Source organism: Lagenorhynchus albirostris, chromosome 20, assembly GCF_949774975.1.
Source record: "Lagenorhynchus albirostris chromosome 20, mLagAlb1.1, whole genome shotgun sequence".
Classification (NCBI taxonomy): domain Eukaryota; kingdom Metazoa; phylum Chordata; class Mammalia; order Artiodactyla; family Delphinidae; genus Lagenorhynchus; species Lagenorhynchus albirostris.
The window spans coordinates 54,824,499-55,401,214 of record NC_083114.1 but is presented as its reverse complement, the minus strand read 5'-3'; the positions used below and the strand labels follow the sequence as shown (position 1 = coordinate 55,401,214).

Genomic DNA, 576,716 nt, shown 5'->3' with positions numbered 1-576,716 from the left:
CAATAGCACCTGACGCTTTTTAGAGTATTTGCTTTGGAAGACACTTTTGAACATCTATCCTCTGACCTAAGCGCCATGTCAACTCTGGGAGCTACAGGAGGCAGAATGCTTCCACTGCAATAAAGAGCTGAGGCCCAGGACAGTTAAGCCACTCCCCCAATGCCACCCAGCGATGCCAAAGCCTTCATCAGCCCAGGGCCTCTGTCCCAAGGATAGTGTTTTTGGGGGCTGTTGCCAATGGCTATCACCCGTGGTCTGAGCCTCCTAAGAGAGATACCAGTGCACATCCTCCAGGTCAGGATACAGAAAAACAAAAGCAAAAACAAAAGCTGGAGACTCAGGCCTGCTGGAGGAGGGCCTCAAACTACCCACGCTCTTGATTCCAAAATAGTGTTTGGGCATCTAAGGCCTGGTAACTGGAACTAGACTTCTCATTTTTGTCCTCTGGAGGAGGCCAGCTGTCCTGGAAGGTGCAGCCTCACCACAGCCCACTACCCCTCCCACCCACTACGCTCCTGCTTTCCTGAGCTTGTGGGTAGAGCCGCCTTCTGGCCAGACTAAGCCCCATTCTCTCTATGCTTCAGACACTGGGCATTCATCCTACCACGCGGCTTCTACCGCTACGCCAGCCGCTCACATCGGGGGGGCAGGAGCATCTCTCAGAGCAAGACTGCTGCGTGCTCTGCCACCTTATTCCCCCCATCACAGGTAAGTCTCCCAGACACCTAAGACCCAGGCAGCCCAACACAGGACTCTGCCCATTAGGAGGTGAGCTTCTTGAGGACATTCTGGGTACCGGTTCATCTCTAAAAGCCCTGTTGTGTCCACCATAGTGACCTCTCCCCTTGATCCCCCCCATATATCATTCCATAGGCATTTGTTGAACTTCCCTGGAGAGCCAAGGCTTGTGTCAGGCACCTGGATACAGCTTGTACCTTTGCGGAGTTCACGGCCTAGGGGACCAAACAGATAAAGAAACAATTACTATTCAAACTGATTCATATGATGAGGGGGAGCACAGGGACAACTGTAAACCCAGGGAAAAAATTCGTTTAAATGTGTATAACTCAGGGAAGGCTCCCTGGAGGAGGTGATGCTGGAATAGAATCATAAAACCTGGATCAGATTCTGTCTCCAGTCAGGGCTCTGCTGGGTCATTTGGGACCAGCCCAACCAGGCAAAAACTCTTAACCACATTCCCACCAGTAGGTGCAATCTCCCGGGAATATTGCCAGGGTCTCCAGGGACCCCTGCCCCCAAGTCAGTAGCTGGTCTGTCCTATCTCCCAGGTTGGCGGCAAAGTTTCTCTAGTACCTGGAAGCTGCGGCAGCAGGGAATGTTCTGATGAGAACCTTCCTCATGAAGGCGGGGGGTGGCTGGAAGGATGAACCCCAGAAGTGGGCTACTCAGAACCAGTGGCCTTTGGGGGTGGTGGGGGAGATGAGGACCCAGAGATAAGCCACCACACTTGGGCTCTCCAGGCCCCTGGAGAGTGAGATGCCGATTTGGCTGGGCAAGCTTCCCAGGTGACGCGACACGGCACGAACCTCAGTGGCAGCCGCGCTCTTCCAGACGCCAGGCTTCTCTCCACAATCACGTTAAGCTCAGCTGTGTCTGTGCACAGGGACGAGGGTCACCTCCCAGCTGGCCGCCAGGAACGTGTGACCAGCGGCTCCAAGCTGAATTTCTACCCCATCCTGGGATTACCTGCAGGCCGGGAGTGTGTTGGCCCGACCTGGCTCCCTCCAGGGGAGGGGCAGACGCAGGCTGGTCTCTGGGCTCCAGCAGGGTCCCGTGGGATGAGGTCTGACAGCAGAGGGTCTGGGAGAACCACAGCGGGCAGGGGGTGAAAACCACAGAATTACTTGAGGGGAGGAGGAAGGACATTACAGAGCAATTTCCTCCTTGCTTGTTATATGTGCCAGGTGCTGTACTAGCGGAATGGAGGCTCAGAGAGGCTGAGTAACCTGCTTGCGGTCGAACAGCCCAAGTGACTGCACTGAGGTCGGAGCCTGGCTTCTCTGATTCCCCACGACCCTGCTCTCCTCCCCCGTGATCTGGCCTGAACAAAAGCCCCTCTTCCACCCCATCCGACTGCTGTTGGATAGAAAAGCTTTTCAAGCTGTCCGGAGGTCAGGGGAGAGGGGCAGGACAGAAGTAGCGCCCGCTCAGTGGGCTCCCCTAGCACGTCCATCCTGTGTTCACCGGGCGCCCCTCTCCACCGTCAGCTCGGACCCCCCTTCCCATGACCCAGAGGGGACCTCCCAGGGGACCTGTGTGCATCCACCTGGAGCCTCTAGCCCCCGGCTCCACCGCCCGCCTCCTGCCAGCTCCGTGGAGCCAGGCGACAACCTCTCCACCACCCTCGGACCTCGGGAGGCTGGTGCCTGGCTCGGGAGGCTCCTGGAAGCCCTGGTCACGGATCGCTGCACCCCGCCATCGGATTAGAGGGGCTCTGAGCGAGCGCCGCCTTCATGGCCGGGCCTGCCGGCCTGCTCTGGAGCCAAGCCAGCCGCCCTTCCCTGCTCGGCCCAACCGCTGGGGTGCCAGGCGGCCCCAAGGAGCTGTGGACGCAGAACAGGAGTTCAGCTGGCCTCAGCTTCTCCTTCCGGCTGCCACAAAGGGCAGGGCCCCTCGGGGACCGGAGGGGGGCCTTTCCTGAGGGGAGGAAGGCTCAGCGTGGCCAGAGTCCCTGGATGGGCACCCCGGCCTGCTCTGCGGACAGCGTCCCACCCGCGTCTTGTTTAGAGTGAATCACTTGGAAGAGACCTGAAACCGTATCCTGCAGGAAATGAAAGAGCCAGGAAGAAACCAGGTCAAGCTTCATGGATTCAGGCCACCAGGAAGGAAGGCAATGAGCGCGAGGTTTATGGAGTATCTTCTCCACGCCGGGCACACTCAGCACATGTGAAACCTCGCCAAGGTCGGGCTTGACTCCTTTCACAGGTGGGCCAAGACGATACGTGAATGGCTGGTGGTTACCTAAGCGGCAGGTGGCACAGCTAGGATGCAAGTCCAGCTGTGCCCAGCTCTGAAGTCGAACTCTGTTCTTCATACCCAAGACTGTCAATAAACTGATCTGATGGTGGCCTCCAGACATCCTCGCCTAAGCCCCAACCCAGGAGCACGGAAGCACACGGCATGGAAATTCTCAGAGGCTCCCTCCCTCGAAGAGGCAGTACAGTGTAGGGTCAAGAGCATGTAGCCCGAGTTCAAAGCCCGGCTCTGCACGTACAAGCTGTGTGACTTCAGGCAAATGTCTTAACTTCTCTGTGGCTTAATGTCTTCATATGCAACATAGAACTGTGGATGGTCCACCCTCAGAGCTTCACAGCGAGGATGGAAGGAGGGATTCTGGGTAAAATGTTTAGGCTGGTGCTTGAATGTTGTAACCGTTCAATAAACTGTAGCTAGTATTGTTATTACTGTTACTATCCATGTCAACTCAAATGTCAAAGACCCAGCTCCTGTCACCAGACCTTCCTTCACCAAATCCCCTTGTCTAAACCCCAACCAAGGAGCAGGCCTTTCGGCAGGTTGCTACTCAGGGCGGTCCCGCAGAGAGAGCTGCGTCGAGCAGGAGGCGAGGGCTGGGTGATTGAAAATAAACACTCATCAGCAGACCACACACTTCACCTCTTGCCCCTCCCACCGGGAACAGCAGGAGGAGAGCATGAAGATTCCTCATCCCAGTTGCGTCAAGGCAAACATGTTTTTCTTCTTCAAGGGAGACGAGGCCACATGAAACCGAAGGCAGGCATCCCCAGACTACCACCCTGGATGTCACCTGGTCCCTTAGGCAGCCCCACCTGATACAAACGTGGGGAGGAGCCGGGAGCTGGGAAATTTGCGGATCGTCAGCGGTTAGGAGGCCAGGGGTGGGCACAGGAGCCCACAGAGGGGTTCCGCGCAAAGATGCGCGAACACTCCTCAACTCAAGGGCCCTGGCCTCTGTGGGAACCACAACCCTACTCAACCTTCCCCCCAGGACACAAGACACAGAGCCACAGGGCTTGGGGGACTCTAAAAGGAACACAGCGTCAGACACAGATGCTCACGTAAGGTCCCTGGAGACCGGATGCTCCTTCACCCGCCACCAGGACCACGCCCAGACCCTCTCAGGGTGGTGAAAGTCCATTTTCTTTTGAAAGACAAAAGCATCTCCCCCTTCCTCCTTCCTCATGGGCCTCTGCCATAATGTGTTTCTGCAGGTTACCCGTTCTAGTATTTAACCCACTGTCGCGCCAAGGAAGCCTCCGTCTGGGTACCCCAAGGGCCCCGGGTTGCAGCCACACGAAAATAGGATCGCACCTTTTAAAAGATATTTCCACCTCGCAGCCTGAAATCAGACTTCACCTTTCTCCCATCCTCCACAACCACCATGCTGGCCCTACACACACAAACACACACACACACACACACACACACACACACACACACAACCACCATGCTGGCCCTACACAAACACACACACACACACACACACATACACACACACACAACCACCATGCTGGCCCTACACACACACACACACACACACACACACACACACACACACACACACACACACACACACACACACACACACACACACACACACACACGTTTCGCTACCAGACTTCCCTAAGCCAGTTTAATTGAAACGGCATGATTTAGGCTAATAGACAGCAGATGGGTTCGGCTGCAAAACGCAGAGAAGCATTTGCTGAACACGATTTACAGCAACGAGGCAAAACTTTCTCCTTTTTATATCTTTCTTCGAGCTCCACAGCCAAAACAGCTCAGCAGAAATGAGAGGAGAAAAAAAAGTAATTAAGTGTTTAATTTTTTAACAATTTTTAACTCCCTTTTTAATTGCTTTACATAAACCTGTCCTAGAAGTTTACAGCCTTCAAATCTCTGTCTAAGTCTGGTCCTTGTTTCTGGTTTTAATTACAGGGAGGCTTGTCTGGCGCATTAAATTAGAAGAAGAAAAAAAAAAAAGAAACACACACATGCACAATTGCAGAAATATTTTTCTGTTGGACTCCCAGCTGAACATCTAATATTTCAGCGTGCGGACGGGAAAGCTCGGCCCGGGAGGGCTTTGGTGGAAGGAAAGTAGACTAAGGGCTTCTGCAGCATTATTGCATCACCTCCTGAACTGTCTCTTACTGTTACTAGGATTGAGAGACCAGTCATAGGACAGCGTCTGATAGCCCACAGTGACCCTGGACCCCTCAGTTTTGCTCGGAAGGCTTCCCAGAAAAGCTGGGCGTGTGCAGATGTCTTGGGCTTTGGGCAGACCTGAGGTTCTTACTTCCAAGCCAGGCCATCAGATCTTCTGCTCACTTCTCAGCAGTCCATCTGAAGCAGGACAGGAACCAGTGAGGAACACAGCGTGCGCAAAACGAAGGAGATGGGCCCCCGCAGTGCAGGGTGGATGGGAGCGGATTCCGGCTGCGGGATGACCAGGAAGCTGCCCCTTTGCAGAGACAGCTGAAGCCGGGTCTGGACCTGCAATGACCAGCGGAACTTCCTGTGGTTTCCACTATGGCAGCCACTAGCCTCCATGTGGTGGTTTAAATGTAAAGGAAGGAACGTTTAATAAAATCTAAAATTCCATTCCTCAGTTGCACTAGCCGCGTTTCAACTGCTCCGTAGCCTCCTGTGGATAACGGCTCGTTAATATATGGTACAGCGTACGTATGGGGCGTTTCCATCCTCCAGAAGAAGGTTCTGTTGCACAGGGGTGCTCTGGACTCTTGCTATTGAAAGTGTCGGCGGTGTGGGCGTCCCCGGGGAGGTGGCTGGAAACGCAAGATCTTGGGCATCACCAAGGCTTGGAAACTGCCTCCTAACAAGGCCCCAGGTGATGTGAACACACATTCAGGGTCACATCCCTGACGCAGTGTGGCTGACTGGGCCTGGAATGGAGGAATGGTCCGTGGATTCCCTTCAAGGTGTGATCAGAGCGTGCAGATGCGGGGTAAGGGGAGGCGCGCCACATAACGTCCTCAGGACACAACCCCGCAGGGCTGAGGCTCCCCGGCTTGTGTCTATTAGCTCCGAGGCCCCAGACCCCCGTGGCAGGCCCTGCCCAAGCCTGCCCTGGGTCCCTCCAGGGCTCACGCTGGGAGGGCAGCTCTGGGGATGGGGCCAGGCCAGCGCGGGCTCCCCACACATGGTCATTACCTCCCGAAAACCCGGGAGTTATTACAATTAAAACACGTTGCAGGGGGGAGAGGGGGCGGGGGGAGGTCCCGTTAGGAAGGAACGCTGGGATTAAAAGAAATTAGGGCAGTTGCCATGGCGACGCAGCCAGGCCGGGCCTACCCTGTGATTATTTCAGTGGGAACGAGATGCGGGCAGATGGGGCTGGGACGGGGGGTGCTGGGGAACCGTACCCAGCTGCACGGCTCAGATCTATGCTTTTCCCTTCAGACTGGGACATAGCAGCCCAGGAAATTCTCCAGAGGCTGATTCCTGATGGTGTTCCCGTTCTCTGGAATGACGGCTTATTCCGTGGACCACGGTGCCCCAGGAAGTCTACACCCCAGGCCTCAGTCTGGTTTCTTTTGAAACCAGGAAACTCCCAAGAGGTCCCCTGCTCTCATGACCTCGTGGGTGGAATGACCTGGCCTGGTATCCTATCAGCTCAACTCCTGCGATTAGGAGACCGGCGGAAACCCAGCCACCCATTTCTCTCACCTGAAATGGGAAGCACAAGTGTGTGTTGGGAGAGGTCGGAGAAACAAGGGGTGAGGGTGTCTTGGAAGGGGGCCCATGCTAATGTGGGAGATGGAGATCCGTGCCGGGGCCACCTCCAGGTACCAGCAGAGGATTGGGGTCCTTGCAGAAGGGGAAGCCTAGTTTGGTACAGCTCCAGGGCCTGCAGAAGAGAAGACAGTAATTAGCTCTCCGTCTCGCTGCTGGTCCCCTGGGGAGGCCCAGCAGCCCTGAGCAGGACGGAGCAGCTGTTTGGACACCTCTGGGGGAGCAGAGAGGATGGGCTGGGTTGCGGTGATGGGGTGGGAGGGAGAGGGATCCAGTCTGCTTCTACAGGCCGCGCAGCCAGCAAATCCTCATCTGCTCCGGTCTCATTTCCTCTGATGCCACCTCAGTGGACTCAGGCCACAGGGAAAGGGCTAAAAGCACTAGCCCAGGTGGAGGGGTTTCATGCGCAGGGAGGTTGGCTTCCATCCTGAAGGTTAACCTGACCCCAGGCAAGTCCTTGGTCCTCCTCAGGCACCCAGGCTGGAGACCTTTGAGCTGCCAAAGCCGTGGGCAGGAGACCCCATCTCGGAACACTCGCCTCTCCCGGCCCCTCCCTCCCTTTTGAAGGCTGATTAGTTCCAACCCCAGAAACCACTGTCCCTCATCCTGACCTTCCGCAGAGCTCTCCCTGTGTATTTGCACCATCCAAGGTGCTCCTACATGAAATGCATGGCGTCGATGGTGGACCCAAGTGCAAGACTCGCCTCAGTCCCAGACTCAGGGAGTGAACCTGGGCGGCTCCGTCAACATCTCCAGCTCACTTTCGTTCCCTGCAAAAACACCATCTCATTCACAGCATCGTCGTGAGGATTTGAGACGGTGGACTTCACAGGGCTCTGCCGCAACCAGCCTTCCCAATTTGCCCCAGTCCCTGGGGCTCTGGGGATGCGGAACTTTCGGTTTTAAAATCAGGACAGTCCCCGGCAAACTGAGACATGTTGGTCACCCTTCCAGGCACAGGGTGTACGTCTTGGAGGTCCAGCTACTATTGTACGTAGGGCCTTTGCTCCCTTGTAAAATTCTTTATACGTTGTAGGTATGTACACAAAAGTATGCATATATATATATATATATATATATATACACACACACACACACACACATACATACATGTGTACATACATGCATGTGCATTTTCCAAAGAGATAAACTGGGAGGTAATTATTCACATGTCAAAAAGAATATTTACCTGGTAAAATGATAAAATGTAGCATTCTTCTCTCTGCAAGGTTGGGACCACGAATGGGACTCTGTAGATGGAAAATTCAGAGAAACTAAGCTGATGGATTAGAAAGCGACGAGCAGTCCATTTCCTTACTGAGATCCTTTCATTTCTGGGTGAACCCTGCAGCATTTCTAGAAGATTCTTTTGCACCCAGCATTGCTGTCCTCTTTCTGGGGGGGAAGCCGAGCACACAGCCGCCACTGCCAGCCATTTGTCTGGAGAACTGCTGTCAGGAGTGGCGGTTTTCAAAAGGCTTCCGGGTGTGCTAGCCCGGATGGGAGTTCTGAGCTGGCGTTAGCTTTTCATCACACGCGCACCCTGTTTATTTTTCTGCCCTCACCTCAGTTCAGAGAGTTCATAGACCGCCAGGTTTTAGCAACTCTGAAAGAAACTCCAGGTGGAGAGTTCACACACTAATCGAAAGCACCAATATCATGTCATCTTGCCCAAGGCTTTTTTTTTTTTTACCACTTAGCTCTCGGAACAATGCGTAAGAGGGGATAGGAGAGAAAGGGCGGGAATGACAAAGGGGTCCCCATCCCCTCCCGGCCCACGTCCATCTTGAAAACCCAGAGGCACAGCTGACTGGTGCAGGCAGCTTGGCCCTGTAAGGGGTTTTAAGAAGGGATGGAGTGCCGCAGGGCAGGCCAAGTTGCAGTCCTATAGCTGCTGGGCCATCATCCCTGGCTCCACCACAACGAACCCTCAGCCTGGAGCTCCAGCAGCAAAGGTCAGCTGGGCAGAGCGTGTGGCACCGAGGACCCCGTGTCTCTCCACCTCCCCTCCCCTCCCCCTGATGCGCTCAGGTGCAGCCGGAGCCCTGTGGCTACAATCTGCTTCCTGAGCTTCGCTCACTCCCAGTTCAAACCGGGAAGAGAAAGGGCCCAGCTGGAAACACATCCTTTCTCCTTCAAGGTGAGGTGACAGCGGGGCCAGCACAGCCAGCGGGGAGGATATTAGAAGGTGCTGAAAAGGGAGAACTCTCTTTTCTGCTCGTTGGAGGGATCAAAGTCCTTATTTAATGAAAAGAAGGCAGATCACCTCTGTGCTCCCCGGAGCCTCAGCCTCCCCGAGGCCAAAGCAGCCCCAGGATTCCAGCCCCAGAGCTCCCGGCCTAAGGCTTGTATCCAAGGGAGCAGCAAACGGTCCACCTGCCCGGTAACACCAGGCAGTTGTGCCGGGGACTTCGCAGTGATGTCTGGTCTTATTAGCTCTGACTGTCATTTGGTGAGAGGTGCCCCTCGCATCTCCGAGACTAAGGCTCAGTCTTGTTTGGAAGAGAAAACTGAGCTAAAGGATTCCTGAGCCCCTCCCCATACACCCATCTCCATCCTACCTACTTCTTCCATTGAGTTTATCAAGCTGCTTTGAACTCTCTCTCTCTCGTCTTTGACCTCTTACAGCAGAAGACGGGCCTTTTTTGTGTGCCTTTGTATCCCATGCACGCAGTAAGCACTGCATAATGTTTGTCTACCTAAACAGATTCTTTACAGCTCTCCTACTACGTCTGTCCAGGGGGGACAAAATTTCTATGGTACCCAGGCCAATGCCCCAGGAATCCAGGCAGGGTATCCTGGCCTCTCCTTGCCCCTCACCTCTCCTTTTCCACCAATTTTCCTGAAGGAGGCCCTCCTCACACCAATTAACAACAAAAAAATGCAAACAAACCTCAGAGGAAGAAAAGTAGTAAAGAGAAAAAACAAAGAAACAACAACCGGTAGAAAAGAAAGAACGCAATGTGCAAGAGTCCACATAGACTAGGAGCTAGCATAGCCCAACTCCCCCCCACCCCACCCCAGGAACCAAACAGGAAATCTAGAATCATTACCAAATGCACTTCCGCTCCATGCGCCTGCCCCCCCCCGCCCCCCCCCCCCCCCCCCGCCCCCAAGGATGCTCAGGCCCGGCTAACCGGCTGGAAGCGCAGGAGGGTGGGGCTTTGATGGATTGATTGGCATTTCCTCCCTCTCTCTTCCCTCCTGACCTCTTGACAGGGTTTCTTGGTGGATGGCTGGTGGGAAGGGACAGAAGCCTCTTGCTGCCTCCAAGGAGCCACAGGGCTCCAGGCTTTTCCACGCAAGCCTCCCACCGTGCTGCCACAGAAGGTGGCAGGCAGCTGGTCTCCCTTGCCCCACTCTGCAGGGAGCCCTGTGACAGCCCTGGCTTCGGGAGCAAGACCTTTTGCTCTTAAAACAGATCAAAACTTTTGGCGTGAAAATAAAATCTGTTCCAAGGAAGCAAGTTGTAACCCTTTTGGAGTAGAACGCAGGCCACGAGATCGAAGTAAAACATCAGCAGAAACCAGAGCTACAGGGACCGTGAGTTCAAGTTCATTCTCCATGGGTTATTCCTTCTGCTCGGAGCACAGCCGAGGATTGCTCCCCGGCTCTGTGCTAGCTGTCTCACCAATCCATCGAGGGTCACCCAACTCTTTTCTGTCAGGGGCCAGAGATAAATATTTTCGGCTTTGCAGGCCCCAGCGTCTCTGCTGCAAATGCTCAACTCTGCCATTATAGCACGGAAGCAGATGCAGACAAGACATAGATGAAGAGGCGGGGCTGTGTTCCAATAAAACTTTATTTATAAAAACAGGCAGCTGGCCAGACTTGACCTGCCCACGGGCTATAGTTTTCTCATTTCTTGGCAAAGATCGCGCGGACAACAGAGTAATATGATAGTTAAAGAGCATGGCCTTTGAAGTCAGGCGGACCTAGTTCATACCTCCGCCCAAGTCTTATTTATTAGCTGTGTTACCTTGGGCCAGTCACTGAACTCAATCAAGCTCAATTTCCCCATCTTTAAGATAGGATACTAACGCCTGCCTCATGGGGTACTGTGATGGTGAAACGCCTGACACTCAATGCTGGCTGTCAGTCATTCTCATCATGAGGAGGTGGGTGGCTTTGAGTCTTTCCTGGCTGGAAAAGCCTCTGCACACGTGGGTGACGAGGGTCCGCAGCGTCTTTCTGTGCAAAAGTTCATTTCCTGAAATTTAATATTCCATCAATTCCCTTCCTGACATGAAATCAGCGCTTGCACATTAGAATCATCTGAGGGGTTTTCAATCTCATTGCCCATGCTGCAGCCCAGGCCAATTAACCAGAATCTCTGGGGGTGAGACCCCCCGCCCCGCACTCCCAGCCATCCAGTTTATTTTAAAGCTACCCAGACGATTCCAATGTGAAACCCAAGCTGAGACCCACTGGACTTCTCGGATGCAGAGAACACGGAAGAGTTCTCTCTTCCTTCTTGCCCAGGGTATGGTCCAGGCACGGGCAGCCTCAGCATCACCTGGGAGCTTGTGAGAAATGTAGACTCAGGCCCCACTCCAGACCTGCTGGATCAGACCCTGCATTTGACAGAATCTCCAGGGGTTTCCTGTGCGTATCCAAGTTTGAGGAAAACCAACCTATTCCACATGGGCCCCAACAGACTTGACTCATTATCAGAATCCCTTGCAAAGCTCAGAACATTCCTAGACCTCATCACCAACTCACTGAATCTGAATTACCATGGGTGGCCCAGGGCTTGGTACTTTCCTCCAATATTTTATTTGAAAACGTCCAAACACATAGAAATGTTATACCTGCATACCCACCTAGACTCTGTGACGTCAAGATGCCACTATGTTTCATCACACATCTATGCATTTATCCATCCATCGACCCATCTTACTTTTTAAACATATGTCAAGGTAAAACGCAGACAGCAGGCCCCTTCAGCCCTGAATATTTCAGCATGTACGTGACATCGCTAATTTTTAACAAGGTTTCCTTGATGAAGCTATTCATCTAGCGACAGTCTTTTTCTCTGTCCAGAAAGAACAGTGCTTAAGACTTGGTAAAAAGCATTCCTCTCCCTCCTAATTTTAAAAAAGGGATACTTCAGCCCCTCTCGGCGCTATCACTTTCAGTATTACGAGATGATTTCTGATGTTTGACCTACTTCCACATTGCTCCATGAATCCCATCTCCTTTTCCCCTTGGTAGGACATTAGAAGACAGTCACTCACTATTATCTCTACCGGATCTCTTGTATTTAACTCTGTTAGTCACTGCATGCTCCAGAACCTCCCCTGGTGCTTTCCCTCCGAAAAGCATCTCCTGGCAAAACACTGGATCTTTTCAGCAGTGCATCTGTGGAAACTAATAGCCTTCCTCTGCACTTTCCAATTCTGTAGCTGAGAAGCTGTGGAAGAGGCTTAAGGACAACACGCTATATTGCTGCTACTTTCAGGTTTTGGAAAACCATGGACCGGAGAGCAGTGATCTCAACTATACCTCTGGTTTCCCCTCCATCTTGGGTTTACTTGGACTGTTACCTGCCGAATACAAAACTCCAAACTCTGTCATTCAGGGCTGATGTGAACCCCAAAACTTATCAGAGATATGTTTCTGCTAGTTTAACCCGGAAAGGAGGCTGGCCCCAGGACACAAGGCAGGACCATTCATTCTAGTCAACAACTCAAGCGGTTTTAGGAAAGAGGCTCTGCTATTCCAATAGTGCACTAGCCCTTAAGAATCTTTCAGAATCTTAGAGGTGGGGCTGCAGTTAGAACCAGCCTGCACCCTTCCGATCCTCCCCAGGCACTCAGACAGACAGTCATCAAAGCCCTCAGGATAAATTAATCAGAGTGATTGCCCAGTCATTGCCCAGCGATTTCCAAATACTCTTTTCAACAATCTACCAAAAGGCTGTCCCAGAGTCTGAACACCACCCAACCACACCAAGTCACTCTGTCTTACATAACATGATAAAAGGGCCAAGAATGAGGCAATAGTCACTCAGCATTTTCACCTACAAACCTAAAAAGGCCTGAGTTCTCTGACCCCCACCCGGGCCTGCTTCATGTCCAGACCACCCACTCTCTGTTTCCAACTGTTCCTCCACCCTTGAAACCTGACACCCTCCTCTGTAGGAACCACCCATGTTTAAACAAATAAATATTCCACAGTAACCAGTTCCCTGGTGGGATTCAAATAAATGTCCCAGGAAGGAGTAAAGGGGGGAGGGGAGGGTACCTGGGCCTTCTGGGCAGCTTGGCGGCCTCAGAGCGGCCTTGGGCGGTGGTTTCGCTGCAACCATTGGGTGCGTGGGTGCCTATGTCCAAGACTAGCAATGAGACCCACCCCCCAAATTGGGGAGGGACTTCATGGGCTGAGGGGCTCTGTACGTGCTTCCTGGGGAGGTGGTGGCTGCTGGAACTCCGGGAGGAGCAGCAGGGATGGTGGGCAGCGGGTGATCAAAGAGGAAGACCCCCCCAAAGCTGTGCAGAGATCCCCTCTGAGCTCCGGGGTAACTCAGCCATAAACCCTGAATTCCCACTGCCATTTGGGAGGGTGGAGGGTGGGTGGCCGAGAGGAGAAGGAATCGGCTCTCGATGACTCAGAAACGCTTAAATATAACCCAGAGACTCGCCTGCAGTGAGGAGGGCATGGGTGGAGAGAAGCGGGAGACCCACAAGTCAAAAATCTCCTTGCCTCTGACTCAATGGAGAAAACCACCGGGCGTCCTCGGTTTCACGGAACGCGGATGGCTGCGAGTAAAGGCTCAGCTCTGTCACGGGTCGGTTGGTCCACAGAGTCACTAATGAAAAGGATTTTCAAGCGTATCTGAGAAATCAGAGGGAAGACGACAATTGCCCCATTGCCACTTTAAGAGAAACTCCAGGAGTGGCAGCCTTCCCCCAACCCGCAGTGGAGGGAGGAGAGGCTGGCCCTCCCTCCTCAGAAGCTGGCCCAGTGGGTTTATGGATGGAGGAAAATGTGGACGAGACCGTGCTAGAAAGCTGGCCGCACACCACTAGTGCGTAAGGGAGAGAGGGGGGACGAGGGTGACCACGTTTCAAAAATAAACACAAACCCCAAAATAAACACTGTTAATGGAAGTGACTAATCAAGGGTGTGCTGAACTTGGTGGTTCTTGATAAGATACAGGGGGAAATGCACTTGGAAAAAATAACAGATTTTTTTTCTCCCTTTGATAAATAAAGCAATGGGGAGAGGGCAGGGGGGTGATGAGGGTTCATGCTTGTTTCAACCTGGCAGCAGAGGTTGAAAAAAAGCAGTTTCTCAATCCTGACGCTGTAGACATTTGGAGCTAGATAATCCTTTGCAGTGGGGGCCTGTCCTGTGCATTGTAGGACGTTTAGCAGCATCCTAGCTCTCTACCACTAGATGCTTATAGTACTCTCCCCTCAACCGAAAATATCTCCAGACTCTGCAAATGGCCCCTGGGGTGCTGGGGAGGGGGACAAAACCACCCTTGGTTGAGAACCAGCGGTTTCAAATCAGGAGCACAGCTGAGTTTGAAAGTCACCTACGGGCTCCTGGAAGGCCTCAGAAGGACCAGGCAGCTGGCCAGCAGGAAAGGGATGTAGCGTCTCATGCATTTGAACATTCGCTGGTCATTAATGCTGTGCGCTAGCAGGAAGCCACCCCCTGGCCTCCAGATCCACACGCCCAGAATCCTGTGGGTCAGGGAGGCCCTAAGATTTAGCCTGTTAGCAAGTGGGTACACAACCCTACTGCTTCCAAAGTTCTCGAAAAACTGTTGCCATTGGTCTCAAAGTTGCCTTGGCCGGGAAGGTGAGTGACTCTGGCCCATTTCACAGAAGAATTCTGCAGAGAAAGGACATCAGGGATGCCAACTGGAGTCCAATGGGCAGAGCCAGCTGTGTCGCTCAGGTCCAAAGGGAGCTGCAGCGGGGCCCGTGGGAGTCACTTCTCAGACACCAAGTTTCTCCTGCAAGACAAAGACTGATGCGAGGGCCAGGGGTGGGAGAGGGTTTTTAAAGACACAGAAATCCTTTGGCCACCCACAACTTTCTCTCTGCCCACCAAGTCTCCTGTATTTAGCACAGCTGTCCCTTTGCTAGGGGAGGGGGAGGGTTATCCAAGTCCTGTAAGCAAAGCGTCAAACACCTCCTGTGCCATCTTTGCTGGCGAGCGCCTCCACAGGAACCACCTTTGGTCCAGGCTGCCCCTGTTTCCAGAAGAGAATCGCATCCGAGGTCATTGTGCACCCACGCAGCCTGGCCTGCTGTGTCACGAGTCCACGGGCGGCACACGTCACCAAAGCGGGTATTTGCTGCAAAAGGGCTCTCTGTTGGACTCGGGAATTTTTAAATGTCGGTTGCCTATGTCACTTTGCAAGACGGAAGACAGTTCCAGGTGCTGCTACCTTGCCTCCGTAAGCTCTGCCCAGAGATGGGCTGCTGGGCTGGAGGGGAAAAGTGATGGACGGGGACGAGATGAAGAGAGGTGAGAAGGTTACTGGCGGGTACATCCTGCTGTGAGTCTTCGCCTCTGCCTCTCCCTCCCTCCAGCCCCAATTCTGGAAGCTACCTCCCCGCCTGGCTGGGCGCTCTCCTCCTCAGTAATCTGCTTTCCACCAAAAAAAAAAGTGTTCTAAATAGAGCGGAACCGAGAATGGGATGCAGCCCGGATGAAGTCTTCCCCACCCTGGAGAGCCCAGCGTCCCCGGTGGAGGGCTGGTCCACCCCCAGTGCCTCTTACTCAAAGCATTCTTGACCCTGGAGCGCCCAACCCTGACGGCAGGCGTGAAGCTACCATGAATGGATTTTGCGTCTACAGCACTTTGCCTGGACTGGATCCTTCCTCCCTCCTAGGCTTTCCGGATACCTCCTCCGGCCTCCTCTCCCTGCAGGTACCACCCTCTAGGCATCCAGGGAGCTCTATTCCAGGTGGGGACCAGAGGCCCGACGCATCAATGCTCACCATCAACTTGCCGAGGGAGGTTGGGTGGCTTAATTGATCCACCTGAACCTCAGCATTCCCCAAACCGAGGTCCACGAACAGGGACCGCAGTCTCTCATCGCATCGGATTGTTGAATACTGATTTTTATTAAGTTAGAAACTCCCATTGCTCTCAAAGGGGCCTGGGCGCCAGGCTGGGGGTGGACCTTCAGACATACCTCCTCCTGTGCTCTGGAGAAGTTCTACCCAAGGCCCATCCCCACCAGGCACAGAGCCAGCAGCACGTTTTGGGATCGAGGCTCAGCACGTGCTTCTGTGCACGTCACTCATTACCACACACGAACAGGATTATTCCCACGCCAACCAGGTTTTATTAATGAGGGTCTCACACCCCCTGGAATAAGAACCCTTCAGCCCTCAGAAGGCAGGGCCGTGAGAAAGCCCACGTCCTCCAAGGAGGAAAGTGTCTCCAACATCCTCCAAGGGGCGAAGGGTCTCGCTTCGCCCTTCATCACCTCACCAACTCGTGACCCAGGTAAAGCCCAGGACAAGTGACCCTGTGACAGCTCTGGGATGTCTCTGGGAGAAGGTTTGGGAGTGGCCGTTGGGAAGGCCATTTGCAGGCTGGGGCTCACGGGGAAGCTGTGGGGGGTGGCAGAGCGCACCCTCCCCCCCCCCGCCCCTTCCTGGTGCCGCCCTGAGTCCAGCCTTAAGGACTCCAAAGCCAGAGCCAGCCCGTGTCTTGTCCGTGAGTCAGCGCCGCTCCGCTTCTCAGGGCCTCTCCGAATTCAGCACCGTCAAGAACACCAATTCATCCAACCGGGCAAAGGCAAGGAATTTAGAAAGTGAAGTGAACTTACGCAGAATGTGTTACCCACACTGACCACTGTCCGCTTAGCGTGTGCCTTCCTTTCCTCTGTCCCAGCACAGAAGGAAAACAGGGCAGGGGGGAATGAGGGGGGGGGGATTAAAATATGCAAATAGGGGCCCTTCATAACAGTGCATTTCTAAACAAGTAAACAAGAATCATCATTGTTCCAAGTTGCTTGGTTCTTTTTTTTTTTTTTTTTTCCCGCCAGTTACATCTATTTCTGAGCTAGGAAAGAATAAGTTAATCCTCTCTATCTCCTTTCTTACAAGTCTGGTTCAGAGCCCTGGAAAAAAAATTAAAATGCTGAAACAAGGTATTTTTTCCCCTCTGGATGAACTGCTTTACAATAAGCTACCTGCTGGGGTCAGGAAACCTGAGATCAATGGCTTTCTGCTCCCACGAAAACCCACAAGGGGGATTCATGCTGAAGAGCTTTCTCAGAGAGACGGTCACCCACACATAAACCTTTGTATCTGTTCCAGCTTTTCTTTGAAACCATTTCTCTCCTCTGCTTCACCTCCTTCCCTCCTTCCTTCTCCCCGGAGAACAGCTGCCATCCAGGGCAAGATGCCCGCCATGTCCTTGCCTTGTCTGGAAGTGAAGGGGTGATGGAAGAGACGAGAGAAGGCAGGCTTGGGGGGTTGCTCCCAGTGCCCCGAGAGGGAGCAGAGTTTCTTTACTATTAGGTGTGTGGTGCTCAGAAGGGGGAGAAACGGTCAAAGTCAAAATAAATAGCCAACGGAAATAGGCAGCCCCTCCTGGGAATGGTAATTGCTCAGAATGAGCGTTTATCCAAACACATGAGGAAAATGGTTCCTGTTGAAGGACCGGGCTAGGAACACTCCTTACTGGAAAGGAAATTTGTTTACCACATCTTATTTGTTCCTTAGTTTTTAATGCTGTTCTGGCCCTATGTCCTGTAAACAGACCGGCTTTTCCATTCTCCGGCGGTGCCAGGAGAGCTGAAGACAGAACAGACAAGCGGCTGCCAGAGTCCTGAGCGACTGAGGTCTCACAGCTTCAAGAACCCACACCCGGCCGGGGGGCTGAGAGAGGAGCTTGTTGGCCTGCAGTGGAGCAGAAGGGTGTGATTTGAAATCTAGGTGTGGAAATGGCGAGAAGGCTGCCTGGCTTGTGAGATCAGCTCCCTTCTCTGCCCGGGTAGAGGAGGCAACAGGAAGGGCTTCAAGAACCCAATGTGTACGTCTGACTGAGTATTCTGTAGGGCTTTCTCAGTCAGTCGAGGCAACTGAAAAGTTCCGGAGAGAACCTGGACTTGGGGAGAAAAAACCTGACTGGTATTAGAGTCAGATGCAGCTGATGAGGTGCTGAGGGTCCCCAAGAAGGAGAATCACTGTTCCGAGGGCTAGTATCCAGGCACCATCATATACACTCTGGGCTGGCAACCCAGCTCTAGCCCCAAAACCAAACCAAACAACCAAAAGGGCTCCCCACAGCTGGGGAGATTCAGCGATGCCTTGTTCACACTGGGGAAACGTAGGTGTAGCGGCGGAGTTCACATGTGAAGTCTCCTACTACCCAGGCGCAGAAATCACGTGAGCCCAGAGTCACGGCAGATGAGTCCATACCGTTCCACGTTCAGAGCGTAGAGCTAAGAGCCCACATTTATCAAGTGCCGTGTCCCTGGCACCGTTCTAAGTGCCACACCTGCAGTAACTCATCTAAAACTTGCAACCACCTTACGAAGCAGTTTAAAGATGAGGTTAAGTTACTCCCTGGAGGTGTCACTGCTAGAGGTCTGGTGATGCCCTAAGACAGGAACCTGAGTCTCTGAATATCTGCATGAAAAAGAGCAGCCTGTTTCCACCACAGCCAACTCACATCCCCTTGGAAAATGAATGAGAAAGAGGCATTAGGTAAAACAACAGAGATTTGGGGCTACTTTGTTACACAGCAGCCTACAGTGACTAATACAGCTTGCACAGAGAAACTGTAACACTGCCCTTAGGGCAGGGGCCTTACGGGGTGTGCTCTAGGGCAAGTCACTGAACCTCCCTCACCTTACTTTCCTCACCCATAACAAAGAGGTCTTAATACCATCTCACAAAGTTGCTGTGATTCCAATCAGAAGCTTTGGCAGGAGCTTTTAAACCGTAAAGTACTGTAAGACGTTGGGCTGTAGTCTTTCCTGAACTGCCTGATTTTTCTTGGCCAAGTGTCTTGGCCAAGACATCTCTTGAATGTTTGAAATTGGTCTTGGCGACCAGAGCCCACAGATGACACCCACTTTGTCCAAATTCTAATTTTACTCATTTGGACAAAGAAGACGGGGTGGTCTTTGAGTTCTTCTCTTCCCCCAAAAGGTGAAACTTCTGCCTACCTTTCTGCTTTCCCCCCCACAGAAGGGTTGGTTAATCAGATAGCAAATGGGAACAGACTCTTCTCTCCCTGGGTCCGCTTGCTCTCAAATGGTGCCTCTTCCACCTTGGCTTCTGTCCCCCAGTCGTAAGCCCTGGAACCCAGTAGGTCCCTCCCCATGAGCAGGGGACCTGCTCATCATATCCAACTTCTCTGTTTGCGACTTGCTGGAAACGTTCATGACAGGGTGAAGAGCAGGCGGCATTATCCACCCAGGTTCCCCAGTCATACTCACCGTGAGTTTATTTGGCAAACGCAATTGATGATTTTATGTGTGCCATTCTTGTCTGACCAGACTGTAAGATCCGGAAGGCAAAAGACCTCTCATATGTGTTGTGTTTTTCTTCTGTATTTCTCCCTATTAGACAGTGTGACATTCCTTAGAAATTCTGACCTAAACTTTTGATTTTAAATTTCTCTTTCCTACCTTAAAAATCACCCTAACTCTCAGAGAACTGGCAAAAACCAGTCATATTCTATTTCAAGAAGAGATTCTGCAGGGAAAGCAACCAATCAAGGAACAAACACATTTTCTCTGCTGTTCAGAAAACACTTTATTAATAGGCAGACAAAAAACAGGCAACCTTAGTGGTATACACAGTAACAGCTCACTAATAGAGAAAGTCAACTCAACATCTTCCTTGTATACCTACCAGGTAAAAGCCACTATGATACAACTTAAGAGCTCTGAACTTCAGGCGTCCAATGACCTTGGCATGAATCCCAGCTCTCATATATAAGACCTGAGCAAAGCCATGGATTCTGTACACCTCTAATTTCTGAGGATGAAATGTCAATCACAGTGCCTGCCACGTGATGCTGAACATTATTGGGCATTTTAGGGATAAATTTCAAAGTGTACGGAGTGACCCTGTTCCTGCTTTTATGACAGAGAGACAGACAGACAGAGGAATGTTGGGAGAAACAAGTTTAAAACAAGTTCGGTATAAGCAGAGTAAATGACATACAGAAGGTGTTCCGGTGAGGAAGGAGGGAACAGCGTTTTGGGGTACCTAGCCAGTGCCAGATGCCTTAAGAGAATATGTGACAGAGGGAGAGGTCACAACTGGTTGAGAGGGAAGAAGAAACCCAAGAAGGCGTCCTGGAGCAGGGAGCGTTTGAAATGAGCCTTGAAGGATTAACAGCACTTCAGTAGCCTGGTGGCCCGACACAGATCTTTTAAAGCATAGACTCCCCAGGAAGGATTGCCAGAGGATTAACACTCATGCTCAGTTCAATCAAAAATCACCACTGGAGTGTGAAAGGGACTTTCTCAATTAAGCAATTCCAGAACGTTCCCATCTCTTGACTGCATGAGCAGTGGTGGGGAACTGCCCGTCATAGCCGGGTGGGCTGGTAAGACGCCTTCTCCACGGACGGTGACCAGGGTGGCCTGGAAAAGGGCATCGGGGTCTGACGTGGAGCAACGTACCTCGGTGTGCTGTACCCCACAGTGGGTGGGTATTAGCGAACACCGCCCAGGAGACCCGAGTACCCTGGAACTGCAGCGCTTTAGAACAGACTGAAGACGTTTACGGCAAAGGGTAAAGAACGCGCCATCTAGTTCGGTTTCACTGCAGCTCATACGTGGAAACTGGATAGACTGGGTGGCTGTCTAGCCCCTGGAGGTCTGGCTATCTCACTCCACGTGGTCCCGACCAGGGTTCTTGGCCTTCCCCAATCGACAGAAATTGATCAGAGGCCAGACAAGAAGTTCAGGCAAGGCTTTATTGGGGCCCCTGCTGCAGCAGTGGGGAGCAAAACCAAGTAGCAGGTCCCCTTGATTGTTCCCTGAGGGGGAGGGTGAACTTGGTCCCTTTATGGGGTGAGGGTAGGGGCGTGTCCAGGGGTGGCCGGAGTGGCGGCTTAGGGGGCCCGCCCGCCCCTTTGGGGGTGCTGTGCGCAGGGCCATGCGCAGTGCCCTGCTTCTGCTCCTGACACCCTGTTTTTCGCTCTTCAGAAACAGGCAGTTGGGTTTTTGGCCTCTTTGTGTCTTGTTGTCCAGAACTTGCCCCGACTGCGCAGGCATGCAGTTATTTTTAGTCCCTTATCGTTTCTTTGTACCTTGCTGCTCAGGAGTCGTCTGTCCAGGTGCCAGCCCTGCAGCAGAGGGTCCCAGGTCCCAGCCTGTCTCACATGGGGAGCGACAAGCCTGATCAGTTTATCTTTCAGCACATCAGGCTGAGATCATCTGTCACCGCGAAACCACTTAGAAACGGGAGATCTGTACCTTTTTTCCAACGGCTGTGATGATGCTCATTTTAAGTTTAATGAGGGGCAAGACCTAACTTTTTGAAGAGCTCACGGCTAACTTTTTTTTTTTTTTTTGCGGTACGCGGACCTCTCACCGTTGTGGCCTCTCCCGTTGCGGAGCACAGGCTCCGGACGCGCAGGCTCAGCGGCCATGGCTCACGGGCCCAGCCGCTCCGCGGCATGTGGGATCCTCCCGGACCGGGGCACGAGCCCGCGTCCCCTGCATCAGCAGGCGGACTCTCAACCACTGCGCCACCAGGGAAGCCCACGGCTAACTTTTGAAGAGCTCAAGGATGGAGGAGACGCCCAAGGACCACCTGGTGGGCTTGCAGCCCTGAGCCACCGCACCGTGGTCATGGGTAACCCCCAGGGCAGCCGGAGTCCTGAACACAGGCAGCTTCACATCCAGGACAACAAGCCTTCCACATCGTGCTCTCCCCGCCTCTCCAAAACCCAGGCCTGAGCTACCCTTACCTAGAAGGTGGGAGTGGGGGGCAGGCAAAGGAGGAAGGAAAGGAGAAAGAGACGGAAAACAATTAAAAAAAAAAAACCCTTCGACAGAACCTGGTAACCTGGAGTACATGGTGATCAGCGCTGGACAGCATACAAAAGCCAAAAGGGAGGTCCCAGGACAGGTCAGCTTAAGACTTAATATTTGCCTTTCACTAAGCAAACTAATAAATCCCCTACAGTTTTAGCCACGCAGAGCTCCCACTTTTTATTTATTGGTCAAAACGGCAGGTGGGTTTTTTTCCCCCTCCCAGTCACCCCCAGGTAAACAGCAGCCCCCCTTCCCCTCCCCTGTCATCAGTCTGTGTGTCTGTTTGCCTTCTCCCTCGACGAACTCTTGTTCCGTAGAGCTGACAACAAGGGCAAGCAGCCAGGAAGTAGTCTTTGGTCATGGACTTCCCAGGACAGCCCCGTTTTGGGCCTGTGCAGCCAAAGGCAAAGGCTCAGAGAGCTACTTGTCAGACGTCAGCTGCGTCAGGCGAGGCTTAGAACTTGACACATGGGAGGGACCTTGGAGGATCGTCAAGGCCACCCACTCCACCCTCCCCTCTCCCATTTTATTGATGAGAAAACTGAGAGCCGGAGAAAAGGCTTGAGTGATTTATACATGATCTTGGAGCAAGCTGAAGTTAAGGCAGGACTAGAGCCAGAGAGGAAAAAAAAAAAAAAAGCAAATCTTACCTACTGTATAGCACAGGGAACTCTGCCCAATATTCTGTAATAACCTAAATGGGAAAAGAATTTGAAAAAGAACAGATACATGTATATGTATAAGTGAATCACGTTGAAGAATAGATACATGTATATGTACAACCGAATTAACCAAGACAACATCGTTAATCAACTATGCTCCAATATAAAATAAAGTTTTTTAAAAAAATAGCAAATCTCTTAAGTCATGAATTCTATCCAATATGGCGGCATTGTGGACGGCAGAGTGTAGAAGAGGCTTTGGGGAATGTGTGGCCTGACTTCCTCATTGTACAGGGAAGGACTTAAGAAGGGGGACTTTCTGAGACAAAAACTTAGGTCTCCTTGTCTTCTGACTCTGTGCTTTTTATCAGCATAAGACACCTGGACCCAGAAATAAGATGCACCGTGCATGGCTCAACATCCGATGAGGAAACTGGCATTCATGGACACTTGGGAACCCATGAACCGCTCTTTAAAATTCTGCTTCGCCACCAGGTTGAGTATCATCCAACCTTCTCTCCCAGTTCTCTCCCAGTCTGCCAAAAAGGGTGACCTCCCCCAGGCCTGGACCATCCCTCATCTGATGTGGGAAACAGGATTCCTGCATTAGTCAGAGGTAGATCTAGATAAGAGTGATGCTTTAGACCACTTCCAGCTCTGGGAATCTGGGATTTGACGTGGATGAGAAGATAAGGAGAGAGAGAAAAAGAGGAAATTGTTGCTTTTGGCATAGCAGTGGGACTTCTTCTGGAACCAATGACCGTGTGTGGGAGATAAATGAAGGAAACATCTGAAATGAGTCCATCTTTTAAAAAAGAAAAATGACACCCCAGGAGCTGGCTAGCATTCCTTCAATGGCAGTGAAGGCAAGGAGAGTCAGAACAGGGGCAAAACCCAGGTGCACAAGGTCGGGTCGTAACCTCTCCACGTGTGTAACGAGAGAGTCCCTTCTAGGTGTCTGTGTGCCCATCTCCACCCCGACCGGCGATGACCTTCTGGGGTCACGCCACGCAAGATGAGCGTGATTAGCTGAAGGCCCGTGTTCCAGGGCTCCAGCAGAAGACGTGAGACTTGATGCCCTCGGCAAGAAGCAACAACTTCAGGATGGCATATGCCAGCTGAGAGCCTGGCTTTAGCGAACCTGAGAAGAACCTGGGATTTGCCTTCAGATGGTTCTCATGTGTCACGAACACCCCACGCTGGGCTGGCATAACCTTCTCCTCCTTCCCTCTACCACCACCACGTTCCGCCGCCTTATCCCAGATAGAGCCAGTGTCTGGAAAGGTAAGGGTGAGCTGGGGGGGTCCCATTCAACACTATCTGAGTTGAACTCAAAGGTTATCTAGGAGACTTCAGACAGAAAGTACACACTTAGGCCCGATTTACATGCCCCTGATATTTTAAGGGACCCTAGAGTTCAAAGGGATTGCAGGAAGTCCTGTAGCCAACTCCTTCCCTCTCCAGACAACACCATCCCAAAGGTACTTAGCTCTCTTAGTCTCTGTCTAGCTAAGATGCAGAATTTTCTTATTGGCTTAGTATTCTACACAGTGTGTGCTTGTATGACACGCGTGCACGCACACGCACACACCATAGTCTTGTTTCCATCGTTTCCAGTGGCTGTATTAGTTGTTGTTTCACCATGAACTGTTTTGTTCTCAATGGAAAAGATTCACTTCACCTTTATAAGTAGGATTGTACGGGAAAGGAATCCCTGGCACCTTGAATGCCTGCCATGCCCACCTGTCCACAGCACGCTTCTGAAGGATGTGGTCTCAGCTGGTTCTTTACAGCCAGGTTTTGATTCAGTATCGTCCAGTCCTGCCACCTTGGAAACAGCTGATGTGGTCACGATCGGTTGGTGTGCCTGGTCCATCTAGAGGCTGCCCAGTGGCCAGTGAAGTGGCCAGACGCAAGGGTTCTGCATGGCATCTGGCCAAACCAGTCAAGAGCATCAGCCAGTTACAGCAGATGAAGGAGAAGCAGAGGCAAAGGTCATCGAGTCTCCAGTAGGGTGACCAGTTGTTCCAGTTTGCTTAGGACTGCCCAGGTTTAGCACCAAAAGACCTGCATCCCAGGAAATCCCTCAGTCCCGGGCAAACTGGGACAGATAGTGACTGTCAGCTCATCACCGTGGAGTCTCCTAGAATCAGGACAGATAGTCACCGTCAGCTCATCACCATGGAGTCTCCTAGAATCAGGAGCAGAGGTGCGGATGCTAACAGAAGATCAAGGTGAGCATGGTGGTTCAGTTTTGCTATCCCAGAAAACCATCTACTGAGACTGGGTATCTTGAATGACGTGGGCTTCTTGGGAAGGCCTGGGTGGGCCGCTGCCGAGCAGACTGTTTCCTTTCTATCAACACGTTGTTTCCATGGCAACCTGAAACACGCCAGCATTTACAGAGGTGATATAAATGGGTCTCTTTTCCTTAAAACCCGAAGGAAGCTGACGTGACGGGCGTGTATGCAGGTCAAGGAAGGAAGGTGAAAGCCCACAGACAAGCTTCCCATTTCAATAGCACGAAACATCCCTCAGAGGTTCCTCTCATTTGTCTGGTGGTGAATCTGAGACGCCAAGATGGACCCCACTGCTTCCTGGACAAGACACTGACATCACTAAATGGTCATACATGCACAGCATCTACAACCCAGGGAACATGTATACGGCTGGCTTGAATTCTTTTCACAAAGGCAAGTCATCCATTTGCTTCGGAAAGAGAAAGGACACACATCTTGGGCTCTGCATTTTGGACAAGGTTGAACCACGATCCATCTCCAGGAAACGTTTTCAGCCACGTATACGGTGCCTACAGAGTGAAAGGAACAAACAGGACTTGTGTGTCGTGGGGCCCCATCTCCGGTCGGGTGTAGGTGTCACCAGCACACACGGCAGGGAGACGGTCCTCAAGCAACACCATCAACTCTGGTCGCTGGATACTCTGTAATGAAGCATCATGCTCTGACACGGACCCCAACTGCCCAGCGGGAAGGAAGAGCGTCTTCACAGTGGACCGTGCATCTATGTAAACAGAAGGCGTATTCGTTTTCTGCTCCTCCAGACGCACACCTGCACGCGATCCAAACCAAGAAAGTTGCACGTGGGGGACGCTGGCCTCCGGGATCCAGCTCCCTGCCGAAGCCCCCTCCCACATCGTAGCGCGTTAGAGCCTGAAGGATTTCTGCACAGACGCGCAACACTCTGGAGCCTGTGGGGGCCAGATCCCACGTGGATGAGAAGGGATACTATTCCAAGGCTGCTTGTACAGCAACGTGCAAACACCGGCCTCTTTAGAAGAAGCAGGAACGAAAAGTAAGATCCCACTGACCTCCGCGTAGGTAACTATTCACTCTGTATCTGGGCGGGAGATGATGGAGCGAACGAGAAGAACTGCTGAGTCCAAAGGCACAGCAGATGTGGTGGGTGCAGGGGGCAAGAAAGGATGAGGCAGAAAGCCCTCTGCTTCCCGAGGACTGGTACAGGGGAGTCTTAGGACCAGGCACCAGCAGAAGAAACGTTTCCCACCAGAAGGAAGAAGAAGGCCCAGGATCCTGGCATCTTCTTTTTTTTAAAATTTTTTTTATTTTTTGCGGTACGCGGGCCTCTCACCGTTGCAGCCTCTCCTGCCGCGGAGCACAGGCCCCGGACGCACAGGCTCAGCGGCCACGGCTCACAGGCCCAGCCGCTCCGTGGCACGCGGGATCCTCCCGGACCGGGGCACGAACCCGCGTCCCCTGCATCGGCAGGCGGACTCTCAACCACTGCGCCACCAGGGAAGCCCCTTGGCATCTTCTTTAATTGTAGGTGGCCTCCAGGTCACGCAGGTCAACACAGACACTCTCTTTAATTGTAGGTGGCCTCCAGGTCACGCAGGTCAACACAGACGCTATTCCTTAGGGCAAGGGTCTTTGCTTTCTCCTCAAATGTCTTCTCCAATCCAGAAGTTTCTTTATTCTCCAAAATAAGAATTCTCAATCAAATCCAGAGCTCTTGCCTCTTAGGAGATGGTCCTACCTTAGCCAGGTCCTGCGGTGGTCCTAGCGGCAAACTTTGGCTCCACTAAGGTTCCTGGTGGGAAGTGTGGGTGAAGAGCAACAGCTCTTTACCTGTCCTGCCTTCCAGGCCTGTGGACCAAGAAACAGCATAACAGTGAGATTCCGGCTTCTGTCCTTTCAACAGATGTCTTTCAACAATGAGCATCACCTTACTGCCTTTAGTCCAGAATGTTCTAGCTACTGAACAGAACATACACTGCTTCTAAAAGCATTATTTTCATTAAGGAAGAAGAAAGGCCAATTTATACCATTCAAGGAACTCCCTGTATGCTGAATCATGGCTGGGAACCCTCTACACAAATCTCACCACTACACGCATAAATGATTTAAAAACAACAACAACAACAAAAAAACCCCACTGAATACAGCCTGCTCAGAGGAAGCGGAAAATTCTACTTTTCAGCATGTCCCTGTTATGTCCATGAGATATGGGGCCGGGGGCATGGAGGTGTCAGACTACCCAGTTTACACATGGGGAAACTGAGGCACAGAGGGTGCCAATGTTCTCAACATAGGATGACAAGCATCCGGTCCCTCATCCTAATGTGCACTTCAGCTGGAACGTCTCTCTGCTTTCACAAGACCCTTAACAACTAATTAGGAGATTATCCGGAGTGGATGGGGCCCCTCCAAGGAAATGGGAAGATACGACTTGACACAGTTCTCTTTCTGTAATGCTGATTGCAAGCAAATGAAGACGCACTAGGACTCGCCATGCTTTCCTGGCTTCCTACCACGCCCTCTAACCCGTTTCTGAGTGACAAATGTGTTTATTAGCATTAAACGCCCTCAGGGGACTTCCCCATCTGAAAACTGCTGAGACCTATTCATGAACCCAGATAATCCGGGCTCCACGTCTCTGGTTCCAACAATCACCATCAACCTACGAGGAATAACTTGCACATCCATGCGTTCACAAGCACCACATTGGATGAGATGCTCTGAACGCAGACATAAACCAGACGGGCAAACCCCACCCCTGTAGGTCATAGTAGGGAGGCAACACTGTGAAGCACGAGGCTAGAGGGCAGCAATATCTGAGGGGGATGCACTAAGGTTTCTGGGGACAGTCGGGCCAACTCTGCGTCCCTAGAGACCGGCGAGGGTCAGGGCTCAGCCTGGCTCAGGGCAGCTCTCCTTCCTGTGGGCTCTGGCTGAATCCCCGGCGGGGATGTGGGCGGCTACCGTGAAACCAGAGAGAAGGGTGCCGATTGTTAGAGATGGGAGGACACCGCGTAAGGGCCTGGAGGAGGTCGAGCAGGAGGAGGACGGTCGAGGACGCTCTGCAGGAGGACTGTGAAGGGAGAGAGCGCCTGCATGTGCGGGAGTCAGCACCCCGGAAAAGCCAGCCAACGAGCCTAAGCAGAGGCACCTGGTGCTCCAGGCGGCCCTCCGATCGGTGGCCAAGAGGGAAACCAGACACCTCGCCCAGGTGCTGTCCAGGCCCTCTGGACACTCTCTTTCCTTCGGACCCCCCAACGCCCCCAATAACCTCCAAGTTCTGCCAAACGTTCTAGTTTTCTCTCCCCTCCTGGCCAGCAGCCCTCTGAGCTACCCCAGAGGGAGCCAGGGAGAAGCCCTTTCCCCAGGGAGGCTCACGCAGCTGGCAAGTTAACTGGAGCCCCGTGAAGCACACAGGGACTTCCTTCTGGTCGCCCGGCAACCGCATGCACTTGGCAGTGGGACATCAAACACAGAGGGGAATGTCGGGAGGCATGGGCAAAATAAAATAAAAAGTAAAACACGCGACCCCGCCCCAAACCCCTCCCGGACTCATCCCAGCCCGGCAGACCCAGCCAAGGGGGCTGGGGGGAGGGGTGGAAACGAGGGCGTCAACCCAGGGGAGGAAGATGAGGTTAGGACCAGCCTAAGCAGAGCCTGACACTCCCCCCTCCTCTCATCAAACTCTTCTAGGTGTAGCATTTGTACTTGGCCAAAGACATGCCTCTGTTAGCTTAGAGAAAGGCAGTGGGGACCTTGGATTAGCAGGCACCTAGAGATTTGAAAGATTACTTAGAAACCCAGCCCGGAGGCGTTAGGACCTGGGACCGCCAGGGCGGCTGTTCTTGCCTCTCCCTCCAGCATCATTCCCCAGGTTAAGTCACTCTGCCACCTCTAGGGCCGGATCCCTTTCCCCCAGACTTCTCCCACTCGAATGTTTTCATGCCCGTTGCTAAGGCCACTAGGAGCTGGTTAGACAAGCCTCCAGAGCACCACCTGGCCCTTCAGACCCCGCCTCTGGCCTCTCTGAAAACTCTCGGGCCGGAAGTAAAAATGGACATACATACACTACCAAACGTGAGGTAGATAGCTGGTGGGAAGTAGCTGCGTAGCACAGGGAGATCGGCTCGGTGCTTTGTGACCGCCTAGAGGGGTGGGATAGGGAGGGTGGGAGGGAGGGAGATGCAGGAGGGAAGAGATATGGGAACATTGTGTATATGTATAACTGAGTCACTTTGTTATAAAGCAGAAACTGTATACACACCACTGTAAAGCAATTATACTCCAATAAAGATGTTAAAGAAAAATGCATGTAGAGTTGACACGTGGAACAACCCATGGGAGAAAAACTGGGGACCAGGAAGGGGAGAACAGCAGCAAGACGGCCCCTGTGATGGGCTGAATAGTAGCCCCAAAGATACTCAATCCTAACGAATCCAGCACCCCGTGAATGCTAACCTTCTACAGCAAAAGTTAAGGACCTTGAGATGCAGGGATTATCCCGGATTATCGGGGGAGCTGGGGCAAATGTAATCACAGGTCTCCTTATGACAGGGAGGCGGAGGGAGATGTGACACAGGAGAAGGTGCAGGAGATGTGCTAACAAAAGCAAGAGACTGGAGCGAGCGATTCAAGGAAGAAAGCATGAGGCAAGGGAAGCAGGTGGCCCCCCAGAAGCTAGAAGGAAACAAACTCTTCCCTAGAGCTTCCAGAAGGGAACAGCCCTGCAGACACCTCGGCTTCAGCCCTGGGAAACTGACTAACGTACGAGACTGTAAGAGAACAAATGAGTCTTGTTTAAAGCCGCTAAGTCTGTGATAATTTTGCGGTGGCACAGAGGAAACTAATCTTGTCAATCAGGGCATATCTTGTCTGTTTCCCCACAGACCTAGAGAAGAGGGTATCACAGTGTAAATACTGATGACACTGGGGAATTTGGCTTGGAGAGGTGGAACAGCCACTCTACAGGCTGAGAAGGAAAAAGTCAAGTCTCTGAAAGTAACTGAGGCAAGAAGCAGCCCAAGCTTTGACGTGGGCTCTCAGATGAGACCACTGGTGACCGTCACTGGGGCCAACAGCTTCATCTCTGAAAGCCTCAGTTTTGTCATCTGCAAAAACAGAGATGATATTATCATCCGCCCTGCAGAGCTTTGAGGATTAAATGAGATACTGCATGAAAAGCACATGGTACGTGGCAGATGCCAAATAAATGATACCTCTAAGGAAGGATTAGACGTGCAGATACGGGCAGACGCTGTTAAGTGCCCATCCCAGTACCTATTCTCCCTTTGCTACTAAGCAACATAACGCTGATTTTTGGCTGGCACGTTGTGGCCCAGAGTAAAGAGACTACGTTCCTCAGCCTCCCTTGGCCGCTAGCTAGGGCCATGGGACTAAGATCTGGTCAAAGAAATGGAAGTGGAAAGTGTTGTGGAACTTCTGGGGAGGCTGTTCAAAAGGTGCTTGAAGGAGCCCCATTTTTCCCTATCTGCCTTTACTCCCTTCTGCTTCCAATGAGGACATAATGGCTGGTACCCCAGCAACCATCTTGGACTTTGAGGGGCTCCAATGAAAATGGGAGTCATGCACTAAGATAAGCTAACCAGAAGGTGGAAGCCTAGATCCCTGATAACTCCAGAACTGCCATGCTAGCTGTGGATGGCCTTTTTTGGGTTTCTGTTACGTGAGAGAGAACGCTCTTCTGCCTCAGTTATTGAGTCACTGTTATTTTAGAGTTTTCTACTAACCATAATGGATCCAATATACCACAGATCTAGGGAAACAGGATTCAGAGTCATTCTGGAGTAATGGTCCTCAACGTGCAACCCTTGACAACAGCTTCAGAAGCACCTGGGAACTTAGAAACGCAAATTCCCAGGACCCACCCTAGACTTACTGACTCAAAACCTCTGGGGGTGGAACCCAGCATTCTGTGTCTTCACAAGCCCGCTGGGTCATTCTGGTGCACGCTCAAGTGTGAAGCCACCATTCTAGAGCAAGGTTTCTCAAATTCTGGCACTAGTGACTTTTGGGCAGGATCATTCTTGGTCGGGGCGGGGGCGGGGATGCTGCCCTATGCATTGTAAGATGGTCGGCAGCACCCCTGACCTCTACCCACTAGAAGCCGGGAGAAGCCCCTCTCAGGGTTCAAAATGTCTCAGACACCGGCCTACATCTGGGGTCGGGGGCAGAGCGGGCAACAACATCGCCCCCCGTCACCGCCTCTGAGTAGCGGTTCATTCTGGACTTTGGCTGCACATGAGAATCACTTGGGAAGTTCTTCAAAATTCCCGGCCAAAATTCTCACCCCAGCCTGGCGAGGTCGGAACCCACTAGGACAGGACGAGGCAGCTGAAGCTGTCCGGGTGATGCCGACATGAGGCCAGTGCTGAGAACTGTTGCACATGGCAAAGGGCCAGTGGGCCCAGAGGAGAGCCTGCTCCAAGCTGGAGAAGGTGGCCACACACCTGAATCCTGACGATGGCCAGGACACAAGATACTCCTAGGCAGAAACTGTAATGAGGGCGACCCAGGTAGACTTGGGAACGAACATCCCAGCTGCCAGATGGGGCGACTGAATGGCGTGGAATTCCCGGGGGCTGTGTCACCTCATTTCCCATCAGAACCGGGTGGACACCTTTCAGTGTCTCCCAGGAGTAACAACACAAAGCCTCAGTTTCCTCCCTCAATGAACCCAGCACACAGTGAGCCAGCTCCCACCAGGCACTATAAACATGAGCTCACGCAACAAGAACAACTGTCTCAATAAAGACGGCGATACAGCCATGGGGCCTGCTTAGAAACGAAGAGCCCGCGTTCTCCATCCGACTGGTAAGCTCCCCAGGCACTGAAACCAGAATCCTCCCACAGGGATACGCTCTGAGCGAGGAGAAACTCCACATGTATTGAATGTAGCCCTGAAGATAAGCTTGGCTGGGGGTCGCTAAGTAGGTCGGAGTGGAAAGGGAGGAGAGAATTAAATGAGAAACCAGCCACCAAGCAAGAGGGAGAGCTGAACAGGTTGACAGGTTGACGCTCTGACTCCGTGAAGAGAAGGAGGCAGTCATGTGTGAATTCCCTCTCCTGCCGGGACTTTTTCCTTCATTATTTCAGCCCCAGCCTGCCCGGCCGAAATGCTCAGTCAAGCGTTTCCTTGTTTCCTTTGGCCCAAACCGTGAAGTCCAGGATGTCACTGGGGGAGGCATGGGGAGGGGCTGGAGGAAAGGAGAAAGAGGAAGAGAAAAAAGAGGAGGGGCTTCCCTGGTGGCGCAGTGGTTGGGAGTCCGCCTGCCGATGCAGGGGACGCGGGTTCGTGACCCGGTCCGGGAGGATCCCACATGCCGTGGAGCGGCTGGGCCCGTGAGCCATGGCCGCTGGACCTGCGCGATCGGAGCCTGTGCTCCGCAACGGGAGAGGCCACAGCAGTGAGAGGCCCGCGTACCGCAAAAAAAAAAAAAAAGAGGAGGATGGGAAGGAGGTGATAAGGAAAGAGAGAGAGGAGGGGCAAGAGGATGCTCACAGCACCAGGATGAACTAGCCTCTCTGGTCCCTGCCTACGTCAGCCCCACTGGGCCGCCTGGATGGAAAGATGAGCAACAGGTGTGAGTCTGGAACTCCTACAGGAGGCGCTAACTCCCCGTGGGTCTCTAAGAGGAGAAGGCTCAGTGGGATGGAGCCGCCCAGTGTGTGCCCTTCCCTTCCTGGGGATTCTGCCAGTCCACTGAATGCACCTGATTGGAATAAGGTAGAAGAAATCCGGCTTCCCTGTACCAGTGCTATCACACAGGCAAGGAGCCCAGGTGCCTCTTCGGTTCCCAGAGACTTCTAACAGGTTCCTGTGCAAAGAATACATAGGACTTTACGGCTCCCACTGACCATTTCCAAGTCTCCCATCCTCCCTTCCTACATACCGCCCTTCCTCACAGAGTCAGAATGCATCTCACTCTTGGGCTTCCCTGGTGGCGCAGTGGTTGAGAATCCGCCTGCCAATGCAGGGGACACGGGTTTAAGCCCTGGTCTGGGAAGATCCCACATGCCACGGAGCAACTAAGCCCATGCTACGCAACTACCAAGCCTGCGCTCTAGAGCCCGCGAGCCACAACTACTGAGCCCACGTGTCACAATTACTGAAGCCCATGCTCCACAGCAAGAGAAGCCACCACAACAAGAAGCCCGCACACCGCAACAAAGAGTAGCCCCCGCTCGCCGCAACTAGAGAAAGCCCGTGCGCAGCAACGAAGACCCAACGCAGCCAAAAATAAATTTATAAAAAAAACCAAAAACAGAATGCATCTCACTCTTTTTTGGGGGGGGCGGGGTATGCGGGCCTCTCGCTGTTGTGGCCTCTCCCGTTGCGGAGCACAGGCTCCGGACGCGCAAGTTCAGCGGCCATGGCTCACGGGCCCAGCCGCTCCGCGGCATGTGGGATGTGGGATCTTCCCGGACCGGGGCACGAACCCGCGTCCCCTGCATTGGCAGGCGGACTCTCAACCACTGCGCCACTAGGGAAGCCCGCATCTCACTCTTAACTACAACTCCTGGGTTCCCTCCAGCCTGTAAACCTTGTGTGCAAATGTCCTGACTCTTGCAAATGCGTTGAAAAATAAACTTTAAAAAGCTTCCAGATGTTCTGTTGTAGCGGTGGTGTTTCTCTGCTCCTGTCTCCAGAGGCCCATGCGCGATGCCCAGCAGCCTGACTGCCCAGATGAAATCTGAGGCGGCCAAGAGGCACCGCCTGGGGGCAGGTGGAGAGGATGCCCCTCCCCCCCAGGACTGCACTCAACCACTGTCTCCATCACTCTATCCCCGCAAACACGTGACCTTACACACCCCATTTATTCCTCCACCATCCGCCATGCCTGCCCTGTTTCTTTCGCTCTCATAGGTGAGATCTACAACCCTGAGGTTTGATCCACATAGTGCAAAACCCTTCAAGATCAACAAAGGAGCAAGTCTGCGATTCCCAAGTGATAAGCTTTGTTCTTCCTGAGCATCTACCTCATTTCTCCCTTAAAATTCTTTTTTTTTTTTTTTGGCTGCACCATGCAGCATGTGGGATCTTAGTTCCCTGACCAGGGATCGAACCTGCGCCCCCTGCACTGGAAGGGTGGAGTCTTAACCGCTGGACCTCCAGGGAAGTCCCCTCCCTTAAAATCCTTATACCAACTGCCTTTGTAGCGTACAGTCAAGGACAAAACAACATGGAGTGGCTCTTCCACGTAAGATGTTAACCCCTCACCTGCAGGTACACCTTAGGAGCTGGACCAGCCAGAACAAGGGAGTGGAGTTTGTGACTTGTCAAGGCCCCTGTGGGGCTGGTGGCCTCTGATCTCTAGAAAAGGAAATTGCCAACGGGCAGCCTTGTGCACACACAGCCACGCACACACCCTTCCCAACACGCACACACCTGAGGGCCCGGGATTCTTTGCACAAGGTGACGCGGGCTCCCTTTGATGCTCGCCGGATATGTTCCCATTGGGCGAAAACCAGACCTCAATAAAACCCGGCATTATCAAGAGGCCGGTGGTGGGTGATTGCACCGGCCTGTTATCTCTATGGCCCTGGGTGGGGCTGCTCTGTGGTTCTCCACTGAAAAGCATTAACTTCTAGGTGGATCAAAGACGCTTCCGAACCAGCCGGCCCAGACCCCTTGTTTATCCGCAGGGGACTGTTCCCAAAGATGGACTTTAAGATAATAGGGACCCCAGTCCCAGCCTCCCTCTGTCCTCTCCTTATCATGCAATATGTCCCTCTGGGGCCGCCCAACGGCCAATCACAAGGCCCTACTCCTGTCTCTCTTCAGATGGCCCATTTAACAACAGCAAATGAGGGCCCGGGCCCGGGAGTGTCCCAGCCCTGCTGCAACCATGGGTATCTGGGGACGGGGAGACACCTACTTGGGGACCATGCAGGAGCTCCTCTCCCCTCTGTGAGTCACGCCAGGGAGGGGGTCCCAGAGAGCAGGGCATTTACTACACTCTTCCCTCAAGAGGGAGAAACTGACAGCCCTCACACCTGGTCCTTGACGTCCCTTGTTGGACTCCACTGCCTACCCCAATGTTCAAGGCCTGCAACCCACCCGCAGTGAGGACACAGAAGGACCTCTGAGCTGCCTGGATCTGGACACCAAGACGGACTGCGCATCGGCCTGGAGAGAAAGAGCACGTGCACTGAAGGCAGGCAGGTGCTGGCAGGTGCTTGAATGCCTCCTGAACGTTCCGGAGGCCCACACAGGTGGTCTGGCAGCTGGAGGGGTGAGGCCAGGTTTTTCTCCTTTGCATTCAGAGTACCTGGCTTACTGTGTGGACCTGAAGAGGCACATGAACGAACGAATGAATGAATGAACGAACGAACAAACAAGTGAATCACTAGCAACTCAGTGGCATGGACACTCAATTCTACCAATGGGAGAAGCTTCAGGGAGCACATCTCACTGCAGACACCTCAGCTCAATGACACAGAATCAGATCAAGGCTCAAATCCTGGGTCCCGGGCAAGGGACTTCCATTCTCTTTAATCCATCTGTAAGCAGGAATAATGGTCATACCTCCTCCATCGCAGGGTTGTTAGGAGGATAGAGGCTCAGTGAGTAGTGTTTGTCACTATTACCGTATTTCCCTGTAGCACTGTCTCTATTAAAGAATCCAGGTAGTACGTTTCCAAGGAAGGAGGAAGTAAGTGCCTTGGTTATATTCCCGGTGTAGCCCAGACCTAAGGGGCGTACAAAACTCCAGCTCCATCTTCCATCACTCCTTTTTTTCCTCCTTATTTGACCCATAATGTTGTTTTTAGCATTGAGATTAACCCTTACCTCTTTCCATGCTCCCTCGACGGCCCCTAAAAAGTCTGGGAACTCCAGGTGCAGGGAGCTGGGGAGGCAGCCATGAGTCATGAGCAGGTGACAAAGGCCGTGCACAAGGCCACTGACCGAACAGGATCGCGCCCTTGTCTCCAGCCTAGCTGAGGCCACTGGAAACTCCACCTCTGCCATCATGTAATGGCGAGATACACAGACCCCCTCTGCCTTCAACTCGTACGTCTTTCCCTGGCTTCTCTCCTGCTTTTAACGTGTGTCCTGTCGTCCTTAAACCCCTGGTTTGTCTGTCTCTGTCTCACTCTCATTAGAGACGCCACAGCCTGAAAAGCCAACCCAACAGGGAAGGATGCCTACGGGGCTCTGTCTTGTCTGCCCCGGCCCCGGCCCCGGCCCGGACAGCGTGTGGTGCACGTGTCAAGGTGACAGGGAAGCTGGGTCTCAGCGCCCTGCAGTCACGGCGGGGCCAGGCTGTTCCCCAACGCTGCAGCTGGGCTCTCAGAGGCGCTGGGAGGTCAGGCAGCAAGTTCACAGGACAGGCCACCCACACGGCACATCAGGGCCGCGGGGCTGTCCCCGGGGCCAGCGCGGCTCTGGCCCTCGGCCCTGACTCAGAACACTCCACCATATGGCCTCCCTTGGGGAGGATGAGAGGAAGAAAAGACTGAAACCAGGGGCAAGAAAGAGCCCCACCTCCCTTGACGTGCCAGGGACCCTTCCTGGACCCGGGGGCGTGGGGTGTGGCTAGCATTGTCCCCACCAGGTCCAGTGAAGGACAGAGGCAAGTCTGATGGCAACATGCCCGCAATGAGACTGGGTGTCCCTCTCTGCAACCCCCAGATGTGTTTCCAGGGTTTGATGTGAACTCGAAAAACCCTGAACCTTAGGCTACTACTTCACACTTTTCTAATGAAAGACCCAAACTGGATTTTCATGTTTGCAGAGAGAGCTTTGACCCAAAGTGTAGGCAGCTGAGCAAAACAGGAAGAGAATCTTTCTCTTGTTCTCTCCCTCCCTTCTTTTCTCTCTCTCTCTCTCTCTCCCCTCTGAAAGTACAGAGGGATGGGGGGGGCGGCGGGCAAACGAGATCTTGGCAGCCTAGCCTCTAAGGTCCCCTGGAGCCTGCCTGTGTTCTGTTGAAAGCTTTTCTCTTTTCTTTGGTCCCACAGACACCAGCCCCCATCCCGGTTGGTTGGGCAGGGGCGGAGGTGGAGGGGAGCTGGGCGAGGCTCTGGGAAAAGAGAAAGAGGCAAAGAACAGATCCCCCGGCACGGCTGCCAGGAAAAGAGCTCGAATGCCGCGTCTGGGCAGAAGGCAACCTTCCCAGGTTTCTCGGCGTGCTGGGACTTGCTGGAAACCAGAGCCCTGGCTGGCAGGACGAGGGTGGACAGTGGAACCAGCCGAAGGAGGGGGGCCCCTGGGGGGAAGAGGGGGAGGTCTCAGTGAATCATATAAATTAGAGACAGAAGGGATGTCAAGCCACCTTCACTTCCTTCCTCTCCTAATGGGAATTATCTCATTAGCCCTGAGCTTCCTAGAGGCTAACTTTAAATGATTCCTCTAACGGGGATTTCAGTCTACAGCCCGCCCCCCTGCCCCCGCTTCCCCATCAGATCTGACTCTAAGGAGAGCTAAGAAGGGCTCTTAAAGGGACCGTAGCAAAAAGACACCAGATAGGGAGGGTGGGAGGGAGACGCAAGACGGAGGAGATAGGAGGATATATGTATATGTATAGTTGAATCACTTTGTTATAAAGCAGAAACTAACACACCATTGTAAAGCAATTATACTCCAATAAAGATGTTAAAAAAAAAAAAAGACACTGGTTCAATCTATTTAACTCTGCAGACTTTCTCCAAACATTTCACGCAAGGTTAGTTTTGCCCTTTCACCCTTTATTTCCACTTACAGGAATTTATTGTAAGAAAATAGTCATGGACATGGTAACAGGCTCAATAATGACACGCCTTAACGCACCCCTCCCCCAAGAGAGACATATTCTTATCTCTGGAACCTATAAATGTTACCTCATGTGGCAAAAGGGACCTGGCAAATGAGATTAAGGATCTTAAACGGGGGAGATGATTCTGGATTATCCAGATGAGCCCTAAATGCAATCACAGGTGTCCTTATAAGAGGGAAGCAGAGGAGGATTTGACTCCAGAGAGGAGGACACGATAGGACCACAAAGGTAAAGATGGGAGTGATGCGGCTACAAGTCAAGGTATGCCGACAGCCTCCGGAACCCGGGAGAGGCCCCCGGGACAGTTCTCCCCCCGGGGGGCCCCCGGAAGGAACCAGCCCTGCCAACAACTTGATTTTAGCCCCAGAAGACTCATTTTAGACTTCTGGCCTCCAGAACTGTAAGACAATAAATGTGTGTTTTTTTTGAATTTTATTTTTTTTATACAGCAGGTTCTTATTAGTCATCAATTTTATACACATCAGTCAGTGTATACATGTCAAACCCAATCGCCCAATTCATCATAAATGTGTGTTTTTTTAAAACCACCAAGTTGGTGGTAATTTGTTACAACAGCCACAGGAAACTAGTACAGATATGAGTACAGCTCTTGCTACCAGCATCGTCATCAGGGCCTTATTTCACAGCAAAGGAAAAAAACAAAAAAAGCATTGAAAATGTTCAAAAATTACCATGTCATAATGCTATGATGAAAATAATACCCATAAAAATACAGAAGTACTATTTCATAATAACGGAGTAATAGATAACTGAATATGGATCCTAAATATTTTCCTTGACTTTTGTAAATGTTTCTAACGGTAAGCATCTTATAATTACTTCTGTCATTGTAAAAGTCACATATTTATTTGCAGGGTGGTATAAGGGTTAAGTTTGGCTTGATCCCTTTCCATGAATAAAGAAGGAGGAACTGGGGACAGTTTAGCAGAGAGAGGTCAGAGTCAGAGAATCCAGGGTGGGTACCCTTCTGGGCCCTGAAGACCGTCAAGTTTCCTGGCAAATGGGTTCTCCTCTATATACACCACAGCCTGGAGTCAAGGTCCTCCACCCAGGGGCCCCCCTGGCCTGCACACCCTCCTCCCTAATAGATGAGCCACCCTGACGTGTAGCCCATTCCCCTCGGCCCCTCACCTCCAGTCTGCTTCCTCCAGGCCCCCAAGAAGCATGTTTATCTCTGCTTCCGTACTCTGACGCTGCTCTTCGCAGTTGGACGACGTATTAGTTTCCCAAGGCTGCTGTAACGGATCACCACAAACAGGTGGCTTAAAACAACAGACACCTATCTTCTCACAGTTCTGGAGGTCAGAAGTCCAAAGTCAAGGTGTCGGCATGGTTGGTGCCTTTCTGGAGGCCTTGAGGGAGAGCCCTCTCTCCCAGCTTCTGGGGGCTCCCAGCAAGTCTTGGCTTGTGGACGCATCACTCCACTCTGCCTCCGAGTTTATGTTGCCTTCTTCTCTATGTCTGTCTCCCCTTCTCTTCTCTCCTAAGGACTTGCCATTGGATCCTTAACTAACTACATCTGTAAAGACCCTATTTCCAAATAAAGCCCCACTGTGAGGTTCTAGGTGGACATGAATTCTGGGGGATACTATTTAACCCCCTACAGGTGGTCTGCGACTCCTTTCTCTCTCCACTTCTTCAAGTCTCAGTAACCTCAGTCTCCTTTGATTCTTCCAGGTCCCAGAATTCAATCTGTCTTGGAAGTATGCAGAAGCAGAGGGGGCCTCCCTCAATGAATGAACTTCCCAACAACCGGAGTTGCCAATGCTGAGAGTGGGTGGCCTTAGGAGAGATGGAATTCTCTGTTGTTGAAGCATCCACGCAGGAAACACCTCTCTGGAAAGACGTACAGGAGGTCCTGGGTGTGAATGGGGGATGGGATTAGGTAGTCAAAAGAGTTGGGTTTTATGAGAACAAGGATTGTACCCAATCCATTCAGCACAGTGCTGGGCACAGAAAAGGCACTAAATAGATGGTTATTGCCCCATCAGGAAAGATCCCTTCAATCTCAACAGTCCTCTTCTCAGTGAATGCGTGGAACACTACGAAGCAACATAAACTAATAATTAGATGATCTGTGTATTCAACAACTATTGGTCAACACCTCCTTGGTACACAGCATACGATCGGACACTCCTATGCGCCTCTCTCGTCTTTGATGGCTACAAGGTGACAAATCAGGACAGATCACACAGCAGGAGGCACCACAATCACCACCCCAGTGATTACGTGGACTCGGCGCCACCAGAGTTTCTACACGGGCAGTCGGAACGTCTCTCGGGAAGACCTAAGAGGCAAGACCCTAGGATCTCTTTTTGCTCCTGCCCCGTCCACCGAGAAAGGGAGAGAAGGTAGAATGGCGTGCGCCCTGCAGCGGCCAAGGGCAGGCTGTCTGTTCAGGCTGGAGCCCAGACAAAGCACACGCACCAGGCGGTGACTTACCAGCTGTGTGAGGCCCAAGCAGCTCTTAAGCCACAGGTGGGTGAAGCCACCTTCCCAGGAGAGCACAAGCCTCGGGCCCTGCTTTCCTGCTAATCACCATAAGCTCCCCGGCGTCTCAACCCCAACCTGGGCGGCCTTTGCCGCTCCCGGAGCCCTGGTCACGTGCTCAGTGATCTCAGCTGGCCTCACACAGACCCTGTCAAGTAAGCAGGACAGGCGTTGTTATGATTCCCACTTCACAGATGGGGAAACTCTGCTGCAGTAACTCGATGGCTTCCTCAGGGTCACCCAGGGAGCACGTGCCCCAGTGGCTAGCCCAGGGCTCCTTCCATAGCCCAGGGGGCAAATGGTGACCCCACCCTCTCTGTACTGGGCCCCAGGACTTTAGGGCTTTACATGTGGCAACAAATATTGGGGACGGCCCCTCCCTCTGGGCAATGGGCTTCCTGTTTGGACCCTGGGAGCCTGACTCACCAAAATTCCCGCCTCTTCCCATTCAATCTGTCCTCCTGTTTGACGCCTGGAAGTGGAAGGGCATGGACTTGGGGGAGGGAGGGAGGAGGGCATGGCTTGTGCCCAGGCTGGGCCGCCCCAAGAGCAGTGAAGGATGCTCTGGGGGATCTGGGAGGAGAAGCTGCCCACTGTGTACGTTTTTTATTTTTAAAGATTTTTTTTCGATGTGGACCATTTTTAAAGTCGTTATTGAGTCTGTTACAATATTACTTCTGTTTTACGCTTTGGCTATTTTTTTTTTTTTTTGACTGTGAGGCACATGGGGTCTTAGTTCCCTGACCAGGGATCGAACCTGCACCCCTTGCATTGGAAGGTGAAGTCTTAACCACTGGACTGCCAGGGAAGTCCCCCCACTGTGTCCTTTTCCAGGCAGGGAAAAGAAAGAGGAGAGGGCGGAGCTGCTATGAATGCCGTCCGTGCTCAACCCACAAGCTACGGCTTTCCCAGCCTGCCCTGTAGCTGTGCTCAGAGCCAGGCCCTCTGTTTCCCTGAGCTGTCCCAAGCAGCCGCAGGATGCGGTGGGCTGCCCGCAGGGCAGAAGGGAGCAAGGACGCTACCGTCTTCTGGGGTCACAGGTCAGCAGGGCCTGAGCTGATGATCCCGGGTCCGGGGCCTCCACGGGAGGCGGCAGAGTTCCTCTTCGGCGGGGCCCCTGGACAATGGCGCCCACACCACCTGAAGCCATGCACTGCAGGTCTGACGGAGCCCCAGAAAGCAGAACTCTGGGGGCAGCACCCGCAGGGCAGGGAGTGCATCCGCAGTCCACCCCTGGAATGCCCGTGTTCGGGCTGATCTGTCGGCCGTGTTTTCCCCTCACCAAACCTCGTCCTTTGTGGAATTTGCACCCCGAGGGGCACCTTGCGAGATGCTCTACAACTAAGAGGTCCGTGGCCTCTTCTGCACTCGGGGTCAGGCTGGAAGGAGCCCTAAGAAGGTGAGTGGACAGTGTGGGAGCTGGGAGCAGTCAGGCCGCCTCCAGCAAATCCAGGCCAGCGTCTGGTTCCCACGACACTCTTACCGGCAGCGTTAATAACTAACCGTGTCCCAGACAGGTGCTGGCGGCCTGGCCTTAGGAGTTCTCGTTCAGGGTTGAAAGTGAGTCACTTCTCGTTTATCGTTTGCTAAGCAGAGTGAGTCACCGGAGCCTCACACAAGCTCTCACACCTTGGCCGAGGGACGTTCATGCCCGTACCTTCGACCACCTGTTTTCCAGGTCAGCTGAGTCCCGTGGAGCTGACCCTCATTGGTTTAGGCCAAACGGCATCCCTGGGACCCAGCCTCCACCCTTCCTGCTCTTCAGCCCACTCCCTCAACTGGGACGGTGAGTCCTGACCCACCAGGAGTCTGGAGAGAGAGCCTGACAGGTGTCCACCCAGGCCTGAGGCTGGGTGAGGCCTGTGTCACCTTTGACCTTTAATGGCGCTCTCCTACCTTCCCAACCCTCTGTTTGGGAACAGACTAGAAGTGGAAAATTCCAGAACTGATGAACCAAAGGACACAACTGTGAGGCAATAAGTCAGCTTCCATCTTGGGAATAACAGGGGTTGAAGGTAGGTAAACTGAGTCCCATTGCTATTAACATGCTTCCCTCCTTCTTGCGTCAGGTGAGAGGCAGGACTAGCCACCAAGGCCAAGATGCTGGCATCAGGCTCCTATGGTGGGTCTGGAGGAAATCTCTCAGGAGGAAATCACCCAGATAGACATCTGATAAATCTCATCTGGGAAAACAAACTCATACACCTCTTTGGGTAATCCTTCCTTCCCCACTCATGTATGGTCTTTCCTACAGAATAATAGTTGTTTGTAATTAAAACGACAAAGTTAGAGAGAGAAAAGGAAAATATGAAAATAAAGCACAAGAGATAAAAAAAACAAAAACAAAAAACCCTCACTGAGATAGTTTGGGGATTTACTTTTTTTTCATCCTCAAAAAGTCCCTCTCGCTACCTGGTTTCTAAAACAGACAGTAAACAGAGATGACATCAAATTGGATAGCAACTGGGCATCTCCCGGCCAGGAGCTGCCGGCAGGTGTGAGACTGACAGACTGAGAAAAGATGACACTATTTCTATCCTTAGAAGATGAAAACCAAGGAGGAGAAATGACAGCAGAGGCTGAGCCCTGGGTGTGGCGAGAAACCTGACACCCTGCCAGCCGCTGGCCTTTTGGGTGAACTCGCTTGTCTAGATGGGCCGCCAACGTGGAGCTCCTCGTTGGTGAGCTTTGTTTATCCCCCCACCTCTCAGGTATCACGGCGTGACTCATCCCCGGGGGCTCGGGGAGGTCAGGCTGTGGCTGTCTTCGCTCCACGGAGCACCCCGTACTTTCCAAACTGCATTTTGAAATCCACTGGCTGTGGCAGTGGCTTTGGCCTGACCCCTGCAGGGTGTGAGGTGCTTTCCCTGCTACACACGTCCCGCACATAGCATCTGCGTTGATAGCACTGAGGGGACAGATGCCAGGAGAGAGACTCCACCCCCGGCTGCTGGCTTGAGGGACCGAGTGAATCATGAGGCCGGACCAGTGACCACGATGTCCCAGGGTGAAGTGGGAGGCCTGGGGACGGAGCCCGCTGCAGGGACCAGAGCCACGGTGACTCACATTTGGACCCCGAGGGAAAGTTCCGTCGGCGCGTCCTCTGGATGGCTCTCGTCCCCTGGGTGAGGTCATCCCCACGGCCGCTCAGAACTGCGACGTGCTTCGTCTTCCCAGAGCCCCAGCTTTTCCCTCTCAATTATGGTTACGGCAGGAATCACCATTTTAGCTGCCACACCTCTCCCCTACCCACCACACACACACACACACACACACACACACACACACACACACACACACACACACACACACACACACACACACACACACACACACACACACACACACACACACACACACACACACACACACACACGGATGGACGGAGGAAAGCGCCCGTCCTCCCGCCCGGGGCGTCAGATTTTTCATCTCTAAAAATAGTTCCTCTCCCTCATGATCTCACACAGGAGCCTCTGGGGCTCAAGGGCAGTGAACATGATGGTTGATTGAAAGGAAGTCTGCTAAATCAATGCAAGTCGGTCATATTTTAATGTTGCTGTTTACGACTACTGCTCCATGGGCCCAGCCATGGGGCCACCATCTCGTTCCATCTCCCTGGGCCATTTGGTTGGGAAGTGAAAGAGTGCGAGGCGATGGGTAGGAAAGTGTCCCCAGGAGAGCCGGTACCAGGAGCTTGGTGCAGCCATTTGGAAGCACACTCAAGCGTGGGGGAAATGTGCAGCAAAGACTCCACTCTGCCCTCCGTCTTTTCCTTTCTCCAAGCGTTTCCAATAGAGCACGGACACGTTTCTAAGGCGTCACCAGGTACACGGGGGTCCGGGTCACAGTCCTTAGCTACCTCCTCCGCCATATGTGAGTCACAGAGAAGTCCCCCAAAGATGGGCGCTAGGCATTCCATTATGGGCTGAGTTTCCTTTATTTTTTCTTTTTTTGTTGTTGTTTTTTTTTAAAAATTTTTATTTTATATTGGAGTATAGCTGATTCACAATGTTGTGTTAGTTTCAGGTGTGTTACGGGCCGAGTTTTCAGTGCACCTGCCATCATAGGGCACTTGCTGACAGCCAAGACCAGGTCTTCCTGGCAGCATTTTAAGAAAGACCCTGTTTCCGAGGTGAGCTCTGGACCACCCCTAGCGTGCCCACCTTGGTGGTCCCTGTGACCACAGGACAGGAAAGATGAAGGAAGAGCCATGACATTCCTACCATTATGCCGTGCATCCCTGCGCTGTCAAGGCCCACGTTCTTGGGGGGAGGGGGAAAGGGGATGACCTTGAGCAGTACTGGTCACTCTGAGGGGTGAGAACCCCACCGCCAGGGGTCCTCTGAGAGCAGCCTGCACCCCTCACCGCCCCGACACAACAAGCATGGGGAAACAGGGGTAGCTGGTCTCTCTCCTCCTGTAATTTTTTCCCTATTTCCTTTATTTTTTCCTCTGTCACTACTATTCTTTGCTGCCGAGTCTGCAGCCTGCCCGTGTGGCCCCGGGTGGCTCCACTGGCAGGGATGAGGGGAGATGGGATCCTTGCGCTAAGCCCCAACCCCAGTGCAAGAGCCTCTGCTGAGTAAGGCAGGCACAGCTGTTGAGACTCAGCCCCTGGGAAGCGGCAGTGGGAGTTTCAGCTCATCCCCAGCTTAAACATCATTCTATTGTCACCTGTATGTGAGCGAAGAGGAGAGAAAAGGCACCTTCAATGTCCCTTTTGTTTGCACCCTCATCCCTCAGCTGCCCCGGCCTCTCGGCTTCCATACAAGCCCCTAGGAAGTGGGCTGCCAGCACGACTTCGCTCCAAATCCTGCCATGGCTCCCAGGGCCCTCGGAGGGAAAGCCTGACGGTCCCAAGGCTCTCCCTGGTCTCTGCCTCATCCCCAGGCACTGAGCTCCCCGACTTAGTTCCAACCCCACCTGCGCTTCTGTCCTCAAAGACACCAGGTACGCTCCCTCCTCGGCCTTGATGGAGCTGTTGCTGGCAGAGACCTCACCTCCTTGAAGGCCGTGCTCAGAAGTCACCTTCTCGTCCGACCTATTCAAGGCTGCAACCTGCCCTCTACTCCCCACCCAGCGCATCTGAACAGCTCCTGCTTCTATTTTCTTTTCCACAAGGCTATTATGCACTAGATAAGTTAATTATTTACTATTCTGCTATCATGTACTAGATAAGTTAATTATTTACCATTCTGCGTATTATCTACCTGCCCCCAACCCCCCCCCAGTCCCCCCACCCCGCACTGGAAAGCAAGCTCCACGAGAACAGGATCACATTCTCTGCCTAGAACAGTCCTGCCCCAGAGCAGGCGCCCAGCACGACCTGTTAGATGAATGAATGAAAGAACGAATGAATGAACGAATGAGGGCATCACTGCCATCCCGATGGGAATAGGGACTGTGCCTCTTATGAGGATCACGTTCTGTGCCTAGAACAGTCCTGCCCCAGAGCAGGCACCCAGTGTGACCTGTTAGATGAACGAATGAAAGAACGAATGAATGAACGAATGAGGGCATCACTGCCATCCCGATGGGAATAGGGACTGTGCCTCTTATGGAATGAACTGGCATTCAGGTGGGGGGTGTCGTCCAGGGAGGGAGGGGAGAGGGCGGGCTAAGGCAGAGAGGCTGTTCTCAGAAAGGCAGTGCCCACAATTTGCCTGGAAATCCCCCTGGAGTCACTCATTAACCCCCTGCCCCCGCCCCATGGCTCACACACACACAGCCAAAGCCACACAGCAGCTAAAGCCTCATTTAAGCAACTGACTCTCCTTTCCAGGCCCATCCTCCCAGCAGGTAACCCACACCATCATTGTCCGAGCACCCAGTCTGTGCAGGTCCTAGAATGAGCAGCGAAAAAGGGGTGGGATAAACAAAACACCCCAGTGACAGAAAACAAGCCCCACCCCGCCTCCACCCACTCTCAAGGCACCAGCTGGGGAGGCACACGAGACGGCAGGTGAAGTCCTGAAAGTAAGGTGATGTGCCGGGTGTAGGGGCCGACGGTGCGGCAGGGCCCTGCGGGTGTGGGGTTTGGAGGAGGTGAAGCACACAGATGGCGACACAGGGAGAGGGTGTGGGGAGAGCACAGAGGCGGGGTGCAGGAATAATCCAGTCTTGGGGGGTAGGATCCAAAGCAGGTGGACTCAGCTGAAAGGCTTCAAATTCGAGTGGTGGGCGATAAGATTAGGTGCCCCGTGAGATCTGTTTGCTGAGATGATCAATAGAAATCCATGGAAGGTTTTTCGTTTGTTTGTTTGTTTTCAGTCAGAAAGTGACATGATGAATCCTGGGTTTAAGAAAGAGGCTTAGGGAAAACAAATAGAATTACTTTGGAAAAGAAAGACTGGAGCCCCTAGGGTGTATCCCAGCTTGTGCTACCAAAGTCAAGAGCAGCAGCGGGCGGCTGGGAAGAGACAAGGTTCAGACTGGAAAATCGGGGTTGCAGCAACATGGATGGACCTAGAGATTGTCATGCTGAGTGAAGTGAGGCACACGCAGAAAGACAAATATCGTATGATATCGTTTATGGGCGGAATCTAAAAAAAGGGTACAAATGAACTGATTTACGAAACAGAAGTGGAGTCACAGATGTAGAAAACAAACCTACGGTTACCAGGGGAGGGATAAATTGGGAGACTGGGATTGACATATACACACTACTATATCTAAAATAGATAACTAATAATGACCTACTAATTACAGCCCGGGGAACGCTACTCAGTACTCTGTAATGGCCTGTATGGGAAAAGAATCTAAAAACAGAGTGGATATATGCGCATGTATAACTCATTCACTTTACTGTACACCTGAAACTAACACAACATTGCAGAGCAACTATACTGTAATAAAATTTTTTTTAAAAAACTGAAAAATCGCTGTAGAGCAATTGTTGGGACTTGGTATTCTAGTGGATGGAGGGATTAGTATCACTCAGTGGCTGCCTTCCTTCTGACTGATCCAGGTAGATAATGATAAATGAGCAAGAGAACTAATAGACAGGGCACCTATTGCGATCTACGCTTTTTGCGTTATCTCATTTAACTCACGACCTCCCCTGAGGATAAGGCATTAGCATCACCAGCTTACAGACGAGGAAACCGAGGCTTAGCGATTTACCCAAGATCATGTCCAGAGCTAGTAAGAAAAACAACAACAACAACACTGACATTGACTGTATGCTTCACATGTCCCAGGCACCGAGGCTTCGTGATTTACCCAAGATCATGTCCAGAGCTAGTAAGAAAAACAACAACAACAACACTGACATTGACTGTATGCTTCACATGTCCCAGGCACGGTGCCAGGCACCTAACTCGGTGTATTCTCTCATTTCACATCACACCGTGGCGGGGATAATCCTTATTATCCCCATTTTACAGATGTGGAAACTGAGGTTTGGAGAAGTGAAGGTCACCAGCCTGTGGTCACAAAGTGAGAAAGCAGCGGAAGTAAGATTTGAACCCAGGACTTCTGGGTCCATGCTGTTTACCTTGATGCTAGACCAACAGTGGCGAATTTGCACCATAATCTCCCAGTTCCAAAGCCCTGCTTTGCATAGCACAGCACGCCCTTTATTAGACCATCTGCTGCCTCCAGTCAAACATGCCCACGTTCCGAGCTTCCAGCTACCTTGGCAGGACGGACGTGTACGTGTGCCTGGGACTTACAGCCAGAACTGCGACTTCTGTGGATGATGGGGTCTAGAGAGCTATAGGTAACCCAGCCCTCGCACCCAGGGAGTGGCCCCTTGCCCCACGTCCTGCTTTATTAGGGCCAGACTGCAGTCAGCAGCATTCCAGAAGCCCTGCGATCCCCTTGAATCCTGCAGCCAGTCTCTGCTCCTGAAGGGCAGCAGGAGAAATCATACGCCCCCTTGTCTCCTAGACCTGCAGCCTTGGAGTCACCTACCTGATGGTTCTCCCTGCAAAATGCAAGACATCTGTGTCCCGCCTCGGACCCACGCGTCTAAAGAGCAGGCGGCAGGAACACTGATGCGCGGTGCACCGGCGGCTGGGACGATTCGCTGTCACTCGGAACGGAAAGAGGTCACAGTGCCGATGCCAGCTCTGGCTTTGAATCCTGGCTCCCTCGCTAGTTAACTGTGCAGTCCCGGTGAATGACTGGGCCTCGGTCTCCTCCTCTGTAGGTTGGGTATAACATGACTGACTGGCTTGGGCTGTGAGAGGTAAGAATGAGTTCATCTAAGTAAAAGCTGTGAGAGTACAGCCTGGCCTGAATTTTTCATGATGACTGTTAGAATTTACCAGCCTGTGTCTCTGGACCCTCTCTGATGGCCAGTGCAAGGTTCCGGCCTGCCAGTTGCACTCCAGGCTGGCATGCAGGTGCGTAGGGATATCGGGGCAGCCAGGTATGACGTGGAAGGAGCAGAACCCCCAAAGCAAGAAGAGCAGCAGGGCTGTGCCCTGATTACTATGTGCAGCTCACCTTTTATCTTGTCCTTCTTTCTCGGTTCAAAGCACCTACTCAGGTCAGTCACGAACCTCTGATTTCACCTGGAAAAAGAAAGGGAGATTTACAACAGGAAACTAGATAACGAAACTCATCTTCAAGCTTAAAACGAAAGCCAGACAGCCTCCCAGGGACACAGGAGTTTATAGCTGTTTATTCTTCAATATAGAATAAAACTACCATTAATTCAGAATAAACGGAGAAACCCATTTCCTACCCATCGTGTACATGGCAAACTGAAGAATACTTTCAAAGAAATATAGGTTATCACCATAATAAACCAGATCTAGAATAAACTAAGACATGAATGGGTATGACACTGGATAGTCATTGTTTTAAAGTTTTAACAAAATTTAAATTCACAATGGACCTTTACTACAAAATTAATCTATTGCCACAGTCCTGAGTTGGGGAGACTTTTGCTCAAAGATTTCTATGACAGCATTTCTGAATTTTTATATACTCTGAACTTATGATATGTTTGAATTCACTGAATGAGATAACACATGAGGAACACCTAGCTCTGTGCACTCAATAAATATTAGCTATGCTTTTATTCATTTTACTCCTTTGCGGGTTTCTAGAGAACAAGGCTATCCCACACCACCCGTAGAATTCCTGAGCAAACACGCACAGCTATCAGCACGGTCACTGTTGCTGCCAAAGAATAGATATTTAATCTTTAAATCCGACCTCTGTTCAACCTAATTCAGACACCAGGAAGAGTAGTATTTCAAAAGGTGTTTAAAGATAATAGCCTCATTCTAAGCCTCGCCATCATAAGGCTCAAAGAAATCGCTCTAGACCCTTAGGTTGGCAAGTGAAAACAGAGAGAAGAAAGCAAAAGGAGGAAAACAACACCATCAGGTTTGAAACAGAAAACCCGTAACCTTCACTCACAAGAGAAAGGATTGTTTGGGTGGCGTTCTGTCCCTTCGCTGGATGCACACACATCATCGCGGGGCTTGGATCACTCCCTAGGTTTCTAGAGTTTCCGAGGATGGGGCTGGGCTGCAGCCGCTGGATCAGGATCCCGGTGCGCTCCAGGACCCCCTCCCCCAATCCTGGGGGCATGTTCGCTGGGCTGGCTTCCTCAACCACAGCCAACCTCAAATGCAGTATAGGCCTCTTGACCATGGAGCAAAGAACTTGACAGTTTTAGCTCCGATGAAGCGTGCAACTCTTGGGACCTAACCAGACAACTCGCAAATGCTAGAAAACTCATTGAAAAGGAGCGAGCAATACAGCAGGGTGCTCTCCAACTCCAACCCCAGCACCCAGAATGGATTCCCATTCCTGTTACTATTTTATGCAAAGCCACCCACCTGCCCAACCCATGTTCAGCTTATTAGGTGGAAAGCATCCGATAAACTCATTCGAGCTCAAGCCTAGGTGACTGGAAATGATTCCAATCAGCCTTCCAGGGGAGACGAGAAACTTAACGCAAGTGAATCTAAACTCACCCTGCCCCCATGACGTCTCAATCCAGCCAATTTAGCAGCAGACATTGGAGGGGACATAGTGGGACACTCGAGGGGGTTTTCTTTAAATCTTATGGTGGGGGAATGAGATGGGGAGGGGAGGGAGGGTCCCCAGACCTGGATACTCACTGAAATCGCCATTCCCACTGCCCAAGGGGGAGCCTGGGTCCCGCCCTCAGTGGTTCTGATTGGTCTTGATTAAGGTCCAGGCACTGGGGTTTTTTTAAAAAAAGTTTTTTTTAAGTTCCCAGGGAAAGTCTAATATGCAGCAAAGTTTGAGGACCATCTGACCACCTGGAGATTCAGTAGGTCTGACATGGCGGGCGGAGATTCTGCATTTCTGACAAGCTCCTGGGTGAACCCAACGCTGGTGGTCCACAGAAGCGAGAGCTTAGAAAGGATCCCCTCAAACACCTCCTTATCCGCCTCCCCAGAAACCTCATGCAAGCTGACCCCTCCCTGCTCTTCCGCTAGGGCTTTCTCCTCTTCGCCAGCTGGTTTCTGGACCTGCCCAGCTGACTCCTGCACTGTAGGAGGGTGAGAGAGACATTACTTGTGTCCCAAGAGAGAGCGGCCCCTCTCCCTCTCCTATAATCCAGTTCTAGGCAATCCAACCTCTAGCCTGAAATACATTCCTAAGAACCACCGCTTTGAACAGAGTGGTTTGTGTTTGCTCTGGTCTTTAAAACAAGCAGGGGTCTCTTTTCCCTTTGCTTTTCTCCTCAGCATGGCCATCCAGGGCAGACAAGATGCAGGGCCTCTCGGGAGGCTGGATAGAGCAGCACAGATGCTTCCTCCCTCTGCCCACAGCACACTGGCTTCCACATCTGCGGAGGCTGCACACATACCTCCCCGCTGCCTTTGCATCTTCAGGGCAACAGCAGGACGGGGAGCAGACGGGCCTCCCTTGGAAACAGGCCAACAGCAGCGTGCCACGCCCGACACCAAACCTCCAAGGAAGGCCAGAGGCTGCCACAGGCTACCCACAGCCTGCCCCCCACGGTCCCTGCCTTCCCCCTGCACCCCCCGACCCTGACAGGTTCCTTCCTGACATCTCGCGGATGCTGCGAGCCAAACATCACCTAGTGGTTCTCGGTCCAACCACCTCCAACCAAGATGGAAGGGGCAGGTCCTCCTGGATAACGGACTGAGGAACAAAAGGCCCGGCTGGTGAGGCCCCAAGAAAACATGAGCCTGAAACATGTCCCGTCCCGCAGCAGACTGCTGCCGGAGAAGACCAGGGTGGGGAAAGAAGAATAAACGGGCTGGAACACAGGATTTCAACACGTCGTAAGCGAGAGCCCCACCTCTGGCCAAAAAGGGATGCAGTTTGGGGGAACTCTTGAACCTTCTGAGTGGGTCCAAAATCACAGGCGAGGGACTTCTACAAAACAGGCCAAGTAGCTGTCAGGACACCAAGCTGCCAGGTCCCCTTTCTAGGAACCTACCTAAGGCCGACACACCCACTGGGCACACCTGCCCAGGACTCAACGATAATTTAGGGGCCCGCGAAAATGTTCCAATTTCTTTTAAAATTAAAAGGAATAATTTGACAATAAGGTTAATGCCTATGTAACAATGAATCCAGCCTGGATTATGTTCAGCCTTTTATGGAGGTGTGAAATACCATTATTGATCGATTGATTGATTTTTACCAGGAAAGGGGCTCCCGAAGATAAAAGTGCCTAAGGTCACAAGATTCTTAATTCAGCCCTGAGTCTGCCTACTTCCCTCCAATCTCCCGACCTCGCAGTCTTTGCTGAGACCCTTTGTTGAGTGTTCCCACTGACCACGCCCCCCTGCAGCGTAAACACTGAGCATCGTCCCACCCAGGCCTATAAAAGATAATTATACCGGGCTTCCCTGGTGGCGCAGTGGTTCGGAGTCCGCCTGCCGATGCAGGGGACGCGGGTTCGTGCCCCGGTCCGGGAGGATCCCACATGCCGCGGAGCGGCTGGGCCCGTGAGCCATGGCCTCTGAGCCTGCGCGTCCGGAGCCTGTGCTCCGCAATGGGAGAGGCCACGGCAGTGAGAGGCCCGCGTACCGCAAAAAAAAAAAAAAAAAAAAAAAAGATAATTATACCATCTAATCTGGCAAATTCACACAATGAATTCGAGGGTGCGATCAATAAGAAAAATGAACCTGGATCTTTACCGGGATTTGTCTCCAGGTCAGGATTAAGTTTTATTTATTTATTTTAATTACCAGCTCCTGATCTCTTTTAAATAAAAATTCTTTGACTCGTGTTAACCATTAAAAAATACATAATACTTAGCTCAGTTTTTCTTGGTTTATGAAATATCTATGTTAATATGAAAATAAGCAATTTAGAATTGTGATTAAAGTGAGCACTTGCCTACTGCTATTGTATATATTTTTTCTTATCTAGTACATACTTTATACTGTTGTACACCCCCTCTTGGAAACATATTTTCCAGGGACACAGTATTGAAGTGCTCTGTAGGCTGCAGTTTAACAATAAACATTTATTAAGAGCCAAAAAATTTTTTTTTCTTGCTGTAGAAGGGCACAAAGGCCTTTCTCTGCCTGCTGCCCCTAGTAAGCCTCTTAGCCACCACCATTATGTTATTTCTCTTTGAGGATATAAAATAGAACTACCCTGGTCTCCATTTCACAGGCTGCTTATTGGTGCTAAATTAAACCATGTGTTCAACTGCATAGCACATTTCTTGGCCCGTAGTAAGTAATAAATAAATGCTAGCTATTATTATTATTGTAAAAACATTACAGAATTGCATAGGTTATAAAAACAAACCGGGAAGAAAAAGCAAAGGTTAACAGCTGTCATCTAGGGGTAAGTAAGTTGATGGGTGATCTGTGTTCTCATTTTTGCACGTCTAAAATGAACAGGCATTGTTTGGTAAAGAAAACCAAAATGCCAGGCTTCCCTGGTGGCGCAGTGGTTGGGAGTCCACCTGCCGATGCAGGGGACACGGGTTCGTGCCCCGGTCCGGGAAGATCCCACATGCTGCGGAGCGGCTGGGCCCGTGAGCCATGGCCGCTGAGCCTGCGCATCCGGAGCCTGCGCTCCGCAACGGGAGAGGCCACAACAGTGAGAGTCCTGAGTACCGCAAAAAAAAAAAAAAAAAAAAAAAGCCATGGTATTCAATAGATAATAAAAATGCAAGGGATATTCATTGTCTTGAACTAGAAATAAAACTATAGATGCAATTTTTAAAAACAGTCAAAACAGAAGTTGCAGGATGGCCTGTGAAATCAGAAACAGCTTGGAAATCGGGGATCAGTGGCTGCCAGCTTGACTCAAAGTTGGGGTTTGAGGTGCAACCTGGCAAGGGCTCCCTTGGGACCTCCTGCACGATCAGGGTAAGACCAGAAGTCGGACACACCCAGACGGCAAGGGCCGCCGCGGGGTAATCTCAGGGGCAGCCTGAGATTTCACTGATAGGAGAGCAGCGCTTTCCACTGAAGGATATGGTCAGTACTGGCCTGAACTGTGTACTTGACCAAGAATCCTCGCCCTGCTGACAGGCTGCAGCCGCAGGGCTGAGCAGACCTGCTTTGTGGCATTTTCCAAATACCTGCGTTGTTACGGACAGAGGGCTCTCTGATGGCATTCACGTTTTAGTTCAGGACCTACCACTTCTCGGAGCCTGTTACCCAACTCCAGGCTGTAAACAGAGGCCAGGCTCCATGACACAGCTTGCAGGGGCCATGGGGGAGATAAGGGGCCTGCCGCCCCCCCCAGGAGCGTGGACAAGAGCGAGGGTATGTGAGCCTGGGGACTGGGATCCTCGTGGACCCCGTTCGGGCGCCCAAGTCTCACAAGATCGCCTTCCCCGTCTCTTCCCTGGGTCCTCTTCTGCCTCCTGGTGCAGCACAGAGGGGAGCCCTGAGGCTCAGTCCTCAGCCGGCTGAATTTCCACCCTTTCCCCTCAGCCTTGATGACAGACTTCCCAAAACCCTGGCCCTAACCTTGATCCTGCGCCCCAGCCGCCTGCAGGGCAGGGTGGTCACCGACTGCCAAAGCGTCTCAAATTTGCCACGTCCAAGTGGTACCTATTCTACTGCCTCAACCAGGCTCCCCTTGGAAGCTCCCCACTTCGGTGAATTTAGCTTCACTCTCTCCATCACGCAGATGGGCAGCCCTCCCCCTAACACCGAGCATCACTCTACCTCCAGCTGGTTCTTCCGCTAATGTTGGTCATGGTCTGTCTTCTGTTATATCCCCATGGCCATGATAACAGCTTGGGCCCTCGATAACCTCAGGTCCGTAATGTTCCCCTAATAAGAATGTCCTTTTTTGTTTACTGTGTCCCAGTAAACATTTTACTTAATTCCTCGTCTGGTATCACGGCTCACCTTGTCTACTATCCTTCCACACACTGGCTCTATTTCTGGGCTGGGAAGCTCCAAGCTCTTCTGTGCCTCGGGACCTTTGCCCTTGCTGTTTCCTTAGTGGAACCACTTCCCTTAACTTCCAAAGTCTCTGCTGCTCCGACGGCACATTCTCCGAGAGGCCCTCCGTGACGGCTCTATTACTTGGGCCACCCAAGCAGTGCAACTCGCCTGTGTCCTTCACAGCACTTAACCTCATCTGAAATGACCGTATTTGTTTATTTCATTTTAGCTTGTGTCTCTGCCTACTAGATCCCCGAGGGCAGAGAGCGTGTCTGTTTTGTTCTCCATTGTGTGATCAGCACACACTGTATGGTACAGCCCGCTTTTGGGTGAAGGAATGAATGAATATTAGTGTCCCTACGTAAAAGATAAGGTAATTGACGTACAGGAAGATTTAACACTTGCCCAAGGTCAGGTGGCTATGAGTAGCTGGGTCAATATTTGCACCAAGCTCCTCTGGCTCCAGGGGTGAGGCTGAGTGCAGCCTTGTTACTCTGCCTTCCACTGTTGCAATAACCCCCAACACAGGCTCCTCAGCTTCAGACTTGCCTGTTCCAGTCCACTCTGTAAAGCTCTCCGGCTTATCATCCTAAAGGACCAGTTAACTCAGCCAGACTCTGCCCAGCAGTTGCCGGTGGCTGCCACCGGCCTGAAACCAGAGGCCGTGCGCACGCAGATCCATCCTCTTCTCTCTCCAGCCTGGCCGTAGGACTGCTTTGCAGGCTCTCAGCCAATATCTGCCCCCCACAATCTGCAACACCTCCCTTGCCCTGCCTCTCCCCAACACCTTCCCTTAAGCCCCGCCCAAACCCCACCTGACTTGCCAGTTGTCAGTGACGGCTCACACTTGAGCCACAGGACTACTGCCAATACCCCTACGTTCGTGCTGAACACAGGATCCTGGAGGGGACAGGTTATCTATCTTCTCTCCCCAGGGAGACCTTAAATTCCTTGGGGTGGGCAATATGCCTCACCTGTTTGGATTCCTAAGCGCCTAGAACAGCGTACAAATCATTCATCGTAGCAGCCACGTGCTCTGGCCCATGGTACTCCATAAATGTAGGCGGCTGATCTCAGCAACAGCAAAGCTCTCCCAGGATTGCTAAGCCGGACGAGCTTTGGGTAGCTCTCCGAGCTCCCGTCTTTCCCAATCCACCTCATTCTGAAGCTGCTAACATTGGTCCCACTTTGAGCTCTCTCCTGGGTCTTCCCTGAGCAGAGTTTTTGACATGAGCCTAAAACAGAGCCCAATCTACCATGCTTTAAAAGAAAAAAAAGTGTTACAAGCTTTCTCTTTTAAAATCTCATCTTTGCCTCGACGGACACCCTCTGAATACGGCGTGTACCCACCAGCGACACGGAGGTGCGGTATCACTGGACAGAGATTAAGATGCTGCTGTGGTCCAGTGCCACCCCCAGCCTGCCGAGGGCTGACCCGCGAAGGTGCGCGAGGCCCGGGTCACCCACCCTCCAGCCCAGCCTGGGCCCCCGTGTGTCAGTTTCACCATGTTAGAACGGAAAATAAAATGCTCAACTCAAAAACACTTTTCCAATATATTTTAAGGAAAAATGAGGTCACAGAAAGTCAGGGAAGTAAATTTAAACGGTGTGACCCCAAGCAACATTTTTTTCAAAGAATTCCCTTGAGATGACCGCTCACCAGATTGGGGCGGAACACATCTGGGGAGACCTCAGCCCCAGAGACCACCTGGGCGGCAGCAGTAACACTTATGCTAACAGGAAAAGCCCCGATGATGCTCCGTAAGGCCATACTCTGACTACAAACTGGCCTAAATGGGCCCCGAGGTCCCTTAGGTTTGCAAAAGCGGCCGACAGCCCCCTTGCCAGCCAGGTCAACATTCCGCCTCTGCCAGAGATACCAAATGTTCCCTCAACCCACCCCAAGTCCAGCTCACTGAGCTATGAATAGTTATTAACATTAACTCAGGGTGTTAATTAAAAAATGTTCAGCCAGGCAAATGCTCATACTTTTAAAAAGCCATCTGGGCAATCGTCTTTCCATGCCGCAAACTTTCCAAACAGGTTGACATTTCACGATGTTTGTTTTAATCAAAACACGGGGAAAGAGCCGGTTCCCGGTTTCACTTTTCAGGTGCCTTGATTTATGGATGGGCAAATCCCCACTTAATAGCTGTACCTCGAGGCCGGGGGACAAAGAAGCTCCCACCTGCCAGGGTTGGTGTCCGGGCTGGCCAGGAGGGAAGTGGTCACAGGACCTGACACAGCCCTTCTTCTGTCTTACCCCCTCTCCCAATGCCCAGCCATCAGCTTCCTCTGTTGCTATTCCAGCGAACTTAGGAGTTAGAGGGAAACGAGGACTAAACCCTTAATGGTTCTCCAAGTCCTTTCTTAAAGCGGCAGCACTCAGAATCAGGCGGGATCATATGAGTGTGAATCCCACCTCTGCCACGTAGTACAAGCCTTGGGCTTTTCTGTGCCTCGGTTTCCTCATCTGTCAACAACTGGTATAAAAATAGCACCTCCCAGGGCTTCCCTGGTGGCGCAGTGGTCGGGAGTCCACCTGCCGATGCGGGGGACACGGGTTCGTGCCCCGGTCCGGGAAGATCCCACATGCTGCAGAGCGGCTGGGCCCGTGGGCCATGGCCGCTGAGCCTGCGCGTCCGGAGCCTGTGCTCCGCAACGGGAGAGGCCACAGCAGTGAGAGGCCCGCGTACCGCAAAAAAAAAAAATAGCACCTCCCTATAAAGCTGTTTGGCAGGTTAAATAAATTAGCATTTTGGTCAAGCACTTATGACAGTGTCCGGAGCGTAATGAATGTTATATATGATAGTTTAAATGCCTCCCCTCCTCCCTAACGAACTCATATGCAGGACCCCGGTAGTTAAGTACAAACAAAGTTGGATCTGCCCTGGCTGGTGGGAGCATGGATGCCGGGGCCACCCAGTGCCCTGCTTCTCGGGGAGCCACTTAAGTCCCTCCAAGGCCCAGGTGGGCCCCAGGAACACAGTGTGACAGCTCATTCTGGGTACTGAAGGCTCTCGCCCCTCCGTTTGATGCACAGAAGCCTGTCCCCATCAGGGAATGAGCTCTCCCGGGAAGCCTGGGTCGAGCACTGCAGTGCGCCTCCCACCAGGTCCCTGCCGTGTCCAGGGCAGGCAGATGACAGATGGGCAGCCAGCGTGAGGTGTGAGGTTTGGGAGGGATGCACACTCCCCCGCCCCCGCTCCAGCCCTTCCTCAGGACCACACGTGACCAGCCGGCCTGATGGATGCCGGACGCCGATAGCAGGTGCCACACACGCCTGCAGGGAAGGAGGGGTTTTTTCTTAAGGAAAACCCACCATGAAGCCTCCCAGCAGTCCTATAACAGCAAAACACAACACACAGGCGGGCACAGACCTTGTCTAAAATCACTGCACACCACAAGGGAATTCCGATGTTGACAAAGCACCTACTATGTGCTCGTGCTTTTAGAGCAGGTGCCAGAAATGCCAAGCAGGAAGGGCAGGTCCCAGACTCCCCAGAGTAGAAAACCTAGTGGGAAAAGATGACATTGAAAAGAACTGATGCTCGTATTTTGTGATACGTATTATATAACATATTACATGGGGGTATATTACATATTCTATGTGTACCTTATAGATTACATCATATGTGTTATATGTATGTACATACATGATATGCCCAGTATGTGCAGTGAGTAATTGGGGGAGAACACGGCTCCCACCGCCCTGGGGGCGGGTGGGAGCATCTGGGCAGGTGGGGAGGGAATGGCTGCAGGATCATTTGCCAGACGCTTCACCTGGCTTAGTGGAAAGGAAGACGCTGGGCCTCTCCAGGCGTGAATTACCACTCTGACAATTTTTAGCTGTACCATCTTGGGCATCGGCGTTTTTACCACTTTTCTGAGCATCAGTAAAAAGTGCATAGTCCACAGTCACCTGCAGGCAGGCAGACAGAAAGTGATCAATAACTCGCCAAGGAGAGAAAGTGAGAACGCTTGGCAAAGGCAGTGTCCGAATGAGGCCGTCGGGAGGTGCGTGGCTCAGCTCAAAGCCAGGAAAGCAAGCGAGAGGCCCTCGTGGGAGTCCCGGGGCAGCCCAGCCCCGACCCTGCATTTATGCTGCTTTATCATCTCCACTGGCAAAATCGGGACCCTCGTTCCTCCTCTTCCTGTCTCCCTGGGATGTCTAGGGACACAGGAGAACCAGGCTGGGGGCTGCGGGGAGACAGGGTGGAGAGGTGCCATTTCAGAGGAAAGGCAAGCCGTGAGCAGGAGGGATGATTATTTTACTTGTGGAAGGCATGTGTGGGCAACGGCTGCAGGTTTCTTTGGGTTTATCAGAAAATCCTAACAGAAGAGAGGTTATTTAACCGAGACCGGGAAAGGAATGTGCAGATATTTTAAAATATTAAATGGAATTCCTACAGCCTCATAACATGACGCCTCCTTTTCCAGGCTCGGCTGATTTTAAAGCCTCGAGCTGTGACTCGGGGCCGGACAGATCAGAGGGTTGATTAACTTGGCTTTCCTGATCCCACGGCGACAGGCCCCTCTCGGGACCGGGCAGCGCAGGGACCCAGCCTGGCTCCACGTGCGGTCTGACACCACCAGCTCCTGGGCTGTGTGTGGAGCGTGATTTTAGACAGTTACTTAAACGAGGGTCAGAGGTAAGACGATGGTGAGTCTCAGTCATCACATTCCAGGCTTCCAAGGAGACCAGGGACCTGCTGGGACTCTCGGGCCGCACACCCACTAGTCTACGGATAGACGTGATGGACCCAGGAGGAAAGCTGGAGGAGACGGAGGGGAAAATGGAAGAAGTCCAGCCCCTCTGCCAAAAGACTCAGACGCCCCCAAACACAGGGCAGCAATTCGCACACGAGGGCGTATGGGTAAAGGAGCACAGAATAAACACACGCCTGGCCACCCCGGGGCTTGGAGTCTGATGCGGAAACTGGACGCAGCCCAACTGCACAGTGCACGCGACGCACACACACATACAGGTTGTCAAGCCATGCCTTACGCCAGGACACGAGCAGGCGAAGTTTTATCAACTCACGGAGCTGGAGGGTCAAGTCCAGAATCACGGAAGCGATCGTGTGGGCACGACATTTCGTTAAGAAGCGGGTGGCATTCCTATTCACGTAGGCATAGGCGTCAATACAAACTTCAGCACCACTGGTTTCTCGGAACACTTGGTATACATTCAGCTGTTCCGAGACCACATGCTCTTGTAAATTTCCAGCTTGTCTGTATTCTAAGAGCCTGTGGCCCTGTATTAACTGTCCCTGCTAGGGTGGCTGCCCCTTGAAGGCATGGTCCACGCTGACTCATCTTTTCACGCTGTCGGATTCATGTAAAAACCCCTTCAGAGTTTCTCCTTAACACATCCCACTTCCCCAAACCTCCTCCATTCAGGATGGAGATGAAGATTATTCTACTGCCTTATATGTAGGAAGATCTGGGGGTGAACAATTCTGCCACCATCAGATTGCAGGCCATTTCCAACGAGTAATGGGCAAAAGTTCCCACGACAAGGTCAAGGGATTGTCGAGAAAACCAGAGGCTGTAATGTCTGCCACTGAGAGGCTTAGGCGCCTCGTAAGTTAGAGAAGATAATGTCTTCCAATGTTTCGCTGGTGTGAGTGATAGCTATTGAGTAGTTCTGAAAACAGACAGCATTCGCAATCCCGTAGACAAAGCAGCAGAGAACAAGGGGATCCACAGGAGACCAGGAGACAAGAAACCTTTATCGAGAGCAGGGTTCTCAGCAGCAGCCCTAGAGACATGTGGGGCTGGACCGTTCTTTGCAGTGGAGGCGGTCCCGGGCATCGCAGAATACAGGATGTCTAGCAGCATCCCTGATCTCGACCCACTAGATGCCAGTAGCATCCCCCAGTTTTGATAGTCAGAAATGTCTCCAGACCACTGTCAAAGAGTGGGTGCAAAATTGTCCCTGGTTGAGAATCACCCGCCTACAGTCAGCTCAGCCACTAATCAGCAATGGAATCTGAAGACTGTCAGGGGCCTTCATTTCTCAGAGGCCTTAAGTTTCTCATCTAAGAGATGGGGCAATTGGACTAGATCAGTGTCTCCCAAAATAGGGGCGATATATAACCTAGTGGCACCTGGGATAAACTGGCCACACTCCAACACGACATGAAATGACACTGAGTCACACAGAAATGCTTTTCCTTTTTCTCGTCCCTTTTCATCCTTATTTCTCCTTTTTTAAAAAAATTTATTTATTTTTGGCTGCGTTGGCTCTTTGTTGCTGCACATGGGCTTTCTCTAGTTGCAGCGAGCGGGGGCTACTCTTCGTTGTGATGCGCAGGCTTCTCATTGTGGTGTCTTCTCTCGTTGCAGAGCACGGGCCCTAGGCGCGTGGGCTTCAGTAGCTGTGGCATGTGGGCTCAGTAGTTGTGGTGCACGGGTTTAGTTGCTCCACGGCATGCGGGATCTTCCCGGACCAGGGATCAAACCCGTGTCCCCTGCATTGGCAGGCGGATTCTTAACCACTGCGCCACCAGGAAAGTCCCATCTCTTTCCATCCTGATGAAAGCGGGAAGAACACCTCCACTTGATGCTTCCAGTCTTGAACACCTCTACAATTCTAGCTACACAAAAAGAGAAAGAATACTTCTCGGGCTCAGAGCCTTGGGAAAGCCACAAAATCTAAATCTTTCACGATTTCATCGTATCTTCTATTTACACCCAGTGACCCTGGACTCCATTTGTGATAGTGATACAGGGTTTCCTTTTAAAGTGTGTTTAAGTAAATTATGAAACTGGGTATAAAATATTAAGAAAATAATAGTACGTGTACCAGTGTACACGTACCAGTGTGGCAAAAATCATAAGTCTTAGGAAGCGCAGGAAGGGTTAACTCTGCCCTTCCCCCGCGAAGTTCTAACTACCCATCGGACATTTTCTTGGATGCCTCAGATTAACCTCAAGACTTGAGGTGACATTAATAATTTGGAAGTTTTTGAATCCAAGTTCCCTCTATAGTTCTGTTGTAAGGCTTGGTCATTTGTTATCTGTTATGGGTTAAACTGTATTCCCCTACCAACCCCCCCAATTCATATGTTGAAGTCCTAACCTTCAATCCTGCAGAATATGATCTTATTTGGAAATAAGGTTGTTGCAGATGTAATTAGTTCAGACGAGGTCATACTGAAATAAGGTTGGGCCCCTAATCCAATAGTATTGGTGTCATTATAAAAAGGGGAAATTTTTGCTGTACACCTGAAATTAACTCAACATGGTAAATCAACTATACTCCAATATAAAATAAAAATTAATTTAAAATAAATAAACAGGGGAAGTTTGAACACAGACACACACACCGGGAGACTGTCCCACGAAAGTGAAGGCAGAGATGAGGCTGGTGCTCCTACCCACTAATGAATGCCAAATATTGCCAGCAAACCATCAGAAGCTAAGAGAACGGTCTGGAACAAACTCCTTCTCACAGGCCTCAGAGGGAACCAACCCTGCCAACACCTTAATCTTGGACTTCTAGCCTCCAGAGCTAGGAGCCAATACGTTTCTGTTGTGTAATCCACTCAGTCTGTGGTACTTTTTGTTATATCAGCTCTAGCAAACTCATACATCATCTTAAATTAAGTTTGCTAGTTTGGCAACTGTATTTTGAATTCCTGAGTCTCCTTACAGGGCAGGAAATGCAGACATACTTGCAGAAGAGTTTGTGTTCATTTAGAGATGGGCACAGATGACAAAGGAATACCGAAAAAACAAAAACAAAAACAAAAAACCAAACAAAACCCTCTACACCATCTGTGTTTATATACATTTTTCTATGTTTGCCATAATTACATCTTTGCAAATTGCATAAATCAGATATTTGCTCATCGCTTTCTCGTCTCTGGTTACCTACCCTCAGCCAGTCTCCAACTATGAAATATGGGCGCCCGGCTTTGTAGTAAAAGGAGGCCCAGGGTGGAGGCAAAGCCAGACCTAGAACTCAGGCCTCCTAGCACAGGCGTTATCAACTAGACCCCAGAGCCTGTAGGATTCACACTCTCCTCCACGGAGAAAACGTCTTGGGCCTCTTGTGCAGTCATTCACACCAACCGGGCCTTTCAACCAGAAGGTTCTGGCTATCCAAAGATGCTTGGAGAAAACGCCGAAGTTCCCAACATGTGGGCGTCTGAGAATTCATGACCAAACGCAAACTCTCAGTTTAAAGGGATGCTGCGGTGAGTGAAAAAACCCATCAGCCCTTTAAGCCCTCCTGCAGAAAGTGCCGACCTGACGTGGTCACAAGATAAGCAGCTTTGCAGGTGACCAGGGCCACCTTCCACATAGCCAAGAGCGGAAGGAACTAGAGATTTACCTTATACGAACGCCACATCAGAACCCAGGACTTTTAGAAACCTGCCAAGTAGCCAGGACGTTGCAACTCCATCTCTTCAGTTAAGAAACATGCCCCTGCAATGAGGCATCTCTGCAGTAACGGCAAAGAAACTCATGATCCTGCCGGCACTGTTTTCCCATCTAAAATAAATATACCATAATTCTGCACCTCTGATCGCAACTGCAAGGATGAGAGATCAATAATCAGGCTTGAATGTTAAAAGGAATTCCTTTTTTTCCCCTTCTCTAGAGGCAGCCGAGTATAAACCAGAGCCAAGAGAAATGCAGGAGGCCAGAAAGGACAAGTGCCCAACTGCGGCCATGTCTGACCCGCCATATGCGCCATTCCCCAGCTCCCATCCTGGAGGTGTTAATTCAAATACTGCTTGGGCATCTATGGGGTGTCAGATGCCATGGTGGCAGCTGGGGCTTCGTCAGTAATAAGCTGACAGCCTCTGCCTGTCCTGCTGGCTGGTATTCCAGGCAGGTTCACAGATCATGAACACGAATAAAGACAAACATTGGATTATCAATGATAAAGCTTCTGTGGAGAGAAAGAGAAGAATGCTATGGGGGTGGGAAGCGAGTTACAGTGACAGCAGAGGCCCCTTGAAGGAAATGACATTAAGCTGGTACCTGAAGGGTAAGACTTAAGTTAGCCCCGTGAGTTACTGCAGGGAGCTGTCACCTGCTGCCTCTACCCCAGGCATAACTGGGGTGGACCCCAGCTCCAAGGCCACACTGCAGAGAGTGGCAATTCTGAAATGGTGAAAACAAAAAACAACTAGACTTGAGAGAACACACACCCATGAGTATAACAAGCCAGGGAAACACCCGCTTTCACAGAACTGCAGACGTGACCTCGAGGCGAGGGGAGAAACTCAGGGAGCCCTCGAGAGCAGTGTTTCCTTGCAGCACCTGCCACTGAGCTGAGAAGTTCGGAAGGACGCGAGCAGAACCGTGAGACTGTACTTTTCTGGCCCTCTGGTTCTGGGAAGGCATTGATGAGGGCCTCAAGCATGACCACTCAACTTATCACCATGAGTGAAACTTGATTAAAATAAAAATAAAACAGAATAGAGGCTTCCTGATTCCCAGCCTCTGGTTGGGATAAGCTTCCCGAGGCAGGTCTGGAAAGCCCCTAGGCTGCAAGGTCACTGGGGCTCAAAGTTCTCCTCTTCTCGGCACCACCCATCAATGGAAAAGTACTGGCATCTCCATGGCTGGGTTTCTCCCAGGGGTCCCTGCTGGGGACATGTCTGTGACCCCTATCCACCCCCCCATGGGGAAATCCCAGCCCACTGGATCGAGCCCTAACCGCCCTCTCTGGCCCAATTGGTTTCACGCCCTCGAACAGCCCTGCCCGAATGACCAAGCAGTCACGCGGGGCCAGGAGCCAGGAAATATGACTTGAAAAGCAGTAAGCGCTTCAGCTCTGACAGCTGGCAGCTTGGCTGGGACGCTGCCCGGAGCGGACAAGGAACATGGTGACCTGGGGGAGTGAGACGGGGAGGAAGCCCCGTTACCCTGTATAATAACAACAGAGGGTCAAGTCTCCCGGGACACGCAGTGACCCTGAAGGGGGCGCTTCCCGAAGGACAGGGGAAGCGCTGGCACGGGAAGGCGGCGGTGGACACTAGGACCCTCGGGCTTCTCTTCGTAAGATGACACACCTGGCTGGCCAGGGCACACCTGGACTCCGGGGCAGGCCAAGCTCTCCAACAGTTGCTCAGTGTTCCCTGACCTGGCAGCCAAGCCCCTCGCAGACGGGGGGCGGTTTCTGCTCCTTGGTGGGCCACGCCCTCCCCGGGCACACATTCTCTCCGGCCAAGTGTTTCGTCCAAGCCCCGGGCCCTGACCACAAAAAGTGCCCTTTTCTTCGGCGGGCTCACCTCAGACGTGAGGTACCACAGAGCCAAACCGCCTGCTAAAAGGACATCCCCAGCACATTTTTTTTCTCGTCAGAGGGGCCGTGGCTGGCGGCCACAAACAGCACACCCTTCCCCCCATCCTGGGGCCCTCCAAAACTGCTCCCTTGGTCCCTGCTTTATTTATGGCAGAAGAGCAGCTACCTAAAGGAGCTGCTGGCTGAGGTAGGGTGCTCCCGGTTGACCCAAAGCAAGTGGGGCAAATCTCTGGTGAGAGCCAAGCTGTCGAACAGGGTTGCACGTCAGTGCTGCTGTACCCGCTCCAACATTTCAGTAAAAATGCAAAATATAATGGCAACGCCCTTCCCCAGGGGTTTGGGGTGGCGGGGGACCGGGGAGGGGTGGGGCGAGGGTGGACGACAGCCTGCGTGGAAATACTCCAGTGTGCCCTGGGAAACGTTCCACCAGAGCGGTGGGAGAGGAGGACACTCTTCACAAGCGCTTAGACGATTTCTTGTTTTAAAAAAAAAAAAAAAAAAATTTTTTTTTTTTTGGGTGGTACAAAACCTGGTTGTGAAAGGAAAAGAAAATGCCAGCCCTGTTTGACAGACATCAGATTTATGACCGTTTTTTAAAGCCTCAAGTACGTCACAAGAACTGGCCCACCCACTGTCCTGCCCCAATTGTAAACACGGCCGGGGCCCCAGTCCCGCTCTCCCCCTATCGGACCTGTGGTCCTCCACCTCTGAACAGCCCTTGTTCCCGTCCACTGGTCTCTGCTGGGTTAAAAAGATGCCTGGCTGTATATATACGGAGAGTACACCATGGAGCTAAACCTCCAAGACAAACAGGGCCGGCTCACGCCTCCACCGTCTGCAGGCAGGCCGCAGATGTTAATAAACAAGGTTGGGGTTTATGGTCTGCCCATTGATTTCTCCATCCATTTGACACCCGACAAGTCAGGAGACCGTTTTGTTTTTTTTTGTTTGTTTTCTCTTCCCGCCGCTTGCCCTAACGTACAAACTCAGTAAACTGTTGTCAGGCTTGGCGATAAATTTATGAATTTTGGCCTCCAGATGTGGCTGGAAATAAAAGTAAACACGGGGAATGAGCAACTGCCTTTCAGGTTTATGCCCGGTGAGGCTGAGTCTGCAAAAACCAGGGCCGAGAGAGACGTTTGTCTGCCCTTTTCAATGAGACACCGGGAGATAGTTTTCTTAAAGGTAGGGATGCTATTCAGAGCAGAACAGAGATGCCAAGGTCCTCTGGAAAATTTTAGGGTGAGGATTAGAAGGTAGAGATTTGGACCCCTGTCCAGAATCATTCATAATCGAATCCCTCACTGGCCTGGTGGGTCACAGCCGTGGCCGCCAACAACTTGGGCCAGGACACGAGGCTGCTGGAAGAAAGTCTTCAGATGAGAAAGAACCGAAAACATGCCTTTCATGAGATCTTCTTTTCTGGTATCATTTATCCAGAAAGAAGAGACACGGAGGCATTCAGAAAAAACCCAAAGGGTCAAGTGTAAACTGACAGGTGTGTCTATTCCAATCACAAACCAATAGGTTCTACTTGATTTTGTAGGTCAAAGGCTTGAAGGCGTTTCAAATCAGAAATCCAGCTAACTAGCCACCGTGAGACACAGGACAGAAAACACCATATGCATCTGAAAAAGGCCGTGTGTTATAACTTGGCATCTGCTTCTTCTTTAGAAGAAAAAGAGAGAGAGAGAGAGAGAGACAGAGAGAGACAGAGAGAGAGAGAGAGAGAGAGACAGAGAGAGAGAGAGAAACAGAGAGAGAGAGAGACAGGGCCCGAGGCATAGCATTTGAGTCAGTGGAAGACTGTGTGTCTTTTCGGAGTGCGTTTGCTTCAGCAAAGTCATAAAACAAAAAAATTCATAAGGCAAAGGTTTCCTTGGTAACAATTCCGTGGAAATATCTGTGAAGTCGTGACCAACTGCACATACTGAAGATGCTCCCCCGTGGAAATGGCTTGGCAAGGGGGGAACTGACAGGCTAGAGTGTGTATTAACAGGGAGGGAGCGGTCGTTACAACCCCTCTTTGTTCCAGAGAAGAGGCTAGTCACTCATCTCCAAAAATCGAGTAACAGAACTACGTTTGCATTAAGACTGGAGCCAGGAAGCCCCTGGGAATTGAAGCTTTGGGGAGAGGTCATTAGCAATACACTTGGGACTTACATTAGAAGAAAATCGTTTGGGTTTTACAGCAAGGGATTGTATACCTTGTTTTGTTTTTTAAATGGAACTCTAAGATGAACCTTAAAGAATTCTTTCTCTGGATAAGAAATCACAGGATCATCAAATTATATATCCTCAGGAAGATTCATGAAAGGTCCACTATCAATTCTCCACCTCTGTACATTGATGAAATCACGGGCCACAGCCATGGAGCTGGCTGGCTCAGTTTATAGACCTGAAGTGTCCTTTATTTAGCCTGATGTATGCTTTAACCTTTCTAAAAAATTAGGTGATAGGATGTAACAATGGGAGATTTTTAGGTTTTGCATAAAAATCTGGATTTCAGGATGGTCTTGAAAAATGAGAAGATCTGGCAACCTCACACCTATGTTCCTACAAAGGAACAAGTAGTCAGAGCTGAGAAGCAGTTGCCTCTTTAAGGCAGGGCGTGTGCTCTCCAGTGTACTGCAATCCACACCCTGCCAAAGCACGTGCCTTATTCATTTGTGTTACCTTCCTGGACCCTGTAGGCATTTGAGGTTATAATTCCTGGTAAGAAAAAGAATCATCTCCACTCTGAGGTTTCTATTTGATCTTTCCCATGTGAATGTCAACAATGGACGTTGATCCCCTACGCCCTTCCACGTACATACAAGTAACACGGCTTGGTAAAAAGACACTCAAAAATAAGAGACAACTTAACACCAGTAACTGTCACTCTTAGGTTTTCCAGTGCAAGCCAGTAGCACTTTCAGTGCTGTGACGCTCCACAGTTCCTAACCATGAAACGACTTGAGCAGATGTATTAGATCTTTATAGATGTTACTTAACAGCAGCATGAGAGGAGGACCCAAGAAAGCAACCAACAGACACGAGTCATCTCTCTCTCCTAACACATTTTAGTAACTATCACATATGGATCACAATAGTAATATGTTCTTAAGGGACTTACAATGCAGTAAGCGTGCATTTGTGTAAGGACACGGGAGCCAGTTTGAAGGAGCTCCCACTGGCAAATCTGGAACATTCTGAGCACCAAAATAATTAACAAAAGTAGTGAACTATAAACCACTGAATAATTCAGGAATTCAGGAATTCATGAGTCCAGTGAATGGACAGGTATATAAATAAATAGGGGGGAGGGGGTCTCTTGCTAACAGTAGAATGCCAAGAACCAAACGATAAATTTTGAGTGAGCACTGGGGTTGGAAACTCATTTGCAACCATCATGGTACAGACTGGATCAGGCAAGAATCATCCCTGGATGCTAATTCTAGGAGGAACTTTCGATGAGTATCTTTGCATGACTTTAAAGGTTCTCCCCAGCAGACTGTTCATTCGTTGCAAGGGAGAAAGAACACAGTAATTATACATTGGAGAAGTCAGACAACACTTTACGTGGGCCACCAAAATTAGCATCACCAGTCGCGAACAGATGGACATTGGGTACCGCCAGATGTGACACGATACCCCCATCCAGTGTTCCGGCCAAGAATACATAACCTCAATCTAACCACGAGGAAACTTCAAACACAAAATGAGGACTTTTCCATTAAAAAATGGAGGAGGAGGGAACTGTATCCTTTAAAAATGTCCATGTCATAAAAAACAAAGAAAAGCTGTGGAAACATGCCAGATTAAAGGAGGCTAAGAAACACGACAACTCAATGCAATAGCTAACTCGAGACTAGCTCCTGTACTGGAGGGAAACAGTGTCACAAAGGTCATTATCTGAACAACAGACAAACCTGGAACATGGATGGAGGTTAGACAAAAGTATCAATGGGAATTTATGACAGTGATCATTGAACTGCTGTTACGTAAGAGCACATCCCTTTTCTTAGGAAATACAGCTGATGAATTTAGAGGTAAAGGCCCATGATGTACATAACTTACCTTCAAGTGGTTTAGAAAAAAAAACTACACCTATACATATATATACATACACACACACACACACAGAGCACACATCAAGCAAATGGGGTAAAATGTTAAAAACACATGAATCGGAGTCAAGGATGTATGAGTGTTTCTTGTGCCATTTTTAGAATGTTTGAATTATTTCCCAATTGAAAGTTTAAAAAGTGTGAGCATGTGCACGTGTGTATAAAAGCAAGACACAGCACACAAGCGGATTTTTAGCACAAATGTGTGGGACAAGCCCCTTGGAGTGTGGCAGGAGTGCGCACCAGGCATGGTTTAACGTAGGTCTCGCACACAGGTAGCTCTTAGAGTTAAAAAGGTGGGATTTTCCAGACAAAGGGAGTAAGAACCAAGCTTAAGCAACTGGAACCTAAATGCCTGCTGGGGGGAAAGCTGCCCAGAACACACTGCGTACGCCAAAGGGGAATGGATGCTACCGCTGGAGAGACTGGGAGCCTGGGGTGGACCTGGATGGCAGGTTAAGGAGCTTATTTTCAGGATAAAATCCAGGGTAAGAGCGAGAAGGCTTTCAGCAGGAGGTGGCATACGCAGAAAGGTGCATAACCTACTAGTGTGTAGGACAGGCTGGAGGGATGGAAACTTGAGCCAGGAAAACCAGTTAGGAACCACTGCCAAAGTCTAGGTTGGTGGTCACCAAATGGCCACAAAATTAACGTCAGGGTCTCACAAGACATAGGCACACTGAGCATTGTTAGAGGACTGAATACGTCTTATGTAAACATTGTAATTTTCAAATATTTGGTAGACAAATTACTAAATTATTACCCAGACAATAGGAGCCTGTGAAAAACCGTAACATTAAAACGTGTCTTCACATTCAAAAGGGTGGGAAGCTTGGAGGGTGAGGTGTCAACCTCCCGTCCAGGGGATGCCCTGGAGAACGGGGAAAAAAGAGGGCGGGTAGACCCTAAGTGCTGCACAAGATGGGGGGAACAATACTTCTAGTTCAATTATAACACATCCTGTTAAAGACCGCAGAGTAGAACGCACACCCAGGAAGTACCAAAGAATAAGACATAACCCCTGGTTTTGAAAAGTCAACATTCCAGGTAAATATTAAATCATAGAGACCAGCTGAATCACTGCCAAAAGGTAAAGAGATAATGAAACTTAGCGTTGATGTGCAGACAAGTGATTTTATCCTAATGAGAATGAGGACACCCAGAGCAGAGCACATCCGGGACCAAGAGGCCATTGGACTTCAAAGGTAATGAACTTGAGGAGGTGGACCTAAGAACAGGACACACAGAGCTGACATGTGAAGAAAGATCAAGGCTATGGATGCAAGTTTGGGAGTCGTTTCTCCCGAGGGGTGTGGCCAAAACCATGGCAGTGGGTTGGAATTTAGAGAGACCGAGGGCTGAAGCTCATCCACGAACAGAAGGTGGGATGAGAGGGAGTCTGTGGGTGGTCAGTGTGGAGTGGTCAGGAGCGCACGCAGGGAGGAAAAACTAAGAGAAGGCAACCAGAACTGAAGTGGTTTGGAGGGACCCACACAGAAGAGGTCTAAAAGCTGGAGTTGTATTTCCAAGAGGAAAGGTTGGATGAGCTGTTAAAATAAAATACAGGATTCATGGCAATCTCCCCCTGTCTGTGCAAGGAAAGAAACAATGAAGTAGCCATGTCTTGAGAAAAGTGCTAAGCTAAGAAAGGGCCTTATCTGTGGTCACAGAGAGGGTAAGAGAGAGAATTAGAGAAAAGAGAGGGAGTGATCATTCATGTCCATCTTCTCAATTGCAGGAAGGATTGTTTGGGCTCTCAGCTCCGGAGAGAATCGCAATCCAGGGTGAGAACAAAGCAGCCATGACTTGAGAGGAGCGGATGGGGATGGAGGGGCAGCCTCGATGTCAAGAATGAACCGAATGGATCAAGGTGAGGATGACGCATGAACACACCTGAGGGGTTGGGCTTCTGAGCTCTCTCACCTATACAGTAAGTCCCCTACATATGAACCTTCAAGTTGCGAACTCTCAAAGATGCGAACGTGCATCTGGTTCCAGCAAGGAATCGGAACCTGTGCTGTCAACGTCAGGCGTGGGTGAAATTGCACTTGCCCTCCGTCTTCTGTTGCTGGCGATCCTTCAGCTCTACCGTCTCCCACCTCCTCTCCCTCCTCCACTCAGTAACTCTTCCTGCCTGTTCACTCCATGCCAGCCCCTGTATGCCAGCTGTGGTACTGGACTACTGTACATTTCAAGGTACTGTACTGTAAGATTAAACATGTTTTCTTTCTTTCTTTTAAATTTATTTATTTATTTCTGGCTGTGTTGGGTCTTTCTTGCTGCGCACAGGCCTTCTCTAGTTGCGGTGAGCGGGGGCCACTCTTCATTGCAGTGCGCCCACTTCTCACTGCAGCTGCCTCTCTTGTTGCGGAGCACAGGCTCAAGACGTGTGGGCTTCAGTAGTTGCGGCACGCAGGCTCAGTAGTTGTGGCTCATGGGCCCAGCTGCTCCGCAGCATGTGGGATCCTCCCGGACCAGGGCTCGAACCCATGTCCCCCGCATTGGCAGGCGGACTCTCAACCACTACGCCACCAGGGAAGCCCTGTTTTCTTTATTTTTCCTGTTTGTTTTATGTATTATTTGTGTGAAAAGTATTATAAACCTATTACAGTACAGCACTATTTAGCCGATTATGTTAGTTGGGTACCTAGGCTAACTTTGTTGGACTTATGAATAAATTGGACTTACGAACGCACTCTCAGAACAGAACTCATTTGTATGTGGGGGACTTACTGTATTTGTGATTTGGGGAAGGAAGGGGTTAAGTGAGATAAGGGAAAATGAGCACAGATGTGTCCAGCAGGGAGAGGCAGGAAGAGCCTGCAGACAATGGAGAAAGACAAGGGAGAGACCAGGTAATGTGCCTTGAGAGGGTATTTTTAATCCCAGTGGGAGCTCCCTCCCTTGTCTCCATCCCATTCTACCCGAGTATCATTTACCTGGTTTGGTTAGAAACCATGGTAACAGGAAGCCCGAAGAAATGACTGAAACGAGAGGAGGACACAGTGCCACATGGGGCCACACTTCTGTTTTCTGGAGAACCGGATCCTTTAGCAACAAAGGGCGAGGTGACAAGCGGGCCTCTGCGGACGGTTCCAACAACCGGATCTGACCTTTAAGGGACGAGCAAGATGGCTGCGGCAGTGGATGGGGATCAACAGAGCCTGGGTTTCCAGTGTCGCAGGAGCTCCGGGGCCTCTGAGCTAGGAGCATCGTCTCTCTCCTGCCAGCTCACTGCCACCCCAGCCCTGCTCTCGTGGACCTTCTTCACATCCTACAAGTGGCAAAAGTGATCAGGTTCATCAACGGATGCAGGAGGACCTGGTCTAGACTCTGCTTCTGCTCTCAGGTCTCAGTGAGTGGCTCTTTGCCCTGCATCCTTTTCCCCATCCATACCGGGTGCTTCATAACCCCAAGATCAAAAAGAAAGGTGCCATGGACTGAATACTATATCCCGCCATATGCTGAAACTCTAATCCCCAATATGATGGTATCTGGAGATGGGGGCCTTTGGGGGGTAGTTAGTTCACGAGAGTACAGCCCTCAGGATGGGATTAGGGCCTTTATAAGAAGAGACAAGAATTAGTCATCAAAAATTAGTTCATAAATTCAGGGTAAAACACAGTCCTTCCTACCTTCCAGAAAGGAATTTACTTTCTCTTTCTCTCTCTCCTCTCTCCCTCTCTGAGCCCCCACCTCCCTGCCGCTGCTTCCTCCCTCCCTCTCTCCTCCCTCCCTCTCTCCTCCCTCCCTCTCTACTCCCTCCCTCTCTCCTCCCTCCCTCTCTCCTCCCTCCCTCTCTCTCTCTCTCCCTCTCTTTCTCTCTCTCCCCCCTCTCCCTCTCTCCTCCCTCCCTCCCTCTCTCTCTCCCTCTCTCTTTCTCTCTCTCCCCCCTCTCCCTCTCTCCCTCCCTCTCTCCTCCCTCCCTCTCTCCTCCCTCCCTCTCTCCTCCCTCCCCCTCTCCTCCCTCCCCCTCTCCTCCCTCCCCCTCTCCTCCCTCCCTCTCTCCGCCCTCCCTCTCTCCTCTCTCTCCCTCTCTCTTCTCTCTCTCCCCCTCTCCCTCTCTCCCTCCCTCTCTCCCCACCTCCCCCTCTCCTCCCTCCCTCTCTCTCTCTCTCCCTCTCTCTTTCTCTCTCTCCCCCTCTCCCTCTCTCCCTCCCACTCTCCTCCCTCCCTCTCTCCTCCCTCCCTCTCTCCCTCCCCCACCCTCTCCTCCCTCCCCCTCTCCTCCCCTCCTCCACTCCTCCCTCCCCTCTCCTCCCTCCCCCTCTCCTCCCTCCCCCTCTCCTCCCTCCCTCTCTCTCTCTCTCCCTCTCTCTTTCTCTCTCTCCCCCCTCTCCCTCTCCTCCCTCCCTCTCTCCTCCCTCCCTCTCTCCTCCCTCCCTCTCTCCTCCCTCCCTCTCTCCTCCCTCCCCCTCTCCTCCCTCCCCCTCTCCTCCCTCCCTCTCTCCTCCCTCCCTCTCTCCTCCCTCCCTCTCTCTCTCTCTCTCCCTCTCTCTTTCTCTCTCTCCCCCCTCTCCCTCTCTCCCTCCCTCTCTCCTCCCTCCCTCTCTCCTCCCTCCCTCTCTCCCCCCTCCCTCTCTCCCCCCTCCCTCTCTCCCCCCTCCCTCTCTCCCCCTCCCCCTCTCCCCCTCTCCCCCCTCCCCCTCTCCTCCCTCCCCCTCTCCCTCCCTCTCTCCTCCCTCCCTCTCTCCCTCCCTCTCTCCTCCCTCTCTCCTCCCTCCCTCTCTCCTCCCTCCCTCTCTCCTCCCTCCCTCTCTCCTCCCTCCCCCTCTCCTCCCTCCCCCTCTCCTCCCTCCCCCTCTCCCTCCCTCTCTCCTCCCTCCCTCTCTCCCTCCCTCTCTCCTCCCTCCCCCTCTCCTCCCTCCCCCTCTCCTCCCTCCCCCTCTCCCCCCTCCCCCTCTCCCCCCCTCTCTCCTCCCTCCCTCTCTCCCTCCCTCTCTCCTCCCTCCCTCTCTCCTCCCTCCCCCTCTCCTCCCTCCCCCTCTCCTCCCTCCCCCTCTCCCCCCTCCCCCTCTCCCCCCTCCCCCTCTCCTCCCTCCCTCTCTCCCCCTCCCTCTCTCCTCCCTCCCTCTCTCCCCCTCCCTCTCTCCTCCCTCCCTCTCTCCTCCCTCCCTCTCTCCTCCCTCCCTCTCTCCTCCCTCCCTCTCTCCCCCCTCCCTCTCTCCCCCCTCCCTCTCTCCTCCCTCCCTCTCTCCTCCCTCCCTCTCTCCTCCCTCCCTCTCTCCTCCCTCCCTCTCTCTCTCTCTCCCTCTCTCCTCCCTCCCTCTCTCCTCCCTCCCTCTCTCCTCCCTCCCTCTCTCCTCCCTCCCTCTCTCCCCCCTCTCCCTCTCTCCCTCCCTCTCTCCTCCCTCCCTCTCTCCTCCCTCCCTCTCTCTCTCTCTCCCTCTCTCCTCCCTCCCTCTCTCCTCCCTCCCTCTCTCCCTCCCTCTCTCCTCCCTCCCTCTCTCCCTCCCTCTCTCCCTCCCTCTCTCCTCCCTCCCTCTCTCCTCCCTCCCTCTCTCCTCCCTCCCTCTCTCCCTCCCTCTCTCCTCCCTCCCTCTCTCCCCCCTCCCTCTCTCCCCCCTCCCTCTCTCCTCCCTCTCCCTCTCTCCCTCCCTCTCTCCCCCCTCCCTCTCTCCTCCCTCCCTCTCTCCTCCCTCCCTCTCTCCTCCCTCCCTCTCTCCTCCCTCCCTCTCTGACTACAACACAAAGACATCCGGCAGTAAACCAAGACCCTGACCATGCTGGCACTCTGACCGTGGATATCGCAGCCTCCAGAACCCTGAGAAATACAGCTTTGGAATTTAAGCCCCCCAGTCTGTGATAGTTTTGTTACAGCAGCCAGAGTTGACCAAGACAAAAGCAAAGGCTTTAGATGAACGCAGCGCTGAGCTGGGGCTGTCCGCGCCTTCCCAGACAAGATTTAAAGCAACCCAGAATGTCCCCTGCCCTATGCCAGGCACACGTGAGGATCTCCGTGCCACGAGAAGTTTGTCCACTCCATACCTGGTGGCGCTACCACCATAAACAAAAGCAGGCTCTCGCTCCACCCCTCCAGCTCCGACCTGAAGTACATTTTCTGCCTTATTTATTCGAGTCTGTGGTGGAGCGTATTTAAGGGCCAGTATCATAGGATCCCCACGTGGCCCCCATGGACCATCTCCCCTGAAGGTAGGAGGCTCAGAGACCCATGGCGATCCATTGGCAGGTTTCAATGTCTCTTGAATCCTGAAGATTCTACTCTTTTATTTTCTGAACCCTTGGGAACTAGTATGAGGTGGCCGCTGTCACCCCGTCGCTTCTGTCCCCTAAGCCCGCCCTACTGGTTCTTTTCCCTGACGCCTCCCGTTGGCTCCCCTCCCGGCCAGGTCCAGAAGAGGCTGGGATAAGCGCAAAGGAAATGCCGCCGTGTCCACAGGCACCCAGAGGCTGCTCGCGCCATGGTGGTCCTTGTCGATGCGGTCACGGCTCGTAGCCAGACACCCTTGGTCCTTATGCTCGGGCCCTGCCAACCACAGACGTCTTCAAACAGAGCCTGTGAAAAGGAGCATTGCTCCAGCTCCACTCCTACCAACATCCTGGGAAACAGGGTCCACAAGGAAAATATTTTCTTAAGGTAACTCCCTGGTTTTGGGGGGTTTACCTGCCATAGGGGAATTATTTATTTATTTATTTATTTTTAAAGAAAAGCATTGAGCTGCCCCTGTGAGAGCTGCCCTCGGAGAGAAGGGAAAAGAAATGTCACCCTCTCTCTCTCTCCAGACCCGCCTGAATTTGAGGTTTGGCTCAAATACCAAGGCAGCGCCGGCCAAGAGAAAGGTGTGGTGCAGAGAGGGCCATGTCCAGGAGTCCGGCAGCTGTAAACTTGGATCCCAAGCCTAACCTCACCTCACTCCCGGCCTGGAATGCTATGACCCACTTCAGCTCTCTGGCCTCGGTGGTACCATCCAGTAAAACATGGGACTCCTGACCTCACTGGGGAACAGGGAGATTAACTCAAGTTTATCAAGCTCTTTGAAGATGAAAAAAGCCTGTGCCTAAAGGGGGCTGTTATTATTATAACTACCTGTGAAAAAAGAGAAAGAAGATTCCCGTCTAGGCCTGCTGATCAGCTCCAGCAGCCAGGGAGCCAGAAGTACTGGGAGTCCATCCTTGCAGGCGACAGCTCTCAGCGGCTTCTATCAATACGTACACCCACGGCACTGAGACCACGTTTCCCAAAGCTTGGGATGCAGCTGCTTCTATCAGTACTTACACCCACGGCACTCAGACTGTGTTTCCCAAAGCTTGGGATGGGGCACGTCAAGGGGGTAACCCAGTTTTATTTTAGGTGGTGGGCAGACAGCACAAAAGAGCACCAAATCCCAGCAGGAGGAGGCAACTCTCTTTACCTTCTTCTCTTTTAATCCTACGGATTACCTGCAAGGAGAAAAGCTCGGTTCGTGCTGCCTGGGATGTCTGTGACATCTCCCCACGTGCTAATTTCCCTTTATTATAAAGAGAAAGATAGCCTCAAGCCCAGAGGCTTGGCGGACAATAGTATCTACCTAGAATTTATAAACATGGCTTTGATTTCAATGTGCTCATTATTTGTATATTTACTTTGGATGTATGGGAAGTGATACTGGTTCACTAAATTTCATTTAAAACTAACGTTTCTTTACAACAGCATTTCTCAACCTCAGCCTTATTGGCATTTCGGGCTGGATAATTCCTTGTGCCGGGGGCTGTCCTGTGCACTGTAGGACGTTTAGCAGAGCCCCTGGTCTCATCTGCCCACTGGATGCCAGTGGCACACACACCCGTCCCTCCCCCCGCAAGTAGTGACAGCCAAGAATGTCCGCAGACATTGCTCCATGTCCCCAGGGGGACAACACCCCTCCTCTGTTGAGAGCCACTGCTTTTATTTTTTTAAGTTATAAGTGATTTTATAAGCGATTACTAAAGGGGAAAGGCAGTGGGGGGAGGGATAAATTAGGAGTTTGGGATTAACAGATACACACTACTATACATAAAATAGGTAACTAACAAGGACCTACTGTATAGCACAGAGAACTATACTCAATATTATATTATGTAATTACCTATAAGGGAAAAGAACCTGAAAACGTGTGTGTGTGTGTGTGTGTGTGTGTGTGTATAACTGAATTGCTGTGCTGTATACCCGAAACTTACATGATATTGTAAATCAACTATACTTCAATAAAAAGTCTTTAAAAAAAGAGAACCAGTGCTTTTAAATCAAGTCACTTAAAAAAATAATAATAGAATTAAATAGTAAAGGTTGGACTAAAATGACTCCAGTTTGGGAAAACCCGTAACAGAGAGGCAGGCCTTCTTGGGCATGTCTGCTTCAGCTCCAGAAACACAATTTAAGGCCCCAAAGGCAGGCACTGCTTCTGGATCCAAATACCATCTTTCCCAAAGGCTCCATTATGGCAGGGGCCTCGTTTGTGCTGATGGATGGACAAAAGTTCCAACCATTTCTGGAAGTCACAAACAAGAATGCTTAGAAACCATTTTCATTCCAGGCTCCTCCCAGGGGCCATGCTCCGCTTATCAGATCTCCAGAACTCAGCAGACACCTGCTTGCCATGGCTGGAATAACTGCCTAGAAGCCAGAAAGAGGATGAGATTGGGGCAGTCACTGGGAACCGTGGGCGGAGCCCATTCAGAAATGCTTTGAGGCCTCAGAAGGGCCTTACGACATCTCCCGGTTCTTTCTTCCAGTGGAGCAACTGAGGCTCAGAAGGAACGGCTCCCCGTGATGTGTCCAGGGCAGAGTCCGTCTGTAACAGAACAGGGCCTCTTCCAGCATTAAGTTTCTCCAGCACTGCACTGTGCATGGCAACACGCAGGGTAGAGAAAATGTCACCACCCTCACACCAAAAACATGAGGCAAAGGCTTATGAATGGGCTTCTTTCAATGTTCAAAAATCAACAGCAGCAACGCTATATAAATGAAATAATTAAAACCTGCATTGGCAACCACTCAACAGCAAGAAGAAGGCTTATTCCCTCACCCCCTCCAGCCCAGCACCCACCAAGCACAGGCTGTGACAGCCACTATCAAGGCCCCTCAGCACCGCCATGGCTGGCTTTCCATGAGATGTTTTCCTTCCACCTCTCTCTCTCTCCCTACCCCCCCCCCACCCCCCCCCCCCCCGCCATCCAGCATATTCATTCCTCACCTCCTTCTCCAGAGATCACAAGGAAGTTAAATGGACAAACTTCCTGGTTCATGCAAAGTTGAGACTGTCAATTAAATAGACGCTGGAAAAAATAGTCTAATTTCCAAGACCTGGTGTCAGCTCTGCCCGAAATACTTCTCTATCTCAGGGACCAGCACGAGGCATCGAAAACAAAGTCCGACTCACAAAAGGAACTACTCTGGACCATCAGCAGAAAGGATCTAAGAGAAACATGGACGGTACTTTCTCAAAGCACTGGAGCCCTGTCTCCTGGGAGAATCAAACCAAAGCAAGATCGTGGCAGATATTAACATGGCAACTTACAATGGTTGTACTATCAGTGGGCCATCCTATCGATCAATAAACCAATATGCACTGAGCCTGCCACATGAACGCCCAGAGCCAGCCCTCCAAGGACCATCCAGACCCATAAACCACGGTCTGAGCCCTCAGAACCCTGCATCCCAGCGTCCACTTAGACAGATGCCACAGGGTGGCATGTGTTCCACTGCCAAATGCACGGCACGGTTACTAACGCTGTGAAGTCAAGGGGAAAATTTCTGAGGGCCAAGGTTCTGGAAGAGCTGGGTCTGGAATGCTGAGAAGGACACAGGCCTGCAGAGGGACCCCAGGCTGGGTATTCCTGGCAGGAGGACAGGCATGGGCAAAGGCCATGTGGTGAGAACACATAATTCTGCACGCTTGTGCAATTTCTCTGCAGCCCAGACAGTGATGCCACTCAGCTCTATGCCATCCACTGGGTCAGGATGCACCCGACCGTCTATTAAGCATGACATGTACCCTCCAAAAACAAACAAACAAAATCAGTGCCTGAACTCGGTTCTGTTCAGCTTTAGAATGTAAACGATTTTTTAAAATAACAAATTTCTACTCTGCTCAGAAGCACTTAACAGGAGATGGCGTGTCTTTATTCAAAGAGCATCTGCTCTGTTCCCGTTAACTGCCACCACTCTGCCAGGCTCTGGGAATAGAAGGAATGGACCCCACTCTCAGGAAACGTTCAGTCTAGCTTGGGATGCTGAAGGAAGGTGAAAACTAAATAAAATTTTAAAAATTAAAAAAAAAATTTAAATCTGTACTATGGATAACTTAAACAATGCTGAGTTTAAGAACATCATCTTTTCCCATCTCCAACATTTATTCAGCCTTTAGGGTCTTCCAAGCGCTTGCACGGACATGGTCCCTTTTGAAGATGTACACAAACCCCTAAGAATGAACCAGGGGTATTACAGGCTCTGAACAAAGCGCGAATAAGCCACTTCTGTCCCTGAGAGAATCAACGGCCCTGGTGGCAGGATGTACGGCAGGTTCTGTAATCTGATTAAAATCTCCTGTCGGCAGTTTTACGCTCCCTTGCTCATCTTAATATGAAAAATAACTTCTTTCCTGGAGTCTCACACAGGTAAACCCAGTGACATGGGAAGGATGGATGACTGAAGAGTTGTCTTTTGTGCTCAAGAGTTAGGGACAACTTAGGTGTCCATCACCAGGAGAATGGACCCATAAAGAGTAGCGCATGCACTCTGCTCCTGCCTAGATCAGGAGCTCCCAAACCTTCTCTGTCGAGGACCAGACAGTATGTAGTCTCTGTGAGCCAGGAGATCTCGGTCACAAGTACTTAACGCGGCTTCAACGGCGGGGAAGCGGCCACAGACGACACATAAATGACTCGGGGGGGCCGAGTTCCAATCAAGTTCTATTTACAAAAACAGGTGGCAGCCAGTTTGGGCCCAAGAGCCATTGTCTGCTGACCACTGGCCTAGAACATTCTTCCCCCAGACACCTGCCTGGTCTCTGTTCAGATGTTACCTCCTGAGAAAACCTCTCCTGGCCATCCATCGTCACTCTATCCCTTGACCTCTCTCTTTTTCTCTGAGCATTGATCACTTCTGGATCTATTAGTGGATCTGTTTATAGCCTGCTATCTCTCTAGTGATGGAGAATGAAGACTTTTCCCTGTTGTGTTCACGACTAGCCCGTGGCACTTAGTAGGCGCCCAGTGGATACCTGTGGGGTGAATGACTGGCCACTGGCTCATCCATCTGTGCATGTCACCCAGCAATGCATGTGGCTCATACTTCAGGGCAGGAGGAGACTGAGAGGTCAGCCAGGTTATCAGACCACCGCCCCGCCCCAGGGAGGCTGCGTGCAAAACCGCCCTACTCAGATCTCTCTGTCTTTTTTTCTCCCCCCTTTCTTTCTAGAATCTCCAGAGAAACCCGACAGTGAAATGCTTCTTGGTACCAATCCCAGGTCATTGTTTTGAGTTGCTACTGAGAAGATCCCATGAGCCAACGACATTCTCTCTTAGAATCTGTTAACCCTGCAGAATATTCCGCAGAAGATGTTAAGAGAGAGAAGAGGGGAAAAGCGACTCCCAAGAGCCCACCCTACGTTCCCCCCCACCACCAAACCTAACCCTAACCCTAACCTCAACCGTAAACCTAACCCTAACTCTAAGTCCTACTCAGGAGGCTGAGCAAATACTTCTCCTTGTCTAGTTATTGTGGGTCCTTGAACTCCAAACCGGTTTCTCAGTGCTGACATAGTGAAACCTGCCTTCCTAAAGCCCGGGGCTTCTCAGGAAGCCAAAACCTCCACCACTGCACAGCCCACAAGACTTTGCAGAGTGGATTATAATCCCCAGCCCCCATCCTCCCTCGTGATTCAAAACTCAGCTAATCTCTACTGACAGACTGGGGCCCGACGGTTCTGTTTCTCCCCAGGGCCGGGGGAGACCAGACAGGACTGTCGGCTGCAGAAATAACATAATCCCACCAAACCCACGAAGGAACCAAGCTGAAGCTTTCCCCTCCAGTGCAATCTGATGGATCGCCAGTCCGGGGCTGTTCCCCTACGCCGGCCACGCCACTCATTTTTCTACTTCCAGCTCCTCGGGACATGGAAGGAGCTCCAGATAGCCTCCCGGTTCCTTATGGCTCAGTCTCAGTGGAAGTTTGTGGCCACACTTTCTGTCCAGCCGGTTCTGCCTTTTATTTTTGTTTCAGGGAGGATTATCGCCATGGTAATATCCAGGTGACAGGGACAGGAGGGGGAAGAAACCCACCTGTGTTCAACCTTTAATCCCTGAGAGCATGTCAGAAAGCAGCAGCCTTGGAAAATGAGAAATCTGGCCGCTGTTTGGTACCCATCCCAAGACAGAATAAACTAGAAAACAGCTGAGCTGCGGCCGACAGGCGGCTCTCCTGGAAGGAAACTTGGTCCCTCTGGCCTCCTCAGACACTCTGCAAATCACCCTCCATGAGGAGGCTGGCCTGCCAATGTCTTCGTTTTCACAAGGAGCGTGGCAGAGCAAAGTCCATGATGAGGAAAAAAGGAAAATGGTTCTCGAATGCGTTCCAGAGAACTCTCCACGATCCAAGGGTAACCACAGCACGTGTGTCTCCTGCCCCGGCAGTGCTGGTCATTTCTATGATTGCTGTGCCAACTGCGTGGCCACCTTCTCTGCCCCTCTACCCTCCAGTGGGTGGGACAAACAACACAGAACCCAGTTCCTGGGTATTAGCTCAGCATCCCGTCCACAAACATCCTCTCTCTGCTTCTGAGGAACTGCCAGGCCCCCAAAGCTACACCTGCTCACAAAGAGCAAGAGGAAATGAGGAATTCACTGGAAACCCACCAACTAGGTTGGGATGAACCACCATAGGTACCCCTGGGGGCTACCAGCGCATACACAGGAGACAGATGGACTCAGTGGAATACAAGTTTATAAATATGAACGTCTAAGTGTAGTTACTGTTTTTAGGAAGCATCGCTTGGTTTAAATAAGCATGTGTACTCGTGAGCGTGACGAACCAGCCATCCAGCGAACATCACAGAGCAGTGGGCTTCCACAGCCAAGTCATGTCCCCAGTTCATACGCCATGCCACTGACCCTCATGTGAACCCCATCGCAGCGCCCTGTTTTTTCATTTAGTTGGTAAGGAGGCATCCACTAGATTCCTCCTCTTCTCGGTTCCACTGTCCGTAAGAGATACTCGATTTTAAAGGTTTTCAGGTTCTTGCTACCCAGGAAGGTTGGGACAAGCTAAGGGCTTTTCAACAGGAGGGCATCACAGGTGAGCAAAAATAAAGATTTTATAAAAATATAAAACAAAGATTTAATTCAGCAATGACTGGTAACAGTGCAAAGAGAAAGGCTACCTGGTATCTGGTCATTTGCTAGTCAGGTTTGTAAAAGAAAAGGCAGTGGTAAGAGAGCCTGCTGTGAGGTCTGTTCTTTCCCTTATGAACCACCCGTGCAGAGGAAGCCCTGACGGGCTGAAGTTTGTCTAGAAGTTGCCAGAGCTGTACGGCTGAGGCTGGGAGAAATAAGCATCTGTCGAGGGCTCGCCTGGCCTTTCTGAAATCGATTAGAGGTGGCCAGCCCCCGCTAACCACACGATACAAGTGTGCGGGCAAACGAGGAGACCCCGTGGTTGAATCGGTAATGATTCTTGCAAATCATGGGTTTGGAGAAGGATTTTGTGGAGGGAGAGTCTCTGGGAAAAACGGTGGGATGGCTACAGACAGGCAGGCTTTCCATCAAAGCCACGTCTTCCCTGTGATGGTGGAGATGAGGGTCCTCACCTGCCTCCACGGACACAGAGTCAGTAGCTAACAGTGAGGTCCCAGAATGGACCAGACACGTCCCTTACAACGCGAGCGCGCGCGCACACACAAACACACACACACACACACACACACACACACACACACACACACACACGAAGGTTCAGAGCCTCATCTCCTTTGCCTGGGATTTTTCACGCTGGGGAGCTGGGTGTTACCCATGGGAACAAGTTCCTCCGAGGCCACATGTTGTTGAAACTCCTCTCCCAGGGCCGACGTCACGTCTCCCAGACACTGGCTCCCTTGGGAATGTGTGAACCGCTCCTCCAGAGCCAGGAGCGGAGGCTGGGGTGATTCATAACCTGTGCTCTCAGCCGGGTCACCTGTGGATTCGCGGTTGCCATCCATTACTCAGTCTCATCCCTGAGCCCAGGCCTGAGGCTGCTGCTTCCAGCCTGCCCTTCACTCCGAGCCGGCCCTCTCTCCTGCATCGGTCCCCAGCACACTCAGTGGGTCCCGTGAGCAGCAGGGAGTGGGGTGGGGATGGGGGTCCCAGCGGGCAGAGAGAAAAAGGCAAGAAAAAAATGCTCCCTTGGTTGAAAAATTCAAGGCTCAGCTCCACTGTCACCTCTTCTATTTTTTTGCGAATTCCTTCCATGTTTTTTCCTGATACACGTTCTAATAGTTATTATCATTATCGATGCTATCATACTGTTTTGTATCTTGTCACTTAACAGAACATCTTGAAGAACCTTCCATGTCAGCACACACTAATTTACCTCACTGTGCTTTTGTTTTACTAAAGTAGAATTGATCCACAGTATTGTTAGTTTCAGATGTACAGCAAAATGATTCACTCATACATATATTTTTTTCCGATTCTCTTCCGTTATAGGTTCTTACAAGATACTGCATATAGTTCCCTGTGCTATACAGTAAATCCTTGTCGTTTACCTGTTTCATATATAGTGGTGTGCATCTGTTAATCCCATTCTTCTAAGTTAGCCCTCCCCCCTCCCATTTCCCCTCTGGTATCCCTCAGTTTGTTTTCTATGTCTGCACTGTCATCTTTTTTAAATCACCAACAACACTTCACTCAGGTTACTCTTCTCACCATAGCCCCTAAGTTTTGTTTCTTCTGGGGTTTGTGATTCACACATTCGAGGGTCCTGGCTGTCGTAAATCCTTTCTATAACAAGGTGGAATGAGGCATAATATAAACAGACAAATACACACGACAGGTGAAATAAAACGAGCTCCCCAAGCAAGGCTCTGTTTTCACAAGTGGGGTCCACTTGGAAAAAGGAGGAGGGACGGGGGCATGGAGAGGTGCTGGGCCTGCCCCCTGCTCTCCTGGCCCTCCCACCCCTGTTGGTACTGACCCATTCAACAACCTGGCGGGTTCTCTCCTTAAGGGACTTAAGAACACACGGCCTCTGCAAACACTTGGGGCCTGGGGGCCTGAAACTCAGCGTCTGTTTCTGAAAAAATAGCATGAACATCACCTGCAGGATTTCCAAACCTCAGACCCCATTTCCTGTTCTCTCATTTTAAAATAGCAAAGCTTTATCTTCTTTTCTGACTCTGAGTGGACTTTATTCCAATCAGCATGAAGCCTATAACTTTTATTCTGGGTGCCCACACTCACCCTCCTTGTTTAATAATTAGTCATCTAGAACAGGGATTGGCAAACTCGCTGTAAAGGGCCAGATAGTAAATATTTTCAGCTTCGTGGGCCGTATGGTTTTTATCACAACTACTCAACTCTGCCTTGGCAGTGTGAGAGGAGCCATAGGCAATGTGCAAACAAACGGGCATGGCTAAGTTCCAACAGAGCTTTATGTAAGAACACTGAAATGTAAATCTCATATCATTTTCACGGGGCAGAAAATGTTACTTTTTAAAAGAAAACCTTTAGTGTGAAAATGATTCTTAGCTCATGACCTATACAAAAACAGGTGGCAGGTTGGTTTTGGCCAGAGGGCTATAGTTTGCCAACCACTGTCTGGTCTAAAATCAAATATTTAAAGGGAAACCCTCTGTGAGTTCTTTCTTTTGAAAAGAAATGGAAGGATAATAAGAGCTAACATTTATTGAGCACTTACTACATGGAAGAACTCAACGTAGAAATCTTTTTATTCTCATCATAATACTCATCGTAACACTCAAGGTAGGTAAATATTATCTCTGTTTTGTAGATGGGGGAAATCGAGGGTTATGAGAAAACAGTGGACACGTCAAGTTCACACAGCAAGGATTTGAACCCAAGCACTGGGACTGCAGACAGAGACACAAGGACACACGTGTTCAGCATCCTTGGACAACATCATAAGAAGGAGACGATGAGAAGCAGCCACCTGTCTCGCTCAGGTGTCATGTGACTGGTTCAGGAAAACCTTGCATCCCAGGCCCCACTGAGGAGGGACACCCATCTCCTTCCTGCACCAGTTCCTTCTCAAACATTCTCCCAAGTGAAACAGAGCTCGAAGAGACTCCAAGAATAGCTAGCTTTGGGGTGAGGGAAGAGGGTGGTACATTTTACAAACTGTGAAGTGCTGCCCTGCAGGGTGGCTCACAGAAAGTAGAGCAGTGACGGGGCAAGTTCACTTGGGGCAGAAACAGGAACCTCAGGTCATTAGTGTCAGCTCTGGTGGGTGAACTGGCTCACTGGCTCCCGAGGTTCCACCCCCCCCCCGGCTCCCCAGAAGTAGGGTTCTGCCCACTCACAGCCCCCCGCGAGAGGCCTCTGCCTTTCAGCCACTTGGGTTTCCCGAATCTTCCGTTTCTGCCTCTCTTCCCGCGGCTGGCCTCCTCCTTCTAGGCTGGATGCAAAAACGCTCTGGTGTTTCTGCCGCCACCCAGACAGAAGGGGGGCAGGGAAGAGGGCTGGGTGGCTGCTTTCCATTCCTTTTAGGCTCGCTGCCCAATTTCTCTTCCATCCCGGGCACCACGGCGCATCTGGGTAGAAGATCCTCCCTTGGCTGGTCTGGTCTCACCACACCCGGTGGAAAGCCATGGATCCTGGATATAAACCTACCAGCGCGAGAGAAAGCTTCTGCTGGAGCACCGCTCTGCCCAACAGACACACACGCAGCTTTCCTGATCCTCAGGGCTTCTGGAAAAGGAGGCCCGACCCACCGGCCTCGGCACTCTGAGGGGCCGAGCAGGCAGGAGGCAAAGCTTCTCATTATGTAAAACACTAGGCTTTTTCCTCTTTCTCTGCATCCTGCTAGCAATTTTGTATCCGGTTTGGGAATTCCAGGAACATCTGCCATTGTCTTCTGCCCACAATCACACTGGTGCGAGCGGAGCCCCAGGGCGTGATCGTGTTCCTACCTGCCAGTTGCCCTGTCATTAGCCGTGAACTGTGCAGGGAAACATACAAAACCGCGGCCGGCAACCACACCTGCAGAATTCCACCTCGCTGCCTCATCCCGCTCAGACCCAAGGCACAAAGACCAAGTCCCTTTCCTGCAGGGAGAATCGCAGGGCGCAGAGGGCCTGTTTGAACAGCCGACATCCTCTAACCAAACAGACGGCACCTTGTCAACCCTGCACTCGCCCGGCATCTCCTTTCGTGTTAGCTTTTGAGTGGCAAGGGCAGGGGAGGCCGGGAGGAAACAGGCAAGGTGCAGCTGAGTTCAAGAAGCAGCACCAAATGAACCTCATCTACGAAAAAGAAACAGACTCACAGACACAGAGAACAGACTTGTGGTGGCCAAGCGGGAGCGGGGGAGGGAGAGGGAAGGATGGGGAGTTTGGGGTTAGTAGATGCAAACTAGTACATATAGGATGCATAAACAAGGTCCTACTGTAGAGCACAGGGAACTATACTCAATATCCTGTGATAAACCAGAATGGAGAATGATATTAAAAAGAATGTATATATGTGCAAAAAAAAAAAGACCAGCTTGGGTTAGTTCTATTTCAAGCAATGCAGATGGCCTCTGTTCAGATCAGACAGTGACTCTTGGGATGGAAGCACCCAAAATGCAAGGAACAGTCATCTCTGGAGCCAGCGGCTTCTTCCTGCCTCTCTGGACTTCAATCTGTAAAACGGGGTGAAACCAGAGCCTACCATTGCTTAATGAACTAGATTTTGGTGCATTTGATGCGTTTACAAGGCTGCACAGGCCAAAGCCCACACTGAACCGACGGTTATGATCAGTTATCATGATAGGTCTGCATCCCCACTGTAAACCCTGTCTTTCCTCCCCCACCTGCACACTCCTGGCTCCCTTCTGTGTCCCCTATGTCTCATCTGCCTCTACCCAGCTTATCACTGCCATGTTCTCCAGGGTCCCATCCTCCCCCTCCCCTCCCCCTCATCTCCCAGACTCCCCGCTATGGGTCCACCCCAGGGCTACATCTTTCCTGGGTGTGGGTGCACATCCCTCGTCTCCCCAGTGTCCCGTGGCACAGGGAGGTTGACCATCCCTGGGCCCCGCTCCACCCTCCCCTCCATCCCATGTGCTTTCTTTGTTCATGTGTTTATTTCCCACCATCAGGCATTCGCTCAGCTCTAAAGGGAACTAGACGCCACGCATACATTTATCCCTAGGATCTGGTATTATCTGATGCAGAGAAGGAAGCCAATAAATGTTTAAATAAATAAAGCACTACCTCTGGCCTCTCTTCCTAATTTCAAATTCCCATCTCCAGCAGCCAAGAAGACATCTTCCCATGAACAACACCCAAGCAATTCCAGAAACTCATCGTAACCCCTCCTGCGTTACCCATCTCGGCTTACGCATGACACCCAGTTAGGACAAGAGAGACACCCAACAGGCTCAAATTAAATAATTAGGGAAATAGGATCCGCCTATTAGGTTAGACTTGGGCTTATACTTGTGACATCACCTTGGACGCATCCCGCTCTTAACCCCACAAGCATTCAGTCCCCACGCGGTCAATTTCGGCCCCCAACGTCGCCTGCTTCATCACTGCCTTCTCTCCACCACTGCTGAGGTCCCGTGCAGACCCTTGTTGCTGGGCCTCCCATCTACCTTCTACCCCTTGCCCACCTGCCTTCTCTCCCTCCCTAGCCTGCTGCCAGGTTGAGCCAAGCCCTAGCTCAGAAGCCTTCCAAGTTCTGCAAACTCCCAGGCCTGCCCTTTAAGATCCTCCCTCTTTCTGACCCCACCCACTATCTTCTCCCCTCTAGCTCTCCAGCCCTACCGGGTCCTAGGAAGCCCTGCCCAGATCCGCTTCTGGCCCCAGGGCTCAAAGCATGCTTCCGCCTGAAATGGCCATCTTTCCGCCCCCACTCCAGCTCTGCCATGAAAGCCTGAGACCCTTCGAGGCCTCCTGAAGGCTTTTATTCCTCTCTGACAACTCTCTGCATCTCCCCTAGACACTCCTGCCTGGCACGTTCTCCCACTGAAGTTGCCCAGATGCTAAGCCTGCACTCACACACTCTACCTGTGTTATGCTGTCTGCCATCCCCTTGAAGATAGGAACCAGATCGTACCCTTCTAGAAGGGCCTAGAAGAAACGCTTTGCACATGGCAGCCACTCATACATTAGGAGTGCATATGTAGTAAGAGGACACATAAAGGTACTTTTCCTTCTTTCATGCAATGACCGCTGGGATAAGCTCTGTACAGTGGGCATCAGGGTTCACATTTGCTCCCACCAGGTAGGACTCACACTTCCAGAGGCTTCTCCGTGGAGGCCTTAGGGAACAGTGGGAAACCCCGACATGCCCTTCCAGGCTCTCCAACTCCCTTCAGCTGCTGCATTCAACCATTCAGGATATTTGACCCTCATGTAAGATTTTTGTTTACACCAAGGGATAAGTGGCTACAACTTTTTAAACTATTCATGTACTTCTTAAACAAGAGAAGAGTGAGGCCCAGAGAGGGGAGGTGACTTGCCCAAAGTCACACAGCTACCGGGAGGCAGATCTACCTCCGAATCGGCCAATGGACCCGCACTTGCCAAATAAGTCTACTTTCCAGAGAGCGGTCCTGCAGCTCATTGCAGGGAAGCACATGCACACACCCCAAGGGCATCACCGGGTGGGTAACTCAAGGCTTCCGCTAAGGCAGAGAGGTCTCAAACTCAGTCGTCTTCAGGGACCAGGTGGAAACCAGAAGTGAGTGAAGCCGGCTGAGCGTAAAAATGAACGAAGAGGTGACGGGAACTGTGACAAACCCGAGGACGTGGCACTTTGCGGCTCCCGGAGTCTGTAGCCAAAGAAGAAGATTGGCTCTGTCCTCAGTGACCTTTACTTTCTCAAGGAGAGCCAGAGATCCAGAACTATATGAAAGACCCACAACTGAAGTCTGGCAACTAACGCAAACCATTTTAGCACAAGGTCTACGCACAAAATAAACACACCCATACCCAGATCTCTGGGGCCCTTTGCTGGTGAATCCCACCCCTGAGAAATGCCTTTCTGGTTGAAAGATCAGTTAACAAGACAAAGAGAAGCAAGGTCAGGGATCCAGAGGTTATAATGAACGCTGGGTCTGAAAGACGCCTTCCGGTACAAAATATAACTTCTAAAAGTGAGTCAATTTCAAACAGCCTACAGAAATCCCATCCTCGTATCCGCCATGCCCATGCAGCAGTTCGGGATATAGGGTGTTCCAGGGAGAACAGACAGTAGAAACAAACCAGCCATGTTTTTCTAATAAACCTCTTAAAATGCTCTACTTAAGTAACCGCGGCTCTGATTTTAGAGTAAGAATGACAACAATAAATTAAAGCAAAAGGAGCCCCAGCGGCTTCCAGCTGGAGGCTGCTTTCTGATGCAGCATCTGAAAATTCAGACGGACGTAAGTAGGAGAAATGACCCTAGTTATCAGGGCCAGCCCATCTCCCACTTCCCTCCGCATCCCGCACCTAAAACACAATGATTTACAGAGACTTGGGGAGGGACCTCTCGCTTCCCCTCTGCAGAATTTATTTCTCTTTAATGGGCTGCCATGCCTCCCCTTCTTTCTAATCTCTTCCTCTCCCTGCCGGCTTGCCCTCTCCTGCCTCTGCTCTCTCTGCTCTTCCAAGGGACAGTCAGTGGGGCAAGGTGGCAGCATGCTACTGGCTGAACAAAATGGTTACAGGGACAAGCTACAGGAGAGGAAGTGGCCTCCGGCTGCAGGGGCTGGCCTGGCAGATGTGGGTTTCCCTAGGCCCCCACCTGGCTTTTATTGGGGAAAGAAACTTATTAAAGTGAGCAATCCAGCCTATGGCAAAAAATCAGAATGTAGCTGACAGTGTTGGTCACAGCGCGGGGGATGGGAGATTCAATCCCTTTAAGGGGGACACAAATGATTTATGCTCCTTGCACACGGCTCCAGGAGTAATGGAGACCAGGATCTGTAATTATACAACCACTGCAATTACTCCAAATCCCTACCCTTTCTTGCTCTCACCCAGTTCTTGTCTTTTCCAATAAGCGACTGCTCTGAACGCTGGCAGCCAGAGGTTAGAAAGTGATGGAAGGTCTTAGAAGTTACATACGTGCTGGTGAAGGTTCCTACCTTGGACTGTAAGAAGGTCTCCTCTGGGGGAGAGCTGAAAAAAATCCCCAGTCCAAGTAATAAGCCACCTGTTTGTCATACGTCACAAAGCTCCTTCTTTAATATTAGTTCCTTAAGATCTCTGCAACTCTGCTAGGTCAGTGCGACTCTGCTTTGTGAATGAGGAACTGAGGCTCAGAGAGCTTAGATGACTTGCCCCAGGTCACAGAGCCAGCTAGTGACAGATCTTCTTAGCCCAAGTCTAGAATGACTCCTACTTAAGTACTCCTACCAAAGTTGTTTGGGAGCAGGCAAAAAAAAAAGAAAAAGAAAAAGAAAAAAATATATATATGTATGTATAACAGCGAAAAATGCAAAGATTAAAAGTTAAAAGAAAAGATCTAAAGGCCCATCTCAGGTGACACTAGGACAGAAACAGTCAAGCAGGCATCCTGCTAATTCACATTTTTCTTTTCAACAACAGGAGAGGATTTTCCTCCCCTCAGCATCCCAGAATTATGTGCTCTCTCTTCCCTTCAGGCCCCAAATGCCTTTTAATCTTCGCAATAGCTCTACCAGGAGGGCCGTGGGGCAGGAGATTGTCAGGGATGATGGACTCCAGATCACCTATAACTTTGTCGGAAACCTGCACAAGCTCCCTAGAGGCCAGGTAACCCAGACGGCTCCTCTGAGAGGAGTTTTCTCTGGGTGGAGCTAAAGCAAAGTCAAGGTTAGGCTGTGGTCTTCAGGCCCCAGACCCCCCGTATTCTGGGGACAGAGTCCTTGTGTTTCCACACCTGGATGTAGGCTATCTCCACCCTGGTAGACAGAAGGACACCTGGGGCTACTTGACGGAGTCGGTGGGAAGTGAAATGCGTATTTATGAAGGGTGTAGGTCCACATGAGCTGTGAGAATCTCCCAGTTCCACTGATGGTCTATATGAAGATAGACTCGAGACCAGGTGGCCAGGCACAAAGGCTCCATCCAATGTGAGTAAACTTCAAGGCCAATCCATACCACAGGCTTGGTAGACCAGTAGATCTTCTTGCTTTTCTCTTTTTTTTTTTTTTTTTTGCTTTGTTCTCTTTCCCTACAGGGACTTCCATGCCAAGGTTTCTGGCTGGCTCTGACCCTCCTAACAGCAATGGGGAAGGCTGAGTGTTCCCTTTTGCATAATCTATGCAAAGCAACCTCCTTAGGACATCAGGAAAGGCTGGTCCATTATTCTAGCTTCCGAGATGCAAGGAATGGGTCCCCAGCTGGACTTGACTGGGGTTTTGCTCATAGAGGGGAAGGCTTTGGAGAGAAAGAAAGGGGACCCTTACCAGGAAAGCACACCCTCTCTTAGAAAATTAGGAAGTTGTGACCTTTAGTCTGTGAGCCACTCAGCTCTCATTACCTCCTGGCTACCCTCCTCCCTCAGACACCACCTGGATCCAGGTCTTATTCTCAGCTGGCTGCCCACGAAGCCCCAGCAGTGTTAACTGATCAACAAGGTAGTAATTTAGTCATATATATGCCTAAGTGTAGCCAACCCCTCTCAGGGCCTTCTGCAGGTCAAAAGAAGATTCTTTTTAGGCGAAAAGTCTCTAAAATTCAAAGGAAAGGGTTTCTCACCCTTTGCACTCTTTATCTTTTTGGTTGTATAATTCTTTATTGAGGGGGGCTACCTTGTGCACTGTAGGATGTTTAATTAGCAGCATCTAAACTGGCCTCTCCCCACTAGATGCCAGTAGCACCCCCTCTCCCCACTAAGTCGTGGCATCAAAAATGTCTCCAAACATTGCCATTCATCCCCTGGGGAGGCCAGATCGCCCCTGATTGAGAACCACTGATCTGATGGTAGAGGAGGGGGTAGAGGGGAGAATGAGAGGACCCATTTCTGAGGCCCCATCCAACTGCATCACCTGGGCAGCTGCTAACCAGGCCCGCCCATAAAACTCTGACCATAGGGCACTTTGGAAACCTCAAGGTGATACCAGCAGAGGGAATGACATGGGCTTCTACATCAGAAGCAAAAGCCCAAGCAAAGTCCTATTTCCAGAGTCCTCCATCCTTGGCAGTGGTAAGAGAAAGAGAGACTGTGGACGTGACAGCTAAACGCAAACGTTTTCGAGAAACCAAGCGCCGCTTCTCAACTCCTTGCCTTTTAAAGGACATGACTCGTCTCTTAATTGTTTTGCTTTCGGCGCCTTCCTTGTCCACCATCATCATTGCTCTTCTCTCCCTTCATCTCTTCTAAGGAAAAGTCTTGTGATGTTTCTTATTGGTAGAGGAGGAAAGAGGGACCAACCAAAAAGTTGGTTTTTATTGACCTGGGCAGGTGTCTGTTGGGCCCCTGAAATTCCCCTGGAAGCTGGAGTCAAGCTAGGACCCTGATGAAGATGCCGAGAAAACAGCAGAGGAGAAGGGCGGGAGGCAGGCCCCTGATTAATTGAGAAAACGCAACCGTGCCACGTTTGAATAAGATTTGCCCAGTGGAATGCAGGGCCCTTTTTTGTGTGCTCATTCGTTTGAAACAAAAGCGAATAGAGTGGACGACAAAGGGGTCAGGGGGAGGAGACACCGGTAGCCAATGGATTCCTGCGAATAGACACTGTTGAGGAAATGGAAGTGCTACGGTGACAGGCAGTCAAGAGCATTTGCGGATGAAAACTGTCCACCTAAGTCCTTAAGCTCATGTTTTATTCCTGTCTCTGATGAAGAGTTTTTCCCCAAAATTTAATCACTTAAACTTCCTCTCTAGGCCAACACTGTCCAGAACAGAAGCCACTAGCCAATAATCACTGGAAATGTGACAAGTCCGAATTGAAATGTGCTGCTAAGTGTAAAATACACACCGGATTTCCTAGACTTTTTGTATGGAAAAAAGTAGCCTGTCTCACTAATAGATTTTTTTTTTTTTTTTTTTTTTTTTTGCGGTAGACGGGCCTCTCACTGTTTTGGCCTCTCCCATTGCGGAGTACAGGCTCCGGACGCGCAGGCTCAGTGGCCATGGCTCACGGGCCCAGCCACTCCGCGGCACGTGGGATCTTCCCAGACCGGGTCACGAACCCGTGTCCCCTGCATCGGCAGGCGGACTCTCAACCACTGCGCCACCTGGGAAGCCCCTAATAGATTTCTTTATATTGACTTCATGTTGAAATAAGGATTATATAAAATATATTATTAAAATTGATTTTGTCTGCTTCCTTTGTCTCTTTTTAAATGTGATTACTAGAAAATTTAAAATTTCATACGTGGCTTGAGTTTTATTTCTGTGGGACAGCGCTGCTCTAGGTTAATAGCTCTCAGCTGATGCTTTCTCCCTCTTCCTCTACCTCTTCCCCTTCCTTGCAGACCTACCTCAGATTATCTGGATCCTTTTAAAGAGTGTATCAATCTTCCCTCGTTGGCCAAAAACAAATGTCTCCTGCACATAAAGCACTAAGTTGGCATCTGTGTGGGATACCAAAAGGAATCCGAGTCTTGGATAGAGGACCCCGGCTCTGAAGGACCTGATACAGCCCACAGCCCTCATTTCAGAAGTGAGATTGAGACAGCTGGCCCCAGGGGGTCCACCAACACAGAGACTACAAATGGTCTCCCCTCCCAGGCCCGGCCGCCATGTTGGATTGATTCCATCTAAGCAGCTGGCGAAGCTTAGCTTCCCCTTCAACACAGAAGTGACTTTTCTGGTTCTGTTTATCTTCCTGGTGACACTAACCCTGCCACCTGCTGTCCCTCTATATACCACAGCTTTCTTTTTCCCTTCCCTGGTTAACACAAGGACTGTACATTTTCCACAGAAGAACCTGTTTCGGGTTCATCCAAGCCAGCTCCTTCCCTGGTCGAGGGCTTTGGTTGGTCAAGTCGGGGCAAGTCCAAAAAGAGAGCAATGGGAGATGGTTAAGAAAGGACATTCATCATCCCAACCTACAGCATGGCCTTGGAAGAACAATTTTCATCTAAAAAGTCCAAGTTAAGAACGTCAGTGACCAGTACCGTTAACTGGAACAGGGGTTCTCAGTTGGGAGCAATTTTGACCGTACCAGGTGGCAACTGGTAACATTTGAAGACATTTTTGGTTTTCAGAACTGGGGTTGGGAAACATTACTGGGTATAGGTCAAGGGATGCCACTAAACATCCTACAATGCACAGGTTGGTGCCCCACAAAAACGGCCCCAAAAGTCAACAGGGCTGAGGTTGAGAAGCTCTGACCTGGCATCTGGAGGCGACCAGCATCCTGCAACCACCACCACCACGCAGGAGCTTACTCTAATCTCTGGCATCAACAAACATCCATCCTCCCCCAACACCACCTTTCAACAAACGCTCCTGGGCATGGATCCAGGAAAACCTGAAGGATCAGGGCAAGAAGAACAACTGCGAGAAGGAAAACAGTACGAACATGATTAAATAAATTAGGCCGGCTAATTACCAAGTGTCTAACTTTGCACCTGGAGCAACAGCTGGTGTTACACCGAATTGAGCAAACATCATCCCCAATCCGGGCAGGCTCTGGGCACACTGACTTGCTTCTCCCTGCCTTCTTCTGGCAAAAGACTTGGCTGAGAAAAGACTAGGCAATAAAGTCTTAGAGCAGAGGGCCCGCCCTCTGGAGGTGGGTTCCACGCCACAGCTGCCCCAGATGCACCTGCACACCCCACCGAGGACATGCCCAGGAGGGACGATTGCTCAATGCAGCAAAAGCTCCTCTTGGGCTGAGATCCCAGCTTCCCAAGCTGCTGACTTTTGCAACTTAGCCAGTCTCCTGCCACCATGAGTATTGTTTGACTTTTGCTTGGGAAATATCCAAACAGAATGTGACTGCCCCTCTCTCAACCTGTTTGAACCGCTTCTCTATTCTGTTCCTCTGGGCCGAATTGTATTTCCTTGATTTCTCAATTCTGGAAGACCTGCTGTTTATCCTATGAGGCATCCCCATGAAGACCCACAGCCCTGTGATGGTCCTCCTGGGCAGCGTGGTCTAACTGGGAGCTGCTGAGCTGGGTAGACTCTCTGGGCTACCCAGTGGCTCCGCGTGACAGCCATGCGGCAACCACACACTGCCGCATCATACATCTCCCCGGTGCCCACGCTGCTTCCTCCCTGTCACCACTGAAGTGAATCACGACCATGGGGACGCAGGTAAAGAGCGGCAGAACTCCGCACAGGGGCCACATTTCATTGTGATTTAAAACCTGCTGTCGAAGTGATTTTCCCAGATTGCACACTTTACAGGGTTGAATAGCGGCCCCCAAAAGATACGTCCACATCCTAACCCTCAGAATCTGAGACTATGTCCTTATTTGGGAAAAGGGTCTTTGCAGGTGAAATTAAGGATCTCAAGACGAGGTCCTCCTGATTACCCAGGTAGGGACTAAATCCAATGACAGGTGTCCTTACGAGAGACAGAAGAGAAGACAGACGCACAGAGGAGATGGCCATGTGAAGATGGAGACAGAGATTGAGGCGTGCTGCCACAAGCCAAGGAGAGCTTACAACCACCAGAGGCTGGAAGAGCCAAAGAAGGATGCTTCCCTAGAGCCTTCAGAAGGAGCCCAGCCCTGGCGACACCTTGATTTTGGACTTCTGGTCTCCAGGACTACGGTAGCAATTTCTTCCGACAGCCCTAGGAAACTAAACTAAGACACACGTTCAACCCCACTCCTACCTAATCAACAATGTTGCCCGTGTATATGGCTTGCTTAGCATAAACTATGGAACTCTGGGCTTGGGTTGTGTGTTCATTAATTCACTTTTATTAGACATCTATCCTAATCTCACCTCCTGGAGAGTTTCCATAATAACTCCATCAAAAATGGTCTTTACTCAGCCCTCACATACCCCTCTGCAGCCTCTGGTCCTGCTTCCAGTTTTTTCATATCCCTTATTGCTCCCCAGCATTACGTATTTATTTGTATACTTGAAAATCACCTGTCTCCACCATTTGAATATATGCTCCTTAAGGGCAGGGGCTAGTTCTGCTTACTTACTGCTAAAAGTCCAGTAAGGAGAATGCCTAGCACATAGTAGGTTCTTAAAAATATCTGGTTGGGTGAATAGAGTCATAATCCTTATCTTCAAAAGCAGAGAATCTAGAACATTCTACCATCTTCTAATTCTAGAGCATTTTTACAAATAAAAAATGTAATCTTCCTACACCCTCCCTTCGGGTTACCGAGGTCTTTTATACATATCACAGTAGCTCCATGGGTTAGAAGTACATCAAGATTTGTCTTTGGAAAAAATGGGAATTTTCTCTGAAGGGAAATTCCTGTGCTCCTGGTGGCTAAAGTACATTGCCTAAAATGCCCCTAAATTTTTAGCAAATGACCCGTTTTTTTTTGCATCTCCCATTTCTAGCACTTTCTTTAAGAAATACAAGTTCAGATGCACGGTGAGTGATGATTTAGGGAAGAGACAGGGACTCAACACACAGAGGCCACTCTGATCAACAGACTGACGCTCCCCTGAGCAGCCAGGGGCTCGTAGTGGATGGTTGCCTGTAACGTTCCTGCACACCTGAGGACATTCCTGACACTGAAGTTACAAAGAGAAGATCCAGTTGGACCTCTTCTTTAGGAATTCTAGACCCAAGAGCTCTCCATGTAAAGGAATTATACCTTTGGTCAAGAGGTGGTTGCATTTCTAGCTCAGCCCAGATGACAGCAACAGGACCCAGATAACTGGCCGTAGAGAAAGCTCCGGTCTTTCTGGAAGGCATAAATTCACTCTTTCTAGCCTTTAGGTCTGCTAGTAACACCACAGAGCTTTTTTTAAGGCAGGATAATAAGTAAACAGAAGTCTTTAGGGGTTTGATGCAGAGGGGCATTAATAGGAGGAAAAGCTTGGAGTAAAGGAGAATTTGAAAGCTTTAAAGAACCTTTGTCCTTCCAGAGAAAAGCCAAAAATATTATTTGCACTTCGTCTGCATTCAGCTGGAATGCTTACAAAAACTGGGCAGGATAGTGACACCTTTTCCTAAGCTTTCCATCAAAAGTGGTCTTTCCACCATATTGTTTCCCCGGCCCAAGGACCATGCTGGGAAAGGAAGTCCACCCTTAAGAGACAGAGAAAAAGAACAAAGTGATCTTCATGTAACAGAATTTAAAAGTTCATTAAAATGGTTTCAAATTTATATTGCAATCAACTTTTTTTTTCAGTTTCTTTTTTTTAAATTTTATATCAGAGTATAGTTGATTTAAAATGTTGTGTTAGTTTTGGACGTCCCTGGTGGCGCAGTGGTTAAGAATCCGCCTGCCAGTGCAGGGCACATGGGTTCCATCCCTGGTCCAGGAAGATCCCACACGCCACGGAGCAACTAAGCCCGTGCACCACAACTACTGAGCCTGCGCTCTAGAGCCCACGAGCCACAACTACTGAGCCCGCATGCCACAACTACTGAAGCCTGTGCGCCTAGAGCCCATCCTCCGCAACAAGAGAAGCCACTGCAATGAGGAGCCCATGCACGGCAACAAAGAGTAGCCCCCGTTCGTCACAACTAGAGAAAGCCCGCGCACAGCAATGAAGACTCAACACAGCCAAAAATTAAATTAATTAATTTTAAAAAAAAGAAATCAAAAAGGGGAATAGAAAAAAAGTTTTTAAATGTTGTGTTAGTTTCAGGTGTACAGCAAAGTGATTTAGTTACACATATACATATATCTATTCTTTTTCAGATTCTTTCCCATATAGGTTATTACAAAGTACTGAGTTCCCTGTGCTATACAGTAGGTCCTTGTTGGTTATCTATTTTATATATAGTAGTGTGTATATGTTAATACCAGCCTCCTAATTTATGCCCCACCCCACCTTTCCCCTTTGGTAACTGTAAATTTGTTTTCTAAGTCTGTGAGTCCGCTTCTGTTTTGTAAATAAGTTCACTTGTATCATTTCTTTAGATTCCACATATAAGTCATATCATATGACATTTGTCTTTCCCTGTCTGACTTACTTCACTTAGTATGATAATCTCTAGATCCATCCATGTTGCTGCAAATGGCATTATTTTATTCTTTTTTATGGCTGAGTAATATTCCATTGTATTATACATACCACATCTTCTTTATCCATTCCTCTGTTGATGGACACACAGCCACCAACTTTTTAAAAACTACCACTCGTCGAGTTTTGGGGAAATATGAGAGAAGAATATTCACAATTATCTAAAAAGGCTATGAATATAGTTCTCCTTTTTTGTAGTATATATAAAGATGAAGCTGGATCTTCAGATACATCTCTATAGACTGAATGCAGAAGCAGATATGAGAATCCAGCCACATGCTATGAAGGCAGACAAAGTAGAGCTTAGCAAACATAGAAAAAAAAAAAAGGGGATTCCCTGGTGGCGCAGTGGTTGAGAGTCCGCCTGCCGATGCAGGGGACACGGGTTCGTGCCCCGGTCCGCGAAGATCCCACGTGCCGCGGAGCGGCTGGGCCCGTGAGCCATGGCCGCTGAGCCTGCGCGTCCGGAGCCTGTGCCCCGCAACGGGAGAGACCACGGCAGTGAGAGGCCCGCGTACCGCAAAACAAACAAACAACAAAAAAAGCCACTCTTCTCAATTTTTTTTTGTTTTGGAAAATACAACTATCTTTCATAAAACAATATTATAAGGTTAAAATGCAGTGGGTTTATTATTATTTCTAAATAAATAATTTCTAAGAATTTCTCGGTTTTCATTTCTGACGCAGTCAATACCATAATTGTGACCAACATAAAAAAGCTCTTTGGGGCTCTCAGTAATTTAAGACTATAAAAGAGTCCTGAGACTAAGAACCACCACTATAGAAGAATACTTGACAATTTTGCTAAATAGGGAAAAAAACAGATTGTAATAGATTATGGTAAATGTCCGTGATCTTATTTTCTTCTCTGGGTTTTTTCCCTAGTTCCAATTTTCTATGAATACACAGTGCATATTGTATTTAATGTTCTACAGATACAGCAATAGGTGAATCAGTAGATAAATGCTTTAAAAATTATTTCAGGCCTTCTCCCCTCTGGGCCTCTCTAGTGAAGTCCTAGATGGTGTCTGGTACATAATAGTAGGCTGTCAGCAGTTCTTCCAAACGGCCTGGAAGAGTTTTTCACACAAGGCCAATGACTAGTTGGCCTAGTATTATCATGTTTTAGGGAGGTCTGTCTACTTTAAAACAAAAACCAAAACAAATAAATAAAAAAAGACAGGTGTATCTCATACACCAAAGCAGCATTTAATGTATTTAATACTGTTTTCCACAATGCAAAGAACAATATTTAGAATGTATCTTCGACTTAGGTCCAGAATTAACAATTCCGAAAACAAAATCTATTTTCTTCTGGGAAGTGGGAGAGTTATCAAATACTCAAAACAACAGCAACAACAATATATGATACTTGCGATTCAAACTTTTTTTAAAAAAAGCTATGGGAGACAGAGGGAAAGTCATAAAACTAAACCCAGGCCGGCTGGGGCTGGGCGAGGGCTCAACTTTGAAAGAAGGTTGAGGATGAAGCTTGGATTTGTTTGCTCCCTGTGAACAGGGGAAATAAGCCTAAACAGCAATGTTCACATATCACTCGAAGATGCTGAGGAAAGAATAACTGAAAACAAAAACCAAACCTGCCTGGTCTTTGGTCACCTGGCTCTTCCTGGGTGGCCCTGAGCAACCAACTCTGAGATTTCTGATTCTGCAGTCACAAAAAGAAGGTCATGGGCGTTCCCAGAGGAGCAGGGAGAACCCGAGAGCTGAAGACCAAGGTGGCTGGTTCTACAAATTTCTGGAATGGGCGCCTTGGATTTCGGAAGCTCCAGAGATTCGGGCTGGTCCAGAGAAGGAGGTGCCCCAAACTCCGTTCTCTCCTGCACGGAGAGCCACCAGGAGACTAGGTTTGAAAACCATTCCTGTTGACATGCAAGCAGGCTGGGCATCCAGTGTTGTTTCCCCAAGGCCCAGCGTCGCAGCCCCTGAGGCTATTTCCTGATCAGCCCCAGGGCACACAGACCCCTTCTGAGGTTTTCCACGCCACTCTCCAGGCGGCTCTGGCAGGTCCACAGGGCTCCCTGGGGCTGCATAATTAGTGGGCTCCAGACCGCCAAGCCTAGTATGCTGTGGTTCCCACCCCGAACACAGCCTCCAGCCCCCTCCCTGCCCCTCCTCGCCCTCGCTGGGTCCCCACCAGGCAGCTCTGGGGCTGCCACCACCCGCCACCCTCAAGGACGCTCTCTAATCCGCTGGTACACGCAGAGCCAGTGGACAGAACGCTGCCGTCACCACCTCGGAGCCAAACTCAGTCTCACCCCATTTGGAGGCCAAGCTCTGGTGGGAGTAAGGAAAATGCAGAGCGCTAAAACGGATACTGATCTCTCCCCGAGATCCAGTCCTGCCATCTCACTCCATCCTTCTCCCCCCAACCACCCCCCGCCCCGCAAAATCACAAATTCCACTATCGGAAGGCAAGGTCTTAAGAGGTCATTGAGTCCATCCTCAAAATAAATGTGAAATGTCTCTCTCTAAAGGGCTGATTCCACGGCCACCCCCCTTCTAGATGTACACAGGCTGTGAATGCATGGTCACGGTCATGCATTTGACCGGTAACATTAAACGCACAACAAAACACGATCTGTAACTGTCTCCAGGCCAACCGGGTCCCTCCCCTGGGCCACATGGACACCCTACTCCCCACCCAAGCATTCGTGATGCTCTCTTCAAATCAGCCTGGAAAAGGCAAAAGAGAACACACCACTTGATGAGTTTTCCGTTTGCAAGAGTAGGGACCTGAGAAGCATACCCTCTCCTTGTGCTCTACAGTTTACTTTCAGCTTCAGCAAGCGAAAGGAGTTTTTTAAATATAATAAAAAAAAAAAAGTTATATGAGTTTAATTAAATGCACTTATTAAAAGGGTGAATTACTTGGAGAGGCTGTTTTTGCGCTAGAGGCACGTTTTCCAGCGTGCTGTAGAGCGTCTGCATCCGTCCGCTCTAGGCAATTTTTAATACACAAATAAATCCGCACCTGACGTGCTGACAGATTATTATGCAGTGTGGCAGCCAACAAAAGTAAACACAGGGGCACGTTTTAACCTCTTGCAGTCCCAGAGCTTTCCCTGCTGGGCCCAGCTCAGGTGGATTGGGCTGCTGGCAGAGCCTTTTCGTCCAGTGAGCATCTTCCTGTCCTGGGGCCTGTCCTGTCCCTACAAACAGGGGGCTCCTCTCCCATCAGGCTGCCCGGAGTGTGGCATGAGCCAGCGGACAGGAGGTGACCAAGAGAGGGGACAGAGAGGAAGACGGGCAACACGTGGTGCACCCTGTCTTCCTTCCATCCTGTTTATACTACGGCCATGAGCTCCACGGGCTCCTGCACAGCGGGCCGGTCAGCAAGCTGCCAGGACAATCCTTCCAGCCGGCAGAGCTGGCTCTGCAGATGGCGAGCCCGGCCAGGTGTTTCTCCCAGCTTTGCCCAAAGTGCAAGTGTCAGGACAGTTACTAGAGAGCTAAAGGGGCATCAGGCTGTAGTATATTATCTCCAAATACATTTTACCTCCAAACCCTCCAGGGTACGGCTCACTAACCCACTTATTGTTACCACAGCCACTGATGCTTCACCACTGTTATTTCCCTCGACAACCTTATTATCCTCCATGTACAGCAGAGGAAACTGATGCTTAGAAAGAGTAGGAGACTTTGCCCGAGAAATCCATAACATGAGCCCAAAAAGCACAAATACAAAGACACGATCACGTCAAGCTTTAACAACACCCTGCAGACGTATTTCAGATCATGACTGCTGGAGAAATAGTCTTATTTTTTCTCTGTGGATAATATCGAGAATACATTAATTTATTTTTAAAACAACAAGAAACTTTGGGCACCATGAAATGTCATCCGATAAACAAAAAACAATTCCTGCAGTGGGTGGAAGGCTGGACCAGGTGCCCTTCAAGTACCCTGCCAACACATCTCTTTGCAGAGCTGCCTGCTCTGACTCTGGGACCCACCCCCGGCCCTAGGATTTCGGGGAGAAGCTTTGGTACAAGCTTCCCATTTAGCAAGTGTCTTCATTTCCATCCTGCCCCTTCAAGGCACTTGGATTGAATGCCCTCTTCCACGCTGCTTGAGAACTCTGGGATTGTGGTAAAGGAGAAAAGACTTCTCTTTGTGGTCACGCTTTCCCTCTGGTCTAGGAAGGACCAGCAAGATGTGGATCGTCACACGGAAAGCTTCTGCCGCCGGAAGCTGAGAGATCCAGTCGGCTGTTACCAGGCAGATCATCTCGCTTGTGGACATCTGTCAATCTCCTGAGTTTGGGGAATGCCCCCGCGGGCCTGCCACCTGCTACTGAAGCTGAAAATGTCTAGTCCTTCTTTCTGCAGTTTCCCTTGCATGTAGGGAGAGACCAGTGGGCTGGGGTCCCCCAGTCAGTCCCACCCATGCCTGACTTTGAGCCTGGAGCAGTAATACAAAGCAACGTAAGTCCTGAGAAATCCTCTCTGGAGAGGATGCGGTAACAGCGGCAGCAGAAAGCATGGACTGCTTGGAAAGGCAGCGGCTCTAGTTCAGCCTCTTGGACGCAGCATCAGTGGTGTAGGCTGTGATGGAAGTGCCCAGTGATTAGAAGCGATGTCGTCATCAGACCAACTTGACAGCATTTGAGACATGTTCCTGGCCACAGAGCCTCCAAACCTGGTTCCCCCACCCTCATGCAGATGCTGAGCTAATGCAATCTGCTTTTAATAAATCTTTTTCCAGCTTAAATTAGCCAGGGGTGATTTCTGTTGCTTGCAAACAAGAACTCTGATGGATATAGGATTCTGTACAAAAATCCTGGCATGGGTACTTGGAAATTATAACACTGAACCTCTTAGGTTGGGTTCTTGTGTTTTTTGCCTTTATGAATTTTAACTTTGTATTGCAATAAAATATACAACAGAAAAATGCACATTTCATGAGAGTACAGCTCATTGAATTTCGCAAAGTAAACATATCCGTGTAGCTAGTACTTCAGATCAAGACACAAGATCATTACCATTACTCCTGGAAGCCCTTCTTGTCAGCACCATCAACCAAGGGCAACCACTATCCTGACTTCTAACACCTTAGATTAGCTTTGCCTGTTTTTGAACTTTATGTCTTCCTCTGGTCTGTGCATCAGCTCTGTATATCTTTCACTCAACATTATGCTCAGGAGATGCATCCAGGCTGTAGCTGTAGCTCACTCCGTTTTGACTGCTGTATAGTATTCCAGCGAATGAATCGACCACAGTCTTATTTATTCATTCTACTGTGCACAGGCATTTGGGTGCTTTCTAATTTGGGGGCTATTTCAAAAAGGGCTGCTATGCACTACTTACAATAGCCAAGACACGGAAACAACCTAAATGTCCATCGACAGATGAATGGATAAAGAAGATGTGGCACATATATACAATGGAATATTACTCAGCCATAAAAACGAATGAAATAATGCCATTTGAAGCAACATGGATGGACCTAGAGATGATCATACTAAGTGAAGTAAGTCAGACAGGGAAAGACAAATATCTGATATCACTTATATGTGGAACCTAAATATGATACAACCATAATGGAAAGGAAGAGATTTTAAAAAGAATGTATATATATGTATAACCGAATCACTTTGCTGTACAGCAGAAATTAACACAACATCGTAAATCAACTGAACTTCAATTAAAAAAATAAATAAAATATGATACAATGAACTTGTTTACAGAACAGAAATAGACTCACAGACATAGAAAACAAACTTATTGTTACCAAAGGGCAAAGACAGGGGGAGGGATAAATTAGGAATTTGGGATTAACAGGTACACACTACTTCACATAGAACAGATAAACAACAAGGACCTATGTATAGCACAAGAAACTACATTCGATATCTTGTAATAACCTATAATGGAAAAGAATCTGAAAAAGAATATAGATATATGTATATGTGTAACTGAATCACTTTGCTGTACACTTGAAGCTAACACGTTATAAATTACTCCAATAAAAAATTAGTTTTTTAAAAAGAAAAACACTGAACACAGTCAGCCACACCTATGGACCAGATCTGGCCCAAGACCCACGGGCTGCCTGTCTTCGACTCAGATGGACTCAGCGCTGTACACTCACCAAAAGAGGTCTTCTATGGCCTGAATGAAAAGAACTGACTGTGAGCTCCGGGGAACAGAGACAAGAACCAAGTTCCTTCTCTCTTACGTGGATGGACTCCCTCCTTACCGAGGACCCTTTCTGTCACCCTGATTAAGTCACCATTAAACTTAAAGCCCTAAACATTGTGAACGCCTTGGACAAGGTGCCTCACACCTGAAGGAGAACGGCTCTTCCTGCCCTTTGCTCTCCGTCTGGCAAGGCTGTGTCATGTAATTATTGGGGTCGCTGCCTCCGCCCCCAGCCCTCGTTTCACTTGGCAGGACCCAGAGGAATCGACCACACCTGGCGAGGTGGAGCACAGCCTGAAAAACAAGGTATCCACAGAGGAAGTCATCAGTGAGAAGGCAGTCCCACTTCAGCAAGTCAGACCTACCTGCCCATCAGCCCCATTTCCAGAGGTGAGGTTTCAACACTTTCCTGAACCGAGCCAGCTACTATCGCATGTAGGAAAACAGGCCAGTTGACCATTGTTTCTACTTCTCCTCCAACTATTAAGCACAACTACCATCTCCCTGCTTCTGCCCTCACTTCCTCTATCCAACTGCCGTCAGAAAACGCAACTTGCACACATGCAAACAGACGCACACACCCACACACTCAGCAGTTCCAAGAGTGAACAGGTGGGAACAATCTAGCAACAAACAAGGATAGAAATAAACTTGCACTTATTTTTTCCTGGCCTGGTGTCCCACTCTAGTTCCTAGTTAGGCCAGGCTCATAGTAGGCACTTAATAAACATCTGTCAAATGCCTTTTAGTTCCCAAGACAAATTTGCAAAGTCTCATATGTGCAATTAGCAAAGAAGCCAACGGCCGCTTCGGAATGACACGAGTGCTTTACCAAGGATGTGTAATCTTCGCCACACCCCGTAGGCAGGTTAGGACAGGTGTGTCCCCCCCAGACAAGAAAAGAGAAGCACAGAGGGCTGCCGAAGCCACCTGGGCAAAGGGCAGTCAGAGAGGAGAAAGGAAAAGCCTGTCCCAGACCGTCGGCCTACTTCCAGAGTGGTCACGTGTCATCTGGTGACCACGATGACGATTCAATAAATTAATAACCTAAGTGCTCAAGAAACATTAGCGACGTACCAGACACTTCACGTCATGCCCTAATGTAATTCTCACAACAACCCTCTAAGGTTTGATTGCAGAGTCGTAGGAGGATACATCACCTGCCCAGAGACAACCTCAAGATAGTCTCACAGGTTCTCAAGTGGGGGATTTGGGGAACCATGATGCGGGGACATCTTGGCTTTGTCACGATGCGTGGGTAGGCAGGTGTCATCCCTGCTGAATACCTATATCACGCAAGACTTTCCCTGCTTAAACACCAGCAACACCCCGGTTGAGAAACACCGGTTTGTTTGTTTTTAGCAAAGGCAGAGCCAGGAGCTGAACTGGGACAAGGCAGCCTCCAGAGCCCCTGAAATACCTACTTCTCCATCCTGCGATTTCAAAGATGGTATTAACGCCACGTGGACTGCTTCCTGGTAGGATGACTGATTGCCCTTTGGGCAGGCAACATCTTAGAACAACTTCAGCATGGAGAGAACAGATCTTGATCGAGAACAAAAAGGGCGTCTCTCCAACAACAAAAAAAGATATTTAAGAACTATCCCCTATAGGGGATACAGCTCTGAATTTAGTGCCATGAGGATGTGTTTTATTTTATTTTTTGAAAGATAGAGGCATTGCTTCAAAGGCTGCAATGTCACAGAAGAGAGAGAATTAACAGCCTAAAGGAGGCCATGAGCGGCTCCCACATGACCAGTAAAGATGACACCTGCTCAAGGATTTGAGGGCTACTCTTTGTGACTCGGGTGTTCAGAGAAGGTGTCACGAAGAAAGTAGGACTTCAAAGGGGGCTTCAAAAGACAGGATTGATTCCAATCAGTGGGAGAGAAGGACAGGAGGAAAGCCGGCGTGCAGAAGTGAGAACCAGCCTCGGAGTTGAGGGGCGCTGAGAAGACCACCCTAGATGAATCACAGATTCTGTTTCAGAGCAGAAAGGGGTCAGCCTAAAAAGGGCTGAGGAAGGATTCCATTGATATCCAAGGAACTCCGATCTATCTCGTAGGATCTAGAAATCCATCTAGGTTGTGCGTAGGGGCAATGAAATTGATCGTTTCAGAAGTAAACAGACTGGACAGGGATGGGTGTGGGTGACGGGCCAGTGAGGGGTTCTCTCAATAAATCAGGAAGAACCTCCATGAGGTAGTAGCAACTGAAACAGCCACAAAGTCCTGCCAATCCCTGCTCAATACCCCTTTCTGTGTTCAACCCCTTTCTGTGTTCAACTCATAGGAAACCTCATCGGAGACCTGACAGAAGGGGAAGGGCTGAACCTCACTTCATTGTTTAGAGTCTGGTAACCAGAAAAATGATGGCACTACTGCTTTTAAAAAATACCGAGGGGGGCTTCCCTGGTGGCGCAGTGGTTGAGAGTCCGCCTGCCGATGCAGGGGACACGGGTTCGTGCCCCAGTCCGGGAAGATCCCACGTGCCGCGGAGCAACTAAGCCCGTGTGCCTGAGCCTGCGCTCTAGAGCCCGCGAGACACAACTACTGAAGCCCGCGCACCTAGAGCCCGTGCGCTGCAACAAGAGAAGCCTCTGCAATGAGAAGCCCGTGCACTGCAACGAAGAGTAGCCCCCGCTCGCCGCCACTAGAGAAAGCCCACGCACAGCAACAAAGACCCAATGCAGCCAAAAATAAATAAATTTATTTAAAAAAAAAAGACTAAACTTTAAAAAAAAATACTGAGGAAGGGGAGTTTAGCCACAAAGCATTCAGCTAGAAGTATGGAGGGAATGGGAAACGGTAACGGAGGGGTCAGAGCTGTGATTCAGTCAGTCTTGTCTTTCTCAGATACAAGATGAGACCTCTCCGATGAGACCTCTCCCATCAGCCAGCGTTAGGCATCGGCAGCCTCAACTTCTTGTGCTAACATCAGGTCGGCGACTCTCACTGAAACTCGTCTCCTGATACCACAGCCTCACGCAGTCCAGCTTTGAATGCAGGCTGGCCCTGTGACTTGCTTTAACCCATAGAATGTAGCAGAAGCAATGCTGTGCTAGTTCCAGGCCTAAGTCTTAAGGAGATCTGGCAGCCGTGTAAGCAGTCATGCTGCCCTATAGGGGGGATCACGTAGAGAGACCATGTCAAGAAAAAGAAGCCCTGAAATGATCAGGATAATACAGAGAAAGGGCCGGTGTCCCAGTGACCCAGCGGAGCCCAGCCCGCAGCTGAATGAAACTTCCCAAGCAACTACCACCCAGACCAACAGAAGAATCACCCAGCCAAGCCCAGCCCAGATTCCAGAATCACGAACAATAAAAGAGTGGCTGTTTTAAGCCCCTAAGTTTTGAGGCGGTTTGTTACACAGCAGTAGATAAGTGATACACCGCCGCGAGGCCATCAGCCATGCCAGAGTGCCCTGCTGGTCCGTGCAAAGCTCTGCGCACAAGCACGTATGTGCCTCTCCTTCGCGATGAGAAGCGTGAATATAAACGCAGCGATGCAGAATCACTGCCTCCTACAGGTGATTCTCAACTTACTGGTACCCAAGCTCAGCACAGAGCTGGCCCGAACCCTAACCCCTAGCTAGATAAACATGTGCAAAATGGACGCAGAGCAACCAATCTCGTTTTAATAAACTCTGGAGACGCTTGTCCAAAGCTTACTTATTCCTGCAAACCTTCCCAGGAACTCACAACCTTCAACATCAGGAAACGATCTCATCAGTCTGACCCTAATCCCCGAGGCTCCTGAAGCCCATTTCCTCTTCTCCAGAATGAATGGATACCAGAGGGTCACCAAGTCAACGTTCGCCAGTTCGGCACCATCCTCAGCTTCACCCAGCTCTCCTTTCATCAAGAAGGAAGGCATCTGACTCCCGCAGATGGAGAGGCGCTGTTTCTGTTTAACAAGGACCTCCCAGGGATTTTGCCAAAATGTGGATTCTGATTCAGTAGGTCTGGGGTAGGGCCTGAGAGTTTGCATTTCCAGCAAGAAGTCCCAAATGATGCTGACGTGGTGGACCCAAGGACCACACTGCATGGCTCTCTCATGTTATAGATGTGGAGACTGAAGAGCAGAGAGAAGGTTCTGCCACTAATTTCAGGTCCCAGACCAGACTGCACACTCCTCATGGAAGGGCTGGGCTTAAACCAGGGTGGGACGTCAGGGCTGCCCTTACTCAGCTACAGAAAACCAGTTCTACTGCTGTAGCTCCCCAGCCACCTAAGAAAAGGCTTGCTGTGTTGGAATCACCCACGGAACTTACAAAAGGCAAGTTCCCAGGCTCTCCTGCTGGAGACTGACTCAGTGGACCTGGTGTGAGGCTCTGGAAACTGCCTTTTAAAGAGCTTCCTGTGTGATTCTGATGCACAGCTCGGTTTGGGATTATTCATCTAGACTCCCTGGGAGACACTAACCCCAAGAAAGTGAGACTCAAAATTATTAGCTAGCCGATATTTAGTGAGGGGTTCCTACGTTCCAGGCACTCTTCTGATTTAAGTCTGTATTAAATGATTTAAACTTCACCACAATTCTGTCTGGCAAGTACTGTCGCTCTTCCCGTTTTACAGAGGGCAAAACCAAGGGCACAGAGCAGCTCTATAACAGCAAAAAGTCACACCCCTAGTAAGTGGCTGAGCCACGATCAGAACCCAGGCATTTAGCTTGAGCCCACATCGTAACCACTGTGTTCTAGTCCTCTTGTCTACAGTAAAAGTAAGCCCCTTGGAAGATCCCAAGGGTAAGCTCTGACCCACCAGAGTAGTATTTTTCCAGGGGGAGAAATGGCAGATCTGAGTCAAACTGGGGAGACACCAGGTTAAAGCAAACTGAACAGATTTCTTCCTGCAAAACTTCTGAGACTTCCCCCAGCAGATATAAGCATATTAATTTCCAAGGCGGGGGTGAGGGTGGGATGTGCATTTTGCAACATTCTCCAAGAATCCTTTTGTGCAAGAGTGGAAAGACAGAGAAAAGGGCATCTCGAGGTGCGAGAAGGATGTCAGGAAACTCCCCTTGGGAACCACGGGCCCAGAGCTGTGCTTCTCAACCTTTCAGACACCCGCGAACCACCTGGGGACCCTGTGAAAATGCAGCTTCCCATTCAGTAGGCCTGGGTGGGGCCCGAGTCTGCATTTCCAGCTGCCGACGGATGCTGAGGCTGCAACCCGCTTGGCGTGGCCAAGGCCTGGAACGCAGCGCTGGCCGGCTCTGCCCTCTTCTACCTCCCCAGACAAGCCTTATTCCAGCTCACCATCCCCAAGAGAACATCCCTTACACACACTTCCAGGGGCTCCGGCCACCGCTTACCCCCCAAGCCTGGAACTAGTCCACACATTGCAAGTTTCATCACAGACCCTCGGGGAATCCAGACGCTTCTAGAAAAGCATCGATCCCAAGGTCTGCACCCCAGCCCTTCTCTCTGTCTTTTCCACCCTTCGCACCCCTGCCCTGGCCTCCGAAAGCTCTCGTTCTGAAGGCGAAGTCCACTCGGCGGGCAGCCTCACTCGCAGCAAGGGAAGCAGAGGAGGTGAAAGGAGGATAAGCAGAGAGCAAAAGGAGGCCCCGTGAGGTCTTGTGACCGGCTGGGCCTCCTGGTGCCGCCGAGATGGCAGTGCCAACGCGCAGAGCTGAAATCCTTGGCCGGTCTCCGAAGCAAACACCCAGTCCAAACAGGCCCTGGTGTGTCTCTGAACAGACTGTGTAAATAAGTGGGGGGAGGGAAAAAAAAAAACCCAACTGGCCACAGATCCCGCTTTCAAACACGTTGAAACAAAATAATCCCTCTCTCTCTTTGCTCGCTCCCTCCCGCTCGCTCTTTTTTTAAAATTTCCACTGGTGCCGAGGCCTCAGTGGAGCCTGGCTGGCGGCTTGTTAGAGCCTGCAGCCTACCTGTCCTGCATAGGAATGAAGCCTGGATGAGTTACATGATCTGCCCGCGCTGCAGGCCCGGGAACCCCAGCTCCTGCCTTCAGAGTCCAGGAAACAGAGAAAAAGCTGTTCTCAGAGCTCCGCGGAGAGGGGACCCCCCCCACCCCGTGCAACACCACGGGGTGGGGGGGACGGAGGGGAGCAGGGTAGGCAGGGGGGAAGCGTGCTGCATGGGGCACGGTCCAATCACCCTGCCTTTTAAGCAGGGTGGCCCGGTCCCCTAACCCTCAGAATCATACCCTGCATCCACAGAGCGTCCCCTAAACAGGACGCTGATGCCACGGAACAGAGCCGGAAATACGAAGCAGGTCAGAGGAACTCATCCCGGGGGACCCTCTCCGGGGTGTCTGAGCTCTGAGTGTGTGTACAGACAAGGGGGCAGCTTGCTTGTGGTCTGCTCCTGGGTTTGTATCGGGTTTTGACCTTTCCAAGGGCAGGGGGGCGGGGGGAGGGGACCGGGTCCATGAGTCACTGGCAGAAGAGAACCCACCTCCCCCTCTCTCTGCAAGTTCAAACAATTGAGCTGTCTTGCCCAGTTTCTTGCCAATGTCTCTTACTCAATCTTGGATCAAAAGGGCGGTGGAGAGGGAGGCCGGGAGGGGAATCCAGACGGTTCTCTGCCTCTCACATCAGGCCCAGATGTTAGAAGGGTGCTGTGGAGACAGGACCCAGAGGGGAAGGCAGGTGAAGAAACGGTGGAGGGTGATTTGAAGTGCGGAGCCCTGGGAAGCGACGCCAAAGTGAACTGGACGCGAAGGACCAACTGCAGGGAGACTTCCGACTCCTGTCGGCTCACCAGCTCTCTCCACGCTCATGCTTTAGAAATAGGGCCGTGCTTCCATCCTTCACAAAGGCTCATCCCTGTAGGCGTCTCACGTTGATTATTTACAATCGTTGTTACTAAGAAGAGGCCAAACTCAGCCGGGTGAGCCCCCATTGCCCGCGGCTGGGCAGGAAGAGAAGTCTGCGTCCCGAGTCCAAGAATATCATCAAATCCTTATGAAGCATCCATTGTTGTAATTTTAAAACACTGGTTTGAAGAGCCTGTCTGAGATTATCCAGGTCTGTGGGCAGAGCTAGGGCCACACCCATTGTGGGCTTTATGCTTCCTTTTCAAAATTTAAAAAAAAAAAAAAAAGCCCTTACACATGGATCTCCATTGAACATGGAGCACACACTCGGTCTGCAGTCATAGACTCGGGACAATACACTCGAGGGAGAGCCCAGAAAACTCGGACGAGATGATCCCTTTGCTGGGAGAGATCCACCTTACCCACTGGAGTTGAATGGCTTTTGAGTCCCAGATCGAACACACCTGTAAACGCAATGATTCTGCGAGCTCTCTCTCTCTTCCAGTGAGCTTTCGGTACCAGGCATCACGCTCGGGACTTTCTCGGCTGGGATTCTGATCCCCACAACCACCTTGTGAGGTGGACACCATGATGATCCCGTGGCACATGGAGGCTTTGGAGATAAGCCACAGCTGGGTCACTCATGCAGGTGACAAGTGACAGTGTGCACTTCCTTCCCTCAAATCTCTCCCAGCATCGACCACCTTCTGCCTGGAAGTCCAGCTGCTTTCATTCACCTTCTATCCCGAACAGACAGAGCACCCCAAGGCAGGCACCATGGCTTATTTACTTCCAAACGGCCCTCAGCCCCCAGCTTAGCAACCGTGGAAACAGCAGACCCCTAGACAACGCTTACTGAATCAATGGATAAAAAAACTTGCAAGAGGGAAAAGGCAACTCTATCCCCTTATTCAGATATTGATTATCTATTATGTGTCTCTCATTCTGCTGGACATGGGGACCCAGCTGACCTGAAGAGCCCTCCCTGGTCTCAGGGGCTAGGTCTGGTGATGTAGAAGGTCCTAGAGTCACAGGAATGAGCTGTGCTTGCCCAAATCCCCGAGGAGCCCTGCTGTGCTCCCTGCACTGGGAATCTGATGGAGACACAGAGCCTGCCACGGAGACGTTTATCATCTAAGGAGGGAAAACAGATCCGCAAGAGCGAGACTGGAAATTGGAATCAGAAAGTTCTGGTTTCCTAAGAGAAAGGAAGGTTCCTGAGGTCCTCAGGGGTCAAACCAGAGGGAAGCTGGCCCAGGAAGTCATCCTTACATCAGCATCCCTCCTCCTGCCCTCTCAACCTACAGTGTGTCTAAGCAGAGGCAACACGCATACCAAAAAGTGAGGACACGTGATACCACCACACACGCACCAGAATGGCTGAACCAGTCAAAGGGGACAGTGCCAAGTGTTAGAGGAACAGCCACTCACGCATTGTTGGTCAGAGCGTGAAAGGCTGCAGACACTTTGGGGAAAGGTCTGGTGGCTTCTTATAAAACTAAACAGATACCTACTCTGTGACCCAGCGAGTCCACTCCTAGTCATTTACCCAAGAGAAATGAAAACATGTGTCCACAAGAAGTTCTGTTCAAGAACGTTCAAGGTACCTTTATTCAAAAAAGCCCCAAACAGGGGCTTGCCTGGTGGCGCAGTGGTTGAGAGTCCGCCTGCCGATGCAGGGGACGCGGGTTCGTGCCCCGGTCCGGGAAGATCCCACATGCCGCGGAGCGGCTGGGCCCGTGAGCCATGGCCGCTGAGCCTGCGCGTCCGGAGCCTGTGCTCCGCAACGATGGGAGAGGCCACAACGCTGAGAGGCCCGCGTACCGCAAAAAAATAAATAAATAAATAAAATAAAGCCCCAAACTGGAAAGAGGGCAGGAACCCATCAATAGGGGGGTGGACAAACTGCGGGGCAGTCATGTGATAGAGCAGCACCCAGCAGTGAAGAGGCACAAAGCTCTGCTACATGCGATGACGCGGATGGATCTCAAGAACACTGTGCTGAGTAAAGGAGGAAGAGCTACAGCATGGAATACACACTGCATGACTCTGTTTATATGAGGTTCCCCTCAGAACCGGCAGAACGAATCTGGGGAGAAAAAGAATCAGCAGAGCCATTGCCACTGGGAGCGTGAGGGTGGGGACACACTGGCAGAGGCCACGCGGGACCTTGCTGGGGTGCTGGTAGCGTCTGTCTCTATGGGACACTTCTGATTTGTGCAGAACAGTGCATGTAAATTTCACCTTAAAACGAAACCAAAAACGCCGTGCGACCAAATATCGAATTCCAGCTAATGATATGCACGCTGTAGTATCTGGAGGGAAGCGTATGCATGCGTGTCACTTACTTTGAATGGATCAAAGAACATGGGACAGTAAGACACCTGGAAATTAGGCTGGACATGTGATAAAGCAGGCCTAGCCAAAGTCAATTATAGAATCGATGCGGTGGGTATATGGGTGCTCGACGTATGATTCTTTCAATTCGTACACATATTTGTAATTTTCCATGACAATGCAGGGCATCTCAAACAGCTTCATGTGAAAAGAACACTGATGCGGTGAGTTTTCAGAGCTGTTCACACAAACCCACGGAGTATAGATTTAGGAGGCTGGGGAGAGCCGAGAGGCAGGCCAGACCTGGGAGGCACTCAGGGCTGGGTTTAAAGCCACTTGACATAGAGATTCACTTCGGGGTGTGGGTCAAGACCAAAGTCAGTGCAGCCTGGGTCTGCAGTCAGTTACTCTGCACCAGATACAATTTCCTGTTCCTCGGATTAAGCACCTCTTGGACTTGAAATACCTCTCACTAAATAGCATTTCGCTGAGTTAAGTGGAAATGATTCAGAAACAAATGGGTTAAGTTTCTCCGCACACATACAGGATTGAAGCAGGAAGTAAAAAAGGGAAAAAGGAAGAAGGGACATCACGGGGCAGGGGAAGGGTCCCTGTTTCAAACTGGGCACAAAACCACCTTCTGAAAAATACTTGACTGACTCACTGATCTCCATCTCAGATACCAAGGGCTTTGGGGGCCCTCCTCTTTAATATTCAAACGACTTTGAAAAATATTTCTCCTCCTGGAAAGCAGAAGGGAGAGGAAATGCTTTGAAGCCCTCCTAGTTATTTAATTTTTTTTCCAAAGGTAAAGTGGTCTATTTTGAGCCAATATTAAATAAACATCTTCCTAAATGGTGTGTTCAAAGCCTTGGGGCCTCTGATGTCGGCTGGGGATGCTTTTTGTCTTGTGCTCTGGAGGGTGAGTGAGGATGGTGCCTCTCCTTTTGCCAAATGTTCCAGAATCACAGAACATTAGACCCAGGAAAACTAAGCAGCCCACATGCTATTACGGAGGAGAGGGAGGCTCGGACAGGCTCTAGTGACCTTTCTAGAGAGGTCAGCAGTGGCCCGGCTGCTTTCACAATGCAGGTGGCATGGTTTCCAGGGCAGAACATTCCATTCTCCGCAGGAAAGCACCAGGCTCCGGCTCTGAGTTGACCATCCTGGGGTCAACCTTCCTTCACACTCGAGTTTATGGAAACATCTTTTATCAGTCACCACAAGGGATGAGGACCACAGCCACGCCCCCAGGGACACACGGAGACTTCTCAGGTACTTAGAGGTAAGGTAGGGAAAGGACATTTGAAGTCAATGCACCTTTATGAGAGAATACGGGCTGAGAGGGAGAAAGAGAAAAAAAAAATCACACCTACGAAGGATTTTTTTCCAATTGGCCCCATTTAGACACAACATATACAAATGCAACCCACAAAGATTACTTGGGCACAGGGCACGGGACGGTGGGAATGAACTGGGAACAGCAAAATCATGGTTCTCCAATACTCAACGTTTTAGTAACGGCCCATAAATTCTTATTAAGTGAATTAACACATAAATATAATTCACGCTCTCTTCTATCATCTAAGTGGTAATGCTTTAGGGTAGAAGTTTTCAGAAAAGATGTATTCAGGGTAAGACACAACAAACATCAGATTCTCTTAGGGACAGAGACCACCTAGGCATCCACTGTGAGTAACACAGTATTACTTCAATTAGCTCTTAGAAATGGCCTTATGAGATCAGGGTCATAAAACCCATTTTACAGATTCTGAAAAAATGATCCACAAAGTAAGTAATTGGCCAAGACCACACAGCTGTATTCAAACACGAGACTCCCTGATTCCAGAGAGGCTTCATCATACGCCCTTCATCATAGACCATCTTGCCCACCTGGCTGTACCCAGAAGGAAGAACTAAAAATCCTGCAGGACTCTATGAAATCTAACGGAGCGAGAGACAGGCTATCGGATCAGAACAATGATAACAACAAAATTATATTTGTAGGCTACTTTCCTTTGCCAGACAGAATGAGCTTTATTGATTTTTTTTGACCTAAAATAACTCTCATTGGAAACTAGAAAATTAAGATCACCTATAATCACAGCACTCAGAGGTAATCTGTTAATCTTTTTTTTTTTTTTTTTTTTTGCTGTACGCAGGCCTCAAACTGTTGTGGCCTCTCCCATTGCGGAGCACAGGCTCGGGACGCGCAGGCTCAGCAGCCATGGCTCACAGGCCCAGCCCCCTGTTAATCTTTTAGTTAAAAATCCTCCCCCAAATTTTAAGTGTTCTCATATGCTTTTTTTAAACTTTTTATTTTGGAATAATTTTAGATAAACAAAAAAGTTGCAAAGGTCGTACAGACTTCCTGTGTGTCCTTCACCCATGAAGGATAAAATGTCATGAATATTTTACATAACCATGGCTATCTGTCAAAACTAAGAAAGGAACATCGGTACCTTACTGTTAAACACAGATTTTATTTGGATCACCCCAGTTTTTCTACCCATGTCCTTTTTTTTTTTTTTTTTTTTTTTTGCGGTACGCGGGCCTCTCACCGTTGTGGCCTCTCCTGTTGCAGAGCACAGGCTCCAGACGCGCAGGCTCAGCGGCCATGGCTCACGGGCCCAGCTGCTCCGTGGCATGTGGGATCTTCCCAGACCAGGGCTTGAACCCGTGTCCCCTGCATTGGCAGGCAGATTCTCAACTACTGCGCCGCCAGGGAAGCCTGCCCCAGGAGTCTCTGATAGATTCCTTGCTATCTGGTATGACTGGATGGCCCAAGCTAGCTCCTTTTCCTGCCCTGTGCCTGGGATCAGCCATGTCATCAAGGAGCCCTTGTTTCTTTTTTTTTTTTTTTTTTGCGGTACGCGGGCCTCTCACTGTCGTGGTCTCTCCCGTTGCGGAGCACAGGCTCCGGACGCGCAGCCTCAGTGGCCATAGCTCACGGGCCCAGCCGCTCCGCGGCATTTTCTACCCATGTCTTTTTTCTGTTCCGGGATCCAGTCTGGGGTACCACACTGTAGTACACGCGTAGAGTTTTTAAACAGATTGCTTTTTCTCAACCTTGCGTCATGAACATATTTCTGTATCAATGTAGAGAGATGTCCAACAGCATTTTCAACAGCTCCCTAGCTTCCCATTCTATCAGTGGGTGATACCCTCCTTTCAAAGGGCATTTCCGTCAGTGTAGGATAGGCAAACATCCATGCTGTGCACACCTGTCTGAGATAGCATCAGGATGAATTTCTAGAAGTACGCTGAGAGCAGGTCAAGAGTATGTCCTTCAAGACTTTTCATTCACTGGGTCACACTCTCCTCCTGAAAGCCTGAACCCACCTGCCTCCCCACCAATAGATTAGTAACTTTAACTTAGATTCATTTGGGACCATAAAAGACTGTCTTGGTAAACCAACTCTTCCACACTCTAGAGAGACAACCATGGGATGGGAAAGAGTTAATGGACTTTTAAGACAGTCATTCCCCCCCCCCAAAACCAGACTGATCATTTTCAAGAGGCACCCCGAAATTACACCTTCATTCTCTCCCATTCCAACCAGCCCCACTCTTTGGGCCTGATGGACGGCGAGATTTTCAGGCCTTTGGCATTTCAGTTGTGGAGTTACTTTCGGAGTACAGGGCAACCCCTCTCTGAGTTTAATTTCCTTCTCATCGCTCTGTACTGTCTCTTGAAACTCCCCAGAAGGGAAAGCTCTGAGCAGGCTTCTGCAGTAATGCATGTAGCAGGAAGGACAAAAGGATCTGATAGTCAGCAAAGTTATATGCCTTTTTTTTTTTCCCTTCTGGTGGTGAAAGGAACAGGGGGAAGGGTAGTGATTACAAAACTGCTTGCCTATCTAGAAACAGCTCAAAGAGAGCTTGAACCAGGGACCTGCCCAGCATGCTAACCGTGGCCATGGTCTCTCTTCCAAAAGAAGCCCATATTTTATCTGGAGACTCCATTCTTCAACGCAAAACACTTTGTCCCCATGCACAGCAAAATGTTATATATTTGAGATGACTGGAGGGAAAAAAAAAAAAAAAAGGTCACAGGGTAAGTTCAGAGAAATGGAGACCTACCCCATGCTGGGGAATTCTTAAGTGCCACCCTGGCTTGCAAAACGAAAAGAAAAGAAAAGCAAAAGAAAAAACAAGCTACTGGTCAGAGGGAACGCACTTCCATGCCAAACTCAGCTTGAATTAATACACAACACAACCTCTTAGAGGGGGAAACACTGCTTTAAACTAAGAGTCTCTTCTCTAAAGGCAACTGATTAAAAACAACAGGAAGTTAAGAATATTCTGGGAGGAGAAAGGGCTGCCCCGTGAGCCATTTCCTTCACCCCAATGTTTGCAATCTTGTCGCTCTGGTCAAGGCCACACCTTCAGGTCAGGAGGCATCAACTCTCTGAGGCTAAGGATGCCAGGTCCGTTTCCCCCAGAAGAACAATGCCCATACTCTTGGACTTATTATCTCCCTGGGGCCTCTGTGGGTCTGCTTGAGTGGCTGGGAGAACCCATTTCACTTTTGAATTCCACCCAGAAACCACAGGAGGTTCTGCCCAGGGAAGAGAAAAATCTAACTGGTTACAGGGATGTAAGGTCTGCAAAGGGGACATTCCTGTCCCTCTCTCCCAAATGGGACCCTGGCCGTTATGCAGAAGAAGCCTTCAGCTGAGGAACAGCATATAGGATCTGAGTATGAGGAAGAAATAAAATAGGCTTTCAAATAGAGGAGACGTTTTCTCCTGTTCGCTGATGAAGTACTGTCGTCATTCAAGAAGAAGGAGTTACTGCACAGAGAAACAAAGCCTTAGAAAGCAAAACACCGTTGTTCGCGTCTTCCAGGGTGAGGCAGCCCATTTCTGCTAGTGGGGTCCTTTCAGGCCAAACTGGAGATCTCTGACATTTAGGTGATTCAACCTATCAACCTTAAATTAAAACTCAGGCCATTACAAGATCAGACCTTAGGATTCGAATCACGGGAGGGTATCAGCGTGTGTTGGATCGTGAAGCGGAATTTGCAAAAAGTGACCGCGCTTCCGTGAAGCTTGACCAAAGCCCCGAGCTATAAGCAACGCTCCCTCCGTGTTGTGTTTGTTTTCTTTTAATTGTGAACACTTACGTGTGCTCAGGAGGCACAGGCTGCAACAGAAAGAGCAACTACGGACGGACCTTCGTACTGTAAATAAAACGGGCGGCTGGGATCAAATACAACCTGCCTCAAATTAAGCCCGACGTTTAGGAATAACCAGGGTGTTATGGCACTACGCAGGCTCCAGCATAAAAGACAAACCTCTTACAGGGGTGACAGAAGTGACACCTCTGAGGGCAGAGGGAGGAGGGAACCAGGGAAACAGAGAACTTCCTGTAAGTCCCTCTACTGGCTGGGTCACCGACGCCTTAGCCAGGACGCAGACGTGGGCAGCCCGGATCCAGAACGCCACCCCGGGCCGCGCCACAGCATAGACCAAACGACGTACTCCTTTGCTTAGGGGTTTTATTCCAGTCGAGGCAGGGTGGATGTTGCAGACCTCAGAGTGGGCTTGGAAGCATCTGCTGGAAAGAAGGGGGCTGAGGACCCCAGACATCCCCTTCCTCCCAGTGTCTCCAGGTCAGAGAACCCAGACGGCGTACTTCAAGGACAGCCGTGCCCCTCCTTTAAAGACCGTCAGTTCCTTGTTCCTTCATATCATCTGTAATCACTCCAAGTACGTATTTACTTGCATCGTAAGCAAACGTCTGTAAGAACTCCAGAGCGTTTTCAGTCCCTTTGAACTTGGTCTGGCAGGTTCCTCCAGTGTCCTTTCCTAGTTTGTCCCTATCCCCTCCAGCCTCCCAGAAGAGGGCTGGTTTAACCCCTGGGTCCCTCTTGCCGGTCCTCCTTACTGTGCCTACCAAGAGGTGAACAGCGAGAGGAGGGGAAGGGGAACCAGGGCATCCCTGGACCGGCCACCCAAGCCTTCAGGCTGTAGCAAACAGATGGCGTGGGCTGGTTGGGAGCTGGGCAGGACGTGGCTGAGCTCTCTGCCAATCTCCCGGGAGGGAGCTGAACTTGGCCACCCATGTGCAGAGGGCCTCATTTTGCATGCACACAACCAAGGCAGGAGGCTGGGGTCTACCAGATGGCGGAAAGGTGGACTGCAGGAGCCTTGGGATCCTCCGTCCATTTGCACATTTAACAATTAAGGAACCTGCTCTGTGCCAGGTTCTGGAGACATGGGGTGGAAGAAAACCAGCCACCCCCCCACCCCAGTCCAGTGGACGAGAGACCGGCATTAATCTAACAGATGCGGTAACGCGTCTACGGCCACAAATTGAAAAGAGCCCTTGGAGGGCTGGGAACCCAGGTGGACCAGCCTCACTGACAAATGAACTTGGCCTGCAAGGGTAGAGATGAAACCCAAAGAAGCAACTTGTTGATCTGCTCTTGACTTTGGGTGAGTTCATCCTTGGAAGCCTCGACTTCCTTATCTGTAAAATGGGCCCATCTCCATGTGGCTACTGGGAGGCTTAAATGTGAAACTGCGTTTTTAAGGACTTCGCTGAAAGACAGCTCTCAATGAATGTTAACCTGCTTTATGAGGAGGACCGCTTAACATAAAGGGATCAGGCCAAAGCCCACAGGGCCTGCCCTGAAGACTTCCTCCCTCAGCAAAGCCAAAGAGACCCACCCTCATCTCTTCCCCGGCAGACAGGCCTGGGCTTTCCCCGAATCTCGGAAGATTCTGATAGATTCTGACCCTTTGCATTCCCTGATCTAGCCCGATTCCAGGGAAAACCTCTAACCAGTCCCTTTATTTCAGTCCCGGGTCTCTTTAAGCAGCCGCTGCCAGCGCTGTGGGAGATTCGTGGTGACTCAGCCCTGGCCCCAGAGAAGCTGGAGGCTCTCTCTATCGCTCAGCCAGGATGTGGCTCTGAGCCCGCGAGCTGCTGGGAGGAGAGAAAGCTGTTCTCTCGGGCCTCCTAAAGCTCCCTCCCTTCTGTTTATCAGGCTTGCTGCATCCCCACCACCATCCCCGAGGTGCACACCGGGAGGCTGGCTGCAGCCTCCCAAGGGCTTGAAAGGCAAGACAATCGCCTGCCTGGACCCCAGGAGGGAGCTCAGCAACTGGCGGAGAAAGCAAAGACTGTTGCTGACTCCTCTTCCCTCTCCGGTTTGAAGCAGCCCATCTGAGTGTAGAGAGCTCTGCTCCGTCCCCTCCTCGTCCAGGACACAGGAGCAATGAGGGAACCTGCAAAGTGAGGGCAGGAAGCCTCGTTCCAAGCTGGTGGGCCCACAAAGTCCAGCTGCCCCACTTAGATGGTAACTGGCCTATTTCCACCCGTTTCCAAGCAACGGGACACAAAATCCATAGGAGCCTGAGCACTGAGCCAGCAAACTGGAAGAGGCACCGGGACCACTGTCGATCACACTCCCCGCATCCCAGCGAGTGGGGGGCTCAGGCTTAAGGGGGAAGAAGACGCAGTCTCTGCCCAGAGCTCAGGACCCCAAGAAACTCCTTTCAGGGCTGAAGAAGAAAAGGAAAGACTCGGCCTCCTGCAGACAAACGACAAGGTCACCCAGCGAGGGGGCAGCTCGCTCAAGGGTATTCTGCACATCCACCCTCCCCGTCCGTGGATCCCTGCTTGTCCGTGGTTTAGGGGTCTTCCAGGTGCCCACGCACAGCCGGGCCAGCCTCGGGGAGTTAGGACAAGGCTGCCCGAACCCTTCCTGCTGACATACAACTTACCTCCTCTAGTTCAGACTTCCTCTGCTTAGCAATTCCTTAAGACATTTGGGCAAAGACCTAGCAACTGTTACTCAATTCCCCTAAAAGAAAAGAAAAATCCCTTCACCTGTTTTTATCCGTCTCCCTAGGACCGCTTTCTAATTACATTATCTGAAACAATGTCACCTCAAGGGTTAAGTTCTTGGAGAGACGCCTTCCCAGGTACTCAAATCTGTAGGTAGATAGAGTTGCTGGGCTCCAAACTGAAACCTTGGGGATATTTTAGGAAGGGAGCCTGACATGAAAGATGAAAATCCACTCAACACAAAAAAAGGTGGGTTTTTCTGCATGTCAATTAGAACTTAATAAACCTGACTTTAGGAAAGTATCTACAGGTTCATCCTTCCTAAAGAAAAAATACACATATATATACACACACGTTATTAGAGAGAAAAAAGAAGGATATTGGCACGTTTTTGCTTGACTGAAGTGAGGTCTTAAACTAAAAACCTCCATCGTTCAGGAAACAAAAGCGGGCTGAGTCCCAAAGGCCAAGCAAAGCAATGGACACATCCTTCTGAGGAGCCTGTAGCCGAAAGGCCAGACCTGTGTCTGCCCAGCTCCCCTGAAAGGCCCACAGACCACCAGTCAAGACTGAGAACCAGGTTCTGTGCAGGGAGAGGCCCACCCCCTCCCCTTTTTCAAAAATTCATTTTATTGAAGTACAGTTCATTTACAATGTTGTGCCTATCTCTGCTGTACAGCAAAGTGACTCAGTTATACACATACATTCTTGTTTTTTATATTCTTTTCCATTATGGTCTATCACAGGATACTGAATATAGCTCCCTGCGCTCTACAGCAGGACCTTGTTTCCCTTTGCACTGCAAGACACACACGGGCTGAGGGGAAATGAGTCACAGACGTGGAACCCAGCAAGGAACTTTCACACCTCGCTCTCTACCCACAACAGCCCTCAATGCAACCCTGTGTCACGTGCCCACCAGCATCTCACAGACCGCTTCACATGCCCACGTAGTAGGTGCTCAAGAAACTTCGAAGAATTACACTAAACCTGCTGCAAAGGAAATGAAGCCACTGCCCCCCTAACACATGAGGCCTGGGCCCTCGGGATGCATACTAACTCTCTCATACTTTCCAGACCCCACCTGTGTCACACGAGATTAATGAGTGCTGTGTCACCAACATCCCTGGGGTCGGCCTACTGGAATGGAAACAGGAATGAGGAACAGCCTTAGAATGGCAGAAATTCCCAAAAAGGTGGCAAAAGAAAAAAAAAAAAGAGCAGAAATGGGGACATTTTGTTTTGTGGCTGACTTCTATAGAAGCAAGGTTTTCTCCCTGTCACAGACCAAACCATGATCTGAGTTTGGACCTTTTCAGAATCCTGAAAAACAGCCAGTGCACCTAATTAAACAATACACTAAAACCCTGTGCACTTTCCAGAAGTTGCCCGAAGTCTAGAATGGTGAAAGCTGACGGGGAGCTGAGGGAGGGAATAATGCACGGATTTTTTTATCCTAGATTTTATTAACAATAACCAATGACTGTCCGCATCCTAAACGTCAGACCCGACACAGGGACTTATGGTTATTAGCGCATCTAATCCTCATACAGTCCTCACAGCCCTAAAGGATGGGCACTGTCATCCCTATTTTACAGGTGGAAAAACCGAGGGCTCGCAGCTAGGTGAGGGCAGAGGGAAGACTCAAAGGCCCAGCTGACTCGAAGCCCACACGCCTAATGCTGTTACACGGACTCTCTGATCACAGGTGAGGGCTCTTCCATACGATGTGCGGAGCCCCGGTGTCTGGTGAGGAACTGGTCCTAGGATCCGTCAGATTTCCAAACCAGAGGATGGAAGGATAGTAGCACTTGGCCGGATCACGGGGGTGGAAAGATGCCCAGGAGGGCCCCACCCCCACGCAGCCTTCCCCAAGCCCCACAGCTCCAGACTCTGAAGCCCACGTGCCTCTGCCCAGCCTGGCAGACAGGGAGAGCCTGGAGGGTTCCATGAAAATCAAAACGACCTCCCCCAGGAGGCAGTGGAAAGTTTCAGGTAGTAGCAGACCGCTGATGGAGCAATCAGAGGCTCGAGCCTACCAGGACCAAGTTAAGACGACCCCAGACATCCCCAACAACTGCCCCGCTGTCCTTTGGAGGGGTCCCCCCACCCCCCGAGCAGAAGCCAAAAGTGCATCTCCGGAACCTCGAAGACATCACGCTAAGTGCAAGAAGCCAGACACAGAAGGCCGCGTAGCGTGTGACTCTGTTCACGTGCAATACCCAGAACCGGCAAATCCACAGAGACAGAAAGTAGATTCGTGGTTGCCAGGGCCTGCGAGGAGGGAGGGAGGCGGGGGACTGACTGCTCGTGGGTATGAGGCTTCCTTCTGGGGCGATTTTTTTAAAGTTCTGGAACTAGACAGTGGGGGAGGTTGCACAACATCGTGAATATACTTCGTGCCACCGATCGCAAGTGTCAGTTTGATGTTACAAGTATTCTACCATGATTTGGAGGCGAAAAAGTGAAACTCTAAAGAATGCTTGAACTTATTCAATCAAGCGTGAGACCCAACCATGGAGCCAGGTCTTAGCCTCTCTGAGGCTTAGAACTGGACGTTCCCCTAAGACCCTCCAATTTATAAAGTCAGTGTTTAAAGAGAGGGTGGAGTGAGCAGAGAGGACAGGAAGAGGCGTGCGAGGCAGCCAGGCTTCAGAGCCACAGGCTGCGGCAGGTCCAGACCCCGAGCCCCCCCACCCCCGCCTCCGCCCACCTGGCGGGCATCGCGGTGACTTTCTTGGGGCTGGGAGCCCAGTGCTCTCCGTCTGCACCACAGACTCAACAACGGTTTATCTGCGCTGGGCAAACAAGGCAGCAGTAAGTGGCGGAACTCTGACAATATTTAATGACGCAGGGGTGGAGGCAGCTTTGCAGGAGGCAGGAGGGCAGGCAGAAAACTCCAGGGGAAATTCCGTGGGGGGAGAGATAAAAGGGGCCCGTAAAGCAATTTTGACAGGTTAACAGACAGGTAATATTCCAACACTGTTTACTTAACCAGGCTAGCGCCGCATGTGGCCCCGATAGCCTCCGCAGCTGATGGTTTCACGGAAACAAAGATCTAGTCAGAGAAAACCAAATAACAACCAGTCAGATGCTGGCAGCCGGGCCTGCCTCTCCCCCAGCTCGGAAGCCACCCGGAGATGCTTCCTGGAGACCGATCTGGAGAGATAACTTCCAGCGAGACGGATGTGGTACAGGAGCTGCCACCTGGGAACAGCCCCTTGGAAAGGCCGGGACACACATGACAGGGCAAGATGCCCCCATGCCCCACCTCCCACATCAAGGCAAGCCAGTTCTGAGATTCCCAGTCCTAGAAAGACAGCCTTGCTGGTCCCACCCTCTGTCCCAGGGCTGCTGGATCAGGCTATTTAGACGGCAATGAAATTCATGCCGGCTCCAAAATCCCGACTTATCCATCTAGATTCAAACGCCTGTTCTGCCAGCTCCTACCTATAATACTCAGGATAAGTTCCTGAACCTGCCTCTACTTCCTCATCTATGGAATGGGACCACAGTTCTCCCAAGGCTGTTCTAGGATTAATTATGTGTTCATGTAGTTGGTATAAATAGCAAGGCTACTGAGTACATACTTAAACAACTAATAGGAATAAATAAATAACGTGAGGGTTGAATGGACCACACTGCCTAGTGATAGTAGGTCCCCAACACATTTTAGTTTCCTTTGACAACTGCCTCTACCACCCACCTGCCCAGACTGAGAATGTGATCTGCTGAATATAGCAGAACAACTTACAGACTGGAAGGTGCTTGATTTTTTTAAAAGGGACGAAGGTTGTTCTACCTCCATCCAAGCTCTCAAAGAATGGGGGGAAAGCTCCTTATGGGGAATAAAAGAGGTGTCACCCTGGCTTAGGTACCAGAGTAAGTCACCAAAACCACCCCCCACCCTCTGACACCTTGGCAGACACACTCAGCTACTTGATACAGTTCCATGTGCCTGTATTTCTCGGAGAACGTCAAAGTTCTCAAAGCCACTGAACCAGCACGTAAGGGGTGCCAAGATTCTGACTTCATTTCCTACAGGGTTCCCTGGCCTCTGTTACAGGACACTATTCTGAGGTTGGATTATATATTTTTAGGTTATTTGGAAAATCACTGTGGCTTTAAATAAGAAAATTTTGAGTGACATCTGTCAGTCCTGATTACCATGAGTCTGCTAAGCAGCGTTTTCTTTCTTTTTCATTTTTTAAAAGTGCAATGAAGTAGGTGTTACCCAGAAAGGCTTGTAAGAGTCTAGAGGGTTGTGTATTAAACACTCTCTTGCAATGGGTCCCAAGGTGTGTACCAGAGACCTAGCTACAGGCCTGAGGTGGTGTGCCCATGAGCTGAATAGGCAAACACTGCCAGAAACGTGGGGTTGGAATCAGAAGCTCCCGCAAAGAACCACAGGGGCATCTGGTCAACCTCCTTCGTTTCACCAGTGGGGAAGGAGAGGCTGAAGCGGGTAGAGGCAGGTCTCCTAAGGCTCCACCCAGCGCTCTCCAGCTTATCTGTGAGGGCCCTGCACTTCCTCTTGTCCCATAACTTGGACCAGCACGCCAGTGGGAGTTGCCTCCGGCTGTACCAGCCGAGGAATCATCTCACAAAAGGAGCCCCTCCCATGAATCTCTGTCCCACCTCTTTATCTTTAGGATGCAACCATCACCCCTACTCAAAAAAGCGCATCTTTTGTTTTTTGGTTTTGTTTTTTGGTGGTTTTTTTGGCTGCATCACCCAAGCATGTGAGATCTCAGTTCCCCAAACAGGGATCGAACCCACACCTAAAGCGCATCTTTTGTAACTGCCTCTTGGTTATTCATCATCTGAGTCTTACCTAGTACAGGACTGGTAGTTTAAGAAATACCTGTGGTTACTGCAGTTTCAGTCCTGAGGGGTAGGTGCCGTCTGCAAAATGAGCTTGGAATACCTGGGCTCAGACAGTCTCTTCCTCAGAGAGCAGGGACCCCCTGGACCAAATATTTGCCAAAAGTCATCTCCACAGCCCACCACCCCCTGCAGTCACCACCAAGCTCTGTATCAATAATTCGTTGATACTTCCCCTTGGTAGAGAAAACCATGGGGACATAGGTCGTTTGCCTCTAAGCCCTCAAGGTAGTATCTGTGCGTGCCAGGAACATGCTGGACACTCATCCTAAAGGGACAAAAAAACTGTTAAAAGAGTCAAACTTAACTTTTTTGGGCAGGGAGAGGGAGATAAGGATTGGAAACAAAGTCCGAGCTAAACTCTGGGCATTATAACCATCTGCCGATATGATTTCACAGAATCCTCCTTCTTCTCCCTACCCCGAAAAAGTTTGATCAGCATACGTTTAACGTCTGAAATTTTGTTCACCCCTCTCTCGTTAGGATGTTAATTTAGCACCTAACGCAGGAAACAGGCAATGAATATTTGATGAGTAGATGAACACCTTTGGAAGGTAAGCGTTTTAGAGGAAACAGTGAGATGGATAAATGCATGAACGGGAGCACACACTCTGTCACAAAGATCCTGGGATTGGAGAGGGGCTGGGAGTTCCATTCAAACTGACGGGAACACCAAGGGGGGAAAGGGGGGACTGGGATGAATTGGGCAATTGGGACTAACATATATACACTAATATATATATAAAATAGATAACTAGGGAGAACCCGCTGTATGGCACAGGGAGCTCTACTTCACTTCGTTGTACAGTAGAAACTAACACAACATTGTAAAACAATTGTACCCCAATAAAAAAAGTCTCTGGGCTTTGAAGCATCTTTCCCCATAGTGACCTCTGTGACATAGAGAGAGCAGGGCTGTTCTCCACGTGTCACCAAGGAGAACACTGAGCACCAGGCAGATGACAAACCTCCCCAGCGTCTCAACATGAATTCACAGGAAAGCTGGGATCAGCAGTCGCCTCACTCATCTTGCTGGGTGTTTTCGATTTCTTGAAACGTTGTTTTAGAGACTTAAACCTTTCAAAAAATATATCTTCCATGGCCCAGCCAAAGCCTTCCAACAACACTAACTGAAGGGACAAGGAAATGATCCCACATCCCACCAGCCTCGCCAGCAGCTGATGCCTAAACAATGTCCCCGCGTGTGGCCTTTACACCCAGGAGAACAATCCTCATCACATTTCTGGAAATTGACAAGAGGCGGCTGGCCAAAAGAGGGAAGGATCAGACCACACCTCAAAGCTCTCTGCGCAAGGCACATCAGAAGTCAGAAACACTTAACCCACACCTGGAAGTCCCCCAACAAGACTCCGGCTGCCTGGTCAGGAACATGGTAGGTTTTTCATACACGCGAAATTAGGAAGACTCTGGGTCCGTGATGCACCTGCGTCAGAAGCTCTACGCTCAGGGGCCAGGTGGGGTGCAGGCGGGGTGGGGGGAGTGATGAATTGGGAGTATGGGATGAACAGATGCACACTACCATACATAAAGCAGGTAAACGGCAAGGATTTACTGTAGAGCACAGGGGACTCTATGCAGTGTCTTGTAATAAACTATAATGGAAAAGCATCGGAAAAAAGAATATAGATATACACGTATATATGTGTATAACTGAATCACTTTGCTGTGTACCTGAAACTAACACAGTGTTGTAAATCAACTATACTTCATTAAAAAAAAAAAAAAGCCCTATGCTCCAAATGAGATCTATTATTCAGCCTTAAAAAGGAAGGAAATTCTTTTTTTTGCAGTACGTGGGCCTCTCACTGCCGTGGCCTCTCCCATTGCGGAGCACAGGCTCCGGACGCGCAGGCTCAGCGGCCATGGCTCACGGGCCCAGCCACCCGCTCCGCGGCACGTGGGATCCTCCCGGACCGGGGCACGAACCCGCGTCCCCTGCATCGGCAGGCGGACTCTCAACCACTGCGCCACCAGGGAAGCCCAAAAGGAAGGAACTTCTGACACAGGCTACGGTGTGAATGAATCTTGAGGACATTATGCTCGGGGAAATAAGCCAGTCCCAAAAGGACAAATACTGTCTGATTCCACTTATATGAGGCACCTAGAGTAACTGAATTCCTAGAGACAGAAAGCAGAATGGGGCTTGCATGGGGCTGAGGGGGCGGGAGGAATGGAGAGCTGTTGTTTAATGGGGACAGAGTTTCCCTTTTGCCAGATGAGAAAGTTTCGTGGATGGACAGAGAGCAGTGATAGTCACACAACAATGTGAATGTACTTAATACACCTGAAGTATACACCGGAAAACGTTTAAAACGGTCGATTTTGTGTTATGCACATTTTACCACAACTATATAAATACATAATGGGAAAAACAATTCTATGCTCAAAGGGTAATCTGAGTTTCACCCACCTTCTCCCCAGTCGGGCAGGAAGCAGGAAGGAAACTTCCTCAGCAGACACGGTTTCAAAGTCACGGTGCCAACTACTCTTTCACCAGTGGCCCCAACACAAGACAGGAGCCAATGTGAAGGGCACAAGGCCTCCCCCGACATTCTGAGACTGTGTCCTCAAGGGGAAGCGAAAACCAACTAATCAACCAATCACCAGGCAGCTCACTGGAAAGCAGCCTTCAGTTCTGGAAACAAATGGACTCAGGAAAATCAACATGGATCGCTACCCATGAACTGTGCAAAGCCCAGAAAACTGCCACTCTTTAAAGGAGGCAGAAGAGAATGAATTAAAAACCAAGAAGGAAGAAGCAACTGAGGATAGATAAAGAAGGACCCCCTCCCCCACCACAAGAACAAGAAGGACCCCCGTGCAACCAGGAGGAAGACTTCTAGAACGTGGCTAGCCAGGCAGAGCTGACAAAGGTTTTTCAAGCATCCTCTCTCCCGCTGGGCAGGCAGGAGCTCTCTCTAGAGGAATACATTATCTTCAGCCCCTTTCTAAGAAGTCCGCTCCAAGAAAAAGAAGACATGCTTAACCAGAGATACACGCTAGAAAGGGCAGCCGGCTCTTAAAACGTGGGCCGTAAATGTGCTCGAAGGCTGATTTTGCCCTGAAAGGAAAGAAAATTTATGGTTTGTCAGATAAGTAGAAAGGAAAACCCTCAGGATGGAAACCTGGCCAGATAAAAGTCTACAAATGAGTAAAAAGTTTTCTTAAAATACAGTGTCTAAATATTTCAGCCACAAAATCGTCCTAGGATCCACCAAGCTTCATTTGTAACTCCAACCAAACGTAGCCACATCTCCACAAGAAAATATTCCCTTCTTTCTTTGTTGGACGGGTTTGTCTGTGGACCATTTAGCTGGGAGAGTGTAACCCTTCCCTTCTGCCACATTAACGGTAAGATTAACCATACAGTGGTTAAGGGAGAGAGCGGTTATTGACTAGAAGGGACAAGATGGTACCTCCCAGATGGCTGGAAATATTCTATTTCTTGATTTGAATGGTGGTTACATGGAGGTACCCATATGGAAAAATCCACTGAGCTGTAGATTTAAGAGTTATTTTTTTGTTTGTTTTTAATTCATCTTTTATTGGAGTATAGTTGATTTACAATGTTGTGTTAGTTTCTGCTGTACAGCAAAGTGAATCAGTTATACATACACGTATATCCACTCTTTTTTAGATTCTATTCCCATATAGGTCATCACAGAGTACTGAAGAGAGTTCCCTGTACTATACAGGAGGTTCCCTTTTTTTTTTTTTAAACATCTTTGTTGGAGTATAATTGCTTTACAATGATGTGTTAGTTTCTGCTTTATAACAAAGTGAATCAGCTATACATATACACATATCCCCATATCCCCTTCCTCTTGCATCTCCCTCCCACCTTCCCTATCCCACCCCTCTAGGTGGTCACAAAGCACACGGAGCTGATCTCCCTGTGCTATGCGGCTGCTTCCCACTAGCTATCTATTTTACATTTGGTAGTGTATATAAGTCCATGCCACTCTCTCACTTCGTCCCAGCTTACCGTTCCCCCTCCCCGTGTCAGGTCCATTCTCTACGTCTGCGTCTTTATTCCTGTTCTGCCCCTGAGTTATTCAGAAACTTTTTTTTTTAGATTCCATATATATGTGTTAGCATACGTATTTTTCTCTTTCTGACTTACTTCACTCTGTATGACAGACTCTAGGTCCATCCACCAGGAGGTTCTTATTAGTTCTCTCTTTTATATTGGATTGGCCAAAAAGTTCGTTCGGGTTTTCCATAGCACCTGACAGACAAACCCGAACGAACTTTTGGGCCAACCTGGTATATAGTAGTGTGTGTATGTCCATCCCAATCTCCCTATTTATTTTATATATATTACTCCTTAGTAAAAAAAATAGACACACATGTATACATATAGATTTTCTAAAAAAATCACCGCAGGTTTATTTTATGCCCAACCAGAGCCAAGCTGTTTGTTTAAAAGGGTCCAAATCAACAGTTACTTCATTCCCCAAGCTCCCATCTCTCCTCCCGTGAACCCCACATTCCTGTTGTCTAAGCTGGTTCTACCAACAAGCCATCTGGAGGAAAAAGAGTAACTGAAACTCAGTTCAAGCAGCTTATGTCTTGTTTGGATGGTTTTTTGCAAGATGGTAGATTGAAAATGAGAAAAGCAACTAGAGAGCCTCACCGATCAAGCTCTCCCCGACGTGTGCTGACACCTGCCACTCAAGAACTTTAACACAAGCGTCCTCTTCCTGCACTAGAGGAAAACGTGGACGGAATATGCTGTTCCCGACACGGCAGGCTCTCAAACACCAAAAGCCGTGGCTATTCGCACCTTGATTCCCTTTCCTCCAGGTGAGTCACTCATTCGACATCCCATACTGATCGGATGACCCCACAAGAGGACAACCATTTCTTACACAGCCTGATTTTTCAGCACCTGTCCCAGGCTTTCCTGGCTCCGCTCCCCCAAATACGCTCCTATGTCTAGGACCCCCAAAAAACCAAGTACTCTTAGTACTCTGTGTGGCCCAGAATAGATTATTACTTTTCACTATCTGAACCTTGTGATCCTATTAACGCAGTCTAGTGTTCCAACCCTATGACTGACTTCCAGAGAACCAGCCCTCTCCCTCCCTTGCACACTTATGATTTTGCAGCAAATGTCGGACTCAACACTGCTGAGTTCTGTCTCGCTACTTTCAGCCCATCATTCCTACCCCTTGTGGTCGCTGGGAACGCGATCCTCTCTGGTGTGCCAAGTGTCCTCCTGGCTTGGGGCCATCTTTGTATAAGTCCACCACTCTTCACCCAAGCAAGATGCCAGTAGCCACCGCAGACTCCCACACGGCTCAAAACCAGCCCACGCAAACTGGGGGATGCAAACTGGGGGATGCAGAGACACTTACATTTTCTAGCATCTACTCTACAATTTCAATCTCGTCCAGAAGCAGATCACAAAGGAATGTCATAGTTCTTGAAATCAGGGAGCTCTGGCCTGCAGCATTTCTCTCATTGAGCAGCCCCAGAAAACTGTGGAAAGTGTGTGCCAGGTACCCGCTTTCTCTCCTCCACATCCATCAATGTTACCACCAACCTCCTGCTACACAGGAGACTGTTTTCTTGTCCTTGTCTACTTCCCTCCTCCTGTCATCGTTCAGTCCCCACTGGTCTTGCGAATTTATCCTCTGGGAAATGTAACGCTTTCCCCATGGTGTATGTAGTCACCATCCCCGTGGGGGGGGGGTCACACTGGTCCCTTGGGTCCTTACAAGCACGTGTTTGTGTTCGATACAGATTCCCAGGCCTGGTCCCGGACCCACTGAGTCAGGCTCTGAGGGTGAGGCTCAGAGTTGGTGCAGGGAATCAGCCCCCGCGCAGAGAGCAACACAGCCTGGGAGACATGGGCTGAGGCTGCCTCAGGTGCCCAGGCTCAGCAGAAAGAACGCCAGGTCTAACTGGTCTCCCTGGGACCATCCATCCCATGCCCAGCTCCCCAGGGTCTCCCCTCTTCCCTTTGTGATCACATCATTTCCCTGCTTCGTCACCCACAGCCTCCACCTTACCTGAGCACACAGATCCTCACTCTTCTGTCTGGCGCTTCATCAACCATCTTCTCCCCCCCACCTTCCTGACCTCACCTCATTCTCAACAGTCCCTGCCATCCCGTCCCCCGAACCTGCAAGGCACCCCACCTCCCCACGTCCCTCCACCCGTACCACACCTCGCAGTTAAGGACCGTGAGGCTGCGGGCACAGGGCTCCTGGGCTTGGGTTCCCACGAAGTCCTCTTCACCCTCTCCGCCGTTCTCTCAATGCCCGGGATGCCCCTCGCAGCCCCAATTCCGCTCATTCATTCGATGCTTTTTCAGCTCAGATACATCGATCTGGCCTCCTCTTTTGCCCCCTCCTTGCTGCCTCCTGCCCCCAGCAGAGGTTTCACACGCTCTCCTTGGCTGGCATTTTCCTAGACAACTAGGGGGGTAGCAGCCCTCTTGGGTCCACCCAACCTCTGGCATGATAACTCTTAGAGGCCTGGACCTTTCCATTCCTTACTATGCCTGCTCACAAGGGTCCCTCCCAGCCCACCCTCCCCAAAGGTCTTCAGGTGGCCTTAGAAACCTACAGGTGCCGTCCGCAGGGAGACCTGAGGGAGGATTAACAGTCTGTCCTTGAGGACCATGCTGCATTGCACGGCTTTGGAGCATCAAAATCAGTGTGTATCCTTCAAGTCAGCTCAAGGAAAATACACCCACTGGGAAAACAGAAGCCCCCAGAGCCCCAGCACCCGCTACCAGCCCCTTTCCAGAGCTGCTCCTCCCCTGGACTTGGTCGCCTAAGGAGATCTGCATGCCTCATTGACTGCACCAGACAGAAAGGGTGGCCTCATGGCTCCCCCTAAGGCATTCATTTGTGGTTTTTATTTATAGTCCTGCATATATCTGTGCACAAATAGATACGCCAGCCGGGAAGCATGGGCCCAGGTACACGTGCAAGTGCACACACACACACACACACACCAGAAAAAGCAACATTTATTTCTAAGTACGCACATCCCAGTTAAAGATAAGTCCATTCACTGCTTCTAGAAGCCAAGAACCTATTAAGCTTCACATTTTCAATGCCAGAAACAACCCTACAAATAAACATCTAGTCATCAGCTTTCAAAATCATACAAATGAGTGCAGATAGTAGGAATTCTAGCGAGTGTTCTTCCTTTGCTCTGAATTAATCTAAGAATTTGGAAAATGGATGGGGAACATCTGGCCTCCAGAACGGATCCGCAAAGCAGCCTGCCTCTGACAGCATGAAACCGTCTGTTCCCTCTGCGTACGAGGAACTGGCTGCCTGTACACAATACACTCAGAGACCCTTGAGCCACTTAGTAGGTCCTGAGACGTGTTCAGATAGTCTCACGGGGGTGGGGATGGAGGACAGAGAAGATATTCCTAACGATGCGACACCCATTGGTCGCTGCGAACCACAAGGCGGCAGAATGGACAGGCCAAGAGAGAACCCAGGCTAGACTATTCCTTGTACTTTAAAATAGAACCACCTCACTCGCTGAAATTCCGCAGAAAAATACCCAGTAGTTGACGTGAGGTTTCCAGTCACTCTCTCTCCGCGCATTTGTTTCTTTTTTTCTTTTTGATTATCATGCAGGACATCAGCTCCCTGGCTGTCCCTTCTCACTCACTCCCATGCCTATCTGGACAAAAGAATCAGAAGTCCTCTCCTATCCACCCACAAAGGCACTGGATGAAAAAAAAAAAAGTCCCCGCTGGAGCTATCTGGAGCCTGTGATACAAGAACAGAGCCTGCAATAATGTTGCAGGTTGCAGCCCATGAGTTACCCAAATGGTGGGAAAATTTTTGTTGAGCACACACAAGCCAACTGGAAGAAACGGAAAATGTTCTCTGGCTAGAAGAGCTTGTGCCTGGACCCACGACTTAATAGAGAGGAGAGGCCAGGATATAGCATCCTCAGTAACTTGTGCCTGGGTTTAGGATGAGAGGGGGTTGGAAACCCATATTACGTATGGTCTACAATGTGTCATTTCATGGTGGCATGGGTTCAATAAAGGTGACTTCCAAGAAATTTCCAGGCTGCAAAGAAATGTCCAGACCAAACCCCTAGACCTCCCAGAAGTATCGGTTCGTTTCTGTGTCTATAATCTCCCAGGAGGGTTTCGACGTTAAAACCTGAAAAGCATTTCACGGAAGAGAATGTCTTCTGCATCTTGGTTGTATGCCCTATCCTCAGCCTCTTCCTTGTATCCACCCACTCTGGCCTTTCTCCCATCCTCAGCACCCTCCCAATAAAGCCCCCCTACTACTCCAAGATATGCAGCCTAACGCCTTCCGAGGGGGTGTTAGCCTAAACGCAGAGTCGTAAGAACACAGAAGGCGTGAAAAAGCAATTTAAATTAAAAAACACACTCGCTTTGACATTCACAACACATTAGTTATCCATCATAATTACACGTCTCCGAAACTCAAATTCCAGCCATCAATTCAACCCACACTAAATTCCAATCACTCTTGAAAGGAAACATATCACCCCAGTTCAAAGCAACATAGTATATGAATATGTCAAAAATAATAGCCACGGTTTCACAAGGATAATATTGATAGTTATGTCAAGTTTTCCTTTGACAACTGTCATCCATCATAAAGTTTCTCATTCTTTCATGAAGAAATACACTAAGGATACAAGAGGAAGGAGGGAAAACTCTGACAAGGAGGAGGAGAGAAGTGACGTTAGTTATCTTATTATCAGTCCGATAATAAGAGCTAATGTTTTTTTGAGCATTACTTCCCGGATCGAGCTATGTGTTTTTACACGCACTGTCTCATGTTCTCTTCCTCAAAGCCCTTGCCCCTCAGTGTGCACCCAACTTGCTGTATTACCATTCCTTAAAGACACCCCATCAAGCCTCTGTGCTTCCGTACACGACGTTCCCTCTGCCTAAGATGCCCTTCCTGTCTCACCATCTCCCTGAAACATTCTTTGAACACCTCCTCTTATTCTTCAAGGGACACTGTCCCTAGGGAAGTCTTCCCTCTGGCCCCAGAGTCACCCATCACTCACTGTTCCCCTGGAAGTCCAGACTTCTCCCCAGCCGCTCATCACAGGTCACTGTCATCACTCATTCACAAGCCTGTCTACCCATCATCTGAGAACTGTCCTCAAGGTCACTGGTCTAAATGAACCTTTGTCTCCCCAGCATGTCACGCACAGAGCCAGGCCAATAGGACAAGCTTAACAAATATTTGCTGAATAAAAGCAACAAATGAATACATTTCTCCCATGAAGATCTACAGAGAAGAGCCTTTAGTTTTTAAAAGCAAAGCACATATCAAGACTTGTTCCAGGTACAGGTGTTTACCAGTGGAAGACACACACCTCCACCCCACGACAGTCCGTGGGGATGGTGTCCAGCCTGCAATTTACTTAAGCAAACTTCTCCACTGTCCATTTGTCCCAAGCAAACAACTGCTTTGCTTTTGGCTCTCTCTTGCTAAGAATTTTCAGAAAGTGAGTCTTAAAGGATTTCAGGAAAGGATGAGAGGGTCAGGCCTCACCGTATTCATCTAATAAGGTTTTAGGTCCTAAGGCCAAGCAGGGTCAGCTTGATTCTCCCCCCATCAACCCAAGGATAACAGCTTCTTCACCTGCATCTCACTGCCTGCAGGAAGCCAGCCCCGGACCCAAGTCACTGGGCTGCGAGGACATTCAAACCCAGGACAGCGAGTTCTCCCTGCTTGCCGTGTGCAGAGGTGAAGGCCCTCGGGTGTGTGCACACGGCTGTCACCGTGCAGTCGGCGGGTTGTGTCTTAGGTGCCTTTTCTGGAGACATTTCTTAGAGATTCTGCTGGTAAGGCAGAAACCCCAGAGGGGTCGGACCGCAGCACGTAGCTGTCCAGCTGGTTCTTGGATAACTGTCAGACAGAAGATCAAATCTCAGGAGCCAAGGGCACGTTCCTCTCTCCTCTTGGCCCAGAGGGCTATCCCCCCCCCCGCCCCCGCCGCCAGTCCATCACCCCAGGCAGCCTCAGGGAGCAGGGCAGCGGGCTGGTGGGTCAGCCGCTGGGGAAGCTTACCTGGAGCAGGCCCTCGGGAGGGTAGAGAGAAAGTCAGTCATTTGGTTCCTCTGAGGCCTGTGTGTGTGTGTGTGTGTGTGTGATCCAGACCCAGCCCAACCTCATTCAGGTGGGTGCTTCGGCAGACAGATGAGGGTCAGGTTCCCAGCTCTGCCCCCAGAGAGCTGTGTGACCTAAGGCAAGTTGCGTAACTTCTCTGAATATGTTTCTTCATTCATAAAACGTAAATAACACCTACCTCCCAGAACTGTGGAAGGTATGGGGATAACCGACGCAGAACACCACCATCTGAGCATAGAATGTGGTCAATAAACACAAGCTTTATGGTATTTACATTACATTTGTAGTACTTACATTGAGTGTTTAACTCTAAGCTCCCAGAGGGCAGACTTCCTTCATTTCCTACCAAGGGTGTTCTTAGGACAGGCCTGACGCAACGCAGCACTGTTGGGAATACCATGCTCTACCTGTTGGCAGGATGTACACATGGTGACACACACCCAGTAATGCACAAAGGTCTCTGGGACAGGCAGACGAGAGGCTCACACAGCATCAGCCTTGGCCTCCCCGCCTGGGACAGACAGGAAACGCCAACATCCACCCAGGACCTTTTTCATCATGCTTCCCAAACTCCATCACCACGGGGCTATCTCTAGGGCCAGCATCTCTGTCCCAGCAGTAAATCCACAGGCCGGCCACCAGCATCATAAAGTGGAAGCAGCAGTAACACTCGCTGAGTGCAGAGTCACCTGTGGGAGCCTCAGGGCAACGTGGGACCGCACAGCATGTTCTCAGGATAGCGGCACCTTGCCTGGGACCCTGGGTGGGGACTGGTTTCATCCTGTCACCCTGATCTGCCGGGGGACCACTTCTGGTTTTCACAGGCGGTGACTGACACCCAGCTCGGGCCACCCCGTGTGTGTGTGTGTGTGTGTGTGTGTGTGTGTGTGTGTGCGTGTGTGCGTGCATGTGTGTGTGTGTGCGTGCGTGTGTGTGTGTGTGCGTGCGCATGCGCGCGTGAATCTTCCAAAACTGTACTGTGCTCTCCCAGACTTTGTCACTCAGGATGGAAAGAAACGTCAGCAAATCCCAGGGAGAAAACTGATGGAGTCGGCTGGACCTAAAAAGGAGACAGCTCTGGCCCACACCGATCCATCCAAAACAAAAGCCCCTCCCTACAGATCCCAGCCCGGCAGAAAGCAAAGGCCATCACCCTGGCAACGCCGGGTCCCCTGGTTCGCCCCGAGTCCGGCCTCCTCTCGCCGGCCGTTGGCACCATCCTCACCCTCTCCAGTGGGGACAGGGTCTGAAGAGCCCGCAGGCCCCCTCGCTGATGGACTCTGCTTCCACTGAAGCTCATTCACACCCAAGTGTCACCCCGGGCACTGCCCTGTTAAGCCTCGCCCCCTGAGTGTCCAGTGAAAGGACTTTTTCTTCCTGAAGGAATCCGCAGAGGTGCAGCAACAAGGAGACGGGGGCCCTTAGGCGTGGGAGCCCCAGAAGTCGCCCCGACCTTTCACCCTGCCTGGGGGCCTTTCTCTGCCTCTCCTCCCAGCTCCCCTTGCAGGGGAGATGCTTTGTCTCGACGCATCGCCCAGTCTCATGCCCTGGGTCACGTCTTCTAGCGTCCGTGCTCTTTTCACCTCCAGGGGTGAGATTCTCCACACACATGCAAGTGCACGCACGTGACACACACACACACACACACACACACACACGCTTGGAGGCGTGTTCTCCATTCGTGGGAACAAGACATGATGATACCTTTATTTTTCACGTCTTATGACCACAGTTGAGCATGACCATTGCGGAACGCTCTGCTCCTTTGTTCAGAACTCCAGGGTTGTTTACTGTACGCCTTCTAACGCGGGGAACGGGTCCCCTGACTTTCGGAGGAAGACATCCGCAAAGCTCTTGCAAGGCCGGGATGAGCTGCCTCGGGCCCGATGCCTCCGCGTCCAAACCCACGGGGATGGCGGTGTAATGGGAAAGGGTGAGGGCGGAGTGGAGAGCACCAACCACTCAGCAAGATGGTTCCGAGGCCGCAGCTCCGGGTCCCGGGGGCTGCGCCAGTGCCTGACATCCGGGCGACTTCAGGCACGGGACCATGACCTCTCCGGGTCTCACCTCCCACCACGGGGATCACGACAGTGCCGGCGCTGGGCCCTGGCGCGGGTTAACTGGAGTCATCTCCACGGAGCCCCCAGCACCGCGGCTGGCTCACCGAAGCGTTCAGTAACCACCGGCTCTGAAGAAGTTACCATCCGTTATCTAAACTTCCCTCTCAGCCACCCTAGGGACGGACCGCGGGGCGTCTGCTCCATCCGTGGCCCATCGAACTGAAGCCGAGCGCGGGCGTGATCCGCCCGAGAGCACGGAGCACGAGGCCGGCGGGGCCGGGCTGTGGGCACTGCTGTGCGCGGCTGCGGAGGGCTCTCCCCGCCATCCGGCCCCAGGGCCACCGCCAGCCAGGGGACCTGACTGCCACCTTCCCTGGGCCATCAGGGCTCTGGTTCCTCTGTCCCTGTCCCCTGAGTCCTGAGAAACCACCTACCCCCAGAAGGCAGCCAGGCAGCAGGAACTTTTTGAAAAAGAAGGAAAAAAGAGAAGCATGCTTTCCTCCTCCGGGGTAGCTACCCCGCTGCCCGCAGAGGAGACGAGCTCTCCAGGCCTGCCCTCTGCCGCTCTGGGTGGGCACACGGCTTGCTGAGTCCCGCACGGCGGCCTCCCTCGGAGCTGCCGGAAGACATCAGCTCGGGCCACCCCGTAGCGCCCGCCCTGGGAGGGGAGCAGGCCTGGGGGAAGCAGCCTGAAGCCCCTACACAGGCCTGCTGCATTTGTCCCGCGGCCCTCCAGAGGGGCAGGGGCCTGATTCTGTGACCCCTGAGCCCTGCCTCTCCGGCCCCAGACCCCAGGCAGCCGGGGAAGGCTCCCACCGACGTGCAGAGAGATGCCAGGAGACACGAGGCAGGAGGCAGCTCGGAGCTCGGAGGCCTGGACGCTGCCCTGGGGGCTCCCCAGAGCTGCAGATCCGAGAGGGGGCTGCTCCCTTTGCGACCCGAAACCAACCGGGCCAAAGAACCCCATCTGCGCGATCCTGCCCTCCCTGGAAGCTACAGTTGCAGCATCCTTTTCCAAATGCCTGAATCATGGCTTCCATGAGAACTTTTCAGGCAGAAACCTAGCTGACAGCCGCCTGCATGTAAAACTTCAAAAGTGGACCCACTTCTGTGTGACTTTCAGAAGCCGGCTTGCCAAGGGAACACGTACACCGCATATTAAATAGAAAAGCCCAGCCATTCACTCCAGTGAATAAACTGATCCCGTGAGGGGCATGACGGGCGACAGGCCTGTGCAGCGAATGACAGTAAATCCTGGAACCAAATATTAAAACATACAAGAGTCCTTTTCTAGGTGAAAAATCGTGGCTGCTTTTTATCTCCTTCTTTGCGTTTTTCAGCATTTTATCAAAGCCCACTGCAGAACGTTTGGAGTCGGATAAAAAGCTCCTCTTTGAAACGCCTCCTTTTTCCTTCTTAATTTTCTTCTCTTACATTCCACTCCGGCCAGCTCGCTTGAACTGGGTGTTCAAACACCTTTCTCTCCCAAGCACAAGCCCTAAGAGGCATTTTCCTGGAGCAACGTTAGGGCCACGGGGAAGCTTAAACAGAAGAAACAGACCAGACCAGCCATTTCTCCCTTCAATTCCTCCCCCAAATCAGAGTAGAGATTAAATTAAACTGCATGGCTTCAGGGCTCGGGGTAACTGACCTGGTAAATAGCTATTGGTGAGACCGCAGAAACGTGGTACAAGCACATAAACAAATGAAAACAAGAAAGAAAGATGGTTTAAGAAGAATAAAACCAGTGGCAAGGGTCCTCTGCATGGCCAGGCCAAGGAGGGAAAAACTGTGCCAAAGATCCGAGCTTCTTCCCTCGGGGGTAGTCAGTGGGGAGGCCCTGGGCGCTGAGCAGCGCCTTTGTGCTCCCGGGAAAACTGGCCGGAGGGGAGGGCGGGGGTGCTGCGCCCCACAAGCCGGACAGAGCCAGGCGCCTGGGGTTACCGGGCAGTCTGGCCCCCGAGGCGGCGGCAAACGCACCGCCCGCGCCCGGTGGAGCCACAGCGCCATCATGCGGCCGCTTGGAGAACAGCCGCGCAGGACTCAGGGAAGAGGACCATGGCTCCCAGCCTCAACGGGCCCTGGGTAGGGTCTGGAGCCAGGCCTGGGCCCACCACGCTGTCACTCCGGGCCCCGAGGCAGAAGCCTGCAGACGGACACCAGCTGTCCAGGCACGCTACACAACCCAGGTCCGGCCTGGAACCGGCGGCCCCAGAGGATGCTCTGGGGCTGCTTCTGCAATCCCAGACCCGACCCACCCCTCTCCTCCAGCAGCTTACTCCAAGTGAAAAAGGTTTCGCTTCCCCAAAAGAGTGGGGTCAGAGGAAAGGGGAGGTCTGATGGGCAGCAGGACTGCCGGTCACACCACCCAGGGTGGCACGGAGGCACACACAGCAGTGCATCGGTAATTCAGCCTCAGGCCTGTGAGACGGGCCACTGGTACACGTGACCCCAGAGAGTCTGGGCTACAACCTAGAACACGTCTCTCCCGGAACACAGCCCGCGATCCCGTGTGCCTCCCAGGATAGAATCTGGTCCTCAGAAACAAACGCTGGGATTATGGGGGAACTAACTCAAGAACATGGGATCTCCATCTTAGTCCACTGGAGGAACCTGACACAGGAAAAAAAAGAAAATCCTTAGAACGCCAGCCGGGAATATACATATTACTAAGAATATTACATAACAGGAAACCATAGCAAAGGCATTGAGCAAATCACTTTATACACATCATCTTATTTAATCTTTGCAACCACCTTGAAAGACGGGCACTTTTATGATCTGTTTTACAGAAAAGGAAAGGGAAGCACCCAGAGGTTAACTAACTTGCCCAGGTCTGCAGCTGGCAAGCGGCAAAGCCAGGCCTGGATCTCGGAGCCTGGAGCCCGCTCCTTTGCTTACTGCCTCCTCAGTTCCGTCTTTCCACCCAGCTCCCCGTCCCGAGAACGAATCCAGGTTTTGTGGGACCTGAAGCTCTTACATTTTTCTGGAGGGAGGGGCAGTTTCTTTAAGAAAAATAATGAAGTTATAAATACACATCAGCGTTTAAATCCACAGCCCGGTGCAGGGCTCGGAGGGCCCCTGTAGGTGAGGGGCTGTCGCTTCATTATCTCCAGGGCAGTTCCACCTCTGCTCTCCTCCACCATCCCCTGCAGCTGGCTTTCCTGAATCACTGCATTCACCCCTCCCGGCCTCTGCTCAGGGGCCCTGCAGCTGACATCCACACCCAGCTCATACCTGAAACTGCTTTCACTCAAGGTCACCCAATGACACCCCAACTGCCAAGTACGATGAGTACTCTGCAGCCCTTCCCTCCTGGAGGAATTTGCAGCCCCGAGGACATTTCCCCTTCTGGAGACTCTTCTAGCATGTTGGACGCTACCCTCTCCCGGCTCTCCTCTTGCCATCTGGCCACTCTTTCTCTGTGTTCCTCATTGGTGGAATTTCTGTTGCCTGTTCCCAAAATGTCCTGGTGAGCATGGGCAGAGGAATGAGGGTGACCTCAGAGACAAGCCAAACCCAAGGCTGCACCCCTGACCCCTGGCTAAGAGCTGTGTGACCGTCAGCAAACTAGTCACCCTCTCTGAGCTCACTGTCTCTTCTGCATAATTAGGATTATACACCATAAATTATTTAGAAGGTTAAATGAGATAATATATGTAGTATGCTTAGTAGGATGCCAGACACACAGTAGGGCTCCATGATCACTGAAAGCCATGGTCAGCCCTGAGCACTAGATTACTATTTCCAGCACCTACAGGATTCTCTCACCCATGGGGCCCTCCCAGGAACTCAGCTTGTCTAAAGGTGTTCTTCCCACCGCCCACAGGCCCCCCCCCTCCCGTTTTTCTGCTGATTTCTGAATGGCACCACTGACTATTTGGCATGGAGACAAGACACCCAGGACCCATCCTGAATCCACCCTCCACACACCCAAAATCTCCCTGGATCCACACCGAGGGTCCCCCTCAAGCCACACCATCCTATCCCACTTGTGCCCACGTTCTCCTGATCTCGCCCTTGGACCTCTGACCAGCCTCCTAGATGAGGGGCTTCTCTGCTGCTCCTACCCATCCTCCTTGCCAGAAGGCTGAGCACCCTCAAACCATCTCCGATCACGCTATCTCTCTACTTAAAACCCTGCAATGTCTTTCCTTTTCCATCAGTATGAAGTTCAACCCGACCACAAAGCCCAGGATTCTCAGGCTCCTGTTGCCCATGTGTTTGCATCATCTCCCCCTGAACCCGTGAAGGATTCTCCTAAAGGATTCTCCCCTAAAGGATCCGCTCAGACATCCCAAACTGTCCACACTTCCTCTCCCCTCTGTGCCTGTGCCCGCACGAGCCCACCACCTGGAATGCCCACTCCTTTCTCTACCCACCACCTTCAGAGCCTAGTTCAAATGTCACCTCCTCTTGGAAGCCTGTCAGGATGCCCCCTCAAAGTTCAGGACCAATTCTCTGTGCATCCTGTGTATACCCAGATCACAACGCTATTCGAACCCTACAAAAGTAGTATTTACTTCTTGTTTCAGAGGCTATGTGGTTAAGTTCTCTGAGAGAACCAACATCTTAAAAGAAAAGAGAGTGCAGTGGTCAAGAGGGTGGCTTCTGGAATCAGACACCCTGGGGACAAATCTAGCTCTATTTATCCTGTTGCCAACAGCTGGGTGAAGTTACATCACTTCTCCGGCTTCCGTTTTCTCATCTATCTCATGGGATGAGGATGGGATGTCCCTTAGAGGGGGTCGGAGGGATGAAGTGGCTTAGGACAGTGCCTGACACAAGCCAACGCGGACCGAGAGAAGTAAAACGCCAGCCCCCTACAATCTTAAATCCTCTAGTAGCCACACTGAAGAGGTCGAAAAAGAGACAGCTGAAATCAATTTTAATCATGTTTATTTAATCCAATAAATCTCAAATCTCATCGTTTCAACATAAAATCAATATTTTTAAAAACTATGCATGAGCTCTTTTATGTTGCTTTCTCCCCACTAAGCCTCTGAAACCCAGTGTGCATTTTCCACTTAGAGCACATCTCAGGTCACACGAGCCACACCTGACCTGCTCCCAGGCCACGGGTGGCTCCTGGCTGCTGTCGTGGGCAGCATGTTCTGGGTGACAACCCCGCCCGCCCACGGAGAGGCCTCCTGGAAGCTTGTGCCTGGTTTCCTCCAGACTCCACCCCACACACCTTGTCCCTTTGCTGATTCTGCTCTTATCACCCACTGGAAGAGCCATGAGCACGACTCCATTGAACCCAGAGAGCTCCTTGGATGCAGGTTTTTCAGCACAGCACGTTCACTCTGGTCTGCAAAGCTGGATGGTCCCTCCTGCCTCTGTGCCCTCCCCATTCCTAATGCACAGCCCAATCTTAACCCACAACCATCAGAGGCAACAACGCATTTACATTTCTGAGCCAGCGTCAGACAGGGGAGTCCACTTTTATTCATCTCTGCCTCCCAAGGCCCAGCACATCACTCCGGAGGGAAATTAAATATTTCCTGAATGTTAATCACATGTACTCTCTATTCCAATTGCCTTTATAGCTGAGGGTACGACAAGCTAACATAAAGAGTTTTAAGCCTACAGCGTCAGAAGCAAGAGTTTTTATTCATTCCTTCCCAAGACACAGGTGCTATTCTTTCCATTTCACTGATGACTCAGAGAATTTGCCCAAGGTCACTCAGTGAGTACATCCTGCCCAAAACACATTTATGATGTGGCAAACACTAATTACTCTTATTTTCAAACCAATAAAAGGTGAGCATTCAACGTCCAGGCTGGCCGTGCAGTGCCGTCTGTTTGGTCAAGGCTGGCTTGTGAACAGCCATGACTTCTGTCTTGCTGCGCACCTCTCTCTCTCTCCCTTTCTCTCTCTTCTCCGGCTGCTGCAGTGTGGCCTGCCCTATCGAAGGGCCCTCAGTCCAACTGCCTGCAAGGAACCCAATCTGGCCAACCACCGCTGAGTGAGCCTGGGGATGGACCCTGCCCCACTCGAACCATCAGATGAGTGCAGCCCAGTCATCACCTTGACCGCAGCCTCCTGAGAAACCCCGAGGCCCAGGACACAGCTGAGCTGCGCCCACATTCCTGCTCCACAGAAACATGAGGTGATAATTGTTTTGAACTGCTGAGCTTAGGGAGAGCCTCATGTAGCATTTCCTTCTCTCTGGAGAATTGCTGGTGTGGAGCCAACAAGCCTTTATATCATTCACCTAAGTGCCTGGAGGGTCACGAGCTCTGCCATCCCATAAACCTTTGAGCCAGTTGGGGTGGAAACCCCTGGGAGAAGAGCATCTCCTTCAGACCCTGAAGACCCCACTTTACCCAGCTCTCCTCACACCTCCTCAGTTCCATCCCTTATCAGCACCTTCCCCTTTTATACACACACGCACACACACACACACACACACACACACACACTGGCCCCAAGTGTGCATCTGCCTCACAATTTATGATCCAATTACAAAAGCCATCAGCAACACGCATGTGTGTATTAAACAGAAGCCAGTGAAATCTTAGCGGCAGAAAAACACAGAAGGGGAGGCGGGGAGGGGTACGCCTCTGTGCAAGTGGTCCAGGAGGGGTCACAGGAGATACCTCCCCGAAACTTTAAAAAAATAAGAAAAAGTGCTTCCTGCGAAGCGTCAAACTAATTAAGTCAGGGGATAAAGAGAGAAGACAGTCCCCCAGATGAGTGGCATTGGGGTGCTTAGCGGGTCACACTGATGCGGCGAAAGCCGGCGACCCGGAGGCAGTGGCCTCTGTGCACACGACTCACACATGCGTGCACACCTTCCAATACGTGTGCACACCCACCCCTCATGCGTGCACTCACACGCCATGCACACACTCACGCACCTGCGCACACGTGGACTCGCGTGTGCACTCCCATGTATGCGTGTGCACATCCCGTCTACACACACAATCGCACGGATACACACCTGCTCTGAGACTCAGTGCACACACACACACACGTGCACACACACACCCCAGGTTCAAAGAGCTGACCCAGGCAGTGCTTGCTCAGCTCCAGTTGGTGAAGAAGAGGCTGTTTCTCCGACACTTGAGGGCACGTCTCTCTAATCACTAACCCCACGTTCACCCGGCAACGGCCTGGATGCTACAGTGTGGCCTCTTAGATGCCTTGAAACCAAAGACGCTGCTGCAGCAGAAACCCCAAGAATTCCAACACGGGAGAAGGAAGGTTCCTGCTGTCGGAAGATCTATCCACAGCCCTCCTGCCCCCCCCCCAGGGCCATTCTGTCCCCAGACACCCGGTCATCTCCAATCCTGATGGAGTCAGGGCCCATGACACCAATTCCCAGACCCTGGAGAAGGGCAGGCCCACTGCAGTGAGGCCTCTGACCCCTCAGCACTTCCTCTCAGCCCAGGCGCCATTGAATGCTGGGTGAGCTGGGGGCAGGGGGGCAAGAAGAGGCCAAGTGGAGGAGTGCAGGGTGGCTCTCTGTACCCAAGGTCCCCTCAAGGTGCCACCGTGGATGCCAGGGAAATCACTGAAGCTGCAACTGGGTAAGTCAGCGCTGCTGGAGATCCAGCCCCAGGTGGCCTGGCCACGGCCTTGGAGAAAGCCCTGAGCCGTTCAGCCTATCAGCCTCCTCCACAGGAAGCTGGGAATGACGCCTGCATCTTCGAGCATCCTCGGGGTAGGGTGACAGCGAGAACTGTGCCGGAAGGACAGGGGGTGGGGCGGAGGGGACTGGAGGCAGTGACTTTCCCAAAGGCGCGCTCAGCAAGAGCAGGGTCCCGAGGCCGTGCAGGGGTGGAGGCCGAGCCCTGCTGCTTCTCCCAGAAGAGGCAGCCAAAGTCCCCAGCCACTGCAAGGGGCAACGCCGGGGCCTGCTCCCAACAGGGCCTCCCCAGTCCCGACCCCTGGCCCCCGAGTCGAAACGCAAGTGAGTAATTAAACCTGCTCGTTTATCATGGGCTTTCAAAAAACCTAGAGCTAAAAGAAACGATCAAGCACTATCCCCTCAAAACCCCAGACTACACCTAGGGACTGTCTCTCCAAGCTTGAAAGGAATGATTCCACGATCAAGACAATTAAAAATGCGTTTTAATAGGCATCCGTGAGCCCACGCTGATACAAATTAATGACTGAATGGATAAACTCAAGGGGGAGAAGAAACAACAAGTTCCTTACAGAAGAATTCCAAACAATGTATGTAGATACCTAAACCCCTCCAGGAAATGAGCTTGTTTCCCCTCCCGCCGAGTGTGGGCTGAGCTTGGTGACTCTTCCAACGAAGAGAGGACGAAAAGCGGAAAGGAGAAATTTCCAGCGGAGAGACCTGGCAGCCACCACATTATCCAGGTGATCAAGGTCAACACCACGCTGCTATCACATGCCCCTGATACGATATCACGAGACTACTTCACCTCTGTGGTATTCTTCCCCAAACCCCAGTCCATTATGAGAAAACCCCAGACAAACCAAAATTGAAGGACATTCTTCACAACACACAACCAGTACTGTCCAAAATCGTCAAGACCAGACGACAGGAAACGCGATGTGGGATTCCGACTGGATCCCACACAGAAGGAAGTTATTAGTGAAACATCTAGTGACACCCACATAAAGTATGTGGTTCAGTACACATAAAGTATGTGGTTCAGTACACAGCATTGCAACCATGCTAATTTCTTAGTTTTGACAACTTTCCCGGGGTTATGGAAGATGATGGGGAAACTAGGTGAGGGCTATGCAGGAACTCTCTGTACTTAACTTTGCAACTGTTCGGTAAATCCAGAATTATTCCAAAATAAAGAGTTTATTTTGGAAAGTGTACTTGACACAGCAGGCGGATAACTACTTCAAACCATCATCTCCGCCCCCCCCCCCCCCGCCCCCGGAATGATACAATAGGATGACGTCAGAAAGGTGTGTACGGTTTCACTCCACGACCCATCGTGAAAGGCAGCAGAGCAGTTACGGTGTGCCCGGGCTTGATTATCTCTAACCCCCAAACTACCAGGAGGACCAGCCTCCCTTTACGTGGGAAACTGACCAGGGGGAAAGTTAAGTAACCTGACAAAATCACACAGCATTCTGACGTGCCTCTGACCCAGGGCTGGCCCCAAAGCGCGTGTTCTCTTCCACGAGCCCCACTGCCCCTTCCCAGACTGGACCCATGGAAGACCACCGCCTCGTCCTATCAGAGCCCTGGGTGCCCTTCCAGGAGGGGTCCTCTGTCAGATGCCTTTCCCAGTCCCAGCCGCCGGCGTGAGAGGTTCTTTTGAAAGCTGATACAGAGAGGAACCACTAGGTGGCGAAAGACCCCACCAATGTCAAGGAACAGTGTCCGCCAAGGACAAGAGACCACACCCAGCTCAGACAGTTCTCTGCCTAAGAGCACCAGCAGCAAAGCCTGTTGTAAGCCATTCGGGGCTTTCGTCTTGGCCAAGATTTGCGTAAGGGTAGAAAGGAGGGTTGTCCCTCAACCACTGTTATAATTTTGGAGGTCCAGCTGCAGAACTAACCAAAGACTTACTCCTTCCTTGGCAAAAACCGGTAGACAGCTCTGAGATCCTTACATAGGGGCACACCTCCAGACACACACACACACGCACACGCACACATATATACACACGCAGCGGGGGTGGACCTTTAGATTCACTCTTCAGAGTCAGGTTAGCAGGACTCGTCTTGACAAACGTGCTAACCATCACCAGCCTGGAACACAGGCACAGGCGCTGGCCCCCGTCTTTGAAACTTCAAGAGCTCCAGCTCCAGAACCCGACTGCTGGACTGGAACCCCAGCTCCGTTGCTTTACTATACATGTGACCTTGGGCACCTGGCTTAGCTGTGGGCCTCACCTTTCTGGTCTAACACCTGGTGATGGAAGCAGGACCGAGCCCACGAGATTCACTGTGACAATCAAACAGATTAACAGGTGAAAGTCACTTAAATCAGTGCTTAATAAATGTTTGCCACTTTTTGTTGTTGTTTCTCCCCCTTGAGGGGGTATATCTGCTCCACCCCTCAACCCTCCTGCCCTGAAGAGAACAGGATGCCTTCATAAGGGAAGAGACAGTTGCTATGGCAACCCTAGAAGGAGCCCGAATGGACACCTGCCCTGCTGTCTACTCAGTTGTGAGAACCGAAGGCTTGGTTCACGGGGTATCATCACGACTTCTAGTCCGTTTCAAAGACCCACCATAGCAGACCACACACCTCCCTCCGCAGGGAGGACACGGGGCAACCTGCATCTCCAGGGAGACTCCAGAAAGTTCCCCGGGCAAGGGTGCGATGTTTTATCCCTGCTTCACTGAGAGGTTTGGTTTTCAAGGTCAAGGCGAATGTGTAGGCGCAACTGCTTTTAACCCTGTTCTCGGCTCAGACCCTGCAGCTTGGAACGACTCTGGCATCTGACCTTGTGCCTCTTGTTACTCGTGTGTGGAACAGACCACTGCGTTCTGGGGCCGGCTGAGCTGGAGCAGAGCAGAGACAGGGCTCCCATTGGGGCAGGAGCCCCTCGATGCTCACAGGAAGGTGTCAGCCTCCTCCTGTCACCTGGGCAGGGGGCGTCTGCTTCACACACACAAACACACACACCCACAGAAGAGCTGCCGCCAGGGCGGGACCCGCAGAGCAGGGCTTCCAATGTTGTCCCGGGGAAGATTCAGCAAAAGCTGCACTGCCAGCAGCAGTTCATGGAGGGGAGCAGAAAGAGGCTCACTGAGCTGTTCCTTCTAGACCAGCGGGGTCTCCAGCCCTGGAGCATCAGCCCCACAGGAGCTTAGAGAAATGCAAATTCTTGGGCCCTGCCTGAGAACTACTGAATCAGACACTCCGGGGTGGGACCAGGGGTCTGTGTTCTAATGCCCTCCCCCCGCCCCGGTGGCTCAGATGCCCTCAGGCTGGAGAACCACCACCCTGGATATCGGAAAGGGCGCTTTCATTACACCCAAGTGTCAGTGCACTGCTCCGGCCTTGGTGTTTACACCACAGGCCTCTTTAGAGGGACGTGACAGGGCACAAACCTCGACGTTGCTTGAAGTTCAGAATTCCCTGTGAGAACAGGATGCTCTGGGGAGCCCAGAGTCCCCGGGCATCTCTACTGGTGATGACACCCAGACAAAGGGGTCTGATGAGAATTGACAGAACTGATCTAGAAAGCTCTCGACCACTCTAGACCGTATCTGTGCCATCCTCTGCGATCATACAGGGATTATAGGTTTTATTTGATCCTAAAATATTTTATCCTGGCTTTATTCAGGACTTCATCTTATTTTTTCTACCTTTATTTTTCCTACTTTTTTATATAAAAATAAAATTTAAAATAATCTTGCCTTAAATCCTTTTGGCGACAAAGCCAGGTCTAAATATATTTAATATTTTTCAAAGACACATGACTTTTTTTAAAGCAATGTCCAAGTGGGGTTGGGGAAAATTTGTAGAAGCACCTGCAATAATCGACCTGAACACTAGAGGGCACCACAGCCCACGAGTCTGGCTGGCCCAGCAGCGGCCCCCGGAAGGCTCCAGGGATGGAAACATCAAAATAAGAGAAAAGCCTACTTCAGACCCCATAACCGTCTGAACTGCAGGAGACTGCAAGATGCTGCCAGATGCAGGCCCTCTTCGGGGCTCACACCTCCGAACCCCCAGGGCAGTCAGTAATTAGGTGTCTAAGGGCACGGAGAGCTGCAAACCTGGGCCACCGGGTCTGCATTTGGATTAAGCTCCCCTGTGTGTCAGGCGCTGCGAGGATTACAAAAAAACAAACAGATGATGCCACTGAGCATGTGCACAGCACATCACTTTACAGAACATTTTCTCCTACACAGACACCCGCGTGCAGTGCCTCATCACACCGTCAGGGCGCCCTGGAACAGGGCTCCATCAGCCCACCCTGCAGATGCGGAAAGCAAGCCCGAAACGTGCCAAGGGACTTCTGCGGCCTGACGTCTGGGCTGGCTGGTGGCCGAGCTTGCGCAAGTCTAACTCAGACCGGGCGGTTAGCACTTAAGCACAGCACCTCCCAAAAGGCAAACAAGAGCCTGTTCTCAGGAGTGAGTCCTGCCCTCAGCGACCTGGAGGTGGGATAAACCTGGGGGGAATAATCACTGCTGACAAAGCTCAGGGCAGGTCCCCAGGATCCTCGGCCCATCACCAGCCAGGCAGGGGAAAAGCCACCGCTCGGAGGTCTGCAGCCCCTTTACCTGCCCTGTGCTGCCCCCACCCCAGCTCTTAACAAAACTTGCAGCTTGTGCTGTACATTACGACATCACATCTGCTGCTGCATCGCTCTATAGAAAGTAGGGTAGGGACTTCGCTGGTGGTGCAGCGGTTAAGAATCCACCTGCCAATGCAGGGGACACAGGCTCGAGCCCTGGTCCCCAAAGATCCCACATGCCGCAGAGCAACTAAGCCCATGCGCCACAACTACTGAGCCTGCGCTCTAGAGCCCCTGAGCCACAACTACTGAGCCCGTGAGCCACAACTACTGAAGCCCGTGTGCCTAGAGCCCGTGCTCCGCAACAGCCGAAGCCACCGCAATGAGAAGCCCGCACACCGCAGCAAAGAGTAACCCCCGCTCGCCGCAACTAGAGAAAGCCCACGCGCAGCAACAAAGACCCAATGCAGCCAAAAATAAATTAATTAAAATATACATAGATATTTTTAAAAATATATTTTTTTAAAAAGTAGGGTAGGAGTGTGGGTGTGTGTGTATGTTCCCCACCCCCCAGAGACACACGGGCCAGGAGAGACCTGCCTGTCCTCCCTCCCTTTCACCAGCCAGCAGTGTCCTGCCCCAGAGATACTCGGAAAATACAAGAAAGAGACAAGGAGCCTCGCCACAAATCCACAGAGACCAGAGGACACCCCAGGAGTGTCCTGCCCCACGGCCAACAGGGACCGTGGCTTCCCAGGCAGAGGGCGGCCGCCCTGCCACCCAGCCCGACTCCCCGGGCACAGCTGATGTCAGAGCCAACAGGCCAGGAGTAGCCACTGATTTTTTTGTAGCTACTTCACCTTAAGGTCAAAAATGTGGATTAAATACTCTGGCTCCATTGTTCTAGACATATTCCCTTTTTATCCTCCACTACTAAATATTTTATGTCAAAATAATCCCCCAGAACGGTTTTCTGGCAGAGAATGACAACGTCTAGCTTTCCGACATCCAAGAGAGGGATGAATCTGTTGAAACCCACATAAACCTCAAATGATGCATCTCCCCTTCGTGAATGCCACCTCACGGCAGCCCAGAGTGACCGTGACTTCCTGCCTGGTCTACATCGGTGGTCCTCGGAGCATGCCACCCTGAAATTCCTGGCTACATAACACAGCCTAAGCCAGTCCGTACAGACCGTCAACGCCCCTCTCAGCCCTGTGTCCCCCACGATGCATGAACCCAAATGCCGGGGGAAAGGGATCTGGAAGTAAGCTTTGCTTTGGGCGGAGAACTGTATTCTAATCCATCCACCTAATTCCTGAAGTAAGGCTCAGCAGGGCCCGTGCTTGGAGCAGACGTGAGAGAGCCCTTTTCCCGGCCACCATGCTCATCAGCGTTCACCCGGAGGATGGATGGAGTGGGTCTCAGTGCCGAGCTCCCGGGGGGAGCTGCAGCCCCTCTCTGGGACCTTCATCTCAGAGTGAGAGGCTCGACCGCGGTAAGCTGGGCCGGGAGACGCAGCGCCAGGGCCCACGGCACTTTCACAGGCCCGTGAAAGTGTTTTAATTTCTTTTTAAAATCAGAAGAAAAAGGAACACAGATTTTCAGGCCGGAGAAGATGTTTTAATATGTAATATTAATGTAGTCATAGCTATACCAACAGAGTTACAAATTTTTCCTTTTCTTTTTAAAGAAGAGGGGAATGACAAAGGCAAACGTGCCCGGGACTCATGAAAGTCTGAATGCAGCCCTGAGCAGCCTGGGGCGGGAGAGACGGGCGTCCCAAGCAGGACAGCTTAGGCACGCCTGCAAGGGCCTGGAAGAAACCCCGCCTCCTTGGCCCTGGGGGTGGAGCTTCTGCTTCCCCGGCATCAGGACCACTGACTCCATGCTGCTCCCCGTAGCTTCCTGCCGCCAGGAGACTTTACAAACCAGGTGCACTTGGCAAAGGTTCTCATCCAATCCCAGGGCCAGGGGGCGTACAAGGCAAGAGGGGACACTGGAGGGCTGGGTGAGCACAGAAGGCCAAGGAGATGAAGCTTGGAGCCTTCCCCATTTGCTCCCTTTCCATTTTTTTTTAGATATTTCAGGTAGGAGTTTATTAATCAATTTATTTATTTTTGGCTGCGTTGGGTCTTCGTTTCTGTGCGAGGGCTTTCTCCAGTGGCGGCGAGCGGGGGCCGCTCTTCATCGCGGTGCGCGGGCCTCACTATCGCGGCCTCTCTTGTTGCAGAGCACAGGCTCCAGACGCGCAGGCTCAGTAGTTGTGGCTCACGGGCCCAGTTGCTCCGCGCCATGTGGGATCCTCCCAGACCAGGGCTCGAACCCATGTCCCCTGCTTAGCAGGCAGACTCTCAACCACTGCGCCACCAGGGAAGCCCCCATCTTTAATATTCACCTAGCATAAAACTGTACCATTTTAACCATTTTCAAGTGTCCGACTCAGTGACACCTAGCGCTCTCCCAGCGTGGTGCGAGCATCACGCCTCCTTGGTTCCAGAACGTTTTCATCCCGCCAAAAGGAACCCCTCGCCTACCAAGTAGTCACTCCCCATCCCCCCGCCCTCCTCCCGGCCCCGGGCCATCATTAATCTGCCTCTAGACACTGGCCTGTTCTGGGTATTTCACACAAGTTGCATCACACAGTGTGTCCTCCTTCTGTTTCTAGCTTTCACCGAGAAGAATGTTTTCAAGGTTCATCCATCCGGCGTAGCATCTACCAGTACTTCATGCGTTCCACGGCTGAATAACATAACACTGTATGCTAACTCTCATCGTTTTTCTCCCCTTTATAGGCATGAGGGCGCTCAGAAGGGAAAGCAAACCTCTGTGATGGTTATCAAACTTCAGTGACAAGCGCTCAGCTCAGGAAGGGATACGGGTCTTAAAAACAGAGGCGTGGGCAACGGCATTTTTAAATCGCAGAATGTGCAGAATCAGATACACATGCAAACCATACAAACACCCACATGGATGTGTATGGCTTCTGTCCTAACGTCCTCCCCTTAGCCAGGGCCTCGGGAAGTCCAGCTCTGATTCAGCACTTGGATTAGGGGATTCTAGAAGCAGCAGGGCGAGCTGGCTCTCCCGGACTTGGCTGTAAACCTGTTTCACCCGACACTCTGGCAAACACGGGCTGTCGGGTTTCCCACCACCTTCATCCGTGGAGTGGGGAGGGAACTCACCACGTGTCCCGGGAGAAACAAAGTCAGAAAGGGAGGGTGGGAGGGAGTGAAGGGAGATGGGAGATGGCAGAGAGGGCAAGTCTGGGAACTCAGCCACTCGGGGTCTCCCTGCAGCACCCAGGAAGCAGCATCCTTCCAGAAATGAGGATGAAGAGAGCAGAGCATGAGGCCCACAGCGAGAGGCGCCGGCTGAGACCTCCGTGGCCACAGCCAACCGAGTCCACGGGCTTCCGCTGCTACCATGTCTCCAAACGCCTGGTTAAGAGAACCAGGAATCGGGGCCACATTTGGTCCTCTCCCCCAACCTCCCTGGAGCTTCAAGGAACTGGTTATGGTTGCCAGATCAGGGAGTCACGTCAGTTCGGATGTTTCTATTACTAAAAAAAAAGAAAAAGGTACACAAGTACAAAGACGTTTATGGCAGCCTTGTGCTGAAAAACGGAGACCCATTTTTTTCTTTTCTTGAAAGAAACATTTATTTATGCTCTTTATTGGTCAAAGTTTCAAACAAATCCAGAACAGGTGTTCACATTTTGAGCCTTTACTGAAAGACACCATGTCACGCGTGAAATAAATGCTGATCCCGTGGGGGGCTCCCCTGACGCCCTTAAATACTGGGCTGATCCGTCAGAAGACGACCTGTGCGGCAGAACGTGCGCAGAAATCTGCTTGCAAAAGGGCAGGATTTAAATCTCGTGGTTTTTCACAACATAAATGTGCTGTAACTTATAATAATTTCAAAACAAACTCCCCAAGAATCAACTCTCTCTTTACATAAAAAAATAATCCATTTATGCTCTTCTTGAAAGAGCCCTGCACTGGGGACTCGGTAAGAAAACAACGGTCCACTGACTCACTGGCCCTCAGGCCCTGAAGGACCATCACCAACGTTGAGACACTGGAAAGCCACCCTTGCCATAAAAGCGAAGAAGAGAAGGGAATCTGCACTCTGTGTATATCACACCAACGTGACATGGACATCCCTCACCATGTCCAAGGAGACGTCCGACATATTCCATCTTCAAGGCACTGTCAGGTGTCCGAATTTTCTGACACAGTTTTAATGTCACAGCTGCCATAAGAATGTATAGTAGCAGCCCCAGCGACAACCATTCGCAATCTGTTTATTTCCCTGACGTTCCGCATCTCCTTCCCTCCTCCTACAAGAGGTCTTTATTAGACAAGCTCTCTTGGAGTAAGAGCTGGCTGCCCCACCACACGCGCGCGCGCGCGCGCGTGTGTATACGTGAGTGCCCGTGCACACACAGACACACACACACACCCCCTGCAGTGCCACTTAGCCGTTCTCAAGGCGGGGCAACTGGTGGCTCTTGAGGCCAGGACGTCAGCACAGGGAGCAGAATTAGCTTTTCTCTTTCAAGGCGTGTTTGCTTAACACGCAGAGCCCCTGAGCGGGACAGGGTCGCGAAAGGAGGAAGACCTCTCAGCGCCTGGAAGGAATCCCAGTGCAAGCGGCTCCCTCCGGTCCAGCTTTTCTGTGCCCCCTGGTCCTCCCAGGAGGGGAGGGCAGGAAGAGAGGGGAGGGCAACGGGTAGAGCCATGGGTCAGTGAGGCCAAAACAACCTGGATGGAGGGTCCCCAAGGGACACAGAGCCAACCCGGAGACTCGAGTTTCTCTTTCAGGTGTCCTTCCAGAATTCTGCACTCCACACAGAGCCTGGACGTGCACTTCAGGGGACAGTCCTTAAGCTGCAGCTGGGTGCCAAGCAGGTCCAAGAACAAAACCAAAGGAGGGTCTTCAAACACTTCCGGGATGTGCAGTTTGCGAGGGGATGAAAAGGAGAAGCCAGAGGCCAGGAATACGCCTGTTATTGGAAACACCCAGTTCCGCCAAAAGGTAAAATGGAGAAAAAAAGTTTCAGGGCATCGTTTATACGATAAAAGTCAGCCATCCGCTACTACTCGATAGTTATATTAAGCAGATTGTCAGGTCAGTCTTGCAGAATATTGTACAGGCATTAAAACAAAATGCAAAGACGGGGAACTTAAGAACGTGAACAACAAAAGGTTAAGTGAAAAGTGAGAAATCACGTGCTCTGAGATTATGATTCTGCAAAGTCCACAGAAAATGCAAACCCTTGATGATGAGGCAGGGTTCTAGTGAGAGGGTTTTTTTTTTTAATATAAAGTTGTTCTGAATAACAAATATGGTTTAAACAGTGGTGTAAAACAGAAACTCCCCAGAGCACTTGGAGAGGGACGGCAGCGGAGAAGAGCACTGACCGCGTGTCCAGGAGTCCAGCGTGCTCAGCCCCGGGGTCAAGTGCGTCCAGAGTACGGAATCAGCATCTGCCATCACGTTTCCCCACCCCTGACAGCCAGGTCAGGAGCGGCCGCAGCCCTGCAGCCTCCTGATGGGAGCCCTGGGGGCTACCTGTCTCGGGGCAGAGCTTCCCACCTTCTCGGCCACACCGGGGTGCATCCCCTCCAGGAACAAGCGCTCCCCGCTGCCTCCAGCAAAGCCTCGTGAGTTCTTCTGCCCGCACCACAGTCCCCTCTTCGCTTCCCCACGTCCCAGCCCTCAGGGTTCCGTGTCCACCCCCTTCCTGACGATTCCAGGCAGTGCTGCGGTCTCCCTGACCTGGGAGCTGGTGTTCTTGTTCATTCTGCCTTTATTCACTCATGGCCCTTAGGTTGTTCACTTCATACCTTCTCCTCCAACTCCGTCTTCGAGATCTGAAGGTCTGGGGGGCTGCGTCTGCCTCACCTACTCCTCCCCTGCCCGTGTCAGGCAATCAAGCCCTGTTTGCTGACTGAGTGAATGGCTCCTTCCCCTCCCTGTCTCCTTGGATTGGGGTTGAGGTCATAGGGAGGAAGAGGCCCGAAAATGAAATTAAATGGCATGTTTGCTTTTGCACGCAACAGCCTTGAGAATCAGCCGGGGGTGGGGGGCAATCAGCAGTGTGGGGAGCCTTGGAGAGGGAAGGGATTTGCCAACATCCTCCCAGACCCCCTTTGCAGGGAGCAGGAACAATGAGATGGGAGGGTCAAGTCCTTCCTGGCTGGACCAAGTTCCAATCTTCCACTGACTTTAATTGCTAGGAAACAGCCCTCCACCGCCTGTCATCATGACTTAGGTCACAACAGCTGGAAGGAGGAAGCCAGGTCCATTACAGCTGGCTGGCAAGGTGGCACCCATGGATCGGGAACCGGGCAGGAAGTGCTGAAGACAAGACACTTCTGAGACCCCCCAGGTGCAGCCCACACTGCACCCCACCCCAGGCACCCGTGTTGCATGTTTCCAGTTAACCCATTCACTGCCATGTACTGAAGTCTGGACGCACACGCTAGACTCAAGGAAAAGTCGGTGGTGGCCGCTTGCTCAGAAACATACTAAGCAAAGGAAGCCACGTGCAAAAGACTACAGATGTCTCGTTCCACGGACACGAAACGTCCATAGAGGCCAGGTTCACTGAGCAGCTCAGGGCTGGCCACGCAGGTACGCCTCAAACAGGCATCAAGGAAACCTCCTGGGGTTGATGGAAACGTTCTAAATCTGCAGGATGGTGACGGTCGCACAATGCTGCACACTTACTAACAGTAACGGGGTCGTACATTTATAACGGGTGAATCTGACAGTACGTAAAGTATACCTCAATACGGCTGGTGTAAAAATAAGAAGCTGGTGGCCAGGAAGGCAGCTCAGAGGGAAAAGAATCAAGCATCCGTCTCAAACCTATGACTTGTCCTGAGTGAGCTTTACCGCAAATGTCCTTTGCCCTCTAACCCCGGGGGCCGCAGCCCCAGCTGACAGCTGGATAGACTCCAGCCTTCAAGGTCCAAAAGGCTGAGCCCCTCACCAGCTGTCTGATTCTGGGCATGCTTCCCAACTTCCCCGAGCCTCGGTTTTCTCATCTGTAAAATGATGACAGTAATATTCACCCACATGTGTCATGTCCCCAGAAGGTGCAGGTCACAGGCCCTCCAATGCCACTTTCAGTGCTTTCTCTTTTAATTTAACAGGTACTTAAAGAGGTCTACGCAGTGAGCCTGGTACTATGCTACATGCTTTAGGGGATACAAAAGTAACAGAAAAGGGCTATTTTCAAGTTTACCACCTTGTTGATATACTTATAAAGCAACTCGAGGTAGTTGAGGACAAAACCTCATAACCAGGATCTAAAAAGTCAGTGCTGAAGAGTCCTAAGGTCAAGGGGGCATGGCATGGAGGGAGGGGTGCTCAGAGGAGCTGGGGGCTGGGCCAGTGTGGACCAGAGGCAGGAGGGTCGGGGAAGAGCAGGGCTTTCCAGTCCCGAGGTCCGGTTTGAAATCCGGGCTCTGCCACTTCCCAGCTGTGATGCTGGGCAGACACTCAACATCTCATTCCCGTTGGGAATCCCTTCCAAGGTTTGTGGCAGGAGGAACGAGAAAGGCGCAGGACAAAGACCTACTGTATAGCACAGGGAACTGTGCTCAATACTCTGTAATGGCCTATATGGGAAAAGAATCTGAAAAAGAATCGATACATATATATGTAGAACTGAATCACTCTGCTGTACACCTGAAACTAACACAACATTATTAATCAACTGTACTCCAGTGTAAAATAAAAATTAAAGAAAAAAAGGCTGTCACAGGGCCCGGGCACACCGTAGGTGCTCAGTTAGGATCAGGAGAACACACTGAGTCACAACGGAGTGAAGACGGGACGTGGAACGGCCGTGAAGGGACTGGCCTGGCAGAATACCATCTCCGAGCTCCCCTCTTCCTCCCCCAGAGGCCCCCCAACTCCTCTCCTCCTCGGCTCTGGGTCCCTGACAGACGATGAAGGAGGCCCCGATCACAAACAGTTAATAGGGAAGACAAGAGCCATTTCCTTCGGGGAAGACACGGTCCCACTTAGCGTCTGTCTCAGCCCAAGTGGGCCATCTTCGTGAGCCCGACATGTCATCATAAATGAAAAATGAGGGAGGACCAGAGGCCAGAAAAAGAAGAGGAGAATCACACCAGCCCACGTGCAAGGCCCGGGAGTCGGGGCTGGTGGGCAGCCCAGAGTCAGCAGGGCCAGCTGGGGATGCGGGAGCGGGGCGACAGGAGAGGGCAAGGTGACCAGCCAGGGGAAGAACCAAATCCCCTCCTTCCAGCGCAGGGGGGCAGGGGTGAACCTGCTGCATCCTCTGGGCTCTCCCTCAAACGCAGAAGATAGAATTTTGATGATGCAAACAGCCCCCTCCCAAGGCAATGTGCCCACAAGGAGCGGGAAGGCCTTTTGACCTCGGGAGGGAGCACGGGCCTCAAGAGTCGACAGAGCTGGGCTGCCAAGTGGGGGACCCTGAGCCAAGTCCCGCGGCCTCTGTGACCTCAGGCAGGCTCCGCCACTGGGAAAGGAGGATAAATGACAGCCCTCACGGGGCCATCGGAATGCCTGGCACAGAGCAGCCCTCCAGGTCCCTGGCAACATCGCCTGGTGCTCGGAGCCCAAGGGCTTGGGTTTGGGGCCAGGCTGTACCACTTCATAGCTGTGTGATTTTTGATAAGTTACTTGCCCTCTCTGTGCCTCGGTGTCTCCATCGGTAAAACAGGGACAATAGTAACGCCTACTTCATAAGGTTATTTGAGGAATAAACGAGCGTGTGTGTGTGTCTGTGTGTGTCTGAGCACACCTACATGCATGTGTGTGCGCACGAGTGTGTCTGTCCTACAGTGATGGATGTCTGGAACACAGAATACAGCAATTGCTAGTATTAGCTAATACCATTAGTGCTTATTATTAACTCTCAATGGTAGCTGAGGTCATAACAACCTCAATACTGCAGCACTTCCTTCTCAGACCACGTCTCTCTCTCCTGTCAGAGGCAGCCTCGAGGGGGTTAAACAGGCCCCTGGGCTGTCCCAGAGCTGAGCGTCCACAGCCAGCACCAGGACTCCCCATCACGGCTCCCACGGGCAGGTGGCCGGCAGTCCAAGTTCACCCAGCGCAGGCTTCTTACAGGCAGTCAGGGCTGCGGTCTGGGGAACTGGAGACGCCCCCAGAGGGGCAGCCACGCCTGGCGGAGGCCTCCACATGCAACCATCACATGAACAAGGGCAAGTTCATTCTCCAAGGACCGCAGGGTCCTACCTTCTGCCGAAGAGAGAAGGGTGATGGGAAACTACTCAAGGCCTACCAGCCCCTTGGGTTTAAAAGCAGATAATCATTCGTTAGAAGTCTGAGTCACTGGGTTTGGGGATACAGGTCCACGGGGGCAGCAGGGGCATCTGTGGAAAGATGACATCGTGGGGAGGTGCTCGGGGGCGGGGCGGGGGGGTATTGGAGGGTCTCCCTGCTGCTTCCGGACACCTGAGGTCTCCATCTATACCGTGAGGCCAGGGGAGCGCCCTTCTCCCCACATCCCACAGAGCCTCACCCAGCTTCTGGGGGCTCCTCCAGCCACCCCGAGCGACAGGCGAGACTGCAGCCCACCAGAAGCCTCCACGTCAAGGCAGACCCCCTGTCCATCCTCTCCCCACAAAGCCCAGGTCTCTTCCCAGGAGCAGAGCTGATAAGGAAGAAGTTCCCCGAAATCTGCCCCAGAATACAAGGCATCGGGACCGGCCACCCGGCTTCTCAAGCCCCTTTCAGGGGCCCAGGCTCATGGGACAGAAGCCGCGATTCTCTCTACACCCGTGTCCTCCTTGCACGCCCTGTCCCTGCCCCCAGCCCTCGCTGGCCCCGACCTCCCGAAACAAAGGTGCTTTTTTCCCTGCTCCTCTCGGGGTCACCACATTTTCGTCAAACCTGTGCTTGTTTTCCTTCTGCTGGGGCCCATCTTGGCCGGCCTCCTCGGGCACCGCCATACCCTGGAGACAAACCCCGTATTGTTTCCATAGACCTAATAAATGACAACACTCCACACCTCCTGCCACTAACCCGGCTCGCCCGCCCGGCTCCCCCCCGGCCTGGCCCGGCCCGTCTGAAGTCTCCCTTGTGCTAAGTGCTGCCCTCCCCCAGCCAAAGAACAGGAGGCTTATGTCAAGCGGGGAGAGAAACCGGCTCGCGCTAGCGGTGCCTCCCCGTCTGCGTGCTATCGGGTGAAGATTTGGTCCAGAGAGACGCAGCATCAGTGAGCCACTTCCATGGACCGGGCCCTTCCTCCCTTCCGCTCAAGCCTGGAATGGAAGGGAACGGGGGAAGGTGGCCAACGGTGCCGCCGAAGGATGCTCAGGGAGTTTTCCAAAACATGTCTCTCCTCGGCAAGCAGGCTTTTCCTCGCCCTCTGACAAAGTCGATGATGAAAGGGGTAGGGGAGGCTTAACGAGCACAGCTTGACTTCTCTCCCTGCTGGCCCAGTGGAGGAGGTCCGTCAGGCACCGTGCGGAGGGGACCGTGGGCGCCCCAGGATGGGTGATCACCAGTGAGGAGGGCTCTGGGCTGTCTGGATGTGGGATGTGCCCGTGTGCGGGGTCAGGAGCCAAAACACGAGCCACGTGTCACGCCACCCAAACACAGATTCGCGCACGGATTGTTCTGGAGTCTGTAAACAGCCCCCTGAGCCTCCAGCTTCCGTTGAGGGAAAAAGAAACCAGAAAGAGACAGCAGCAGCCTAACCTCTGCAGCCAACTGCTCCGGGCCCCGACCTCACGCCCAGCAAAAGCCCGTTCACCAGCCACCAGTCGGGAGAGATCAACCACCCAGGAGACGGGCACCTTGACTTCTCACCCCGGCCCGGCTCTGCCTGCCCTGACGGCCCTCGGCAAGGCCGCACGGGCCAGTGGGCTCTGCGCCCTCGCTGCAGCCACTGCAAGAGCCCTCCTCTGGGCAGGGTGCAGGGCGGGGTGACATACTACCCAGGGCAGGAGCGACTGAGCCAGGGGGAGATGCCAGTGAAGACTCGGGAGACAGACGAGCCCACGGACACACCCAGACACACTCGGGAGGCCACGTGTAGGCACATCCTGAAACGCGATGGTTTCACGTGTAGGGCTGGACGGGACTGGAGAGCTCGCCCCCGCTGATCTGCCTACAGATGCAAGCACAGAGTGGTAGAGGACCCTGACCGAGACCGCCCATCCAGGAAGGAGCGAGCTGAGACTGGGACCTGGAGCCTCGAGCCAGGGTCCAGCGTGACTCCCGCCCTCTCCTCCGTGTCACCCCTCTGCAGATCAGTGAAACGCAAAGCTCAGGCGAGGAGCGGGTCCAATACGCCCACCTGGATGAAGTGAGGGTTCACAGCCTGGTGACGGGAAAGAAAGGACCGGGGCACACCTGTCAAGGCAGCCACCCTGCCAAGAGGGACAGGGGGATGGGGTGGGAACCCAACACACACCCACCTGCCACCTGGCCCCATCTGGTGGACGGTGCCATTGCGGGGTAAGTGTCCCCGGGATGGGCAGGGGCTTCAGGCCAGTAATTCGCATTTTCTGGGTCTGGTTCTGGAAGACTGGTCCAGGAACACACCAGACATGCAGAGACCCACCCTCCAGCGGCCCAAGGCGAGGCTGCCGCTGCTTCTCCAGCGAGCCTACCCTCCAGCCGCCATCCTCGTGCCCACCGTCTCCCACTCCCCGCCCCCCACCCAGGACAAGAACTCTGCCCCCCCTCTGCTCCGTCCTTCCACCCAGCTAACTGTCCTGTGTGCAGTCACTGTGCCCGAGGTCCAGAGAACCGTGGAACGGAGCACAGCTTGCGCCTCACAGGGGCTCCCTCTGGCTCCCCACTGAATTCCCCATCCACCCTCCCCAGCCTCTCCCCCAGCCTCTCCCCCACGTCGCTGCCTGGAACCTGCTCTGAGACCCGGCCCTCCCTGGGCAGGATGTCCATCTGCAGAGCCCAGGAGAGGTCAGGGTCTCTCCACCACTGCCCAGCATTTCGGGGGTGGCTCTCCCAGTTCACACTCTGCGCAGGCCCAAGAGGATAAGGCAGGCTCAGCTGAACCAGGGGAAGGCCCGGGAGCCTCCTGCCGCTGGGCACCTGATCGCCCTGGAGGCTATGACGTGGCAGCACGGACTCAAGCCCGGCTGGGAAGGCCCTTCTCGCCACCGCCAGACCCCCGCCCGGCTCCTCCAGGCCGCCCACCCCTGGATGAAGGAGGAAGCGTGCGCTGCAGGGTAGAACACAGGCAACCTGGGAATTTCAGGAGCCAGCCCTCCAGCCCCCGACTCACACACACCAGGTCGATCCCCAGGGCCCACCGCCCCGCCCCAAGCCAAATGAGAGGAGGGGGCGCAGATTCGGGGCCGGGAGCTGGGTCAGGGTTCCCCTCTCTAAGACGTGAGTGGGGAAGGCTTTCTCTCGGCCACACTCCAGCAAGGTTCCCCAATCCTCTTGTGTGCCAAAGCAGCCGGGTGCCTCCTTCCTGGCCCCAACGGAGCCCACGGGCTCCGGCCTCTCTGCCGCTTGCCTGGTGGAGGAGCAGGTGCCCGGGGTGCTGAGCCCTCCAAGGGCACGTGGTACCAGGGACGCAGGGCAGACGATGACACCCAACAAGGCGAGGGCAGGCAGAGGCTTTAGAATCAGACACAGCAGCGCTGGAAGCTGAAGCGTTCCACTGCTGGGCGACATTAGGGGAGATGCTTTCCTTCTCTGAGCCTAGCATTCCAGGTCTGGAAGATGCTGTAAGGACTGAGACATCGATCCACGTGCAGGGCATTTAGCATGTTCCACAAATGACAGTCCAACGTGAATAGCTGATCACGGAAACCTCTCGTTTACATAGCTGGGTGAAAAGCTCTGAACCATGTAGTTAAAAAGGGCTACACCACACAGTGACAGGTACGGCCACCTGGGGAAGCAAGGGGTGCCCACACACCCACACACCCCTAGATGGGATGCACACCGACAGAGCGCACGGGCGCACATGCACCCAGGTGGCCAAATTTATCCACGATGTTTGCTACCCAAAGTCCCTCAGGTCGAACATCTTCTAAACATACACACACACAGCTGGGGCCTGGCCCACTGAGTGGGTGAGGTGTTTCTGGGTTGTTTTTTTTTTTTTTTAATCCAAATAGATAACTGAAACTAGGAATTTCTCCCTGGCAAACCAAGACAAACTTGCCAAAGAGCATCCCAGCGATTTAGAGAGGAGAAGGAAGGTAATTCCAGCAGAGTTACAGCACTGCCCCACGCTGAGATTTCCCCCCAAAATAAAATGATAAGGGAAAAATCCCTAACTCTCCCGCAGCCCCCTCCGAGGTTCCTCAGACCCCACCTCCCACCCCATCTCCAGCACGAAGTCTGCTGGTCTCCATGCAGGGGTGAAAATAAAGGGAGTTTTGTCCTTCTCCCCTCCTCGGCGGGTCTGAGGGAGTTTATCTGACACTCCAGCAGGCTTTGTAAACTGAGTGTCCCAGGATAAACGCTCCCTTAAGAGTCGCTTGGCCTGGGACAGAGGGACCCTCTCCAGAGGAGAATGGGGAGCTTGTTCGGATGGTCTTTTAATATGGGGGGCGGGGTGTCACCGAGGACAGGCCTCCAACAGACTCTCACAGAAGGGTCTCTGTCCCGGGGCTACAATGGAGGGAATTCTTAAAGGCACAGATGCTGAAAGGGGGAAGGAATTTTTTTTTTTTCCCCTAAGAGGAAGGGAGGGTGGTCAGGGCGGGAAGGAGAGGGGGTGTGATGAGGCCTTCTCACTCCCCAGAACAATTCAGGTTATAACAAGGCATCTCAGCCTGAGAGCAACAGATAGGCAAGCAGATCAGAGGCCCCACGGAGGAGAATTAAAACAAACAAACAAAAAAAAAAAACAGAAAGAAAAAAGAAGTTAAAAAAAAAACCCACTTCATCTGATGTATGCGGCCAAGGGTATGGCCATGTTATCCCATGATTTAAGTATGTCAATCTTGTTCAAACTTCACTCTTGTAAACATCTGCTTTTGCTCAGAATAAAAGATGAAGATTTGATACAAAAAAAAAGAATTCTACTCGAATCTGTTTGCTCTACGGGTTCCCGGTCTGCTTCCCAAATCCAGGATGTGAACCCCCCAGCCAGCAGGGAAGAAGCACATTTTTTCCTACGTGAAGGGCCTCTATCCCATTATCAATCCTTGGAAGGCCGTCTGAGTCCAAACGTTCACTCTGGGAAAGGGGGAAGCAGAGCCCCCGAAGGCCCTTAAATAAATAAAATTCTCTCCATCCACAGGGAGAGGAGGGTCATTTATTCTTCTAGTTCTTGATTTTGGTACAAGGTCACCCTAACAGATTTCTGAAGACATCCCAAACTATCACAAATGACGTTTTATAAAGACTGCCCCGCGAGCCTGTTGTATGTTTTGATTTTGTTTAAGTTGAATTGAGCGTTTCTCCAAGAAGTCAAGCTGTGCTCCACAAAGAGCTGGGAGTGGTGGGACCACTGGGAAGGATCAGGCATTTCTTCTTCGCTACCTTGCTGTGGTCCCACCTGCCCAAGACAGCGAGGGAAACAAGGAGACATCCTTGTTCATCCTCCATGCTGAAATTAATCAAGGAGTCACCTAGTCCACTTCTAAAGTACGCAGGCAGGAAACCGAGGCCCCACGACGTGACACAGCTTACCCCAAACCACAAGGCAAATTAGGAGACTGAAATGGGCAGAAACCAGGTCTCCTGGCTGAGCAGCCGTCTTACGGCACGAGGGAGAGAAACGTGCTCAGGACCACACCAAGCGAAGACCAGTAGCAATTTCTGAAAGCAAGACACGTAGCTGTTTTCCCACTGGCATGTGCTGGGATAATCTAGCCAGAGGCCATGGAGCCAGGATCCGCAGACACACAGCGGCAAAATGGTGGAACAGTGCGGGCCTTGGACCTGCCAGGTCACCGAGTGTATATTGTCTTTATTGGAGTCGGCATCAGGCCGGTTGCTGTGAAATCGGAGAATGCACACCTCTGATTTCATTGAAGAAAAAAGATCCATGCATGTGAAACAACATATAGTATTAGGCAGGCGGTATATAATGTTATAGGTTATCAGTGCTGTAGAAGTTCAGGAAAGGGAAAGATTGGATGAAAAAGAAAACATTGCAAAAGTAGAGAGTAAGTGCCCGGTCGGTGCGTTGACTCAAGTCTAATCCGGGCAATCACTGGACAAGAATATGGGATTCTGTGGCCCTGCACTGGTGAATGTCACTGACCTTTGCACCGAGAGAGTCCAGGGAAGGAGAACAGGACACAGCCCATGAGGAAAGGAGCAGCGAACAGGTCACGGGGAAGAACTGGTTGAGATAAGCTCACTGCAGACCCCAGGAAGGAAAAGCTAACTGCAGTGCCTCCTCTCCCCAGGCCCCGCCCCATTCAAGCCAACAGAGGTTCCTGGGGCTGGTCATGTGCCACATTTGCCTTGCACATCCGAGGGGACATTCTTTACATAAGTCATCGCACGTAAGCCAATGGAGGCTGCAACCCAAATTCTGCACTTCCAAGAAGAAAGCCAAAAGTGAACTGGACCTCTTGGGTAGAAAATGGGAATTTTCCTCCCCAATTAAACCCAGCAACATCTGAGCAAAGCTGTAACTGCAGGCCAAGCAGACAGAGCCATGGAGTTGGTCCATTTCTTTAAAATCGACACAGGGTTTAAGCCAAGAAGCGGGGAGAGAATAAGTGGGAGGAGGAATCCAAGATTCAGTCCACCTGGTCCAATAAATGAGACATGCTCCAACTCCCATCTGCATCCTCCAACCTCAAGGACACACAGCCTCCATCCCCCACCCCACCCAACCACGTCCATTAAGAGGGTCTCTTAACTGTGCGAAGGACAGAGTACACGGCGGCTGATGGGAGTGCAGCTTAGATGGGGCAACAATTTCTCACCTGAGCCTTATCCCATTTGGAGGTGACGATGGTACAGCGTGGGCAGCTCTCTCCAATTGCCAAGTATAACATCAGAAGGGCAAGGCCAGCCACGGGTCTGCTCTGAAAGCGCAGCTGAGCTTTGAGCTCATGCAGTGAAGTGTACACACTGCTGTTCCAGTGAGTGAAAATTAGAACCTCAACACAACACTTCCACCGAATGCCTGGACAATGGGCCAGTCTGCTTTCCTGTCCCACTCAAATACATGCACCCACCCTTCCAAGCCCTCTTTATCACAAGAGTCATCCGCTATCTGCCCACGATTGCGGGAGCTGGAAAACACGACAGGAACCCCACTCGGTATGCCCTGGCCTCAGCATCCTCCGCGGGATTTCAATAACAAGGGACAGGACGCTGATGCATGGTTTGAACTTGTGCATCTCCTAAGTGAATGGAGTCAGGACCATACTATGGGGAAATGTGCTGGTTTGAAAAGCAAACAGACCTGCATCTGGATCCTGACTCCGCGCTTGCCAGTTGGGGTGTGCAGTGACTTACAGCTCTCCAGAGCAGACTTTACATCTGTAGAGAGGAACGTGAGGATGACAAAGCAGAAGAGTGAGGCCTGGGGGCAAGGCTAGAACTTGCAGAGCAGCTCCGGAGAATTCCTCATCAGGGAAAACTCTAGCAGATGCATCTTTCAGTTAATTTTGGTGTTAACGGTCTTCACGTTGAATTCGCTGTCCCATCTGCAGAGAAGAGTGAGGTCTACTCCCAGCTCCACTCCCAGAAAGACGCAGGGCCTCGCCTCCACCAGGAGAAGGAGGAAGAAACACTGCTTTAGACTTATCGGTGGGTTATTGGGGAGGAAGAAGTGAAGGATGGGTGAGAGCTCTAGAGCCGCCATCAAATCCACGGGATTTGTGACTTCTAGCACTTTTCAGAAAAAGCAGGGAGCCAAGCTTGCAGCTGGAGGAAGAGTCACATGCCAACCTGGAAGCAGATCAAGTTCTGGCTCTGCCGCTGACCGGCAAGGTGACTTTGGACAAGCAGCTTCAGCCCTGGAAGCCTCAGCTTCCTCATCTATTAAATGGGGCAACGCTAAATACAGCGGCCAGCAGCGTCCTGGGACATCATCGCCTCGCACACACCCTTTCCTCTCACTCCACCACCCTCCCTAAAAAGGCTGTTGATACTCCAGCCGCAGAGTGGAAATAACCTATCACCATGACAATGAGCTTTTCTCCGCACCATGGCAGATGAGGATGGCTGGAAGCACCTGCCAGGGCAGCAAGGTTTCCTTTAAGAGCTCGTACAACCCACGAGCATGAGTCACAGCTCCTCAAACAAAGGCTACCTGTGTACCGTGCGGACAAAGCAAGGAAAATAGGGTCCCCCGCCTTGAGCTCAACAGCCTGGAGAGCAAGGCTGTCTCTCTAACATGGAGCCCCCGAAAGTTGGGGCACAAGCTGGTCCAGGGATGTGCAAACGCAATGGGGCCATCTACGTCGATCCACTTGGGGGGCCACTCCAGAGCTAGCCCTCCATCTGACCCAACGGGGTAGCCCGCCTCCTCCCTGGGTTGCCAAACACAGGAGCCCGGCGAGAAGTCGGCACAAATCCACTGGCCCCAGCTCCCGTCATGGGGCTTCTCCTACCCAGTACGGGACACACGTGCCCCTGCAAGGTAGACTGGGAGCAACGCCCCTAGTCAAGAGATGCTCAGAATCAGGGAAGGTGTTTTTCTTCGCTTTGAAGAAAGCTCAGTGAGAGGTGCCACTCTAAGCAGCGGCTGCTATTCCCGGGAACAACCCTTTTGTGCAGGGAAATGAGAACCCAGTCGTGGGCGATGCACCCGGAGGCTGGGCTTCCCAACTCCCCGATGGAGCGACACTAAGTCCCTTGAAAAAACAGACTCTCGGAACTTCCCTGGGGGTCCAGTGGTTAAGACTCCGTGCTTCCAGTGCAGGGGCGCAGGTTCGCCCCCTGGTCGGGGAACTAAGATTCCCACGTGCCGCGCAGTGTGGCCAAAAAAAAAGGAAAAAGAAAAAATGGACCCTCATGTTCAGAAATTCAGAGGAAAGAACTGCTGAGGTTCATTCATGTATCGACGTTCACTGAGCATCCACCTGCCCTGCGCTCTCCCAGGCCCCACGTATCCACAGGTAAACAGAATCAATACCTGCCCCTACCGTAAGACGCTCTGCTGTATTATCCAGTAGCCCAATCCGTCCACGGCAAACATCTGGTGTTGTCTCTCTGCATCTTTCCCGCCCCAGTCTGCAGAATCCCCGTGGCCCTGGGGAGGGAGGCTGCCCCCACCCACAGACCCAGGTGTGAGGCACGTGAGCACAGGACACGATCGGGGCATTGCACCTCCTGGCCCCAGGGACGGGTCCAAGGGTGAGCGCGCTTCCAGGGCCGTCCCTCGGGGGTGCTGAGCCACAGGCATCCTCTTGCATCTGCTGGGTCTGCAGAGGCAGGGGGCCTGCCGACGCTTCTGCTCGTTCTGCTTCCACTAGGGAAGTAAAGCCAAGAAGGAAAAGAAGTGGAGACAAACGAAGAGCCAGCAAAATCCCCCCAAAGCACAACACCCAGACTTCATGGCTCGGTGGACACCCCCAGACTCGCTGTAGACTTCACGGCTAGGTGGACACCCCCAGACTCGCTGTAGACTTCACGGCTCGGTGGACGCCCCCAGACTCGCTGTAGACTTCACGGCTCGGTGGACGCCCCCAGACTCGCTGTAGACTTCACGGCTCGGTGGACGCCCCCAGACTCGCTGTAGACTTCACGGCTCGGTGGACGCCCCCAGACTCGCTGTAGACTTCACGGCTCGGTGGACGCCCCCAGACTCGCTGTAGACTTCACGGCTCGGTGGACGCCCCCAGACTCGCTGTAGACTTCACGGCTCGGTGGACGCCCCCAGACTCGCTGTAGACTTCACGGCTCGGTGGACGCCCCCAGACTCGCTGTAGACTTCACGGCTCGGTGGACGCCCCCAGACTCGCTGTAGACTTCACGGCTCGGTGGACGCCCCCAGACTCGCTGTAGACTTCACGGCTCGGTGGACGCCCCCAGACTCGCTGTAGACTTCACGGCTCGGTGGACGCCCCCAGACTCGCTGTAGACTTCACGGCTCGGTGGACGCCCCCAGACTCGCTGTAGACTTCACGGCTCGGTGGACGCCCCCAGACTCGCTGTAGACTTCACGGCTCGGTGGACGCCCCCAGACTCGCTGTAGACTTCACGGCTCGGTGGACGCCCCCAGACTCGCTGTAGACTTCACGGCTCGGTGGACGCCCCCAGACTCGCTGTAGACTTCACGGCTCGGTGGACGCCCCCAGACTCGCTGTAGACTTCACGGCTAGGTGGACGCCCCCAGACTCGCTGTAGACTTCACGGCTAGGTGGACGCCCCCAGACTCGCTGTAGACTTCACGGCTCGGTGGACGCCCCCAGACTCGCTGTAGACTTCACGGCTAGGTGGATGCCCCCAGACTCGCTGTAGACTTCACGGCTAGGTGGACACCCCCAAACTCGCTGCTTAAAGCCAGTTAGAGGTGCTTTCTCTGAAACTTGCAGCCAACAGTGACCCACCTAGAAATACCCTTCTTTTATGGATGAGGAATTGAACGCAGAGAGGCTCAGTGGCTTGTACAAGGTCACACGTGTGCTGGTGACTGGGGCGGGACGGGGCCCCAGTGCTGGGCATATGCACCACGACCTGGGTTGGAACCGTGACTCCATCCTTCAAAGCTTTGGGGTCTTAAGGATGTTCCTTAAATTCTCTACGCCCCAGATGTCAGAGGTGAGAGTGTCCACACCCAGGGCAGTGGGGACCAAGGAAAACGGGCTCTGGACCTCCCGCTCTGATCTGCCCGAGGCTGGCTTCTCTCTCTTCCCAGCATAACAGCGCTCCCGGTTGCCGGCACCGGCTGGTGGATCCCTTACGTGGAGATGTGGAAGGAACAGCGCTGCTTCCTAGTATAGGGGACAGGCGACATCCAACGGCCAATCTGACCAGTGAATGCGGCCATACAAGCATCTCCCCCACCTCAGTGTCTTACAGACAGCTGCCCAGGGTGACAAGGGCAGAGACAAACGTTTGGAAAAGAGGGAAGGAGCTGGGCAAGGGGGGGAAACGGGGGCCAGGGTGAAAGAGGAAAGCAATTCCAGGAAAGGTGGAAAAGCCCAGTGGCCGGGGTGGAATGAGAAGCCAGGGCCATCTCAGCTCCCTGGTTAACCACATTCCTGGTTCCCATTTCGGAAATTTAATTAAAAACCCAAACATCTATATTTCCCAACCGGTTGGCCAGTGGCCACGGATTCCCTTCGATTCAGAGAAACTCCCCCTGCGTGACCCTGGGGCCACGACACACGCCCGGTGTGAAGCCAGAGGAGGAAGGGTCGCGGGCAGGGGTCACGGGGTGGCAACTCCCCTATAGAGAAGAGAGCCTCCTCCTGGCTTGGGACGATCCTGTTCTGTCACCCCAGCCACAGGAATAGCAGTTCTGTTTCTCGTTGCTTCATTTTAAAAATTTAAAAAAAAACATGATAAAAAAATAAGTATGAAAAAGAACCACATTCATGGGGGCTCCAGGCCACACAAGGTCGCCTTCCGCCACCGCGCGGGGGAGGCGCAGAGGCCCAGAGAGGCAGAGCCGCCCTGCGGCAGGGAGCAGACCGCCCGGCCCCCGGGGTCCGTGAAACCACTCACTGCCGGTGCCTTCCCTCGCCCAATCTGGGGCCGGACACACGTGCTCGGGACGTCGGATGACAAATGGGGTCAGACAGAGCTTTCAGGGCGCACTCACGGCCTCGGGAAGAAAACCCGAGACCAGAGGTGCTCATCGCAACCCAGGCGCCGACCCAGGGCTCCGGAGAAATCTGACATCTCACCCCCAGGCTCACAAGGGCGTGTCTTAGGACACCCGACTACACAGCAAAGGGGTCTATGGAAAAGCAATTTATTTTTCCAAAAAACCCCACACTCAGCAAACTTCATATATGCAATTTGACCATGCGGGACACGAGAGAGGATTCTCCCTGAAGTTCTCTCAAATCATGAATCCCATCTCTGTCTTCCCAGCCCGCCCTACTCCCTCCCTCCCCCACCAACACTAAAAAAATTGTCACTTTTCACAGGTGTGGGAGGTGAGGGGCTAGGGGCTCACTGTCCTGGGTGGTTATCTAGCTGTGTCATTTCACTCACCTGTGCCTTAACAGCCTCTTCTGGAAAATGTGGATGACACTTATTTCAACAGGCTGAGAGAGGCACCAGATGGGGTAGGGAAAGAAGAGCACTTGAAAAACTCCAGTGCAAATAGTGGGGGCGTAAGGAACCCACTAGATCACCAAACGTTTTCGTTTAGAAAGAATGGATGCAGCAGACTCGAAGCTGAGGGCCCCCCACGTAAACTCTCTGCTCCTTACTTCCCTGGGCTCTTAGATCTTCGTGAAGATTCTTCCTCAAAGTGAGAAGGAGATCCCAATGGCTCCCTGAGTATACACTGGGGGGAAAAGATCTAACCGTCCTAGTCAATTTGCATTTAAAATTAGTTAAGTGCCAATTCACATCAACTGGGATGGTGACTATGACTAGAAAAGGAAGGAAGGAAGGAAAGGGGGGAGGGAGGAAAGAAGGAGGGAAGGAAGGAAGGAAGGAGGGAGGAAGGAAGGAAGGAGGAAGGAAGGAAGGAAGGAGGAAGGAAGGAAGGAGGAAGGAAGGAAGGAAGAAGGAAGGAAGGAAGGAGGAAGGAAGGAAGGAGGAAGGAAGGAAGGAAGGAGGAAGGAAGGAAGGAGGAAGGAAGGAAGAAAGGAAGGAGGAAGAAAGGAAGGAAGGAAGGAGGAAGGAAGGAAGGAAGGAGGGAAGGAAGGAAGGAAGAAAGGAAGGAAGGAAGGAGGAAAAAAGGAAGGAAGGAAGGAAGGAAGAAAGGAAGGAAGGAGGAAGAAAGGAAGGAAGGAGGAAGGAAGGAAGGAAGGAGGAAGGAAGGAAGGAAGGAAGGAGGAAGGAAGGAAGGAGGAAGGAAGGAAGGAAGAAGGAAGGAAGGAAGGAGGAAGGAAGGAAGGAAGGAGGAAGGAAGGAAGGAGGAAGGAAGGAAGGAAGGAAGGAAGGAGGAAGGAAGGAAGGAGGAAGGAAGGAAGGAAGGAAGGGAGGGAGGGAGGAAGGAAAGGGCTGTCAAGGATGCGGAGAAACTGCAACCCTTGTGCCTCGCTGGCGGGAATGTAAAATGCTGCAGCTGCTGTTGGAAAACAGTACGGCAGTTCCTCAAAAAGTTAAATGTAAAATGACCATATGACCCAGCAATTCTACCTCTGGGTATATACACAAAAGAACTGAAAGCAGGGACCCAAAAAGATATTTGTACCCCTACGTTCAGAGCAGCATTATTCATGGCCAAGAAGTAGAGGCCACCCAAGTGTCCATCAACAGATTAATGGATACACAAAATGTGACGTATACATTAAACGGAAAACTATTCAGCCTTAAAATGGAAGGAATTCTGACACACACTACAACATGGGTGAAGCCTGAGGACATGATGTGAAATAAAGCAGACACAGAAGGACACATATTGTATGATTCCACTTACAGGACATACCTACAGTTGTCAAAATGATGGAGACAGAAAATAGAATGGCAGCTACCAGGGGCTGGGGGCTGCGGGAGTCAGTGCTTCACGGCCCCAGAGTCTCAGTGTGGGGTGATGAAGACGTTTTGGAGATGGACGGTGGTGATGGTGGTACAACAGTGTGAGTGTACATAAGGCCACTGACACACGGACAAATGGTTAAGGTGGTAAACTGGTGTTATGTCCATCTTACCATAATTAAGAATGGTTAAAAATGTTTCCAAAGTTAGTTAAGTGAAGAAGGTACGAGGGCAGAAACGATCACTGTCACTTCGAGCTCCTGAGGATTTCACTCACATACTGAAGAATTTGTCCCCAAAGGTCAGCATCTCAGACACCTTCTTTTCCACGCCTGAGGCACACCACCGGCCCAAAGAGCGCTACCGCCCAGGTGCTGACGCGAAGCAATTGCACCAGTGTCTAAAGAACCAGCCAAGGACTTCCCTGGCGGTCCAGTGGTTAGGACTTCCCCTTCCAGTGCCAGGAGTGCGGGTTCGATCCCTGATCAGGGAGCTAAGATCCCACATGCCTCGTGGCCAAAAGACCAAAACAGAAAACAAAAGCATTATTGTTAACAAATTCAATAAAGACTTTGAAAATGGTCTGCGTCCAAAAAAAAAAAATCTTAAAAAGAAAAAAGAAAGAATGATCCAGCAGGCACCAATATTTGCAGAATTAACGAGCGAGGGAATCTGAAGCAACGGATTGGAAATGCGTCTATGATTAGGGAGAGGGAATATACTCCATTGGTGGCTCAGAAAGCACGGCCGAAATCCCCAACGGATTATCTGATGGAACTGCTGGGCAGGCAGAGATGGTCTCTCCCGCCCTGTCCTGCCGGGGCTCTCAGACCAGTGAAAGGAAAGGGGAGGAAACGGCTAGAGAGAAATGAGGTCAAGGGCCCACGTTTTAGGCAAAGGCGGCGGGTCTGAAAACCATTAAAATCTGACCCTATAAGAGGCATTTTCCAAACACCTGGGAGCCTCACGGACCCGAGGGGAGGGACTGATTTATTTCCAGAGACCCAGAACCACAGTCCCTCTGTCATCTGCCCGAATGCGGCTGCTTCTGTTTTCACCACCCCCAGACGGCAACTGGTTTCAAGACTTCTGTGTAGAAACCTGTACCAACACACCAAATACGGGAGGAGGTGATGATTCACATCACCAAAAGAATTCTTTGACAGAAACTTGCCACTTCAGCATTCCTGTAGCTTACAAATTTCCTCCAGGCCTTTCACATATCATGTGATCAACCGAGATTGGTTTTTGTATAGATATTCTTCCAGGAACAAACCTAGTCCGTAAAGCAAGGGAGCCGGAGTGGTTTCGAACAGACTGTCTTTTGCCAATGGCATAGCTCAAAGAGAGGAAATCCATCCAGGACCGTTCCTGTCCTCTTGTGAAATGAACTGAGCGCATCCATCCTGTGATGAAGGGGGTGCTGACTAGACGTGGAGGACCCCAACCAGTTCCACGATGACAGTGGACATTGCCTAGGACGATGCTGGCCAGAAAGAGAAGTAGCAGGGTCTGCCTGGGCACACAAATGTCCCAGGGAGCTGCCTCTTACAGCTGCCCAGGCTCCCAGGGAACTCACAAACCCCAGAGGACACGCTGCAGATCTTATACCTAAGCCCAGAACGGCAGTTCTTTATCGTTCACCCAAATACAACCACTTCTGACTTCACTGAGTACAAAGGGCACCAGATTTCAAGACTTCTATGTCACAACCTGTGCCAACAAAACAAGTAAGTAGATGTGGGGGCCAGACCAGGTGGAGGCAAGCTGGGAAGACTTCCTGGAGGAGGTGGAGGACAGAGAAGCTTTGCAGCTGGGTACGCTTGAGTGGGAAAAGGCTCATTTCTGGCTTTAGCTGGCCAAGAAGTCAATCAACTCCCTGTTTCTTACAGTGCCCACCTGTATTAAAATGGCCTGGCGTGCTTGTTAAAAATACCCATTTCTGAGTGCTACCCCCAACATGTACCAAAACAGAACCTCTAAAGGTGGGGGGAGGGTGGGGATGGCTGCTAAGAATACTCAGATTTTTACCAAATTCTCCAAGCACTTCGTTTTTATGCAAACCACAGGGTGCAGGCCAGGGGGCTGGGGGGAGCAGCTCCAAGTACGCTGGCTGAACCGGGTCCACGCTGATCTGGGAAGAGCTGGGCAGGGAGGACCCGTGAGGAGTCACTGAGGAGAGGGACAAGGCAGGTGCAGACAGAGGGCTGTTCCAGGACTGTTTAGTCACAACATCCCCCAAGCCCTCTCCCACCGACACTTCCTGTTATGATCCTAACTGGAGCTGGCTGGTGACAGAAAACGTCTGAGCCAGTGCACAAAGGGCAGGGGAGAGAGGGAAGGAGGGAGGGAGAGAGACAGAGAGAGGATGAATATCTTTCAGTTGACAAGCTATAACAGGAAGGCTGGGAGTATAAGAAAAATCAAGTCTAGGCGCCCAGACCCTAATAGTAATGAGAAACTCTATCTGGACAACAGAAGTCTGGTTGGTTGAGATTTAAGTAACCTCAGAACTTCCTCATCCCAAACAAACATCACCTACACTCTAACTGCGGGCAGCCACCCCCAGCTGGAGAAGACAGCCCGAGTTTGCGTGTGTATTGTCGGTGGAAGGTTTGGACTACTGTGGTCTCTGTTGCAGGCGGCAGGAGAAGGGCCTCTTTCATGAGTTTCCTCAACTTCACACAAGTGCTCTCTTATGCAAAGACGCTGGGCCAGCCTCCATCCACATGAGTGGCTTCCAAATACCCCTCCAGGCTGGCTCTCCTCAGCCCTGAAGAAGAGGGGGACCCCACCCCCCAGCCCAAGATTGCTGGACAAAACCCTCAATCCACACTGAGGCACGAGCGGAAACCCGTGTTCCCTTAGATCTGCCCAGATCACCAGTAAACGCTGCCTCTGCTGGGTTTGCACACTTAGCGCCCGACACACCTGCTGCTCAGGAGGCGTGAATCACAGGCACGGCACGCTGGACTCGCCGCACGCTGGACTCGCCGCCGCCGGGTTCGGGGCTTGACAGCTGGCTCTCACGCACCCGGATGTCATCCTCCACCTACACACACCCCCAAGGCACGTTGGGACAGATCAGGCTACAACCCAATTTCTACTAAACGACTCATTCCCAGGGGAGGTCCATGGAAGGAAGGAGAAGGGTACACGGAGATGCTTCTCCCACTCATGGTCAAGGGTCCTCTCCCCTCTACACCCTGGAGGGTCTCAGCTGCTGGCCATAAACAGTGAGGAGGGGGTGAGTTAACCTGGGAAAGGAGATGGGATGGACTTCTCAGTTCTGAACCATCTCCAGAATAAAGACCGTCTGCCCAGATGAATAAGCTTTAGCGCCCTCCTGTAGCACAGCGCCTATCGTTAAGGATCCTATCTTGTACACTTAAACATTTGCTAAGAGGGGAGAGCGTCCATTAAGTGTTCTTGTCGCCAAAAAATAGTAAAATAATAAATAAGAGGGCGGGAGGAAACTTTTGGAGGTGATGGTATGCTTACGACAAAGACTGTGGTGACTGTGGTATCAGATTCACAGCATACACTTATCACCAAACTCACGAGCTGCAGACATGAAACATGTATGACCTTCTGGATGTCAATCATGCCTCAGTTAAGTGGTCTTTAAAGAAGACAGCCTGCTGAATCCCTCTCAACTTTCACTTTTTCACAAGACAGCACTTTCTGCCATGCAGGCTCCTGAAATGGATCCCGGACCAGAAAAAGGACATTAGTGGGACAACTGGAAAAATTTGAATAAGGCCTGGAGATTAGTTCAAACTATTCTATCAATGTTAATCCCCCACTTTGATCATCTCACTGTGAATCTATAAGATGTTAACATACAGGGTAGCTGGGTGACAGGTATAAGGGAACTCCGTGTACTGTTTGCGCAACTTTCCTGTAAATCTAGATTTCTATCTAAATCAAAAGTTAATAATAATTTTTAAAAAGACAGCATTTTAAATCCAGCTTCCTAGTAAATCTCAGTCTCTGGCATTGCTAATATAATTTCGACCCTAGTCCTGGAGGCAAATTTCAAGTTACTCTCATAACCAATATGCTGATCAACTCTTTGCTGCAGGAGAAACAAAACGAAACAAAACCTGCATTCACTCAGCAAGCACTGTCTGGGCTCCTACTGTATTCTGGCTCCCAGCTGTGGGATTATCTGCTGGCTAAGTGGTGCAATCTCCCTCCAAGCCCACCTCGTAAATGTCTACCAAGAGGGCCACTCCTCTGATTTTAGACATGACTGACTTAGAGCAAAGAGAGTAACTTCTGGGACTTTTCCAAAGGAAATAATTCAGAATGTGCAAATCCTTATGTACAAAAGACACTCACCAATGCATGAATTCAAAGGGTAAAAATTTGGAAATACCTTGGTGTCCAACAATGGGAGAATTGTCACGCAAACTATGATTCAATGCCTGCAGTGAATACAGTCATTATGTGGGGAAATGTTCAAAAAAAAAAAAAAACAAAAAAAAACAAAGTGAGAGGGAATAAAGCGGGAAACAAAGTTGTACATATTTGCAGGATTTCAGCAGTGGGGACATATGTCAAATTGCATTACTGTGGGAACTGGGTGTTTCCTTTCCTGTTTTTTGCTCTTTTTTGTAGTTTTCTATAAAAGACAGAGAAAGGGCACGGATTACCTTTAAAATCAGACGGGGTGCAGAGGCGGGGCTTCCGGCCATCAGTGGGACAATTTCAACAGTTCCTCTCCCAGAGAAGGTGAGGAAGGGCCACAGGGTACATACTGCACCAACGTGGGCAGTTCCACGGACCTGGGTGTGGCCAGGGCACAGGCTCCTGGGGGAGGGGCGGTACCAACACACATCACCTTTTTTCTTCCTGTGGTGCCTGGCTCTCCCCCTCTTCCCAAGCAGGTGCTCACGGGAGGCACTGGCACCCTGCACACAGTCCAAGGGAGACCCGTGACTGCTTCCAGAAGTGTTCTATGCAGGAGGGACTTTTGGGCAGGAAATGGATCATCACAGACAAACTGCCAACGGAGCTGGAGGGAGGGGAGGGAACCCCGTATCTGGGAAAGCACCCCCAGGAAACCATCTTCGGGGGAAAGAGTTGAGGACAAGTGCCAAAGGGGGAGCAGGAAAAGGAGGCCCCTGGTTTATCTGCACATCAAGGCGGATTCGCTCATTCATTCAGCAGACATCTACTCTGCACCTACTCAGCGACAGGCACGGCGCCGCTGCAAACAGCGCCCACACAAAAGGACGAGGATGGGGGGGGGCTGTGGATTCAGAAGCAGCGTGCTTCCAGGTCAGGACTCAAGACTACGCCCCCTCCCCGCGCTGGCCGGGAAACCGCTTCCATTAACAATGTGCACTGACGGCGGGGGGCGGGAGTACGCCCCGGACCGAATGCCTGCTACCTCCCACCCGTTCAGAAAGACGCCTGATGGGTGGCGCAGTCCTTGCAGTATAGCCGCTCACCAGCAACCAGGACCGGGGACCAGAGACATTCACCACCCCCCCGGCGAGGGGGGCTCCAAGCGCTGCGCCCCGGTCGCATTCTGGGTCGCCAATGGGCAGACGACGGGAGCTCACCGAGGCGGCTCAGCTCTCGAGGTAAGGGGCCCTGGAGGGCGACAAGGTGAGAAGGTAAGTGCGATGGGGGGTCGGGCGGATACGCCCAGCACACGGACCTCTCCCCAACTTGGGGCTCTGTCCCCCGGGGCAGCCAGCGGCCAGGAGGCGTTGGAAAGGGAGATGACCGAGAGCGCCCAGGATGGGCGATGACCACCGCCACCGGGAGAATCGACTCCGCTTGGAGGCAGAGGGATGGCTAAAATGACCTCTGGAAAGATGTCAATTACAAGAACAAAAATTTCAACCCAGAACCCCATGACCTTCATAAAGCGACGCAGGGGGTGAAATCCCCCCCTCTTCCCCCGGATCGCGGGGCAACTTACCTACAGGTAAGGGACTCGACTGTTAGGTAGAATGTGCATCAATCCACGGATGGAGACGAGGTTATGGGTCATCCGAGCCCGGCCGAGACGCACCAAGTAATCCACGTTAGGGGGTCCGGAGGCCCCTACCCCATTCCCAACTTTCCATCCAAGGCCAAAGCGCCGGCAGCCCCGGCCTCTGCGCCCGGGACCCGCGGAAATCGCGCTTGGGTTCGCTGGCCCGGGTTCCCCAGCGGCGCCCCGGCGACCCCGGCGAGCGCACCCCGCCTCCTCGCGCTCGGAGAGCAGCGCCTCGCCTTTCTTCGCTGCTCATCGCCAGCGCGACCCCAGAGATCCCAGCCGGGAACCCCTCTGCCGAGCCCGAGAAAGCGCCAAGGGCAAATCCGCCGGGCCTGGGGTTTGCAGGTCCGCGGGGCCCGGGCGGCGGGGGCTGGGAGCCCGCCGGGCAAGAGAGACTCAGGAGAGAAGCACCGAGCGGCGGCTGCCAGTTACGGGGTGTGACGCCCCGCGCCCACACCGCCTCGTCCGCGCCACCTCCGCGCTCTGCTCGCCGCCGGACCATTCTGCCTTTAAATAGCAGCCGGGCCCGGGGCGGGGAGGGGCGGGGAGGGCGGGGAGCGGGACGAACTGTTTCCTGGGAGATGTAGTTCCGTCTTCCAGCCACAACAAACGCAGAGCAGCGTAGGAATGGTTGGGGTCCGCCCGCCAACAGCTGTCCTCCCCGGCGCCCTAACTCCGGAGACAAGGCTGGGATTCCAGCCTCACTGCCAGCTCCGTTAGGTCTAGGCTGCCCTCTGTGCATAAGGTGGGTCACGCCAAGCTAAATTCTGCCCAGGACGACCAACCTTAGTAGCCCTGGAGTCGGGCAAACCCAGCTAAGTTGCAACCCCTGCCTGCCAACAACTAGCTGTGTGCCCTTCACGTTGGAATGACCATGTATGCCTCGGATTCTTCATCCGACACAGAGACGGGATATTAGGGTCTGCTTCCACTGGATCGTAGAGGGAGGTGACCCTCCAGGGCGGCCTGATCTCCCCATCCCTAAGCGCTAAGCAAACGTGATTTCAAGGCTCCACTTGTGCAAACCACTTGCCACCCTGAGACCCTCCAGATTAAAATTCTGGAGCTCCCACGGCCCGGTCAGTCAGGCTTCAATTTCTGAAGCCGCGTCTCGTTCATTCACCACCTGCACACACTGGACGCAGGAAAGCAGGAGTCAAGCCAGAGGGGCTCAGTCAAGCCTGAGGAGGACACGGCATCGTGATAACTGCGTGGATGTGAAAGAGGCTGTAAGGACCACGGGCACCTAACCCTGCCTGGGGGCAACAGCCAAGGTGTCCAGAAGGCGGGTGTCTGACCTCATTCTGGAAGGAATGGTTAGGAAGTAGCCAAACACAAAGCAACCACAAACGAGGGCAAGAGAGCCATGCCTATGAGGAAACACTGAGGGTATAAAAGAAGGAAGGGGGACAGGCTGGGGGGGGGGCTTGTGTTAATTTCCCGGGGCTGCTGTACAAATGCGTGGCTTAGACTACAGAAATGTATCGTCTCACAGTCCTGCAGGGTATTTATTGATATGCGCATACACATGGGTTAGTACGCACACATGTATCTCCCTGCTCTCTCTGCTGAGAGGTCCTAGAAGCAACGATACCCCAGTAGCAATAAGCACTAGAGCCATGGTTTGTTTCTAATACCACTGTCCAATAAAACGAACCAGGGCTCCTTGGAGAAATGGCTGATTCTGGGACTGAGGCAGGAAATATACAAGATGAGCCAGGAGCATCTCACAGCCCCAGAAAGACTGCCTGAAAGCACATGCACTCACGCCACACAGTGATGGGGTACATCGAAAGCATACAGAAGCCAATTCAAAGAGCTCCTAATGGCCAAAGTCGGGGAATGATCTGAGCAACAAAGTAAGTACAATGGTGTAGGATTATAACCCAAAGTATAAAACAAATATTCATGATTCCACACGGATATACGTAGATCATTGAATAAATAAATATATGAGGGAACATAAAATTCATGTAGCTTATTCTGCCTTGAAGGAACTAGAGCACAACTTCTGGCTCCTTAAGGAAGGGCTGCTCTCCTTCCAAGAGTAAAGTGTGGAGGGTGGGTAGGGCACAGAGTGCTCCCTTATCATCTAATCATGAGAAAAATTCCAGTGCAGGGACATTCTACAAAATGCCTGACCAGTGCCCCCTCAAAGCTATCGAGGTCACCAAAGATAAGGAAAGTCTTATGTGAGAAACGTCCACAGCCCGGAGGAGACGAAGGAAATATGCGACTAAATGTAAAGTGGGGCCTGGACCAGAAAAGGAACGTAAGATCGGAACTAAGGAGAGCTGAATAAAGCAAGAGTCTAATCAATAATAATGTATCAATATTGATTCATTCACTGCTGCAAGTAAGATGCTAATAACAGGAGGAGCTAGGTGTGAGGTATATGGGAACTCTCTGTACTATCTTTGCAACTGTTCTGTAAATCTATTCTAAAATAGATTAAAATCATATATATATATACACACACACAACCCTTATAAATGTCCACCCACATGCAGGTGGTAAAGAATTGCAGTATCTACTCTCTCATGTATCAAGTTTCCACATTCTGGGAGCAGGTTCATAGTTCTCTGTTCTGTTATTGGTCCATTTTTTTCTAACTCCATGCCATCATCACATGCTTTAATTCTTATAAAATTCTTAGATCTTAATATTCAGTGGGACATTTCACCCACTTTCCTTCAAGAGTTGCTTGGCTATTCTTGCACTTCTGCATTTCCAAATTAAATTCAGAATTAGTGTGTTAAATTTCAAGTACATATAAATGAAAATTGTGGAGGAAGAATACCTCCAGAAGCCCCTCACTGCTCACAAAATTACATGTAAACTTGACAGCTTGGCATCAAAAGCCTTCTATGGTCTGACCTTATCCAACAACCCTCCCTGTACTCCAAGCTAACTGGAATATTTGCTGTTTCCAAGCCGACCTCAGCTTTCTCTAGTCCTCACTGCAGATCCAAGTGCCTCCTCTCCCCAGACTGCTTCTGCTTATGGAGCTCTGTACATATCTCCTACCTACCTTCCAAGGCCAGCTCACATGTCACCTCTTCCATGAAGTCCTCCCACATGTCCATGACCTGAGAGAACTCCATTCAACCAACGAGCACTCTGAGTCTTTTCTAGGCTAAGTTTCTTGAGGTGAGGCGTTCATTCCTCTTTGTCATGATCCTCCCATCCCCAACGTTGAGAATGTTGCACAGAGTAGGGGCTTCAGAGGTATTTGGAAATTCGATGTAGTGCTTGCAGTAGGGTTCCTGGCACCAGCGTACACTTGTTACCGGTAGCGCCAATTCCAATGTCATGGTTGCTGAGGTTCTCCGTTCTCTGGGAGCTTGCCGTGTGCCAGGCACTGTCCTGAACGTTTATGATGCATCACGTCATACAATCTCTCAATATGCCAACGGTAGGTGCTATTATTAATCTCATCTTAGAGAAAAGAAAAATCAAAGCTGGGAACAGTTAAGCGAGCTGCTTAATGTCGTGGAGCAAACAAAGAGCGGAGTCAGGGCTCAACCCAGAGGCATCTCTCAGAAACATCTCTCCCCTACTCCATGCTTCCAGATAGCGTGACTGTAGATTTCCGGGAAGCAAGGGCTGAATCTTCTTACACCTGTACCTGCTGCACCAGAGTCTATTCCAGGAGGAGTAGGTGCCCTGCTCAAGCTGGTGTCAGAACGTGGCTGGACAGGTAGAAAGCACCCAGCACAGTGTCCTCCCTATGACAGGTGCCCAATAAATGTTAGTGACCCCATGATTCCACCTGCTCTCGGGTCCTTCCTTCTGCCCCATCCCTGCCCCACGTATGCTCTTCCGTCACCCATTCTACTCCCCCTTATCAAAAGGAGATGCCTCCAACAGTCCTGCAATGGTGACAAAGTGATGGATCTAAACGGACCACAGTGCAGGAGAGAGCGGTCAGTGTGACCTGCAATGGTGACAAAGTGATGGATCTAAATGGACCACAGTGCAGGAGAGAGCGGTCAGTGTGATGGTGGGAATAAAGCACTGGCTTGGGACATGAGTGCTCAAAGCCGGACACCTTGTCTTCATCAATCAACACACATAACACATGGTATGAGGGCACAGGTCTGCGCGTCATGACTTTGGGAAAGTCTCTAAGTTTCCATTGTTTTGCTCATCAAAAAGGGGAAATCTCCCTAAGAGTAGGTACACTTTGAGGCAAGAAAGCGTCAGGTTCAGCGGGTGATCTGAGCCAGACTAAATCCTAGGCTCAAAGCCCAGCTCGGGTACTTTCTAGTAACAGGGTACTGATGGATCTGTCCTCAGTGTCATCATCTGTAGAATGGGGATAATTCATAGGGCTGTTTCAAGGCACAAATGAGTTAAGAGCTGGAAAACATTTGGGACGGTGCGTGGCACAGAGCAAGCGCTCAGTAAATACCAGCTCCTCCGTATGCTCCTGGGGCTTGTTCAGCTCCTTGCAGGAGCAGCTCAGAAGTGCCAGGGGCTTAACGCCTCCAAGGAAAACCCTCAAGCCACGAGGGAAGGGAGCTGTTGGATAAATAGCCCATCCTGTCCCTCCTTCGATTTGGCCATTTTGAATTTTACTCTACCCAGTTGCTCAAAGCGTTCCCAGTAAGATTCAGCCCTGAATGCCCAAGGCATAACCTCTCATTAACCCACCATTAACTGACTTCCCCTCTCCCGATTCACTCTCCGCACCCCCATCCTTCAAGGTGCTTCCAAAGATAAACTCCCAAATCGATGACTTACACCCAAGTACACATCTGCTTTGAGAAGAATCCAAAGACGCCACCCACAAACTGGTTTTCTTTTCTAGATTCTTTATTCGCGCCTATGATTGTCTAAGTCTCCCAGACACCAGGGTTGAAATCTTTGGATCCGTTTTGATTCTTTTGCTCCGTCCCTTAGCCGAGCCCTCCATGCTTGGACATGTCTGATTTCCACCATTATTCCTACCCTAGCTCGGGTCCTCATAACCTCCCACCTATTACTTACCCCATTCTTCCTGCCTGGAATGTTCCTCCACCTTTGTCAGGCTTGTCCTTACTGAGTGGCATCCCTATGCCATGCCCTGTGCCAGGCGTGCCCTTCAAGGCTCCTCTGGGCTGGCCTTCCCTACCGCCCCATTCCAGTGAGGGCTCTCTTCTCAGAACTTGCTTTACACCGTTACCCATGCCATTCATTTAATATAGGCAATGTGCTCTTTTTCATCACTGATTATTTGGGTTATTGGCTCCTCCAATACATTGTATTGTCTTAGGGTCAAGAAGCATATCATATTTTTAAAATACCCTCAATAGGGCCTACGTCCACATTTGGCTGACAGTCTTGCCTCGGTAACAAGGGAAAGGCAGGTAAAGGGTGTCCTGGCAAGTGGACAAACGTATTCATTCTCCACATTGTACTGAGTCAACCCCCAGAATCTCAGCCACAAAGCTCCACCCAGCGCGCGATCTGACAGCAAGCTGCCCAAGCTGGTGGAATGAATTGGCTGTGCGTGCACACCAACACCGTTCTGCCGGTCAGTATTTTTGACGGTTTACGGCATCACGAGGGGTTAAGGTGGGTGGTGCTACCACATATAAAAAGGATAGCGTCGGGACTTCCCTGGTGGTCCAGTGGTAAGGAATCCACCTTCCAACGCAGGGGACGCAGGTTCAATCCCTGGTCAGGGAACTAAGATCCCACATGCCGCGGGGCAGCTAAGACGGCTCGCCCCAACTACTGAGCCCATGCACCTCAACTAGAGAGCCCGCATGACGCAAACTACAGAGCCCACGTGCCCTGGAGCCTGTGCGCCACAACTAGAGAAGAGAAAACCCGCACACCACAACTAGAGAAGAAGCCTGCGTGCCGCAACTAAGACCCGACGCAGCCAAAAATAAATTAAATAAATAAATAATAAATTTTTTTTTAAAAAAAGAGAGAGAACAGGGCTCAAATGGTGACATCGCCACCATGGCTTGCCAGGTCTCACAAGACCTGGCCCCCCGCTGTAAAAAAAACAACAAAAAAACGGATAGTGTTGGCCTGAGAAGTGCTACGAAGAATGGAAGTTGGTAGTTTTCTGCCTCCGCATGGAACTGGGGACCACTCACTCATTTGATCATTCATTCATTCAACCATTTGTCACCAAGTAAGCACCAGACACTCTGCAAGGCACTGGGGGTATAACTGCAAAGTTGAGAGTCAAGGTCCTTGCCCTTGTGGGGGAGACAAACAATAAATAAGTGAATGACCAAATTAAATACTTGCGGAGTGTGATAGGAAATAAAGAAACCAACAAGGATAGAACAAAGAGGCTATAATAGAGGAAAAAGGGAGTCTGACTTGGAGAGGCTTTTCCGAGGAAAGGACAAGTTACAAAACTGATTAAAACTAGATCATTGCTGGCGCACACACCTGGGCAGCCACAGAAGGCTTCCTGGAGGAGCTGGACTCCACTTTGGCTTTAAAAGCAGAGAAGTTTGGTTAAAGGATGATGTAGAGGTGGCTGAGGCAAAGGCTAAGATGCAGGAAAAAGAGGCACGTGAGGGAGATGAGCAGGAAGAAGAGAGAGCTTGTCCTCTTCTGCATTATCAGAAGGACATTATCAGAACAGGTGTGACACAGTCTAACATCCAGGTGAGACGCAGCAGCCAGTTCTCCTCCACGTCTCCCATGACGGCAAGAAGCTGCTCGACCCAGAACACACATCTTCCCCTGCGTTGACCCAGAACACACATCTTCCCCTGGAAACGCAGCGGCTTCAGAAAGCCCCGGACACCCAGGCGCCCGGGCCCAAGGTGACGGAAGGAATGGGATCCGTCTAAGAACACGCCTTCTCCTTTCCACAGAACTAGCAAAATTAAATACGGCATCGCACAGAGGGGTCCCCGGGTGTGTGTGGCGGGGAATCAGAGTTTGACTGGCCCTGGGGTCCTCCTTGGGTTGGCAGGAAGCCCTACCCTGATTTTGCAAGAAGTTTTGTGATGCAAATCGTCTCAAAGCACTGGTCCAGGCCTTCACCTGAGATGCCCTCCATTCTCCCTTCGGTCATTTCTTCCACTCCAGGGAGGGGGTCAGATGGGTGGGAGATGTGACTGAGCGGTGCTGGAAAAATGCCTCGGCCCCGCCCACTGCTCCTACCCCCCCCCCCCGCCCCCAGGAAGGAGGAGACACACACCTGCCCTCCTCTGGGAACACTGAGGCTTTGTTTGCTGGAGGTTCTGAAATCACCTCCTCACTTGCCTCAACCAACTCTGAAAGTCCGGGCTGGATGGATTGAGGGGCAGAGCGGCAGAAAGGAGGGGTAGCTAATAACAGCCAACAAGCACACCCAAGCCTGTCCCCCAACCCCAGTGGCGGAGCCCACCATTACCCTACCCCCCTTACAGATGAGAAAATCGGTTTAGAGAGGACGGACGACCTTGACCAAGGTCTCATGGCGGGCTTTGAACTGGCTTTGAACTCCAGTTATTCTGATCCTACAACCTGTAGATTTTCCTTTGACATCCCCTACCTCTCTGCCGGGCAGACTTCAGAGCAACTGAAGCAAGGGTCTCTATTGCTCTAGTGAAGAAATTCCAGGTGGAAGGATGTAAGGGTGTTGAGAGGATCAGGTGACACAGTCCTCCTCTGGCAACTGACTGCTCTGGGAAAGGGGGTTGGTAAACACGACAGAAACTTGCTCGATCAGTCCAAAGAACACACAAAGATGGCCACAAAGGCTTCGGTCCTCCTCCCACTGAGAGGTGGAATCTAAGTCTCTCTCCTTGTTGCTGGAGACGAGTGACTTGTTTTAGTGCCCAAGAGCATGTGCTAGAAGTAACATTCCCAGATTTCTGAAGCTAAATTATAAGAAGCCATTCAGCTTCTTGGCATCCTTGAGCCACCGTGGAAAATGCTGAGTAACCTGAGAGCACCTTGGAGAGACCATCGGTGCTCTGGCCGACCACCCCAACTGAGACATCTCCAGCCAAGTGTCAGAGATGTGGGTGAGGCTACCTTGGACGCCCCCAAGACTAGCCATCCACCAGCTGAAAACCACTGAATGGCTGTCACTGATGCCACGTGAGACAGAAAAACTGCTCGGTTGAACTTTGCTCGAATTCTGACCCACAAATCTGTGAGACAGAGCACAATGTTTGTGGGGTTTCAGCCACTAAGTTTTGGGGTAGTTCTTTACACAGCAGTGTATCGTTGCTGTTTATGGAATATGCATAAACATATTCCACACTCGGATGACTTTTTTCGTTTGTGAACAAGGAAGCACACAGACTTAATTGCCAACGCAGCCATCTGCACCCATGCCAGCAGCTAGCCTTAGGGTGGAGGCACCTCTGGGGCTGGGAGAGCTAAAATGAAAGAACCAGGGTCCCCAGTGACATCACTGACCTACTGAATCCACTGGTTCTGGAGCCGTCCTACCACTAGAACTCTTTCTATGTGAAGAAGTACATGTCATCACTGTTTAAACGCGTAAGTTACGTCGGGGTTTGTGTCGCTCGTCTAGAAGGCATCCGTGACTAACCGGTCGCGCTGACCGCTCCGGGCTGAAGCTGGAATGCCTAGCACACCCTGGCACTGACTCTGCTGTGATCTTGGCGAAGTCACTCGACCTTTCTGGACCTGTTTACTCCATCTCAAATGTGGGGAGACTTTTTCCTATCCCTCCTTATCTTGCAAGGTGACCTTGAAAATCAATGAGCTGCAAATGGCCTACAGAAACCTGAGGCAGTGTTGGTATTTATGTATCGGTTTATCCCCTCTTGCATCTTAAAATCTAAGAGGCTTTGCGACATCCTTTTACAAACATTATATCATTCAAACTTCATGTCCACACTTCCAGGTGACAAGTACCACACTTCGAGGTGACGAGTACCATGATTCCCGCTTTGGGAGATGAGGAAACAAGGAGTGACCTGCCCAAGGTCACACAAGCTGTGGCTGGAACCCATGTCATCTCACTGATGGTCCATGATCACACTGCCTCAGTCACCACCCTATCAGGCACGGTCAGGAAGTAATGAGTTATTCCTACATTGGCACTGCCATCACCCCATTTATTTATTTGCTTAACTGACAGCTTCTATCTATTAAATTGTGAATATGTCAGATGGTGCTTGTTGAACTTAGTAAAGTCTCTTTAATCCTCATTACTTTGTTTCTAAAATAAGTTGCTGTTTAACAACGCCCAGAAAGGATATTCATTTGCCTAGGACTCCTCCCTTCCTCTGAGAACAGTTTCTCTTCCCACCACGTGAAGAGAACAGACCTGCAACAGGAGAGAAGAGAGCTACCCTGCAGACATAAACAGTACCACACGTGTTCTGAAGACAGACTGTATTCTTCCCAATCTGCCTTGGATATTTCATTCTCCCGTTTGGGTTTACGTTTTGCCCCCCAAATCTTTCCAACCAATTCCTCTTTGGGTCCATGCTAGTTCCAGCTGGGTGTCTATCACTTGCAGCTAAAGTTCAGCCCCAAAACCATGCGCTAAGAGGTCATGATAAAGACAGCCACAGCAACTCTCAAGATGGGAAAGCCACCACAGCGTGGTGTGCATGCACGCATTGAAAAATAGACTGAATGGAGGCTCCTCAGAACACTAAAAATAGAGCTGCCTTATGATTGGGCAATCCCACTCCTGGGCATATATCCAGACAAAACTCGAATTCAAAAACATACATGCACCCCTATGTTCACAGCAGCACTATTCACAATAGCCAAGACATGGAAAGAACCCAAATGTCCATCTACAGATGAATGGATAAAGGAGATGTGATATATTCGATATATAGAGAGATCTCTCTCTATATATATATAATAGAATACTACTCTGCCATAGAAAAGGATGAAATAATGCCATTTGCAGCAACATGGATGGATCTAGAGATTATCACACTAAGTGAAGGACATCAGACAGAGAAAAATACCATATGATATCACTTACATGTGGAATCTAAAATGTGACACAAATGAACTTATCTACGAAACAGAAACAGACTCACAGACATGGAGAACAGACTTGTGGTTGCCAAGAGGGAGGGGAGGTGGGGGAGAAATGGACTGGCAGTTTGGGATTAGCAGATGCAAGCTATTACATATAGGATGGATCAACAACAAGGTCCTACTGTGGAGCACAGGGAACTGTATTCAATATCCTGGGATAAACCATCATGGAAAAGAATATGAAAAAGAATGTGTATATATATATATATATATATATATCTGAATCACTTTGCTATACAGCAGAAATTAACACAACATTGTAAATCATACTATACTTGAATAAAATAAATTTTAAAAAAAGTAAAAGTAGACTGATGCGGGCTTCGCTGGTGGCGCAGTGGTTGAGAGTCCGCCTGCCGATGCAGGGGACACGGGTTCGTGCCCCGGTCCGGGAAGATCCCACATGCCGCGGAGCGGCTGGGCCCGTGAGCCATGGCCGCTGAGCCTGCGCGTCCGGAGCCTGTGCTCCGCAACGGGAGAGGCCACAACAGTGAGAGGCCCGCGTACCGCAAAACAAAACAAAACAAAACAAAAAAAAGTAGACTGATGCCTATAGACTACTGTCCAGCTAAAAGATTCCCTAAGTTTTCGAAGAAGTCTCAATAAACTTGAAAAAGACAACTGCCCCTGCCCAGAATTCCCTTGTGCTTAGGTAATGCTGGCTCCGCCATCCGTGACCCATCGTAGCAAAGAAGTCCACCTCTATCGGCACCGCAGGAAAGAAAGCAGAAGCTGATCAAAAGGCGTGGCTTCAACTTGGAACAGCAACTCCCCTTAGTGTTAAGAGGAAGGTCTGAAGTCACCTGGGTAAGTCGGTTGAAGACACAATATGACAGAGAAGAATCTAGAAATGTTCAAAAGCAAGAGATGAAGAACCAGTACATTAACATTCAGAAGAATGAAGGAAACCTTGACAATTTCTGAAATGTTAGCTCGTGAAGCTTCTCTCAATTGTGATGCTTCTGTGCCCATTTCTTAGAAGGCCCCGGTTCATCAGGAATATCATCTGTGAGGAGGAGAGAGGATACATTCTGCGTCTCTTTTGACCCTAATTTTTGTATTATTCAGGGTCCTAACAGCAACCAGATGGCCCGGCAAACTGGGGGACTGAAGAGAGCTTAAGAAAGGGACTACATACAAGGGGATGGGAAGGAAAGGTTCAGGGAAGCCAGCAAGGGAGAGGGCAGAGCCTCAGGACCGGCCACAGTGGTGAGGCTGGAGCCCTGCTAAGTCAGCGGGAACAAGGGAAGCCGTTGTTTCCAGAATCGAGAGAGGGCAGCTACATAGGGGGGACCACCTGCCAAGAACTGTGCCCACTTGCCTTTCACCCGCCAGTCTCTGGCCTGTTGCTCCACTGGCTGCCTCCAGAGGCCAAAAGAGCCTGTTGATTCCATGCTGATAGAGCAGCTCTTGGAGCACAGAGCAGGGTGGGGAAGGGTGGAATAGGACCGGGACGGGCAAAAGGAAGAGATCCAGCCCTTGCGGAGGCATCAGAGTGGAGAGCTAGGGAGAGGTGACAGCCCCCAAAGCTCCAGACCTCCATTTCCAACTGGCTCTGGGACATCCTCCCCTTGGTGGCCTGCTGGCCTCTCAAACTCAGCACATCCAAACCACACTGCTCATCTTGCTTCTCAGTGCTGGTCCTTCCCTGGACCTCCTGATTTGCTCTGTTTCCCTAGTTCTGTCCTGCTCGTCACCTAGGCTTAAAGCCTCAGGGCCACTTCCCCTCTGCTCTCTCCATCAGTTGCTAAGCCCTATATTATCCTATGCTTCACCGTCTCACCCATCCTGTCTCTTCTCCTTTTCTTCTATCTAGACTGCTGGCATCTTCTAACTGGTTTCGACATTGCTAACATCCTCCCCTTTAAATGTATCTTACACACCGTAGCTCGATGCATCTAAAACATACCACGGGTCTTGATTCATCATACCACGACTTAAGCAACCCAGCTCCTCCCCGTTTCCCAGATATGCCACATGCTGCCGGTCTCAATTTCTCTGTTAAAACTTTTCCTTTGCCTGGAGGAGGGACCACCCTCCATCTTTACTTCCTGGAGCCCAGCCTTCCTTCATGCTCCCCAAAGATTCTGACCTTTCCCTCCTCCACTCTCCTTAGATATTTTTGCTTGTACCTCTCTTAGGGCATCTAATCCCATTCTACCTTATATAACCATAATCTAAGGACATGGGTTCTTTCCTAGTTTCCCTACTACATTGTAACCTTGAGGCAGAAAATCATGCCCTGTTCGTTTCTGTAGTCGCCCCTAGGAAGTAGCCAACCAGCCAGCTCATTGTAGGTGTTTAATACCTGTGTACAGCATGAACGGATGTGACTATCGCTTCGGAGATTTTCCACAGTGCAGTCTCCTTCTTGGTCTGTCTCTCTTGTCTACATAATATCGCAAAGCAAGACCAGCCCTAATGAGCCTCCACGTTGCTGGCAGAGCACGTGACTACCCCCATAACAGACCTGCACTGCTTTATGAAAGCACTTTTCAAACAGCTTAATAGCACAGCCCAGCACACGAGGTTGGGAATAGATATCTAGAGATTTATCGGATCATTAAGGGAAGTAGAAGACAATAGGTACTGGGTTCATCTACACAGTAAGGGAGACCCAGGACACCTAAACCACCCCCATGCTAAAAACATCAGCCCTCGGGCTCCGTGGCATCCACAAGCCACCCAAAAGCACCCGGTGAGCCCGTCCCGGGGTTCACGTAGTCAGGGAGAAGAGGCTTCAAGTCTGAAGTCCACGAATAATGGGTACAGGTCGGGGAGGCTGGGGGGAGGCGAGAAGAGAGGGATTGTCAAAAGTGCAGTGATTTAATGTCTGTCTCTTTCTCCCTCTCCCTCCCTCTCTCTCCCCCTCCCATCACCCTGCCTCTTGCACAAGGAACTATTGAGAAGGGACAGAACAAACGCGCCCTTATGCAGCTCCCGGAGTCTCGGGGTTTGTCCGAGACAGCTGCCTGTAGCACGCTATGGTTACTCATTACCCGAGTTCCCAGGCAGGAAAAGCAGCAAACTTAATAGACCCGAACTAACCCTCAGCACAAACACTCTAGCCGGAAATAAATAAATAAGTCAGGTGTACCAGGACTGGGGGGGGGCGGGGAGGGGAGGCAGTGCAAGCTGACCGATGGGGGGAAACAAAATGAGAGTTGCTAAAAGGGGAGGGGAGGAGGACGGAGGAAGGAAAACTCCCTTTGGAGGAAGGACAGAGGGGTGTTTGTGCCGCTGGCTTGTCCATGCCTGCAGAGTGGACTCGAGTCTCAGCTGGCCACTCGCAGAGGTCGCGGAGAAAGAGGACTTTGAGAGGAAAGGCAAGAAGGTCCCATTTCTCCAGCTCCCTGGCCCACCCTCCCGGACGTGACTTGCTTCTGGAAATGATCACCTGCCACCACATTTGCTCGGGGAAGAGGTGCTGTGAGACATGGCATGAGTTTATCTCCCTCCTGACTCCCAAAGCAAATGGTCTGGCCCACAGTCGTCACAACACCCATCGAACAGATGGGAAGGGTGTGGATGGACGGAGAAGCCAGAGGGACTAAGAAGCAGGGCAAAGGGCTGGCATGAGGACCGTCGTAGCCCCCAGTTGTTTTTTTCTCTTTTTTTTTTTTTTGCGGTACGCGGGCCTCTCACTGTTGTGGCCTCTCCCGTTGCGGAGCACAGGCTCCGGACGCGCAGGCTCAGCGGCCATAGCTCACGGGCCCAGCCGCTCCGCGGCACGTGGGATCTTCCCGGACCGGGGCACGAACCCGTGTCCCCCGCATCGGCAGGCGGACTCTCAACCACTGCGCCACCCGGGAAGCCCCTCTTTTTTTTTTTTTTGCCCCCAGTTTTAAAATCTCGACACCATTGGTTCCTGACTGGCAGTGGTCTCTCTCCCCTCCCCCTGCGGACACGGTCTGGAGACATTTCTGGTTGTCACAGCTGTGGGAGGGGGGGCTGGAACTGCCATTTAGTGGAGAGAGGCCAGGATTCTGCTAAACACGCTCCAACGCACAGGACAGCCCCCAAGACACAGAACGCTCCAGCCCTGAGGTCGCGGTGCTGAGCCTGGGAAATCCTACTCTGGATCTAATTCTCAGAGCCCAGTCCGCACCTCTGAGTTTGCAGATGGCATCAGTCAGTCCATCAGCCCATGACAGTTCCATAAACCCACCCATTCTTCCAGGATGCATGAGGGAGGGAAATCCTAAACCCACACGTCAATGGTGCCGTAATCTCCTTTTGACTAACTCTGGAGACAAATCCACAGAGGGCGGGTATCAGTCACACTGGCATTCCTAAGTCACTGCCTGACCATTTAGCAGACTGGCCAAGTAACTTCTGTACCAAGGGGTGCGAGCACCCCTTACTTGGTCTTAGAGTCTCTACCACCCCTGGCACATTGGGGGTTTGGGAGGTTGCGTTTGGGTTTTGCTTTCTCCTTCCTCGACTTGTGGTTCACCAGTGGACCGGTCTTACATGACACTCTCACCCTCACTGGACCTCAATTTAATAAAGTCAAGGTGGGCAGACATGGTCCCCAGTCATCATCTCATGACCATTGCACAGTTTAATGAGCTCTTTCAAGAGTTAAAGGGGTCCCAGCAGACCTCCTGCAAAGAGGAACCTGACCTGATTATGGGAGCCAAGTATGCAGAAGTGCGGACCACTTCAAGGGACCACTTCAGTATGAGGTTTGTTTCCAGCGTGGCCCTGGCCGCCAAGTGTTGGTGGGTCTGCCACAACCCTCGGTGTATTTCAGGAAGACTCTCGGTCTTTCCCCAGCTGCCCCAGGAATTGCGGCTGTAGGGTCAATGATTCTGTTGCAGTTGAGCTACTTCCTCAAAGGGGGGGGGGGGGATGGGGGGATGGGAGGGGGTGATGTTCATGTGCATTTAAGGGGGGTGTGCTGTGTATGTGCATGTATGTGATGTCTGTGTGGTGTGTGTGCCTGTGTGTGTTGTTATGTGTATGTGCTGTGTGCATGGTGTGATGTGTGGGGTGTGTGTGTGTGTGTGTGTGTGTGTGTGTGTGTGTGTGTGTGTGTGTGTGTGTGTGTGTGTGGCCAGACCAGCGATTAATGCCAGAACAAGAGGGCCAAGGAAGATTCCAGAGATAAGACTGTCCTAGGGCACCTCTGATTGACGGGCACCTTTAGGAAGACAGAATACCTGGAGTCTAGAGACTCCAGGAAGACGCTGTCTGAGTTTAATTCCTGTCTCTGCTGCTGTGGAGCTACGTGACCTTGGGCAAGGAATTTAACTTTCTGGTTCCCTCATCCCTATAATGGGATAATAAAAGTACCTACCTTGAGGTTACAGGAATTAGTGAATTCATGTCAAGCACTTAGTGCTGGGCGCCTGGCAAGCGCTCAGCAGATGTTGGCCCTTCTCATTATTGCTGCTTTGGGAGGAAGTTCTTCCTGGAGTCTAAGCTAACACGGCCTGCTCCCTGCCCTGCTTCCCAGGAAAGCCATTTCCCCTGGGCTGATCACATCTCTGCCTACAACTCCTCTGCTGACTTCACTTGCCTCTCAGTGGAGACCTCAAATCTGCCCACTGCCTCTGTTCCCAGGCCACCCGGCCCAGACAGGAAGGGACAGCATGGGCTGGCCACCAACCTTCTGCCTCGGGGACCCCGAAGCCTCCCCTGGTGGCCCCAAGAAAGCCTGGCTGGGGTTTCCCCCACCGACGCCCACGGCAGGCGCCTGTCTTCCTCGGTCCCCCAGATGCCTGATGACAATATTATTGCCACAATAAAGCAATGACGGCCACTATCAACGCTCAATCAGCCTGGCCTGCCCTTCACAACCGGTTTGTCAAAGCTGCCCCTCCCTTCCCTGCTGTTAGCTCTCCGCCTGCTTATCTGCTCTGGAGACAGAAGTCTCTGGTTTAATTGTGGCAAATTAATTATTGAACTTCATAGCCAGCTCCTCCCCACGCACACGACAATCACTCCCATTGACTGCGGAGGCGAGGCGGACTCCACCGTCACCGCAGGCCAGCTGGGGAGAGAGTCAGTCCCACCCCCGGAGAAGGGCTCCGTCCTGCGAAGCCAAATTCCCCTCCTCTAGGAAGCCTTTCCCAACCCTTGTGTCCCCGATACCTGAGTGAAAGAGCGTCTTTATGACAACAGCGGCTGCGGTAAACGCGTTCCTTATGGATCAGTAAATGGCGCGGGAGCCGCAGAACTCACCGACTTACTTCCGCTGAGCCGTATAAGCCCCCGTGCCTGGCTCAGAGCAGATGTTTAACTGGGGTTGAACTGATGAAGGAACACAGATGAGTGTCCTCTCCAACTCAATCCAAGCTACTGTGTAATCGTCGATATATACAAAGTAACATCTGTAACTCATATTTAACCATCACTCATCGCACTTCCTCCTACGGAGTCTCGGAGGTTGGCACTGTTACCATCAGTCTTGAATCTGCAGACGAGGCACCGAGCGGCAAGGAGGTTACGTCACTTGCCCGAGACCTAACGAGCAGCAAACCAGGATTCAAACCCAGGCAGAGTCCACACACCTACGTACCACGTCACGCTGCTTCTTGTGCAGACATCACCCTTCCGTGTGGGTAACAGGAGGCCTGGACGCCACCACCCAGCGTGAGTTCTGGAACACGATCGGTTCCGCTGACATTCTTTGCACGGTCCTCTCTGCTCCCCAGAAGGACGAATACGCTGACCTCTGTTTATTATTCCCTTTATTTTCGGTTTGACTACACGTGTATTGATCTCTAGAAACACGTTGCTTAGTTTTGCTTTTGAACTTCATCAAGATGGCATTAGGTTCCATGCAGTCTGCAGCGTCCCCGACCCTGAAGTGATGAGCGTAGTTTCCTGTGTTTTCTTCTCCACCATTTTTGTTCCTCTCTACTTCCAACACTCCTGGGTATCATCTGTGCTATTTTAATCTGCATTTCAGGATATACTGTTTACACTCCCCTCTTTATCCAGTAACATGGAAGGCTCTTACAATTAGGATCATGAAATGGGACCCAGGCTGGACAAAGGGTCTCTGGGCACTTCTGGGCAGCCTGGCAGTGGCCTTGGGCACACAGATCAGCATCTCCTGGGTGTTTCGTGACCGGTGAGGCAACATCCCAGGACTGCAAGGTGGTTAAGAATGAGCTCTGGAGCAGGCCTCTCCTGGGTCTGGGTCCCCGTGTTGTCACTTACCGGCACAACTGTGCTACAGACGCACCACGGGAACACCCGGTGTCTCACGGCAGGAGGCAGCTGTTCCCACATTCGCAGGCCTGCAGGTCGACTGTGGTTCTGCCAGCCTGGGATGGACGCAACTGGGCGGCGTGGCTTGAAGTTGCCTGTTGGCTGAGCTTGGATCCCAGGCTATGAGTTCATATTAGTTTTCTATCCTTGTGCTTAACGAACCACCCCAAAGCTTAGCAGCTTAGAACAACAACGATTTCCTTCTTTCCCATGATTCCTCGGGTCGGCTGGGTAGATCTGCTGACCTCACCTGGGCTCACTCGCGTGGTCAGGGTCCTAGATGGCCTCACTCAGATGTCCCGCAGCTAGTGCTGGCTCTCCCCTGGGGAGCCCAGGTTCTCTTTCTCGTGGACTCTCAGTCTCTAATCTGGACCAACGTCTTCACAACATGGGGGGCTCAGGGTTCCCAAGAGGGAGGGTTCAACACGCAAGGTCTCCTAAGGGCTCGCCTCTGGATCCCACACACATCACTTTGGCCACATCCTATCGGTCAAAGCAGGTCACGAGGCAGCCAGCCCAGATGCGAGGGGCGGAGGGTCAGCAGACACAGGCTCCCCTCTTGATGTCACAAACGGCAGCTTCACGCTGTGAAGGGGAATGGACTCGGGGTGGCACGATTCATTGGCGGGGCAGGGCAGAGAGTGAGTTATTCACTCGATCTGCCCCAGGTGGGTTCAGATCCACTCCACCTGTGTTTTTGCCGGAGCCACGACTGAAGGACCAGCAGAGACCTGGGACATGCTGTTCTCGAGGTGGACCACAGGAGCCCAAAGCACCGAACCAGGAAGCCTCTGCCCCTGACCTGGTTGCTCACATTCCATTGGCCAAAGCAAGTGACATGGCCGAGGCCAAGATCCCTGGTGCGGGGAGAGTGGGGAGAGGAAGAGGGTGCGTGGAGACGGAGCAACCATCAAAGCTATACTAGGACCCCTGTAACCTCCAGTGTTTAGCGCTTGCCCCCAAAACACGGGTAACTCCTCCTTTGGAGGGTTAAGGCAGGGGTGGCCCACTCGTCCCTGTTCGCCTGGTACTCTCCTGGTTTTAGCTCTGAAAGTCTCACATCACGGAAACCCCCTCTGTCCTGGGCAAACTGGGATGGTGTGGGAACCCTGTTTTGAGGACTAAACCTCCCAAAACCCCCAACCAGCTTTTATTCTGAGGACTATCCCGCTCTACAGAAGCAAAAAGCAACTTCTCAGCGGCCACACAGTCGGTGGGAGAACCTGTGTGTCCCTTGGACCCTTTCTAAGCGGCTGCTGCCTACCCCCCTGCCCTGCCCGCCCCCCCCGAGCCCCTTCTCTCATGAGGTCCTCTCTCTGTGGTCCTAGTAACAGGCCCTCTGGAGGAGAACGGCCGCCTTGTAAAGAGAGAAACTGAGGCCCAGAGAGGTTAAAGGGGGCAGCTGCTGACAAGAAATGTGGAACACCTGGGCCGGGCTGGAGCAGAGGGGGCACCCTGGAAACGGGGGCTGACCCACAGAAACAGAGGGTCTAGCCTATAAACAGGGGGAGCTCCGAAAAGGCAGGCCGGCCGGCAGGGGGATGGCTGGGCGGCCTCCACGTGGCCTGATCATCGGCCGGTAGGGCTAGGAAGGGCTGAACCTTGGGCGAGCCTCTCACCCTCCCGTAGCTTCAGGCCATCAGGAGAGCCTGTGCTGGCTGCAAAGTACTTTGGTTAGTAACCTTGTAGGCAGCTCTAGAATCTTTGGCCTTATGGAGGTGCTTTGGTATTTTAATTTGCATATAAACTACTTGTGAATCTTGTGTTTTTTTTAAAAAAAAAAAAAGCAGAGTTTTTGATTCTGGAGTGGAGTCCAAGACACTGCATTTCTTGGAGGAAACCAACACTGCAAGTCCAGACCACACTTGGATTACCAAGGCTTTAAATTACTGTCTGACCCTTTCTATTCCGGGGAGTGAATGCATACCCCAGAAAGGACATCATTAATAGTTCAAGGTTCTGCAGTGATAACTTTCTCTTCATTATCTCCATTATAATTTGAAAGCCGAAAATTTGTTTTGATTTTTTATTTCTCTGTAATCATTCCTCACTTGATTATTTTTTAATAAATGCTTGCTCAGGTTTCACATGTACAAAATCTCCCTGAATCCTACTGAATGTAGGACTCAAATTCTCAGAACTAGCTTTTTTGGTTACAGTTAAATTAATTTCACAGCGGGAAAAAGAAAAGAAAAGAAAAGCAAAGAGCCCTGCGCTAATCTACCCAGAGCCGGACTCCAGTCCTGCCCTGGCTTCCCACTCGCTCGCCGTGGGGCCCAGGGCAACTTGTCCAAGCCCGCTGCATGGATCTCGATTTCTCTGTTTATGAACCGCCTTCCTGACTTCCCAGGCATCACTGGGCCCCTTAGAGCCAGGAGGTACCAGGACAGGTCAGCCAGACACCACCCTGCAGGTGAGTCCCCAGACAGAGTGGTATGTTCTATTTTTCTTGAGGAACTGATAAAGAGGAGACCTGCTGTGATGGAAGAGTTGCTGGATTTGGAATCAGAACACACAGTTCTGGTCATGTGTCCTCCATTTAAAAAGTCACCCTTCTTCCTGAAGCCACGGTTTTCTTGAGTGTGAATCACAATTCTTGGTCATGTCTTAGCTCAGCTGCTGTAACAAGATACCACAGAACAGGGGGCTTGAACAGCAGACATTTGCGTTCTCCCAGTTCTGGAGGCTGGAAGTCTGAGGTCAGGGCACCAGCATGGTTACATCCTGGCCTGAGCTCTCTTCCTGGCTTGCAGATGGCCACCGTCTTGCTGTGGGCTCACAGGGAGAAGGGAGATCTCTCTCTCTCTTCCTCTTATTATAAATTTATCAGATGTTATCAGATGAGGACACCACCCTTACGATCTCACCTAACCTGAACTCCCTCCCTGAAAGCCCCACCTCCAAGTACAGTCACGTTGGGGGCTAGGGCTTCAATGTGAATTTTAGGGGGGGCCCAATTCAACCCACGGCACCTTGCACTTTCACTGATCTTTGGGTCAAATTAAATGGACACGTGACCAAGCTTAGCCAACTCGAAGGTACACAGCCGGGAGAGGGTCCCGCTGCCAGGCTTCTGCTGGCATGTCAGTCAAGTGCTGAATGAACCAACTGGGACCAAATTGACGAGGATGGGGGACATGATACCACAGAGCACCCCCAGTTTTCCCCAGGTCCCTCGGGGAGTCCCAACTCTGAGGTCTGGGATTGCCACTCCTGAATCCCCGTCCTGGATTCATTCCTGTTCCGAGGGCATTTGGAGGACAAATACTTTCCGATCGGAGTATCTTCCAAATACTCAACATCTGGAAGGACCTGTGACAAAGGCCCCCTTTGTGTGGCAGGGAAATGGGCTGGCGTTAAAATACAGCACCAGATCCCAGAGAGCTGGGAACGGCAGGGGGGCAGAGAGGGTGAGGGAGTGAGCGAGGAGAATGGGCGTGAGAGCCAGGTCAGCAAGAGGTGGGCCCAGGAGAGTAAGACAATAAATAACGGCCAGGGCTTGACTAGTGCGTCCCATGCGCCAGGTGCTCTTCTAAGTACGTTCTTTTTTGAGCGCCTTATTTATATCAAAGAACACTGAAGAGGTGCTCACGGAGAGGGAAGAGGATGGATCTGAGAGCATGTGGGCAGGGATACTGAGAGAGAGGTTGAAGAAAACAGAGGGAGGGTGCAGAGACGGAGGAGTCCACACAACAAGGGAACATGTTTCACGTCCGGACAGGGCCAGGCAGAGGAACAAATGCTGCTGGAATGTTCAAGGGGGACAGCATCCCAACTCCATTTCTAGCCAGATGATTTCCTCGCTTCCTTGGAACCGTGTGCAGGTACACACAGGTACAGGTGTGCTTGCAGAAGCCTCGGTCCCTCTGTTCCAGCAGGTGGCCGCGCCTGCCTCTGTGTGAGTGTGTGTGTGTGCGTGCACGCGTGCACCTGCGGGGGTTATGGTAACCTGGAGTAACAGAGCGCGGGATGCCGTGGTGCTTCCTACCCGCCCTGCACCAACCCCACCTCCACCCCAGCGTGACTCCAGCCCAGAGGCTGTCCCCACGCCTGACAGGAGCCCCCTCTGTGGAAAGTTCCTCAGAGACTGAAGGTCTGGGATGCCAAAATTCCTATCAAAAAAGCCAGGCATGGAGAGCTATAAGGACACCGCTTTCCTAAAGTATCTGAAAATCAATTCAGCTTCTGCAGAATCTCAGAATCTTGGAGCTGGAATGAATCTCAGGAATCTGGTCACAAATGGGAAGGGGATGGATGACCCTGGTGACACTTGTTTAAAATGCAGATTCCCAGGCCCTGTCCTAGACCCATCCAATGAGCAGGGGTGGGGAGAGGGAATCTAGGAATTTGCACTTGGTAAACGCTACAGGTGATTTTTTTAAAAAAACCTTTATTGAAGTATAGTTGATTTACAGTGTCATGTTAATTTCTGCTGTTACAGCAAAGTAACTCAGTTATACAGGTATATACATTCTTTTCTGTATTCTTTTCCACTATGGTTTATCCCAGGACACTGAGTATAGTTCCCTGTGCTCTACAGTAGGACCTTGTTGTTAATCCATTCTATATATAATAGTTGGCATCTGCTAGTCCCAAACTCCCACTCCTTCCCCTGGCGACCACAAGGCTGTTCTCTACATCTGTGAATCTGTTTCTGTTTCGTAGATATGTTCACTTGTGTCGTATTTTAGATTCCACATGTAAGCGGTATCATATGATGTCTGTCTTTCTCTGTCTGGCTTACTTCACTTAGCATGATAATCTCTAGGTCCATCCATGTTGCTGCAAATGGTATGATTTCATTCTTTTTCATGGATGAGTAGTATTCCACTGTGTGTGTGTATATATCTTCTTTACCCATTCATCTGTTGATGGACATTTAGGTTGCTTCCATGTCTTGGCTGTTGTACATAGTGCTTCTACAAACACTGGGGTGCGTGTATCTTTTCAAATTAGGGTTGTGTCTGGGTACATGCCCAGGAGTGGGCTACAGGTGGTTTTTTACCGCACATTCAAACGTAAGAAGTCTTGGTGCAAATCATGACCCACCTTCCAGCAGTGCAGCACGGACTAATCTGCGACACACGCTGCTCATTCAGTTCTCGAACATCTCTACGGCTGCACAGTTGTCAGCATTCAGAAAGTCTTTCCCAACTTTCTTTTTTTTTTATATCTAACCTGTATATTCTTCTTGAGCACGAACAAAGCGCTGGGTGAGCTCATTACGTATTACCTAATTTAATATTCGTGACACGCCTCTGAGTTACATACAGGATGGAGGCAGTAAGAGAAGCAGAAGAGAACAAGAACAAGGGAGGTCACAGGAACAGGGGAAGAGAAGAGAAGACATTCCCTAGTCTCCTGGCTTTGGGGAAGCAATAAGCTGACTTCTTGGTGTGTCCTTGTCACTTTTACAACCAGGGTATGTCGAGCGGCATCAAAATTCAGAACTGTCACATTTGGAAAAAACAAATTCTACTTCTGTTTGGCCAGACTCCCCTGCAGCTAGGATTGGCCATATTAACGTATTTCTGACCAATGCGATGTTCCAGGAAGTCTGCTGAGTTGCAAACATTTGCAAAGTGTCAGCGGCTGCTTATATTACACTATTCTGAGGTACACTAAAGAGGCAAAGGAACTGGAAGCACTGGTTTCCTCCAAAGGCAGAGTGTCAGGTGGGGTGGGGACAGCAGATACCTTGAAGGTCTGCACCAGGGGCTGCTAGAGCACCCAGACCCCCAGCACATCCCCACACTGTGCACTCACTTTCACCCCCAGCCCAACAGGAGCCTGAGGATTTAGTTGCCAGAGAAACTGAACGAGAGTCCAGACACGGGCACTTCCAAGGGCAGGGGCAAAGCAGGGAGCAAAGACGGGGATATTGAAGGAATGTCCACCTGCCCCTTCACCAAGTCAGGTCTCCAAACGTTACTGCTCAACTTACATCCCCCTGACAAGAAACATCTGGGCTCCTCTCTGGTAAAATTAATCATCCCAAGAGAAAAGACCCAACAATAATGATATTTGAGGGCCCTCAATGAAAAGTCTAGTTTTTCCCCAAATGCCTTCCACGGGGCTGACTAGCTTTCACATCCCATCCAATCTCACTCCTACATACAGAGCTTTCAATGAGACAAGCATCACCAGACATTGGGGGAAAGTTCCAAGCAGGACAGACAGAGACCAAAACAACAAAATGAGGTAGGGGTTAGGGGGAGAAGAAAGAAACCCGGGGGAGATGGAGGCAATGCAGGGAGCAGAAAAAAACAGAAACATAACAAAAACCACTAACTCCTTTCGTTATTATCCTTGGAGAGATAGAAGAAAGTACTGCATCCCAGAAATAAGAACAAGAGACCCCAAGAAGAATTATTATGGCAGTTTGAGCCCTTGGAAATTACAAATGTCACAGCAGAAACTGAAGAGAAAAAATCACTAGTAGAATTGGAATACAGTGTTAAGAGAACCAAGAGACATAAAAAGACCGGGTAAATCCAGAGGAATAAGAATGAGGGTCAAGCCAGGGGTGCCAAGACCCAACAAAGAAAAATTCCAGGAGAGAAACAGAAAAAATTAAGGGGAGAAAACTGGAAAATAAATAATATAAGAAAATGGACATGAGTTTCCAGGTTGTAAGGGGGTATCAAGGGCCCAGGACAAAGAATGAAAACAGACCCACACCAATATCCTGTATCATAAAATTTCAGCTCATTAGGAATAAAAAGAAGACCTTCAAAGGAGGGAGGTAGGAGGGAAAGAAAGGAGGCAGAGACAGAGATCTCCCGTACAAAGGACCAGAAATCCAAATAGCATCAAACTATTCAACAGCAACACAGGAGAGAAGGTCATGGAGTCTCGGCAGAGGCGAGGGGGAGAATCCTTTTCTTGCCTCTTCCAGCTTCTAGAGACTACTTATATTCCTTGGCTCATGGCCCCTTCCATCTTCAAAGCCTGCAATGACCAGTCCGTCTTTCTTACATCATATCACTCTGCCCGCCCTCCCCTCCTCCCTCTCCAGCTTATGAAGACCCATGAGATTACACTGGACCCACAATCCAATGGAGAGAATCCAGAAGAATCTCCCCATCTCAAGGTCAGCTGATCAGCGACCTTAACTCCATCTGCAACCTGGACTCACCCTAGCCTGTAACAGAAGATATTCCCAGGTTCTGGGGCTTAGGATGTAGGCATCTCTGTCTACCAAAAGGGGCATATTGCAGCTTTGTACAAAATCTGGGTCATTTTATTCAGGGAAAAGGGGAGAGCGGATGTAAGGCAGGCACACGCTAAGGATTACGGAGCAGAAAAGGTAAGAGGAGGCAGGGCCCCCCCACGGCACCACGGAGCCATTGCTCCAGTCCCAGACTGGACCTCGATCACGTTTTAAATTACGAGAGAGAAACACACCCTCGTTTGGTGAAGCTTCCGTAGGGAGACTTTTGTTGAATGAAGCTCAATCGAAAGCTAAGGGAACTGTCACTTTCCAAGGTAAGAAGTCGACAGATAATGTCTGAAACCAAAACAGGGAGCGACGCGAGGACAAGCATGGTGTTGGGAAATGTTAGGAGGGGGAAATGGAAAGAGATTCCCAGCTGAGGAAGAGGAAGGCAGAGCACGGCTGCACTTCTTTAAAAATGTTATCACACTGTTTGACTGATTACGCTTCATTGACCTGGTCCTTAATAAAAATAAGATTTTAATTTTAAAAACGATGAACATGGTTTGGAGCACTATGGCAACAACCCAGAGGTGCAAGGAAAACACCTACCCAGGCGATGTTCCCTGGCTGGGGTGGGTCAGGCTGGAGGAGTCTCCTGGGAGACGGGAAATGGTCCCTGAGGGCAACAACGGGAAGCACAGCCTCTGCTCAACAGGTAAGGAGGTGCAGTGCCCCCCTCGTCCCCATGCAGCTAAAAAGCGCAAGAGGTCAGGACAGGATCCAAAGTTTCCCATCCCAACAACTTGCTGTTTTTAGGAGAAGCACCCAAAGAGCAAACTAAGAGAAGAAGAGTCAGGGGCCGGTCTCCAGGGAGAGGAGAGTGACCACGGCCATTCCTCTCTGCACATCTGCCCCTCTAAGCCTGGCCCCGGGGAACAAAGCCAAGACCTTAATCACCCAGTGTCGCTCTGGCATGCTGAGCCTGTGATACACCTGTCTCCACCATCAGGCAAATGAGTGGGTCTGCAGGCAGGGGCCTGCCCCACCAAACAATGCACCCCTTTGTCCCTGCCCAGAGCTCTCGGGATCCGCGAGGAGGCCAAATCCATCAGCGCCTGTCAGGGCCCTCGACGCACACAATGCGAGTTACGATCCACATTCTCCGGCAAAGCCCCAGGCTTCCAGCAGGCAGCGCGAGCTGACACGCAAAGTGTCAGTCAACCTCCGACAAGCCCGGGGTGGGGACCCGGGTAAGCTGGGGGCGGGGCGGGGGCAGGGCACCAGCTCTCAGTCCCAGAAGCCAAGCAGGGCCAGAGAAGGTGTCCCTGGAATTCTGATGCATCCTTTCTAAAAACCAGCCCCGAGCGAGCTGCATTAAGAAAAATCGTCTTCCCACGTGGGCAGAGGGATCTCCCAGCTACTCGGGCACAGAGGATGGGCACGTGTGCAGGGCACGTCCCCACCCCTGGCTCACGTGGCCAGAAGTTTAAGGTCCCAGAACGCTGCCCGGGAAGGAGGGAGGATGGAAGTTTGAATTCCCGAATGAGACTCCCTACAGATGTGACACCAGCCAGAAAGGTGTAACTCTCTCCTTTGTAGCCAGAGAGGTGGCGGGCTCTATAGCAGTTTGGGGGCTTTGTGTCCTAAGAGAACCCAGAAGTGGCCTCTGCGGATGCTGCCCAGGTTATACGTGTATTTTGCGACAAGCTTTGCGAAGCATCCCTGGCGGCCCTGTTTCGTCCGGCCAGCCCCTCCTTTCCCACTCTCCATCCACGTGACCGCCAGTCACTGTGGCCGGGAATACACAAGCGCTTTCCTTGGGCACACAACTGTTTCTTCACAGAATCCTAGGTTGGCCCCAGCACTCAACACAGAGAGAAGGGACGGGAGAGGAGCGTGTGTCCCTCTGCGGTGGGGTCGTTGACACCACCTGCCCAGGCCGTGTGTGCCACGCGAGTTCAGAGCTACAATTAGCAGCAACTCAGCCACACTGCCCGGACCCCACTCCCCGGGCTTTTACCCCACAGGCTTCTTTACGGGAAGGAAATGAGAAAGTGAATGAGTTTTGAGAAAAGCACAAATTCCTTTAGCAATACAGGATATCCGAGCTGAATCATATTGGGTCATATTTTATTGTTTTTGACCCAAGGCCACTGCTCAACTTAAAGAGAGGGAGTAAGACATATACAATATTTAAAGTAAATTATATAATGTTCCTCTGTGTGTGTCTAAGAAAAAACCTTTCCTTTTCAAGATACATACGGACCTGTTTATGCATAAAATGACACAATGTCTCAGCTTTTTTTGTTTGTTTGTTTAAAAATAATGAGGAAGGGCTTCCCTGGTGGCGCAGTGGTTGAGAATCCGCCTGCCAACGCAGGGGACAGGGGTTCGAGCCCTGGTCCGGGAAGATCCCACATGCCGCGGCGCAACTAAGCCCATGCGCCACAACTACTGAGACTGCGCTCTAGAGCCCGTGATCCACAACTACTGAGCCCGTGCTGCAATTACTGAAGCCCGTGTGCCTAGAGCCCGTGCTCTGCAACAAGAGAAGGCAGCGCAATGAGAAGCCCGCGACCACACCGAAGAGTAGCCCCCGCTCGCTGCAACTAGAGACCCAAAGCAGCCAAAAATAAAAAAATAAATAAAATAAAAATTATTAAAAAAAAAACAACCAACCAACACCCATACAAAAATAAATAAATAAAAATGAGGAAGACGGAGGTGAAGGGGGCCAAACTGGCCGAGGGGGAGACGGTTGTCAGAACTGGGTGGTGGATACATGGGGTTCAGGACACCCTTCTGTTTACTTGAGTGTAGGTTCAAAATTCTTCATAATAAAAAGTTGAACAAAAAACAGACTTCAAAGAGAAAAAAAAATGAGTAAAGAATAAATCTGCCAGTGTTAAGAACTTACATAGGCGTTGTAAGGCAACTGATCAGACCTGGCCTTGCTTTTACATTGTAGTGGCTAAAAGAGACGCGGTTTTGGTTTTTGTAACCAGACTATAAAGGGGAGGAAGTCCCTGCTCATGCTGGACAATGCACCACTCAGCATTTCTGGTAGGACTCCAGAGCAGCACCTAGTGACACTGACTCCCAAAATATGTCTGCTGTAGTACAGACTTATGTCACAGAGTAGAGATCGGGCGACTGAAGGCAGTTCCTAAACTCAGGACACACTGTGATCGAAGTTGTAGGGATGGTTTTAAAGAAGCCGTCACACATGAGAATAGACTGGTGGTGGCCAAGGGGGCGGGGGTGGGGAAGGATGGACGGACGGGGAGTTTAGGATTAGCAGGTGCAAACTCGTATATAGAGCATGGATAAACAACAAGGTCCTACTGCATAGCACAGGGAAGTATATTCAATATCCTGGGATAAACCATAATGGAAAAGAATATGAAAAAGAATGTATATATACGTATAACTGAATCACTGTGCTATACATCAGAAATTAAGAAAACATTGTAAATCAAGTATACGTCAATAAAATAAATTTAAGGAAGGAAGGAAGGAAGGAAGGGAGGGAGAAAAATAAAGGAGATGTCATAAAGACTTCCTGAGCAGAAGGGCAGATCGGCTAGCTAGCATGACGGGCAAAAATCACTCTTCGTCACCTAGTCCTCCCAGGTAAAGCATCACAACAGCCTGAAGGACACCGTCATTACTTCTGTAGGAGTTCTGAGAGAGCGGCGGTTCCATTTTTAACTGGTACATTGCTCACGCTAACGGTATCTGCCCAATCTTTTCCTCGGGCTGTTTCTGTTCTTAGCGGATTGAGGTGGCGATTAGAGGGTTAATATCAACAATCACCAGTTAACGCCTGAATCATAACACCTCGACATCCGAATGCATAGGCGCTAGCTTTCCTTCTCACTGGCAAAATCCTAACCTTCTCAATTTATTTAAGCATCTAACACCCTGAGCTGGCTTGACCCCTCTTCATACTTGCCAACAAAATCTAAATGAGGAATGGTACTGACCCATGCATGAGACACGGGCAACGCAGGAAGTCAGTGACCGAGCAACACAGCATCAGGTGCTGATGGGTCATAACTCCAGGGGCCCAACGGTTGGGACCAGCCTCCCTGACCAGTAAAAGGAGGGAGGAAGTGGATGCTGAGCTGACAGTGGGAGGCACCTGGGTGTGGCAGAGAAGGGCGTGTTTCCGGGGGAGCCCTGTTCCCTACTTGCTTACTGCACTTTTCCAAACCACAAAGCCCTGCTAGGAGCTCCCCTGCCAAGGCTGATCCCGTGCTATCTGCATTGTCACCTCTCGTGCAGATGCGCAGTCAGCGCTGTGAATGCTAAGGGCGCTCCGCTGGGGAATCTTGCCTTTTCCCAAAGCCAGGTTGTCTGGGCGTCCAGGCCTACAGCAGCAGACTTCTCCAGCAGTGGCGATGCTGCCAACTGCATCCCCGTTAACTTCCTTCTCTCCTTTCCCACCTGCCCTTTTCCGCCAGCCCTACCACAACCCTAACCTTAAGATGAGCTTAAACCATGCACCCCTTTGCGTCCTGGCCTTTCACAACAAATATTCAGGATGACAGAGCCCCTTGAGGAAAAGACCTAACCCGGCTCTCCCTTTAACCTTGACGGCTGTGTCATCCAGCCAGAGGGTGTCACTGTGTCTGGTGCCTGGGCCCCCGAGTGCTAGGGGCAGTGGCCCTCCGCCTGGTGGCACCGTGACGAGAAGGACGGGAAACTGGCAGCCGAGTTTTTCTGGCTTGGAAAAAGACGATGCCACTCTTCAGCACCTGCCAACCTGACAGGTTTGCCGAGAATTTTACATCTGCCAAGAATTCCACATTAAATAAATACACACCTACATCACCTCCTCCCCCCAAGCGGGCATAACCTACTGGGTAAGGAAACAGCTCTTAGGAAGGAGGACCACATGGGTTCATGAACCTTTCTGGTTTCCACAGCATAATCCATTCTCACCTCCGCCAGATGACCTGAAACATCTCCTTTGTGTCCAAGTTTGGGTTCCAAAGCAAGAAAGTTAAGGCTTGATTTTGACCTACAAGATTTTTGTTCTTTTTATCATACAAGTCCATGGTACACATTTTGAATGTAAGGTATATATATATAAAAACCCTTGGGAACGTCTAGGTCTATACGCTCTTATAGATCTGGTTAGTGGACTCTGTTTTGGGGGTACTGTTATCCTTTCCTTTGGCCTGCAAAGTGTAGCCAATAGCTGAGCCTTAGATAGCCATGGCCATGGAATTCATCCTGTTGGGAGCTGATTTGCACAAGCTCCTAAATCTAACTAAAGGCAGTGACCAAAATTAAGACATCTCTGCACTTAGTTTGTGCTAGCTTGCTATACAACAGCAGAGGACTCATACAACGACCCTCTCCTACCAAGCGACCAAAGTCTACGTGGAAGAAATCTGCAGATTCACGAACCGTTTATTTAAGAGCAGTCTTTTTTCCTTCAACCTGTATTGTAGGCTTGTAGTACACACACGCTTTTACGTTCCTTATAATTTCACACGTTAAGTTCAATCAGCATTTTCACTGAAAAAGCAGGAAGGGAGCAGGTTCCTGTTCAAGAAAACCTTTGATGAAGTATAAACCTAAGTACTAACCTTACATCAGTTCATTGTTCTTTTCCATGGGACACCTTCCAGGGTGTGGTAGTGACCAACGTAGGCTGCAGACCCCAGTGCATATTGAACTCTATCCCTAAAAGGCAATGGTCCGAGACACCTGTCACACCCTTACCGCACATCTGGAAAGCTGAAAAAAAAACGGCTAAGGGCCTCTCCTCTCTTTGCACGTTCCCCCACCCCACCGTCCCCGCCACCCTCCCAGCTTGTGCTGTATTTTCATTCTTCCCTGGCACCTCCTGGGCTTCTTGGAGGTCATGGCTCCCGCATCAGTGGAGGGAGATGCTAGCCTGGCCTTAATCCCCAGGGCTGGGTCCTCACCAGCTCCAAAGAGCCTAGATCCATACCCCTCCCTGCTGGTTGGAGACAGGCCAGTGAGAGACATTAATTTCATGGCTCGTAGTTTGCCAGAGAATGGGGGCTACATCAGAAAAGATCCCACACAATTTCCAGTCTGATCTTCTAACTAGGGGAAGGATCATGGGGTGCAGGGATGCTGGGATACAGGTTCCAAGGTTCACCCTGCACAAAGAATCGTATGTGCCTGTCTTTGGGCCACAAAATCCCGTTGCCCTCTTAGCTCATCCATCCACCCACGTCTTCCATGTCTTGGAACAGAAGGCAGTAGCAAGTGCTCTAAGGATACTGGGGGGCCCTGAGGCTGTGCAGCCCCAACAGAAGCTGCAGACCTCTCAGTGACAGCTCTTGGGGACAGACGGTGGCCATGTAAGGCCCCTTTGCTGGAGGGAGGGGAACCAGTCCACCCTCCAGGAGGAAGAACTAAACCCGCCTGGAGGAACCTCCTCCTGCTAGGAACACGCTGCAGGGCTGAGCTGTGTTAGAAAGATGGTCAAAACGTGAATCCACTACAGAGGACTAGTGTGTTTGCTGACGCCTCGAAATCCCCTAGGACTGCAGGCCTCCCCGCCCCCCAGGCAAGCGGAGTAAATTGAAAGCACGCACGGGGACCAGAGGTGCACCTACCTTAAAGCCAGCGAAGCCTGAACTGCAAGGACGCTGGCTCACAGGCGCCCCTCCAAAGCTTTGGGCCTAACTTTGTGTTTTGTACTCGAGTACTGTTTTTCCTCAAATTACACAAACTCCAAATTCACCCAAACCCGGGTCCATCATCGGAGGAGACAAGCTGGGAGTGACCAGCCGCAGTCGGCAGGAGCCCCGGGAAACCAGGGGTCCCTTTGGTGGAGTGGACTGGCCCCTCGGTAGCCCAGCGGCGTCACACGGGAAAATGGTTGCGACCCTCCGCGGGCGGACGACGGAAGGAGGCGGGTCCCAGGGCGCCGGGAACGCAGCGGGCAGCGTGCGCGCGAAGCCCCGCCCACCCGCGGGCCCGCCCCGCCCCGCCCCGTGGGCCCGCCCCCGCCCCAAGCTGGTGAACAGCGCCGCGCCCGGGCACCAGCGGGAGATCCTCTGCGCTGCGCCCCGGGAACGCGCGGCCGGGCTGGGAGCGCACCTGCGGGCAGGCCAGTCGGGCCCAGGACAGTAGGCAGGCGGAGATGACCCGAGAGCTGGGGAACCCGCGCCTCTGGAAGACCCTGCCGCAGGGCCGACCCTGAGAGCTGTAAACGCAGAAGATCGGTGTCTTTCGTATGTGTAATCATACCCCAATTTAAAAGGAAAAAAAAGGCGAACAGCCCCTGGGCTCCCACTTAGCCACCTTCCACGGATTCAACCAACTTTCATGGAAGGTGGAGGTGTGCAGGACGTTGCATCAAGAAAGCCCTAAGGAGGGGGGTCGGGAAGTCAATTTGGGCATCTTCCGCGCAAAGCAGAAACGACTCTGCCGCTGCCCAGCACCACCCTGGCGAGTAAGACTCCTGGACCTCCCCGGCCTCGCTGTTCAAGTGCGGTTATAATATAGAAGTCAAGGAGGACTCAAGGAGATGACGAGGGCGGGAAGCACCCTGCCTGGCGCAGTCTAACCAACGGCCTTCCGGTCCCACCGTCAGCACGGCAGGATGAGAATGTCCCCAGAGAAGATCCAGACGCCCATACCTTCCCCCCCTTCCCCACGTCCCATACCAGTCCCCTGGGATGAGTCAAGGTGTCCATCAAAGGCAAAGCCTTGAGGGAATGAGATGTTTCTGCCATCAGACAGTCAGGGATCTGAGAGACGAGAGGCAGTCCTGGTAAGTGGTGCTAGCAGCTTTAAAAAAAGACGGTTTCCAAGTGACTGAGAGAGGAAAAACTGCTGAGCCTAGTTTACCAATGGCTCTGCTGATATGGCGGCCCCATCTAGAAATGGACTGCTGTGGTGTTAGAGTTCCACTGAGGGTAGAATGTGAAGAGAAGACCTCCCAGTGGGGAGAATTCTAAGCACACATTTCTACGTCTGCTTTGCCTGGAAGGAAAGATGATCTGATGCAAGAAGCTACACCAGTTTATGAACTGCGACAAATGGTCTGGCCAAATGGTCAAGCACTGGAAAGAAGCAAGATTAGAGGTCTGGTGACAGAGACGTTTGGGGAGGCAGAGATGGCTGCGCCCCTCAGGAAGGGGCAAGCGTGGAAATAATTGTCCCTCGAGTGAAAGGTCACCCATAGTCTCCACTGCGGAGGAGACTCTCACTAATTAAGTGGCCGAGACTATCTACGAATGACAGTTTCTTTCCCCGGGGACATCGCTGCTTTCTCAACTGATTCAAGAATAAAAGTGGCCATGTTGCCAAAGATGGCACAATGCATGGATTCAACCACTTGGCTGTCCATCATCCGTCAGACCTGGCCAATGGGCACATAGGATCGGTGATTAACCCCGACCCCGGATACTGATGACACTCTAATGGTCCCACACACTGCTTGGCTGCAGACTGATTACTTTGGACCTCTTCCGTTATGGAAGAGGCAGGCTCATATGTCTGGATTTAGAATAGCCTTCCTGTCCGTCCTATCATCATGGCATCCTATAACATTAGTTCTGACCAAGGGATTCACTTTACAAACAGGGGAGGCAACAGACAGATATCCTTTGAATTTGATCCCACCATCCAGAAGCAATCACCTGTTTTGAACTGTGACACGAATTTTTAAAGATTTGGTTTTATGACGAGCTAGGAGACAATATCTGATGAGGCTGAGATACTGTTGGCTAAGATGGGTGTTTGTTCAGAATGAGTATTCAATGTGGTGTTATTTCTCCCGTAGCCAGACTAGGCAGGTCTGGAAGAAGGGAGAGTGGGGATGGTGCCACCTGCATTTTACCAAATGACACACTCTCTTCAACGTTGGGCTCCACCTGGTTAAGACTGTTTGAATCCAAGAAGGGCGTGTTCCACCACTGGGCGGCTAGCCACTGGGGGAAAGGGGAATTCTGAAGTTTCGGGACAGCTCCGTTATCTAAGCAGGAAGTTTTGTTTGTTTGTTTTTGTTTTTAAGACAAAATCGAAGAATCAAAGTATATGTAGATGTCGATCAGCAAAAGGGTGAGGCTGTCATAAACTTATTTTTTTCTTCTTTTGGCTCTCCACCATCTGAACTCGTTCCCCAAACTGGAAAATCCATTATTATGTGAGTCTTAATAAGAGGACAAGACCGGTTAGTTCCTGGGCACAGGATCTAAACTCTGCCAGCTAGATGGTCCTGCCCTGCTCAGAACGCTGAACGTGAAGCCAGGACACAGAGAATCAGGGTCACTTTAGAGCTCCTTCCCATGGTGGTGATGGTAGCAGTTTGAGTAATAGTCCAGTTTCGAGGGACCATGGCATTCCAAATCAAGCTATTTTTGAGATGCGATTGGGCCATAGTCCCAGACCTCTAGTTTTCTTGGATCCAGCCCATTTTCAAGCCCGATGCTCTATAGATCCTATGAGCTCCCTGATAACCTTCCATTAAATTCTTTGCCTGAGTAAGCTGGAGTTGGATGCTGTGGTCTGCAACCATAAATCTAGCTAGCCCTTCTCGTGTGAACGCCTTCCTTTGCTTCTCCTGGTGTTGGGTAGGGTAGATACTAGGACTAATTTTAGTTAGCTCTTATATGATCAACCCTGGAAAGAAGCAGCTTTTTGAAAAGGACTGGACGTAGCACAGGTCATCCACAACAATATCCCCTTTATTGGTATTAATCACAGTTATGAGGTCTTGTCCATCAGAAAGAAGTCTGCATTATGTAGAACGACATACAAAGACATAAAAATACCCATATGCCAACCACCAAACCAACGATTCTCCACCAATCAAACCTCTGAATGTGTCTTCAATTGTGATCATCAGTGCTCCGGAGGAACAAACATAGATCTAGCGTAGGGCTATAGGGCATTCCCAGAACAGACTATTCACCCTTGGCAGCACTGGGACATGTAAACGCAGGGCAGGCATTGATCACACGGCGTCTGAATACCTGCCTCCTGGGCTGCCTGCCTTGTCAGCAGAGCCCACTCAAGGTCCCGAAGGCTCCTATGACCAGTGAGAACGGCAGGCCTTAGCTACGCTGGAAGCAGACAAGTTATGTCACCCCTGATGGAGAAGCTGTGTGGATAAGGGAGTAGTCTCGTTCAAGTCATTCTTTAGGGTCATTTTAGAATGATGATTTGTCTCAAATTTACTTTAAAAGGGAAATGGTAAAAATACCTCTTCTTTTCCTACCCCTTTTCCTTTCTTATCCTGAGCTCTCCGGCCAAAGTCCAACACAGCTGCTTAAGAGCTCTGGGTCAGGTTATAAGTTACCGAATAGTCAACAGAGAAGGACCCAGTGCAGATTCGAAATGTCTTTCGCTCACTTAAATGAGCTTAAGTGGCTCCCTCCATAAGTAAAGGAAGGGGTTGAGTTCTAGCAGTTTGCTGGTGTCCCCAAGTCTCTTAGAAAAATGAAGCCTATAAGCTTATCAAAACACATGTCTAGGGGACTTGGAAACCATGGCAAACCGGTTTGCTCTTGGAATCCAGAGAGAGCAGAGGTCTCTGATCAAAGCTCCACCCTGTCCTCTTTTCAAAGGGCTCACTGTGTGTTCACAGTTGTCCTAATTCCCTTAATTTCAATAGTGTCAATCTTTGCCTTAAAAAAAGAGAAAGACTAGCTGCTTTTCTTCCCTTTTTCTGTGTCTCACCCCATGCAGCCTCCCCCTCGGGGGAGGCAGAAGAAGGTATGTTCCTCCTTGGGCCTTGGGAAGTAGGTTGCTTTGTCCACGATGCTCCTGTTCGAGTCTTGATGGACAGAGGATCAACGGTAGAAGATCGGGAAGGACAGACAAGAGCTGTCCTGGCCACTCTGCTCTGAGTCACTAGGCAAAGATGCTTGGGAGACTTCTCCCTTGGTAGCTTGCTTCTGTAGGTGACCTTGAGGAGTTGCCACTGAGTCCAGTGAGGGAGACCAAAGGTGCAAAAGCAGAGACTTCCCTGATCTGTAGGTCCTTGGTTTTCCCACCGAAGAAAGAGTCCATGTAGTGACCAAGCAAAAATCTGTAGTTCTGTGACTACCAGAAATTCCAAATAAAACCACCATCTCCCTTAAAAGAAAACTAAAAATTGTCATGATCAGAGTCAATCAGCGTAATGAGACAAAAAGGAGGGAAAGGAAAAACGTTTTGATGTGAAGAAAGAGGCTGTGGTCCTGAAGAAGCCAATCCCGGCCGTTTCCTCGTGCTGCCTTTCCTGGGGTCCGAGGCACTTCAGCAACTAGCCCAGACCAACATCCAACGACATCATCACCACAAAACCCAGGATGGAGGCCCAGGACGCCAGTTTCCCGTTACCACTAGGAGGGAAGGAAAGAAAGAAAAGGAAGACTTTGATGCACTGCGGGACAGCGTCCAGGCTGAAAGCATCCTCCACAATGTCCAATTCCAAGAGAAATACGCTACTACCATTAATAATAATAATATTGACTTGGGATTAACAGATACACTACTATTTATAAAATAAACAAGGACCTACTATATAGCACAGCGAACTATATTCGGTATCTTGTAATAACCTATAACGGAAAAGAATCTGAAAAAGAATATCTATCTATCTATGTATAACTGAATCACTTTCCTGTACCCGTGAAACTAACACAACATTGTAAATTAACTATACTTCAATAAATAATAAGTATCATTTATTGGGGCTTACTATATATATGCCAGGCAAACTGACTATCTCATGTAATACCAAAGGATAAACACATGAAATCAGTACTATTATTATCCTCATTTTACTGTGGGGAAACTGAGGCATAGAGAAGTAAGTAACTTACTCAAGGTCACCTATCATGGCTCTGCAATCCATGCTTGAATAATAAAAAGCAGCAACGATTTCCTGAAGATATTATGTAATCTGACCTTGAATACTAGCCTCAAAATCATTCTTCTATAAAAACCAAAATGAAACAGAGAGGAACCCTCCATCCCCAACACTTGGCCTGCAGCTAGACAATGAGAACCTGAATGAATAGCTGTGGTCAACATTTAAGAGCTCACTTCTCCCTCATTCCAGCCCCAGAAAAATCTATAGAGAGAGAATATAAGAAAATAATAGTCTGTTTCATTGGGGGTAGAGGGCAGGGCATGTATGCCACTGCCTAATATGACCTGGTCTGACTCTCCACCCAACTGCCCGTTATTCCTCTTTTAGTTTCAAAGAACACAGTTGGTGGTGGGGAGGGGGTGAGGATGATCTTGGGAAGGGGCTGGAAGGGGTGGGAGTAAAGAACAGAGTAGCAAGTAAAGACAGGGCAGATCTAGAGGTGGGGGCCAGCCGGGCTGGGACAGAGACAAGGACAGATGGGGGAGGGGAAGCTCTCCCACCTGATGTGGGCTTCGGGGATGATGTCATCCATGATCACATAGACCATGGCGCCGGCAGCAAAGGCCAGAGCATAGGGCAGGATGGGCTCCGCCAGCACCACGGCAAAGGCACCAAAGACCCCGGCCAGAGGCTCCACCATGCCGCTGAGCTGCCCGTACCTAAGGAGAGAACAGAGACACATCCCGCCGCGGGGAGGGTCAAGCAGACACAGGCATGCTCAGACTGCTGACTCAGCTCTAGAAAACCATGCATTGTCTTCCACATCACATCGGCATGGCAGTGCCAAAGCACTTCGCTGGGTTTTGTTTGTTTTTACACCACCTCTGTCTCCTTTCCCAACTCCCTATTACAGAGCTCCAGGAGACAGCCCTCCCAGGTTTATTTTAGAGTCTTAAGTTTTCCACATTGTCCTTTTAAAATAATGACATTACTGAGATATAATTCACATACCAAATGGCACACCCATTTAATGTGTGCAGTTCCGTGGTTTCTAGTATATTCACAAGGTTGTGCAACCGTTTCACCACCATCTAATTCCAGAACATTTTCATTATCCCGAGAAAGAAACCCCACAGCCACTAGCAGCCACTCCCCATTCCTCCCTCCCGCCAGCCCCTGGCAACCGCTAATCTGCTTTTTGTCTCCAGGGACTTGCCTACTGTGGACATTTCCTATAAACGGAGTCATACAATAGGGGATCCTTTTTACTGGCTTATTTCACTTAGCATCCTGTTTTCTAGGTGCGTCCACGTTGTAAAAACTATCAGTACTTCACTCCTTTGATGACTGCATAATATCCCACGGTGTGGACACACCACATGCTATATACCCACTCACCGGCTGATGGCTACATTGTCTTCTGAAGGATAGGACACTTGACTGGAGTGGTATGGACATTTCCCAAGGACAGCTGTGCCTGGTATCTTTGGGGGTTCCGGCCACAACGGCACCCCTTCTGAAGGAGCTGTACCCACCTACCTCTGCCGACAAGGTGGACCTACCTGGCCATGTATATAGTGAGGGCCTGGCCCCACTACCCTCCATCTTGGATTAAGGTGAGATTTCTCCTTTCAAAAACTCCCTTTATTTGAGCTAGTGAGAGTGGGTTTCTATAGGATGAAATCACATGAGCCCTGATTAAAACAGCAGCCCACATGAGCCCTGAGAATTCAGTGCCAGGAGGTAAGCCAGTACCTGAACCCCACGGCTGAGCCCTACCGCCAAGAGACTCCTGGACAGGCTGGACACCAATAGACAAGGCGCTGGGACATCTTTCCCACTGTTCCTTGCCGTGGGCACTTGGCAAGATATTAGTGGCTCTGAGCCTCAGTCCCCTCATCTGTAAAATGAGGGTGAGAGACAACTTCCCCTCCATTCCTCCACAGATGACAGGATAGGACTGTGAACTCCCACCTCCCCCCGCTTCCTCCTGGCCAGGAGCAGATGGTGGGCACGGGGGACACTGTTTGCACTGCAGCACCCTCCAAGGGGCCACTGCTTCCCGGCTCCATGCTCACATGCATGGGCCTGCAGACTCTGCAGCTCGTGAGTGTGTCCAGTTAAACAAACACTTTAATCTCAGGGTCTGGACACTGACCACAGATACCCCCCTCCCCTCCCCTCCTTGCCCCTGGAGTCTCTCCTGTATGAGACAGCAGTCACGGCTTCCGGGCTCACAGAACTCACATTTGAAAAAAATTTCTAGGGCCACGTTGCTCTGCCCTTCCCCCGAAACCTCTATTCCGTAGTCTCCAGCAATGGAGAAAGAGATGACACAGGATGGAACTAAAATGATTTAAGTATATGCAAGAACTTGTAAGTCACAAGGCCCTATAAAATGGAAGGCTTTTTCTTTTTTTTTTTTTTGCGGTACGCGGGCCTCTCAGCGTTGTGGCCTCTCCCATCGTTGCGGAGCACAGGCTCCGGACGCGCAGGCTCAGCGGCCATGGCTCACGGGCCCAGCCGCTCCGCGGCATGTGGGATCTTCCCGGACCGGGGCACGAACCCGCGTCCCCTGCATCGGCAGGCGGACTCTCAACCACTGCGCCACCAGGGAAGCCCTGGAAGGCGTTTTTTAACTGTTGTTATGAGCAGCGCTTGAGTGCTCTCGGCGTACATGCTAGGGCAGTGGCCCCTTCAATAAAGAGGTGCTCTGAGGCTCAGAGTCCTGAGCTGAGGGGCAGAGGAGCCTGCAGCAGCCTTGGCATCACCGCCTGATGAGCCGGCTGGCTGACACTCGGGGCCATGATCCCCTCCTCTGAGACCTGGGGCCTTACCTTACAGGTCACTGAAAACGTAAAATTAGGGAATGGATTTGAAAGCCCTTTGGGGGCTATGAAAACGCGAGGCGTGAGCACCACAGCTTCACCTGCCCAGACGCTGTTCACATAATCCTGGTCTTCGCTGTGACCAGGGCCACGGCGGGAGCTAATGTGATGACCCTTGAGGACAGGCTGTGGTGAGCGAGCCTCCTTAGGGCATATGGGACATGGAGAGTGGACACAAGGTCTGCCTTGCTTCTCCCCACCCGAGACAGAGAAAACCCCACCCAGAGTGGGCGTGTCTATCCCTGGAGGGGTTCTGAAAATAGGAAACACGGGCTGAAGGTCAAGAGGTGAGTTTCTGGAGGCTTCTCCCAGCTCTGGGGGTGCAGCATTCAACCAGGTTGTTGGTGTTTCCAGAAGCTTCAGATTCACTTCCAGGCCAGAAGAGGTTGCTCTTGCCCGCAGGAGGACTGCTCTGAACTCCACATCGGACCCGACCCTGGGCGTCTGGAGCACTCACCAGAAGGCTCTCCAGGTGGAGAATCCAGCCCCTCGCAGCGGGAGGCTGACAGCAAGGCCCTCCGGGAAATTCTGGATCCCAATTCCAATGGCTAAATTCCTGAAAGACCAAGAAGGCACGTGAGGGCGGATGTCCAGAACGGAGCGCCCACACGGACGGGGGCCCTGGCCTCTGCCCAATGCCCTCCTATGGTATCAGAGGCCCCAGTGGATCCCTGTGACAGGTGAGGGAAGGGGAAACGCAGGGCACGCGTGCAGGTGAACACGAGGAGGAAGGGGACACGGATCCTCCCCGCTTCACGCTGTCCTTCGTCCCTGGAGATGCTCCATGTTTATGGACCTTACAGCACAGCGGGGAGCACACAGCCTGGGTGTTAGGATAACCCAAGTTCTGCCACTTAGCTGCACGACTCTGCGCAAGTCATCCAACTTCTACACCTCAGATCTTTGTATGTAACGTGCAGGGGGTCACGTGGGGATACTAACTTCAACCATGAAGGACTGCTGTCACCCAGGGACCTGATTTCATGCCTATGAAGTCCCTAGCACATATGAGGTGTTCAGCACTTTTGGGGTTCCATTCCGTTACGGCATAGAGATGGAGAGATCACATTTTGTCCAGAAGCAACTTCAGAAATGGGACAAGGAAGTACGGATGCAGACTGTGATGGGGACGCAGATCTGGGTCCGGGCTGGGCTTGCCCACGGGCCGCCTGCATGCTGGTCTGGCACTGGCACTGGACTTCCTGGGGCCCCTGGGGAGCTCACGGTGACCCTCTGCCCTCCTGCCTCTGCAGGACACTTAGGGGCTGGGCTCCGTGAATTGGTCACTTGGTCGGAGCCAAGCCTCGAGAGCCTGCCTTGCACACAAACCAGGTATTGGAGTACAAGGGAAGAAGAAACAGAAAGAGAAGGGGACAAAAGCGATACATGACCCCCCAGGGAGGTCCCCAGGCGTGCACATAAATTAAGAACCCTCATTCCCCACGCAGCAAACTACCAGGACTGAACTGCACGTCCATTGGTAGGGGAAGGAAAGGGAAGATGGGAAGGAAACAGGGTCAGTCTGAAGGCAACAGGAAGGCAGTTTTAGGGTATCTCCCAAGACGAGATTCTACCTTGGCTGGACAGCTCCACGAGGACTCACCTGGTCACTAAGGATCTCAAGGGCATGACATGTGGCTGCCACTTGGCAAGCAACGCTGGAATGTGGCCTGAGGGAGTTGTGGATGGATTAGATAGAAAAGGGAAACTCCACTGTCACTTGGCTTTCCGGTCAATGTGCTCACGTCCGTCTACCTTGCTGCCAACAGGAATCCGCCCATCAGCTCTGGACAGCGGCCAGGGAGTGCTGTCGACCAGCAGCCGGCCCCACCCTGGCCTCCTTGCCCACTCACCTACCCCACGATCCTGGGACAGGGACACACTTCCATTAGGCCACGGGCTCCTGTTCTACCTCCAGCAGAGAATACCTACGATAATCCCCAGTGTTTAATATTTCATCTCCTTTTTGTTTGAGGGCCTGAAACTCAGCCTGTGTTTTCTTTTATTCCCCCGACTCACGCATGCATCCTTCATACGGGACTCATAGCTCCAGACATCTCGGGAGGAGGGAGCCTTCACCTGGGAGCTGCCAGGTCAAGGAGACTCTTAGGAAGATCCTGACCCTTCCAGAATCTTGGACTTACATTTATCTTGCACGGGCTTCCTTTAATCAACTCTCATCCTGTCCCTTCTGGACAACTTCATGATGCTTCCCCTGAACATCCCCCCACCAGCGCATCAAAGTGACGATGAGCATCTGAAAAATTATTATTAGTCTTTTGATAAAGGAACTGTTCTGGCGGCTTAGGGCTGACAGGGTCATTGAGCGTGGCCCCCCAAAGCCAGGCCAAACGCTTCATAAGATGAAGTGGGCAGACAGGAAGACACCCCACCTGGCACGTCCACAAAGGGCCCCTGGCGGTACCGCTCAGTGGGCGCTGACCTTCCCCCGCAAGGTTACTGGCATCCTTGCCTACGTTACCTAAGGCAGCTCTCTCCTTTTACTTCTTAGAGAGGAAGGGGTTCAGACATGCTCTGACCTCATCCCAGGAGCCAGAGGACAGCACACAGGGCCAGTAAGTAAATATTTTAGGCTTTGCGGGCCATCGGGTCTCTGTTGCAACTATTCAACTCTGTCACTGCAGTGGGAGAGCAGCCAATATGTAAAGAAAAGTGCATGGCTGAGTTCCAATAAAACTTTATTTATAAAAGCAGGTCGGGGGCTGGATTAGGCCCACGGGCTGCAGAGTTGGCAGACTCCTGCCCTAATGCCTGAAGGGTACAGAAAGATCCGACAAGACGGAACCACAACCCTGGGCCATGAGCCCCCCGTACTGCCCCGAGGTCCTCGCCGCCTGACACACAGTAAAGTTTGGGCTTTGCAGTTCGTCTTCTTGTGTTCGACTCCTGGGCCCACGATATGTTGGCGTGCTACCTTCCGTTCCCCCTGCCGTGAAATTCAAAGAACATCCCAGGGTTGCCAGGGTGATGCCCTGGGACGGACCCTCTAAAGCCCTTGGCACCCAGGAGCTGGCGTGTCCCGAGAACCTAATCAGAGTCTATTGTGAGGTGGAGGTGAGCGTTTTCACTAAGGTTCCAGTGTGAGCTGATGACAGGAGGGGTGACAGAGAATGGGACTGCAGGACAGTCAGGGTCAACAAGAGAACTGACTCAGCTTCAGGAAGCAGGGCTGGGCCAGGGTGGGGCTGAACCCTTTCCAGCTGGGAGGTCTTTCCAAGAACTCACAGGTCCCCTTTCCGAGACAGGCTGAGTACCTGCCGCCCCGAGTCAAGACTCATGCCCTTGCAAAGTCCTGCGCCAGACAGATCTGACTTTGGCCCACCTGTGCTTACATCCCCACCAGCACTCGTTCATTTGTTCTTGTTGACACTCCTGTGAGACATTTACACCCCTTGTAAGGTTGGACAGGCCAAGTGCACCTCCCTGGAGAGCCGCCGTGAACGTGAAGGGCTTTCTGATACCGGGCTCCTGCGCGCTGCTGGCCAGTCGGCTCACAGGGCACAGAAACTCCCAGGAGCCCCGGACTCATGATTGCCCTGGGCGGGCATCCTTCCCTGGTCACCTCCGGGGTCCATCCCCGCTGAGACCCAGGAAGTGCCCAGAGCTGGATCCTCCCCTTGGCACAGAAGGGACATGAGCTGCTGGGAGGGCTTACGAGGCCCTTTGATGAGCTTGGACTTGACTGTCCTGCTGCCTTTCTGAGTATGGACGTCCTCAGTGGATGACGAGCCTCGAGGGTCGCCCCTGGGTGACCCTTGAGATTTTGTCCAAGGCAGAAGTACCTCTGCCAGGTGAGGGCTGGGAGTGAACCTTGGCCCACACCTTCTCCACGGCAGCCCAGATCTGCCCCGATTTCACAGGAGACAACGAGAGTAGGAGAAATTAGACAGGGTTCAGAGAGAAATCTGGCTTGTGATTTTTAGGCAAAGGCTACCGTTCTGCTCCTTTGCTTTTTAAATAGGCAGGTGTGCAAGGCGGTGAGGCCTGCTGGCCACCTAGGCTTCCTCCCTTTCTGAGTCCCTAACCATCACTCCCCAGCCAGTCTAAAGGGCAGGGTAAAAGGGTCAAGCGTGTCCTTTCTTGCCTCAGAAGGCCCGAGAACAAACACCTCTGTTGTCGGGGAGGTGGGGGAGGATGAGAGCCGGCCTCGGTGGGTGGGGCTGGGGGCTGGTTTGGGGATCAGAGTCAAGAGTCTCGCCTCTTCTCACCTGCTGGGTCCCGGGTCTAGGAATCCAAACCCAGCTTTGGGTCACTTTGTCCAGCCTTACTCAAGTTACAGGACCCTGACAAGCATGCTCCCACCAGCCCTGGGCAGGAATACAGCCTCTTCTAGAGGCTTCTGCTGTCACTTTCATAGCCGAAGCTGACCCTGAGCTCCTATTCCGGGAGTGGGGGGCCTTTGAAATGTATTTCTGGTGATGGAGTGAACCTTAAGGGCGAATCCTTGCCAATGTTTCACTGCCCTACCTTCTTGGACCGACCCTCACAGCGGCGTCTTTCTCCTCCAAACCTTTTCACTATCTCTTCACTGCCCCCCAAATGGTTGAGTGGATACCACCAGCTCCTTGACCTTTTGCAAAGGTCCAAGGTTTCTTTCAACGAGGAAGGTCAAGGTGTCTGTCCAGGTCTTCCGTCCCTCGTCTGACAGCACTGTGCAGCTGACTCACTGTCCAAAGCCATCGCCTGTCCCCTGTGTCCACAGGCAGGCACACGACTCACCCCAGACCTAACCGGGGAGGGAGCTGCCGCCCCGTGTCGCCAGTGAGTCGGAGGTGGGGTCCCCCGTTCAAAGTCCTTGCCATGACTTGGGACTGATAGCAGCCATCCGCTGGGCGGGCTCTGGAACCTCCTTGCATCCCGCCTGGGAGCCGCCATCCTGATAAGCAACACAGAAACCCCATTCTTCTACGCCTGGTGAGCCACGTCCCCTGGGCCCTGCCCCCACGCTGGCATGGGGCTGCCAGCCCAGCCAGGTACCACACCCTCGGGATCCTGCCAGCCAGCCTTTCTCAGCAGGGCGTCGCCTCACTGGGCAACCGTGGAATCTCTCCTGAGTGCACCTGGGCTCCTCCAGCCCACAGCAAGGGCTGGACTGCAGCTTCTCTGCCCTTCCCACCTGCGTGTATGTCCCTTTTGCACACACACACCGGTGCATCACGTTCCCTTGGCCTCCGTGTGCTCTGCATCTGTGGGGGTGACCCCATGGAAGGGTGCAGTCCCCTCCACACCCTCTATTCTGCTCTTCCACTTGTATCAGCTCAGGAACTCGAATGAACTCCCCTGGGTATTCTGATGAGCTGTGGTGTCAGGCAGCGGGTCTGCAGGTTTTAGGAACGTGATGACCGCACTGAGGACCACTGGCCTAAGAAGTTATCAAAGGGGTTGAGGATGAGGGCGGTGGCCACACCCACCTCCAACTCAGGAGCCCCTGCCCTGCTACCTGACACCCACCAAAGGAGCATCCCAGGGCCGGCCCCTGCTGCGAGCCGAGGACACCAGTGGCCACTTGTGACTGAGTCAGGTGGCCTGCAGACTAGGTCGCGGCGCTGGAGGGGATCCTGGGAAACCGCAGGAGCATCAAAGTGGAGGGTGACTGGGGACACAGGACATACCAACAAAAGTGATCGGGGGTAACAGCCCGAGTGTCCAGGTGCGAAGCAGCAGCAGTGAGGCCGGGCTCAGGGTGGCAGGGCTGGTCCCTCAGAAGCCCGAGCTCAGAGCTGACTCAGGAGCGGGGGGGCCTAGACTGGCTGCCAGGGGTGGGCGCGCAGCCTCCACGGGCGCTGGGCGTGCAGGACGCTCCAGGCGCGCTCACTCCCCCCTGCAGCCCCACTGTGCTCCCCCCGTGGCCTCCACGCCTATGGACACCCTGCCCCTGCCGGCATCCCCAGGGCATGGGGCTTGCTGGGCTCCCCCGTCCATCATTTACACTTGGAAAGGGAAAGCCCGAATGAGAGGCTTCTTTTCCAGGATGGGCTAGGAAGATCCCAAACAGGATTCAGAAGCAACACGAACAAAGACGCAGACGTAGAGGATGGACTCGAGGACACGGGGAGGGGGAAGGGGAAGCTGGGACGAAGTGAGAGAGTGGCATGGACGTATATACCCTATATACACTACCAAATGTACAGTAGGTAGCTAGTGGGAAGCAGCCGCATAGCACAGGGAGATCAGCTCGGTGCTTTGTGACCACCTAGAGGGGTGGGATAGGGAGGGTGGGAGGGAGGGAGACGCAAGAGGGAGGGGATATGGGGACATATGTATACATACAGCTGATTCACTGTGTTATACAGCAGAAACTAACACACCATTGTAAAGCAATTATACTCCAATAAAACTGTTAAAAAAAAAAAAAAAAGCAACAGGAAAAGCCCAAACCCTGGCCCTTCGGAAGACGTGAGGCCCCTGCCTCCTGGGTTTTGTTCTTTTGGGCAGGGGAGCAAAGACACCGTGACCAGTCCAGACCTCAGCAAGTCAGTGGCAGGGAGAGGGAAGTGGGAACGAAGGGTTCTTTAAGAAAGAAACCACAGGCTGTCCCTGACAGGGTCCCTGCCCTTTGGTGACAAGTCAAGCTCCACGGTGACCTGCTCCCCGGGACTTAAGGGAGCAACAAGGGAGGGAATCCTGTGAGAAGGGCCGGGAAAGGCCAGGAAAGGCTCGTCTATGGGAGAACGGGCCGGGGCAGGGGGTGGGTGGGGAGAGCAAGTGGAGGGGAAAGAGGGGAAGGAGGAGGGAGGGTTAAGGGCAGGGGTCATGGGGCAGTGGGGGGGGGGGTGATGGCTCCTGGGGGCTGGGCTGCACGTGCAGGGGCTCTGGGTAGGTGAGCCCAGGGTCTGTCCAGAAGGGTTACCTCTGCAGAGGAGCTGGATTTGGCCTGGACTGTTCACACTTCTCTTTTCCTCTCCCTTAAGAACCTGAATTTTCTAGGAGGGGCAGACCCAGTCCAGCTGTTTTTAAAGTTCATTTCCTAGGAGTTTTTGGTTTTTTTTTTTTTAACATGCCAAGATGTAAGAGAGAATGGCAGGAAGGAAGAAGACAAAACCTCACTCTCCTCTGACCCGGGGGAGGGGTGAGCTCCCCCGGCCACAGCGTAAGCAAATGTGTGGAAGTCAGGACTCCCTGACTGCAGTCTGAGTTTTGTGATGGTAACTGGGGTGCCCAACTGCCCCGGTTTCCTGGGACACTGGACGTTCGGCGCTGAAACGGGGGATGTCCGGGGCCAACTGGGATGAGGTCGGTCATCCTTGGAAGCACCCAGAAGCCTGCTGGGTGGCAGAGGCAAACTTGGGTGAGAATTTTAATTTGCCGCAGAGGACGTGCACACAGTCTTGGAAGCTGAGCAGGTGATGTTTTGTTTTTGTCGTTTTTCACTATCCAACGCTTCTGATGGTCTAACGCCCGTTCCAACCGCTCCTGGACCCCTCAGATACATCTCCCTCCAGCCCTCACCAGCCCCAAGAGCGTCAGGTCGGTCCACAATGAGTGTGGCCCTCTGTCTCCAGCCCAGCCCCGAGCTGGCCGGGCATGGCGGGGGCAGGAGAGGTTGGCCTCCCTGCAGTGACAAGCAGCGGGCACTCTGCTCTCCGTCTGGGGTAGGGACACAAGGGGACTGGTCAGCCTCCTTGGGGCTAGAAGGCAGCTGGAAACCCCGGGGCTGGGGGGACCTGGAGGGGGCAGGGAAGGCACGGGGCTCACCCCCAGGTACTGCCTCTCTGCAGACAGAGTGGGATGGGCCCATGGGGGGGGGTGCCAAGGAGGCGCAGGCGGGGCGGTGGGTGCTCACGCCCCAGTCTGGATGCAAGGGCGCAAGCCAGAGCCCCAGGGTGCCCCTCCACTGCCTCTCGTATTCCTTGCTCTCCCAGCCCGTGGGGGCAGATGGCCAGGGCCTCTGAGGTGCAATGCTGGTCCTCCGGGCTGCCAGCTTGGGCGGGGTGGTGCTACCCACCCTCATCTTCAGATACTAGTCTTCCCAAGAGGTGGGCGACAGGAAGGAGGGCCGTCCCAGTGGGCAGGTGCTTCTGCTTTTTCTAAGAGGCCTGACCCCCTTTCCCTCCAGGGGCTGCCTTCCCAGCTCCCGCCCCACCTCAGAGTTAAAAGTCACCCAGGCTACGGGGCCTTCCGAGTTCCCTTGTTCAACACCTTCTTTGTTAGTAGAAAACAAAAGCACAGAGAAGTTCCAGGTCTTTGCAGGCAGTGTCACTTGCCTGCATCCCCAGGTGCGCCGCTGAGACCCGGTGCAGCCCGTCTGCTTTTACTTTGTAAATCGGGCATAAACTGCCCCATTGTCAGGGCTCTTCTGCGGATGGGGGATCGTCTCTGTGAAACGCCGCCGGGCAGAGCTCACAGCCCAGAGTGGACGCTCCTTAAATGGCAGCTTGCGTGAAAACTGCCCGAGGCTCCTGAATGAGCCGGACACTCAGACCCCTAGGTCCCCGCAGCCTGGTGGCCTTTCCGACCTCAGGCGAATTTCTCCTCCAGCTCATGCTTCCCACCCTTCCAGATTCTGTGACCTCCGGGTCAGAACCAAGGCTGGCAATAGCAGCTGGCGGCCAGGGGGGACCCTCTTCTCAGGAGTGACCCAGAATCCAGCACCGAGCCCCAGCCATGTGTGGGAGCTCACGCGGCACACGAAGATGTTGGGAAGGGCCCCCATCTTCAAGGGGTTACAACCTAATAGCGGGTGAAGAAACCCGCCTACAAATGACTACAGGACAGCACAGAGCTTGCCAAAGGCCATAGGAGAAGCACAGAGCCTACGGGGAGGAAGGTGATCCGGGAATCCTTCCTGGAGAAGGCGGCACTCAAGATGGACTTTGAAGGGTGGGGAGCCTTTCAATAGCTAGAGAGAGATGGGGAGATGCTTCTGCTACAGGAAGAAGCGACGATGGAAGCAGCAGTGTGAGATGCTAGGGCAGGGCAGTCCAGGGCTGCCCTTCTCTCCCCTTCCCCGATTTAAAGCCAACGCACAAAAACAAGAGCAGAAAATGCTTTGGAGTCAAAGCCCGTCTCTCCTTGGCATCATCTTCTAAGAATCTTTCCTGGGCACAGCTGAGTCTGCCGGCTTTTCGGGACACGTGCTAAATGCCCCAGCTCCACCCCAGGGGTCTCTGCAAGGCCAAGTATGAGGTTGCAACCCAGGAGTCCACACCCATCTTTGGAGACCGACCCCTGTGCTGAATGAGACTCTTGAAGGGGGTTCCCTTGAAATCCATGCCTTAGCCGTCTCCACTCAAGCCTTTCACTTAAGAATGTCTCCAGGGGACTTCCCTGGCGGCCCAGCAGTTAAGAACCCGCGCTTCCACTGTAGGGGGCATGGGCTCGATCCCTGGTCGGGGAACTAAGATGCCGCACAGCCAGAAAAAAAAAAAAAAAAAAAAAAAATGAATGTATGTCTCGGGCCTTGAGCTCGGGGAAAGCTTTCAGAGAGGGTTGGCAACAGCACAAAGCCTGTGCTGGGAGCAGCACAGATCCCACTGCAACAACCTGCGGCGGAAACCAGCTTCTCTTCTCTTTTGTTACCGCGCCCGTCAGAGGGAGACAAGGTCCTCCGGCTGGAATAAGAGTGATGATAATCATGGCTGCCGTTTACGGAGTGTGACTAAGTTTCAGGCGTGGTTGGAAGCACTTTACATGTAGCAACACGCCTCACCCCTCGCCACCACCTCCTAAGTGTTTCCTACCATCATTATCCCCATTTTACAGATGGGGAAAGTGATGCACAAGGTTCAGCGACTTGTCTCCAGGGCTACCCAGCTGGGAAGTGACAGAGGGTCCTCTTAACCGCTATTCTATAAGCCTCGGGTCCTCTGGGCCTCACACGGACCCGTCAAAGCATCGTGGACACAGACTGGCTCAAAGCCCCAGCAGAGAACCAGGTGCTGCCTCATGCCTGCTGGACCAGTGAGCTGAGGCTCTGGCCCACTCTGGTAGACAGGAGAGAAGGCCAGGTGGGGCAGTTAACAAGTGGCCTCCAGGGTTAATGGGGTCAGAACATCCCATCTACAGCAGGCTTCTTGACATTGCCACTGTTGACATTTTGGACCAGTTCATTCTTTGTTGTGAGGGCCTGTCTTGTGCATTGTAGGATGTCTAGCCTCTACTCACTAGATGCCAGTAGCATCCTGCTAGCGGGGACAACCAAAAACATCTCCAGACATTGCAAATTGTCCCCTGGTGAAGAACAACTGACCGAGAGTAAGCAAGAGTTTAGGTGAGATATTTGCTTCTGCAGCAAATATCTGAACACCAGAAACTGCTCAGACTGAACAAGAAAAACATCTGATCTTGTGCATCTTATTTGAGAATTTCTAGGCTCAGTGGAGTCGAGTCTTCTAGGGAGCTTAGCTCAAGCAAGACAGATTCCTGGGATTCAAGGTAAAAACAACAGCTGAGAACCACCAGGCCTCTGCTCCCTTGTTCCAAAGGCAGTAGCTTCAGAAACTCAATGTTGCACAATTCGGGGAGCACACTGTGTTCTCGGTGAGTGGCATCCCCTGGAGTTGTGCAGTGGGACATTCCTGCTGGAACCCCAAGCACAGCTTGTGCTCGGCGTAGGGGTTAGTTCTGGGGTTGGAGGTGAGGCGTCCTGGGGAGGTGGTAGAGAGAGTCCTGGTTTTCTCTGAAAATTGGCAAGTGAGCGTCGTTGCAACCCGCAGCCTGGCTCTCCAGGCTACGTCCTCTGGCCGGCTGAGTGTGAAAGGAGCTTGGCGTATTCCTGACAAGACCTGCTTCACCTCGGCTTTCAGATCCTCCCATGAGCCATGAGCGTGTGTGTTCTTGCGTGGCAGGCCCTTACATACTGTTTTGATTGTTATCATCCTGCCATGAAAGGCCTGATTGTTCAGGCTCTGCGGTGACATCACCGGCTTCCCACTCGACCAGCTTGCTGAGGTGTTTGACGAGCGTGTAGGTGGGAAGGGGCTGGGTGCTCCCCGCAGGGCTGCCCGGCCCTACCTGCTCAGTGGAGCTGGCTTAGCACGCAAGGGATCTTCCCCCACCCCTTCTTTCTGTTCTGGGAGGCTTACTGCCACGGGCTGGAAAGATGAGATGACCCATGGGTTCCCTTCAAGTCCGCCGCCCTCCCCAACGTGGGCGAGGAGCAGCCCCAGGAAGTCAAGCCACAAGGCAGGGTGGTGTCTGCGGGTGACTCAGGCCACCTCTGTGCACTTCTCCTTGTCAGAAAGCAGAGAAGCCTACGGACAGCTAGGGGATCTCTAGGTCCCCGAGGGATGCCCTGGGGACCTTGACCTGCTAAGTATCCCAGCAAGTAAGTCAAGCCTATGCACAGGTCAGGTGTGAGGCTGCCTTACGCGATGTGAAAAGCACCCAGGGGTACATACCCAAGAGCGATATGCTTATATATTCACTCAAAGCCATGCACTAGGAGGTTCACAGCAGAGCCCTATCCATAATGGCCCCAAACTGGACATGAAGTAAAGGCCCGTCCAAGACAGAATCAATCAATACATGGTGTTCCGTTCCCACGATGGAATACGGTGTACAGCAGTGAGAATAAACAGTCTCCGGCGCCATGCTACAGGACGAAGCATCCTGGAGAAAGAATTTTGACTGAAAGAAGCTAGACACAAAACAGCAAAATGCTCCGTGATTCTATTTACAGAAAGTCTCTAAACAGGCAAAACTAAGCTGTGCTTTCTCATCCGTGAATTGATATGAGGTGCCGGTGGCCGAGAGCAATGATTTTTTTGGTTAATTCTCCCTAATATACTTGGAATTTTATTTTATTATTATTATTTTTCAGCCATCTGCTCCAGGAGAGAACCAAGAAAAGTCCATTTGTGTACAAATCACTAATCCTGCTAGAAAATAAACCCAGCGTGGTAGACTTATCAGAAATAATTAAACTTTTTTTATAGTAAGGTCAAGAAATATCACTCTTGGGACTTCCGTGGTGTTGCAGTGGTTAAGAATCCACCCGCCAATGCAGGGGACACAGGTTGGAGCCCTGGTCCGGGAAGATCCTACATGCTGCGGAGCAACTAAGCCCGTGCACCACAACTACTGAGCCCACGTGCCACAACGACTGAAGCTCGCACGCCTAGAGGCCGTGCTCCGCAACAAGAGAAGCCCCCGCACTGCAACGGCCAAATGCGGCCAAACAAAAGTAATAAATAAATGAATAAATTTTAAAAAAATCTATTAAAAGAAAGAAATATCACTCTTATTTTAAAAACAGTGCATTTGAGCAAAATATAGGGACTCTAGAATAAAGGCAGGAATTCAAGTCCTGGGTGGGGGTCAGACTTTTGGGAAGAGCATAACCTCCTTTTAATAAAGGTGTCTTATTGAGGCTGAATGTACGTGCAGAGAAGAGCACACATTATAAGTGGCCGGCTGGATGTCTTTTCAGAAACTTGCTGAATTTCATGAAACCCACACCCAGATCAAGAAACGGGACAGTACCAACACCCAAGAGCCCCTGAGCCCTGGGCTTCCCGCTCCGCGCTGGCCTGGCCCCAAGAGGAGTCATGACCCTCACCTCTAACCCGCGAAGCTCAGTGCTGCCTGCTTTTGAACTTCACATCAAGAGTTTAGGCGGCCGTATAAGACCCCAGTCGACGGTTATCTGGGGCTTTGGACACAAGGGCTTTGCACTCTCACCTCCCGTGAACTCGGCATGTCGGTAGTCTCCTTAGGCCGTAGGCTTGGACCTCTGTACAGGCGCACCTCGTTTTCTGGTGCTTCGCAGATATTGCGCTTTTTTTTACAGATTAAAGGTTTGTGGTGACCCTGCACCGAGCAAGTCTATCGCGTCGTTTTCCCAACAGCATTTGCTCACTTTGCGTCTCATTTTGGCAATTCTCGCAAATGTTTCAAACTTTTTCATGGTTACTGCATTTGGCATGGTGATCTGTATGTAACATCTTGGATGCTACCACTGTAATTTTTTGTTTTATATTTTTTTAATTCAAGTATGTACATTGTTTTCTTAGATATCATGCTATCACGCAACTAACAGACTGGCAGCGGAGTGTAAACATCACTTTGACACGCACTGGGAACCCCCCAAAATACGTGTGACTCGCTTTGTGGCAGGGGTCTGGTGTCTCTGAGGTGTGCCTGTAGAGGGTATTTCCTCAGGATACCTACGTTCGTCCCTCTGTTTTCTTATTCACTGAACGCTGCGGTCAAGTCCAGTTCAACATTTTAGGGGAGGGCTTGGGACTAAAACATTTCTTTCTCCAGCACACGAAATACCATTGCAAACCACTAAAACATTTTCCAGCATTTTGGCACTGTCTTCTAAAGGGAGTTTTAAAGTGCCTTTATAAGCATTTATTATTACTTTCACTTAGGAGGTTTAAGTTCATTCTCCATTTTGTACACGTAGGAATCAAGGTCTGGAAAGGGTGAGTGATAAACCTGAGAACACAGCCTGGGTCACTGCAGTTGGGGAAACGGTGCTGGACTCCAAGCCCTTTCCCACACCTCCTCTCTCAGGGAGTAACAGTAAACGTGGCCAGTGAGCCAGGTGGGACCCCCCACCACCACCGTCTCCTCCCTGGTTTACAGGGACAGGCTCCTAACTGGGCTCCTTGCTTCTCCCCTTGCCCCTGGAGCCTATTCTCTGCTACGTCTGCTACGTCCGCTTATGATGCTTCTTTGCTCAGAACACTGCCCCGGCTGCACATTTAACTCGCAGGCAGAGCCCAGGTCCTTCCCATGGCCTTGGTGACCCACGTGCTCCCGCCCTCCGTTCCTCCCTGGCCTCTTCGGGTACACTCTTCCCCTGGTTCCTTCTACTCCAGCTTCTGGCCTCCATTCCCTTCCTCAAATGTGCTTGGCTACTCCCACCTCAGGGGACGCTTCTACTGGAACATTCCGTCTCAGATATTTGTGCCTCACCGCTTCACCTTTTTTAAGACTGAGCCGGGGGCTTCCCTGGTGGCGCAGTTGTTAAGAATCCGCCTGCCAACGCAGGGGACACAGGTTCAAGCCCTGGTCCGGGAAGATCCCACATGCCGCGAAGCAACTGAGCCAGTGTGCCACAACTACTGAGCCCGCGAGCCACAACTACTGAAGCCCGTGTGCCCGCGCTCCGCAACGAGAGAAGCCATTGCAACGAGAAGCCCGCGCACCTCAGTGAACAGTAGCCCCCGCTCGCCGCAACTAGAGAAGGCCTGCGCGCAGCAACGAAGACCCAACGCGGCCAAAAAAAAAAGAAAAACAAGACTGAGCCGTATGACTTTTCCAAGGCTGGGTCATAACAGACACTACAGCTTCTGTCTGTCTCTCTGGACCATTAGCTCTGGGGGAAGCCAGCTACCATGTTGTGAGGACCCTCAAGCAACCCATGGGACAAGGAGCTGAGGCCTCCTGCCAGTAGCCGTGCAGGGGCACCACCTTGGGGAAGCGGATCCTCCAGCCCCCGTCCAGCCTTCAGACGACTGCAGCCCTGGCTGGCCTCTTGACTGCAAGCTCAAGGGAGACCCTGAGCAGGGACCACTCAGCAGAGCCCCTCTCGAATTCCTAACCCGCACACAAAAAAAGTGAGATAATGTTTACTGGGTTGAGCCAATGATCTTTGAGCTACTTTGTTATACGGTAATAGACAACTAAGACAGCCACCTTCTCGGTGAAATCCACCCTCACCCCCTTCTCTAAAATGTAAACCACCCAGCACTGCCATGCCCCCTGAACTCTAGTCTATTTTTCTTTTTGTTCTTTTTCGGTCAGCAACTCTTACCTTCTAATCTACTGTATAACGCACTCATTTTTTATGTTGACTGTTCTTTTGTCGCCCTCCCATCTGACCTGGCATCAGAACAAGCTAGGAACCTTTGTCTGGTCCCCGATGTGTCCTGAGCACCTAGAAGAGTGCCAGACGTGCACAGCGATGAAACACACCTACGTACAGACACAGGCCCGTGAATTCTAGCAAAGGCTGAGGTCTTGTCAGCTCCCAGATGCAGGCAGTCAGTCAGCAGTGAGCATGTCACGACTCCCTGGACCTTGGTGTCTTCAGCTGTACAGGAAGGAGGTCACACTGGGCGACCCACAAGCCCTTTTCCAGACCCTAAGCTTTGTGGCTCCCACACGACAATGGCCTTGTGGGTTGTCCAGAGTCCAGGGGCTGCAGAGACAGGCCCCCGCCTTGGCCAGAGCTCATCTTCCTGTCTGTGCACATCTGGAAAGCCAAACACCCAAGACCATCGCATTGTGCACATCTGGACGGCATAAACTGATCATGCCAAGAGGAAACTCCGAAACGGCTGCTCAGCGAAAACTGCAGCACAGGCCACACGAGAGGGGCTGAAAGGCTTCTTTCTTTTGCAGCCGCAGAACAGTCTTCTGGGCACGATCTCAGAAGCTGAATGCTCCGCGGCTGAATGACATATGCTCTCAATAGCCTTCCATGGCAGTCGCTGTCACACTGCCTTCTCTGCCTGGCTCCCGGCCAACGCAAAACTCAAAGAACCGGGCCATTTCCCGCCCCCTACTCCCCTGTGCAGACCGAACTATACCTTCAGTTATCCTCGGGGCCTGTGCACCAAGTTCAAAGCTGAACACCACCTGCTCCTCCGCCGGCCCCTCCTCCTCCAGGGAAAGTAACTGAACCGCAAGCTTAATGCAAACTGAACAAGGAGCTTTGAGCTCTGGTGGGAAGTCACCAGCTGTTTGCATGTAGTTAGAACGTGCTTGACCCTCCATCCCTCCATCCTTCCGCGGCCGGGAAGAGATTACTCTCCGTTAACATGTAGTCAGTCTGACAACCAGCCTGGGCTCCCAGGACAAAGAGGGATGATACTCCTTTGCAAATGAAAGGAGTTTCAGGGGCTCGGAACTCCCTGCTACCTCTTCAGCAGCACAGGGAGGGGAAAAGCAGGCAGGGAAACGTGGGGTTCTATACACCTGCAACTTCACAGCTGGTGACGTCAATGGCCTGATGGCCAGGACAACCTGGGACACAGGAAGACTCAGGTTTGCAACAGGGAGCCTTTGGGTCAATGTCCTGCGAACAAGGGGGACGAATGCAGAAGACCTTGGGGTTGGGGTGTCTGGTCATCCTCCAGCATCCTTCTTTAGACTTCTCTTAAAAGTACAGGAACAGGGCTTCCCTGGTGGCGCAGTGGTTGAGAGTCCGCCTGCCGATGCAGGGGACACGGGTTCGTGCCCCGGTCCGGGAGGATCCCACGTGCCGCGGAGCGGCTGGGCCCGTGAGCCATGGCCGCTGAGCCTGCGCGTCCGGAGCCTGTGCTCCGCAGCGGGAGAGGCCGCAGCAGTGAGAGGCCTGCGTACCGCATTTCAAAAAAAAAAAAAAAGTACAGGAACACAGGAAGTTACAGCCCTGAAGCCCAGCCCTGAACCCTTGCCCTCAAACAACAGCACAACCTCAAGACTCAGAACATCGACGTCGGTGATACCACTTTCTACTCTGAACCCTACCAGCACTGTGCCCGCAGCCCCCTGCCCCTGCGTGCAGACTGGACCTGAGGAAAACCAGGTGAGATGCTGGAAAGAAATCTGAAGAAAGAGAAATCTTTTTCGTCCTTGTGCTGTGTATTTCTGGGGTGCTTTCTAGCTAGCTGGAGACTCAGAGCTTCGCCATTGGGAAACGTCTCTGTTTTCTTGGCTTCTCAGCATGGATAATCATCATCCGGAAGGTTCCACGCCTGCTGCTTTGCACGTGCTACTGATGACACCAAGAAGGTGGACGAAGCAGCCACCCCGAATCAGAGCCACTTCCTTTAGAAATGCCTGGTGGTGACTGCAGAGGGGCCTGGCTAACAGCAACCACAGCCAGGGCACCACTGTGACTTACTAAGTACTGTTCAGGCATCCTTTAGGTTTACCCTGGCAATGCCTCGATGAAGGAAGTGCTATCAACCCATTTTATAGGTGAAGAAACTGAGGCTTAGAGAGCTAAATATCTCTCCCAAGTTCACCAGCCCATAGTTGCACAGCTAAAATTCCAGTTCAGGTTTGCTGATTCCAGAGCTCAAAGGCTTCACCCACGTGTCCTATGCAACCCACCACACTCTGCACACAGGGCAGAGCGACAGTGGATCTTCCAGTTTATGGCGGAGGCGGTGGGGGGGTAGCCTGTGATTATGAGCAATATTTCGTATCATGAAGCCATCTATTACCAATATTCCACTGCAGGGTGGGACCTAGCACAAACACTGAAAAAGATCCCTGTTCGTTTAACATATGAATGCTGTTTAATGATCTTAAAAAGACATTCCCGGTATTTTCAAAGGAATGGCTGGCTTCTGACACATGTCTGGTGTCCTTTTCTCTCTGGACCAAGTCAGTAACTGCAAAGAATTCCTTGGCTATTATATGTAGATCTTAATGGTTTGGGGGGGGTAGTGCGCGGGGCGCGCGCCGCGCGCGCGCGCGTGTGTGTGTGTGTGTGTGTGTGTGTGTGTGTATGAGAGTGTGTTCATCCATCTATAGAAAGAACAACAGTTCCACACACACAAACGTAAAAAAGAGCCCCTCCCGCCCACCACGTACATGCAAAACGTGCCAGTCATCAACAGGCCACGATGCTCCCTTCTGTAGCTGCGGCAGACATGTTCAAGCACCCAAAGGCCTCCTGTGTCTTCCAGGCTCCCCTGTGACAAGACGCCCCAGGAACATCTTCAATGCCGACAGATTGGGCACGTGCCTACGAGGCCGAGGAAACGGGCAGAGAACCCAGGTCTCCAGCCATTGCTCTCTGAGTGCTATCAGTGAGTGACGACCCCAGCAGGGGCCCCGTGTCTCCTGGGATCCTAGAGTTGGGCCTCCCCAGGCCTCATCACTCCCGCCAACCTTAACAGTGTTCGCCACGCCCGCGACTCTTGCACAATTACTTGCTTTAAGTCTTTTCTTCAAATTTATTTTCAAGTAAAATTGTAAGACTGCTGCAAGTGGAAGAAACCATTATTTGCCCGGCACAGAGAGTAACTGTAAAGGCCCACATGTTGAAAGCAAATCAGAAATGGTGGGTCGAATGGAAGCAGCCTAAGTGCCCATCGACAGGTGACTGGATACAGAAGATGCGGCACATATATCCAATGGAATACTACTCAGCCATAAGAAGAAACGAAATGGAGTTATTTGTAGTGAGGTGGATGGACTTACCGAGTCTGTCATACAGAGTGAAGTAAGTCAGAAAGAGAAAAACAAATACTGTATGCTAACACATATATATGCAATCTTAAAAAAAAATGGTTATGAAGAACCTAGGGGCAGGACAGGAATAAAGACGCAGATGTAGAGAATGGACTTGAGGACACGGGGAGGGGGCAGGGGAAGCTGAGACGAAGTGAGAGAGTGGCATGGACATATATACACTACCAAACGTAAAACAGATAGCTAGTGGGAAGCAGTCACATAGCACAGGGAGATCAGTTCGGTGCTTTGTGACCACCTAGAGGGGTGGGATAGGGAGGATGGGAGGGAGACGCAAGAGGGAGGGGATATGGGGATATATGTATACATATAGCTGATTCACTTTGTTATACAGCAGACACTAACACACCATTGTAAAGCAATTATACTCCAATAAAGATATTAAAAAAGAAAAAAAGAAATGGTGGGTCGATGTGGATGTGATGGAAACCTAGACGCTGGTGGGTGGTCCAGGGAGGGACCCCAGCCCCTTGCCACCTTCTAAAGTAAAATCTCCGATAAGTGTCTTCAACAGAAATTCCAGATAACCGGGGGTGGGGTGGGGTAGGGAGAAGGTTCCCAGTGCACATGGTGTCTGTAGCCTGGATGATCACATTGTTCCAACAGGGTGCCTGGGAGGCAGATGAAATTAGTCAACACGCTGAGAATTCTGCAAATGGAGCCTGGCACACAGTAAGTGCTCAATAAATGCTCACTGCTTTTCATCATCTACAGTGTGCAGAGAAGAGGTAAAGAGCAGGCCTGAGACTGCTCTCCTCCTTAGAAAGGCCTGTTTGCAAGGCTGGCACTTGGCTGGCATCTCAGAACTTGAATGGTAAACTCTTCCCTCCGCTGATAGAAAACTCTCCCTAAATGATAGGAGCGTTCACTGCACCTAAGCTGTTTGTGCAAATAATATTGTTTATGCGGAGCACCTGCTCTCCTTCCAGGAGCCTGGTGGTAGGCAGAGGGCACTGCGTGACCAGTCCCCAATAAAATCTTTGGGCTCTGAGCCTCTAATGAGCTTCCCAGAAGGACAATAACTTGCATGTATGGTCACAATTCACGGAATTAAGCGCATCCTGGGTGACTCTATAGGGAAGGGACTTGGGGACGCTTGTGCCTGGCTTCCTCCAGACCTTGCCCTGTGTGCCTTTCCGCTTTGCTGATTCTGCTGTGTATCCTTTCACTCTAATACATCTTAGCTGTGAGCGCGACTATGTGTTGAGTGCTGTGAGTCCTTGTAGTGAATCGCCACATCTGGGGGTGGGCTTGGGGACCCCCAGCACGAGAAGCAGCAGCAGTGGCTGGACCTAAGGGAAGCTGCTCACAGAACCCGTCCCAGCCCAGGGTCGTGGGTGGAAGGCAGCCAGGGTTCCTGACTCCGTGGATTGGAAGTGGGGCCTCAGGAGGAGGGAGGGCCAGGGGGCTGGAAGAGGGTTGGTGCATAAACCCGAGGGCCAGAGGTCATAGTGGGACCACAGGAACCAGCAACAGAGGCCAAATGGAGACGGTGCCCAGTGCCAGGTGGGCCCTGTCCCATCATGGTGGACGCTGCAAGGAGGAAGGGCGGCATCCGACCAGATGCCTCTCCCCTCGGCCAAGTGATGGGGGACACTGGGCACTCGGATCTCCTCTAGGGAAAAGGAGGAAAGGGAGGGGGAATCTCCAACTGACCGTATTTATATCCTGAGCTGAGCAAGTTTAAAAGTAGAAGTGACAGGGCTGTCTTTAAAAGGCATGTGTTTACCAGTCAGGGCAAATGAGGGCTCAGCGCAGGGATCCCGGGGCGTGGGGTTGGTGGTCCTTACACCTGAGCGTGCATCAGAATCACCTGGAGGGTCTGTTAAAACAGACTGCTGGGCCCATGCCCAGAGCATACCGGAGACTGGGGTGGACTCCGAGAATTTACTTTTATAATGAGTTCCCAGGTGACACCCATGCTGCCAGGAGATGCACACTCTGAGAACCACTGATACAGAGACACACAGTTACATGCCCCACGTCCGAATTGTCTCTGAGAGAGGGGAACCTGAGGAACAGGTCTCTGCAGCTTAGGAGAAGGAAGAATTACCTGCCCCCAGACTGTATAAGCAACGCTAGGCAATGAGAGCTTCGGGAGTCTACCCCACGGGCAGCCGCTGGGCCCACGTGGCGCGGCTGGGCTCATCAGGTAAGGCTGTCTGGGCAGAGCTCTGGGGAAGGGGAACTGTGGCTGGTTCCAGAGCCTTCCAAAAAGCTGCACACGGCGACCGTGTCTCAGGGACCCTTCACCAGGCGCAGATGTGCACGGGATGTCCCAGCCAGCGTCAGAGTCCAGGCAGGACCCTCTTCACAGCGGGCAAGTCCTGGCCCTGCTGCGGGATCCTCCCACCACATGAGCACGAGTTCTCTGCTCCAGAAAAGGCGGCAGGCATCTGGGAAAGCGACTTTTCCCCGCTATTTCCGTAGACCAAGGAGGTGGCCTGGCCTCCCGGGGGACACTGGCCACGTCTGGACACATTTCTGGTTGTCACACCTGGAGACAGGTGACTGACACTGAATGTGGAGAAGCCGGCGATGCTGACACACGTCCTACGGCACCCACCCCTGTTGCAGAGGAGTATCTGCTTCAAAGTATCAGTGGCGTTGAGAGGTTGAGAAAGCCCACCCGAAACCCTGCACAGCACCCGGGGGCTCTCATACAGGAGGCACAGCATCAGTGGAGAGCGGGGATGTTGGGAAAATGAAGCTAGAAGGGCCCTGCTCGGTTCCCAGAGTCTAGCTGTGCTGAGAGGGCCTCCAGAACGCAGTGTAGCACAGGGCCAGGCACTGCAGCATGTGGGGGCGGAAGGAAGGGAGGAGGCCCACAGAAGGCCCTTCCTCTGCCACCAAGGCCACGGCCGTGGCCACGTCACCGCCTCCAGGCCCAGCGAGGCCCACCGCATTCTCAGTTTAGCCTGAGTCCCTAGCTTAATCCAGCTGCTTCTCCCCTGATGCATCTCAGAAAGAGTCAGTCACATTCGTCAACTAACAGCCCATGAACAGAAGAGGAGAGGTCAAATTTCAACGGCATTCAGGGAATAAAAACATTTACACCTTTTTGGCGCTCCCAGCACATTTTCCGATAAAGCTGTGTTACATATGACAGGTTGGGTGCCCACTGAGCTCACAAAAGCCCATGTAACTCCTGCGTGAGCGGTTTCTAAGGATTTAAATACGTTACGGGTTACATAAAGCTTGTGGGGGAGTTCAGGACCTGAATCACCACCTATAACCTGTTTGTTTGTTTGTTTTTCCTATCGGAAAATGCCTTCCCTCTGAACAGTGGGAAGGAAACAAGAGGGCACTAAGGAAATGAGTATGAAACGGAAAGGGGGAGACTGGAGGAATGGCCCCTGGGCCGTGAAACTCCCGAGGAGTGAATTCCTGTGCCACTGGTGTGACGAGAATGATGTGATTTGGCGGTGGATTGATCTGTGGGTAACTGCTGAGTTCCTATTCTCTCTCAGACGCAACGCTGGGGATGCAAGAAAGAACAGAGCTTGCCAACACGGAAGGGGCAGTAACTCCCAGGGGATCCTGTTCTGCAGGGAAGGGCAGGAGCTGTTGGAACAAGAAGCACGGCCACGCCAGACCTCGGGTTCTTGAAGATTCCTTAAGGGAAGCTGGCCAGGCACGAAGACGAAGACCATGCGAGGCAACGGCCGGCCTGCGCGAGTCCGGTGGCCGGAAGCTGCCAGAGATGTTGGTGGTGATTGGAGGAGGGAGCAAGGGGACGATAGCCTGATGCGAGGCCAGCTTGGAGGACACAGTAAGGATTTCTTTTCTTAATTGTAGTAAACTTCACGTAGCGTGAAATTTACCATCTCAACATTTTTAAGTGTACAGTTCAGTGGCATTTCGTACATTCACGATATGGTGCAACCATCACCGCTCTCTAGTTCCAGAACATTTCATTGCCCCAAAAGGAACCCAGTACCCACTGGCCACCATTTTCCATCCCCTTCTCCCCCCAGCCCCTGGCAACCACGAATCTGCTTTCTGTCTCTGTGGGTTTTCCAACTCTGGACTGCATATAAATGGAATCACACAAGATGTGGCCTTTTGTGGGTGGCTTCTTTCACTTGTCACAATGTTTTCAAAGTTCATCTGTATTAAATTCTGTGCCGCTGCTTCATTCCTGTTTATGGCTGAGTCAACATTTTATTGTGTGGATCGACCACATTTTGTTCACCCATTCATCCATGGCTGGACACGTGGATGGCTTCTAACCTTTGGGCCATTGTGAACAGTGCTGCTGTGAACATGGGTGTACACGTTTTTGTTGGAACACCTGTCTCAGTCATTTGGGGTAGAAAACAGGAGCGGAATTGCTGAGCCGGATGTTAGGGATTTGGTGCTTGTCTGAGGGGCAGCTGGAGACTCTGAAGTAACAGCCACATGATCAGAACGGTGCTTTTGAGCCTTCGCTATGCTGGCATGGGTAGAGGGTCGGTGGAGGCAGGAGTGGCCGGCGGGGGGATGGTAGTTCAGGTGAGAGAGGTCAGACGAGAGTGGCAGGGGCAGGAGAGAAGTGACAGGTCCCATCCTCTTCATTCTGCCATCCCCTCCTGCTCTTCCCATCATAGCTTTGGACATCTAGCCTCAGGTGAGAAAGAACCATTTTCCCCTGAAACTACCAGTGGGTCAATAGCGGAGCCTAGTGCAGGCAAGACAGGTGTGTCAAGCTGATTTTGAACTTCTTCCCAGCTGGACTCTGAGAAACTCACTGGCCCCCCAAAAGCTTTACATCATCTTTTTATCTTTTGGCCAAGCCGCGTGGCTTGCGGCATCTCAGTTCCCCAAACAGGGGTTGAACCCGGGTCACGGCAGTGTAAGTGCCAAAATCCTAACCACTAGCCCACCAGGGAACTCCCTACGTGGTCTTTTTTGAAGCTAAGAGTCCCCATTACTATGTCTGGAGGAATCTTCGTGTCCAGACCATTCCCTGTAACCTGGCCATGCAGCTCAACTCCCCACCTCCAGTTCCGAGGTGATTTCCACCCTAAGGGATGCTGTTTATTGAAATGGAGTCTCTGCTATCTCCGTATCAACCCTCTTATTTATATAACTGCTTGACTTACGAGTCAATCTCCAGCGCAGGATGAAAGTTCAAATCTGAATAAGTTAAGACCTATAGCATTACCTTGAGGCACCACTTCTTTAAAACAAAAACAAAATGTCAGCGACACACAACAAAATGAAAACGGTCCACTGGCACCTCGTCCCTCTGCAGGGGACCAGCCTCTAGGAGAGGACCTCTTGCCCAGAGGCTTTACAAGGAGCTATTTCCATTCCTGTTCTACAGTTGAGGGCGGTCCAGGAAGGTGCGGGCACTAGACCCCCGGACTGAAAATATGTCACGTGGCCAAGTATCTCCTGAAGAAGGCTTTGCTTCCTGCAAAATCTTCTGGATGCCTCCAACATGCTACTTCCCCACAAGCAACTGTGGTTAGCAGAAGACCTATTCAAGACCTTCCCATGTAGCTAGCTCTCAACAGGTCCCGGGTGGAAGGAAGGAGGGATGAGCAACTGAATGGAGAGAACAGACACTCCCATAGAACAGAGAAGAAAGATAGCCAATGCCATGATCGCTTTGGACTTGCTACTGCATTTCCTAGAGGCTGATTTGGATGACAAAGAGGACAGAATTGGGTCAGCAGGGGATTTCACACCCCACACCTGACCTATAACAGCTCCTGCTGAGAGGCAACGGGGCGACCTAGTAGAAAACTCCATGTAGGTAACCACAGAGCTGGGAAACCAAAGCCAGACATGGTAGTGGAGGATGGGTTCCCCAGAGAGCCCAGAGTCCCTGTGATGCCATGGCCTGCATTTCCCTGGAGATGACTGAGCCCAGGCTTCCTCTCGGAGGTCTGCCAGCTTGGGGCCCAGCTTGCAGGCTGGAGGCCGTGCCCAGGCTCGTGGGACAGGCAGACAATTTACGAGCGAGGTGACACATCATAAAAGTGAGCAGTAAATGCTAAGAAGCCGACAGCCAGGACAGATGGCCTTTCTCTCTGACCAGGGAGGCCAATGGAGCCACTACCCTGGGTTGGGGCAGGCCGGACAGCCAGCCCTGACAACAGTGACCAAGAATAACTCATGGGACTTTCCTCCAGACCCTACAAAGCTACTGTAAACCTGCAGCCTGGGGCCCCTGTGGCTTGAATTTGTCAGCACACGGGTTGTCCCAGGCCCCTGAGAGTTTTGGTGAAACATCAAGCTCATGGGTGACAGCTGTGTCACCCCATAGCCTCTGACTCCAGCTGATCCGATTCAGGATGGGCCAAGCAAGGGATAGAAACAGTGCTGAGCAGGAAAATGATCTTCTATGAAACTTCGCTGAACAGACATTCATCTAGTTGACAGAAATGCCCAGAGCGCATCCTAAGTGCCAATGCTCTCATGAAGACCGGGGGCAGACAGGTGGAGAATTTCAGAACAGGACCTAACTTAGAAAGGGTGGTTAGAGATGGACTCTTGGAAAAGGCGAAAGTGAAACTGGGATCTGAAGATTGAGGGTGAGCATCAGGGGAAAAGGACGTTCTGTGCGGAGGAGAGAGCTAGAATAAAGGTGCGCGAGATCTTCGTGTGCTCAAGACATGGGAAGAAGTCCTGTGTGGCTGGAGCCTACTGAGTGAGGGGGAGACTGAACTTGACCTTTATTCCAAATGCTATGAGCCCTAAGAGAATTCATGTCAGGAACATGGCACAGGTTAGTTTTCATGATGGGTTTGAACCAGGCCCCTCGTGCTTTCTGCGTGGCCTCTGTTGTCACACCCTTACAGACGCAAGATAGCCAGCTAGGATTAGGGGATGATTTGGGAACACGGGCAAGTTTCTGCTTTCGAAACAGCCAGATTTCCAGCCTCTGAATGAGATCTATCCGTGCTGGACCCCTTGACTCCCACCTGCAGGACCAATCTTGGTTGAACACGCGATACCCTTAGGAGTTCCCAGTTCAGTAAGGTGAGATTCAACATCCCCTCTTCGCTGTTCTGCAAACTGGGTATCTGTCTTTTTCCGACGCTTGAACAAGTCCCTGCAACTCAGCTCTGTCGCTGGCAGGCTTCCTGCCTGGTGCTGAGTTTTTTCCAGGATTGAAGCCTCCTCTCACTAGTGGCCTGCCCCTGCTCCAAGAGCCCAGGTCCCGCCTGGACCATCGTCCCGTGTCTAGAGCCCTGCTGTGTGGCGACAAAACTTCCCAAAGCCGACCGCGATGTGCCTGCGCTTTCAAATAGCGCTCGATCCTGAATCCCGCCACCGTCATGCCCCACCTGCCTCCAGGACCCCACGTTATGCGCTACTCTCGGCTGGCTCTTGTTGGTAGAGGCGGCTGCCCACCACCCCTCCCCACCGCCGCCTGGAGCCCTTCCCTGCAGACCCTGGATCTGCCTGGCTGGTGGAGCCTTCTCTCAGCATCTGGAGCCGGGTGCTTCCGTCCAGGGAGGAGAGATTGCGTCCCAGGGCCACGCCTCCGCCCATCTCTTCTCCAACTGCTGCTGTGAATGCCCAGCTGTGGCCCGAGATATAACCACCCAGGGTGCCCACCTGAGATGTCCCACAGGCAGGAATCAGGGATGCGTTCTAGTTTATGAGGGGAGATTGCGAGCAGACTGACAACCAGCAGATTTCCCTATAGTTGCAGCAGAGGAGGTTTAAATCCGAGTGTCATCAAATGAGGCACAGAACGGGGCCTCTGCAGGTCACTTGGTCCCTCTCTCTGCCACGTGCCATTAAAGGTGGAGAGTGTTGGGACTTCCCTGGCGGTCCAGCGGCTAAGACTCTGCGCTCCCAACGCAGGGGGCCCGGGTTCGATCCCTGGTCAGGGAACTAGATCCCGTGTGCCGCAACTAAGAGTTCACACGCCACGACTAAAGATCCCGCATGCCGCAACTAAGACCCGGCGCAGCCAAATAAATAAAATAGATAAATAAATAAAATATTAAAAAAAAAAGATGTAGAGTATTGGTGCTACCTGGCAAAACAGTCATCCCATGGCCTCGTGGCCAGGCAAGAATTCTTGCTAAGAGTAAACAGGCTCTCAAGAGGCTTCTAGGATAGCTACTTTCCAAATTCATCAGGCTGGGAAATGCTTTTCCTCCAGCGAAGTTTTGGACAGAAGCACAATACTGAAAACAGATGAGAACAGAGCCTGGCTCCCCACTCCCACCACAGAAACTCCAGAGACAGTTGGAAAACCGTCGTGGAAAATTCAGAGATCCTAAGCAGTGGAGCCGTAGAACCCTGGGAGGATGAGGCATAGAAAAGGGAAGGTCCCTAAATGCTAACAGTGATGCCATGACAAAATCCTAACAGCCTTTTGCTGTTAATAAAATAGTAAACATATTCAGATTTATACAAATATATAAAATATGTTTTAACGATAGCTACCTTTCACTGAGCAAGCGCGTGTCCAGGCTGAGCTAAATGCTCTATGTGTTCTGTGGTTGAACCTCCAGAATCTTTGTCAAGTAGGTGGAATTATCCTAATTTTATACAAGCAGAAACTGAGGAGACAGGAGGCTAAGTGACATCCCCAAGGCCTCCCCCACCCTTCTGAAGTGTCACCATTTAAACCCCAGATGTGTCCTACTTATAACCACTGGCATCGGAGGGCAACTCTCTGTGAAGGACTGCATGAGTCCAGTCCAACGGCCCAAGCTGATTGCAAACCAGGAAGAACCCAACCGCTCTCGAGGCCACTTGACCTGACTGTCAAATGCTCTGGGCGGATTTACTTGAACTGAAGGAAAGACAGATGTGCTTTGACGCCCCAGATCTCTCCCGGGCCCGCTGGGGCCTGCTTCCGCCCTCTTGAATGGGGAAGCTGTGCTCTGCAGGCACCCGGCAGAACGAGAACAGGCCCTCAGCTGCCTGAATGAAGGGGAGGGAAGGGCAAGTATCGCCATTGTTGGAGATGGAAGCCGGCGCCAGGCGACAAGAGGGCCCCGGGGCCAAGCATTACTGCAGCAAGGGGATGATGTTAATATTTTCTGGCCAAACGATGCCACTTTTCTAACTGCAGGCCGTGCAGCCATGACCTCACTGTGGACAAACAGCTCGACCCAGGCCAGGCCAATTGTTGGCTGCCAGGCCATCGCACGTGTGTCCAGGGCTGGGCTGCCCTCCCCCTGGGACAAACGTCCCCGCTGAGGGCTGTGATACAGGAGTGGGGAGATGCATTAGCTGCCCCCCGGGTGTCCCCTAGAGGCTCCCCGAGTTTAACAGGGCTTCAGCTGGCAACGGGAGGAGGTTGTTAGGACAGGAGCTGTTCACAAGTACATGTCCTGGAGGCCTCAAGTGGCCAAGCTACTTTCCACAGGGCAAGGGATGGTTTCAGGAAGACCACAGGTGACCGTAGGACCCCAGGGGGAGGGATTGGTGTCAACTGTCATGTGTACATCCCTAGAACCAAGCTGCTGGCTCTGATGTACAGGGGTCCAGGCAGAGGTGGGAAGGACAGGATTCCCCTTGGTGGGCAGGCTCTCTGGGTGCTCAGGAAATGATGCTGTGGCAACACCATCCCCGACCTTGCCCCACACGTGAAGATGTCAAGTCATCCACTCACCCTTTAGGCTCTGGGCACCCCTCTACCCCCAGACACCCAGTGTTCCGTCTGCCACCAAGGCTGCTCTCTGGTGCCCAGGGCCCCTCTTGGAGCAGGCATCTGGGGTGGGCAAGCCGGCGCCCCACATTCAGCCACCTGTGTTACGGAGTCCTCCTGGACTTTTTTTTTTTCTTTTAATTGAAGTATAGTTGATTTACAGTGTTGTGTTAGTTTCAGGTGTACAGCCAAGTGATTCAGTTATCCATATATATATCTTTCAGATTCTTTTCCCTTAGACGTTATTACAAAATATCGAGTCTAGTTCCCTGTGCTATCCAGTAGGTCCTTGTTGGTTATCTATTTAATATATAGGACTGTGTATATGTTAATCTCAAACTCCTAATTTATCCCTGCCCCTCCTGATCTCTGGAGTCAAAATCCTGCACGGGGACAACCTTGTAGGTGACCAGCCAGATCCTTGGTTTCATGCTAAAGCCTTACACGCGTGATTCCAAATGCAACTGAAAAGATAAAATCTCACCTCCTCTCACTTTCCCAAGACAGATATATGGGGGAGGATTTGCCTTTCCCAAGAAATTAGCCAGCTCTTACAAGTGATCGTTTGAAAACTTTCAGCTGGGCCCTCGTGCAGCCAGTGAGGAACACGGAAGGCCCGATGGAGCACCATTTAAGAAAAGGGGGAGGTTGTGCACTGAATGCCCGTATGACCCAGCAATTCCACTCCTGGGTAGATACCCCAAAGAATTGGAAATAGGCACTCAAAGAAACAGTTGTAGTACATTCATAGCAACACTATTCACGATCGCCAAAAGGTGGAAACGACCCAAATATCCATCAGCTGATGAGTGGATAAACAGAATGTGATACGCATATAATAGAATATTATTCAGCCATAAAGATGAATGAAGTACCGATAAAGGCTGCGATGCAGATGAACCTCCAAAACATCGTGCTCAGTGAGAGAAGACAGACACAGAAGGGCACACAGCGCGTGACTGCATTTAACATGCAATGTTCAGAACAGGCAAATCCCTAGAGACGGAAAGTAGACTGGTGGTTGCCTGGGGCTGGGGGCAGGGAGAATGGGGAGTGAGCGCTTAATGAGGACGGAGCTTCCTTTTGGGTGATGAAAGGTTTTGGAACTCGATAGAGGCAGTGGTTGTGCACCACTGTGAGTGTGCTGAACGCCACGGCATCTTGGAGAATTATTCACAAGTGGACACTATATGAATAAAGCGTGTGATCGCACTAGGCTCACACGTGAGTCACGTCCAGGTCTAGGTGCCTCTCATGCCTGAATGTTGTCTCTAAAACCCTCATGGACCTTTGCATACATGTGCATTTCCGGACCAGACATTTCTCTTCCGGCTTTGTCACTGTCAGAGTTTGGTCAAGTGGGCTAAGTAGGCGGGGTGACGTCTGGCGTTGAGGAATCAGGAGACAGGGGACAGGCCTCTCCCCCTGAACCCAGGAGCCTTGACCCGACCCAGGGAATAGCAATCCGTCCCCCTGCCGACCGCGACTGCATGGCTGTCTATTTGTGCTGAGCGTGTAAGACGGCTCAGATCCCAGGGCAGTCAGGTGGAGTGGGGTGAGGAGAGAGGGGAACATCTACACATACGCACCCCATGTCCACGAGACCCTGTGCTCCCCGGTGAGCTGGCGGCCGAGGGAGAGGGAGAAGCGGAGAGAAAGGCACTGAAAGGTCACGGCGGCATTCCTCGGCAGCATTCTGTCAGCTCTCTCCCTCTCCTCTGGGGCTCTGACCTCGCCAGGGTCCGCTTTCTCACGTGAGACCTGTCTGCCAATAAGCGACAGCATGACACCCAACTGGAGTGCACCCAGCACGGCGGGAGTGTTCAATTCTGCCAGCATCCCGCTGGTTTTATCAGATGTCAAGAACCTTCAGAGAAACCAAACGTCTGGATCAATTTTCAATTCGCGAGAGCCCTCAGACGAAAATGTAAGAAAAGGGCTTCCCTGGTGGCGCAGTGGTTGAGAGTCCGTCTGCCAATGCAGGGGACACGGGTTCGAGCCCTGGTCCAGGAAGATCCCACATGCCGCGGAGCAATGAAGCCCGTGCGCCATGACTACTGAGCCTGCGCTCTAGAGCCCGCGAGCCACAGCTACTGAAGCCCGTGCGCCTGGAGCCCATGCTCCGCAACAAGAGAAGCCACCGCAGTGAGAAGCCCGCGCACAGCAACGAAGAGTAGCCCCCGCTTGCTGCAACTAGAGAAAGCCCGCGCATAGCAATGAAGACCCAACGCGGCCAAAAATAAATAAATAAAACAAGTAAATTTATTTAAAAAAAAGAGAGACTGGAAACTATTGATTGCTTCTGATGAATTTATGAACAAAGGGGTGTCACTTCACTTCTAAAAAAAAAAAAGAAAATGGAAGAAAAGAAGGGAAGTACTAATGTCGGAATCCAAATCCCCCCTCACCCCCCCACCAATTTAGGCTAAGCCTCCCCGTCAGGGACATCCTCCAGCCACCCCCTCTTCGATTGTCCTCTGGGCCCCCAAAGGGTGTGTGAGCTCACAGGCTCTCAAAGGGCCCCTTCTCCGGAGCTGGCCGTCCAGCAAGCCCACGGCCTGGGGAAGCTCCTCCCTCGCTCCCTCCCGTCTTTAATCAAAACAGACGTGGAGACTGCAGAGCAGCCCGAAAAGAGCGCTCGATCCAGAACCTGCCTACATGCCGGGTGGGTCCTGGCCTGGAGAGAGCTTGTAAACGTTACTAAAATACTTGATTTAAAAATTAGATCAATAAACTATCCGCTCCTTGGGTGGTTCCGGAGTGGCAAGCGTCCTGCTTTCCAGAAGGGTGGCAGGTACCGCATTACCTTGGGAAAACCGCTTCATACCCAGCAACACTGGGTCCACCAGCCAACGGAGACCCCGAGCAAAGGGGACCTCAGTCTCCCCGGCCCCCGGCCCACCTCTGCCGACCGCGGCTGCCCAGCCATCTTCCCAGAGCACGGAACTGGTCACACCGTCCCTCCACACCATCTACATCGGGGTCGACAAACGACGGCCACCGGCCGCGGCTAACCTGTCCCGTTTCGGTAAATAGAGTTTTATTGGCGCCCGGCCAGAGCCCGCCCATTTGTACCACTGCTTACGGCCGCATGGGGGCCACACGGGCAGAGCCGAGCACAGCCGGTGCAAAGCCTCAACGTTCACTGCCTGGCTCTTTCGAGACGCAGATGGTCACCTTGCCCTGCCCTCCTTCCTGCCCTGACGCTCGAGGGGACGGTCTCAGTCTGCCTGCCGTGCTCAGGGAGTTTGGGGGGAAGAAGAGGGTGAGGAGAGAGAGGAGGTGGGGCCCCCCGCCTGCAGCCGCGACTGGCGGCCACTGCCTCGGGGAAACAGAGCCCCGCAGGAGCAGGAAGGCAGCTCCGGGACGTTCCCGGAGCCCTGGTATCCTTTGCGGCTTCCTAGTCTGGCTCCTGTTTCACAGGCGTCAAAGGAACTGTGTCCTGATGTCTCTCAGGGTTCACGGTCCCCGTTACCTCAGGGGCTGGCCACCCTGCTGTCTCTAGGAAGCCTCCATGGCGCCCCCCCTCTGCAGCCCCCAGCACTGGGGGGCCTCTGGTCTCGTAAGGAGGTGGCTCGGGAACGCCTCGAGGGGCAGAGGTTCTGTTGGGCTGCAGACCCTGAACCAGCTGGAGCTCGGCTCCCCCCAACTGGTGAGCCGCCCCGGACCCACTTGCTGTGGGGTCGCGGCTGGTACTCCGTGAGGGGAGGTGGGGTGTCCCCTACCCCCGAGCTGCTTGGTCCTTTCTGTCACCTCCAGTGGTTGAGATCAGGTGGCAGGAAGGAGGGTCTGTCCACTACAATCTGAAATAGCGTTTTCCCTTTAACCAGCCCTGGGCCACCTGAGAAGAGACATGGGGCTGGGGTCAGCCGGACGACCGTCACTGGCCGCCCGCACACAGACTCTGCCATCCTTGCTCTGTGGCCTGGAGGTGGGGGGCCCCCGGTGGGCAGCCACTCCGAATTCTCCTCCTGGGGCGGGCGGGTCCCTCTCTCTCAGCCACAGCCTGGCGTGTGGTGTGTGCAGGGCCGCCCTCCCCGTGGTTGAGCGCAGACCTTCCCTGGGTCCTTCCTTCGTTTCCTCCTCTCTTTAAGAGAAATCTGCCCCTTTTCTTGGTCTGGTACAGAATTCCTTGCTTCTCCTTGGCAATCTAGGGAATGGCCTACACAGAGGTCAGAGGTCAGGAATGGCAAGAAGGGCAGAAACGGGCCCCTTCGCACCCTCCTCCTGCAGGCTTCCCTGAGCTCCTGTCCACAGAGAACCCACCTCCACCACCAGTCCCGGCCATGCTTGGCCTCCCTGCCTCCTTGAGTTTTCTTCTCAGCGCGTGTGTCCGCCTCTGGACACACCATGGTGCGAGCTCACCATCAGCCCCGCCCACTCGAAGAAGGCAAACTCCATGGGAGCAGGATGCTGCCTGGGGTCCGCTGGCTGCATCCTGGGCCCAGTGGGCACCCGGCAAGCTACCCCTGCTGCACACGTCTTTACTCCAGGAGACCTCGCACAAAGCAGGTCCCCGAAAGAGACGTGTGTGTCCCGGAATCTGTGAGCGTGACTTTACTTGGAAAAGGGGTCTTTGCGGATGTAATCAAGGCTCTGGAGGTGAGATCATCTGGGCTTTTCCGGAAGGGCCCTAAATCCAACGGCAAGTGTCCGTATAACTGACAAACAGAGGAGACACCCAGAAAGAAGGCAGGAAGGAGGGCCGTGTGAAGACGGAGGCTGAGCTGGAATTAGGCTGCTGAGAGCCAGGGGTCCCCTGGAGCCCCCCGAAGCTGGAGAAGACAAGGAAGGATTCTCCCCGGGAGGCTTCAGAGGGAGGGTGGCCCTGCCCTCGTTCTCGACTTCCGGCCTCCAGAACTGTGAGAGGATCCATCTCTGTTGTTTTGAGCCTCTCGGTTTGCGGTAATTTGTTAGGGCAGCCGCAGGGATTAATGCGGAGGGAGGAGCATCTGTAACACCTGGGTGCCAGGTGGGGCGAAACAGACCCATGTGTGAGGCAGAGTCTGCGAGGGGACAAATAATAATTAAGTAAGGAGAAAAGCATATCTAATTACAGCTTGCAAAGGGCAAACAGTTTGGCTGGTGGGATGGAGAAGAAATGAGGGTGAGGGCAGAGGGGGAGGCGGGGCGTTGCGGCCCAGGTCTCAGGGGTGGGAAGGAGTGGCAGAGCTGAGGTCTGCACCTGGGTCCTCACCTGGTCCTGACGCCGGCCTCTGCCTCAAGCTTCTTCCTTTCATCTACCCCCATCCTCCACCCCAGCAGCAGGCCATCTTCCTAAAGCACAGCCAGTAATAGTCACCATTTCAAAGGTGCCTCTCAGGACAGCTGCAGGATGTGAGGTGGCAGGTACGAATTCTCATCCTACAGATCGGAGACCAGAGGCTGGGGGGTTAAGGGACACTTGCACGTTCAAACTGAGATCAGACTCCAAAGCCTGTTCCTCTTTCCCCTGGGCTGCGTGGACCCCTCACCGTCCCCGTCTTATTCCAGAGCCTCCAGGGATCGTCCACCGCCTCACATGAAACACCCATACTCTTGGGGGAGGATAAATGAGGGGGCTGGGATTAACAGATACACACGACTATATATAAATAACCAACAAGGACCTACTGTACGGCACAGGGAACTATACTCAATATTTTGTAATAACCTGTAAGGGAAAAGAATCTGAAAAAATATATGTAAGTGGATCACCATGCTGTAAACCTGAAACTGACACGATATTGTAAATCAACTATGCTTCAGTTTAAAGAAAACCCCAAACCCTTACATCCCTCGATGGAACACTCAGTGCCCCTAACTCTCATTTCCACATAAATCTTCTTCTCATTTCCTGCCATGCGCCGTCAGGAACCTTCCAATTTACCTATAGAGACCTACTCCCTCTTTTTAGCGCCTCCATGAACCTATATTTATTATACGTAAATATCGTTATAGATAATATTTGTGGTATATTATCACTGCCCACATTTTGTGAGCCCTGCTATGGGTTCTGCACCAGACGTTTTACATATATTATCAACTTATTACTACAGCAGCCTCGTGAGAAACGTTTCAGCGTCTGCCTTTTGTACACAGCACTCGGGACCCCGGCCCCAGGTGACGTCTGTCTGAGCCCAGTGCCTTCTGCTACACCGTGCACGTAGCATTCTTATTTCTTTCTGCTAATAACATCAACTTTTACACGGCCTTTTACGGTTTTGCAAAGTACTTTTGTGTATGTCATTTGACTGCAAAAACTTCCACTCCCACACGAAGGCATCTCTCTTCAGTTTGCCCTCAATAAGGACCAGAACACGGCTAGGTTGGAAGCAGGGGGCCACGCACCCAACTTCCCCTAGTTTCCATCAGTGCCCACTGCCACCAAACCAGCTCAAAGAAGCCCCAAATCCAAGTGTCCAGAACAATGAACTCGCTGTACTGCAGGGCAAATCCCCAGATCGGATCACCACGGCTGAGCAGTCCCTCTACGAAACACTGAGGCACGGCTGGGGACGTGTCCCCGGCGGGGACCACACCCCTGAGAGCAGACCCCGCCACTCCATGATCCCAGGGGCTCAAGAGACACTCTTCTGTCTGATTTGATCTCTACGTGGCCGTCGGGATGCGCTCAGAAAGGAGAAAATGCAGGTCACGGTGCCCTGCCAGGGCCCCCTGGCCGCAACCCTGGGGCCCAGCAATTTATTACCAGACAGGGGCCACACAAGCTCCGTTATCACAGTTACAGCCTTGTCCGGTAACAATGTTGCCTTTCAAATAGTTTTCTGCCTGGGACAGTGGATTTATAAACCGAACTGGTGACTAGAAGCAGAAGCCCAGGCTGCAAAGACTAAACGCCTTGTTCTAAGTGGGCCTGGTTTAGTATTACCCTGATAAGATCAACACAGATAATGACCTGCTGGAGGTGGGGTGCTTTTATATATATATGTCTCCGTGTCTGCATTTACCTGGGCACCGGCTGGCGTTTGGGGTCTGCCTCTCAGTCCAAAGGGAGAAGAGAAAGCCATTTTCTGGATCTCTTTCCAGTAAGGAAGTTGGGTATAATTAATTATAAGACGTTAGGTTTGTCTCTCTCTAAACAGCTCAGAAATATACTGATTTGGTTCCTTTCCAAAAGGGTGGCCCTAAAATGGTCATGCTGTTTTCAGGGCGGTGAAGCTGGGCCGCTGCTGCTAACAATTGTTGAAGCTGGGTGACGCACATGCGGGGTTAATGAAAGCAGGCTCCTACCTTTGTGTATGTTTACAAATTTCCATAATAAAAGCAAAAGTCATATATAAGAGGCAATTCTGGCTGAATAATTACTGAAGCTGGGTGACGGGCACATGGGGATTTATTATTAAAGTATTCTCCTCCCTGTATGTTTGTTTAAAATGTTCCGTGGTAAAAAGAAAAAGAAAAAGGGTAAAAAAAGCACTTTTTGCTGAAAGGCAATGGCTTGAAACCCCCTCTCCTCTCATTCAATCATTCAACAGATGTTTGTTTGTGCCACATACTGTCCGAGGTGATGGGAAAACAGTGTGTGGACAGGACGGGGTCCCTGGCCCCGGGGAGCTGACATTATCCCCGAAGTTCAAATATTCCTCCAGCGTGAACTTCTGGCTGGGCTTCCTCCAGGGGACCCTCTGGGGGTGGGTCTTTGTCGGGGGGGGGGAGGGGGGGTTGAAATCATTCTAGACTTTGCTGGGGATTGGGGGAGGGGCTGGCCGCTGGGGAATCTGTCCAGTCTGTTATTCCTAGGAATCCGGGCGCAGAATGGAGGGACAGGGCCTTTAGGAGGTCCCCGCAACGTGCGCTGGGACCTGTTTATTAATGTCATTCATTAATAACAGCCACCCCCGTTGTCCCTGAGAGGTATTTCCAGAGAGGCTCCAACCCACTGGTCGCCTTGGGGGCCTGCTGTAAACACTCCGGACAAACCGCTGTCTATCCCGTTCTGAAAGGTCTCCGGGGACCAGGAGACAGAGGCTGGCAACAGCTGCCGGTGCTGTGAATGTTGTCAACTAGGGACCAGGGGACAAAGCCTTCTGTGCTGTTAACTGCGCCGCATGGGATTCCTCTTAATTGGCGGCGGGCGGGCAGCTGAAATCCTGGAATCGCCAGCTTTAGGGTTTGCCGCGTATCTTCATCCTTCAGGAGGCTGTTTTCAGAATCTGGGTTGAGATGGAGTCCCACGCCTAAAAATCAGTCCAGGGGACGCCCCCAAGGGGGAGTCTGCCCGCTCTGCAGCCGCACCTGCGCTAGCTCAGCCAGGGCCAGACAGAAGACGAACGACAGGGCTTCTGGAAAAACGGGAGCTCTTTGGAAGAGGAAGGTCAAGAACGTGAAAACCTGGCTTTGAGGTCAGCATGTCCCTGTGCTCCTTCGGGGCCGAGACGCCATCACGTCACTGGCTTCTTTGCCAGGAGACGGGCAAGGTTTGCGTCTGCTTCTCTCTTTTTTTTGCAAAGTTCCTATTGTTGCACCTGTGCTTGTTCTGATGAGTTTGTTTGAAACGAGGAATTGGATTCGGATTTTCTGGACGGTTTCGCATCAGGCGGAGAGGTGATTTTCAGATTCAGAACCCTCAAGGCATTCCCATGGAATCTTTGGGGAGTGAGTGCCGCCGCTGAGGAACCAGACGGTTTGAAGGGAACCTAAAATGCCAGGGGGACATTTGACTGTTTCTAGACATGGTGTCAAACATCTAGAGGTATTTACCCGTTTCGAAGCATCTCCTGGACACGCTACCACAAAAGTGGGGGCCGGGGGCTGCCAGGGAGGGAGGAGCTCGGATGGCATAGCCCCTGCCCTCGGGTTCTCGGACCCTAGCAGAAGAGACATACGACAAGTCCAAGGTGAGCTGACGGGGGGCCCAAAAGAGGGAGAGAGGGAGTCCCCACCCTCGCCCACAGCAGACCTTGCGGCCCAAAGCACGGAGTCAAGCACGGCTTTTATGACACGGCGGCGGCCCCTTGAACGGTCCACCCCGGGGGCAGAGTTTGGAGATCTGGGCAGCGCTGGCCGCGTCCTGCGGTTCTCATCCAGATGTCTGGCACGATTGCAGCCTGAGCCACAATGCCTCCCAGGAGGTTCGAGACCTGGAATTTCGCCTGGAGAGAGGGAGGCGAAGAGGAAGCCGGCCAAGCCTCTGACATTGGTTCTACGGGGAGCAGCTGTTCCTTCCCACCGAGGAGGGTGTACAGGACGGTCTTCAGGGGCAGCTAAGTGGGAAGAGCTCGGGGCCAGTGAGAGCCCTGTCAGAAGCAGCCGAGTAACGCCGTTTACTGAACAGAGACATTTGTCAGTGTGAACGGATCACCAGTTTACCCCAGATGCACCAATCCACGACCTACGCATTTCCACTGATTTGCAAGTGGTTTAACTCTGTTCTTCTGAGTCCGAGTTTAGGGACCTACTGTTTTCTTTTTCTTGAAGAAGCACCTGGTACATAGTAAGCTTTCAAAGATTTGAAGGACGTATTGGGTTGGCCAAAAAAGTTCGTTCAGGTTTTCCCGTAAGATGTTACAAGACTGTCTATGGCAGTGGTTCTCAAGTGTGGCGATTTGCCCTCTCGCCTCCCCTTCCCCACCCAGGAGACACCGGGCAATGCCTGGAGACATCTTGGGTCGTCACAGTTGTGGGGAGGGGTCCCACCGGCACGCAGTGGGTAGAGGCCAGGGATGCTGCTAAACATCTTACAAGGGACAGGACAGCCCCCGTGACAAGGACAATCCGTCTGAAATCTCAATGATGCCGGGTTCTGGCAATCGCTTTTGCACAAAAGCAGGAAGGATGCCTGGGAGAGGATGTGAATTCTTTTTTCCAAGGAATTTTAAGAATGGATTCCAGCTGTCCTTGTGGGTTTGAGGGTCTGGGGTGAACAAAGAAGACTGAAATGGGCAACTTGATCTCTTGAGCTCCGTCACCAGGCCCCAGAGCTGTGGACCGCCTTCTCTTTGTTCTTCTGCCTCTTCCTCCCACTCAGGTTCATTTCGTAGGCTTTTCCTGAAATGTTAGGGGCTTTCCATCAGGAGGGGACCCTTTCCAAACCATAAGGCAGTAAAAAGTCCCGCCCGTGGGACCGATGTTCCTGTTGTGTCTGCGCTTCGGCATGGAGACAGATGACAACGTAAACCCTGTGTATCAAAATCAATCCCTCTAGACTCAAGTTCCAACCTGCAGAAACTCTACGGCCAAGTCATGAGGTGCAGAGCTGATGGCCTTTTAATTACAGCAGCTCTGCGGGGGAAAGAGGGGGCAGAACTATGACAGTAGGAACACAAGCTGGCAAAGGAACGCCTTTAAAGGGGTATCTTCCAGCCCGGGTGAAGGAAACAACGGCAGGGGCCCCGCCCACGGGTGAGACCCTCGGGCTGTCTCTGCCCCACGGGGCTCCAAGCGTGTCACCCACATTCTTTGTCTCGACACCGGGCGTGTGAAGCACACACAGTAAGATTTTCTTGTTCCGAACCACTGTTCTGATGCGCTGAAGTAGTTCTTCTAAGGCCAAACTGAGGAGCAGGCAGATCCAGTCTTTAAATCCTTTTCAGAAAGTGGGAACATCCCTTTTCAAACCAAGATGGACTCAAGGTTTTTAGGGACCAAGACCTTGAATAAATGTAGGAGAAGTTTAGCTACCTTCCACCTCAGCGTCTCTTTGGGAGAGACTTAGAAATTAATTTGTTGGTTTGATGATCCCTAAAGCTATTATTATTATTATTATTATTTTTTTTTTTTGGCGGTACGCGGGCCTCTCACTGTTGCGGCCTCTCCCGTTGCGGAGCACAGGCTCCGGATGCGCAGGCTCAGCGGCCATGGCTCACGGGCCCAGCCGCTCCGCGGCATGTGGGATCTTTCCGGACCGGGGCACGAACCCGTGTCCCCTGCATCGGCAGGCGGACTCTCAACCACTGCACCACCAGGGAAGCCCTAAAGCTATTATTTTTACTATGAAGTATACGCTACATGCGTGATGCTGTTCTGAGCAACTGATGCGTATTGACGTTGACACGAGGGAGATAGTCTTATCACCCCCAGTTTACAGATGACGAAACCACGGCACAGAGATGTCGAGTAACTTATTCAAGGCCACGCAGCTCATCAATGGCAGAGCCCAGACTTGGGCCCAGGAAGGCTGGTTTCAGAGTTCATGTTTGTAACGCTGTGCTAAGCTACGCCTCTGGAGAATAATTCCCCAGTTCTTTAGACTACAGAAGTAAAGGAGACAGCTAAATTCACAGGTCCTAAGAAATAACAGTAAAAAGAAGTGTTTTGCAAACTTTGAGTTTGCAAAGTGCTGGGCAGTTTACCAAGTACTGTCCTTCAATATGATCTCCAGTGGGTCCTGCAAGGCCCTGAATCTGATGGTTGCCTCTATGCGTGCAATGATGCTATCAGCTAAAAGAGCCAAAGCACCATCTCTGTGTGTGTGTTACATCCAAGAAGGACCAAGAGTGTGAAGGCCCCCTCTCATACCTCAGAGTGACCAGGAAGTTCTCTCGGGGGACCCCCACCCTCCCATTCTCAGTCCACGGGGCTCAGCGGAGGCTCCATGCCGAGCCCCAGAAAGCAAACTGAGATGCTCCTCCGTCAACGGTTTTAGTTACATCCTTCCAGTCCCAGTAATTGGTTCAAGGGGGAGCACGTGATATAAGTTGGTCTAATCAGACCCCAAGAGAGCTACTGAGGGGAGACGAACTGTCTCTGTCGGACCTGAACCTGGGAGGACACAGGACTGGAGACGTCAGCAGGAAGCCATCTTGCCACCAGGTAGAACCTGAGAATCAAGCCAACACTGAAGAAGACAGAGCTGAGGGAGAGGAAAATGAGCAGAGGCCTGATGTTACAATCTGTGGCCCTGGATCAAACGGTTCCTGAAGTCAAATCCCTGAAGTCTTCATGTCGGTGAGCCAGTAAATTCTCTTTTCAGCTTAAGACAGTATGCATTATGCTTCCGTTTCTTACAAATGATGTAAATGAAAACTAAAAATATCTTATTAAAACAGTTGCAGAAGGACACTATACTGGTTGGCAACAGAGTGAGGAAAAGGTTAGTCACTGAGATCCTGCCCTCTCTCCCCATACCTCTGCCTAAAAGGAGAATGGAATGGTAGGAGAGCATGGGAAAGAAATGGGGTTGGCTTTATATGAACTATTTTGATAGGAGCAGGAGATTATCTGTGAATGTCATGAGTTAATTCATGGACTTGGTTCCTCTGTGAGTTATTCATCAACCCTCCCATCTATAGCCACATGGTACCCTTGACACCAGCTAGCCAGGGCTGGATGGATAAGGGTGCATGGATTGGCCCATCTCCTATACCTGAAGGTCAACATAAAGGGTCTGGCACCCTAGCAGATGGAGGGCTACCTAGCTCAGTGGCAAAGGCTGGGCTAGAAGCATCTTCCCAAACACACTCACTATAGCAAAAAGCTTTCGCTTGGACCAGTTACTTCTCTATGAATTCTGGATCGAAGACATGCAAACAGAGTAAAGATCAAGCAAGTGTCACCCGCTCCCAGTGATTCTATTCTCCATATATTTTCCTCTGGTTTCACAGCCCCCAGGAAACCCTCAGCAATTTTCTATTCCTGGCTCCCAGCTCTGCACCATCTGTGGAAGTCCAATTTGAGTGTGAGGGACCAAGTTGGTAGATGGGGCCCCCGGGGTTTGTGAGCTGCTGGGACTGGCAAACAGCTGCCTGCCGGCACCCTGGGTTTCAGACGTGGGGTCCCATCGTGTTTGTTTTCCGGCTGATTGAATTACTCATGCCTCATTTGTCCACTTCCCTGAAACAATCTTTTCTGGATGCATTTAGAAACCTGAGTCTCTGTGGTCTGTCTGGACTGGTTTCTATTTGTGGAGGAGAGTTCACTTGTCTAGGGCAGAGAAAAATGGGTTCTGTAGAAGTCACAGTATCCCTGGTTTCCCGTCACATATATTCCTGCTGTTCTCTCCAGCAATCAGTGTTCCCCATGGAATGCTTTCATTCCCACTGGAAGCTCCCGATGGAACAGGGGCGGGGATGAGGGGAAGCTGGGAAATCTTGCCAAATCTGCAATGTTCCTAAATGATTCTCAATTCTCAGAGAGCAAGAAACACATTGCAAGCTTCAAGGGCAGGGGCAGAACAAATAATTACTGAGTCTGTTGGTAAACAGACCCAGAGAAGACAACTGAATTCAGCTTGTTCACTCCTGCCTGCCAGACAGAATTTAATACCATCCTGTTTCTGTTTTTCTTCTACCCCCGACCCAAGTTACAGCTTGCTTAATTTCTGTTTACACTGTAAGCCTCGTGGTGATGGAGGGGAAGAGAGGTCTGGTCTGAGTGGGGGAAAGGACACACTTTCCCAGAAGAGTGCCCCGTGAACCAGTGCTTCTTATAACCCGAAAGGATCCTCAGCCTGGGCAGCCCAGCCCCGTTAACTCGGAATCACTGCAGGGGAGACTCTAGACAGCAGTGTTTTCATGTCCCCCAGGTGATTCCAATGTGCAGCCAGGTTTAGAACCACTGCCCGAGAGCTATGCTATCCAATGTGGCAGCCGCTGCTGAGCATTGCAAATATAGTACATCCAAACTGAGATGTGCTGTGCATGCAAAGTCCTCACCAGATTCCCAAGGGGCAGCATGAAAAAGACAATGTAGGGCTTCCCTGGTGGCGCAGTGGTTGGGAGTCCGCCTGCCGGTGCAGGGGATATGGGTTCGTGCCCCAGTCCGGGGGGATCCCACATGCCGCGGAGCGGCTCGGCCCGTGAGCCGTGGCCGCTGAGCCTGCGCGTCCGGAGCCTGTGCTCCGCAGGGGGAGAGGCCACAACAGTGAGAGGCCCGCATACCGTAAAAAAAAAAAAAAAGAAAAAAAACTTAGTGTCTCCCTTCGAATTTAAAAAAAAAAAAAAAGACAATGTAAACTACATCATTAACAATGTTGTTATGTCGATTACAATGAAAACAACGTGGGCCTGTCCTGAGTGAGAATGGGTGTCTGTGTAGGCAGGACCATGGTGGGTAATGCCGTGGGGTAGACCAGAAATCCATACGGAAGCCCTCCAGGAAGAGGAAGACAGAAGAAACACTCGCATGACTTCAAGCAACTCTTAAGACATCATCATTTTCATTTATAAGGAGCACAAGTCCCTAACCATCCCCCTGAGCACACCCACACCCACATGGGCACATAAGCTTGTGGTGGTACATCGCCCTGAAGTCTTGGTTCGTTTTCTCTCCACCAAAGAGAACACGATCAGGAAGGCAAATTCTGTGGTGTGGAACTAGAGTTTCCAAGAAAAAGTCACAGTTTGGACTTGAAACCTCTTTTTAATCCATTCTTCTCAAGCACGGCCAAAAACTATCCTCAAAATATAACCAGTTTAAGTGATAAAATTTTTTATCAGCAAGAGGCAAGTCACTAGAACTTAAAGATAGACGCATAATCAGTGATAATCTCCGAAGAACGGTAAAGAACTACACAGTCATAATCTTGCACCAGACATGGTGATCAGTTTGCTTGCCAAATCCAGTACACCAGTCTGCTCCATCCCGTTTCCCTGTGTTCCTGCCTGAATTCTGGACTTTGGCAGAGAATTCCTTAAGCAGCCCCAGAGATTCCCGTGTGTGATGGCTCATTGTACGTACCAGCTTGACTAGTCCGCGGGGTGCCACGCATGATGTTCGGTCAAACATCGCTCCAGGCGTTTTCGTAGGACTGTTTTTACATGAGATTAATATCTTTTCTTTTGGCTGCGTTGTGCGCTTTGTGGGATCTCAGTTCCCTGACCAGGGATTGAACCCAGGCCCTGGCGGTGACACCGCCGAGTCCTAGCCACTGGACTGCCAGGGAGTTTCCAAGATTAGTTAAAGCAGATTGCTCTCCACGACGTGGGTGGGCCTCATCTCATCAGTTGGAAGACTGATTAGAAGAAAAAGACTGACCCTTCCCAGAATAAGAAAAAAAATCTCCATCAGACTGCCTCTGGACTAGAACTGCACCCCACTGGCTCTTCTGAGTCGCAAGTCCACCAGCCCATAGGGGCAAATTTCAACTTGCCAGCCTCCTTAAGTGCATGAGATAATTCCGTATAATAAATCTCTTTCTCTATATATATATATACACACATCCTACTGGGTTCTGTTTCTCTGGAGAACCGTGAATAATCCACCATGCCATTCCTAAAGTCTCAGCTGCAGTCTGTCGCCTCATCTCCTAACACTGGGGATGGTCTCAGGGAGGAGTGGCTCAGTGTCTCGTCCATGATGCCTGGGCCCACAGCAGCTGAAGCACCCACATCCCCCTGACTAAAGCCATAGCAGCCCTGGGGGAGGGGGGGGAGGGGATAGGTAATACAATTCAGAAGCACGAGGAAGGTGGACTTGGACCAAACAAGCAGGAGATGAAGGAATCATGAGATCAATGGCTTATCCTTTCTCCTACCACCCCCTTTTGCACCTTCCAACACACAGTTCTGAGACTCAGCAGTCCCATTCACTCTCTCTGAAGATGTTCTTCACGACCCAGGACTGAGAAGAGAGAATTACTTTTTTGAGAAGCTACAACCATCTCAATGATATGCCTTCGATCTCCGTTTTGCCTTTCCTGTGCCATTCACTTCTTTTCCCCCTCACTCTTGCTCCTCTGGGAGTGTACCTCCTAATAAATTGTAGAATGTCATCTTTGCCTTAGGCTCTGGTTTCTAAGAAACCCAGGCTCAGATATTCATCCTTTTTCTTCTTCAATTCATTTGCTTGACCAGGAAAGAGCTAAGCTCTTTTTTGTTGGGAGTGCCCACACATTGGACCAGGAGTGGATACCTAGCCCAAGGTGAATAGAGGCTGGTCCTGGACCTGTTGTTTGAGGGTCCCTCCCTGAACAAAGATGAGATGAACCAAATATCTTCCCCTTCTCAGTTAATTAAAATTTAACAGAGAGAGGTATACTCAATGGACAGTGGTTGTTGGGCAAAGATATTATGGACTGACTGACTGCCTTATTGAGCCGTGCATTAGATGCAAAGAATGTACGTAAGTATGTGCATGTGAGCGTATGAGATTTTCTAGACCTTACTTCAGTTGTTCACTAGGCTGCTGGTTTTCTTGCTCCTAATCTCCTGTAGCCTTTCAATGAATGTCCCTTTTCACTAGAGCTAGTTTCTGATCAATCTGAATTTAATCCCTTTATAAGGAACCTGCTTGTCCTACCTGGACAGTTTTGTGACATTTTATTTACCTTTGTAATTCAAAAACTTTCCCGGGATATGTCTAATTGTGTTTCTTTTCATTAAATTGACCTGAAATGTGGTAAGTTCTCTTCCACTGCATCCTCAGACTTTTTTCCCCCCTCCAGGTCCCTAAAATTTGTCATTACAGCTTCGATTGTTGTTCCTATTCTAATTGATCTGGTTGCCCCTTTGGGAACACGTGGACACCTCAGAGGGATCTATTCCACCAAACACACCTATTACTTGCCCTCTGTCTCATTTTAATCTATCTATCTTTAATCTTTTCCGCTTCTCATTTTTTAAATAGAAAGTCATCTAAAAGGTAACAGGGAAAGAACATTTGATGTATTATTAGAACCAGCTAAAATCTTGGATATGGCCCTACCAGAAAGCAGTGCTTGTGATTCTGAGGTTTGAGTTTCTGGTCTGCTTTGAAAGGTTTCCAGTGCTTTGCCGGGTGATATGAGGAACCTTCCAGATAGCTTACAGGTAATCCTCCCCTGGAAAGCTGTAGCACTTCCCTGTCACTCCATCTATAAAGACCCTTGGTCAAAGGATATGCTTTCGTGCATTAAACTAAACCACAGAGGGAAACAAATTGAATTTTTACCTTGAAAGTCAATGCCATGGGTCACAGTTGAGATATGATCAGCAGCAGGATGGGACAGGCCAGGGAAGGCCAGGACTGACAATACGGACAGACTAGACATTGTAGGAGTAAGGCGGAGAGGTGAGGTCAGTGGGTATCAGGACAGCGTGTAAGAAGAGTTAACCCCAGGTGGGGAAACAAAAGTCAAGATCCCATCGATAAGGAGAAATGGGAGAAGGCAGTACCAATGAGGAGGAACAGGCTAGCAGCTCCAAATTCATGCAGACAAGACAGTTTAAAGAGTCCGTGTGAAGGTAAAGGTAGAGGAGAAGCAGCAGGTTCAGGCACACAGAACACGCTCTCTGAGCCTGGGGCAGTGAGGCTCAGCGCCCATGGAGTGCATGAAGGATGAGGACTTCTGCATCCACAGACCAGGTAAAGGATGAGGACTTCTGCATCCACAGACCAGGTAGGCAACAGGGTCAGAATCCGGGCTGAAGGAATTCACAGCCAGAACCTAAAACCCAGGTCAGAAACTGAGTATCAAGGTGGGAGCCAAGCACAGGGGAGGGTTCTGACAACGCGTCTCACTTCGATATTGTACACGCGTCGTGTACAGCAGGAACTACTCCTGCATTCTTTGACCAGAATGTAGATGGGAGAGCTTGGAGGGTAAGTGACAGGCCAACCAACTAGCCCAGGGAAGGTATGGGTCATGAGCCATACTGTCCCTAGTACTGATTAGCAATCGCTAGGTCAGCATCTCCCTTGGAATCCCAATCTGTGTGAGAGGCACTAACATCTAGCTGTACAAATCTCAAAACATGAGGAGGTTTTCTAATCATTCTCATCCCTTACATCTAATTGGACTCCAAGCATTACCCTGATGCTAAAACCAGACAAAGACAACACTAGAAGATAAAACTAGAGAGCAATATTTCCTATGAATATAGACGCAAAATTCCTCAACCAAATCAAATATTGCAATGTATAAAAAGAAGCTATACATCATAACCAAGGGAGATTTATCCCTGGAATGCAAGGTTGGTTTAACATCTGAAAATCAATGCAATATTCCACATCAACAGGATTTTAAAAATGAAAGCCAAATAATTATCTCAATAGATGCAGAAAAAGCACTTGACAAAATCCAACACCATTTCATGATAAAAACCCTCAACAAGCTAGGAATGGAAGGGACCTTTCTTGACCTGACATAGAGTAGTTATGAACAACCCACAGCTAACATCATGCATCATACTTAATGGTGACAGACTGAAACCTTTCTTCTTAAGAACATGAGTAAGACAAGGATGTCCACTCTTACCGCTTCTGTTCAACATTATACTGGAGGTTCTGGCCAGAAATTAGATTAAAAAAAAAAATTGAGGTATCTAGGCTGGAAAGGAAGAAGTAAAACTACCTCTATTTAAAGATAACATGAGCTTATACATAGAAAATCCAAAGCAATCCACACACACAAAAAATTATAAGAGCTATAAATGAGTTCTGCAAGGCTTCAGGACACAAGATAAATATACCCCTCCAACCCACTGTGTTTCTATCCACTAACAAAAAGCAATCTGAAAATGAAATTAAGAAGACAATTACATTTATAATAGCATCGATAAGAATGCTTAGGAATAAATTTAACCATGGAGGTGAAAAACTTGTACACTGAAAACTATAAAACATTACTGAAAGAAAAGACCAAAACAAATGAAAAGACATCCAATATTCATGGATTGAGTGACTTAATATTGAAATGACTTAAAATTAAAATTTGGGGCACAACATGCCCCAAATTGATCTTCAGATTTAATGCAAAGTCTATCAAAATCTCAGCTTTTTGGCAGAAATTGATGGGTCGATCTTAAAATTCATATGGAAACATAAGGGACCCAGAATTGCTAATATAATTTTGACAGTGAAGGACAGAGTTGGAGGATTAACACTTCCTGAATTATTAAATATTTATTACAAAGTTACATACTCAAGATTGTGTGGTACTAGCATAAGGATAGAAATATAGACCAATGGAATAGAGTTGAGAGTTCAGGAAAAAAACCCTCCCATTTACAGCCAATTGATTTTTAACAAGGATGCCAGGTCAATTCATAAGGGAAAGAAGACTGTTTTCAATAAATGGTGCTGGACAATTGGATATCTACATGCAGAGGAATGAAGTTGGACCCCGTCTCACACCATATACAAAAGTTAATTCTAATGAATTAAATATTTAAACAAAACTGCCAAAACTATGAAACTCTTAGAAGAAAACAGGAGGGAATCTTTGCAACCCTGGATCAAGCAATGGTTTCTTAGATATGATACCAAAATCACAAACAACAAAAGAAAAGAGATAAATTGTACTTCATTAAAATTTTTAAAATTTGTATTTCAAAGGACACCGTCAAGAAAGTGAAAAAACAATCCACGGAATGGGAGAACAAATTCTCAATTCGTATGTCTGATAAAGGACTTGTAAAATCAGATATATAAAGAATTCTTACCACTCAAAAATAAAGTCACATAATCCAACTTAAAAATCAGGCAAAGGACTTCAACAGACATTTCTCTAAAGAAGATATATAAATGGCCAACAAACGCTTGAAAATAAGCTGAACATCATTAGCCATCAGTGAAACTTATATCAAAACCACAATGCCACACCACTTAACACCTGCTAGGATAGCTATAATCAAGTCAGATAATAACAAGAGTTGATGAGAATGTGAAAAGTCAGAATCCTCATTCACTGCCGGTGGGAATGTAAAAACTGTGCAACTACTCTGGAAAACAGTTCAGCAGTTCCTCAAATGGTTAAACACACATTTACCATATGACCCAGCAATTCCACTCCTACGTATACACCCAAGAGAATTGAAAATAACGTCCACATAAAAGCCTGTACACAAATGTTCACTGAAACATTTTTCACAATAGCCAAAAATGTCCATGAACTGATAAATGGATAAACAAAATGTGGTATATTTTGCTTATCAATGGAATATTATTTGGCCATAAAAAGGAGTAAAGTACTGATACATATATAATTACATAGATTAACTTTATTTTTTTTATTATTTATTTTTTAATTTATTTTTGGTTGTGTTGTATCTTTGTTGCTGCGCGTGGGCTTTCTCTAGTTGTGGCGAGCGGAGGCTACTCTTCATTGCAGTGTGCGGGCTTCTCATTGCAGTAGCTTCTCTCATTGTGGAGCATGGGCTCTAGGCACGCGGGCTTCAGTAGTTGCAGCATGCGGGCTCAGTAGTTGTGGCTCATGGGCTCTAGAGCACAGGCTCAGTAGTTGTGGCGCACTGGCTCAGTTGCTCCGTGGCATGTGGGATCTTCCCGGACCAGGGATCGAACCCGTGTCCCCTGCATTGGCAGGTGGATTCTCAACCACTGCGCCACCAGGGAAGCCCCCATAGATTAACTTTAAAAACATTATATTAAGTGGAAGACACCAGTTACAGAGGACCACATGTTATAAAGTTCCATATATACCTAAATATCTGTCTATCTATCTATCTACAGCGAAAGGGGCCAAAATAGGAGAATCTATAGATAGAAAGTAGATTAGGGGCTTAAGGGTCGAAAAGACATGGGGAGAGGCAACTGCTAAAGGGTACAGAGTTCCTTTTTCCTTTTGAGGGTGATAAAAATGTTCTAAAATTGACTGTGGCGATGGCTGCCCAACTCTGTAAATAAACTAAAAACCACACTAATCTGTGTACTTTACAATGGGTGAGTTATACAGTATGTGAATTATATCTCAATAAAGCTGTTACCAAAATATGTTATTAGGTATATTTATAATGGTTATAACAAATGTTAATTTTTCAAGCATCGTCTGGTACACACTGAGGAACATGTCATGCCAGGTTCCTTTTTAGTCTTTAGGTGGGGACTCGGGTAAACCCTCAGAGTGTATTAAGGCAGCAGAAGACCCAGGTTATGGACCGTCATGTGGCGTTACCGAGATGTCCACATGTTATACGGCACACAGGTCGCAGTGATGACGTCATGGTTATCTCTAGTGACATAAACTGCTTGTGTATCACCAAGAAGCAGATGCCGTAAGGACCTAGAGTCAAAAGAGAGACACACTCCCCCAGCTACCAGCCAGCCCTTGGTGGGGCGGGGGGGGGGGGTGTCTCCACATTGCTGCAGCCACAGCCACCTGCACCCTCAACCCAGCTGCTGGGGGTGTTAACAGCTCCTGAGGGTCGAGTGCCGGCTGCCCAGAAGAGACTGACCTTCTCGGCTGTGTACTCCTCAAGGCAACCCCATTTTACAGATGAGGAAACTGAGGCTAAAGAAGAAAGCTTGAGGTTGAACACTGCCTGTGTTTAGACCCCGGAGAACAGTAACCCTTTGTAATCACGGGGCTGCTCCCTGAACCTGGCCGGAAGCTGGGGCCACCAGGAGCCCGCAAACTGTGCACCTCCTGCCCCTGCCCCAGGTTCAGACCTGGGTCCTCGGGGCTGCCCACCTGCCTGGCTGAAGAGGGAATGTGGATGCAGGAGGCCAACCATGAGAGGTTCACTTGGTCAAACAACAATTGATGGGAAAGTCTGGAATCACAGACCTTTATACGTCCATATTCAACATCACCTCACCTGGCATCACCGCAGCTCCTTGACTCTCACTTTTTCTCCCCCAATTTCTTTCTGCTCTCCTTCATGCAGGGCTGAGTGACCGGGGCAGCCACTCAGGGGCCTGGGCACCAGGAAGGTCAGGGTCGGACACACACTCCCCAGGTACCTGGCCATGATCAAGTCAGGCCCTGGGAGCCTATGAGGGTCTGCACTCCTCCAGAAAGCACCCCTGCCTTAAATAGCAGATAAAAAGCACCATGACAACGTTCCTCAAGAATCTAAAAATCAAATTCCCACGTGATGCAGCAATTCCACCTCTGGGCACACACACAAAAGAATTGAAAGTAGGATCTCAAAGAGATATTTGTGCACCGTGTTCACAGCAGCATTATTTACAACAGCTAAGCTAAGAGGTGGAAGCAACCCAAGTGTCCATCAACAGAGGAATGGATAAACAAAATGTGGTCCATACATACGACGGAATATTACTCAGCCTTCAAAAGGAAGGAAATTCTAACACATGCTACAACACAGGTGAACCTTGAGGGCATTGTGCTCAGTGAAATAAGCCCGTCATAAAAAGACAAATATGAAATGATTCCCTTTCTGAGGTCCCTATAGAATAAGTAGTCAAATTCCTAGGGACAGAAAGTAGAGTGGTGGTTGCCTGGGGCTGGGGGAGGGGGATGGGGGATTGTTGTTTATGGGGACAGAGTTTTGATTTTTTAAGATGAGAAGAGTTCTTCGGGCTTCCCTGGTGGTGCAGTGGTTAAGAATCCACCTGCCAATGCAGGGGACACAGGTTCAAGCCCTGGTCCGGGAGGATCCCACATGTCGCGAAGCAACTAAGCCCGTGCACCACCACTACTGAGCCTGCACTCTAGAGCCCTCGAGCCACAACTACTGAGCCCACGTGCCACAACTACTGAAGCCCATGCACCTAGAGCCCGTGCTCCACAACAAGAGGAGCCACCGCGATGAGAAGCTCGCGCACCGCAACAAAGAGTAGCCCCCACTCGCCGCAACTAGAGAAAGCCCGCACGCAGCAACGAAGACCCAACGCAGCCAAAACAAAAAAAAAAAGATGAAAAGAGTTCTGGAGATGAAGAATATGATGGTTGCACAATAATGGGAACGTGCTTAATGACACAATCATACACTTAAAAGTGGTTAATTTTATGCTATGTATAGTCTACCACAATTACAAATTTTAAAAATAAAATGAAACAAAACACCATGACAGGTTGAGAGAGACATCACAGAACAAAGGAAATAGCTTTTTTCCTACTTTTTGAACAAGGGAGCCTGCATTTTCATTTTGCGTGAGGTCCTGCCAATTATGTGGTCGTTTGCCCTCCTGTAATAAAAAGTTTGTTTCGTTGTCATTCACCTGCAGTGAGATGCTGGCCTTAAGAGGATGCATCCTCTGAAGCGGTGCCTCTCTCCCCTGACTTAGTAAAGCCGCGGCTTTGGGAAGCATAACCCCCTTCGCAAGGGACAGTGGGAACGGTGGGGGGGCGTGTCTCCTAAGCCTTTCTTCTCCGCTTTCCTTCTAGAACCGTGGTTCTCATGCCAGGGGATGCAACCCAGCACAGGGGACCCTGTTGAAAATGCTCATTTGCCCTCCCATACCCCACCCTGAGATGGTCAAGGGCGAAAGCTGGCCCGGAGGGGGCTGAGGTCAATGTGCCAAACAGAAGGCTCGGGCCGCAGCAGTTCCAGGTGCCAGGCTGGGTCAAGGGACATTTTGGCCAGTGGTCTTGAGCAGGCAGCAATGGTCTGACATTACGGAACGATGTGGCCTTGGGCAAGTCATTGTCCTTCTGTTTCTCTCCTGCATGAAATGAGGCTCTCCGAGGCCTCCGGCAGAGCCAATGCCAAGTCAGAAGGTCATCACGCATTTGTAACATGGCCTCCGTGACAATTTTCATCGCCTCCCCCTTCCCTGCACTGAAAGCTAAGTCAGGCCCTCAGTCTCCTGCAAAACCTCACCCCACCCCCTGTGCAGGTCCAGGGCCACCTCCGACTCCCCTACCTGAAGGCAGGCAGGCAGGCATGACATCATGCAAACAGGGAGCTGGGTGGAGGCCCCCGGCCCTCGGTTCTGGACAGAACTAAAAGCCCGACGACCTATCTGACGGACTTACACCAAAGAAAGGAAATTTGTCTTTTAAGAACAAGTGAGAGGCCGATGACTGAAGTCCCAAAGAATGTCGTGGTTGGACCTTTTCTTCTGTTGTTTTCTGGTACAGTCTGTCTCTGTTTCTGAGCCGAGGGCCGTGTTCCCCGTGACAAAGGCCTCTTTCTTATGACAGCTTAATAGCTCCAGTGCAGGGGACAGCCCAGACTCCCGCGGGCCGGCGTCTGAAGGCGGCCTCTCGGGAAAGGAGAAACCTACTGCTTTCCCCCGGTTGGGTTCAAATTGAACCAACAGAGGCCTAAGGAAACAAAACAAAACAAAACCTGAGCCTCCTTTTGAAATAGGAAATGAAGACCAGCGAAGGGGTGGGGAAAACAAAATGCATCCGGATACAGAAGAGGATGGATTCAAGAGTCACGCTCAGAGCTTTCCGTCCACCGCGGGAGGAGGTGAAGAAAGCCCAGTGGGGCTCGGAAGACGTGGATGGAGACTGGGGAGACCCTGTCTACCGGTTCCCTGTGGCCACTGTAACCAAGGACCACAGATTGGGTGGCGTAAGACAACAGACGTTTATTCTCACGGTCCTGGAGGCTAGATGCTCAAAAGCAAGGTGTCAGCAGGGCCACGCTCCCTCTGAAATCTCTAGGGAAGGATCCTTCCTTAGCTCTTCCAGCTTCGGGTGGCGGCTGGTAGCAGTTCTTGGCCCCTGGCTGTGTCACTGTGATCTCTGGTTCCATCACCACATGGCCGTCTCCCCTCGGGGTGTCTCTGCGTTGTCACCCAGCGTCCTCCTCTGTGTGTGACTTTTCTCCTTGTTGAATAAGAACACCAGTCGTATGGGATTTAGGGTCCACCCTAATCCACTGCGACCTGATCTTAACTCTCTGCATCTGCAAAGACCCTCCTGCTAACTAAGGTTACATTCCCGGTACTGGGGGTTAGGACTCAACATTCTTTTCTGGGGGATGCCATTCTACTACAACACTGTCGTTCTAAAAACCCGCCCCCCCCACCTCCCCTTGTCCTGGAGCCTGTAGGCAGGTAACTCTTGCTGGGGAGCTCTAGCCTCCCAGTGACCCAGCCCACCTGTCCGTCCACTTTCCAGGAGGTGAGGCTGGAAGCTGGTCCTGACCTAGCAGCCGCCCGGGGCATCCTGGTGCCATCTCTTTGCACTGCTCTCTGCTCTCTCCCTCTCCCCTTAGCCCTTGCTGCCTGGAGGCACCTGGCAAGGGTGACGGTTCCCAAGTGCGGCAACAAATGCCAGGACTGATGTGCCACACGACCTTGAACATGTATGTTTGCTGCCAGTGAGGCCGGCTGGAAACCTGCCCCTCCCTGAAGAGATTTCACATCTGCTGCTGTTTCCCAACTCGTCCAATGAGACACGATTTTAAAGCCACACTGGACAGTGGAATCAGAACTCCTAGAGCCGACGCTTGGGAAATTACACACTTTTTACAACGGCGCTGACCTCCTTTCCCACACCACTTTGGGGGGCAGTTTTCAAGCCTCTGTGGTCACAGGAGGCAGGAGGATGTCAGGGTTAAGGGCACAGGCTGCAGGGCCAGGCTGCCTGGGCTCAAATCCTGCCCCTGCCCTCACTCCCTTGTGCCTTTGGGCACATCCTGCATCTGTAAAATGGGCACAGTGATTTCTCCCTCACAGGGGGCTTTAAGGATTAGTGAATTCCCCAGGAGTCAAGGAGCACAGGATCTGCACGTGGAAAGCACTCAGTAAACGTTAGCTTTCGTGACTGTCCCATGATTGCCAGAGGCAAGGGTGGGGTGAGAGAGCCAGCAGGGGCAGAGGTGTTAATTCACAGGCTTCCCAAAACATGCCACCTGCCGTAAGCATGACCTCAGGGAAAGTTCCCGGGCTCTGTGTCCTCCCCTCTTTACTGGGATGGCAGTAAAGACTGAGCAGTGCATGTAAACAGCCCCTAAAGGCAGCCACTAGTGCCCCGTGGTGAACCCACCAATGCGCCCAAGCTGCCTCTCTTGGCTGGCCCGGCAAAAGCCAGCGCAGTCAACACCAGCAGCCCAGCTGAACGCTGCCCACGGCTCTGTAAAGCACAGTTGCTCTCGGCCTCTCGCCGCTTGTAACAAGCTGTCCAGGAGGGTGGACCGGGCAGCGATGGGACTAGAGGAGGGAAAAGACCGTGTCACCTCCAGCGCCTGGGAAAGCCACAGAGAAACGACGCTGCTGTTCTCAAAGAGCCTTGTGGGGTCCGAGCCTGCCCTGAAGCCTGCTTCACGCTAAACAGAGTGCACGTTGTGTAGAGATCGGTCCCCCGTGCCAAGACGGCCAACCCTGTCGCCAGGGACTTGGGTGGAGGTGGCCGGGGGCTGTGGAGGGGGAGGGGGCCCGGCATAAACGGCTCCTTGTGCTGCAGATGGAGAGGGGCTGCCTCTGGGCAGACACAGGAGGGCACTCAGGGCCTCCCTCCTTGTTCTGGGCGTGTAACTTGTGTGGTGACACGGCGGGGCCTGAGAGTGAGTCCAGGGAACTGGGCGTGGGGGGCGGGGCAAGAGGGAAGCAGCAGCTCGTGCTGTCTGGAGGGGGCTGCCCACTAGAAAACCATCTGCAGAATTCAGGCGGGCCGTTGAGGCCGGGTGCAGAGCAGCCCACTCCCAGCCCGGTCCTGGGTCCCCTGCAGGGTAGAGAAGAGGCTCCAGGTGAGGGTGCGGGATGGACAAATAGCTACATTCACTGAGCAAGCCCAGAGCAAGAGACACCCAGCACGCCAACCTCGTGCTGAGACAGGACAGCAAAGTCAGCCTGGGAGGGCCAAGGCGGGGGGGCGGGGACAGAGGGGAGGGTACTAAGGTCTAGTGTCGGGCATGCAGCCCACGACACGGGAGAGCAGACGCAACACCTAGAGACCACGGAGGCCTGGACCCGGACCTCTGGCCTGCGTGCTGGGTCCACACAGACTGTGGAAGCCGCTTCTGAACTCGTTCTCTTTTGGGGGGCGGGGGGAGGTGAGGGGGGACAGGGAGCTCTTGTCCTGGAGCCCGGGCTGGGACAGGGGTGGGCTGGGCATCTCTCTGGAGTGTAGTGTCTGAAACAGGCAGGCTGGGAAGCAAACATCACAGCCGCGTCGTATACAGCCTTCCTACATGCCGGCCCTGTGCCGGGGCTTTGCGCGTATAAACTCAGTTAATTCTCAGAACGACCCGTTGAGGTAGAAACGATTATTATTCTTATTTTGCAGATTAGGAAACAGAGGAACGGGGGGGGGGGGGGGGGGGGAAGCAACGCATCAAAGTCGCACAGCCGGTAAGTGGCGGAGCCGGGGTTGCAGCCAGGCTGCCTAGCTCCGGGATCCAGCCTGCTCCATACTCCCCCCCGACCCCCAACCACACACCTACTCAAAAGGGTCTGCAGCAAAGGAAGCTCAGCGGGAAGCGAGACCTGCCTGCCCACTCCCCGCGGGCTCTGTCCCTCAGCCTCTCATGGTGGCGAAAGCACCTCACAGGCCACCAGATGCTCCAGGAAAGGGCTAGGTCCTCAGCCAGAGACCTAGGAACATACCTGGCGCTTCGCCTTACCGGCTCTGAGGCTGTGGACAGAGCACCTCTCGGTGACTCAACTTTCTTGTCTGTAAAATGGGGCAACTCACGGGTCCTTCCCCCATGAGTCTTCTCATGGAAAAGCCAACAAGAGAACGAAGGGCGAGGACAGCACAGAAGGGAGCACACAGCAAGGACACGGCAGAGACCACCTATGGTTGTAACACTCGGCATTCCTGTGGTTTAAGGCCCGAGAGGAAGGGGATCGGCCTGGGAAGGGCTCCTGCTATGATGATGTTTGGCGAATGGAACTTTCAAGGTTAAAATAAACTCTTGGGCCAATCTGGATCCTTTTGTTTTGGCATAGAAGGTCATTTGTTAAACTCCCTTCCTCAGAGAGTTAAATTTAGAGTTCCACTGCTTGGTACGTACCCAAGAGAAATGCAAACCTATGTCCACACAAAAACCTGTATGCCAGTATTCACCGCAACACTATTTGTAATAGCCAAAATGCTGAAACAACCCAAACCTCCGTCAACTAATGTGGTACGGCCATACGACAGAATATTCTTCAGCCATGAAAAGGAGTAACAACACGGTTGAACCCGGAAAACGTTATGCTAAGTGGAAGAAGCCAGACATAAAAGACCACGCATGGTTTGATTCCATTTACATGAAATGTGCTGAACAGGCAAATCAATAGAGACAGACAGTAGACTCGTTCGTGGTTGCCAGGGCCTACGAGGAGGGAGGGAGGGGACTGACTGCTCATGGCTATGGGGTTTCTTTTGGGAGTGACGAGAATGTTCCGGAAGCAGAGAGCGGTGACGGCTGCACAGCTCTGTGGCTGTGCCCTGGGAGAAGCAGGTGGATAGAAGGGGAGGATGCAGGAGGCGGGGATTAAGTCGCTCCCAGGTAGGATGCGGTGCTCAGCTCTTTACCGTCCCGTCTGGAAGCCGCTGGGGTTGACTCTGAGTTTGCTCACCGCTGGGTGACATGCGCCTGCATTCCAGGGCTCCGGGCTCAACGGTGCCATTCGGAGCCAGGTACGAGGCTCCATTCCTGCTGCAGCATCCACCCTGCATGAACGGCGGGGATGGGGAAAGAGGCGGCAGCCTGGGAGCCACCCCGTGGGCAGCTGGCCTTCTGCCCGGAGTCCAAATGGGGTGGGGCTGGATGGATGGTGACAAGGTCGGAGTCGCGAGCTGCCCTCACACAGGCACTGCTCTGCCGCCTCATTCCCCAGAGGGCCACGTCCAATCCTGCAGCCCTAGCCAACAGCCCCGAGTCCCACGGGCGCCCCAGCTCAGAGCTGGGAGAGGGTGCTTCGCGCCTACCGCTTCCGGCTGCCGCCCCTGCCCTCTGGGAACGCGGCTGCGCCACATCACGGGGCCTGGGGAGCGCGGGTCCCGGTCCCCTTCCCCACCCCCATCCCCCCAGGGCATCCCCGGGGCCTCCCTGACTGGGTCCTCAGGGCTCCCCGCGTGCGCGCGTGCGCAGCTGCCGGCAGGGGGAGCTCTACCCCCTCCCCACGTGTGAGCTCTGCCCCCTCCCCACGTGTGAGCACCTGCTTTCTTCGCGGCCATGGGAGCAGAGGACAAGGGTCTGGAGTCGCCTGTGTTCCTTGACTTCTCTCAGCTCACACCGCAAACCCCGTTTTGGGCAAATGAGCATATTTCATGGGTATCCGTGTCAAGACTTACACCCTGATATTACCCTGTCCTATAGCCCCCATTTCCACACAGCAGCGGGAAAAAAATTAATCAATTAAATGGAGTTTCGTCTCTTCCAGGATCAGATTCTTTCCCAAGCTAAATTGCTCTCTTTTTTGGATAAAACTAGTAATTCAGGAATCAGGAATCAAGATCCCTCCCGAGGCTGTAACTTCCTCTCTCCCCTGCTCCCCTCCCCCGCGAGATGGCTTCTGTGTACACGGAAAGATGACAGGGAAGAAAAACACAAAAGAAAATAATAAAAAAGATATCCTGGTTTAGAGAAACTGGATTTTCAACATAGATTAAAAGACAGTAGTAGTAAAAAAAAAAAAAAAGACAGTAGTAGAATAAATTGGAGAGTCAAGGTCATCTTTTTGCATTAGCCAATGGGACTTAACGGACTAATTTGTATTGAGAACATAATTACGTATTATTATTGCACAAGGTTTTCATGAATTTGAATGGACCAAGAAAGAGAGAGAGAAGTAAGTTCCTGTCTGGGGTCAGAAAGGACTTTGTTCTATCCTGAGTTTACGAACTAATGTTTGGTGATTAGTACAATTTCTAAGAGAGTGTGAGTGGCAGTGAGACCAGCTTTCTCTCAACGCCATTACTTTGCAAAATATAAAAGGAGGCATTTCTACATCAGTCTTCACATGCCTGGGGGACATTTTTATTGTCCCACAAAGCCTGGTGGTCTTAGAACCACAGATGCAACCCACCTCTCTCATGTGACACACGTGGAAACTGAAACGTCGGTAGTAAGAGCCAAAGACGCGGGCAGATGGCCAGGTGCGTGTTACCCAGAGTCAAGCTATGACGCCCCACTACCGCACGGTGGCACTGTCTGCCAACCACGGCCTGCCCTCCACCACTGCCAAATGCTCTTAATAATTCAAGGTAAAGCGAGCATCTGTGTGGGAGGACCAGGAAGAAGAAGTTGCGGGAAGGAGCTGTCAGTAGATGACTCTAGAATTCCAGGCAAGGTGGTTTCATGGGTTCAAGAGAAGGGCTTGTTTGCATACACTAAAATGGATCTGCTAAAGTGCCACCTGCTATTGCAAATAAGCAACAGTGCAAGAACTAACTTCCAATTCTGCTGACGTGATGGAAGGGAGGGGTGGTGGGGAGAACAGCACGGGTGTGGCTGGCTGAGTCAGAGTGTGTCCTCACGCCGGGGTTCCACGTCTCAGGCTAGAGACCACTCTCCTGGGAGCCTAGGCTGGGCTTTGGCTCCTGCCTCCCCGCCGAATGGTGAGACCCAGTTCAGCGGGCAGGAGGGGGTCAAGATGGGCAGCCTTGAGGAAGAGACGGTCTCATCTGGGAACTTGGTCCTGCCACAGGGAGGCCTGGGGACACTGGGAGAGCAGTCTGCTCCTTAAGAGACGCTTGGGCGAACTCTAATGAGAAAGCGCATCTTTTGTTTCCCTAAATCCCCTCCCTCCCCCTGCAACGTGTTTCCCTGAATAAACTTGAGCGGAAGTAGGTGGACGACTTGCACAGGTGGATGCACACACACGGGGCTACGCCCAGAGACGTACCCATCGACTGCTCGTCCTTGTTGCGAAACAAATGGCTGCCTGGCTGACTAGCAGCTGCTGTCTCAAACGAGCGTTGCTATTTCAACAGGCATAACTGGTTTAGAAGCCAGGCAGAAAGATACACCCGACTTTTGCTTTACTCTTTGATCCGAGAGGCAAACACACCCCTTAAAATTTATTTTGATGCCTGCATGTGTAACTCAAAGAGCTATGTTAGGTCCGAATGCAGGCTAAGCTACCAGGCATCCTTTACTAAGTGTCTGGGTGTTGATTAGCAGTGGCTGGTTGGGGCGCTCAGCAGAAAAAAAAAAATATATCCAGCCTGTGCTCTGTGGCTTCTGCGTGGTGCGCCGCGAGGTGTGCGGCCAGCGTCCTCTGCCCGAGCCTGCTCTGGGATGCCTGCGGTGCCTGTCGGTCAGGGTGTGCTCTTGGATTACAGACGCCTCTCGACTTGTGCTTAAGTCAAAGCTTAAGTAGGAAGCAACGCGTGAAGCGAAATGTTGAAGCATAAATCACCTCGCTCGCTCTCCCTGCCGGTTTGAATTATGCCTGCGACTGAGTTAAGTGAGAGCGGAGGGCATGCTTCCTCTCCGGAGCACGCGTGCGCTGGATGTAGTGACACTTCAGAAGGGAAAAACCGCTGAAGCAGCCGACTCCCCAAGGACAGGAGGTCTGAAGAATTTCTTTGCGGTGAAACCCAAAGAAATTGCTGTGGGACCAGATCAGAAAGAAGAAAGCTGTGTTTCCCTTGAACTACAGGCTGCTGAGTTCATTGCTGAGTTGGCTGGCTGAGACTCATCATCCTTCAGGGGATGAATTCTGAAGGGATCCCCCGACGATGTAGGCTATCTAGCGCAGGAGGAAGGTGGACCAGGTGGAAGAGGGCCGGGGGCAGGGGCACTCCATATACATGATGAAGTAACAGCATCAGAACACTAGATGGCAGCAGCCGTACACAAATTATATGCTGGGGACCTACCTGTCCTCTTTCCCGGTGTCAGAGCCTTTGATGGGGAACTTGGGCATGCATGTGTTCCAATAAAATTGCATTCACAGAAGCGTGTGTGGGCCAGATTTGTCCCACACGCCATCATTTGCCGACCCCTCCGCTAAATGAACAGAGAACTCTCTCTGGCTCAGCTAGCTTGGTCCACACGTCCCAGGCATTTGCCAGCTAACTCTTTTCTTTTCCCGAATCCATGCAGACACCCATCCCTCCTTCCCTCTCAGCCCCTTTCAGCTACCTATGTGATTACTTAGGTCTCCCGAATTTGAATTCTCCCTCCCACACGACAACGGAATCGGTTGACAAATGTTGCCAGTTTGTTCTGCGCTTAAAATGCTTTCTTCCCACCAATCTCTCTTCATTCCCACCATCATCAACTCATCCCTTATCTTCTTCGCAGCTGCTATAACACGTAGCAGTGGTGTCAATCGCGTCTGTTCAACCGCTGGGTTCTTCGCACGGATCTGTCTACCTCTTCCCCCCCCAAAGTATTCCGTTGAACCAGATTAATGTTTAAGTCTCCTCTTGGGCTTCAACATTGCCGGGCACCGGAACCCACCAAGGCTGTCAGCCTCTTGCTGAAGAACGCACTTTTCCTTTGGCCTCCAGTCGTACTTCCATAAAGCGCCACACGAATCCCATCTCGGTGACATCACGCACCCGCCAGCTCGCAGTACTAACTGACCTCATCACCTCCGCCTCTCCAGGTGGACAGCCGCCACGCTCCTGGTCTAAGGCCACCCGTTCTATGAAGCGCCCCTGAGATGGGGGAAGACCTTGCCCTTCGTCCACTGGTTTCTTAGGTCACTTGGTTCGCATCCCTCCCTGTGCTTATCTTATGGCACCTGAGGGTTTCACCGCCCGCTAACCAATTATTTTAGCTATCTCTTTTGCTATTGATTTTCAATTACACTGCACTGAGGTCAGGGTGTGGTCTGAATGGCATTGATCTGGGGGTGATCTGACTTTCTCTGTGGCACAGTACTGTAATCAGTTTTGGGAAACATACACACGTGTGTTTGGAAAGAATGTTTACGTTTTCCTAATTGCTGGGTTGGGGGTCTACATGTGTCCACGATGTACATTTGGTAACGCTTTATTGGTGTCAGACAGGGGCGTGGTGCTCCCCACCATGACTGCAGTTTTGTCGGCTGTGCCCCGTGATGCTGACAATTTTCCTGAGCATTTTGAGGCTGACGTTGCTAGACGCGTACAGATGCGGGATCGTTCTGTCATCCCGGTACGTTGTTTCTCTTTTCATTAAGTACTGACCTTTATTCTTTCTGTGGCTGTCTGCCTTAAAGTCAGCTTGGTCTGATACTGAAATTGTAATACCTGCTTTCTTTTTTTTTTTGCACTACGCAGGCCTCTCACTGCTGTGGCCTCTCCCGTTGCGGAGCACAGGCTCCGGACACACAGGCTCAGCGGCCATGGCTCACGGGCCCAGCCGCTCCGCGGCATGTGGGATCCTCCCGGACCGGGGCACGAACCCGCGTCCCCTGCATCGGCAGGCGGACTCCCACCTGCTTTCTTTGGATCAGCACTCACCTTGTGTCTTTTTTCATTCCTCTATCTGCCACCTTTGCATGTTGTGCTTTATGTGTGTCGCTTGTGAATTACATAGAATTGGAATTCTAAAAAGCAAAACCTCACTCTTTCAAAAGATGTATTTAATCGTCTGATGACTGTTTTTGTACCCCTCCCCTCAGTATTAGCCTGTTTTCTCCTTTTTTTCCTCCCTCCCTCCCTCCTTTCCCTCCCACGAAACCCCCCGGTCTGCAGCATGAGCTAAGGGCGGAGAAGGCTTACGGGCCTTGCCTGGGGGCTGTTCTGACTTTTACCACTGAAGAGTAAGATCAGAGGAATTTGAAAGGAAGAACCCAAATCACAAACTATATACGGATTTGTAAGTGGGGAAGACAGGCTGAAGGAGAGGGTCTGCATGAGGTCACCCTCTTTCCCTCTCTGTGGCCTGCATGGACATGCTCTCCCCCCACCCCTACTCCTGATACCCCAGACACAGTGGCGATGGGGGCAAAGCTCTAAGGGCTCTGCCCACCGGCTGTGATGGGGGTGGGTGGAGTGCAGGGGCATAAAAACCCCCAAGGATGCTTGTTTATCAGAGGGTTTTATGAAGCTGAAAATACCCAGTCCAGTGCCCCAGCCCGATCCCAGCTGGAGAGTCCTGTTGAGGGTTTATATAACTCAGAGAGGATCTGTCTGGTCTAGGGAAGGGGGGAGTTGGGTTGGAAAGGCTTTCGCTCTGCTTTCTTCAGAAACATAAAGATTAGCAGAAAGTGCAGGTGACAGAATAGAGGGACATCGGAGTTGACATCTTGAGGCTGCAGGAGACATGGTGCCAACAGACAGGAAGCCTGGCCCGTGAGCGCAGTGCGTGGGGCTGAGCTGTCACTTGCCGGCACAGACATTTCTGGAGCACGTGCAGCTCCCCGAGCTCTGGGAGGACCTGGCCCTTGGATGCTTCAGGGGTCAGCCCCACGGGGCATGACGAATCACAATCAGCCCTGGATCTTGGTGACATTTCTTACATTCTAAAGGCTTCTCCCCATCCATGGCTCCTGTGATTTTCGCCATAGGCATCTTGTTACTGATGACCCTGGAGTCAGGGCGAGGAAGTGACTTGGGAGTCCGCCAGGCAGGAAGAAGAATTGAGAACACAGAAGATCTCAACCTAGAACTGCGCCAGCCTGCATGTGTGTTTGGGGCTTCATGGAGCAGACACGTCCCTCAACACGAAGCATTAGAATTCAGTGACTACAGCGACACACTGGGGCCCCAGAGCAGCTGAGGGAATCGAGAAAAGGAGGTGATGGGGTGTAAAGAGGCCCCACGCAAGGCTGGGAACGAGGGAAGAGGGGAGAAAGGGATTCCGTGAGGAACTAGTTCCTGGCAACCGTGATCCGTAGACACAGGGCAGATCGTTAAAGGGGACGGTGCCATTGCCTTAGGCAGGTAAAAGGTAGAGTTTGAGATTATACCCGTCAGAGGGCAGTGGAGCGAGAAAGGCGTGGTTCGATACAGAAACCAGTGGCCCCTGGACCATCTCTTTGGCCCGAATTATGTTTTCAAAATAACTGTGACTTCCAGCACCTTTTAGACAGCGTGCGTGCTGTCTGTTCGAAGTTCACCTCTGTCCTCGCCACTCCCAACTGTCTCCACCTGCCTGTCTGCACTTATCTGCTACCTCTTAGTTCTCTACAGGCATCTGAATTTGCCGCCCTTGGACAGAAGGCTCCACCCGCCCTCCTTCAGCCTGGAGGCTGTAGTATTCGTAGTTTTGTGGGCACAGGTGGACCAGGTAGCTTATCTCTATGACGACTCTTTATGGTCCCAAGGCTGTAGCCTCATCTAGGCCCTGTAATTCAACAGAGGGAGAGGAAAGGAAGAATCTACAGGCCTGCTGATTGTCTAGGGAAGACGAGGGGAAATAGGAAGCCGAGGATGACAGTGAGTTTGGCTTGGTCGACCGGGTACCAGGTGATGATGGGGTTTTGCATGACAGCAGATGGGGACAATAAGTTCAACTTTGGAGATGCTGGGTGCGGGGATCCTGTGGAACACCCAAGCGGAGACATATGGATGGTGGCCAGACCCGTAAGAATAAGTTCGGGAGAAAAATCTAGGCAGAAGATCAACCTGGGCATCACCAGCAAACGGACGGAAAATAAAGCCATAGGCAGGGGGCAGAATCCCCAGAAAGAGTGCACTAAGTGAGAAGAAAGGGTGCCCTAGAGATGGAGCGCTGGGGGACATCAACATTTCAGGACGGGCCGTAGGACACGAACCTGCGGAAGAGCCTGTGAAGAAGCAGATGGAAGGGGGAGGAAACAGGAGAGGCCAGTGGCCAGAAAGAGAAAGCGAGGGCTTCTAAAGGAGATGGCGGTGAGAAGCGTCAGCTGCTGCCTTCGAGGTGCAGATGGCCCTCCGGGTCCTGCCATCCCCCCACGGCTGAGTTCGCGGATCCGTGGATACCGAGGGCTGACTGTGGTACTCGAGCATTCGAGGATTTTGGTATCCGCCGGCGGGTCCTGGAACCAGTCTCCCCAGGACACTGTCTTTATCATGTACGTATACATTTAAAGCGTTTGGAGAACAGCATGGGATTATATCCATGGTTGGTTTTCAAAACGGTTACCCATCAGACAGCTCATTGGAAAAACGTGGTGTAGACCTGCTTCTTGAAAGAGTACCTCTCTCAGGTATGAGCTGCCCTGACCTCCTCCTCGCCTCCGCCGGTCAGACCTGGGGGGCTGGGGCTGCTGCCCAGCTCACCCGAGGCAACAGGCACTTCCGGGTACCACCGGGTGCAGTGCCACGCTCTAAGGCACTAGGTGCCCGCTTACCTGGCGCTCTCAAAGGTAGCAGATGCCGTCTTTTCTACAGCCCCAAATCCAACTCCAACAGCAAGACCCTCTGAAACAGACATAAAAAGAGTACGATGGGTTAGGAATCATTTTTCTATGATACGTGCACGTAGAACCGAAGCTTGCTCAGAAGCCAAAGCCAGCAGACTCCTGTGGGCTGGATGGCCCGACTCGCTTGGTGGGGGAACCCCTGGGACACTGTGGAACCAGTTACACACTTCATCACATTGGCAAATCCCCTGGTCTTCTTTGCATACTTTATAGTTACTCAACAGGCTTATACTTAATCAGCTGTTAAGAGCAAGCAGTTTCTTCACGTCTTCAGTAAGAAATCAGAACAACAGTATTTTGATGTGACACACCACAGGTTAAAAGCAGATCTTGCTAAGGGTAATCTCTGAAATGGGTGCACCGCTGTATTTGCAAATGCAAGTAAAAGGACTCCATAAAAAAATGGGTCTTACATTTTGGGGGCTTCCCTGGTGGCCCAGTGTTTAAGAATCCACCTGCCAATGCAGGGGACACAGGTTCGAGCCCTGGTCCGGGAAGATCCCACATGCCGGGGAGCAACAAAGCCCGTGCACCACAACTACTGAGGCTGCACTCTAGAACCCGCGAGCCACAACTACTGAGCCCACGTGCCACAACCACTGAAGCCCGCGTGCCTAGAGCCCGTGCTCCTCAGCAAGAGAAGCCACCGCAATGAGAAGCCCACGCACCGCAACAAAGAGTAGCCCCCGCGCACCGCAATGAAGACCCAATGCAGACAAAAATAAATAAATTTATTTTAGAAAAATGGATCTTACATTTTTAAATGTCATTGGATTTTTCCATTATGTGTTGATTTTGCAACTAGAAACTAGAAGCTTTTGAGTCCCAGAGTTCATTTGAATTTGACTGTTTTAATCCTTTTTATTAATTAAAAAATGCTTGCCATTTTTTAAATTAAAATTAAAATGCTTGCCATTTTTTAATTAATAAAACCAAAAAGAAGGTTCATCCCCATCACTACGTCACATAAGATTGCACGAGGCTGCCAGTAACAGAAAATCCACAGAACAGTAGCTTCAACCAAGGGTCAGCAGACTACAGCCCAGGGGCCACATCCAGCCCACTGCCTGTTTCTGTATGGCCTGCAAGCTAAAAATGATCTTTTTAATTAATTTATTTTATTTATTTATTTTTGGCTGCACTGGGTCTTCATTGCTCTGCACGGGCTTTCTCTAGTTGCGGCGAGTGGGGGATACTCTTCGTTGCGGTGCGCGGGTTTCTCATCGCGGTGGCTTCTCTTGTTGCGGAGCACGGGGTCTAGGCGCGTGGGCTCAGCAGTCGTGGTGCACAGGCTTAGCTGCTCCGCGGCATGTGGGATCTTCCCGGGCCAGGGATGGAACCCGTGTCCCCTGCATTGGCAGGCAGATTCTTTAACCACTGCGCCCCCAGGGAAGTTATAAGAATGATTTTTACATTTTTAAATAGTCAAAAAAAATCAAGGAAAGAATATTTCGTGACACATGAAAATTATATGAATTTCAAAATTTACTGCCCATAAATAAAGTTTTATTGGCACACAGCCATGGTTGTTTGTTGATGAACTGTCTGTGACTGTTTTGTTTGACTCTCTATGTCAGCAGAGAGTAATGAGAGACCAAATGGTCTGAAAACCTAAAATATTTACTATGTGGCCCTTTAAAGAAAGAGTTTGATGACCCCGGACCTAAACACATAGGGTTTTATTAGCTCGTGCAACGAGAAGTCCAAGGTTGATATGGTGGCCCAATGACGTCATCACAGACATTGACGATCCATCCTCAAATGGCAGGGACTCTTACAGTCTGCTCTGAGATGGTGTGACCACAGTGTAGCTTGAAGCTTGGGGATGGACAGATGATCTTCCAAGCCCTGTCCAGTAGGAGTGAGCTTGCCAAGTTAACCAACGCCCTGATCAAATGTGGAAGAGCCGTGCTGGTCTGCATATATCTGATAGAGAGGTAAGAAGGGCTATGAAAAAGAAAGAAGGAAGGGAGGGAGGGAGGAAAGGAAGGAATGGCCCCAGTGGCCTGGGATCAATGGCATAGAAGCACAATGTTAAGACCCCTTTCTGACATCTATGGGGGAGTGCAACCCCAATCCAAATAGGAAAGAGAATAACCAATATTGGTCAGAATCAAGACCAAGGGCTTGGAGCCTGGAGGAACTTCTGTTATGAAGAGGGAAGAGGTCAAAATCTACCGAGTGAGGGCTTCCCTGGTGGCGCAGTGGTTGGGAGTCCACCTGCCGATGCAGGGTACACGGGTTCGTGCCCCGGTCCGGGAAGATCCCACATGCCGCGGAGTGGCTGGGCCCGTGAGCCATAGCCGCTGAGCCTGCGCGTCCGGAGCCTGTGCTCCGCAACGGGAGAGGCCACACAGTGAGAGGCCCCCGTACCACAAAAAAAAAAAAAAAAAAGCTAGTCAGAGACTGACCAGGGGTTTCCTGACATCAGAGGGGCAAATCCCTCCCTTTGAAAAACCTTGCTTTTCTAAACCATAAGCAACAGCTGGTGGCTCTTTTGTTAAAGATTTTGCTCTAATTAGTCATTTTAATGTTAATGATAGTGCGGCCCTGAGGACAGGACTTAACATTAATTGGCAAACTAACCCTTTCTAGTTATTTAGCACGCAGCCAGCAGCACTTGGTTTACTAATGCTCACAACGGCTCATTAGGTTACCCAACTAATGCAGGAGAGAAAGGGCTACCCCACAGTGACACAGCATCAAGGGGCAGAACCAGGCTTGACCCTCAGTCCCCACCCCCGGCCCCCCACCACCCCCGGTGGCTGACATGGGCTGTGGTTCTCTCCCAGGCGTGGGCGGCAAGGGCTGGCATCTGAATATCTCTATCCTAAAGAAGTTGCGCCTCTGCCCAGCCCTGTACCTTGGCCACGCCCACAGCGGGTACCACGCCCTTCCCACCCCCACCCCCCGCCAAACGCACACCACATGGTGCCTTAGGAGGTGGCCAACTCCGTCTCCCCCTGGATTTAGAGTAAAGGGAATGTAATTGTTACCGTCTCTGAAGGTGGAGGGATTACCTGAGAGCGAAACTAATGCGAAACCAAGACAAACGACCCAGGCGGCAAGAACATAATATTAAGGGAATGAAGGCAGACACTGGAGATCAACAGATGGCAGAAGGAACCCGGGGGTGAAAGAGAGCAGAGAAAAAAATGCGACCGGCGTCCACACCCCCAGGTCTTTCAGCAAAAGTGCACATTAGGGAGGTAATGAGGACAAGAATCTAAAGTGGCCGCAGTACTGTTAGGAAGCTGGACCTCTTTTCACAGCTCCAGCCATTAACTCTGATGCACACCGAAGGAAAACAAACTTCCAAACCTGGGCTTATAAGCCCCCGGGACGCAGGGTGAGGCAGAGTCCTAAGGGCAAACTTGAGAATAAGCTCTAAAGCTGATCCCTCCAACCCCACACCCCTGCTCCAATCTTCTCGGGGGTTGGAAGGTGGGTGCGGCTGCCTCTCTCCATCCCCCATCCCTCCTGAATCTCCGTCTCTCATCCTCTGGGCACGGTGGGGATGGGGGCGCATGGGCTTTTTGTTGAGACGGGCCTGGGCTCAAATCCTGGTATATTATTTAAGGTTCTTGTAAAAAGGAAAGAAGGATAATGCTCTGCTTACAGGATGGTGTGTACACAGCAGGGATTCTCACTACTGACATTTTGTTGTGAGAGGTTGGCCTGTACAGCCCAAGATGTTGAACAGCATCCCTGGCATCTACCCACTAGATGCCAGTAACACCTCCTCCCCGCAATCGTCCCCTCCCATCAAGGGGTACTTTTCACAAAAATTTTCAATTATTCTGGAACGCTCTTGGAGTTTACGTAGGTGGTCGGAAAGTGAACTGTTAAAAACTAGTGTCTTAGTCCATCCAGGCTGCTATAACAAAATACTGTAAACTGGCTTCTGGGTGGCTCAGAAACAACAGAAATGTATTTCTCACGGTTCTGGAGGCTACAAGTCCAAGATCAGGATGCTGACAGACTGGGTGTCTAGTGAGAAACTACTTCTTGGTTCTCAGATGGTGCTTTCTCTGTGTGTCCTCACATGCTGGAAGGGGCAAGGGAGCTTTCTCGGGCCTCTTTTTTAAGGGCACTAATCCCCTTCCTGAGGGCTCCACCCTCATGACCTAAACGCTTCCCAAAGGCTCGACCTCCTCATACCATCGCTTCGGGGTTAGAATTTCAACATACAAATTTGGGGGCCCAGATGCAAAACATTCAGGCTATAGCAAATAGTATTTTCTTTTTTTTCAACTGAGGGCTTAGAAGCCCTTAGTTTAAAGCACATGGGGTGGAGCTCACAGGTCTTCTGTAAGAGACTCTCCAGCCTCCCAAAACAGTGACGCCTATGTGATTGCGGCCTTGCCTGACATTCATGGGCATCGGGTTCCATGGGCGGATGGGGAGGAACGCCTGTGTGGGGTAGAGAGAAAGGGGGTTATCTTGGTTCAGCTGAAATCCCTGCTGGGGTGGAAACAGGGCAATCTGAGCTGCTGTGGGGACATCCTGCTTCCTCCTGCCTGGCTATGCTCCTCTGCGCGTGGGTTCAGCTGTCAGACGATCTCAGCAAGAGTGGGGCTTCTGCAATGGGACTCAGGGGTCTGACGAGGGCTGAAGCCAGCTGTCAGACGATCTCAGCAAGAGTGGGGCTTCTGCAATGGGACTCAGGGGTCTGACGAGGGCTGAAGCCAGCTGTCAGACGATCTCAGCAAGAGTGGGGCTTCTGCAATGGGACTCAGGGGTCTGACGAGGGCTGAAGCCTGTGGTGTCTCATTTCTCTTGTTCTGGGTAACAACAGCAACGCAGGAAATGAGCAGCGATGTTATGACTTTTTTCCCTATTTAACTGTTGCTTTTTATTTTTTGGAACTATAAAACAGCAATTTCCTATGATCCAACCTAATGAGTTCTGGAAATCTTTTTTTAATATTAAATTTAAGACAGCAGCTAACATCTCGTGGGGGTTTCATAAATATTCAACACAGCCACCAACAATGACGACAACAAACCTCAAAGCTGGAGAGGTGGGGAATTCTCTGGCAGTCCAGTGATTAGGACTCAGAGCTTTCGCTGCCACGGTCCGGGGTCGATCCCTAGTCGGGGAACTAAGATCCCACAGGCCGTGCGGCCAAAAAAAAAAAGGTGGAGAAATGATGCGAAACAGGATGGCTTACTCGTTCCCTTCTCCACTGAGGACAGAACAAGAGAAAAACAAGTCAAATTGCAGCCAGAGGGATTTAGGCAAGGGAAAAGGGGAGGGAAGAGGGTTTTGAAACATACGATTAGCTCGCTGAAGGGAGGTTGAGAATATCCCTCCCCTGGGTGGAGAATTGGTCTCTGAAGGTGGTGGCTACTCCCCAGTCAGGGACGGCTGTGATGGGGAGAGAAGGGTGAGGTGAGAAGAATGGAGGGGGTAGCCTCATAATGTCCCTTCTAGCCCTTTAACATTATGTGTGGGACCAGTTCTAGGAGAAAGTCTGAACATCGACTTATTCGTTCCCAGGTCAGTCACTGAAAATAGAGAAAGAACCATCTTAGCGTATCTGCTGCTGGACGGGACCATGGTGGCCATGGGGGTGGCCTCAGCAGCCTCCAAGGGTGCCGGGCGAGCTCAGCTTAGATTCCTCCTCGCTCCTGCCCATCTGGGCACTGTCACTAAGCTGGGAGATGGGTACCAGGCCAGGCGAGGGGGCAGTGTCACATCACATGACAGTAGGGGCCATCTGGCCCCTGGCCATCAAGGGTCAACATGTCTGGCTTACACACACCAATGGGGCAGTCCTGCTGCCTCGTTCCCACTCTGATCCCACAGCTTGGTTGAGCCTTCTGGGGAGGCTGGCCCCCAATATGCTCACCCCCCTGCCTGGCCTGTCTTTGGCCGCAGACTTCTAGCGGGGAGGAAACCCAGGAAGGTGGCAACTCTGATCATATTACACATTAATTAAACAAAATGTTGGTAGAGCCCAGCCAGGTATTGCCACAAAATTCCTAAAGGGCCTTTCGAAAAGGCCCTCTAGAGAATGGAAGTTATCAACTTAGTGTTATTTTTTTGGAAAAAGTAGTTCGACGCACTCTTCTACCATGGATTGCTATTCATAGCGGATGAAGTTAAGTGTTGGGAAAGGTGAAAAATGGCGGTGTTCCAGAAGAGTTGAATTGAACTCCAATTCTTAGCAATATCAATAAAGTCACGTCTTGGAGTATATTAAGAGACGTCCATAGTTGAAGATACTCTAACGTGAGTCCCGCTCTAATTAAAATAACTTCCTAATTGATGTTTCAAGTGTGTGGGTTTTGGGTGTTTTTTGGTTCTGTCCATATTCTACCGTCTGCAGTTAGGCTCCACTTACACAACGATGGACCCAGAAAACCACGCTCCTCCAGTCACTCCAGCCAAAAGCTACTCCCATGGCTTCATTCCCACTTCAGAGTGTCACTGGAAGGAAGCTGTAGTGGGAACTAAGCCAGATGCCCCTCCTTGCTGAAATGTCCGGAGCTGACAGCAAGCACGTGCACAAGCACAGCAGATAACCCATCCTGCCACCCGCTTCGTGCAAAGGATGCTCCGCCCCACAAAGGACCGGGATGCCTGGGCAGGGCAAAGGCAGGTGAACCGGGGAGTCAGCTGTCCCCCAGCAGCATGCTGGTATCATCCACTCCGCGCCCCTCGAAAACCAACAGAATCGAACTGCGAATGATCCTACCCAGAGGATTTATCAGCCCTCAGGAAGTGGACGGCCACTGACCCCTGCTTCTGGTCCCCTGAAGAGGCGCTGCAGCCTGGGTCCGTCCCAGGTCAGGGGGAGCAGCCTTGCTGCAGGGAAGGGCAGCCCAGGGCCAGCTGCCTTGCAGTCACACCTACACCGCTGTCAGTGCACCTGGCTGCACTCTGCCCTGCAAGTGGCGTCCGGGGTGTAACTAACTCCTGGACACGCCTGGATGGGGGACACGTTTGGAGGTGCGGAGGGGTACTTAGCCATGGTTTTGTAATTCCTCTGGACTAGAGAGCCTCAAGAAATTGGGAGGAAAGGATCTGTTAAATCCCTTTGGAGGACTTTTCAACAAAATGAGACTTTGGTAGTTCTTTTAGGATGATGAATAATCCCCATTATCATGCCCCATAGTTGACTCCCACCAAAGTATCTCCGGAAGCCAGGCAAGGGAAAGATTCTGACATCTCAGATGATCGCTGCTTTGTTTCGGTTCATCGAAGGCAGATGGTGTAGCACAATGATGTAGCTAATGGGGGCAGTGGGGGGAGGGCAGGGGTACTTGTATTCTTACAGGGAAGTTAACTCAGGAGGAAATTAACGCTCAGCCCTGCACACCCCAGTTCTGGGACTGCCAGGTGCCAGGTGGGGGCCCCACGTGGTCCGGATCAGGAGGCGTGGACCTGTCCGCACAGCTATGGCTCCTCACGCACAGGATGCAAAGCTCAGAAGATCTCATTGTCGTGGCTCTCCCCATCTTGTAGACAAAGCTGACCTACAGGAGGAGGTCAGTGTCGCGGGCATGCTGACAACAAGAAAACTGGCCCAGAGGTGTTCGTATGTATGTTTCATCCATCCCTGAAGCCCGAAGCCCGGCTGTACCTCCATCCTTCCTTCGTGTGTCTGAGATGCACCCACAACCTTTACAACACCCCACTTTTCTCCTAAACCACTCTGAGTTCTCGCTTTGCAATCTGCAGCACAAGGACTCAACAATTCAGCCAAACTCTGTCCTAGGCGTTCTAGGTTCATCATCTGACTTAAACCTGTCCAGACCTTACAAAATTGATACTATTTGTATTTTCCAGAAAAGGAAAGTGGGGTTCAGAGTGGTCAAGCAACATGCCCAAAGCCACACAGCTTGTAAGATGCTCAGCCCACGTGTTCCTTCTGGTTCAGAGCACATCACACTGACTTCTGGTTTAATTGATCATTATGACTCCTTCCTGCTCAGGACCCAAAGGACTGGGCACTGAGTCGGTGTCAGCAAGAGGGTCCACTTGGGTGCCACCACTCCAAATATTCGTCAAATAGCCATTAGGTGTTGTGTAGGATACGAAACGTGTGAGACGTGGTTCCCATCTTTAAGGGATTCACGATCTAGATATTCTTTTAGAGTCACAAAATTAGAAACGTATTTCTCTGCTCAAAACGTTTAGAAAGAGCGATCTGGAGAACAATGTTGAAATATCAGAAAAGCTGGAGTCTGGGGACAGAAGGGAGGCGGGGGACGGGCTGGCAGAGATTGCCATATTCAGGCATAGGGTGAGAACCAGGTTCGAGTGGGCGGATCAGCCTCAGAGCGTTGCCAGGCGCTGGCGAGCCTCGGTGAGTCCCCAGGCACGAGGGGAAATTGCAGGGATGGCTGAAGGGGTGCCGAGATGAAGTCTAGGAAACTGGCATAAACGCGTTAACTCAAAGGGGAGGTTTGCAAAGGGCACTGACCGGGCAGAAAGGGATGAATATGGTTTTGGTATGTTGAGTTCAAAGTAAAAAGACATTGAATGCAAATGCTCTAGGTGGCTCCAAACGTACAACAGGTTGGGGATGAGAGGTATGAATTCAGGCAACCATCTGCAATTCTAGCTAACAAGTGTCGAGGCTCCGCCTGGGCTCTTTACTGAACCGTTTAATTTGGTCCTTTCAACAGCCCTCTGAGATTGGTACCATTGTTCGTCCTGTCAGAGATGTGGATGTGGGTCTCCACACCCCTGGGCTCTGCTCTGTCCGGCTTTCCTTTACTGCTTTCCAGGAAACCCTCATTAGTACTAGTACTATCTCAAATGCTACTACTTCCATGAACTTGAAGACCAGTTTCCAGTTTTACTTTGTCAAAGACTTTAAGCACATAAAAAGGCCTCATTTCACACTCTTATTTGGAAACTAAAAGGTGGTCGTTTTCCATTACACTGCTTTTTAATCACGGCGATATCCTTACACATGGAAAAAAAATTCAAAATGCTCAAAAGAGTCTAAAGTAATAAATTTCCCTATCTCCACTTCCCCACCCCTAGTTCTACTGCCAAAAGGTAAAGTACTTTTTTTTAACAATTCTGATTTTCAATTCTCTGATGGGTATCACTTTAAATACCATGAATACATTGGTTTAATTTATCACAGTCTTGATTTAGATAGTCTGTTGACAGCATGACGGGCTCTTCCTTATCGACCTTACTCTGTTGAGTCTTCCTTATAAATGCTGAGGAATACAGAGCACATGCTTCCGACCTCTGCTTTCTTTCTGCCTTTATCAAAGTTAGAGCGTTTGATATTGTTCTGTAAATAACATTTCATTTATGATTTATTCTCAGGCCAATTCAAAAAAAATGCAGTCCAAATAAACTGAATTTACAATATTGGTGCTAACATATTATTCTTTATATAATCCGGTTGCTACGTGAAGGGAAGGAAAAACAATCCTAAGGCTTTAAACTCTTCCCATTTGAAGAAGATGGTCCCGAGAGTCAAGGCCCGGTGGATGCCTTCTTGATTCTTTTTGGCATTCTTTCCATCGTCTAGGTCTTTTTTTTTTTTTTGAAAGGAGAAATAGATAAATTTACTTTTATGTTTTTTTGAATTTTTGAATTTTATTTTTTATACAACAGGTTCTTATTAGTTATCTATTTTATACATATTAGTGTATATATGTCAATCCCAATCTCCCAATTCATCCCACCACACCTTCTAGTTCTTAATTAGATACCATCTTCCTTCCTTCCTTCCTTCCCTCCCTCTTTCTTTCTCTCCCTTCCTTCCTTCCCTTCCTTCCTTCCTTTCCCGATTGTCACTTTTAACAATTAAATACGTATAACATTTACCACCTTAACCATTTCTAAGTGTATGGCTCGGTGGCATTAAATACACTCACATTGTTGTGCAACCATCACCGCCATCCACCTCCAGAATTCCTTTCACCCTGCAAGGCTGAAACTCTGTCCCCATTAAACTCTAAGTCCCCCTCCCCCAGCCTCTGTCAACCACCGATCTACTTTCCATCTCTGTGGACCTGACACCTCCAGGTCCCCGCTATGAGTGGACTCGCACAGTATTTGCGATGCCACCTTTCCTATGTGTCCTGTGTCCCCTTTCTTGGGTTCCTTCTTCATTTTGTTAGAGGACCTCCTTGAGCTCATAAGAGATGAGTGGGTGATAAACTTCTGAGTCCTTGCTTTTTTTTTTTTTGCCGTACGCGGGCCTCTCACTGTTGCGGCCTCTCCTGTTGCAGAGCACAGGCTCCGGACGCGCAGGCTCAGCGGCCATGGCTCACGGGCCCAGCCGCTCCGCGGCATGTGGGATCTTCCCGGACCGGGGCACGAACCCGTGTCCCCTGCATCGGCAGGCGGACTCTCAACCACTGCGCCACCAGGGAAGCCCTGAGTCCTTGCATTTGTAAAAATAATTTTGATTTTGCTCTGTGACTTAATAGCTTGACCTGATGGAAAATTCTAGGTCCCGGATGACCTCTGCTCAATATCGAGGTCATTATCCCGTTATCTTCTCAGACCCAACGTTGCTGCTGCGAAGTCTGATGCTCATTTGATTCTTGGTTCCTTGTAGTTAAGCTAATCTTTCTCTCTGGGAGCTCTTCAATTTTTTCATCCTTGTTTTTTGGAGTTTTGAAATCTCACCAAGATCCATCTGTGGGAGAGGTCTTTGTTCATTCCTACTTCTCAGCACCAGGTGGCGCCTCTGAATCTGCAAGCTTGTGTTTTCCTGCCCTTAGGACAAATTTCCCTGCGTGCTTCTACTCCCACTTTACAGGCTTGCCTTTCTGTCTGTGAACTGGAGGCTTGTTTTCTGCTTAACCTTCCAGATGACCAGTTTGGCCTTTCATCCGGCATATTCTTATCCGTCTACCCAATGAACTTCAGAAAAATTCTTTAACAATTACAGTATTAATTTTGAGGAAGACTTTCTTATTCTCTGACTGTTCCGTTTGCATTATAGTCAGTTCTTACTTTACGGGTATAATGATATCCTCTTGAACTGGATGAACATACGACTTAGAATTTTTACAGTCTTTTCTTTGGTCTCTTGGGTTATCTGTTTTCTCCAGGGTAGGCTGTCTTTTTCACTTTCGTCCTTCTTTCCTATTCTCTGGGTTTTTCTCCTAAGTCTAGTGGTCCTTAGCTCTGGGAGTGCATTCACAGATGCAGAACAAGGTTGATCAAGGAGCTAGAAAGGGCTTCCTCTGTGGTTGGCCTCTCCTCAGGAGGCAAATAAACAATTTCATTTCACAAGGTTATTGCTTCAACTTGGCATTTGAGGCAGAGAGGATGAGAGAGGAACAAGGAGGAGAAGAGAAAAGTGCAGGAATAATAAAGTTAAGTGTCATCGATTTTTAGATTACAACCTACTACAGTGTTAAAAATGATTTAGTAACATGTCCTCCACATAGCTACTTCCTAAGCAAAAACATCAGGTGCGATGGGCAGCAGCCGGGGCGACATCTGCCAGGAACATGATATAGGAGGCGCAGAGCATCTCTTGGGAACAGGTCTGTTCTCACACATACACACACACACACACACACACACAATTCACACACGTGTAGACGGAAATAGACTGAGAAGACGGCCTAAGTACATGGGAACAAAAGTCTGACTCAGTTGTTTTAAATGTTAGAACACGGGAGCACACTTTCACAAGCCTGTCTTATTATATATACACAACACCTTGATGGTTTGTCATATAGAAACTCAGATCTGGTCTCTCTGATCAGGGACAGCGAGCTTAGGACCACACACACACACACACACACACACACACACACACACACACACACACACACACACACACACACACACACACACACACACACACACACACACACACACACACACACACGGGGACCCTGAGGGAGGAGAAAGAACCAGCCCTGGGGGCTGGTTTCAAATACCTGCTGGGGTCATGGTTGAAAAACAAGAAAGGTCTCTGAATTTGTCTGGAAATAAGTTACAGGAAACCTTTGCAAGTAAAGTGTTAATAAAGAGCTGGATGAAAGGCAGATTGCAAAGGATGAAAGAGGAGCAGGAAATAAAGAAGTGGGGGCAGTGGGGTAAAAGAGGGAAGCAGATGGGCGAAGAAGCTAGAAGGAAAGTTAGGACCAAACCCACCAGGATAAAGAAGCAATAGTACTTGCAGACACAGGGGACACTGTCGTGAACCCAGTGGGGGTCAGCGTTCTAAAAAGAAGGCTGAGATTTAAAAGTGCTTCACTCATAAAACCCAAAAGCTTTCACGCAGCAAAGGAAACCATCAACAAAATGAAAAGACAACCTACTGAACGGGAGAAAATGTTTGCAAATGATATGACTGACAAGGGGTCGATATCCAAACTACATCAACGGCCCACACAACTCAACATCCAAGAAACAAACACGACTGAAAAACGGGCAGAAGACCTGAATAGACATTTTCCAAGGAAGACGAACAGAAGGCCAACAGGCACGTGAAAAGATGCTCTACATCGCTAATCATCAGATTAGCAAAGCCTGACCTTCCATAGGGACCCAGGAGGCCGTGGATATGCTGCTCCCCCGAAGCAGTGGTGTTTGCCGCCTTGACCTCATTTCCTTAGACCCACTGCAGGCCTTCCCCCCATCCCTGCTCAAACACAACCCTCCTCTACAACTACAGAACTACAGACAGACAACCAGAACGCCTGGAAAGTTCCAGCCTCCCCAGTATCTGTTCCTCATTATTTCCTGTTCATTATTGCTTGCTGCAGCTCTTGTGACTTTTAGGGCCCACCTAGACTGTTGCCTGTTTGGGATGAGGAAACAGGCTTTGACCTCCAGCAGATAAGTTTGGTCTTTCTAGAGGTTCTCTCCCTGGACTGTGGTTTTCAGGCGGCTGCTGCGGGGTGGAGGTGGGGACAGTCATAGCCGCATCTCCAGGGAGAGGACGTACCTGTGGAAAGGCTTTCCATGCGACTTAAATTCTCATCCATGAACCCTCCAGTCTCCTCCCCATCTTCTTCCCTTCCTACGAAAGGAAAACCAAGGTCCTAGATCAATGTTTTCCAAATGGAGCTGCACAGAGCACCAGTAACAACGGAAGAGGGTTCTTTTTTTTTTTTTTTGGAATTTTATTTATTTTTGTATACAGCAGGTTCCTATTATCCATTTTATACATGTTAGTGTATACATGTCAATCCCAATCTCCTAATTCATCCCACTACCACCCCCCCCACCCCCCACCCCCGCCACCATCTGATATAACTGCTATTTAATTGTTGCTTTCCCCTCCCCCGCCACCCGGAACTATAAAACAGCAATCTCATATGGTCCAACCTAATGAGTTCTGGAAACCCTATATTCAGAATCCACATGAACACTTTAAAGGCTCGAAGAATTCCCCACAGTGAAGAAACCTGTACAGCTTTGTTTTCCAAATGTATCTGACAACAGAACCCTTTTATTAGATAACACCTGTTAACATCTTTGCAGAACCTGTGTTTTGTGGGACTTGTTTTTCGGGAAACACTGCCTGGGAGAATTCAAAATAATTAAGAGCTTTCTAAGCTGGTCTCAAACCCGTCTCCCCCCATCACATCACTGTATTTGAATAAAAGGAAATTCACTCTTCCATGTGTCTTACTCATTTATCCAACTCACAGGACTTATGGAGTGTTCACTCCATCCATACCAGGCATCTGCTTAGAATTGTGGATGCACTGAAACACGAGTGTTCCAGCCAAGGAAGCAGCCCTCTAAGCAGGAATGACCAGCTTGGCTTGGAGGAGTCAGTGAGGACTGCATGGAAGAAGCGATTTTTGAATCGAGGTTTTGTGGAATTTTCCAGAAAAGAAAGCTGGTGGTCAGTGCCCAGTGCGGTGAGGCAGCCCCAGCTCACCTGGCCACACCCAGTTCTGTTCTCAAAGCCTGTGTCCCAGGAGCCCAGATCACCTTGTTAGGGGAACCACGGACTGAAACCAGCCGCCCCAGCCAGGCACGACAGTAACCACTTGCATCAGTTCTCTTACAACAGGACGTCCTGGTAAGGAACTCGGAACTAACAAGCTACCACCAACCGGAAGAACTCGGGAAAGGTCAAAAGGGGAGAGGAGACGCCAGTCCGTCTGTCCTACCAACCTCCCAGAATCCTTCCCGCTGGAATCCACCTCGGCTGAGCGACGCACGCGCCACCAGGAAGGACCCTGCGTCAGCGTGATTGGCCAGAGCCAACCCGGAAACTAACCCCATCACCATAAAACCCGAGACTGCGAGCCACGTGGCAGAGCCGTTCTCCTGGGTTCCCTTACCCCGCTGGCTCTCTACCCGGGCGCCCTTTCCCATTAAAGTCTCTTGCTTTGTCCGCACGTGTGTCTGTCTCCTCGGACAATTCATTTCCCAGTGTTAGACAAGAGCCCGCTCTCGGGCCCTGGAAGGGGTCCCCCTTCCTGCAACAACCTGGTAAACGTGATTATTCGTCAGCTGCTTCCACTGCCTTGTTATCCCCCATCTCCCTTGATAATGGTTCACTCCATTTCTTTTGGATCCAATGCTTCGCCATATGTTCATATGTCCCTCCCAAAGGGAGGCCCGGGGCCGCTAACCACTGGCCTCTTTCCCAAGACCCTTCCCCCTCTGACTCCTTGTCTATCTCTGAGCCTCGTCACACATCTGGCCAAGGATGTCCCAGGTGGCTGAGTGAGGGGCCATCATGATGGCTGATCTTTTCAGGGGGTGGGAGACGGAAAGTGGGGTCACAGAAACTGTGGCTCACAGAAAGGGGAGAGTGCAGGGGGAGCCGTGTGCTGCGCTGTCCCCCTTGGTTTGCAAGCCCTGGGCCTTCACAGTAGCAAAGCAGTGGTGAAACGAAGGTAAAACTCTTCTGCACTTGCCCGGGGCAAAGGGCATTTCTACAGTTTAGAATGATGTCCACGCCATTCCCACCCCCCACCCCCCGCCCCAAGTTTCCCTTGATTCATCCGTAACGGTAACTGAAGTGGACCCCTGGCGTGGAACTGTGCATTGGTTCCAGGCACTGGGTCGTTAGCAGGGACGGCAGACTTCCTCTTACACTTGCAGCCCTTGGGATCCCCCCAGTGCCCCATGCTTTCCCCTAAGGTAGCCCCAGGGTCTGTCTCATGAACAAGAAGAGCCTAAGTGGCCTCACCAGTGAGACAGCGCATGCACCACTGGGTCTGGACAGAGTGATGGGGACGCAGACGTAAGCTGGCCTGTCACCCGACTCGTGTTCCCAGATCAGGAGTTTGGATCTGATCCTGCATCTGGCAGCAGCTGTATTACACATCTGCAATTTGTAGCCCAGCAATAAGAGGAAGAGTGAATAAAGGCAGGTGTGGGAGAGGGCGGTCAGCCACCACATTCTGCAGACCTACCACAAAGGGTCATGCGTCCAGTGATGGTGGAATCAGGTCAGTCTGACTGGAGGTACCCGCCACTGACGTGCCACTCTGGGGAGCTGGGCTGGCCAGGGTGCTTCCCTTTGCAGTGAAGTCCCAGCAATCTGTCCCCACAGCCACACACTTTTAAAAACAGGTCAATCGCAAGCCGTCTGTTTTTCAAGCTGGTAATGACATATGTGTCAGTTTCATCTTTATCTTTATGTTCTAAGAGAGACAAAGAGAGATAAGGATTTCATCTTTATCTTTGCGTTCTCTCCCCCAAAGAGAGATTTTTTTAAAATGTTCTCTCATCTGACTCAGAGCTTGGCCCAGCGCTGGCAGCGAGATAACAAGAAAGTTTTCATCAGCCGCTGGAGCTCAGACAGCACTGCAGCTGTCCGCCTGTGCGGGCTTCTCCGCAGTTGGCAGCCAGAGTGTGGACAGGAATCACGAAGCCCCTGGGAGCTCCTCTTGGCAAAAGAGGCCACGGGGTGTTGTGGTGGAATGTGAGATGCAAATCTAGGAGTGAAGGTGGTGCCCAATGGCCTGAGGTCATGTACCAGTGGAGTGTCCTTCCATGAATTAACCCAGGGGCCTCCGCGCCGGACCTGGGAGGGTAGTATAATACCTGCCCCACAAGGCTGAGGTGAGGGTCCAGGGAGATGGGGTGCATGAGAGGTTTCCCCAACAATAAAGCAGGCCGAAACCATTGTCCTATGTTCAGCGGCCATAAAGGTGGAAGGACAATTAGTCTCGAAGGAACCATCGCCCAAAAGGGGGTCTGATCATAGCCTTATCCCTCACTGGGTGGAGGAAAACCTAGTAATTTAGTCATTTTAAATGTGTTTTCCTGGTAAAGGTAGAAATTTCCAGTCATGGATCCGCTTATCTTCTAGAAAAAGGGGAAAAGAAATCACTCATTCTTTTATAGTCATGTTGACCAACGGCCAGAGACGCTGCCCCAGCCTGCATCCATCCCAGACGGGCACCTCGTTTTGCCACCTGTGAAACTGGGGTGAAGGTGCTCTGTCATTACCTTTCCTGTCTAAAGGTAAAGACAGACTGATGAATATCTAGGTGATGGTGCCCGTGTACCACAGACCCAGGGGTCGGCTTGGCCATGGGAGGTTCAGTCCTTCGCCTCCGCGCACTTAAGGATGGACTCAGGTAGGGCAGCGTTGGGTGTCACAGGGGTAACTGACACACAAGGCTGTCTTAGCTGTTCCTTCCATGCGCATCATAATCGACTAACACTTCCTGAGAGCCTCCTTCTACACCAAACAACTGAAGCCAACAGAACATTGTTATTACTACTATTATTGAGGTGAAATTCACACAACATACAAGCCACCATTCTCAAGTGTACCGTTCAGAAGCGTTTTGTGCCTTCGCCACCATGTTGTGTAACCACCACTTCCATCTGGTTCTAAAACGCTTTCATCACCCCGAAAGAAAACCCCATATACAATAAGCAGTCACCCTCCTTCCCCTCAGCCCAGCCCCTGACGGCCACCAGGCTGCTTTCTGCACCTATGGGTTTGCCCATTCCGGATATTTCATAGGAATGGGATCATACAATACAATACAAAACAAAACCAAAAGAACACCTTTTGTATCTAGCTTCTTTGATAACGTTTTCGAGGTTTCATCCCTGTTGCAGCATTCAGCAGCACTTCTTTTTATGGCTGAGTCATATTCCATTGTGTGGGTAGATAATGGATGAAACCCATGTTTTGTTTATCCATCATCCACGGAGGGACATTGGTTTCCACCCCTGGGCTCTTGTGAATCGTGCTAGGAACATTCATGTGCGACCGTCTGTTTGAGCACCTGTTTTCAATTCTTTGTGATATATACTTAGGAGCGGAATTGTTGGGTCAGTGGCACCTTTTGAAAGCACAGATTTCAGCATCGTTCTCCTCTACTTTAAACCCCCTAATGCTTTCCCTCCGCACTTAGGAAGATGTAAAAATGGAAAGCTGTTCTACCCGGCCTTGTCTATCTCACCCTGTGTTCTCTCCGTAGTCCAGCTTCCTGGACTTTGCAAATAGTCACGCTTCCTCCGACCTCGGGACCTCTGGACCATTGCTTCCTCCGGTTGGTGGCTCTTCCTCTCTCCACTCTGCCTGCCTAGTTAACACCTACTTGGCTCTCAGATCTCAGTTTTCATACAACTTCCTCAGAGAACCTTCCTGAGCCCCCAAAACCAGGTCAGGCACGCCCACTCTATGCTCCCAGGGCACCTTCCACTTGTCCTATGCTACAGTTTGAATTGCATGTTTATTGCCAAGTATTTCTTTTGCTGATTTTATCCAGCACCTACACTGGGCTGGAGACTGCTCTAGGTACTTAGAGGCAGCAATGAATAAAACGGTCTGTGCCCTTTCGGAGTCTACTTTTTTGTAGAGGAAACAGAGAAGACTAGATGAACAAAAGGTTGGGTATCGGTTAAATACCATAAAGAAAAGTAATCCTGGAGTGGGGAGACTACGCCACAGGGAGCTACTTTCAATGGGATCATCGTGGGAGCCTCAGAGAAGAGGGGCTTGGATAAGCTCCCATCACCCCCGCAGACTATGAGCTCTGGGTAAGGGGCGCCTGTGTGTGTTTTATTTCCCATCATGTGAGTCCCCAGCATCAAGGCAACTGCTTAGCACCTAACAGGATAAATGGACGAATGATTTCAACTCCGCCTTCAAGGAGCCCTCACGCCCTCTGGCTCTGTGGGCATCCCTGGTAGCCTGGAGGAGCCCCAGAGTCTCCCAACCACTGACCCAGCCAGGAACTAGCAAGCAGCTTCCTCCACCCCTCTCACCCCCAGACCTGCCGACTCCAGCCTCCCCAGCCCTCCTGGCTTCTCTAGTGCTGGCATATGGCAAAACCCCTGGTGCAGCTGCATCCTGGGCAGCCTCTGAGAGACGACCAGGTGTGAGCCAGCAGGGACCCCACTTGGATTCTGGACTGTTTCTCAAACACCTTCCCCCACCCCCTGGCCCAGGCACCCTTCATTGCTTATCACCCCCCCACCCCCACCGCCCAAATGGCCTGGAGTTCACACTATTAGCCAGTGGCTCGGACTCCGAAAAAAAAAAAAAAAACCCTTAATACCAGGTGGTAAGCTCCTGGAGCCCATGATATTCAACAACTCGCTGCCCTGCCTGGTACGCACCTTCCCAGCGTATCTCTCATCTGAGACACAGCAGAGCAGAGGTTCACGACCTTTAAAAACCCACTAGTTCCATACAATGGAATAGTCTTCAGCCTTAAAAAGGAAGGCAATTCTGATACATGCGACAGGGATGAACCTCGAAGAGCTTACGCGAAATGAAATAACCCAGTCATAAAAGGACAGATACTGTATGATTCCACTTATATGAGGCACCTAGAGCAGTCAGAGTCACAGACTCACAAAGTAGAACGGGGGTTGCCAGGGGGTGTGGGGAAGGGGGAGTGGGGAATTATTATCTAATGGGTACAGGGTTTCAGTTTGGGAAAATGGAAAAGTTCTGGAGATGGATGGTGGTAACAGTTGCACGACAATGTGAATGTACTTAATGCCACAGACCTCACCACTTAAAATGGTTAGAGTGGCAAATTTTATGTTATGTATGTTTTGCCACAATGAAAAAAAATACGAGGTGCAGGGGGAAAACTGTGTGCCCTCTTTAGACGTAAAACTACACCATATCCAACATTATTGGGAAATTTCATATAAATCAGCTCCTTGATTAACAAACCTCTAAGGAAATAGGAAGGAGACCTGCTTTATTTCCAAATATCACCCCCAAACCTTGATCTTTGCGGAGAATCACTTTATAGGTAGGCTAGGCTGCTGATGAAAACTGCGGGCGCACCGGGGACGGGAGGAACGTGTCCTTAAGGCCTCAGTAATCCCTGACAGGACTGAGTGCGGTTCAACACGGATGTGTTGTTGAATAAACCACTCAGCAAATTCATTAGGGTGTTAGGACGCCAGTCCAGATACTCAGATCTCTAGGTACATATCCTTCCACTAAACTGCAGTGACCCTCAAGGTACTTGAGATGATGGACCAGGAGCTCGAAAACCAAAGGTGAGTTCTCAGATCTGGCCACTAACAAGGCAGCGGTGGTGGTGGATTAAACACGTCATTCTGGCTCTTAGCTTTTCAGTTTCCTTATCTGCCGAAGGATGGTGGAAAACATACGCAGTGTGTTCCTGGGATGCCAATGCTCTTGGGAAGCCGTTGGCTCCGCACATAACTAGCTGTCTTTCAATCAGAATTCAGCACTAGGGCTGCTGGACAGCACCTCGCAATCGATTCTTGATGACCACTCGTCCTCCCTCTAACTCCAGGCTTCCCACCCCCAAGGTGTGCTCATTCTCCTGCTTCCTCCTGAGGAAGCCTCGGCAAACACACCCAGAGCCCGTACCCCAATTACAGATAAGCAATAGACACCAACGTGGGGAAAAAGAAAGGCAGAGACAATCCATTCCATGTCTCTAGAGATTATCGCCTGTCCTAGGTTGACCAACTGTGGTGGCCATGAAAATGCATCCTTCAGCTCTCCTGCTGCGGGGAGCACAGTGCCGCCAGCTGCTGCCCCTCAGAATCCAACACCACATCCCCCTGCCCCCAGCCACTCCCAGCCAATGACTGGTGATGGTGGGGGGACGCAGTACAGGACAGGAGATTTTTTTTTTTTTTTTTAGGACAGGAGACCTCCTAGAGGATGCCTTTGACTCAGTGACCTCCCCCACATTGTCCTGACTGAAACGTTCTTGGAACTGTGCCCTGGTTGAAGGCTCTTCATCCCAGCCCTCCTTCCTTCTCCCTCTCCTTTCACAGGTGCCAGGCTTGCATCAAAGGCTGAAGGCTCTCCCTGCCACCTCCTGCTTCCACCTCTAATCTCTTCTTGGTACCTTCGTCTTGGACGACCTGAGCTGATATGCATCACATTGTCAAAAGAGGGAAATACCCCATAAATGCCCCGCAGAACAGCATATGCATTTGGAAGAGCAGCAAAAAAAACGCCTTAAACTTTTCCAGACCTTACAGTTTCCATTTTAATAAGTGTGTATTAAGCCCCTGCTGACGGCAAACATGTGCACATCCCACACTCACAAGGCAGGCTGGCTTTCTCGTCCCCATTTTGCACATGAGTAAACTGCAAGAGACTGTGATAAATGTATAAGCTGCTTATAATTAATGATGATAAAAATAATAGTCAACATAATTTAACATTTACTGCACGCCAGGTGCTGTTTAATACTTTTTATGTTCTGCTCGTTAAAAAAAAAAAATCCCCAAAACAGCCCTACACTTCAGGGAAGGACGGAGAGTGAGAGCACAGATGTGTACTGAGACCCACTAGTGCGCCACCCTTCAGAGGAGGTGCCCTGGAGGAGGAATGCGGAATCATGACATCCCTGGCCCTGCAGGCCCCCCTTGCAGGCTGCCTCCACCCCCCGCAAATCCGCCTCGCCCTGATGACACAGCCTCCGAGTTGAGTCCCACGGCCTGACGGATCATCTTTGAAGCTTCCTGCAGCCGCCTCTGGTTTCACGCGAGGCACCGCCAGTGAGAAGACAGGACAATGGATAATCAAGCCCACGGCTCAGATTCCTCATAAAACAAGACGGTGCTGTAACGCACCCGTCAGCCGTGGCTAAGGCGCAGTGCAAAATGAGAAAACAACACATGTGTGATTTACAGAAAGAACAATTTTTCTCTTTTAGATGTCAAACAGTCAAGGAAAAGGTAACGGCTCACACCGCGTTAATTTTTTAAGTGCAATAAACTGGTCATCAGAAAAAGAAACAGTGGGTTACTCCCCGATACCCTCACCTGAATTGCTGTTATCCTTCTACTCCACTAAGGGCAGTCTTTGGGGTTCCCATCCTTCAGGCCATACTTGTTCCTTCCCCATGACACCTGAGTACTCTGTTCCCTTACTGACACATCCAAGTTCAAGACCTTCCAGGTTTCCAGCCCACCAGTACCCCCGAGGTTTAGCACAGTGACATACACCTCTGCCCTCTACTTTTCTCGATCCGTTTTTTTTTACATATGATACCCCCTCCCCTACCAGGTCTCGAAGCTGCCTGGAGTTGGGGACCACAGCTCTGCCTTAAGCATCTCCTGTACCTCCAGGGCTCTGCTAGCCAGACGGTGAGTGTTCAAAACCACATGCAGAATGACGGACCCTGCTCAAGAAAATGCTGTCTGCGGTTCCGGTGAAGGGAAGAAATGAATAAGGGAACTCAGTCCCCAAGTGGCAGGACTCAGCCGGGGGGAGAGACAGAGAAAGAAGGTAAGTGGGATGAGCTGCAGAAGTCCTAAGTTCAGGCTGGTGTTCTGTCACCCTCACTGCAGACGGTCTGCCCGTATCATGGTGCGTGGCTCGTGACGGGTGAACGAATGAATGAAACAAATGAGTGAAATGGATAACAGGCGCGATCAAAAGAACAGAAAAGGGGAAAAGGAAAGGGAGAGGAACACACAGATATTCTTGGATCCGGAAGAGCCGGCTGGAGAAACTTTGCTTTGACACAAACTGTCCTGAAATGCACTGGAGAAGAGGCATGCTTCAGCCCGCGGCTGGTTTGCTGCTTTGAGATGCATCTTCTATAGACAGGGAGAGACCATCTTCCTCCACCACCCACGCACGGGAGAGCATGGTGTGGTGTCCCCCGCAGTGTGGCCGAAAGCACAGGTTGTGACCTGGCACGAGGCTGACCTCCACAACCGCTAGAAGAGGACCTGAACAACTTAACCATCGCTGACCTGTCGACCTGGAAAACACTTCAGGCTTAACCATGAACTAGGTAGACACTTCTTCAAGGAGGGGTGCAGGGGCTGGAGGCCAGAACACCGACCTTCCCTAGCGTTTCTGAACTGGTAGGAGCAGTTTGGCCCACAGACAGAGCCTGCAGCGCGAGGCACGGGTATTTCCTATCAGGCTGGCTGTGTAATTAAAAAGCCAAAGAGCAAGGGGTGATATCAACCAGGCCAGAAGTACCAGTGGGGACAGCTTTGAAATCCACGCTGCCTGGGCTTCTAACTAACCGCTCTGGGCCACGTGTCTCTCTTGGGCTGCGAGACGTCACGGCATCATTCTTGGTTTCTGTGGTTCTCTGCATCCTCACGCCGCACGGTGACTTGGTCCGTGGAAATGCAGGGCCTCAAGTTGTCCGCAACTGTGGGACAACAGCACGAAATCTCCCTCTTTTTGCTCCACTGACGTATGCCTGGCTCCTGAGAAACTGATTACTTGGGGGAGCTCGTGGCGGCTCGCCTTCCCTCCCCAGAAGCGCTTGGTGACGACTTTAGGTAGTAAAAGCACTAGTTTCCAGGCAACCAAATAACAGGTCTTCCATTCCAGCTCTTTGTTTTGCAAAAGCAAAACAGAGCAGCAGGTAATTAAATTGGCCAAGGCGACATCTCCCTGGAACAGCCTGAGACCACTAAGATCCTGCTAAGACCCCTTTTCACCAAATAAAGGAAAACAGACTAGCCTGGCGGTGACTTGAGGGGACTCCCAATCTTGCATTAATTGGGGGTGTCAATGGGCCCTAAGAATCCAATCACCCAGGTAGTAACCCAATCAACGGCTGACAAATAGGCCATTTCTGTGCCCCGTTCTTTTTTTTTTAATAAATTTATTTATTTTATATATTTATTCTTGGTTGCGTTGGGTCTTCGCTGCTGTGCACGGACCCTCTCCAGTTGTGGCGAGCGGGGGCTACTCCCCGTTGCAGCGTGGGCCTCTCACTACGGTGGCCTCTCCTGCTGCGGAGCGCGGGCTCCAGGCGCACAGGCGTCAGCAGTTGTGCCTCACGGGCTCTAGAGCCCAGGCTCAGTAGTTGTGGCACACGGGCTCTAGAGCCCAGGCTCAGTAGTTGTGGTGCACAGGCCCACGCTCTGCAGCATGTGGGATATCCTCCCCGACCAGGGCTCGAACCCGTGTCCCCTGCACTGGCAGGCGACTCCCTACCACCGCACCCCCAGGGAAGCCCCCGTGCCCCGTTCTTTACTGAAAAAATTAAAAAGCTTCTTTGAAAAGGAAACAGTGGCCTCTGGTCTGAACATTCCCCCATCTGTCTGAATCTAGCCGCATGCATCTGCCACTCAGGCTAGACTGCTTTATTCTTCTTCCTGAGCCAAGGTCAGGGGGACATCTCATTTGCCCAAGACGACCTGGAGCTCAGAAAATGACGTCTTCGTCCTCTCCTCCCTTCTCTTCCTCTCCACGAGGCTCAGGCATTGAGACCTCGCCCCTCTGTTCTGTTTCACGCCGGATGTACCATCTTCCGATTCGTGCCTGTCTACCTTTCAGGCACTCATTGTCAAGGGAGTAATGGAGCCTGGCTACGCAGCAGGAGAAAGGCAAAAGGCTCTGGCTAATGCTGTGACTACTCACTTCTCCCAGCACCCCAGCCCTTTTCTCTGCTCCACTTACTTTCCACAGCCCACTTGCCATCCCTGAGACCCTTTGCTGGGGAGCTCACCCCAACTAGCACCTTTGCCCTGTCTCTGTAACCGCTTCTGTGGTTCTAAGCCTGGAGCACTGCTAAAGACTCCAGACCCTTGCAGCCCAGTCTCCAGGCAGCTGGGGTGCCCCACTGGGAACACTTCTCCCGTCTGGTCCTTAGATGGGCTGCATCTGAATCATCTGTGGCCTGCCTCAAAAATACGCGCTATGGAGTCAGTGAAACACAAAAGGGCCAGGGAAGCTACACTTGTGACAAGCGCGCCAGACTGAGCCTAGCCCTGTCTACTGGAGTCACGGGAACCAGGTCCAGGGCACACTTAGATGGGGTTAAAGGAGCTCTCACAGCTGACCCAGCGGGAAGATCTACACCCTAACAGAAGCCTCCAGGAGACAAAGTCTTTCCTAAGGGATTGCATCTTGTAAGACCATCATGGCGGCACTGGACCTGTAACATCAACTGATTACCTGGGAGCAGCCGCAGGAAGCCAGGCTACAAGGTAGCAGCTCATTTCAGCGGGTGGAGCCTCAAGTCTCATCACACGGGAATCACCCTGCCCTGAGCTCAGGGCCAGACTCTACCTTGAGGCGCGTTTTCAGGTCTGCCTTGAAGGGCCAAGCTAAGTCCCTTCTCTGGAGCTGGGCCAGAAATGAAGGAGAAGATTTTAACCCTTGCTCTTCAGCTGCTGAGGCAAGGTTGGTGCTCGCTGGCTCCACATTTATGCACTTAATTTCTGAACGACCATGGATATCCGCACAGAACTCCTCCACCAGGCCTTCCCCAGGTCCCCTGTGGCGCTGAGTTATTTACGAAGCCTTCTTTTCCAGGCAGATCCCACAGAGCTGCCACAGGTTACGTCTCCTTGGATCAGGCTCATCCGGGAAGAACTGGGAAATGCAGATGGGCAAGACGCCCCTGCTTGGGCGAGATGAGATTACAAGCAGCAAGACCGGGACACGCGTTTGCAAGTGCCAGACGGCAGGGTGGAGTCACACACCTCCCCCACCCCGGGGTGTCCACTTGGTGCCCATGCTGGACAGACGCTGGGATCCTGCAGGGACCCAGAGCCACTGCCTCCGTTCTTTCTCCCCCCCCCCCACGAACGCCTACTGCACCTGACACTTAGCAAATGCAAAGCATCCTGGGATCACGCAGGGCAGGCATTAAGCAAAACCTAGAGCCAGGTTATTGATTTCAAAGAAGATGTCATCCATTCCATCCTACAGGTGCCAAACCTGTGGTGGTCCAGAGAGGTGAAGTCACCGGCCAGGGTAACGACCTGTCCACGTAAAGCACAGATTCTGCCTCTCACCTGGTCACCACCTGCCACAAGTCCAGGAGTCCAGGGCCCGGGCTTTGAAGCAGACGTTTACGGTTCATCGCTACGTGACCTTTCCCAGCTGCGCTCGTCTCATCTGTCATATGGGGCTGTCTGGCCTGCCTATCTCTGGGGGGCCGTGGGGGTCAGCTGAGGTCAAGTGTGGACCTGCTTTGTGCGTTGAATCCCTCAAATCACACTCGGCTTCAGTATTTATTTATTTATTTATTTTTTATGTGCATTTCTATTTTCTTTTTTTCAACATCTTTATTGGAGTATAATTGCTTTACAATGGTGTGTTAGTTTCTGCTTTATAACAAAGTGAACCAGTTATACATATACACATGTTCCCATATCTCTTCCCTCCCTATCCCACCCCTCTAGGTGGTCACAAACCACCGAGCTCATCTCCCTGTGCTACGTGGCTGCTTCCCACTAGCTATCCACTTTACACTTGGTAGTGTATATATGTCCATGCCACTCTCTCACCTCGTCACAGCCTACCCCTCCCCCTCCCCCTATCCTCAAGTCCATGCTCTAGTAGGTCTGTGTCTTTATTCCCATCTTACCCCTAGGTTCTTCACGACCTTTTTTTCTTTCTTAGATTCCATATATATGTGTTAGCGTACGGTATTTGTTTTTCTCTTTCTGACTGGCTTCAGTATTTAAATAAGACATAAAACGACAACAGTTTTCCTCTCGGGAAACTGTAAATCACTCCAGGGAATAGGGTACTAGGTTGAACAGGGTCCCCCCCAAACTCACGTTCATCCTGAACCTCAGAATATGATCTTACTTAGAAACGGGGTCTTTGCAGATGTAATTATTTAACATGAGGTCTTACTGGATTAAGGTGAGTCCTAAATCCAATGACTGGTGTCCTTCTAAGACGAGAAAATAGAGACCCACAGACACAGAGAGAAGGCCGTGTGTACATGGAGGTAGAGGTGGGAGCGACGCGTCTACCAGCAAAGGAACGTCAAGGATTGCCAGCAGCCACCAGAAAGCTAGAGGAATCCAAGATGACCCCTAGAGCTTCAGAGGAAGCAGAGCCCTACCACCACCTGGATTTCAGACTCCTAGGCTCGGAAGTGTGAGAGAATAAACTTGGGTTGCTTGTAAGGCACCCGCTTTGTGGTACTTGGTTATGGCAGCCCTAGGAAATTAATACAAAGGGTCATGGAAGTTTCTGGGATAAGCACTGTGCTTTAAGTACATTTGCTCATTCATCCTTACGAGGGGGTGGTATTGGACCACCATTTCACAGAGAGGGCCACGAGGGCTTAGGAAGGCGACGGAACTCGGCCAAGTTCACATGGGTCTATGGAGACAGCAGGACTCACGACCTGATCAGCCAGCCTTGGTCTCAGCCATTGGACCACACTGCCAGCAGGGCTGCTCCTGTCTTCTCACCGCCTGCCACTGTGATCAGCGCACAGGCCCCGATGGAGAGAAACACAGTTACTCAGAACCTCTGGGGAGCCGCGGTTTAGTTAGATTGCCGTTCCCATAGCGGCATTTCACAGGTGTTATCCATTCCATCCTGCAGGTGCCAAGCCTGCGGAGTTCCAGAGAGGTGAAGTCAGCTCTAACAATCTAACATGGCTTTTCCTATAGCTGAGGGCCCATCCTTAAGCACGGAGATTTTCCTTCATTTTGATAGAAGTTGTTCTCAAAAAACAACTCATCTTCCTGCATCCTTAATTTAACTGAATTCCGTTTCTGCGTTGATGACTCAGAATCAGCTCAGAAACATTCATTACAGTGTGAGGACAAGAGACATGATGGCCTCAGACATCTGGAGGTAGGAGGGGATGTCAGTCCTCATTAGAGCCACCCAGCTGGTCTGCTGATGGAGGTGGCATCTGCATGAGTGACATGTGGTCGTCAATTTTATGTCCCAGTCATTGTTGTTAGGGCATTTGCGTTCTTACCTCCTGCTTGTCAGGAGGCCTGCACAGAGCTAGTCCTTTCTCTTTCACATTTATTTAGTCTTTCTTCCTCATCTAATGAAGCTTTGGGGAGCAGATAACCAAATTTCTTAGAGTTGGTCGGAGACTAAGGAGAAGTAGTATTCTGGACTAAAGCACTTTTTTTTTTTTTTTTTCCCAGTAGAATTATAGTTGACTTACAATATTTTGATAGTTTCAGATGTACAGCAAAGTGATTCAGTTATATAAATATAATAAATATATATATATATGTTCTTCAGATTCTTTTCCATTATAGGTTATTAACAAGATATTGAATATAGTTCTGTGCTATACAGTACGTCCTTGTTGTTTATCTATTTTATATATAGTAGTGTGTATCTGTTAATCCCCAAATTCTTAATTTAGTCCCCCCTTTCCCCTTTAGTAACCATACGTCTGTTTTCTATGTTTGTGAGTCTGTTTCAGTTTTGTAAATAAGTACATTTGCATTATTTTTTAGATTCCATATATTGTGACATCACATGGTATTTTAGATTCCATATAAGTGACATCATATGGTATTTGTCTTTCTTTGTCTGGCTTACTTCACTTAGTAAGATAATCTCTAGGTCCACCCATGTTGCTGCAAATGGCAAAATTTCATTCTTTTTATGGTTGAGTAGTATTCCATTGTATATACAGACCACATCTTCTTTATCTGTGTGTCTGTCAATGGACCCCGAGCTATTTACAACAGCTAAGCATGGAACACTGGGGTGCATGTATCTTTTCGAATTAGAGTTCTCATCCTTTCCAGATACATGCCCGTTCTTTTGTGCATCAAATCCATAAGCTTCAGGATTTTTCTGATCTTTCTCTTGGAATGCAGAGCCTCTTACCCCTGATTTCCTGTTATCCGGTTGCATTCTCCATGAAACAGCTTTTTACCATCCTACCCCAACACTGCTGAACTGCAGAAGCACCCGGTTTCTGGGGCTGGGAGTGAATTAATGAGTTATAACAGGCTGCCAGCATGCACACGAGCACGCACACGCACGCACGCGCACACGCACACACACGTCCACCTAGTGTTCATCTGTTTTTTTCTCCAATTGGCAGGATGGTCTTCAGAAGGCATTTAGGGGGCTGGCTTAGACAGCCTCCCAAGGATCCTGGGACAGAAGAGTTAACTCTTGGCTGGCTTCTGCTTCTCCAGCACAAGCCCTTAAGAGCTAGTTCATCTGACTGGAGCACAGCATCACTCCACTCACTGTAGCTGCTGAGGAAAGGAATGCCACCAACACCCCACCCTCACCCACTCAACACTGTCACGGCAGCATCTCAGGTTTAAGAGGAAACACACACCTCCCGGTCTCTACTTTCATTTGCTGCGTTCCTGCTGAAATACGTGATCCCCAGACCGTGTGTGCTTACTTACACGCAGTCCGTGGTGAGGAACATCATCAAACTCAGAACTGCCTTTAGACCAGGGCCATCAGGCTCGCTTATGGCCCCGCAATGACGAGGGGGCTCCTGTCTGGGTCCCCGGCAGCCGCGCCCCTCCTGACAGGGCAAGGAGTCTAAGGGACCCAGGAAGCACGTCTACCTGTAGCCCACACAGCCTTCTATTCCGAGTGTGCGGCATCAGGGGTTCTTTTCCCGATGACCCTGGACCCACTTCCAAGGCCAGCACGGACTTTCTCGTGGTGATAAAGCGCTGACCAGCCCCCGGCCTGTGCACCCAAGGCCCACCAAGTGGCCAAGGTGACACAGGGCTAAACCTTACGGTCTCTGTTTCCACTCGAACATTCTGTGGATTCAAGCATGATGGGAAAAACATGTAAAAGACAGTAGGAACTCTGAGTGGACCAGTGTTGTTCGCTTAGGATGAAAAGGGCAGGATTCGATCTGTGGGAATTTATTACATGTCTCCTACACGCCCAGCACAGTGTGAGGTGCCGCAGGGGTACAGAAATGTTTCCGGACTTTACAAGTTCATCCTTCCACACGGACCGGAACTGTTCTTTCCTTTTGATCTCTTCTCTGTATGAGATCAGCAATCTTTTTTTTTTTTTCTTTAACACATCTCCTTTTTTAAATAAATTTTTATTGGAGTATAGTTGCTTTATAATGTTGTGTTCGTTTCTGCTGTACAGCAAAGTGAATCAGCTATGCGTATCCATATGTCCCCTCTTGCTTGGATTTCCTTTCCATTTAGGTCACCACAGAGCATTGAGCAAAATATTGCCTAAATTAATTTCTTTCTTTCTATCCCACACTCATCATCTCAGCCCAAGCTCTTATCACCAGGCTGGTCTGACACCTTCAGTTTCTCCTCTTTTCTGTGCTTCACCTATAACGCCATCACCAAAATAAACATTCTCTGTAACAAGGTTCGGGAAATCGACATGCATTTCCCACTGTTGCGCTGCTTCCTGAACCCGCCCTTCTCATCCTCTGTTCCATCACCTCCCCCTCCACCATAAGCCAAGAAAATCCACTTCAGAGAATCCCTTTCCCCACAAACTTTCCAGGACAGATTAAACTCCACCCTCTGACTCCCACCTCCTTGGATATGCTTTGAAGTTTCCACCACTTTGTTTTATTTCCTTTTTTTTTTTTAAATAGCTATAGAACAACTACATTTATTTATTTCACATAGGTTGAGTTTTGGTACTTTGCAGTGTTTGAGAATTCGGTCCAGTTAATCTAAGTTCTCAAATTTGTGAGCACAAAGTTGCCTGTAGTATTTCCTTAACATTCTTTTACTAGCTGCAGGTACTATAGTGATATCTCCTGTTTCACTCCTAATATTAGAGATTTGTGTCTTTTCTTCTTCTTTCTCTAGGTCCCTAAGGTTCTTTTTTTTTTTTTAAATACAGCAGGTTCTTATTAGTTATCCATTTTATACATATTAGTATATAGATGTCAATCACAATCTCCCAATTTATCACACCACCACCACCCCCCATTTTCCTTTTTAATCCAACCTTATGTTGGGGGTAGGGCGGAAGTGGAGCTCATATTACCAATATTTTTGAAGAAAAAAAAGCATATCCAGGACACTGTTGTTTTTAAAGAACAGACGTGCAGTACATTTGGGCCTGGGAAGATACTTCAGACTTTCCATCCATCACCACTGGGGGGAAGGGAGGAGAATCTAAAGATTCTATTTCTAGAAAAACTGTCCCGCATTGTAGTGGGTTGAACTGTGTCCCTCCCAAAAAATATACGTCCAAGTCCTAAGCGCCTGTACCTGTGAATATGACCTTATTTGGAAAAGGGTTCTTGGCAGGTATAATTAAGGTCAGGAGCTCAGCTGAGGATGGACCTTAAATCCAATGGCAGGTCCCTGTAAGTGTAGAGACGGGGAAACAGGCAGAGATACACAGAGGAGGAGAGAGTGTGAAGATGGAGACAGAGACTGGGGTGATGTGTCCACAAGGTAAGCAAAGCCAAGAATGCCAGCAGCCACCGCAGGCCGGGAGAAAGGCATGGATGAGATTCCCCCTCAGAGCCTCCGGGGAACCGACCTCATCAACACCTTGATTTTGGACGTTTTGCCTCCAGAACTGTGAGCCGTGAAACCAGCCGCTGTGTGGTGCTGTTACTGAAAACTAACACACCTGGCGGAGCCCCTTGACACACACTTTCTAGGGACGGAATCTGAAGCTGCCACTTTGCTAGGCGGGGAAGACAGCGGGGTCGAGGAAGACGTCAAAAGAGCCAGCGCCTCACCCCCCGACTGTCATGAAGGCTGTCACTGAAATTTCCACTTGTTCATTTGAATAGGAAGGGGTCCCGGTAACACAGACGGATGACAGGATCACAGCCCATCAACGTGGCAAAACAGACCTCGAGTAAAAGAACAGAGCTGCAGACTGACCCCTGCCCACCCCGCAGACTCCCCAGACATCCGCCTTCATGGGACGGGTCCTGATGTGAGCCCGTCCTCTTCCTCCCCTACAGGTCACCTTTCGTTCCCAAATTAACCACTCTACTACTGTTAACTACATAGAAAACTCAAGTGACTCATCTTTGCCTTTTCAGCCTCCAAAGCAATCTGTCACCCAGGACTGTCCGTTCCTCCAAAAGGCCTCTCAGTTTCCCTCATTCCTCCGTTTACCCATCACAGCCCCGGCCAAGATCCCTGCCACCTGGTTCTGGAACGATCTGAACAGTTTCTCAGCACCCTGCTTTCAGGTTCATCTCTCTAAAGTGACACTCTAGTGGCACCCTTTCCCAGGGACCTGTCACAGCCCCCGGCCTCCTCTCCTCTGTGGGTGTTCAGGCCTGCCTCTGCCCCGAAGACAGCCACTGCTCTGTGAAACCAGACGTTCTTCTCTGTTCCCGTCGGGCTGGCCTTCCCGAGGGCCCCCTCCTAACACGCGCACTCATCCCTATGCCTGCGCCTTTGCGTCCACGGCTCTCCTAGCCCTGATGCTCTCCCCCCGCCTCGTCCATAAGAACCTCTACACACCCTCCAAGGTCAAGCTCCCAGTCCCATTTCTCCCCAGTAAGCCGATTCAAAGACAACAAACTAGCAAACAGAACAAAAGGGAAGCAGACTCACAGCTACAGAGAACAAACTAGGGGTTACCACTGGGGAGAGGGAAGGGGGAGGGGCAGTATAGGAGCCGGGGATTAAGAGGTACAAACTATTATGTATAAAGTAAGCTACAAGGATATATGGTACAACACGGGGAATAGAGCCAATATTTCATAATAACTATAAACAGAGTATAACCTTTAAAATTTGTGAATCACTAAATCGTACACCTGTAACATATAATATTGCACATCAACTATACTTCAATAAAAAAAATTTTAAAAAACTCTAGACGCCTCAATCATCTTGCCGTCGCCAAACTGCCCTAATAGGAACGTAACATGTCTCACATGCACTTTTATTAACTGACTTACAGATCTCGACTCAGCCCCAGGTAGGACCCAGCGATAGAAAGATGGACCAGAGCCAGTCCCTGCTCAGTAGGAACAGGCAGCCCGAGGGCGGAGGCAAACAGGTAAGCGCACAGGTGCGAGTCAGAGTCATGAGCGCTGGAGTGATGGGAGCCCACGGAGGGGAGCGGGTGACCCTGCTGGGAAGGGCCACGTCCTTCAGTTCAGCTGCATTTCTTCTGTACGTACACCTCCAGGCTGAGCCTCGGGGACCCACAGTGGAATGAGACGTGGGAGCTCAGTGAGGTTAGAGATGTGCCCATCTTGACTCAGAGGTGTTCCCGTTGGCCTGAAGCCTTCATGGAGAAGGTGGCTCTTAAGTTGGGTGTTGGAGGATGTATAGGGGTTTGCCAGGGAGTGAAGAGGGGAAGAACCCTACAAAGAGAGTGAACAGCAGCCTGTGGAGGCTGGCTCTCTCAGAGAGCGTGGCCCGTGGGTGGGATGGTGAGGAGGGCGGTGTGGCTGGAGCTGGGGGCTAGGGTGCAACGGCAGGACATGGGGATGGGGCTAAGGCCGTGCTGCGCTGGGAAGGGCCTCCTCTAACTGTGCTCTGGCCTGCCTGATCACCTCACTGGCCCAGGCCTTCCTCCTGAGCTCAAGGTTAGTATATCGAGTTTAAGAGATGGACGTTTGCCCCCAGAGGAGCTACAGGGAGCTCATAATCCAATCCACACTTCCCGCCAGAAGGCCCCAGCTTTCCTCTCGGCCTGGTTCCTGCTCCTGGACTTCCTGTCTCTCTTGAGCCAGAAACAGGGGCTATTCGCAGTTATCCCCTCTTGCCCGTACCAGTCAACGGCCAAGCCCAGTAAATGCTGGCCCTCCCCCAGCAGACATGCCTAACCTACATCATTACTGTGGCAGCCCGAGTCCACGCCCCGGGAATGCATCCTCTCCTCCTTCCACACTCTCCAGTAACAGAGTCTCAGCTGGGCACAGGGCCGTCAAGCCAGACACTTTATTTCTAGCCTCCCCCGTAGCTGGAATAAGGCATATCAACTATCACGACACCGATGCCCTTGTAGCTCACACCAGCCACTGTATTTCAGGTCTGTGACAGACACTTCGGCAGTACCCCAGATGACACAGGCGCCGAGGAGCCTTTGCTCCGATTACTGCAACTGCCTTCCAACGAGCACTGCACACCTCTAGCTTCCCCTTTCAAATGTGTTTCCCGTGATGCTGCCAAAGCGATCTGGGTCAAGTGTACATCGAAGTGGCATTTCCCACTGCCTGCAGGATAAAGGCCCTCTGGCCCCGATTCTAGTCAGACGACAGCCCCTCAGCAAGTCCGAACTGCTGGCAGATGCAGGACGAGCCTGAACATCCTGACACCTGGCAGAACAGCATTCGCTATTCATCGTCCCCACCACCACCCGCCATGGGATGCTCTCCTTCTGTACCTGCTTCCATCCCCCTTTAAGACCCAGCACAGGTGTCCCACTTCCAGGAGGCCTTCTCTGACCTTCCCTCCCCGCTCCCCCATGCCCTCCTCATAGCTGACTTACCTCCAGGCTAACACCAGTCACACTGTTTTGAAATCATCGGTCAGTCTGGGAGATTCTTTCCTAATGTACAGGGAGCGCACCTAACAAGCCTTTGTAACAAAGTACCCAGGGGAACCCGCTAAACCTTCGTTCAGCTGCTTTCAACTGGAGGGAAGGTGGCAGAATGGATGGAAGGTAGAAGATGGACGTCGGCATTTACACGGTGATAACAGAGAAGATCTGAACATCAACTAGATACTATACATGAGAGAAAACAGGTCGAGGACATCACGGTTCTTTCTTGGGGAAATGAACTGTCGCGATATTAATGGACATCGAGATTATAGCAAATGATGCAGGCTCAAGTGTTAACATGTGGAGCTTGACGCTTATAGAGCATTCAGGTGAATTGTGAGGCAATAAGCAATGTGACCTGCAGCAGAGGAGAGGACTCTGAATGGCATATATTGATTTGGAAGTTATCAACGTACAGAGAGTCTGAAGCCAGGGTGGCAGGGAAAGGTGACCAGGACGCAACAGTGGATTCAGAGAACTATGGGTCAGATCAAAGGAAACATCAGTTTCTAAAAGGCAGCAGAGGACCGGCCTGCGAAGGGAAGGGAGAGGGAATAGTCAGAGACAAGAGATGCCCAAGTCAGACGGTGGTGGACTGACGAATTAACAGGAACCGGAAAAGCAGTCGTTGAGTGTCAATTTCTAAAAGGTTAGGGGCTTTCAATGCCTCCCTGGCCCAACTCAGCCAGTGCGGAAAGGCTTCTGGGGCTCTGGGTCCTTCAGGAGCGCGGGCTGGGCTGTCCCACAATTCAAGTGCAGGTCAAAGAGTTGTGGGAACAGGTGGGGGAGCTCTGGGGAGGGAGGATGAATGAAGCATGCAGAAGTGCTCAGAAGATCAACAAAGCAGAGGAAACATCCCAGGCAGCGGGTTTGTCACCAGAATGTCAACCTAGCAAAGCACAGTTAGAGACAGAGCATTTTCTAAGGCCTCGACCTACTTCGGAAAAGAAACAAGGAAACAGGATGAGGGCTTGACGGGGATATCATCACTGAGGATAATTCCCTCGTCTTCCTCTCTTCTTTCTTGCCTCTCCCTCTCTCTCTTTTCCCTCTAAGGCTAGAAGAGATGTTTGCAGGCTGAAGGGAAGAAGCCAGACAAGGAGAAAGAATATGGAGAGAGAATAACCGACAAAACTTTAGAGAGAAAGAGAACAAGATTGAGGAAAGACGGCCGGGGAGTGTGTGAGATTACGGAGGCAGCAGCCCCGCAATTCTGGGGCTCCTCCATCTCTGAAGAGGAGAGAAGCTCGAAAGATGGGTTGCGACCTCATTTAAGCTCACAGGTAGAGAGAGCGGAGTGAAGGAACTTCCACCCAGGTGGCCTCACAGTTTTCAGAGAAGTTGGAGGCCACAATGATCAGAGCTGGGGAAGGTGGAAGGACTTGGTGGGGACTTGAATTTCCTGCCGCTGGAAGGAAGGAAAAGATTGAGGAGAAACAAGTGCTGGGCAAATGGCGTTCTTTTTTTCCATGTGTTTTTCTTGTCCTCCCAGCTGAAAATCAGAAGAGCTTCAAGATTAAGGTATATATGCATCTGAATCTTCCCGGTCCTGTCACACAGAGATGCTGCATGCATTTCACACATAGGTACGCAGAAATACCTTGGGCCGGGAAACTATATTAGTTTGGCTAGAAGTGATCTTTTATGCTCAAAAAAACGCTTCACTGGACTGGTCAAAGGTCCTCCTTCAGACTGCTGAACGTTCATTTGCTTTAGCTCACCGCGTGAGATTTTCCCCTCCCGTCCGTGGATCACGATGGGGCAAACGATCAGAAACCTACAGGGGGGTTGGGAGTGGCCTCAAAGGGCCGTGAGCACATGCTGAGGTCTTGTGGTACAGCCTTGGCTTTTAGTAATTTACTGGATGGGAAAGCAGGCATCAGGGCCTGGGCACCCAGCTGCCATCTGACAGACCCATCACCCCTCCCCATCCACAAACATATGGGGAGCTTCAGTTAAGACTCTGAGTGTGCTAGAGGAGCCAATGGAAAGTTCTGTTCTTGGTTAACACTGTAACTACAGATGCCTTTGATCCTGACTCCTCTAGACAATTAGCCTACAGTCTGTACCAGCCAAAGTTTTCCATTTATCTTCCTGTCTTACTGTAAATAACCCAATTTCAAAGGCAAATGCTCTATCCACCCTCCCACGTATATGCCTTATTTTAGACATCTTGCCTTTCAATCAAGATAGGAAAGGAGTCCTAGATACCGAAATAAGCTCCCCTCCCCATGCCTAAAAATGCTCAGTGCGTGAGAACAGAAGATGTCACGGTGAATTCTGGGGTGTTTTCTTGAGATTAGAGCACCCGGGACATTCCTTGATGACCAGGGGGTATGCACAGCGACTTCCTGATCTGTCTTAGACTCGCCACCCGTTCTGTTCAGGTAGGAAGTGGGATCTACATCTGGATGGGCGATGAGATTAAGGGATACTGGAGGTAGTGCTACGAGGGATGCTATGGACCGGGATCCTCGAGGCAGCCTCTAAGCACAGAAGCAATCCCGTGTCTTTAAGACACAGTGCAGGGGACCTGGTATCAGCTCACCGGGACAAACACACCTCAAGAGGCTCTGGAACAGTACGCCCCCAGCAACTACCACTTGTCACTTTTGAAACCCAAACATCTCAAGGCAGTTCCCCTTTTAAAAGTTGAAATGTTGGGGTTCCGTACTTCCTTCCCCTTTTCTTGGAGTCCTTCCTTCTAACTATTCAGACTGTCACGACTCAGCCAATGTCTACTGACCCCTGGGGGTAAAGATGATTTTTAAGGTAGCGAAAGTCAAGTAGGACACAGAATCCATCGCTGGTCAGCTAAACTCAACTTCACAGCCACGTTTCCGCCACATCCAAAGTCACCGTGGCCCTCATCCCCTGCCCATTCTGTCCCCCTCCTGGGATGCACTGTCCACCCGGCTGATTCTTCTCCCTCCCTGGACCCACTCCCTGGACCAGTCCGGTTATCATGTGCCCTTGTGGTACCATGTCCCTCTCTGCTGTAGGCAGACCTATCAGGGTTGAAGATTCACATTTACCTGTATAATTCCTTAATTAATGTCCTTCTCCCCACTGGGCTGCAGCAGGGCGGGAACAGCATGTTTTCTTAACCACTGTATCCCCAACACTTGGCACAGTTCAAGTAGCCTTTGATTTATTCATTATTGTTTCCCCAGCATTTAGGGAGTCAAAGAGCCTCCAACTGCATCCTCTGGGCTTGGGAAAGCGAGGTCATTTCCCCACTGATTGGACCCAAATTAGCACCTGAGGCTACTTCCTCCTCACCTCCTGGGTCCCTTAATTAGAAACGTCTTCATCTGGCTCCTTTGCTAGCACCCACCTGCATCAAGCTCTCTCAGTGGCTCTCTTGCCGTTACTTCTTCTGGCTGAATTCATTTTCCCCTGTTCCTGTGCATGAATAGTTTTCTCTAATGACCTCTCTCACCTGAGAATGATACCGCATTCGCATCTGGAGAATTTCTGAAGATTAGTTTGTGCTTATCCACTTTCTTTCACACAGAAGAGAAAAAAAAGTTAAGGAAGTTGACCGACTTCACACAACCAGTTAGCAGTCCCAGTTTGTACTTTCCATTCCTTAAGTTTTCAGCAATTTTTGCTTCATGGCTTTCTCAAAACCAAATTTTCATTAGGCATGCTTAGTAACCCGCCCCCGGAAAAGGAAATATAAGACTAATACACACAATCTGGGGGGGCGAGGGATAAATTAGGAATTTGGGATTAAAATATACACACGACTATATATAACACAGATAACCAACAAGGACCTACTGTATACGCAACATCTTGTAATAACCTGTAATGGAAGAGAATATAAAAAAAGGATATATATATATTTATATGTATAACGGAATCGCTTTGCTATACACCTGAAACTAACCCAAGAGTGTAAATCAACTATATTTCAATAAAAATTATTTTAAAATAATAAAATAAGCTTGACCTCCCAGCCTGGACTTTTGGATAATTTATGAACAAGATCAAGCTTCACCTTCTATATACGGTCTGGCAAACCTGGAGATGTTTGTGCAGGGAATTTAACATAAATTTGGGTTTCTGGCTTCTCCCAGAGGACAGAAAAGTGAGCTGGGGGAAATCAGGGCTGCCAGGATGCTAGGAAAATCAAATCCACTCACCGCCTAGGATTCAAAGATGTATAGTAGCTTCTAAAGTAGCAAGGGAGGCTACTTATCTATGGCTACACGATGGGGACCTGGGAATAACAAACCGGGCAGAATAGCCATTCATTTTTCTTTCCCTGTAGATAAGGCATCATTTAGTGTCGAAGTTTCCTGTGCCTCTAGGAGAGCAGACGCGTACATCCAGGACCGCAGGATGGGCTAATCCCAGAGGTTTTCTGACTGCGAGAAAAGATTCCATCCTGGTTGCCCACGGTCAAGTTCTCACAAACGAACACCCGAAGTATACACCAAGGGACCTGGACAAACAGAACCCGGCAAGGAAGCGGGCAGCCCTGCGCTACAACAGAACTGCGCTCGCGTATTTTCCTTGGCTGGATGTTCTTTACACCATGGAGAGACCGGAAATCGCATCTCCAAGGAGCGAGACCGTAAGGAGAAAATGCTTCTTTCAACGGAAGCAATGAATTTCTGAAGTTCATAGCACGTTTGCATGCGAAGTTCATAGGACGCTGAACAAAGGGAGAAGGGACGCTAAGCGAAAACAGCTGGACCGAGTCCATAGGGTCACTTAGCCAAGTCAAGGTCAAAACCCCTGACTCGCTCCCTGGTAGATCATCTTTCCACGAAGCTAGTGGTTCTCCAAGTGGGGCCCCCAGATCAGCAGCAGCAGCAGCATCACACAGGAACTTGTTAGAAATGCACATTCTTGGGCCCCGTCCCAGACCTACCGAATAAGACACTCTGTAGGTGGGATGCAGCAGAGCCCTCTAGGTGACCTCGATGTCTGCTCAAGTTTGAGAACCACTGCACAGGGTCAGTAATGACAAATTATAACAGCAAAAAACACGGTGCGTTTCCTGGGCGTCAGACACTGCTTTAAGTGCTTTACAGATATTCTTTCATTCAATGCTCGTTGCAACCGGATGATGTAGGTACTACGGTAACCTCTCATTTTACAGAGAAGGAAACCTAGGCACGGAGAGATCAGGGCCCTTTTTTCTTTTTTTTTTTTACAATGTGTTCTGACCACCTCTTACTCACCCCGGAGTGAGGGAGGGGCTCCCCACCCTCAATAGTGTGAGATGGCAAACACAGGACACCTGACACTGGGCAGACGAGACCGTCAGCAGTTTACTGGCCACAGACATTCACAGCCAGGGGAGCAGGGACCCCACGTGCCACGCAGGGCCACGTGGGGCTTGGATTTAGGGACAGAGTGAGCCGGAGGGGCCCTGGGAGGCAGGCTTTGTGGTAACAAGAGCGTGAGATGACTCTTGATTCCTGAGGGAGGAGGTGAGGGGCTCGTTTGAATAGCCCTGCTGGCTGGGAGGTCCCACAACTAGGTTGAGGACCAGGTGGGGTGCAGCTGGAGGGGTTGATAGGGAACCCCATCCCACTGCGGGGGGAGCATATCTGATGAGAGCAGGGAACTCACGGCTAGAACTCTGGGGCCCTCTGAGGCTCAACGATGTCAGCGCAGCACAGAGAATTTCAGGCCTTAAAACACACAAGGTCACATGGTAGGAGGTGACAGAGTCAGGATTTGAACGCAAGCCCATGTGGTCCAGAGTCCCTGCTCTAGTCTTGATCACCATTCTACCTTGTCTCCCTACTGCCTTACATCAAACTGCATCGTACACCACTGCTAGAACTGCCATATCCCCCTTGGCCCAACACACCCCTGGAAGAGCGGCAGGCTGAGTCAGGGAGGCTGTGGATAGCAAGGGCAAAGGTCTTCCTCCACTGAATTAAACGCTCCATCACGCAGTGGCCGCGCTCCCTTCCCAACCCCTCCACACAGCCCTCTGGTAAATCAGTAAGGGCATACCCACGGTCCAGTGTGCAGGGTATATTCATTCACTCAGCAAACAGCACTGATTCTTTTTGCCAGAACTGTGCTAGGAGCCAGGCGTGCAAAGGCAACACATCACAGACTCAAGAAGCTCCCAGCTGGGTAGGGGAAATCAAAACAGGAATGTAGCATCTGGGGAACGTGACAAGGAGCCTTCTGTTCATCTCTGAGAGGTTTCGACCGCCTCCTTGCAGGCTCTGGGGAGTTGGCAGAGGCCCTTAGTGGGGGATTAGTGAGCAGTTTGCCAGTTTAGGAAGATAATTCTGGGGACAGACGGATGGACTTATGGCAAGCCTTCTAGACACAAGTCCTTGTACAGTTTGTAGGACGGTCAACGATCAGATCAGGCTCACAAATTTCCTGGTTGCCGCCAAGGAGGAGCACATTTTACGAAGTTCTGAGGCGGGGCCAGCGCTCTTCAGTTAGTCACAGGTCCCACCCCGCCCTATTGCCTTGTTTGAAGAAATATACATTTATGTATTTATTGTCGGCTGCGTTGGGTCTTCGTTGCTGCGCGCGGGCTTTCTCTAGTTGCGGAGAGCGGGGGCTACTCTTCGTCGCGGTGCGCAGGCTTCTCATTGCGGTGGCTTCTCTTGTTGCGGAGCAAGGGCTGTAGGCACGCGGGCTTCAGTAGTTGTGGCTCGTGGGCTCAGTAGTTGTGGCGCACGGACTCTAGAGCACAGGCTCAGTAGTTGCGGCGCACGGGCTTAGTTGCTCCGTGGCATGTGGGATCTTCCCAGACGAGGGATCAAACCCGTGTCTGCTGCACTGGCAGGTGGATTCTTAACCACTGCGCCACCAGGGAAGCTGGTCTGCCTTCTTTACACGAACTGCTGGGTCCACTGAAGCGTTTATAGCTGTAACCCCTGGACTGGACAGATTTTTTTCTTGAATATAATACACAGGATTTCATGACAGACTGCATTGCATGGAACAGAGAAATGGATAAGGGAGGAAAAGGCTTAAGGATAATAGATTTTGGGACTTCCCTGGTGGCCCAGTGGTTAAGAATGGTTAAGAATCCGCCTGCCAATGCAGGAGAGACGGGTTCGATCCCTGGTCTGGGAAGATCCCACATGCCATGGAACAACTAAGCCCATGGTCCGCAACTAACTGAGCCTCTGCTCTAGAGCCTGAGAGCCACAACCACTGAGCCCAGGCGCCTAGAGCCCGTGCTCTATAACAGGAGAAGCCAGCGCAATGAGAAGCCCGCGCACTGCAACGAAGAGTAGCCCCCGCTCGCTGCAACTAGAGAAAGTCTGCGCGCAGCAACGAAGACCCAACGCGGCCAGAAATTAATTAATTAATTAATTAAAATTTTTTAAAAAGGATAATAGATTTCAAGCTTCAAAGGGGGAAAATGCCTCTTGATATGCACATTGTTCTGTCTGAATTAATGGCATGAGGGGCACAGAAAGGGATACGTGATGACGGTAAACAAGCTCTGCTTCTCAGAGGTTAGGGTTTAGGGTAGACCTGAGCTGTTTCCAAACCTGCATCCTGAGTCCTTTCTCCTTTCATGGCATGGCCAGTGGAAGCAACACAGTCCTGCTTAGCAAACGTGAACCAGAGCTCTGGGCTCCCCGAGCCACGTCCCCAACCCCACGTGAGCACACAGGGAAAAGACAGAGTCTTCAGGCTGGGAGCTTGAGAGACCCACGTCCCACCTCCAGCTGATTACGGCAGCCTTCAAATCTAGGTCACGGTTAGCACCCAGCTGTGCCTGAGATCTGTGGCGTCCTCCCCAGAGCCACCCGGGGAAAGGAGCTGATGGCAACACCTGGGAAGAGTCACCATAAACTGCTCAGGGTGGGTCGCGGCACCTCCTTTCACCCAGAACAAGGGCATTCAGAAGCTCACGTGTATTGCAGCCGTGCGGTCCAGGAGTACAAATCGCCCAGGGTTAGGAAAGAGGCTTGTCCAAGAGAAGGCAGCAAAGCCTTGGAGAACAGAGCAGAGCAGACCAGCCCCCACAAAAGCCAGCCTGGGCAGTGAGGACCAGCACAGTGTGGGTCCTTCTTTCCTCGGGTCCCAGGCAATCATTTTGCTAGTTGAGAGAGAACGTCTGGTAAACTGCTCCCCTGACTAAAATCTTCTCTGCTTCCCATTGCTCTCGGGCAGCAGAACACTCAACACGCTCCCTGAGGCCCTGGTACCCTGTCCGCCGCCTCCATCCCAGCTTCATCTCGGCCACTCCCAGCTCCCCCCGCCTACGCTCCAGCTGCAAGGGCCTCCTTTCTCAACCTGCATCTCGTCACACTCCTTCTGGGTGTGGGGCTCCTGTGCACATCTGTCCCGACAACCCCCTCTTCACCTGGCCGGCCCTTCTCTTCCTTCAGGTCTCGGGGTATCTCTCGCTTCCTGGAGCAAGTCCGCCACGCTGCTCCTATTCTTCTCCCTGTCTACCTGTATTAGCTACCCACTGCTGCGTGACAAGTCGCCCCCAAACCTAGCAGCTTAAAACAACAAACATTTACTATCTCACACAGTTCCTGTGAGTCGGGGGCCGTGAGATGGAAAGAAAGGCACTGGACACGTCGATATCCACGCTGCACCAAGTGGATGGATGCCTTCAAAATTCCGAGGGAAGAGGATTCTATACCGTAGAATACAATTCTGTACTACCCTACAGTCAGGTCATCAACCCCGAGGGAGGGCATACAGTCAGAACGGTCAGCATTAAAAACTCTACAAACAACAAATGCTGGAGAGGGTGTGGAGAAAAGGGAACCCTCCTGCACTGTTGGTGGGAATGTAAATTGATACAGCCACTATGGAGAACAGTATGGAGGTTCCTTAAAAAAACTAAAAATACAATCACCATATGGCCCAGCAATCCCACTACTGGGCATATACCCAGAGAAAAACCATAATTCAAAATGACACATGCACCCCAATGTTCATTGCAGCACTATTTACAATAGCCAGGTCATGGAAACAACCTAAGTGCCCATTGACAGACGAATGGATAAAGAAGATGTGGTGCATATATACAATGGAATATGACTCAGCCATAAAAAGGAACAAAATTGGGTCATTCTTAGAGACGTGGATGGACCTAAAGACTGTCCTACAGGGTGAAGTAAGTCAGAAAGAGAAAAACAAGTATCGTATGTTAACGCATATATGCAGAATCTAGAAAAATGGTATAGATGATCTTACTTGCAAAGCAGAAATAGAGACACACATATAGAGAACAAACATATGGACACCAAGGGGGGAAAGGGGGTGGGTGGGATGAATTGAGAGATTGGGATTGACATATATACACTATTGATACTATGTATGAAACAGATAACTAATGAGAACTTACTGTATAGCTCAGAGAATGCTACTCAATGCTCTGTGGTGACCTAAATGTGAAGGAAATCCAAAACAGAGGGGACATATGTATACGTATAGCTGATTCACTTTGCTGTACAGCAGGAACTAACACAACATTGTAAAGCTGCTATATACGCCAACAAAAATTAATTTACAAAAACAAAGTGAGGGAATAATAAAAACTTCAGCTAAGCAGGGCATCCAAGAATTAATCTCCACCATACTCCAGATTATTCGTCTATTTGTCTATTTAATTTGTGTGTAACAAATTACTCTAAAACTTAGCCCTTTTAAACAATAAACAGGCATGATCTCTCCGTCTCTGCGAGTCGAGAATCCCGGAATGGCTTAGCTGGGTGGTTCCAGCTCAAGGCCTCTCGAGAGGCTGCGGGCAGCACGCTGCCTGGGGCTGTGGGCATCTGAAGGCTGGACTGGGGCTGGACATGCGCTCCCAAGCTCGTCCGTGTGGCTGCCAGCTGGAGGCTTCAGTTTCTTACCACCTGGGCCTCTGCAAAGGGCTGCTCACGATGTGGCGGCTGGCTTTCCCCAGAGCAAGGGATCCAAGAGAGAAAGAGCAACAGAGCAACCCAGACGGAAGCAGAGACTCTTGACAACCTAGTCTGTGGAGTTACCCACCGTTGTTTCTGCTTTTCCCCGATCATGACATCCAGCACACGCAAGGGAACGGAGATTGGGCTCCACCACTTGGAGGGAGGACTATCAAAGAACTAATGGACATATTTTTAAAACCACAACCTCCCAATACGTGAGGTCAGAACCACCTGCTCGATGGCTCAGCGGTCACAGCGTGCCACGCTTCTGCTTCTTATGACTTGTCACAAGGGCGGGCATGTGTAATGTGTAGGATGCTGTCTGTCTCTCTTTCTAAATTCAAGACTCCATGAAGGCAAGGACCGTTGCACAACTGGTGAATAATACAGTATTTGGTCAATAATAGGGGCTCAACAAATATTTGTTGGATGAATGAACAAATAAATGAGAGAATGAACAAGGAACACACAGAAGGGAAAAAAAGGATGGGGAAAAACCAGGATATAGAAACGACTACAAGAAAGAGGTCAAGGCTTTTTTTTTTTTAATATACAGGGCAAGGTTAACACAATGAAATGCAAATTGCATTCAGAGCAGCGTGTCAGTCAGCCGCCCTTTCTTTTGACTGCAGCTCAGACACTCTAAATTATGAGGAGGGAGCCCTGGGCTCAGCCTCGAGTGGCAGGAAACTCCTTAGATCAGCTCAGCAGGCCTCTGGTCACAACAGAAAACCTGTTTTCTGATATATGAGCATGCAGAGGAGCCTGGAAGTCACATCTCATTTGTTAAATGAGGCTTCCTTCCTCGTCCTCCTGGTAGTAACGGGCTTCAAATCACCAGCTCCCATCAACAGCACCCAGGGAAGCCAGCCGGCCGGTCTGCCCTGTCTCCTTCACTTGGCGTCATCCCACATGTATGGCGGCTCCTTGCTCTGCTGTTCCCAGCACCCCTGCTCCAGAGTCCTGGAAGCACACCCTCCCCGTGGTATCGGGCTGTCATGACCAATTAGACGGCAGCCTGAGAAGTGGCCTCTGGAGGCGGGACCTTGCAGCTTCCCCCGGGGAAATGTCAGATGCGGGGGGTGGGGGGCAGGAGGCAGAGGAGGGTGGCCAGGGAAAGGTAGGGAGAGGGAAGGATGGAGACAATGTTTCACCAATGAGAGGCCCTGGAGAGGACACACAGTGTCCTGAGCAGACCGCACACACCGAGATCCAAGAGCGTCGCAGCATCATACCCGATACAGACGTAGCACTGACTGCGTGCAAGATACGGGAAGTGCTCGGTATACAGAAAGACACCACCCCCGTCCTGATGTTCAAAGCGCGTGCGTGTGTGCACACACACACACAGGGAGAGAGAAAGGGTAAAGGACAATATAATGCAAGGTGGCAGATGCCACAGGCTAAATAAGTGATTCACACAAGAGTTGTCAGAACGGAGCTGCCCACTGGGATGTGGCAGCCCCTGAAAGTTGGGGCAGTAACTTCCCAAATTCCTGCAGCGCTTCGGGGAAGATGACTCCCAAACGGAGAACAGTGCCTCAGCTTGTGAGTCCCTGCCCGTGCATGAGGAGTGTGCTCTGCTTTCCACGCACAGGGCACTGCAACAGCCTGAGACGAAGCCAGGACCTGCCCACCGGGAGTTCACAACCTAATTGAAGACGCGAGGTTCACATGTGCACCAATACTTGTGATCCAAGCAGCACGTGGATCACTGATATTACTGGGAATGATAATAAATAATAACAACGATGTGCCTGAGGAATGCCCAGCAGTCTACTCTACTGGGAGGCGATGGGGAACCTCTGCAGGGCTCAGTTTCCACAGCCGCAGAATGGGTTTGTGAGCACTGACTGCGATAAGGAATAAGGCGGCCACCGACAGTAGAGACGTCTTGAATGTCTTTCCTTCTTCCTCCTTCCCTTCCAGCAAAGGGATCAGGCAAGAAGAAGACAGCATTAGACAAGGGCTTTAAAGGATGGGGTGCTGGGAATGGGCGGTGCTGTTTATTCCAGGAAAGGCTGGAAAAAAAGGGCCAAAGGCTTGGGGAAGGCCGATCGATTACAGTACACGTAATCAGACCAGTGGGTCCACTTCCTGGCTCTTCGTAAGTGCCAAGTTGGCAGACACGGTCTCATCTAATCCTCGCCACTAACACATGAGATGCAACCATCGCTGTCCAGATGAGGGGACTGATGCTTAGAGATATCAAGCATCCAACCCAAGCTAGTGGCAGAGTCAGAACCCAAACCCAGGTCCTTTGCTTCAAGGTATACGCTCATAACCACTTCTTCAGGCTGCCTCGGGGGGCGCTTCACGCCAAGGAGTGGAAGGCTTGAGGACAGCATTTGCACCCAGGACCTGGCAGCCTAGGAGTGAGTGCCCTGTGGCATGAAGGGGGCAATGTCCCCCCACCTCCCTCTCTCCCTCTCTCTCACAGGAGTGAACGGGAGGGAGCAGCGGACTTGACTTGGGACTTTGGGAGTGCCGATCTAGAAAGCAGGGGGCTGGACGTAAGACTGAGGCGTCTACTGGGAGTGCAGATCTAGAAAGCAGGGGGCTGGACGTAAGACTGAGGCGTCTACTTTGGGTTCCAGGGAGGCTGGTGTTACCACTGATAGAAGGAAGGATTCCTGGTGGAGAGAGGATGCGATGGGCTTGGGTTACATACGTGAAGTGTGAAACACCCCAACCTATCCAAATGGGTCTTAACCTGCTCGGGCTGCTATAACACAACACCATAGACTGAGTGGCTTAAAATACAGAAATGTGTTTTTTCACGGTTCTGGGGCATCTGCATGGCTGGGTTCTGGTGAAGCCTCTCTCACTGGCTGTAGACAGCTGCCTTCTTGATGGGTGTGTCCTCACAGGTGGAGAGAGACAGAGCTCTGGTCTCTTCCTCTTCTTATAAGGACACTAATCTCATTGTGAGGACTCCACCCTCATGACCTCATCTCAACCTAATTACCTTCCAAAGGCCCCTCCTCCAGATACCATCATGCTGGCGGTTAGGGCTTCAAAATTCATACGCATTTGGGGATGACACCAGCATTCAGTCCGTGACAAAATGTCAGCATCTAGCTAGCGGACTGAAGTGATAAGGGGGAGCTTGAGAAAGAAGAGAGGTCCAAATGTAGAGCACGAGAAGCATCTGGACAACCAGAGTTGAAAACCCGAGGGGGTGTGAGAAGGCCAAAGCAAGAGAGAAAGGGGCCAAGGGTGGGGGACCTGCCGTGGCTGGTGGTCGAGGGAAGAGGAATTGGTGAGGGTTTGGCTTGTGTACTCGGACATGAATGAGTGTGTGTGAGTGTGCAAGGGTGTGTGTGCACACGCATTGTTCATGCATGTATACATGAGAGAGAGAGAGAGAGAGACAGAGAGACAGAGAGATCACGTGAATGCAAGCAAGCAGGAGGGAAACCAGGAAAGGGCAGAGTGGAAGCCAAACATGGAAAGTACTCCAGGAATGAGGAAGGGGGAGCAAGTCAAAACTGGATGTGCTCCACTAGGACCAGGAGATGCAGAAGAATTTAAAAGCAGCTAAGAGACTTAGCAACCAGGGGGGGCGACAGATTAATATATAACCGTTTTCATGAAGTGATAGGGGACTAGACACTGCAAGTAAACGGAGGAAGGGGCGAGGCAGAAGACAAAAGGACAGCAGGGCCAAAAGAAGGACTTGCAGGATGTTAGAGAGATCTGCTTGTTTGCAGATAGAGAACTGAGAAGGAGAAAACAGAGAGTCCAGAGCGGGGAGGGTACTCCAAGCCAGCTCCGGAAATGGGATGGGCTGTTTAGAATTTAGAAAGCAGGGAATGAAAGGGGCAGAGAAGTGAAGTGCCAGAATGAGTAGCATATTTATATCACGTGACTCAAAGGTGACACTTAAAACTACTGTGCCACGCAACGGGATATTACTCAGCAGTAAAAAGGAATACAGTACTGACACGGACTGCAACACGCGTGAACCTTGAAAATGTTATGCTCAGCGACAGAAGGCAGACACAAAGGATCATATATTATACGATTCCATTAGTATGAAACGTCCAGAACGGGCAAATCTGTAGAGACAGACAGCAGGTTATCACTTGCCTAGGTCTGGGGAGGAGTACGGCTAAGGGGCGCAGGGTTTGGGAGGCAGCGAAAAGTTCTTAAGTTGATTGGGGTGATGGTTGCACAACTCTGAATATACTAAAAGCCACTGAACTGTACACTTTAAATGGCTGAGTTGTATGGTATGTGAATTATATCTCAACAGAGCTGTTAGAAAATTTACTACATAGGCGTATGGATGTGAGGGGTCTTTGGGGGTGATAAAAGTTCTACGTTTGGACTATAGGGATGTTTGCACAATTATAAACTTACAAAAAACCACTGAATTGTACATTTAAAACTGGTAGATTTTACGGTACGTCAATTATATCTCAATAAAGCTGTTTAAAACAATAAAATTTTTTAAAAACTTCACAATGTAGATAAAACACTCTATAAGAGTTTCCGTACATTCAGATGAAAATGCTTCCAAAACATACCAAGCCATCTATCAAATGAGAATTACACTTCTGCAGAATCACTGTGAGGATAAGAGAAAAATCTTTTTTGTGACCCACAGAAGACTCTCAACAGAGTACAGCTCTGATTAAGGGGAAGAATCTCAACTCTGAAGCTGCAGCCTCCGAGACACAACCCAGGGAGGGAGATAAGAGGACTTCCCCTCCTGGGTGGAGACTAGGCTTGTGGCTCCGGCGATAAACTCTGGCCCTGAAATCACACCGGCCAGCGTGAGTGGGGAGGGGAGGGAGCGAAGAGATGCAACATCAAGGAATGGGGAAGGGCTAGAAACGTCATTTCTAGCTGTTGGACAAGAGAGAACTGTGCACTGTAACCGGCAAGGCTTTGTAGATGCCCTGGGGGAAGCAAGAAAGAGGATGCTGTCAGCTGGCTGTGTTCCCAAAGCCCAAAGGATGTGTCAAAGTCCCCATCGCAGATGAGCCAGCCCCAGACTGCAAGTGTCCACAGAATCCCGCTGCCTGCTGGGACAAGCCACTGAGCAGCCCTGACGGACCCGCCAAAGCAAGCACCCAGCCTCAGCTCTTTTAAACGCATGGTCCCTTCTACCAGCCAAAAACGGGATGTCTTCCCCAATGTTCAACGCAGCACTATTTACAATAGCCAGGTCATGGAAGCAACCTAAATGCCCATCAACAGACGAATGGATAAAGATGTGGTACATATATACAATGGGGTATTACTCAGCCATAAAAAGGAACGAAATTGGGTCATCTGTAGAGATGTGGATGGATCTAGAGACCGTCACACAGAGTGAAGTAAGTCACAAAGAGAAAAACAAATATCGTATATTACCGTGTATATGGGGAATCTAGAAAAATGGTACTGATGAACCAGTCTGCAAGGCAGAAGCAGAGACACAGATGTAGAGAACAAACATATGGGCACCAAGGGGGAAGTGGCGGGGCGGCGGTGGTGGTGCGATGAATTGGGAGATTGGGATTGACATATATACACTAATATGTGTAAAACAGGTAACTAATAAGAACCTGCTTTATAAAAAATAAATAAATAAAATTCAAAACAAATAAATAAATATTTTTTTTTTAAATGGGATGTCTCCCTTTCTTGTTTGTAGAACAGAAACAAGGGATTTGGTTTTCCCATCAGCAGATTCAGTCTCAATGCCATGTGCTGCTTTAAGCCACACTGTACCCCTGAAGCACCTGCCCCCCAGCCTCACTGCCCCTGGTTAAGGACCCCCAGTGCAGCTCCATCCCGCACAGTACAGCAGGGGCAACGCTTCCAGAATCTTGGGCTCGCAAATACTGTTACGGGGTCACACTCTCCAGCCAGCCTTTCGGCGAGCCAAGGGCTTGGCAAGTGACCTCAAATGCAGACTTCCCTGGCTGTGTCCCTGCCTTTGCATAAACAGTTAAGGACCATGAACCTTTCCAGGGTTGAAGCATCTTTGCATCCACAATCTGCACCACCTGCTTGGGCATGAACTCTTGGGCAGAGAAAACCAACACACTCAGGGGAGGCAAAGAAGCCAGACAGGCTACCGAGGCGCCTGGGCTGTGCCGCGCTAGGCAGGTGTGGCATGCCACTCCCTTCGTGGATGCAGGGCTTGAAGAGTTTAAAAGATGATGGTAAGCCCCGCGGTGAGGTTCCTTCTGGTGTCCTTTTTCAATCGCTTGGCGACAGACCCACTGAGAGCTGACCCCGCCCCAGACAAGTCCTCAGACCCTAGAGGGCAGATTCCATCAGTTTTCTCAGCTTTGCGTCTCCACGCCTGGCACAGAGTGGACCCTTGATAGGTATTTAATCGAATAAAGGATGAGTCTCGCTTCATCCTCCCGCCAAGCTCCCCATTGTGGCCTTAAAAGGAGGGGAGGTGAGGTGGAGCATGGAGGTGAAGATGATTCAGCCAGGATCCAGGTGTTTTTGCTGCCGCCCCGCGGTAAGATGCCTTTCTTTTTCTCAGGCCTCATCAATCACACCCCATTCTCACCAACCTTACACACGAAATGAACTCTTAGAGACAAATGCCTGCGGTCCATGCCAGAGCCCTTGTTCCTGTTTCTACGTTTCTTTGTAAACATTGTCCTGATACATTTTTATTCTGAGTCCCCAGGTTTGAATGTGAAAGCCTAGGATCGTGGAATCACCATCTATTCTTTCCGCGGAGTCCTGCATGGATCTCCGTCCAGCAGCCACCGTCATGGAAAGCCCTGGCCCCAATGCAAAGCCAGCAGGGGGCCACACACCCACGTTGGAAGCATGCCCCCCGCTTCACTCCCACTCCCAGCCCAGGCCAGGGTGTGTGGCCATGACTTGGAATTAGAGTCTAGAGTTGGATACAATGTATTACAAAGATACCTAAGCAATTTAATTGCAACTCTAAGATTGCAAAAGGAATGGTTAACATAACAACACAAGAAGGTAATGTGCTTTCAAGCAACTTAAAAGCTTTTGCTGATGAGTGAGGCAGAGTGGAGTAGTAAGGAGCAGGACCACCCAGCAGCTCCAGAGCCCTGCTTCTGGTCCCATCTCTGCCACTAGCCAGCTGTGGAAGCTTGGACAAGCCATCCAGCATCTCGATCTGGATAAAGTGGGTAAACTAAATAATTTCCAAAGTCCCCGTTACAAGATGAACTTTACTGTTGTGTGATACATGGATAAAAACTGCAAAGATAAATACAAAGTCTGCTCTTATAACTTCCTCCTGTGTCTGCAAATCTTTTGACGGTCTTTAAAGCAGCACTGTGTCTGGGAGGGGCTCAGTTTTCATATGCTCAGAAGCCCTACCTCTTCTTTGTGGAGACAGTACTCTGATTTTCTCTGAGAAACCCCACCAGACTAGGCCAATCAGATTTTCTCTTCCAGAGTTAAACCTTGAGCTGAACAATACAGGGGCAGAAAAGAGTTGTTTCTGAGTCATTCTGGTGTCAGCCCTTTGAAGAGACTGTCCATTAGCTCACATCTATCATTGCAGGTCTTGGGATGTCTCACTCTTGGTCCTCCAAGGCCTGGCTATTCCGTTTTCCTTTTGATTCTCTGAGTTACTCCTTATACTTCTGATAAACTCCTTGGTATGACTAAGCTGGCCAGAGCTGACCTCTGTTGCTTACAAACGAAGAATCCTAACTGACACTGAACTCTTTTCTGGTCTATCGTGGGACTTTAAATTATCTTTTGAAGTAATAGAATTGTATTCATTTTAAAGTACCCTAAAATAAACAACAACAACTAGATTTTAAAAATCTAATAAGACATTCCTTTCCTTTAACTAGAAAAAGTGGAGCTATTGCACATTCTGAGTCATAAACTTAATTTTCTGCTACTGTCACTGTACTAAGATTAACTTGGTAAAAGAGCATGGTTCTTTATCATGCTGGACCAGAACTAAGGTCAACTGCATTCAAGTATCAAACCCTGGAACTAGTTCTGTCCTCCTGTATAATCAGGGATATCACCAGAATCCTTTGCAACTCTCCGCAGCATCCAATCTACCAAGCACTCCCTGGAGAGAAAAACAGAAGCTGATCACTCAGCCAAAAGCCCATTATGGCTCCTCTGGGATTTCTTCTGCCAGGGAAGCAATGAGCTTTTTAGCGGGTGGTCCAAAGCTATGCCAGAGCTATGGCTTCCAACATTACTTCTGAAGAGTAAAATGCCTATGGTCAGGGCGGAATGGCACAGAGGGGGGGCTTCAAGGAAGGACACCTACACCCCATTAATAAAGACTAGAGTCAATCTCCCTGCCAGTGTGGCTTTGGGAACCAACATTTAAAACTTGTCACTGACAGCGCTACTTATTTATGGTTGGCGATGGCTGGTTATAAGGCTGGTTTGAGGATGACTCTCTTGAAAGGGCCCAGGGAGACATATCATGGGACCTCCCTGGTCTCAGAACTATTGCTGACAAAGACAACCAGCATCACCCTCTCGTTCTAAAACCGTGTTCTCCAATGTGGTAGCCACGTGTGGCTATTTAAATTTGAATTAATTAAAACTAAATAAGATTACTACCCACATATCCAATAGGGTTGCTAGTGGGTACCATATTGGCCAGTGCAGATACTGACTATTTCCATGACCGTAGGAAGCTCTCTCTACTGGGCAGTACCAGTCTACACAGAGGGGCCTGATGCTCTGTGCAGGTCTTAGTGAGGAGTGGTCCCTCCAGAACTGTGCTGCTCCCCAGTGGTCCCACGGAAAGTCGGGGAGCAAGGAGCACAACCATTTCAAGGGCCCCCTTGAAGAGAATTATCAGAGTAAAAGGATGAAAGAACGTCTCCTTACTCAAGGCAAGGGAGGGGCCGCTCCAAGGAAAATGCCTGCAGAGCTTGGCATGCTTCCCTGGGGGAACTGCTCTCTGAACTCTCCTGGAAGAGTCCCGAGGGCAGAAGGTGGCTAGGAGAACTCCAGGGGCAGACTGAGGAGAGGGGGCTGCCTGGGAGTAGCCTGAATTTCCGGAGGGCAAAGGGGCCAAGGGGAGGGGACTTGGTACAATCTGTAAAGGTTCACCCCTCGGAGGTCTACCTAACTACAAGGGCACACTGACTCTCGTGGAACCGGTGCAGAGAGGACCACTGGGGGTGAAGGGGACTCCTAAGTGGTCATCACAAGAAGCCCTGCCCCCACCAGTGGGTATTCCCATGGGGAGGCTCAGAAGACCCCCTCAAAGTTAGGACCCCATGACATAAAGGTTCCACACTTGAGAATATCCTGCCTTCAGGGCACCAACACTGAATCACAACCCTGACCTTCAGGGAAGACCTTTTGGCAGCTGCCACCCAAACACAGCTTCCTCCCTACCTCTTCCTTCTCTCTTCCTTCAACTGCAAGGAACCAGCAAGATGAGTAAAATAGGGGTTTAAAAAAAAAAAAAAACAAGGAAAAGAGAGACCACCCACCTCTGACCCACTGTAGGCCGCTAAGGCTAATCAGACCAGGAGCTCTTGGTGGAGAGGCGGCACTGAAGTTACGGTGGACTGGCTCGTCAGCATTGAACGTGACAAGGAAAGTGCTCATCAACCCAAAACGTACTGGAAAATTTAGGTATCTGCTCGTGAAAGCACCCAGGGGTCAGGAAGGGAGAATCAACAGGGGAGTTAGATAGACAGGGCTGTGAAAATAAAGCCATTCTATGATTTTACCCTACAAATTCAGAAGGTTCTAGAAGAAATGCATGAGAAAGGTGTAGCCCAGGTAGGACAGAGGGAGGCAGTAAGCCCATGAAGAGGTGACGGTAAGAGAACAACATTAAGAATGACACCAGAGACCTGCCAGTTTGGAAAGTAGACCACTGGCCGTGGCAACACCCTAAGGCATAGAGAACTAGCTCCATCTTACATAGAGAAAATGGTGGCTCAAAGAAATTCAACAGCTAGCCCAAGAAGACTCGTGAGTGGCCAAGCCGGGATTCAAACTCCAGTGGGCTCCTCACCACCACACTGCCACTTCTGTAGGGAGTGGTCTTGAGTGGGGGGCCCTTTTCAAGAGGTAGCTTAAGCACATCACTGGTTCTGAGACTCTCTGGTAAACCACTGTGTAGGGCAGAGCTGATGCTGACTTCCGGTATCTGTTCTCCCCCTTTTCTTAGCAAGAGCACACTGTGTACTAGAACTCTGCAGAAGGCAGAGCAAGAGTTTGAAGTTTTCCTCCTTGGTACTGTCGGAAGAAAGGAGTGATGGCTGGAGCTCCAATGGCGATCCTGGACTATGAGGCAACTTTAAAGCCACATGCAAAGCAAAAAACTAGAAAATGCCTGTGTCTCTGGATTTGTTTTGTATCTGCCGTACCCATGCTGGACTGCCTGTCTCCAGACTTCTTTTAAATGAGAGAAGAAACCGCTGCTTGAGGTTTTCTGTGTAGGCAGCCAACCCCCTATCCTAATTGGGAAATCAGAAAGGCCACTGGAGAGATTACATACCATGGTCTTCAAAGTCCCACATGCCTCCTTCGAAAGCATCTTGACAAGATTTCTGTGGGCTGAGAAACGTTCCCGACAGTGGTCTTCCAGCTGTAGAGTGTATGTACATCTCCACGACCGTGTTCCTCAGACTGGGCTTGAACTCAGGGATCCCTACACCTTGTACAGGCATAAACTCCCAGACACAGCTTTGAGCATCGCTGGCATTGGGGAGTTATTTTTTAAAACATCTCTTCGCTATTTCTTTTGCTCTTTCTTCCCACCCCCATCCCCGTGCTAGGGAGAAAAAAAAAAAATTAGCCAGGCAAGAGTACATTCAATTCCCTTTTTCTTAATTAGAAGCAAAATATTTGGAAAGCGGTGGCACAGTCGCTTGAAGAGCATCTGCAAATTATCCATGAGCGCAAAGCTAGCATATTACGCAAAGCAGCAGGGGTTGGAGGATACATTCCAGGCTCGTGGAGAGGGTGATCCAGACCTGCAGAGGCGTCTGTCAGTCACAGCGGGTCTCCTAATCCCTTCACTCACTGCTGGCCACGCACGGAGAAGAGCTCGCGTGAAATACAAAAACAAAACCCCAAAACACCCAAAGCGCCAACAGCACCGCCACGAACTCTATCATCCCAAACTAATACGGCAGAGCACCTAATGGATTTTAGGGAAGCTTTCAAATAAGTAATCATTTCCTGGTAGCGGAGATTAGATTTCATACACCATGGCTCAGCCCAAGCTGAAGCAGAGAGATGTGAAGAAGAGAGCTCTTTTTCCAAAAGAAAAAATTCACTTCTAATCCACTAACAGACTAGGAACTATGCCTTCCAAACTCTGTGGCCTGGGGAAGGAAGTAGTTATCTTGATCATGAGCATTTTCTGACTTCGGTAGTTCTTGGGAGCCAGCTGTGTCATAGCAGATGTAGGAATGGCTGACTACAGCAGATCCTGGGCTTTCTTTCACCAGAAGATGTTAAGAGCAAGTTGGCACACAGCAGGTACTCAGTGGATGCTGGCTGTGACAACGCCATGACCTCCCAAGATAAGCCAGGGTATTGCATTTTTAGACAGTCCTAACTGAGAAAGCTATTCCTTAAGCTGTGCTAACATCTAGTCCCCTGTACCTTTCACTCCTTGGTTCTACTTCCGGTTTGGAAGGGAACATAGGATGAACCCAGAGTCTTTTCGCCATGGTGGTCCCTCTAAGATGGAAAGTAGATTCTATCACCCACATCTGCTTTCTCCAGCCTAAAAGGTCCAGTCATTTGAGCCACTGCTTCCTCTTGGAGTTTCTAGCCCAGCAGGCTGGAGACTCTCATCTGCAGGCCCATGGGTGCGGAGCTGCCTTCCACCCTTGGGTACTCGGAGAAGCCCCAAGGGGAACCACTTCTTGGGGTTGACTTAGCTTCCCGGGGCTCCCTCAGTGCCTCGCGGAGAGGAGGTGAGCAATGCATATTGAGACCAGTAAATGACTGAATGAACGATTATGTCTCTTATTGAATTAAAACCCAAATTCTTTTTCTTGCTCCTGAGTATGCTTTTATCACGTATTTGGGGGATCTCATTTCAGGACTCTACTTGGGTCCCTGTTTCTGCTCGTTTCCACCTCGTTAGAGCCCATCGGAATTCCAGTGTGTTGAGATCTTTTGCTTTAATGACTTAATCATCCCACAAATTACCTGTCCCTCCCAGCTTTGCGTCAGCTACAGATTAGCTGGCGTGCCATCAATACACTCATCTGAGTTGATTAATGATATCTGGCTTATATTCGTATTACAGGCTTTTTAAGAGGCAGAGTAAACATCCTTTGTCTTGTCTTTCTGAACGGAGGGTGTTATGGACGCAACTGTGCCCCCCAAAACCCATATGCTGAAGTCCTAACCCCCAGGACCTCAGAACGTGACCTTATTTGGAAATAGGGTTGCTGTAGATACATTAGCTAAGATGAGGGCACACTGGAATAGGGTGCGTCCCTAATCCAACATGACTGGTGCCCTTATAAAACAGACACTTATAGCGGGAAGACAAACGTGACAAGACACGGCCATCTACAAGGCAAGGAGAGAACCTGGAAGAGACCCTTCCCTCGCAGCCTCAGAGGAACCACCCTGCTGACTCCCTGATGTTGGATTTCCAGCCTCCGGAGCTCTGAGGCAATAAAGTTCTGTTCTTTAAGCCCCTCAGTTTCCGGTACTTTGTTAAGCAGCCCTAGGAGACTAATACAGAAGGAGAGGAACACATGGCCCTGGGGGCCCTCTCAACTAAAATTGTTACCTCTGAGACATGAAGAAGCTTTATCTGTGCCTTAAACGCGCCAGGGGGGAAAGGAGCATTTAAGTACCACTCCTGGATGTGGCCCCCTTCAATTCTTCAGCCTGCTGACGCAATAGCGTAGAGCAGGTGTGAACTTTTGTGGCTTCGACAAAGAATCCCTTGAGGATGGCCGTGAGGATTTTTTTTTTTTTCTTTATTAGGAGCACCAGAGTTCAGAGGAAGATATCTAGGTTTATTGATTACCACCATCTGAAACATGCAAATACTTCAAAGATGGAGAATGGAAAAAGGGCATATGCTGCTGCTGTGAAATCTCCAAAAAGAACATCTCACCCCCATGGAAAGAGAAAAGCTGGGACAATAAATGAAAACTCCAAAGTCAAGAGCCAAGTTGTGTAATAGCAGGCGGGGGGCGGGGCGCGGTCCTGGGGTCCACACGTCTGATAAGAAATCAGGAGTAAAATCATTGCTTAATTCCGTCTGTATCAGAAAGTGCTCACTGATAACAAAAAAGGATGCAAAACTCAACTCCCTGTTTGTCAACTCAGGTACTAACTCAGCTGTGCCTTGGATAACACATCAATTTGTTAAAAACGCACACAGCAGAAGAAGCTACTTCTCTTCTTCCAGTCGTCAGAGCAAAACTCCTTTCCTCTTCTGTCCAGCAACCCGAAGGAAAACAAGGGAATTTGTGGCTTGGTTTCCTTGACAACCTTATCTTCACTCCAGGCACTGTCTCCCGTCTCTAAGCAACAGGGTACTCTTCAGAATTACTGGGAAGTAAAACCTAGCACTTATCCGGAGCCTTTGAGGACCAAGCAAATCAGAGCAGAGCAACTGGTCCCTTACAGGGCAGGGGCCCAGGAGCATGGAAAGGTGAACGGGCCCAAATGTCCTCCCCAGACCCCATGCGCACCCCAGCATTCCCCCCCACCCCGAGCCCTTGGCGCTTGGAATTCCACATCCCCACCCTCCTCCCCTGGTTTATGCCTCTGTCCTCTGCAGGGGTCAGTGACTCAGTTCATCAGCTGGCTTCCCCCCTCACACGCCCCACGGCCGACAGAAAAGCCCTACGTGGCCCGTGTGTGAAGGAGAGGCTGACCCCGGAGCACAGGGCACGAAAAGGAAGGCTAAGATGCCACCGTGACTTTTCATAAACGAACGGCTCGGCTGGAGAAAAGTGTTTGATTAAAAGAGAAGGGTGGCTGGGTTGACATTTAAGAAGACTTTGTTCGCACCTGAAAACAGGATTCAGAGATTTTTATTTCTTCCCTGGCACCATGAACCCACCTCTGCCCTAGCATCTCTGCGGCAGGAAGGGTTTCTGAGAATATACAGAGAGGAGGAGCAAGTGAACAAAATCTCTGGAAGTGAAAGCTCTGAACTTTAATGACAGCAAGAGAGAGAGCTGATGAGTGCAAAGCGCAGAAGTTGAGAGGGAATGAGATTTGGAAGGCAAAGGTGCCGGTAAACGGCGCTTTCCACTGCCATGTCCAACAATCAGGATCACTGCTGTTTACCTGGTACCTTTACGTCTCAGGCAGGCTCATTTCCACGACCATAGTTCGTTCTTATATCACCCGTGAACTAGGGGGTGGGGTGAGAATTATTCACCTTCCTTCCTTCACCTTGGAAAGCTGTCAAACGTAACGATCACACAGTTATTTTCAAAATGAGATGAAAACTAGAGACTCTGATTCCTAACTCTTACTTATCCGTGGTTTGGCTCGTCTAAACTGCTATAACGCAAATGCAATTTCCAAGTTTTCTTGTCCCCAGGAGCTGTGAGTTATTTTCTGATTAATGTTTTTCGGGAGTCCATTAACATGACAGATCTGTTTGAGATTCCTGTCTTTGTTCGTTCTCCTTTGAGTGGAATTATTAAGTAGACAAGCCCGATTTCACCGTCAAGCCCTCATCTGAGTTCCATTTCCAATAGCTGCTTTGCCGAGGGTGGAGCTGAAACCTCGAGCAGGGGCTGCAAAGATCAACTGATTAGGGACACTTCCAGGGTTAGGAAAGCAGTGGGAGGAGAAGATTAGGGGCTGGGGGAGTGACTGTGCTGAGTAATTTGTAGGACACGGGGGCATGGCAAGCATTGGCACAAGGTCCGGGGCAACAGGAAATGGGATCAAATATATACTCACAATAGCTACCAACCAGGGCAAGGGCGGGCAGAGTCACCGCTGATTAGGGCGAGACCTTGAATGAGGATGTGGTGCTGCCCCTCCGGGCAGGTAATACCCAAAAAACACAGACAACGGGGTTGGCTAGTCTCTAAAGAGTTGGGCCTCTGAAGATGGGTGGTTTGAAACGGCTTGAAAATCTAGGTGTTGCAGGGAGCTCGGCTTCATGGAAAGCCCCCAAGGGGCTTCACACAGACTGAACTGGCAACCTTTATGCTGTCAGGAGCCATGCATCTTCTCCTCTCTGCGCCCAAATCCCCAGGCTGAGTGCACCACCTCTGAAGTGGTTTCCACGTCACCAAGAAGATGTGAGCCCAAAGCAACCGACGTTGTTAACTGAAGTCACATCTGTGCTGAGCGGGGAGTTCGAATGGCAATTACCTCCCTTAAAAGGGAGACAAACAAACGAGAGCAGGGATGGACCATGAAGTACATTTAGGTGTCATTTCACTCGCTGTACTTAATCAGAGAAAGGAAAAGAAAATGGAAGGTTGATTTCAGGATTCATCCTTGGTTAACTGTTATTTGCAGAACACAGTAACATTTTAATTATTTTCAACGCCACATCATAACAGCTATCAAGGGAGTACAGACAAAATGGAATAAACAGGGACTTATTAAATACATAATTAATGTGCACTAAAATTAGCATATATGAATATGAATGAGCTGAGGCCATTATAAAGTACGCACCTCAAATGTTATCCATCGATTAAGCTGCACCTCGGATGTCATCGATTGATTAAACTTGTTACCTGCTACAGCTTCTGAACAAATGAGGTCACTCAACAGGGGAGAGAGAGACTCGTCAGAAGATGACACGGTTCCCTGGAGGGTTCTCAGGCTAGCGCGAAGGGGCTGGGTATTTTTATAAACCAAAATTTTAGAAACGCACCATTCTCTTTACAGGGGAAGCAAGGACAAATCAAGCTCTTTTGTCAAAGATCATCGCAAAGCCAGCGGGGACTCTGGAATTGTTAGGTAGCAACACAATCATACCTTCCATTACTGAGGATGGCGGCAGACGGCACGGGGGTGCTGTCCTGGGTGGTTTTTCCAGGGGCAGGAAAGGGTCTGAAGGTATTTCTCACGCAGCCTCGGGCTTGGATGGAGCCGCCCAACCGAACAGAGCAGAAGTGATAAAATTCTGGCAGAAAAGGTGACTGCTGACAGTAAGGTGATCTGCCCCGCAGCCACGGAGGCGGGTCAGGGCTGTGCCTGTGTATTACCTCCCAGTTACCTCGTTAACTCCTGGAAGAAAGAGACCAGCCTGATGTCCAGCCAGCCAGTGGCTTCGAGCCTTCCTGCCCGCCGGCGTGCAGGGCCTCTTCTCATCCCCTCTACTGTGGACGCAAACACTGCCAATTGGTCCTACAACGTCTGGGCTCAATCACAACTCTTTAAACAGTAAATATGACTTTTTATGCACCATCTTCAAAGTCTTCGATGTTCGCTGAACCAAAAGAAAGATCACACCTTTGCACTGAGAGCTCGTCTTGATTCTGCTGACCTCCTGTGAGAATCGATTCATCCTGCACTGTATTATAATATGTGTGTATAAACTTTCTCCTGTTGGATTGCAAACTCTTTCAAAGTAAGGACCGCCTTGCATTCTTTTTTGTACCTCTGGGAGCACCTACATCTGTGCCATCCAAAGTGGCAGCTACTGTGGGACTTCCCTGGTGGTCCAGTGGGTATGACTCCACACTCCCAGTGCAGGGAGCCTGGGTTCGATCCCTGGCCAGGGAACTAGATCCCACATGCATGTCGCAACTAAGAGTTCGCGTGCCTCAAATAAGAAGTCCTATAGATCCCGCATGCCACAACTAAGACCGGTGCAGCCAAAATAAATAAGTAAATATTAAAAAAAAAAAAAAAAGTGGCAGCTACTAGCCCTGTGTGGCTACAAGACACTTGGAATTTGGCTAGCATGATGGAGAAAATAAATAATTTAATTTTAATTAATTTGTTTAAATTTGAAAACGGAAGAAGTATAAAATCTTTTTGCAGTAGGGAGACATTTTACTTGAATCACCCAGAAAATGATACGCCAGAAGTGTGAAATACACACTGGATTTCAAAGACTTCATGAAAAAGAACAACGCAAAATAATCTCGATTTTAAAAATAATGATTCTATGTTGACATGATCATATTTTGGCTAATTTAGGGTAAATAAAATATAGTTTAAAAACCAATTTCACCTGATTTTTTTTTTTTTTTTTTCCGGTACGCGGGCCTCTCACTGTCGTGGCCCCTCCCACTGCGGAGCACAGGCTCCGGACGCGCAGGCTCAGCGGCCATGGCTCACGGGCCCAGCCGCTCCGCGGCATGTGGGATCTTCCCGGACCGGCTCCTCTAAGGTTGAAAATGACATACGTAGCTTGCATATACTTCTATTGGACAAGGGGGATCCCGGTGCTCCATATATAGAAAGTATCCAGAAAGTACTGCTGATGATTGATTATTTTAACACTATAAACATGACTTCCTCACCTCTCATCTGGTGCCCATTACAACCAGAGAAAAGCATTTTTCAGGTCACGTATCTGGGTTAGATATATAATCTGTGATCAGGAAAGAGAACACAGAAGACTAGTGACAATGGAATAAAATCACTTGTGCCAATTAATAACCTACCTCCTTCTGAAAAGGGTTAAAAGTGCAGAACAACAATAGGTTGTAAAGTGAGAGAAGAATTCAGAGAATCAGACCAGAAGAATACATTTCATTCTTATCTCAGCCGCAAATGGGCCTCTGGGCTTCTTGACAGCAGAGGGTGAAGAAAAAGGTATACACACGAAATTAGAAGTATCGTTTCAACAAGGGAGACAAAGCTTTTCCAGGTGGTGCATTCTGAAATAACTATTTAAGAGAACTGGGTGATGAACTGGGCAATGTCCCCAGCAAAAATGTGACAATAAATGCCACGATGATTTTCATGTGACAGTTAATGTCCTTTCTTCAAACTCCAGGGTGAGCCAGGAGCGGCTGTTCTGTGAGGGGCTAAGCTGACACAGACCAATGATGTCGCCCTGCTCGGGGGATGGGTGTGTGTCTCTTTGCAGACAACACATCACGCCCAGAGGAGAGCGTGACTAGCCGACCTGGGAGCAGCCCCCCCATTGCCCCCGGACACTGGACATGACACAAGCCTATAGCACGATTCCCCTGCACAAGCCGCCCTCACCCTGTGCCATTCCCACAAAACCAGATCAGAACCAAAGGGAACAAGAATGACAGCGCCACAGGGATGACTCTGTGCCACCCTTAATTCATTAAAACAATAAATATATAACTTGCAAGTTTTGATCTCTAAGTATTTTATTCATAACGTATTTTTGACACACCCCATGACTGAGAAAAACCATCTCAGGAAACAAAATGTCTTCCCTAAATAAAACTCGTCCCAAGGCAAGCTTGGGTAGGCTCTGAATAATTGGTGAAGTTACATTTCCATGCGGTCCATCCAACAGCAGCGCCAGCCAGCAGAACTCTCTGTGATCGTGGAATCGTTCTCTGTCTGCTGTCCAATATGGCGGCCATAGCTGCATACGGCTCTCCAGCACTGGACATGTGGCAAAGTACAACTGAGGGTCTAGATTCTGCATTTTCTTTAATTCTGATCAATAAAGAGTAAAACATTTGGTGGCTCCAGGATTCAAGCCCGGGCCTTTCTGATTCTAAACCCTGTGCTTGTCCACATGGCTAGTAGCTGGCATTGTGGGCAGTGCACCTCCAAAAGGGCTTCACGCAAACCATGTTCCAGCCAAGATCTTCCTGGCCATAGTAGAAAGACAATTGGAGGTGACTGGATTGAGTCCTGATACAAAAATAGGTTCAAATTCTCTTGCTTTAACTTTTTTCTTCAATTTACATAACAGGTAGAAGGAGGATATAACCTAGGAGATGTGGAAATGGGTCTCAATTTCAAACCCTCATCCTTGTGCAGCCTTAGAATGTAGCCTTCTTGATCTGAAGGTCAGAGAGTAGGGCACAGGCATCTGTGTGTCTGTTGACCTTGGGGCCAGAGTTGATGGTGAATCTAAAAGTCGCCTAGTCGCTTTCCAGGGATCACGCGGGGATCCGAGAGCTGCGATTTCACTCTCTGGGTGTCTCTGCCGCCAATTCTCACGCTCAAACCCAACAGCCTGATTTGGGAGCGTGCTACGAGTTCCTGCTACGGCACACGCCCAGGAGCACAACATGCCAAGCAGAATGTCACCCCACACAGGAGCCTGCGCTAATTATAATGTCAGGCTCCCCACTGAGAATCAGATAATTACAGGAGAACATTACAGTGTTTCCAAACTCCTGGAGTAAACGCATCTTCACATGTAACCTCCTGGAGGCGAAAAGCAAAGTGATCTGAGATGGTCCCACTCGAGACCACCGAGACCAGAACTGAACGATCTTTGGGGAGCAAAGGGAAGCCAAAAGTAGGTGGGAGGAGGGGCGTGGGGACCTGGAGGAGGTGGAGGGAGATTAACGTTGTTCCGGCCCTACTGTGTCCCGGGCATCGTGATCTGCGCTACACGGCAGGCAACACGGGGAGCGGCCTTGCTTGTTGCCATGCTGTCACCTCACTGAATACTGAACAGCAAGATAGACGTTATCTCCGTTTTACAGCTGGGAAAACTGAGACTCCCATAATCTTACCTAGGGACACCCAGCTAGTAGAGCTGGTGGCTGCAGGGTCCAAGCCCTGGCCTTTCTGACTCTAAATCCTGTGCTCGGCCCCTCCCTCCACGTCTCCTTCCTTGACGTGGTTGAAGCGGTGACCGTCTGCCTGGGAGTCCCGACCGTCCTCGCCTGACGGCGGTGGTGGTGGGTGTGTCGGGCGCTACACGGTGTTCACCCCGCACACATATGTGCAGGGAGCCCACAGCGGCAGGCGCCCTGGCGGGGATGCGGCTTCCGCTCCAGGCTTCCTCCGCCCACACCTCCTTGCTGAGATGAGCCTGCGGCATCAGGAGTGACCATCACGGATGCTAACACCTGGCGTGGCAAGCTCCAAACAGTGAGACGCACTTGCTGAACTCTTCTGGAATCACGGCTGAAAAGCTCTGTGATCCACCGGAAGGAACGCAACGGAGCTCCCTACGGCAACAGGCAGACTAGAGGCGGCATACGGAGACGAGCGTGAATCACGGTCTACCGGGACCTGCGGTGTGACCGTGAGCTCGGTCTTTGACCTCTCCGGGTCTCAGCTGCTAAAATGTAAACCAGGGGTGCAAATACCTAAATCATGTACGTGGAGCACTGGACGTCTGGAGCTTCGAAAGGCCCCAGGAAACGGTGGCCTCCGGTGTCATCAGGGCATCGTATTCCTGCCAGTGATTTGTGGTTTCGAGTGGGGCTCGGCGTACTCACTGACTGAGCCTGGGTGTCTGGCTGCACAAAAGGTCCCTCCAGTTTCTGGGAGCACAGCAATGTGAAGCGGAGGCTGCTGCATCCGGGTTATCCCTGGAAAGTTCCATGGCTATTAGTAGAATTTTCTATTCACTCTTTGCCCCAGGAAAATGAAGACTCAGTAAGCTCTCCTTTTGAGCTGTTGGCTCCTTTCCACACACGCTCAGAGCAGCCTTGTCAAAGCCACAGCACGTGGAGACCACGGCAGAATGAAGCAAGTGCCCGGGCTCAGGCCACCAACAATCCCTGGAACCTGGGAGTGTCACCTTTTCCTGGCAAAGGAGACTCTGCAGATGTGATTACCCCAATTACCTGGGTGGGGCCCACACTGCAGTCACAGGGTCTTTATAAGAAGGAGGCAGGGGGAGATAAGATACAGAAAAGGATGCAGTGTGACCACGGAGGCTGATATATATATAACTAAATCACTTTGCTGGACAGCAGGAATCAACGCAACACCGTAGGAACTTCCCTGGTGGTGCAGTCGCTAAGAATCTGCCAGCCAGTGCAGAGGACACAGGTTCGATCCCTGGTCCGGGAAGATCCCACATGCCGCGGAGCAACTAAGCTTGTGAGCCACAGCTACTGAGCCTGCGCTCTAGAGCCCGCATGCCACAACTACTGAGCCCGTGTGCCACAACTACTGAAGCCCACACGCCTAGAGCCCGTGCTCCACAACAAGAGAAGCCACCACAATGAGAAGCCCGTGTTCCCCAACGAAGAGTAGCCCCCGCTCGCCCCAACTAGAGAAAGCCCAAGTGCAGCAATGAAGACTCAATGCAGCCGAAAATAAAATTAATTAATTAATTATTTTAAAAGGCACTGTAAATCAACCATAATTCAATAATAAAAATAAAATAAAAACAAAAAGCATTTTTATCTGATCACATGAATCATATTCATTATAGAGAAGTTGAGTTATAAATCTCACAAAACACGAAGGAAATAAAAATCAGCCTTAATCCTGTAACTCCATAAGCCCAAGAATAACCAACCACTGTTAACATATTAGTGTATAAATCTGTGGGGTTTTGTTCCCTCAAACAAAATCACTTCTGATGAGAACGTCAAGCGTCTCATTTAAAGCCATGAAATGGGGTCCTATTAGGAGCCGTCAGGAGGACAAGCCAAACAATTAAAATCAACTGTCCTGCTGTTCTAGAGACACAGGCAGTGACCTCCAGCTCTCTCTGCATCACAGTCACAACCAGCAAAGCAAACTTGACCCCTGGCTCTGATGAGAGGAAAATATGAAGTGTGCGATTTACCCAGCCTCTTTTTCTATGGACCTCTATGAATCATGTCAAACAGCAAGCAAAGTCCAGCGTATCTCAGAGACCCACAGAAGTTAAATGCGGCCCTTAGCCCACCTGGCGGCCAAGGTGGATAGGAAACTGAGACACCTGACTCCCCTCCTAGAAAGGAGGCCAGGTCCTCGAATGCACCAGCCATCCCGGAGCCCGAATATATAATGTGCTTCTATACGAACTCTAACATGGGTTCCAGAAACAAGACGGCACAGGCCTTCTTGCAAGAAGCTCCATGTATGGGGGGAAACAGATACATTCAAATAACTGCATTCAGAGTGATAACTATCACGACAGAGGCAGACACAGGATACAGGGAGGTGTCACCCAGGAAGGAGTGATGAACACTGTGAACTAAATGAAATTAACAATGTACTACTTGTCTTCTTTTTCACCGAATCATCCAATGCCATAGCTGGAAGGAACCACAGGGATAATTAACACACTCGCCTCCTCCCCCTCCTCCCCCCCTCCCCGCCAACCCCACCAAATTTTCTGATGGAGCAGTGCTTAAATGAGGTAAGTTCTAGAATCCCTTTAAGCTCTAAATTTAAGGTTCTCATGTACAAAGACCATAAGCTACTCATGAAAAGAGATTAGTGGGAACTCGATGGCTGGTTGATTTTTAATTCCACTGTGACACAGAAAGGAAGCCTGTTTTCCGAAAGCCCGGAAATCCCTGGAAGGCTCCGAGCCCAGGAGTCTGTATGACACGGCAGGAGAAGCCCGTTAAGAGACAGTGTGCTCCCAAGGCTACAGAGTGGGGTTGCTTTCACAGAAAACATGCCGTTTCCTTGGGAGATCATTTTCCAAAGGACTCAGCTCCCCGGGCCGAGCCATAGAAGGAACGTTTGGTGAAGGCGGAAGCCCCCCCCCCCATCCTCGGGAGCCTTTGCACCCACCACTCGCCGCTGAGCAGGGCTCACGTCTGCCGGCCTCCATCGGGCATCACCCTTTCCTCCTGAAACATTTCAAGTCCTTGCATGGCTGGACAGTTTGTTTCTCTAAAGCAGGGGTTCCTTCCTGCTCTGGAGCCGTGGGTGGACTTCGTGAGATCTGTGAATACCCCAAACTGCCTGGTAACTGGTTTCCGTGCAACCTTCTCTTATGAGAGGGTCCACAGCTCTTAGCAGATTCCTGGGGGGACTGTGAACCACAGAAGTTTCAGGACTCATTTATCCTTGCACACGTGTCTAAAATATGAAGCCAAGTGCCTTGGGTGTGCGCTCATGTCTGCGTGTGGGTCCTCGCGCTCCAGAAACCTCTGGGAGACAGCACACGCGCTAATAAGATTTCCTTTTAACTCCTACATTAAAAAAAAAGGTTTTTTTAAACAAAATGTCATCCCCAGGACATACAAAACTGAACCGGCCAAGACAAAAAAACTTCAAAAAAATCAATTATCCATTTAGTTGCTGTGAAAATCTACCTTTAAACCCAGAGACTCGGGGAACATCAAAGCTCTAGTTAAATTTTTAATAAACCATGAAGGCTAGCGCTAAAGAAGAGACCTTTTCAAAGATAAGTTGGCGACAGACAAGCTCTTGAAACGGTTCTCATCAAAAGGCACGAAGCTGTCAGAAGGCAACGGTGGGCGAGTGAACTTCCCTTTAGACTGAAGTTAGAAGCTTGAGACTCTGGGACTGAGCCCCGGGGGGCCTTCAGAAACACGTCTATTTGTATTTAGATCTTTATTCTTTTTCAGCTGGTTAAAGAAGGAGTCTTAAATGGCAGAGAGACAGCCACTAACTATTATGACTGAAAAGACGGCCTAAGTAACTTCTCTTCTCAAATGATTAGCATTTAACAGGTTGAAAGTGACCGTGGAGGTTTTGGAGCTGTGCCCTCTGCAGAGATCCTGGTCTCTCGATGAGCTCTTTAACATACTGGGGGTGAGTATGACCAGATCCTTCCACCCAGGCAAATCCACTTTGGTCAGACTTGTGTGCTGGGGTCCCACGTAAGACATCATCTCAAGACATACGGAATAGCAAGCTCTCGGAAAACAACCAAAATAGTTGACTCAGAACCCAAAGGGAAAAAGCCAAGAGAAAAATGAGAGGGAAACAGATGCTGACAAAAACTGGCAGCAAACTGGCCTATACGATCCTATGATAGAAATTCCTAAGATCAGGATAGAAATAAGAGAGGAAAAGGCTTCTCATCTAGAGGAAGATCTGAGCTGAGTGATTAGACAAGATGTTCTGAGAGATTTCATATGTACACTGCAACAGACAACATATTGATATTTTCATTCCTTAAAGATGACCAAAAGAAGTCTTCACTGCACAAGCAAAAGGCTATCAAGGCACACACAGGGGAAAAAACTCGGTCTGGCCGTGGCCTTTGCTTCCACAGTATTGAAGCCAGAAGATACCAGAGCAACATCTATAAGAGCTACAAGGAGAAATGGGTGCCTCTAAAAAGCTATGCCTAGTCCAGTGTTTGCTCCTGCACTGGGGTCACAGGTTGACATTATGAACTCTGCAAGGACTCAGATAGTATATCACCTGGGGCTGCTCCCTGAGCAAGGTTGTCACTCAGACTTGAGCTCCAAAACTATGAAAGATGGATCAGAATGTTTAAGAACACAAGACTGAAGGAGTCAGGAGTATTATTAACGCTAAGAACAGCTAACACTTTTCAAATGCTCAAATGGCCCAGGTACTGTATAGACTGCATATATATATAATCTTCTTTAATTATCAAAACTGGTATAGTTCACTTTGTAAATAATATCCCAGTTATCTCAGTAGTAGCATTATCCCCACTTCATCGATGAGCACACCAAGGTTCAGAGAGCTCACGTCATTTGTCAAGATAAACTAGTTAGTTAAGTAGTAGAGCTGGAATTCCGCAATGTAACCCAAGGAGATCCTCAGGGTTTCTCAATTTGTTTTTTTAATAATATCTTTATTCTTTTTTTACGCTTATCTGTCTTTTCTAGTTACTCCATATAAAACATATTATTTTTGAAACAGAACACCAATCGATTAAAATAAATCCAAAGACACAAAACAAATTACTCCAAAATGTTAAAAAGGAAAGGATTGGTAATGTAATAAGGAAGAACCTTTGTATTCTGTTACAAATTCACCACTAAAGGGATGTGGCCTATAAGCTCAAATTATACGTAATGGCCCATCTCTGGGAACCCTGCCTCCCAGGTAATGGGCATAAAAATACCTTTGTTTAGCTCAGAGGAAACATCCTGACCAGGCCCACATGTGAATGGCTGCAGGGAGGAAGAAATTAACACACCCCCTCCGGAGTCTGACCGGAACCAGGAAATGTCTGACTTTACTCCCTCCCCTTTTAGTATAAAAGAAGCCTGAATTCTAACTCAGGCAAGATGGTTCTTTGGGACACGAGTCCACCATCCTCTCAGTCTGCTGGCTTTCCGAATAAAGTCGCTATCCCTCACCCCAACAACTCATCTCTCGATTTACTGACCTGTCACGTGGTGAGCAGTACGAGCTTGGACTCAGTAACGGTAACGACATCTCAGAAAGATGTCCCCGTGAAGAAAGCAGGTAAGGCAAACATCAGTGTACAACGGTACTGAATTCAATACTTTTAAAAAGGATTAAGAAGAACCAGAGACACTCTGTTTACGAGAGGTGCAAGCCACAGCGATCAGGCAACAGCTATGAATTTATGCCCAAATGACTTGGTATCAAATATGTGAAGAAAGGAACTCATAGGTGGAAACTGGAGTGAAACTGTCTGTGGTAACTGGGACCAGAAGTTTTAACATGCAGTGATCAATCCAGAGCCGGTGACCCAAAAAATAAACTCAAGAAAGCTTTGCACTCCCTCCCCCAGGCCCCCTCAAGGAAGGACCAGCCTCACGATTGCCCAAGCCCCTTTTCCAGCCAGGCAGCTGAGCTGGCAGAGTCACTTCACCCTCAGACCCGTGGCTGGACCGCTCGGGGCAAGACCTCACCTGGGATGTTGTGTATGGTGATGGCCAAGATGAGTAGCACGATCCTCCTCCAGCTGCTGCCGCCGGGCGGCACCGGGCTCCCTTGAGACGGCCCGGGGGCAGCTGGGCCCTCTGGAAGGTCGGCGGTCACTGCCTTCTTCCGCTGATATGCCTCGCCATTCTCACTCTTGTCTGAGCGAAAAAGAGAGGAATGGAAAGAGAGAGTAGTTTGAAAACGGGCACGTCAGTACTTGGACAAGCAGCAGCTGGAGGAAGCTTTCAGGGCTGGAAAATGGTCTATTTCCTAACTCCCTGAGAGCCCGTGTGTGCTTCTGCCTGGTGCTCCCCACCTGCATTCATTCACTTACTCGTTCATTCATCAATCAGTCCTTGAACAGACATTCAGTGCCCGATGTACGGGTACTAAAAAGGGTAAAAAGATATATGCTTATGTAGAGCTGAGTCACTTTTTGTTTTGTTTTGTTTTGTTTTGTTTTTGTGGTATGCGGGCCTCTCACTGCTGTGGCCTCTCCCGTTGCGGAGCACAGGCTCCGGACGCACAGGCTCAGCGGCCACAGCTCACGGGCCCAGCCGCTCCACGGCATGTGGGATCCTCCTGGACCGGGGCATGAACCCATGTCCCCTGCATCGGCAGGTGGACTCTCAACCACTGCGCCACCAGGGAAGCCCTGAGTCACTTTGTTATACAGCAGAAACTAGCACACCACTGTAAAGCAAGTACACTCCAAGAAAGATGTTAGAAAAAAATGAGAAAATTTTGAATAATATGTTGCTAAACGGAAAAATTATAATATAGAATAAATATAAATAAAATTTATAAATAAAAATAAATAAAATTATAAATAAAATTATAATACAGAACGTGATAGCACAATTTTGTTTAAATTTATGTGTATGTACCGAAAACAGATTGAAAATATAAATGTCAAATAGTAAGCCACGGTTATCTCTGAGTACAGGACTTATCAATGAAAAAAAAAGAAAAAGGGCAAAGAGATGAAAATGGGGCATCCTAACACTGCCTGTTTAAGAGAAGCAGGACTGAGCACAGATTCTGGAACTAGGCCGCCTGGCTCACTTCCTGACTCAGCCGCTCATCAGCCCTGTGGTGCGGAACAAGCTATTTAACCTCTCTGTGCCTTAGTTTCTTGATTTATAAAATGGGGTAAGAACAGAACCTATGCCACAAGGGTTTTGTGAGAATTTAATGAGAGGCTGCGCCAAAGTGCTCAGACCATACAAAGTGCTTATGTGTGGACTGTGGCTGCCGTCACACGTCCCCCCCCCCTGCAGGAGGTGACCCTGCTCGACAGGTCACACTGACTCAGGGGGAACCAACTCGGATGCCAGGCTCAGCCAATCAGATTCTCTCCCCAGGGATGGGGGACGGGAATGGGGAAGGACCACGTGACCCCCAGTGTGGGCTCTGCATCCGAAAGGTCATGTGATGTAAGGGCAGCCACGACGTACATGCACGAATGGGAGGAGGGGGCAGCCGGACAGAGAGACAGAAGGTAACAGATGTACAGAGACAAGCAGAGATGGGAAACCACGCAGCCAGAGACAGAGAGACAGACAGACAGAAATACAGACAAATGGCAGCCTGGGTGCCATAGGACATTCTGACCCTCATGGGCCGACTAAGGTACCCAGCCCTTGGGTTTCATGAGCTCACCTTCCTTGTAGAAGTCCCCCTTTGGGGGGAAGGGGGTGAGGGATAAACTGGAAGTATGGGATTAACAGATGCACACTACCAGATACAAAATAGATAAACAAGGATTTACTGTATAGCGCAGGGAACTATATTCGATGTCTTGTAATAAACTGTAATGGAAAAGAATCTGGAAAAAAGGATATACAAGTATGTATAACTGAATCACTTTGCTGTACATCTGAAACTAACACAAAATTGTAACTCAACTATACTTCAATTAAAATAAAAATAAAATAAAGTTCCCCTTTGGGTATATATTTGAAAAGTGTCATTTCTTAGGGCCAGATTATGCCAAACACCCATGGTCTCCTGGGTTATTTGCTAATCCCTAATGGAGGCAAACTGCCTGGATCTGAAACACAGGACCGAGACTGAGGCAGGGAACCCAGGCTGCGGTTCACAGCAAAGGAAGGATCTTTCAGACAGGCTTCCTGCAAGAGGAAGGGAAACACCTGGGGACACAGATGGAGACAAGCGTCCCTCCGTCACCTGAACCTGCAGAGCCTGACCCAGATGTCACAGACAGGTCACCAGAGCCTGTCTTTGGGACATCCACCACAGGACAGGGCAACCCTACAGCCCAGCGTTGGCTTTGCTACCCCAGGGGGATTACTAGTGGCCCCTTTCACTCCACAAAGTGTCCTGGTTTGAAAGATAAATTTTATGGCTCCCCAGGTTGGGGGAAACAGCAGAAGCCTGACTGAGGCTCTGCTCAGATGGGGTCCAGCCGACTTGAAGGGTAGGAGGGAACTCTCCGTGGTAACTACCTCCCTTCTCTAGGGACAAATTTTTCACAAGTAAAATAATTCTTATCTCTAAGCTGAAAATTGCAGAAAATTTTTCCCAAAGTCAAATTAAGAAACTTTGAGGATTCCTTTACACCTGAGCCCGGGCATCTGGTGCGGCCTCTCCTTACTCCTGGAAGTAAAGCAAGAAAAGGGCAGTTATCTCTCACCCCCTCAGGAGCTTCAAGACCAGGGTCTCACTCTATAAACTGGATCAGATCTTTGATTCCCTTTCTGGATGAGCCTATCTTAATGGAATACGGTTTGTATGCCAAAAGCATGAAAAGAAAACACCACTTCTTTTGAAAAGCCATTATGTGTTTGTTGATTCAGATCAAGCCAGTGCAGGCTGAACAGTAAGAGAGAGCCAGCGAGCAGGCAGACTCACTCCTCCGCAGCTGGTTCTCTTAGAAACAGCTGGATCTCAGACCCACTGGGGAGAAGGGGTCTTTTATCGATCCTCTGAAATGCCAGGGTCGTCAGCCCTCCAAGGGTCAGTAGGCACAACTCACGACACCGGCCTCTGGAGGATGCAGCTGTCTCAGGGGACAGCAACAACTCCTAGACAATATTTGCACGAGCTGAAGCTAAATATTCATGTGGCATCTATACTGTGTGTGTGTGTGTGTGTGTGTGTGTACACGCGTGTGATTACCGCTGGGTACCATCTTTCTTGCCTCAGATATCAGACCGTCTTTGTGTGTGTATGCATAGGTGTGTGTTTCTGTGCACACACGGGTGTTTTTATATCGTTGACAACACCTGATGACTCGGGCTGCAGAGGCTGGTCATGGAACTGAACAAAACGTGGGATTTCAAGCCCACAGACACTAAAGGCACAAGCAAACAGGCCCAAGTGTCATGTAGGAAGGAAGCCACTGGTGATGGAGGGAGCTCAGCTGTCTCCTGGACCAGTCAGTGGACACCACGGATTCCCTGGACCTCCTCTGCACACGCGGCCCTGACCTGGATGCTCTCCAGTGGGCATTGATAGGAACAAGAAAAACACATCTCCTCCCTTTGGGATTTTATAATTTAAGAGAGGACAGACAGGGAAGACGTGAATACATTCCTGTAAATCTAAGGGACAGAAATTCACACTCTCTAACAAGCGTGGGAGGCTAGACTGATTTCTGTCAGTGTCACAAAAGGATGCGACTCTGAATTTCCTACAAATAACGCACAGAGAACAACGGAGATGATGGGCGCCCCGTCAGCAAATTCCAGCACCAATCATGCGTTTAACAGGAACATCGAGAGGCATAAAGAGTTATTAACCGGGACGAGGATGCACGCCTCGCCTTGGGGTCCCGAGGTGTGAAAACTGATGTCACTGCCTCTCCTAGCGGGAAATGGGAGGGTATGAACGCCTGATGCACCTGAGAAAGTTAACTAAGCCACCGTTTGGTAACAGCCACGAATGAGTCTGCAACGAGGAAAAACAGTCCAAATAAATCATTACAGAGAGTCCGGATGCATCCCCAGCAATGAATCCCCTTGTCTCTCCCAGAAAGGCTGCTTAAGTCATTGCACACCATCCAGTAAAATGTCAGCGCCGTGGACAAAGGGACCACTTAAAGGAGGCCTGGCATGGGGTTAGGGGTGTTGCCAGAGTGATAAGCACCCGTGAGATTTCCTGGGAGGGGAAAGGTCTGGGCATTTTTCGAGCAGGATTTGGCAAAGAGGAAGGACATTTTAGGGAAGGAACACCCGATGTCGGGTTCAGAAATGAAAAACGTCATCCGCGACATCCGGGAAGGGGTGATGCCAAGAACTTATTCTCAATTGACCCTCGATCCTTACAAAAGCCCCATGAAGTGGAGACCACCCCCTTTAACACACAAGGAACCTGAAGAACAGAGAGGTGGAGGAACTGGTCCCAGGTCACACAGCCGGTCCAAGATGGATGCAGGAGTCAAGCTGGGTCCTCTGCCTCCAGAAGCCACTTCTTCACCTGGGCCCCGTGGTTGACCAGGGGTGGGGGGTGGAGTGGTGACCTGCCCCTTTGCTCGCCAAAAAGTGTCGCGAGCGAGTCTCTGCAGTGACATTTAGGAGGCTGAAACCCCAGAGGTTTAGCTCAGAGAGAGTCCGGTGAGCTTGCACCACACGACACCAGAAAAGGCAGAAAAGGCTCAGAGGGACCCTCGTATCTGTAATCAATCACGCCTGCTCGTAGACAAACCTGAAAACGTTTCAGGCAAAGCTGTTTCTTAACCCATCAGACCTACTGTTTTAAGTGTTAAGCAGGAAGTATTTATTAACACCAAGCACGCGACACAGGGTTACAATCCTTTCGGGAAGGTGGAAAGGAAAGACTTCAAGGTTGCCCATCGTCAAAAAACATTTTAACAAAGTTTAAACTCAAGCGTCTGTGAATCCACAGAAAGAAGGGGCCCAGTGCTGGGGTTCGGCCTACCGCCCCCCACTTCATCCTTCCGGGAGAGGCACCCCATCGCTAAGTTTGAGAATGAGAACCACAGGAGAACAGACAGACCAATCCAAAGTTCACTTTTCCCGCTGAATCACCGGGTCACCTTATTGGACACCTTTTGTTCCCTGCGCTCTTCCCCCTCAAACAAGGGATTCTTGTACCAACATGTTATATTGCACAGCAAAGACAGAGCCAGGTCTGGTGGGCACAAGCCGGGGAAGGGGCGGGGAGGGGATAAGCCTCCACCCCTTGAAGTGAAAGGCCTTGATGTCTTTAGATCATAGGCTCTAAACCATTTGGGATCAGCGATGCTTTTGAAAGTACGGTGGAGCTTACACTCCTCCCTCCAGCAAAAAAAAAATACACAGACGATTTAAAAATAATGTTTGAATCCTTATGGATTTCAAGGTCGTCAGACTGAGCGCATCTTGCTAGATAAATGCCACGGTAACCTTCGTTTCATAACCCGGGGGCGTCTCAGCAGGAACACAGGATGTTTGCTGTCCCTGTGCTGATGTAACCGGCCAAATCTAATAGGCCCAGTGATGGAAGCTCAGGCCTCCAGTGAATAACGGCAACACTAATTAACAGATCACCAGCCACAAGAGCTTTAAAAATGTCCCCAAGGTATCACTGGAGATGATCTGGTTGAATGAGCACAAACAGGCAAATCCTCGTCTGCTAAACACAGAAAGCTTCAAATCCCTGGAAAAACTCCTTCTTTCTAAACCCCTGCTATAAAACCTAAAATGAAGAGCGATATATATTCACTATGCAGTCTACACACACAAAATCCAAAGGCTGATCAAAAGCAGGGAAACAGGAGGGTCCATTCACTTACATTTCCTTCCCCTTCCTGCTTGTTTCCCAGAGAATCAGAATAACTTGGGGAGAAGAAATTCAATTACCAACATGAGTGTGGCAATGTTTGCTGAGAAATTGGGTTCTGTTTCCTCCATCAGCTGTGGGATTGGCACAACTTCCGTTATATAATGAAGGCTGAATTTGAAACACTGAACGTGAAGCAGCTACTCAACATGGGTTACATCAACCTTGGCACGTAGAGAAAGCAAGGCCCATGGAGGCCCTTCTTAGCAGCCACGTGGAACTTCAAGGAAGAGCCAGCGTGGTTCTCCCCATCTTGGCAGAAGATGCCTCAGCTTGGAGACATTCAAAACTACAGCCTGTTTCTGTCTCTAAGCCTATCCATAATTCTCATATATTTATATTTTTGTAAAGCTTTAAATATAACTACGTGAAAGACCATTCCCCAAAGAGAGTCACCAATATCCCTGATACACTGACTGTCACTTGTTCCTACCCCTCGTCCAGTATGGGCACGTTGATGTTTCGCACATTTGCGGCCAGTGCACGTGGTAGAGAGAACAGATGCTGGAGCCCACGGGCTGCTGTGGGATCATATGGCTCTGTCAACCATGGGACTGTGGCTCTGTCAATCATTAGCCATAAAGGCTTTAGGCAAATGCCGTATCTGAGTCTCAGTGCCCTTAGAGTAAAATGGGTTTCATAGCCGTATCTACTTAGGAAGGCTGTTACAAGGACTAAAATATATGTAAAGCACTTGGCACGGAACCTGGCACCTGAAAAGTACAATTCACATTAGCTATCGCAATTGATTATACATACTGTTTTTTTGGGTACACTTCCTTTGAATTTTATTTTTTCCTCATACATTTTATTTTATTTTATTTTTTCTTTTTTGGCCGCACCACACGGCTTGTGGGATCTTACCCGACCAGGGATCGCACCCGGGTCCACAGCAGTGAAAGCCCAAGTCTTAACCGCTAGACGGCCAGGGAATTCCCTGATTATACATCTTAATATACAGTTTCATATTCCATTTGTTTCTTTTAAAACTACAGAAATATTTTCCAAATTTCTTAGCCTCTGGGACTCTAGCTTTTAATGGCTCGAAGGCATTTTTGCTTAGTTCCAAGCCAATCATTTGCAAAACCATTTCTTTTTTATTCAAGCCTGAGCAGTCGCTCTTTCTTTTCCAGATGCTAAAAGATACAGTGCTTCTCTCTTGCCACATGGGGGCGTACTCTTCTGCTCCCTCCCACCCAGGATGGGCACCCACCCACCCAGGGCAAGTACCACTTGACCTCACGAACCAGTTCTCTGTCTTACGGCTTCATGATTCACACATACCGCTGGAACATGTAAAAGGGCTGACCTATCCCAGGAGACAGAGCTTGGCACATGAGGGAAAATTCCTATTGCAATTGGGGGTGGATGGGGAATCTTTGTGCAAAGATCCTTAAATCTTTCAGGTGCTTCCCTGCTTGCTTGTAAGTAACTGCCGGCCAAAAATTGGTTTCCTAATATTGAACTACAGCGGAGCTGTATCACACGTGCGCTTTACAAATGCAAATGCAGATAGATGCATTTGAAAAGAAACAACAGAAAATTCCCTTCTTTGACCCATGGCTCCCCTTCCACCTTCCAGTACTACCTCCTGGAATTAATTTTGGATTCGATCTCACAACAAAGGAGAGGCGTCAGTGGAAATGGAGAGAAAAACAAAACAAATTCATTCTTGGCTTTTGACCTTGGGGGGTAGGAGGCAAGTCCTGGTGGTTTAAGAAAGAAAAAGGATTTTCAAGGAGGGTGGGGCAGATTTTGACTCTTCAATATTTTGCCTTAAATGCTGTCTTTAGAACCCCGTGGGCACTTGAAACGTGCCTCAACTGTCAGGAACAGGGCAGCTGGGGGTGCAGTAGAGTGTGATATAATGCAGTCTATCGTTGGTCAAGAGACAGAGGAAAGAGGGAAGGAAAAACGATGCTCACGCCTTTCCTGGGAGAAATTCCTTACAAGGTCACCCACCCAGGAGTGTCCCTAGATCCTCCGGAACCCCTTGGAAAGACCGACATCTAGGCTGCAAATGTAAAGTCCTGGCATAGAACCAATGGCAGGACATTCATTTAAATGTCATCAATTTAATAAGTTTAGTGGGTTGAACTAGTCAAGGCAGGGCTGGTCAGCCATTTAATCCATCTCTCCTTTGGGCAAGTACCCCCAATACAACTCTCCTTCCAATAACCTCATTTCTGATTCTAAAGATATAAATGCATATTTAAGCAAACTTGGAAAACCTCAAAGTATACAGAAGAAAACTGAAATCCCATCAGCTAAAACAAAAAATTGAGAGTTTGGTGTATCTCCTTGCAAGTTTTCTCAGGTGGTTTTACGTAACTGAGATGATCACATTATACAACTGCTGACTATTTTTACTCCCACTAAACGTAACACAAACGTTTCCGCCATACGATTAAAAACCCTTATAAGCATTTCAAGCAGCACAAAGTACTATTTACATTCTCACACCATTGAGCATTTAGGCTGTTTCCAAATTTTCTTCCCTATAAATATCACTGCAACATCTTTAACCTATATAAACCATCAGAGGTCTGAACAAAGTTCCCAGAAGCTGAAATGCTGATCAGAGGGCCTGGATGTATTTGTCTAATTAATTTCCAGAAAGGCCACGCCATTTATAGTCCCCTGGGCAGAGTTTGCAAGTTCTCATCATGCCATTTTTTAGTCAGCTTGGGTATTTCTCATTTAAAAATAAGTGTATTTATTTATGGGAGAAATGACATTTCCCTTCCTTTGTATTTCTCTGACTACAAGTGAAATTGAACATTTTTCATAGTTCCAGGCATATTACTTTCCTCTTTTGTGAAAGGTCCTCTGTCCAAACAAGGCCTCTTTAAGGAATGAGAATATGATTCGCTTTCTCCTTACAGATACGAGTAACTTTCCTGTGATCCACTTATGTGTGTCAGTGAGTAATGAGATGGAGCTGGGAGCAGCAGGTATTATTACACATCAGACGGATGAAACCACCTGGTCACACTGGAATTTCAGCCTCCATTTGCTAAACTCCTTTTTGACATTTCTCAAGACGGCAAAGTGCCCTTAAAACAAAAAAGTGTTGGACAAAACTCTAATTCAAAAACATACATGCACCCCTATGTTCACAGCAGCACTAGTCACAATAGCCAAGGCATGGGAACAACCTAAGTGTCCATCTACAGATGAATGGATAAAGAAGATGTGGTATATATATATATATATATATATATATATATATATATATATATAATGGAATACTATACAGCCATAAAAAAGAATGAAATAATGCCATTTGCGTCAACATGGATGGACCTAGAGATTATCATACTAAGTGAAGTAAGCCAGACAAAGACAAATACCATATGATATCACATATATATGGAATCTAAAATGTGACACAAATGAACTTACTTATGAAACAGAAACAAACTCACATACATAGAGAACAGACTTGTGGCTGCCAAGGCGGGGTTAGGGGAGGGGAGGGATGGATTGGGAGTTTGGGATTAGCAGATACAAACTATTATCTAGAGGATGGATGAACAAAAAGGTCCTACTGTAGAGCACAGGGAACTGTATTCAATATCCTGTGATAAACCATAATAGAAAAGAATATGATAAATAATATATATATGTGTGTGTGTATAATTGAATCACTTTGCTGTACAGCATACATTAACACAACATTGTAAATCAGCTATACATCAATAAAATAAAATTTTTTTCAAAAGTGTTATCTGCTTGATTTATACCGCTACCTGGTATGGCCCCAAAAGCTAATTTTCTCTCTCAATATTCAAACACAACTGTTTTCTTTTTTTAAAATTTTTTTGGCAGACAGTGTACTTTTATTTTTTAATTTATTTTCTGAAGTATAGTTGATATAATAGTTTGCATCTGCTAATCCCAAACTCCCAATCCATCCTGCCCACCCACCCCCCGCTCCCCCCTGGCAACCACAAGTCTGTTCTCTATGTCTGTGAGTCTGTTCCTGTTTCGTAGATAGGTTCATTTGTGTCATATGAAACACCACTCTTTTCAAAAGCAGAGGATATTTGAGAGCTCCTCTTGCTTCCCTAGCCTTCTGTCCCCCCACACCCCTGGGATTCTTGTACGCAGCACAGCAGTTTTGCAAACAGTACATATAGGCAGACCTCAGAGATAACATGGGTTCAGTTCGGGACCACCCCAATGAAGCCAATAACGCAATAAAGCGAGTCCCACGAACTTCTTGGTTTCCCAGTGCATATAAAAGTTATGTTTACACTATGATGAAGTCTATCAATGTGCAACAGCATCATGTCTTAAAAATATCTTAAAAATACTTTATTGCTAAAAAAATGCTGACCATCATCTGAGCCTTCAGTGAGTTGTAGCAGTAACATCAAAGATCACCAATGACAGATCACCATAACAAACAGAATAATAATGAAAAAGTTTGAAATAGTGTGAGAATTACCAAAATGTGACACAGAGACACAAAGTGAGTAAATGCTGCCGGAAAATGGCGCTGATAAAACTTGTTCGAGGGACTTCCCTGGTGGCGCAGTTGTTAAGAATCTGCCTGCCAATGCAGGGGGACACATGTTCGAGCCCTGGTCTGGGAAGATCCCACATGCCGCGGAGCAACTAAGCCCATGCACCACAACTACTGAGCCTGTGCTCCACAACTACTGAGCCCGTGCTCCACAACTACTGAAGCCCACGCGCTCTAGGGTCCATGCTCCACAACAAGAGAAGCCACTGCAATGAGAAGGCTACACACCGCAACAAAGAGTAGCCCCCACTCTTTGTTGGGTCTTCGTTGCTGCACACGGGCTTTCTCTAGTTGTGGCAAGCAGGGGCTATTCTTCGTTGCGGTGCATGGGCTTCTCATTGCGGTGGCTTCTCTTGCTGCGGAGCACGGGCTCTAAGTGCATGGGCTTCAGTAGTTGTGGCTCGCAGGCTCTAGAGCGCAGGCTCAGGAGTTGTGGCGCACAGGCTTAGTTGCTCTGAGGCATGTGGGATCTTCCCGGACCAGGGCTCAAACCCGTGTCCCCTGCATTGGCAGGCGGATTCTTAACCACTGCACCACCAGGGAAGTCCCAACTGAAGTATTTACTTTGCTTAGTTACTAACCTTTAGGCAGAGACGCAACTGGAGTTTAAGAAACATAATGAAAACCTTATTTACAATCTTTTTAACTATAATAGATTTCTCCATTTATCATTCTAATAATCTCAATCCACAAGATTGTCAGAGGGTGAAATGCTGTCTGTGTAAGAAGGCTGATTAGATTCCCTTGTCTTTTCAGTCAGTACATATTTTCCAGGCCCTGAAAGTCATCCATGCCTTAGCTTTGATGCTTATGAATAAGCAATTGCTTTGCTACAACAGAGAAACAAGTAGGTCTGTGTAATTGGTAAAAAATTAAATGTATGCCAGAAGAAGAAATGGGTTCACTATTAGCTAAAGATTTCTCATCCATTAAGCAAACCACCCACTAAAACGTTGTTTGTTCCAAATAGCTAAGATGATAATTTCTACTCTCGGTCAACGGAACCAAGATTTCCAATAAGATTAAAACGTCCACCTACCAGGTCAGCTCTTCTACCGCCTTATCAACGTGAGCTCATTCCTGATGAATTAACTGCTCTCCAAAAATAAATCCCACGTGGACTCCAGCGCTGCCTCTAATGCTTCTGAGCTTACCCTACACATTGTGTTCGGTGCAGACACCCTGGTGGGCAAGACACCTCCATAACTACTGAGGGATCCACCAGCAGAAGACATTTGCTTCAAAAGAGTTCCAGCCCCCTCATTAGAGAAAGGGCATTTTGGAGAATTGAAGACTGCTTAGAAGAGCTTTACAGAGGACTCTCAACCTCTCCGGGAAAGATCGGGGCTCCTCGCTTGACTCATACGGTTGTAAATTACCAGGTCGAGGAGGTGTCGTCCAAGAGGACAGCACCTATTTCAGGCTTGTGTCCAACTGCTAACATGAACTTCATAGTCATTTGGGTCACTTTCACCTTTGACATAAGGCCACTTTGCCATCTCCTCTAATTCTGAGGATAAACATTCGTAGCCAAGACCACTGTATCTCCAAGTGTGGAATGAAGACATCCATTGCTGTGCGTGGTGGAGGCTCTTAAAAGATGACTCCTGAACCACCACCACCCCCACCCCGGTAGCTCCTGAATTAGAACCTATGGGAGAAGGGCCCAGGAATCTGCATTGTACCAGCCATATGTCCCTTCACGCTCACCCCAACATATTTCTGATACAGACTACACTCTAAAAATGAGTGTTTTAGACTGCCCAACTACAAATGAGTCGAGGGATTACCTCTGTACTTAAATTTACTTTAGTCCAGGGACTTCCCTGGTGGCGCAGGGGATAAGACTCTGCACTCCCACTGAAGGGGGCCCGGGTTCGATCCCTGGTCAGGGAACTAGATCCCACATGAATGCTGCAACCAGGAGTTCGCATGCCACAACTAAGGAGCCCACGTGCTGCAACTAAGGAGCCCGCCTTCCGCAACTAAGACTGGGTGCAGCCAAATAAATAAATAAATATTTTTTAAATGTACTTTAGTCCAAATACTACTGCCTAATTTGGTGTCTCAAAGTACTAGACAGAGATATATCTGACCCTTAGTCATAGCTGGGCACCTAAAGATTCATATGGCTTTTATCCAAACACGCAGTGGGAAAGGTAAAGGCATTTAAGACTAGAAGATGAAAAGTAGTTGAACTATCTTGATAGGAACCATCACTTCCTTACATAAAATAAAAATCCTTTTCTTCTTTTTTTTCAAGAGGATATGGGTCATCGTAAGGAAATTCAATCACCAGCAGAAGAACTGAGAGAAAAATAAATTCCTTCAAACCAAGACACTCTCTCACCTTGCCTAAGTCGATATAGGGTCTATAGACAGGGACTATATAGGGTCTAAATCAATATAATCCCTCTATTTATATATATAGCGTTTCCTCTTTTATCCTAGAAGTTGGTCACCAGGAATCAAAATGTGACAGGATAGATGAAAACTCTTAGCTTCTATAATCAAGAGAGTATCCACACTGCCAGTATTAACAAACAGCATGACATTCTGCAAACCACAATGGGAAACAAAATCTTTCTTTTGTCAAAGGCCGCAAAACTGAAAGGAAAACATGGTGCTTCTAAATAGGTTTAAGTGAGACTAAAATTCCATAAATATTTCTTGGTTTATGGATTTTCTTTGCTTTTCGGGATACAAACAGTTGATGCTGGATCACAGGATAATCGCTGGAGATAACAACGAAAAAAGAAGAAGATGAGCACAGGCCTGAAGATTTAGGGTTTGCTTTTTGTCTTCGCTACAAGAAGGTCAGAGAGCTGGGGCTTGACCCGGACGCAGAGGAGACTGTAAGTCCACGTCTGGCTTCAGTAGGAAGTGTTTCTTGGTCACAGTCCCCAATGCTGGGGAACAGAACCCAACTCATTCATCGGAAGTGTCCCGAGGGAGGGGCTCGTGGAACCAACCCAGGAAGGCCACAGAACCCACCCTGGAACGCAGACAGGGCCAAGGGAGACCAGGACTTCCTGCTCCACCCACAAAATGCCCCCACATCGCCCTCAGGGTGGCACCCTTATCCCCAATGTCCCAAAATGCTGGCCACTCCTGCTGTAACACTGCCCCCTTTGCCGTCAGGTCCATCTAACTGGCCAAGCCAAGGTCACCTCCAGCTGCCAGACAGGCTGGAAGTCCAGCTTCTATCCTGAAAGGCAGGCTCTGTCTTTCACCAAGACTTGCGAGATGGGGCAGAAGGGAGAGTCCCAAACATGCTCAAGGGGTTCAGGGCCCAAGCAGCTAGGGGAGAGAGGGGGTGGAGATAGGGAGGGAGATATTCGCGTCCTCAGACATCTAAGTCTGCAACGTCTTATTCTACATTAAAGTTGCACCATGTTTTTCTCACTCTTTAGAAAGACACAACGAAATGAACGGAATCCACGGTAGACAATTCTCACGCCAACTCTATCTCCAGTGCTCTACACGTAACCCTAGGAAAGTCCCAACCGCTCAAGATTTTTGCTTCTTCCAAGTGTAACTGAGCTGAATTAGACAGACTCCAGGGCCCCTTCTAGCACGAACCTTCTATGCTTCTGGAGACAGCCTCTGACACAGCTGGCCTAAATGACCACTCATCCCTGGTGAGTAGGAGAGAGCGGCTGTTTCCAGCGCCAGAGTTTCTAGAACTCTGTTCTAGCCCAAGAAATTCCCCCAGATGAGTTTCACGGACAGCCCATTCCAACCGTTCATAACATAAGGACGTGCTCTAAAGGAGCAGCAAGTTCATTGGCCCCTGGGGAATCAACCTCTTTTGTGCCCTCAAGTAAAAGCACTATTTTCCCTTAAAATGTATTAAAATATCTTCTGACAAATTCCCATCCATTACAGGAAATATACAAAATACTGATGAGCACAAAGAAAGACAGAAAACCACTCCCCACCCAGAAGTGACCACCTTTTAAAAATCCTAACAATCTTTTCTATATTTATACTGTGTGTGGATAAATGCAAACACACACACACATCTTTTAATTGAATCATACTATTTTGAAACATGACTTTACACAACAATAAATCGTAAATACATTCCATATCATAATACATTCTCCCGTATCAGAGGTTCTCAACCAGATTCCCGTCAGCTGCTAGAGGTCGAGATGCACACGATGCAGAATTTCCAGTAGCCGAACAGAGAGCTAAGAATACATACTCAGGGGCTTCCCTGGTGGCGCAGCGGTTGGGAGTCCGCCTGCCGATGCAGGGGACACGGGTTCGTGCCCCGGTCCAGGAAGATCCCACGTGCCGCGGAGTGGCTGGCCCCGTGAGCCATGGCCGCTGAGCCTGCACGTCCAGAGCCTGTGCTCCGCAACGGGAGAGGCCACAACAGTGAGAGGCCCGCGTACCAGAAAAAAAAAAAAAAAAAAAAAGAATACATACTCAAACATATATACAATGGAACATTACTCAGCCATAAAAAAGAACGAAATAATGCCATTTGCAGCAACATAGATAGACCTAGAGATTGTCATACTGAGTGAATTAAGTCAGACAGAGAAAGACAAATATCATATGATATCACTTATATGTGGAATCTAAAAAAAAATGGTACAAATGAACCTATCTACAAAACAGAGTCACAGATGTAGAAAACAAACTTAGGTTAACAAGGGGGAAAGAAGGGAATAGGGATAAATTGGGAGATTGGGATTGACACATACACACTACTGTATATAAAATAGGTAACTAATAAGGACCTACTGTATAGCACAGGGAACTCTACTCAATACTCTGTAATGGCCTATATGGGAAAAGAATCTAAAAAAGAACGTATATATGTATATGTATAACTGAATCACTTTGCTGTACAGCTGAAACTAACACAACACTGTAAATCAACTATACTCCAATATAAAGCAAAATTAAATTTAAAAAAAAAGAATACATACTCAAGATTCCTTTTCCTGTCAGAAGAAAAGATGTGCTTACTGTCCAAATCATTTTAAAGTCAAGCACAACCAATGAACTTCCAGGCCTCCAGTGAGGCCTGGGGTTTAGAATCATGAAAGGTGGCTGGACAGGAATGAGGAATCACCAGTTTAAAATTGGCCGAATGTTGGTGGAACTTAAAAGGGCCAATGTTTCTTGTTCTGAGACTTCTGTGATGTAAATGTTATCTTTAGGAGTGGTTTCTGAGCCCTTCCTTCTTAGGCTCGATTTAAATGGTGTATGAAAAAGAACATGTGTCTAAGCAGGGGTGCCTTCTGCAGCCTACGTTTCCATCATATTGAACATTTTTCCCGTTCATCATTTATTTGTTGTCTGTTTGCAAGGCCATCGCCTCGTGTCTGGGCCTGAGCTTTGCTCACAGTTACACCCACAGCACCCAGCATGGCGTCTGGCACAGAGGAGGTTACTTAAATATTTCGCGTACTAACGCTATTAGAGGTGTTATCCTAACTACCCACTCACAGAAGGCACTGCTTCAACCTAATCCTCCCCAGGAGACAAAGGGGGGGGGAAGGAGGGGAGAGCAGTTCCATGAACAGTAAATGCCAAGCTGAAAAGCAGGATAATCAAACTCATAACCTCATATAATCACCAACCCCCCGGCCCCGTGACACACAGCAGCCCAAGATGAGCTGATTCTTGCTTCATGACCCCCTCTGCTCCCCGATTCAGGATCAACTATCACTGACCGAGCGTTTGTTGTATACCCTGCAAGGTCCCGGATGTTCAGTGACCTGGAGAACTTTGTATCTTCTTTAATCCTAGAAGCAGCTCTAGGAGGTATGAACCCATCTTACAGGTAAGGAATGGGTTAGCTCCGGGCCCTACCCAACATCCTTCCTTCCGAGTAGCTGCCCGGCCCCTATACCCAGCTCCGCCCCCTTCCTGTAACTGACAGCCTACAGTGTGCGTGCGGGTGCGTGTGCGTGTGCGTGTGTGTGTGTGTGTGATGCTTCTTCCCTATCCTCTTGGTCCAGGAGGAGGAATTTTCCCTAAATACTCTTGCCCTTTTGTCCCGCCCTTCACACCTCCTGTGGGGAAGAAGTGAGTTTCCTGAGAGATGAATCTGGGGGGACGGACATGCATGGTTCAGCCCCCTCCCTCTTCCCTTGAGTGCAAGGGTGCCCACAGGTAACATGTCTCTGGTCTAATCCCCCATGTGGCAAGTCTTAAGGCGGGGCGGCGGGGGGGGGGCAGGGCCCACGTGGCTCCACAGATGTGTCTGTGATTGGCGGCTAAGTCTGCCTAATTCTGCATTCACCATCATGAATCCCATTGTTGCTGCATACAAAACCATTGCCTCTAACCTAACCTTCATTGGTAATGACAGTGAAATTATTTCCATCTGCCTCCTTTGCTTCTTACTGTTGATTCAGAATTCAGACAGGGAAGACCCAACACCCAGCCCTAAACCTGCTCTAGCGTCCAGTCCACAGTGGTCAGCGCGTGGATGGACTTGTGATTCAAGCCAGCCCATCAAAGTCCTTGGTCTACACATAATGCCCATGGACCCTGCCCCATGGACTCGAGCCTGGCCACGCCAGCAAAGACAAGGGAAATACATCGGGTGGAGAAGTCACCTCAGAGGTGCCATGTCCCCTGTTCCAGGCCTGCTGCCTATTCGTGAAGCTCCCCCTTTTCCCATGAGCTCCCAGTACTACCCTCCCCACCAGGGAGCCAATAAAAATCCCTCTGGCTCCACCTGGTCTAACTGATCCCCGTCCTCAGCAGCCAAGAGAGGTCGGACTGAAGCAAGAAAACCTGGCTCGGACTGAGTGACCCTGCTAGGGATGACGACTCCTCAGCTACAAAGCAGCAGGGACCGGGGTGCAGACCCAGATCTCCCGACTGCCGGTGCGGGGCCGTTTCCACCAGCCACGCCACCTCAATCTCTTTCCCCTTCAGCCTCGCCACCACTGCTTCTAAAACCCCAAATCCCCTCGACCCACTAATTCTCTGAAGCATTTGGGGCACAAACGTTTCCTTCCACCACGCAGACCTCCCAGGATGCACGTCACTGCCTTGCCCCCTGTAGCTTCGGCCCTCGCCATGCTGAACAAACTAGACGTCTGAGGGCAAAGAGGGCTTGAACTTGGCCTCCAGGCCCATCTTCTTACCCAAGGCAGATCCCCAGTTCCTTGCACCAGTCTCCTGGCCTGAGCTCTGGCCGGATTAGCCACTCTGCCCTCAAAAGCAGCCAATCTTCTTGATCAGGCCAGTCACGTGTCAAGCCCGTGCCAAAGCCCATCCAGAGAAGACCGGGTGCAGAAACGGACGAGCCCAGAGGCACCTATGAGAGAGGCAGTGAGGGCAAGTGGGCGCGCGTCTCCTCCTCCGCCTTCCTCTTCTCTTCCAGAAAGCAAGCCCTGCATCACCAAGATGGAAAGCTCCCAGACACTGGTCGGATTCAAGAAAATCACATAAAGAATAACAAGGGATTATGTGGGGATGGGACAGGGAACTGGAGCTTACTAACCAGGAAGAAATTCCAGGAGATGATGGACAAAGCGGGGGTAAATGGCATCGACAAGGATCAGCAAAGTCCCTTTCCTGGGGGACGGGACGAGGGCGTCACAAAGTATATCCTGCCACAGAGAACCTGCACGGGGCAGAAGCACCTGTATTCTTTTTTTTTTTTTTTGCGGTACGCGGGCCTCTCACTGCTGTGGCCTCTCCCGTTGTGGAGCACAGGCTCCGGACGCGCAGGCCCAGTGGCCATGGCTCACGGGCCCAGCCGCTCTGCGGCATGTGGGATCCTCCCGGACCGGGGCACGAACCCGCGTCCCCTGCATCGGCAGGCGGACTCCCAACCACTGCGCCACCAGGGAGGCCCAACACCTGTATTCTTTCAGGTGAGAAGAACCCCTATGTTAGCGTAACCTACAAAGTTAGAAAGGTGAAGGCCCACCAAGGCCCTGTTGGATATTCTTGGCTTAGGTGGGCTCATTTCCAATCTGCACGGGCTTACGGCTTATAAATAAGGAGCCGCTAGCACATCACTGAGATGCAAATAATTTACACATTATGTAAATGCGGCTAAACGGCTGTCTCTGAAGGTCTGTTTTCCTAATCAGCTAAATATCTCCCCAGCAATACTTCCGTACTATTAATCTGTTCAAAAGACATTTCGGACAGAGGGCAGAGGTAAACCTCGGCACAGCTACCTACGCTGTTAAGCAAAACAAACAAAAAACGACTCTCCAAGAACGGGGTCCCATCTAGTAAAGAAAAACCGCCCTCCCAACCTGGGTGTTCTCCGTGCAAAGGAACACAAGTCAGCTCGCATGACGGCAAACTCGTGTTTGACTTGTGGGTGGAGGGTGGGCCCTGGAAAGAAGAATCTGCTGGCAGCGCTAGGGAGGCACAGGCGGAAATTCCGGGCCGACCTGGCATCAGTTTGCCACCACCTCCCCACTCTCCGGATCAGCAACAGTGGTTCGGACACAGGAGCCGCCTGTTCCCCCGCCCCAGGGTTAAAGGGGAAGAAAGCCACCGTGGCTGTGAGCCCCAGACGTCTCCCTTTGCTCACCTTTTCAGCGTGTGTGTGTGTGTGTGTGTGTGTGTGTGTGAGAGAGAGAGAGAGAGAGAGAGAGAGAGAGAGAGAGAGAGAGAGAGAGAGAGAGAGAGAGAGAAGGAGGGAAGGAGGGAGGGAGGGAGGGAGGGAGGGAGGGGGGAGAGGGAAGGAGGGGGGAGAGAGAGAGAGAGAGAGAGAGAGAGAGAGAGAGCAGCGAGCACACGTGTGCCCACAGCCAGATTATGATCAATTTATTTGCTTTGAGGTGGTCTAGCAGTTTCTCCTCTTCCTCTTGGGGGAATGTCAATCAAAGCAAAGAACGGTGGGCGGGCCCAGCCTGAGTCGCTGGCGGGCTGGCTGAAGGCGCTGGTCCTCCAGGAGACACACACCAGGGAAACAAGACAAGGGGAAAGCCCACAGCAGGCTCTCCGGCACTTCCCCCTTTTCTCACCTCTCCAGGCTTCTCTCCTTTCCTTCTTCTCCAAGGTAATCACACAGAGGACTCTCTGTCACCGGGTATGAAGGGTGCGGGAAGAGCGGTTCTGGGGCAGCAGATGAGACTCTGGGTTCACTCCCTTTCCAGGAGCCGGTTCCCCGGACACCCAAGTTCACATCCCAGTCCTCCCATTTCCTGGTTATGCATCTTTAGGGATGTCACTTGGGACCCTTGGATCTCAGTTTCCACGCTTGCCATGTGCGGATGATAATACTGCCCGCCCTGAAGGACAGGTGAGGGGAGATGGGGGCGGGGGGGTCCCCTGGTGGGCACACATCAAATACAACACGAACCCCATCTCAGCAGTTCCCACCATGAACTTGTGTTACATTTATAAAAATATAAAAGAAAGGCTAATGGCGTGTCTAGTACACCTAGTCCATTCTTCACTTAAATCCCCCAAATCAGGAGGTTCGTAGTGAAGGAGAAAAAATTAGATCACAGATTGAATGCAGAATTTTCAAGTGCCGTCCAATCCCAACTCTCCACGCCCACACAGCAGAAACGTGCCTTGGCTGTTACTGTGAACATTTCAAAATTCCACAATCACATTGACATTTTCAACTTTCAGAAAGGATCACCTGCTGCTAAAGATAATAGGGACTTTGCATCAATAAAAGGAGAGGGCTAGTGCCCTTCAAGATCACTGTCAATTTTGCTTTGGAGTACAAAGTAACTTGTTTTTCCCTTCCTTTTCTTTCATTAAAAAAAAAAAAAAGATTTACTGATCTAATGTAGTTTACTGAGGTTAACAGTAATACCAGTTTGCACTTCCTAAAAAATGTTACAACCAAGGAGATGGGAGCATTTGGAATCCCTGAAGCATGCTGGTTGTCTGGTTGCTTATACTGATATACATAGACAGACAGATATAGGCAGATGGATAGACAGGCAGATCTACATACATAAGTACATACGTGATCTGTGTAATATATAGAAATAGTATTCCGATGCTATTTCATTGAGCAATTATATTTCCATTTTCAGATTTAATTTTTTTAATTATACATATATGTATAATGATTTTATACACACACACACACACACACACACACACACACACACACACACACATAATTTTAGAACTCCACCTTGGAAACTGAAACTTAATGGCTTAATGAGAGCATCAGACAGCTAATTGCTGGGAGGAATAAGCACCACTCTTTACTCTCTGGATTTGACCATAAAGACAGTTAATAGGGAAAATGGCTGGGAGGAAAATTGGTTTCTAAAAACTAATCAAGCCAACAGACTGCAGCTCCCAGCAAGGGAAACACGTCTCTTTCTCTACCATTTTCGGTTAAGGTTTGGGGGTCTTCAAAGGGTGGGCTGTCTTTGTGTCACAAATCCAGCGGGCACTCTGCATAGATGGCCCCCTGCCTCGGAGGGGGCTCTACGTGCAACCCTTCCCATGTGCGGGGAGGCTGAATCCCTGAGCCTTCTGCTTTCTGAGGCTGTTGGGAGCCAACAGAGCAAAGAAAGAAACTGGTTCTGAGATGGCAGGAATAAGAGGAATTAGGAATCCAATGGAGTGGGGCTGACCAGTGACAACAGCATGGGGATGAAGGAGGCCACACTCACGCTCAGAGGTGGACCCTGCCTGGCAAAACGAGACGATTTAATGGGGACAGAACGGAAACCTTGCCAGGCTGGGAACACACTTTCTCATGCTGTTCCCACTCAGCGACCACAAGGAACCCATGAAGAATGGCTTAGTTTCTAGTGGGAAACAAATGCCACCCAATAGAGGTCCAGAGAAGGGGAAAGACGTGGCTGGGGAGAGCTCTGTATTCCTCCAGCTTCAGCTCAAAGCAGAGATGCCTTCCTGAAAATGAAGGCCGCAGAAGGACAGACTCTCCAAGGGATGTTCAGATTATTACTGACCATTAATGCAAAAGAGGACCACAGGGCTGCAAGACAGAGCATCAGTCATCCTCAAGCCACACTGTGGCGCTTACTACACAGAGAGGGTGGGGAGGCCAAGATGTGTATGGTAGGAGCTGTCTGTGACCAGCTGGATGGCAGAAGACCCTAACAGAGCCCAGGCCAGGTTTAGAGTCTTTCACGGTGGCTCTCAAACTTGAGCGTGCAAAAGTGAATGAATGAAGGAACAAATGAATGAACAAAAAACAACGGAAGATCACCATTTAGGAAGCCTGAGCAAAGTGCAGTTTCTTGTGTTCATTTCAACAGCACACATGCCAGAGTTAGAAAGATACAGAGGAGACTAGCATGGCCCCTGAGCAAGGATGACACCCACACTGGTGAAGCATTCCATATTTTTCTTTTTCCCTTCATTTTTTTAAAATTTATTTATTTATTTAATTTATTTTTGGCTGCGCTGGGTCTTTGTTGCTGTGCGCGGGGCTTTCTCTAGCTACGGCGAGCGGAGGCTACTCTTTGTTGTGGCGCGCAGGCTTCTCATTGTGGTGGCTTCTCGTTGTGGAGCACGGGCTCTAGGCGTGCGGGCTTCAGTAGTTGTGGCTCACAGGCTCAGTAGTTGTGGCTCGCGGGCTCAGTAGTTGTGGCTCGCGGGCTCAGTAGTTGTGGCTCGCAGGCTTCAGTAGTTGTGGCTCGCGGGCTCAGCAGTTGTGGCATGCAGGCTTCAGTAGTTGTGGCTCGCAGGCTCTAGAGCGCAGGCTCAGTAGTTGTGGCCACGGGCTTAGTTGCTCCGCGGCATGTGGGATCTTCCCGGACCAGGGATCGAACCCATGTCCCCTGCCTTGGCAGGCAGATTCTTAACCACTGCGCCACCAGGGAAGCCCACATTCCATATTTTTGAAATAGGGAGTTAACAAATTATCAACTGAAAAAAAAAATGCACAACCTAAAAGCTGAGAATTATGTTTTATTTGGTGGACTTGCTGAGGACTTCAGCCCAGGAGACAGCCTCTCAGATGGCTCTGAGGGAGGCTCCGAAGAGGCAAGCGGGGGAGCCAGGATATACAGGAATTTTTGCAAAAATAAAAAAAAGTCAGAACATCAAAAGAAAAACCCGACATCTGTATGGGAAGATGCAAGCGTCTGGCTCATTGAAATCATGCCTTTGATGTGCATCTTAACCATCTAGGGCCAGTCTCCTGTTTTTGTCCATCCCAAATCCCCTCAGGGTGCACAGTCCAGGATGGCTACAGTGGCTGATGGCTTGATGGCCTCAACATCCTTTGTTTACGGACATGGCAGGTGACATTCTTTGTCCTCAGAATCAAAGGGCATAAAATTTCAGTTAAGCACGATGAGATGCTTCCGTTCTCGAGATCTGTTGTACCACACGGTACCAACAGTCAACAATAATGTGTTGTACCCTAAAAAAATTTGTTAAGAGGGTAGATCTCACGTTAAGTAGGCTTACCATAAGAAAATAAAATTTAAAAAGAAATATCACCTAAATAACTTTCGTAACAATGGTACCTTAGAAGAAATTTTTAAGTGCAGATTCTTGGAACTCATGGTAGACCTGGGCAGGGCTCAGGAGTCTGCAGGTATGACAGACACGTTAGAAAACATAACTTAGGGGACAGAGAAGGATCCAGGAAAACGATGGAAACCCATTAGCAATGGACCCCCAAGCTTGCTATGTCCAGCCCTGGTCTCTTGCCAACTGTTCACTGGGCGTCTTCACTTGTGGGTCTCATCATCATTTTGCTCACCTTGCACTGAATGGAACACATCACCTTATGCCCCAAATGTGTTCCCACTCTTGTAGTCGCTCTTAGGATAACCAATTCTGTAATCACCTCCACTTACCAAATGAGGAACGTGGGAGCAAGCATCAGTGCAGAAAGCCCAAGGAACCCACACTGAGAAACCCTGTTCCAAGGGGACCCAGGGGAAACCCATGGAGGGATGTTGGGGGAGTGAGTGCGGAGGGGACGGGGTACGGAGGTGTGCTCTGCCTGGGGGATAACGTGCCATGCCTTCACTCAACGGTCCCTGACTCTGGTCCAAAGCACATGAACAAGAACGGAACATCCGACCCAGACAGAGCTACCTGGCACTTTTCTTGAAATTATCAGAGTGTAGCATTTACCCGCCCTAAACCCCCCTGGCAAGTTCTCCCCTGCCCACCAAAATCTGTCCCCCATTCTTCCGCTGCAGCCCCCAGCCTGCGGAGAAGTCACGTCTGGGCTCAGCAGAGCTTGTAGGACCGCCAGCGCCAGAGGCAGGTAGCAGGGGTGGACTACACATAGCAGTGTGCCTGCCGCCATGGCAACCACAATTAACCAGGGGTGGGTAAGAAGGTGCTCAGCTAACTGAAACCCAGGCAACGTTTTAACTCAAACCCCGAGGAAGTTAGTGCTCCGTTAGATTTTCTCCTGTCCTCTTTCCCCACACCCCGTCTTTTCTTGTCACCAAGTGGCTTTAAACCATCTCCTCCCTCCACCCACCCCTCAAAATCACCTCCGAAGATGAGGCTTTTGATGAACCACTGAGCCAAATGTCCCTCCCACACAGCACACGCAGGTACAGGGCAGCCTGAGAACCCCGCTCTGTCAACTCTCCATCTCAGAGGAAATTCTGTTTGCCCCAAAGATTCTTTGGAACGCCTTGGCTTTCCTATCACCTCCTCACTGCGGGAACCCAGGACAGATATTGTCACATGGTAGTAGGACTGAGAATCACCTGGTGAATTTTAAAGGCAGGATCTTCGGCTCCGTCCCTAGAGAGTTGACTTTGGCAAATCGGGGGCAAGCATAAGCATCTGTATCTTTTTTTTCCAGCACCCTGAGGAGTCTTGATATAAATAGATCAAGATTCACCTGGTGAGAAATGTAAACCAACCAATTTGGGGTTTTCCCATAGCTCTGTATTTCACAGAGCGGGCTGAGCTCAGCTAAAGCTGGACATTTAAATGGCCTCTTGCCCATGAAATGAGCCACAGACTGTGAAAGGGTTAACAGGAGACCCCTGCTGCTGCAAGGTGAGTTCCCTAACACATGTTCTAAATACGCTGGATGCACGTGGGAAACACCTCCTAGGTTCCTCACCCTCAGGGCATGACTTCTCCAAGCTGCGAGGTGGGACAGGAAAACAAACACGCTCAGAACCCCAAACATTCACGAAGAACTCAACGCTTATAAAATGAGTCCCTACGCAAAAGTTCCCTCCCAGCCGAACAGTTTAACAGAAGTCCTAACCCACCTCTTACGTCAGTCAGGTCTTCAGGATCGTGGACATTTGTTTATATGTTCATTTCCTTGTCAAATGTATGGAAACATCAAATCACAAGTCATGAAAAACACACAAGTTCGTGAAGCTGCAGGAGGTGAGGGTGAAGGATGGCTTGTTGCCTGGCAGAACCTGGGACACAGAGGACCTGGAGAACAACTGAAGACGAGACGTAGCAGAATTTGTTTGCAGATTTAAGTCTCTGCCCAAGATATGTGAGTTTTCAGCAAGATTAAAGATGAAGATAAAACCAAAATCTCCCTCCACAAACACCTAGAAATGATGCATGAAATAAACAAATCAAAAGGATTTCAAATACACATCTGAGCTTGCAACAAAGAAAGGGAATCAGGAAGCATAAGGAGGCTAGAAACCAGAGCCTATACAACAAAACCAGTCCAGAGGCTGCCTAGGGATTAACAAGGTTTCCAAGAATAGGTCCTGGGTGTTACTGTCCACCTGGGGGCCTTGGGCCACATCAAGTAGGAGGTGAAATTCTACAAATGCACGTGTCATAAAATTCTGTCCCTGTGTGGAAGAGTGGGCTAGAGACAAAAGTCCACCCAGCTGCACAGAGGGGCAAAAAAGATGACTACATGTTTCTGCCTGGTATCTGGAGGAAAAAAGAAATACTTGTAAAATTAAAACCTTGGGCTTATACTTTGAACAGGTCGGACTTCTGAGTTTCTGCTTTCTATATGGGCTAGGAAACCCCAATCTGTACATCACTGTAGAAATTGGTTCTAGGCTAATGTTATTGCAAAGAGGTCTTACATAAACAAATGCAAAACTACTCTGAAGGGTTTCCCACGAGGCGGACACTAGGAATCCTTAAGGAAAAATGCAGCCCACTAGAGAAGGATTGATGGTAAAATGTTACAAAGCCTAGAAGAAAACAACACACTACGAATTGGAGTCAGTGGACACACACAGAGGGAGACACGTGGCCTTTATGTAACAGACATGATTTAAAACATACATGCACCCCAATGTTCACAATAGCATTATTCATAATAGCCAAGATATGGAAGCAACCTAAGTGTCCATCAACAGATGAATGGATAAAGAAGATATGGTATATATACAATGGAATACTACCCAGCCATAAAAAAGAATGAAATTTTGCCATTTGTAATGACATGGATGGACTTGGAGGGTATTATGCTTACTGAAATAAGCCAGACTGAGAAAGACAAATACTGTATGATATCCCTTACATGTGTAATCTAAAAAGTAAAACAAACTAGTGAAAATAACAAAAAAGAAACAGACACATGGATACAGAGAACAAACGAGTGTTTGCCAGTGGGGAGAGGGAAGGAGGGAGGGGCAAGATAGGAATAGGGGATTAAGAGGTACAAACCATTATGTATAAAACAGATAAGCTACAAGGATATATTGTACAACTCAGGGAACATAGCCAATATTTTATAATAACTGTAAATGGAGTATAACCTTTAAAAACTGTGAATCACTGTTGTACACCTGTAACATATAATATTATACAACTGTACCTCAATTATATAAATATAATATATGCCTAACCTGATTAAAGATATAAGAGAAGAAATTAAAACCATAAGAAAAGAAGCACATGTAACAAAGAAAAGGCAGACATCTTAACAAGAACCCACTAGGACAATTAAAAAATAAAAAACTATAGTCATTTCACTGAAAAACTCAACAGACAAGTTAAATTGTAAACTAGGATCAACTCAGGGACTTATCAATGGACTAGAGAATAGATCTAAAGCACAGAAAAGTAAAGGGATGGACAACGTTAAGAAATGCCTAAGACCCATGGGAGATAAATAAGAACACAGGATATACATCTAAGTTATAATAACTGTTGCAGGAGAAGAAAATAAAGAATATGAGGGCTTCCCTGGTGGCGCAGTGGTTGAGAGTCCGCCTGCCGATGCAGGGGACACGGGTTCGTGCCCCGGTCCGGGAAGATCCCACATGCCGCGGAGCGGCTGGGCCTGTGAGCCATGACCACTGAGCCTGCGCGTCCGGAGCCTGTGCTCCGCAATGGGAGAGGCCACAATAGTGAGAGGCCTGCGTAACGCAAAAAAAATAAAAAAATAAAATAAAAAAAAAAGAATATGAGGGAGAGGCAAACTTGAAGAGATAATTACTAAAAAACTTTCCCGGAATAATATAATAATAAAACGAGCATTCAGACTAAAAGAGCAGTCCAAGTCTTAAGCAAAACGAACACACACATGTGCGCGCGCACACACGCACACAAAGCTACATCATACTGAAAATAAAAAACACCAAAACAAGTGAAAAACGTATAAGCAACCAGAAAACTGAAATAAGGCTGCTGTCGTACGGATTTTTATGATGCGTGCAGAGAATATACAACCTATAACACAGTTCTTTAGTTTGATGGAAGCAGTCTAAATGGAATAATATTGTCAAAATGCTAAAGGAAATAAACATTTCTGTCAACCTAGAAATTTAAGCAACTCAGTTTTTCTTTCAAAGGTCAGACCAAAATAAAGATATTTTTAGATGAGACTAAGATTTTTCCCTTCATGGATCCTAAGTGAAGAAATATTAAAGGAAAAATAAAAGAGAATCCAGGAAGGAGTGCAATGCAAGAACCAATAGTGAAGAAATTAGCAAAATGTTGGAAAATAGATTATTAAAAAAACAATAATGCTAATTGGTAAGCTGAATTTCATCAAAATAAAAGACTTCTGCTTTGCCAAACACAGTATCAAGAAGGAGAAGACAAACCACAGACTAGGAGAAAAATCTTTGCATAAGGAACTGTTATCCAGAATATACCAGGAACTATTAAAACTCAACACATAGAAAACAAACAACCCAGTTCAAACAAGGGCCAGAGACCTTAGAAGACTCCTCGCAAAAGAAAATATACAAATGGAAAATAAGCATATGACAAGATGTTCCACGTGATATGTCATCAGGAAAATGCAAATTAAAACAAAAATGGGGGACTTCCCTGGTGGTCCAGTGGTAAAGAATCCTCCTTCTAACGCAGGGGATGTGGGTTCGATCCCCCATCGGGGAACTAAGATCCCACGTGCCGTGGGGCAACTAAGCCCGCAAGCCACAACTACTGAGCTCATGTGTCTCAACTAGAGAGCCTGTGTACCACACACTACAAAGTCCACGCGCCCTGGAGCCCGGGCACCACAACTAGAGAGAAGCCCATGCGCCACAACGAAGAGCCCATGCTGCAACAAAAGATCCCGCATGCCTCAACGAAGACCCCGCGTGCCACAACTAAAGACCCGACACAGCCAAAAAAATAAATAATAAAACAAAAATGGGATACTGTTACAAACCTATTAGAACAGCCAAAATCCAGAACACTGACAACACCAAATGCTGTCGAAGATGTGGAGCAACAGGAAACGCTCCTTCACTGCTGGTGGGGATGCGAAACGGTACAGCCACTTTGGAAGGCAGTTTGGTGGTTTCTTACTAAGCTAAACATACTTTTACCATATGATCCAGAAATCCTTCTCCCTGGTATTTACTCAACGGAGTTAAGAAACTTGCACCCAGATGTTTATAGCGGCTTTATTCATAATTGTCAAAAACTGGAAGCAACCGAGATATCCTTTAGTAGGTGAACGGATAAATAAACTGTGGTCCATCCAGACAATGGAATATTCCTCAGCACTAAAAAGGGATGAGCTGTCAAGCCATGAAGACATGGAGGAACCTTAAATGCATGTGACTAAGTGACAGAAGCCCGTCTGAAAAGGCTACAGACTGTATGATTCCAACCATATGACATCCTGGAAAAGGCAAAACTATGGAGACAGTAAAGCGGTCAGCGTTCTCCAGCAGGTAGGAGGGAGGAACAGATGACACGGTGGAGCACAGAGGATTTTTTAGGGCAGTGGAAATACTCTGTATGATACTATAATGGTAGATACACGTCATTATACATTTGTCTAAACGTATAGATCGTACAACGCTAAGAATGAACCTTAATGTAAACTATGGGCTTCGGGTGATGAGGATGTGTCAACGTAGGCTCATCAGTTGTAACAAATGCACGACCCTGATGGTAATGGCGATAACGGGGGAGGCTATGAATGAGTGGGGGCAGGGGGTGTATGGGGAATCTCTGCACCTTTAGTTCAATTTTTCTGTGAGCCTAAAACTTCTCTAAAAAATAAAGTCTACTTAAGAAATAGCAATACGAGTGACTAATTTGAAGGTATTAAAACAAAGGGTACAACAAAAATATTAGAAAAATAACATGGATGATGAGGGGGTAAACCAAGTTAAAGCATCCTACGGTCCTTCAATTGTTAGGGAGAAGAGCAGAGATACTGATTAATTCTGAATGTCACTGGGTCAAGTATGCGTGTTAAAAAAAGTAAAGGTAGCCACAAAAGAAAGAAATTGAATTAAAAACTTCCAAACTGGGGGGGCTTCCCTGGTGGCGCAGTGGTTGGGAGTCCACCTGCCGGTGAAGGGGGCGCAGGTTTGTGCCCCGGTCCGGGGGGATCCCGCATGCCGCGGAGCGGCTGGGCCCGTGGGCCATGGCCGCTGGGCCTGCGCGTCCGGAGCCTGTGCTCCGCAGCGGGAGAGGCCACAACAGTGAGAGGTCCGCGTACCGCAAAAACAAAACAAAACAAAACAAAAAACTTCCAAACTGGGAATTCCCTAGCAGTCCAATGGTTAGGACTCTGCACTTCCACTGCAGGTGGTCTTGGGTTTGCTCCCTGGTCCGGGAACTAAAATCCCACATGCCTCGGCATGGCCAAAAAAAAAAAGTTCCAAACTAATAAAGACTAAGAAAAAAAAGAGGGAGATAAAGAAAAATCAATCAACCCCCAAAAAGTACAAAAAAAAAGGGAAGAAAATGCATGGTAAATAAAAAGGACAAAAGAAAATGTTGAGAAGCAGTATCCATCTTGAACAAGGCCATGCCGACACCCACAGCCTCCAGGGTAAACAGCCTCTGGATTCTGGACGAGGCACCCATGCGTGCACACACGTATACACAAACACATTAGATGCAAGACCGTATCACTGGTAAAAGTATTGAAAGAGATCAGAATATGCCTCCCTCAGATACACCACTATGGCGTACGGAGTATTTTGAGCTTAAGGCAATTGAGAAACAGAAGACACAGAAGGAACTCTCTGTCCTCTCCCTTTCCGCCCAAAAGTGGGACATAACTTTCCCTTTGTAAAGGTTATATAAATTTTCATTTGTGAAGGTGTCTCCCTTCCCTGTACCAGGAAAAGGCAAACACCAGAGATGGCTTGAACCTGGATAACAAACCTTGCTAAATAGCCCTTATCTGCCATTAGTTTCCCCCGTGTATTTGTCTTCCCACAATTTATGGGCCCTAGAAGCCCAAATCTGTTTTCTTTGTCTAGTCACTTCTCTATGATTTATTGCCTTTTGTTAAAATGGTAATATAAGCTCTCAAGGCGAACCATTTTTTGAGTTTTCATTTCTTTTCTGTGGAGCCCTCGTGCACATAAAATTAAAAATAAAATTTGTATGCTTTTCTCCTGTTAATCTGTCCCTTGTCGCTTTAATTCACATGCCCCAGACAGAACGTAAGAGTATAGGAAAAGCTTTTTTTTTTAATCACTTATATTCACAAATTATCAAGGATTAAATAATCTCGATCTCATGTTTGCTATTCCAGAGAAGTAACTGAGGGCGGGGGGGGAGGAAGAAGCAGCAAAACACCCCAACTCTGGATGAGACTGGTATCACCTTAATATTCAAACCAGAGAAATACAACATAAGAGATAAAAAATTTTAAGCCATACTCATTTAAGAACATAGATGCAAAATACTAAGCATATAAGGGAGCTATCTTTAGTATCTTTCAAAAAGTATCTATCAAAAATCCATAGTAAATATCACATTAATGGTAAAAACAGAAATCTTCTCTTTAGCATCCACATGGGACGCAGAATTCTAAAGACAGCACCCAAGATACCCCCTGCCCCCTGTGTACGCACCTTGTATAACCCCTGGGACTGTTAATACAATGGATTTCACTCCTGTGATTAGTCACAATTGACCTTAAGATAGGGAGACCTGCCAGGTGAGCCTGGCCTGATCACATGAGCTCTTTAAAAGAGAGAGTTTGCTCTTGCAGGTCCCAGAGGAGAAAGTCAGTGATTTCCCTGGGGATAAGGCTCAGAAACATGCATGTCCGGGGGGCGCCCCCAAGTAAGCGCCCCACTGCTGCCACCCCTGAGTAAGCAGCAGACAGCACTTGCTGACTGGGCATTTGTCAAGAAGTACGTTTAGAAGTAAGTGGAATTAAGTGGCAGGTTCTTATAGGGAAGGGAAAAAATCGTTTCCTCTGCCCACTTAGGTTCTGAGCCGGGGGGCCTGTACATTAAACTGACAAAGAGAGATTAACAAGAGAAAAACAGAGTATTAACATGTGCAGCACACACACGGGGGAAACTCAGTGATGAGTAACTCAAAGCGGTGGTTAGAACTTGGAGCCCATGCAGCATCTTAACAAAGGACAGCACATCTGTAGAGAAGGGACAAGACAAAGGAGAAGAGATTTCGGCTTTTAGGAATGCCAAACTGAGAAGGTCAATGTACAGGGGAACGAATGGAAGAAAAGGGTTGTTTTAGGAAGGCCTGTTACAGATTCCCTGGTGCCTTCTCTAGGCTGATAAGAGTCTCTGGAGGTGAAGAGTCCTGCCCTTCCTAATGCAGGGAGGGTCTCCTTCTCACGGGCAACCTTATGTCCTGCTTTTAGGTAGAAAGAGGGAGGTCAGAGAGCGCGTCCCGCATCTGCCATTTCTGAGGTGTTTTTAGCTCCAAGTAATCAATACGCCCAAGTGGCATATTTTGGGGTGGCATGCTCGGATCCCCTACGTTCTCAAATCCTGGTGTGCCTGTTAAATATGGAACCCTGGGCTCCTTCCCCTGAGAATCCGGTACTGGAAGCCAGGGGCAGATTCCTATTTCTAAATTGCATTTTTTAAAATGGATTTTCTTCATATGAAAAGAGCATAAAGAAGAAAAGAAAATGGTATGTAATCCCACTGCCCAGATAATCTGTGCTGACATTCCAAAGCATAAAAGTCATAGAGATACATGGTTAGAAATGCAAATCGAACAGAAAGGGCTGAAATGAAAACTCAGAGTCTCTCTTCCCTAGGTAGCCAGTGACCACAGATCTTAATGCAGGCTTTCAGAAAAAAAATATTAGATTAATACCAGGATTTATCTCCTTTTCCCTGCCCAGAAGGAATAAGAGTGTATCCAGTTTTGTAGTTTGCTCTTTTTGTTTAATATAACCTGCAGATTTTCCTACACATCTGCACTTAAAACAACCTACCTTGTTCATTTAAGTAGGTTTAAAGGAAGGAAGGAATCACATCTGCAATCAGTGTTTGCGGTGATCCTAATGCGGGGCGTCAGCAGGGCGCGCTGAGAAAGCCTGACCGCACTCTCTCTGCCTGCAATGTCAATCCACGCAGAGGCTTTGGAAATGCCATCCGCTTCTCCCTAACAGGCAGAGCCCTGGAATATCTCTGAATGGCCTGCACCTTGCCACTGCTGTCACAGTACAGGTGGGTAGATATTCCTGTCCAGACTCTCTTCATCCACCTGCAAGGGTCTCAGGATAACTGCTGGGGGGTCAGATGGCACTAAGGCAGGAAATGATTCCTGCCTTTACCTCTGAAAACGGTGTGCCCTGAAGCAATCAGTGTGCTCGCGAAGCACCATGGGCAGACCCCAAATCACCACTCATCCATCTTCAGTCTCGGTTCAATGCCCAAGCGAAGGAAGAAGCCGAGAGGCTGGCCCTACACAGCCCCGGAGGCTCTCCGGATGCAGAGAGGCCCCTCCCTCCCCTCCTCCTCGGGCCACACTCTCCTGCAGATCTGTGGTTGACTGTTAAGTGGCTCCAAAGACAGCGTCACTGTTGATTGGTCCAAAGCATCACTTTCCGGTCTCCCTGATCTTTCAGTTGGAAAAGGTTTGCCCGCTAATGAGCCTATGATATCCTTCCTCTAACTAGCTCCCCAAATCCCCGGCCATCCCCCTTTCCTGGCTGCAGAGATGATGCCTAACCACTGGGTGATCCGCAGCGGGGAGGCCTGTGAGAGTGCCGGGATGCCGGGGCCCGGGAAGAGGCAGGTGATCCCATCCAGAGGACAGAGTCCTGGAGGGAAGGGGAGCTGGAAGCTGAGACCTAAATCCCGAGACTTACAGATCTTCCGGTGGGGGAGGGGGACCCAGATCTCCACCCACACCCAGCCACATCCTCTGAGGGTGCCTTCCCCCAGGCGGGAGAGCCTGGGACACAGGCGTGCTCCACCATGCTCCCCAGGAGTGGGTCACCTGGACCAGGCAGGTCCCACTCACCAACTCTGCCAGATTCTCAGACTCGACCGTTCTCTCGAACTGAGAACACAGCACCCTGGGAGCTGTGGGGTAGCCCTTAACTCGCTGTGGCACAGCTGGCAAAACATGTTTGCAGAGTGAAGAAAACAGAAGGAAAGCTGCAGTGAGAGGCCTTGGTGGAGAGGCAGAGCAGAACGAATAAACACGGGCCCTCAGCTTTGCATTTCCTAATTGCAGTGCCCACGAGGCCCCACTGATCTCATCGCCCTTGGATTCAGTGTCCTGAAAATGCATTCTCCTTTCTTCCTCTGGCTAGTCTGGGTTTCCCTCCCTTTCAACTGCAAGCTCTTTTTTTTTTTTTTTTTTTGATAAAGACAAAAACCACAGTTGCGAGAAAGTCTTGACAGCTAACGGTGGAACAAGAGACTAGTAGGTGGGAAATAACCACTTAAATGTTTGCCCAGGGAAAGCAAGCCCGCGGGAGAGATGAGCATGGATGGTTTTCTCTCCGAAGAAACGAGAAAACTCCCGAGTCCACTCCGCCTCCCCTGACGGATGCCGCGACATCTACGCTCACTCTCCCCGCTCCCCAGACCCAATTCTACACCTAAATGGGAGCGGGGAGGGGGAGCTTCCTCCTCAGCAAGGCCGCACGCTCAGAGGAGGAAGTGCCGGGGCAACTATCTCCAAGGCTGTTCGGGATGCTGAGCAACCCTCACGCCAGGAGAAAGGGGAAGACTCCGCTGCTTGGTAGTTCCAGGTCCTGTACATCTTTCCCGTTGGAGCTGACGCAGGAGCCGGAAGTTATCAGCCCAGAAAAAAAAAAAAAAAGGAGGTGTCTGTCTCCTGCTTTCACCTTCAAAACCTTGCCCCCAGAGACACCACCAGGGGCAACCCTGAGAGGAAAGTGAGAGAGCCGTTGACAAATGAGCAGAAGTGCTCCTGATGGGGCGTGGGGGGGGGGACGTGGTGGCCACTCTGAGCTAGGGCCCCAGCCCTGCCCCTCCCCCTCCCCGAGGAGAAAGGGCACAGCCAGGGTCTCCCACCCAACAGTGGACAGAGCAAGCTAGACAGAGACGGTAGGGCTCGGCACCCATTCATAGTTGATTCTTTCCCCCTGAAAACATGGCCGAATCCTTTTATACCCCGAATGAAACTAAGGGATGTTACAGTGGCTGCAGGTTGAATAAACTGGGGGGAGGGAAGAAACCGCACAGCCACAACACCCAGGAGGATGCATGTATCTCAAACACGGTAGGAGAGACAGAGCAGATCGCCGTGGAGAGAGGAGAGGAGGAAGGTGGGGGCTGCTGTGAGGAGGGAAAGCTGTGGTGCAATTAGGCTGGATGCTGGAATAACATTTTGAAGGTTGGTGGCGGGGGGGAGCCACAAGGAATGTAATTAAGTGAACTGCAGACATTATTTTAAATCCTGTCCACGTTAACGCTGCGTATATTCCACTTAATTCATCATTACTGAATTTGCCAGCAAAGCTGCAGGGTGAAAACTTCAGCCCAAAGCTCAATTACACCCAGGCAGAGTGGAGCACTTTTCATGTCCCCGAGAGCCGCCCGAGGAGAAAGATGCACTTTTCATAACATCCTGGGTGACAGGGACCTTTCTGAACACAGCGGCCACCCTCCTGAGGACTCCCTAGGAGGGCAGAGGGACCCTGGAACCCCCTGAGGTCGTCCAGCGTACGCCGGCCAAATGCTCTACAATCCACCCATCCTTCCTTTCCACACACACACACACACACACACACACACACACACACACACCCCTCCCACCAGTGCATGCATGCGCGCGCACACACACACACCCCACGCATGTGTCTGTCCTCCTACATTTGTGTGGTTCGTATTCATTGCGCTGTTTGTATGTGCTCATTTATTCCTGATCGTTTGTCCTGAAGTCAGGCTTTCCTTCCTAGCCCATTTCCTTCCTTTTCCCCTACTGTGTTAGGCACCTCCTTCTTCGCAGTTAAACCTGGAATTTTTCTTGTGACATCATTACGCTCTGCCATGTCCAGAAACCTCCAGCTCACTGGGTGGAAATAAAGGCTGGATTGTGATGGTTGAATAAAGAATAAACAAACCAAGGGTGACTGTGGACCACTTACAGAGAGAAGCTGGCAGAAGCCAAAGGCTTCCTACCAGGGGCTGATGTCCCCTGACCCCAAAACCAGCGTCAAGTAGGGAAGAGCCAAGGGAGCATGGCATTAAGTTCTAAACGTTGGACGGTGCTTGTTAGAACACAGTGCTAGTGGGGCCGCAATCACCGAAACTTACATCCTAGGGGACCTTGGTAATTTCCCTGTGCCTACAGCCATGACATGAGCCCCCAGGCCCCAGCCAGGCACCCAGCACGAGCAGGCCCTTGGTAAGGAGGTGACCAAGAGAAAGTGCATCATGTGACTTAGTGTCCCACCTGGTTTAGATAAAACTTAACTAAGCACCATCTTACCAAAAGATTCAAAAGCATCAGCATCTCAATCAACAAGGGCAGCACCACACGCTCGAAAGATCATTGTACGTGTCTGAGAAAGACGTGTTAAGTCTCAAGTTATACTGAGAAAAGGTGGGGTGTGTTAAGGGGTGTGCTTTTGAGGGGAAAGGCTGAGAAAGACTTCGAGATCATCATTCACGTCTTTCCAATGTAATTGTGTGGCCCTCTCGCCCTCTTTTCTAGCTGGCTTCCCTCTTCCCTCCTCTCTTAAGCCATTGCTTCGTGATCATCTATCACACTGGGTCTTTGAACAGTAATTCACAAGGCAAAAATTATCAGCGGCTTTATAATCAGGCCCATTCCCCTGACTCCTCTGAAGGGCAGGCAGTTAGACCCACAAAGATAAATTATTTTCACTCTGGTCAGTGTCATGTTAAAATGAGGAAAGACGGGGAAGAGAGATCCAAACCTTTCATTTGCAATTGGGTATGATGCTCACTGAAACCCACCAATTATTTTTTTCCAGTTACTCGTGGAAGATAATTAGGGTGGAAGAAAAATCAGCAGCTGGGCAGAGAGAAAAACTGCAGGTGATTTTCGATGAACGGGATTTTTCTAGCCACTGGCCTGGGCTGACCCTACGGGGAGCCCATCAAACGTGCTGCCCGTGACAGATCACGGAGTCGTGGCAGATTTGGACAGACAGAGCCCCAAGACGAGTGTGCTTTGTGCGGGGCTCACGTTTCACACCAAGGGCAAGTGATTGGATGGGGTTTGTCTTCACTCTGAAAACAGCACAAGCAGATCCCGCCTCTCCGGAACTGGAGGTGCTCCCCGGCAAGAAGCAAAGCTCTTGGAAACACGGTAACTCCGTCACACCGACACGGTCAGCCTTTGCTACTACCGTGAAAAGGGTGTCACTTGTCTTGGAGATTTCAGGGGAAAAGCCAGCCTGTCAGTATACAGTTGACCCTTGAACAACATGGGCTTGAACTGCGCGGGTCCATTTGTACACGGGTTCTTTTCAATGGTAAATACTGCAGTAGGACACCATCCGCGGTTAGCTGGACCACAAGCACCGAGGAACCGCAGAGAGCGAGGGTCCACTCTAAGTTATACCCAGATTTTCAACCGCGAGGAGGGTTGGAGCCCCTAACCTCTGCATTGCTCAAGGGTCAACTGTATTTTCTTTGACTATTTCAGGAAAACACATGAAATGTCCAGCCCAAGGGCCTTTGTCCTATTTGAACACACCAAGCTTGCTCCTGCCTCAGAGCTTTTGTTTCTGCTTTTGAAACAGGAGGGAAGGGGGCACAAGACCAGCCTTTAAGAATGACATAGCCGTTGTGGATATGACATAAACTGGCTAGAACCGGTTAGGTCCAAGATGGTGGCAGATTCCAGTCCAGGTAGACCTTGAGCCTCACTACACACGCACTGTAATGCATTAGCTAAACGACACACCCACAGGTGCCAGGACAGTTCCAAGGCCAACCGTAAAAGGCCAAAAAGTGGGCGGTGGCCCAATTCCTGGAAATCCCCGCCCCTGCCCTAAAATAGTTGGAATACTCCGCCCACTCATTAGCCTATGAAATTACCCAGCCCATACCGGCTAACCACGACATATTTCGGGGCCTCTCGCCTTTTGAGACGGACCACATTCTCTCTATGGAATGTGTACCTCTCTAAATAAATCCACTTCTTACCTATCACTTTGTCTCTCACTGAATTCTTTCTGCGATGAGACATAAGGAACCTGAACTTCAGTAAGTCCCGAGACCAGGTGTGTAATTTCAATTCAAAGACAGTGGGTTCGGGCTTCCCTGGTGGTGCAGTGGTTAAGAATCCGCCTGCCAATGCAGGGGACACGCGTTCGAGCCCTGGTCCGGGAAGATCCCACATGCTGCGGAGCAACTTAGCCCGTGCGCCACAACTACTGAGCCTGTGCTCTAGAGCCCACGAACCACAACTACTGAGCCCACGTGCCACTACTGAAGCCCACACGCTTAGAGCCCGTGCTCCGCAACAAGAGAAGCCACCGCAGTGAGAAGCCCGCACACCACAACAAAGAGCAGCCCCCACTCGCCAAAACCAGAGAAAAGCCCACACGCGGCAATGAAGACCCAATGCAGCCAAAAACAATAAATAAATAAAATAAAATAATAAAATAAATTTATATTAAAAAAAAAAAAAAGACAGTGGGTTCAAGTCCCATTCTGGGTTTTGGCTAGGTTCAAGTCCCATCTGAGTTGTACGGTTTCATTTTTCCCTGTCCATCTGGTACAGCTCTCTGTGTTGTCCCCTTACCTATTCTCGGTAAATAATCGCAGGACCCCATTTAAAGCATCAACGCCCGCCAACACCCCCCTGTCCGCTTCATTTTTCCTCCCCATTACTCACTGCCATCTAGGTCCTGCAGGTTCTGCCTTTTCGCTTTGCCCATCACTGGCGGTCCCCCATACAAACACAAGCTCTAGGAGGGCAGCGGGGGCGGTCAATTCATTTCATGTCCTACCCCCAGTACCAGACACAGGGGAGATGCTCAATGAATACTTCCTGAATAAATCAACGAATGAATGAACAGAAAAACCTGTATAATGGAACCAGTAGGAGGTATTTCCATATCACTGAGGACGTGGGAGCTGCTCCTTTGCACCAGCAGCATTTAAAGGTGAAGGCAGAGTGTGACACATAAGATCTCCCAGGTGAAAAAAAAAAAAAATTAAGTCACAAGGAATAAATTTGGGGGACAGCAAGGAAGAGCACAAGATGAAACAGGAAGCCCATGTTCCCCAAATGCCAGGGTTGGAAAAAGCCTTTTGGAATGGGTTTGAAAAAGTTTGTTTCAAAAAGGCAAAATATTTCTAAAAAGTGACGTCATGGAGTCAGAAGGTATTCGGGAGTCATGACTGGCTTCAGAAAGCATTTAGAAGAAAAACCCAGTTCACAAGTGGATTTGACCTTCCCTTTAAGCTAATCTGCACCTAAGGACAACCTCCAGCATGGGCGGTCCACAGGTGCGGTCCAGTGCAGGTCTGGCTTTATCTCATTGGCCGGCTCCACCCAGCAGGCCCTTCAGCAGGACCGGCTTAAGGGCCCCTTGTCCCCTTAAATAATAACATGTGGAAGTAAACAATAGGTTACAAGAAAAATACAGACCATGCTCCGGAGCTGAGGATCTCAAATTCCAGGTTGAGAAACAAACATGAGGCACTACACGGGATGCAAAGTAAGGACCAGGAGGCTAAGAAAAGATCAGCATAAGGAAAGTGGTCAAGTCACAAAACCTCACGCACTGGTTGCAACTGATGCCATGAATTCGCCACCAAAAAACTAAGCCAGAATCTACCTAGGGAAAGTCAAAGAGAATGATGTCCTTGTGCCGTATTTTTGCACAGCTCTTATTTTCCAGTTAAAAAACAAAACAAAACGAAATCCTACAACTCTCCTTTGATCCCTGTAGCATCCACCAAAGGAACAAAGGTCAATGTCCTCTTTTCTGCCCAGAGTTACACAGGGATCCAGGTCTCGCCTCCCAGTCCCGGGTCTGACACTCTCGGCTGCATGCGTATGTGGTATCAGACAGAGAGACGAGCAAACAAACACAAGCGGAAAAAGAGAATAAATACATTACCAACCAAATAAAACCACTTCTTAGTGGTTCTTAGATGGAGCCTGTCCCATCACAGAGGCTCAATTACGGACTGTCAGAAACGCTGACCTGGCAGCTGCCGGGCAGAGAATCTGGAGAAAAGCTGCAAATAGGGAATTACACCACTTTATTGCTAACAAGCCTGCCCGTCTGACTCAACAGCTGTCAAACCCCCAGCTCATGGCTGCTCTGAACGAGACAGGAAATCTACCCAGGCAGAGCTGGCTTGACCGATAAGCAACGTCTCAATGGAGGAGTGAGGATGCCAAAAGGCAGAGAGGATGGTGGGACTCTGAAATCACACCTCTCCGGCACCGGGGTCCTTTCCTTCGTGTTCAGGCATCACTCTGTGATCAGGCTTCTCCACTGGTGGGTTCTCATGGGCATAAATAGCAAGACAGGGGACTTCCCGGGTGGCCCAGTGGTAAAGAACCTGCCTTACAATGCAGGGGATGCAGGGGTGATCCCTGGTCAGGGAGCTAAGATCCCATATGCCACGGGGCATCTAAGCCTGCGTGCCACAACCGTTAAGCTCGTGTGCCACAACTACTGAGCTTTTGAGCCTCAACTACAAAGCCCGCGTGCCGCAAACTACAGAGCCCACGTGCCTCAGCGAAGATCCCACGTGCAGCAACTAAGACCCAATGCAGCCAAAAATAAACAAGATAAATAAATAAATAATAATAGAAATTTTTAAAAATAGCAAGGCAGGGTCCCGTTCTTCATGGGTTTTACAAGTGAGGACATGATGTCGCAGGGATGAGATGAGCAAAATGCAGGATGTCCAAGTGCAGGATGGAGGCATGTTGACTGCACTTGTGAACCCTGGAAATGACTCTTCATAAACACAACCCAGTGAGCTGTCAGAGCTGCCCTAGGATTTCTGTCAGCCTGCACCTGCCCCTTTCACTGCCATCTCCAAGCAGCGGGGGCATCTGGGCAAAGGGGAAGCTGGCAGTAGCTGAAGAGTCGAGGCTAGGCTCCAGCCACACTGCCCGGGATGAGGCACGATGCCGCCTGCAGTTTGCCAAAGAGACTTGGACCCTTAGCTCAGCTCTTCTAGAGCTACAGATCCAACCTGTGCCCACCCCAGGCTGAGATGGTTAGCAGGTGCCAAAATAATTCAATGGGGAAAGGAAAAGCCTTTCCAAAAGTGGTGTTGAATTTCAATATGTTAAAAGAGGAAGGAAGGAAGGAAGGAAGGATGGATGAAGGAAGGAAGGAAATCTTAAATCTGGACCCTTCCATAACACCACAAACAAAAATTAATACAAGATGTTTTACAGACTTAAGTATAAGGCTAAAACTATAAAGCATCTACAAAAAAATATAGGACAGTCCCTTCACAACCTGAGGGTAGGCAAAGATTTCTTAGACAGGATACAAAAGGCACAAACCACAGAAGAAGAATTTGATTAATTAAACTTGATCAAAATTTAAAAGTTTTTCTCATCAAAAGATGCCATTAAGGGACTTCCCTGGTGGCGCAGTGGTTAAGAGTCCACCTGCCAATGCAGGGGACACGGGTTCGAGCCCTGGTCCGGGAAGATCTCACATGCCGCGGAGCAACTAAGCCTGGGTGCCACAACTACTGAGCCTGCACTCTAGAGCCCGCGAGCCACAACTACTGAGCCTGCGAGCCACAACTACTGAAGCCCGCGCGCCTAGAGCCCGTGCTCTGCAACAAGAGAAGCCACCGCAATGAAAAGCCCACGCACCACAATGAAGAGTAGCCCCCGGCTTGCCGCAACTAGAGAAAGCCCGCACACAGCAACAAAGACCCAATGCAGCCAATAAATAAAATGAAAAAAAAAAAGAAAAAGAAAAAGATGCCATTAAAAAACTGAAGAGGCAAACCATAGACAGGTTTAAAAATATTCACAATACATGTATCTAACGAAGGACTTGTATCCAGAATATATGAAGAAGGTCTACAAATCAATAATAAAAAAGACAAAGGACCCAATAAAAAATAATCGGAAAAGACTTGAACCTCACAGAAGTAAATATACAAAGAGCCAGCAGGAACTTAGCCATGTATTCAACATTTCCCTCATCAGGGAAACATACCCTGAAACTACAAGATACCAGTTCACACCAGCTCGACGATAGAATGGTTAAAACTAACAAGAACGACACCACTAAATGTTGGCAAGGATGCTGACAGGAACTCTCCTACACAGCTGCTACAGGTGTCAAATGCCACGACCACTTTGTAAAACCAGTGGGCAATCTCGTCTAAAGTATAACAAACACGTATCCTATGATCCAGCTGTTCCACTCCTATTTTCAAAAAAAAACAAGTGAAAATATATGGTCAAAAAAAAAGTATGCAAAAATGTCCACAGCGGCTTTATTCACAAATAGTCCCAAACTAAAGATGCAAGAACCCAGGAGGGAAGGATGGTACCATCTTTTTCTCTCAAAAAAGATGCTTTCGTGATGAAATTCATTCATCCATGGATTCACTCCAGAAAGACTTACAAACAGAGAAACCATCATAACAGAAGCTGTGGTGATCAGTGAGTGCACTTACAGGTGGCAAAACAGCAGGAAGGGGTTATAAATATGAATCACAATCAAAACTCATATGAACGCATGTTCTGGAGCTGGGAGAAAGGTGGCAGAAGAAAGTGTACTTTTGTAACAGAATCATTTTGTAACATATAAAATACTTATATATATTCCAAATTTTAAAAATTAAAACACATCAACCCTATCTTTAATGGTCCTCATACTATTTTTTGTCTTATCTTTCTAGGTCTTTTATGAATGACTGTCTCTTTTAGTATAAATAAATAAATAAATAAAGTTTAGCAATTCCTTTAGCTATACTTCAATTTTCTTTTGCTTCAGCTAAATTCAAATATAATCAAAGTTAATACTTATTTTTAAAACAGCATGGAGGGGCTTCCCTGGTGGCGCAGTGGTTGAGAGTCCGCCTGCCAATGCAGGGGACACGGGTTCATGCCCCGGTCCGGGAAGAGCCCACATGCCGCAGAGCGGCTGGGCCCGTAAGCCATGGCCGCTGAGCCTGCGCGTTCGGAGCCTGTGCTCCGCAACGGGAGAGGCCACAGCCCGAGTACCGCAAAAAAAAAAAAAAAAAACCAGTATGGAACCCCCTTTCTATAGTAATTAAATTCTTTCCATCTATCCTTCCTGTTATCTGTAAAGATGCAAAGACAGATTCTAGAATTGCGTTTACGAAATAGTTGTATTATTTCTGGGAGGTGGATTATATCTGGGATTATTGGGGGAGATTTCTTGGGTTTTCCTCTGGACTCTTCATATTTCTTAACTGTTTACAAAGAGCATGTTTTGTTTTTGTGAAAATGACTAAAGTCGAAAGGAAAAAAAAAAAATAAAGTAGGTTCTCTGGTCCTAATCGTAACAGCATGTTCATTTCTTTCATAATACACCTCGAAAGTGATAACCATGTGTGTATTTCCATGTGTTTATTTAACATCTGTTTCCACCACTGGGCTCCGGGACCTGAGAGCAGAACCAGGAATGGTGAATGGCACATACTGGACACACACAACACATTTTCTCTGAAGAGACGGCAGAAAGGGAAGCAAGATAATTAGCTTCTCTGCTCATATATTTTCTAGAGTCAAAAAAAAGTCACCAAGATTGACCCTTTCTTTTTTTTAGATATATCTAAAATGACAGAATATTCTCTGACTTCAGAGACTGACCTTTTAGAAACCCCCAGGGCTTTGTTTCTAGTCTTTCATCATAATCTGAGGGCAGCAGAGCTGTCACCCAACTAATACTTCCATATTCCTGGAGGAAGGAAACAAATTTTAGCATCATGAGCTGCTTCTTTCAACAGGTTCCTGGAGAAAAATGAGAGAATGTGACTTGTAGATCTTGATTCTTTCCTAAAACTGGTTCCTAAATTGCTGGGATGCAAGGGTTGGGGGGGAGGGTGGAGGCTACCATCCTGGTTCCACTGTTTGACCACAGAAATACTCCTTCAAAGTCCATGAAAGCAATGCTCATTTGACAGCTGCAGACCCAGACAGAGCAGTAATGGTATTTTAAGGTAATACACGGGTAGGGGTATCTCTCGTTCTCCCTGTGTTTAGTGACTCTCATCCCCTTCTCACTTTTGAACCTTTTTGCAACAGTTAATTCTGCATTCCTCCTCTAGAAACAGGGAGAAAGTAATTTCTGCTCTTCTTTAATAATGAATTTGCTCTAAACATTCTTAGCATCTTAAGTGGTCTGTACTGTTGCTGCTTAAACTTCCATTAGGAAGATGAATTGAGATGCTAGACCATTTAACATCTAGGTGGTTCTTTCATCTATCAGAGAGAGCACGGTGGTCCAGGGATTTCAGAAAAAAAGTTGTATCAAGAGTTTCTGATAACCAACAAGGATTCTACTGTATAGTACAGGGAACAATGCTGAATATTATGTAATAACCTGTAAGGGAAAAGAATCTGAAAAAGAAATATATATACACACACATACATATGTATAACTGAATTGCTGTGCTGTAAACCTGAAACTTACACAATATTGTAAATCAACTATACTTCAATAAAAAAATTTTTTATTAAAAAAATAAAAAACAAAAAAAAGAGATTCTGCTTTAAATAATAAAATAAATAAATAAATAAAAATAAAGAGTTTCTGCTTTGGTTTTCGGTCTGTGAGAGGTACCTGGTGTTAGTCTGAATCTCTGGAGCCCTGGAGCTAACCTGCATTTCAATATGTTTCCATCTCTGAAGTGGATTCTTGAAAAGGTCAGGACCAGCTTCTCATGACAACAACTAAGAAATCTGAGGTTGGGGGACAGCGCCTGAGAAATATAAGTGTTAGCTTTCATCTTTCCCATCTTTCCCACATCTTGTCCCAAAAAAGTGATTTTTAACTTTTTCTGTGGTCAGGTTTCTGAGAATTGTTTTTTAATTTCTTTTAAATTAATTAATTAATTTATTTATTTATTTATGGCTGCATTGGGTCTTCATTGCTGCACGCAGGCTACTCTTCGTTGCTGCATAGGGGGCTACTCTTCCTTGCGGTGCGTGGGCTTCTCATTGTGGTGGCTTCTCTTGCTGAGGAGCACGGGCTCTAGGTGCCCGGGCTTCAGTAGTTGTGGCACGCAGGCTCTAGAGTGCAGGATCAGTAGTTGTGGCGCACGGGCTTAGTTGCTCCGCGGCATGTGGGATCTTCCCGGAACCAGGGCTCAAACCCGTGTCCCCTGCATTGGCAGGCGGATTCTTAACCACTGTGCTCCCAGGGAAGTCCCAGTCTTTGAGAATTTGATAAAAGGTATTAGCTGTCTCCTTAGAAAAATGTACATGTACACAAAAATGTCTTGCAACTCCAAATGGCTATTAATTAATCCTACGTTATTAACTTCTATCCTAGGGAGAAAGTGGGGCAGGGACAGAAGTACCAAGATGCTCTATGAAGCGGCTTCTGGGCCAGCAAGACCCCCATCCTTACCCCACATCTTGGAGCTAATGCTCAGCTGACTCTGATCCCATTAACTAGAAAATCAACACCAAATTTTGGACAAAGGAAAGCTTACTTCATACTGCACTTATAATTCATCCTTAGCCTTGAAACTTAAGTCCAGTGAAAAGTTAACCCACACATAGAAAGTTTAATTTTTTGAATTGACACTTCAGCTTTTCAATATTAGTCACTACTTAGGTCTAAAGAAGGAATGCAAGTAAACACAATAAATGCTTCAGAAGGGCAGAATAATATATCTGAAACAGTACATTTGCAGCACAAGTATTAAAAATATTTTTGAGACACGGTAGCATTGTGCTGTGGTTACTCTGAATCTCTGCCACTAAAAAAGGAGAAGGAAAAAGAGATTAAATACATGCACGCACACACACACACACACACACACACACACACATATTCTAACATTTGTTAAAACACTATCTTTCAAGGCAACCACCTCTGGAAACCTGTGAGACAGAGATGACTACCTCCATCCAGAAAAACAATAAATAAGAGTCTTCTTTAAACCATTATTTAAATATGGAGCAAAATATTCCCTCCTGACCAATCACAGTGATCCACTTCAACACCAAAACGCACAACCTCTTTGAAAACTGTAAGCAAACAAATCCGAACCACAACCAGACACCACCTCGTTCTGCAGAATCTAAGAAGGACATTGAGAGACTTGGACGTAAAATCCCACAAAGCCATTCTCCCTGGGAGAGAACGGCCAAGGAGGAGAGACGAGCAGTCTGAAGGGATCCGCTGCTCTGGAACGACTCTGAGAAGCGACAGCAGCACTGCCCAGCGTCTCAAACAGCCACAGAGACACCCCGGACCCCACGCGGCCAAAGCTCCAGTCCAGAACGGCACAGACACGGTACTGCCTGAGTGAGGACCCCAAATGCATGCTGGTCTGAACGGCAGGAGGGCTCTGTTTTAGGCAGAGACGACTAACTGTCTCCTCAGTAGACTTACAGACCTACCGGGATGGAGTTTTATCATTCACCTGGTCATTTAACTGTGTCAGGCACACGTAGGAGGCTCTGCCTACACTTGCTGGTTCTCCAGCAAGCTAGGAAGAGATACGGTGTTGGTGGGCTCAATCCTTGGTGCCCCTGCACTGAAGCCACTGTTGCAGGAGCAATGGAGATGCAGGGATAAACAGAGACCAAGTTGCTGCCCTAAAACACTCAGCGCCTCGTGCATCTGAAGGAAGGGGAGAGGAACGTACAGTTTGTTTCTGTTTTTTTTTCTTAATTGAAGTATACTTTATTTACAATGTTGTGTTAGTTTCAGGTGTACAGCAAAGTGATTCAGTTATATATTCTTCTTCCGATTCTTTTCCCTTATAGGTTATTATAAAATACTGAGTATAGTTCCCTGTGCTATACAGCAGGTCCTTGTTGTTTATCTATTTTATATATAGTAGGGTGTATGTGTTAATCCCAAACTCCTCATTTATCCTCTTTCCCCTTTGGTAACCATAAGTTTGTTTTCTATGTCTGTGGGTCTATTTCTGTTTTGTATATATCTGTATTATTATTTTTTTTTAGATTCCACATATAAGCGACATCATACGGTATTTGTCTTTGCCTGGCTTACTTCACTTCATATGATCATCTCTAGGTCCACCCATGTTGCTGCAAATGGCATCATTTCATTCTTTGTTTATGACTGAGTAATATTCCATTGCATATATAGACCACATCTGCTTTTATCCATTCATCTGTCCATGGACATTGAGGTTGCTTCCATGTCTTGGCTATTGTGAAGAGTGCTGCTTTGAACATGGGGGTGCAGGTATCTTTCCGAATTATGGTTACAGGTCGTTTTAATACAAAATGGTAACACTGGTGTCAGGCTTGCTGAGGCTCCAGGGTAGCAAGAGAAAGTAATGACTCTGCCTGGAAGATCAAAGGAGTCTTAAGATCAAAAGAGATGCCTGAACCATCTTGAAGGATAAGTGCTTCTCCAAACGGATGGAACATTTCCTAGAGGCAAGGAAATGTCAAAGAATGGGGCTCTCTTTTTAGAACAGCAAGTAGCCCCTTGTGGCTGGAATGCAGGGTGTGTAGGAGGGGGATGATAAGAGATCACGCCACAAAAACAGGCAAGAGGCAGATAATAAAAGCTTTTTGTTGTGTTAAGGACATTGGGTTTTATCCTACAACTGTTGGAGGTTTTAAGCCTAAACAGAAAAATCATTGCATCAATTCTGCATCTTTAGGAAGCTCGCATTCATGGCAGCATGATGATGGATTAGAGAGAAAATCCACATTCGTCCTGAAATCTGGTGGTACATCCCTGAGAGGTTTCAACATAACCAGGATAAAGGCAAAAAGATATTTCTAGACCTCTATTCACTGAGGATCAGTATGCCTGAAAGATGTTCATTAAAAACGTGTGTGACATTCTTTCCTCGTTTTTAAAATGGAAACGCTGACATCTGCGTCAACTACAAGCCTGATATGTGAAGATGAAATGTGCACATCACGTTACATTTCACATAACGAAAATGCAAGGAAGAATTATAGAGGCTGTAATTCAAATAAATCTGGTATGCGTTAATTAAAAGCATAGAGCTCCCTGACCAAGTATATTAACTACAATCTCATCTTGGTCAATACGTGCTCCAGAACAAAAATTCTGTGAGATTAAAAAAAAGGGTAAGAAAAACTGATGTTCATAGTCAAATAGACATAAAACAGTGTTTTCAGAAGCTTCCGTTTATAGCAAAGATGGAGTAACGCGTTGGATGTAACCTTCCACCCGAAACAACCAAAACAAAACAGACAAAATGTATAAAACAACCATTTGAAGTGGGCAACAGGAAATAAAGGACAGTAATCTCTGAGACAGGGGAAACAAATGAAATGAGCCCTGTGATGTTCCCAAGCTACCACCTTGAGAGAGGTTCCAGGAGGCAGACAAGAAGAGGGACCTCGGGGGGAAGCTGGCAGGCTCCTGGAGTTGAGGAGACAGAGCTGATGACGCATGAGCCCATGGAAAGATGCTCAACACCATTCATCAGCAGGGCGATGCTCATTAAAACCACAAGGAAAGACCATTACACACCTATTTGACTGCAGAATAGGGAGGAACCGAAACACTAAATCATCTGGGCACTCCGGACGGAGTGTGACATTCTAAGGAAGCCCTCCTTTTTAAGGGAACACACCATGTACACCCACAGTTCAACAGACAAGGAGAAGAGAAAAGCTCAGAAGACCCAAGGGCGATGATAAGAAAGATGATTCCAAACTCTTGGAACGCCATAGTGTACTGTAAATTTCGCTGCCCTGTTCCTAGTTTCTCTGGCCACTCCAGGACTGACCCCGAGAGCTGCAGCTCTCCACGGATGCCTTTTAACCAAGTCATCGGGCCGGCCTGCTCTGCTATTTCTCTCTCAAGTCTCTTCAATTAATCATTTAATCTAGTAGGCTGGCATCATCAGAAGCTTTCATCATGGCAAGGAGTCACGTCTCACTTGAACAAGACTGGGTCGCCTGCTTTTCTGGATCAAAGATCTCACAGCCTGCCTGAGACACAGGATGCTTTTAAGTGGAGTCAGGCAGAGGGTTCATCCCTCAGCCCCACGTCACTCGGGTGGACTGGCTCAAAGGGAACAATGGGCACATGTGAGCAGAAACTGCATAAAACACGGTCAAGGGCTGTGTTCTATGAAGAGCGCTCTATGCACTCCACCACCTACTATTGATGCGTGCACGCCCGAGGCTGCTCTGCTGGCGGACCTGGACGTTATCAGAGCTGCCTGTACCGGATCTGTCTTCTCAGTACTGCTTCCTCTCTAAATCCTCTATAAAGCCACAGAGCGCTGCTGCCCACAAATCTGGATGAAAATCGCAGAGGCGACCCAGACTGGCACCATCCTGATGCATCCTTCTGGGTCATATTTAAATATGCAAAACCGATGCTCAGGCGTCACGTACACCAAAACTTTTCCAAGTTCCATGGAGGCAGGACCCAGCCACTTAGTTCCAGGGAAGGCATTCCAGACTCAAACCTCCGTTCTCTGGTGCGCTGATGGATCCAGGGTGAAGTGACCACATTTTCTGAGGTTTGACCGAGAAATGACCATTGTCAGCAGGTTGTGAGGGAGAAACAGCCTATAAAAATGTGTTCTGGCCTCATCCAAAAGACTTGGTCTGGTGGAAAGCCATGAAGATGGCTACCATCCGTGTCCCATCCCTCTTTGTTTTAGAGGGAAAGAAATGCTATCGTTATATATCATAGGTTGAACACTGACGTGTGACCTTCTCCTGCTGGGCCAAGGAGGGACTGGTCTTTAGCCCGACTCTGCCCATGGGAAGCAGAATCTGCTATTCTGCCCACAGTGCCCCCGGGCCTGCTGGCTGTCCCGTGGTTGCGCTCTACAAAGCAACAAGTCACTGCAGACGGTCCAGGATAGCGTTGGTCTACGTGCTGGGGCTGCTACCCAGCCAGTGCAGGAAGAGTGCATTATTTTCAATTGCATTTCAGACAATGAATCCTCACAGCATTACTTCTACCCACCCAGTTCTTCATCTACTGCAGTACAAGGCTGTGCTCAGAAGTCTTTAGTTTTAATTCTTTAGGAAGACAAAACTGCTTTAAGTATGACGACCTCCAGTGAATAATCTGCTCTCAGCTTCATGCAGAGCTCAGTAAGATGGAACGGACACCCTGTTCATTCACCTGTGCTGTATCTTGCTTCGGATTTGCCAGGTAGCCTTCTGTTCTAAACTATCATATTCAGTATTTTAACAACCGGACTGCATTGCTATGGTGGGATATGTAAAGCAAGAAAGTTCTGGGGTCTGTCTTGAATGGTAGATTTTAAAAGGAAAACATGAAAAAACTGAAATATATAAAATAAGAAATAGATGAGATACTCTGTGTTCTCGGATGGAAAGGTTACAAACTATAAAGCTACGAACTCTTTTCAAATTCACAGCTTTAATATAATTCTAGTTGAAATAACAGTAGAATGTTTACACTGGACAAAGAGAGCCTAAGGCTCATCTGCAAAAAAAGACAAGTTCATAATGAGTGGGATTCATCGCTAAGTATTTTATAAAACAGTAATAATTAAGACATCTTTCTTGCTGTAGAAGGATACTTAACTTTCTTTAGATTTATCATCACCTTAAAAAGGCTATTTCGACAAAGGCATTACACACAGCACTCACATGATGCTGTGTGTATGTTTCTAGAGTACATTGAAAACACAGCAATTCTTATCCAGCTGTCTCAAGGACTTCTGATGATACTTGTAGGTTATCAAAAGAGAAGAGATTTCCTGTGGACTAGGTTTGGATTCTAAAATCAAATGCTAGGTTTTTCCTACATTTTCAGACCAGCTACTTTTCAGCATCTGTTTCCTCACTACCTATTCAGGTGAAAGAGCTTGTGATGGAGCCTGGAATGTCAATGCTTCCTGAATACTCAAGTTTCATATTTATTCAAAGCAAGCACTGGGTCTACGCGGCTGTGACTCTATTCCAAAGGCGGGATTAATTCTATCCGTTCTCTTGACACCCCTCAGCTAAGAGCTCATGTCTCACAAGGATCGAGTTCTCACCTAGACCCTTCCCCGTTCATTGAAGATTTAAGCACCACAATTTATCATGTAGATAAACCATCCAGTACCTTAGTTTCAACCCCTTATTTGGTTCCTTACTTGCCTCACCTTCAATGAACTTATCCTACCCACTATTTTACCCAATGAATCCCAAGGGCGTTATTAATAAAGGAACTACCTCCAAATTTTCAATTCTAGGCATCCCAGATGGCTGACCACCTGCCTTCTATCCTTCCAGCTCCTTCCTTCTGAACCCGCAATCCAAGAATTTTTTGGTCCCACTGGCACCTCTGTTCCACTGGCCCAACCACCTTTTTACTTTCAACACTCACCTTGTGTCCTCACTTCCCTCCTTAGCCAGCAGCGTTCCTGTGTTATAACCACCCTCGCACGTGCCTAATTAATGTCAACCTCCCATCTTCTCTGCACATGTCCCCAAAGAGCTGAAGGGGCCTGGAGAAAAGCATCCCACCATGATGCCTGGCTTGACCTGAAATCTCTCTGGGCTCCCTGACATTTCTGCGGCATTCCCCTCGAGAAGACATGCTCCCACTTCCAAAGGTGTCCGCCTACTCCATACTTTCCTTCTCAGTTTCTCCAAACCTCCTTCCTCCCAGCTGATGTTCTATTCCTTCATTCTTATTTCACTGAGACATTGAAAGAGATCCCTCTTAGCCTGCCACCACCAGATGCACCAGCGTTCCTGTGTCTGCATCATCTGCTCTGCCTTCTGCCCTGACACACGTATGGGTCATCCTTCCTCTTACCCCAGCCCCTCTCACCCACCAGCAACGTGGCTCCCGCAGCCCTCCCTCTCCCCTGGATCGCTTCTATCAGCACACACCTTCTATGGTGTCCCCCTCTCTAAACAAGTCCTGCCACAGATGTCACACACGCCTCCACCACCTCGCTATTCCTCTGCTCCCTTCCTACAGCATCAACTCCTCAAAAGAATCTTCCATATTCACTGCCTTCGCCTGCCGGTCTCTCCCACTCCAATCAGCCTTTCCTGTCCACCATCCCACTGAGACGGCTCTTGTCAGGGTCACCCATGGTCGCCATGTGGCCCGACTGGTCACCTCTCAGACCTTATCTTGCTTATCCTCTCAGAATTTCACATGGTCGTCAGTTCCTCCTCCTTGAACATTCCCCACTCGGCTTCCAAGATGTTATGTATCCTCTCCTGGTATAACCGCGTCCTCACTGGCCACTCCTCCCGTCTCCCCTACTGGATTCCTCTCAACCTCCTGACGTCTAAACGGAGGGTCCCAGGGCTCGGAACTCAGCCCTCTCTCTCTTGCCCACATTCGCTCCCTACGGGATCTCAGCCAGCCCCATGGCTTTGACCATCCGCACATTTATGTCCCCCGCCCGTACATCTCTACGAGCTCCCAAGTCACGGCTCCACCTGCCTGCTCAATACTGCCACCTGGGTATGCACAGGGCATCACATACGAGACTCCTCCCATCCCACCCCGGCCAGCCGTGCTCTTCTCCAGCCGTTCACCCAACAGCCGCTCAATCCAAAGGCCTCGGAATCTTTTTGGCCTTTCTCCTTCTCTCAGAGCCCCCATCCATCAGCAAACCCCATCAGCCCCACATTCAACTCCACCCTTATTTCCTCAGTCCAAGTCACCCCTCCTCCACTGCAATGTACCCTCCCGACGGATAACGTGGATGCCACACTTGTCCCCCAGCCTCCAGGATCTCCTTTTCACGTGGCCACCAGAATAATACTTTATAACTTCAGTCAACTCACGCAACTCCTCTCAGCGAAACCTCCTGACGACTTCCTTCCTGTCATACTTGGAATGAAGTCTGAAGGCCCTAGTGGTCCAAGGCCCACCCACCCTACTGGCTGCCTGTTCTCTGGGTTCCCCTCAACCACACTGGCCTCCTGGCTGTGTGACACCAAGCACTTCCCAGCTCCAGGGCCTTCTCAACGATGCTGCCTTAACCAGGATGTTCCCTCTGACTGGGATCCTCCCCTGACGAGGACACCCACTCCACAGACACTCTAATGGTCCCCTCCTTCTTTACAAAAGCCACCTGCTTAGAGATGTCTTCTTCTCTGACTGCCTTACCTAAAGTAACAGCCCAGTCACACTTCCATTCTGGAAGTGCTTTACTGTCCTCTGCTTTGCTTTTCCCCACAGAACCAGAGAACATTGTCTTATGCGCTATTTACTCTTTGTGTCCCCGCACTGGATGTCAGTTCTGCAGGGCAGGCACTTTGTCCTTTGCAGGATGTTGATGGAGCCCCAGGATTTAGGATGGCGCCAAGCAGGGGCTCACTGGGTGAGTGGACGAATGAACGAGTCCATCAGTCAATCAACTGGTCATCAACTGGAGTTAGAAGCTGCACCCCTTGCAAAGTCTGTCTAGCCCCTCTGCTCTGTACCAGAAAGGGGTCTATGCAGCAGCGCAGAAGAGCACGACAAAAACTCCGTTTTCAAGTCCATACCCTAAACCCAGCAAGGAAACATCTGTGAAGACCGCGTACACTTCTCCTGGGGCTTTGCTTCCTACTTTTTCATCTGCACCGTTTTCCCTGTGCCTGTGTATGCAGTAGGTGGCCCCGGGCAGCAGAGAGATATGTCAGCAGGCAGAGCTAGGAAGAGTTCCCGATGCCTCCAATAGCTCCCCTTCTGTCCCCACGACGAGAACACTCACTGGTTGCATCTATAATTTTCTGTTTAGGTAACATCTTATTTGCATGCCGAAACCATGTCCTTGCCCCCTATTACTGATGTTAAAGATTGCTTCTTTCTAATTATGTTGCAGGCACTCAGGGAATTCAAAGAGCAGGAAATATGTCAGGAACGATTTACAAATGGTGGCTATTTGTGTCCACGCTTGCCTGGACTACAGCAAATATAGAAAGGGGAAAAAAAAAACCGCGCATTAAAAATACCGGCTCTCCTCAGCAGACCTCTGCTTGCATTTGTTCTCCCAGTCCTAGCTAAATACAAGCCTAAACCCTAAACATGAACGTGACTGTGGAAAAAGGTCTTTTTCCCCATCTCTTGATTGTTTTCAGTGGGAGTTTAGAAATGAAAGCTTGCCTAATGGCTCCGATCCCTCCTTGAAAACTCCGTTTCTCTTGCCCTCAAGTCACTGTTTCTAAAAACATGCATTGTTTTCTGTTTTTGTTAACTGAGCCATCCCAAGAGCTGGAAAATTCTTCCCAGAGTCATACGATCAGGACTGAATAATTATTCCACGGACACTGAGATGACGCTATCGCCCATGAGATGGAGGGCTTCAACATTAATCTGAAGACTCTGAGACTAAAATTTTTTTCTACATGTTCAACTCCATTAAATTATAAGGTACTCAAAAGCCTAAAATATGCCTTCTATTTCTTTGGTGTCTTACCACAGTGCTAAGGAAGGGACTGTACAGAGCTTTCAACATATTAACTTTCCATCCATCAACTCGTGCTAGCTGGGAACAAAGCCACTCCAGAGGACCCAAATCCATCAGTTCCACCCACGACCAACAGATGGGGTGGTGGCTGCTTGTCGACTTGGATTTAGGAACGAGAGGTCTTTCAAAAGGCCTTCTGGAACATTCACCAGCCCAAAGAGAGAAGCTTCTCAGCATCATATAAGCCATGACCTTTTCAGAGTCCCATGCTGCAACATTACGTTGCCTCCTTGGTCAGCACTAAGCTTGTTTCATTCAAGGTAAGTGTTGGGGAGCGGGGGGGGGGTAACCAGGTACAGTCACAGAGCTCAAACATAATCATGAAAAGGCCTAAGAGTCAATCAAGGTTCGAGTAAACTCTTACATTGCCCCAGTATACACTGACTCTGAATCTAGGGCAATCCCCATTTTCCCACTGCAAAGGAAAGAGTTGGCTAACTTGCATATGTAAACTTTCAGAGATGCAGAAGTGGATGGGATCGTCAAAAGTCTATTTGCACTGCTGAATTCATTAATTTAGTTTTACGTATTTAATGTAAAATATATTAGCTTAGAAATGTTGCACTTGTTCATTTTCACGTCACAAAACGGTTTTATTCCATCTCTGTATCTCTGATGCCAGTACCGTTGCATTCACAAGAGGGACTTCCTGAGTCACCAATTTTCAACAGCACATCATTTCTACTTTCGTCTAAGTTACTCAAGGTTCGGGTCTTTCGTGATCCACATAGGATGCTGTCACTGTAATTTTATTTGGAACCACAAGGACCCACTTGCACAGCACAGCACCAGGATACGTGTTTTGTTTTGTCTTCATTCATCGTGGAGGAGAACGTTTGACTTGCACTCAGTAACCTCATGTTATATTGCTCGGCACGGCTTGGGTGCCTTAAAGAGCAACGGACTCTGACCCAGTGAAGGGCTGACATCAGGTAAATGCACAGAGTTAGATGACAGGGCAGGACCAGAGGCAGGGGAACGTGTAAGGAGGCCATTGGGATGGTCCAGGCAGGTTACAGTGAGGGCTTCAACAAGACCAGTCTTGGCAGGAAGGAATTCAAGAAATACTCAGGAAGCAAAATCAGCAGGGCTTGATAACTAAGGGGATTTGGGGAATCAGAAAAGGAGGAGAGGTAAATGGTGCTCAGATCTCTGGCTTGGGAGGCTGAGTAGACTTGGTGCTGTTGCATTCTTCCTGGTATGAGGAATAAAGAAGACAGAGAAAGCTGAGGTCAGGGGAAAAGGAGAGCAGGCATTTCATGTTAGACCTATCAAACCTAAGTGGCTAGCAGACAAGCAAGTCAAGATATCCAACAAGCGTAGGGATATTTGTTTCTGACACCCGTGAAAGAGAGGTGAACTCAACAACCGATCTGGGGGCCTCAGCCCATAAGTTCTAAGTAGAACTGTGAGCCTGGAGTGAGATTCCCCGGGAGAGAATGTGAGTAAAAAGAAAAGAGGGCTGCTGACGAAATGCTAGTGGGGAAGGAAAAAAAAAAGCTAATTCAATGAATCGACAAAGAAGAGAAGCTCCAGAGGGAGATGGGGAAAATATCACCAGAAAGGAAGGAGGAGCGGAGAACCGGGAAGGAGGAGGGAATCACAGAAGCGAGGGGAAGATATTTCAAGAAGAGGCAGAGGCTAACCCTTGTACATCTACCGGGAATTTCAGCAGCTGACACCATATCCCGTTGGACCCAATTTTCCAATATTTAGGAGTCTCTGGTGGTCAGGAGGTTATGGGAGGTGAAGAAATGAAAGCAGCTAATGCGGCCCTCTATTTTCAGAAGTTCTATTGAAAAGATGAGAAAAGAAAGAGGGTGGTGGCTAGATAGGGGTAGCAGGGCTGAAGGAAAGATGTGGTTTCTTCAAGATAAAAGATAAAGAGGCATATATGAACCAACCTGCAAGAGTCAGAAGAGGAGCGGGTAGAGGGGAAAAAGGAATCTTTGATGGAAGACCAAGTGGCAGAACACAGACCGACCTTGACCTGGGGGAGCAGACACCTCACCTTCTGGGTCTGAAGAGAAAGAGATGGTTGGTAGATGGGTAAATTTGGAGCGAGGGGAGCAGGAAGCTGAGGGTGACCTTGTCTTACTGTCTATTATGAAGCTGTTTGCTGAGAGTTAGAAGGATGAAGGGGGGTAAGTGGCTTAAGGAGTCTGGGGAATCTTTGAACAATCACCAAATACCTGGTGGAAAGAGCTGGCCAAGCCTTGATGGTGGGCAGAGCTGGAGACCTGGAGTCCGGAATGGCACTGATCCCCGGGGTTGTGTGTGCTCCTTCTCAGCGGCCCCTGGCAGCTCAAGTCAGGAAGCAAAGGTGGCTCGTAGGACTGGACAAGGCTGAGGCCGGAGGACAAGGTGTGAGGGAAGTGAGAGAGCTTGGAAGAGGGCAATTCAGAGGGTCACCAGAAACATCAGAAAGAAACCAAGGAAAGGAGGGATGTCCAAAAAAAAAAAAAAAAGTGTGCAAAACAGAGGTCTCTGGAGGAAGTGGGATAACAAGGGGCATGGAAAGATAGGATGCTGAGGTCAGAGGACAGGATACTGACGTGTAATTGTGAATTGAGAACAAGGCCCAGGGAGTGACAAGGGAGGACTCATGAAGAGCACACCAAGAAGTGTCCACATGAAGCTGAAAGCGATGGTGCGGGGGCGGCGGGGGGGTGGTGGTGGTGTGTGTGCTACGGATTTGACAAACTCCATTTCCCAGCATTCCTGGCAGCTATGTGGGTCATGTGACTCGGTCCTGGCCAATGAAACGTGGGCAGAAGAGATACGTATCATTTCTAGACTTGGCCCCTAAAACATTTCTCACAACATCCTCCTCGCTTACACTCTTTCTTTGTCTGTAGGTCAAAGGCAGAGGATCTAGTGGGGAACCCTAAGACCCTGGGGGCCACCAGATGGATGGAGTCTGGGGACCAGAATACAGCAAGGAGCATGGGGCAGCGCGTGGAGCAGAACACCCCTTCCCAACATACCCAAACGGGATTGTGGCTGAAGCAGAAAACAATCCTTTACTGGGGCTGTTTGTTACAGCAGTTAGCTTGCGCTGACTGAAACAGGAGTGCTAAAGGCAGACGGCACAAGCCTCAAAGAGGAAGGGCTTTTAATGAAGGGTTAAAATAAGAGCGATATGAACCCTGCTTCTTGGTTGGCTCCACAGTAAGAGGGGCTGAGAGAAGGAGCCTCAACTTGGACAGGACAGCACACAGTAGGTGCTCAATAAAGATTTCTTGACTAAACGCTACGAAGGACCAATGTAGATAGAGGTAAGGATCTTGATTTTTACCAACTACTGCACAGGATGAAATGAGCTTCCATGACAAGATAAGAAAAGGCATTTATAACTCTCTTTTCTAATTATAAAAGTTACTGAGGGACCAGAATAGATGATAATGAAAAGTACAGAATCTTCTTCCCTTGAGAGTCATAGCGGAGGAAAAAAAAAAAAGAGAGATAATTATCTTCCTGGCGAAGAAGAAGGATGAAGAGAAATAGTTTAATAATATTGTATAGTTCCTTCCAGGTTGAGTGGTCGATTTCCCCATTGATTTGGGATGATTTTTCCCCAGATCTTTTCTAAGTGAGCAGCAGGCTATATGGAATCTCTCAGTCCAGGGCTATAAAAGACACGCTAAATTTCTAGAGATTCTGGGTGAGATGACACCAGGCTAAAGCAACTGGTCCACGAACCAGGCTGATTCACACACAATTTGGGGAGTTAGAAAGAGCTCAGCACGGCACTGTTGAGGGAGATTTCTTGGCCACTGCCCACCAAACTCCTCCAACTAACTGACTCACTGGTTCCAACAGACGAGCTGAAGGGATGAGAGCAGCTCGCAGCTCGTTGCCAACATTGATGTATTTTCCAGGGTAAGTTGTCCAAGAGGCAATTAGGTTACATCAATCACCAGGAAATGAGGTCGTCATCATGATAGCTGTGACTCTGATTTCAAATACGGTGCCCATCAGGATGAGGGCTTTTGTTCCTTTGTCGAAATGATCGTTTTTACAAAGTTGTAAGAACCCGAGAGAGAGAGAGAGAGAGAGAGAAAGGAAAAAGAAACCTGATACTACTGAGTAAAGGCATGTGGACCAGGAAGTTCAGCCTAACAGTAAGCTCCCTGGCCACCTATACCCACAATTTGTTCCTTGAAACTCATTCCTGCTAGATTGCCTGACACACTTACGACAGATGAACAATGGGTAGGAAAAGGGGTGAGGGGAGGAGCTTGACTTTGCTGTCAAAAGCCCCAACACACACATGAGAAGAACCATGGTTAGAAAGAGACTGATTACAACAAGATCTGGTTCTAGACTTTGATGTCACTCTTCTAACGGGTACTAGGAAAAAGAAGGGGAGAGGATGTGGAGAAAAGGGAACGCTCCTACACTGTTGGTGGGAATGTAAATTGGTGCAGCCACTATGGAGAACAGCATGAAGGTTCCTTAAAAGACTGAAGACACAGATAACATATGATCCAGGAATCCCACTCCTGGGCATATATCTGGAGAAAACTCTAATTCGAAAAGACACATGCACCCCAATGTTCACAGCAGCACAATAACCAAGATATGGAAGCAACCCAAATGTCCATTGACAGATGAATGGATAAAGAAGATGTGATACATACATACAATGGAATACTACTCAGCCATAAAAAAGAATGAAATAATGCCATTTGCAGCAACATGGATGGACCTGGAGGTTATCACCTAAGTGAAGTAAGTCAGAGAGAGGAAAACAAACATCATATGATATCACTCATATGTGGATTCTAATTTTAAAAAATGATACAAATGAATTTATTTACAAAACAGAAACAGACTTACAGATATCGAAAACAAACTTATAGTTACCAAAGGGGAAATGTGGGCAGGGGCAGGGATAAATCAGGAGCTTGGGATTAACATACACACACTACTATATGTAAGACAGATAACCAGCAAGGACCTGCTGTATAGCACAGGGAACTATATTCAATATCTTATAATAACCTATAATGGAAAAATATATATGTGTGTGTGTGTGTGTGTGTGTGTGTGTGTGTGTGTATGTATAACTGAATCACTTTGCTATACACCTGAAACTAACACAACATTGTAAATCAACTATACTTCAATTTCTTTTTTTTTTTTTTTGGCCACACTGCACGGTTTGCAGGGTCTTAGTTCCCCAACCAGGGATTGAACCCAGGCCACTGCAGTGAAAGCACCAAGTCTTAACCACTGGACTGCCAGGAAATTCCCCTAGTGTACTTTGATTTTAAAAAAAAAAGAAAGAAAGAAAAAGAAGGGCCCCAAAGACCCACATGAGATAGGATAAGTCATTGCTGGGTCGAAAGAGAGTAAGTTCTCTTGGGCTACTGAGGCACTTACTACCCCCATAAAATACTGCTCTCCTTTCAGATGCCTGCTGACCTCCTGCCACATACCAGGGACTACTTCCGGTGCTAGGGATACAAAGACAGATATGACACAGCATCGGGAAGAAACAAGGAGTGAGTGAGATCAACACATAAATTCATACAGGAGAATACAAAATAACCAACGCTAGTAACAAATATAGGAAACAACGTTGCAGAGGGAATCTGAAAGAAGGAGCTGTTCCCTCCGCCTGAATGAGTCATAAATATTTCACAGAGAAAACTCTACTTAAGCCGAGTCTCGAAGAATGACTCTGAAATGACCCGGCAGTGGGGAAGACACCTCAAGCAGAGAGGACCATTTCAGGGTCGCGTGGAGCGGTGGGGCTGCAGAAGGTGCATCTGGGGTGCTGGGCTGAGGTCGGATTGGGAAGGCCTCCTGCATGAGGCTGGAGCTCCGACTTGATCCTACAAGAGGCAAGAAGCCATCGAGAAGTGCCGCGAGGGGGGACCGCGTGCATCCTATTTGCCGCCGTCTCCCCAGAACCTAGCACGGTGACTGACACGTAGCCCTGTCTTTGCTTGAGTGATTAAAAGCAGAAGAACGTGGAGGTCTGGGGGCGTTGGGGGGAGGGTGGCTATTTCAAGAGGAATACCGCTGGTAGCACGGCTGGGAATGGGGTGGGGATGGGAAGGAACAGGCGGGTGGGAGGGGAAGCAGGAGGGCAGTAAGCGGCAGACAAGCCGGCTGCCGAACATTCCCCGAGATGTTAGTGCTTGGAGAGAAGGCAACCGCCCCGGCCCGGTGTGAAAACTGCCCAGATGGGCCAAATACTTCCCTAAATGTGCTGTTCAGATGACGAAGAGCCTTTCCCGACCCTTCCTCTAAAGAGAAGCAAAGCACTTCAGCTGCTAACTCCCCACCAGCCGTAACAGAGTCTCCACTTCCATTTTCCTTCTCCTTCTCTATTTCCTGTTCTTCCAACTCAGCGCTCCCCACCATAGTTTTGCTTTGAGATCAAGGAAAGAAAATTCCACGTTCACATCACCTTCAGCAAAACCCGGTTGACAATGTTCAGTAAACTCTTTCTCGGGCTTCCCTGGTGGCACAGTGGCTGGGAGTCCTCCTGCCGATGCGGGGAGCGCGGGTTCGTGCCCCGGTCCGGGAGGATCCCACATGCCGCGGAGCGGCTGGGCCCGTGAGCCATGGCCACTGGGCCTGCGCGTCCGGAGCCTGTGCTCCGCAACGGGAGAGGCCACAACAGTGAGAGGTCCGCGTACCGCAAAAAAATAAATAAATAAATAAACTCTTTCTCCCTGCAGAACAGTTGGAAAGGGGTATTTTATTTAACCAAATACTGTAGTTAGATGAAAATTGCTAATATAGATCATACACAAGTTGCCAATTTTGAAAGAATTAATGGTCAATACAGTGCACTGATCCCAAAGCCCTATTCAAGATATCTTTAATCCTTTTTTTTCTCTGCCGTGTGTACGTATGATTCAGTAACTGAAAATCAACAGTCCTCAGCGAATCTAACTTACTTTATGGTACTATGAAAATAGTTTCCAAGTTATACGAGTTTTCAATAGATGGAATTTTTACAACAAATGTTAGAAGCATCTAGTATGATCCACAGGCCAAGGGAGCACACTCGGGAGATTATCCACAACCTCCTTCATTCGCTCAGTAAACATTTACTAGCTCTGTACCGCACACAGGACTCCAAAAGATGAATAAATACCAGGCTGGAACTATCCCACTTCTGGGTATTGATCCACGTGATATGAAAACACTCATTCGAAAAGATATACGCACCACTATGTCCATTGTGGCATCATTGATAATAGTCAAAATACGGAAACAACCTAAGTAACCCATCTGTGGATGAATAAAGAAGATGTGGTCCATGTGTACAATGAAACGCTGCTCAGCCATAAAAAAAGGATGAAATCTCGCTACTGCAACACCATGGATGCACGTGAGGGTATTATGCTGAATGAAATGGCAGTTGGAGAAAGACAAATATTGTATGATTTTGCTTATACGTGGAATCTAAAACACGAACCAAAAACAAAATAAATGAACAAACCAACCAAACAAAAATAAGCATGTAGATACAGAGAACAGAGTAGCGGTTACCAAAGGGGAAGGGGTGGCGGGGGGAGACAAAACAGGTAAAGGGGCTCAACTGCACGGTGACTGATGGACACTAAGTTTTTGTAGGGTATACAGAAGTGGAAACATAATTTTGTCCCCATGAAATGTATATAATGCTATAAATCAATATTACCTCAAGAAAAAATAAATTCTGCATACACAGATGTGTACACACGGGCATGTGTACACACTGGCATGCACACACAAACATGCATGCATGCACACAGTTGCGTGCGTGTACATACATGTATGCACACACATGTACATACTCATATACAAACTTGCATCAACGTGTGTGCACATGCATGCACATATGCAGCGTGATACACATGAACACACACCCAGGTGAAGGCACACATACATGTGCGTGCTAGTGCACATGCACGCACACTCCAGGCCCACATGTGCACACGTGTGCACAATACATGTGCACACACTTGCATCACGTCCACACATGCACACACGCAGACATGTTTGCATGCACACACACGTACACACTCGTATACACACGCGAATGTGCGGGATGCGTGCATGCATGTGTACGCACACTTGCATTCATGTACACACGTGCACACACATGCATCTGTGCTCATGCATGCACCACATACACACTGCCCTTGTTCTCTTTTGTCTTCTACAGTGGCCAAGCCTGGTAGAACCCAGATCTCTTGCCTCCAGACCCAGCACTCTTTCCTCCACAGCAGCCGCTCAGTGCTCAGGGAACCTACTGCCAAGAGAAGGCAGAGAATGTTTCCTGCAGGGAAGGAGGTGACGCTTCATGGATCATGCGGTGTCCAGCCTGAATGCCTGCCAAACGTCCAGAACTATTTGGGTAAAAGCCACTTCACTGAGCCCCATCAGCCGGAGCAATTGGGTTGCAACCTCTCTGACTTCATCCAGGAACTTGAATGGCTTTTTAGAAACCCAAACATGGAAAAAGGAAACACAGCGACCGTCTGAGGTGGGCATTAGCTGAGGTGGGCATTCGCTGTGCTGGGCTTAACAGTGCCTGGGCTGAAACGGGCCTGCCTGGGTCCAAGCTGGGTGAACAGGAAGCCCCACTGCCCTAACTGTACCCGCCCAGCCCCAGCTTCCCGCTCCTGCCCTCCCCAACCACTACTCGCTCAAAGTTGGAGGTGGAGGGGAAGGAAAAAAGCTCCCGGAATCTCCCTCCTAAGTCTGCACCAGACCCTGAATCCCACTGGCTTCCTCGTCCACAAGCCCAACAATCACAGCCATCTAAAGGTTTTTGTTTTGTTTTTCTGTAAATCCCACGTTTTCTGTGTCAAATCCTGATTTGAGGAGGGGAGAATAGAATCCTACCGCAAGGCAAGGGTCTGATAGACTTGGCGATCTCTCTCATTCTCCTTCTTCAACACTACAATCCCCCTTCACTAACGTTTGCCACTTCTAAAGCACATATCTCATCACCGGGATTAGGGCGATGGGCAAAAGAGAGAAATCCCAAGGTCTCTGGAACTTACATTCAGGAGGGGAGACGGGCCAAAAAGAAATGTACGTGTAAACAGGTCTGCGCGCTGTGAGCGCGGCCGAGAGAGACTCGCAGGACGAGGAAACGGAGAGGAAGAGTGGTTGGGGATGCTCTTCAGTGCGCGGTGATCGCCTCTCCACGGGGTGTCATTTGAGCAGAGAGGTTAGTACAGGAGGACCAAGCCCCGGGGACAGCCAGAGGGAAGGGCAGGTTGAAGGCTCGTGCGTTTGAGGACCTGCCAGGTCCAGTGAGGATGAGAAGCAGGAGAGAGGTGGGGGTCACAGTAGATGAGACCACAAGGGCAGCCAGAAGCCTGGAAGCCCACAGTTAGGTCCCCAGGACTTGGTTCTGACACAATCTGATTTGCATTTTTATAGGGTCACTCGGCTGGCTCGCTGGAAAACCGACTGTAGGAGGGAAGAGTGAACGGGATCAGTGAGGGGGCAGGTGCAGCCCCCCAGGGCAGAGAAGATGGTGGTTAAGTAACTGGGAGCAGTTATTTCGTGGGAGCCTCATCAGACAGCTTTGTCTGTAGTTACGAATGCAGCAACAACAATAAACAACAGAAGCCACGCTCGCAGGCGTTTCTGAGACCCTGGGCTTGCAGAGCGGATGCTAATTAGGGAAGGGCAGCCGTTGGAGGGTCCGCATCCACAGGCAACCACGCAGAGGGGGCCCTTGTTTTCAGCTGCTTCTTCCCCCTAAGCAGAACGCAAGCTTCAAAACGTCACCTTCATGCCGATCAGAGGAAGAAAGCACGCTGCCCCGCGTAAGAATGATGTTGCGCGAGGTCATAACGCCGAAGAGTCCACCAGAGTACCAGCAATGCTGGTAAGACGTGAAAAATCGGGTTTAAGCAAAGTTGGCGAGAGAGCTTTCTCCCTGCAGACTTATGAGAACCAAGGCTGAAAACCAATGAGGTGGTCTCACGGCTGGAATTCCAACATGGGCCAGAATTGTGGGTGATGAAGGCTTTTAACTGCAGGTACTGGACCTCTCATCCCAGGCAGGAGGCTGTCCTCACCCACAGTCCTCCCTCCGCCGGGGTGAAGGCCACTGCACCCTGAAGATGATCAGCGCGCGGCTCAGCGTCCGCTCCCCACACAATTCATTAGAGGTGTGGGCTGCGGGGGACGGTCGGGGCCTGACAATAAAAGCCCTGCCCTCTCGGGCTGGGGACCAAGACAACAGCCTCCGGTGTGCCCCGACTCCCTTTATGAGAAGTGAAGACCCAGGCGAGGTACGGATGAAAACGATGCCCCGGGTGGGAGGACGGGGAAAGCAGACCGCAGGGGAAAGGCGCCACTTCACACCTGGATACCTACTGAAAGATTCTATTACTGTCTTCCCCACCAGTCTGGCAGGGCAGGGCCACATCCGCGTTTGCGCGCCCCTCCCAGCAGATGGCGCTGCGCCCGGCACGCTTTATGCGTTTTGACGATACCAGCTGCAGTGGATGAAAGAGCATCCTCCGCCCCCGCCAAATTCACGTCCATCTGGAACCTCAGAACGTAAGCTTATCTGAAAACGGGGTTTTCGCAGATGTAATAAAGTTCAGGGCATACTGGCGTAGGGTGGGCCCTGAATCCCACGAGTGGGTCCTTATAAGCGGAGACGACACACAGAGAGGGAGGAGGCCACGTGGAGACGGAGGCGGAGGTTGGAGTGACGCAGCTACAAGCCAAGGACTGCAGGGAGCCACCGGAAGTTAGGAAGAGGCAAGGAAGGAGCCTCCCCAACAGCCTTCAGGAGAGCGTGGATGGCCCCGCTGACACCTCCATTGCACTCCTGGCCTCCAGAACCATGAGAATACAGAGTTCTATTGTCTTAAGCCATCCAAGTTTACGGTCATTTGTTACAGCTGCCCTAGGAAACTAATACAGCAGCTCAGGGAGGAATGAATGAATGAACGAATGAGCAAAGGAAAGGGAAGGCGGGTTCACACCACCACACCAAGAGCCGGGATATGTAGACAGGATAACTGGACATGCTCTGAAAACCGGTAAAAGAAAGAATAGGTTTGACATGCAGCTGGTGGAAATAAACCAGAAAGCGTAGTATTAGCTTAAAAACCGCTTTGTTCTCGTGGGCACCCCTCTGCCCAGGAGGGACGCTCGGTAAGACCCAAGGCCTTTCCCTGGCACTCACTCTCTGTCCCCGTGGCCATTACAGTGCAGAGCTGGCCCCACAAAGAGGCAGTGGAACCCAAGAATTATTTTCTTCCTTTTAGTCAAAGATGCTCAATTGTAGTTAGGAAAAAGTTTAGGAAGAAGGTCATTCGGAAACTCCATCCAAGGACACAGGAGCGGCCACAGGCAGAACAGGCAAGGGCAGCCCTGGCTTCTTGGACGGATGCTCCCCAGCAAAAGCCCATTTCAGCCCCTGATGCTGGCTGTCTTGGAGCTACACCCCAACCTGCAATAGCTCCTAGTTTCTAAGACGCCCCTCGTCAGGCATGAGAAAAAGAATCCAAGTTTTGGGCTTCCCTGGTGGCACGGTGGTTAAGAATCCGCCTGCCAATGCAGGGGACACGGGTTCGAGCCCTGGTCCGGGAAGATCCCACATGACGTGGAGCAACTAAGCCTTTGCACCACAACTACTGAGCCTGTGCTCTAGAGCCCACGAGCCACAACTACTGAGCCCGCATGCCACAACTACTGAAACCCGCGTGCCTAGAGCCCGTGCTCCGCAACAAGAGAAGCCACCGCAATGAGAAGCCCGTGCACCACAACGAAGAGTAGCCCCCGCTTGTTGCAACTGGAGAAAGCCCACGCGCAGCAACGAAGACCCAACGTGGCAAAAAATAAAGAAAGAAAGAATATATTAAAAAAAAAAAAGAATCTAAATTTGCCAGTGCTCTGCAGCCACCGCTTGTAATAAGTCCAGCAGCTGTGAAGCCGTCAGATGCTTTATTTGCTGGACCGAGGCTGCAGAGGCCTGAGCTGCACCACAGCACAGAGGGGCAGCCAACCCCCAGAGGAATTAGCAGACACGAGATCTCCCAGAGGCTGGGAGAACCAGATCGTTCATCTTCATGTTTTTATTTTCCATTAAATTTGAAAGGGGGGCTTCCCTGGTGGCGCAGTGGTTGAGAGTCAGCCTGTCGATGCGGGGGACACGGGTTCGTGCCCCGGTCCGGGAAGATCCCACATGCCGCGGAGCGGCTGGGCCCGTGAGCCACGGCCGCTGAGCCTGCGCGTCTGGAGCCTGTGCTTCGCGGTGGGAGAGGCCGCAACAGTGAGAGGCCCGCATACCACAAAAAAAAAAAAAAAAAAAAAATTAAAGTGGGGAGATGGGAGAGAAGAGAATGGGGGAAAAGAATGATAATTTTTCAAAAGAATTGGGCTTGACTGGTCTTTTATCTGTCTGGAATGATCTGTCTGCCTGGAGGAAAAGGGGACAAAAGATCCTGGGGCTCGATAAGCAGCCTCCTTCCCTTACCTGGAAACTCAGCTGCACCTGCCCTGAAACCACCACCCTGCCTTCCTCTCCACTTCTGCCGTATACAGAATGCGAGCCTGTGAGCTCCCGGGCAGGGAAACACGCTGGTGGCCACGATTCTTTCTTTTTTAAGTCCTTGGGGGGTTTTTTCCTTTAATTTTTTCTTTTTTTGGCTGCGTGGCTTGCGGGATCTTAGTTCCCCGACTAGGGATCGAACGCGGTCCCTCGGCAGTGAGAGCGCTGAGTCCTAACCACCGGGCCGCCAGGGAATTCCCCACACTTCTTCCCGCTGACTGTGGGACCGGATGCTGGTCACTCGGGACCCTGAGATGAAGAAGACACAGCTCGGGCCTTGCTGGGGGAAGGGACTTCAGAAACCAGTAATTCCCAGCAGTAACTCCTGCAGGTGGGGGGAAGACAAAGATGAAGGAGCAGTGACCAAGCTCCATCCAAAGAGGGAATGAGGGAGCCTGGTGATGGAAGCCAGGAAGGACTGCTCCAGGAATAAGCGTGCTCTAAAACGAAGGTTTGTGTCCCCACAAAATTCATAGGTTGAAACCTAATCCCCAGGGGTATCAGGTGCCGGGGCCTTTGGGAGGTGATCAGGCTGCACCCTCGTGAATGGGATTAGCACCCTTACGAGAAAGAGACTGAAACCGAGAAGAGTGACCACTGACTACAGAGAAAGGCAACGGCGGACGATGCCACTGGGTCACAGCTGCTGCTGGAGGCCTCTCTGCTGACCACAATCCTCTGGCCTCTCACCCCATCATTCTTGACCTTCGACCCCTATGCTGTACGCCTGTGCAGAAAGCCACAGGCTGCACGTGATGGAGGTGACCCAGCCATCTGGAGCGGGGTAAGGGAGGGAGGACTGTCCCCAGAATTCTGCTGCCCGTCCCCATCTGTCGCACCTAGGGACACCGAATTTAGGACCTACAGGCCCCTGGACAAGGACCGTGCTGGACTGCCCACCTGGGGGGACAAAACCTCAACTGGACGCGCAACCGACCTCCCGTCCCCACCCCTCCCCCATCCACTTACTGGGAATTAGACTCCCCTGGACTGCTCAGGGGGAACCCTGCCAAGAGGGAGGACAAACAAAGAGGCAGCGGCAGTGCCCGGCTGGCCCTCAGACGCGCCAGCATTTTCCAGGCCATATTCCACCCGAGTGCCTGTGAAGCAAGACAATTTGTGCTCGTTAAATACGGGGGCATGTTGACCCGTTACATGTCTTCAGAAAAATCATCTCATCGCTAGGCTCTGGCCCACTCAGAGCTCTGTCTACAAGGCACTGCAAACATGCCAGGCGTCCTCTCTACCAGGAGCATCTTGGGAGCAGGGGCACATACGTAGCCTGGAGCACGTCCTCAGGCCACGCCTCTCAGAGTGGATGGCACAAACGCAAGTGCACACCTCTGCGGACACACTGCGTCAGGCCAGCCCCCAGGTCCACGTCACCTCGGTTCTTCTTTTTCTCGGATGGGCTTCTCCTAACCTGACCCCAGCAGATACTGATCCGATCTGCTCTTAGATTTCACTTTCTGAGAACAGGTGCTGCTGCGTCTCCTGCATCACCGGTCCTGGCAAACGCCATTTCCATGCTGCTCTGACCTCTGGTTTCAACCTCCACCCCTGCAATGACCACTCGCAGCATTGACAGTAAGAAGGTCTCAGTGCTTAATGTTTGTTTTAAGCTCACAACTAGATAGATGAGACCAGAAGGGCCCGAATGAGGAGTCTGGCCAGAGGACACCTAAAGGTTCCTGTAAGTCAGATGGGAAAAATATCAGATCCACAGGGGTCAGTGATGGCAACGGGAAGCAGGTGGGAAATTGGCTGGGGGTTCGTGTCCAGAGCTCTGACGCTGTCGAGGAGTCCAGAAGAGAAGGTGAGGGAGTCAGCCAGAAATCTGAGCTGCAAACGGCCAGGAAGCCAGGCCAAGGAGTCCTACGAAGTCAGGATGGAGACATGGGCACTACAGGCCAGGATGGCGCCCCTGCCTTTGGAAGCAGCGGAATGGTCTCTTCTTCCTTCCTACCCAAACCAGAACTGGGCTTAGGGCTCAGCTGAGTCTGAGCCTACAGGAGGAAAAGGTGGATAGCCTCTGGAGCACAGGGCTAGGGAGGTACGATGCCAGGCAATTTCTGATCCAGTGCCCGGAAGGATGCCCATGCCTAGGGTATTTCAGTTGGCCTGCTGTGCTTCAAGAGACAGACACTGAATCCTCCTGACTCCAAGTGATGACAAGGCAACTCATCTGAAACAGACCCTGTTTCACGAAACGTGGCTTTAATGGACAACACAGAATAATACCCACTGGCAGAGCTTCCTTAAATAAATCTCATAAAGGGTCTAAAATCAAAATCCAGTTATGTCTCAGATAATCCTTCCCCTCTAGGGCAAACTTTACAGACCCCTACGGTATTTCTTCTCTCGTCCACCTGATGATACTCGGTTGGAAACCTAGATATAAACGTGACAGAGTAGATCCAGGCCACCCTTCAAGACAAATCCCGCCAGCAAAGCCCCTGCGTCAACTCCTGCATCTGCGAGCCAGGGCAGCCTCATCAAAACGCCTGCTCCGGGCTTCCCTGGTGGCGCAGTGGTTAACAGTCTGCCTGCCGAGGCAGGGGATGCGGGTTCGTGCCCCGGTCCGGGAAGATCCCACATGCCGCGGCGCGGCTGGGCCCGTGAGCCATGGCCGCTGAGCCTGCGCGTCTGGAGCCTGTGCTCCGCAGCGGGAGAGGCCACAACGGTGAGAGGCCCGCGTACCGCAAACAAACAAACAAACAAAAACAAAACCAAAAAAAAACAAAAAAATGCCTGCTCTTGCCCGAGAAGCTCTGACAGCTAGTTTCCCTACGTACCGCGTGAGATACCGCCGCGCAGAAGGCAGAAGGCTGGATGATTAAAGCCACGCACTCGCACGGGGAGGGAGGTGGGCGGCAGAGGTGGCATTTAGGAAGCAGTGATCTTTCCTGTGTTTTTCTTCAGGGGTCTCTCCTGCTCGCATTTCTCCCGGTCCGGGGAGGGGTGTGGAAGGAAAGCACTGTCAGAAGAGAATGAGTCAGGAAGATGGCATTAGACCTCCTTCCTACACGGAGCCGGGACCCAAGTGGAAACGGGCACCCATCTTCCTGCCTCGCAAACATCCTAAAATAGCTGTCCTTGCCCCCCTCCTCCCGACGACAACGAACAGATCTAACTGCTCCGCATCCCACCTCCACTCAGCTGGGCCCCGAACAGGTCCCGGCACATCTTCCTACCGCGTATAGGGATGACAACCCCAAACCCTCCAGCAGACAGCTCTGCACGCACGGCTGGTGCCACAGGACGTGGTGAACCAGCCCAGGGCAGTCACAGAAGAGGGAGGGTTAGTGTGCAAGGGGGAAAAGAAGCGGATGGAAGGAAGAGAACCGCTGCTCCTGGGCGTGGGGCTGTGCACGGGAGTGGAGGGGAAGGCAGACAGAACAGCAGAGAAAGAGCGGGACTCCAGCCTGACTCTCATCTGGTCCACAGAGCACCCAAAGCATCCTGGGATGCCCTTGGTCAGGCCTCCGGGCAGGCATGGCCCTGAGGACCCTGCGGGGTGGGAACTTTCCTCCTCTTCTCTCTCTCCCTCCACGTGTTCTTTCTCCGGGACCCACCGCAAGCGAGACCCCAGACTAGCCTCTGGCATCCCGGGCTGGTCCCTTCTGTGACTGCCCTCCCCAAAACCTCAGGCTTCAGTGGCCACAGACCCCCAACACTGGCATATTAACCACCCAGCCTGATAAATCCACAGGTGGGAGTGGGAGGAACCTAGGAGCCTCCATGCTTTTTCAAATAAAGGGCCTTTGAATAGTATTCTTCTGGAGGTAGAAGGCAGGAGGAATCGTGGGAGAGGGATTTCGGGGGAGGTAAGGTCTTAGCACCCCCTCCAAAGCACTGCTGGAATGTGCTTCCCATATGGACCGGGCCCAACTCACCACCTTAGAACCCAAACAATATGGTTACACCTGACCAAGATGGTACACAATTAGCCACGTGACACCACGCAGATATCCATACCATCTCTGCCGGGAGCACGAGAAGAGTTACCCAGAGACCCCTGGCTCACCAGGCTGGCTCTCAACAAAGGCAGATCCACACAGACCATCACGGCAGACAGGTCTCTTAAGGAAGGCTCTGAAGAAGCATCTAGTCCAATGGAAATGACCACCCTTGTCGGTGAGAGAGGAGCTGGGGATGCCATGGGAATGACGCCAGGTGGGTGCTACATAACAGAGGGTGAAGGGACCCCAGGATGCGGGCAGTCAGCACATGGGTGAGACCTGTACCCTGGCTGGCTTAGCCTGGGCTGCTGGGACATATTACCGCAGCCTGGGGGGGCTTAAACAGCACAAACGTATTCCTCACTCTTCTGGAGGCTGGAAGTCCAAGATCAAGGTGCCGGCAGATTTGGTTCTTGGTGAGGGCCTGGCGCGCAGGCGCCCTCATTGTATCCTCCCGAGGCCGGGGCACAAAGAAAAGCGCGCTCTCTACTGTCTCCTCTTACAAGGGCACTAACTTCATTGTGGGGGCCTCGCCCTCATGACCTAGTTGCCTCCACAAGGCCCCACCTCCTAATGACATCACATCGGGAATGAGCGTTTCAACACATGAATTTGGGGGAGACACAAACATGCAGTCCAAACAGCGGTTAATTCCAGTTTGACAGGAAGCAGAGACTTTTGGCTGCCCCCAGGCCAAAACTATGACCGTACCTACTCAGGCAAGAAAGGATGCTGACCAGAGACGTTTCCAAATTTTAAACCATGACCAGAGATGTTGTCACATTCTCCAAACCACGGGAGACCAGTCAGGCTGTCTTATAGTATATGAAGGTTAGCTGAAAAGGATCTCCATATGTGGAACCCCAGAGCTGCACTGAGGTGTCTCAAAACTACACCTCTCAGATGACTGAAAACGATCTCAGAGAATGGTTTCCTTAGAACTGGTGCATTCTAGAAAGTTCTAACTAGTCACGTGCACCGTTCTGGCTAAAGAGGGTCCAACAGCCCAGAAGGTATGGGAAGTGCTGTCCTGAGGGGAGTACTGACCTTCGACAGGCCTGGCACTCCAGAAACCCATGTACCTGGAACCACATTTTCCGAGCTCGTTTGCCCAGAGAATACTCTTTTCACTAGTGATCTCCTGGCACCCAAGGGAAGGGTCTCCGTGGTATACACTCTGGGGAGACTGACTTGGAAAACTATAAAGGAAAAGCTGCTCCAGGGCTTTATAAGCTGCACTTCAGAGGTTCAGGAACCATCCAGAATCCTAAGGGAAAAAAGTATATACTTTTAGGGAAGAGGATTCTCGGCTTCGATGGAGTCCCAACAGGGCCATATTGGCAAAAATAAAGAGTTGCTTATCTGGGCCAAATCCCTCGCACGTCAGAAAACCGGGGCCAGTTTGCTCGTGTTTCTCTGACAGTTACTGGAGAAGGTTGGACCAGAACCGGAGTCTCCTCATTCCTGAAACTCTGTTCTTGGACCACAGTCACCCTGGCCACAGCTCCACGCTTCCCACCATATCTCTGTGGGACTTTCACTGGAGACTCAGTACAGATTCTTTTCTCTTGTTTAAAATATATTAAAACCCACCTATAAACCAGGCAATTGAGTAATTATACCTTTAGAAATAGATCTTCCCCACACATGCAAAATAAAACAGTATCACCGCCTCCACCATACAGACTCGGAAATTAACCAGGTTTTAAAACTTCACCCCAAAACATTCTGTTTGTAAACGTCCTGTGCTCTCCCTCACCTTGCACCTCTGTGACGTGCTGTGTCCAGGGAAGAGCTGATATTATATAAGATATTGCACAGAACGGACACTGAATAAACCGCAGCGTGGTCTTTGGGTCCTAGACTCATCCACGGAACAAATCTTTCCCGAGCATCTGCTGTGTGTCAAGAACTGGTCCAGGCACTAGGAATGTGACAAAAGATAAAAGGTGGACAGACAGGGCCCTCGCCCTCAGGGAAGTGACATTCTAATGGGGGAGGTGAACAAAAAGCCAGTAAATAAATAAACAAGATTGTATCAAGAGAATAAGTATAAGAAAGAAACAGGTTAACGTGGTCCAGAGAGATAAGTGGGCCACAGGAGCTGAGGAGTGAATGAAGAATGAAGAGGAGCCAGCCGTGAGAAGAGTGGAGGGACGGGCATTCTAAGCAGAGGGCACAGTCTGTGCAAAGGCCCTGTGGCAGGAATGAGCTTCGTGTGTTTGCTGACTAGGAAGCAGGCCCATGTGGCTGGAGCAGGCTGAGTGGAGGGGACAGGGGGTGTGAGCTGAGGCTGGAAAGGTAGCTCAGACGCAGAGCACACAGGGCCTCATCTGCCACGAAAAGGAGCTCGGGTCTGGGAAGGAGAAGGAATGCAGAAAGCACAGAGCCGAGCTCCTTTTCATGGCATATGAGGCCCTGTGCGCTCTGGGCCTGAGCTTCCTTTCCAGCCTCAGCTCATCCCTTTTCCCCTCCACTCAGCCTGCTCCAGCCACATTGGCTTTCTTTCTATTCCCCAAACACAGCAAGCTCCTTCCTGCCCCAAGGCCTTTGCACGTGCTGCGGCCCCTGCCTGTCTGTGGAATAGCAACCAGTCCAAGGGGACTGGAGTTCAACGTTTGTGAGTAAGAGCGGAGGAAGCCGAGGCCAGGGGCCAGCTTGTGAGAGCTTTGAGCTTCAAGCCGAGGATTGAGACTTTATCCTGGAGATGATGGGAAGCTAGTGACCAGTGTTAAGCAGGGGAGTGATAAACTGGAGAGGTGAGACTCCAGGCAAGCAAATCTTTAAGGAGTCTACGGAAATAGCCAGCCAGGAGATGGCACGAACACGACACAACCAAGTGGGGCAGAAGCTGGGAGGAAAGGGATGGATTTGAGATGTTTCTAAGGAAGAGAATCAAGTGGGCGTGAAACACCCAAAGGCGACTTTGGGATGCTGACTTGGGTGGACGAGCGGCTTCATTCAGCAGTAGGAGGAATACACAAAGACAGAAGTGGACAGTGAGAAATAAATTGAGTTTTGGAGAAGTTGAGTCCGATGGCCATGTCACTTTGGACGTTTCTAATAAGCCGTCGAAAATTCAGGGCTGGTGCTCAAGCAACAGTTCTGGGGTACATATTAGGATTTGGGATTCACAAGCGTACTCTTGGGGATAATTGGTGCTGTCGGCATGAAAGAAATCACCGAGGGGGCGTGCAGAAAGTGGTCAGCCAAAGAAAAGTAAGAGCTTCAGAGAGAGCCAGACCCTGGTTTATCCTCTGGCATTTCCACCTAATACATGGGGGTGCTGAACAAGCAGGCCTCCGTGGGCCCCAATTTCATCTCCAGCCAGGACAGTCCTATAATGCGCACCCTGCAGGGGGTTTTGCAAGTTTGCGCTTCACTGCGTCTGCAGAGCGCCCGGCACACTGGAGGTACTGAAGCCACGCCCACTCTTAGAAGCAGTCCAAGAGACAGGAGAACCTGGAGACGGTGACGACTTAAATCAAAAGAGGAAGGGGTATACGTATAACCGATTCACTTTGCTGTACACCTGAAACTAACAACGCTGTAAATCAACTATACTCCAAGAAAAATTTTTTTAAAAAAAGAGGAAAGGTTATTAATATTATTTACACCCTGGAGGTCACGTAAGACGAGATGATTAAATACGTGAGACAGGGTCCTCAAGGAAAGCAGCCCCAGCAGACAAGTAGGGGAAGGTCCTGAAGGCGTCACACTGAGGAGCGAACGTTGGGTTAGAGGCACCGGTGAGAGCATCTAACTTGGCTCTGTCCGTGCCAAGGGGACGCTGACGTGGAGAAGGCAGAGGACGTAATCAAGACGGCAATCGTACGCGTGACCCCCCCATCCCAGCCCTGACCGCACCATCTCACGGCCCCGACCCTGAGCTCCACCACCTCCTCTAACTTCTTCCCCATCCCTCCCGCTTCCACGGGCAATTAGCTCGAAAACTTTGACTTGTGAGATAGCTGACCATCAAGGGCTCCCCCCAGACACAGTTCCAGGATGGGAGCAAAATACGCCTCCCGGCTGCTTTGTTTCTTCTTGGGTAACAAAGTAGGAGTAAAACCATTCTAATATTTGTGTCGAGTTCCCAAAGGTCCCGATTTATCCTCTGAATGCCCAGAGGTCCTCAGCCTACATTTCAGATTGCTGTAGACCAGAGAAAGTTAGCGATGAGCTAAGAGGGCAGCAGCGAGACGGAAGATGTAAAAGGTCCAAGAAAACATTGTTTTAAATGGACAGCCTTGAGCATCTTTATAAGATGAACGAAGGAAATCAACGCAGGGGCTACTGTCGTAAAAGCAATAAAGGAAAAGCTAACTGTTGAGATAAGCTCCCTGAAGAGACCAGAATACAGCTGGAGAAATTAATGCTGAAGAAAGAGGGGGACCTGACTTCCTCTGAAAGGAAGTAGGAGGAGGAGTGCAAAGTCAAAGCACATTTGTTGGCAAACGGGAAGGAAGCTGATGGAGTCCCTTCCTGGGAGGCTCTATTTTGCTCAGTAAAATAGGAGGTGACATCGTCTGTTGAGAATGAAAATTCTGAAAGGCAAGGACGAGGCAGGAGGTGTGGGGAGACAGGTAAACATGTGGACTGGTCACCATGGGGAAACAAGCAAGGGAGCACACGTGGTGTGTGTTAAAGGCTCAGGAACTTCCACTCAAGGCTCATCCTTGGTTACAGACCATGACCTTGACGGGGAGACCGCCTGCAGTGTCACGGGGTTATGGGCCAGCTCTCCGGCAACCAGGCCACTTCTCTGGTTGAAGAACCAAGAAGAGACCTGGAAGAAAAAAACCTCAGTGTGCATATGCCACAATCACTGTGCCATACCCTTCCAGTGTCTCCAGTTCCAGTCGACAAGGGAAATGTGGAAATATCAGGAAGTCTGGATGTCAGCGTTGCAAAGTTAAAATGCGCAATTGCAAAAGGAAAAGAAATCCGTACGTAAAAGTCTGACTATCTGGGCCTTTCGTTCATGGAGGGGTTTTGTTTTTTTTGCTTTTGTTGGCCAGGCAAGTCATTCCACTGGTGTTCGAGGGGCCCCGTTAGATGAGTTTCTTCTTAGGTGGGAAAACTTGACTGATTCTTTCTGTGTGGATATTCTGCTGATCTCACGTCGGCTGCGCCCAGCCTTGAAAGCCTGTTGTCACCCCCACTCCATGTGTTAATCATGCAGATGTTCTGACATCTGGGGGATCCTGCCAATCCGGGTGACCTAGGGAATGACGGTCCCTCCCAGGACTAGCTAATTCCTAAAGAGAGTAAACAACTTACCTGGGAGAAGAATGCCTCTTGGACACAGACCGACCATCACCTTATCAAACTCTCACACACCAGGCCAGGCACTGGACCACCAGGGACAGCTCCTAGAGCCCAGAGCTTACCGGAATTACTCAGTCAGTGCTAAGCTGTTTACCGTGCCTGCCTTGCTTTTCCCACGGAAACCCCGGTAAAGGCTCTGGCCTGGGCTTTCCCCTCCCTCCTGTCCTCTGTCTCCAGATCCCCCCACCATGCTTCTGCTGCGGCCCTGTGTGCCCTGACATACCCCTTCCTCTTGGGGAACGTAGGTAAGAAATTCTTTCCAGGTCATCACTCGGTCACCTCCGTATCAAAATCCCACGGGTCCAAATGAGACCCCCACTCCCCACCCCACCCCCACTCTCCTCCCTCCAGCCATCACCCCTGGTCCGGCTCCCCGCACCTCTAACTCACATGCTAGCACCTTGCTAATCCTGGCAGTGGGTGGCAGCTGAGCCAGTCGGATGAGAAGCCACAAACCACAGGGCCCAGATGGTCCTGAGCACCACCAGCCTGGAGCAGCTCACGCCGTGGCAGCTCCTAGATTCACACCTTTGTGACTGTTTTAACTGAAATGTCCCTGAATTCAGTTTTTTTTTTCACAGTCTGCTAAGTAGACATTTTTAAGAAACCTCCACTTTTCTCTTTGCGCAAACAGAAACCAGCCACCTACACCCACGGAACCGTATGCCGAAGTCTAGTGCCGACGACAAAACACGTGTCCACGTGTCTGGACTTACCCCGGGATGCTCCAGTACACAGGGGAGATCTGGCCTTTTGTTTCTCAAAAGGGGACTGTGCTGGGGGGGAGCCGCTCCACCCTTCAGAACAATGGGAATTTCTGCTCAGTGAGTGAGCCCTGGAGTTCACTGCATGTGACTGCTCCATTAATCTCAATACTCCATGGAATCCTCCATTAATCTCAATACTCCATGGAATACTCCATGGAATCCTCCATTAATCTCAATACTCCATGGAATACTCCATGGAATCCTCCATTAATCTTAATACTCCATGGAATACTCCATGGAATCCTCCATTAATCTCAATACTCCATGGAATACTCCATGGAATACTCCATTAATCTCAATACTCCATGGAATACTCCATTAATCTCAATACTCCATGGAATACTCCATGGAATACTCCATTAATCTCAATACTACATGGAATACTCCATTAATCTCAATACTCCATGGAATACTCCATGGAATACTCCATTAATCTCAATACTACATATAATACTACATGGAATACTCCATTAATCTCAATATTACATGGAATACTCCATGGAATACTCCATTAATCTCAATACTACATGTAATCTCCAAGACAGGGCGTGCTGGAAGTTGTTGTCACAGTAGTGAAACACACGCACATTACACACATGCGCACGCACACACACACACACACACACACACACACTGTGCACACACGCAAACACCCAAACATAAAACAGGAGAGAAGAAAGACCTTAAAACACAATTCGATTGCCTCGAACATAAACATGACCATATGGCACCAATCCTGGCCACGCTGGCTAAGGCAGGCCTCCAGCCTCCTACAAGTATTTCTGGGAGACCTCAGGCCACTCCCAGGAGCTCCACCGAGGTCCCACCGCTATGCAGGCGGCAAGCACTGCATCTTCCTTTTCTTTCTTTCCTAGTCTTCTTCTGGGCCTCCTAACCTGGAGGCAGCCGTGTCCAGCTGTCATCATGGCGGCAGCTTAGCTGGGACCTACGGCCACTTCTCCAGGATGTCACTCCTCCTATTTCACAAGCCCTCCTTTCTCTGCCCTCTCTCTCCTTAGACCATGGTGCCGATGGGGGATCTTTTTTGTTTTTTAAGTTTGTTTCCTATGTCTGTGATTCTGTTTCTGTTTTTTGTTTTGGTTTTTTTTGTCTTTTTTTTGCGGTACGTGGGCCTCTCACTGTTGTGGCCTCTCCCGTTGTGGAGCACAGGCTCCGGACGCGCAGGCTCAGCGGCCATGGCTCACGGGCCCAGCCGCCCCGCCGCATGTGGGATCTTCCAGGACCGGGGCATGAACCCGTATCCCCTGCATCGGCAGGCGGACTCTCAACCACTGCGCCACCAGGGAAGCCCTGTTTTGTTTTTGTAAGTAAGTTCATTTGTATTATTTTTTAGATTACACCTGTAAGCAATATCATACAGTATCTGTCTTTCTTGGGGATCCATTGGCTGCCAAATCAGGGGTATTTGGAGTTAAGTGGACCTTTGAAATCACCTCCTGGCTTAACGCTTTTGCGTTGTAGGTAAGGATACTGAGTCCCTCTAGGAGAAACATGTCCCAAAGAGCTCAGGGCGTCTTGTGAGTTCGGCCCATGAAGTTGCACTCTGCTCTTTTTCTTCTGTAGCCGGCCAGGTGATGGAGCTGGTGAGGCCAGGTCTGCAGATCCCATTAGTTTTATCCCATTCCTGGGCCACCTGCAGCACCTAACCCCAGTCGCAGTCAGAGACCTTCTGAGTAGGTAGGTGGTGGTCATAGGTGAGACAGGGAAAAGCGTGGCTGGCTCAAGAACGTCTCCTGGTCACTCTCAGCTTTTTCTTTCACACTGGTCATGCCCAGAAAATCCTATCTTTGGCTTCTATGGAGAACCTACTGGAAAATGCAGGCACCAGGGTACATAAGGGAGCTTTAGTTGATCAACTGTGTGGTATGAATTCATACGAAGCAGGCGTCTGTTCCAGTCAGATCCCTTTCAGGTCTGTTACCAGAGCTCACAAATCTGTTTCTAGTCACGGGTTTGACTGCAGCTGTTCTGGAACGAACTGCGTGAAAATCACCACGTTGCTCTGCGGGTGTGGGGGTTGGCAGCATGTCAGGGCCAGGGTGACGTGAGCCTGGCACTCACCAGGGGCACAAAATTTAAGGGGGCAACAAAAACCTCAGGAACGAGACAGACAGTATTTTAATGCGCCGTTTTAAAAACTCAATGTTGATGCGAAAATGTCCGTGATGATTGCACAACGATGTGAGTATACTTAATACTACTGAACTACACCTAGAAATGGTTAAGAGTACACACTCATGATGCATTTTTTACATATCTCTTGCGAAGCAAGCCTACTGGCAACAATTTCTGTTTGTCCGAGAAAGTACTTCTCCTTCACTTTTGAGGGATAATTTTGCAGAGTAAAGAATTCTACGTTGGCGTTTTTTTTTCCTCTCAACACTTTTAATATTTCATGCCACTCTCGTTTGCATAGTTTCTGAAGAGCTGCTGTAATTCTCATCTTTGCTCCTCTTATAGGTAAGGTGTTTTTCATCCTTCTGGCTTCTCCCAGAATTTTTTCTTTGATTTTCTACAGTTTGAAAATTATATGCCTATTAGGTAGAGTTTTTTGACATTTCTCCTACTTAGTGTTCTCTGATCTTCCTGGATCTGTGGCTTGGTGTCTGACTTTAACTTGGGGGAAACTGACAGTCATTATTGCTTGAAATATTTCTTCTGTTCCTTTCTTCCTTCTCCTTCTGGTATGCCCATTACATGTACGTGACACATTTTGTAATTGTTCCACAGTTCTTGGATATTCTGTTCTGGTTTTTTTTTTTTTCCTTCTTTTTTCTATTTGCTTTTCAGTTTGGGAGATCTCTATTGAGATATCCTTAGGCTCAGAGATTCTTTCTTCAGCCATCTACTCTACAGATAAGCCCATCAAAGGCATCCTTCATCTCTGTTTAGTGTTCTCTAAGCAGATTTCTAGCATTTCTTTTTGGTGCCTTCTTAGAAATTCTGTCTCTCTGCTTACCTTGCCCATCTGTTCTTGCATGCTGTCTGCTTTATCCATGAGCACCCTTAGCATATTAATCAGAGTTGTTTTAAATTCCTGGGCTGTTACTTCCAACATCTCTGCCATATCTGAATATACTTCTAACGCTCACTCTGTCTCCTAAAATGTGCTTTTTGCCTTTCAGTATGTCTTGTAATTTTTCTTAATAGCTAGACATGATGTACCAGGTAAACAGGACTTTGATAATGTGATGCTGAGGTATGGGGGAGGGGAAGGTCCTATAGTCCTATGATTAGGTCTCAGTCTTGGGGGAACCTGTGCCTCTGAACTGTGACCTTCACAAGTGTTTCCTCAGTCTTTTTCTTCCCCCTTAGGTGGGACAGGATGGCTAGAGTGGACTGGACTTGGGTATTTCCCTTCCGCCCCATCAGTGAAGCTCTGAGTAAACAGTTTGTCCAGGGGGCAGACGTTTTGTTCAAACACAGTGCTCTGGTGTATTTGAAAAGAGTTCCTTTTCCCGTTCAGAAGCCCAGGAGGATTCTTTTCCCCTGATATTTCCTGTGAGAACCCGGTTGAGCTCCTGGAGATAAAACACCAATGTGTGGGCCCCCCCATGACTGGTCCCCTCTCAGACTTGCTGCCTCCAGCAACTGGTCAATTACAGCTCAGATTTCCTACCAGGCACTAGTGCCTACCGGGGTGTCAGCTTGTGAGTGTCCGCTCTGGAAAGTGCTGATTCTTTGCATTCACCTGTTGGTCTCTCCAAGGCGGGGGCAACAATTTGCCCTGTGACCTCACTTCCCTTAAAAATCTAAGAAGATAGATCACTTTTTTTGTTTCTTTAGCTTTTTACAAATTGTTAGGGTGAAATGGTGTCTTCCGAGCTTCTTATATGCCAGACCACAGACCAGAGGTCATGTTACGAATTTTTTAACAGGATTTCCGTTAAAATACATATTTTTTAAAAAATTATTTTAAAAAAATTAGTAAAAATATAATTTTTTAAAAAATTAATGAAATTACAAAACATATTTTTTAATTCATGATGAAAATGTCAACATTTTAAACAAAGACCGGATCTGACCCTGCAAGTTACACAAGCCAGCCTTACTCACCTCCCCTAATCCCAACACTATGGAATCCTATCTGTATTTAACACTTTGGCATTCTGCTTATTATGGATTTTTGCCTTAATCTGTAATTTTAAAAACGTCGCGTTAAAATATTTTTACCTCGATTACTACTGAGGGTTTGGGGGCTCGCTTTAATTTTACGTTCAGACGAGCGTCTCACTTGCCTCACCCTAATCCAAGCCCTGAGGTTCCCCGATCCATCGGGCGCTGATTCAGACAATTCAGGAGAGAAGCCGCAATGACAGCAAAACTCGCAGGCTCTGCTGTGGGGCAAGCAGCCTTCAGGCACCCAAAATGCAAATTTACTCCAGGCCCTTCTTCCTGTCCCTCACCCCATCTTTGCTGCTGCAGCAAAGAGCAAAGAACACTGGGCAGGCGCTCCGGGTTGTCATTTAATCCTCAACAAGCACAAATGGGAGTGTTGTTATCCCCATTCTACAGATGAGAAAACTAAGGGTCAGAGACACGGATCATCTCACCAAAGTCACACAGCACTGGGTGGGTGGGGCTAAAATGGGAACCCTGGTGTGCCCGACACTAACGGCCACCATTCTCGTGTTCCTTTACCCTTGCTCAGGAGCTGGTACATGGGCCACACTCCACCCCCACCCCAGCCGTGGCCAGAGCTCTGGTACTTGACAGAACTCCCAGAAAATGTGTAAGGGAAGAAATTCAGAGCACTGATCACAACTGGCCTCAGAAGAAGGGTAAAGAGAAGGAAGAAAAGTCCCTCTCAACTAACCTTAATTAACTTTCCCCCAATTCTACCCTTGTTGTGCAAATAACTTCAGTATTGATGACACACTTATAATCCAGCAACAGTCAGCCTGCAGAGCGCCACAAACCCAAAGAGAAGCGGCCAGCCTTAGAAAGCAGGCTCAGACCCCAACTCATGCCTCCGAAGCTGGTTTCACAGAATACACCTCTCCGTGTTATCCATCCGGGCCCGCTACAAACTTCCCAATTTGCCACGGCAGACCCAGAAATGGAGAAGAGAAGGAGAAGGTGCTGGAAGACAGCCTCTGCCCACTCTTACAAAAATGTTTTAAAAGGTATAGAATAGGAACTGGCAGGAAAGGGGTAAAGCTATTTCAGAAAAACAGAAACAAACAACCAGACGAACCATTTACCGTGATCATAAGGCTGGGGAGACAGAAGTTTACAGCCCACAGCGACACCGAGGGGAGCCTAGGGAAGCTTCAGTGACATACACGGAGCCCAGAAAGCCCGGAAGTGGATCTTCCAGAAACGAAGAGAAGGTCAACAACTGACAACCCACAGGAGGAGAAGTTCAGAGCCCTCTGACCGTGAGGACTCCACCTGGGGTAGAAACCAAGCTTCAAAGGGTGACCGGGCAGCGCAGCCGCTGGGGCTGCATCTGTGACGCCTGGCTTTACCCCACTGCCCCACTGGGAACGCACGATCCGGCCGAAATTCATTTTCATAGAGCTCTGTTGACAAGGACAAATCTGGTCACGATGAATTTCAAGGACCTCTTGAAATGCTGAGTGGCTATAGATTTTCACAGTATTCAACGATGCTTGCGAGACATGGACCACAAGCCAGATCTTGGATTATTTTCCGTTTTGCTAGACAGAGTGACAGGAATAAACTTGGCCAGGCAATTTTCTAAAGGTCTTACTAAACAGGTTATAAACTTAACAATTCCTCTGCCCACCAAACACTGCCGGAACCTTTTAGACGTAAGTAGATGGGTATTCACCAGGGGAAAGTTCACCAGAGCCGGGGCAGACACCAAAGCCAGGATGATTGTCTGAAAACTCAAGTCAGACCATGTTCGAACCCAACATGGCTTGCTGGACCCCTTAGCACCAAAGCCAAGCGTTGCTACGACGTAGGAGGCCCCCACTTCATCTCCCACCTCCCAGCTCCTCCTGCTTGGGCCACACCTCCCTCTTGGTTTCTTTGAACATGTCAGATGCATCCCACCTGAAGGCATTAGCACCGGCCGTCCCTTCCTCCTGGAAAGCTCCTCTCGCTACATACGGGCACGGTTTGGTCTTTCACCTCCTTCAGGTCTTTATATAAATATCACCTCTCAGGTGACACCCCCAACCCTGCCACCGAAGTGCACACCACCTCCATCCCACACACACGCACCCACCCACTTCCTATCCCCTCGCCTGCTTTGTTTCTTTCCTCCTAGCCGCCGACACCGTCTAACACACAATGTATTTCACTCACTTGGAACTTCTTGTCTCCTCCACCAGAATGTCGGCTCTCTATGTCGTTTTCACCATCGGGTTCATTTGTAGTACCCAACTTCTGCTTACTACTGTATCGCCCAGTGCCTAGAACACATCTGGGAGGCACAGGAAGGATCTGCTCATTGTGGGAAATGGATGACAAGATGAGAACGCAAGCCCAGCGCACTGCTCCCTCCCCCTGCCTGGACCAATGACTACGGAACTGTACTTCATGAGAACCTGCCCCAGTGCTGGACTCGGGGGCGGGATGTGGGCAGTTGGGTGCTGAAGGCTAGCGCTCTTCCTCGGTGGGGATGCCAAGTCAGATAAGAGGGAGGGTAAGGACAGGTGAATGAGACCCGCAGGGCAGCCACTTGTCGCAGGAAGACTTACATTTCCTAAAAAATCGAAAAAAAAAAAAAAAAGAAAACAGGTACAACTTGAACACGACTCAGTGAGCAAACTGGAGTGGAGAGGAGGCAAAGGAAAAACAAAAGCAGTCACAATAATAGTAAGGTGCAAGAGCCTTACCTTTTCCCAAGGGGGGAGGTCTAGGGAAGAGCCCTGGGGTGTTCTAAGACACCCTGGAATTATATGCAGAATTCTGTGGGAAGACGCATACTTCTGGAAAAAGATCTATATACTTTCCATCAGCTTCTCAAAGTGGCCGTTGACCAAAATAAAAACTTCCAGAAACACTAACTTACACTTGAATGTTTTCTGTAACTCGTTTTAGTCCCACAAACACCCATGTATTAAGTGCTGACTACCATACTTCACCAAATCTTAAGACACAACAATTTTAAGACACACTTTTATTTTAGATGGCATGTCAATTCCACTATGCCATTGGCTGTAAGACAAATACTAATTTCAGAGATGCTGAAAATGCAAAGAAGGGTGAGTCCTGGAATCTACAAATTACTGCATGTCAAGCACCGTGCTAGTCCCTTTACATATTTCACCTGAGTCCCAATGCAATAACATTACGATTCCTATCTTATAAGCGAGAGTTCCAAGAACTCAAACCTAGGTTTGTCTGAGAAGCCTCCCACGGAAGCATCCCAACAGAGATGGCTCCCACTGCTGCAGATCTTAGCACCAGCAAGGAACCTCTCACCATCAAGTGCACTGGGAGACACAGAGAGCTCATTCTAGTTGCATATCAAATGACTGCAGAAGCACCCAGCTTGAATCAGAAGCCATGCTTCAAACAAACTTCCAAATGCCCAGAGGAGGGTTTCACGTTTATTAGTCTAAAGAGCATCTGCTCCTCCCTCAACTTCATAGCCTTCTCTCACTTCAATAAGCAACTATTTAAGTGGAATTTTATGATCCAGAACACACAGTGCACTGTACTGAAAAGTGGGATTCAGAAATAAAAGATGCACGATTCCTTGTCAATCTTAAAATGCGTCCCCACTATCAAAGCATTAACAAAAGAACGTCTCCAAAGGTTGGGGTGGGATAGTGCACGAGCACGTGTGTGTGCTATAGAGGGTGAGGAGAGAGAGGATGAGATGAAAACACCCACTACATTGGGTATCTTCACAAACAGGATTCAGCCTCTGAGATTTGAGAGCTGCTTGTTACAAGGCAAAGCTGACGCATACAGCCTGTTACACTCAGACACATGAAGTCAACATGAAAACTCTCAGCAGCATACCCTCTAATGTAAGGACTGTACCTGGAGTCACATGGGAGCCCTCAGGCTTTTAACTCTTCCTCTTTCCCGGGAAGGAGCCTTAGAGCACAATTGGCTCTATATATCGATACATTCTCCTTCAAATTTTGGGTCAATGCCATCATCTTTGTGAGTCACCTAACAGTGAAACGTAACTAATAATGAAAACAACAATGCAAACCATGACTTTTTTTAAACCAGCCAGGCGGTAGATGACAAATTGTATCTTGAGCTTGTCCTCATCTCTCTTCTCAACTGCATTCTTCTGGTAGCCTCTCACTTAACCTCGATCGCTCCTGAGACCAGGAGGAGACCAGCTAAAGCCGCAGAGGCCAAATAGTCATGAGAAAATGTCCTAGACCACAGTACAGGGAATGGGTTTGCCTTGGGAAGCCCCCTGTTGGAAAGCAGCAGGGAAAAATTATAATTCAATAATCATCTGGAGTGTTTTGGAGGAAGAAAGTTACTCTGAGAATGTTGTTGTTGTTAAAGATCATCAAACACACACACACACACAAAAGACTGCCTTTTAAAAAAAATCTTGGATTGTAAATCAACCCTCAGAAGCCTCCTAATACATACATACATATATACAGGACATACATACAAATAACATAACATACAGGACATACATACAAATAACACCATCCTCCCAAGTTGACCGCTTCTGGGGAGCCCAAACCCATTTGTTCAGATGAGTTCTGCGGTGTTTGTTCACATGTCAGTTTTATTACTTTTTAATCTGCTGTTATTTTTTGACCCCAAAAGGGGATGCTGAGCACCTCGGCATGGAGCTCCGGGTCATGGTGGGTCCCAGTGGTTCTCTCTGCTGATCCAACTCCACAGGGACTCCCGGGGATCGGGCTGAAGCGAAGAGCAGACTGAAAGTTCAGGACGCCGCTCCGCCACAAAGAACTGTCCCTCCACAAATGCCAATAACCCAACAGTCTGTGGTTTTCATCGGGTGCCCAGGTGGTCTCCTTCCCACAAAATGGTCTAGGCAGATGTTCTGAGAATGATGGGTTGTGGAGGGTCATCGTGTGGGGGTCCAAACAGGAAAGAGGCAGGTAGCTACTCCAGAGCATCTAGACAGACATCACGGCAACCTTAGAAAACACACCTGCCCCCTGACTTGGAGCCAACATTTCTATTCAACTAACCACGCTCCCTGCAGAGGAGACACCTGCAGCCCCTGATGGCCATACCTGCCGCCACTTCTGCTCACCTGGGAGACTCTGCCTGGAAGCCTGTGCCCAAGCTCCCACTCAGGACCTCCAAGGTCTCAGACCAGAACCCGCTGGCCCAGATTTTCAGGTCCCATGAGCCCTTCCCCTAAAGGCCAGAGGGGGCAGAGAGGCCCTCTCCCCAGTGTTCTTGGTTGGCTGATGAGCGAGGAATTGTGGAGCAGGAAAGGGGTCTCAGCCCACACTTTCACACTGCACAGGAAGCCCCTCTATAACCTCCCTGACCATTGGTCACCTAGCTTGTACTTGAATCCTTCCAGTGACGGGGAGCTCAGTCCAGTCATGATTCCATGAACCCATGTTACTATCACATCTACCACATATCCTGACTCTACCTTCCCCCCGCTCTTCACCACACACACACACACACACACACACACACACACACACACACACTCTCCTTCTCCATTCACCCCATGATTCTCTATAATTTTTCACATCAATCTTCTCGTACATTTTTCCTTAACCACACTGGTGCTCCTTTAACTTCTTTAGGGATTTCCTTTTCCTCTGAGAAACCTCCTCTTCCAGCTTAAGGACAATCTGCTCTTTTCTAGTGTGGATACTCCATCCCTGATTTGTTGCCCTAAATGTAAACGCTGTCCATCTTTCTGAGCACCTCGAGAGCACTGGAGACACAGGGTGTTGAATGACCAGAGAAAACCACGTCCAAATCCAAAAGCTCTCTGTACTTTTCAAGGTGGGCAGCAAAATCTCTACAGTCTGGGCCAAAAAAAAAAAAAAAAAAAACCCATATTCAGGCACCCTGAATGCTCTGGCCAATTTTACTGCTGGCCAGACAGAATAATAACTAATATTCACTGAGGACATACAAAGCAGTTAGCACTATTCTAAGCATTTTACTTGTATTAACTTAGCCTGTCTTCACTGTAACTCTGTCAAGTAATTACTATTATCCCCATTTTAGATACAGAAACTGAAGGAAAAGGCAGGGTAAGAAGGATGCCCAAGGTCTAGCAGCTGCTAAGAGGTGGAGTCGGAATTCAAACCCAGTCTCACAGTTATCCAGTATTCTCTGAGCCACTCCAACTCTGTACCGTCTCTGCAGCATGCCACCTTTCAGGAACTTGACGGCTTTTCAAATATCAATGCCTTTCGTCTACCATAAACATATAGATGACATCGTACTTAATGGTGAAAGACTGAATGCTTTCTCCCTAAGACCAGGAATAAGGCAAGAATGTCTGCTCTCACCGGTCTTATCTGACATCTTAGTCAGTGCAATTAGGCAAGAAAAAGAAATACAAGGCATACAGACTGGAAGGAAGAAACAGAACTGTTAGTACTCACAGACATGACATAGAAAATCCCAAGGAATCTACAAAACAACTCTTAGAACTAATAAATGAGTTTAGCCAGGTTGCAGGATACAAGGCTAACATGTATAAATCATTATATTTCTGTATACTAGAAATGAATAATTAGAAATCAAATTTAAAACACCATACCATTTATAATAGCACCATAAAAGGAAATAATTAGGTATGAATCTAACCAAATATATGTTAAGATATATATGCTGAGAATCACAAAACACTGATAGAAGAAATTAAAGACAACTTAAATAAATGGAGAGCTACACCATGTTTATGAAATGGAAGACAAGATTATTAAGATGTTACTTTTCCCCAAATTAATTTATAGATTCAATGCAATCCCAACCAAAGGCCAAAAGCCCACCAGGATTTTTTGTAGATATTAACAAGCTGATTCAAAGGAACTAGAATAACCAAAACAATTTTGAAAAAGAATAAAGTGGGGGGGCTTCCCTGGTGGCGCAGTGGTTGAGAGTCCGCCTGCCGATGCAGGGGACACGGGTTCGTGCCCCAGTCCGGGAAGATCCCACATGCCGCGGAGCGGCTGGGCCCGTGAGCCATGGCCACTGAGCCTGCGCGTCTGGAGCCTGTGCTCCACAACGGGAGAGGCCACAATAGCGAGAGGCCCACGTACCACACACACACACAAAAAAAAAGAATAAAGTGGGAGAACACACAATATCTGATGGCAAGACTTAGACCAAATCTACCATAATTAAGAGAAAGTGAGATTGGTGAAAGAATAGACATATAGACCAAAGAAGCGGAATGGAGAGTCAAAAAGCAGATCCACACAGATATGGTCAATTAATCGTTTACAAAAGCACAGAGGCAACTCGATGGAGAAAGGCCAGCCTTTCCAATACATGGTGTTGCAACCACTGGACATCCCCGTTAAAAAAAAGCCTGAACTGCAAACTCGACCTCATTCCTTACCCAAAAATAACTCAAAATAGAGGGCTCTCGGTAGGAGCACCAAGGACATATTCAAGACCCACTTGAGGGATGGTCAGAGGTTTACATATGTTAGGTTGAACCACATAAAATGCCCAGATTCGTTTCCCGAGAACACTTGAATCTCCTTGAAGGCGTATGTCTCCTAACTGTTTCTATGTGTATGACAGGCGCTTCCCTAATAGAAAGAACACGACGATCAGTGTTTACTGAGACTGACCTCAGCAAATCTTTCCAAGACCTGCCGGGGATCGGGGCAGCAATACCGCTGGCTGAGCCTGCTTTCCTAGGGAAACAGCAGAGATCTCTGGCTCACGTATCTGAGAGCTGCGAGAGACATCGCATGCTTCCTCTGCCCTCCTCGAGGAATGCCTCTGCCTCCGCTCCGCTCCCCCCCCCCCCCCCCCCCCCCGCCCAAGGCCAATGACTAGTTTGGGGTTAGCAGGAGTCGGGAATCCTGAGAGTCAGCCCTGTTTTGGGTCCTGTTTCACTGACACATCCCTCAACATCTCCAAAATATTGCGACCCTCAACATCAACAGCTGATTTAGCATTCAGACACTTCGAGCTGTTTTCTTTCTCTGGTGCCAGGAGGGGAAATGCACCAGAGAGAAGAAAGCAGAACAAAATACCAGAACACACACCGCTCAAAGAGGAAATGGGAGGCCGAGCAGGAGGTACGCGCTGACACAAAGACAGCCCAGGTTGAATGGAGCTTATCACGGATGCCTTTTCTTTCTTTTTTTTTTTGCGGTACTCAGGCATCTCACTGTTGTGGCCTCTCCCGTTGCGAAGCACAGGCTCCGGATGCACAGGCTCAGCGGTCATGGCTCACAGGCCCAGCCGCTCTGCAGCATGTGGGATCTTCCCGGACCGGGGCACGAACCCGTGTCCGCTGCATCGGCAGGCGGGCTCTCAACCACTGCGCCACCAGGGAAGCCCGGATGCCTTTTCTTGAAGGCAGGGTTGCACTGACCTCATCCCAGATGCCGGAGCTGTCACTGTTGATGACACAGGTTCAAAGCCCAATTCCTCATCTACCCCATCAGCACATTCCTGCTCTACGGCTGCCTATCTCAGTAAGTGGCATCCATTTCCTCCCAGTTTCATGGGCTCAAAACCAGCTCCCTCCTTGGGCTCTTTCCATAAAAGCCAGAAGGGGGGAAAATAAACAATCGAGATGGGAGTGAATAAACAGAAAGGACCCCTGAAGATCTGAAACACCTGAAACCAAAGTGCCGCCCTGTGCTTCTCCAGCTTCAGGAGCTTCTGCAAAAACTAACATCTGGGAAACAAAACGAAATGATCTGAAAAGAGCCCGGGTTGCCCGGCTGTGGCAGCAGGCACCCCGAAATCTCTGGGTAATGAAAGCTTGGCAGGAATATCCTGACGGGGCTGGCGCTGCCCAAGACACTTGTCTGCTCTGCTTCCCCAAAGCACATAGAAAACACATTTCCCTGTTTAATAGACTTGTGAGCTGAAATGAACGTGTCAGAATGCTAATAAATAGGATAGAACCTGCTAGCCCAGCAAATGTTAAATGTTGCATAAGGAGACAGTATCCCTAACTCCTTGGTAGACGCTTAATGAATATTTCAGACAAAGAGCCCTGGCAGCTGCTCTAAAGGCTCCCGATGAATTCAAGTGGGTTTCTATTATTGCCAGGATTAGCCTCCCCTGGTTTCCTCCCATTTTCTCCCTTCTCCCTTCCTTGTGCAGGACAAAAGCCCCTCCGGACTAACCAAGCTCCCTGAAGCTTGGCCACGGAGGGGGTCAGAGCGTGGGGTGGATCAATGGACCAGGTTGAAAAGGGTTCCCCCCAAATTCATGTCCACCTAAGCCTCAGAATGTGACCTTTGTTGGAAACAGAGTCTTTGCAAATGGAATTAGTTAAAAAGTGGTCATACTGGATTAGGGTGGGCCCTAAATCCAACAACTGGTGCCTTTGTAAGAGAAAAAAGAGGGTGATTCAGATACTGACACACAGAAACACGCACAGGGACGAAGGCCACACGACAGCTGCAGTTGAGACTGGCGTGATGTGGTTACAAGCCAAGGAACGTCCGGAGCCACCAGAAGTTATTAGAATCAAGGAAGTTATCGGAGTGTGGCCCTGCGGACGCTTTGACTTCCGACTTCTAGCCTCTGGAGCTGTGAGAGCAAACGTTTCTGTGAAGACACACAGTTTGTGGTACGTTGTTATGGCAGCCCTGGGAACTCAACACAGTCAGAAGAGCACACCTACACATTCCAATGTATATGAATAACTCCCTAGAAGTAACCTGAGCCGATCATTTCAGGTGATGGTGGCGGTGGACAGCACTGCCCCACCCTTTTAATTTCATTAGCAGAGACCGCAAACCTGCCAGGAGTCTTGTAAGATCAGGCCTCGAATCATTTGACTTTCTCTCTACCTGCTGTCTCAGAGAAACTCTCCAACTTCATCCAACTCTTTTCCACACTTACTCAGCATTCCCAGCACATCCAGGTACGAGACAAACAGATAAAAGAGACAGAAATACAGTGAGAGAATTTAAAAGATGGAAGGAAGGGAGGGAGGAAGGAAGACAGGGAACCAAGTAAGGGCTTGTGCCACCTGGTGTTCCTTCAGGTGGGTTACCATCCACGGGAAGACAACGTTTCAAAAACATTGTTAAGCACTGATATGGGCTGAGTCGTGTCCACCTGAAATCCGTACACTGAAGCCCTAAGCCCCAGTGCTGAGAATTTACCTGTATTCGGACATAGGGTTTTTAAAGAGGTAATTGCATGAAAATGAGGTCATTCGGGTAGACCCTAATCCAGCAGGACTGGTAAGAGGAGGAGATTAGGACACAGACAGAGGGAAGACTGAGGGAGAAGGCGGCTGTCTACAAGCCAAGGAGAGAGGCCTCGGGAGAAACCAACCCTGCCCACACCTTGATCTCAGACCTCAAGCCTCCGGAACTGTGAGAAAATCGATTTCTGCCGCAGAAGCCACTCATCCTGCGGTGCTTTGTAAGGGTAGCCCAAGCAAACGTATACAAGTACCAGACTGCCTCGAGGCCTGGGCCCCATGAAAATGCACTCCAAGTTAACTGCCTAGCTCAGAAAATCGGGACAGGAAAAAAAAAAAAAGCAAATAAACAGGAAAAGTGCTGTTGGAGTGGTATATTTGAGGCAGGCAGAATGTAACATTCATCAGAAGCAGAAGAATCTATAAAATGTATCCACCTAATGATGTTCCCCTGATCCAAAACACTCGGGCCACCCACGGACAGCCCTGTTCCGGAGGGTATTTCTGTACTACTTCCTCATTTTATTTAACTTCCATGATGCTAAAGAGCTCCTGGTAATTATTATTGTTGAACACTTTGCTCTTTATCCTCTGGCAAAATATTTTTGGGTTTGTTTTTTGTTTTGGAATTAAGACGTGGCATATTTTAATAGCCTAAGAGCCTCAGTGCTATTGCCATGTGCTGACAGGTTGGGTTCATGCCCTTTTGAATGAAGAAGCCCAGGTTACAGGCCCTCACCCGGAAAGGACAGAGCAAAGCCAGGACCTGCCTATCTTTCAGGTCCCAGGCAACTCCTCTCAAGGGGGCCAGGAGAAGACTTGAAAATGTCCCCTGACCAACCAGTTATAGGAAAAAAAAAAAAGAGTCTAATTGCTAAAACCACATGCCAAGACATTAAATTACATGAATAACTGTGATGTCATTCTTTCATCTGTAGAGAGCTTACTGATAAAAATTCAAAATTACGAATAACCCCTCAGAGACTTCCCTAAACACATTATTTCGGAGACCTAGTCAGAAAAAAAAAAAAAAAATCAAAATTTCTCCTAAGAGCTACATCTGGCTCCTGATCAAATTTAAGTGTACTAAATTTGAGTGGAAATATCGGTGACAGAAGACAAGGAAGACTTGGAAAATTAGAAGATATGGGAGAAGAAAACGGTGATTGTCAGAGGAAGCTTGAAGCTGTTTAAAAAAAGTCCTCTTTGCTTCCCTGGGATTCGGCTATTTTAAAGGATTTCAGTGCCAAGGAAATCTAGGAGCTGGGAGTTGAATACACGTGGCTGGTCTTACAGAGCAAACAGGCAGCTGGCCTCCGAGAAGGGATCTCACCCCACAGCGACGGCTTCCCGGCCCCAGGCCCACACGTGTGCTGGAAAATATAATCCTCCAAAGGCCAACCGGTGTGAAAACCCTTCAGCTAAAGAAACTGTCCCCGGTTAAGACATAACACATGAGCGGGAGTAAAACACCGTCGATAACTGATGCCTCCACGTTCAACAGCTCATCAAGTCTCTTCCCAGAGGCACCGAAGGGAGGATACTTAAAGGCGAAAATAGGGGAGAGGAATGATTCCAAGTGCATGATTGAAAGACGACATGATTGATACCTGGAGGAGAGATGGGGGCGCCTCGGAGAGGGGGAAGGGCATCAGAGCACATCTAAGCGCCTTCCTGACTCTCAGTGGACAAGCCCTGTAGATGCTCATCGGGGGGTCGGGCACTTGGGAACCTTGAGCTGGAAAAGGCAAATTCTGTCTCCCAAGATCAGCTCTAGTTCTACGGGAAGATGCCACCCAGCAAGTCCGGAGCACAACCAATGAGGAATTCCTAACATACAAACAAATACACGTGACTGGAGTTGGCAATTCCAAATTTATAAGCCCCTTGACGCTAGGTCTGCGTCGGTTTTGTTGTGCAAAACATGGTTTCTCATCTGCCTGGCTGTCCAGGTAGAATTACCATTGCCAGGTGAATTCTCCTAACATAAAAGAATAAGGCGTCAAGGAAAAATGTGTTTCTAACCAGAGTTTCCTACGGCTTACTCTTGCCTGACTTAAATCCCCATTCACTTCTCCACCCAACAAGCTTTGGAAAGGTTTATAGATAATAAACAGAAGCCACTTCACAGCTAATTTCCCAAATTAAATCCACCTCTTTCTCTCCTGGAGAACAATGCCTACTTCTGTTCCTTCCACAGGTACACAAAATTACAGACAGTCCTCCACCTGCCATGATAATGGATCCATGAGAAAAAAAACCCTTGAAAAGTTTCAGCTTCCTCTCTCAGAACAAACAACGTATGGAAATGGGGCAGTTAACAATTACCCTTCTTTTAAAAAAAAATGGTTCTGGGGCTTCCCTAGTGGCGCAGTGGTTGAGAGTCCGCCTGCCGATGCAGGGGACACGGGTTTGTGCCCCGGTCCGGGAAGATCCCACGTGCCGCGGAGCGGCTGGGCCCGTGAGCCGTGGCCACTGAGCCTGCGTGTCCGGAGCCTGTGCTCCGCAACGGGAGAGGCCACAACACTGAGAGGCCCGCGTACCACCAAAAAAAAAAAAAAAAAAAAAAAAAAAAATGGTTCTGACAAACCCAGGGGCAGGACAGGAATAAAGACGCAAACATACAGAATGCACTTGAGGACACGGGGAGGGGGAAGCGTAAGCTGAGACGAAGTGAGAGTGGCATGGACGTACATACACTACCGAATGTAAAATAGATAGCTAGTGGGAAGCAGCCACGTCGCAGAGGGAGATCAGCTCGGTGCTTTGTGACCACCTAGAGGGGTGGGATAGGGAGCGTGGGAGGAAGACACAAGAGGGAGGAGATATCGGGATATATGTATGCATATAGCTGATTCACTTTGTTGTACGGCAGAAACTAACACAACATTGTAAAGCAATTATCCTCCAATAAAGATGTTAAATTAAAAAAAAAATTACCCTTCTTTAGCCTAAAGAGAGTGCTAGTAAGAAAAAAAAAAAAGTCCACTGGAGGCTGAATGGGGGAGGCTGAGGCAAAAAAGCCAAGTTCTAGATAAACACTGGGGTCGTGAAGCCATCTGAAGTGTGATGGACGTTGTAGATCTTTTCCTTCCAAAAACACGTATCTTTTTGCATTAGATTCCAAGAGGTTCATAAACCCTTTGGCGCCCACTCATGGGCCCCAGATGTACAGAACCCCTGGCCTCGTTTCCAGAATTTACTCGACAATAGAATTGCCCATAGAGATGTATGCATGAAAGTGCTCTGTGCCACTTTCTTTATAAGAGCAAAAGAGTGTAAACACCCTAAAGGGCCATCAAGAGGGGACTAATTAGGGAAGATCGTGGCCAAGAATAAGAATCCATGAATGCCCAGGAAACAAAAACCAAAATGTGTTATTAAGTGAGAAACACAAGGCACAGAATAACGGGCCAAGTATGATGGTATAAACATAATATTTCTGAAAGGAAACACAAGAACCTAGAAACAGTGTTTGTGTCTGAGATGGGAACCTAGACCGTGAGGGATCTGAAGGGATCTGAAGGTGGAAGAAAATTTACTTTTATTTGTAATCCATGTTATTACTTTCTTAAGTAATTAATTAAAAGAAAGCTAGCTGGAGAGAGATAAATAGTTGAGGGGGGTGGGAGAGAGAGAAAGACAGAGAGAGAGACTGACTTAGCTAGACTGGTCTAGCTAAGTCCCAAAATATCCCCGGCCCTGAGAACAGTTGATATTGTAAAATGTTTGGCACCAGGACATACACAGGAAAGCACTCATAAATGCATAAATGCTTTTCCCAGCTCGGCTGCTGGCGATGCTCAGAGCAGCCGGACCTCCTCTCCCATAGCGTGGATTTTCTGGCTCTTCCTCTTGTTGAACCAATTATGGGACATTATAACAGCAGCGCCAACGTTACTTCTTAAAGGCTGATGTTACTCACTAAACACCCATTAAACCCATCTCCGGGCTCCATTTACAGCTAGCTCAAGGGCAAATCCAGATGGTACAAAATAACAGGTATTCAGACTTGATCTGCACAAGGCCAGTCATCAAATAGCCATTACCAGTTGTACAGTCTTCAACTGCCTGACAGCCACAGGTGTGCCCAGGTGGGAGGAACAGCAACCTTTCCAGAGGTGGCTTGGTTCCCTCGGTCTCTGCAAACCATCTCTGTGCTCCCCCAAAGGCTGCATTTGCCTCTGTATCTGAACAGTTAGCAACAACGACTGAGGGTTGCTTGGTAACCTGGTAACAGGCGATGCCTAGGTGTTTCTGAGCAGAGGACGGGATTGCATCGTCTCCCACGCAGTCTCCGCTCACGGCTCCACACTGGGGTGGCCAAGAAGATCCAGCAATCCTGGGAGACTTTCCAGGAAAGTCAACTGCCGCTGGCCCTATATTCCCATGGCCCCAGCGGAAAAGGTTCATCTCAAAGGGATCGCCCTTTTTACCTTTTTTTTTTTTTTGATCGATTGACAGGCACTGAACCTTCCCGCCTGTGGCCTTGAAGATTGAAAAAAATGGGATAGAATAAAATCTAGCCAATTTCTTCATCGTAGAGAAGGCTCAGAATTAGGAACGTAAATATGGCATTAGAGTGATTTGGGTATTTCTGTCTTATTAAAAAATATACTGGTCTGTAGTTTTCTTGTGATGCCTTGATATCCATTTGGTATCAGGGTATTACTGGCCTCAGAATAAATTAAAACGTGGTCCTATTCTTTTTTTTTTTTTTCCCTTGCGGTACGCGGGCCTCTCACCGCTGTGGCCTCTCCCATTGCGGAGCATAGGCTCCGGACGCGCAGGCTCAGCGGCCATGGCTCACGGGCCCAGCCGCCCCGCGGCATGTGGGATCTTCCCGGACTGGGGCACGAACCCGTGTCCCCTGCATCGGCAGGCGGACTCTCAACCACTGCGCCACCAGGGAAGCCCTCCTATTCTATTTTTATAGCAAAAAAAATCAGGACCATAATGTCTTCATAGCGGATCACAGGAGCTCCACGACAGGATAGCTGGGGAGAATGGAGAGAAAGCCTCCTGTCCCTGTGTTCCCACGACTCAGCATGGAAAATGACAATCTCTACTGGAGGATGGTGCCCCACGCTGGTCACTGGACAGCTCTTGACTCTCCAGTAACAGGAGAACAGCAGACAGCACCGAGTGGTCCTGATCTGAGTATGAATGACAAGACTGACTGCACACAGCGGGCAGGTTTTCGTGCTAACACTCTAGTACTTGAGCTCACATTAGATGGATTTTCGTTTCCCAATTACATCCCACATCCAAAGCGGTAGGCGGCAGTGAGCCGCAACCCAAGTGGAGAAGGTATTCGAGTTCTCCATGAATAATTCATGCAGGACATAAGCTGAACGCAGAGACCTGAGAACTGGCCGGGGCATCGCTGTAACTTTTGTACGTTTACTGTACCGCGGTCTAGAGATCACCTCTGCCGACACAGGGTGGAAAGAGCAAATTAACGTCCCAGCCCGGAAACATGAAAGGACTTTCTCCCTTAAATCACTAATGTGAAGACAGCGACTGGTCACCAGTCTGTTTCTCTCTGACGCACCTAAGGGAGAACTCCAAGCGAGGCAGGAGACAGCCACTCTCAACATCCTTTGCCTGGTTTTAGTTCCCTGAGTCTGAGGTTTACAGAAGTGGGGAGGGGGAGGGACAAACGTTTCACAGCGTTGGGGGGGGGGGCGGCGCTTGCCCGCTAAACGTGGGACTTGAATAAATGCAAAGGAAAAAACAGGCATCCACCTCTCCTGGTGCTTAAATTAGCCAACTGCCCTGGGTGAGCCATGACCGGGCAAGGAGCGGGGGAGTCCTACACGGAGACTGGAAACCGGCATAATCCTCTGAACTCCTTCTCAGGGGGCACTGGCCCAGTCTGCACTCCCCCGACAGAGATTCTGGAATTCCTACCCTATTCCTCTTGAGGGACGCACTCCCTCTAACTTAAGACAAAAGGCATGACTTTGCCATCAGTGTTTTCAGGTCTTCTGGCTCCAAACTCAATCAGTGAGAGCAACAGTCAGTTTCCCCAGATGGACCAAAAAGATGAAAGCCACGTAAATGGAAAGGAACATCCAGGGTCCGTCAGGGAGGCGGAGACAGAGGGACAGGTGCCCATCCACTCCAACCCAAACCAGCCCAGTCCCATCAGAGTGGCCCTTGCCCACTTGTCCAAGTTGGAAGAGCAAATCAAAAGGCCCTGTTACCTCCTGTGCACTAGGCAGGTGGTTTGCAGAACCAATGGGGAAGGAAAGCACGGGGCCAGACCCTGGCTCAGCGCCGTGTGACAGTGGGGTGGGTACTTTGCAAGGACAGGACAGAGCACCTGGCATTTCCCTGCCATCCCTCCTGCCACCAGGCCTGAGTCTCCCGTCTCACTCGGCCCAGGGTCTGCAGCAGGGAGCTTGCCTGAAAGAAGCCCAGCTCTACCTATCCGGATGGAAAGTTCACTCTCGGGGAAGAACGGCCTGGGACCCTCAGCATCAGACTTCTTCATCAACGCAGGGTCGAGATTCAGTGCCAGGGCCATCTGGGGGTCTTCTGCTGCACCCTGAAACGAGAAGCAGGGGCATCACTGTAACACCTGTCTGCCTTCATTCCCCCGGCCCCTCCAGCTCCCGGCAGCCAAGGTGCTTTGCCCTTCTCTACCGAGAGCCCCGGGCCAGCCTAGTTCCCGGGCCAGACCCAGATGTCAGGCTGGGCTGAGTCAAGAGCAAGGCGACAAGCTTTCTGGCTGCAGAACTTTGAGGATGACAACAGCGGGACCTGAGGCGTCGGTGCTGATCCTAGAAATGGGAAAAACACACACTGGGAAGGATCAGGTCGAACATCAAAGCCCCCTCCCTCCACGATTCATCACTACTGGGCAGATGGCAGAAGGGACTCAGTTCCCCAACTGTCAAAAGAAGCCTGGAGGGCAGGTCCGCTCAATGGCAGCCTCGCAGCAGGAACCAAGGTCACCACCTCTCCAGAGATCAAAAGGGGACGAGAGTCAAACAAAAGCACCTCAAAGGAGGGCAAGTGACAGTCGTGGAGGACACAGCACAGCTGGAGGCAAGCCCAGACAGCCTTAGATCACCACTGTCACCCTTCTGCTTTGTACATAACCAGTCATTTTGACTGTTTTTGCATTAACTATGCAAAGTTTGATTTTGACCCCCATGTTTATTTAACAAATATTTATTGACTGCCAACAGTGTGGATACTTGGTGAACTAACGAAGTTCTAGCTCTTATGGAGCTTATGTTCCAGTGGAACACAGGAGGAGCAAACAAGTGAACCTACAGCGGGGCTGTGAGCTTCTCCTCCAAAGACATGGGCAGGAACCCTCTGACCCTAAGGGACGGTGAACAGGATCACCTCGATGGGGAAAGAAACAGCAGATGTTTTTAGAAAACCAGGCAAAAATAGTTCTAAACAGAAGTTTCCATTTAAAATGTGTGTCCCAGGACTTCCCTGGTGGCACAGTGGACAAGACTCCGCGCTCCCAATGCAGGGGGCCTGGGTTCAAGGCACAGTGGACAAGACTCCACGCTCCCAATGCAGGGGGCCTGGTCAAGAAACTAGATCCCACATCCATGCCACAACTAAGAGTTCGCACGCCACAACTAAGGAGTCCACGAGCCTCAACTAAGGAGCCCGCCTGCCACAACTAAGACCCAGTGCAAATTAATTAATTAATTAATAATAAATAAACGTGTGTCCCTAATAGGGGAGAGAAGAAGGCTTATTAATCCAATCACTGAAATCCATCTATTCATAAGCAAATACTAAAACTGTTTTCTTGGGTAAGTTTCATGAAGGAATCTCACAAAAGTTATGCCTGGCTGTGTCTTGCACACACACACACACACACACACACACACACCCCTTCTTGTTTTCTCATCATCATGTTGATCAGGGATCAGAAAGAGAAACTAATGATTCCGACATTCTACTTCATTATTTCTGTCCAACTAAATGTGAACGAGAACATAAACGCTTCCTCTCACATCCTCTCATTTCTCCAATATATTGATATTGTCCTAATCATTTATTTACAATGTATTCTATAATATGCACTTTTTTTTTTTTTTTGGCAGTACGCGGGCCTCTCACTGTTGTGGCCTCTCCCATTGCGAAGTACAGGCTCCGGACGCGCAGGCTCAGCGGCCATGGCTCACGGGCCCAGCCGCTCCGCGGCATGTGGGATCTTCCCAGAACTGGGCACAAACCCGTGTTCCCTGCATCGGCAGGTGGACTCCCAACCACTGCACCACCAGGGAAGTCCTATAATGCACTTTTTTTTAATTGAAGCATAGTTGATTTACAATGTTGTGCTAATTTCTGCTGTACAGCAAAGTGATTCAGTTTTATACACACACACACACACACACACACACACACACACACACTCTCTTCATATTCTTTTCCATTATGGTTTATCACAGGATATGGAATATAGTTCCCTTATAATGCACTTTAATAAGGGTACCGACACCTCCTTTAACTTTGTTTTAAATGGGAAAAAAGCCTGGTGGTGTGGTTTGAGCTGCCCTCGTTCAAGTTCTTAGGACCGTCTGCAGGATCCTAGGGGCTGTGGGATTTCACCTGCTCTGTCACTGAGAGAGGCACCAAGAGAGGCAGACCGTCCCACTGTATGAGTCAAGGTTGACGCTGCAGATGGACGACTCTTGGGGACAGAAGGGACTTGGGGAAGGCCAGCGTCTCCCCCCACCCCACCCCCACTGAGTGACAGCTGGCGTCTGTGCCATGTGCCTCGGGCCACACAGTCGCAGCTCTTTGTTTGTTTATAAGCTTTAATTATTTCTAATCCTACATCTCACGCTGACATCTGAGGAATCACTGCAGCCGTGAAAGACGTGTTTCGCTAGGAGAGTGCGTGCGTCGGCGGGTGTTTCTTCCTTTGTCTTGCTTCTTTATAGAATGTGATTGATGCAGAGCTGGGGGAAGGATATGGCAAGAGAACCACTTCATTACAGCAGAGACGCGGCCACCTTAATATGCTCAGGGCTGCTGCTTTGACGGGGGCCGATCAGGCGGGTGCAGCTGGGAGAGACCCTGGTTTTAATCGAGGACAGCAGTTTTCAACTGGGGTGTCTCTGTCCGCAGGGGACATCTGGCAGTGGGCGTTTTTGTATGTGGGCGTGGGGGAGAAGAAGGGTGTGGACACCTAGTGGGTAGAGGCCAGCGATGCTGCTAAAAGCCCCATGTCATGCAGGACGGCTCCCACCACAGAGGATGATGCGGCCAGATGCCAATAGTGTTGAAGTTGAGAAACCCTCTGCTTCAGAAAGATTTAGGACGATGAGGACCTCCCTGTACTGCTGGTCATGCTGAGAATGCACAGACCCTCTTTTTATTGTCAAGATAAGAATTTTCCCGCTTCCTCCAGGAAGCCTGCCTTTCATGTGTTTGGCAAACTTATATTAAGCATCAGCTGTGCACCAGAACCATTTTAGGTCCTGATGGTACAAAAAGCCAAGTCCCCTCTCTTCACGGATCTTCCAGAGACACACAATAAACTAACAATAAATTATAAAGTCGAGAGCCAGGTCGGGATAATGTTGAGAAGAAAAACAAACTCATCGCCATAGTTACATAGGACAATCGTCATGTGTACCAGGTTCAAGCCCCATGCCAGGCATTCTTCTAGCATCCCCTAGCATCCCATTATGAAACTCAAAGCTGGAGGGCTCTTCCAGATACGGTGCTGAGGGAGGTCTCTCTGAGAAGGTGGTGTTTGAGTAGTGACCTGAACGGAAGGGAACAAGCCACACTGATTTCCGAAGACGGGGTTTCAGGCACGGAGCAGGAGAGCAAACACCCCACACCACGACTCCCCTGCCGGCCATATCCTTTGACCATTTCATCAACCTACATTCCGCTGGCTGTACTGCTTTATTTCAGTGCTGGGGGCGGGGTGTACTAATACAATCCCACCCCAGCTTCACTTAGAGGCTGCCTTTTAAAAAGCTGGACAGAACCCCAGCAGATCCCACTTGTACCAACCCCCGTCCTGGGCACTCGGTCCCACATGTGGCCTTGGGAAGGGTGGGGCAGCTGTGCAGCGTGGGAGTGGCAGGGAACACCCACAGGGTGATGCCGGGGGGCAGCTTCTACGCCCCGGTGCTCCCTGAGCATCCCTGAGCCCAGGCACCGGCCAGACTCCCTTCAGGATTCCAACATCCCCTCCCTCCACTCTCAACTGCTGACGAAGAAAACAGAGAAATACATCCCTTGGAATCTCAAGGAACAGCCTGGCAAGGGACACCAGCGGTGCCTTGATGGCTTTATCATAATGTCCATGATGTCGGGGGAGAGTCAGGAAGCACCTGCACGGCCAAGGTGGCTCTCATCCCGCAGGCCTGACACCACCCCTCACTCCCTGGAGCCCTGTCTGCTCACGCAGCAAGGACACTGCAGGTGGACGGGATGCTGCATTGTTTGTTTGTTTTTACCAGAGCCTTAAATAAACGCAGCGTGGCCTATGCAGGGGCCACCAAGTCCCCTGGGGGGGAATTCCTTCTCTACATCTTCTTGCTTTGCTGAGCATGCCCCTCTTTACTTCATATCAACACTGTCTTTCACTTCTGAGGCTTTTTTTTAATCTCTGCAAAGCTTTTCCATCCGGGCTCAAACACTCAATCCTTGCAGCCCCGTTAAGGACGGCGAGGTGAGGGCGTGATCGCTTCCAGGGCAAACATCTGACTAATGCAAGCTGTTCTCGACTTTGCACCGCGTCCCTGAGAGCCCGCTAGGCTGCCCATCGGCCGGGCAATGAGTCACTCTCCTTCCCCTGACTGTTTCATCTGAGTCCCCGGGACTCTGGGCAGCTCAGGGTTGCTGTGTCGTCTTGTAGCTCCCAAATGTCAAGGCACTGAAACACAGGCTGCTTCCCAAGCTACAAATCTCCCTCTCCTTTTGCATCACCTGCCACCCCCACCCCCACCCCCCACCGAGTGCTTCCCCTGCTCTCCTCCCCCGTCCCCACCCAATCCTCCAAATCCAGCTCGGTACAGAGAGCAGGGAGGGGGCTGCTGGGAGGCGCCGGTCGACGTCCATCCAGGGCCAAGGAACTTGAGATCATTGTTCTCTGGTGACTATTATTATTATTTTTATTAATGGTTGGGGCAAATCCCTGGCTCAGAATAAACAGAGCAACTTCCACCCACTCTGAAAAGACAGCGCCAAGAGACGCGAGCTGGAAAAGCCTAGCACTTTCCAGAAGGAAAAGAGGGAGAGTGGAGAGACAGGGAAAGAAGGAAGAAACAAAATGAGATGGGAAGGGAGGAAAGCAGCCCTGCAATATGCTCGACGTGAAAGCAAAAGAACTTCGAAACCTAATATGTACGTCTCCCCCAAGGAATAAAACCCAGATGCTGCTCATCAGTGTTTGCTGCCCCAGGAAGACAACTGCTGGTTGCTGATGTTTCTACAGCCCCAAAGAAACGAGTCGCAAAAGGACTGAAAACCTGGAGCGCAACCCGACAGGATGCAGGAGTCTCCAAATGAAATCGACGATGGCAACGACAGCCCCCCACGCAAAGCACAAATGGAAACTCGCCACGAGGTCCCGAAGCCGCAGGCCCTGCGGCCCCCAGAACTCAGGGCAACCAGCTGGATGTGTTCGCCCGCATCCCAAGAGCATCCTCCCCTACGCTCACCTGTCTCTGGTTCTTCTCTCACTGGGACATACCATTGCTGTTACCAGCCCTCAGGGGAAGCAGAGCACATCAACCTCCGATACTCGCCCACGTGCTCGTGGCAAGCTTGACCCCCGCCGGACCCACACAGGCACACCCTCTATCATGCCGATTCAGGCCACGGGGGGTCCTCCGGGATGTCTCTGCGCCTCCCTGGCCCTGTGGAGAGCGGTCTCTTTAACTGAGCTTTGTCAGGGGGCCACAGGTCCCTGATGAAGAGCAAAGGGAAGGTTCGCAGGATTCACTGGTGGCCCCTGCCAGCCACACACAGCCAGAGCAAGGCGGGTGCTCCACCCCAGTGGGGAAGCCGCAGCGCGCCCCTGCCCCGGGGAACCAGGCGCACTGATGCTGGGGGGGGGGCGCTGGCAGCCCCGAGCAGACTTTGTCTTCTCCCCCCACTGCCCCACCAGCTGCTGCCTCTGCCTTTCCCACTTAACCCAGACACACAGGGTGACGGGAACCAGTAGATGCTGTTTTCATTACTAAGAAATTGCAATAATAATGACACTCATACCACGACCTGAAATTATTTCACATAATGGAAAAAAAATTAAATGACGCCCCTGATCACCAGCCGGAATATGGATAATGCTTACATAATAGATGACCTTCTCTCCCGGGGAGGCCGGGCGGGCACGGGGCGGTGAGCGGCCGGCCTCACAGCAACAGGGACACAGAGTGACAGAGGGGACAAGTAGCTGCTGTCTTCCCTGCCTCGTTTGCCTACACACTGAGGGATCCCGGGTCATAGCCAGGAGCCCTAAAGACAAGGAGAAGGACAACCCAAAGTCCTTGGTCCCTACTGGTTTGGGAAGCACAGTTCATCTTGTCTGAGAGCACTAAGATTGCACCCCAACCCAGCTCCGCCCCTTCTCCCTACAGTAACAGCATGACATCCCGTCCGTTGCCAGTGAAGCAGGTTTTCAAGCTTCTAATTGTTCCATCCTTGATGCTTTTAAAATCCTGGATGAGGAAGTATGAGCTCCCTCCTCCAGGAAGCCTTCCTGGATAAACCCAGCCTAGTCGGGATTAAATGCGCCTCCCTCTCTGTGCTCCCCTGACATCCCACACGTTTCCCTCATCAAATTTGCCAAACTGCACAGTAACTCTCGGTTTCCTTGGCTATCTCAAAATCATGAGATTCTGAAAGCAGGAGCTGTGTCTTCCGGCTCTCCTATGAGGGCCTAGCACAGCGTCCGGGGACCAAGAACTCAGTGAATTTACAGGAATGAGCGATACTACAAAACCTCCAAAATGAGAGGGGAAATGTTGTATAACACAGAAGACAGAGATCCGGGTAAACACAAAATGTTTAGGCCGTAAGAAAGAAGGCAAAGGGGATTACTGCAGAGACGGCAAGAAAAGGCTTAGAAGTATCAGAGTTTCCAGGTAATGGCAAAAAGCATGACTTTCTACCCAGCGCCAGCTTCTCTCCCCTTGATGATTGTGTAAGGCCCTCAACATCAGGCCTGAGACCACATGGGGGTGGGCAGTCACCTACCCTGGGACTCTCCATCCAAACGCTCCAACTCTACTCCCCTTCCTGGCACAAATACTCAGAGCGGGGCAGCCCAGCTCACTTCCCGGAAGGTAAGATCTTTCCACCCCGAAGCCCAGGATCCCACCAAGGCCACATCTTTCAGCTTCCTCCCCATCTCCTCCACGACCTCAGCCTAAAGCTTCCCAAAGGCAAAGTTGATTACAGAATTCTAGTTATGTTTAAGCTATGTAAGTATGCTATTACTCAGACTATCTTTTTAGGGACAAACCCTTCTATTTCTGATGCCAAATTACTATTCATAATCAAGCCTATTTAATCACATACAACAGATTCTAAAGCACCACACAGCTCTCTCTGCAAAGGTACAGCTCCCTGAGGGTCTGCAAAGATAGCCCTCCAATCGCTGCTCCACGTAAGTGGCTCTGTGCTGCGCTCCAAAGAGTCAGGTTTCCTACTAGCATGGTTGACAGAGAGACGACGAGTGGCAGAGTTTTCCAAAGCATTATGCTTTTTCTTATAACTCAAAATATGACTTTTCCTTAAAACAATAATATAAATCTAAATGAATGCAAATACCTAAGTACAATGAAGTATTTTCTTTCTAATCCTCAATGATTATCCTTAATCCTAGAAGTCATTAAAATATATCTATAAAATCCACACTGACACACTACTATATATAAAATAGATAACTAATAAGGACCTACTGTATAGCACAGGGAACTCTCTACTCAATAGTCTGTAATGGCCTACATGGGAAAAGAATCTTCAAAAGAGTGAATATATGTATATGTATAACTGATTCGCTTTGCTGTACACCTGAAACTAACACAATATTGTAAATCAACTACACCCCAATAAAAATTAATAAAAAAAAAAATCCAGGCTGACCCTTTTCTGGCTTCTTAATATTTTGAGAACCCCCCCAGCTGGTCTTTCCAGGCAACTTTTTCTGACCTCTGTTATCCTTTTGGAGAATATCATATTCCCCCAGAAATCTGCTAAAAGGCAAGATTTCTCTTCCCAGGAAAAACAATGCATGCATATCAGACACTTATTGTTGGTAACAAAATACCCCAAAACTTAGTGCCTTAGAGCATCAATAACTATTATTGCTAGATTCTTCTCCATGAGGCCTGCGGTCCTCCAGCAAGCTAATTGGGCTCATTCATATGGCAAACTCCGGTTTCAGGGGCAGCAAGAGAAGGAAACATCCGATGTCAAGTGCTACAGTCAAGTCTCTGCTTGCATCACATTTGGTACCACAGCAGGTCAATGACCATCCAGATTGAAGGGATGGATAAACCAACTGTACCTCTTGTTGTGTGTGTGGGCGGGCAGGGGGGAGGGGTGGGGTCCAGGGTCACGTGTCATCGTATGGATAACAACAGGGGGAGAATTTGTGGCCGTTCTTGCAAACAACCACAGCACATAGGCACAGACAGACAAAACGCAGCCCTCTGGATCCACGGGTGAAACTCAATCTCACACGCCTAAAACAGTGCTTCTCCAATGGGGACCCAAGGACATATTCGCAGAGGTCAGAAAGTTTTCTATAAAATTTTTTTAAGTTTGTATTTTCACTTAAACTATAATCGAGGGCTTCCCTGGTGGCACAGTGGTTAAGAATCCACCTGCCAATGCAGGGGACACGGGTTCGAGCCCTGGCCCGAGAAGATCCCACATGCCGTGGAGCAACTAAGCCCGTGCGCCACAACTACTGAGCCTGTGCTCTAGAGCCCGTGAGCCACAACTTCCGAGCCCACATGCCACAACTACTGAAGCCTGCGTGCCTAGAGCCCGTGCTCCACAACAAGAGAAGCCACCGCAATGAAAAGCCCACTCGCTGCAACTAGAGAAAGCCCGCACACAGCAACGAAGACCCAAGACAGCCAAAAATAAACACAAATAAATAAATAAATTTATAAAAATAAGCTATAATCAAAAGAAAAAATAATAACACCACAGTCTGAATCACCAGGGTGGCCTCTTTATAACCAAATCCTACCGCTGGATTTCAGTGCCTTTGTTGGCCTTTGTGTTGATGACGGAGCAGGGATCGAGCAGTACTGCTTCCATTGTTGAGGGCAGGCTCAATGGACAGATGATACTGGGAGCCAAGCTCAGGGCAAATACCTTCGTGAAGCCCTGTGTAGATGGGGGAGGTTCCCAAGTAGTTCTAGGACAGTGGGAGAACTGACTCCTTCCAGCAGTGTTCCTGGGACAGACCGGCCAGAAGCAACGGCAGCTGATGGCGGCAGTCAGCACACCTGGCTCTTGGAATTGGTGGTTTATTTTGGGCAAAACCTCATCTGTCACATCACAAAAATGTTGTTGGTTTTGATTTGATCGGGTTTGTTGTTTTGATATGAACTGACACGTTTTGGTTTCATGACTGGGGAACAGCCAAAAGCATAAGGACTAACATATACCTTAACGTCGTGCTCCTGCACGTTCAGGCTTACAAATTGCGTCCATAACGGGACAGTCAAACTAGCTCGAATCAACGTTGGGACTGTGTGAGCGTTACTTCCTTTCAAATGAATACGTACGTTGTGTCAAACGGGGAAAAAAAACACTGGTCTACAGGGCGAAACAATGGGTTCTCCTCCACTGGGTTTCCCGCCGTATCAACTCTCCTTCAAAATACAGCAATGTCTGCCTTCCCTTCTCTAAAACTGAGAACTTAACAGTACACAGTGACCCAATGATGGGTTTTCTATGCTCAAAATAATGTAGACTGTGGAAACCACAACTCTCTGGGCCTCCTGTAGCCAAAGCAGCGTGCTGACCGAGACACCATACACACTTCTGTGTGTGGACAAAAATCTCCTGAATGACCCCTTTTGTCCTGAGCAGCCATTTCCCAGGGTCCCCTGTTCCCTGAGATGCTCCCAGAGAAAGGATTCCACAGATAAACGCAGAAAACTTGAGAACGTCCATACAGAAGAGATGAAGACTTAAGTCCCGCAGCAAAGAAGTGGTTCTGTTTAAACCTGCATTTCCCATTCTGATTTGGCCACACACAGAACTTATCAATATTCAGCAGATGAAGCTTTAAGGGAAGAGTGCTCAAAGCAATTCTCTTCTGTTCCCAATGCTCAGAACATTCAGCAAAATACTTCTGCTGCTTACACTGGAATATGATCATATTTATCCAGAAAAAAATCAAAAGGCTGGATGAGGGATCTTGGCCTCAAATATCTATCACTTTCACAAATACAGGTCTGCTGAGTACCCTTAAAGATGAGTCAGTAGAATGCACTGTGTGTGTGCTTCTCCCCCTGCAGTCACAGCAGCTGGATATTATGAAAACCAAGAAGGTAATTATTCTATAAAACGCAGCCCTTCCTGTTTTTTTTTTTACAACTATAAATAATAGTAACAAAATAATAATTATATATATATATACATATATTTTTTTTAAACAGTCAGTGCTGGAAAAGAGATCTTTACCAGAGCACCGCTGAGGAGAAAAAAACTAATGTTTCTGGCTCATCACCAATATATAGCTTTGACAACCATAAAATCATAAAACGATTTTTCTTAACTCTAGGAGGAAGAGAGAGAGCAAAAGAGCATCTGTAAGACAGTCACGACCCACAGGGTGAACTGATTACTCAAGAGGCCTCTTCCCATAAAATTCTGGTGAGGAATCAAAGTACTAAAACAATGCAACACCAGATCCAGGGTGAGCTGAGGCAGAGAAGATGGAGTGGGTTGGAAAGAAGTATCCTTGGTATTGACCCCAATGTTTGCACAAAGCCTCTTGTCTATCCTGTGCTCAGCTTCTAACCGCCTTTTCTTGTATTGTCACACTCGATCCTCAGTATCTTTCTGTGACGCAGACAGACAGTGTCATTAACCCAATTATGGGCTCAACTGTTGCACCCCTACCCTACCCCACCCCCGCTAAAATTCACAGGTTGAAATCCTAACCCCCAGTCCCTCCGAATGGTCCTCTATGTGAAGATGGGCTCTTTAAAGAGGTAATGAAATTAAATGCAGTCTTTAGATGGGATCTAATTTAATAAGACTGGTGTTCCTGTAAGAAGAGGAAATCCGGACACACACACGCGTGGAGAGAAGACGGTGTCAAGACACAGGGACAAGATGGCACCTACAAGCCAAAGAGGGGGGCCTAGAACAGACCCTTCCCTCATCACTCTTGGGAGGAACCGACCCTGCCATCATGTTGATCTTGGCCTTCCCGCTGCCAGAACTGGGAGGCAATAAATACCTGTTGTTTAAGCCGCCCAGTCTGAGGCAGTTTGTTACGCAGCCCTAGCAGACGAATACACCCCCTACTTTACCTTTGAGGGAACTAAGTCATGAAAGCTCAGGACCTAACATTACACTCCTCATCGGAGGCGTGAGCAAGATGTGAACCCAGAACTTCGGATTCCAAATCTCCCTACTCCTCCCACCACCATGCTGTGATCCACCAGGGATACACACTAAGACGGGGGGGGGGGGGGGGGGACTTCAAGAAGCAGCCCCACCCGTATCAACCCAAAGGGTGTGCGTGGGAATGCACACACTAGGTGCCAATGTGTGAGTTGTGAGCCAGTACATTCAGCGGAGAGAGCTGCTGACCAGGGTCTACAGCCCAAAGAAAGCTGGCTGGGAAAGGTGGAATCAGGGGCCAGTTAGTAACTCCAAGGAGGGCGGGGAGGGGAGGGAGAGGCTCTGGAAGGGGGTGGAAATCCCTGTGCATTTTTATGCTAAGGAGCTAGTGTGCAAATGGCAGGCAAACCACTTCAAAACAGAAGCTGTGGCTTTGAAGAACGTGCTTGATTTTTTTTTTTTTTTAATGGGGCTTCATCCAAAGCATCACTCTGCTTGGAGCGGAATTAATTATTCAGCTGATCTGGGCTTGATGAGGGCTTGGCCGCTGAGAAGGGTTGGAAGCAGCCTGCTTCTAAGGAATTTTTTTCTGCTTCCTGCTGTGGGTACCTGGGGACCAGCATCTTCCCCTTTTCTCTCTTTTCCAAGCCTCAGTCCCAGAGCAAACAGCCAAGCTGAGACACACAGCAGGCCCATATAAGGTCTCAGCTGCTGCACAGCAAATTACCACAAATTCAGGGCTGAAAGCAACACTCGTTTCTTATCGCTCAGTTTCCACGGTTCAAGGATCCAGGAAGGGGTTCAAATGGGTCCTTTGCTCAGAATCTCACTGGGATAAATTCAAGATCACAGCCAGAACTTCCCTGGTGGTGCACTAACAGGTGGTTAAGAATCCACCTGCCAGTGCAGGGGACACGGGTTTGAGCCCTGGTTCGGGAAGATCCCACATGCCGTGGAGCAACTAAGCCTGTGCACCACAACTACTGAGCCTGTGCTCTAGAGCTCACAAGCCACAACTACTGAAGTCCACGTGCCACAACTACTGAGACTGCGCGCCTAGAGCCCCGTGCTCCGCAACAAGAGAAGCCACCGCAATGAGAAGCCCGCGCACCACAACGAAGAGCAGCCCCCGCTCGCCGCAACTAGAGAGAGCCCGCGCACAGCAACGAAGACCCAACACAACCAAAAACAAAATACATAAATAAATTTATTTTAAAAAAAGAAAGATCACAGCCAGCTGGGGCTGAGATCCCATCTGAGGCTCTCATCCAGGCGCGCTGGTTCTTGGCAGAATTCAGTTTTTTGCAGATGAAGGACAGAGGTTCCCATTTTCTTGGTGGTGGTGCTGGGGACTCCTGCCAGCAACCAGAGACCACCCTCAGGTCCTTGCAGGCAGCCCCCACTGTGGGCAATTCACAGCACGGCTACTGGCTTCTTCAAGGTCCGCAGGGGACGACACTGTCTCACTTCATATCCCTCTGACCTCAAGAAGGGCCAAGACACTCTCTTAAGGGTTCACCTGATTAGGTCAGGCCTACCCAGGACGCTCTCCCTATTGATGAACTAGAAGTCAACCGACAGAGGACCTGAGCAGTAAGTAACGGCAGTGAAACCCCACCGAGGGGAGGGGAGCCCATGGCGCGCACACCAGGGGGTGCGACTCAGAGGGGCCGTCTCGGGATTCCACCTACCACAATCCCTGTAGTGCAAAACTCTCTCTTTAACATCCCTATCACCCCAAGATTTCTAGAGTCTAAATTTTCCCTTCGATGACTAAATCGGAAGCCATACATTATGGACAAGATTTAGTGCTCCACCAATTCTTTGTAGCACAAAGTCTCCATCAAAGCCCCAACCTCATACAACACATCTAGCATCTTCTGGCTCATCAATAAACCACGGCAAGGCGGTGGCATATTCCAGGAGTTCCGCCAGGCAGAGGCTTCGGCTCAGCCATCAATGCGGAAGAGACCGGTGGTGGCCACAGGGCCAACTGATCCATTAGGTACAGGAAGTGTAGAGCCCAGCACCCATTTTCAGGGGCCCCCCCCCCAGAATGTTTTAATTTCTTTTAAAATAAGAAGAAACGAATAATAATGAAACATACTAACGAATCCAGCCTGGATTATATTCATCTTTATGCCAACATAGCTATAAAATATAATTTTCCATCTTTTTTTTTTTTGGTGGAGGAAGGGGTCCACGAAGATGAAAGCTCCTACGGCCCCCAAAGGTCCAAAGGTGGGCCTGGCAGTGGTGCCCCTTCAAGGTACCCATGGGTTTTCCTTGCACAGTCCCACAGTGACTCCAGAGGGCATGTGACCCTCCCTCAGAAAGAGGACTCAGGCAAGCCCGGGGTCCTACAGTGCTGACCTTTGGACTAAGTGAATTGAAAATACTAAGTGACAAAGCAGGATAGATCCCCGGCCACTGCAGCACAGTGCTGATACGCTAATTAGTCTGATGGGAACATATCAGCCTGAAGTTGTAAACACGGGGCTAACAAGGTCTGGTCCCTGGACGAGCCCCATGGTTATGTCGGAGACCTAACAACCATCAACCACCTCACGGCTGGGAACGGATGGCCTCCAGCGGGACGTGAGGACACAAACGAAGCGATTAAAACCCTCCTCACACGCCAGGAAATGGGCATAAGACTATTTATTATGAACAATGTCAAGAGATCATCTCATTAAAAAAGAAACCAAGAGAGGAGAAAATTGAGCGTGTCACTCGGTGTCAGAGGTAAGTATTAAGGTGACACTTGGGCATTAAGATGGAAGGGGCTGGAAACATACCAACACGAGCTGGGGGAAAGAAAGGACGGAAAGATGCCAAGATGGATAAAAGCATAAAGAAGAGGGCGAGGCTGAACGGGTGAAAAGGAAACCGGGATGGACATGGAAGATGCAGGAAGAGGCAGGGGTGTCATCCCCCACTACAGCGGCGACACTGGGTCACACAGGGAGCTCTGTTATTAACGAACTTCAACTCTTGCTCGAGAAACAAGGGGATTCAGACTGGATAGTCCCTGAGGCCTGTTCTACACCCAGCCTTCTAGAAATCTATAAATTTCTAGTTCCAGACAAAGACATCAATTCTCACGCCATGGAAGACAGAATCCCACCAACTATCCCTCCTCCGCACCCTAACTTTCCAAGCCGCTGAGACGGTGCATCTTAAGGAAGGCTGCAAGGTGGGACTCCACCCCAGATGGATCAGGGTGACAACCCAGCAGAGGACAACCCAGCGCAGCCACTCCAGACCCTCAAGGGCGTCTCCCTGGGCCGGGGGCGGGCACCTCTCACTGCAGCACGTGGCAGGGCTGCCGCTTCTCAGGTAGAGGCTCCTCGTGGGAACGTCACACCCAGTGGGTGCTCGAGAGGAAGAATGCCCATCTCTTCCGAGGTTGGATTCCCCCGGCTTCAACGCGGAGCCTGAACAGAGGAAAATGTGACGCCCACACAAGCCAGCCCAGACTCTTTCAGACAAGGGCGTTTCTCCCCAGAAATATATCATGGCAGAAGTCCTCAAATTGGCCTCCACATCAGAGTGCCCTCCTGGGAAGGAAGCCAAAGGATTGATGTGTCCCCTGACAGAGGTGGACTAATTTAGGAGAGAAAAATCACAAGCATCCCTTCCCAAACTAGAAAAAGAATCCACATGGAAAGCTCCAACACAGAGGAAAGAGCCTTTTGCAAAAAAAAAAACAAAACAAAACAAAACCACAAACCCATCACAGGTAAAAGGTACTGACTGCCTTTCTCCACCACGTAGCCACAGGTGGAAAAATATAGGAGGCATTCACACTATACACCTTCTGAGTGGACGCAGGAGGCCAGCAAACCAGCCCCAGATTAACGAGAGAGCCGGCTGGAGAGACAGTCACTGCCAGGATATGAGAGACACGAGGGAGGGTTAACTGTGTCCTGGTCCCTGGAGCACACATCTAAGGCGAGTGCTTTCCTCTGCCTGCCCGGTTCTTTTCCACCTGCAGCTGTTTGTTGCTGTTGCCCTCCCCGAGGGCAACTGAGATCATTCAGACCCCCTCCCCCCCACCCTCCCCCTCCTCCTCCTGGCGGCCTCATCCCTCCTCTAACCTGTAACATCCTCCTGCTTGCCCCGGGCACAGGGATGGGGAAAAAAGATTAATGTGCTCTCTGAGGGGAACCGGAAAGCAATACTGGGATTTGGCAGTAGAAGCAAATGCATATCTGGAAACTTAGCTGTTGCCCAAGAAACCCCATGAGCTACAGGGGCCGCAGGAAGGGAAGGCATGTGTTACTGAATTTAGACGGGCGCCCCTGTGCAGGTAAATACAGAGAGCCTGAGGCTCAGTGCAAGAAACAGTTTGAACCCATCATTGCAACCCGGCTGCTTGCTGTTCTTTGTCTCTTTTCCCCCCATTTCTTATTATCCCCGCCCAGGACAATTGTGTGGAAGGAAGGACGTGAGAGACTGAAGGGCCACTGGCCGGGCTTAAGGTCACACGGAGGAAAATGACTAATGGGCTGTCAGGTCCCCTCAGCCATGCCTACTGCAGCCCACCTGCCTCCGCCCAGATCCACACCTGGCCTGTGGGTGCAGGTGGGAGGGTGGGGCCGAGGGCCACGTGATGTCCACAGAGGCCCCGCCTTCCACCCAACTTTCTCACCTTTACATTTGCAGTACTATTTTTTTTTTTTTTGCAGTATGCGCGCCTCTCACTGTTGTGGCCTCTCCCGTTGTGGAGCACAGGCTCCGGACGCACAGGCTCAGCGGCCATGGCTCACGGGCCCAGCCGCTCCGCGGCACGTGGGATCTTCCCGGACCGGGGCACGAACCCACGTCCCCTGCATCGGCAGGCGGACTCTCAACCACTGCGCCACCAGGGAAGCCCTGCGGTACTATTAATTTGGGCTGGTAATCAGGAGCTTATTACAGGTGACAAGCCGTTCATCAGAAGCTACCGCATTCTGGTCCCATCTACACTGCACTAATACAGGATTTCCCTTTTATGCCTGAAACAAAGAAAATCCTGAGCATATGTGCTGTCGGACTGCCAGACAGGCAGGGAAGAGAAGGCACTAATAAGACAAAATATATTACAGCCCCATCAGCTGAATATCTACATGAGAAACCCAGCTTTGACATCTCGCTGAGGGCAAACTCGCTGATGAGAATTAAGTCAGCTGTAACACACCAGGATTTGCCCCAGAAGGCTCTTGTTCTATGCCTATTAAAAAGGCGACTGGGGGATTAGCTAAGAGAACGGCAATCCAGGGGGGCCTGAGTCAAAGGACTATGAGTCCTGGGGGTCACGCAGGGCTTCTAAGCTCCCCAGGCGGGGAGGGGAAGCTTCCCCATCAAAAGCGAGGCAGAGAACCAATGGAAACTCACTTCTGAAAGGACTCAGGCAAGCTCACCTCAGGGGGCCCAGCATCCTCGGAGCCCAGCCCGCTGGGCTCTACTCCGTGTTCCCCGCACCACTGCACCTCGTCGGGATGCTTGGGACTCAGCATCCCCGCCCACCTCTCCAGGGTGCAGGACACAGGCTGGCCGTCGGCTGGACCTGCCCTGCGCTGCTGGATGGTAAAAACTGAGAGGCTGACTGTCCTGCCTCGGAATCACCCAGACCTTTTGTTCGCTCACATTCTGTGCTTTTTGATCAATCCTTGCTTTTCCCCCAAGAGGGAGGTGGGAGGCGGGAGACGATAAAACACGGTGTGTTGGCTTGCCTTCTAGGGCCACCTCTCAGGACAGATTTGGGAATTGGTTGAGAGCTTGAGCTAAAGTGAGATTTCTGGTAGCCAGTGACCTCTAGAATCTGCTTAGAGAGGTGATCGAGGTGTGTACTCACCAGCCCTTGCGCACACGCACACATTCTCATTTTCTCTCTGTCTCTGAAAATCAGTTTATTTCTCAGGCGGCAAAGAAAGAAGTTCTAGGTGGCTTGTTCAGCTGTGCCTCCTACAGGAAATGGCACAATGCCCCGATTTTAATGAAAATCGCAGCCCTTTATTCCCAAACCCCTCCCGACTGAGAACGTGCTTTTTCCTGTCTTCCATCCAGATGGAGAGCAAACATACAGATCACGGGAGTGAGAGCACCACCGGCCCTTGTGATCAAGAGCTCTCCGAGGAGCTGTGAGTGGAGCAGAGAGCAGATGGGCCGTGGTTCCAAACAGCTCGAGTCCAGCCTGGGCCGGAGCAGAGTGTGAGGGCCGCACCTGTGGGGCAGGCTCTTCCCTCCCCAGAAGGCGGACCACCCCGCCCGGAGGAGGACGGCTGTTAGGAGCCCAGGGCCCCCTGAATGGGCTTCCTCACCCCAGGATAACTGGGCACAAAACACCTGAATGGGTTCACAGTTTGTTTAACTAAAGAAGAAAAGCCAGAGGCAGTGAAGGGGCTGCAGACCCCCCATGAAGCCATTTGGGGAGACAAGATTTTATCTGCAAAGCATCTGTGGTTTGCACAAAGGAGCTGAAATCCGACTCAGGGACACAGAGATCCAAGTTCTGCCTGCAACCTGCGGGGACTTGAGTGTCCCTCTAGGATGAGAAGAAAGACATTTATACGGGTTTAGCAGGACGCCTCGCATGCGATAAGCCCTCAGTTAATATTAGCCGTATCATCATCAACATCCTCATTATTACACGCAATACTATTACTGGGACTGTCACAGCGGTGGAAACACAAGGAAGGGGAAAAGATGGACTCGCTATAGTTTGTCAATCACTCAGACCTAAGTGGGTGGATAAAAGTGTGTCCCAAGCAGAATAGAAAGAGACATTTTACGATTATCGGCCACTGCTTTCTCCTTACCCCGTGGGTGCCAACCACCATGGGCTGTCACCACAGGAAAGTGGACGGTGAGAACCAGTGGGCAGAAGGGGGTGGAGGAAAGGGCCCGGAGCCGCCCCGGTTTGGCCATTACCTTATAGACTGCTCCCCTCCACCCCGACCCCGACCCTTCCGTTTGACAGATTCATTCTGTGGTCTCCCCGTCCAATCAGAAGCCTAATATTTACCCAGAGAAAGCAGTATCTGTGTGCGTTGCCATCGAAAATCCAATAAGTATGAAGAAGAAAAGAAGCTGTCTGCGTATGAGGCATGAGGGCAAACACAGCCAGCTCTTTAAAGAGCCATTGTGGTAATCAATACCCTCTCCCGTTTCCATTCAGGGGCCCTGGGCCAACCAAGACTTAATAATTATTTTCCATCGTTACATCCCTCAGAGAAGTTTAAAGAGGAAAGGTCATTGTTTCGAAGTTTGTTCTCCTCTATTTGCCAAACACAGATTATTTCCTGGGGTCCGTGGGGCTCCCTTCCCAGACTGTATCAACCAAAGACAGCCGCACTGGGCCCTCTGGAGCTGACTTCAGAAACAGAATATGGTTCCACCCGTGGAAATCACTTTAGTCATCACATTCAGCTGCCTGGCCTCCTGGCCCAGCCTCCTCTGCCAGGGTGAGGTTTTGGACAGACCTCTCATTGGACATTTCTTTTCCTTTGTCCAGAACTCAAAAAAATAAATACCGAATTCTGTGGTAGGTCGGGCAGGAAGGAAGGGGATGCTGTGCGTTGCTGGACACCATGACCAGCTCCTTCAATCTGATTCTTTTCTCTCCAGCAACCACAGAGACTTCCAGCCGAGCCCTCGTGCCCACCAAGGATACCTCCAGGCCTTCTTCTGCTTGTCCTTTTTATTTAGGGAATTTGAGCTCACGGTAAAATAGGAAAATTATGGAATTTCCCTTTTCCTTGAACGGAAGTCAGTTCAAATAACTAGTTAAGATTAGGTTGGAAGAAACATAAAACCCTACTGCAGTGCCTCAAACACATAAAGGGTTTATCTGTGTCACTCAGCAAGAAGGCCAGGGTACAGTGGATCCAACGTTGCCAGGAGGAACCATGCTCCTTCTGGCTTCCCGCCCTGTCACCCTCAGTGATGGTGCAGCATCCCCGGGTGCTTCTCATTGGTCCATGAAGGAGAAGGGGTCAGGAGAAGATGAGAAGGAAAGCCGTCCCTTAAGACTTCTCTGCCAGCCCTATCACGTGGGCCTAGCTGCAAGGGAGGCTCTGCCAGGCTGAGGATTCGTGGCTGGTGCGTCACTAGATCAAGCAAATCTGGGGTTCCATTAGAAAGGAAGAAGGAGTGAGTGCAGACAAGCAGACCTCACTTCATTGCGCTTCGCAGATATTGCATTGCTGCGCTATTGCTGGCTTGAAGGTGGGAATGGCCACGTGAGAAGGAATGTAGGTGGCCTTGAGGGGCTGAGAGAAGCCCCGGGCTAACAGCCAGCAAGGGAACGGAGACCCCACTCCTACAACCCAGCTGAGTTCTGCCAGCAGGAACGAGCTTGGAAGGGCATCCAAGCTCCAGATGACGATGCCGCCAGCCAACATCTTGAGTTTAGCCTGTGAGATCCCAGCAGACGACCCCGCCACGTCAGCCCAGGCTTCTGACCTACAGAACTCTGGGTGCTGTTGAAAGCCACTCGGTGCGTGGTAATTTGTTACAGAGCAAGCGGTGTGGCCCAGGGGCCTGGTCCGTGCAGACCAGGCTCATACTGTACATCACTGAGGCAGTGGGACAACGGCCCCCGGCCCTGGTGAGGTACGCCTGTAACAAGATTTAGATTTACCACCTGCAGAAGCATCGGAGAATGGGAGGAAGCCAAGAGCAGCTCCCTGCACAGAGAGAGGGGCTCAGCAGGGTAGGTGGAGACTCCCCACAGGGTGCCAGCCCCTCATATAATAGCCACAAACGAAAGAGCTCAACAGAAACCCTCACACAGCAACGAGTGTGGGGAGGTGAGATGGGAGTCGCACTAGTGGTGAGATCCAAAGGGCAACAGCTCCCAGAGTAAACAAATGCCTTCATTCAACAAAGCAGTGAAGTGGCTGAGACGGCTGGGAAGGCACCAGCGGCGAGCCAGCTGCCTTGGAGATGGAAGGTACCCAGGAAATCGACTCTATCAGCATCCGTTCCCAGGGGCCTCTCACCCACACAGCTGCGGGAACGAGAACCAGCTGTGAGTCACCGGACCACCAGGGAAAAGGTGACACAGCGCCCGTCCCCAAAGCTCTCCATCATCATCGGCGTCCTAGCTGGCCGTTGGGAGCCATGGGGGCCAGCCTCCAGCCTGCAGGCAGAACTAGGGAGCCAGAGAACCCGGCTGCCCCCAGCTTCCGGGCCGGGCCCCCATCTGTAAAGCCTAGGATAGCACTCACCTTACCTGCCCCTGGGGGTTTCCTTCCTTCCTTCCATCAGCAGATATTTCCTGAGCATTTACCGCTGTCACCCCCTGTGCTGGGTGCTGGCGACCCAGCTGGGACCAAGCCTGACAGTTCCTGTCCTCAACGAGCCTACATTCTGGTTGGGGAGACACTTGGTCACGAAGCAAAACACACTGCTGTAGAGCAGAAATTAACACAACATTGTCAATCGACTACACGTCAATTAAATTTTTTTTAAGTTTTTAAATTAAAAAAAAAAAACAGAAGCAAAACACAAACTGCAAAAAAAAAGCAGAAGAAGCAGCAAAACACAAACACACAGCAACAAACCGGGGAGTGAAGGATGGTGACAAGTTGTAGGAAGGGCATGAACTGGGAGAACCACGCATGTCACCGGGAGGTCGGGGAGGAGGAGAGACTTGCAGTGAGGCAGCCGCGCACAGAGCTGCTCAAAGCCTAGCAGGCAGGGAGCAGCGGGCACAAAGCCCCACAGGAGGGACAGGGCTTGGCGAGCTCCAGGTGACGCAGGCAGAAGCCAGAGGCCACGGCTTGACCTTTTCCTTAGCTCTAAGTGCAAAGGAAAGTTGCCAAAGGGTTCTGAGCAGGGAGGCAGCGTGCTGTGACGTATGTGCCAGGGGCGGGTGGGGGGACCTGCGGGGAGGCTCCTGCAGAGGGAATTCCAGGCAAGAGCCCATGACGGGTTAGGACGTCAGCGGTGGAGATGCAATGGATTCCAGAGACCTTTCGAGAAAAGAGCCAATAGCACTCCTCTGTTGAGAATGAAACGAAATGACAGATCTTTATTCTCATCACACGCTCACTGCAGGCCGACTCTGGATACGGCGATGCCCCCAGCCCCTTCCAAGAGGAGTCCATCGAGCCAGAAACTTAACAAATAAAGACGAATCCGTGGCACCAATAACCCGCTAAGGGAGCGTTGAGAGAGGGGAGCGTGGGCCCCACCTGAGAGCACGTCGGGTCAGGGAAAACCCCATCTGTCCCCAGCTGGTACTTGAGAAGCAGCAAGAAGACAGAACGTTCTAGGAAAGGAGACTGGGAAGGCGTGGAAACATCCGACGCTGGAAATCAGTCTGGAACCATCTGTGTCCTCCCTACTCAGTTGACTGCAAAGAGGCCATCCAACGGGGCTCCCCCCAATCCCACCTACAACGCCAGACCTAAACAAACCGTGCCTAGAGCAGGTGGCATGCCAGGAAACAGAGAGCTCAGGCCAAGCGGCTGGCAGATTCTCAAACCAGACCTGTTGCCACCCAAGGCGTGGGAGGCGCGCCGAGGCAGAGCCGCTCGCCAGCTCCCTATGACCTGCCCTCTCCCCCCGGGCCCGGACCCACTGGCTGGCCCACCTGTGGTCCAGGTGGGACAGCAGCCCTGCTCTATCCCCAGCCAACCTGGTCTGTTAGGATCGTGACATCCATCTCTGCATCTGTAACTCCCTCCACCAGAAGCTGTGCCAGGATGCTGGCAGGCATCCCGCCTGTCCTGGGAAAACCCAGCACAGTCAGACCCAGCTCCTGCCCAAGTCCAGGCATCTGCAGCACGTGTAAACTCCCAGTGCCACGGCCCCACAACTCACGGGCCCTGGACCTTCTGGGGTATTAACAGTGGACTGAACTGGCCTAAAGTTCAGTTTAGACATTCCTTTAGACACTGTGGCTCAGATAGCCCAACCCTTTTGGGGTGTTTTGCGTAAAGCCCGTGCACACCTACCCTCCCCACCTTCCTGCCACTTCTAGCGTCCTTCCTGGGCCACCCCCAGCCTATTCCTCTGAAGTTCCAGAGTGACTGACAGCTCAGCCAAAGCACAGGGAGTGACAGCAGCATAACTGCTCCTGGAAGATCTCGATTAAACCCTCTAACGCTTTTAGAGTCGCACGTCTTGGTCTCTACCCGGCGCACCCGAAGCACACAGGGATCCTGTTACACCCCGACTCTGATTCAGCGGCACAGGGTCAGGGCTTCCAGGTTCTGTGCTTCTAACAAGCTCCAGGTAATGCTGCTGTGTAGGTCATGGACCACACCTGGAGTGGGAAGGTCTCAGATGAGACTGGAGCTTCCCAGACACAGTCCTTTCACAATCCTCACCCAGCAGCTTTAACATCTCCCAGACTACTTTCTAATACAGTTCCACAGACAGGACGTGGAAATACACATCACACGTTGAGACGAAGGCACCGACTGTGATGAAGCATCTTGTACTCACAAATACCTAAACGCACGTGAGAAATGAGGGTTAGAGCACCAGAGCTGAGCCCTACTGAACTTCTGGCTAAAATACTTCAGTAGTCCTTGTTCTTTCGCTATCCCATTCCTGCCATCCAGTAAGTTCCTAAAGCAAAGGAATAATGACACTCGACCTTGAATGGTGTGAGGCTTACACCCAGCTCTGAGAGATGGAATTAGTGCTTCCTGGCGAGGACGGAGTGGGACCCACAATGCACACCACTGGGCTGCTTCCTTAGTTTCCTTGCAAAACCTCGGAAGGAAATGGAAAGCTAAAACATGGCGGGCCTGCAAGGAGGCCCCAGGCTTTCCTTGGAGTGATCACTGCAGTGGGGTTCACCAAAGGGAAACACTCGAGTCACTGAAACACGAGTCAACGACCACAGAGCCGACCTGAAGAACCCACCAGGCAACACAGCTGAGTAAAGAACAAACCGCACCAGCGGGAGAGCTCCGGGAGCCTGGGGACACCCCTCGGAAGAACAGTCACTCAACTCAACGGCCTTCCTTGCGGGTAAGAGGAACTGGGAATGGGAACAGTCCACTTGTCAAAATGTTTCCACCCTGAAGTAGATGCCCGGCCAGAAGACACGCTAGGAGCTGAAGCCCCTTTTCTGTCCGGCTGAATCACGGCTCCTCCCACCTAAGCGGACTCCCAGGCAACGTGCAGCCAGAACGCTGCGGTAGAGCCAGCGCCAGCCGGGGCACCTGGAGGGAACAGGTGCTCCACCCTGGAGCAGAGCGTCAGCAAACGCTGCTGAGGAGACCTGGAGAAATCAGGAAAGAGGTGTCAGTGAGCCAGTGCACTGCTTCCCACTGCAGGGTCACAAGCATCTTTTGGTAGTTAAGGAGGAGGAAGGATGAAGATGTAAGGGAAGGCCACGCTCTACCATGAAACAAAGTCCAGATTCTCTGAGGCCTGGCACCTGAAGGGGAACCTTCAGGCAGAGAAAGTGCCCTGGGGGCGCCTCACTCTTCGGCATCCTTGACCTTGATGGTGCCACACAGAGAAAAGTGGGAAGTGAGGAAAAGGGTGGAGGCAAGACGCCTGTGAGGTTGTGCCGACCCTCAGGGGATGGACTGTAGCTGCCTCACTTGTCGTGTGAACGGGTGAAGGTTCCACGATCCTGGGAGTGAACCTGCACTTTGCATATCCTTGTTATCCTCCCTCCATCGTTAACAAAGCCCCTAAAAACGTCAGCCTATCTCAGCAAAGAAGGGTCAGGCATTTGGGTCCATACTTTCACGTTAAAGGGGGAGCGATACTAGTCAAAGTAAAGATGGAGGAAAGACCTGGACCTCGTTAGGTGCCTGCCGTGGAGTCATCCTCCAACCTAAAACCTCAGGCTCTTGAGTTTTCCTTACACAAGAAGGCAGTTATTTTTGCTAAAAGAGTCTCCCTTAAGATAATAACAGTTATTGTAAGCTGAAATGTCAGGCACTGAGATTATCGCTTTACATGGATATTTTCATTTAACTCTCTCAAACGATCCTATGGGGCAAAAGTGATTTTTTTGTCCTCACTTTACCAATGAGGACACTAAGAGTTGGAGAGCTGAATGAACTTTCTTAAGGATACACACACGGTAAATCTTGGAGGAGCCGGGAAATAAAAGCCAGGCGATCTGACTCCAGAGTTCTGCTCTCACGATCACCACCCATGCCACTTCCCACCACCCAAGAGGCCATAAATACCAGGACTGTGGTATTTATGGCTCCAACAGTAACTCTGAGGTAACAGGAAAAGGGATGGAGAGGGAGGTGTACAGAACATAAAGAAGAGAAGGCCACCAGCTTGGTCAGGAGCCCCCCAAGCAGGGTCCACCCAGGAATCCCTAGAGTTTCCCAGCAACAGCCATCCCAAGACTTTTTAGACTCTCGCTGAGCTGGCTTCCTGGTTGGCCTCTGAGGTACGGAGCATGGCTCTCTCCTTGACTTGCAAGTACAATAATGCCCTAGACTCAGGCTTCTGAAGTGTCACCTCCCTGAAGCTCTGAGACCCACTGTCTCAGGAGCCCGCCATCACTAGAGGAACCTTCACTAAGCAAACCACTTTCTGCCTACACTGGGCATCTAACAACCCCTTTTTGGTTTACTTTCCCATTCCAGTTGCCATCTGGTGAGTCTTTGCCCAAGGAGACCAAGAATTCAACAAACAAACAAAAAAGTCAGGGACTCCAAAAGCGGTTATGCCATTGCCCCTTTGATACTCAAGCCCAGGATAAGCCAAAGAAAATCATATCAAATGGCTGATTTACTTGCTTTAAACATATTCACTCCAGCTCAAGGAGGCTTTAGTCTGGTTAGCATTTGAGATACTTCTGCACGCTTGGTTTCTTTCTTCTCTGCAAAGGCTCTGCTGAGTTTGCTAAAAGTCATTTAAGTCTCCAATGGATACTTCCTAAGCTATGTTTCCCAGCTGGCAAAATGCCCTCTGTCCCTCAAGTGACTGCTTCCCTATTTGGGAACCTGCGGCTGTTAATTTACTCTGAAGAGCTCTCTGACTGCAAGCCTGATGTCTAGGGAATATCACAAAGTTTTTAGGTCACCTGCCTTATAAGAAAAAGCCATTCATTGAAGCCAAGTAGGATTCTAGAATCCATTTCTCACCTCTGCTTTGTCTCACTCCTTCATCTCGTTTTAAGAGAAAAATAAAAGAACTACCTTACTCGATATTGTTCAAAAGCAGAATACACCATTTTGCGAAATAATAGGTTTCTGGTTCATAGAATCGTCCCGAAACAGAGGGCACCATGACCACCTGTTAGACAAACTGAAGCCAAGATTTCCATACTGCGTGGACTGTCTGCCCGGAGGCCACCAGGTCCCTTCACCTCTAGGTCCTGTCCCTGTGGTTCATACGGTCACCCCATGGATTCCCTCCCCACCCAGGACACTTTAACAGCAGCTGCAATGCTCCTTTTGCTGGTACGCTAGACTCTCATTCATCCAAGCTTCTGCAAAGCCAGCCCTACGAGGTGAACATGAAATTATCCCCACTGTCCTGAAAACACAGGATTACAGCTTTGGAAGTCAGACAGAATGGGCTCCAATGCACAGCTTCACCCTTTTTTTTTTAAGCCATTTAACCTTGGGTACATTATTTAACTACTCCAAGTTTGGGTTTCACCAACCATAAAATGGAGCAAATATTGCCTATGGTTCTAAAGTTTCAATAAAATCACCTGTGCGCTGTGTGGTTCAGTACACCTGGCTGTGAAGGGCATCCAGTGAACATGCACTTTCTCTGCTCTGCTCCCCTGAGCACCCCATCTCTCTGCCCCTGTCTACTCTGTAGGTTGATCTTGGACAAAACGACAGATCCAGAGAGATCTGAGTCACAGAAGCTTACTTCACAACGGAGGCTGGACACATTTTGACAAGTCCACATCCAGCCTCCAACTTCACGACTTAACTCTTCACAGCAGATGCTCCAAACCTTCTCTGCTCCTCCTTAGCTTCCAATCAATAATCAAATATTTGCCAAACAGCTAGTCTTCTGAAATCGTCAAACTTGAAGTTGTAGGGACATCCCTGGAGGTGCCGTGGGTAAAGACTCCGCACTCCCGATGCAGGGGGTCTGGCTCTGATCCCTGGTCAGGGAACCAGATCCCACATGCATGCCGTAACTAGGAGTCCACATGCTGCAACTAAAAGATCCTGCGTGCCGCAACTAAGACCCAGCGCAGCCTAAATAAATAAATAAATAAATACTTCTTAAAAAGACTCCCAAACACGAGCACACTTCTGTGTGATACACACGACTCCATCTACCTCCGCTTCGTCTGAGATCCTGAACTGCCCTCCTGCCTTTAAGTGCACGGGTTTTGTTTGTTTGTTTCGTTTTATTTGTTTCTTGGCCACACCAAGTGGCTGGCGGGATCTTAGTTCCCTGACCAGGGATTGAACCTGGGCCCCCGGCAGTGGAAGCACCGCGCCCTAACAGCTGGACCACCAGGGAAGTCCCAAAGGGCATGGTTTTTGTCTCCTCCAAGAGTCTGTACAGTTCTTGAGGACATGGACCTCCCTTTCTCCACCATGCCTGGAACAGCGCTGGGTTCAGTTATTGCTTAAACAAGGCAGGAAACATAAGCTAGAGCTGAAAGGGTCCAACTTATGATGAAAGATAAACCCACAGAAGAGATGGCTTTACGGCCAAACAGCTATAAAACCCCCAGAGAGCATGACGACAGAAACATTAGTGTTCCCATAAGAGCTGCTCAAATATAAAGCCAATCTTACTCTTTTTTTTTTTGTAAAAAAAAACAAGTCTTGTGTTAACGAACTTCTCCACATCTGCCCCAATTTCAGTGTCAAATATTTTGAATTATTTGGGCTATTTTCCAGAATTTCATTGTATCCGTAGGCTTTTTGCTGTTCCCAGTCAGGCAGCCCCATCACTCAGATTGGGGAGAAAAGGAAACCAAAATGAATGATAAAGATGTTATTGTATATACATAAGTCAGAGAATCATCTAAATAACAATAACTGTGGGGCTTCCCTGGTGGCACAGTGGTTGAGAGTCCACCTGCCGATGCAGGGGACACGGGTTCGTGCCCCGGTCCAGGAAGATCCCACGTGCCGCGGAGTGGCTGGGCCCGTGAGCCACGGCCGCTGAGCCTGCGCGTCCGCAGCCTGTGCTCCGCAACGGGAGAGGCCACAACAGTGAGAGGCGCGCGTACCAGAAAAAAAAAAAAAAAAGGAAGTGTGAATTGGTACAAGCTCTACAGAGGGCAACTGGGGAATTTCTATAAAAATGGAAAATTCAAAAAAAAAAAAAAAAGGAAAATTCACAAACCATTGTATAATCCTACTCTCAGGAATTTCTACTAAAGACATGTTCACATGGACCCAACTGTACACAGTAGATATTCTCCCTTCCGACGTGACACAAACTGGTCATTAGTTAATTTTAATGGTGGACAAAGGGGTGAATCTCCCTTCCCCAAATAATTTTAATTCCAAGCAAATAAATGTGCGTTAACTTGCCAGTCCCACGACGTTAACACAGAAGCCATTTCAGTGCATCTAGGTCAACGGATCAAGTCTGGCTTCATCTACATTGCAAAAACCATACCCATAATACTTCATTTACAATCTTCAGATCTGGCTTCTTTAAAGTGGTGTCAGGACTTAAAGATGTGGGAAGAAATCTGAAAACAGAAGCGTTCTCCATTTTTCTGGTTCGTTGCCCCGTCTTTGACAGCTGTCTCTGCTCTGCCTTATTTGACAGAAATTTGGTGATTCAATGCAAATCTATTCAAAGTGGTTGACTGAACTTTCATCAAAACTCCTTTTCCTTTTTCACCCTCATATTTCATCAATCTGTGTAATATTTGGTTACATCAAATGATTGCAACAAATACAACTGGCATAAATAGCTGCATTTAACAACTCACTCTGGGGGAGCTGAAGACAGGGCAGGATCTCACCAGCTGGTATTCAAAGGGTTACAGGGAACAAACACAGAGCGCCTGTTAATCAAGCAACTCCATTAAGTCAAGTTCAACAACAATAAAAAACGTCTATTTAACGGACCAGGATAGTCTACTGCATCACTGTTTATAAGAGTAAAGCATGGGAATCAACCTAAATGTCCCTCAGCAGGGGACTGGTTTTAAAGTTACAGGGCCTCCACTTGATGGAATACTATGCAGTAGTTAAAAAAAACAAGACCAAAACCCAAAAAACCTAGATGGCTCATTTAGATGTGCTGATATAGAACCCTTCTCTAAGAGTTGATGAAATCAGGGCGTAAAGCAGTTTCGACACATTTACACTTGGGTGCTAGGAGAGACATAGGGCACTTTGGCCTCTGGGGAAATGAAATAGGTAACAGGTAGACAGGAGTGAGAGAGAGACTCACTTTTCACTGAGTATCCTTTCTGTACCTTTTGACCGGCGAGCCATGGGCATACAGTTTTATTTTTTTCAAACAAGAGCCAGGGTACTCTCCACCCTGTCTCAATAAAGATTCCCGATAACGGGAAAGAAGACACTACATGGGGAAGGCTGAGAAGCGGCAGGTCACTGAGAAAAAAGAGCCCTGTGGCCTGCCCCCACTGCTGGGCCCGAACTCCCAGATGGATTTGGGAATCAAAGAGCAGGGATCTCCAGACCCTCGTTCCCGGGTGGAGCTCGGGGCAGGCAGCGCGCTCCGGAGAGGGGGCAGCTGGGGGCGTCCAGACAGAGACCTCGAGACAGCCTCACCGTTTTCTTTTGACCCAAGGTGGCCCTGGAATAGTGGAATAATCCTGGGAGCCTCAAAGCCACGCTGAGATGGGGGAACTGGGGGCAAGCCTAATAAGTTTCCACCATCCAGGTTGGGGAGCACAGCGAAAACCAGCCTTTGCGCCCATGCCTCCCCCATGGAGGAGAAAGGCCTTGGAGAGGTCCACAAAGCAGAAGAACAAACCCAGCCACCCCCAACCCCATGACAGGCAGAGAGGCAGCCTAGACACCTGAAGACGCTTGGTACTGCATATGGGCCAAATCTGGCCCACTGCCCATTTTTTGGAAATAAAGTTTTATTGAAACCCAGCCATGCCCATTCATTTATGTATTTATTGCCTAGGGCTGTTCTCACACTACAGTGGTGGAACTGAGTAGTCACCACAGGGACCATATGGCCCACAAAGCTGAAAATATTTACCATCTGGCCCTTTACAGGAAAAAAACATTGCTGACCCCTGGTCCAGGGAACACAGAATAACTCAGCAATGACCACGGGGGCCAAAGAGGACCTAGATCACATGCCTGTGGTCCTCAGCCCCTGAAACGATGTGCCAGGCTGGGGAGTGGGGAGGAGGGTGGGGAAAAACTCTAGATTCACGAGGACTGAGTTTTTGCCATCCCAAGAGAATGAGAGCTTGGAGAGAGATATTAGGTACATAGGGTTTGTGGACCGAGAATGGCCCTTACAGGGCTGCAGTTAACATGTAATCATGATCCCCAAGAAAGTGGTTTCATGTTGGATCAGGCCAACATAAACCAGGACTTTGATGAGGACCTAGGGGCAAACTGATGGAAGCTAGAAAATGTCCAGGCCCATCACCGTTAAATGACCTCAGTGGACGTTACTTGCAATGTTACTTGCTAATTATACAGTCAGCTGGGCCAGCACTTCTTAAAAACTCAAACACAAGACTCCTTTTCAGGACTTCCCTGGTGGCGCAGTGGTTAAGAATCCGCCTGCCAATGCAGGGGACACGGGTTCGAGCCCTGGTCCAGGAAGATCCCACATGCTGCGGAGCAACTAAGCCCCTGCGCCACAACTACTGCGCCTACATGCCACAACTACTGAGCCTGCGCTCTAGAGCCTGTGAGCCACAACTACTGAGCCCGCGTGCCACAACTACCGAAGCCTGTGCGCCTAGAGCCCGTGCTCCGCAACAAGAGAAGCCACCGCAATGAGAAGCCCGCGCACCGCAATGAAGAGTAGCCCCCACTCGCCCCAACTAGAGAAAGCCCGCACGCAGCAGTGAAGACCCAACGCAGCCAAAAATAAGACTCCTTTTCTCTGGGAGTAAGCTTAGGCACATTGAATCCAAAAAGCTTCCCAGGGGCCTGGGTTTTATTCGGGGAGGCAGCAGTTCTCAAAGTGGGGTCACTGTGAGACCCGGGCCAGCCTCAGCAAAAGCCCAGGAACTCATTAGAAATGCAAATTCTCAGGCCCCGTTCCAGACCTCCTGAACCCTCACCCTCTTGGGGGGTGGGCCCAGCAATCCAGGGGATTCACGAGCTAAGGTGTGAGAACCACTGCAGTCGGGCAAAGCCTTTTACCGAAGCCAAGAAAAGGACCGTCACACCGCATCTGGCAGCCTGTCCCTTGTGCCACAAAGTATTTCATCAGGCCCCGAGTCATCCACCATTTCCCCCTGGAAACAAGACTAAATGAATAAGAAGGAAGGCCACGTGTTCATACGCAATGGTACCAATATCCCACGTCTATTCATTTACTTCTAAAGCTAATGATTCCGCTAACCAGTGACTCTGGTGAATTGTGTGCAGCAGCAATAACCCTCTTACAGGATCGATCTTCTCTGGTTAGGAAACAAAGAAGTCACTCCGCCTAACAAGTCAGCCTGCCCTGATCTAGCTCCTCAGAGCGCTAGGTGGCCCAGCCTACGGCCGGCTGGGCACAAGGTCATTAACTCATCGGGGGCTGCAAATCACCCATGAGTGTGCCCACTCAGCGTGGCACCAGGTACAAGGCAATGAGCTGCTTGGCCTGAAGTGGTCGGGGAAGGAGAGCCGTTAACAGGCTGGGCAGAAAGAGCTGGAGGCACCTGGAGGGGATCAAGTTACACCGTCGCTCTCTGAGTGCCCGCCCACAGCTCCACTGGCAAGGCTGGTTGCTGTGCCCCACAACATCAAGCGGTGCTCATCTGAGATGTTCATTTGTTTGTTTGTTTGCGGTACGCGGGCCTCTCACTGTTGTGGCCTCTCCCGTTGCGGAGCACAGGCTCCGGACGTGCAGGCTCAGCGGCCATGGCTCACGGGCCCAGCCGCTCCGCGGCACGTGGGATCCTCCCGGACCGGGGCACGCACCCGCGTCCCCTGCATCGGCAGGCGGACTCTCAGCCGCTGCGCCACCAGGGAAGCCCCTGTGTATTAACTCTTTGTCTTCCGTCCCATGAGGCAGGTACTGACTGCATCATCCCCATTTTCCTGATCAAAGACTTGAGTCCCAGAGTGGTGCCGCGAAGGAGTGCAGCTGCAGTGTCCATGCCGCTGACGACTCTGCAGTGCTGCCTCTTAATTCTCATTTGTTGATCCTTTCCTCGAGCATCTGCAAGTGCTTTTCACACCTGAAGGTGTACACCATTCGCCTAGGGAATCTCGCTAACACACAAGATTCTGATTTGGTGGGTCTGGGGTGGGCCCAGGATTCTGAATGTCTTACAGGCTCCCAGGTGAGGCTGGTGTTGCTGGTCCCTGGGGCCCGCTCAGAGCGGCCGGTGGTGGAGGATACAGCTGTGTAGCAGTGATGGAGCCCAGCGGTTGGAGGGGCCCTGGAAGAGTCTGTGGGTCAGTGCTCGGCGGGCGGCTTCTCATACCCGACCCTTTGATATTCTGATTTAGGAGGCCTGGGGTAGGGCTCAGACATCTGTATTTCTAAGAAGCTTCACCGGGGGCTTCGGATGCACAGTCAGGTTTGGGAACCCGCACAGCTCGTCCGGCTCCCCAGCTGTGGTTTGAATCTCTGCCTCAGCATCTCTTCCTGTAGGTTGTGCAGAGGCTGGTAGGTCCCGCTTTTAGAGGCAGCTCCCAGTGCCCTTCTGCCTTGTGGGGAACTAGGGTCTCCCTGGAGAGGGTATTAATTTCCTAGGGCCGCTGTGACAAAGTGCCACACACTGAGTGCTTGAAACAACAGAAATGTATCACGTCAGTTCTGGAGGCCAAACGGCTGGGTCCAAGGTGTTGGCAGAGCCGTGTTCCTGAAAGCTCCAGGTAGTTCTTTGGCTTCTGTGCGTCTCTGTCCCTTTATCCGAATTTCCCCTTTTAATAAGGATATAGTCACGTTGGATTAGGGCCCACCCGAATGATCGCATCTCAACGTGATCATCTGCAAAGACACCATTTCCAAATCAGGTCACATTCACGGGTACTGAGGGTTAGGACTGGAGCGGGGTGGGGGGGTGGGGGACAGACTGTTTCTTCCAATGTTCTTGTCCTGGACCCTAGAGGAGCAAAGCCTAGTTTACATTACATTTGAGCCACAGCATGGATGGTTTTTAAAGTGTCCATAAACCAGAAAAGAGATACACATAAAAGATGGTAACTGGTTTCTATTTTTTTTCTTTGTTTGTTAGCTGAGTAGATCTAAAACAAACGAAAAAATTCCCAGGCTTGCGTTTTAAATAGCCAAGTGTTCCTTTTGCAAGTATAGCTATCTTTCGTTTTATGAAATCAAAAGTTTTGTTTTTTAAAGTTAACTATAAATAGTTGATTTCTTTTAGGAGGAAGGTTCTATTTTGCCACTGATTACCACTTTTTAAAACAGAGGTGCCAAGCTTTTGCACAGCAAAGGAAACCATCTACAAAACAAAAAGACAACCTACTGAAAATATTTACAAATGGTATGACTGATAGGGGATTAACAGCCAACATATAAACAGCTCATACAACTCAACATCAAAAACAAACAAACAAACAACCCTATTTTAAAAATGGGCAGAAGAACTGAATAGACATTTTTCCAAAGAGGAAATGCAGATGGGCAACAGGCACATGAAAAGATGCTCAACATCGTTAATTATCAAGGAAATACAAATCAAAACCACAATGAGATATCACCTCACACCTGTAAGAATGGTTTGTCAGACAGAACACAAACAGAAATGTTGGTGAGAATGCGGAGAAAAGGGAGCCCTCGTGCACTGCTGGTGGGAATGTAAGTTGCTGCAGCCGCTATGGAGAACAGTGTGGAGGTTTCTCAGAAAAACTAAAAATAGAACTACCATATGACGCAGCAATTCCACTCCTGGGTATATATCTAACACTAATCTGAAAAGATGCATGCCCCCCAATGTTCACAGCAGCATTATTTACAATTGTGAAGATATGGAAGCAACCTAAGTGTCCATCAACAGATGAAAGGATAAAGATGTGGTATACGTAAATATATATACAATGGAATACTACTCAGCCATAATAAAAGAATGAAATTTTGCCATGTGCAGCAACATGGACGGACTTGAAGGGCATTATGCTAAGTGAAGTAAGTCAGAGAAAGACAAATACTGTATGATATCACTTATATGTGGAATCTAAAAAATACAACAAACTAGTGAATATAACAAAAAAGAAACAGATTCACAGATATAGAGAACAAACTAGTGGTTACCAGTCGGGAGAGGGAAGAGGGGAGGGGCAGTATAGGGGTAGGGGATCAACAGGTACAAGCTATTATGTATAAAATAAGCTACCAGGATATATTGTACAACACGGGGAATATAGCCAATATTTTATAAGTGGAATATAACCTTTAAAAATTGTGAATCACTATACTGTACATCTGTATTTTATATAATATTGTACAGTAACTATACTTCAATTAAAAAAACAGAGGTGCCAAATATGAAAAGAAATTTCTCCCCCAGTAAATTAAATTGAAAAGCCTGGATAGGAAAAGAGTCAACAAGAAAGTCAAATAACCCTATTAAAATATGGGCAAAGGACTTGAATAGACATTTCTTCAAAGATGCTACACAAATGGCCAACTTACGACAAGATGCTCAACATCACTAATCATAAGAGAAATTAAAAACCACAATGATATATCATCTCACGCCAATGAGGATGGCTACTATCAAAGAAGGAAGGAAGGAAGGAGGGAGGGAGGGAGGGAAGGAGGAGGGAGGGAGGGGACATCACGAAAGAAAAGGAGAGAAGGGAAGGGAAGGGAAGAGAAAACAACAGAAGAGAACAAGTTTTGTTGAGAATGTGGAGAATTCGGAACGCTTGTGCCCTGTTGGTGAGATTGTAAAACGGTGTAACTGCTATGGTAAACGATACGGAGTTTCCTCAAAAAATTAAAAACAGAAACTACCGTACGATCCATCAAGCCCGCTTTCGGGTTCCCAAAGAATTGAAAGCAGAATCTCGGTGAGACGTTTACAAACTCATGTTCATAGCAGCACTACTCACAATAGCCAAGAGGTGGAAGCAATCCAAACACTCATCAGCAGATGGATGGGTAACTAAACGTGGCACACACACACACGCACGCGCACACACACGCACACACACGCACGCACGCACAGTGGGATATTATTCAGCCTTAAAAAGGAAGGAAATTCGGACACATGCTACAACATGGATGAACCTTGAGGACATACTAGGTGAAATGAGCCTCTCATAGGGACTTCCCTGGTGGTGCAGTGCTTAAGAATCTGCCTGCCAGGGCTTCCCTGGTGGTGCAGTGGTTGAGAGTCCGCCTGCCGATGCAGGGGACACAGGTTCGTGCCCCGGTCCGGGAAGATCCCACATGCCGCGGAGCGGCTGGGCCCGTGAGCCATGGCAGCTGAGCCTGCGTGTCCGGAGCCTGTGCTCCGCAACGGGAGAGGCCACAACAGTGAGAGGCCCGCGTACCGCAAAAAAAAAAAAAAAATATATATATATATATATATATATAATCCGCCTGCCAATGCAGGGGACATGGGTTCGAGCCCTGGTCCGGGAAGATCCCACATGCTGCGGAGCAACTAAGCCCGTGCACCACAACTACTGAGCCGGTACTCTGGAGCCTGCGAGCCACAACTACTGAGCCCACGCACCTAGATCCCGTGTTCTGCAACGTGAGAGGCCAACACAATGAGAAGCCAGTGCACCGCAGTGAAGAGTAGCCCCCTCTCAGCACAACTAGAGAAAGCCCGCACACAGCAACGAAGACCCAACGCAGACAAAAATAAATAAATAAACGAGTTTATTGAAAAAAAAAAAAAAGCCTGTCATAAGAGGACAAATACTGTATGATTCCACTGATATGAGGTATCTACAGTAGTCAAGTTCATAGAAACAGAAAGTAGGATGATGGTTACCAGGGAACCACTACGGGGGTGGGAGGAAACGGGCGACTGGTGCTCGATGGGTATAGAGCTTCCGATCTGCAAGATGAGCAGGTTCTGGAGGTCTGTTTCACAACAACGTGCACATACCTGAGGTTACTGGATTGTACACTAGAAACAGTTAAGTGGTAAATTTTATGTTGTGTGTTGTTTACCACAACACACAAAAAGAAAAACGAAACAATACTCGTCAGCAATATGTGCTGCGTGTTCCCCCGACCTTCTTTCTTCGTGGTCATAGGTGTGTAGTGGTATTTCCCTGTTGTCCTAATTTGAAATTCCCTAATGACAGTAGATATTGAGCACCGTTCCACACACTTATTTGCCATCTGTTCACCATCTTGGCCAACTTGTCTGTTCACATCTTTTACCTATTCGTAAATTGGATTTGTTTATTTCTTTATGGTTTGGTTTTAAGGTTTATTTGTATATTTTAGATATAAGTCCAATATCAAACATTTGTTTTACCAGTATTTCCTTCCAGTCTCTTGGCGTATCTTTTCATTCTCTTAACAATGTCTTTCACAGAGCAGAAGATTTAAGTTTAATGAAGTCCAACATCAATTGGAAAAAAAAAAGAAAAAACACCAACAACAAAAGGAAACAGTCAGCCATCCTCCTTAAATGCTAGAGGCTGGAGTTCCACAGCACAGCCAGATCCTGGCTGCATCTTAAACTGTTTTCTTTACTCTGGTATCCCCTTTCCTCTAATGGCTTATTACTTCTATTTGCAATGAAATGATTTTCCCATGATAACAATGAATAATGAGCAGTGGTCCAAGTGTCTCTTAAATTGCTTGGAGCAACTATCATGCCTTAAAACATGATTAACAGCAAGGTTATAAATATTCCATTCATGTCATTCTGTTTACACCACCCCAAGGTAGGTCTTAAGGATAGAGATTACCTTTAAACAATGCAGTCTGGTGTCTTTGTTTTTATCTTTTAATAGAATTTTAATAGAATTCTAAAAGAGCATCTTCCGTTCTAAGAAATTAGCATTGTGGTTGGGAAGTATGTTAACTTATACTGACAATCTGTCATGCACCCTCATCTCCTATAGTTTACCAAGCCAGGCTCTGAGTGAAGACAGCTTTTCTTATTCTACTGTTTCAAGATGTAGACTTTTGCATTCATGAAGAGAAAAGTAAGTTCCCGCCTTGAAAATTAAACACAGTCCACTGCAGCAGAGTATCCATCAGTATTTGGGTCCTGGGCTATTGTTCTTCCAAAGATGGTCTTCGCGTATGGATATCACAAAACTCAGTTATTTGGGGTCATTACTGTCACCTAGGATAAAATGAATGTTCTTGTAAGAGGCTCTGCAGTCATCAATTTTCTCTTCTGGCGAGAAGGCATCCTAAATTACAGAGCATAAAAATGGATAACGCTGCACATACTATCGGACTATTTGCGGATGATGCTGTAAATGGCTTATCTATCTCATTATATGAAAGGCATAACATCACAAACATTCCATGTCAGGAGCAAGCATTAGGCTGAGAACTTAATTAACAAAATAAGAATTGGTGATGTGGACTGCCCTTGTGTCCTGCCTGGTTTTCAAGTTAGAATGTTGGAATTCAAACCAGTGCAGTACCTTGATAACCACTAAGAATCAATTCTTACATCCAGTTACAGACCCAAAGACTGTCACATTTTGACAACTTGATTCTCAGTAGTTATCAAAATTAGCAATGTAACAACAGTCGCTAAGAAATGACCAGGAAGAAAAAAAAAAAACAGGTGCGGTTCAAGTATAATGGTGTAAATACGTTCAAGGTAGGCATTTCCTTTTAATTTTAGGATTTTATAATAATTATCTCCCTCCCCCAACATACAGACACACACACACACACACACACACACACACCAAAATCTTACAGATTTTTTAATAGCCCATATACAAAACTTTAAGAGTACTTTAATTCTATGACTGTCCAAGGCTAGGGACCATTACTAAAAAATGTGGAAGATGTTTGGGTAACCATCACATGAAAACACAAACTCCACTGATCCACTGTCAAACACAATTTTCTTCCTTCATTTTGATGTCATTTATTTTTATTATTTACAATTTTATCTATAGTTTTTAAGACTCCTCCTTAAGGAACTATTTCAGAGATGAACAGATAATAAGAAGATCAAAATCCATGCACCTCCCACCTACAGTTAATAAAGCTTAGCCTTTTACGATCGTTGATTCAAATTTTTTTAAATAAAATGTTGCAGAAAGAATTGAAGTTCCTCTCTCCTCCTACCACTTAGAGATACTAAATAACTGGAAAAGCTCATGGGTACCCTTCTTAGCCATGTTTTTACACTTTTCATAGACAAGCTTATATTTTTTTTTTTTCGCGGTATGCGGGCCTCTCACTGCTGTGGCCTCTCCCGTTGCGGAGCACAGGCTCCGGACACGCAGGCTCAGCAGCCATGGCTCACGGGCCCAGCCGCTCCGCGGCATGTGGGATCTTCCCGGACCGGGGCACGAACCCGTGTCCCTTGCATTGGCAGGCGGACTCCCAACCACTGTGCCACCAGGGAAGCCCCCTATAATTTTATATATAAAATATTTGTATATAAAATAGGTAATTTACTTGACACAATTTCAAAATTTAAATAGTATTTTACTACGTGCAGCATTCTGCAACTTACGTCTGGTTTCTGCTAAACATTGCACATTTATCCATGCTGATTTATAGATCTAGCTCACGTATTTTAACTGCTGTTTAGCACACCATTTATCACAATTTAATTATCCACTCATCTGATGACTGGTATTTTATTTCCAATTTTTCGCCATTACAAGAAGTGCTGCAATGGAACATTCCTACACCTGGCTCCTTGCGTACATTTGCAAAAATGTTTAGAGAGCACATCCCTGAAATTGGAATTGCTTGGTCACAGGATACATGCATCTTCAGTTTTACTAGATATTTCCAAATTACTCACCCAGATGGCTGAATTAATTTGCACTCCCACCAACCGTGCACGCAGTTCCCATTTGCCCAAATCTTGTTAAACAGTATTATCAGCTTTTTTTTCATTTTTTGTCAGATATAATGGGTGAGAATTTAAACTGTATCTCCCCAATTACTAGTGATGTTGAACATCTTTTCACCTATCTGTTGGGCCTTTAGGGTTTCCTCCTCTGAAATTCCTAATCAAATAATTTGTTCATTTTTTATTGAGTATGGTTTGCCCTTTTCTCATTGATTTGTGGGAGCTCTTTATGTATTCTAGACACCAATACTTTGTGTCAGTTATATGCATTGCAAACATCTCACAGACTTTGGCGTGGCTCTAACTTGATGGTGTCTTGTGTCAGAGAGAAGCTTTTTGTTTGTTAACGTCAGCAAATTTTAAAATGCTTCTGCTTTATCGTTAGCTGGCTACTCATTAGAATCACCTGACGGGCTTTTGAAACTACTGAGGCCTGAAACTAAGCAGTAGTGACAGAAGCAGATCAGTGACGGCCTGGGATTAGATTGGGGGTGGGGGCTAACTGCAAAGGGGTACAAGGGAATTTCGGGGTGCTGAAATCGGCAGTTTGGTTGTGGTGAAGACCACACGAGCGTATGCACGAGCAAACCACACAACATATGGAGCCAACAGCCATCCCTACCAATACCTACGTTCTCCTCTTCTTTCTGGACGCAGAGGTAGATTTTATGTGATCCAGCCCGCCCACCTCTCTTGATTCATCTCTCACCGCTGTCACGCTCTCTGCCACAGGCTGAGTGATGGGTCCCAGTTTTTATCCCTCCCCGCGTCCTTGCCATGGCCTTACTGTGTGCATCGCATATTTCCCCACCCCTTGACTTTGGGCTTGGTCATGTGACTTGCCTTCCACGCAAGCAGACGGGCATGTGACTAAGAACTGACCAGGAGAAACGGAGCAGGTGAAGTGAGCACCACACCAGGCCTGACCCATAACCACTGAACGCCTCCGCTCCGTAAACAGCTCCTCTGCTTGCTGTGTTCACTTTTGGAGGAAAGGCACCCAATCCACTAGGTGTCCCCAGCCAAAAATAAGGATCAATCTAGATTCTTGCCTTCCTTTACTCCCACGTCCAGCTGATTACAAAATCCAACTATTTCCTCTAAACATTGTTTTTAGGTCTACCCATTTCTTTCTAAAGTGCTACCCTAATTCCTAACCTCTTCCTTTCTCACCTGGCTTACTGTCATAGCCTGAGTCTAGACCAACATCCTCCACTCTGCCCTCCATTACCCCAGAGCCCTCCTTCTAAAACCCACATCTGAAGAAGTCATGCCCTTGCCCCCAAACCTTCATTCTCACCATTGCCTACAGAAGAAAAGCCAAACTTTCGTAGACTACGATATGCCAACCCTGCCTGCCTGTCCTGGCCCCGTCTCTCTCTACCACCAGGCTCTGTCTCTCTGTGGCAGGTGCGCTCACGGGCGCCAGTGCTTTACTTCTCTTTGCATCCATGCTCGTCTGGTCCTATCACGGGCACGGTTTATATATGGCTGCTTCATTAGCTTCCTAGGGCTGCCATAACGAGCAACCAGCAACCGGGGGGCTTCAAACAACAGGAATTTATTCTCTCACAGTTCTGGAGCCCAGAAGTCTGCAAGCAAGGTGTCAGCAGGGCCGTGCTCCTACTGACACCTGTAGAGGAAAGCAGCCGTCCTTACTTCTTCCAGTTTCTGGTGGTTCTGGCAAACCTTGGCATTCCTTGGCTCGTGGTGGCAGGACTCCAATCCCTGCCCCCTCTTCATGTGGCCGCCTTCTCTCTGTCTGTTTCCCCTACGTCTCTTCTCCCCCTTCCTATAAAGACACTAGTCATACGGGCTTTAGGGCCTACCTAGTCCCGTATGACCTCTTCTTAACTCATGACACCTGCGAAGACCCTGTTTCCAAGTAAAGTCACATTCTGAGGTTCCAGGAAACAAATGGATTTGGGGTGATCGCTATTCATCCCAGAACCACCACCCTCAACCTTGGATCCTGCCATGTGCCTTGCTTAGTCAGTAATACATGGATGGAAGTATTCGGGTGTCAGTTCTGGGCCTCAGCCCGAACAGGCCTTGTTTGCTTCTGCTCTTCCTTTCATGGCTCTGCCCTCGCTAGAAGAAAAATGTGTCCTGGCCCGAGGCAGATGACAAGAAGACACTTGGAGCAGACTCACCACGCCCATCTGCAGTCCTGCAGCTTAGAGCAGTCAAGATTGGCTGACCTCCAGCTGAGCCACAGAGGCATGAGTGAGCCCAGCTGACATCGGCAGAGTTGTCCCAGCCAGTTGACAGGCAGCTGGGAAATCAATCCTTACTGACTGTGGTGTGTCACTGAGATCTTAGGGTTGCTTGTTAGGCAGCAATGGCTAACGAATACACATGCTTTGTACCACCGCAACAATGAACTAGTCAACCTGCTGTAGTGCATCTTTAGGTATATTGTTCCCTTTGTCTGAAATGTATACCCCGCTACCTCCTGTCAAGGCCATCTACCTGACAACTTAACCTTTAAGTCTAAACTCAAGCACCAACTTCAGGTAGCCTTCCCCAGGTAGACTGAGTCACGATTTATCAGGGCTCTCATCTTATACTCTTCCACTATAACAATTACTGCTCTGCCATTGCCTGTTTATCTAATTATAGGGCTTTTGATCCCTGGGACTAGCCAAATGACCGGTACCGAAGTTTGGCACTACATGAATCAAAGAAAAATAGACCTGGTGGGGACAGGGCAGTAGCGGGTAAGGAGGAAAGGGGAAGAAGAGTCTCAGCCTAGGACAGAAGACAGCAAAGGTCTACAGAAGTGTGAAGGTCCAGATGCCCATCGCAGTGTGATTCTGACACATGCAGCTGCTTCGGGGGTACTCCTCGTGGTAATAAAAACTCATCCAGTCACCAAGCCACAGAACAGAATGGGAAAGGGAAGCAAAAGTCTGGGGGTGGGGGGCGGTCCCTGCTGAAACATCTCAGTGAAGATGCAAGAAAAGCCAGACCACGTAGGACGCCAGAGAGGTGGAATGGAGCTGATGCTATTTTCTGTGACGATAACCACAGAGAAGTGATTAAAAGAGAAAAGCAGCCAACACACACACAGACACACAGACACAGACACTTACAAATGCTTCATCATGCCTGAATCCACAACTTGTGCAAATAAGAAACATAACCAAAAAGTCATCCCCAGCGGCTTCCACATTTCTTGGTATAACTCATATTTATTAAAGACCTACTGTAAGCTGCCCAGGCTATGTGTTAGGTACTCTATAGGCATTCATTTTATTTAATCTTCATGGCCACCCTCTCAGGTAGGACTATATCCATTTTACAGATAAGGATACCAGGGCTCAGACAGGTTAAGTAACTGCCCCAAGACACACAGCCCTGTGAATCCAGGGCAATTTGATCCAATGTCCATGCGTGTTCCAGTACGACACATTGCCTCTAAAGAAGCTTTAACGCAACCGAGAAATGTGGACTTGGGTGGGGAACATGGGGGTGTTAGAAAGAATGATGGTACACTCTAATGATACGTCGCTACATAATGCCATTATGGAATACCGTTCTATTGTATATCGTCAGGTAACGTATCATTACATTCTAGTGTATCATCATATAACATAAATCACCCAGCACTAGCCCCAAGTGTAATGCCAACCTAGAACTCCATCAGCACGTGAGCCCAGCACAAGCTCGCACTTCCCCGGGCTCGTTACCTGCCAGTCCTGCCCTAAATCGTTCCTGCCATTGAACCGGAGGAACCTTGGGCATCACCAAGGAGCCAGTCTGCTGGGACTCCTCCAACTGCCACCCACTGTACCATATGGAAACTCGATACACAAGCCCTTCTAGCAAAATGGGGACGGGTGAGCAGAGTCGGGATCAGGGTGTCAGACAAAGCAGGCGGTTATTTTTACGACAGCTGTCAGGAGAATAAGAGGAGGAGAAAGGCAGGGATAACAGTGCAAATGCCCCAAAAGGAGGCTGTGGGGCCCCTGGGATTGAGGAAGCGAGGAACACAGCCTCACCCAGACTTCACACATCACCATCACAGGGAACAGGTATCCGAGGCTGCCCACACGCTTTCCTTCGTGATGGAATTTAGGGGTGAGCGGAAGCAGTGGCAGGCAGCCCTTTAATTCTGTCCTCTTCTGCTTCCCGAGAGAGAGAGTCCAGATGGGATAACTGATCGATAAGGAAACTGTGAAATCAAATTCATATTTTATGGCAAGGCAAGAAAAATTTAAACATAAAAAAATTTCCCCTGCCCTTTGGCCTCGTCTCTCCCCACCACTGTGCATCCACCAAACCGCCCCCATCCGCAGAAATACCTGCTCAACCATGAAGGGCAACATTCTCCTAGTGTTAACAAGACAGCTCCTTAAAAGATAACATTCTTTCTTAATCTTGTAAGAGGTCACATGACCCACCGCAATGACACTCAGATCTGGATTGTGTAAACTGTCAATGATACATCATTTAATGGTTTTGATGAACCTCGGGGCAGAACAGGAACAAAGATGCAGATGTAGAGAATGGACTTGAGGACATGGGGAGAGGGAAGGGTAAGCTGGGACGAAGTGAGAGAGTGGCACTGACATATACACACTACCAAATGTAAAAGAGCTAGTGGGAAGCAGCCGCATAGCACAGGGAGATCAGCTCGGCGCTTTGTGACCCCTAGAGGGGTGGGATAGGGAGGGTGGGAGGGAGACACAAGAGGGAGGGGATATGGGGATATATGTATACACATAGCTGATTCACTTTGTTATACAGCAGAAACTAACACAACACTGTAGTAAAGCAATTATACTCCAGTAAAGATGTTAAAAAAATTTTTTTAATAGTAATACGTCATTTAATGTACAGCCCTCTGTCTCAAAACACTTAATGTAACCGTGCCTTGACTTCTAAGGGGTGGAACAATTCTCAGAGCTTTGTGAGAGGCTGTTCCTAGGTTATAATCCTCATTTAGGCTCAAATAACATTTCCCATTTCTATCTTAGATGGACTGATTAATTTCTCAACAACAAAACACATAAACAAACAGGAAGTATCCCACCAAAATGCCTCTGGCATCTAAAACAAGGGTACAGAGGCCCCCAAGATAGCATTCCACGACTAACACTGATGCTACCCAAATGTCTCAGTGGTTCGGGGTATCAGTCAGGATGGGCTGTGTTTTGCTGCAATAACAAACTACCCTACTCTTCTACACGCAGGGGCTCTGCTCATTCCAGCCACCCAGGGACCCAGGGACAGAGGCTCCTCCTCAACACACGCATCTGCCGTCACCACCTGGGCACCCCTGGGCTTTGCTACTTAGTGAGACGGGTCCTTATGCATCTAGATCATTCGTATCACACAAGTGAGCCTCAGTTTCCTCATCTATAAAATAAAATTAACAATAGCACTGACCCCACGGGATTATGCATGTAATGTGCCTGCCCACGGTGTATGCTCCACGACTGTGAGTTACTCTTATGACATTTCCCACACAGAGAAAAACAACAACAGGAAAAGATACAGAAAGCAAATGTTCCAAGACATGAATTATAGTTGCTCCCATGCAGTGGGATTAAAAGGAGATTTTTCTTATGTCTTCGAACTTTTCTATTCTCTAGGCTTTTTTTTTTTTTTACTATTAACACACATAATTTTAACTATCAAGAAAAAAGGGCCAGGTATAAATGCATGTAACATGACACCACTAAAGCCAAGTTTAAAAAGTAACTGGCCTTCAAGGACCTTGCGAATCAAGAGTCTACAAACTACAGCCCGTGGCCCAAATGCAGCCAGTGCCCTGTTTTTGTACGGCCTATGAGCTACAGATGTTTTTCACATTTTTAAAGGGTTGTAAGGAAGGAAAAGGAAATGAAACGAGAAAGGCAACAGAAACCATAAGAGGTCTGCAAAGCCCAGAATACATACTTTCTGGTCCTTTTCCGAAAAAGTTTTTTGACCCTGTTTTAGCTCATCTGACCACCTGATTCTTCACAAAGCCAACCTTCTCCCCTCTACTTTACTTAGAATTGTTTGTTTTTAAAAAATGCCATATGCACATACACACATACGTAAATATATGCAATACATACAATTCTCCTTTTCATTCAACGATCCCACATTTAGGAAGTGTTTATTGTGTTGGGAGGTGTTAGAGGGGCCACGGCATCTAGCCTGGTGCAGGCACTGATGTAGGTTGGAGGATGCAGTGAGGAATGAAGTCCCAGGATCGAACACACACTCACTCCTTCCTCACGTCAGAACAAATCACGTTCTGAGCCCCCTTCTCCATGCCAGGCTCCGCGGCAAGTGCTGGGGATTCCGGGCAAACAAGACTGACCAAGCCACTGCCCCCAAGGAGCTGCCGGCCCACCAGGGAAGCAGCTGCCAGGCAGGGGCTCGGCGGGGAGAGCTACAAAGATGCAGGGGCACCTCGCCCAGATCGGAGCTCCGGGAAAGCTTCTGGAGGAAAGGATGCCTTTGTCCTAACCTGAAGGGGAACCAGGAGGAGTTGGCCAGGTGACGGCTAAAGGAGGAAAGTGGTTCCCGGCAGAGGGAGACCGCGAGGAAAGGCTCAGGATGACGAAGGACACGTGTGTCCTGAGAGCCCGTTGCAGCAGCTGGTGGCTGGTTCAAGTGGCGGAGAACCGGCCTGAGCTGAAGCTAAGGAGGTAAGGAGGCGCCTGGAGGAGAGCCCAGAAGAAAGTCCGTGTTAAATAAAAAAGAAAAAAGACAAAAAGGCTTGGACCCACTGGGGAGATCGCAAAGGATTTGGGATGGCGAGTGAATGGTCAGAAATTTTTTTTTTTTTAATTTATTTTGGTTGCACCAGGCAGGCTCCTTAGTTGTGGCATGTGAACTCTTAGTTGTGGCACGCATGTGGGATCTAGTTCCCTGACCAGGGACTGAACCCGCGTCCCCTGCATTGGAAGGTGAATTCTTAACCATGCACCACCAGGGAAGTCCCAGAAATGTATTTCTAATAAGGTTACTCTGGCTGTTTCCATTGTAACCTTGCTGAGAAAAGGCACTTAAAACGGAAGCTAGCCTGAAGCTACAGCCAAACAGAACTGCCCTGCCCCCGACCAGCTCCCTCCAGACCTCCTCTCCCTCTGGCCCTGTTAACTGCCCAACTGTCCTCCTGGCCACTCCTTATTCAGAGCTGAGCTTCAGAGAGCTTTGCATCTGTTACTCCAGCAAACTGTGGGTCATCTGAGCTGCCAGCCAGGCTGCCCACCTGGACTGACCTGATCTAACCACTGGTGAAGTGGAGCTCATGATACATACCCCCAAAGGATGGAGAATTAGGGCGTTCAAACAAGTCCTGTACCCCACATTCACAGCGGCACTGTTCACAATAGCCAAAAGGTGGAAACAACACAAATGCCCATGAACGGAGGAATGGAAAAGCAGACGACGGCACATCCATACAATGGGACGGTGTTCGGACGTAAAAAGGAATGAAGTTCTGACCCAGGTTACAACGTGGATGAACCTTGAAAACATTACGCTGAGTCAGAGAAACCAGACACAAAAGGTCACACGCTGTATGACCGCATTTATATGAAATAGCCAAAGTGGGTAAATCCATGGAAACAGAAAGCAGGTTAGTGGTTGCCAGGGGTTGGGGACGAGGGAGGGAGCGGGGGGAGCGGCTGCCTAATGGGGTGGGGGCTTCCTTTTGGGGGAATGGAAATGCTTTGGAACTAGACAGCAATGCTGGTTACACAAAACTGTAATGTGCCACATGGCACTGAATTGTTCACCTAAAAATGGTTAATTTTAGGAGTTCCCTGGTGGCCTAGTGGTTAGGATTCCGGGCTTTCCCTGCCGTGGCCCAGGGTTCAATCCCTGGTCAGGGAACATCCCACAAGTCGTGAGGTGCAACCAAAAATAAATAAATAAAAATAAAAAATAAAATGGTTAATTTTATGTTATGTGAATTTCACGTCAATTAAAAAACTAATTCTTTGTATAGTTGGTTTACACGATTGTGTTAGTTTCGGGTACACAGCAAAGTCATTCAGTTATACATACACATACATATGTTTTTTCACATTCTTTTCCATTATGGTTTATTACCAGATACTGAATATAGTTAGTTCCCTGTGCTATACAGGAGGTCCTTGTTTACCTAATTTAAATAGAGTAGTTTGTATCTGCTAATCCCAAACTCCTAATTTATCCCTCCCCCACCCGCTTTCCCCTTTGGTAACAAGTTCATTTTCTATGTCTGTGAGTCTGTCTTTGTTTCATAAATAAGTTCATTTGTGTCATAAAAAAATACATTTTTAAGGAGACCATGAGACATAGAGGATTGTGGATACCCCACATCCCAAGTGTTCTGTCTGTGCCCCTCACATACTACAGCTTTCCAGACTCCTCCAGCACACCTTCCTGGACTGTTCTGTGATTCCCTCACTTTGGTGAGCGCCAGAAGTCCCCTAGGGACCTACTTTAAAACGCAGATGCCTCGGCTGCCTCCCAAGAGCGTAGAAGTCATTGAGTCTGGGGTGGGCCCAGGCACCTGCATTTTTGAAGCCCCCCCCCCCCAGGGGATTCTGGTGCACTCTGAAGTTTGCAACCCATAGAACCAGGTCAGTTCCCCCCTTTCGTCTTGAGACTGTACCTTCATCACCTGCAGGAAGCCCTTCTCTCCCTCTTTACTGAGTCCTTTGCAATAAATCGTAAGACTGGCTGCCGATGGAAAGAGAAAGGTACTTGAATTGCAGTAAACCATCCAAAAACCATCACTTGAATCAAAGCAAGTTGTAAGTTGCCTTCAGTTCCTGGTCACCAACCTCGGCTGAACATCAGAGCCTCTGGGGGGATGTTTTCATGTCGATACCTAGGGTCCACCTGGGACACAATGACTCAGAGCCTCCAGAGGGAGGCCCAGGCATCAGTATTTTTCTAAAGCACCGAAGGCAACTTCCCAGCTCCTTCCCACCCCATCCCCACCCTCATTCCTTCTAACACACCTCCTGGTCGAATTGCTAGGAAAGTGTTGACTCTAAACAGCAGTGTAAGTCTTTAGAGTCTTAGGCAAACGTAATTAACAAAGCAAATAAAGCGTGAACAAGAATATAACAGACTCAAATCAGATTAAGTTCTTCTCTTCAACTCTCTGTGCCTGTGTCTATAGTGCCTCAAAAGAGGCTACTTGCCAAGGAGCGTGGCTCTGCCTCCAGAAAATAACTCATGGCTGTAAAGCGCTTTCAACTTTGAGGCTCTAAGGAGTTTTCATGACAACGATCTCACCTGATCTTCCCAACATCTCCATTCACTCATTCATCAGATACCTCCTGGAGACCTACGATGCCCAGGTATTGTCGGGGTCACAGGGGAGACCAGAGCAGACCTGTCCCTGCCTTCAGGACACAAGTGACCAGGCCCACCGGTGATGACGGCACAGGGAAGAGACAGGGCAAGATGGGGGAGGTGCCAAGTGGAACCAAGACCTGGGGTTGCCAGGGAAGCTTTCTGCTGAAGGAACGCACAAAGTGCGCCCTGCAGGGTAACTAGGAGAGAGTGTGCGAACGCTGGAGGGACAGTGCTCTGAGCTGGGCACCACGCCAGCGTGTTGGTACTGGTCTACTGGCTTTTGCATTACGTTCAGAACTCCCCGCCTCGCTCAGGTCGAGGCAAGGTGAGTCCTCCTATTGCTAACCCGGGCATCTGGAAAAGGGAGGCTCTGAAGGGGATTGGCTGGGATTCTGGAGAACGTGTGCTTCTGAGGCACAGGGCTGAAGACCCCTTGCCCTCCTCCCGGTCCTAGGGCACAGGGCAAAAGGAACCGCACGCGTGGAGCTCACAGAGCATCTCCAGAGGGCGTTTCCGTTTCCTACCGTCCTTGACATGCCTTCTGTCATTTATCCCTGGGGCTCGTTATGGGGACATCGAGCTAAAGCTAAACAACGTTTTAGCTTTTCCAGGGGCTTTAATCCAACTCCTTCCTCTCAAAGAACTGGCCAATCCGACATCTACATCCCCAAACTTCAGCCCTTCTTTTCTTCTTTGACACCAGAACTCTAACTCCTCTGGGGTTATGATTCCCCAGCCTTGAGGTGAGCCGTCTACACTATCACCAGCACCACCACAATCTGAGAGAAGACGGACAGGACAGGCGTGGCCAGGACCTGCTCTATCGGGCACTGATGCGCCAGCCACCTAGAGAGGGTGAGCCGACAGACGCGCCCCGCCCCCCCTCGGGAGGAAGGAATTATGATGAAACGCACACCCAATTCCTTTAGCCAGCCAGCCTCATAAATCATCTTTGCCTCCGTCATCTTTGCCAACCAGCCACTGGTTCAATAAATTTCCATGGTGGCCTCTAGATATTTCTTATAATCTTGCCGCCTGGCTCAACACAGGGCAAGAGAATACAAGTATTCAGTCAGCACTTTACAGTCTAAACTATGAAAAGGTGCTCTAAGCATGGAGAAGGAAGTCCAAGTCTTAGCAGGTCCCAACCATGCCTATCTGCGTTCCAGACCACTCTATTAAAATAACAAGGGTCATTCAGTGCTTGGGGAGGTCCCTTCAGCAAGCCAGCCTGTGCTGAAACGGCCGCTTCGTGTGCACTGTGTGTGCATGCCAGACCCGGTGAAGGTACCTGGGGAATACACAGCACCCACAGAGGTCGGTTTCCAAGCTCTGACTGGGCCCTCTCAGATGCTCTGTGCCATCGGTTGCAAAGCCACAGATATTTTTCCCGTAGCCTCAACTAGCCAGGACTGGGTACGCAGCGAACACACCCAGGCATACACAAGGGTAGAACAGCAGCCCCCCACCCCCGCCCGCCTTAGAAATCAAAGGGAGCAAGTGGAGAGGAAGGGAGTCTGTGATACGCGTTCCCAGCAGGTACATGCGCAGAGCAAGGCGTCCACAGGACGGTTAACCCACGGCTTTCTCTGAGAATCAGCAAGCACGCCACACTGGGAGCCTGCCTCAACCCCCTTCTGAGCCCCTCTGCATGCCAACGGGACCAAAACCGACACCCGAGCACCTTCCTAAAAGCCACAGGAGGCAGCAGGATGCATGGAAAGGCCAAAGAAGCAACCTCGGCCACGGCTTCCACGTGCACCTTGGAAATGGGTGCCTGGGGTCCAGGGGGACCTGAACGCCAGCTCTCTACAAACACCTCATTGTGAAGGGCCTGTGGCATCAGTGGGCCAAGAGCCCCCCAGTACGATAAAATAAACTGGCTTTCACAAAAGATTCAAAACGCTCCTTTGTTGGCGACTCATCTGAACGACAAGGTTTTGGCAACGCTCCCCAGCCCAGGACTCACCAGCCACGGCTTCCAATGCCAGCAAGCTCACAGCTTTGCTCCATTAGAAACTGAAGTATTCATTAGCGTCGTGTATTCATTAGCGAGCTCTGCCCACTCAGCATGCCCGTTCAAGTGCCAGCCTGCTCTTGGTCAGAACACCCAGTGCCCGAACTGAGGGCCTCCATATATCCACAGGGTGAGCTATCTCTCAATCTTAGTACCATAAATATCAAAAGAAACGGAGAGGATGCTGTTATGTGCTGAATTGCTCCCCGCAACCCCGCCAACTCAAATGCTGAAGCCCTAACCCCCAGGACCTCAGAATGTGGCTGGATTTGGAGGTGGGGTCTCCAAAGAGGTGATGAAGTTAAAAGGAGGCCCTTAGGCTGGGCCCTAATCCAATCTGACTGCTGCCCTTATCAGGAGTGGGAATCTGGACACACAGAGTGACACCAGGGATGCCCACAGAGAGGAAAGACCACGTGAGGACATGGTTAGAAGGAGGCACCTGACAACACCTTGATCTTGGACTTCTAGCTTCCAGAACTGTGAGGAAATACAGTTCTGTTGTTTCAGCCACCCAGTCTGTGGTGGTTTGTGATGGCAGACCTAGAAAATGAGGACAGATGGGTATACAGTTAAGCAAAAGGGCTGTCTGCAAAACCTCATCCCTCTTCCACCTGGTTTCCCAGACAATGGGGCCGCCCAATCCACCCCCGCGCCCAGCCTCCTCTGATGACACGGTCACGTCCCCACGCTGGAGGAACCCGGTGATTCAGCTGGACGGAGACTCTCTCCAGGCCAGCTGAAACGTCAACCGTCCATCAACCCCATGATGCACCTCAGAGCATCAAATAGAAGTGCAGATCTCAAACCACAGCAAAGCAAAAGAAAGGAGATGTTAAAACGGAGGCAGGGAGCCGGTGTTCACTGTGAAGCTGGCTGGGCTTATCTGATAATATCAGAATTATGCTGTGGACTCTACAGGTGGGTGCCACTGCAATTTCTCCTTCTGTAAGCGATTCTTGCCATCCCCCCAACCCCCAGTCTCCTCTGTTAGGTATTCGTTCGTAAAGTAGTAGAATCAGAATCACAACGCTAAAGATGGAAAGGATCTATGAAGAGGAGGAAAACATGCATCACCCCTGAGGGGGAAAATAATCACCTGGTACTTCCAAACAGTTGTCATACCTGGTCCCTCAGAGCGACTCCAGTGGCCAGAAATTGACACCAGCAACAGTTAGGCGCATATTAAAGGCATGCGCACATCCTTCTCGTTTAAGTTTTTAGCGGAGGCATCTTCTTTGCCATCACAGCGAAAACCAAGAGAAACTGAACAGGATTGGGACACAGATACAAGAAGGAGGGCGCTGAGGAGAAGGTCGCACCCCTATCGCCTGCTGCCCCTGAGCACGTTTGGGCGGGGCCGTCAGCTGCGATGCCCCGCCCGAGGGTCTCGGGCAGACTCAGACACCACTACCTTCCCTCCCCCTGCAGTCCTTGGGCAGTCTCTTTGGATGTCAAATCCCAAGACAGGGAGGGAGGGGGCGGGGAACACACATCTCCCAGAGAGAAGGTTGCCAAGATGCAAAGCAAAGCTGGAAAAGCAAGTGTCAACAACACAGCCAAGACGTTACCACTCGTTTTTCAGGAGACACACAACAAAATGACATTTTCCAGAGAGACATATATACATAAGCAAAAGCACAGAGCAATCTAACTGCTCAGTGACAGGGAAATGGTCCGGTGACCTACACTAAGATGGCAGGATGCGGTATTATGTACTAAAATGACTGTAGATAAAAATCGTTTCGAATTTTAAAAATAACACATAAGAGAACGCACAGACGGTTCCAACTGTGTGAAATGTATGCATGCACGTACACAAGCAAAGAGAAGGGAAGTCTAAATAAATGAGTCAGGATTCATGGAGCTATAGAGTTGATTTAAAGCATACTTGAACAGCACAAGCATAGGGGACAGTGTTTATATTTCGATATTTATAGGACACAACATAATTCGTTTCCTTAAAGAAAAAAGAAAAGAAAGAGAAAAGAGAAAAATCTAGAAGGATACCCACTAAACTGATGACAACGGTTGACTGGTTTGGGAAGAGTATGGAAACAGGGGCGCCTCTTACCCCGGTCAGACTGCTTTAACAAATTACCATCGACTGGGTGGCTTATACACAGCAGAAATTTATTTCTGGCAATTCTGAAGGCTGAGAAGTCCAAGGTCAAAGTGCCAGCAGATTCAGTGTCTGGAGAGAGCCCACGTCCTGGTTCACAAACAGTGTGTACGTGTCCCGATGTGGCAGAATGGGAAGGGGGCTCTGAAGGCTCCTTTATCAGGGCACTAATCCCATTCGTGAGGGCTCCACCCTCATGACCTGGTCACCTTCAAAAGGCCCCACCTCCAAATACCACTGCATTGGAATTTTGAGAGGACACAGTCTACAGCAAGAAAGGAGTGCCACACGTTAAAGTTTGTTTAATTTTTATAATGAGATTTTTGTGCTGTGTTGATGTAATACTAATATGACTAAAAAGAAAGACACAGGGCCATGGCGACACACATCCACCCTCTTCCTCCTCTCCCCTCTACCCACCAGTAGAAAATCACAGCTTTAAACTAAAGGTGAAGTCTTCCCACCCACTGCCATCCTTAACTTTATATAGAAGCAAACTGCAAAGGTCATAAAAATGTCAGTATCTCCAAACAGCTGCTCAAGGTCCATTCCCCTTCTTCCTAGAACCGTCCAAGGGGAGTGCTGGGCTCAGGCTGGCCCGAGCCGCATTCGCCATCAGCGTCCTCCTGTCAGGCCTCTTCCCGGCCCTGGCGGACTGCACCTTCCTCGCCTACCCCGCCTCTCTCGCCCTCTCATTAAGATATCATTTGGCAAAGCCTCTGTAAAACCCTGTCAGCTCATTTCCCATTAACAGTTACCGCGTGAGCCTTTTCTACTCCATCCCCAGATAAATACATGAAAATAAATACCCTTTCAGGGAGCGATTTGATGCATCCGAAGTTAACACAGCTACAGTGGGCTCAACCTGACAGGCTGTTATGAGTAAAACCCTTTTCATGAGCAATATGGCGCCCCGGCTCCAAAAGGGGCACAAATACATGGGAAAGGCTGAATGACGGAAATGGAGTTGGAGAACAGGGCCGGTTGTTAACCATTTCCTTCCCACCCACCCAGAGTCTTGCCACCCTGAACGCGTAAGTATAACCAGGGTGGACATCTCCGACGTGGGCAGGCGGTGGCACCTGTGCTTGGACGGTCAGGAGTCAATGTCAGAATCGCTCAAACCACACGTCTGTGCTGAGCGGACTCCTGCACTGGCTCACTTCTGCAGGTAAAATAAGGCAGAGCCTGACTCAATTCCTCTCACCCCGTCAAACTCCACGCACGGTCCTCCCAGAGGACAGGAAGGAGGCCACGGGGTTTTCTGCAGGCAGGTCCCCCTTTCCCCTGGGGCCTGCTCTGCAGGACGAGCCCCTCCAGCACCGGTGCAGCCAAAGCCTTTTGCTCTCACCACTTTGTCCTCTCCCTGGGCCACGTGCTGAGCGGTGGGGCTCTGTCATAAGGTGGAGTGAACAGGAAACTGAAAAGATCTCAGTCTGAATTGACCCACAGAACTCCTGGTTCCTGAACTCCAATCGTAGCAAACATTCTGAAAGCAAATTCCAGCCCCCGCTTTCTCCCCGACAGAGGACTGCGTGCCCCTTGGCTGCTCAGCCAGCCACACGGACTCAAGATCAAAACCCATTGACTTCACCCACCGCTCCCCAGCCAGGCCTAATTCTCTGTGCATTCTACCCAAGACTTTCGCCTGGGATCTCCTCTATATTCAAAGCATATAGTAGAACAAACAGGAAGCAAAAGGTTAAAAAAAAAAAAAAAGGACTGCGGCACAGAACAAACTGGCCGAATGACTATTTACACTGCCCAGAGAAGGCTGCTACCTTCGGGCAGCTGGTCAAATACACCTGGTCCCACTCCCTGGCCCCAGTATCAGGGAAGGGTGACCCTTCACGATTGCAAAGAGCCCTCTGCAAGACACTGCCTTAGAAGCCCAGGGGGGCCCAGGTGGGAAGGGCAGAATGAGACCAGCAGGGGCTGTGCACAGCAGCTGAGCCAGCCCCCTGTCTGCTGTTCAGGAGTTAAGGCCCCTGGCTGCCAGATTTTCCTGCCAGGGCAAGTAGAATACACCCCAGCAGCAAGTTTACAGATAACCAGGGTGGACTTGAGGACAGAATATGGCAATCCATACTGAGGACCTCTCAAAGCTATTAGCAAGCAGATGTTCCTTGACAACAAGGAAGCAAAGGGCCCAGGGGGCAGAAACTGACACGGTCATTCACACTCTCGATGAACAAGAATGACACACCTCTGAGACAACATCACAGCTGTCCAACCAACCATCACATCCAGCTGTTTGGGCCAGAGGCTGGCCATTCTGGAACATGAGTAATCAGTTTCTCACGAGTGTCTGGGCCACGTTCCAATGGAGAGGAAGGCAGGTGGGCCGGGGAAAGGATGTGAGCCTACCTCCTGGGGTACATGCCCAGACGACTCCGGTGAGCCTGACCTGACCCTGCCCACAGCGACCCAGCAGAGAAACTCAGCTCCTCGACACGGTCCCCCCCGTGCCTCCCCCCACCCTGGGTGAACAGAGGATTCAAGCACCAGCTCAGGTCTCTCAGGGGCCTTCTGCCCACCTCGGGGACTTGCTGGGACACTGCATCTGCTGAGGTGACTTGTGCCCGCACTGGGTCCTACTGACGTCCACCCTTCAGCCGACCTGGTTTTAGCCGATGGCGCTGGGTCATGATCTCGTGGCCTGGTCTCAGCTCTCTCTGTTCAGTGACCACAGCCAGACTTCAGGCTGTCGTTCATTTTGTGCTTCTCTGTAAGCAAGTACATGCTCATCCCCCAAACCCAACCCACCAGCGCTATTTAGGGCAAAAAGAATAAAAAAGCTAAATCGCCGGCACACCCCAATTCTGGCGCCTTTTTCGATTTTTTTAGTTTTCACTCAGCAGCCCCTAAAGGGAGTTATTCTCAAGTCGTAAGAAGGAAAAGTGGGGAGAAGGGACACATAACCGGTCATGGCAGAAGTGAGCGCAGCCCATGGCCCTACTGCCTGGTCTCCCCACCTCGCCCTCCTATGAATAGGCCCTTGTGGATACGATGCTTTGTCGACGGTCTTATGTTGCAGATGGGTGTGTTGTCATCTCCCTGGTGACATCACAAGCTCTCTAAGAGTCAGGACCACCGTCATGGGCACTCCCTTCCCCCAGTGTCTAGGTCCACTCATATAGACAGTGCTGTACCACACGACGTCAGCTGTACTCTATATTTATAATGAGATCTGATATTTAAAATCTGAATGTATCAAAATGTAACTAAGGAGATGATGAGTCAGACTACCAAGAGCTTATTTTCTTTTAGGCATTAAGTCACAATTCCGTTCCTCCAGGTAAAAGACCTAAATGGTGTGAAATATCTATTTCGATATCGCTGGCTACCTAACATAGACACGAGTTGGCATGTCAAGTTTGAACAGGAGTAAATCTATGGCACAGAGCTAGACACATCCTGACACAAGAGCCCAAAGCAGAGTGGTACTCACCCGGTGAGGCATGAGGAGGTCAGCCAGGTAGACAAACGCAGCTCCGAGGGTGAAGCCGACAGCCACAGGGAAAAAGGCCAAGGCACCAAAGCCACCAGAGGACGTAGCCATCTCCACCGCTGGGGCCAGGAGCGACCAATAGGAAGCGGCCAGCATGACCTGCAAAACCACGATAAGCAGCAAACCATTAAACCATCCCCTGAAGGCCTTCCAAGTGGGGACTTCTCTTGCTCTCTATGGCCCAAACTGAACCCCACAGTGTCACCTGGGTTAGGCCTTTAATCCTTGGTGGTAGGTACTATCGCAAAGCACAAAGCCACCATGAGAATTCTAATGTTGTTAAGAACTCAACTTGGGGTAGGATGGAGTTGACCTTGGGAAGAGGGAGTCTAGTTTGCTGTTATCTAGCCTCTAATTCAGTGGTTCTCAACCATTGCCGGAGACATCTGGCAATGTCTGGAGACATTTTTGGTTGTCACAAGTAGCGCTGGAGGTGAGGGGGAGGTTACTAGTAGCATCTAGTGAGCAGAGACCAGAGAAGCTGGTAAATGTCTCACAACGCACATCACAGCCGCTGACAGCAAAGAATTATCTGGTCCCAAAGGTGAGCAGCACTGTTGAGAAATTCTGTGCTAACTGAATACTACCAGGACCAGACTGCTCACTACTTCGTGAGCTCCACTGCCTTGGACGTGAGACAGCTCTAATTACTACAAAGTTCTTCCTTAAGTAGAGCTGAAATCTGTCTCCCTTCGGTTTTTACCTCTTCGCACCATATCTGCTCTCCAGAGCACTAAAGGAAGGTGTCTGTCCCCTGTGATATGTGACAGCCCTTGAAATATCTGAAGACAACCAGTGAGACTACGTCAACTCTGTCTCATCAATTTTCTCATCTCTAAAAAGGAAAGGGAACTCATATTTACTGATCACCTACTATTTCCAGGGACCAAAGCTTCACATCTGATATCTTATTTTATCCATCCCAACAGCTTTGGGAGGAAGAAGTTGTTTTCTATTGCTATTGGTAGATAAAGAAATTGAATCTCAAAGTAATAAGATCATTTGCTCAAGGTCACAGAGCCAGGAAGTGGCAGATCCAGGGAACTGAGCAAAGTGGGACCATCCTCACCTCAATGAGGGGGAAAAACAAAAGGGAAAAGGGAGAACTGAAGCTGGACTCAAATCTCGGGGAGGTCAATTTGATCAAAGGTTCTCCGACATTTCGTGAATTAAACACTCATCCACAGTTGTTTACTCTTACAGACACCATGACATCTTGGCTAGAGCACACCCACTACCCATTGTAACCGTATGACAGTCAGCACTAACGTATAAAATGCTGAATGGGTTTCTAAAATTAACTACGCCTTGCCTTTAAAATAAATCTGCATCATCCGTCTCCGAAATAACATTCAGAGTGATGCAACCAGGTATTGCGAATGCAACGCTAAAAAACAAAGCTGTGCAAAAAGAAATGATTTCTCTTCTTTGACGCATCGTCTACACACAGTCACCGGTTTGGCACTGGACTCTCCCAGCAAAAGTCCTAGCGCCACCCGTAGAAAATTGCACCTGCCTCAGAGACTCCCAGAAACAGTGAAAACGGTTCATCAGTTCAGTTCCATGGGACCACCAAAGGAAGCCTGTGGGAGCCTTCTCTATGCCAGGGGCTGACCCATCCCTTTACTGGACTTTGTCTCACTTGCTTTAGAATTCAACAACAGTCCTTAATTGCCATTCACGGTAAGCTCCCACCAAGGATGACCAGCACAGAGGCACAGGCATGTCCAGCAACCTCTACCCCTGCCCGTTTCAGGGCCTCCCATTTAGACCATATCACCAGTAAGGCCACTCACCTCATCTTCCAGTCCCTCCCCACATCCCATCCTTGTCAATGTCACTTGGGGTACTTCCCCAGCCTCGGATCCCCATCGCCTTCTCAACACCAAGTCCAACCTCTTCTGTCAAAGCTCCTTTCCATCCCTATGCATCACTGGGTACCAATCTTTTTTCTGTCCCCTGCACGTGAGCAATATACAGTATTCTCATGGACAAGAGGCAAGGTGAGGCAGAAGGGATGTGCCTCTCAAGGGAGGGTTTGCCAGAATCTGGGATGCTTGAAATGGAAAGGCATCCCAGACGATTCAGGTGGGTCCCCTCCTTGAGAATCAATGATCCTTTATCCTTCCAGTCAAATCCAGAACCCAACTGGACTTCTTTCATTTCTTTTCCTCACCAGGCTCCCTGTCTCCCACATAAACTGGAACATGACCAAGGATCAATCGTGAAATGAGATTGGGTTGCCTGGGCACTTCCCTGGCAGTCCAGTGGTTACGACTCCACGCTTTGACTGCCGAGGGCGCAGGTTCGATCCCTGGTCACGGAACTGAAATCCCGCAAGCCGCATGGCACGGCCAAAAGAGAAAAAGAGAGAGAGAGAAAAGAGATTGGGCTGCCTGTCTGAAATGACAATAGGGCCCCCAAAAAAGTTTATTTAAAGGGCATATGTGGGGACTTCCCTGGTAGCACAGTGGTTGAGAATCGCCTGCCAATGCAGGGGACACGGGTTCGGGCCCTGGTCCGGGAAGATCCCACATGCAGCGGAACAACTAAGCCCGTGTGCCACAACTACTGAGCTTGTGCTCTAGAGCCCGTGCTCCACCACAAGAGAAGCCACCGCAATTAGAAACCCACGCACCGTGACGAAGAGCAGCCCCCACTCGCCGCAACCAGAGAAAGCCCTCACGCAGCAATGAAGACCCAACGCAGCCAAAAATAAATAAATAAAATCAATTTATTAAAATAAATAAATTAATTAAACAAAGGGCATATGTGGCAGACAAAGTAATGACTTTTTCCCCAAAGAGGACCACATCGTAATCCCTAAAACCCGTGGATACGTCACCTTACATGGCAAGAGGGACTCTGCAGCTGTGGCTAAGGATTTTGAGATGAGATGATCCTGGATCTGGGTGGGGCCCGTGTCATCACAAGGAATCTTATGAGAAAGGGAGGTGGGTCAGCATCAGAGAGAAGATGTGATGATAAAAGCAGAGGTCGCAGTCAGAAAGGAGAAGCTAGAAGATGCTTTGCCGCTGGCTTGAAGATGGAGGAAAGGTTATGAACCAAAGAAGGGTGGTGAGCTCTAGAAGCCGAAGAAGGCAAAGAAACAGAGTCTTCCCAAGAGCCTCCAGCAGGGACACAGCCCTGTTGCCAGCTTGATTTTATCCCAGTTAAAACCAGTTTGGACTTCTAATCTCCAGTACCGTCAGATGATACATTTGAGTCGTTTTAAGCCACTACACCTGTGGTACTTTGTTACAGCAGCAACACAGCACATAAAGGCATACGTTACTTTTTTTTTTTTTTTTTAGAGCAGTTTTAGGTTCACAGCAAAACTGAGCAGGAAATACAGAGAATACCCATATGCTCCCTGTACCACATATGCACAACCTCTCCCCTACTGACATCCTACACCAGTGGTACATTTGTTACAATCCATGAACTTACACTGACACCTCATTATCATCCAAAGCCCATAGTTTACATTAGAGATCACTCTTAGTGTTGTACATTCTATGAGTTTGTACAAATACATAATGACATGTATCTACTATTCTGGTATCACAACTAGTAGTTTCACTGCCCTAAAAATCCTCTGTGTTCCAACCTTTTCATCTCTTTCTGCTCCCCTGCAACCCCTGGCAACCACTAATCTTTTTAGGGTCTCCATAGTTTTGCCTTTTCCAAAATGCCTTATAGTTGAAATTATACAGTATTGCAGCCTTTTCAGACTGGCTTCTTTCACTTAGTCATATACATTTAAGATTCTTCCAAGTCTTTTTGTGGCTTTACTGTTCTTTTTAGGTCTGAATAATAGTCTGGATGGACCACGGTTTATTTATCTATTCACCTACTACAGGACATCTTGGTTGCCTCCAAGTTTTGGCAATTATGAATAAAACTGCTATAAATATTGTGTGCAGATTTTTGTGTGGACATAACTCTTCAGTTCATCTGGGTAAATACCAAGGAGTGTGACTGCTGGATTGTATGATAAACCTTTTTTTTTTTTTTTTTTTAAAATCCCCCAACATAGGTGACTTCCCTGAAACTGTCAACACTCACGAAGCTCCTTTACATGTTGGGCATTTTTTAAAATCTGGATGTAGTGACATATTAACTAGCTGACACAGAAGCAGGAAGTAGTATATCTGATTAACCTTCAATTACCCCTAAGAAGCAGGGCCTGGAGGGGATAGTCTAGCAAAGAGGAGGTGGTAATCACTGGGCCCAAGACTTCACGGAATGAACTCAAAACACAAGTCACTGCCAACCAGTCCCTTTATGACTCCAGACGGCAGATACCAAAAGTCCTCCTGCAGCTGCAGCCCTGCTTATAAAGGCAAACTGGGCTGGCAGTGTGACAGGGAAGAACAAATCTGACTCTAGATTGGATCTGTTTCCTTTTCTTTAACCTTTGTATTCTACTGCTTTTTTTTTTTTAATAGATCTTCATTGGAGTATAATTGCTTCACAGTACTGTGTTAGTTTCTGTTGCACAACAAAGCGAATCAGCCATATGCATACACGTGTCCCCATATCCCCTCCCTCTTGCGTCTCCCTCCCACCCTCCCTATCCCACCCCTCTAGGTGGTCACAAAGCACCGAGCCGATCTCCCTGTGCTATGCGGCTGCTTCCCACCAGCCAACTACTTTACATTGGTCATGTATGTATGTCGATGCTACTCTCATTTCGCCCCGGCTTCGCCCTCCCACCCCATGTCCTCAAGTCCATTTTCTATGTCTATCGCTTTATTCCTGCTGAATGGATAAAGATGTGGCACATATATACAGTGGAATATTACTCAGCCATAAAAGCAAATGAAATTGAGTTATTCGTAGTGAGGTGGATGGACCTAGAGTCTTGTCATACGGAGTGAAGTCAGAAAAGGAAAAACAAATACCATATGCTAACACATATATATGGGATCTAAAAAAAAGAAAAAGAAAAATATATTCTATTGCATTTGCTACAAGTTAAGAATGTTGCCCGTAGCTTGAAATATACAGGATAGTCCATTCTCAGGAGGTGGCGCAGTGGTTGAGAGTCCGCCTGCCGATGCAGGGGACACGGGTTCGTGCCCCGGTCCGGGAAGATCCCACATGCCGCGGAGCGGCTGGGCCCGTGAGCCATGGCTGCTGAGCCTGCGCGTCCGGAGCCTGTGCTCCACAACGGGAGAGGCCACAACAGTGAGAGGCCCGCGTACCGCAAAAAAAAAAAAAAAAAAAAAAAAGAAGAGCTAAGGAGGAAATAAACAAAACATGGACTGAATGTCTAACTTCGGTCACTGGCCGCTTTGGTTGGTCTACCGCAGGGCTCAGAAATCTGAAGGTTGGACAGAGACGGTCTCAGGCCAGCTGGTGTTTGAGAAGCCGTGTGTGCTCCTCGATTCTCCCCAGGCCCAAGGCTGAACCCCACCTCGGCTCTCTTCTTTTTCATGTGCTTCCCATGGCATCTCAGCCACTGTCACGCCTTCAATGTCCATCTCTACGGATGGGCAAGCGAATGAATGAACGGCTTGAGTTAATCAAAAGAATTGATCTTGGACCTGTTCCTAATTGCCACAAGATGGAAACAGCCCAGATGTCCATCAACAGATGAATGGAGAGACAGAATATTCCATCTGATGGAATATTTTTCAGCCATGAAGACGTGAAGGACTGAGACATGCTACAACACGGATGAACCTTGGAAACATGCTAAGTGGAAAAAGCCAGACACAAAAGGTCACATAGGATTCTACTGCTATGAAATGTCCACAGACAGAAAACAGATTAGTGATTGACAGGGGCTGGTGGGAGCAGTTCCTAATGGATCCAAGGTCTCCTGTGGAGGGAAGGAAAATATTTGGAAGTGGGGCTTCCCTGGTGGCTCGTGGGTTAAACTCCGCGCTTCCTCCGCAGGGGCATGGGTCTGATACCTGGTTGGGGAACTAAGATCCCACATGCCATGCGGTGTAGCCAATATATATATATATATATATATATATATATATATATATATTTGGAACTGGGTAGAAGTGATGGTCGCACAACACTGTGAATGTACTAACTGTCGCTGGATCTCATACTGTAAAATGGTTAATGCTATGTGAATTTTAACGTAATTTTTAAAAGTTGAGCTTGGCCTACCCACTCGTTAGAACCCTATCCTGGGGGCTTCCCTGGTGGCGCAGTGGTTGAGGGTCCACCTGCCGATGCAGGGGACGCGGGTTCGTGCCCTGGTCCGGGAAGATCCCACATGCCGCGGAGCGGCTGGGCCCGTAAGCCATGGCTGCTGAGCCTGCGCGTCCAGAGCCTGTGCTCCGCAATGGGAGAGGCCACAACAGTGAGAGGCCCGCGTAACGCAAAAAAAAAAAAGCACCCTATCTTGTACCACTGCCCCCATCCCCGGCTGTGTGCCGAACCCTCCAGCCCCCCCTGCCTTGGCCCAGGCACTCCCACCTGTGAAAATACCAAAACATCAAGACCCATCTCTCATGCCCTTTCTTCCAAGCATCCTACACCCTTCGCCTGAGTCCACGTATATCATGGATGGGAACGTGCAGGATTTAGAATCAGGTCCGAGTTTGGATCCTGGCTCTGCCACTTACTAGTTGGGGAGCCCTAGACAAATAACCTAAGCTCTCTGCAGCTCAGTTTCGAGAAAACTAAACATGGGGGCAACAAACCATTTAACAAGGTTGTTTTAAGAATTATATGGGGCAACGCGTATACCGCAGCAATCCAATTCCTGGCAGGAAGTACGTGTTGAAGCTGTGCTGTGCTGGACTCTTCCCTCCCCCCCGAGCATGCCTTCACCCAGCAGGCTCGCACCCTCCTCCCCGCCTCACCCTCTCCCCCTCTTCTAGGATCAGGGCTGTGCTACGAGCAGCTCTGCACGCTGGTCCCACCCATCTGAGTGGTCCTGGATGGAGCAGCTGTTCACTCTTTGTGGCCCAGATGAGTGCTCTGTTAATCCTTGCTAAGGAAAGGGAGCGATGGGGGCGGAGAAATTGGAAGAAGGCGTAATCAGGAAGTGATTCAACACTCACTTTTTAGTCTATTACCTAATTTTAAAGTGATTTCACCTTCCAAATCAAGTACTGTATAGGCTCATACTCAAATGCCTCCACTCCTCTGACAAACACGGGATGAGTGATTGTTTAAAATAACGGAGTTTTTCTCAGGCGTGGAAAGAAGCTGATAGAACTTCCAGAGCTTCACGGACACTCCACTGAATAGTCTACTGACATAATCACACTCTTACAGAGTTGAAAGGGATTTTAGGAGGCTCTACCTAGACCAAAGGCTTCATTTAACAGATGGAAAAACTGAGACCCAAGGGGATTCAGTGGCTTCCCCAGAGCCGCAAAGCAAGCTCATGACATCCAAAGCTGACTACACCACCCCGGATCAACTAAGTGCCATCCTTTGGCCCTACACTGACCCAGAGACTTCTAAGAAATCCTAAGAGCTGCAGAATAAAGACAAGGTTTAAGCTGCTGTCTTCCTTATCATCAGGCAAAGCATCCCGGAACCACAGGCCGGGATGAATCAGCCTTAGCAATAACCAAATGTCATCAATCCCATGGACATTCTCCACTATTGTGATAGGAGCAAGCCCAAGAAAACCCAGCACTAAGGAAATATTTGGCGACCAGTAAACAGCGGTAACGATCTTGTTAAACATGGCCCTCTGCAACATACATCAGACCTTACAAACCTAAACCCATTAATAGCCCCTAACTGCCTTAGGGGTAGGGAAACAAGTAATTATGTAGCTAAAACTATGATTCCCTCCTAGCCGCTCAGCTAAAGCTGGGGTTTCAAAACAAAGCCAAAGTTCATTATAATGTGAGCCTAGGGCTCTGAACTGAAGGCAAACCTTCCCCTCTTGCAGACAGCACCTTAAAATAAGAACACTCTAACGCAACATGTATCCTGGATTGGATCCTGGGAGTAGAAGAGCATTAGTGGGAAGACTGGTGAAATCCAAGTAAAGTCTTGGGATCACGTAGTAGTAATGTACCAATGTTAATTTCTTAGCTTTGACAAAATGTACTGTAGTCACGTAAAATGCTCACATTAGGGGAAACTGGATAAAGGGTATACGAAAACTCCCCATACTATTTGTGCAACTTTTCTGAAAATCTAAAATACTTGCTAAATCAAAGAGTTTATTAAAAATCAATAGTAATAGATACTGAGGGACTTCCCTGGTGGCGCAGTGGTTAAGAAGCTGCCTGCCAATGCAGGGGACACAGGTTCGAGCCCTGGTCCGGGAAGATCCCACATGCCGTGGAGCAACTAAGCCCGTGCGCCACAACTACTGAGCCTGCACTCTAGAGCCCGCGAGCCACAACTACTGAGCCCATGTGCCACAACTACTGAAGCCCACGCACCTAGAGCCCATGCTCCGCAACAGGAGAAGCCACTGCAATGAGAAGTCCGCGCACCACAAGGAAGAGTAGCCCCCGCTCATCGCAACTAGAGAAAGCCCGCGCACAGCAACGAAGACCCAATGCAGCCAGAAATAAATAAATAAATAAATTTATTAAAGTAAAAAGTTACTGAGGCCTAAGAGAAGATTGAGGGGGATCATTCCAGCTGAGAAGCGTGAACCGTGCACGCAAAGACTTGAAGCCAAGAGAGCCCAGAGTTTGCTTTCTGGGGTGAGCGAAGTGCTTGACCTGGGGCCACGCTATTCCCGGTAGTCAGAGGGGACAGCGTGCCTTACATGCTTCACTTCCTTGAGACCTACAGCCTCCTCTCTGTGGTTTAGAGAAGGTGAGTCACTCTCCCAAGGGCACCCAGCTGGAAGTGACAGAGCTGGGATTTGAAACCCAGGCCATGCCCTTAATCCTGAAGCTGTGTACATGTTTCAAATCCTTTAAAAACATCACAGCAAGATCCTTTTTGACCCACCTCCTAGAGTAATGGAAATAAAAACAAAAATAAACAAATGGGACCTAATGAAACTTAAAAGCTTTTGCCTAGCAAAGGAAACTATAAACAAGACAAAAAGACAACCCTCAGAATGTGAGAAAATATTTGCAAACGATCAATGGACAAAGGATTAATCTCCAAAATATATATAAACAGCTCATGTAGCTCAATATTAAAGAAACAAACACAATCAAAAAACAGGCGGAAGACCTAAATAGACATTTCTCCAAAGAAGACATACAGATGGCCAAAAAGCACATGAAAAGCTGCTCAACATCACTCATTATTAGAGAAATGCAAATCAAAACTACAATGAGTATCACCTCACACTGGTCAGAATGGCCATCATCAGAAAATCTACAAACAACAAATGCTGGAGAGGGTGTGGAGAAAAGGGAACCCTCTTGCACTGTTGGTGGGAAGGTAAATTGATACAGCCATTATGGAGAACAGTATGGAGGTTCCTTAAAAAACTAAAAATAGAATTACCATATGACCCAGCAATCCCACTCCTGGGCATATACCCAGAGAAAACCATAATTCAAAAAGACACATGCACCCCAATGATCATTGCAGCACTATTTACAATAGCCAGGTCATGGAAGCAACCTAAATGCCCATCAACAGACGAATGGATAAAGAAGATTTGGCACATATATACAATGGAATATTACTTAGCCATAAAAAGGAATCAAATTGGGTCATTTGTAGAGACGTGGATGGACCTACAGACTGTCATACAGAGTAAAGTAAGTCAGAAAAACGAATATCATATATTAACGCATATATGTGGAACCTAGAAAAATGGTACAGATGAACCGGTTTGCAAGGCAGAAATAGAGACACAGATGTAGAGAATAAACATATGGACACCAAGGGGCAGGGGGGTGGGGGGTGGGATAACTTGGGAGATTGGGATTGACATATATACACTGATGTGTATAAAATAGATAACTAATAAGAACCTGCTGTATAAAATAAATAAATAAAATAAAATTCAAAAAAATTAAAAAATAAAAGCAATATCCAACAACAGCAACAAAAAGAAATATCTTTAGGGCGTGTCACAGAGTTTTGCTTTTTTGAAAAAAAAATATTTTAAGTGCGAATTAATGTAAGTATTTTGATTTTAAGTAGGTAAAAAAAAAATTTAGACAAAATGACCCCCAAATCATAGTAGTATTGGGAGATGATGTTCCAGGGATTTCTCCATGACCATACAGACCAGGCCTTCTAAGCTAAGAACATGTTTGATAAGCAAACATGCTTTGTGAGCTAGAGATAATATATCCTAGAAAGATTTGGAGATGAAAACTTCTCTCCTAACACATTTGCTTGTACTCCAGCATAATAACCTACAAACTCCTTACCCGCTCCCTTGGAAGAGAATTCCTTAATGAATAAGATCTCCCTCTGGAGGAAGGGACAGGCAGCTGTACTAGCAGGTCCCATGTAAAACTGATCTGCCAGTTTTGCGTTTCATCTCCTGTAGTGCAACCCCTGCACGCACAGGTAAACTACTGACTCTCATCCTATGGCCCTTTAGCAGTTGGGGGGAACTGCTTCATCTGCCGATTTTGCTGAGAGTAATAAATGGTCCATTCCTCTGAAAAAATAAATAAAAACAATAATGCTCAGAATATCACCTACTCAGTACATCTAATCAGAGAGTAGTTCCCCTCTAAGTATAATGTTCAATGTCGACTATGTTTAACTAGCAGTATTTGCTGTGCTAATGTGTCAATCCTAGTGCATTTCTGAATGTCACAAAACGTAACTTGTAGAACTTCTAGTTAAACACGGCTGATGGAACACAAGCTGCTCGCTCCCAAATAGGGTGAAAGTAAAGGGATGAGGAAGAATTCAACCACAAAGACAAAAGGGCCGAGAGGAGACGGCAGTCATGGGGTTTTGGAAGCTAAAAGAGGGAGCAGGTAATGACTGACTGACCTCCCCCCCGCCCACAAGAAGGCTGACACCTAAGCCCAGTGGAAGCAAGGGGGTTCACCCCACAGAACCCCAGAAGAGCGCAGGGATGGAAGGCCCTGGAGCCACTGGAAATGGGCCAATAAAGAGGACTGGTGGAAAGCCTGCATCAGAAGCCATGGCACCCCAAGATTCTTCCTGTATCCCATGCGGCCAAGCAACCACGGCACCAGGCACTCATGGACCCCCGCCAGCCAAGGGGTGGGTACCACACTGAGAACAGGAGGAGAAAGGGAAAGTCTACATGCTGAATGGGAGGGCTCAGCGTACTCCGATCTCAGCCCAGCCTCTTCCCCAGCCCGTCCACTCTGACCCCCTGGGGGCTGCTCCCCCCAGAGCTCATGTTCCCTATATTCCTTGCGCAGGTGTCCCCACGTCAGGCTCTGCTTCTGGGGAAGCTATAGACTTACCTCCCTGACGCCCCTTCTCAGGAAGATACTCAAGGATGTGTTTGCTCCATGGTATGAGGGAGTAAAACAAGAAAGTCGATGACAGGGGAGAGGAATGAAGGGCATCCCCAGGTTGGTGGTAAAAAAAGGATGTCAAAGCGACAGTTCAACAGGCTCGGAGAACTAGGCCCCAGATGGAAAAAGGGGCTGGAGAGCTCCGGGAAAGAGCAGATTCAAACCCTACAGGTTTGAATGTGTGCAGGAGAGATTTTACACTTCTCAGTGGGAGACTGGTGGCCGATGAATGACAGGCCCCCCAAAAAACTAGGCAAAGGGAAAAAAGGAGACCATCACTAACTCTGGAAAACACCAAAATTGCACAAGAAAGGCAATAAGTGAATACCATTTACAGTCTTAACAATGTAAGCTATTGTTTATTACTAACCAATGTACTTCTCTGTGTGGTCAAATATATACGACAGAAAATCTGCCATTTTAAAGTCTAGACAATTCAGTGGCGTTAAGTACATTCACAAAGGTGTGCAACCGTCAGCACTTGTTCCAAACCCTTTCCAGCCCAAACAGAAACTCCGTAACCCGTAACCCCGTGAAGCAATAAGTGCCCGTCTGCCCTCCCTCCAGCCACTGGTAACCTCTAACCTACTCTCGGTCTCTATGAATTTGCCTATTCTAGACACTTCATATCTGGGGAATCCTACAGGATCTGTCCCTTTGTGTCTGGCTTATTTCACTTAGCATAATGCTTTCGGGATTCATCCACACCGTCAGAATTTCATTCCGTTTTAAGGCTGAACAATGTTCCATTTTTAAGCTGTGACTATCGGACGACTGAACTAACCTAAAAAATATAATGTACCTGCAGTGTAGGATGCAGGTGGGGATAAGAGAACCAGATCCTCATCTTCCACGCCAAGAAATCACGGGAGATGTTTAAAGCTGAAAAAGTCAAGAAACGTCAGAGTAGGGCCTCCCTGGTGGCGCAGTGGTTGGGAGTCCGCCTGCCGATGCAGGGGATGCGGGTTCGTGCCCCAGTCCGGGAAGATCCCACGTGCCACGGAGCGGCTGGGCCCGTGAGCCATGGCCGCTGAGCCCGCGCGTCCGGAGCCTGTGCTCCGCAATGGGAGAGGCCACAACAGTGAGAGGCCCGCGTACCACCAAAAAAAAAAAAAAAGAAAGAAAGAAACGTCAGAGTAGCATGCAGTTGAGCAATGTAGAGGCAAAAAAGTGAAGAAACAGCTAAAATGGCTGTTCGCACTATCCCTAAGTAGGAATCGGGGTGGGGAAGGTCGGCAGACCTCTTTATTACTAGCCCCGTAAAGCAATCTGACTTGTTAAACGATACGTGCATATATCTTGGGGAGAAACTTTCTTTAATAAATTGATAATACGATTTTAAAATATGTAAATATATAAGTAAATGTTATAAATAAATGTATATGATTTCTTTTAATGTTTTAACCATAGAAGACCCTGAATTCACAGTGAAAACCCAATGCGGGAAAAAGATCCTATGGACAAAAACTGAATTTTCAGACGTGTTTCTGCATGAGAATGAGACACCCGTCTGGACTGCGTGTTTTTGCTGAAGGCTCCTAAATCGCAGCCTTGACACCAAAAGGCCAAATGGGACTTTTGGAGGAGGAGACATTTAAAATCAGCAATCAACTATACACGAATAAAATTTAAAACTTGTTTTAATGTTAAAAAAAAAAAAAGCAGCAGACATTTGCAAGCTCTTTCTCAAGTTGCCTGACAGTAAAACCTCCCATTCCCCTTCCATAGTTCCCCAAACCTAGCAAAGCTCCTATGATTCTTTTTCTCAAAATATCATGCAAAATGCCACAGGGATCCATATTTTATGATGCTATTAATTTCCCTCTGGTATCAGGGGTACCGGCATAGAATAATTAAAAACGATCAGCTAAACACCTAGCCCGCAGCAGGCAAACCTTTCCATTTCTGCTTAAGTGCTCATGTGGGATAATTTCAGCTCTGGAAATATACATGCATTTGGGAAGAGTTTCTTAAGGGCTACATCAGAGCAGTCTGGCGTGATGGGTGCACTTAAGCATTTCTTTTATGACGGTAATGACAGCTTAAAGACTGGAAGAAAATCCAAGCTACAAAACAAAATTTCCCTCTTAATAAAAAAGGGGCAGGAAATTATTGCACAAAGATTATGGACAACACACTGAATACCAGTATCAGCTGTCCAATGAGTACACGCTGCTAAAGAAGGTACACATGGAAGTCTACAGAAGACAGAAAGAGTTCAGAAATAACAGCACCCAACTCTGAGCCCGCCACAGACTAGGTCCTTCTTAAATGTTTGCCGAAGCACATGAGCATGGACTCTACCCCAAGAAGGCCACTGCATAAATAAGGAACGGGCACAAACTTGCAATTCATATAAATCAAGGCAACAATCGCTCCGAAAGTACGGAAGCCAGTAATGCCTCTAAGTTCTGTCTCCATATCAGATGTTAAATTAATTTTTAAAAGTCAATCGACAAGTGCCTAATCAGTGACTATTCCACGACCAACATTATGCTAGACCCTAGGGGGCTGGGAGGGAGGAAGAAAGGATACAAAGGCTGATCTGAGTCCTGCCTTTGAGGAACTGGCTATGTCCCACAATGAGAGAGGCAACAGACGACGTCTGAAAGGCATCAAGAGTGACAAATGAAGAGAGCCTGCGGTCATTCCAAGAAAGGAGATGACAATGTTGTTAAAAAATAAAACACCAAAGAAAATGTGGTGAAGGGCTCTTGAAAGTTGGACATGGTTTGGAAAGGAAAATAAAGGTGTGACCCTCTAGTTGGGAAGATCCGTGCGAGCAGTCCAGGAGGCAAGCTTGCCAAAGCTTACGCTGTGGGCACTGCAGGGTGATCTGCCTGGCAGGGGTACCATGAGATAGTTGGGTATAATAAGAAGCCTGGAAGAATGGCTTGGCCTCAAGGCAGTGAGTGGGCTGTTTCCTGCTCTGGTTCCACAGTAGAATCGTCTGGAGTTTTCCAACTACTGGTAACCTCTAATTTACCCTCTGTCTCTATAAGTTTGCCAGGGCCCCTCTACAACTACCGGAACAGACTCTCCTGGATGGAAAAGCAACAGCCCAGGTGCCGGGCTACTGACATGATCTAGACAGGAGACAGTGAAGGCCGGACCAGAATGGAAGCAGAGGGATGGGGAGGAAAGGGGAAACCAGCATGCGACCCTCCAGAATGGGGCCGCCCACATCCATTCAGTATCAAGTCACCCATAGAAGCCAATGCTGGGTGGCCACATAAGTTCCGCATTGACTCAGCTCTCCGATGCAGCATGGCAATTCTTAGTCATGACTCAAGCCTGAATCCAATTCATAGGGGGGCTCTATCTGTAACTAATCTCTTATCAAAAAGCCCTCATAACATACCAGCTTCATATAATTTTACAAAACGAAGCCTAAAAGCTCAAAATTATAATCATTTACATTCAGCCTCAATGATAGCTATTAATTGAGGCAGACTCGCTTGAGTGACCTAAGTCTTGCTAGCTACAACCTACCCGGTGACAATGATGCACAGGGGCCTGGCCTACCAGTTTGCATGTGCTCTCCAAACTAGGAAAGAGCACTTGAGCTTAAAAAAAAAAAAAAAAGTCTACCCTATGACCCAGTAATTCCTCTCCTAGAGACCTGCTCCAAGAGAAATGAAAACATACGTCCACACAAAGACTTATACAGGACTGTTCACAGTAGCTTTACTCAGAGCCTAAACCTGGAAAGAACCCAAATGGCCGTCCACAGCAGAACGGACTAACCCACTAGAGTCCATTTATAAAATGAAATATTATAAGCAATATTTTTAGCAATAAAAAGAGAAGAACTACGGATATCATAACGACACAGAGGAGACTCAAACTCATTACGCTGAGTGAAAGAAGCCTGTATATAAACACACACACACACACACACAGCCCTACGCTGTGTGATTCCTTTTAAAGCCCAAGTATATGCAAAACCCATTTATGGTGATAGAAATTACGAAGTGGTTGCCTGAGGAGAGGCGGAACTGACTTAGGTAACAGAAGTTCTTTCTGAGGTGACAAAAATGTTTTGGATCCCATTTTGGGTGGTGGGTAAACAGATGTATACAATTGTCAAAACCCTTTGGGCTGACGCTTGAAGATCTGGGCATATTATTACATGTAAATTGTATTCATTTTTTTTTAACTCTTAGGAAGGCTGCCCCAGATTCCAATGAGCCATATTTGCACCACAGATAGTACACTGTGCATCCAGGTTCCAGGGTCCACCCTAAAGTGGTTCCTCTGGGGATAGGCTTGGGTCATCCCACACCATCACCAAGCACCTGCAAGGCCCAGGCCCGGAGCTGAGAGTCAGGCCATTCTTAAACCCTAAGTGCCAGAAGTGTTAGAAAAATCTGTCAATCATACCGCAGAGGGTCTCCCAGCATCCGTTCTCAGAGACCACAGGTCTCCACTGGTGAGGTCCTACACTGTAGTTAAGTGCCTTAAAGGTAGGACGACCACCCAAGACATATCTGGCCTTGGAATTTACCAACCAACAACCTAATTCTAACTTCCTCTGCCCAAAGCAGAGGAAAAAAGAGCTGAAAAGAGTTAGCCATCAATACATATATACAATGGAATATTACTCAGCCATAAAAAAGAATGAAATAATGCCATCTGCAGCAACATGGGTGGAACTAGAGATTATCATACTAAGCGAAGTAAGTCAGAGACAGAAAGACAAATATCGTATGCTATCACTCATATGTGGAATCTAATTTTAAAAAATGATACAAATGAACTTATTTACAAAACAGAAACAGACTTACAGATATTGAAAACAAACCTATGGTTACCAAAGGGGAAACATGGGGGGGAGGGATAAATCAGGCACCTGGGATGAACATACACACGCTGCTATATGTAAGATAGATAACGAACAAGGACCTACTGTAGAGCACACAGAACTCAACTCAATATTCTGTGTTAACCTATATGAGAAAAGAATCTGAAAAATAATGAATATATGTATATGTATAACTGAATCACTTTGCTGTACACCCGAAACTAACACAACATTGTAAATCAACTAGAATCCAATAAAATTTTAAAAAATAATAATAATAAATAAAAAAAAGAGCTAGCCATCGAGCTCAGTCTTGCTCCAAATCTAAGTTCCCAAGAGGAACTCAACTCAACAAACATTTACTAAGTAACTACAGTGTGTAAGATGCCCACCTAGACTGGAGCGCCTACCAGCAATGACCTTAGTTACATTTAAAATGAGACCATGATGCTCCAAAGTCAAATAATACTTAGACCTTTTGCTTGTGTTCGCCATTCCTCTTGCACAGACCCGCCGCTGTGAATAACAGAGAGGTGTAAGCATGCATTAGTCCTTTCAAGGCACATTCGGCCAAGCTAGATGTGGGAGGACTCCCAGAATCTCTCAGCCTGCCAAAATCATTAACTCTGTGTAGACTAAAAAAAAAAAACGGGGGGGGGGGTGGTGTCCTTATCAAATCTCTTCACCAGCTGGTCACCAAGAGAGTGAGAACGTGATGCTGCCCAAAGCAACCTCTCCGTGGCACCCAGCCACCCACCCATCAGCACCCTCTTGACTTTGGCCTGTTGATGGACAACTGCACCAGCTGGTCAAGCCTCCTCACCCCAACACCACCACTCACTCACGCTGATCCAATCTGCTCCAGATCTGGCTGGGATGCAAGAGCCGCGAACACGTGAAGGAGAAGAAAAGAGTGAGCCATCTGGCTCCGTGGAGAGAAAACTCCAAGGTCTAAGCTGCTTCGCTGATCCCCCTCCAGAGAGGGGACAAACCACCAAACCACCGGCTCTGGGGCTTCCCTCCTGGCTCGAAAGAAATCGTCAGGGAGGCTTAGGGACGGGATCTTCAAGGTCAAGAAGGAAAGATGCCGCCCCTCGTTCCAAACGAAATCACACTTTGTTTTCGCCACACGTGAAAACCTGGGTTGTCAAATGGGATGCAGGAGACTGCCATCAGTACCGTGGCTGTGATCCTGGGAGATGGAGGGCAACAGGTCCAGAGTAACGGGGCACAATCTCAAGAAGGGACTGGGTGGAGGATGAAAAAAAAAAAAAAATCCCACCTAGGGCTGCCTGATTTAGCAAATAAAAATACAGGATGTCCAGTTACATCTGAATTTCAGATAAACAATGAATTTTCTTTTTTTTTTAAGTTTTTGGCCGCACAGCATGAGGGATTCTAGTTCCCCGACCAGGGATGGAACCCACGCCCCTTGCATTGGAAGCGCGAACTCTTAACCAGTGGACCACCAAAGAAGTCCCACAATGAACATTTTTTTTATTTGAGTGAAAGAAGCCTGTATATAAATGCACACACACACATACAGCCCTAGCCTGTGTGATTCCTTTAAAGCACAAGTATATGCAAAACCCATTTATGGTGATAGAAATTACAGGCTTATACTAAATACTATTTATCTGAAATTCCAATTTAGCTGACCATCCTATATTTTATCTGGTAACCCTGGCTAGCCCCACCAGCAATTCTGGGGCAGATCTTCCATCTATTTTTTTTTTTTTTTTTGTCTCTCTCTCTCTCTATGAAAAGCAATACTGCGTAGTGGATAGAAGGCAGAACTCTGGAGTCGGACTACCTGATTCAAATTCAAGGTCTACCACATCAAGCTCCCAGCTGGGAGACCGTGGGTAAATCTCTCCAGGGCTCCTATTTCTTCATATGGAAAATGGAAATAATAGTGACACACAGAAATAAAATGGGATTAATAACAATAACAACAACATTTACATAAAGACCGAGTGTATGCCAGGAACTTTCTTAAATCCTCCTAACATTAAGAGTCAGGTACTATTATTATCTCTACTTCAGAGATGGGGAAACTGAGGCACAGAGAGGTTACGTCATTCACAGTCGTTACTAACAACAGTAAGCAGCAGAGCCAAGATGCAATCCCAGCCAGTGTGGCTCTGGAGTCCCTGATCATAACACTGTCCCCAAGGTGGTGCTTATCTCCTAGAGCTGTTTTAAGGATTAAATGCAATAAAGCATCTAAAACACTTAGCACAAAAAGTGCCCGGGCTTCCCTGGTGGCGCAGTGGTTGAGAGTCCACCCGCCGATGCAGGGGACGCGGGCTCGTGCCCCGGTCCGGGAAGATCCCACATGCCGCGGAGCGGCTGGGCCCGTGAGCCATGGCCGCTGAGCCTGCGCGTCCGGAGCCTGTGCTCCGCAACGGGAGGGGCCCCAACAGTGAGAGGTCCGCGTACCGCAAATAAAAAAATAAAAAAGTGGCCTATGATAAGAGCCAATGACTGAAGAAAATAACCAAACAGGAAAAATGGAGGCTCTCAGAGGGAACCCAGGGGATTCAGGGAGACAACATCTGTTAAGAGAAAAACCTATCATTACTATCATTGAGCTATGGATGCAGGGACTATATCCATGAAAAAGCACAGGACACTGGAGAAAAACAAAAAACCAAAAACAGGAGAACAAGAAATCGTTTTCAGAAATGGAAACTCTGAAGACAACAACAAAAAAAAAACATTTGCTCTTTTTATGGCGTTAAAGTCGATGAAACTCCCCACCATGCAGAATAAAACAGCCAAGGTTTTATAAGAAACCGGGAGAAAGGAGAGGAAAATGAGCAGCTCGGTCCAGGAAGTCCAATAGCCAACCAATAAGACTAATAAACAGAGACTAGAGGACCAGCGGGGGGAAGCTATTAAAGGAACATCAAATAGCATTTACCAGAACTAAAAGACACTGGCTTCCAAATCGAGAAACTGCAGAATAAATTTACTCACAAAAATGGGGGAGAAAATTTCTCAAGAAACAGACAAAAGTGATTACTTCTAGAAAAGAGGACAGGGCCATGCGCAGGGGCGGGGAGTGGAGGGACTGCTGTTTGTTTCTTTCTAAGCCTTTTATTAACATTTACTCATTCTACATGGATGCATCTATTACTCTGATAAAAATAAACAATGGTTCCAAAAATTGAGCCCCACTTCTATGTCCAAAAAGTCATTAGTGAAAAATACCACAGTTATGTGTGCAGTGTAATGTGCTTCAATTATCCTCAATAAAGATGAAAACAAATATTATGGTCAATTTGTGTAATGGAGTACCATGCAGCCCCCAAAATAAGAAAAAGTTCAAGATTTATTGTGAAAGAACACTTTTTAAGCATTCTGTATGGCATGATCCCATTTTTAAAATTATGTGTGAACAAAGAAAGTACAGAAGAGTATGTTGCTGAGAGGAGGGATCTGGAGGCGTCTCCTGGGGATGAATAAGAGGGACGTTTAGTAACACCGAGGACCACAGAGTGGAGGAAAACTCTTCCAAAACCATAAGACCCAAGTTCACTGATTTATATCAATCCCAAACTCCTCATGTGTCCTCCACCATTTCCCTTGACATGACATAAGAATGATCAACGGGCAATGGACATTTGCAATGTGCCAATCACTGTGCTAAGTGCTTCAAACACAGTTATTCATTTCATCTGCATAGCAACCCTATGACGGAGACAATACTATGATCTCCACTTAACAGATGGGGAAACTGAGGCTTAGTAAGCCTAAGTAACTAGCCCAAGCTCACACAACTCGTAAGTTGAGAAATCTGGGCCGAACCCAAGCCAGGTGACTCCAGGGCTCATTGTAACACCAGAGTACGTGTCTGCTAAGAAAAAGGTTTACCTCTCGGTGCCCAGGGCCTCCCGCCTGAGCTCAACCCACACGGCTGACGGTTTGCGACATTTCCTGGCATGACTACATCCTGAGAATTTCATCATAATTAAATCGTGGGGAAATTTTCAAAGTGCTTCAGAGATGTAATGAGTTTACATTCAATTAGTTTCTTCCTTCACTGGAAGAAACAGAAAGACCGATTTCCTTACAGACTCAGCAGGGAGGGTTTCTCACTGCCTATTTGGAGATTTCATTCTGAGATTCCAGGAACCTAAATTAGTGCACACAGAGGATCTGGAGAAATTGGGCTGGGCCTGTAGGCAGCCAACCCCAAAGAAAATCTCAAACGCACATGCCGCATTCATTTAACACTTATCTCAAAAGTACCGTCTACAAGGGACCAAGTCTCAACAGTGAAAATGACAGCCTCTGCCTTCTAGGCACTTCTACTTTGGGAAGGAAGAAGAATGAACAAGCAATTAGCATCTAGAGACAGGTGCAATACAGAGTAAGTACAAAGAGCTACAGATGCTTGTCAAGGGGTATTAAGTCCCATCTTGGAGGGGGCTGAGAGATTATAGTGGAGAAAATGAGATGTCAATTTCCCTAAGGAGGAAACTTTCAATGGCAAGGATCTGGAAGGGACCAGGCTCCCAGAGGGACAGAGCAGGCAAATCCTCAGGGCTTTCAGAACCAGGTCCATAATGAGAAAGACAAGGTGGAGTGAATGATAGGCAAACTCTCCCTGGAACAGTTGGCAACAATTTCCTTCCAACTCAACTTGCACAGTGCCAGGCGCATTCCTGTTCCAAGCCAGTTAGTTGTATGCTGGCTCTCACTAGCAGGGAGGGGCTCTCCCTCTCCAGAGACTACATGAGGTAAGTTCGCACCTAGGATGATCCACATTGACTCATGAAATGGGGGTACGAAAATATTCAGGCACACTAAGGCTCTCAAAGGAAGCACAAATCTATGGGGCGGGGCGGTTAGGACTTATCCTTCCTCTTGCATCCATCCATCCATCCATCTCCATCCATCCAAATCCATCCATCCATCGATCCATCTATCCATCCATCCATTCATGTATCTGTCCCTCTATATCCATCCATCCATCTCCATCCATCTATATCCATCCATCCATTCATTCAACCATCCATCTACCCATCCATCCATATCCATCCATTACCCATCCACCCATCCATCTGGGCATTTGTTTGTTCGCTACATCAAAAAAAAAATATTGAGAGCCTCCCATATGTCAGGAATACTTCCTTAGTCTCTTTACTGATTTGCTCTTTTTAAAATTGCAGTGGGTTTCCCTGGTGGCGCAGTGGTTAAGAATCCGCCTGCCGATGCAGGGGACATGGGTTCAAGCCCTGGTCCGGGAAGATACCACATGCCACGGAGCAACTAAGCCCATGCGCCACAACTGCTGAGCCTGTGCTCTAGAGCCTGTGAGCCACAACTACTGAAGCCCATGCGCCTAGAGCTCCGCAACAAGAGAAGCCACCACAATGAGATGCCCACGCACCGCAATCAAGAGTAGCCCCACTTGCCGCAACTAGAGAAAGCCCGTGCGCAGCAACTAAGACCCAACGCAGCCAAAAATAAATAAATAAATTTATTTATTTTTTTAAAAAATAATAATAAAATAAAATTGCACTATGCATGACTCCCACCCCTGCCAGGGCACTCTCAATCCTCCTCCTTTCCTTTATTCTCCATCACATGTATCTCTGTCAGACATACTGTATGTTTCATTGTAGAGTTTCTTTATCATGTGACTCTCTCTCCTAGAGTGACAGTCCCAGGAGGGCAGGAAGTTTTGTTTGCTCTGTTAACTGTTTTATTTCCAGTGCATAAAACAGTCCCTGGCATGCCCTGGGCTGGGGCGAGGGGGCAGGAGGACCACTGAAGGCTCCCTTGTTTCCCCTTCTGCCCTAAGCATCCCATGCACAGGTCAGACAAAGGAGTCCAGCATGGAACACGGCACACTCTTCATCTATTATATGCAAATAATAAAACCTGCAAGTGACAGGATTACTGGGAGGGTCAGATGAAGTAATGGATGGGAAAGGGCTTTGAAAATTATGAAGCAAAACACCAATGTCATATAATAGTATTTGGGACTCATAAGCCCATAAGATGCAAGTGTCCCCTGAAGTGCACACATGGACATGCCCCTCCCCATGGATTTATTTATGCATAATTACAAAGTGTTGTGCACATTCAAATTGGTAAAATCTATTTAAAGGTTATGCATAGGCAATGACTTCTGTGCCCCTTCCTCCTGCCTTAAATACGATACTAATCCGTTTTCCCCTGGTTTATACATTTAACAGATATAGATTCTTTCCACCCTCCTGGAGAACTCACTCACTTAGCCCCAGGGCTGTCGTGGTTGATTTCTTCACAGAAGACCAGAGACAGCTTCAGAAACAGAAAGGTTTCCAAAGAAATGAAATGCTATAGCAAAAAAAAATAAGAAAGAAAGAAAAAGAAAAGAAAATCTGTGTACAGGTAAGATGAAGCCTTCCCTTCCCTTGCTTGTCAGTTGCATGATTCTAGAGCAGCTGGATCTCCATCAGGCCTGACGGTTCTGTTCCCTTCACTATTTGCAAGTCCAGGAGGGTATCAGCTCCTGGCCTCGAGCCAAAGTCAGATGTGGGATTGAAAGCCAGGGCACCCTGACAGCAAAGATCAGCTTCCACGGGCAAGCTATTAAAATGTTTGTCTCCCTGGGATTTCGTTCTCTCTTTGCTCCAGAGAGCACAGAAGCATTAAACAGTCATGACTGGATTTTTCCTCCCACCATGTTCTCAAGGTAGGAGGGGAAGGACTTCAGTCTCGGTGGAGCCGTGACACGCCTGCCTGGAGGTTACAGGACTTGCCACTGATCATGGGGATCCTAAGCAGCTCAGCTAGAAATGCACCCCAGGCCTCAGGACTCCCTGTCCTAGCCCAAACACTCCCTTTACTACTGCGTCGTCGGCTCAGAGCTCTGCTTCCTGGCCTCAGATGCCTCAAGAGGGGCTCCTCTCCCCCAGGGAAGACATCACTCTTGAGGTCCAATTCCTCAGGCTGGGAGGCATCAGGAGGGAGTGGGGAGGGAGGCCCTACCTCCATCCCACATCCGACCCTGGACTCTGAGTCTGACAAACCTCTCCAGGCCCTGGGAAAGGCGGCAAGCAAGGACGCTCAGCCCGTGACCGTGGCTCCTCTGAGCTCCACGTTTCTCACCACCCTCGTGGGGGGGCCGGGGGGGGGGGCAACGAGAGGAGTAAAATCCACAGTTCGGCACCACCCAATGCGCTGCCCACACACCTGCCCGAGACACACCGGGACGGGCTTTCTCTCCATCTCTCCTGCCCTCAGCAAAAGGCTCTTTACAACCATAACTTACGGTCACCAAATGAGGCGGGGACTCCTCTGCAAAGAGGGAAGAAGATTGCTTCCTGAATTTAAAAGGAAATTTGGGGGGCTTCCCTGGTGGCGCAGTGGTTGAGAGTCCGCCTGCCGTTGCGGGGGGCACGGGTTCATGCCCCAGTCTGGGAAGATCCCACATGCCGCAGAGCGGCTGGGCCCGTGAGTCATGGCTGCTGAGCCTGTGCGTCCGGAGCCTGTGCTCCGCAACGGGAGAGACCACAACGGTGAGAGGCCCGCGTAACACACACACACAAAAAAAAAACGGAAATTTGGGGACTCAAAAAAAAAAATCAAGGTTATACAGGTGCAGGATGATGAAACCAAGAAATGCTGAAGCATATGGGATATACAAAAGCAGTATTTGACCCACGTCTCTTCCAAATCCACGGCCCGGACACACCCACTCTCAAGAAGCCAAGCGTCTCCCCACAGAATGATTCCAGGGAGATTATACTACTGTTAGTCACAGGAGGCCACCTCACTCAATACTGAGCTAATTCTTGCCTCTAGAACAATGTAGCCCTTGTACTGAGAAAAACTGAGCCGGAGCCCTTTCCTCCCAGGAGGCCAGAGCACCTATGACTCATCCCTCTCATAAAGGTTTTGCTTCTCTGTTGCTTACAGAAAAGAAATTAAGCTTCACTGGCTCTTCGAATTTCTTCCTCGGGTGTTTAACAAACCGAATGGAAACACAGAAAGCCAGCACTCTGTCTCACTGGGTGGGAAGTCCAGAGGGAAGCTAAGAGGCAGGTGGAAAAACAAGACAAAAAGAGTTCCGGTGAAGCGGTCCAGTGACCACTGGAAATGGCAACAACGAAGGCACTAGGCAACAGAACAGGAAGACTGGTTCTGGAAGGGTAGACTGTCAACAGGCCTCCCCTCTGCAAGGGAAGGGGGGAGATGGCAGAGCAGAGCCGTGATGCTTTGCTGGCTCCCCCCGCTAAGAACGAGAGTATTTCCCAAGCCCCTGAATCTGGTGGGGCCTGGCAACTTGCTTTGGCCAATAAAACGTGGAGGAGTGACTGTGTGTAGAGTCCAGGCCTCCAGAGGCCTGGCAGTTTCCACCTGCACGTTCTTGAACTCTTCCACTGCCCTGTAAGGAAGCCTGGACTAAGCTACTGACCCATGAGGTGGACAGACCCCATGTGTGGACAGAGGGCCAGACAACTAACTGGTAGCATGAAGGCCCTAGACCGTGGGTGAGGCCCTCTTATACCCTCCAGCCTAGCTGAGCTGCCAGATAGATGCCTGCAGCCTCAAGAGTGACTCCAGGCGAGCCCAGAAGAACCACCCAGCTGAGTGCAGCCAACCCAGAATCGTAAGGAATAATGGAATGTTGTTGACTTAAGTCACGACGTCCTGGGGTGGTTTCTAACCAAGCCGAGGAACGTGGGGGGCACATCTGCCGTGTGCTGGCTACTCAACACCCATCGCCCCTGCATTGGCGACAGTACCTCGGTTTTGCTTTGGAGAAATCATCTCTGCTCCCCCCCGCCCCATTATTAGTCATGATTAGTCTTTGCTTTTTATCTAATGCAGGGGTGAGGGCACATGCTCAGCCCTGGCCACAGGGCACATGCCACATCCCCATGGGAACAGGGATTAGCATTCAGGGGTTGAACACATAACCCAAGTCAGGTCAGTTGCTCGCTGCCCATGAAACTCAACTCCAAGAGGTGTGAAAGAAAGACCTCGCTCATCTGGACGCTGAGCCTGAGAGGATGTGAACAGACTATTGAAAATGGAGCCACACAGAGAAAAGCAGTGCCAGGAGATGGAGAAAAGCAGGTCCCAGTGATGGCCTTTGATCCAGAATGTAGCAGATTCTGAGGTCAGTTCTTGTGCCTGAACATTTTTTTTTTTTTTTTTTTTTTTTTTGGGCTGCGTTGGGTCTTCATTGCTGCACGCAGGCTTTCTCTAGTTGTGGCGAGCGGGGGCTACTCTTCATTGCGGTGCGCGGGCTTCTCATTGCAGTGGCTTCTCTTGTTGCGAAGCACAGGCTCTAGGCACGCGGGCTTCAGTAGTTGTGGCACGCGGGCTCAGTAGTTGTGGGGCATGGGCTTAGTTGCTCCACGGCATGTGGTATCTTCCCGGACCAGGGCTTGAACCCATGTCCCCTGCATTGGCAGGTGGATTCTTAACCACTGCACCACCAGGGAAGTCCCCATGCCTGGACATTTTAACTGCATGGACCAATACATGTCTTTTCTTCCTTATGCCAGATTGAGTTAGGTTTTTGTCATTTGTGACCCACACCCACCCCGCCAAGGCCCTGCCTGGTGCAAAGAGATGGAGGGACTTATTTTTTTTACTGTGTACCCTGTACTACTTGAATTTCTTACCAAGTTCGTGTACTACTCCTCCATTTTGAAAGAAATTAAAGAAAGAAATAACACAGCCCATTTTCTAAAAGAGCATATAGAAAATGTACACAGAGAAGGTAAATCAATGATATCTTAGGGCTCAAAGCTCTCTCTGCACTAGGCTGTATGGCCGAGAGTGCTAACTGCCTGCTCAAGTTTCCATTGCTCTCTCTCCTTCAGTAACAGAATCCCAGCGTAAAGACCATGTATCCTAGCCTTCTTTGCAGCTAGATGCAGTCTTACGAATAAGTTCTGGCCAATGAGCTGTAAATGGGGCTGTCATGCATGCAAGACCTGCAAGGAACCTCCCTCCCTCCTGCCGTTTTGCTGCCTGGAAGGCAGATGTGATGGCCTGAGCTCTAGCAGCTCCCTTGGGCCAGAAAGAGAAAGGCTCCCATTTGGGGCAAAGCAGCGAACAAAAAAGGAGTCTAGATCCCTGGTGACTCCATGGAACTATGCTCCCAGCCACGGTCTCTGGGTTTCTTCTACATCAGACGAGTCTTTCTTATTTAAGTCACTATTTTGCGGTCTCAGTTACTCTCAGTCAAACCTAATCCTGACGGATACAGATCACTAAAAACAGAGTGAGCAGCAGGAAGCACCACCATCAGTACAACTACCTGTAGGGGGCTGGTTGCCATGGAGACCATCCCAACACACAGACTCCAAAGTACAAACCCACTCAAATGAGAAGAGCCTGGTGTAAACCTAAGAGACCCCTCCCCACCTCCCCATTTCTGGGAGAGTCCCCCTCAGCCCTTAAGGCAGGATGGTGAAGCTAAATTCTCTAACAACCCCAGGGGAGGTAGCCCCAGGAACACAGTACTTCTGATGGTCTTCAACCTCCTGGGCTACCTTCATGATCAAAGGACTGCCAAGCCCCTGAGTTCTCCAGCAGGAATGTCTTTTGCTGTCTCCCCTCCTAACTCCTCTGCCTCTGCCCAAAGTCAAGGGTTCCAGTGAGTCAAGGTATCACCTAAAGTAGTGCAAGAGCCTCCAGCCTGCCTGCCCACAGCCAGCCTCCCCCTCCAAGCTCCCCACGGCCACGTTATCTGCTACCAACAGAACGCGCTTCCTGAAAGCACAGCTCTGAGGTCACCCTCTCAAAAGCCTCCAGGGTCTCCTCCATCGATCTAGAGAACAGATCACCAACTCCCTTCCACAGGACCCCAGGTTGGTCACATCGGGCCCAGCCTACCTTTCCGGCACCACCTTCCAACCAAACCAATCACCACTCCTGTATTTTCCATTCTGTACTTCCAGTTTGCTGTTCTTCCGCCTATAATTCATTTCCTTCCCCTCCTCCTTCCCCACCCCCAGACTCTACGGATCCTTCCAACCTGAGCTTCGTCCACAGAGAAGTGCTCTCTATTCCCCAACTAGAAATAACCTCCCTGTCCCGGGGGCTCCCATCACCTGTCGTCAATTACCTTTTTACAACCACACGTTGACCTGTCTCTTGAGTACAGGTGAATATGACCTCTCTTCCCTGACCCACCTTAAACCCCCCGCAGAGCGGGATTATACCTCACTTCTTTGCGTACTCCCCACAGATACACAGTAGGTGCTCAGGACATGGTGAGATGGCTTGGCCTGAAGATGATTCTCTCCCTGTCCAAGACAAAGGGCTTTTCTGTGAAGAGAACACGTGTTTGGGCCACGTCTAAACTCACACGGGCCCTTCACAAAGCTTTGATTATTCGCTCCTCTCCCCCCTGGTGAACTAGCCACTGGGGAAAAGCAGTCACACGCCACCCAACACCAGCCTTGGCACAAAGCGCTATGTGAGTAACATGTATAGATATGGTCCTGGCATGAGAAGGCTCAGGGACAAAACTTAACCGATATTAACTTGGATCCCTTGTGCTCAGAGTATCTTGCAAAAGAGCTGACACTCGATACATGCTTTTTAATGTGATTTGTACTAAGATGCCTATGAAAAATGATGTCAGCTACTCCCTCTCTTTTATTTAAACTGCAGAAGACATTTAGGTTAGGTAAGTTTCTAATAAGCTAGCTAAACACTCAGATCACCCAAAAAGAAAAAGTGTATAAAGTCTTTCTTCGCAAAAGTCTTTGGAAACAAGCTGTGCTCCCACCATCCGTGTGGACTGGGTGAAATACTGCCCTGTCTGATGGCAGAGGGTGCCTGAGATGACTCCCAGAAGGGCCCACCAGTCCTGAGATTTTTTTTTTTTTTCAGACGCAATATGTGATCCAAGGAGGACAGTGCGTGAAGGGAGAATCTAAACTCAAGCTCAAGGTCTCCAAACAGCAAAGATTCTGCCTCCCATCTTCCAAGGAGCCCCAAGGAAGAGCCTGAGTTCCCAGATGGCGGATGTCCACCATCGCCTGACCAACTGGAAAATACACCTCTCTCGTACAACAACCGTCCCCTTCCACCCCAGGCTGGTATCAAAACCAGCCAGCCTTGGGAGCCAACTGCCAAGTGCATGGTGGACTCCATCATGGCAGCCTCCATGGACCCAGAGGCAGGAGCCTCCTCCTGGGCGCCCCATCCGAGTTCCAAGGCCCCATCCTCCACGTCCAGTGCCCCTCTAACCATGACCCCAACCCAACGTGTTGGCTCAGCTGGATCCTTAGCCCCACAGATGCATGGAGCCTCTGAAGGGAGTCTGCTCTTTCAAAACACCAGCTCACCCTTCACTAAACCACGGTTCCCATCACAACACGGGTTCTCAGCTTTGGCACCATGCAATCACAGGGACAGGAGGGGGCTCTAGAAACTACTGAAGAGGGGAGGGCTCTAGAAACTACTGAAGCCTCATCCCACCCCCTGGAGATTCTGATGTAGTCCAGGGTGCGTCCAGGGCATGGGGCTTTCCACATCTCTCCAGGTGATTCTAATGTGCAGCCAGGGTGGCGAACCACCGCATCGGAAGGAAGGGAGCTTCCCCAAAGCCAGAGAGCTCCCTGGAATCAAACCACCAAGGACGCTAGGCCAAGTGAGCTCACTCTGCTAGACCATGGATGCCAATGACAGTGGCAAAGTTGAGCTCGGTTTGAGCTGGGGGACACCTGGCTTTATTTCACCAACTCAAATTGCACACGTTCACCTGTGGCTGTCCGTCTTGATGGCCACAGCGTGCCTTATGTGACAAGGACAACAGAGCAAAAGGTCCACATAACTCAACAGGCTTCACTGCTAAGCCATTCCCTGGAGGTTCTTAAAGGCCCCCTTCCAGCAAAGGGAAGCAGTAGCACTGACTTCAGGAGCAAAGCCCAGGTCCCCAGAAAATCACCGACTCGGGAACGTCGGACACTCCAGGGAATGTTCCACGACCTGCAGCCTGCGGCCCTGCACAGCACAGAGCTGTGGTCCCCGGGGTCCATCACCTACCTGCAACTACATCAGGGATCAGCAAACTTCAGTAAAAAGCCAGAGTTTTGCAGGCCACGCAGTCCTGCTGCAGCTTTTCAGGGCTGCTGTTGTCATGCAGGAGCAGCCGCTGATGATATTGATATGTAAACAAGTGGGCGTGCCTGGGTTCCAACGAACCTCCATTTACAAAAGCAGACAGTGGGGGAAAAACAGACAGAGGGCTGGACTCGGACCACTGGTGTAGTGTGCCCACCCCTCCGCTAGATCAGAGCTCCCTTAAAGACAGAGCCCTCTCTCCTGGCACTTTTTCAACTGCTCAGCACTTGACACAGTGCCTGGAATACAGGAGGAGAGGGGAGAGGAGGAGAGGGGAGGAGAGGGGAGAGGAGGGGAGAGGAGGGGAGGGGAGAGGAGGGGAGAGGAGGGGAGGGGAGAGGAGGGGAGGGGAGAGGAGGGGAGGGGAGAGGAAGGGAGGGGAGGGGAGGGGAGGGGAGGGGTTACTGTGACTTCGGGGCACTCACATCTGACTATTTGAAGCCCTGCTGGCCACCGACATACACTCACACCTCCTCCTTCATGGGTGCAGGGGAGGAGGCCCCCAGACAAAGCGGCACAGATATTCCCAAGGATGGTGCCCTGGCTCAACTGTAGAGTCGGCCCAGGACCACAAAGAAAAGCAGAGGAAGAAAACGGGAAACGGGTTGCCAGGCCATGAGAGTGGAGGCTGCCCAAGGATGCACCCGGGGAAGGAGAGGACAGGGGATGGGGCGAGACGGGGGCCGAGAGGGAGCAACGTCCGTCTGGGGCCCTGGGCAGGCTCCGGCCTACCCCACCCCAGGTGCTCAGACACGTGGGCTCTGCCACCAACGCAAACGCGGTTCCTTCCCATCACTGCAGAGAGAAGGCAACACGTATCACCTCCTCCCCTGCACTGCTTACAAGGGCGCTGGAAGTCTGAAGCATGAAATGGAAAAGAAAAAACACAACAAGCATAACCATCATCATCTGCCTCCTTCCCGAGCGTGTTTCTTCCCTTTCTCCTTTCTTCCCCTCTCGCCTCGCCGCCCCCTCCCCCACAACGTGGAGTCAGGATGTCCCTTTCTCCTTTCTTCCCCTCTCGCCTCGCCGCCCCCTCCCCCTGCAGCAAGACCTCGCTCCCCCCCACAACGTGGAGTCAGGATGTCCCTTTCTCCTTTCTTCCCCTCTCGCCTCGCCGCCCCCTCCCCCTGCAGCAAGACCTCGCTCCCCCCCACAACGTGGAGTCAGGATGTGCTGGGAAGGAAGGGCCTCATCTTGCCCCGCATGTGTGCACAGGGTGAGGGGAGGGCCGGGGGGCAGAGCTGTCACCACGTTGTCCTCGCGCCCACAGGAAACACTGCTGTCTGGGGGCCTGGGGCACCGGCCAGAAATCAGGCTTGTCCCCTGTGACGCGTTCAGTGTCTCCTGCCTGGCCTTGGCGTGGCTTGAGGACACTCAGCTGAGACACAGGAGTTTCCCACCGGAAGCTGGTCATTTGAGACCCTTGAAAAGCAAGTGTCTCGGGGAGAAGCGGCAGGCGCCCCCTGACGACAAGCCCTGAACAGTGAACGGTCCGGCTGGAGAAGGGCCCTTCCCAGCACTTCCCTGGGGCCCAGTGGTTAAGACTCCCCGCTCCCCATGCGGGGGGCGCAGGCCCGATCCCTGGTCGGGGAACTAAGATCCTCCATGCCATGTGGCACGGCCATAATAAGAAAAGAGGAGGGCCCAGCCCCACATCTTCTTCCTGCACCGGGCCACATCCACCTCGTCAAACGAGACCCCCGTGACAGGAGGCTCAAAGTCCCACCAAGCCCACCCTGGAATATGCCCCCCCTGCACTGAGCGCCCCCCAAAAGGGCGGCCTTAGCCCTAGAACAGACCAACATCCCCTCCCTGGTCTCTGCATCCCAGGGCAAGAGAAAAGCTGCAGAGAGTAAAATCTAGGAGGCCCTGGGGCTCCCTGGTTCCTCAAATCTTGAAAAAGCAGGTTTAAGAGAGGAGTCCGCGTGGGACAAGTGCCATGAAACTTCCAAGGTAACCTGTCCACAGTCCAGGTGGCGCTGGGGATGGAACCTCCTCAAGGTCCACACAGCTCCAGCATCCCGAGGAGGCCATCAGGGGCCCTTCATCTCACTCGGCCTCACAAAGAGGAAAATGAGAGAAACAGACAGCAATGATCTTTGCAGGAGCCTCATCAGAGCCCATTAGAGTACTCATACTGTCTGGTGGGAGCCCAGCCCATTTCAGTGTGGTCCAGAAGACCTCACACTGGAAAATCTCCATTAGGACGCATCAGGCTTCCCTATCTCTCAGGCAGGAAGAAGGAGAAAAGGTAAGAGCAATTATTACTTCGTAATCCAGGAGCTGCAGAGCCAGGAGTATAAAGGCTAGGCTTTCTGAAGCCCCAATTCAATGGCTACTCTGCACCTCTGGCCCTTCTCTCTCTCCTATTTACCCTAGAAGAAACCTTTCCGATGGATCTGGCTGGAATCTCCTCCCTGAGTCTCTCATGCTACAATTTAAGTCCATTTCTTCCCATCCATTTCTCCATGGAAATGGAGAACAGCTGGTCACCATCATCCCTCCAGACTCAAAGGCCGTCACTGGAGAGCATCATTAACTTCCAACAGCGAGCCAGTTATTTGGAGAAAACATCACGCACCACTTGTGGCACAAAAGCAGACTCAGCCAAAAGCTCCTTAAGAAAAATCACATCTTTCATAAGGAGCCAGCTCCCTATGGGATTAAATAATAGATACTAAATTGCCTTTTCATGCCTAGAAGTAAGCTTTTTGATTGGTAGCCTATCTTTGTCTTCTGCAGTTTCATGGTCATATTTATTCCACACAAGTGTTTCCTCCTTGAGAGAGAATATACGCTGATTTAGAGATTCCTTGTTAGTTCACAGAAAAAGAGACATCAGAGGGACTTCCCTGGTGGCGCAGTGGTTAACAATCTGCCTGCCAAAGCAGGGGACACGGGTTCGAGCCCTGGTCCAGGAAGATCCCACATGCCACGGAGCAACTGGGCCCATGCGCCACGGCTGCTGAGCCTGCACTCTGGAGCCCGCGAGCCGCAGCTGTTGAGCCCGCGTGCCACAACTACTGAAGCCCGTGCGCCAAGAGCCCATGCTCCACAACAAGAGAAGCCACTGCAGTAAGAGGCCCGCACACCACAGCGAACAGTGGTCCCCGCTCGCCGCAACTAGAGAAAGCCCGCAGGCAGCCACAAATAAAAAATAAATAAAATAAATGCAACATCTAAGCGATGTTTTTTAAGAATAAAAATAAATTTTAAAAAAATACCTATGTCCTTTGTCCTGGGAACCTCTCTCACAGAAACACTTGTTGCAGTGCACAGTTATATACTGTATTAATATGTCACTGCAGCATTATATTAGAGACAGATTTTAATATACATATGACACATACCTAAATGTATGCAGAACTGACTGTAGAAACACGTTATGTCTGTGCAAGGTACCATGGGACCCCAGTCAAGTGTCTGGTGGCCAGGTTTCCCTTCTTCTAGATTCAAAGCACCCGAAAGCAGTGTTGAAGAAGCAAAGCCTTCAGGGTATCAGGCACTATGGCACACCTAACCGTCCTGACACTTTGTACGTGCATTATATAAGTTCTCCAAAGATACACACTCAGGGTTAATGGCAGTGACCTCTGGGAAGCTAGTAGGAAAGAAAAGGGGATTTTCTTCTTTGTCTTTTTTTTTTTAAGATTTTTTTAAATTTTTATTTATTTTATTTATGTATTTATGGCTGCATTGGGTCTTCGTTGCTGCACACAGGCTTTCTCTAGTTGCAGCGAGCAGGGGGCTACTCTTTGTTGCAGTGCACAGTAGGTTGACTGTATTAAATATAAATCGGTCCATGATAAGTACAAGCAATTATTACAGCTTGGACTACTGGGGCTCTACTGCCTTCCTCTAGTTTGGGGAGGCATTTATGAGAATCCACTTCTAGTCACCAATGCCACTGAATTTTCCTGAGTTTGAGTCCCATCTGTCTCCCCCACCAAGCTTGTACTTTTCTCCCTGCATCGGGAGACTGGTCAGGAGCTCCTCTGTGCAACTAGCATATTCTCAAGGTCACGGTTAGAAAAATAAATGACTTATTTTCTAATAAAGACACAAAGATAACTTTTAGAACCTCTTTTTTTCCACCAACTATTTTAAAACTCAGAAGTAAACTATTTTAGATCCTCATAGTGAAAAGAACATAAAACACTGGTCTGATGATGTTTTTTAAGGAACTCTTAAATTTTCATGGTTTAACGCTCCCAAATTCATTCTTACAGGTCCTGAAGACTGGTATACTCTACCTGTTTTTTGTTTCCCCCCTTGTTTCATCTTGGGTTTTGTCTTTTGTTATATAAATCTTACAGAGGCTTTTGGCCTAAAAGAGTAAACTAGATCAGGACACCCAAGTGGCAGGTCAGCACAGAACACAGTTCTGCAAACTCTGTATCTGTGTAACCTCTACAAGAATTCTGAAAAACTAAGTATCCTCTCACTCATTTTGAAATTGACATTTAAAATGTTTTCTATTACTCAGCCGTAAAAAAGAATGAAATAATGCCATTTGCAGCAACATGGATGGACCTAGAGATCATCATACTAAGTGAAGTTAAGTCAGAAAGACAAATACCATATGATACCACTTATATGTGGAATCTAAAATACGACACAAACGAACTTATCTACGAAACAGAAACAGACTCACAGAAACAGAGAACAGACTTGTGGTTACCAAGGAGGAAGGGGGATGGGGGAGGAATGGATTGGGAGTTTGAGATTAGCAGATGCAAACTATTATATACAGAATGGATAAACAACAAGGTCCCACTGTATAGCACAGATAACTACATTCACTGTCATGTGATAAACCATAACGGAAAAGAATATGAAAAAGAATATACATATGTAAAACCGAATCACTTTGCTGTAGAGCAGAAATTAACGCAACACTGTACATCAACTATATTTCAATAAAATTCAAAAAATAAAAAATAAATATTTTCATCTCAAATTTAAGGAGTCGCAAAAGACATAAGTTCTGGCATGTAAATATTGATGTCGTTAAATAAAACTGCTTCATCGGTAGTTTAAATGGACCCAGTGGGATCTAAACAGCATAGAGAGGGAATCCCCTGGTGGTCCAGTGGTTAAGACCCAGCACTTTCACTGCCGGGGCCCAGGTTCAACCCCTGGCGGAGGAACTAAGATCCTGCGAGCCGCGCGTTGCAGCCAAATAAATAAGTAAAAATAAACAGCACAGGGATTTGACTCTCCCATTATCCACTTAAAAATATACACAAACTAAGCTGTGTGTTTATGTCTAATGCACTTTTCTGTTCGAGGGTTACATTCTACACGCAAAACCACACGTGCAAGCTCTTCTTCAAAAGTCAAAAAACGTACATCATTCTCTTTTCTCCTTGATTTGTACTTCAATTGCATTTCCCCACAGAATTTTATCCTAGAGCAACTTACATTGTATGCTAGAAAGTCTGTCACTGGTTTCTTTATCATACTGCTTTGCAAAAAAATATTTCTATTCATTTCCATTTAATTTTTAAAAATTCCCTGTGAGCCTAGGGCTCCAACTGCTTAAATAACAATTTCCTGGATTGAGTGACCGTTGAAACATTAGTGGTCGAGGGGCTTCCCTGGTGGCGCAGTGGTTAAGAATCCACCTGCCAATGCAGGGGACACGGGTTCGAGCCCTGGTCTGGGAAGATCCCACATGCTGTGGAGCAAATAAGCCCATGCGCCACAACTACTGAGCCTGCGCTCTAGAGCCCGCGAGCCACAACTGTTGAAGCCTGTGTGCCACAACTACTGAAGCCCACGCACCTAGAGCCCGTGCTCCGCAACATGAGAAGCCACGACAATGAGAAGCCCACGCACCGCAACGAAGCGTAGCCCCCGCTCGCCGCAACCAGAGAGAGCCTGCGCGCAGCAACGAAGACCCAACCCAGCCATAAATAAATAAATAAATAAATTTAGAACTATTAGTGGTCAAGAACACATTCATAATAACAAAAATTGAATATGCTGTTTCATAATTATTAGACACTCAGAAGTAAAATATTCTCGGAAATGCATCTTCTCATGGATGAGGCTTTTTTTCTTATATTTTCAATTCATTCATATGACTGTGAATAAACATTAATAAGTTATTGCTAGAATAAGACAGGGCTAAGCATCAATTTTATTTCTATTTTTCTTTGGGTTCTTTCTTTTCTTAAAGCAAACAAAGAGAAAACGTGTTCATGTAAAGAAGCTAGAAAAAAATAGATATATTGTTATAATATTGTCATTTTGTTCTTTGAACTCTACCCAAGGAGGCTCAAAATCCCAGAGTGGTCCACCATGGAAATTTACACTAAAGGCTTTTTTTTTTTTTTTGGCTATTCCACACAGCTTACGGGATCTTAGTTCTCTGACCAGAGATCAAACCCAGGCCCTTGGCAGTGAAAGTGCTGAGTCCTAACCACTGGACTACCAGGGAATTCCCTACATTAAAGGATTTCTCTGCTAACAGTTTGATTCAAAGGACGGGACAGTCTCCGAATTGCTAAAGGATTTGTGTCCGGCGATCAGTGGTTCAAGTCCTTCACTCTCTCCACCCGAGCACCAACATGCCAAGGGTCTCTCCGTCTGTGCGTGGAGATGTGGCTACCCAAAGACAAGGAAGTAAGAAAAGAGTGCATCTTCCCTTCGTGAAGTAGGAGAGGACGACTGTGTCGGGGAAGGTGGGAAGACAGGACCTGCCACTGGGGAATTCTCAGGCAGAGCAGTTTGGGGAAAGAGAACAAAACTGGAAGCTGAGGACCTGGGAATTGATTCTGACCACTCTCCCTGCCCTGTGAAACACCCAGAAAGTCTCCATAGACGCCAGTCTCACAGCTGCTGACTTAGAGAACTTTCGGGAGGGCCCACACCCGGGTCAGGTTTTGCGGATCACAGAACTACAAAAAGAGGAGAAAGGAACCAAATCTGAGCAACCAAAAGGGAAAACCACATATTAACAGCCTTCTGATGTGACTGATGTGACTGGAATACACAGCACCACTGTGACAGTGATTCATGCCTGGAAAATGGAATCTGCATTAAGTAAGCCTTGAGGTCCAACTCCCAGCTTACAGGAGACCCAGGGAACAGAGGAACGAGTTCAACAGCACCATAAGGAAGCAATCTGCCAAAGCCAGAATGTGGGACACTCTACAGATGAATGATCCAGTTTCTCTAACATATTACGAGCATGGGGAAAAAAGGCCGCGGGGCGGCGGGGCTGGTGGGGGGCACTGCTAAAGAATAAAAGCGACTTTTATTTTGAACTTTTTATTTTGTTTCAGTATGAAACAAATTCAATATGAAAATCTTGTTTGTATCCTGATTCTAAGAAAAAATTTTAGAAGACAATTTTTTTTTAAATTGGCAGAAGTTTGAATGTGAACTAAGTGTTGGATAATAATAAGGAATTATTAATTTTGGTAGGTGTGATAATACCATGGTGATTATGTTTTTTAAAAAAAAGTCATTCAGGGAGTTCCCTGGTTGCCTAGTGGTTAGGATTCAGTGCTTTCACTGCTGTGGCCCAGGTTCATTCCCTGGTCGGGGAACTGAGATCCTGCAAGACGCGTGGTGAGGCAAGAAAGAAAGAGAGAGAGAGAGGGAGGGAGAAAGGAAAGGGAAAGAGAGAGAGAGAGAGAGAGAGAGAACGAAAGAAAGAAAGAAAGAAAGAAAGAAAGAAAGAAAGAAAGAAAGAAAGAAAGAGAAAGAAAGAAAGAAAGAAAGAAAAGAAAGAAGGAAGGAGAGAGAGAGAGGAAGGAAGGGAGAGAGAGAGAAAGGAAGGAAGGAAGGAACGGAGGGAGGGAGGGAGGAAGGGAAAGAAAGGGAGGGAGGGAGGAAGGAATGAAGGTAGAGAGAAAGAGAGAAAGAGTCATTCAACTAGAGTTGTGCGTTGAATTTACAAGTAAGATCACATGATGTCTAAGATTTGCTTTTACACAGTATTCCACCTCCCGAGAATATGGGGTGGGAGGAGGGGGAAAACACGTGGAATTGAGATTAGCAAAATGTCAATAATGATTGAAGCTGGGTGGTGGGTACCTGGGCTGCCTCATAGGATTCGCTCCACTTTATTACACATTTGAAACTGCCTTGGGGACTTCCCTGGTAGCACAGTGGTTAAGAATCCACCTGCCAATGCAGGGAGCACGGGTTCGATCCCTGGTCCGGGAAGATCTCACGTGCTGCAAAGCAACTAAGCCCGTGCACCACACCTACCGAGCTCTAGAGCCCACTAGCCACAACTACTGAAGCCCGTGCGCCTAGAGCCTATGCTCTGCAGCAAGAGAAGCCACCGCAATGAGAAGCCGGCGCACCGCAAAGGAGGGTGGCCCCCGCTCGCCACAACTAGAGAAAGCCCGCGGGCAGTCACAAAGACCCAGCGCAGCCAAAAAAAAAAGATAATGTCTATAATATAAGGTCTTTCAAGGGTGAGAAGGAGGAGAGAAAGAGAATATTTAATTAGTGCCAGCAAAGCTCTGTGCTAAGCCCTTCCTAAATATTATCTTATTGGAAATACTTATTTACAAGTCCTGAGACAGCTGCCAACAAGCTTCTTTCACTGTCTAAGGAGAGGCAGGGGCATTCAGTACACTGGATGCAAACAGGGTCAGCAAGAAGAGGGAGCCATTAGCACCTGTAGATCACAGAGATGCAGCTTGGCCGCATGCGGAGAAACTGGAAATACCCCTTAGCAGAGAAATAACAAAATAAACATCCTCCACTTACATCCCTCCTACCACGTGCTACTTACCCCTGCAGCAAAGCCAAGGCTTCCATCTAAGATCCGCCTCTGAAAATGAAAACAAGATGTTTCAGTTTCTAAGGGATGTTCCGTGGGATAAGAGGAAACCATAGGCCTAAGAGAGCCACATGAATGAAGTCTAGCCCATGCCTCACTCTGCGAACCTATCTGGAATCCTGGACCCAAGCCTTTATAAAGTGGGCCAAGAACCAGGGGGAAAAAAATTTTTTTGAAACCTTCCATCCATCCCACAGCCAATCAGAGCATTCTTTCAGTGTGACCCTTGCTTTTCATTGGTCCACGTGTTTTGCCTCTTCCACGGCTCTCCCTGTGAATTATGGCTATAAACCTTTAGTAAGGAGCTGGTCTAAACGATGGAAAGTGACAAGTACTGGCAAGGAGCATGTGGACCAATCAAAATCCTCCCACACTGAAAGAGGCAGAGTACAAACTGGTACAGCCACCTGGCAAAGCTGGCGGCACCCACTAGAAGTTAAACCTTCACAAGCATACCCTCTGACCCAGCAGTGCCACGCATAATCACCGAACAGAAATGCATATTTGGATTCACCAGACGCGTGTACAAAAATGCTCTTGGCGGCATTATTTGTGAGAGCCGAAAACTAGAAACTAACCGAAAGCCCACCAAGAGCAGGATGGATACACCATTAGGTTGTAGGCATACAAGAGAACACCACATGGAAATGAGAACACACATATATAGGTGAATGGAGCTCACAGTCGGGCAGAGGCATTCAGCAGACTGGAAAATAAATAGGGTGAAATCAGCCCGACAGAGAAGAGCATATACTATACGATTACTCCATTTATATACTATACAAAACACAGAAAACAAGTCTCTGCCGTTGGAGAGCAGGAGAGGGGCTGCCCTTGGAGTGGAGGTAAGGGGTGGGGAGGCAGTGATTGGAAGGGACCCTGAAAGGGCTGGTGGGAGCGGGGGGATGGGGGGGCTGGTCCTGTTCCAGCACTTGATCTGGGTACTATTTTCACTGGTGAAAAGTTGTACACACTTATAAAATGTGCATTTTTCTATCTGCTTCTAGGTTTCAATAAAAAGGTTGTTGTTTTTTTAGGAAGTGGCCTAAGTTAGGGATATAATCTACAGTCACATGGACACACTAGAGACACGCTGAGATGCTCATCACCCCGATCCTTGAGCCTCCCAGTGAGGTCTGGGAAGCTAGTGCTGCCAGGTAATCATCACCGGCTACAGGCACCCTCTCCCCACCTCTGTGTGGCTAAGGGGTGGATGGAAGGATCTGACCCCAGTGAGCCACACAAAATGACACTCTTCTCTAGCCCTGCCACGACATAAGCCAAGTTGGTCTCATCGACTAATTTAATCAAAGCAGACAGATATAATTCAAAAGTCAGCAGAATCATCCTTTCAGCATTCCTCTGGATCCTGAAAGGAGAAGCATTATACTTTTCTGAAGATCAGTAAACCTGTTCTTCTACTTTCAGACATTTGTCTCAAGGAACTAATCAGATGTGTGCTCAAAGATTCATGTTCATCGTAACACTATTTCTAGAAGCAAGAAAAAGAGACATAAACTAATTGTCCAGCCGTTGGGGACTGGCTAACTCAACTGCAATGCATTTTTATGGCGGGATATTGTACAGCCATTTAAGTAACCAGAGTAAATCAAAATAATCGAAAAACCATTTAGGGATATAGGGAGGCGTACTTACAACATCCAGCGAGAAACGCTGGTTATAAAACATCACAGACAGTTTGCTCCTCATTATGTAAAGAAAACAGATATGTCTGTACTTATGTTCACTCAAATACAGCTGAATACATTTGAACAAATATGTTCGGTTTTCCTTTCAGAGAAGCGGGATCACGAACTTTTTTATTATTTCTTTCAGCTTTTCCATATTTTCCAAGCTTCCTACAATTACAACGTGAGTTTTTCAATCGAGAAAATGAATCTTGAGTGAGGTTGAGCCCATGCTGCCAAGGGCAGCAGAGCAGAGGGCGGGTGGCTGGGTGTCTGCTATCCCGAGGGACCGTCACCACAGCCCCCATTCTAGCTGGGCGAAAACTGAGGTTCCCCGGGGAGGGGAAGGGGAAGAGGCAACCCCTGTGCGCTCACGTCTACGGCTGGCTTTATCCCCTCGTGCTGCAGCCCCTTCCCACTCCTCCCGCACCCCTCCTGTGCAGAGAGGGCTCACACAGCCCAGCTGGGCCTGCTGTCTTTAGGGCCCACTCTCCAGGCTAGCCCTTGGCTGGCTTCTGGGAAGCTGGCACTGGGACTGCTCGCCCCACTCCCTGAGCGGGGCTAAGGGGGATGCACAGGGCCAGCGTAGGGGTCTGGGGGCAGGGGAGGGAGAGGAGCCCCGGTGCCTGCTTCACAAACAAGGTGACTTGTGCACGACACCTGCTTTCCTTCTTCAAGTCTGGGATTTGGGTTGGCAGCTCAGCACAGATGCCCACGTGACCAGTCCCCAGTAAAAACCTTGGGGCCCGAGTCTGACCTGGCGTCCCTGGGCTGACACATGGTCCACGTGTTACTGCATTTTCGTCGCTGGGGGAATGAGCACGCTCTGCGCCCCCTCACGGGAGGAAGGGGGCATTGGATCCCAAATCTGGGCACAGGCTTCTCCAGACCCTGACCGTCTCTGTCTTGCGGATGCTATCGTGTGTCCTTTCGCTGTAAGAAAGCTGAGCCATGAGAACGACTCGATGCTGAGTCCTCCGAGTCTAGCGAATCACCAACCGCGTGAGGGGTCTCGGGGAGCCCCTGTGCCTCCACACAGAGAAAGGACTCAGCAGTTCCCCCTACTGGCCTGGGGATCACACTAACACGACACAAACGAGCGGCTCCGCGGCTCCCAAGGGGAAGGGGGCACCTCTGCGATGGCTTCTCCCTTCTGAGGAGCCTCCACAGCATCGGCCGGGGCCACACGGGGCTGTGGGGTTCCACTCGGGCCTCCAGGGCCCGGTGGGCCAGCTAGACCGCAGCTATTTCGACTCAGATCTCGCCTTCTCAACGCGAAAGAAACTGGTGAAGATGAGATGAGATGAGACGGTGAAGGTGCTCTGCGCCAGGAGGGCGCGAGGACAGGACCCCAGAAGACCTGGCATGGCTGTCAGGAACCGGGAGGAGGGTTAGGTCACCTGTCGACAGTAACCCGGGACTCCTCGGGGCTGTGGGCCTCCCCAGGCAGGGGAGGGCAGTGGGGGAGGCCCCACCTTGTTGGCAACATCAACACTGCTTTCCAGGCTCTAACACAAGACTGCCCGGCTGGCCGGCTTCCTAGATGGGTTTTGCTTTCCAGGTAGGCCTCCCAGCACACTTCTGGCTAACCACCCCTACAGTGTCTGTGGCTGCGTGAGCCACGCAGGGGCTTCGCTTTCATCAAGGCATCCATGGCTGACGGCTCCAGGCCGTGGGGGGGGGCGGTCAAGGTTGCAGGAAAGAAAGGACTTCCGGGCACAAGATGGGGGCGTGGGGAGGGGAGGGGGGGGTGTGTACGGGGCGGGGGGGGTGGCCCTGGGGATGTGAGGGGGATGCACAGGGCCAGCGTAGGGGTCTGGGGGGGGGAGGGGAGGGAGAGGAGCGTGGGAGTTTGCATGGAGTGTGTAGGAGGGTGTAGCGTGTGGCGGAGGGAGAGGTGGGGTCTGGGGGATCTAGGGGTGCAGGGGTGGGAGGGGTAGGCAGATGTGGGGTCTATAGGAGCCTGGGAGGCAGGTGTGCGTGTATTCATCCCAAAGAGGGTGAGGGAGTCCATGAAGAGCCTGGAAATGGGGTAAAAGAGGAAGTGGACAGACGCCCCCCACTCTCCTTTTCCCCAAGGTCTTTTCAACCATCTCTAACTCAAGGCCACAGGGCAGGAGAGGTACAAACCTCATGCACATCACCACCTGCTCCGGACCCAAGAGAAACTAGACGGAGGATAGAAATCAGGCAGAGGGCTCAAGGAGGCTCAGTACCTGGTCTTCTCACTTACTGCTCCCTCTGAGTCAGGAGGAGGGAAGCAGGGGACCCAGGAGCACGGGCGCAGAAAGCTAGAGGGGACAAGGGGAGGAAAGGGGCCAGAACCAACGTCATCCCAACCTGGAGCTGTGGCCGGCGGCACGAGCGAGTCTGCAGCCCGGCTGGGCGGAAGGGGCTGGTTTCAAAGCTCGCTAAGAGAGTCCCCGAGAACCCCCAGAACCCCCAGAACCGAACCGAGGCAACTCACCTGTCCACTAGAGAATACGAACACAAGAGCTGCCCCAGCCGCCGTCATCCCCCAGGTGAAGAAGGTCCCCAGCAAGGCCTGGGACACAGGGCTGTGGCCTTGGAGCATGCTGGATACAGCTGTGTGCAGAGGAGCACGAGAGGGTCAGCACCCGCGGCCCCTCCACCCGAGCTGGCCCACGTCTGGGCTGCTGGTGCGCACCCTTCCGCCATCCATCCCGCAGTGACCTCAATGACCCGGCGCAGGTCGGGTGGCTTCATCCAGCTTCTCCCCGGGTACTGGAAATCATCTAACTCCAAAAGGAGGGACATGCGGACACACAGGGAGATGCCAGAGGAGCAGACACCACGACAGAAGGGACGACATTGGGAAATAGTTCCAAAGAGAAGAAGCGCAAAGAATGTGAATTATTTAGCCTGGAGGAAGGGCGCATGGGAGGGTCGGGCGACTGCAGCCTTCCAGCATATTCTGCCTTTTCTACCTGGCCTTGCCTACCATCCATCAGCGGTTCTGTCTCCTCCAAACACAGGTGACTAGCTCCGATTCCCTCTTGAAGTTCTTCCACCTACATCCTGATCACACTTTCAATAACTCCCCGGGGCAGTTCCCACGGCGGTTCCCAAGGCCTGCAAAGGGTACACGCCATAGACTGACCTGGAACTAGCCCAATAACTGTTCAACTACTGCACCCCGCGTGGGCATCGTATTCCAACTCAACCCAATTATTCCCAGAACCTTTGACAAGCCCCAGATGGTCCTACTCCAAGTCTCTCTTTATCCAGTTTCCTCCCAGCATGCCTTCCTCCGCACCCTCCAGCCATCAGACCCAGTGAATCCTCTGTTGCCCACCTAACACCGAATTCAATTCCACGCTTCCCTGATTCCTCTCCACTCCCGTCCGAGGACACACCTTTGGTGTTTTCTTTGTGTGGGCTTGCCTCCTTCATCTTTTATATCATTTGTTGCTTAAAAACAGGGATGATGTTTTTTCACACTTGACACCCCTGTAAAATAGGGCTTTCTGACACCCCAAAACTATGTGTTGAATTGAAAAGGGCCAGCTTAACTTGAATAAGACACTCAGCAAGAACAAGGAAACAGAGACCCAAGGGGCATTTCCGCCAGTCCACTGAGCACGCCTGCTCCCGAAGCTGGGGAATCTCCTCTAGACTTGACATGTTTTCAATTCTAGCTCTGAAATGACAGGGAATCAGACGCTCCCTGTGGAAAGTTACGAGGCGGAGAAACCTGTTGGTTGAAAAGCCCTGTGTTTTGGTACATAAACACTGGGGGTCAGGGCCTCATCTCAAAGGGCTCATTCAGCTCGCCCCCCGCCCCCGCCATCTTCCAGCAACCACAGGGCTGGACACGACCCCGCTGGGCTCAGCCCTGCCAGGCCCGAGTGGTCTGAGAGGAGCCAGCAGCCTGGGCTTGCAGATCAAAAGCTGAAGATTCTGCCTCTGACCCTGGAAGGAAACCAGGGCAGAGGGTGGAAGGGCCCTCTTATGCCACGAGGGTCAACAACACAGCAGGATTCAGACCTAGGAGGGCTGCGAGTCCAGGTGAACCCAGATAAGCCCAGGTGAGCCCAGCTGTGCCCAGGCTCAGCCGAGGTGCCAGGAATCCTTGGAGAGAAACAGAATCTCTGGATTCCGATTGGGTCCCCAGAGTCTAAGTGGACTTCAGAATGATGACTGCACCAAATAAAGAAAAGCAAATATTAGAAAAAAGCCACCTTTTTACATATGTCATCTAGTTAAGGTACCCTACAGACAATGGTCCACGTTTGTCTTTAAACAGAGACATCCGGATCATTACACCAACCTTCTCCTTCTAGCTACTCGCAGATAAAATTTCAAACGGCATTTACAAAGAAAGGCACATAGCTATCATCTCCTCAGTACTTACCGTCCAAGACAGGTCATAACAAAAAAACAACTTTGTTTTTCAGCGTTGAATGTGCCTTTTAATAACTACAGAAAAGAGGAAACCGTTTACATTCACCAACGGGCCAAAGTCAACACGGATTTTGTGAGCTGGCAAACAAGGGAGCTCGTGGGTGTTCTTGGGGGCTAGTGGGAGGGGAAAACACCCTTCCAAGACCCCATTGACACCCGAGCACCCTGAGATGTAAGAAAAAGGGACACAGAGGGAAGACCAAAGCCGCCATCCTTCCCATCCCTACAACAGCAGATCTGTCAGCAACGCAAGCTCAGTGCCCCTTGGAGAAGTTTCCTCCATTTGCTGTTTTAAATCCTCACTACTCAAAGGGTGGTCCCAGAACCAGCAGTGCTAGGCGCCCTTAGGAGCTAAGTTAGAAATGCAGAACCTCAGGCCCCACCCCAGACTTGCTGAATCAGAACCTGCATTTGAGCGAGTCCCATGGGGGATTCTTATGCACATCAAAGTGGAAAGCACAGGTCTAAAACTGGAACAACTTCTACAAGACCAAGAACTTAGAAAGTGAGTTCTCCTGCCCTAAGAGGGATCAGCAGGGCCACCGCCACAAAGACCCAAGGGAACAGAAAGTTTTCTCCAGCAGGTAGACCAGGAGCGCCTTGGGAGCAGGGAAGGTCAGCCAGGGCACCTCAAAAGCCGCTTCTGCAATGGGGCTCAGACTTCCTCGTGAGCTGATACTAATACATAAACCTGGGCTGCTTTGCGGAAGGCAGGATTATTCTCTGCCCGGTCCGGCTTTAAAGATGCCAGCACCACGCCACACATAGCAGCACACGGCTCCTGGCTGATAGAGAATTAATTTATTTTCTCTTCCTTTTAAACCTGTCACCCTGCTTCCAAGAGTCAGCTTCAAGATGCCAATGAAAAAGTTGCAGAGGTGGAAAGAGCACTTCACGAAACCTACATACATGTCCTGACTTCGAGAGTGGAACTGAGCAAAATGATTCGGGTTTGGGCTGACGTGACTGCGGAGAATGTTCTCTAACACCTGGCTACTCAAAGTGTGGTCCGAGGACCGGCCGACCTGCGGGTTGATTAGAAATCACCCTCTCGGGCCTGCTGCAACTTAACCGATTCCCAGCCAAATTCAAGGGGTCCCGCTGACCCCCAGAACCAGAGGGAGGGGCTTCGGAGCAGCTGGACTTGTAGCCACGGCCGTTCCCTGGGCTCCCGGGCCCCCCACACATGCCCACCGGGAAGCACTAAATGAAAAGGAGATCTTGGGGAACCGCTGTCAGAGGAAGGCAGGTCAACAGCCTCCGGCTCGCCCTGGAGAGGGGCCGAGGTGGGGCTCCGGGCACCCCTCCCCCTCCTCTGCCACCTGCCAAGGCCGCCCCGCTTCTCCTCCGACCCCCTCCTCTCCCAGGGACACCCCCTTCCAAACTGCACGGGGCTGCCCTTCCGAGTCCCACGCTCTGGTCGCGCAGGCCCCAGCCCCCGGGCCTCCAGCCCCACCGAAGGCGCCGAAGGAGAGAAAAGCCGACTCACTTCGGTGCCCTCTCAAGCCCCCACTCCACTTCCATCAGCCCCGCAACCGCTGGCTCCCCGGCTCCACTCCGCGGTCACTTCCTGCTTCCCTCGCGGCACACTTGTCCCCCGGCCTCGAGGCCCCGCCCCCGCCGCTGCGACTGGCAGATCCGGCCGGGAGAATAAATTCTCTGGTTCACAGCCTCTGCGGGCTCGGGAGCAGATCGGGGCGGGTGGAACAGAGCCCTGCAGAACCCTCTGCAATCTTCCAAGAAGCCCCAGACACCCAAGGAAGGGACACCTTTCGCAACGTCCCTGACACCGTTTATGTTGCTACACTTTGGCAGCTGAGTCCAACGCCCTGGGTGAACAACAGAGCAGGAAGCGTTTGGAGAGGGTGGGGAATGGAATCTCCCACCATCAGCATCCTTCGCTAGGTCAGTGGCCCTCAAACTACAGCGCCCAGTGGAACCACCCAGAGAGATGTCAAAACACAGAATGCTGGCACCCTCAGAGCTGCTGGTTCTGGAAGCCTGGGTGGGGCCCGAGGTTTTCTGTTCTGAACTAGTTGTTGCTTTTGCTCTGGTCCTGGGACCCCTCTTTGAGAACTGCTGCTTTGCTCTCCAGGCCTTCTACAAAAAGACTGTAGGGTAAGATAGCTAGATTTAGTCAAAAATAAAGACAGGATGCCCAGTTAAGTTTGAATTTTAGATAAACAACAAATAGTTTTTTAGTGTAAGTATATCCTGGGCAGTATTGGGGACATACTTATGCTAAAAACGTATTTCATATTTGTTGCTTATCCGAAATTCAAATGTAACGGGTGTCCTGTATTTTATCTGATGACCCTACCAGAGGGTAACCAGAAACACTGCCCGTAATCACAGTGGCCACAGACCAGAGGATCCAATAGGAGCAGACCACTTTTGTCCATAGTTGTGGGCACTGATGATTGCACCAGATCCATGCACTGGGCCAGGAAGGGAAGACGGCGTGGTGACAGTAGCTGGTTTCTGCCTTCAGGAGATTCCCAGACCAGGGAGAGAGCCAGGCCAGCTGGCTTAGTCAGCTAGGGCTGCCATAAGAAAATACCACAGACTGGGTGGCTTAAACAATAGACACCTGTTTTCTCACACTTCTGGAGGCTGCAAGTGCAAGGTCAGTCCAAGATCAAGGTGCAGATTCAGAGCCTGGTGAGGGTCTCTTCCTGGTTTGCAGATGCCTGCCTCTCACTGTGTCCTCACATGGCCTTTTCTTGGTGCACACACAGGAAGGAAGAGAGAGGGATCTCTCTCTCTCTCCCTCTTCTTATAACGCTTCCAATCCTATCAAATGAGAAGCCCACCCTTATGGCTTCATTTAACCTTCATTACCTCCTAAAAGCTCTATCTCCAAATGCAGTCCCATTGGGGGTTAGGGCTTCGGCATATGAATATCATGGGTGGAGCCCTCATGAATGGCATTGTTATCCTTATAAAACAGGCTCCAGAGAGCTCCCTTGCCCCATCTGCCATGTGAGGATACACAAGAAGTCTGTAAGCCAGATAAGGCCCTCACCCAACCACGCTGACACCCTCATCTCAGACTTCCAGCTTCCAGAACTGTGAGCAATAAATTTCTGTTGTGTATAAGCTACCCGGTCTGTGGCATTTAGTTACAGCAGCACGAAAGGGACTAAGACACCGCATTTTACAGATAAGAAAACTGAGGCTCAGGAAAGCTCTGTATTGAGCCCAAGTTGACAGGGAGGTATGGAAAACCAAGCCCAGCTGACGCCAGAGATGGTGTTCTTCCTGCCTCAGACATTCAGGACTCACAGGATGGGATGGGACACCCTGATCAGCAAAACGTCTCTCTTCCCTTGAGCCATTCCAGTGCCCTAAAGCAGGGTGGCCAACCCCCAGGAGACAAATCCTGCCATTTCCCATCTTTCCCACTGAACCCCTTACACACACACACACACACACACACACACACACACACACACACACACACACACACCACCAACCCAAACATACAAATTGCCTCTGTCTTTCTTGCACTCACTGATGGTAAGAAGCGCCCAAGTGTTGCCCAAAAGAAAATGTTTCCTTAAAGCTAAGTACACTGGCTCTTACCTCCAGCCCATCCCCAGCCCATTCCCATTCTCTCCCTCCAAAGCAAACTGTGCCCTGCAGCCTCCATAAGCTGGGGGAGGAGAGATGAGTGTGTAAGAACAGACTAATTAGCAGGGGCTCCTTAAAAGGTGGAGGGGGGGGGGACTTCCCTGGCAGCGCAGTGGTTAAGAATCCGCCTGCCAATGCAGGGGACAAGGGTTCGAGCCCTGGTCCGGGAAGACCCCACATGCCGCGGAGCAACTAAGCCCGTGTGCCACAACTGCTGAGCCTGCGCGCCTAGAGCCCATGCTCCGCAACAAGAGAAGCCACCGCAATGAGAAGCCTACGCACCGCAACCGAGAGTAGACCCCCGCTCACGGCAGCTAGAGAAAGCCCGCGCGCAGCAACAAAGACCCAACGCACACAAAAATAAATAAAATAAATTTATAAAAATAAATAAATAAAATTTAAAATATAATAAAATGAATAAAAGGTGGCGGGTGCCGTGCAGGCAGAGAGGGCTGCCTCCCAAACGTCCAAAGGCCGTAGAACGAACTTGACAGTCAGCAAGGTATCAGCAGGGCAGTGGGATGGTGGCCCTTTCCAGAGGAACTGCTGTAGCTTTATCTGGTTAAGCAACCTGCCAGCAGCAAGCACCTCCCACTGGAGCATGGGGCGGGGTGGGGCGGGGTGGGGCGGGGCGGGGCAGAGGGTGGACGGAGACAGCTTCACAGGAAGTGTTGGGGGAGATGGAGAAGGGACAGGAGATGGACACAAGTGGTCCAGCCCAGTGAGTCCTCAATGTCTTCACTGTTGCTTCTCTTATTCTCTCCTCCTCCCCACCCCTTCCTCCTCCCTTCTCCTCCTTCTTCTCTCTCTCTGTCTCTCTGCCCCCGCTTTCCCTCCCCTCCCTCCCTCCTTTCCTCTCTGAAATCTTGTTTCTTTTAGGAGGTACTGCAGCAATTAAGCAAAGGCTTTGGAATCTGACAGCCCAGGAAGAAGCCCAGCTTGGCACGTGAGTTTCCTTGGACAAATTCCCCAACCCCTCTCAGCCGCAGTCTCCGCATCCTGGGTCTGGGAGTAATCACCCTGTGCTCTCTCTACAGGTGACTGGAACTGGAACAAAGCGCCCAACATCCAGCAGGGCACCCATCACGGCAGGCTGAACGATCATTATCCCTGGACCCTCACTCCTTCCTTCGTTTATTCGCTCATGCATTCATCCAGTGGATACGTCATGGGCCTCTGTTGGCGCTGCTGGGCCCTGGCACACGGAGATCAGCTACACACAGATAGCGTGACCTGGTCCAGCCTTTCTGGCCTCTCACTTCTTTTCCTTTCCTGAAGTCTGACCACTGACACATCACGAGGACCAAGATAAGCCTCTGAGCCTGGGGCGCCGGTTCCTTCCAAGTGCGGATGATAAACCCAGCTGAACTGGTGCTGATATGCTGAAGGGATTAAAGAGGTGAAAGTAATAGGCAGTTCAAAGAAGTGCTATTGAAATGTCAGGGGTTTTTTGTTGTTCTTTTAGGAGATTGTCTAAGTATGCCCCACCCATATATCCAGAACTCATCCACTTTGCCCAAAATAACAGCTCTGACTCATCATCCTGCCCTGATTCCCACCGTGCATCCCCGCCCCCAGTCTGTCCTCCAAACAGCAGCCAAAGTGATCTTGTAAAGACAGAAGTCCAGCCACGTCAGTCTACTACTGCAAAGCCTCTGAGAGCTCCTCCTCGCCTCTGGAGTAAACTAGTGGGTAGAGGCCAGGGACGCTGCTAAACATCCATCACTACTCACAGCCTCCACAACAAAGCATTATCTGACCCAACATGTCAATAGTGCCAAGATTGAGAAGCCCTAGTGTAATCCCACAAAATAACTCTTCTTACTATGAAGTAATGACAAAACGCACTCTTTAAAATGTAACACACCCTTCAAGAGGCATCCAGCCTCAGTCAAAGCACTAGTTAGCACTTGATTCACCCTAAAAGGCAAGAAAGAAGAGAACCAACTGTCCAGCCAATCTTTATATTCCCATCACTGCAAAGATACACCTACAATCAAACCTCCTAGGTGCTCAATTCCCTCGACCCTCCTGGGTTTTGATTATTTAAGGTTCTGACGTCAGGACGCTATGACATCACGGAGCTTCCTAAATGGAAATGCCTGGAACGGCTTTGGCAGGTGGAACAGGTCTAACTGCTCTTAACATTTGCTCTCCGATGTGACTGATAAGCTGAGGAAGGGGAGATTCTAACCCGTCTTTTAATCTAAGCACCATCCAAAGGAGCCAACGGCGACTTGATGCCAGTTTTCTGAGCCTCGTACAGGGACGAGCTGCCCTCGAGGGCTTGAGGGGGAAACGGACGCAGCAAGCATGTCCCTTCTCACCTTTGTCCAACTGATTAATTCTGAACCTGCACCAGCTAGGTTGGAGGGAGGGTATAGAAGTACAGGTTCTCTAAATGTCCATGGACAGATGAATGGATAAAGAAGATGTGGTATATATACAATGGAATATTACTCAGCCATAAAAAAGAATGAAACAATGCCATTTGCGGCAACATGGATGGACCTAGAGATGATCATACTGAGTGAAGTAAGACAGAGGAAGACAAATACCATATGATGTCACTTACATGTGAAATCTAAAAAGTGAACTTATTTACAAAACAGAAATAGACTCACAGGCATAGAAAACAACCTTATGGTCCCCAAAGGGGAAAGCAGAGGGGAGGGATAAATGAGGAGTTTGGGTTTAACATATATGCACTACTATATATAAAACAGATAACCAACAAGGGTCTACTGTATAGCACAGGGAACTCTACTCAATATCTTGTAATAACCTATAATGGAAAAGAATCCGAAAAAGGATGGATTTATTATATATATGTATAACTGAATCACTTTGCTATATACCTGAAACTAACAACATTGTAAATCTACTATACTTCAATTAAAAATAAATAAATTTTTAAAAGACAGTAATATTTCAAACCCCCCCCCCAAAAAAAAAAAGAAAAATGCAGGTTCTACTGACTTTATACGAACCTATTATCAGGAGAGAAGTTTGCAGTAAGCTCAACCACCAGCTTAATTAAGATATGGAATTACGGGCTTCCCTGGTGGCGCAGTGGATGAGAGTCCACCTGCCGATGCAGGGGACGCGGGTCCGTGCCCCGGTCCGGGAAGATCCCACATGCCGCGGAGCGGCTGGGCCCGTGAGCCATGGCCGCTGAGCCTGAGCGTCCAGAGCCTGTGCTCCGCGACGGGAGAGGCCACAACAGTGAGAGGCTCGCGTACCGCAAAAAAAAAAAAAAAAAGATATGGAATTACTAGGTAAAAACCACCACTGATTACATATGAAATCAACCCTGTCTCCAAGATGATCATTGGCATAAATCCACTTTCCATCTTTTCCACATTGGCTTCAAACAACTCTCCTGGCATCTCATAAGTAATTCTATGGAGTCCACTTTGCTCGGTTTTATTAAGGGGAATCACTGAACAAGTAAATTCTACTTCAAGCCTGTTCCTTTAGAGCCCTGGGGATCACACGAATAGCCTGTTGGTTCACTCACTCACTCAGCAAACGTTTGCTGAACACCTACTATGTGACAGGCATGTCTGAGGCACTGGATACACATCAGCAAAGGACACAGAGACAACCTGTGCCCTCACGATGCTGCCAGTGCAGACGCTGCAGGCATTGCCTTGAGTGTGTGTTATAAATTAAGGCTTATGATGAAAGCTGTGATATGGTATCATCCGGCTGCTTCTTCCCTTTTCTTATTCTCCAGGAAAGAAACACCCATGCCTTCCACTGCTGGGCAATCTCCCCAGCCAGTGAGGAAAACTCAGCAGGAGAAAACCTCCTTCTTTTGGTGGATAGAGAGGTAACCGTCCCACACAGCCAAGCTTGGGGCCCTCACCTGCAAGGGGGCTGCTAGGAGCAGAGTGTCCCAGGTGGCGAGGACACCAGGGGACACACCAGCATCAGCATTGTTGATACTTGCCGAAGAGGCCTCGGAAGAAAAGGAACTCAGTCTAAGACTGATTTTTTTTTTTTTTTGATTCTAAAGGAATATTCACTTTAATACCAAAATTTCTCATTTTTTTCTTCAAGGGGCACCTTAAAATGGCATGAACTTCAGAACCCACAAAACCTGATGTGCCCCAGGTGGAAGATTTGAAGATCTGAAGTGTTGGGAGATTTGAAGCTAGAAAACAGCTTTCTTCGGCAGGCAGAGCAGTGCCCCTGCCCACGCCCACGCCAAGATGTTCACATTCTAATCCCTGAAACCTGGGTGTGTTACTTGACCGGCAAAAGGGTCTTTGCTGACGTGACTGAGGATCTTGAGATAGGAAGATTATGCCGGATTACCCGGGTGGGGCCCTGTAATGACAAAGGTCCTTATAAAGGAAGAGAGGGAGGCAGCACGTCAGAGTGAGAGAAGGCAGAGGTCAGAGTAGTGCAGCCACAAGCCAAGGAATGCAGGCAGCCTCTAGAAACTGGAAAAGGCAAGTCCCCTTAGAAGCTCCAGAAGGAACAGGTGGCCTTGCACTTTGATGTTAGCCCTTCCCACATCCACAACAGTAATGACTTATGTTGTCTGAAGCCACTAAGTTTGTGATGATTTGTTACAGCAACCATAGGAAACGAATACACTTCTTTTGCCTGGAAGCATCTCATTTCACTGACACCTTTCCCCAGTGGAACTATAAACCACCAGGACCCTCACCCTTAGTCCACTCGGCAGGACCAACTACATAATTTTGGGGGCCTGGTGCAAAATGAAAATGGGAGGCCCCTTAATCAAAAGGCAGTGGGGGGAAAGGCCATTAAAAGTATTAAAATATAAAGCCTTTTCCTTTTCTCTGCATCTGCTCACTGCAGACTCCATGGTCCCATCGGACTTTGCTTATAAAACACAAGTTCAGAGATAAAATTGTTAGGAATCTCAGGACAGTGACAGGCATGGAGCCTTTGGGGGCGGGGGTGGGGGTGGGTGGGTGGAGTCAGGCCAGGGTTGGTTATTCAGCAAAAAAGTCCACAGAGAGATTGAGAACTAGGGTGTTGAAGATGGAGGGAAAGTACAGACAAGACCACAACTAGAGGCCAAAGTCATCAAAACCAGCCCAGGGAGGGAAGCCGTAGACACCCCAGGAGACGGGAAATAGGGGCTGGACACCCCACAGAGGGAGCCTGCGATCTGGGAAGGAGATATTCCAATTCCTACTGGGAAGGAGAGATTAGGCAAGAAAATAAGCAGGATCATCTCAGCAACCAGAAACCAGTGGACCAGTATCTGGGGTCTCCAAGTTTTCCAGGGGCCTATGAAATCGTTACGAACTGGGCTTCCCTGGTGGCGCAGTGGTTGAGAGTCCGTCTGCGGATGCAGGGGACATGGGTTCGTGCCCCGGTTCGGGAAGATCCCACATGCCACGGAGCGGCTGGGCCCGTGAGCCATGGCCGCTGAGCCTGCGCGTCCGGAGCCCGTGCTCCGCAACGGGAGAGGCCACAGCAGTGACAGGCCCGCATACCTCAAAAAAAAAAAAAAAAAAATGGTTACGAACTGAAAAAAAACATATTGGGTTTTGGTTCCCAAAAAACAAACGGTAGAAATTTAAATTAACAAGTGTTTAACGCAATGTCTATAAAACTTTGTTAATTGTTGACTTTGGTATTCATAAAAATTTAATTACATTTGGAAAACAATCTGAGTCTTAGCGTCTCTCCCTTCAAGAGAATTCCTAAGTAGGCACAATAGTGGCCAAGAAATCACAGTCATAAATTAAATAAGCTTCGAGACAAACTATTTCAAATGCAAAATTATCAAAAAATCTTTCTGATTATTTTATGGGGGTGAGTACTTAATGTGGAATGTGGGAGCATTTTAATACGCTTAGGGCAATATGGGGTGAGATCTCCAAAAGCAGGAGTCGTTAGGGAGCTACAGAGACCTTAAGAGGCCCCAGGGAATGGGAAGGGAGGCTGGATTCCAAGAAGCTTTATTTCTCTCTCCGAGTGGGAGCAGAAACAAAACTCATTTCACGTGGATTTGCTGTAGTTTGCGGACGGTTGGTGATAGGGACAAAGTAGGGCTGGGTGAGCCTACCCGGAAAGGATGATTGTTTCCTACTGTCACCATCATCCCCAGGGAATGGGACCAGCAGCAGGAAGAAGGAAGCAAAGGAGGAAGGGAAGGAGGGAGGGAGGGAGGGAGGGACAAAAATCACCTCTCTGTGCTCATGCGAACTATCTCAACCTAACAGGGAGGGTTCCTAATTCGGTTTCCATTCTTGGACTTCTTATGGGTGAACTGTGCACCCCCCAAATTCACATGTTAGAGTCCTAACCCCCAGTTCCTCAGAATGTGACCTTATTCGTAGACAGAGTCTTCTCGGAGGTAATCAGGTTAAGGTGAAATCATTAGGATGGGCTCTAACCCAATAGAGCTGCTGTCCCTATAAAAAGGAAATGTGGACACAGAGACACACACCGAGGAAAGACAACATGAAGAGACACGGGGAGAAGGCAGCCATCCGCACACCTGGGAGAGAGCCCGGCCAGACCCTTTACCACGGCCCTCAGGAGGGACCAAGCCTGCCGACACCTTGACTGGGGGCTGCTGGCCTCCGGAACTGTGAGACAGTAAATTTCTGTTGTTTCAGTCACGGTCTGTGGTATTTTGTTACAGCAGCCCTAGCAAACTAATACAGGGCTAAAGGTCACTGTAGGCCACACCATAAAATTTAGCGCCAGGAAGAACCTCCAAGAGCCTCTGGCCCCGTCCCCTTGCTTCACAGATGGAACCCTGGATGCAGAGCTGGAACCCACACCTCCCACCAGCCCCATTTCTCCCATGTCTCACACATTTGTGAGTCCCTAATCCTCCCGGGCTGTCGGATCAGAGTCCTAGCTTTCTGGCTCAACCATGAAAATGATTACTGTAAGCAAGACTACAGGGAAATGGGTCAGAATACCAAAGCTCGGGCTTCCCTGGTGGCGCAGTGGTTGAGAATCCACCTGCCAATGCAGGGGACACAGGTTCAAGCCCTGGTCCGGGAAGATCCCACATGCTGCAGAGCAACTAAGCCCATGTGCCACAACTACTGATCCTGTGAGCCACAACTACTGAAGCCCACACGCCTAGAAGCCGTGCTCCATCACAAGAGAAGCCACTGCAATGAGAAGCCCGCACACGGCAATGAAGAGTAGCCCTTGCTTGCCACAACTAGAGAAAACCCGCATGCAGCAACAAAGACCCAACGTAGCCAAAAATAAAGAAAGAAAGAATACCAAATGTCATAAAAATGTTTCGAGTACTTTCCAGGAGGACCCACTAACAAACAACTGACATTTCCAATCCCCATCTTAAATGATCCAGCAAGCAAGAGGTACAGATACTATAGTTATTTTCATGGTGAGACAGACTTCTACAACTATTTAAAAATACTATTTCACTGAGACTTCACACAGACTCACCCAAAGACTCACCCTTTTACCCAAAGTTGTTGTAATTGGTGAGGTTTTACAGTCCTGCCACATATTCTGGAAACATCAGCTGGGACCAGCTACAGATAACAATACAGACAGAAAACTTCACACATAAGAGGCACTCAGAAAAAAAAATCATTTGTCTAATTAAATGGAATGATGGAGCCATGCAAACTGTCCTGGAACCTCTGTTTCCGCTAATGGGGTTGATCCATCAGTGTGATTTCCCAGGAACTCGCTTAATACAATGATTTAAAATATAGGGAGGAGAAAAGATGTTGATCACTCTAATGCTAACAAGAGAAGGATAGTTCAATACATTACAGAACGTAAAGGCAGTAGACTTTTAGGCAGTTAGTCAAAACGATAACCTCTGTAGCAGCAGAGGAAATAATACATGATAAGGTGCTTTGTGAAAGAAGCAATATACAAAAATATATGCCATTTGTTATTACAATGGCAAAAAATACACAAATAACAGAAAACTAAAATTCATACAAATTAAAGTACTTGGGTGATAAGAGTGTAGAGTTTTTCCCCCTTTCTACAACGTTATGTTCTTTTTATAAATTTTTTTTCTAATCTATTTATTTATTTATTTTGGCTGCGGTTGGGTCTTTGTTGCTGCGCGTGGGCTTCCTCTAGTTGCGTTGAGCAGGGGCTACTCTTCCTTCGGGTGCGCGGGCTTCTCACTGAGGTGGCTTCTCTTGTTGCAGAGCACGGGCTCTAGGCACGCGAGCTTCAGTAGTTGTGACACGTGGGCTCAGTAGTTGTGGCTCGTGGGCTCTAGAGAGCAGGCTGAGTAGTTGTGGCACACGGGCTTAGCTGCTCCGCGTCATGTGGGATCTTCCCGGACCAGGGCTCGAACCCGTGTCCCCTGCATTGGGAGGTGGATTCTTAACCACTGCGCCACCAGGGAAGTCCCCTCTTTTTATAATTTAAACACATTTCAAGCAGGTATAAAAGGAGATGAATCCAGAAAACAAGGCTCACTGAGCTTAAATAACATGACTTAAGGTCAGTAGTGAAACCCAACGTAGACTCTACTACTTCTATGCACAAGACTCCCAGTCAATAACGTAGACTCTGTGCTTATATCCAAAACCACCTGGATGCTTCGGAAAGCCAGGTTCCCTTGAAAATTTCCACGATTTGTTTTAATCGGTCATTTCCCATGGATTTTCTTCACCTCATTAGCTCTCCAACAGGCCAGCTGCAGGATGAGGTCGTCTGCCCATGACGAGAACCAGAGGCAGTTCCCCTCCGACACACACACACCCTCCCACGCACATGCTCCTCCCAGAGCCCCTGGGACTGCCTGTCGCCACCAGGCAGGGCTGTCACGATGCAGGTCACGTTTCCTGTCTTGCAGCTCACAGACAGATGGTTGGCGGGGCCTTGGCTTGGACAGAACACGTGAGCCCCGGGGTGCCCGCAGACGTGGGGGCTCCCACCGCCCGCCGGAGGCCCTGCCTCTGACCATCTCAAAGGCCCCCTAGATACTCCCAGGAGACCATGCGCTCAGGGCACAGCGCTCACACCTAAGCCTCCTCTTCTCCTCCATCCCCAAACCCAGAAAAGCACAGAGTTCGGGCCTTCACACGGGGCCCCTGACACCTACCCAGCTGCCTTCAGGGGGGCCTCATGACAGCTGGACTTCAGAATGTCTCCGGAGGTGCCTGCTTCTGGGGTGGAGAGGGCTATGCTGAGTTCTTCCAGAACCTTCCACAGCCATAGCAGGGAAGCACTCTCTAGTCCATTTTAACACCAAAATCTACTCTGGGTTCATTACAACAAGCATGGATGATCTAGTATGTAACCACCTCTGTGCTCTCTCTAAGCCACCTGTTATTCCGTCTCCAACTGCACTCCCCTCCAAAAAATAATTTGAAAGCGTTGAGTCAAACAAATGATGTTAAAGCAAGAATTCATCCCTTTCCTCGCTTTTTAATTCATCAAAGACACACTGAGGTAACTACCAATCAGAGCTTCAAATCAACATGAGATACCAGGGCCACAGAACTGAGAGGCCTTCACTCCAACCAAAAGCAGAAGAGATTGGATTTGAAGTTGACTTTGCCTCGTTCGGCTTTGGGAAGTATTAATAATGGACAAACACCATACTAGCCAGCCCCTTCAAGCTCAGGAACCCCAGGCTGGGAATCATGGCTGCAGGGGGTGGGGAATAAATGAAACACATAGTCCTTGACTTTGAGAAGCCAGGAAAACAACAAATAAATCCACACCAAACAATTAACTATGCGAGTAGCTCCCAACCCTTGTCCATTGCTGTTCTAACGTGGCTACCCATGAGGTTTTCAACCCTAAAGAGAATGATAGTGAATGTGTACCATCCCTTGGGTGAACAGAGAAGACACTTCATAAACACTCGTCAAATAAACGAGCGGTGACCAGCATTTTTTTAAAGACTCTTAATTTTTACAGCGCACACTCCCGGGCAAGACTTCTAGAACGTGATCTCACCAAGACCTCTAAATGCCAAATTCATCAAAGAAGTTCAGTGCAGCTGCTGTTCCAGGACGCCGGTGAGACTTGAGGTGACAAGGCTGGCCGCGGACTTGGGGGAGAAGCTCACCCTAAGATGGTCTCTTCCCCGTACATGCTTATTCATTCTCTTCTCTGGAAGATGTTTCCCCATCTTTGAACCCTTAATGGGCAAGACTGCAGTTACTGCTCAGCTGGAAATCAGTGCCACACCCATTAAATGCTAAAAGTTTTAAAACAGAGATCATTAAGGGTTGGTATAGTGAGGGTGGGAACCTATAGAACAGTGAAGGATGTCGTGGGGTAGACCGAGAAGAAAGGAGAAGGCATTCTTGATGGGAGACCCAAAGACCCAGAGACAGAAATTAGGCGAAATGTTTGGAAAACTACACAGAAACTAGCCAAGCCATAGCAGGGAGGGTTTAGACAGCATGCTTACTGAGTCCAACCTAAATCATCTGCAAAGTCACATCAACACGGACCCTACATTCCATCTAGCATGGTAACCCTTAATTATATAAAACCTTGGACCTTTTTTAAAAAAGTGAATCACACAGGAATACCCTGGCGGTCCAGTGGTTAGGACTCGGTGCTTTCAATGCCAGGGCCCGGGTTCAATCCCTGGTTAGGGAACTAAGATCCAGCAAGCTACGCAGCGCAGTCAAAGAAAAAGGAAAAAAGAGTCATATATTCGTCAACCATTAGGAATATACGCTACTTAAGAGCTTGGTAACATCTTACACTTTTTTCTACCCACCACAAAACTTATTTCCTTGAGGGCAAAACCCTTGACAACTGTATCAGTCAGGAAATGCTGAAAGTTTTAGAGCAGTGGAGTGTCCTGCTCCGAGGAGGAGGTGGGGAAGAATCTGGAAGCAGTGGGTAACAAGGATGGGAGGAAGAAAAGGCAGGGTGTTCAGAGAACAATACAATTCACAGGGAGAGAAACGCAATCTTCCTGGAGACACAAAATGTGCCCCGACGTTAGGCGGTGGCGTTTCCTGACATCATACCTGCTGCTATTTCCAGAACAGAAGAGAAGCTAAAATAACTAAATAAAAGGCTTTCCTTGAGTTCCCACAGCACGGGACTCAGAGCCTTCCTTATTAAAGGAAATTTGAAAATTCCAACCTTGCCTTTCCTGGGGTTATAGCGGGGCTCATAGGGTGACCAACCATCCAGGTTTCAAGGGAGTGATGGGTTCCTTGGAAGCAAAACTTTGGGTTTTAATTGGAACAGTTCTGGGCACACCAGGATGAGTGGGTCTCTCCATATCACATCATTCACGTGAAGGGAAGCTGACTTATTCGTGCACAGAGCTTTGCTAGAATTTTCCATTATCCAGATTGAATGGTGGGCACCATAATTCCAGTCCCTCCACAGGCTTAGGAATCTCGAAGGTCAGGTTAGTACCTTGCTACCCAACGACTGACCTATGATCTTGCAGCAAGGGCTCCACCTAGCAGCCCCCGGGGCAGGGGTGAGCCCGGTAGAGATGCAGAATCTCAGGCCCTGCCCCAACGTGACGAATCAGAACCTACATGTAACCAGATTGGGGACTCCATCCCAGACAGAGGGACTGGAATTATGACACCCACCGTTCAACCCCGAGGGGCAGGAGGTTTAGGGATAAAATTCGTTCCTTAAGTGGTCCGTGCGTCTGCGCATGTGCTATGTCTTTTCTCATTTCAATATCAGGGGAAACCATCCAAAAGTGGTGCTGAGTGAATTACAGCTTTTTATTAGCAATGACAGCATCCCGCTGCAGGAAGGCCACGGGGGATCCTGCCTCAAGAGTCATCTTAGGGGCTTCCCCGGTGGTGCAGTTGTTGAGAATCTGCCTGCTAATGCAGGGGACACGGGTTCGAGCCCTGGTCTGGGAGGATCCCACATGCCGTGGAGCAACTGGGCCCATGAGCCACAGCTACTGAGCCTGCGCGTCTGGAGCCTGTGCTCCGCAACAAGAGAGGCCGCGATAGTGAGAGGCCCGGGCACCGCGATGAAGAGTGGCCCCCGCTCACCGCAACTGGAGAAAGCCCTCGCACAGAAACGAAGACCCAACACAGCCAAAATTAATTAATTAATTAATTAACTCCTACCCCAACATCTGCTAAAAAAAAAAAAAGAGTCATCTTATTTCTTCTCTTCAATCTCTTCTCCAGATTTCGAGAAAGAGCCTGCCACAGGCCAGAACAACGTTTCAGGTTCAGTGGTCGCTTGGTTTATTAGGGCAGCATTTCTCAGCTGCAGCACTGTGCACATTCTGTGCCCGATTGTTCCTTGTTGGGGCAAGGGGGGCGCTGCCCCGTTCATGGGAGGATGTCTGGCAGCATCCCCGGCCTCTGCACGCTGGATGCCGGTAGCAGCCCGTCCCAGCTGCGACAACTAGTAACGTCTCCTAAGGGGCCAAACAGCCCGCAGTTGAGCACCACCATCTCAGACAAAGAAAAGATTAGGGCGACAAGAACCGAGAGGACAGATTAGGGCGCTCTGCCTGCCGGGGAGTTCGTTCAAGTCTCGAAAACTAGGCCAGGCTGATCCCTGCAGGCTCCGGGAGAAAACCAGCTGGGTGACCTAAGGCCCAGCCCATGTCCACGCGACACTGTCTGCGGTGACACTAATGAAGACGAGCGGCCCCACGGCCCTTGGCTCAGGCCGCCTGCCCCTCCACTTCCAGCTGCTCTTTATTAGTATTTAACCGCAGAGACAAGGAAGGCCTTTCTGCCTTCTTAGTAGAGCGCCATGCTGAATGATATCAGAGGATTTCTAACAGCGCTGTTTAAAAAAAAAAAAAAAAAGACTGGGTAGTTTCTGTTAGAATCACCATAGTCAACCATCTGGCTGAGTCCTCAGCCCTAGTAACCAGGCATCAAGCCCTGGGCACTGGCAGCTCCATCCCTACTTTTGGCAGTGCTGTCTACTGTCTGAGTGGCCCCAGAAAATTTGGGGACAGGGGAGAAGCTCCCACCTCGACCTCCAGGCCAGCCTGAGCCTCACCCTTGCTCAAGGAACGTAGAGAAGGAACGACTCTATTTTGTTCATTGGAAGATACATGAACCACCACCCCACCCCCAATCTGGCATCTTGGAAATCTGATTCATCTCGCAACGTTACACTTGCCATCAGCCAGGTGGCAGGTGGGAAGCGGCTATCACAGCCTGCTCAGGCTCCAACATCGGAAGCACAGGCATGAGATTCTCAGTAGGGCCTTGGAAGTTGGGAAGGAACAGAGGGGGACCCTTCTGGCCCCTGGGAGATAGACGGTCACGGAGAACGGGTGAGGAGGTAGGGAGTGACATTCCTGAAGGAAGCAGAGGGGGCCAGTCCTACGTCCACACTTAAAATGTGGCCCCTGGGGCTTCCCTGGTGGCGCAGTGGTTGGGAGTCCGCCAGCCGATACAGGGGACATGGGTTCGCACCCCGGTCCGGGAGGATCCCACATGCCGCGGAGCAGCTGGGCCCGCAAGCCATAGCCGCTGAGCCTGCGCGTCTGGAGCCTGTGATCCGCAACGGGAGAGACCACGACAGTAAGAGGCCCGCGTACCGCAAAAAAAAAAAAAAAAGAAGAAAAAAGACATGCAAATTCTCACGCTCCACCCCAGACGTACTGAACCACAAGCCCTGAGAATGGGGTCGAGCAACCTGTGTTTCTACAAGCCTTTCGGGATATTCTGATGATGCCCAGGCTGAAGAAGCACTCCTCTAGGTTTTTGGCTTAAATCTATAAAGTTGGCTTAATCAAGAGGTTAGCACCAATGGCTTTTATTTGTTTTATGGATTCTTTTAAGAAATGCTACATCACGGCTTCCCTGGTGGGGCAGTGGTTGAGAATCCACCTGCCAATGCAGGGGACACGGGTTCGAGCCCTGGTCCGGGAAGATCCCACATGCCACAGAGCAACTAAGCCCGTGCGCCACCACTACTGAGCCTGCGCTCTAGAGCCCGCGAGCCATAGCTACTGAGCCCATGTGCCACCACTACTGAAGCCTGCGCGCCTAGAGACCGTGCTCCGCAACAAGAGAAGCCACCACAGTGAGAAGCCTGCTCACCCCAATGAAGAGTAGCCGCCGTTCACCCCAACTAGAGAAACCCTGCTCTTGCTCTGAACCCCGCATCAGCCCCAATCCTCTCAGTATCACTGTGGCTTTCCTGGGATGCTCTGAGCACCTACAGTAAAGTATGGGGTAAGCCGCCAGGCTGAGTTGGACATCTGGATGACAGCTGTGCACTGCTGGCAGAGGCCGGCTGCAACCCTTGAAAATGAACGGAGTTAGGGTATCCGCGAGGGCCTGTGAACCCAGAAACAAAGCCCCCTGTAGGACCTAGCACCCCAGAGTTCTCAGGTACGTCGGGAAACCAAAGAAGGCAGCTAGCACATCAGCATGAGAAGCGGCCCTCGGTGACGTTCAGGCTGCCAGTCGGCAGTTCCTGGACCTTTCAACCTGACTTCTCTCTCAGGGCCTGCGAGAGCTCTGAGGTCCCTTGGTAATCCGACAGAAATTGACTAGAGGCTAAAATAATTGCTTTGCAGCCAGATAAAAACAACCTAGAGGGAAACAGGATAGGAGCCTGGTGGCTTACATGACACAAGAAGCAGCAGTGGGCTTAGCCCTCTGGCCTGGCCTCTGGAAGCAAGCCCAGCCCAGAGAGAGAGAGACAGGCCCTCTTTTTCTTTGGGCGGCAGAGAATCAGAAAGTTCAGCTGCAAAGGTGGACTTAAGGAGGCATCCAAACGGACCTCGGCGTTGAGCACCATACGACACAGTGGCTTTAAATACTTAGAGGTGATGTTCAACATTCATTGAATGAAAGGGTCCCAGATAAGGGTGTAGATCTTGGGATCAGCGTACGAAAACTTCAATAACTTGCAACGTGCAATTTATCTGTTTTCACTTGCGGGCGGTGAGTGGCTAAGGGGACGGGTGTTTGTTGTGCTGTTTAGTGGGCTGTGTCTTCCCTACGAGAATGAAAGTCCCAAAACAGTGTTCAGCCTCGAATCACCAGCCCCTAAAGAAATGAACCTGAAAAAAAAAAAGAATTCCCTGGCGGTCCAGTGATTAAGACTCTGCACTCCCAATGATTCAGGGGCACAGGTTTGATCCCTGGTCGAGGAAGGTCCCGCATGCCGCATGGCATGGCCAAAAAAAAAAAAAAAAAAAAAAACAACGAAAGAAGGAAATGAACCCGCACAGGTTGTGGTGCTCAAAAATAATTCTGCTGAATTCACCAGTGACTCCATTGGTTCAAAGCCCTCCTTCTAGCTTAGACTGAAGATTCTCAACTGGTCAGGCTGGGGAGAGGGGCGGAAAGGGCAGGGAGATATATCAGGATCACCTTGGGAATTTGTTTGAATTACATACAATAGCTAACACTTTACTTGCCCAGGGTACCATTTTAAATAATTAACCCCCATCTGATCTTCCCAACAACTAATGAGGCTAGTGGCTGATACCATGCCTACTTTACAGATAAAGAGATGGGGCATGCCCCCATACTAATGATTACAGTGTCTGAGATACATCTCAACTGGCAAGGTCCTGTAACTGAGGATAACTGCCGTGGGGACACCGCTGGGGGTGGGAGGGCCACAAATCCTTCAGCGTGTCAGGGCAGAGACACAGTGGAGAGCCACCGCCTTGGCTTATCTAAGTTAACGACTGAACCAAATCAGCGGTCATCTGCTGAGTTGGGACGTGGCATACCCAAAAGGACAAGCATCCCCTACAACATCCCCCAGACGTGGACGTGTGGCCTCTTCTTGAACCCCACCTATGACGGGGACCCTACCGCCAACCTAGTGAAGGCGTTATATCTCTCCCCATAGAATTTCCACCCAGTAGGTCCAGTTTTGCCTCTGGAGGCTCCTACATCTCTTTCCTGTGACCTAAAGGCAGCATTCAGTTCATCCCAACTCTACCCTCTTCCAACCTAAACATGGGTTTTTCCAACTGTTCTCCCAATGACCTGGCCCAGGTCCCTCACCACCCACACTGGTTCCCTCAGGGTGTGGTACAGCTGAAAAAACACCCTCTCAGAGAGCTCCCGGCCCTGCCTGCCCTGCTAGTGTCACAAAGCTTCCATCCATGCAGCGTTGTTGATTCCTCTCATGTTTTCCCTCACTGTTTTCCAATTTGGAAAATACCAAAAAGAATAAAAAAGACAAAAAAATTGTCCCATATATTTCTGTGTATGTGTGTGTGTGTATATATATATGTACATGTGTATATGTGGGTATATATGTAGGTATACATACACCTATATACACATATACATATATACCCGTGTATATATGTATATAGGTGTGTATATGTATGTATTCACACACCTATATACATGCTTATACACACGTACACATATACATGTGTGTATATGTATACATGTGTATATAGATGTGTATATGTATGTATATACACACAGCTATATATGCATGTACATATGTACACATGTGTATATTTGTATACGTGTATATAGGTGTGTATGTATGTACATTTGTTTATATACATGCATACACATTTACATATCCACGTATGTATATTCACATATCTATGTTTATATACATATATACACACAAACATGTGTATACATATAATTTAAATTATATAATGCTATATATTTGTATGCATTACTTATATAATTCAAATTTATAAATATAAATTGATTTATATGAAAACTATACAATTATTATATTACTATTACAATATTGCATAATTATTATATTATTGTACAGAACACTCACATTATTTTATTTTATACACATATATATATCTAATTCCACAACTTCTTTTTCTTACCATAGACATCTCCCAAGCTGGTCCATATGCCATTACCTCTTCCTTCTTGTTCACGCTGTGTGGGATTCCACTGCGGAGATGAGCTGTATTTTAACTGATTGGTCCCCTCCTGGAGGACTTCTAGGATGTTTCTGATCTCTTGCGAGTATCGACAATGCACTAGTGATTACTCTTGTGTCTCTATCCTGAAGTGTGGATGAGGATACTTCCCCAGGATGCATTCCTGAGTGCAAGCTGGGCCCTTAGGTGTGTGCAGGTTTTCTCCTGACAGACGTCAGCAGATAACACTTCTGAAAGAGCTCTCCAAATTCCACTTGCATTATCAGTGAGTGGGAATTCTTTTTCTTTTCCAAATATGATAGGGAATAACAGCACTTCATGGATAACCTTCCCCCAATGTTTGGGGCCCTCCTATGTGAATGTACCAGCTGTGTCCCCAGAGAAACACGGGGTTCAGTGGTTGAGGGCACAAGCCCTAGGGTTTTCACCCTGCCTCTACCTTTTATTGACGGTGTCTCGATTTCTCCATCTATAAAATGGGAGAACTCAGAGCTGCCATGAGGCAGGAATGGTACAGGTACAGCACTTAGCACAGAACCCTTGCCCCCCTCTTTAAATGTAAGCTAGTCCGTGGAATTCCATACATCCTACACGAGCCATCTCCTTCTCTCACTTCTCCCAACCACCAATTCACCTCTGGTTCTCCCACTATTCTTTGTTTTTTTGTCTTTCTCCTTAATCCTCTTGATCTTCCTGACTACACTCTTTTTTTCTTATCCTGGCAGCCCATCTTTTTTAAAAAATTGAAGTATAGTTGATTTGCAATGTTGTATTAGTCTCTGCTATACAGCAAAGTTATTTAGTTATACATACATACATATATGTGTGTGTATGTGTGTGTATATATATATATATATATATATATATACACACACACATACACATATGCACAAATTCTTTTTCATATTCTTTTCCTTCCTGGTTTATCACAGGATACTGAATATAGTTCCCTGTACTATACAGTAGGACCTTGTTGTTTATCCATTCTATATCTAATAGTTTGCATCTGCTAACTCCAAACTCCCAATCCATCCGTCCCCCTTGGCAACCACAAGTCTGTTCTCTAAGTCTGTGAGTCTGTTTCTGTTTCGTAGATAAGGTCATATGTGTTGTATCTTAGATTCCACACATAAGTGATATCATATGGTATTTATCTTTCTCTTTCTGACTTACTGCGCTTAGTATGATAATCTTTAGGTCCATCCATGTAGATCCTGGTAGCCCATCTTTATGTGCAGATCCCCTTCCCTCTGTTTGGACCCACACCTACCTGGGATGTTGCCCCTGTGGGCAGCTCTCAAGCCCACCCAGCTTGCCCAAGCATCAGGCCCACTTGGTGAATGCCTTGTTAAAATCCCATGGTACCATGTCCACAGCACATCTACCAGCCAACTAAGCCAATGGAGAAAACTGATGGATGACACCAATGCAGCTTCTCCCCATCTATAGCACACAAACCATCTATAGAGTAATCTGTTCCAAGAACACACCCCGGGACTGGCGGTAAATTGACAAGCGTTGGTTTGAAGTCTTTCTTTACTATTTGGAAAACACAGACTAAGGTGAACGTCCCTTGTCTTCTGCCATAACCTCCCTTCCTTGTGTTCTTCTAAAATCCTACTCAGCAAATTCACAGTTTCATCCACAAGTCTCTAGGCATCCAACTCACCTGGGCCAGGAGCATAGCTGTTCAGTAATGTCAGCCAGAACTTGTATTATTGGTGACCTCTGGAAATGACTTAACCCCCATTCCCTAAACCCACACGTGGGCCTGCACTTCCATAAACCAAGATTTGCCCCTGTTGCCACCCCACTGCTAACCCCCATCCCCAAATCTAGAGCCCAGAAGTAAACGGCAACACAATTAGCCACATACAACCAGAAGAACAGGCTCTGCCAGTGAGGAGGTTGGCATTGGCATTGAACAGAACCAAAGCTGCTTCCTGATGATTTTTCTGCTGGGTGCAGGGACCTTTCGTTCCATGTTTATTTGGAAATGACCTTTAAGCAGCAATCAACAGGAATGAAGTGCTTCAAAGGAACACATTAGATAATGCAGATGTTCCCTAGTGATAAGTTATGCCCAAGGAATACCGGGGACCATAAAAGCAGCTCTGCCCTGGGAAGCCACCATCTAGCCTGTTCATTAGACTAATAAGTGAATACAGAGTTCTCGCAACCCCTGTCAATCAGACCACTGAGGACCTGAAGCCAGGCTGACCTGGGCAGGAAACATGATTAGTTCCAGAATGGAAACCAAGCTACCAGTTGACATTTCATTTTAATTCCGTTTGGAGCAGAGGTAACTGTGTTACTTGGATGCCCAATAAGTGATTTACCATCTTACAGGGAAAAACATCCCAAAGGTCTGGGCCGGGTGGCACGTTGGTGAGCTCCGCATGTCCCATGTTGGTCTCATTTCAATGGAAGACGTCATTCATTTACATTAACGGACTCATTACTGAGCATCTACCGAACACTGGGCTCTTCAGGAAGTGCTGGAGACGCTCACACGCGAGAGAGAATTCAGCCCCTCGAGGTCAAAGCCATGGGATAGAACTGGGATGCTGAGCCCACAGAGGCAGGACCCTCTCCACCAGGGCATGTTTCTCTCCTTCAACTGCGTCTCCTCCATTCTTTATCTCCCACTGTCCCATCTTCCTCTTTCTTGCTTATATTTAACCCTACCAATGATGGCAGCCCAGAAATCACCAAATGGTGACCCCTGGAGTTTAACGAATCACTCACCCTGAAGTAGAAGCAGCTGAGAAGAGAAGCTCAGAACCAAGGGCTGTGGCCTCCTCTGCACCTGTTTAGAGAATCCTAAAATCTTCTGAACATCAATCCCAGGACAAATGCTCTTCCCTGCTCTGGGGGATCCACTAGGGGGATCCACTGAGGAGGCTCCATCCTTTCCTCTGGGGAAAGGGCCCTACAACATCCCCTGGTCATGTCTACTGGCCCATAACATCTATCACTGCCCCCAAGCAAAGCCCACCTCCCAAAAGGACTTCCACGGAGCAGATGTGAAGTCCAATCCCACCTCTCCCACACCCAAGGACACCCTCACCTCCAACCCCTTTAGAAAGGACAGAGGGAAGTCACAGCCTCAGGACACATCTGCCAGGGGACCCTGCGGAGGCCACAGATGGGAACCAGGCAGCCCGGAGCAGGCAGGGGCTTTGGGATTCCAGGATGGCTGACTGTGTAAATTCTTCTTCTCTCTGATTAAAGGTGATTTATGGGGGTTGGGGACTGTGTGAGGAGGGTAGGAGATTTTCAAGATTCAGAAGGTGAGGGAGAGAGTGCCTGGAAGTCCCAGCCCAGTTCACGCGCTAGATTTCCCACCAGCTCACCGGGGCAAGTCACATCACTGCTCTGCTTCTCATAACAGGATGGAACCCTGAGTGATCCCCAAGCGGCAAACGTCTGTGATCCAAAACCATTGAAAACAGGTACTCAAACTGAAGCAGAGCAGGACCTTATGGTCCTTCCCCACCATGTCCTCAGCCTGCCTTTTGCCTGTGGAAAAACTTTAGCCAAACAATAAGTTTAATCAGAGAAGTGAGAAAATGCAGTAACAAAGGAAAACAGTCCAACGAGACCAAATAATAACAGTTTAGCCATTAAGCAAAGTCAAGGACCTTTAGTTCTTCTTCAAGGGCTACAGATAATATTCTGAGCTATATCCTGTGAGCTGTTTTATAGATACTGAAAGCCCCACCAGGTGGAGGAAGTTAACGACATGATGACCAGACTGTAGCCATGACATAAGCTGCCACAATTCCAAGAACTGGCCTCAAAGAAATGGGAACAAACCGACCCTGGAATTAAAGACTAACTGTACTTCAAACAATCAAATACTACAAAGCTACAGTAATCAAAAGAGTATGGTACCGGCACAAAAACAGAAAATAGATCAATGGAACAGGATAGAAAGCCCAGAGATAAACCCATGCACTTATGGTCACCTAATCTATGACAAAGGAGGCAAAAATATAAAATGGAGAAAAGACAATCTCTTCTATAAGTGGTGCTGGGAAAACTGGACAGCTACGTGTAAAAGAATGAGATTAGAATACTCCCTAACACCATAAAAAAAAATAAACTCAAAATGGACTAAAGGCCCGAATGTAAGGCCAGACACTACAAAACGCTTAGAGGAAAACATAGTCAGTACACTCTTGGACATATACCACAACAAGATCTTTTTTGACCCACCTCCTAGAGTAATGAAAATAAAAACAAAAATAAACAATGGGACCTAATTAAACTTAAAAGCTTTTGCCCAGCAAAGGAAACCATAAGCAAGACGAAAAGACAGTCCTCAGAATGGGAGAAAATATTTGCAAAGGAAGCAACTGACAAAGGATTCATCTCCAAAATATACGAGCAGCTCATGCTGGAGAGGGTGTGGAGAAAAGGGAACCCTCCTACACTACTGGTGGGAATGTAAATTGATACAGCTACTACGGAGGTTCCTTAAAAAACTAGAAATAGAACTACCATATGACCCAGTAATCCCACTACTCGGCATATACCCAGAGAAAACCATAATTCAAAAAGACACATGCACCCCGATGTTCACTGCAGCTCGATTTACAATTGCCAGGACATGGAAGCGAAACAATCAAGACGACGCTGATCAGACCGCCGCGTGACCAATTTCAAGACGACTGTCAGAGCCGACTGGGCTGTTTCTGCATGTAGCCCCTCCTTCTGCCTATGAAAGTTCTTGCCCACTGATTGGAGGTGGGGGGGGCGGGGGAGTTGGCCTTTGTACAGGAGTCCACCCTCCCTCTCCCACCCCCGGTTGCCGGCATCCGAAATAAAGCAAAGTTTCCTTTCCACCAACCTTGCCTCTTTATTTGCTTTTGAGTGGTGAGCAGCCAGACCCCACTTTCAGTAACAAAACCAATCCTTGTGCACCCATGTTTATAGCAGCACTATTCACAGTAGCCAAAAGGCAGAAGCATCCCCGACATCCAGCAACGAATGAATGGATAAACAAAATGGGTTCTATCTCTACCACGAAATACTATTTGCCCATAAAAAGGAATGAAGTACTGATACATACTACAATGGGAATGAAGCTCAAAAACATTATGCTCGGGCTTCCCTGGTGGCGCAGTGGTTGAGAGTCCGCCTGCCGATGCAGGAGACACGGGTTCGTGCCCCGGTCCGGGAAGATCCCACATGCCGCGGAGCGGCTGGGCCCGTGAGCCATGGCCGCTGAGCCTGCGCGTCCGGAGCCTGTGCTCCGCAACGGGAGAGGCCACAACAGTGAGAGGCCCGCGTACCGCAAAAAAAAAAAAAACATTATGCTCAGTGATAGAAGCCAGACACAAAGGACCACAGATTGTATGATTCCATTTATATGAAATAGGCAAAGTAGGTAAAGCCATAGAAACAGAAAGCAGGAGTGAGGAAAACATTTTGTAACTAGACAGAGATGATAGTTGTACAACACTGTGAATGTATTAAATGTCACTGAATTTTTCAGTTAAAATAATTATATGGTTTATGAATTTCACCCCAATATTTTTAGAAGTCTATGAGATGTGGGTTCACCATAGTTAAGCTCCAGCGGTGGTTTTCTGCAGATGTATTTACCTAACTAGGGAAGGGTAAGGGAAGGGTTAATAAGAGACGACTTTAATTTAGTTTGGGAGAAAGAAAACAAAGTGACATTGGGGTTTCCAGAACCACTTCCTCCATTTCTATCTGGGAAACCCCACTGTCAGTTTTTTTCCTTCTAAACGTAGCTAAATTAAACTCTTATTTCTCTAGCGGAATTATATGTCTATTTGTTATTAACTGTCTCCCCGACAAGACTAACTCCAAGAGGGCAAGGATTTGCCTGGTTCGATACAGTAACCCATGAGAGTCCGCCTGCCGATGCAGGGGACACGGGTTCGTGCCCTGGTCCGGGAAGATCCCACATGCCGTGGAGCGGCTGGGCCCGTGAGCCATGACCGCTGAGCCTGCGCGTCCGGAGCCTGTGCTCCGCAACGGGAGAGGCCACAGCAGTGAGAGGCCCGCGTACCGCAAATAAAAAAAAAAAAAAAAAAAAAAAACACAGTAACCCAGTGACTGGACATGGGTAAGCATTCAATAAATATTTTTGAGTGAATGAGTGAATGAAACTATACAGACTATCCTGTTTACATTTTTTCCTTTAAAAAAAAGCTATAAATATGTTGGTGGAAATGTAAAATGGTGCAGCTGCTATGGAAAACAGTAAGGAGGCGCCTCAAAAACTTAAAAATAGAACTACCACATGATCCAGCCCTCCCACTTCTGGGTATATATCCAAAATTATTAAAAACAAGATATTGAAGAGATATTTGCACTCCCACATTCATTGTACCTTTATTCATAATAGCCTAGAGGTAGAAGCAACCTAAATGCCCACCCACAGATGAGTGGATAGGGAAAATGCATGATATACAACCAATGGAATATTATCCAGCCTTAAAAACAAAGGAAATTCTGACATACGCTACATCACAGATGACCCTTGAGGACATGATGCTAAGTGAAATAAGCCAGACACAAAAAGACAAAAAGTGTGTGATTCCATTCACATGAAATATCCCAAGTAGTGAGACTCTTGGAACAGAAAGTAAAATGGTGGTTACCAGGGGCTGAGGGGAAGAAAAGTTGTTGTTTGATGGGTATAGAGTTTTCAGTTTTGCAAGATGAAAAGGTTCCAGGGAGCTAGTATACAGCAATGTGCAGATAGTAAAAAATATTGAACTGTATGCTTAAAAAGGGTTAAGACGGTGCAATAGGAAAACTCGGTCTTTCCCTCCTGCGTGTTGCCCTTACACTCCCACAGAACACTTCACTTCTCACAGACACTTCTGTCACCAAATATGCGGGGTGGGTCCCTCACCAAGCAAATCTCCACAACCCCAGCTGGATGTCCTACAACTGGACTCAGTTCGGACACTATCTACCCAGACATGACATCAGATCCTGCAGGTGAAGAGCTCGGTCCCACAAGGCTGTTCCCCACTCCACTTCGGACGCAGATCACAAGTAATGGGTCCCCAGGTTACCCACAGCTTCTGCCCGACTTGGCTACATGACCACCTCCTGCTTTGGGTTCATTTAATTTGTTAGAGCTGCTCACAGAACTCAGGGAAACACCTGTGTTTACCAGTTCATGAAAGGATGTGAGAAAGGATACAGATGATCAGCCAGATGAAAAGATACACAGGGCAAAAGGTCCAAGAGGGTCCTGAGCACAGGACCTTCTCTCCCCAAGGAGCAGGGGAGGCCCTTACCAGTACGTGGATGTGTTTGCCAACCTGGAAGCTCCCCAAACCATGTACTATCCGGATTTTTATGGAGACTTCCTCACGTAGGCATGATCAATTTTTTTTTTTTTTTTTTTTTTTGCCACACCGCACGGCATGTGGGATCCTAGTTCCTCGACCAGGGATCGAACCCGCGTCCCCAGCACTGGAAGCGCAGAGTCTTAACCGCTGGACCACCAGGGAAGTCCGGCATGATCAATTATTAACTCTATTTCCAGACCCTCTCCCCTCTCTGGAGAAGCGGGGAGAAGGGGGCTGAAAGTTCTATGCTTCCAATCATGGCTCGGTCTTTCTGGTGACCAGCCCCCATCCAGGAGCCATCCAGGAGCCCACCAAGAGTCATTTCATCAGAACAAAAGATGCTCCTAGTGCTTTTTAAAAATTTTATTCAAGTATAGTTGATTTACAATGTTGTGTTAATTTCTGCTGTACAACAAAGTGACTCAGTTATACACACGTATATATACTCTTTTTCATATTCTTTTCCATTCTGGTTTATCCCAGGATATCAAATATAGTTCCCTGTCCTATACAGTAGGACCTTATTGTTTATATTGTTTATTCTAGTTTACATCCGCTAATCCCAAGCCCTAGTACTTTTATCACTTAGGAATTCACAAGGATTTCCTGTGCCAGGGATGGGATCATAAACCAAAGATTAAAACGAGATGTTCCTAGCGCTCTGATTCCTTAAGAAATTACAAGAATTTCAGGACCTCTGTGCGAAGAACCAGGGGCAGAGAGCAAAATATATATATTTTCTATCATTTCACAGATGGTAAATTGTGTTTACCACAATTTTTAAAAGCTGTAGACATACATACAGATAAATGTATACTTATCCATCTTTAATTTTTTTTTTCATAAATGGGCCTGTGAGAGGGCGGTTGCACCCGTGAGACCCTTGCTGCCTGGCTTGGAGTGGGACCACCCTGGTGGGTGAGGCTTTGGACAGCAACACCCTTGATGAGTCCTGGGCTTCATCTCTGGTGTCCAGGAACCCATCAGCACAGATTGGAAAAGCGTTACATAGCTGGATGGAGTTGCAGGGGTACCATCCAAACAGGCTTACGAAACAAGAGTCATTAACAAGAAAAGCTGGCTAAAGCTCTCTATGCCGAGAACTAGGCTACACACAACACGGCCCAGAAAATGTCAAGATCCATTGACAAATCAAAGTGGGTTTCTCCCAGAAGGCAATAGGACCCAGGAGGGACTGAGCGGGAACCAGGGGGGCCTGCTAACCTGCCCTGTTGGAAACTTTCAAAGGGAGGGATGACACAGGGGTGAACTGGGTCCTCGTGAACTTTGTGGGTCAAGGGTGGGAAAACTACAGCTCTGGGACCAAATCTGTTCACCGTCTGTTTTTACAAATAAAGTTTTATTGGAACTCAGCCACGGTCACTCATGTATGGGTTGTCTAGGGCCATTTTTACTATAAGGTGAGAGTTGAGTGGTTGCAACGGAGACCACATGGCCCTCAAAGCAGAACGTTTGCTCTCTGGTCCTTTCCAGAAGTTTGCCAACCCCTCCTGTAGTGAAAGAACCCAGTGTCCTACTGCAGGTGAGGGCAGACGTTTCACTCCTTATTCCAGAGCCAACAAGTTTTCTGCTCTCTTTTGCTTCCTCTGCTGTTCAGCCAGCTCCCAACGGTGCACACGATGGCAAGGGAAATCCAAGCCGCGGATAACGCGAAGGCACTTATAACTGAGTTTAGATGCGAACAGAAGCCGTCCATCTCCCTCTACTTCCCCCAGCAGCTTTACCCTCCTAATGATGCATGATTTAGACCGACGTGGAGATGCACCCACACTCCCAGAGCACCCCTCCACCACCCCGCTGACGGCAAGGTGGGAAGGCAAAGGCAAACTCAGAGATGACAGCTTTGTGGCCGATGGCCAGACCAGAAGAGAACTCCACAGGCTTCTCCAGCAGATGCCCAGGGAGAGCAAGGGGGGGTTGAAACTTACCCTCCAGCCAAAGACCTGAAAGACTGGTGGGGCCTGCCTCTCGGGAAATGCAGAGGCACCTTGAAGCTACTAAACGTGGAAGGAATGTTTTCTGCGGACCGTAGGCCATGGCCTTGGAACTCAGGAAGCTTGCAAACAAGCGAGGGAGACCACAGAACATCAAATAACAGTGAGAGAGAGAGAGGGAGAGAGAAGAGAACAGTGCCCGTGCGGTCAACGAGAAACTGCCAACTACGGAACCTCAAGTCTTTTACGGGATGAAAGACATAAGGACATTTTTGTCCTTAATGGCCAAAAGACCATCTTCCCCAGAGGAGGGGAAGATGGTTTCCAGAGGCGATCCAGAAGGGTTTCTGGAGAGGTGAGACCATGGACCGGACGTCGGGATGGGCAGGACATGCCCAGTGGCCATTCCAGATGGTCAGCGTCTGTCTACCCTGTCATGGGTTCCCAAGCGTCACTATCAGAAGTTGTTCTGCTGGGACCCCTCAGCCTCTTCTCCATCACAGCTTCCCC

General features: G+C 49.8%; 1 protein-coding gene, 2 long non-coding RNA genes and 1 other non-coding gene across 10 annotated transcripts; 2 read left to right on the top strand and 2 right to left on the bottom strand.

Annotated features, from left to right (window-relative positions):
* Positions 1 to 24,803: 24,803 nt before the first annotated feature.
* Positions 24,804 to 179,227, bottom strand: LOC132511741 (uncharacterized). Of its 2 annotated transcripts, XR_009537704.1 has the most exons (4): positions 178,702 to 179,227; positions 178,223 to 178,367; positions 48,420 to 48,487; positions 24,804 to 26,529 (listed from the first exon to the last, which is right to left on the bottom strand). It is a non-coding gene; the product is annotated as an uncharacterized LOC132511741 (long non-coding RNA). The 2 variants fall into 2 exon arrangements; XR_009537703.1 differs by lacking the exons at positions 24,804 to 26,529; positions 48,420 to 48,487 and adding an exon at positions 177,165 to 177,390.
* Positions 179,228 to 212,802: 33,575 nt separating this feature from the next.
* Positions 212,803 to 548,065, bottom strand: SLC39A11 (solute carrier family 39 member 11). 6 transcript variants are annotated; one of them, XM_060135233.1, is made up of 10 exons: positions 547,967 to 548,065; positions 544,520 to 544,638; positions 540,317 to 540,355; positions 502,210 to 502,368; positions 447,135 to 447,276; positions 350,354 to 350,524; positions 281,268 to 281,337; positions 218,280 to 218,378; positions 215,495 to 215,653; positions 212,803 to 214,461 (listed from the first exon to the last, which is right to left on the bottom strand). In XM_060135233.1, exons 2-10 carry the CDS (start codon positions 544,625 to 544,627, stop codon positions 214,383 to 214,385), a joined length of 1,026 nt encoding a protein of 341 aa, XP_059991216.1. In that variant the 5' UTR covers positions 544,628 to 544,638; positions 547,967 to 548,065; the 3' UTR covers positions 212,803 to 214,382. The 6 variants fall into 6 exon arrangements, with proteins under 6 accessions (XP_059991216.1, XP_059991218.1, XP_059991221.1 ...); XM_060135235.1 differs by having other exon boundaries at positions 447,156 to 447,276; XM_060135238.1 differs by lacking the exon at positions 215,495 to 215,653.
* LOC132512408 (U6 spliceosomal RNA) lies at positions 371,897 to 372,003 on the top strand. Its single transcript, XR_009538138.1, has one exon. It is a non-coding gene; the product is annotated as a U6 spliceosomal RNA (small nuclear RNA).
* Positions 548,066 to 550,780: 2,715 nt separating the features above from the next.
* Positions 550,781 to 552,980, top strand: LOC132511744 (uncharacterized). The gene is made up of 3 exons (XR_009537706.1): positions 550,781 to 550,831; positions 550,990 to 551,056; positions 551,148 to 552,980. It is a non-coding gene; the product is annotated as an uncharacterized LOC132511744 (long non-coding RNA).
* The last annotated feature ends 23,736 nt before the right edge of the window (positions 552,981 to 576,716 follow it).

Coding starts and splice junctions, on each gene's coding strand:
- SLC39A11 (XM_060135233.1), bottom strand. CDS start 544,627: ATGCTCCAAGGCCACAGCCCTGTGTCCCAGGCCTTGCTGGGGACCTTC. Junction 540,356..544,519: donor TCGTATTCTCTAGTGGACAG/GTGAGTTGCCTC, acceptor TTTCATTTTCAG/AGGCGGATCTTAGATGGAAG. Junction 350,525..447,134: donor TAGAGCTGGGCTTCTTTCAG/GCAAGCTCCCTG, acceptor TTTTTCGCTCAG/ACAAGAGTGAGAATGGCGAG.